Below are 576,716 nucleotides of genomic sequence, written 5' to 3' on the forward strand. Positions count from 1 at the left end.
CAACCACATGAAGAGAGTGGGGAGTGGGGGGTTAACATTCAATTGCAAAATGCTGCATGGACAGTCTGGTGGGTCCACTGATACAGATGCACACTCTGCATTTTACAGGAGTTGAGCCCAAAGCACAATATAAAGGTGATAATCCAGAGCACTCCAAATCTGTGGTGATTATTCAAAAGATAATAACAACAAGAACAACAAAAGCAATGCAAGAAATCTCTTTTTCTCCCCCTCCTGCTAACCCTAAGGGTGTTGTTAAACTCATTAAAAAGAGAAATGAATTTAGAGAAACTGGTCTCTCTCTGTGTCTGTCTCTTTTTCTGTGTTCTCAGTAGAGTTCATTTCTACTTCAACAACTGAGTCAAGGTCACATTTAACTCCATTCAATTTCCCCCAGTGCACCAGCTAATGTCAATAGTATAGCTGCCACGCAGAGCTAAAGACTGATGGTTAGACAAAGCCATTTACACAAGGCCGAGTCTTTCATCTTCTCTCTGCTACTGACATAAGAAAGCACCGAGGTTATTCTCAACCAGAGACTAAAACTGGCATATTAGAAAAAATGTTATTCTCCTTAGCTGTCACACAAAGGATCTGAAGAAATGTAGAAATGTTTTCCCTCCCTTGGTCATCAAGGGAGATCACAAAGTGACTTTAATAGCCTTCACTCAGAAATTTTCACATGGTTTAAGTGATTGCCAAGTCTGATATTTTCCATTTACACTTCATTGCCATCAGAAAGGAAAAAAAAAATCAATATACCTACCTACTCAACTGTGTCACAGGATGAGCTTATAAAAGAAGACATCAGTCTTTTCTGGGCATGAAAATATACTTATTCAAATATATCTTATTTAAAATGACATAAATTGTAGAGGTTAGTCAGGATTCGATTTCCTCTAAAATATAAGGGTTTTAAAGTATTCCCTGACTTGCCAAGGAATAAAAATCCTTCATGTTATTGATATATACAAATGTTCTTGTTTTATGTTATTAAGTTAGCCCCTCGGTGGTGTATTTTGACTAAGTGACGTGTAAATTCCACAAGAGAAATGCGTACTGGAATATTACTGCATGTTCAGAATTTAGCATTTGGCCCAAACACTGACACAGGGTTTTTTCATTCCTGGTTCTTATTTTTATATTAAGGCAAGTTTTTTGACCTCATTGGTTTGATTCAAATGTCAAAGGACTTGGCAAAAGCCTTAGATATTTTAAATGCATCTTCCCTCACATAACTTGCTCAGCAACTACATTTAATGAAATAAAGTTTCCTAAGTTGAGCTACACTCCTGGGGACTTACTTGTTTATTATTATTTATTATATAAATTTATATAGCTGCCCACTTCACAGCTGCAACTCTAGGTAGCACATATAGGACTAAAACCAAGCAAAACCAAAACCAACCCAAATTCATAAGGAAATAATAACGGCCAAGGACCAACCCAACCCAACTCAAATCAGGACAACAGCACAAAATCACAACCACGGGCTCACCTAACCTCCAGTTCCTATCCATGACTTTGGTTTTCTTGACAACAATATGGAAGTGGGTGTGGGGGGTTTTCCTCAGTTTCCCAATTTCTTGACCCAACCTTGGGATTTTCTAGGGTCTCTCATACAAGGACTAACTGAACCCAACACTACTGAATTTCAAGGCTGCCCAGAGACTGCTGTACTTGTTGAGAGACTACATCTTCTACCACTACTATAGTTACTAAGGTAAAGGTAAAGGTTTCCCTTGACATTAAGTCCAGCCGTGTCCGACTCTAGGGGGCAGTGCTCATCTCCATTTCAAAGCCGAAGAGCCGGCGTTTGTCCGTAGACACTTCCGTGGTCATGTGGTCGGCATGACTAAATGGAACGCTGTTACCTGCCCACCGAAGTGGTACCTATTCATCTACTCACTTTTGCATGTTTTCGAACTGCTAGGTTGGCAGGAGCTGGGTTTAGCAACGGGAGCTCACCCCGTCACGCGGATTCGAACCGCCGACCTTCTGATCGGCAAGCTCAGCAGCTCAGCAGTCTAACCCGCAGCGCCACTGCGTCTCTTTTCTTATAGTTACTATCTCCATGTAAATGATTGTTTGCCAGGGTTAGAGGAAATAGAGGAAGGGGAAGACAATGAATAAGGCGGATGGAGAGGATCAAAGAGATGCCTGGAGTCTCCATGGATGGCTGTCCTTTAGTGCTAGAGACACATTATGGGGGCAAGCATTTACTTCCACAGTCTGGAGATGAACCAGAACCCAGGCCACATAATGAGCAAATGCTTAACATTGAGTTCAGGTACAGAGAATTGTTTGTCTTTTGGTTGTTCCAAGTAAGAAGGTGGGACCCCTTTCACACATTCATAGAGTGTTAATGAGCTTGGATGGCATCATCCTCAATCTGTAAACACCTTTGTTTGAGTGTATGTGTGTGTGTGTGAGAGAGAGAGAGAGACTTTGAGTCAATCTTGACTGCTGGCAACCTGGACTAATCCCCGCAATTTCCTTGGCAAGATTTTAGGAACTGCCTTTGCTTCCTTCCTAGGGCTGAGAGAAAGCGACTGGCCCAAGGTCACCCAGAGGCTTCATGCCTAAGACAGGACTAGAACTCAGGGTCTCCTGGTTTCAAGCCTGGTACCTTAATCCCTACACCAAAAAACATTGAGGAAAAGGTGGGGAAACCACACAGTTCCTTTCATCTGGAAACCTGAGGGGCATCTACATTTAACTGGACTTATTTCTCCCATTCTTCCAATTTCTAGTACCTGCCTTGCTTGCCCACTTATTTTTTTGCTGCAGGATATAGGCTAATTACAATGAATTTGACTTATACAATAAGCCTTTGATTTTGATATTGCCATAAATATTGGAGCTAACATGACAATTTACTGTCTACAGTGAAAGATAAAATGGAGACTTTTCCCTATTCCCCATGTAGACATTGACTGGATGACCAATTAAACTTTATTCCAACGCTGAGGGGAGGATTCCACCCACCATGCCTGAAGACAGCCCTGGGAGAAACTCCGGTGTCCATCACTAGTGCATCAAATCAGCATAGGCTGCTTGAGGCTCTAATATCACTCTGCTTAAAGGAGGGTTGGCCCTACGGACAGCCACTTGTCAACAACAGCCATCTGCTTTATATTGCCTGCATATTGTAAAGAGTATTCATATTTGGCTTCTATGATTATTTTGAAGTTACCAGGCTATCAGCACTTGTTTGACTGTTTTTTTATTTTAAATTGGACAGGCTTTTTTCAGTCTATCCTACAAGTCTTTCCTACAAGTTGGCAAAAGTTGGGCTGAAAGATCACTGAAATATGTGGGGCTTAAATTAGTCATAATGGCATCTTATTCCATTTCTTCCCCAGTGGAACTAACTCATGGCTAATATTTCATAGATTATGACCCCATATAAACTACTCTTCTTTCATTACCTTCCATTTTACCTGACCACTAAGCCAGTGTTTCTCAACCTTGGCCACTTTAACATGGGTGGACTTCAACTCCCAGAATTCCCCAGCCAGCCAGCCATCAGCAGTTGCTGCTGCTGCTATCACAGGCGTCAAAGCATGTTTGCTTGCTTGTTTGTTTGTTTGTTTATTTATAAATGCATTGGCCACCCAGCTCCAATGGACTCCAGTCTTAAAGTAAGCTTGGTAATTACAGTGGAAGGAATGGAAGGAAGGAAGAAGGGAAGATAGAAATCAGAAATATCTAGACAAGCGACATTTGAGAGGGATCAGTGAAGTCTACTCAAGACTTGCTCCAGGCTTGGACATACAGTATATCTTTATAAAAAAAATAGAAACTAGAAACTGAGTTATTTTCAAAATAAAGGATATAATTTTTAGAAAGTTTTTTTTTCTGAATTGCAACATATTTATTGGTTTCTTCATTTATTTTTATTTACAGTATTTATTTTCATTTTTATTGTGTCTCTGGAAGCTCAGGAAGGCATGTACAGCATTCTTGCCTCTAATTCTATTCCCCAAAGATGGGGCTAAGACAAAGTGATTGGCCTAAAGTCATCCAGTGAGCTTTGCAATCAAGCAGGGACTTGATCCTGGGACTCACTGCTCTGGGCTTGACAACTTGACTGCCATATAGCATTGCATCTTGTGCTGAATTAAAGTAGACAGACAATATCTGGGCTGCAAAAATGCTGGATGGCAGAAATCAGTTTTCTATCTCTCTTTCTTCTTGTCTATTTGTTGTGCGGATTTGGGCAGCTGAGATATGATATGACTCAGTAATCCACTTGATTATGGCTATAAGGTGCACCTGCCTCCTGTCTGGATAGGTTGCCCCCCACAATCATGGCAGTGAATGCCATGGATTTATGGTATGGTGGGTCTCCTCCCTGTGGCAGAAAACAACAATTAGGGCTGTTTTCCTTGGTGCATCAGCAGTGGTGAAAGGAATAATGGCCAGCCCTACCGTTAGGCAGGATAAAGTGGCTGTGTCCAGCAACAGAGGTTGAGAAGGAGCTGCATTTGCACAAAAAGTTTTAACTACAAGACAAACTAATCACATTTTAGTTTAGCTCAATGTGCAAATGTAGTGTTTGGATCTGTCTATCTATCTATCTATTGCTTTTAACAGCAAATAGTTATAGGTATTGAACTGAAAGTTAGCTCAAATTTCCTTCAATCAGTGAAGAAAATGTTTGAAAACTGAAAATCATTTTGGACATAATAAAAACACTGGTGCCAGCCTGGATGGATTAATTTACTGCTGTTTTAAACTTTTTGCTATGGAATAGTTAGCTCTTAATTGTGATATGCTGCTGCTGTCCTTGCATGGCTGGTGTGTGTTGTGCTTCTTTCTCAGCGAGGTCACCAAAGGCACAAGTCTTTCAGAGCAAATACAGCTCCTGTGAGATTGAACTTGGTTTATTTGTTGTTGAACTTTGCAGGAATGCTACCAAGTGCAAAAGATGGACATTAATCAAAGATGTGCTGAATGATTAGACTTCCCCACCCCAAATGCCAAAAGGTACTTCTCCAATTATTGAGATAAAGCATCAGACTTCTGTGAGTAGATCTTTAGGTGATGTCACGGCCAGACCAAGCCTGCAAAGAAATTTGGTTACTAATGGTCCTAGTAATGAAGAAGGAGTTCCTGGCTTTACAAGGGCACACACACTTGGAACACGGAATGTGAGAAGCATGAACCGAGGAAAACTAGAAACTGTTATAGCAGAAATGAAGCATAGCAAATTGGATGTCTTAGGAATAAATGAAGTTAAGTGGATCAGCATTGGCTGGATTAACTTGGATGATTATGAATGTCCACACAAAGGAATAGAGTGGCAATGATACACAAAAAGGACATTGCTAAATGTGTGCTCAGCTGCAACCCCCCAAAATGACAAAATTATATCAATTAGAATTAGTAGCTATCTAGTAAACATATCCGTGTTATAGACGTATATGCACTAACTGCAAAAACAATGAAGGAACACATTGAGAAAGTCCATGACAGAAAGCAAGATATGTTAGATGCAACACCAAGAAAGGACTTAAAACTACTAATGGGTGATAGGACATTGGCTTTATTAATCTAGGTCTTACATTATACAGTAGTACAATGTTCATTGTGATTAAAGTGCTGGACTAGGATTGGGGAGACCCTGGTTCAAATCCACTCTCACCCATGAAAGATGGAGTCCTTATAAAGGCAACTTTGAACTCCTAAAGAAAAACTAATGATAAATGAAGTTTTTGAAGATAATTCTTTCCTTTCCTCTCACTATCTGCTTAAAAGCATCTAAACACAGACCCTACGATGGACATCACCACTTGGCCGATGTAAGAATCCAACAGGGCTCATAATAGGAAACAGAAGATGGAGAAGTAAAGCATAGTCAGCCAAGACACATCAAGATGCAGATTGCAGGACACACCGTGGATAACTAGTGTCAAATAGACATGTTATAAGTAGAAAATGAAAGAGAGCGTGCCAGCAAGGTGTGACTCAGAGAACATACACTCAAAATATAGTATCAGTGTAAGGAACTTATCTAGTATTCTTAACATGTGAAGAGAGCCTGCGGAACTATGAGAAGAGCTAAGAAGCACTGTGGACACTGAAGCAAAATAAACATTCTCAATATTTCAAACAGAAAAATCTCCAAATGCTTCTAAGGGCAAGATCTCATGATAGCTAGGGGAAGAAGGAGCCAGAAAGCTTTGGGCAAGAAGCAGGATGCCAGAGCACTGAACTAAGACTCCAAGATAGAGATCACAATGAAAAATGTCAGTGACAAATCTAACAAGAAGAACATGAGAAAGCTTTTGAAAGAAGATCAGAGAAATGATAAAAAAATTACAATAAGGCAGGACGACTCAGGATGAATTACAGAATGGATCCAGTATAGGCAAATGAGGTTGAAAGAAGATGGAAATTGAGCACTGAACCATTTTCAAGGGGTATTGTAGAAAGGCAAGAAAAAAAGAGTAGACAAGAATATACGCAGGAACTAATTCCACTAGAAAGCCAGGGTGACAGGCAATAGACCAGCTGTCAAATAGGAAAGCAACTGGCGTAGTATCCATCGAACTGTTCAAAGCTGCAGGAGAAGAGAATGTTAAAATGCTAACAGCTTTATGTCAACAAATATGGAGGAAGACTAGGTGGCCTTCTACTGAAGAAGGGACATGCAAAAGAATGCGCCGGTGATGAACCACCACACTAACTCCTCACACAAGTTTTGCTTAAGAACAACCACCACCACCACCACAACAAAAGGATGGAGAAGGAGATTTCTGATGAACAAGCAGTTTCAGAAAATGCAGGGAGATTTGAGAACAAATAGCTAACATAAAATGGATAATGGAGTCAACAATCAAATATAAGACTTTATCCTTGCTTTATTATCTATAGCAGTGGCTCTGACTGGGTAGAACATACCAGATGGTGGAACATATGGAAGCTAATGGGCATGCCAGAAGACTTGATTATACTTCTGTGGAATCTTTTAAACAAAAAGCTACTCTAAATCCTGAATCTGGAGGAACAGAGGGTCTCAGAAAAGAAAAGGGAGGAGCTAAGGTTGCATATTGTTTCTATACCTTTTCAACTCATACAGAGATAATAAATAGTAAGATTGGAATACGGGTGACAACTGGAATCCAAATTGGAAGCTAAAACAATAATTTGAGACATGCAGGCCACACCAGTTTATTAGCAATAAAGACATAGAAGAATTCACCATGAAACCACAAAATGGAAATGGAAAAATCTCTAGGTTGATGTTCTATATTAAGAAGAGAACTGTAATGTCAGCTTGCAGGCTTATAGAACTTAGAGTAATGGTGAAAAAGTGAAGGTGGCCAAATTGCTTTCTTGCACTCAAGAATAAATAAGATGGCCAGTGTGCTGGGGAAATAAAGAGATGAATCCTAGGAAGAAAGCAATGAAAAAAAAATAGACCAGATCATGAAGGATAAAGACATTTCAATGACAACAACGACGATCAGAATAGTTATAGCAGTATATTTCTAGGGGTAATAGACAACTGTGAAAGCTGGTCACCGAGAAAGAACAGAGGAGCCTTTGAATTATGGATGGGAAGACTGTGACTAAGAGTTCCATGAACTGCAAGAAAAACCAATCAATTAGTCCCAGACCAAACAAAAGCTGACTGTTCCCTTGAGGTGGTGATCTGCAAGCAGAAACTCACACATTTTGGGCATGTGATGACAGCAGATGATGGACTGGGAAAAAAAATTATTATGTCTGGCAAGTCTAAGAGAAGCAGAAGAAAGGAAAGGCAACAGATACGGTAGATGGGTGGGATCAAGGTGATGATTGGAATGTCCTTGAAGGGATTGCTAAAGGCAAGTCAAGATGGTGAACCCTCCTGACTCAGTGGCCCCCAATGATAGACTGAAGCTTAATTCTTGTTAAGAAGGGAAACCTGCAATTGAGCTATTGCCCATCAAGCTACAGGCACTCACATACAGTATACAGTGTAACTGAGTTTCTACAAGAAATATCAGTCTACGTGGAAAAGTTGATGTGAAGCAGAAACACATTTTCATTTCCTAGGCGAACCAGCTTTTTAAATGCAGGTTGCTTTTGTGGGTGGGAAGGAACATTCAAGTATGTGATCCTCCCATCTGTGCTTTGAAGTGGCACCGGCTCACACATGCTTGCGTCGGCGACCAAGTCATGATGGCAAATGTTTTTTATTCAAAAGTTTTGCAGCTCCGGTGCTGCTACTTGCTTGAGAGAACCGAATCCTGGCTTCCAATCTGGATCATGCACTTATTTTTACAAGACATGGCCAATCCTACTTTTGTATTTGAAAAACACAATTGGTGCAACCTTTTCCTTTTCCTCCCCCTGATTCATCCCCTGGATAGAAACCTTTCTTCCCCTGGTAGAATCTGGATTGGAAGATATTTTGCTCCACCTGAAAATCTTGTGTTGGTCTTGCAGGCTTCTCCTTAATGATTTGAGCAGATTGCCTCAACAAGTCAGAAGGAAATAAGAGGTCAGCCTTCTCAGGGTTGCCGTATCTGCATGTTCATTGTGACACAGGACGCATCAGCCACTAAGTCGTCCTCCCCACTTACAAGTATTTCAAGGTCAATTTATCAATTTAACAGCTTCATCTTCTTAATCACTAAACTTCTGTCTCTTTAAGCCAGCACAGAAAGTCTCTGGCTGCTAATTAAAATGGAGTTTTACTAGCAAGTACACAAATTAGATGCTGTCAGTAAGTTTATTCTAACTATTGGTCATTTCTAAATGCCTTTTTAATCCCCTAATTTTTACATTAAAATTCAAAAGCCTAACTATCTTAATCACCCTTACATCAAATTCATCATTAAGAACAGGAAGCCAGATGGTATAATTTTGATTTACCGGACTTCGGCGTGAATTAATGTACTGAGTGCCGATAATGAATACATCAAACCTGATATTGCAGAAACCTATGAATCTGGCATGTTAAATTAATAACACACTTTGCACAGTGAAAGCATGTAAGCTCATATAAAACCGAGGACTAATGGTCCCTTTTATTTAAATAGTCTTTATCAGCCTTCAATGTTTGAAATTTTCAGTTGGGGGAAGGCCAAAAACATTGGAAGGAATTTCATTCTCAGGCTAGGAGAAGATGTAAAGGCTGTTGCATGTGAAAAATTCTCACGAGTTACACCCACTGATTTGCATTCTGGGTTCTGTGAAGTCTTGAAATATTCCTGGAAAGTTGGGCGTGAGAACTTTATCAAAGGTTTTCCCTAGAAGGTAGCACAATTGCCACACTTTACTCTTTACAGTGACCCCCAGCTCCTCTTTCTAGGTATGTAGCTAGAGCTGTTAAAGAGTCTGAAATGAAATTAGTACGTTCTGTTTTCTATCGCTAGAAAGGGAGGGGAGATTTCATGAGTGAAAACTTAATGATGGATAGAATTTTTCCTCTCTCAATGGCCCAGTCCTAATTCCACTGTTTTCACAGTGATTGTTTTCCCCTTCAGATGTGCTGTTTGATCAGAGATCATCGAGCATCACATTCGCTCCATCCTGTATTATGCTGGAGATGAAGGAATGGAATCTGCCTCTCTTTTTGCATTTCCCTCACTGGAAATGCTAGTCTGCCCCCAACTGTTTAGCTGCATTTCAAATCACTCCATTTAGAGCAGTGTTTCTCAGCCTTAGCAACTTTAAGACATGTGGATTTCAACTCCCAGAATTCCCCAGCCAGCCATGCTGGCTGGGGAATTCTGGGAGTTGAAGTCTACATGTCTTAAAGTTGCGAAGGTTGAGAAATACTGATTTAGAGCTTCTGAAGACCTCAAACAAAGTAGTGAAAGTAGAAGCATGACTGGTGCACATCTTGGTGAGCTTACACCACAGCTGAACTCAGACAGAGTTCCTGTAGCAATCATAGAAGCAAAAGCATGGGAGAAATCATGGACAGCAGTTAGCCAAATACACCTTGGTTGCTTTGAACTGACAGGAGATCCTGTGGACTTCCAAAGTCCCTATCTGTTATGAGCTGTGAATGCTGTTGCTACAAATGATGATATTCTTGGATATAGTTAGATGCTCTGAAGTGACAACAGAATTGATGGAAGATCTCTGATTAACCAGGGATACATTTTCTTTTTTAAGTGTATCCACTTGACAGTGAAAAATATGGTGGTGTTATCTCAGGACCATATAAGTTCTAAGCAAAAGCCCTTTTCCAATGCCACTGTAGGAACTTGACAAGAATAAGTTGGTCCCAGCTGCAAATATTTTTACTTTGGAAACTCCATACAGCTCGTTAGACAAACATAAAATGAATAAATGTTACTCTGTGTGATTTGTCCATTGTCAATGTGTTAACATGCTTTATTTGAACGTACATTAACGAAGGGTGGTTGAAGGAGTTTACACTCCTGACTTAGAGAACAGAAAAACATTTTTTCCGGTGCCATTTTTTCTCTTTCTCTTTTTCTTTCTGTCTTTTTTTGTTCCTTAGAAGTTCACAAGAGTAGATATACAATTATATCCAACTTGCTGATGCAAAGGAACTGAGCATTTAGTTTCTTGTCACTGTCTCTGAAATTCCTAAAGGTACAATTAGCATTTCATTTGACATAATGTTGAAAGGTTCATAGATTGATCTTCCCTAAAATGCAGCAAGAATTTTTTGAAATGCAAATTTTGACATTTATTAACTTTTATTCCAGATCTGTTTATAGACTGTAAAACTGTGCATACATTTAACTCGAAGAAGCTAAAAGGACAATGTTTAGGAGGATACTCTGTGTTACAATAAAAGTCTGTTTTATTGTTTCAACAATGAAATTTTTATTATCTCAGATTTATGATATCAGCACAGCAGTTTTTACTGCATGATTCACAGTGTTTTTATAGATATATATTCAACAAACAAGGAAAGAAATTGGACTGCGGTCCCCCTCTCAGGAGTACATCTCCCTACTGAAATAACGTCGACAGTTTTCTACCTTCAAAGCTCTGTGTTTTCAAATCAATTAACAATTCTAATTGTGCAGGAACCATGGCTCACTTTGCTCAGAGACTTGGACAGGAAACTCTTCTTTCATTCTTTGCCTGAAATGAAGGCTCAGATGTTCTGAACATTTACAAGTCCATATTTCTGAAAAATTAACCATGCCAATTGTTTACTGTATTTGGGCTGCAGCACCAGAAGACTGCTAGATTGGCAGCAAGGCATTTGCATTTTTGGAACATCTTTGCCACCATCTACAGGCTACTCAGATGTCTGCAGGCCAGGCTTGGCGGCTTTGTTATTCCATTTGTACTGTCAGTGGTTTTTATTCAAGTGGCCATTCAGAAAGTAAATCTGGCCAATAGCCAAGAAGCTATGCAGAACTAAAAGCAGTTACAAAAGGGTGTTGGATACACCCATGTTCCCTACCGTGGGGCCCTCAGATGAGTTAGGACTGGAACTAGCAAGTGTATTTGCCAGCCAGCTCATCCAGCAGCATCTGAAGGAACATCTGGAGGAAGTCAGATTGGACGAATTGCTTTCCACATCCTCACATACACACACACACACAAACAGTTCCATCTGTGCTTGAGATACCTTACAATAATCAAACTCATCAAAAACTGCCTCTCAGTAAAGACTGGCTCTTGAAAGGCACTGTTGAGACTAAAGGCAATACTGCACTGTGCAGAGTGCTTATTCTACCTACTGGCCCAAATGGTGTGATGTCACAGAATGTTTACAGATCTCTTGAAGGGCTGCCACAGGGAAGAGGACATTGGTTTATTCTCCATGGCACCTGAAGGTAGGACAAGAAGCAATGGGTGGAAGCTCGTCAGAGGGAGATAGCCTGGAAACAAGGAGGAATTCCTGACAGTGAGAACTCTTAAGCAGTGGAACAGTTGGCCTCCCGGAGTTGTGGGTGCTCCATTGCTGGAGGTTTGCAGGAAAAGATTGGACAACCAAGACTGGACATCTTGATTGTTCAAGATGGTATGAGGATTCCTGCCTTGGGCAGGGGGGTGGACTACAAGACCTCCAAGGTCCCTTCCAACCTTATGATTCTATGAGTTTCTTTGTTGTCTCCTTAGCATCACTGCATTTGACTTCTTAGAACCTCTGTCAGTCACAGCCAGTGTGGCCAACAGTTGGGCATTATTGGAGTTGCAGTGCACAAAATCTGGAGAGATGTCTGACGGGTCTGGCTTATGGATCATGGGCTGCCTAGTCTAGCACAGTCAGGAGCTAGGCTATGAAGTGGTGCTGCGGACTTCAAGGTATTGGTTATTCTGCAACACTAGGAGCTAGGAATTCTCTGATCTCAGTCACTTTTTAAAAAAACTGTGCATTTTCAATATTGTAAGCCACCTGGAGCCTTTTTGGAGTCAGGGAGCCTCAAAATCCAATACATTTAATTATTAATTAATTAATTAATTAATTAATTAATGGCCTGAACAAAAGGTTTCCCATGTCTTTTGAACTTTTAGCCCCAAAATCACATGCTCATCAGCAAAGGTCTTCTAAGTCTACATCAAATGAGCCTTTCCCTTTGCACATTGAAGAACAGGACTTTACCATCAGGAGCAGTGGCTGTCCTGGATAGGCTTGGGTACTTTAGTCTACCCATTTTAATTCATCTTAAAAAAACAAAACAAAAAACAGGCACCCACATTCTGGGGCTGCTTCCCTACCACCGACCTCACATTGTTGACCAGGGGTATCTACAGGAAAACAGTAACCAAATTCAGCTGAACACAGTCCTTTGCAGGACCAGGAATTCTGGCTGTATGAAGCACCATTATGGCCTGTAAAAGAGTGAAAACCTTCTCTGTTTTGCTAGAGTAAGTGTGCTGGGGTAGCGAAGTTGGGCAGGATCTGCATCCTCATCTCCAGCAGTTGAAAATTTTAATACCAGAAATGTAATGAAAACAGACAGGTGCAGTTCACTTTCCATTTAGAAATGTTAACTTTTCTGCAATCAGGAGTATCCATGGGAGAGGGTGGTGAGGTTTAATTTGGTTACTGGCTGAATTTATTTTCTCTATTCATGCAATACACAGAATTATAGATTAACTGCACCACCACAAAAACCAACAAATTGTTGTGTGCACCATACAACCAACAAAAACAAAAGCAGGCATGAGAAAGAAAGAAAAAATGCTACAGATTTATGTCGTTAAACCTGGTCAGTGTTGGTCAGAGTCATGTCATGGTTTAAAAAAAAACCCACAAAATTGAGGGTGAAAGAGCAAGAATTGACCAGAGACACAAAGCTTTACTCTTTTCCCAGTAAACAAACTCAGTGTTAGGGTGATTTTCTGTCCCAAATCTTTCCTTCTCCAGTATTTTTCCCACCACCATAACAAGAAAAAGCATGAATATGTGGAACTAGGAAACTTCAGAGCAGATAGGGATCCAGAGTTAAGCATCTCCTTTTCTAAATATTCTCTTCTAAGCAAGTGTTGGTACAAAATGAAGTAGGCACTCAAAGCTTTCATCAAGAAAAATGCAACCAACTTCTAGCAGCTGGGTCTTTGGAAGTTGAGTATTTCTGTTCCAGTATTTTTAAGTGTGTTATGATAAACATGGCCAGTAAAGTTCTGCATTAATTTGTCTTTTATAACATTTATTACCTTGGGACCAACTTCTTGATGACAAATTTTAAATATTCAGACTAATAAATCTAGTTTGTTTTCTTTTCATTAAGCCATTCTTTACTTTCCCACCAAAATAATACCCAGTGAACTTGGATTTCTGTATAACATTTTGTTTACCAGTTGCATTACTTATTATGGTTTCCCGTAACTCAAATGTGGTTTATAGTGACAGGAGGTACATTTCTTTATTTATTTAAATCAGCAGATCAAAGAATGAGATTGCCCACTACATGGTGAAGATTATTTTCTTTGAATTAACCAAATCCAAAGAAGAGTATAAAACAAATCTGGGGAAGCTCTAACATTCTCTAAGAAGAAAGTTGCACAGTCATACAGAAGATTATTTTACCTCCTGTGTGTAGTCAGTATGCTTTCATAACCTTTGGAAATACGCAATGGCTTGGCCTTGTTGTTTGAAGGAAAAAAATATATATACAAGAAGCAGAAGGTTACAGAGGTGAGTTACTGATAATACTCTATCTGCTTTCCCTAAAAAAATAGAACAAAATGTACAGATAAAAATAGCTGATAGCTAGATCTGTAGCTTTAGTTTATAGGAATCAGCTTTATTTTTAGCTTCTATGTAATTTATATATATGAATTCTTAACTGCCTTATATGTTTTAATGTTTGTTGATTTGGTCTTGGGCTGTAAATTAAATAATAATATGCTTTTTATTATATAATGCTAGGTATTTTTGGTTAAAATATTGGGTTTTGGTTATATAATGCAAGCCATTTTACAAAGCTTTTCTCCTGATGAGTGATACAAGCATTTTTGAAATGACATAAATAACAAACATTTTATAGTTCTGCAAAATCTGTTCTTTAGTGAATAATTAGCTGTCACTTTCCATGTTTCTAGACCTGAAATTTACAGTATATACCCTTTGAAATCAATGGTGAACATGTGGCAAAAGTGAAAAGAAGGGTCAGAAAAATTGCTGATGATCTGAGATTAAAGTGTTCTTCCTCAAGATTAGCATATATGAGTAAATTATTCAAACTAAAAAAGTATTGAGAATTTACTTGGTATATCCATTTTTATATAAGCTGTACTCTTATTTCTCCTAACTATAAAGTGTGTGCTGTCTCCCTTACTGGCAACTGTTCTGAATGAAAAACTAGAAAGGGTCTGGTAGCACCTTTTATGGCCAACAAATTTTATTCAAAGGCATCAGCTTTTGGGAGCCACAGCTGACTTCATCAGATGCTGACGAAAGCTGATGCCTTTGAATAAAGCTTACAAAAACTCGCTACACCTTTGAATAACCTTTCTTGGTCGGAAAAGATGCCTCAAGATTTTTTCTGATTTTTGCCACAATTAAATTAGCACGGTTCTCCTCCTACACTGAATGAAAAACCGTGTTATTTGAAGTCAGCAGGGGCCACTAAAGTCATGGGGATTCTATTCCTATTGCTGAATCACTATTCCATGCTTCCAGAATATCTCAGAATAGGGATGTGCATCATAATGTATTCTGACTAGAATTATCTTCTGTGGAAGAAGTACCAAAACTTTGCATCTGTCAGTTCTGGCTGATTTTCAAACTCAGTGCCTCAGAGTCAGAAAAGGACCAGCCAGTCGGTGCTTCTCATCTTCCAGTCCTCCACCAGCATTTTAGAAGAACATTTATTCTTGAAGGGTTCCTGTCCATAAGGATTTGTCCATCTCTTATTTTATAATATTTATTTAAAATATTTTTATACTGCCCTCCATATTCTAACATGAGGGAGATGTGAAAAATAATAAAGGCAAACCCCACAAGGCATGTCTTCTTCTGGTTGAGCATAACTCTGAGTGATTTCATGAATACGTCCCTGAGGTTTTCTTAGTAACAATACAGAAGTGATTTGATTTGCCATTGCCTTCTCCAGAATGACCTCTAATTTCTAAGCTTCAAGCCCAGGATTCCTTAGTGTCTCCTCCTGAAGTATGCACAAAGCCTGACCCTACTTAGCTACCCAGCCACACGAAAGACAGACTGGTGTTGTCCCCTGCTAATACTAATTCAGTAAAACCTAACAACAACACGACAACAACAACAACAACAACAACAACAGGAGCAAATGCACTTAGCTGTATTACATTAATTTTAGGGACAAAAGATCAATACCGAGGCAACCTGCCACAGGAAGGTTGCTCCAGAAGACAGGAGGTCCTTTTCTTTGATATCACATAACATACCAAAAGAGCTTGGAAAAGAAAGCATCAACAATTGAAAAACAGAGACACACTTCTTCAGATGTTGGATTAAGGACACAGCATTTGCTTGGCTCAGTGCTGAATAGGCAGCCAACAGAACTCGTTTTGAGTCACTTTAATGTAACTCCACCTTTCCACAGCGCTTAAATCCTGGTAGGTGCATCTTCTGCTGCTTGAACGTTTTCTTCCAGTACTTTGTAGCAATCCAATCAGTAGCATGGACCACTGTCCCCAGGCATCCCCAATGGTGGTAGGCTAAAATGTTGAAAGGCAATCCTAGCCACTAATCCAGACATTGATTAATCTGAGAAATGGGTATCATCAGTCTGAAGCTGACATTTACTGCAAAATGTCTGGTGAGCTCATTCAGTGGCTTCACACTGAAGCTGAGAGTGGAGAGATAAGGAGGGCCTTTGCAAGATCCCAGGACAAGATTGCAAGGGTTTCAATCAAGGGTTTCCCATTGCTACTTTTTGAAAGAGCAGGAGTGAAATCATCCTGACAACATCGAAGCCAACATGAGACATGAGGCAGACTTTCTAAGAGATCAAGGATGATCAATGAGGTTGCATTACAATGATCTCTCTCCTGATAGAATTTATCTTTCATCAGGACCATTTCAGTTCATTCCTAGATATATATCTGGACTCCAGTCTTGAACTCCTAATGGAATATTTGACTAGACCAAGAAAAGAGTCTCAATGGTATAGTAGCATGTAGGGTCAATGTCTTTGATACTGCTATCATTGCTATAAAAGGATCATTTAAAGATCAACCTCTATATTGCAAATACTGTAGATATAATTTTTGCAATCTTCAGCAAAGAATCGTTACCTTGTCGTGGTGCTGAAGCTTGAGCACCTCAATTATGCCATGAGCTAAACCGTGAAGGGCCATCCAAGATGGGAAGGTCATGACAGAGAGGTCAGACTAAATGCAATCCCCGGGGAAGGTAATGGCAACCCATCCCAGTATTCTTGCCATGAAAACTAAATGGATCAGTACAACCAGAGATATGTCGGTATACCATCGGAAGATGAGACCCCCAGGTCGGAAGATGGTCAAAATGCTACTGGGGAGGAACAAAGGATGAGTTCAACTAGCCCCAGATGTGATGGCGCAGCTAGCTCAAAGCCGAAAGGAAGGCTAGCAGCTGAGGGTGCTGGTGGTGAACGGCGAATCCGATGTTCTAAGGATCAACACACCATTGGAACCTGGAATGTAAGATCTATGAGCCAGGGCAAATTGGATGTGGTTATTGGTGAGATGTCAAGATTAAAGATAGGCATTTTGGGCGTCTGCAAAAGGCAACAGTGATAGGGGGAGATATGCCCAATTAAATGAAAAATTCCAGAAGTTAGCCAGAAGAGATAAGGAATTATTTTTAAACAAGCAATGTGTGGAAGTGGAAGAAGACAATAGAATAGGAAGGACAAGAGACCTCTTCCAAAAAATTAGAAACATTGGAGGTAAATTCCAGGCAAAAATGGGTATGATCAAAAACAAAGATGGCAAGGACCTAACAGAAGAAGAGATCAAGAAAAGGTGGCAAGAATATATGGAAGACCTGTATAGGAAGGATAACAATATCAGGGATAGCTTTGACGGAGTGGTCAGTGAGCTAGAGCCAGACATCCTGAAGAGTGAGGTTGAATGGGCCTTAAGAAGCATTGCTAATAACAAGGCAGCAGGAGACGACGGCATCCCAGCTGAACTGTTCAAAATCTTGCAAGATGATGCTGTCAAGGTAATGCATGCTATATGCCGCAAATTTGGAAAACACAAGAATGGCCATCAGACTGGAAAAAATCAACTTATATCCCCATACCAAAAAAGGGGAACACTAAAGAATGTTCAAACTATCAAACAGTGGCACTCATTTCACATGCCAGTAAGGTAATGCTCAAGATCCTGCAAGGTAGACTTCAGCAATTCATGGAGCGAGAACTGCCAGATGTACCAGCTGGGTTTAGAAAAGGCAGAGGAACTAGGGACCAAATTGCCAATATCCGCTGGATAATGGAAAAAGTCAGGGAGTTTCAGAAAAACATCTATTTCTGTTTTATTGACTATTCTAAAGCCTTTGACTGTGTGGACCATAAGAAGTTGTGGCAAGTTCTTAGTGGTATGGGGATACCAAGTCATCTTGTCTGCCTCCTGAAGGATCTGTATAATGACCAAGTAGCAACCGTAAGAACAGACCACGGAACAATGGACTGGTTTAAGATTGGGAAAGGAGTACGGCAGGGCTGTATACTCTCACCCTACCTATTCAACTTGTATGCAGAACACATCATGCGACAAGCTGGGCTTGAGGAATCCAAGGCTGGAGTTAAAATTGCTGGAAGAAACATTAACAATCTCAGATATGCAGATGATACCACTTTGATGGCTGAAAGCGAAGAGGAACTGAGGAGCCTTATGATGAAGGTGAAAGAAGGAAGTGCAAAAGCTGGCTTGCAGCTAAACCTCAAAAAACCAAGATTATGGCAACCAGCTTGATTGATAACTGGCAAATAGAAGGAGAAAATGTAGAAGCAGTGAAAGACTTTGTATTTCTAGGTGCGAAGATTACTGCAGATGCTGACTGCAGTCAGGAAATCAGAAGACGGGTGGACTTTAAGATGGGTGGACTTCAACTCCCAGAATTCCCCAGCCAGGTGAGGAATTCTGGGAGTTGAAGTCCACACGTCTTAAAGTTGCCAAAGTTGAGAAACACCGTTCTATCCAATCGTCTTTAACACTTTTCAAGTTAGTGGCCATATTTGCCTCTCGTGACAATGAATTTCACAGGTTACTTACATGCTATATAAAGAATGGCTTCCTTTTGTCTAAATCTCCTTCAGACAACTGCATCAAATGACCCTGATGAATATCACAAAAGATGCAGAACTCAGGTTGTCTGATAGATGGAAAAAAGCTATGAAGCTATGTGGAAACCCTGATTAGGGGGATTTTAGTTTGACCTTTTGGATCTCATAAAATGGGGTACCTAAAAAGAAAACCTTGATTATTTCTTCTTCTGTAATTGGGACAACTGATTTTGATTGTATAGTCTAGCATACAGTACGTTCCATTGAACTGAAATTTGCAAGCAAGGTCTACATGTGTTTGCAACGGTTGGTTAGGAAACCCTAACCCACAACTTTGCTCCCTTGTGAGCACTGAATTACAGACTAGCTGAAACTTTGGCATCTATAGTAGTGAGTAGTTGAATTTTTTAATATATATTTAAACTTGGGGCACAAGTTGCATAGTTCTCACACAAAGTCTTTATAAAAGCCATTTCTCTAGAAGATACTTCGTAATTAGACCCTATTTGTTTTTCTGTGTCACTGGAAAGACAAAGCAAATGCTGATTAAAGCAATTAAAAGTTTCCTTTGTTTGCCAAAAGAGACGTACTCAGACAATTCCAGTTTTGTTTGTACATATCTTAATAAGCTCTAGCAGACTATAATGGAATCTGTCATCAGTTATATTTGTATATTTCTCTACTGCCAGGTCATTTTCATATCTAACTGTCTGCTTTATATACAAATTAAGGGCAACTTGTTATCCAGAGTTCCTTCCATGTTTAATTAAGAAATAGCACTGCCAGGAAAAGATGTCTGGGGAGAATTCATGGTGAGCTAGATGTCCCTGAAGGAGTAGGGACAGCATTGCGGTGGAGATCAACAGCCACACAGTGGATTCTGGCCAGTGAAATCTCTGCGGAAAAAGGAGAGATTGTGAGATCACCCACATGTACTCCAGACAGCTACTCCTCATGAGTAGACTGCAGGAATTGAGGTTTTTGCAGTCACCTTATGTGTTGGGCAACTGGGAGTCAAGGGATTCCAACCAAGCCCACAGCCATAATGCAGCCTAAATGGACACAAAGTTCACACAAGCCTCATTTCTTAAACACGTTTAGATGTAATTAATTTACAGCTAAAGAAAGGTTTTCTGAGCAGCAGGAAAAGAAAATTCCACTTGTTGCGTTATTACTTTATTTGGATTACAAAGGAATGAAGGGGAAAAAGTGGTTTTAAAGACTTAAAAAACTTTTGGCAAAAAGCTTAACAAGGAGTCAGTGAAAGAAAGTTTAAAACAGATAAAGGGGACAGTTATTTTGAAAGATTATTTTTTGGTGAAAATGCTTTCGAACAAATTGGAATTAAATTAGACAAATGAACTGGACCTTCATAGAAATGTTTTTTTTGTTTACTTTAATGGAATGCATTCAATTGGTGGATTTTACAGAACAAAAGATAAAGGTAATATGAATCAGACTGTTATGCTAACTAACTATGGAGATGCTGACTGTGATGCTGACTGTAACTACAGAACGCTGTTTGGGATGAAAGCGTTAAGGGCTTGGACCAGATGGATTATCAACTTCTTATTATAAATGTTTTGAGGATGAATTTTTACAACCGTTACAAAACTCGATGAACTCTGTCCTACAAGGTGGAAAGATGCCAGAGAGTTGGAAAGAGGCCAATATACTGTAGCACTAATTCCCAAAGAGGAACAAGGTTTGACTTAAGGAGAAACTATAGGCCAATATCATTATTCAATAATGATTACAAGTTGTTTACAACAATTCTAGCTGATAGACTGAAAATAATTTTGCAAGAATTTATTCATGAGGATCAATGTGTATTTTTACCTAAAAGACAGTTAACAGATAATGTTAGAAATGTGTTGGACATTTTGGAATACTTGGAGCAACATAATGAAAAAAAAGCTGCATTGATCTTCTTAGATGCAGAGAAAGCCTTTGATAATGTGAACTGGGCTTTCTTGTTCAAGTTTTGGAAGATATGAATTTTGGAGAGAACTTTATAAAATGGGTAAGATCAATTTACACCTCACAGAAAGCACAAATAATTGTTAATGGAGAGGATTGTGGGATTAAAGGTTAAAAAAGAAACTTAGAAGTTAAAGGCTTTTGCAGATAACTTGGTGTTGGATCTGGAAGATCCTTTAAAGGGAATTGAAACATTAATGGGCAAATTAAAAGAATTTGGTGCAGGTTTCAAGATGAATAAACAGGAGACGAAGATGTCAACAAAAAAAATGAAAATAGAAGATCAAACAGAATTGATGAATAAAACAGGTTGTAAGATTGAGAAGAAGGTAAAATATCTGGGTATCACTATGACAAATATGAAATGTATATTATTTCAAAATAACTATGTTAAGACATGGAATGAAGTTAAAAAATGCATGTTAAGATGGGAGAAACTAAAACTGTCGTTGCTGGGGAGAATTTCTGTGATAAAAACGAACGTCTTGCCTAGAATGATGTTTTTGTTTCAAACAATACCTGTTTTGACAACCGATACACCATTTAAAGAGTGGCAGAAGGATGTATCTAAATGTGTGTGGCAGGGGAAAAACACGAGTTAAATGTAAGGTGTTAGAAGATGCAAAGGAAAAAGGAGGATTGGGTCTGCCTGATTTGAAATTGTATTTTTCAGCTTGCTGTTTGGTTTGGATGGAAGGGTGGGCGCTGCCGGAAATGGAAGGCTCTTGGAGATAGAAGGACACGACCTGAGATTTGGGTGGCACAACAAAGTCAAGGTTAATGTGGATTTTAAAAATCAGCAAGTTAGACGTGCCAAACTGAGCATATGAATTAGATACAAACCCAGGTTATGCCAGAAAGCACCTTTGTGTATCTTAGCACAAGAAGTATTTTATAGATGAGAAATAACAGGCAAACACAAATGGCTAATTTATCATGCGGTACTAGAATATTGTCAAGGGGAATGTAAAATAAAATCAAGAGAAGAACTGGGGGCAGAGGGGTATAGTTGTCAATGGCTTTCTTATTTACAAGTATTAGAAGAAATTAAAGTAGGCCAAAGAATGTATGGTTTTGAACATTGTAAGACTGAGCTGGAAATAGAATTGCGTACAAATGGTGAGCGTGCATTTGCTAAAACGTATAAACTTTTATTGAAATTTGGAACAGAAGAAGAAGTGAAAGAATGTATGATAAAGTGGGCTAAAACTTTGGTTATAATATGCAGATGGAACAATGGGAAAATATGTGGCTGAAAGGACTGAAATTTACGCTGTGTTATAATCCTAAAGAGAGTTTTTATAAAATGATGTACTGTTGGTACTGTATATCTCACCAAAGAAATGGTCTAAAATGTATAAAGGCACTTCAAATTTAAGTTGGAAATGTGAACAACAAGAAAGGACATTTTATCATGTTTGGTTGACATGTAAAAAACTAGAAAATTTTGTATTCAAATACATACCCCAATTCAGAGGATTTTAAAGATTAATATACAAGTGAGACCAAAGGTTTTTGTTTTGGGATGGATGGGCAAACAGTTGGAAAAAAAGCCATGGAACTTTTTTATACATGGTAACCCCAGTGAGATTATTGTATGCACAAAGGTGGAAAGATTCAGCACTACCCACCGTGGGGGAATGGTGGGTGAAGATCATGGAACTTGCTGAGATGGCCAAATTGACTGTTTTGATCAGAGAAAGGACAATATCTACATTCATTGCTGACCTGAAACCTTTTACAGACTTTTTATGCGGACCAGAAAAAAATGAACTTATGATTTATGGTTTTGATGATAAGGCAGGATAGATTATAGAAAGAAGAGAGTTATGTTGTAACCACAGAGTAAGAGGTAAATTTATAATCATACCAGTAACTGCTGTAAATAAGATTGGAAGTCACTTCTTTCTATCTTTTTTCTTTTACTTTTTTTCCCTTTCTTGCACTTTTAGCTTTGATTTCTTTCTTTCTTTTTCTTTCTTTATATTAGTTTGCATTAGTTTCTATCTTCCTCTTACAAATTTTTAAAATAAAATTATTAAAACCCCCCAAAAGGAATACCACTGCCACGATCAGCATGGTGAGGCTATATCCTATGTACCGAGCCATTTCCTCTGTTTCTGTCACTCTGGGGCAACCTTCCCCAAATGGGCAATTTGTGATTAAACTGGACTACAAGTGACATTATTTTAGCCAGGTTTGAGATAGCCATATGTGGAAAAGCTCTTCTACAGTACAACCAAGAAGTGAGACCAAACTGGAATCAAGCGCTGCTTCATACTCAGTGGACAATTGTAGACAACTACAATTCCCAGCATCCCTTACTGTTGCCCATACTGTCTGAGACTTCTGAGAGTTGCCCTGCAGTACAGGTAGTCTTTGCTTAACAACCATTTGTTTAGTGATGGTTCGGACTTATGACGGTGCTGAAAAAAACTGACTTATGACTGGTCCTCACACTTATGACCGTCGCAGCATCCCCCGCAGTCACGAGATCACAATTTGGGGGCTTGGCAACTGATTTGCATTTATGAGCATCCCATGGTCACATGGACACATGATCGCCATTTTTAACCATCCTGGCCGGTTTCTGGCAAGCAAAATCAATGGGGAACTGTGTGGTTCACTTAGCAACTGCTGCAAAAAAGGGTGTAAAATCAGGTTTGCTTAATAACCACTTTGCTTAGCAACCAAAATTCTGGTCCTAATTGTGGTCGTTAAGCGAGACTATCTGTACTCTCTGGAGATTCATTGGTTTTATAGGTGTCCTAAAGTTGTTATTATATGATTTTTCACCTATATGTTTGCATCTTAGGTTCCATTTCTTGGTTGCACTGAGATATTTATTTTCTTCCAGATTCTGGCATTCTGGCATCTGGCATATTTCAGGGACAATATTGCTGTCTCCCAATGTACAGACATGGATGCCAGGGAAGATGCTGTAGGATACTGTGCAGTTGGTAGCAATGACCTCATCATCCAGGGTTCTCCCTGTGTGGTCCTGTGATCACAACATGCAGCCTTTCCTTTCTAAGCTTGCATGTCTTTGCAATCATACCCTTCTACTTGGACATGCTATGTTTATGTTATAAATCAGACACCTTGTGCCAATTGCTTGGAGGACAACAAGCCTCATACTTGGTATTTCCTGGGAGAACAGTACAAAGGAGCTCATCTTATTCATTTCATTGATAAAAAGGAGTCAGATACACACTGTTTATACTGTTGCTGGTACTGATATGCTAATAAGGGCAGGCAGAGCCATTTATGATGGCTTCAAGGCTCCGTGGTCTCCAGGTTAAGGGCCACCTGCCCACCTCATCTAAAGGATGCCATTCCTTCTAGCAGTCATAATTAATTAGTCATGACATCTATGTGACATCAGTGTATCCTCCCACCCATATATAATTCTGTATGGAAAATACTCAGGACTCTTGGCATCTTTGCTTGGCGAGGGACCTGAGATCTCTGTATTCTTTGCATGCCAATAAAAAAAGTCTTTGTCGCAGATCTCCAATCGCTTGGTTCCTTAAAGGTGGGTAGAAAATTTCTGCACCAAAGCTCAAGAAACAGGAAGTTGGGGAAGTACTGTCTTTAATGCCTCTTTCGATTCATCAGCCTAAAGCTTTCTTTTTAAAATTATTTATAGTGTTTACAATGTTTATAGTATATGGTGTTTATTGTGTTCAACAATAAAGCCACGCTCTGCTGATTTTTATCTAGAATGAATGTGATCAAACTGGAAAATGGAAAAGAAACATATTTTAAAGCTCATCGATAGACATTCGTTCTTGTAATTAATATCCAAACAAACTATAGAGCATTGAAAAAGCAGTTATGACCATTTTCTCCAGCCTAGCACACTAGAAATATTACACTCAACCAAAACCATGTCCATGGCCCAGAAGCTTTATTCCTGCAAGAGGCAGGTCAGAGGTATTCATAAAATGGTATTGCATAAACAAGTATTTCAGTAACAAATCACGTTATTAGGTACTACTAGGAATACAGGAAGCTGACTGGTAATGACTCAATATTAGCTGGTCCCTTTCCTTCCATCAACAGGTTTGGCAAAAGTTTTCCAAGTTTCTTGCCTGTGTTTTACTGCTCCCCAGCATGTCCTTTGCCACTGAACTATAAAATCGTTCACCCCAACAATGGCAATTCATATTGCTCTCTTCCAAGGAATGAAGTGAATGATGTTATGGTACAGGAGGTCAACCTCACTAGCATATCGTTTCAATACTGAATACATTTACAGTCGTTCACTCCCCTTGCACATGAGGCACTCCCCAACCAGTTTTCCTGCTTTTGAGGTTTTATAGCTGGCTTGTGGAATATGCTTGTGCTATCAGCACAACAAAACACACAGGATGTTTCCAACTCCGCCAGCTTATCCTACATTTAGAACCCTCTGGTGTTTGGCATTTGGCCTCATGAGAAGCACAGATGCTGAAAATGTTGTGTCCTCCTTGCCATTTGACATCTTGTGGTGAAGGTTTTGTACTTCAATTTATAGTCATTGGTTTATATAATCTCTTGATTCTTGATTGATTGATTGATTGATTGATTGATTATGTGCCACTATGTTGGTGTTCTCTGAGCAACCATATAGATAGATCTTTTCTAGGGTGATCAGTCTCCAACAAGGCCCTCAGGTCTCCCAATGGTGCACCTACCACTGCTGCGACTGACTTCACCCACTTTGCATCCTCTGCTTCCTTCCATCTTTCCCAACATAATTAAAAGCATTACTTTATCTACCTGCTTCTTTAAAGTCAAACTTGTGCTTCCGTACAGTGTCACAGGGAAACCATTGCCTGCATGATTCCAGTCTTTGTAGGTATACAGACATCCTGGCAACTGAGCATCTTTGCCAAGGCCTTCTTTGCTACCCTGCAAATTGCTCGTCTGCAGCATATCTTGACTGTTGCTCAAGATAGGATGACTGATCATCCTGAATGCTGGGAATTGTATTTGTCAGTATTTAGATGGCCACAGCTTTCTGATTTTACTTACAGTGTGGTTTGAAGGATAGAAGTTTCCTGATCATCCAAAATACACATGAGGAACTGGGATTTAAGGATGTTTGCATCCTCAAAGCTCGATTTTACTTCCTCAGGAACCATTCAGAGCCTAAAGGTACCTGAGTCCCCAAACTGTGTTGCTTTTCTTCAGTTACCAAACTTAACTTTCCATCAGTATTTTCAGGGCTGTCTTTCCTGTTATCTTCTCTTGTGGGGGATACTCATGGGAAGAGGGAAAACTCCCACTGATCCCACTTTTAGGATAGCTTCTCTACACGCACGCATACACCAAGTATTTTCTGGAGGGATGGGCACTTCCCAACAACTCGGTGACACCCCCTCATTTTCAAAGACTGGTGGCAGCCCTCCCTGTCTACACCTTGCTATAAAACCTATGGTGTGCAGCTCTGAAAGAGAAGCACAGTCTGGTTCACTCACCCACACTATGCCTCCTTCACAGAAGACAGAATTCATCTTCTGCCTAGAGCATCTGCACAACAACCTGCTTAATTTACAAGGGCTATTTTTACTTTTTATTATTCCGTAGAATCTTCACCTTTCATGTTACTTTAGAAACTTGAGACCAGCCACCAGGCAGGTGGGCTCTTCCCACCCCGCCCTCCCCAGCTGTGAGATGCATCGCTGCCGTTGACCTCGCCACTTCTCCTAAACAGCCCGAGAAGGGCAACAAAATTGTCAATTAGATTTGCAGTATGCTGGACTCAGCCTCACTTCCACTTGACTGCATAATCATGCATATCTTTCTCCTATCTCAGGAGTTGTTCAAGCCTATAATAACCAGGGTTCAACAAGTCTGAAATGCTTTCTCTTGCCGATGATATGGAAATTGTTGATTTGCTACAGATTACTCAGGGTCTTGGCAGAATGTCATCCCTCTGAGAGCAAAAGATGAGTGGCCAGAAAACATGGAATAGCAGGAGAAATATCAGCATTAAGTAGAGTGTCATACTGTAATATTGCTGAATGTGAGAGTGGGATCAGATCATTGATTATCATGCACATCGCTCACTAATAGCCTTTCCTGACCAGAGGGTTCAGCCTGTAACAGGAAATAATCCAAAAGCCAGATCCGGATTAGAGGGCAACCCTGCTATAGAAGCAGCAAAGCAGAGCAAGGCATTTGAGTCAGTTTGCTGAGGATGAGTAACTGCACTTGCTGATCCAGCTGCACGCACAACCTGAGGAATCTAGCCTGTCTGCACAGCAGATTCAGAATGGCAGATTAGAGATTGTTGAAGACGTGGCACCCTGCACAGAACTGTGGCCGTCCCCAGTTGACTGTGCCTTACATTCCTGAGGAAACAAGGCTTTGACACAAATATAAGCCCTGGCCATTTTCAGGAAAATGAAAGGCCAATCTGGAATCAGTGCCACAACCCTGCTCTGCCATCATCCAGCTTCTGCACCCATTTGTCCTCGAGCCGATGACTTTCTTGCCCAGAAGCCCTGAAGTACCAGTGGGGAGACCCTACTATTGTCAAGAAGGATGGATGGACAGATAGACGGAGAGATGGACAGACAGGTGGTTGCACAGATGGACAGATGGAGGGACAGGCGGATGGACAGATGGGCAGACAGATGGATGGATGACATACAAATGGGCAGATGGATGGACAGGGAGACTGACAGATAGACAGACAGATGGCTGGATAGAATGACATATGGACAGACAGGCAGATGGACAGAAGGATTGATGGGTGGGTGGGTGGACAGACAGATGGGCAGGCAGACAGACGGACAGGTGGGTGGATGGGTGGATGGGCAGACATACAGAGGGATGGACAGACACATGGACAAATGGGTGGACAGACTTGCAGATGGACAGACCGGCAGACAGATGGATGGACGGACAGAAGGACAGATGGACTGAAGATGGACAGACAGAGAGACAATATTTTTTGAGCAATGGAGCTTGACAGTAGAGACAATACAGACTTCTCCGTCTTCACTCTCTGTTGAATGAACAAGAAAGTGAAATTTTGCACTCCCCAACAGGCTGCAGATTTTGGAGGTGCCTGGGTGGAAATGCTCTAGGCAAACCCGCAAAAGCCAAAATACAGGTCAAATACAGCTTTTTCGGATAGCACCTTTGTACAGTTTAGTCGCTCCTGGAACTGGTTTTAGTTGCATCTGGCTGAAACCAGGGTCTTCCTGTTGCAATTCTTTCACTCCGTATCTTACCACGTTATTATTTATCTTTCTTCTTCATTTGATCCTGTCTTTTTATGCAATGTTTTCATGTCTCTTGCTTTAAGATGAAGTTTTAACTGTTTGACTTCTGTTGTAAACCACTTTGAGGTTTGGAATGGGAAACAGCATCTAGATGTTTAGATAAATAACTGAAGTCCTGTTTCAAAGGAATAGCTGTGCTGCCTGTCTCTGAGGGCAGGGCTTGCTCTCTGGGAATTATTTCCTGATGGAAAAGGGGTTGCTGGTGGCTGCTGTTTGGTTTTAAAATTCCCTGCTAAGGGATACCAGACGGCTTGTTTCCTGCAGTTCCTGGAATTCTATTGGCAACGCCTGAATTTGTGCATTTGATCTAAGCTATTCTGGTAGGTTTTATTCTATACTGAGCTTTGCTATTCTGGTAGGTTTTAACTGAGTTATTGCTTTTTAATAATCTGGTTCAGCACTGATGACTGAAGGCTACTCCTTTCTTTGGAGTAGTCTTCCTCAACCTTTTGACCCTGGAGGAACCCTTGAAATATTTTTCAGGCCTCGGGGAACCCCTGCCCATTCAGGCTCAAAGATAGGTCAGAAGTTACAACATTATTATATTCATTTCATGGGTAGGCCTGTATGTATGCATGAACAGTGTCCTTAAACTAAAAGTGAAGAATGAAACTCACCTCTTTAATGTGAAGTTGCCTGAATTTGGAATAATTTTTTAAATAAACGGTGATCTCCTAGGGAACCCCTGGTGTCCTCTTGCAGAACCCTAGGGTTCCATGGAACCCGGGGTTGCGAAACCCTGCTTTGAGGGGTGGGGAAGAGTAATGAACTTTAAAATATCCTAGCCAAAACTTGAATCTGGGACACATAATTGTACCTCTGAAGCCTTCAAAAAATCTGGAGCAATCACCAAATGAGTTCTTCCAATAATCCTTTGCCCACTCCCATGACAAGGGCCATTGTTCCCAAGGAACTCCACATCCCAAATGCTCAGGCTTAATGATGGAGAAACATCTACAAGAGCCAATGTCACTTAAGAAGCATCAGCCATAATGTTGCTGCAGAAAGTAGACCAGACGATGACTATGGATGGGCATGGAGGGAGTGGAAGAGCCTTTCCCTTCCTCCCAAATATAATCCATGCTTGCCTTTTTAATTCTCCTAAAGTAGTCGTCAAAACCTACAGGATTATCACGTTTAAAAAAACAAAGTTTCATTCTTCAGAGTCTTCCAAGAACCTCATCTAACTTCAGCATATAAAACTCTGGCCTTTGTATCTATCCCCCAAAAAAAGAAAAAAGAAAGAAAGAATTTATTGCCAGTGCACATTATTTTATTGTTTAAATGGTTCTCGTTCATGTTTCATTTCAATAATATTTCCCCAGCTTGTAAAGCTTATGTTACATTGAGCTCCTCTTTAAATTCACAATGCATAAAACTGCCAGGGGGAGTGCATTAACAGATTGAACTATAAATCCTTGTGGTTGGGTTCACATACTGTAAAATATCGCAATTTTCTTCAGATCAAAGTTTGTACACTTATTTTCTCAGGTAGTAGCACTGAACTCAGACATCATTTTTCCTCCAAATGCGCAGAGCCCAAACATCATGATTTACACAGCGCTTCTTGCATTTCAAGAATCCCGGAAAGAGTCAAAGATAATGATAGTTTGCATTTATTGTAGCAAATGGGTTTTTCAAAATTAAGCCCTTCGTCTGCCAATTTATTCAGAAGCTAGCTTACTGACCCAAACAAAAGACACAATTTTGGGGGGATGGGGCGGTAGGGGGACTCCCAAATCTTGGATGCAAACATCTGGAGGATCGCAAGGTGGCAGCATAAAGGTACAGACAATTCTAACTCTTGGCTTTGATCTCAGATCTGGTAGCCCCAATAATTCTCCGTCGACTGTCAAGAAAGGATTTCTCTGCAGAAAGATGAGCAGCTGCCTGCAGAGGCAAAAAAGAAAGGCATATCTGAATTATGTTATAGGAGAGATTCCCCCACCCAACTGTAGATTAGTTCCAAAAAGGGGAGAAAACCCATCCAGAAAGGGAAGAGGAAAGGGACACAGCTGACAGGGTTTTGGCTAGGCCAGATTGCCTGCATCACCCAGAAAAACTGGGCCCTGCGTCTGAGTTCCTCTATATTTATGTGCAAATAATTCCCTGCCTTTATGCTCAAAATCCAAGTCTCCCTGTACCATTATAACTTGCAAAAGTCTTGTCCATTCATTGTGATCCTGTTTCTGATCTTGCAGCATGCGTACTAATTGTCCAGAATAACAATGGACCCCAGAAGCACAAAAGTCTTGTTGAAATGCTTTTGTTCCTTTCGGCTTATTGTTTCAGGCTAATGTCTATTCTGCGCGGGTGTTTATTCAGCTTCATTTAATTTCTTATTATGTCCTGCGTGCTTTCAGTTGTTGTTGTTGGTCAATAGTGCATTTGGAAAGCATATTTTCGGAGCCTCGCACAATAAGCTGCTTGTCGCTGATGCCTTGACAGAAATTGAGATATGGACGTAGAGCTACGCTATTGATCCAGCCTGGTTTCTGGCCTATAGTCCATTGCAAAGCATGGCTCTTTATTGGACTCTGCTCTTGCCATTGTGCAAACAGAGCGGGGGAGTAGAGGCTGTGCTCAGTCTTAAAATAGAAATCCTCTAAATGTCAGGAGTTGAATCAGATTGTGTGTGTGTGACTACATCCAAAGTCAGAGCAGGAGTATTTTGATTTGGAATGTGCTTATATCTCAGTTCAGTATGAGACTGGGTTTATTCCCCCACCCCAGGAGCCTTGTGAAATAGGATGGCTATAGAGAGAATGGGACCAGCCCGGTAGAGGATAGGCTAGAACTGGGTCTCCCCGGTACCAGCCCAGGGCCTTAACCACTACCCCAACCTGGCTGTCTTGGTGTAAGGGGAATAATGAACCTCATGCAGTGGCTATGTCAGTCCTGGCACGACCACAGGGGAACCTCAGGGCTTTGGACAACCCCAGGAAGTTGAAATGGTTTCCCAGAAAACACCAGCAGCAAAGCAGATGGTTAGTGAGAAGTAGGCCTCCTTGTACAGGTAGCCCTTGCTTAACAGCCATTCGTTTAGTGGTGGTTCGGACTTACAATGGTGCTGGGAAAATCTACTTATGACCAGCCCTCACACGTATGACCATTGCAGCATCACCACAGTCACATGATCACAATTTGGGTGTTGGCAACCAGTTCGCATTTATGACCATTGCAGTGTCATGTAGTCATGTGATCGCCATTTTTGACCTTCCTGGCCAGATTCTGGGAAGCAAAATCAATGGGGAACTGCGTGATTCGCTTAACAACCATGTGGGTTGCTTAACACCCACAGTGATTCACTTAACAACTGCCACAAAAAAGGTTGTACAATTGGATCAGATTTGCTTAATGACTGCTCCACTTAGCAACTGAAATTCCAGTCCCAATTGTGGTCGTTAAGTGAGGACTGCCTGTACCTTTTTCTAGTTTACTAAAACTTTTTACTCCAGAAAATGTCTTAGTTCTCTTTCAAAAGATCAATGCCTCCTGGCCCTTTTGATCCCGTATTTTCTCCTTTTACAAAATTTATCATTTGTGTATAGGATTGTTTTAATAACTAGGGACTGCCTTGATTCACAAGGAACATGAAATACAATTGGTCTAAAGTAAGCAACATCGAAGTTGTATTTCTTCACAAAAGTGTTCTTTCTCCAGTGCAAGTGTTATTTCTTTGAAAAGCACAGTAAGAATTATTGATGTAAAGTATATGAAGTGTTTTCAGTACCTACAGTAATTCCTACTTCAAAATATATGACTCTATATTGTGTGAAAATATGTATGTGTCTCAGAAAAAAAAAAACCCTCTGTATTTCATGCAAAGAACTTCAGACAGTGATATCATTTCTGGTCCCTAAAAGAGATCTATTGCTTTTCTGCAATTCTTAAATGCTTTGCCTGGTGCCCCTTCTGCTTAAAACTCATCTCACAAACATCTCAAGAATTGTTCAGCAATTCCTGGGCATTTGTTTTCCTCCCATACTTTGCCTAGTAGGCCTCAAATGTTTCACCGACATCTGATCTTTCCATGTTCTTCTTAACTGTGACCAGATCTCATACTATTCTCTGATTCCTGCAAGCTGTACATTAATCTATGAGTGTCATAGTAATGTGCCTCTCTGTGTCCCACAGACCTCATATGCTTGTGAGAAGTAATTAGCAGTTAATGAAAACAACTGGCTCATTAAAGAAGGAAAAACTCCCCGGAAAGAAATTGGAGAGGAAAGCAGGGTCCAAAGACATTTATGCCAATGGCTTGGTGTTCTCCCCCCCACCCCTTCAACCATGCAATGCGTGCACGGTAGTTTCAGATCAATGTTTGAATAAGGGTAGGAGTGTATGGAACTATTTTCAGCACGTTCATCTTCATAATATCTGCATCAATCACCATGTCTTCACTGGCTTGAATATAAAAATGTACATGAATCTGATAGCCTATCTTTGATCTTGGCCTGTTTTAATCTTAACATCGATCCATTAAATGTTTGCTGGAATGCATCCAAGACCATTTTTGTCAAGCAGTTCTTAAAATATTTGTTTTCTTTATCTGTTCCAGGATTTGCAGGAACAACGTGTTCTCAGTCATATCCTACGCCATCAAGTCACCTAACAGTATTCTCAATGAGTTGTAAAATGCTCCCAGGGTTGATGCCTAGATTGGATTTCAATCTAGTTTATGGCTCAGTTAATGGCTGGAAAAGGGCCAGTTTGGTGTAGTGGCTAAGGCATCAGACTAGAAACTGGGAGACTGGGAATTCTAGTCCCACCTTACTACAAAGCCAGCTGGGTGACTTTGGGCCAGCCACTCTCCCTCAGCCCTAGGAAGGAGGCAATGGCAAACCACTTCTGAAAAGCCTTGCCAAGAAAACTGTAGGGACTTGTCCAGGCAGTTTCCGAGAATCGGACACAATTGAATGGGTTAAAAAAAAAAGTGTCTGGAATAGTCCAGCTTAACTTGGTATACCTATCTGAAAGATAGAACAACGCAGGTATGGAAAGAAATAAGCATTATTGATAGACACAATGACTCTTCAGCAAAGGATCATTACCTTGTTGTGGTGCTGGAGCTTGAGCACCTCAATGATGCCATGAGCTAAACCATGAAGGGCCACCCAAGACGGGAAGGTCATGACAGAGAGGTCAGACTAAATGCGAACCCTGGGGAAGGTAATGGCAACCCACCCCAGTATACTTGCCATGAAAACTAAATGGATCAGTACAACCAGAGATATGTCAGTATACCATCGGAAGATGAGACCCCCAGGCCGGAAGATGGTCAAAATGCTACTGGGCAGGAACAGAGGATGAGCTCAACTAGCCCCAGACGTGATGACTCAGCTAGCTCAAAGCCGAAAGGAAGGCTAGTGGCCGACGGTGCTGGTGGTGAACGGTGAATCCGATGTTCTAAGGATCAACACACCATTGGAACCTGGAATGTAAGATCTATGAGCCAGGGCAAATTGGATGTGGTTATTGGTGAGATGTCAAGATTAAAGATAGGCATTTTGGGTGTCAGTGGACCGAAATGGACTGGAATGGGCCACTTCACATCAAATGACCACCAGATCTACTACTGTGGACAAGAGGACCACAGAAGAAATGGAGTAGCCTCCATAATTAATAGTAAAGTGGCTAAAGCAGTGCTTGGATACAACCCAAAAAACGACAGAATGATCTCAATTCGAATTCAGGGCAAGCCATCTAACATCACAGTGATCCAAATATACGCCCCAACCACAGATGCTGAAGAAGCTGAAGTAGAGCAGTTCTATGAGGATCTGCAGCACCTACTGGACAACACGCCTAAAAGAGATGTTATTTTCATCAAGGGAGACTGGAATGCTAAGGTGGGCAGTCAAATGACACCTGGAATTACAGGTAAGCATGGCCTGGGAGAACAAAACGAAGCAGGACATAGGCTGATAGAACTTTGCCAAGACAACTCACTCTGCATCACAAACACTCTCTTCCAACAACCTAAGAGACGGCTTTATACATGGACTTCACCAGATGGACAACACCGAAATCAGATAGACTACATCCTTTGCAGCCAAAGGTGGTGGACATCTATACAGTTGGTAAAAACAAGACCTGGAGCTGACTGTAGTTCAGATCACAAACTTCTTCTTGCACAATTTAGGATCAGACTCAAGAGATTAGGGAAGACCCACAGATCAGCTAGATATGAGCTCACTAATATTCCTAAGGAATATGCAGTGGAGGTGAAGAATAGACTTAAGGGACTGGACTTAGTAGATAGGGTCCTGGAAGAACTATGGACAGAAGTTTGCAACATTGTTCAGGAGGTAGCAACAAAATACATCCCAAAGAAAGAGAAAACCAAGAAGGCAAAATGGCTGTCTGCTGAGACACTAGAGTAGAAGTAGCCCAAGAAAGAAGGAAAGCAAAAGGCAACAGTGATAGGGGGAGATATGCCCAATTAAATGCAAAATTCCAGAAGTTAGCCAGAAGAGATAAGGAATTATTTCTAAACAAGCAATGCGCAGAAGTGGAAGAAGACAATAGAATAGGAAGGACAAGAGACCTCTTCCAGAAAATTAGAAACATTGGAGGTAAATTCCAGGCCAAAATGGGTATGATCAAAAACAAAGATGGCAAGGACCTAACAGAAGAAGAAGAGATCAAGAAAAGGTGGCAAGAATGTGCAGAAGACCTGTATAGGAAGGATAACAATATCGGGGATAGCTTTGACGGTGTGGTCAGGGAGCTAGAGCCAGACATCCTGAAGAGTGAGGTTGAATGAGCCTTAAGAAGCATTGCTAACAACAAGGCAGCAGGAGACCACGGCATCCCAGCTAAACTGTTCAAAATCTTGCAAGATGATGCTGTCAAGGTAATGCATGCTATATGCCAGCAAATTTGGAAAACACAGGAATGGCCATCAGATTGGAAAAAAATCAACTTATATCCCCATACCAAAAAAGGAAAACACTAAAGAATGTTCAAACTATCGAACAGTGGCACTCATTTCACATGCCAGTAAGGTAATGCTCAAGGTCCTGCAAGGTAGACTTCAGCAATTCATGGAGCGAAAATTGCCAGATGTACAAGCTGGGTTTAGAAAAGGCAGAGGAACTAGGGATCAAATTGCCAATATCCGCTGGATAATGGAAAAAGCCAGGGAGTTTCAGAAAAACATCTATTTCTGTTTTATTGACTATTCTAAAGCCTTTGACTATGTGGACCATAACAAATTGTGGCAAGTTCTTAGCGGTATGGGGATACCAAGTCATCTTGTCTGTCTCCTGAAGAATCTGTATAACGACCAAGTAGCAACAGTAAGAACAGACCACAGAACGGACTGGTTTAAGATTGGGAAAGGAGTACGGCAGGGCTGTATACTCTCACCCTACCTATTCAACTTGTATGCAGAACATATCATGCAACATGCTGGGCTTGAGGAATCCAAGGCTGGAGTTAAAATCGCTGGAAGAAACATTAACACTCTCAGATATGCAGATGATACCACTTTGATGGCTGAAAGCGAAGAGGAACTGAGGAGCCTTATGATGAAGGTGAAAGAAGGAAGTGCAAAAGCTGGCTTGCAGCTAAACCTCAAAAAAACCAAGATTATGGCAACCAGCTTGATTGATAACTGGCAAATAGAGGGAGAAAATGTAGAAGCAGTGAAAGACTTTGTATTTCTAGGTGCGAAGATTATTGCAGATGCTGACTGCAGTCAGGAAATCAGAAGACGCTTAATCCTTGGGAGAAGAGCAATGACCAATCTCGATAAAATATTTAAGAGCAGAGACATCACACTGACAACAACCTAGGTGATAGTAATTCATACTTTCTGATACGCATTTTAGCTCTTTAATTCACAATTAGAGCTACACCTTCATTTCTTTGCAACTATTCATCAGCACCACAAGATCAGACTACCTTTCCGACCTTTCCTCGCATCTGTTATCTCATTTTCCTTTCTCTTGGTTTTAGTCTTTGCCATGTATTTCTCTGACATTCCAAGTTGAAATCTTACACGTGCTGTGGCTGTGACCAGATGAGCCCATAGATACTGATCTTTCTTGCCCATCAGGGCTTTGGTCAATTAAGGCTTTCACACAACATTTTTTAGTAAGGTAGAGAAGGTGTAGAGTAGGCCATGAACCTAATTAATCTCCATGTCACACGCAGAATTCTCTGCTAACAGTAAGGCTAGTACCAATCAATTTGGGCACATTTTGGCTGCAAATACAACCAAAATCCTGTTTTACCCCAAGTACGCTCATGCTGTTCCATGAAAGTTTGGATCTCTAATCAAGATGCTCAAATCTCTAATATCTCCAATCAAGTATCCCAAATATGTTCAGTTCACTGAATGGACCTCCTTGATGGGATGTGAGTAAAAGTCCAATTGATTTTCCCCTTTTAAATACTTTGAATTTCATAACTTACGTTCCTCAAATAATTCAAATGCCATAAACTTTGGAACTTGTCATGCATAAGTCTGACCACATTTGTTGGCATACAGATTCAAGAAATGAAATGAAATGAAATGAAATGAAATGAAGCATTTGACAACAGCTAGGGGCTACCTCAGATATTTCCAGTTGAGATTAGACTTCCTTTTTCTTCGTGTATACCAATATGATGTGGGACCCCTATATATCCAAAGGACTCATTCCATATATTGAAAATTCTCACTTCTGGGGAGAAGCACTTATTTGCATGTACCTCCACCCCCACAAGGGATCTTCACATTGAAGCGTGGGAGATGCACATGCATTGGGATCACTGATGGCTTCAGTGTCTGGAAAAACTGCAGGTTCTCCACCTTATGGGAAGAACTTCCATAACATTTCAGAAGCCAATGGGTGTTTGTTCATATATTCAGCTGGGAATCATCAAGAGCTGAAAAAAGTCAAATGATGGGAAATCAGTGAATTGGCTCAGTTGGCTCTATAGAAGCTGAATCACCTATGTGATGAAAAGATGACCCTATGGGTTAAAGCTTCCTTAGTAATCACATGAGCTGTGAATACACATACCTCCCGTAGGTGTGTGAACATATATCATTTGAATGGGAAAGCTGAAACTATTCTTTTAATAAAATCTTACTGCACTAGTTAACAGTTTTACATTTTCTAAACTCCCCCCTCTCTTTTTAATTAAACTCACTAGCTTGCAGCCTTACTCACTGTCAAAGAGTTGCATTGATGTGTGAATCACTAGCTGTTTGCTGTCAGACACTTCTGACTCTGTTGAAAAATTAATGCATGCTAGATGTTAATAAAGTAAAACTGGACAAATCAAACTAACAAACGTTTTGCAAGTCTGCATGGAGCAAGACTGTCTTTCACCACAATTCATTGATTGTGTTGATAGACCTGGTGCCTCTTAAACAAGGTTTTCTTTTAAGTGTTCTGAATGATGTTCATCCCAAATGATACCAAATATGGATAAAATCATGTTTCCTGATTTCCTCTGTAAACACTTTTAATCTATAATGAATCTGGCCAAATGAGTTCTTCCCAAAATTCTGAGCCAAAAGGTCTCATTGCAGACATTTTGGGATTTCCTGGGAAATGGTCCCTTTTCTTTCTTTTTCCGCTCATAAGTGTTCCTCCAACAGGGTCCAGATTGAGTGGGAAATAGGCACTCACAGCAACTGGGATGACATCAACATGAAGACTTTCACGTGGGGATCTCACAGTGCAAACGCCACCAACTCTACTGTTGCCTCCCTGAATTCCAGCATCTGACATAAGCATGTAAATCATGGATTTGGCATCACGATATCCTGAAGAACATTTGGTGACTTATTTCCCCATTTCTTCTCCCTGCAGCCACTTATAACCAGGCCTCCTACCTCTCAGTGCTGGTTTTTCAGCAGAGATGGGCAAGTTTTTGCACCCACAGGAGGATGACTCCTTTTTCTGAAGTTTAATAAATGATTGATTGATTGTGTGATTGTTGGAACATATTATGTCACTGTCTACTGAGGTCTATCAAAGTTTACATTAAGGCATAAATTAAAAATTAATAATTGAAAACAAACTCATCAATTAAAATCAGTCAGAGGCTGGAACAATGACATAAAGAGGTCATGTAACAAGGAGGGACCTATTGGGCCAGGTGAGTTTGGAGATCTGGATGTTATTCTCTCTCCCATCTCCACCCCTCAATTTTAGACACATCAAGCTTATCCCAAAGCTTAGCATTCCTTCTTTAGTTAGTCTGCAGGAAAATGCATTTCAAGTTTTCAGTGGTGGCCGCTAAATTTGGCAGTACTCCCTGGGTGAGGGGGCTGGTTCCAGAGTTACATAAAAGGCATTGGTGAGCCACAGATTCTCCAGCCTGGCTTACAGCTTTGGAATAAATTGCATCAAGGCCTTGCTTTGAATGTTGCCAGCAACCTTCTGTGCAAGGTCCACCTTCCATAAAGTAGGAGTTTGCAGGAGAAATGCCTATGTGTGAGGCTGTTCACGAGGTCTAAGGAGCAGACAATTCATTTCTCCTCGTTAAACCATTTTAGTCTGGCGGAATCAGTAGTTGGTCAATAAACATTAATGTAATAAAGTGTTCCTGTATGATAGCATCTTCTATGCATCCATCCATCCATCCATCCATCCATCCATCCATCCATCCATCTATCTATCTATCTATCTATCTATCTATCTATCTATCTATCTATCTATCTATCTAATACACCTATCATCTATTACATCTAAAAAAACTCATTGCCTGTCTGGGGAGAAACCAGAGGAGGCCAAAGCTATCTGCCTGGCCAGCTTTGCAATGTATCCTTCTTTGCAGGTATGGTAAGTTGACTTTCTCCGTGATAGAAGTCATCTCATTGATTATCTCAAGCTAAAGGAAATGGCTTATGCATCTTTTGTACAATATAACAAATGTCCTTTTGCATTATAATTGAATGGTGATTGTTGTGTTCAATCAATGGGAAAGGTTAAAGGAACTCCTCTGCCAGCATTTTTAATGGAGCAGTCGATTAAGATTCACTTTAATCATTCTGGCTGCTTGGAATTAAAGCAACAAAGACCATCCGTGTACCATAATTACCAGTCCTTCTGTAGGTTTACACTGCTTTTTATGCAATAATAAATTTTCCTATAATGCACAATGTGACCAGGTTAACTTGCTTTGTTTGCAAAGCTAAATATTTCCCTTAATTGTACTGTGGATGAGGAACTGTTGTGATTAAGCCTCTGTAATTCGGCTGAATTATAAAAGAGAATTCTCTGCGCAGAATGAATGAGCCAAATCATCGGGGCACTCGTGCTAAATCGTTTTAGCATGGTGGCCTTAACCCTCAGACGCTAGCGGCATATTTCACTTTATTGAACATGGGCATCCACATCTCTCTCAGGTAGTTCTAAAGGGTCAAATATATTACTCTAGTCCCTGTTCAAAACAGAGAAAAGGTTATTGTAGAGAATGGTTTGGCACACTGCAGTGAATGAAAAATTCACATCAGGGAGATGGGTACAAATCTCCTTCAGACATGGCCTTTAATAGACTCCCCAAATGGAATTCTTAAGTGGCCCCCGGTAATTTTTTAAATTTCCAAAACTGATCTCATTTATTAATTAGTCCAGACCTTTAAAGGTCTTACTATAAATAGTAGATGCATTGTTTCAAACTTATGCCACATTGAAGCCAGGACTCCATCACATAAGTATGGGGGTGTAAATGGGCACTTTGATTACAGCCAAGGTAATACTCTGAAGCTAATTTGCTATTCTTAGCACAGTTTTGTCACTGGGTTTTAAACGCAGGGTGACAAGGTGTTCAAGATGCGCTCCGTCTCTTTCTTATCACTCTAGCTATTTATAGATTCTGGCTCAGAAGTGGTGGGAAGATCTTCTTTTAAAAATGCTATTGGTATGTTTGGGTCAGGAAGGATTTTGGCATGGAATAAAACCCTTTCCCAAATAAGCACTTAAGAAGGCAAGCATAAACTTTGTGCGGAAGTCTCAGCGAGTGTTCTAAAAACATGCATTAACTCTGGCTTGAGATAACTCTGATCCCTCCCAGATATTAAAAGATAGCGCAGATGTTCTCCCCAGTCCTCAAAATTCAAAGTGCGATGCTATCACGGAGTCTTTCCATGTCATGAGCCATTCAGGAAATGTCTTCCAAGGGTAAGTAGATATGGAGAGAATAAACAGAGAAGGGACATGTTTATGTAAATTTCCCTTAATTTGAATTTAAAAAGCAATATTTATGTGCCTAAAACATCAACAGCGATTAGCTCACTGAAGGGGCTGTATTTAGTTAACCCGCCCTGGATGGAATGCCTTCCCTCAACACGGTGGAGAGCGGTGAGTCTCATATTCTGGAGGTTTTTTGCACAAACTATATTGTTCCAAGGGAAGATAATTCTAGGGCATTATACCAGGTAGACCTTGTTTAATGACCACAATTGGGACCAGGATTTTGGTTGCTAAGCAAAGCAGTCATTAAGTGAATCTGACCTGATTTTACAATCTTTTTTGTGACAGCCGTTAAGTGAATCATCACAGGCATTAAGCAAACCACATGGTCGTTAAGTGAATCACATGGTTCCCCATTGATTCTGCTTGCCAGAAGCCAGCTGGGAAGGTAAAAAATGGCGATCTCATAACCACAGGACTCTGCAATTGTCATAAATGCGAGCTGGTTGTCAAATTGTGATCGTGTGACTATGGGGATGCTGCAACAGTTGTAAATGTGAGGACAGGTCATAAGTCTTTTTTTGCAGCACTGTTGTAAGTCTGAACCATCACTAAACAAATGGTTAAGTGAGGACTACTTGATTGGGCCTTTGGCAAATGAATGGTCATCATCATTTTCATTTCTTTTTAATGAAATTAAACATTGACTGTGTTTACAGGTATAAACTGCTGGAAGTGTCTTCTGACCCCAGAGGTGTATAAACACAACAAACAAGCAAGCACAAATATCTGGAGGTACAGGAACTGTGGGTGGAACAGGTTGTGCAGTGTTGGCTTTTAAGCTCCCCTCTCTTAGTCTTTCAGTGCTCGGTTAAACCCAGAGCGTCCAGTTCAAGGTATGAAGTGCTCCACTGAGAAGCATCATGTTCCTGTTATATAACACCAAAATATATAGTCAAGATAAACGCTAAAACACAAGACTACCATCTGGTTGTTGTTTTTTAAAAAAGCCCTTCGTTCCACTTTATCTTTCTTCCAATACTAGCACCTAAGTAGCAATCACTTTAACACTGTCAGCAAATATGTAGTGTATTTTCAGATGGCTAGAATACCCTCCATTTTACTCCCCTGAACGTGGAGTCATCCTAGCATATTGTTAAGGCCTTTAAAAAAATCAATCACTGGTTATAAGCACCAGGCATCTGGGATTCAGTTCAATTTCAATTCCCCCCCCCCTTTCTTTCTAATATATACATCTTACTGTCAGTTGACTTATGATGCCACTTGGAAGAAAGCCTTGCTGAGATGAATTAAACTTCCTCCCAGATAAGTTTGTACAGCCTCAATTTGTCAGTCACATCCCAGGTTTCCTTGTAGAAAAGGCTACACGGCAGATTAGCGCAATAGAACAACTGCATTATTCTTAGCCAATTTCACTTTATGCAGATTAGTAACAACCTTCATAGAAGAAAAAATTATAACTTTATGTTGAAACTCTAATAGGAAGAGGTACGTAAATTCAGGATCAAAAATGCACAGAGACGACCCTTTAGCTGGATGGGTTTGTGTTTCAACATCCTCTTTCCCACAAGGATAACAAAGTTTGAAATCAGAGAGGTTTCTAACATTGCATGACACTGTTGTCCAAAAAGCATCAAGCCCTGAGGCAGACCTTACACACTCACATACGCACGCACACACACAATACATATACATACTGTATACATTACACACACACACACACACACACTGGGTTGTTGTAGGAAAATAGGAGGCAGGAGTATTAGGTATCATCACCACCTTGAGTTGATTAAAATATATTAAAAAGGCAGGATAAAAATATAATAATAATAATAATTCCATATATATATAAGATTTTATTGTAAACTGCCCAGAGTCCCCCTCTCTTGGGGGAGATGGGTGGTAATACAAATTTAAAAAATAAATAAATTACACACACACACACACACACTGTTCTTTCTCTGTATAGTATGAATAATACGATCATAACAGCGTAGATTATAGTAACAATGGTCCCCTGAATCGTATTGCTATTACTGATTAATCAGGAAGCCCCCCAGCCCTGAAGTGAGACTGAACATCCTTGGCCTGCTAATCGGTATCTCCCTGCCAAATGCTACCTCCCTTGCAATGATTATTGCTGCTGTCTTAAACAACGATGGGAAGACGCTACCAGGGCTGGCCGGTCCTGCCTTCCAACCCTCCTTCACCATGGAGCAACTTGGGGGACAGCCAGTCACTGTTTCTTGGGCTCATCCAACTCACAGGTTTCTGCCATGATCAACAGAAGAGAGAAGAGACTCTTGTTCCCATCCTGCAATGGCTGCTGCTACAGGCACCTTCCCGGCTGCTCCCTCAGAGCAGAAACGTGGCTCCAGTGTGCTTCTGCCTACATTGCTCTGCATAAGGAGTGATGGTATCATTAACAGTACACAACCTGCCCGATGCCACAGGGCACCAGATAGGGTGCTGGCTGCCCAGCAGCTTTTCCCCACCATCTACCATCCTTTCAACTTTAACCGACTGTGACTGTCCTGAAATTCTTGGACAAATATCAGCTATCAGTCCAAATCTATATAACTTATCCAGAGCAAAATTGCTCAATTTGGCCAATGTGGAAAGACTAAGTTACATCTCAGATTAAAAATATTTCGGCTGGAATCCTGCGTTGCTGCTATTAGTAGAAGAATGGAAATACCTTTCAGAGATTCTGTTTACATTCTATGCCTGATGGCCAATGGAGCTGGGAGAACATTTAGAAGGATGATAGTCTCCTAGTAGGGAAGGAGGCAGTCTTGAAAATGACTTCCCTCTTGATTGTCAGCATCATCCTCCGTCAGATGGCAGACCAGCTAGGAACAGAAGGACTGTGGCAAGAGGGAAGTGTATTGTGGTGATTGAGGCTGTGATCTTGTATGCTTTTATCCTACCAAACTGAACATAAATCTGTGCTAAAGGCTGCAATTCTTGCATGCTTACTTCCAGTTAAGCCCCATTTAATCATGACACTTGCTGCTAATTGAGCGTCCTCAGGATTGCATTGCAACAGACCCATTGCAGTATGCTGTCTCAGGGACATCAATCATCATACAGGTATTGGACTTCTCAGGGCAATCAGATTTCGGGGGGGGGGGCAGGGAGGGACATGGAGCCCAGCGATTTTCAGGCTGAGTTTCCACCCATGAGTAGAGAGCTAGGAGTTGCACTCCACAAAAGAGCTGAGGCCAGGAGGGAACTACGTTTGATCCAATTTTCATTCATTCAAATATAAATAAAATGAAAATGAAATAAAATTATTAGAACTTTTACAACTTTTACCCATGAGTTTAATAATTTTCCCTTTCTGTCAAGTTAACAATTGCAGCTTTTGATGGCAATTTTTGGAGGAGCTCTGATGTTCTATGTGGACTTAGCACCATAAGTGGTTGATTGATTGATTGATTGATTGATATGAGATATATCACATATATGTAGGCTAACTCTGAATTGCAGAGTCAAATAGTAGATCTTTCCAACAGATCTTATCAGTGGTTACAACTTTAAGCTTGCCCCGTACGTGGCATGCCCATGGTCTGAGACCTTATCCCTGTATGATTTATCCCTTGATTACCAAATAAGCACCACATTTTTAATAGCAAACTTCTTTGCATGCAACACAGGAAAAGTGCAAAAGGAAGGAAGGAAGGGAGGAAGGAAGGGAGAGACCCCAAACCACTTGTGTTTTGGGGAAAATAACAGGAAAACATTGTTTTTCCCTAGCAGAAGATAATTACCACAAGACAATTTTTAAAAAAATAAAAAAAACACTCATTTTCTGTCTCCAAAGAGTTAAAGACAAATGCCTAATTAACTATTTATTACAAATTATAATTGGATTTCCCAAGTATATCAATACGCAGTCAATATACTGATATTAGAATTGTGTGCTTAATTCTCCAAAGGAATTTTTAGACACACACATACACACACTCACACACGCTAACCCACATTGGATGAACCAAGCTTGGCATAAACTGGCCTGCTTTTCCATATGTGCGTTTGCAGACAGAGAGCTGTATGCAATCTGAAAATAAGACAGACAAATCTTTATAGAGTCTGTTGGCTTGGGCATGGAGAGGAGCTCAGGGTGCCAGAATGGAAATCATATGGCCCTGGAAATCCCCTTCTGTTGACCACAGAAGGCACTGGCTTCATCCATCAAGAAGAGAATGGGTGCCAAACTTTGTTCATTAGCATTTAAAGAGGCTCTTTTGCATGAGACAACAAATGCAATTTCCACAAGAGCTTGGCAGCAGAAGGTTTTTCACTTAATGACAATCCACAGCTTTTTCAATAACACACTAAATATTGCTGGGGTGAAGGAGGGAAATATTTGCAATTTCTTTCATATATGTGCAGCCTCGGGTTGATAACCAGATTTTATGTGGTGATGAGACTCATTATACAGAGAAACTAACCAGGACTGCACCAGAAGTAAATATAGAAGGAATAAAAATAGATATCTTGGCAACTTGACAACTAAATGAAACCAAAAGAGAAGTTTTGTGGTTATTATCTAAAAATCCTGCATGTTCACTCCAAAACACCAACAGAAGGATCATGTCTACAACCCACAGAATGGAGCACTGGGGGAGAAAAAGGGAAAGAGTAAGAGAGTGGCCAGGGGTGTCCTGAGGTGATAGTGAAAAAGGTCAAGATGTTGGCAATCAAACAGTGCAATGAAAGATCTACCTCTTTTTTATGTGCATCACACATCTTGACTTTTCTGACCACAAGCTGTGGACACCTCTGATTGTAACAAAGGGAGGCAACAGATACAAGGTATGAGTCAAAGACTGAAAACCCAAAACCTCTGATGCTGGAATTTGATGGTGAGGAACAGTCCAAGACAGTGAGGGTCAAACACTGATTATGAGTTTTGGCAAACTATGGATAAAGGTGGAATAGGGTAGGAACAGAACAATACAGTTTTTGTGGCAACATTTGTGGAAGTGGTTTGTCCTTGCCCCCTTCTTCTTCCTGGGGCTGAGAGAGAGGGATTGGCCCAAGATCACCCAACTGGCTAGAACTCAAGGTCTCCTGGGTCCTTAATCTTAATCACTAGACTAAATTGGCTCTCTTTATATTTAGTGTCCCATTTTTAATAAACTTATGCTGGAATGGATACTTTGGCCACATAATGAGAAGACAGGACACCCTGGAGAAGATGCTGATGCTAGGGAGAGTGGAGGGCAAAAGGAAGAGGGGCCGACCAAGGGCAAGATGGATGGATGATATTCTAGAGGTGACGGATTCGTCCCTGGGGGAGCTGGGGGTGTTGATGACTGACAGGAAGCTCTGGCGTGGGCTGGTCCATGAAGTCACGAAGAGTTGGAAGTGACTAACGAATAAACAACAAATGCTGGAATGGAAAAACTCTACAGTATATCAAACTTCCAAAACATCTTCCCCCTTGCCTTCCCTGACCATGCTATACATCCCACCTTAGTTTGGAATTCTGGAAGTTGAAATCCCAACACACCTGGACAGCATCAGATTGGAAAGACTGTTTTCTTTCACCTCAGCCATCTCTAAAACATCAGATGGAAGATAGGAGGAAACTGTTGTGCAGAAATTGCCTCAATAGATTTCTGCCAGCTGAGATAAAACCTGGGAAGAACAGACTTCCAATTCCCCTCCTGGACCATTTTGACATCAACGGGGAGGTGCAAAATCACTGTGCCAGCTACAAGACCTTCTTTCTAGGCTACTGAAAACAGACTTTGGTTTCCTGTAGTTAGTCACATATATCCATGTTATTTTACAATGAAAGGGGCATATTGCCTCCACTAATATGATATACAAATATTTCTTTTGTGTAATCTATTTCTTAAAGCTACAAAAATTGATCTGGATCTTTTGAATAGGTCCATCTCTGAGTAACACACACAGCCCCATCATTGCATTCCATGGCTTTATCCTTCGCACAAGTTTATAGCTGATGGATCTTGAGGTTCCAGTAATAGCAATGAATAACAAAGTTTTTGAATATAGACCATTTGACTGCTGGTTCCCTTGATAACCACTGAAAAGACTTCCCAGCATGAAAAGCTTATCTGTCAGGGAGGAAGCAGAATAAATCGGTTAAACCACAGAATTTTGAAAAGGCCAAAATGCTAAAGAATGTCTTTAATTAACAGTTTATTGCTCCCAAAATCTAACTCCACAAAACTTTTGCGGTATCTAAATAATTTGGGGGTGAGTAGAAGACTTTTCAAGAAAGAACTTATGGTTTCCGTATTGTGAAATTCTCACAGAAAAGTGAGGAATCTGCTTTGGTGGGTGAAGAACAAAACAGAGTTCCACAAATGCTCTGCTTAGGAGATGGGATCGATCAGGAGAACTGCTTGGCCGTTGCTTTTATACAAAAATAATAGTATGTCTGACAACTAAAAATGTTCCTTGTAACATCAGGCAAGATGGTTCTATTCCTTTCTTTTTTTCAAATAAAATATTTAATGAGAATTTATTTTACAAACTAAGGCAGTTCATCAGTTGGCTGAGAGTTATATCACTTATCATTCAATAATTATGTAAAATAAAATATACAGTACATTGAAGTCATTTACATAAAATAAGAAATAAGTAAGGCAATGAACAATTAATTCCTCCTTCAATAGATATGGGTAGCTTAAATAAAAAGGCTGTTCAAAAGACATAATCTCCAGGAGATACAGCAAAAGTCAAATCCTGTTGGCCAGATAAAAATTGGAGATGAGGTCTCCTTAGAAATACTTGAAGGTGGTCACTCTGGTCAAATCTTTTGAAAGAAATACTGGTAGTCCTTGCTTAACAACCACAATTGGGACTCAGATTTCAGTTGCTAAGCGAAGTGGTCATTAAGAGAATCTGACCCAATTTTACGTCCTTTTTTGCAGCGGCCATTAAGTGAATCACTGCAGGTGTTAAACTAACCACATGGTCATTAAGCAAACCATGCAGTTCCCCATTGATTATGCTTGCCAGAAGCTGGCTGGGAAGCTCGAAAATGGCGATCACATGACCACAGGACACTGCAATGGTCATAAATGCAAACTGGTTGCCAAGCTCCCAAATTGTGATCATGTGACCATGGCGATGCTGCAACGGTCATAAATGTGAGAACCGGTAATATGTCATTTTTTTCAACACTGTTGTAAGTCCAAACCATCACTAAACTCATGGTTGTTAAGTGAGGACTAACTGTATTCTGTTCCTTTCAGTGGGCTGAGAAATATACAGCCAGTTCATAGGAGTTTAAGAGTAAGTTCCTTGGATCTGATTCTTTCACGATAAGTTGGAAATTAGTAGGTACATGCAAACAATTTGTAATACGGTCTTCCACAATCATGCTATGACTTCTGGAAGCTATAGACCAACGCTTCTGAAGAACATCAAGTTGGGGAAGGCTGACGTGATATTTGGCTAGCCGACTTTTCAAAATCACTTTAGCTGAACATCTCCCATCGTTTAGGATAGTATCCATGTAGAACATTCTGTATTCGAGAACAGCCAAGTCCCCCAAATGTACGGTGAATCCAAGACTGTGGCTGCAAAAGCTTGTGTGTATGTGTGTGTTCTTCAAAAGTAGATAGTAGCTTTATATGGATTTTTATATATTTATTTAGGGTTTTGCCAGAAAAGGCAGCTTAGAAATACCTGGAAAAAATGAATAGGTTAGCCATCCTTAAATTTTACAGCTGAAGTCAAAGTTATAGTGTCATTCAAGCTTTGGCTCTATATTGTCAATTGTGGTCTCTGTGGATTGTTTGCTTTTCCAATTAAAATTTAATTCAAGTTCATTACCCTATTTATTGTATGCCGGTTAAAGGAAATCAGAGTGAGGGACCATGATGAAATAAAATTTAACTCACAGAAAACAAACAAATACAAGATATAACTGTGAAGTGTAAGCAGTAATACTGTATTGTGACTTTGTTTATAATGAACACTTGAAAAGACTGATATTTTCTTTCCTAAATACTCTAAGTGGGATGATCTATGAGATTTCTAATTTATTCTTGTTTAAAATTTAACCATGCTTTTTTTAAAGCATATCAATTTTGTTAATACCATGTAATTAAAACATGTCAGTGCACAGCAAGTTTTAGTCTAAATTAATGACTATGAGAATTATTTTAATTAAATAACCAATTATAGAAAAATCGCAGGCATGAGAGCTGACATTTAAATGAATTTCATTTAAATTGCTTCTTAACATTGTTCCATCTAGGACACTAATGCAAAATGAAGTATTGTATCAACATAGATTATCACTATTTTTTTCTCATGCACATAACATATTCATAGTCAATCACTGGAACAAAGCTGAATATTTTTGTATTGATCTGAATCTTCTATTAGCAGCAACAACAACAACAACAACAAGTAGAGCAACTTGCACACACCCCCCTCCCCAATCCATTGTCCTCTCCAAACTTCTGCAATTCTCTTGCTTTAATCAGTCTTTCTGGATTTGTTTCTCCAGCAGTGTTGAAATTAGTCTTTGAAAGGATTTGGGAGAAGAATGACATGCTTGCGGTCTTTAAGCAGTTTTGAGGGTGTCAAAAAAGCCATGTGGAAAAAGAAAACAGCCTTTAAAAATACTTCTTTCATTGGTATTGTGGGAAGTCTAGTTGAAATAGGTTGAGCAACAGAAGGTCAGACAGCTTGGAATAAATAAATACGTATATATGCCTATCTAGTATGTCACGCTTTGGAAGTTAACCCAAACTGTTCTAGTCTTACGTTTATGACATTCATTTCAACTTTTAAAAAAATCAAAAGGCCCAAGGAATGGGGACAACAGTCGATGCGGGCTGCAGAACACATAATCTGATGACCCAAGAACTAACTCTAATTCATAATAAAGTAATGCTTTGAGCTGTCAAAGGAACAGAGGTTTAGGGAAGCTGGACTCTTTGAAATGAACCTCAAAGCAATAGGTAGAATGTCTCTTTCCCTTGAATTACCTTTCCCGTAGCTTTAAAGCAGAAGAGAAAAAGAATGTTTTTCCTCGCCTGTTCTTTTCATTGATTAACCAGTAATGCTATGTATAAATAATGTGCCTGACAGTATGGCGGTCCACTTGGGATATTATGGCATTTAGTATAAAATAGGAGGCGAGATGCAGTTGAACAAATTAAGCATCTTTCCTAGGTAATTTTAGCATTTTTATTAGGTGATAAACATCACAGTGAGGGGATGAGCCAAGCAAATATACATATTTTCAACAATGTTAACCTTAATCTAGCGTTATCTGGAGGGACAACATAATATTTTATATTAGTTAAACCACACTGTAAAACCCTGTTCAGAGCAGACTAATGCTTGTCATTGCTTTCTTTTCTATTTAAGCCTCCCTAGAGCCTGGCTGCAGATTGGGGGTATAGCAACTATTTTAAAATGTTTGCCCGTATTATTAAAGGAAAGAGAGGATGAGGATGACCAGAAACAAGGTGGATAGACTCAGTCACAGTGGCAATGCGGGCACCATTGGAAGACCTGAAGGGCCACTTTAGGGATAGACCATCATGGAGAAAATCTCTCTGGTTACTACATAACCGACTTGATGGCACATAATCAAATCGTATTATTCCTAAAAACAATGTACTGTGAAGTGCTTATGTCTTCAGTTAAATTTCTGTTATATGTTGAGGTATTATGTGTTATAACTACATTCCACTCTTCATCAAGGAACTCTAGGTGATGCTCACAGACTATTTTGTCTTTATTTTCTCCTGGGAGAAGTTGGCCGAGCCAGGAGGGAGGGTTTAGCCCAAGATCACCCAGTGAACAGCCATAGCTGAAGATGGCTTTTGTCTGGGTCATTATTACTTAGATGATTAAATAAACAGATTATATCCTGCCTATCTATCCAGGGGAAGGCAATGGCAGACCACCCCACTATAGTCTGCCAAGAAAACGCCGTGAAAGCGGCATCCCCCCAAAGGGTCAGACATGACTCGGTGCTGGCACAGGGGACCTTTCACCTTTCACCTTTCATCTATCCAGAGTGTGCCAATCAATCCAGATCTACAGGATGGTCTAGCCAAGTTACACAGTGCAAATAGCAAGTGTGTGGCCTTCTATCAAGAGTTCCTAAGCAGAGAGCTAGTGGTGTTGTGTCACTTGAAGGCCCTTTCACAGTGAAGAATCAGAGAAGCCCTTCAGGGGGCAATAGGCCAGCAATCTGAAAAGGACATCTTCGCATTTCTCATATCAGTAAGGGTGTCTGCATGCAGGTTTAAAAAGTCAAGATGGTGGCCACAAACATGCAATACAAACCCCATCCTTCTTTAGAAGCATCGCTTTGATCACATGGTTGTGGCTACTATCTTGACTTTTTGACCCTCCTCCTGTGGACATCCCTGTAAGTAATTTTAATGTGCTGGTTAGAAAACAAATTGGATTCAGAGACATTTCAAGATAAGACAGCAGAGGCAAGGGTTCACGGTGCGAGACGGTACCCATGTAAAATACGTGAATTTCCTATGGGGCCTTGTCATCCATGATCTATAAAATTGGGCTGCAGAGCCCCATGGGGCCTCTCTGACTGGTCCATGTGCCTCTTCCCCACCTTTGCTCCCTTTCTTAGCAGAATCGTTTTTCCTGCATCCAAAGGTTTCGCACAGCAGATGTCAAGCTCTTTGAAGCCTGAATGTGCATCGCAGGAAAATCACAGAACACTTCCTAGTCTCAACATAAGAGGATACAATACCAAATGGAAGTTGCTTCCATGTCGGGCCAATGGCAGCCGACTCCAGTGGTAATAAAAAGCTATCAATTAATTTTGCTGTAACTGTATGCACCTGTGAACAACTGTTTAATTAAAGAAGCAAACAGAAATCTCTCACAATAATGCTTCAAATTGCTTGCATTTATGTGACTCAATTAGCTGGAGTGGATAAGTGCCATTGGAAGACTGCCATGTTGATGTGCAGAAAGAAAGAGAAGACCCAACTGGGGAGACATAAAAGCAATGAAGACGATACTGATTGACAGACTTGAATAGATTTTCAGCCTCTTGCTCCTCGGAGTGGCTCTGTGGCAAAAGAAGGATGAAGGGGAGATGGCTGTGGAGGTACCAGATGCAAAGTTACACCCTGTGACATTGCACTACCAGGATAAACGAAGTGGGAAAGGATGACATGACAACATGAATAAGACCTTTTAAGTTCCCGCAAAGAAGCAGTTAATCCTAAATAATCTCCATTTCTCTGCCTCCTGCCTTTTCTATCCCAGTCAGTGGCATCCACAGAGGGGGTGTAATGGTTGCCTAAACCCAAATACTCAGTCTGAGCAAGGCGGGTATACACGGAAAAACGGTTTGACATGTGAAACGTTACGATGTTAACAGAACATTGAAACGGGGAACATGACAGGGGGTCAAAATCTGCAAGAAGGTAAACACAGTAACGTGTGTGACATCAGCCAGATTTTGACCTCACTGCCTAGAGTGACAAATTCTGGTTTTGTTCTTTCACTGGCTCCCCTCCTCACAGCAAACTGCCTTTTCCACCGTCAACCTCTCTTCAGCCACCAAGACCATTAAGTTGTAACTGGAATCCATACGACTGTAGGGATAATAATCTCATCACCTGATGCAAGGTAGTATCATTCCCATAACATCATCCATGAAAGGCAAGATACACTGCCCATTGTGCCTCGTGCACTCACTTGGCTGATGCCAGAAAATGTTCCTTTTGCATAAAGGCAAGTCTCCTTCAAAACAGGTCAGCTCCTGGTAGCTTCATAGATACACATTCATATTGTCCTCTTGGCAGCACCATAGAGTGGTTTAGTCCTTGAATCTCCTGGTGGTCGGTGCTAATCCGTTTGGCTTTCCAGTATACCTAAATTCTAGGTACTGCCACATGCCAGTCTGTAATGTGAGAAGAACATGCTAATAAGTCTCTCTGATTCTTGGCTCCAATCAGTTCAGCCAGTAACAGATCCTTTGGAGAAGAGCTACTCAAGAGGAATCCAGAAGATTCCCTTCCATTCACCCTCTTCTTTGATAAACAAGCAATTCAAGTAGTTATTGCTAGAGATCGAATTATCACTCCCTGCATCCTTGACATTATCCTCTAGCTTTCTTCAAAGCATCTGCTTGGTAGGGTTAGCCATCATTCTGGGATACATCCAAATGTTTTGAAGTTTGTGCTGTTGCAAATGTAGCTCCTGCCAGCAGTTCTCTGAAGCAGCGCCATATTTTCTATGTTTGTTGTGGCATCATGGCTGCCTTAAAAATTTGCCAGCAGGTGTTGCATTCAGGCCCCTATGCGATGCAAAGCATCTTTTTGGAATCAGGTCTGAAACCTGGCACAGCCCAGCTAGTGAATGGGCTTTGTTTACTAGGCAATCTCTTCATTATCTGTCCACTCATGTGTGGCTGACACATGTGAAAGAGATGCTAGATTGCTGGCAATGTTAACAAGGATGCAGAGCTACTGCCTTGTTGAGTGAGGATTCAGCCGCTATTATGCCTGGCTTTTGCACACAGAAAGGCGCGCCTTAACCTTTGCTTAGCTGCAAAATGTTGTGAATCCAGCCAGTACCTAGGACCAGCTTAACCCACCTTTACAGCTTAAACCCTGTCATTTCTGTCAGGGAAAAAGGGTGAGCAGTTGCCACATGAAAGCAGGTGCACTGTTTCTTAAAATGGAACAAACAAACAAATGGCAGCTAAATGCTGAAATTATAATCTTTTCAATATACAGTTAAATGAAAATGAGTGGGCTTTTTATGGCCTTAATTTCTTATCTCAGCGTGTGAAGAAATATTTAAACGTTAATTCTTTTAAAGAGTAAGTCCATTCTAACTTTTATAATACCCAAGGAAGCTTTGCTGATCGGTGAAGTCCACTTGGGGTGTATGTCGTATGGGGTTCTATTTCCAGCAAACTTTCATTCCACAAAGGTACTGTTCTTCTGCTGCTGAGTGAAGGGAAATAACACATGCATTGCTGCAACGTCAGACTGTGATCAGATAAGTTTGGTGCTTTTTTACACCGTACATTTTCTATTGCCTTCTTAATCTTTATTGTTTAAACGTTTTATTAGAATTTCTATCAGGAGCTGAACTACAAGGGAAATACCCAGATTGCTTGTAATATGGCTTGCACTTTGGAGTTTGCCTCTCCCAGTATTACTTTCTGACTCATGAGGCGTATCTTCAGTTCTGAAGTTTTGTTGCAGGTGCTTGAAACCAGAGCTGAATGAGTGCTGTTATTTTCATTGTTTGGAAAGCGAAAATGTACCTCTGATAATTTTTGTCTTTGATTACCCTTTCTTCAAAGGCTTTTAAGTAGCAAGAAAGCCTTTGAAATTCTCAGAACGAAAGAGACACGGGAGTCATTCTGTATGCACAAGATAAACAGATGTCTCAGCTTTCAAACAGGATGTGGGGGAAAATATCACACCCTTCATCTGAAATCACTAACTAGTGCTCAGTGCTCTGGGTTCAGCTGATAGGTAGAATGAGAAACAATGATGCTATTAACTTGTCTAAGGATCTACAGAACAAGGCCAGAAGATCCTGTTAAGATCAAACAGATATGATAAACTGGAGATATAATGGGAGTGCCTTCTCCATATGGCCTCATTATAGAAATATATAGTTGTTTATGTTTAGAAATTTGTTGTAAACAGCCAGGCTAAACTTGGCTCTTGAGGTCTATCACAAGATGTGACTTCCTGTATTAAGAAATGCCAACTGTCATCTAGGCTCTCTCTGACTCTGATTCCATATTGGATTAGCCTTCAGAAACTTCTAAAAGAAATCTTTCATGAAAACTAATGAGCTGGTCGGGAGCTCATGAAAACAACAGGAAGGGCTAAAAATGGCAGTAAACTCACCATGAGCTTGGGGAAGGGGTGCCTTATATAAATCCGTTCTTTCAGTCTTGTTGGAACATAGGATGTAAAGCAGTGAAAAGAGGTACCAGCAAAGTCAGATGAGATAAGCAAAGTGACTTAAGAATAACTTTTCATTGCTTTAATCTCTCCTTTCTGCTGCTGCAAAAAACCAAGTAGTAGCAAGCATTTGTGGCAGGAGGGGAAGGTAGGAATCTGCAAGACTTCTGGACTTGCAAGACTCTAAGATAGTCCTAACGATGAATCTTACCATTGGGCCAAGATACAAGATCTTTTATGAGGCTTTCCATAGCTTGCCCTCACCTCATTATAAATCAAGAATGTCAACAAAAGTCAAGTGAGGGCAAGCTACAGAAAGTAGGCTGAGAATTTTGGTAATTACATACAGATGGATCAATGGGAAAATGTGTGACTAAAAGGGTTGAAATTTACATTATGTTATGATCTTAAAGAGAATTTTTATAAAATGATTTATCTTCGGTACATGACGCCAGATAAATGATCTAGATTGTATAAAGGCATTTCAAATGTATGTTGGAAATGTGAACAACATGAAGGGACATTTTATCATGCTTGGTGGACATGTAAAAAAGCTAAAAAATTTGGATTCAAACACACACATTGATGCAGAGAATTTTAAAGATTAATATTCAATTGCAGCCAGAAGGTTTCCTAGGAGTAATGGGTACACAGTTAGAAAAGAGTCATGGAAGATTATTTCAGTATATGATTATTGCAGCGAGATTATTATATGCACAAAGATGGAAAGATTTGGTATTACCCACCACGGAAGAACGGTTGGTGAAATTGACAGAACTTGCTGAGAGGGACAAACTGACTTCTTTGATTGGAGAAAGGTCAGTATTGACATTCATGAATGACTGGAAACCCCTTATAGACTTTTTGAATTAAAAAGAAAATGATTTTGTGACTTATTGGAAAGAATAGGTTATGGAAAGAAGGGAATTTCAATGTAATCTCAGAGAGAGAGGTTTGATTAGACTTGTACGTATAACTGCTGAGAGGATGATCGGAAGCCACTTCTTCATATTTCTTTTCATGTTTCTGTTCTTTGGTTTTTCTCCTTTTTTCTATCTCCTTTTTTGTCTCTTTTTTCCCTTTCCTTTCTTTTTTTCCTCTTTCACATTCACTATATATTTTTCTTTGAATGTACTTCTTATTATATATATAAAACCTTTTAATAAAAAACTATTTAAAAAGAAAAAAGAAAAACGGCCTTGTCCAATGAAACAAGACTCCAGAGCAGGGTTTCTCAACCTCAGCGACTTCCAGATTCCCCAGCTCCTGGGCGCTGAAGTCCATGCGCCTTGAGGGTGCTGAGGTTGAGAAACCCTGCTCTGGACTGAAAGAGGAAAACACAGGCATTTGGAGGAAGCTGCAGTGACGTTGTGACGCCATCACATTACTCGTGCAATGAGGTCGTGATGCACCCGATACCCCTTGCTCTCTCTTGACCCCCCGGTGGACACCCAGGGGAAGAGGTCCAGAACCAAAACTGGTCCAAAAGTTAACAGGATGAAATGGCTGAACATTAGATTAGATATGTCTTCCCCAACCTGGTATCTTCCAAAAAGTTAGACGAGGACTCCCACCCTGGTGTCATTGCTGGCTGAGAATTACAGGGTTCAACGTATCTGGAGGGCTCCCAGTTCAGGAACACCGGAGTAAATTGTCCTCTTACAAAAAAATTATGCAGAGTTATTTTTAACAAAGATGGAATACTTTCCTCAAACTAACTACAGGTAGTCCTCTCTTAATGACCACAATAGGCACTGCTAAGCGATGCAGCCATTAAGCAAATCCAACCTGATTTTATGACCACTTTTTGTGGCAGTTGCTAAGGAAATCACATGGTCATTAAGCGAACCGCATGGTTGTTAAGTGAATCACATGGTTCCCCATTGATTTTGCTTGCCAGAAGCTGGCTAGGAAGGCAAAAATGGCGGTCACGTGGCTGTGGGATGCTGAGAGGGTTGTAAATACGAACCGGTTGCCAAGTGCCCAAATCATGATCATGTGACTGCAGGGATGCTGTGATGGTCATAAGTAAGGTGAGATGGTCGTAAGTGTGAGGACTGGTCATAAGTTGAGTTTTAGTCCTGTCATAAGTCTGAACCATCACTAAAAATGGTCATTAAGCGAGGACTACCTGTAAACATATTCTATGGCTAAATAAGGAACAATTCTGGCATTCTTGCTTTTTGAATTCAGATCTTCATGGTTCGACTACAGTATTCTGATGATTATATTCCAGCTATTATTTCTCCTTTTATCTTACTCCAGGATGACAGCTCCTACTTCAAATGCTGTTTTAACAAAAAAAAAAAAAAGCAGCCAGTTTTTAATCTCTGTGCAAACAGAGCTGATAACAAAAAACTGGTGCATATAAATTCCTGTTTGTCAAAAATGAAACTATTATGTTGCCATAAAAATCAATGTTTGTTCAATTATTATCTTTGCTCAGTACAGTACATTGCAACACAGTTTCTCATTAGATTAAATCAAAGCTGCTTTTAAATACCATATTACCAGCTGTTGCCAGATAGAGGACAAATGAATAGTCTGTAGCAGTAAACATGGGGGGGGGGGCGGCTGGCACACCTTCGTGCCAACATTACAGCCGTTGTAAGCAATGTTTATAAATACATTCCATGCTTATTTGCCTATTTTACTGAAACGTTGGTCACTGTCCCACTTCTTTATCAGAATAAGTGGTCCCACTGCTGGCAAAAGCAATCAGGAATCCTGAATGAACTCGTAACATTTCCTCCTGCCAGATACTGGTATCAGCTGCTGGGGCTGAAAGTAAAATCAGCTGAGAATTCCACCATGTTTTCCTTCATTTTCCATCGGTGCCTGAACCCATACAAAAATGCCAAGGTGTGGCATGCCTTGATGCTTTTTCATACTATATCGGCATCTCACAAATACAGTAGGCATCCAGTTGCACCCTTTTCAGTGTTCAATCAGGCCCCATAAACCCTCAAGGTTTTCTCCCTGGTCTTTCCAGATTTGCTAAGGGAGCGGTCTTGTGCCTTTTCCCCCCTTGAGCCTGTCCTTGGAACCACGTTGTCAGTTCTGGACAATACTGCATTCAAACACCTCTTTCAGTTTCTGAATGACTGTCTTTCCTTCAAAAGTGGCTTTGGTCATCCTCCTTCTCGAAGTGCTGTCATGGATCCTGCCCCACTCCCCTCAACCCCCCTGATTTCTCCTGACTCCATCATTCTGCTGCCGCCCCAATTGCCAGCAGCAACCCCTTGGAGTGTGCCTTTTTCATCAGAATGATGGCAGCAGCATTGCAATTTGGGGCATGCTTACAACATTGCAGCACGTGTACAAAAGGGGCAGGACTTGCACTGCAATGCCACGGTGCTGCGTTTGTCAGTCTGCCTCCCCTTGTCCACCCCTTGGAAACCAGATTTCCTGATCTGAAAAGGCCTATGGGAGGCGTTCCATCTGTTGTCTTCACTCAGAATGTCACTAATCAATAAATGTATAATTCATTCCAGCTTCACAGAATCTGAGTTATTTTACTGTAGAACTTTTAGAATGTTGTCAGTTTCCTAACAGATTTGCAAAGCTGGAGAGGGGAGCTCATCTCACAAGACAACTCGTGTTGCTCCTGCATAATTTTAAGGTGCTCCTGCAGTGTAGGCGCATTTAGACCAGGCAGATCAGGATCCTGATTCCTTCCATCAGGGTACCAATAAAAGCCTTTCCATCCGTGCCTGGAAAAAGGGTTTGCTCTTTGGAACTGCCTGGAAGAGATTTCCAGCTGCAGTGGCTCAACCAATCACCTACTGACCAACTCATGCACAACTCCGATGATAAGAGAATAAGAGACAGCTGACTCTGAGGGTTGGTGCCTCTTGACCAGATTTTCTTCCAAACCGTGTTAGCTTCAAGACTGCTGCACAGTTTTCAGAGAAAATAAGGTTCAACTGATGGTTATCAGAGGTTGGATCTCTAATAATTCCTCTCGAGTAATTCCCAAGTCTTTTGACAAATGAAAACTAAAAGACGGAGGATGGAAGACCAAAGCACAGAGGAGTCTCCAGCAGTCCATAACTACCGGTTAGAGCCCACCCCACCCCATTTCCAGTACCTATCCTCAAACTGCTGTCCTTGCTGAACCTGGGTTCAAATGCTGGGCCTGCCTGTGGAAAGTGTGCTAGTGTGAATTGTGTTTCTTAGGATTGAGTCCTACCCTTGAGCTTTAAAAATCCTCGAACTTTGCTCCAGAACTTACTTGGTTCGGATGTTTAAGGTTCCATAATTTTAACTGCATGGTCTCCTGTAGGAGAGTCCTCTTCTAGGTATATTTTGGGTGGGGGGCAGAATTTTCTTACTGCTTTTTAAGGATAAAAATAGGATAAAGATATTTTCAATAAAATAATTTCCCTCTGTGTTCTGGAACCCTGATACACCATAATGCCTCGCCCACCATTTGATGCGATCCAGATGCTAAGGTTAATGTGAAATGTTGGTAATATATCATAAGACCATTATGTTTCAAATCAATGCAGGACAGAATCCAGCAAGAAAAAATTACTACGGTAATTTAAGAGGCAGAATAGAGCCTCCAGTCATGTGTAATAGTAAGTCTTCTAAATATGAGAAAAACGGCATGACAAGAAAAGGATTATCTGTATTTTATTGCAAAGCATTGTAGGGTGAGATGCTGTGTCTGCGTCTCTCAATACCTGCATTTCCAAGTTATCGTTCTATGTTGGAGAATTTGATCAAAGTAGAAAGAAAGAAAGAAAGAAAGAAAGAAAGAAAGAAAGAAAGAAAGAAAGAAAGAAAGAGAAGAAGGGCTAGCAGCAAGTTACAACCTTGTCCTTAGAGGAAATTTGCCATTTAGAGGTAATGAATTAATTTACATATGTACATACCCATGAAACTGTTCTCTTTTGTGGTATGCAGCATTCTGCGCACAAAAAGAGTCAAAGGTAGTAAAGCAAAATAAATTAAGGTCTGGGGACCGAAGAAAAGAAAATTTAACAAAGTTCAGTTTACGTTAGAACCAGACGTGATTGAATGATTAAAAAAAAAAGTTTATATTAACATCGTGTGTTGCTTGTATCCAAACATGTCTGTCTTTACAAGCCGTCCTTGCCTCCCACATGCCTAGACCCCATTTCATCCATGGCCTTTTGTTCTTTAAAATTCTCTCTTGTCTCTTCTTGAGATTCTCATCAACCTCAACCAACCACAACATTCTTGGTCTTCTACTCGGTCACAGCTCATCACTCTTCCTTTACATGTCTCAACATACTCCTTGTTCCTCATTCATTCTGGACCCTTTCTTTCAGTATCACCATTCTGTGGGACATGAAGGGCATACAGCTACCACCAACCTATGTGTTCCTATCTCTGATGCTCCAATAGCAATCTACTGTATATGAGAATAATTTATACTTTGGGGCATCCATTGTAGTCATTGCATTTATAATTAAAGCTATATCCTCCCTTCCCGTATCCATCAACACCACTCCAACCCGTCAGACCGCCTTTATTCTTTCTTTTTTCCCCCTTTCTCTTAATTTCACAGATACAACATTTAGATATTTTCCTTCCCTTTCCCTTTGGCAATTAATTAATTAGATAAGGATTTTTTTTTAGGGTGCCACAACTCCAACAGGTGTGGGATGGCATGCAATAAAGTCTTAAAATTAGTACAGTAATAATTAATACAGGCATTGGGGTTGGGATGTTAGTATGGGATTTTAGTGTGGAGGCTCTGGAATGGAATGTGATTGGTGGTTTTATGGTTTAACTAAGCCTCAGTGTAGTTTTATTTGGTTTCTTCTGATTTGATGGAATCCCTTGTTTTTATTTTGTTTGCTGACCAAATTCTCAGATAGATGGGTGGGCATATATATTGGATAAACACATAAATGCAAAAACAAATGTCCATGACACACTCAGGATACTAATTAATTAATTAAGATTGTAGAAAATGCTCACCTTTCCCATGATGTTAAGGTGGACTAACTAGGCTGACCATACGTTCTGTTTTGAATGGGACAGTCCCATTTTTTTAACATTTCCAGACCATCCCGTTGTTTTAATATAAATGTCTATTTTGTCCCATTTTCTTAAAAACTTTACTTAAAAATTTGAAAGTTCCCACAAACTTGTCAGAACACAGTCTGACTTTGAGTGGAAGGAGGGGGAGCTCAGCAGAAACTGCGGGAAAAAAGCTGCAGAGCTCAACCCAGTGGGAAACCTAAAAAGAAAAAAAACAGGATCAGGTGATAGGCAGTGATCAAAGGGCGAGCTGATTGGCTCCTGCCTTGAAAGGGTGGGAAGAAAAGAACGTAAAAGCACAGCCAGAGGAGGAACAGCTTGTCGGGGACAACCATTCTCTAGGGTCTCCAGCCCAGCCCGCCCTCTCGCAAATGAAGGAATCCAAAGATTCCCAGCCCGAGAAAACTGGAAAAGTTCCTGCCTGCCGATCCAGCCCGTCACCCAGCCCTGCCCCGTTTTGCCATCCCAATGTCCCATTTTTAACCCTGTCCCGTTTTGCCATCTCAATGTCCTGTTTTTGTCTCAAGGAAATATGGTCAGCCTAGGACTAACATAATTGTAATCTGTTTTCCCTGTTTTCTGAAACAGCCACTTTCAAACTTTCTGCCTTTCATGGTGATCTGCCTGCTGAAAACAAAGGTAGGAAAGACATCTGTTTGGTTCACATTTAAATGCAAACTTAATTGGCATTTCCTGAACTAAGACATAAACTGAAATGTTGTTATTCCCTGGTGTTCACACTTTTCCAAATTTTTTAATGTATTTCTTTTTTTAAAAAAGAAAAGGGAGAAAAATATTTAGGGGAAATAACATGCAAAAGGGCATTGTACTAGGGAAAAAAGTATTTTACATAAAAATGCACAATTAGGAGAAATGTGTATAAATGTTACTGTACATTTGCATACATTGTGAAATACTGAATAAGCAGAGATGACCATTTGGGAATGTAAAGTAAACATTTGCTGACAGCAAGCCATTGGGGTTATGTTCCCTGGCTTGATGAAGGGAAGGCAATGCCATGTGACTCTCTTAAGCTAAAATTTTAGAACAATGGTAAGCAAGATAACAGTTTGATCTCTATTATCTATCTCTCTATCATCTCTCTCTCTCTCTCTCTCTCTTCATGCTGACAGCTAAAACATCTTCAGAAGAGAAACAGGGTCACTTCCTACACCCCTGTTCCTAGACAAGTGACCTAATGGATGTTCCTTTCCTTCAGGTGTCTCTGCAAATATTAGTAGGAAGTAGTTGTCAGCATATATAGATGTACAAATGAAGAATTCCATGGGCAAGAAATGTGGGTGAACATAGTTCTTTTCCATGTATAAGAAAACCCCCTTTCCACAGACATTTGTGTGCATGTGTGAACTTCTAAGGGATGGTCCCACATGTGTAGCATGAGGAATGTCACCATTCTTTTGGTCGCAATTCAATAAGTCTTATGGAAATTATCCAGAGGAAGGAACAGAAAAAATGAGTCTGAGACAAGACTGAGTGTTAGAACTTTATAGAAAGCATCTTGTCTACTTCACAAATGCTCTCACATACCAGGGGACTATCCCTGTCTGAGATCTGGAATAACTATACAGCCAGAAAAGGAGGTATTAGTAGTGCTAATGCTCTCACTTATTTACTAGTTTTACCCTGTGGCTTTCCTTCAGGAGTTCATACGAAATCCTTCCTCCCCCAATTTTATTTGTACAAGTTGATCTTGCAGAGAAATGATTAAAGAAAACTTCCCTGAGTTTACTTGAAGATCATCTACCACAGAACCTCACCATGCAGGCAAACATCCTGTCCTGGTTATTCAATTGAGGGCAATTTTTAAAACTGACTTCAGATGACTTACCCTGCCTTTAGCCTCTGTCAGCACTGCTGAGGTAACCTTTTATAGAGGGGTAAGCAAAATGTGGTCTATAAATGGAATTTCAAATGGGCAGCCTTCGTGGTAGGCATTTCAGCATCGTGCGCAAACCTCGAGACCGTTGTATCATAGGTCATTGGGGAAACTGTCTTGAATGGTGGGATGAAAGTGGGGTCACAGCCCAAGGGCTTTGCAAACTCTGATAAGGTCAGGAGTTAGAATGCCCATCTCAGGATCTCTGCTTCCTGCTTCTAATTGGAACATCTTTAATTCTGTCACCAGTCCTGAAAGGACAGAGAGGAAAAATGAGAAATGATTCTGATCAAGTCATAATAGAACTTGACTTGCCTCTTAAAAGTGCTGACTGCCCCCTTCTCCGCCAGCATCTCCCATGAAAGCCTCCGTACCTGACACGTCCAGCCCAGAAGGTGAGTGCCAAAGACCTTTTGACTTCACAGCCAGCTTGAAACTGATCTAATAACTTTTTATTGTGATTTCTTGCTGGCCAGCTATTTTGTTTGTTGCTCCTTTTAGACCTTCCATTATCCATTCATTATGCTTCCCCAATACTCCTGAGCGCAATAATCTTGAAGAAGGGGATTTGGGGTTTTTTTTAGTTCTTATTCTTATTTACACATCACTTTTTAACACACATTTGTGGACCAGATATTGTTCATCCAGACCTAACAACTTTGGGAGAATGTTTGACATTCCAAAGCAAATTCTTTACTGTGTATTTTCTTGTCAAGGATGCTTTTAAGATGCCAAGGCTTATGACGTTGTCCAGTTATCATACGGCAAAGCAATTGTGATAAAAGAACAGAAGTTAAGTTAAACTAATAGTGCAGACCAGGGAACTGCACTTAAATTGAGGTCTGACAGTCATACAGAACAATCACCCTTTTTCAAGGCATTCAAGAACATACAAAGAAGGCAGTATAAGAGGAGCTGCTCCCCAAAATGTAGATGAGTCAAGGGAAAAAAGGTAGATGAGATGAGAATATAAACCTAGTTTGATTTAATTTAACTTTAATTAAAATTATAATAAATTAAAGTAATATAGAGAATAGGATTAGTATCTATGTATTTAATAATGTTCCTCTTGAATCACCACCAATTGGACATAGCCTTCCTTGGCTGATCTTGGAAAACTAAGCAGAGTTGGACCTCGTTCGTACTTGGATGGGGCTCTACCATGAAGCCCTAGGACTGTAGGTTGGATGGGAAACCAACTCTGTATTATTTCCAAGAAAAGTACTCAAAGGTGTCCATAAAGTTATCAAGAATCTAGTTCGAATAATGCAGCTTTTTGAGGGAAATACAGGTGTTTCGGGGACAGCATATGTTGCCCTCAAGTCTCAGACTGTGCAAATTTGTAATAAAGCTATTTGTGGTACTGTGTCCCATGGACTTTTTAAATAGTCCACCTTCAGCAACATTGTTTAGTTCAACCTAAGAGGAGATGCTCAGTGTCTAAACCAGCCCCCTCAGTTTCACAGGACACAAAGGAAAGACTGAGATGTAAGAATGCCAGAGGAGGCCTGGCAGAGTGAAGGCGGCCTTCCAGCCATAGGACAGCAGCACTGGTTGAGCTGCTCACAAGGAGCCAAATCACAGTTGCTATCAACCTGGTAGGATACAGCTTGCACACATCTTTTTATGCAAGCTCACACTGGTCTTTTCCCCAGGAAGCATCACAATGAGGTGCAAAGTCAGGGGAGAACATATCTCGGATCAACTTACCAGTCATTTTCCAATAGCAAGTAAATTCATAAAGGCATGTGAAGACCCTTCAAACTATTCCCTGTCTGAGTAAGCAGAACACACTGTACAAAAGAAGTACAAAATAGTGGTAAGTAAAAAAAAAATTAAAAGTCATGCGGTAAGAAGAAGAGATACTGTATATTCCACTGTCATCACAGAGGGGGCCCAAAGATACATAATGACTTCTGTTGCTCATTATGGCTTTGATCAATCAAAGCTTTCACATAAACCTGTTTAGTAAGATAGAAAAGAGGTAGACTAAGGTCCCAGTCTTACTTGCATTCGTTGTCCTGCACAGCATTCCCTACTAACAGTAGGAAAAATGCCATTCAGTTTGGGCATGTTTTGAACACCATGCCATTGCCAGAGGCCAATTTAATCCCAAGCTCCCTCACACTGTTTGACGGATGCTGGGATCTTCATCTGGAGACTATCTCACAAGTCAACATGCTGTTGTCCACATTCCACCAAGTAGGAGGAACATCCAGGGTAATGACACATACTCAGGATAAATGGAAACCAGAACTATGCAGCACTGTGGATGAAACCTCTGTTCTTATCTTAAAGAGCCCTCACCTTAGATGCATTTCTGTGCATCCTTGGCCAGGTAGTGAAGCTATGCACTTCCTCTATAAGCTTATTGTATGCAGCCCCTCGGAGGGCTGCTATGTCAGATCATTCATTTGGTTATTTCCTCTTGCAAAGCTGAAATCCAATTGAAAAGTTTCTTTAGACAGCCATTGTGTGGAAACATGATGTCAATATTAATAAAGGCTGAATTTCCCCTTGGCTCACTTCTTACAGATAAGCTTTTCAATAACACACTGCTTGCACCAAAAGTCTGGTGGGACTGGGAATAGTAAAAAACACTAATAGAAGAATGTTGAATGTTTTTATATTAAATTTCCCCACAGGCACACTGAAAAGCCTACTTAGAGGATGCCAATCAACATGGTACTTATTAAATGTAACAAGAGTCCTGTTACAACAGATCTTTTCAAGCCCCTAGAAACAAATTGGAAAATAAAGACAAAAGACAATTACAAATGCATTTTGGTTGCAGACCCTGGACAGCTCACCTGATACCAGGTAAGACAAAGCTGCGTTGTTTGATCTTCAAAGGTGTGTGTGTGTGTGTGTGTGTGTGTGTGTCTTTCAGCCTACAGCTATATCTGAATGCCACTTAGAAATGTCAGCAAAGAATTTTGTTCCTTGTTTTTCTACAAGTTTGTTATAAAAAAAAGTTGAGTCTGAGATAGACTTGTTTAGTTTTTAAGTTTTTGAACACTTTGCCCATCACCTTACATGCTTTACGAATGAATTAAAAAATCTGACTGGAATGATCTGAAGGGGAGCAGGAAAGAGACCACCACTGTGTCTCCTGATCCCCTCAACACTTTCCATCCAGTTGGTAAAATTCAACTTTTGAGAAAATGGAAGGGGTGCTGTACTCTTCCAAGGTTCTTGGAAATTATCTATGGCACCATTGGCATAAAAATGACACTGTGTGTGTGGACATCATTGTGCAAATGATACAAATAACATTCCCAGGAGTGTTTGCAGGGCATAGCTTAAAAAGTCAAGATGATGGCCGCAACAGTGCAATTGAAGCTCTGCCTGTGTTTTATCCGTGTTGTGCATGTGACATACAAAAAAACAGCTGGAGCTTCAACCGCACCATTGTGGCCACCATCTTGACTTTTTTGACCATTCTCTGCAGATACCCCTGATACTTTGATGGCATGTGGGCACATGTTATTGTGCCTTCAGTTGGATGCCTATATATGACATTATTATTGCAGGTAGTCCTTGACTTATAACCATCCATTTAGTGACCTTTTGAAGTTACGACGGCACTGAAAAAAGTGACTTATGACCAATCCTTGCACTTACGACTGTTGCAGTGTCCCTATGGTCATGTGATCACCATTTGTGACCTACCCAGATGGCTTCTGACAAGCAAAATCAATGGGGAAAGCTGGATCAACAGTGATTCACTTAACAACCACAGCAAAAAGGTTGTAAAATCAGGCATGACTTACTTAACAACTTCATTGCTTAGCAATGGGAGTTCTGGTCCCAGTTGTGGTCATAAGTCGAGGACAACCTGTATTAATCTTTATTGTTCAATTGGTTTTGAGGGAGTTTTTCTCCTCAATTTGGTGTTACATTTCTACACCAATCCAGATTCCGTTACAAGAACTCTTCAGCGGAGAGAAGCATATGTATCTGTACATGTACTAAGATTCCACTGGCTGGAAGATTATAAGATTTGTTTGGACATATCTGAATGGTACATGATTGGGGGACAGCAGATCTAACTCACGGAACGATCCTTAACCAAATGCGGTTTACTGCAGAGTTGTCTCACCCTCCAGCTCTGGATGCCACTTCTGATAAAAACAAGCACCCCCTCCTCATAAAAATACAAACGGAGGCCGATTCTAGGTTGTATTTTTTTTAAAATGAAGAGAAAAATAACCAAGCTTCCTGACTTTCTTGCTCTCATTAGAGCCAGCCCTTTGCAAACTTCTTCGCACAGGCAAATTCAAAGGACCTCATCAAAGTTTCCAATGCTTGAAGGAACGTCACATGTTTCTTAAGAGAAGATTAGCTTCTTTTCTTGTTGTCTTAGCGGAAAAGGGGGTTAAATGTTAAGACCCATCTCCTGGGGGGAAGATGATGAACTCAGCAGTCTTCATGGCAGAGCGCTGAGGTCCCTGCTTAGTCTAACAGCCCAACTGCAGGAACCCACAGGGACACATCAGAAGATACTCAATGAGGCCAAATTAAACACCAAAGGTACGTTTCAGACCCCGGATGGGCAATGCAGTTGCCTAGCCTTTGTTTCGGCTGAGTTAGTTTAGAACTTTTCGCTTACCCAGTGCAAGGAAGGAAAGTTCAAACAAACAAACACACAAAAAAGTGGAATAGAGATCAGGTATACCCTTGCGAACCAACAGAAGGGTTTTTTTTGTTTTGTTTTAAATTAATTAATTTGTTTTGGAGAAAACTGGCAGTCTGAGATACCTGGATGAAAGACCAGACTTGCTCTAATCATGCCAGTCTCTTCATTTAAAAATAAAGGAAACAGAGATTAAAGGAAGCCAAATACAGACTGGGAATGTAGTTTGTGACACTGTCCACCCTCCATTTCCTTCCCCGCAAGCTGATGTTGCCTCCCTTTGACATCAAAGAGGCCGTGGCTTGTAGCAGCACCTTAGAAGCCACAGCTGACTGGAGGGAAATGTTGAATGATGGTTAGACACCCCCCTCCTGCCACCCATAAGGAGGGGGTCCTCTTAATGCTGGGCTGCTGCTGAAAAGTGGAGAAGTGGAAAAGGGAAAAGGCAAGAAAGATGAAGAAGTGAAAAAGTAAGAAGAGGTGCTTCATACTTGGGCTTGAGCATTGAATTCCAACGTTGGCCTTGAGTGTGAGGATGTCACCCTAGCAATCGTTGCCTTGTTTTGTTCTGGACTGTTTTCAGCTTGTGGAGCTCATGGTGGGGTGAGACCTTCTGGAGAGGCAGGACAATCATTGGCTTGCTTGCTCGCTCCCGGTTCTTCCTCAGGCCTTCTTCCTTCCTCCACTTACTTTAACCCAGTTGCTCTGGTCAGCGGCAACAAGTTTACTTCCTTGGGTTGCACTGTAGATGTGAGTTGTTTTTAAACCTTCTGCTTCTGTTCCTTGAAGAGCATGTTCGAGTCCCAAGAATCACTGTCATGTTCACCGATTCAATGTAGTTTATACATCGCAACGTTTCCCATGCCATGGCGCTGACGCGCGTTTCTGTTTGGGAGGGAGCTGCTGTGAGACCTTGTGCCAAGCTCTGTATGTGAAATCAGTACAATGGAATGTGTTTGGGTTATGTTATCTGTTCAAGGACTTTTCCCGCAGACCATCAGAAACCATTAGGAGCACCTGGGATTGTGGACTTGAGAAGACTCTACGGGGGGAGGGATCTCATTTGCACCAAGGGTTTTTAGTTTGAATTTGGCGTGCTTTCATCATTCTCAGCTTTCTTTGTGATCCTGCATGCTGTTCTTTAATAAATCAGATACCTTTGAATTCCTGCTCATGAGTCTGACGGTGTTTTAGAATAGGCAACCATTACAATCACCTCACTAGGGCTCACTTTTAAATCATATTAGCCTTTGTGTACTAACACCCCATCTCCTCTTCTGAGTCTCCATTATTCTGATTTGTAGACCCCAAAGGCTGTGAATGTTGTGAGTCAATGTTTGCACTAATTTTTCACTAAGTTTTTCAACAAATTCCTGGATAGTTACTATCCCACTTCCTCTTGCATACCTAACTCCCTATCCAAAGTTCTTCATTCTGTGTTTCCCTTTTTGACCCCCAAAGGATTACATTTAAAACCTGCCCAAGTGAGCTGGTCAGGCCTGGGCCAACCATATTCTTCCCAATTCTTATGAGATGCAACCCATTTCATGCCAGTAGTCCATTACTGAGGTAATACAGGCTATGCCCCCCCACCACCAAATTTCTCCCAGCAACACAGTTTATGTAGCCATTCCTCTGTGGTATTTGTCTTTCCCTTTCCAGTTGTTCTCCATGGACCAGAAGAATGAATGCAGCTCAGTTCCTGAGCCCTCAGATATTTGAGTTTCCTTGCTAAAGCGAGTCCAAGTTAATGTGATTTTATTTGTTCTTGGCGGTATGATAGAGTATGTTGCCACGTGGATGAGTCACAGCGGTGCAGAATATCTTCTAAATGTCTTATTTTTGGCTGCAACCCTTATTCTCTTGCTCTTATATTTCTAAAGCAGAATCCCAACCCAGCTTTGCCAAATGAATACTGTTCAATGCTTCTCAGTAAATTATACTAGATTTCTCAGTGACAATTTTAGACAGATTTCAGTTAATGACATACTGTAATAATATGCAGCATACTGGGGATGTTTTGAGTGGACTGTTGAACTGGGCAGAGGGTGGGACTCAGTGGCCAATGATCCCTTCCAGGTATAAAATTCTGTGTACACCAGACACTATGCAGTGGTATCGAGACCTTTCCCACCACCATCACCAAGCATCTTTCTAGCTTAGCAGTGTCTCCAGAAATCAGGTAACCAGCTTGATTTGGAAAACGTTAATTGTAAGTTGCTGTTCAGATGCCTTGAACTGTATAAATCTATATACCGCACAACATGGTCAATTATAGGATATTATGGGAGGCGTAATCCAAAATATATGGAGGCTCGTAAATGTCTACCTCTCATATTGATCATCATTCGGTCATCACAGAGTACAGCTCATTCTCCTGAATGTTATTAGTATCCCTGGACTCTACACATGGATCATAAGCTCAATGTTAGCTTTGCTGTGCTTTTCTTCCCCCTTCCCTTCTTCCTTTTGGGTTGTGTGTGTGTGTGTGTGTGCGTGTATGCCTTTGAGTCAGTGTTGACCCCTGGTGGCTGCCTGGACAAATCCCTGCCGTTTTCTTGGCAAGGTTTTTTCGGAAATGGTTTGTCATTGCCTTCTCCTTCCCAGGGCTGAGGGAGAGGGACTGGCCCAAGGTTGCCCAGCTGGCTTCGTGCCCAAGGCAGGACTGGAACTCACGGTCTCCTGGTTTCTAGCCTGGTGCCTTAACCACTGCACCAGACTGGCTCTCTCCTTTTGGTATTAGCTACCTTAAAAATGTTATATTATTTGCTTCATGAAACAAAATCTAATTCTCCCTCACCACACTTTGCTTCCACCCAAGTGAATGGCCACACTTCCTTCTTAACACAAAGCAAGACAGTTGATCTAGTGTTCCTAGCTGTGGCAAAACTAGTCTGGCCCTACCTGACAACAAATTGAAAAGGTGTCATTGCATTACACGTTTCCTATCATCTCTGTAGTCACTTTTTTTGCACTGCAATTGTTTAACAGGGAACGAATATAACGGCGCATATTACTTTTGCTGATAAATGCCCATTCTTTTGTTCACCCACTTATTAATTGTTTTAAGATTAATCATGATGAACTAACGCAATCTTAACTTCCATATAATTTGTGCATCCACATCATTTTACTGCAATATAATGATTAACTAATTCAACAATATTTAATTTTTGTAAAAAAAAAAATGAAACAGAGGTGCTGGGCCCACTGCAGAATTAGGTTAGATGGGTGTAGTAAGGTAATTCCATGCTTTATTTAGTTATGCGTTGCGTCTTCCCTGTACCGTTACGAACAATCAGCGCTCTTGCAGGAAAATGCATGGAGGCTTTGCAGCATGATATGCAAACACCACGTTAAACCCTAGAGGGATTTCTGTCAGCATAACTTACCTTAAGCAAATTCACTTAGCCTTTCCCGAGAAGCATCCAGCCCTCTGTGGGTTCCCAACTGTGTACAAAGAGTTCTGCTAGGCTTCCTAGGGTAATGCCATCTTACTCCCTTGCCCACATATGAATACAGAGCAGGCAGTGCCAACAGGCAGTTGGCTTAGATGACTGGAATGCTTCCATCTCTCCTTGTCCAGAATTAATCACAGTCAGCTGCTAAGTGGAGGCTTAGGTCTCTATATTGACCCACGGGGCTCTATCTGGGGCGTCAAAAGGCCTTGATCCCCTAACCAGTCCCAATGCATGTTTTTAGAAGTCCTTCTTCATTCAGCAGACTTACGCGTTGATTTGCCTGGGCTACTGCTCCGCCTCTGATCTTCATCAAGCGATAAACATGCCTGGATAGATAGGTACGCCTTAATAAACTAAGCAGCCATTCAGGTAGATACAGTTCTCTAGCTTGATTTTGGTGCTTTTAAGGCTGGGAATATTCTTACCCAAAGATGAAGGCTGCTACAATCCCAAAGTAAAAGCAACACAACTTCTCAACAAGTCACAGTTGGCCCTAAGCATCCAAGAAAAGCTACAGTGATGTCATATTCTTTATGATGTCATTGTGCAAATGATGTAAGTTACATCATTTGCATGATAAATCATGGTATAGTGTGTGATGTCACTCCCTCCCTGCTGTAGATGCCCACTCAGTTGTCCTACTTGACAACTACGTGATCCCTGAACCCCATGACCCTTAGGAGAGACTCCTTATTTACCATATTGGCCTGAAAGGAAGACAACTGTGAGTTTACAATAATGCAGAAGGAAGAGTAGATAGAAATGGAAATGGAAACACCAACAAATATCCAGTGTAATGACAGAACCCAGGCTTATCAATCTAGGGTTGTTCAGCTGAAACCAACCAAGCATAAAAACTCCACTTTCCATTAGAATCCAAAGTCCTGCACAGTCCTAGCAGACTGTGCTTCTATCAGAAAACTTTGAACCTTTCCTGAATCTTTGAACTTCCACTCTTTCCCAAATGTACGTTAATTTTTCTTGATGAAGCTGTTTCCCTTCTTCCAAAATGGAATTAAATACCACTGTTCTCCAGTCCTTGTAAAATTGCAGAAATAATGGGCATTTGCAGAAATGTTCTACTGCCTTTGAAAAACATTTCCCTCTGAAAATTCCCAGTTCTGACATCACATGGAAAGATGCAGCTGAAAACTCACCCTGTAAACCCTCTAATTGGAAAAGCCAAGCTATCGAAATTTCAAAAGAGGCTTTTTGTTTCCCCGCTGACAACTGCAAGGATTCTGATCAGTAACTAGAACTTCATGCTGTTGGCTGATGCTAAAGTTAAACATGTGTGACAGCCCTAACAGCAGTGATGGATGGCTGTGGATCTGCTAAACTGACGAGATGCCAAAAGGCTTAAGGTGGCTGGTTGTCACTAAAAATGGGCCACAGACGACGTGGCATTTGAAGACTTTCCAAGACTTCAGCTGAAGTGAAGTCCACAGTGAAAACAGGATAGGCAATATTATTGGGGTTCAGCTTTCCATCTGCCTCCTTCTTCTCCTGGGTTACTACTAGCAACACAGATGGTGAACTTAATATGGCTGCAGGGGGTCAGATAGAGAGCCAACCAGTCAGATGATCTGTACTTCTAGCCTGGGCCAGATGCCACGGTGGATGTGAAAAAGACTAAAACAATGTTTCACTTTTCCACCATCCATTAAAAGTCTTTGGGTCGACTGACAAGGATCCACCTCCTATCATTCAGTCGTGTTATCTGACTTTAGAAACAAAAGCTGAAATGTTGATCCACTGACAAGAAATGAAGACCCCAACTAGGCAGTAACATCTGTGGACTTAGGCAGATCTCAGAGAGCTAAGCAGGGTCAGATCTGGTTGGCACCTGGAGAGAAGGCCTCCAACAGATACCAGGGCTGTAAGCCAGAATCAGATAAGCATCCAGGAAAAAGGCAGTGGCAACCCTTTTTCATAGTGTTGTCAAGAACACTGCAAGGATGTGTCCATGGAAGTCACCTCAAACCTTGCTCAACCTGTAGAAGTTTTTAATTTATTTTTATGAAGAGAATACCTTTTGATCATGAATTCCTAGCTTTATATATATATATATATATATATATATGTATATAATGAAGAGAATACCTTTTGATCATGAATTCCTAGCTCTCTCTCTCTCTATATATATATAAAATTGCACATGTTGACTTCAGGTAACATATACTTTAAAATTCATCTGCTCCTGGCTAATCTCACCTGATATTCATAATATTTTATTTATTTATTTATTTATCAAATTTAATTACCGCCCATCTCCCCCAAGAGAGGGACTCTGGGCAGCTAATATCTATATTATCACTGGTGCCCCATGGAACTTGCTAAATGCTAAATGCTTTCTTTATTGTGTTTAATTTAACAAATAAAAATGATGTATTCTGAATAGTGGGGGAAACATAATGGCCCAGCAACAGAAGCAATTTCTTGAGGGGGGGGGGGGAGTTTCAAAGGTTAGACAGACAGCCCCATAGTGGGGACCCAGCTGAAGTGACAAATTAACTTATAGGAGAAAGTGCTGCACAAAATGGAACTATAACCTACCAATGAGATCAAGGAAAATGAAAATAATAAGTAATATGAAAATAGATGCTGAAGACTGATAGAACTAATGTATCTACATTGATTTTTATGTTCAGTAGTTATTAAAATACTCTGGGAGATACAAATTATCTCCTTCCAAAATACGTGATATTTATACGGGTTTCATTTACCTTCAGATGATAACTGCAGAAGTTTCTGGGAATAGATCCACACACTGTCTCCATTCGTGGGAATCTCTTCATCTGAAATCAGTGCCTTTGTAATAGTTTTGTGGAACTTCTTGCAAAAAGTTTGTTGTGGGTGGATGTGTCAGCTTCATCAACACAGTCTGCTTCAGAAGGCAGTAAATTCCTATTCCTGGATAACATTCAGATAAACCTTCATGGGCCTATGCCACCCACTGCCACTGGATGCATTTAATCCATTCCCTCACCTTTTCCCTCCCCCCTTTTTCACAGTCCTGGGCAGTCCTACAATTAAAGGAGAACACATACATTTGACTTACAATTACAGAATGAAGCAATATATTCTAACATTGGACAAACTGAAGGATATTTTTGAACAATGGACTCAGAAGTTAATTTTAATAGTGTCAACAGAGACATCTGCCTCTATGGAGGGACCGTATCTAAAGATGCTATGGAGTTTCACCTGACACAATTGAGACTGAGTTGAACTTGGGTTTACAAATGACAGGCTAGAAGAATGACATGGAAAAAGATGTTACACTGGACATACAAAAGAAACTGGCTGATATATTAATAATTAAAAAGCATATATGGACAATAAACCAAAATAGGCTTGTTAAAGTTTTGAAGGTTTTACAACTTTACTTGAATGGAATAAAGATCAAGATTGTTAAAAGTAAAAGGAAGGAATATAAAGTTGGTTTATTTGATCAAGGTTAAAATAGGTATGTTGTTATCTCTGGTAACCCTTAATGGACTTTTGCTGATCAGGACTGAAATGACAAGGCTTTATGGATTTGTTTATAGATAAGAGATGGGATATGGGAAGAAGAGATCATTTGCTGTATTTTAAGAGAAGGTTATTAGTTACTGAAATTGTTTATATTTGTTGTGATGAAGGTGGGAAGTCACTTCTTATACAGTATATTTCTTTTCTTTTTCTTTATTATATCCGTACTTTCTTTTCTCTTCTTTCTCTTTTTCCCTTTATTTCTTTCTTTTTTGCACTTTCTATTCTTTCTTCTTATTCCTCTATTTTTTTAGTTTGTATTAGTTTTTCACTGTTGTAATTACAATCTTTAATAAAATTACTACAAAGAGAAAGAGAGAGAAGTTGGACTTTGCTCAAGTGGTTGTGAATTAAAAAAAAAAAGAATTTGATATGAAGCTATGCGGGCCTAAAATGTGTTGCTTGGAAAAAAAAACAGAGCCTGGGTAATTGCAAACAGAGCAGGACACTTCACCCCTGACCTTCCCCTGTCCCTCACGCCACGTGTCTGTTTGAATAAAACCAACTGTTAAATGTCAATAATCTGGGTCCATAATACCCCACAATAAAGTGTACAAACAATTATGAAGGTAGATGAAGTCGGATTTCGCACTTCTTCAGTCCATCTATCATCTATCTATACAGTATCTCTATCTATCTATCATCTGTCTGTCTGTCTGTCTGTCTGTCTGTCTGTCTGTCTATCTATCTATCTATCTATCTATCTATCTATCTATCTATCTATCTAACCTTGTCTGTGTTCGTGTGCAGGAAACACTGGAAGGAATTTCAAGAAGGCTTCTCCTAAGACACACTCAGCCTCAAAGTCTATATTAGATGGCATTTCCTCACTCCCCAGATATTTTTTCACTTTTGTCTAAAATAATTGCCCAACCTAGAATTTCCAAACAGAAGGCATCTGCTGATTTTCACCTACAAATCAGAGGGAAATGCCTGTTGGTTTTTGCCTTAGAGCAACTAAGGATGAGATTCAGAACACTCCCGGCACTCCCTTGCAATTACGAATCACATGGGAAGGATCTGCAGAATTATCAGTCAGGGAAGCATGTCCGCCATTGCGGATGGTACCACGGAGAGACCTTTGCTAGGTTTACCTAACACCACCAGCAGCCTCATAGGTGCAACCTGAAATCCCTGCCACCAAACAAGATGTACAGCAAAACTCCAAAACAAAACAGAAGGAAAGGCTGCTGCATCTGTGTAGCCTCTTTAGAAACCTGCAAGAGTATTTTTATACCTTTACAGCCAAGCCAGAGTTAGATATCCTCAGAGAAGAACCTGTTATGCTCGGGTAGCAGTTTCTGTTTTACAGTTGGGAGACCGGGAGACCAAAATGCATGCATAAAATTTAACTGTATGTGTAATTGCTGTAAATAATGTTTTATCCAATATATAGTTATTAAAGCTTCCCTTAAGATTTAAAGGTGCAGTTAGAATGTACTGTTTCACGCGGTTCTCTTCGGTGGCCTTGAATACTGATAACTTCATTCTACATTTCTCTTTCTGCCCTTAGCGTGCCTATAAATGCCACTTCGCCAAAGCTACATAGCAGAAGTTGGTTCTCATTATAGAACCAAGTGCTATGATTGTAGGTATATATGTGTAGGATGCCACTTAAGAGAAATTCCAAAGAGCAGGAAGTAGTTTCAAATGTCTGCTCAGCCATGAAGGGAGCAGATGGGCTGCAGATCTCACAGACCATCACCTTCGGACAGCAGTGGCCTTGTCTGCTCCCTAAAGGGTGGCTTGGCAATGGGCCTTATGCAAAATGTTCTCTCTCTAAATAGGGTTAAACCTGGTTAAAACCTGGGTAGGAGACTGCCAGTTAGGATGAAGGCTGTGGGCTAGAAACTGGAGTCAGAGGAATATTGTTATTTTTGGCAAAGAAATCCCAAGAGTGTGTCCAGCAAGTCACTAGGAATTAAAGTGTTTTGACCCCAGAATTTTCATTCAGATTCCCAAAGACTGAAGCAGACTACTAGGTTTGGGCTGCACAAATTCAGGAGTTCACTAGAGGGCAGCAAAAAGCCAAGTTGGTCTATATTCCTTTGCTGCCCTCTAGTGGTCATTGAATTTGTGCAGCCCAGACTTGGCAATCCCAGGCATGACTCAATGTTCTTGATGCAGTTAATAAATAAGGCAGGTATTCTCTGTAGAGGGTCCTAATACAGTAGCTTGCCTCCCTGAGACAAGGTGTCATGCGCTGCCTACCTCTGAATAACGTTCAGACACTGGGTTGCAAAGCAGGCTCTGGTTTATTTCAGGATAGGTACAACGTTGTTAGAAAAAGCTGAGAGTGACAGGAGCGCGCCGGTGCGGGGTTTAAATACCCCGCGCCGGTCAGCGCCCCCTCGCTCTCGGTCACGTCACCCCCCTTTGTCCCATGCGTTGCCCTGCCATTGGTTGAGGGTTTCTAGGATCGCCCATCCTCAGGTTTTCATTCTTCTGCTGATTGCTTTCAGCTGGGCGATCCCCGTGGTATTGCTGCTGATGGCTTGGGTGGCTCCGTGATCCGTTTATCTATTGTTTGTTAGCCGTTAGTCGTTGTGGGTTGATGGCTACTTAACTTGTACCCCTTCACCTATTTCCTTGTCATTGTCATGAGTGCCATTGCGCTGATTACTTTAGCTCAACGGCACTCATGACATACTGCCCCCTTTCCGAATAGTGTTCTCCCCCGGGTTTCTGGGTTTCCCCCATGGAGCTGTCAAAACGCCATTTTTTTTTTTTTTTTTTTTTTTTTTTTTTCAAAGTTCCCGCCGGAGTAGTTGTCGCCCCTCCCTTTGCTTCTCCCTCTACCACGTGCCTTCCCAGGGTGTGTCCATGGTGCGCATGCTCGGGTTCTGACCTGGCGTGCGCATGCTCCAACCACACCCTGTTTGTTTGGCTCAGTTCGGCGAGGCGAGAGGCGTGGCTGGTCGGGTGCTGCTCAGCTCCAGGTAGGGCCCTTTTTTGCTTATTTGGAGTGCGTCGCCTTTGTTGTGTCTCCTGGGCGTTGCCCCCAGGTTGCCCTGTTGACTTGCTTGCCACTCCCCCGCGGCCAGGGGGCGGGGGGAGGGTGCTGGCGATCGTTTGTCACCACCCCGTGGGCCCGGGGCGGGGGGAGTGAGTCCCGGGGGGGGGAAGGTCCACCCAAGTCGCGGGCTTGGGGGGGGCCCCTTCCCTTGGGGCACGGGAGGCGGGGGGAGGCCTGCGGGGGGGGGGTTGGTTTTGCTGACCTTGATTGCGGTTTGTCGGGGTATGCCCGGTGGAATGCTCTGGTCAGGTCAGGCGCTTTAACGTTGTGCGCCGCCACCCATTCCGGGTGGGGGAAGTGTTTCCACCTGACCAGATAGTGTAGGGTTCCTCGTTGCTTGCGTGAGTCGAGGATGTCCCTTATCTCGAAGTGGTGTTGCCCGTCGATCATAAGCGGTGCGGGCTGAGGCGTGCTTGGGTGCCATCGGGAGGTGGTTGCCGGTTTTAGGAGGCTGGTGTGGAACACCGGGTGGAGCCTCCGGAGGTTGTGTGGCAGGTCCAGGCGTATTGCTACCGGGTTCACTATTTGCGTGACTCGGAACGGCCCGATGTACTTAGGCCCCAGTTTTTTCGAGGGTTGGGTTGACTTTAGGAACTTGGTGGAGAGATAGGCCATGTCCCCCGCCTGGAACGTCGGTTGTTGGCGCCGGTGCTTGTCGGCCTGCTCTTTGTAAGCAGCCTGTGCCTCCTTCAGCGCCGCCGTGATTACTGGCCATGCTTCCGCGATCTTCCGTCCCCAGTCGCTGGCGTCCACCTGGGGTTCCGGGGGTTGAGGTAGCTCCGGTATGGGGACGAAGTCGCGCCCCGAGACTACTTCGAACGGGGTTTTTCCCGTGCTCGTGTGGACGGCGTTGTTGTATGCGACTTCGGCGAACGGGAGCAGTTCAGCCCAGTCGTCCTGGTGGTAGTTCGTATAGGATCGTATAAATTGCTCTAAGGTGGCATTAAGAACCTCAGTGGCTCCGTCCGTCTGCGGATGCCAAGCCGTAGACAGGGCCTGTTGGGTCCCCGTCAGCTTCAAGAAGGCCCGCCAGAATTTGGAGGTGAACTGTGTGCCCCTGTCGGTCACCACACGTGCGGGACATCCGTGTAGCCTGTACACGTGGATGAGGAAGAGTTTGGCTAGTTGTTGTGAGGATGGGACTGACGTGCAGGGGATGAAGTGGGCCTGCTTTGAGAAGTAGTCCTTCACCACCCAAATGGCCGTTTTCTTCTGGCTGGGTGGGAGGTCCACTATAAAATCCATAGAGATTTCCTCCCATGGGCGGGAGGGTTCTGCCACCCGTTGCAATAGCCCCGCGGGTTTGCCTGGTGCCCGTTTGGCCCGAGCGCACGTTGGGCAGGACGCCACGTAGGTTTTTACGTCTCGCCTGAGCGCGGGCCACCAGAATTGCCGCCGTGTTAGGTGTAGGGTCTTGAGGAACCCAAAGTGTCCCGCTTGCTTGGCGTCGTGTGACCTATGCAAGATCGCCTGGCGTTGCGAGTCCGGGACGTAGATTCTGCCTTCCCCCCATGCTAGGTCTTGCGCCATCGTTACCTTGTCGGGGTTTGCCAGGAACCAGGGGTCGGTTTTGAGGGCGGCGGCGAGGTCCGTGCGCATTCCCCCTAGTAGTTGCGGTTGCCTTCTTTCCGTCGCCGGTTGTCCCGCCGTCGGCTGCGCCGTAGCGTCGAGCTGCCTCCGTGCGCCGCTTCGGGTGGTCACGGCCATCCCCAGTTGCGAGGCGGATAGGACCGTCCCAATGGTGTCTGGGGCGGGCTCTTCGTCTTGGGGCAGCCGGGAGAGGGCGTCGGCCAGGAAGTTCTTCTTGCCCGGCATGAACTTCAACTGGAAATCAAAGCGGCTGAAGAATTGTGCCCATCGGACCTGTTTTGGGCTAAGGCGTCTAGGCGTTCGTAGGGCCTCGAGGTTCCGGTGGTCCGTCCAGACCTCGAATGGTTGGGTGGCTCCCTCGAGTAGGTGACGCCATGCTTCTAGTGCCGATTTCACCGCAAAGGCTTCTTTCTCCCAGACGTGCCATCGCCTCTCTGTCTCGGAGAACTTCCTTGACAGGTAGGCGCATGGTTTCAGGAGCCCCGTGGAGTCTTTTTGTAGGAGGATGGCTCCCAGGGAGAAGTCTGAGGCGTCGGCTTGGACCACGAACGGCCGTTCTGGGTCCGGGTGCGCGAGGATTGGCTCCGTCGTGAACAGCGCTTTCAGCTTGTCGAATGCGGTCTGGCACGCGGGAGTCCAATTCAGCACTGTGCCTGGGTTCTTGGCGCGTCTGGTGTCCCCCACCCCTTTGGTTTTGAGGAGGTCCGTTAAGGGTAGGGCTATCTCAGCGAACCCCCGGGCGAAGGACCTGTAGAAATTCGCGAATCCCAGGAAGCTCTGTAGTTGCCGTCTGTTGCGGGGCCGCTCCCAGTTTAGTACCGCTTCGACTTTTGCGGGGTCCATCTCGATGCCGTCCCCGGAGATTCGATACCCCAAATAGTCTAGGCGGTCTTTGTGAAACTCGCACTTTGTGGGCTTTGCATAGAGCTGCGCCCTTCTGAGCTTGTCGAGGACTTGCCTGACTAAGGTTACGTGTTCCTCGTATGTTTTTGTGTAAATAAGGACGTCGTCGATGTAGACCAGGACCCCTTTAAACAGATGTTCATGCAGTACCTCATTGATGAGCTGCATGAACACCCCAGGGGCCCCCGCGAGTCCGAAGGGCAGTACCTTGTACTGGAAAGCGCCTAGGGGGCAGTTGAACGCCGTCTTCCATTCGTCCCCCTCCCTGATTCGGATGCGATAGTACGCCTCGCGCAGGTCCAATTTGGAAAAGACTTTGCCCGTGGACAGGTGGGCGAGCATGTCCTTCACCAGGGGTAAGGGGTATTTGTTGGACAGGGAAGCCGCGTTTAGGCCCCGGTAGTCGGTACAGAGCCGTAGGGTCCCGTCTTTCTTCTCCCGGAATAGGACGGGGGCTCCGACCGGTGAGCATGCTGGCTCTATAAATCCCCTGTCTAGGTTTTTATCGATGAACTCCCGGAGGGTTGCCATCTCCTTCGGGGTCATCGAATAGATCTTTGGTCTAGGTAGGGGGACGTCGGGCAGTAGGTCGATTCGGCAATCCGTCTTGCGGTGGGGGGGTAGTTGGTCTGCCTCTGCTTCTCCGAAGACCTCGGAGAAGTCGGCGTATTGTTCCGGTAGGTCTGCAGTGGTAGCGGCGTTGTCTTGTGTGGTCGCCTCCGCTCGTCCTACCGTGGGGTTGCTTTTGCCAGCTGGTACTGGTGCTCGATACTCGCCGTCGCCGAATGTGAAGGTGCGGGTCGCCCAGTTGATCCGCGGGTTGTTTTTCGCGAGCCATGGCATCCCCAGGACTGCAATGGGCCGTCCGATGGGCGTGACTACGAACGATGTGCGCTCGGTGTGAGTGCCCATTTGCAGGGTGACCGGCTCGGTTTGTAGCGTGGCTGGTTTCCCCCCCGCTGTGGAGCCGTCCAGCTGGTGGAATGCCAGCGGCGTGGGGAGGGGGAAGCAGCGGAGTTCGAGTTTGGCGACTAGGTCGGGGTGGATAAGGTTTTTTGAGCACCCCGAGTCCACTAGTGCCGCGGCCGTGGTGGCTCCGTTGCCGGCAGAGAGTTGAATTGCTGCCAATATTACGGAGCTTTTGTCGTTTCGTTGAGGTGGTTCGCGTTGCTGTCCCGCCGCCTGCCTCGCCACGCGTTTCAGGGCAAGCGGGGAGCATTTCCCGCCGGCTGGTCGGGGTCGGTATTGTCCTCTTCTCCCCAGTAAGCGTCCCAGCCCTCTTCCGGTGTCGCTGTGGCCACGGTCATTCGGCGGTGAGGGGGCGGCCCCGGGTTGGGTGGTTTGGGGCTAATTTTCGGGGCGGGCTTGGGCGCGCTGGTCGGCGGTCGGTTGGCGAAGCAGTCCGCCGTCTTGTGCCCTAATTTGCCACACCTCCCGCAGGGCTCCCGGTTGAACTTCTTTTTAGGGTATATGGGGCCGGCCATCCCCCCGTGTGGTGCGGGTACCTTTTTCCCGACGTAGTTTGTGTCTTCCGTGGTTGTCATAAGGAAGGTGCGGTGCGCGTGTTCGGCTTTCCCCGCGAGGTGGATCCACCCGTGTAACGTTTCTGGGTCGTCGCGGTAGAGGGCCCATTGGAGAACGTCGCGGTTGAGCCCCTTTTTGAAGATTTCCAGCAGGGTGGTCTCAGACCAGTCGCAGACCTTTCCCGCGAGGGCTTTGAACTCCAGGGCGTAGTCAGGGACCGTGCGTGCGCCCTGTTTAAGTCTCTGGAGTGCGCTTTTCGCCCGTACTTTGGCTAGGGGGTCTTCGAAATAGTTTTTCATCTCGTTGATGAAAGCAGGGAAGGTGGCGAGGGCGGGGGAGCTGGACTCGTACAGTTGGACGTACCAGTCCGCCGCCCTGTCTTGGAGTTTGATTGCCACGGCGCCGATCTTGTCGGCCTCGGAGTCATAGGAGTGTCCGTGCCTCCCCATGAACTCCCTAGCGTTGGTGACGAAAAACGAGAGTTTTGAGGGGGTCCCATCGAAGAAGATGGGGAAGTCCTTTGGGGCCCGGGCGTTTTGCGCGGCCCCGCCTCTCGCTTCCCGGGATGTGGTGTCGGCCGCCTGTGCCGTCTGCTGGCTTTCCGCTGGCTCGTGTGGGTTCGGTGCTTCGCTCGGGGTGTGGGCTTGTGCGGGGACGTCATTGGGTGGCGCGGGGGGCATAAGCGCCTGGAGCATGGTCCGGAGTTCCGTCAGCTGAGCCCGCATGGCCGCGAGTTCAGCTCGTGCCTCCTCGTCCACAGCCCGCACCGCCGCTGGGGCCGGTTCCGTTGGCGCGTCCTCGGGGGGGGGGGGTTCATCGTCCCTCCGCCGCGGGTCCGCTTCCTCCTCCGTCTGATGGGTGTCTCCGTCGTCCTCCTCCGTGTCGAGCACCGTGGGGCTGTCGCTCCACGCCCGTTGCTGGGGTGCGATGTGGGGCGCGGGGTCCTCCGCTGGTTTCGGAAGTCGTGCTGCTCCCTCCCGCGGTCGGGTTGCCTCCGTCGCCATCTCCCCTTGGGGTTGGAGCTGAGGCTCGGGTCGGGTGGGGCGGGCGTCCATGGCTCCGGGAGTCCGCGGTGCCTCTGGCCTCGGTCGGTCCTCCTCTGTCTCTTGCCGCGCGGCTCGCCCTCCTTGCCCGCGCCGTTCCGGCCTCATCTTGCTGGTCTTCTCGCCGTCTACTCCTCCCGCGGCTCGTTGTCGTCCGGTGGGGCTCGGCGAGGCTGAGTTTATGACTCTCAGCTTTATGTCATGCGCTGCCTACCTCTGAATAACGTTCAGACACTGGGTTGCAAAGCAGGCTCTGGTTTATTTCAGGATAGGTACAACGTTGTTAGAAAAAGCTGAGAGTGACAGGAGCGCGCCGGTGCGGGGTTTAAATACCCCGCGCCGGTCAGCGCCCCCTCGCTCTCGGTCACGTCACCCCCCTTTGTCCCATGCGTTGCCCTGCCATTGGTTGAGGGTTTCTAGGATCGCCCATCCTCAGGTTTTCATTCTTCTGCTGATTGCTTTCAGCTGGGCGATCCCCGTGGTATTGCTGCTGATGGCTTGGGTGGCTCCGTGATCCGTTTATCTATTGTTTGTTAGCCGTTAGTCGTTGTGGGTTGATGGCTACTTAACTTGTACCCCTTCACCTATTTCCTTGTCATTGTCATGAGTGCCATTGCGCTGATTACTTTAGCTCAACGGCACTCATGACACAAGGGTGATGTCCAGTCTTAGGGTTGTCATTGCCGAGTGTGTGTGCATGCGCATATGTGTGTGTGTGTGTGTGTACCCATATATACACCCCTCCCATGTGATAGGGTTTGGATTGCTATCTATTTATCTATCTTCCTCCTTCCTTCCTTCCTTCCTTCCTTCCTTCCTTCCTTCCTTCCTTCCTTCCTTCCTTTTTCCTTCCTTTTTCCTTCCTTTCTCTCTCTCTCTCTTTCTCTTTCTCTTTCCTTTCTTCTTCTATCATCTATTTTTCTATCTATCATCTCTCTATCAACTATCTATCCTATTATCAATCTATCTCTATCCATCTATCAGACTTCTTCAGAAGCTCAAGGTGGCCTATACAATGCTCCTGCCTCCTACTCCCCCCAGCAACAACCACCTTGTGAGATAAGTCTGAGCAGCCCCGTTGTTCATCCCCTTTTCATATTACCCCTTAGTTTGCCTCTACTGTTGGTTTGTTCACCAGTTGACAAATTACTTGAGAGGTTTCTGGTCCATTCTTGTTTTGCAGGTTGGCTTTCTACTTACAGGAAAGCAATGCTCTGGGAAAGGATAATTTCCTTGTGTAGCAGCCAAGAGGGTCTTGGCAGATAATATCACCTGCCCAGCTTGGAAGCTAAGCAAGGTTGTACTTGTTAAGAGATTGCCAGGGAATCCCGTGGCTGGAGACTGGAAAGTTGGAAAGATCAACTTGGTAGGAGGCAATGGGAAACTGCTTACATTCTCTGGCCAAAAAACTACACATCCATGTGATTCCAGAAGTCAAACTCAACTAAAAGAAACTTTGTAACTTTATAGCAAAAGGGAATAAATTTCTTCCCAGAAATCCATTGATAGATTATAGAGGAAAAAAAACAGCGTGTACTTTTTCTGATGTATCTACAGTCAAAACTCCCTTTCCCAGCTTCACCTTCCTGGAAAGCCGTCCAAGGAGCAGGCAGACTTAAAAGAGAGAGAACCTTCTCCCCCCCGACCCCACCCGCCACGACCCCAGCTGATTTCTTCCTCAATGTCTGCTCATGGACACTGAAAAAAAGTTAGTTGATCTGAGCCAGATGGAGAAGAAGAACATGAAGATAGAGGAGCCATTTCCTTGAAGAGTTCCCCACTGGCCCCTCAAATGGCCAACATTGTAAGAGGTGAATTTCTGGTACAAGAATGCAAAAAGGAACTTGAATATCATTCTCAGCCATTTTTGTTTGGGTCACAATCTAGCACCTAGTCTTGTTTTGATGGATGAAAAGGCTCCACATTTGTTCCAAACTCAAAGCAGAATAAACAGCTTGTCTGGGCTTACTACAGTGGGCGGGGTGGGGGGAGTCTGGATTATTACTGCAATTCTTTTCATCGCCTGTGGTGCTGCAACTTTATCTAGCTACCAAATATTATAAAAACAATTAATGTTTCAGGAGTTCTAAGAGGATGAGAATACTTCAGACAGTAGGACAGTATTTTTTCGGTGATTATTATTCATCTTTTTATATTTGAGAATAAAAAATGTGTAACTGCTGTGGGACAACAGAAGTGGAGAGAAACATAGACACACACCAGAAAACCTTCCAAATATTTGAAATCTCCTATGTTGTGTTCACTCTGAATACAGCTGCTTTTCTCCAGGAGGTAATCCTGATTGCTCAGAGAAACTCTTTTTAAGAGTCTGAATAATTTTTAAACAAGAAATAATGATGTGGCTTGCTGAATTGCTTTTTTTTTTTTTTTAAGAAATCAAGAAAACAACTTCATGGCATGTCTTCTCTACATGTCTTGAGAGGCTTGGGACTAGTGCAACTTTTGCAGATTTGGTTCATCAGCACTTCTGTGAACTGATGAAATGGAGAAAATGGGGCTCTGGGAAAGATGTTTAACCTTTTCTCCAACAAAGAGAAGGAAGGACCTCGGTGATTGATTGATTTAGATCTTAATTCCTGCCTTTGTCATGTACTTTTTGATTAGATTCAGCTGTTCCACCCTCCAAGACAGTGTTTCTCAACCTTGGCCACTTCAAGCTGTGTGGACTTCAACTCCCAGAATTCCCCAGCCAGCTGGCTGGATAATTCTGGGAGTTGAAGTCCACACAGCTTAAGTGGTCAAGGTTGAGAAACCCTGCTCCAATCGTTCAATTAAAGGTATTCAGCATGCCCACCACCAGTCTTCTCCACAGGTCCCCAGTGGGGTAAGCTGAGCTGAGAGAGAAGACTGGACCCAGGTCCCCTGGTGAGCTTCTCTAGTGGAGGATGGACTTGACCCTGGGTGTCCCTAGCCTTAGTTCAACCCTTCTGGACTCCTTACTAGAATGAGATGGGGTCCACCTCTCTACATTGTCACACTGCTATTCCTGCATCAGATCTCGCTTTCACAGCAAGTTGGTCTGGGCAAGTTGCAGTTCCCTCTTTGTCCCAAACTGCATGACTAAAGTCGTGGGGATGATTTATGTGGGATAGGAAATCTTCCTCCATTGACAGATATGTTCTCCCCTTAGTGTCTCCAGAAGCATTTCATCGGCTTGGGTAAAACATTTGAAGGGTGTTTGGCTTTCAAAACATGAACTAAGCATCAAATCTTCAAAAAATAGAGAGAATTGCATCCCCTGGAAGGGTTGGCTTTTGAAGACCTCTCCAGGCTGCTGTCAGTGTGGTTCTCACAGAAAAGCAAAAGGGCTGTGCAAACACACCCATGCAGTGATGATCTGGGAATGCCTCCGAAGTAGCCACATTTGAGCTTTCTGGCAGATGTGGCTGCCTCCATGCTTTGAGGAAACAAGGCAGTTAAGTTTGTGAAGCCCCCTTTCAGTTGTTCTCTTTCATCAAGCCCAATTTTTATGCCTGAGATACTGAATGAATGAACAGTCTTCCTCCCCATCCTCCTCTTCCTCCTCCATAACCAAATCTTGGCTTTAATTGAACAACAAAGCCAGTAAGAAGTGATTTGGCAAAAATCTCTGGGAGGAATTTATATTAAAGGCTTCCTTGCTCTCCCTCAGCCACCCACAATTTAAGCCCTGGTTTTATTTATTTCTCTTTAAAATATCTTAATTAAATCTTCCAGAGCACATTGTCCACACAAACAAGACTCCAAAATCCATGAAAACACAACATTTAAAGTCTTCACATCTAAATCAGGAATTCTTCATGTCTTTCCTGATCCAAGCACAATTTGCAAACTGCGTGAGAAAAAAAATAAGAGGAAGAAAACATTCTGATTCTAGTCCCTAATTAATTTCTAAAATGCAGAGGAACCGCCAGCTTTTCTCTTCCTTTCTCTTATTTTTTACCATTAGAATGGCTTATATTTTTCTTGGAGGGAATCTGGAATGCTGTGAGTCAGTCCTGATTTCACCCAGATGAAGCTCAGTCCTCCTGACAACACTATTCTTTGTTTTTGAGCAGTAATGAAGCCTACATTGCATTACTCATTTGTGGTATTAGGAAACATTGATAATTGCCTTTTATAGTTTTTCAAGCTTCACAGTTTGGCAGACGTATAATTGAAAAGCTGGATTTTGCAATCAAAAAGCTTAATGCGGGCAGGTTGCTATGCAAAAGGAGAAGAATGTCCTCCTTCTTTAGCTTATTAATTTTCAAATAATGCTTCAGGCCATGTTGTGATAGCCCTTTACAAGGTAGTAAATATAGAGATATTCAGACTTTGTGGGTTGAAAACTAATTACCATTATAAATTGGAGCCGTTTTTCTGGTTAGTTTTGAAAATCAAACAGCTCCAAATACAATTTTCATATTAAATAAAATGTGCATTGAGCCATGGGATGTCTTACAAATCTCAACAATTTTTTAAAAGGCCTGTGTGTGTTGTGTTTGCTTGTATAAAACGCAAATGGAATAATCAAATATTGTCAGAGTAGTGAGGAAAAACAGGAGGAATAATGTTTTTTGATAGGCTGTACTAAAAGGCAATTGGGTGCAGTACTGTGATTTAACAGTGTCTACTGCTGTGTTTCTCAACCTTGGCAACTTTAAGATGTGTGGACTTCGACTCCCAAAATTCCCCAGCCAGCATGCTGCTGGGGTATTCTGGGAGTTGAGGTCCACATATCTTAAAGTTACTAAGGTTGAGAAACACTGGTCTACTGTTTAATAAGAATGTCCTTTTAGCCCGGTGACACACATTGTCCAAGATTCTCACAGCAGAGATAATCTTGGGTACAACCAACAGCATTTGCCAGATGTTTCTGCCTATGCACATACACACCTTCTCTACAACTATTGTTCTCATTATTAAATGAGCATTACTTTCTCACTCCACTTCCACTACATTTATTTAACCAACTTACTCCTTACTAGAGTCTGAAGAAACTAGAAGTCAGGTGGTGCTTTGTGCTATTCTCCTGTTAAAGCAAGAGTTGGGCTGATGGGTGCCCCTAGAGTGGAAAGTTGAGTGCATGAACTCAAAAGGAGAAGAGAAGAGCTATACTGGACATGGGCAGCCACAGGACACCCAGAAGGTGGATGGGGATGATCTGAAGTCCTCACCTTTGTTCCTTTTTTCTAGATGGGGGGGCACATTTCCAAACAAGGCACTTGGCTAAAAGCAACGCATCTCTGTGAAACATATGCGAGCCTAGAGAAGGAAGGGAGGGAGGGGATGTTTTTCCATTTATTACCACATTTTAATTAAAAGAGTATTCCAGAAATTAAAGCAAGTTAGGGCAAGGAAGCTGACAGGTGCCTACCCTGCAAGATTTAGGTTCAGAAACTGAATCCAAAGCATCTTCTGTGTAGGGGTTCAGGTGCCTGCTGACTTCGGGAAAGTGGATCTGCGCCTAGTCTTATAACCACTGCTTACAGAGCTAAAGATCATTCAGAGATTCAGCCTCCAGAATGTTGGTGTGGCTTGCCCACACACTTGGTCTGAGAGTATAATGTGCTGCACGTTCAGGAATAATGCACCCATAGAGCCCTGGTCCAAGCAGGATGCTAAACCACAATGCAAAATCAATTTATTTGATTTTGACTTAGTGTGTTGTGTAAACTCAGCCACTGTGCTTACAAATGAGGGCTTCAACTTCATGAGATTTAAACCTTTAGACAACTCAGGTTTGTTAATGAATCAAGGTTAAACATAAAGTGAGAACTCAGCCAGGAAGAGTTTGTTGTCCTACACAACTGCTAACGTTTGTAAGCTACCCCAAAAATGTCAATACAGGAAATGCATATAATAAACATAATTTAGTGAGTATAACTGATCTAGAACACTGGGGCATTTTTCTTTGACTAATTTGCAAACGTATGCTCATGATGGTTTTTTTTAGAAATACATATACTGGTGTATAGAATTACTAGTCCGGTCAGCGTAAGGGGGATATACTGAACATGATATTGGGGGCCCTGCTTATGGTTTGGATGCTGATTCCAAAAAGACCTGTTTGTCTGTGGTGCATGTCATCTGAAAAGAGAGCACATAGATCATCTGGGATTAAGTGACAGACTTCAGTGAAGGAAGACGGAACGTCCTGGTCTATGTGCTGAAGAATAAATCCCACCAAACTCAGATTTGAATTCCTCTGTTCAGAAATGTGCTGCAACATCATGTATCACTTAATGGGGAAGAGGTCCAGTGGAACTCTGTGGGACTGACTTCTGAATAAAACTGGACAGACAGCATGATTAAGCACACGCTAACTTTCTCTCTTGAAATCACAAGGTTGACCCCGTGACTTTGCATCCTTCATTGTTAGGTTTTGTCCTTGGATTACCAACTGAAGAGCAGATGACAGCTGTGCATTGAACAAGGCTGTTGTACTACACGTGGAATCACGTGATCGTGAGTCAGCTAAGAGCAGGTTACCACCAAGGTTTGTCATAAACAATAGCTGCCGTTACGTGACACCTCCAATACTTAAGCATGCAAAGCACTTCAGATTTATCATCCCTTCAAAGCAATTGGCCTAGGATGAGGATGAGGGTTTCCCTGGCAGCTTCCCCACCTCTTCATGAGAGGGAGGCTTGGTGGAGAGGCACCTGATGTTAGCTGTGTCCGTATGCGAAGCTGGTGAGGGTTTTCTGGTTGGGAAGAGGAACAAAAAGATGAGATTTTAGTGGAGATTCATCTTCCTTTGAATTTAAAGGCTGGACAGTGCCCAGCATTTCCCTCAGCCCTGGAGAGCTGTATTCCCCATTCATTATGAGAACAAGCCATTCCTTCTGCTTCTAAAATATGGCTTGCCAGAAGGCTGAACTTCGCATACATGGCGTGATCCTCAGCATTTCACTTACCAGTAATCATCATTCAGAGGAATGTCCTACAATATATTCCCTGCTTAACAATCACACAACTTCATAGACAGTATCTCAAGTACCTTTTTCAGATGCTGCAGAAATATCACTCAGACCTTATTTGTATTGCTTGGAATAATAAACACACCTAGCCGTCTCAAATTCTGGTATGTTTTTATTCAAGTTACTCTTAATGTATATTGGAGGCTTACAGGACAGCTTTCTGATGGTAAGGAAAAGATTTATGGATTTCAGCTCCTTTTCATAGAAGGCTGGAGATTTCTTGGGACTTATGGGGTGTATGTATCTTAATAATAACAAAAAAAAAATCACTTTATAAGAATCTAGGAACAGCTCTCCCAGATCAGATCATTCTATCAACCTCAGCAGCTTTCTCTCAGTTGCCAACCAGATGTCTGTAGAAGCAGGACCTTGTCACTTCCAAAATGAAGATGGCCCTGCATTAAGGTGCCAGAACCAACTTCCCCACCTTGGCAACAAGAGGAGGTGAGAGGGAGACGTAATTGGTCTGGGAGGGGAAGAAAAGAGAAAATCATGTTTAGATGTCACCATAAGGTTAAATTCACCAACAGCAATTCTTCAAAGGCACCCAGGATTTGCAGCAGGGATGTCTACAGCCCTTTACAGCTTTCATTTATTTCTTTGTTCCCAACAGATTTTTCTGTGACCAGATCTGATTGGCAAAGGAATGGTAGCAGAATTCTGCAAATGATCTCCTTCCCAATGCCATGGGCACCAAAAAATCCAGAGACAACCAAGAAAGGCATATTTTTTATGGCATGAACCACCAATATGTTCTTGCTATATCTGCATTAATTCCAGCTTACTTCACGCACATCCAGCCATTATGAAATTGAAACATCATCCAAGGTGTCTTCAGTTTCCTTGGAATTAGATGGCAGCAGTCATCTCCTTCCCTGCAGTTGGGATAATGTTCTTATCAATCCTCTGAGTGACACCTGCTGTGCTCTGAGGGCATTTGTGGATGGTCTGTGATTATGGGATAGGTGAAGAAAGCCATGTCTGTTATAGGTGACAAAGTGGGACCCAACAGCCACTGAGTTCCCTACCAAGAACGTATTAATAGGAATCGTACTCGGAAATACTTTGTGATCTAGAATGGTGTTTCCCAATCCTGGCGTGTGGACTTCACCTCCCAGAATTCCCCAGATGTAAAAGACAATGTGTCTGACACATTGCTTGGGAATAATACCTGGAGAAATTTATTTCATTCAGAGTATGGATCTTTTAGGAACTTAATGGTGGGACAGGTGCAACTCTGTGGCCTTCCAGTTGAGGCCCTGATTACATTAATTACTGTGTCTTATTCAGAGGATTTTTCAAACAGTCCAGGTAATAACACTGACCAGAGAGAATTGTTCTCTGTCATTCAGTTCTAAAGAAAATCTATTAAGGGAGAGAGAAAACAGTTGGGAAATGCCTTCATCCAGAAGCAGCCCCATTTGGGAGATAAAAAGACCTTCCTGCCTGAAACAGACTAAAGATGAACAACACACAGCACAAGGGAATGGCTAGTGGTATTAGTGTAGTGCTGTAACACTAAATAGTCTATATATACTTTTTGAAGGCTTCCACTGTTTTGGTGTTGAGCACTGACCATAAAATAGAAAAAGAGTGGAATAGGATCACAGTATTGTACTAGAGCCATCTCACAATATTATCTATTTATTGATTTCACTTCATTTCACAATTTTCTCACCTTTTTGCCCAGCTCAAGGTAGCTAATGATAACAGGATAAACAATGATACAGAGAATTAAATGCAGTTCACATTGCCATAAACCAGCTCCAGTGGAAAAGGTTTGGCTAAAAAGGAAGGTCTTTGCTCCTTTCCTAAAGATGGAGAGAGTGGGTACCCTGTCAGACTCTCAGAAGAACATGAAGATAGATTTCATTCCCTGGTTTGGGAGCAACACAGAAAAAGGACCTTTCCTATGTGGCTGCCAAAGAGATCTTGGGAAGTGAAGGCATCTCAAGAAGCTTTTTCTGCTCCAGAGAGGTTTATACTGAGATGCACAAATTTGATGCGAAGCCAATCATAGAGAAAAGGCCAGGAGTATAACAGGGAACCAAAGGTGTGTAGACACTTGTAGTGTTAGGCTACCATGCAGAACACGGCATAATCTATTTAAATTGGATGTTAGGAGGAGAAGGCTTCTTAACTCTTAGAGCAGCTCAATAGTGGCACCAGTTCCCTTCACTAGAATGTAATGGGCAGAAAGAACAACCCTGATGAACAGGAAGGAGAGGATGCAATCAAGACGAGGGTCAGATAGAAGAGCCCTGAGTCCAGGCCAGAACTGTAACCTAAAAAAGCATCTCAGACGTGACCTTTCCTAGTTCTCACAAAGATAAAGGGAGGGAGGGGGAAGCGCCCTTAGGCTTGCAAGATACTCGTATTATAAAACTAGTATTAGCATGCACAATAGTTTTCCTAGTCTAGTCTACCTTGAAGGGCTAGCATAGAAGCGTTTGGAGAGTGCTAGACATTACTGGGGATGTTTTAATTTGGATTCCACTACTCAGAAGGGTTTGGACTTGATGGCCTAAATGCCCCCTTCCAGTAATACAGTATTCTGTGACAAATGAAAATGCAGGAGCCTGACTTGCATTGCCAAGGTTCTCGGCCTTGATATGATAAAAAAATCCAAATTCAATTGCCAGACAATGGTAGGTACTAACCTCCTCTAGAAGGTCACCATCCAATTATCAGCCCATATTCATCTCCCCTTGTTCTTCATCCAGCAGATAAAACCTAGAGTGGGGGGCTCCAGTCATTTGTTACTCTAATCAAACCCATCCAACATAGCTAACCATCAGTGATGATTGTCCAATGAACCTAGGCAGCCACAAACTCTCCACCTTATTTAAACCATTTTCACAAAAGCCGGCACTGCAGCATCGCAATTTACATGTGAATTGACTATAAGATACAATGACCCCACAGCTGCAATTTCCATGTCATTGCAAATGTGACGGTTTCTAATCAGCCAGTGATACAATGAGCAGAGAGTGCCAACATGGCTTGGAAAACCAGGTGATGCAGAGGTGGCCCAGGAGAAGGGCTTCTTCAGACTATTCGATGCCAGACTACAGGGTGCATATTCCTCAGCTGCTTCTCTGCAGTTATAGAGGAGAAGCTTTATAGCTGTTTAGGCAATTCCACAATTTGTGGCCTTCCTGTTCACCATCCCAGGGGGAGATACAAGTTCCCACCTAGCCAGCTTCTTCATGAGCTCTGCTTTGCCACAATCTTGGTGAAAGTCGTAGCACAATCCCAGGGCAAATTTCTGATACGGGAGTGGCTACATATCCTTGGAAGGAAACCAAACTCTGCGTCTCTAGGAGAGATAGTAATCTGGGAGTATTAATTTGTCTCTTTAAATCTGTATCTGGTCCCAGACCCATTAAAATGTGCATCTAACAAATCAATCAAGAACAATAATCATATTTCTAGGGGCAAAGGTTTTAATTAAATCTTGCCTTTCCCCTGTTCAGCTTCCATGTTTACTCCCAGTCATCAAAGATACCTACTTGCATGTAAATTGTGTGATTACTCTAACAGGCCTTGGATGTGGTATGGTCGGGGAGCCTCATACGTACATTTCTAAAAAAAGTAGACAAACAAATGTTAGTCAGGCTATATCATCTGCAAAGGTTTCTCCCATTTTTCCCACTGACAATTATTTGACAGAAAAGCAGATCTATGGTAGAGTTCAGATGGGACTGCGATTCAACATCTTCAGCGTGAGGGGCTATCAAGGGATACCTGAACCAACTTGCCTTTCAGGGAGAATATTTTAAAGCTAAACGATTCTGGGATAAAGACGGTACTTTGCAGATGATGCAGCCTATTTTTCCTGATTTATTTAGGCAGAAGCAAAAATGTCACTGACTTTTGTAGTCAGAAAACTTTATTCCACCCAGCCATGGGTTTCAATAAAGAATTGCTGGAATTAAAATGTGCTGATGATCCCCAATTGCACCCCAGCAGCCCTTTCTACTTTATTTATAAACACTTTTTAAAAATGTTTAATTTGAAAGATGCTGGCAAGCTTCAAAGCAAGCCACCTATTTCCCAAATCACCTTTGTTTCCAAGAAGGCCTCTGGATTCTACAAAAGCTCTTCAGGTATTAGAAGATAAAATAAGATATACATACAATACTTCACAGTGAGTGTCCTGGAGCATGAGCTAGGAAGGAGATTCATCCGTTTGTCTTTTGGTCCATTGGTATTCTGTGATTGGTTACATGCACTGGCAGGGCAGCCATTTTGTGAAGCCATTAGCCCACCATCACTACTCTCCGGCAGCTATTTTGTTTGCACACCCAGGACGTGCTGTCAACGTATCAGATGGTTCTACCAGCTTCCCCCTAACCCTTCCAAAAATTAGGATCCATCCAAGGGATCTCTTGATGTCTTACTGGAACTATAATTCTATCCTTCCAAGAAGAAAGTGTAAGTATTATTTTATCTTCAGTAGAGATCTGTCTAAAGGGCTCATCAGTATATCTGCTCTTTATACCACAGCAAATAAAGCAGGGTAAGACTGCCCATACAAAGAAAATTGTTCTCAACTCAAGAAAACATAACCTGCAAGTCATCAATGCAGCTGGACAGTTAAAGACTTGCCAAAGGCCATTCAGCAAATCCATGGCCAAGCGAGAAGCTGCATTTATCTTGCAAGCCCAATATTTTGCTCCCTGGTTCACCTGGCATGAACAGACCAGCATTTGGCAAACCTAATTAAACTCGATCACAGATATGGCTGATGGTATCCTGGGAATTGCTTATTTTGCCTAAAGCTCTTAGTAATAGGAAAGCAGCAAGGAGGAATCAATGCATGGCCACTCCCTTCCGGAGTGACAGATGGTGTGGTGGTGGCCAAGATGTCTTTGTGAACTTCACGAATTTGTAGCCCACAAAGCCAGAAAATCATCTGTTGTACTTCACAGGGATACCATCCACTTATACTCTTTAAAAGGAAGGCAGTTAATTCCATTGTAGGAAAGGAGTTTTGTGTCTGCAGCCACGTTACCAGCCCTGGGATTGTGTTGATAGAATGAAACTATGTTCACCGTCAGCTGACCTGAGAACATCCTTGATGGGTCACCTGGTTGTTACTGCATTAATTTATTAAGCAATAGATCACCTTCAGATATATATAGGTATTGCCAAAACTTTTTGAGACTCTGCAGAAAATGAAAGGCAGCTTACAGTATATTATCAACTATTGGTTATTTGACCCAGTGGTCTTTATTTTTGGCATTGCTTCTTTTAGCAACTGAGATGAATCCCATCCCTGGAAAATAAATTGATGTGTGCTTAATTTTCAGGTCCGCCAGTTAAAAATAGTCTCTGCCAAGTTAGCGACAAAAGTCCTAGTTGATTAACCTAGCAGTTAAGCAGGTTGTGGGTCGCAGCCCTCACTTAAATAATTGCTAGGCAAGACCATCAAGAGGTGGACTTTGAAAAGCCACCTATTCTTGTCTGGGCTTCTTAGCAGCTGGCATTACAAATTAAGGTGAAGAATTCCCCAAATAATTACCAGCATCCCCAGAGATGCTGCAAATTAAGCTAGTTTCCTTCTGTGGGCATACTAACAAAAGCAACTGCTTAGTGAGCAAATATGTCTCCCCGGCGGGACCAATCATAAATCTGTGTTGTGGTAAACCTGACAAGTGCACAGCCTGGAATGTAGTTGTTGTTTTCTTTAATGCTGCTTTTATGAATTCTCTGTATAGAAATTCTCTGACTGATGTTCCTAATTCACTCAGGGCTTCTCAATCCGTTTGCCACTTCTGCAATCAACAGTGAGTAGCTTTCAGTCAAAGGACTTGCAGAGCACAGAAATCTGGTCTGCGATTTGGTGCAAACGGTGTTGCATTGCATCACATCTGGTTCTCAGGATGTTCTGCTGCTTTGCTTGTGCTCAGGAAGACTCTTTTTGAGGGGGGGGGGGATTGAAAGTCACTGGACTCTGAGCAGCGGAGAGGACCGACCTCAAGTGTGAAATAATTACAGGATTTCTTCCCCTTGATTTTTATGTAGACCCAGTAAGAACTTCACCCCCAAATATTCTCCGGCCTTCTGAAGGAGGAACGTGCTACCTGGGAACTCTTGCACACATTGCCCTACAGAGGGCGCCCTCGGCTCATCAGAACCGCAAGGGAAGGGAAACGGCCGCCTTTCCAGCGGGGCGGTCCTCAAAGTATCGTGACCGCGTCGTTCTGCTCCTTTGGAAACGTGATCGTAGGAAGCGCCGACCTTGAAGTGCGATACGTCTGCTTTACCAGATCGTTAATACTATACAAATAATATATAGCAGCAAAATGAGGTCTTACCAGGCGCTACGAACAGGTTTTCAGCCGAGGGGACCAATAAAAGCAAATGTTGAACGATTTCCTCATATTATTCCTACTTAAGGCAGCAACAATCTTAAAAGCGACAAGTTTTACGCCGAGAGTACTAAAAGGAGACATTTTAGGTAATGGGCACCTCACATGCTTGAATCAATGTCTCAGTCTGTTAACGATTTTGCCAAGTTCAGAATCTGTCTGGACACTCCCTTCCCCACACCCCTCCCCAGCTCTGAAGTGAACTTGATCTTTCAGCGCCTGATGGGGAAAATGGAGGAAAATAGTGTGTGTATGTATGTATGTATGTACATACACACACACACACACACACACATATACACACACACACACACACACACATATGCATACACACACACTCACACACACACACACACACTTACATTGTTCTAACTATGTAGTGAATATAGGCATAGCAATTGGGGGGGGGCATAATCTTACTACATTTCTGCACTTTACCGTGCGGTGATTTCAGTCAACGTGGAAATGAATGCTGCTTGAAAAGCTCTCTGAAATATACATCAATGCATCTACTTGGAAACAGAATGGAAATTATATCTAAACGAAGAGAGTTTCAGCCATGCTGTTAATAATTCTACCAATCTCCATCACTGGCTACAGCAGTCTTCTAGGCTGAACATTCAGTGAGCACTCCAGCCTTTTCTCTGCTGGCTTCCTGAAATTAACCAGATGAAAAAACTCAGAAGAACGACATGGACAGTTCCCAATGTTTCTGAAACCCAGCAGGTAACATCTCCATCACAAACTGCCCCCTACATGATCCAGTCCCGTTCCCAAACAAATGGCTGATTTTTACTAACGTGATTGTTTTTCCTTGAAATCAGTTGGGATTATTTTTAGCAGGAAAATACTACTAAACTTTATACATACCTTTTGTGGATTTTCAGTTTCAAACTATCCGTCAAGAACAGAAGCCGATAATTGTGTTAGTTGATAGACTCAGCTTGGCCAAGATGCTACAGACAGTTGCACTGCCAGTTCTCACAACTGAGGCAAGTCACTTCCTTCATTCCAGTTATAATGAACCATTTCAGAGCTTGATCACAAACCTGTATTGTTGAACTATTTTGTTAGGAAACTATATAGTTTTATTAGAAAAATGATACGGTAGAGAAATCTGAAAAAGATCAAAATTAATCTAATTTCAGAATGACACAGGGTCCTGTCTGCTCTTTGAGCCTTAGAACTGAACATTCCTGACCACTTAACGGGATCCAGTTTTAATTAAATCTGTGCAACAAATTTTGGGGTGGATGTTGCTGACCCCCAGATGTCCTGTTCTGCAGTCAGAACGGCCACGGCCATCATTCTGGTATCAGAAAGTTTCCATCTCAAAATGCTTTGCACACCCGTAGTTTAATAAAGATGATTTAATCCATGCTAAGGCTACCATCCTGAGCAAATTTGCTAAAAAGAAATCCCACCAAACAAAATGTAGTTTAATCGGTGAATAAACATATTAGGATTATGCTGTGTGTCTCTGAAATTAACCAAATGAGTTAGTCATGAATACACTCCAATCGATTCAATATTATTTGCATCTGGATCGTCAGCAAGTTTACTCCAAAGCCCCATGTTGTTATTGACATAGGCTTCACTCCTATCTGCATGTGCTGTAAGCAGGCCCAGTTTAACACTCAGTGGCATTTTCTTCTGAGCAAGCATGTTAAGGAGTGAACAGTTTGTCCTGTATGTTCCAGGTGCCTTTTCTTCGAATCTTTCCTTCTGAATGCCAGTTTACATGTACTTAACTGGGGTGGCCTTTCTTTTTCAGCTGCACGCAAAACATCTCAAAACAGAGCATGGTAACTAAACATTCACGACAGTGACATTGTTCTAACAATTGGCATTTCCACTTTTATCATGACTGTGGTCAGCTGAATGTGAACAGACCAAAGTGGATTTGAAACCAGAACACTTAACTTGTGGTTGTGCTCAGGGCTGGAATATATACTGCAGGACTTTTATTGCAAATGAGCTAACTTCCAAGCAATAAGCAGTGTGTTTACTTAGAAGCAAGTTATACTAAGCAACTCTGGAAGTGCGGGTATCAACTGAGGCCTTTGAATCAAGACAAACATCTTAGGCTGTAGTTTTATGCCTATTTACCTCAGATTAAACTGCCTTTAACGGAGTGGGCTCTGCTTCCGGGTTAGTCTGCTGACAACTGCAATGTTGAATTCTGGGTAAACTGGTTAGAATAGCCATGGATCGTTATTGGAAGACAATTGACGCCTGTTCACTTTGATAACAAGTAGGCACAAACCAGCCAGTGGGAAACATTTGTGAATCCTACTGATGTGAACAAGGTCCCTAGCCTGGCTGTCTCATCTGTCCTCGGCTCCCTTCACCCTTTCCAACCCAATGCTCTCCAGAATTCCCACCTCTGGGGGAATTTGCTGCCACATCTGGAGGTCAGTGGGTAGGCAAGGCTGTTTGCATCATTACAGCCCTTGATTAACAAGACCCCACATGGCATTTCCTTCTTCTACTGCTATCTGGTGCCACGGAAGAAGAACTGTTTATTTTAGTAGCTCATATTTATCAGCAAATGTCCTTTGGATCACAACTCAGCTGCCCTGGTTTCACCCCACTTTTGGAAGAAGTTCCCTTTTTCATGGGTCACCGGAGAAGTGAGCAATCAAGCACTTTTAATATAAACTCCTGGTTCCTTTCCAAGTGCAACTGTTTAAAAGAATTTTCCAAGTTTATGCTCAAGGTAGCAAAGTCATGCACCCATTGCTTTCTTTTAAAGGAAATCAGCAGAAGAAAGGGGAGGCAAAACATGGGAGAGGGAGAGGGGCAGGATAAACTTGTTGAGGTTTATCACAGAATGGTTCCAACCATCCGGTGTGGAAAAATCTGTTTTTGACCTACAGAAAGAACCTTTCAATCAAGAAGCCATGTTTACATAGAGAAGGCTGACTGATTTAAGAAGGGTGGTAACTACCATCTTATAAACCTTTATAGACCTTTAATAATATTCATATTTATGTACAAACCTCAGTCGCTTTTAAGGAGTGCTTCAGGTTGCAACCCTAGTTTGATTTAGGCCACCACATCAATGCTCTTTGACTGGCTGCTACAATCTCATTTCTGAAAGCATGTGCCTGCAGGATACTTATGGCAGTGATGTTGGGCTGCCCTTCCCAGTGGCAAACAGTGCCTCAGACTACACAGAAGGTCTTCAAGTTCTTAAATTCCATCCATTCTAGGGGCAACCCATAGATACTCGGGGCCTTTCCCTCTTTGGAACCAACATGCTCTGCATCCCGTCCTAGATGGGCATGAAATGGCTGCCTGAGTGCCAGTCCCTCCCCTGCCTCTGCTCCCAGCACCCCCCAGTCCCCGACTCCCCTTTGTAACAGGTAACAAAGCCTAGCAACTTGACACACCTTGGGCTGCTCTTGAAGGGTGTCAGAGAAAGGGGCAGCATAAAGAGGACTCCAGAGGCACCTTAAGCCTGTCTCTCTCCTGGGCTGAGACCAAACAAAGGCCATGTCTCTGAGGGTGTGGCAGAAAAGATGTGGGCAGAACACACTTGTGCCTGGTTAGGGGCAGGTGGGAAAAGGAAGAGTAACAAAAGAGTGGCCTTTCCTTCTGAGTAGAACAAAAATATATTGGACTTTGAAGAAGCAAGATAGGAAAAGAATTGTTGCTTTTAAACTCTGGCGTTGGAGAAGACTCCAGAGAATATTGTGGACAGCCAAGAGAACAAACCAATGGATCATTGAACAAATCAACCCAGAGTTCTCACTCAAGGCACAAATGACCAGCTCAAATTGTCCAACTTGGGAGACATGATGAGGCAGCTCTCTGGAGAAGGCTCTGATTCTGGGAAAGGTGGAAGGAAAGAGAAGAAAAGGATGACAAGCAGGGACTTGGGTGGACTTGGGTTACAGGGGCAATGGGGATGCTGTTGGAAGATCTGAAAGACCAGGTTGGGGACAGATCATCATGGAGACAATCTATCTAGTGGTCACTAAGAGTCAACACTGACTTGATGGCACAAATAAATCAAAGTAGCCCCAGATGGAGGGCTCAGAAGTTTTCCTAGCCAACCTTGAACCACTTTTTCTAGGACTAACTAACCTTGCTGGGGTGGGGTGGGGTGGGGTGGGTGAGGAACTAAGGCTGTCAGTGGGGGCACCAGCTGCCCATCCAGCAGAGAAGAGCCTTTCCCCGGGCCTTGACCAGGACCCTCAGCGCCCACTTTTTCTGGGGGAGCCGGCTGGAGCTGCCCTGAGCTGAGCCAGGGCATCCCCCCCCCCCGCCCCCGCCGTGCCTCCTCCCCTGCCGACGCCTCCCAAGCCGGGCCTTCTGCCTTTCTCCCGCCTGCCAGGGCACAGAGCATTGTTGCAGCCCGCGATCCTTATCGCCCCGCGTGGACGTCGCCTCGCTTTGAAGCGAAGCGGGGTCACTCCGGCCTTGCGCGCCCGGAGCTGCGCGGCCTCAGGCGTCTCTCCGCGACCGGGCGTCTTTTCGGACGGCCCAGCCTGCTAGTCCCGTGCGAGGCTCCCCCGCTCCGAGGGACGTCTTCCCCGGCGGCGGGGGTGGGGGGCAGCTGCCGGCTCCCAGGCTGAAGCCCGCGCGAAGGCGGCTGTCCGGGCTTCGTGGCCGCGGGCGCGCGGCGTGGCTGGCTGGGGTTTCCTCTGCAGGCCTGGAGAGCGGCGGTTGCTCTGCAAACATTAGAGTTATTATGTCTGCAGTTGGTACTCTCGGTATAAATTATTGATCAACCATCTTATTTTTCTTTCTGCTTAATGGATATTATAGCATGGCCGTTTACAACGCCGCAGTTAAGATGGTGTCAGCACTTCCATTACCAAGCCTCTCGACCTCCCTCCCATGTATTTTAATTTGCAGAAGGTTTACATAACTGGCTTGCAATGTAAAAAGAGAACGAACGAACGAACGAACGAACGATCACGCCGAAACACTCCGTCCCCCAAACTTCGACAAGCTGTAAAAGGGGAGGGGAAAAAGGAACGGCAGAAGAGCGGGCGGGTGTCGAGGAAGTACGCGCGACACACACCCGCGTCTCTTAACGCAGCCTCCTCGGGGCGGGGGGCTAAAGAAAACAAACCGAGCGCTGCCTCCCGGCTGAACAGGCTGTAGAGGGTTTTCTCTGAGGGGAGGGTTGAAGGGGGAGCGAGGATGTCTCAGAATCGGACAGACGAGACTCGAGAGCCAATGGGACAGGGCGGGGCGATCCCGGGACGACCCGAAACGTCACGCCGTCAAAGTAAAGGCACTTAACTTCGAGGAAAAGCAGGGGCGGGGAGGCGGGGGACACAAAGCTCGACGAACCCGAAAGGCCAAAGAAATATCCTGCTCCGGCGCCCCAGGCAGATCGGCCTCGGATTCAGCTTCGCCCCCAACGACCGGCGAGTGACCCGCGAGGGCGTCCCGATCCTCTCAGGTCTCCGGGAAGGACGAGCAGGAGAGGACACCCCCCTCCCCGGATTTTGTGCACAGAAAGCACTGAGTGCAACGGTAGCCACTTCGGAATTAGCAATCCGGTGTAAAGGGAGAGGGAGGCAGGGGAGAGTAAAAAGCAAGGTCGGCGCCACCCCCCCGCTCCGGAAAGTCTCCAAGCAGGGAAGAAGAGGTTCCCCCGGCCCCGTTTGAAACACGCGCGCCGGCTTGGAGGGAATTCGCTCCCTCCGGGCCTCGGCGTCAGCGGGGTAACCGAGGCCTGTCGGACTTTGGCGAGGCGCGGAAGGACCAGGGCACCCTTCAGGGCGTAGCAGCGCCACCCAGCCGGGAAGCGTCGCCGGGGCGCAACTCCGCAGCCCCTCGGAAAGCGGTTGCACTCCTAACAGGGCTCGCCACCCGGCGCTCAGCGGGGCTCATCCGAGGGGCGAGAGGGGGCTCCGGCTCAGGGCCGGGAGGAGAGAAAGCGCAAGCCGCGGGGGCAGGGCGGGGGAGGGTAGCCTCTCCGCTCGGGACGGCTCCTGGCTGGGAGGAGATTCAAAGGAGAGCTCCGAGGAAGCGGACCGGCTCCGAAGGAAAAAAATAGGAGGAGGGAGCCTTCCCTGAGAATGACCGACCCGCCCTCCCCACCATAACTGGCCTTTGAGGAGCGCCCTGGAAGCCAAAGGCAGCGAGGGAGTCCTTTGCTCCGCGCACGAGCAGAAATCCAGCCGCGCAATCGGCCAAGTTCCCAGCCGAGAGGAGCGCCGGAGGGCGCACGGAGCTGCCCACCCGAGGTGGCGCGACTTGCGCGGGGCCGGACTTGGCGCTGTCCACCGGGAGCTTCTTGTGGCCCGTCCGAGTTTGATGGGGGGCCGGGAGGGCGCTTCGCCTCCTCAAGGGGCCGTCTAAGAAGGTGCGGTCTGTCGGGCCAGAGGGGAGGGTGGTGGCGGCCCGGGCCCGGCCTTCGTTTCGGAGCCGGACGCTATGCTGTCCAGCCGGCCGGGCGGGAGGGGGATGCTCGGGACTGGGAAGGCAGCAGTCAGCACAGGGACGGGGCGAGTCCCCGGGGTCCGGGGTGGGCCCTCTCCCTTTGCCTCCCCCTTTGCCTCCCACTCCTCTCTTGGAGGTTCCTGGGTGAGCAAGCGGTGGGGCGCGTGGACACCCCCTTCCTGCAAGCCCGCCTGGGCAGCCTTTGGCTTTCAACGGGAAGAAACCGTCGCGGACAGCCGCCGCCGCCGCCGCCGCCGCCGCCGCCGCCGCCTGGCTCTCTTGCCTCGGAGTGGTTGGGGTTTGGGGGCCTCGCCAGAGAAAGGCGGCCGCTCGCGGGGCGTTTGAAAGCACCCCAGGGAGTTTGCTGGCTACGCGCAGCCCGATCCCAAGAGCGCGGCGGAGCGGGCAGACAGGCGGGACCTAGAGTGTCCCAGCCCGATGCCGGGAGCGGGTCTCTGCGCTAGATCTTCTGCCTCGGTCGGGATCCAGACCGGCGGCGGGGGCGAGGAGGTGAGGTCCCCGCTTCCTTTGCCGGCTGCGCTCCCTGCCGGGGCCAACGGCAGAAATACCCGATCCTATGCGGCTCTGCAAGGACTGCGACTCCCCGGGGAAGCTTTACAAAGCGGAGCCCCGCACCACCCTCCAGAACCGCGCAGAAGGCGCGCGATTTATCCACCAGGCAGCGAAGGTTCGGCCACGTTCATTGATATAAAATTGATAAGGCCGCCCGACTCCAGGATGACTCCAGGCACCTTGCATCAGCGGAAAGCCTACGGAACCCACGGAAGAAAGGCAGAAGAACGACGCACGTCGGGTGGCGAAAAATGTCCCGTCTAACAAAGCCAATCCTCTCAGAGGCCCGCTGCCCACCGTCTCCCAAAGTTGGGGTGGAGGGGGAAACATGTTTTTAATCACGTTTTTTAACGAGGTCAGGGTAGGAACCATATGCATCTGGCGGGGGGGGGGGCTGTTCCAGAGGGCAGGGTCCCATCAGATGACGTTGCCTAATCGACGGGGCCTGGAGCACCCCAACTCTTAGCGTCGAATCGGACGGGCAGGGCTTACAGGGGGTCCCTCAGGGAGCCGGGCCCTGCGCCGGGAAGGGCTTTGCAGTCCAGGGGATAACCCTCACCCCGAATTGCCCCCGGGATCCAGGGCAGCTCCGCAGCAGAGGCGCTCCCTGCGCACTGCACGGCCCGCCCCCCACCGTTTGAGCCGCGCCGCCTGGACCAGCGCAGCTTCCGAGGGGTCTCCAAGGGCAGCCCCGCGGAGCGCGTGCAAGGGTCCTTGGAACCTCTGGTGTGACACTGCGCCAGAGACAGGAGGAACCCAGGAGAAGCAAGTTGGGGAGGTGGGCTTTTTAAACGGGGGCGAGAAAGAGGAAGCCTTAGGGATGAGCAGGAGGCAGTCCAGCTCGGTCGTTTCTCCTCCCGGTTTCCTAACACAGGTATTTGCTTGAGGCGGGAAAGCCCTTCTCGCCGGTGAGGGCCAAACGCGAGAAGGGCAGGGGCGCTGCGCCTTTCCCACGTTACTCGGGAGGGGCTTGCCACAGCCCTGCGCGCCCTCCAGTCTGGCGAGCCACAAATCCCGGCAATTCCCGGCTCGCCCGGCTGTTTCCAAAAGCGCCTCTTCCGTTCACCGCCGGGGTCAGAGGGAGGAGAGGCCGAGGCGGGGGTGGGAGGAGGGGCCGCTTGTACCCTGAACAAGCTGTGCCGAGCAGGAGAGAAACCTCGCTTCAAACAATATTCCAGGAAAAGAAATTAAAGACTTCTTAATTAGTGCAGCAATTAAGCTTTCTTGGTCGCGTTTTAATCAGCAGAGGCCCCATCAAAGGACAAACAGAACGATTTGCAGGTCTTTGAATTTTAAACAGGCGGCCGGATTTGAGCGGCGTCACTCCTGCGTGACAAACAGGGCGAAGCCGCAAATCCCCGGCTACCCGGGAACCGGGGGGAGGGATGGGGGGAGCGGGGCGCGCGGGGCGTCTTCGGGATAGGAAAATAATAGGACCGGTTCGTGGTTTTCCTCCGTGTCCTTCTAGGCTGGGTTTCGTGCGGAACCAGCGCGGGATCCCAAGCCGGCCTGGCGGTTCGAAACGCGGGGTAAACTCGTCTCCTGCGCCGGCGGGATGGGCGCAAGCAGGAAGGCCAGCTGGCGTCCTTTTCCTTCGCAGCTTCAGGATGCGGCTCATTTTCTCCTGAAGGTGCCCTGAAAGGACCCGAGCACGCGGACCCCTGGACTCGTTATTAATTTGAACCAAGATTAAAACAGAACCCAAAATAAACAACGACTGTCCCTTGGTGTCTCTTTTGCTCGCACACCGCATTTTCAGTGTGTTTTTCCGAGATAGGCTTCCAAACCCAGGCGGAAGGGTCCCCGCAGATGCGCATTTTTGGAAATCTGCCCCGTAGATGTGGACGGCGAGCCTTTTAAAGGGAGGCAGCGGGGCAGGACCGTCCGATCTTGTGTGGTGAACAGGAAAGCGCAAACAGCGTACAGAATCCCAATCCTATAATCTCCTTTGCGCGGATTCGCGGGGCCCCCTCAAGTTCTTGATATCCATGGATTCAGCCTTGAAATGTTATTGGATCAAAGATGCTTTCTGAAAAATGGGCCTAATTGTGGCGCAGACCAGAGGTCGTGCAGCTGAAAGACTTATTTACTTGCTAACTCATTTATTTATTTGTTTATTTTTAAGGGAATGGTTGTTTTTATTAGCTTGCTAAAACAGGGTGGTTCCTAACCATTAAACACCACCATGGAATTAAAAGTAGGTAATTCCTCTGGTTTTAATGTTAAAAAAGGAAGAATCTGCTCAAAATGAATTACCTGAATCTTGCAATACTTTTTACAAGAATCACAGCCCTTCCTTTCCTGCGATGCAACCTGGCGCCCTTTCCTGCAGGGAAGGTGCACTGAACAGGGGCGAACCTACTTCAGAGTCAATGTGCCCCCAGTTAGGGTGCACCGTCCAACTTTTCGAATCCCGAAAGTCTCCCTCGTGTCCTGCTGGGCACAGAGTGGGAGTCTTCCTGGAAGAGGTTTGCCACAGCCTTCTTGTGAGGTACTTTTTCCCTGTCTAGTCCACAATCCTGGTGGTCTCCCATCCCTCAGGCCTGATGTGGCTCAGCCTTTTGGAGATAACCTGGAATTATGAGGTCGGCGCAGCTCCCAGCTGAGGATGACAACTCCCCAAGGCAGTTCAAAAGGAAGGTCTCCGTGCAGCAGATCTTAGTTGCTAACAACTGCGGGGAAAGCTCCTGGCCATACAGTAATCACTGATCTGCCCCCAACTTACAAAGGCACCCACAAGGTTTAGAGGCGGCTTCACTATGCTGGTGCTGACACACATCTCTCTCCCTCTCCCTTGTTCTTTTAGTTATCTGCTTTTCAGGGAATAGAAACACATGGTTTGGACGGAAAACAGTTGAGTCGCTTCTTAATATCTTTCCTCCTGAACCAATTTATCTCCAAGGGTGCGCCACACTGATTCCGACATTAATTATTTCAGAGAAAGAGTTACTTCCTACGGTGGCTTTTTTCCCCCGCAAATCCCTCTGATGGCATTCTGGTGGCACGCTGGCCGCGGCATTCCAGCGCATGTGCAGCTCACAGTGGGCGCAAGAAGAGACCTCCTGATTTCCACGCGGGGAGGCTCACCCGCCTGGCCGTGGGCGAGTGCGAAGGAAAAACGTCTGGCGCGAAAGAGCCGGCACAGACCCGGCAGCAGAAGCGGATCGTTTCCTCTGCCTTCGGTTGTCACCCCTTGGAGGGAGGGATAACCAGAATCAAGAGCACGAGGACGCAGAATTTCGGTTTTTCTGCTCACCAAGTTTCCAGGGAGACCTAAAAAGCATTCCCGGGCTGAGACCTGCCAAAGTCCAGCTCATTCACTATAACCTTTTTCCAAAGCGGTCCAGACCCTCTTTCCACCCCGCCTCGGATCTGAACCCCGGCCTGCTCGTCCGTCCAGGCGGGGAAGGCGTACGGTCTGCGCTCCGCGAGAAATCGAGCCAGCCGCCCCTTCCCGTTACACACTTCTCCCTACACGACGGTTAGGAAAGCGTTGCAAGCCTTCCCTTCAGAGTTTATAACTTAAATCTGGGGAAAGCGCTCGCAGCGGCAGGACCTTCGCGAAGCCAAAACTGGAAAGAAAACTTTACAGAGAAATCGTCAGCCAGCATCCCGTTCGCTGAATTAACTCGTCCCGGGGCGCAAAGCAAGGACGGCGCTCGCCCGCGCCTCTCCTCGGCTCTGACTGGCATCGCTGCCCCCCAGCCCCCCCGCGCGGCAAAGTTTTTGCGGCCGGGGGGAGTCAAAACCTGGAGTCCATCGGTCGCCCGTGGCGACCCGTTGACGGCAGGAGTCGGGGAGAGGGGAGCGCGCGGGGCCGCCGGCAGCGAAAGGGACGCGCCTTCCCGGGAAAGTGAGAGGCGCCTCCTTAAGCGGCCCGCGCGGCGCATCAGGATTGGCGGGGGGGGGGGGGGGGCTTTGCGAGAGGGTCGCCGGGCTGCCCAGCCAGGGCAGGGTCGCCGGGGCGATCGGTGGCCGCTGGCAGAGTCCCCGCGCGCCGGCCGGGAGAGGCGGCGCTGGGTGGCACCCCGTCGCCGGGGGAGGCGGGGCTCCCGCTTAGGGGGGGGCGAGGGGAGGGAAGGGGGAGGGGCCCAGGAAAGGATCCTTCCACCAGACCGCCAGACCCTCTTCCTCCCGGGGGACCCGGGAAAGGTACTCGGGCGCCAGGTCGCCCTGCCCGGCCCGCCGGGAACTTCCAGCCCGGGGACAGGCGCCACCGAGCGCCCCCCCCGCGCCTCGGAGGGAGGGCGGAGCGGGCGGAGCGAGCGCCCCTCCCAGCCCCGCCCGTCGGCCCTCCCGCCGCCCGGGAGGGAGGGAGCGGCGAGCGGCGGGCCAGTGCGCGCTCGGCTGGCTGGCTGGCTGGCTGGGCGGGCGGGCGGCGAGGCGGCCCTGGCAGCGCCCCCCGCCGGCCTCCGCAGGCGCCCCGAGCCGGGCGGGGACTCCGGCGCGGCTTCAAGGGGCTCGCAAGTTGCGGAGCTCCGCCCCCCGCTCTGCACCGAGTGACAACAACAGCAACGCGCCGCGGCCGGAGGGAGAGCCGGGCGGGCGGGCGGGCAGAGCGCGCGGGGCGCGGCGAGAGGGTGGACCGCGCCGCCAGCAGCCGCCGCAGCCGCAGCCGCAGCCGCGCCGGCAGCCCGCGGAGGAGCCCGTCCCGGAGGCAGCCGCAGCCGCAGCCGCCCCGGCGCAACTTGGCGCGGGCCGCGCGGGGCAGCCCGGAGCGCCCCTCGCCCTGCCCGCCGCCTCCGATGTGACCATGGCGATGCCGGCGCCGCTCATCCCCGCCGCGCAGCCGGCGCCCCCCCCGCCGCCGCCGCCTCCGCCGCCCGCGGCCCCTGCGCCCCCCGCCGCCGCCGCCTCCCCGCCGCCCGCGCCGGCCGCCCCCGCCGCCGCCGCCGCCCCCCCAGGCCTCTTCCGCCCGGAGCCCGGCGCGGCGGCGGCGGCGGCGGGGGGCGCGGGGGGCGCGGAGGGCAGCTCCGTCCCGGTCCCGGTCTCGGGTCCGGGCGGCGGCGCCCCCCCGCCGCCCGCGGGCAAGCCGGTGTACTCGACGCCGTCGCCGGTGGAGAACACGCCGCAGAACAACGAGTGCAAGATGGTGGAGCTGCGGGGCGCGCAGGTGGCCTCCTTCTCGGTGGAGGGCTGCGAGCTGATCTGCCTGCCGCAGGCCTTCGACCTCTTCCTCAAGCACCTGGTGGGCGGCCTGCACACGGTCTACACCAAGCTCAAGCGCCTGGAGATCACGCCGGTCGTCTGCAACGTGGAGCAGGTGCGCATCCTGCGCGGCTTGGGCGCCATCCAGCCCGGCGTCAACCGCTGCAAGCTCATCTCCCGCAGGGACTTCGAGACGCTCTACAACGACTGCACCAACGCCAGGTGAGCGCCGCTGGCTGCGGGGGGGGGGGGCGGGGGAGGGTCTCTCGGCCTGGGGGTGCAGCGCCCCGGCGCGCGCTTAGCCCGGCGGCCCTTCGCGGAGCGCACGCATCTCCTGCGCCAAGAAGTTGGGTAGACCGGCCGGGCGCGGGGCTGGGGGCTGCTCGGGGGGAGAGGCAGGATCCGGAGTCGTTCGCTGCAACGGAGAGAGAGGGGTGGAAAGTTGCGGCCGGCTTCCGAGTTGAGCTTCCGAAGTGTTCCGCCCCGGCGCCGCGGATCCCTGTAAAGTCTTTCCAAAACAACCCCCCGGTTGCGCCTCCCTTTCGCGCTGAGAAAGGGAAGAGCGCGCGCTCTCGCCACGCCGAGAAGAAGGGCAGGGTGGTGGGTCCCTTCTCCGGCCAGGACGTGGGATGCCTGTCGGCACCCGCTGCTGCCGGCCCCCCCCCCCTCCTTGGTGTCATCCCCGGAGGATGCTCCGCCGCGGCCGAGCAGGGTCTGCGTCCTTGTTCAGCGCGAGGGTTCGGACGCGGCGGGTGGTTCGGGAGAAAGTTGGACAGAATCGGTGCCTTTTCGGACAGGCTGGAAAGCCCCCGCTGGCTGCTTCTCCCCGGGTGTGTGTCGAAGGACCGTCCTGGTTTTGAGCAGTTTTGGAGAACCGGCGCCTAATTCGTGGGTCGGACTGAGAAATCTGTTGGCTCCCTCCTCTCCACGCGCGTCGGTCGGGAGTGATGCCTCTGAGGAGCGTCCAAGACGTTGGAGACCCCCCTCAGAATCCTCCCGGGTTTTTTCTCACCCTAATCGAGCTGGGGGTCCTCGGACGGTGGGTTAGAAAGCTCAGGGCAGGGAACGGGAGGGTTTTGGAACAGCCAAGGGGCGAACTTGGGGACAGATGCTGGGGCTGATTTAAGGAAGGACGCGGTCAAAATGACTTGTTTTACCCTCTGGAAACCCAGATCTGTAATATTTTACACAGACTCTGCCTAAAATGCATGCCAATTGGGTGTTTTAACAAGCCAAAGGTTATTCTGTTGTGAGAATTGTCATCTGTGTAATGTTGAGGTATAATTCATATACTCCTTACGCACCTATAGAGACAGGCTGTAAAATGTGAATTTAAGGGTTTCTATAGGTCTCTCTTTTCACATATGTCGGCAAGACTGAGAGCTCCCTGCTTTAAAAAGACAGATCATTCCTAGATAGAAGCTTTTTCCTTGAGATTAAAATTAAAGGTCTAATTTATGTAACGATACTCACAATTATATCATATTAATGCTACTTTGGTCCAAAAAGTTACACGTATTTTACCCTCCTTCTCTGTTAAGAAGATGAATGAAAAAGTTGAGTATTTCTTATTGTGTGGGATTCCGGTTTCATTTTAAACCAAGTTTTTTTAAGGGATGCTTAATAGAGCTGGATTAAAAGCAGCAAAATATTCAGGGGTGCACCTACAGCCACGCAGAGACATCTCTTCCTGGTTTAGCATTTCATAAACGTGTTTGAAATTAACCAGCAATATGTGCCTTGCTTGGCTTGTGTGACTAAGAAGTAAAATTATAAGAAAAAACAGGTGGTGAAAGGACAGGGTAGGCCTTTCAGATTTGCATGCCTGGTCATTAATTAAGCGAATTATTTAAGGGCGAACAAAGGGAAAGGCTCATTTTCAAAGGGTAGAGGCAGATTTGTTTTTATGAGATTCTTTTATAAGTAAACTACACAGTTCTTGTTGCCCCTATCGCTTGATGGCTAAAACTCTGTGTTCCTCTCAGACTCTGGTGTCCCTTGAAAACTTTTTGGAACATACCTATTTCAGCACCTGTTTCTGTGGATCCAGACCAGGTAAACGAGGAAGGAAGCCTCAGTTCCGCAGGGCTTTCCCTTCCCAATCCTCCTTCACTGGATTCCTTCAAGCAGAGAAGGTGGGCATCCATCCACCTCTTTTTGGGAAGTGGCACCTCTGCAGTGGGGGTGACTGGGCTGAATGGCCTCGGGGCCCCCTGCCAATCCTGTGGTTTTCTGCTCTTTTGCTACCTTAGGGTGCTGGGAGGGAAATTTTGCAGTAAGGGTGCTTTTCAATAGAGTTCCCAGGCTATTCGGATGCCCTTTCTAGATGTCATGCGGCATTGTGGGGTCTGGAAGTGTTGGTTTCCCCATTTGCGAGTCAGTAACTGTGCAAACAAGATGGGTGTGTGTGGCGGACTGCAACCCAACTTTGGGCCTGTCGTCAAGGGTCAGGAAGCTGAGAGAGGGGGCACCCCTGGAAACCCACCTTAGAGGAAATGGAGCGCCTGACCAAGGAGGACGTTCCTCTTCTGGATGCCACAAAACGTTTTAGAACTGAAAGTGAAGTGTGAGGGCATTGACCCTGGTGGTGTTGGTTTTAGCGTGGGAGTGGGTTTAATTAGTTCAAAACAAGAGAAGGCACACTAGTGGGACTTACAGGAGGGGTGAACTGGGGGACTGACACTCCCTTGCTAAGGATCTTTTTCCCCCCAGGCAGCTGGGTGAGAAACTTTGGGTAAGATTTACCAAGCTGTTGCTAATGCTTCCCCCTGTTTGGGGGCGCATAATCCCTACCCATTAATAAATTTGGCTTGCTTTACTGATTACTTTAAAAAGCTGGGTTAGACTTGAGGAACTTCAACGCCGTCCTTCTGTTTACCGTCTCTTTTTGGAAAGATTGGAGAGGGCGGCGGTAAATTGGGACAGGAGATATGGTTTGGGAGGAGGGAGAGAGAGATATTCATGCAGTCCAAGAACATACTAAATAAGGCAAAACAGGATCTGCAGAAACATGGTAAAGGTTGGAATCAGATCATCTCTCCCATGCAGCCTGGCCTGACATTGTTAGACTGGGTGGAGCATTCAGTTTATGTTTACGATTAATCTGTTTATGGTTTAAAATGGAGCCTCTGAAAAATTTGACAGACAGATCCTTGAACTTTGCTAGAACTACGGCCTGTGCATGAAGCTGTGTGTGTGTTTTGCTGGAAGTAAGTCTCACCGTGGGTCTTCTTCACCCGCGTGTTCAGAAGTGCAGGAAGCCCCCCCTTTCAGCCCACACATAATGCATTTTGGCTCTTGAATCTGACACGGCTGATAAGGCAAATCAGCTCATTGGAAGCATCCCTCGGGAAACAGGTGTAAGCAGAAAACTTTTTCCAGCAAAAGGAACACTGTCTTTCCAATAGGCAGCAATATTTTTGTGAAGCATTTCCCCCTTTTCTATGACTGCCTGCAGTTTGCAGAGACACTCGTACATTCAAACGCCCCAGCAAATTTCTCTCTGACCCCCAACATTGATTTCAGAAACCCGCTTCCATTTGGGTTGTTTTACTTAAAGAGATAGTTGTGACAAAAATGTGGCTGAATTAAAATGCAGTTTCACAGTAACAAATGCATTCTCCTTATCTATATGTTTCAGCAAGTTGACAACCCAAACAACAATATTTTGTGGGGAGGGGGTGTTGTGGCCATGACACAGTAAATGAGACCAACCGTTTAGTTCAATCTGGTGGCATTTCAAGAAAGATAATAATTTGTTGTGAATGATATTCTGCTTTGGAACCACCTCAATGTTTTGATTCTTTAGGCCTCCATTGCTATCAAATGCTTACAAAAAATGCAGCCATGCGATTTATAATAAAGAGACTTGCTTGCTTTACTTACTGAAATGGTGTGTTTGTTTTCATGTGGCATTGTTGAGTAGTTTGCTTCTGTTTGAACAAGGATGTAAGACTGTTTTTAATGTTAAAGCCTTAACATGCATTTGGAAGCGGGACTTTGCCTTAAATGCAGATTCTTCTGTGAAACGGTGCAGAATTGCCCATTCTGGCTTGCTTTACTGATTTTATTTTACACAGCTGGGAGCTTTGAAATGTGGGCTCCACATATATGAATATATGAAGTAGTTTGGTACTCAAACATGTAGAAAGTAAGACTTATGTAGACCGCTGGTGGACCAGGGAGGCAAGTAGACAGATAGATTATACATCCCCTGCCTCCCCCCCTGCCCCGCCCCAATGATGTGCTGGGAATAAAATTTAGGAATGGAAATAATGTTGGCGTAGAGGAGGCCAGTGGGAAGGAACTATTAGAGAATGAGCAGAAGAACAAAAATGAAAGATCTGCCTAGAAATTAGCAGAAATAAAGTGGATAGATTAGTCTTCCACCTTTGGTGCTAAAACCTTTAGATTTAAGACGTGCATGGACACATTCCATGCTGGCCATCCGGGAATACGAAGTGCCAGATTTGGGGAGGGTTCTTCCTTGGGAAGCCAGTTTAGGGGGTAGGACCATAAAGGACTCTGGAGTTAACTAGATTATGGGTAGAGATGATCAGCTTCCTGGAATGATACTTGAAGGCCCAGTGAAGTAAAGAGTTCGATCCAGAACTCCTGGGCTTTGTGGATTCTGCTATGACCCAGCCTCCTTCATCTTGAAGCCTCCTTGGGTCAAGCTCTTGAATCAGGCCCCCCCATGTGAACCCAGGTTGGTTCCTCCAAGCTTTTGTTCCTCTTCCAGGATGGTGTTCAAGGACAGGCCAAATACAAGTGAAGAGTTGGGAGAGATGCTCAGAAATGGTTTCGTTGTCAGGGTGGGAGCTGATGGTTTTTGGAGTACGACATGTTAAGAGATTGTACACGAAGGTCCTTGTTCTGAAGCCTTAGCTGGAAGAAATACTAGACAGATAATATTTATTGATGTATCTCATACCTCAGTACAGTCCTATTTTTTTATTTAAACATAAAAATGCTCTTCAAACAACAGACTTACATTATATGATTTATGAAGTAGATATTTTATTCTGGAGCAACCCAAGTGAGATTTTACTCAACAGCTGAGTATTTTCCTAGATTTATTGGCGGCAGACAGGTAGAAGGACAAGAATGCCTACAAAAATATGCTTTCTAAAATAGAGCTATGGGTCCATTTGCCATGATAATATTTATACAACATTTATTACACTCAGACTAATAAATACACTGATATTTATACTAGGGGCTACTTACTTTTTTTCCGTTTTTTAACCCACCTCATTTGAACATAGAATACAAATTATGCTGTGAATGTAGTTGCAAATTTAATTAAATAATTGCAGTCTAACCTTCTACTCCAAAACAAGGCAACTGAGTTAAAGGGTTGAGAAAGACAGCCTTAATTTTCACTTAAGGTTTAGCCTTGTCATAGACTTTTTTCTTCCATTGTGCTTTCAGTGTTACAAATATAGACTCCTATTTTTGTTTAGGAAATAAATTCTTGGTCCTATTTCATCTTTTGGATATACAGAAGAGCTTGAGAAATTGTTTGCAATGATATTGACCACCAATAAATCTTGCAGTCCACAGGCCCTATATATAATTTATGTAATTTTAAAAATGCAGATACTTCGTGAAAAAACAGCTAAAGCAAATATATTTAGCCCAGCTAAGAAGCAAAAAGTTTCTTGCCTGCATGCGATTTGTAGTCAGTTATTAGTTTCACTTTTTATACAAATCAGAGGTTGTTCGTATTTATTCTTGATGAATCACATTGTATTTTGCCAGGAAAAAGACGAAACAAATCCAAGTGCGAAACTAGATGTTTTCAAACAATGCAGTCCATATGTACCTCTTCAGAATTAAGCCTACTGAATTTAGGAAGTTTATTTTAATATACAGTTCCAGTCTAGTAGCACTGAATCTTGCTAAATATTTATTTTACAAATTGAGTAAGTAAATATATCTACATCTATTTATACGTTTATCTGTGTAACTGTCTAATATGTTTGCTTATTAAATGGTGACAACCAGTTGGTATAATGCTGAAAAATTAAATATACTAATTGCTAATATGTGGAGTGTACTTTGGTTAATTTTTAATGAACTGTTGCACAAATTGAATATATCTTTGTATTTAAGGATATGTTGGATGATGCACGTTCTGAAACAATTGTCCAAACGTTTCAGTTTCGTCTGTGATTGTGAGCCCTTCCCTGTATGAACTTTATTAAATAGTTGTGCAAAATCTAAACATTTATTGTGTAAAATGTGGTGCACGAGTGTCATGTATAATTTGTAATCACTGTTGGAAACGGAGAAACTGCGTCACAGATGCTTGCTCTTTTATTTGAAATCATTCTGTTGATTTATAAAGTTAATCTAGCGGTGGTGTTAATTAGCTACAGGTAAACATATACAAGATCTTTAAATGCCTATGCAAAATGCTTTTCACCTCTTCTTGTATGAGGATAAGGATATTTGGAAATGCGACAGGAACAAAGGGCCTGCTATCTCCAATTATTCCCGTCTAAAATATCTCACGTTCAGCAGCTGGTTGGAAGCACAGAGTGGGCACCACTGGCATCCAATTACCTTTGCCACTCAGTTATTTACAATCAGTACTTTCCCCATCCGCTTCACATTCCATTCATGGTTTAAAAAGTATTTCCATGCAAATGTGCAAATGGACACCTTTTCCCCCTTCCTACTGTATCGCCCCAGTGCATATTGAAGCAGCGAAGTTCGATGGCTTGACATCAGCCAAAACGGTGACAGGTTTTAAGTTGCTTAAGTGGATGTTTCTGTGACAGGAGCTGACTTCGAAAGCCAGTAGGTGGCCAAGGAAAAAAGGGCAGATGTTTCTTCAGAGACGATTGGAAAGAAGTGATTTTCTTCTATTAGATACATTTAAGAGAATGTTTCATGCTTTTATTTAAAAGGATGAAAGTCAAAAGACCAACATACATCGGAACTTTTGGTCATGTAGCCAACTGGGCACAATTCTGTTGGGCCTCCATAATTAGTCATTTTAAGTATGTGTGTTTGAAAAGGTTGGTTTTATTTTTATTGGTATAGTTGATAGTGTTTTATTAAGACCCCTTGAGGGAATTTGCCTATTGTCTGTGATTCTTTAGGTCTTAAACAAGGAGGTTGATCTCTTAATATTCTTCTCCTTGTCAGCCTGATTCAATCCAGTTATACTGAGCCTTTGATCCAAGTACTGTTATTGACGTCAGTTATGGAGTTATTGATAGTACTCTTTACTCATGAGCCTATTTAGTGATGAATAGGATCTTTTTTTAAAAAAATCAGCCTTGATGAATTGCTAACAATTCCTAGGTTCAGTCAGGATTTCATCCTTCTAAAAAGTCAGTTTTGTCTGGAAAATTAGGCATACAATATGCAATGCTTCACCGTGACGTAGCTTTCATTTCAGGAGGCGTTTTTTAACATTTGAAAAGTACGTTAACTGTTTATGATGAGGCTTGTGAAGGCTCAAATACAGATTCACTTATTTGTATTCTGCTTCTTACTTCCTTGTTATGCCTCGTTGGCCTTTTGCATCGGTCCTTTGAACTTCTTACTCCTACACAATTCCAGTTGTTGTCAGTTGGAGATGTTGGGCTATGAAATCATAGATTCCATGTGGAATCTATTGGACTGATTCCCAAAGGAGTCTCCTCTAAGAATGCACACTGGCAAGATTTTCTTTAAACCTTTTGTTTAGAAATAAGTTGCACTAACTTAATTAGAAGTTTGCACACTTACTTGGGAAACTTGTTTTTTTTAATCCATTCAGTCATGCCCAATTCTTGGAGTTTAGACCACCTTAAAAGGGTACTGCTTTAATTCATATTTTCAATCTTTTTTCTCATGGTTGATTTTGCTTTTGGGTTGTGGTGTTGTGAATTGTTCTTCATTTAGCCAACACCCAATGTCTTTAGAGTTCTTTTTTTCTGCTGAAAGAGAATAATAATTTCGATCAACAGTTTGTGATTGATATACTGTAAGTTCATGTGGATTTACCACCATTTTTCTTACTGTATTGATGTTGGAAAAATCAGTCATGTTCAGAAAACTACCTTTTTCTGTCACAGAACTCATTTTTTTTCTGTCTTAAAATGATAACCCAGTTTAGCCGAACTGGCGTTTTAGGAGCCTGAAACTTACATGCCATTTCTCAAGAGACTGCCTTGATAAGTGTCAGTGTTACTTTTTGCCTTTAAGGTAGACATTCAAGTTGCTCAAAACGTTCTAATAACTGGAAGAATTCTTAAGCCTTTTTTGCTATATCATCTCTGTGGTCATCATAGCTTGCTAGAGTTGAAGTTTAGGCTTATTTAACATTTTGCTAAAGAAGAAGGTAGAAGAAGGAGGAAACAGCAACTGGGGCAAATAATTTGTCTGGAGCATCTGTGATATCCTGAAGTTGGGACTTTGTTCGAATACTTCAAAGTCCCAACTTCAGGAGATCAGAGATGACCAGATGGACAAGGCAGGGAACACTTGCAGAGCACAGCTTCTGAAATTCTTTCCAACCCCATCACCAGCAGGATTATGAAGTAGTGTATTGTGTTGTGTATATTTCTTTGTGTGTATGTAGGCACCGGGAAGCACAAGATGGGCTGTGTATACTCTACTCTAGGCCATGTGACCAGGAGGGATGGGTGCCTAGAACAGACAAGCTGGCATCATGGTGAGCCACTTCTCATAGACAAGACAGACGGGCCAAATCCTGACACTCCCTCTACCCCCTTAACATTATTTCCTTCCACCATTCCATTGGGTTGGAAAGAGTAAAAAGTTTGCATTTGTTCAATCAAATCATTCAGTTCGAAAAACTATTTTGTTGAAATTTCAAATCATGCCATTCATCTATCACTGCATCATTTTTTGCTCTGCTTAATATATTCTATTATCATGAAGTTAAGAAGATTTTTTTTAAAGGATGAGGCAATACTTATCCTTTCTTAGTGATTTTCAAGCTTAACAAATATTTATTTTATTTTATTTTTTAAAAAGAAGTATGTGTCACAGTTTTATTGTGATTTTTAAAAAGTTTTCCAGAAAAGTATTTTATGTAATTGCAGTTGCCTTTCATAACATCAGTATCCCAACTCTGGGAGTTGAAGGCCACCCATCTTAAAGTTGCCAAGTTTGAAAAACACTGCTGTAGAGCAGTGTTGGGTTCCACTCAAGGTTGGATTTTCAAAGCTGGAGCTGTTGAAAAGTTGGTATTGTTATAGTTCTTGTTTTCATGGAGCTTTGCATTATATTAGAAAATAGCGCAGTGGAATGCCAGAATGATTTGATAGAGAAGAATATATGTTTGGACATTAGTCAATATACTCAGCAACGGCTGAGTATCTTTTAGAAATGAATTTGTAGCCGCTGCATCTTGGTGGTGACTAGACCCAAACATTGTGTTAGGCTATAATGTGGTTTGTTTGGGATTGCCTTGGCATGTTATACGAGATTATCCCAGATTTGCTGAATATTGGGTAAATCGGGCAGAGAGGATGCATTTTTCTTCTGGAGGAGTCCTCTTAAATTCAGGGTTGACTACATTTGGGGTAAATGCGACAGTTGACAATTACTTCTTCTTTGTCATCCCCCCCACACCCATATTCATAGTGTATGTTTGTAAAATCACCATAATTAAATAGGTCACCATCAGTTTAGGTTCAGATGCTGTCCTTCCTTAGCCCCAGGGCCCCAAAAGCAGGAGTGCCTGTCTTGATACACGGTAGTACAGCCTAAATATTGTGGGCTGTGTAAGAAGACAGCAATAAACATGAATGTTCAACGTTTTCCCAGCCTTAGCATTCCTTCATTCATGCATATCTAAACACATTATTTAGCGTTATCATTGGCCATAAGGGAAAGCTTGAATTCTTGCCTATCTCTTGTTAACTTCCTGTGAAGTTCTTAAGAGTAATGTTTGAATAAATACTTATGGGATACAGTTTAATAAGGGAATGTATTTTTTGGTAATTATAGCATGCATGGAAGGATATCTAGCATAGGGCCTAAGATAATGTGGATTCCACTGCAAGGGCTTTGAAAAGATGCCTGTCAGTACGATCTGGATGCATTTCAAGATGGAGTCCCTTCAAAGGGAGCTTAGATGTCACATGTGGTTTCCTTCAACTTAGCTCTCTCTCGTTCCTTTTCCCTTCTCGCCCAGCACCCTTGCTCCAGCGCGAGCACAGGCCACTAACCACTTCCAGAGGACGTGTCCACCAGCTGTAGCTCCTTGTCCACCCACAACTGAGGAAGACTGAGGACAGCTTTAGGTGCTCTGCTATAGAAGTGGGGCTTTCCCACTTTTATCTTGCTTCTTGGCACTGGGTGGGGTCATCATGGGCCCCATTAATGCAGCTGTGTTGCGTGGGGGCAAATTTGTGGCTCCAGTTGGTTCTGCTGGTTTCTTGTGGGACTGCCCCTTTCCACCTGTTCCTTGACCTTTTCTCCTGCCCCCAGTCTTCTTTTGTCTGTGAGGGAGATCAGATTCCCAGCTTCAGCAGCTTCATTTAAATAAGTAAGTAGGTAGGTAAGTAAGTTAGGTGACTGGTCAACTTCTCTAGCCCTGAAATTGATTAGCCTGTTCCTGACTTAAGAGATGTAAATGTAATTGGCAGGGTTCAGTTTTGGTATTTCTGCATCCTGCCAGGCTGGTGTTGCCAGGAGACTTCACTCTTTACTTTGTCACTCTATTGCTGCAACTGGATCCCAACATTTAAACCCTTTCTCAAAGTCCAGTTCTTCAACAGCGCTTATCCAGTGGCTGCACAAACCCAGATGGTCACTCGATGTCATTCTAGTTGACTTGTTGACCCATAGTTTCAAGACATAGAAGAAAAAAAAGTTCAGTCAGTAGGATTGGAGAATAAAGAGAAGATTACAGCGCATGGTATAAACAGAACAAGGGACATGCCAGTTGGAGCAGACTGTCCATGTGGTGGATGATGATGGGTGGGGCTGGAATTTTAATGGAGGGATGCACCAGTCATGGCCCTTAGATGTTGTGTGTCAAAGCATCACAGAACAGATCTGTCCCAGCTGCACGGCTGGGGCACTCTGGTGTCAGGATGATTTCCTGCCTTCTCCAAGGTAGTTGGAGAACACAGAGAAGCATCTGTGGCCTCTGGAAGTTTAATCCTCCACTTCCTGTTGTTTTGCACACTGTAGTTGATTGCAGTGTCAGACCCGGGCAGTGTTGGCTACCAAATATTGTTTGAAATCATGATACAAAGGAGACTTGAAATTACAGTGCTGAAACAGGGTTCAGCTAATTATTTTTCAGCCATCATAAAAATTGATCATCAAGAAGGCAAGAAGGAATAGAAGATATCTGGTGAGTCTGGATGGATAGTATTCTGGGTCGCCGAAATATATTCAGTGTTCAACGGAATGCAGACTTATTTATTTATTTAATTTGTACGCTGCCTGGTTCCCAGCAACCCTGTATTGTATTTATTGTGTATGGGTGATCACATTCCTAAAAACCTGTGTTAAAAAACCCTTTGAAAACTCTGTTGCATCCAAGCTGAATGAATGGGAAGTGAAAGGAAGGGAAAAAAAACCAAGAACGTTTTTAAGAATGCCGCTAATTAGGACCCTTTGTACTGTTGAAATATTGGGGAATGATGGAGACATAAAGTTAAGCAAGGGAAGCAGTTGCTATATGGATTTGCAAATCCGTGCTTTTGCTGGATTGGGCTGATGACTTTTTCTTTTCAGTTCGCCCAGGCTTTATGTTTCCATTCAGTATCCTGCTTAAAAGGAAAAAAGAAAGGTGCGGGGCAGGTCATCCCCTTCCCATTGCAGTGGTGCTTCCTGAGATGGGAGATGGTCCTAGGGAGAAGTTCACAGATGTCTTTCTTCTCTTCTGCCTCTGATGCTTAGATGGTGGGAGAGATTCTGCCCTCTGAAGCTTATTGCAGTCTAGACTCCTCACCCTGTCTGGCCTCATCAGGAACTCTTCGCCCCTCCTCTCCCCCATCAGCAGGCCTTTCAAAGGATCTGTATTTATCTGCCCTTCCATTATAGTGGCATTAACTTTGTTGTGAACATGGGCTGCAGCGTGGTAATTCTACTCGTTCTGAATGAGCAGATAGAATTAAACTCAACACTCTACTGTATGATTCAAGTTGTCCCCAAACCCTAAGGGACAGAAACTTAAACTGGGTTTATAAAACCATAGAATTATATAAATGTTGGTTGTTTTAATTTTGGTTTTTTAGGAAATGATAACTTAATCCTTAGTGTTTGCATTCTTTGGAGCTGGATTTAACCAGTTCCTCATGCCCACGTCTGTTGCATTCCGTGTTTAACGAAAGAGTATTTTTTTGGAAGCATGAACTCTTGTTTCTGAGCATTTAGTCCTTCCATCTTCACTGGTTTATGCTTTGTAGTGTAGATAAAGGACTTCATTCTCTTTAATCCCACTTTTCAATGCAGCCCAGTGGATAGGAAAGTATATTTGTTGAAAATTTGATCCGCCTCATAATCACAAGTTGCACAGCTTTATCATGAAGATTTAGAAACAATCACCTATTTAGAAGTAAATGCTTCAGAGGTGAGGTTTAGTTGTAGTAAAGCAGGCAAAAAAATACAGTGTTCGTATCTTTGGGCAAACATGTTTCAGGTTGATTAAAATTTGATTTGGGCACCAAACAGAAAAGTAATTCCGCCAGGGTTGTCTCCACCAATATCACTGGGCAGTATCAGTTGTCTGTGGTTGACTGTTGTTCTTTTAATTAATGGGGCAGTTCTGTCTCAAAGAAAGGTGCTGGGTGGACAGAGGAGGATGAACTACAGTTTATTTTTATTTGCTAAATATCTAGCAAGCATTCCCAAAGGTGGGTAGAATATGTTGGAAACCCTGAAGAACAAGTGAAAAGTAACTTAACAGTAATACGATAGCATTGAAAAGATGTTTACAATTTCAGTTAGACCAAGCTGGAAAAGCACAACAGCATCAGTTTAATTAAAAGCCTGAAAAAATGAGTATGTTTTTTGCTAGTGCTGAAAGTTGAAGATGTTAGTGCCATCTGGACCTGAAGAGGGTGGTGGGGGGCTTCACCACTGGGATGCTTGTCATATCTACCATAGCAGATCCTTGGTAGATGCAGTTTCCTTCAGAAGGCATCTCCTAGAACTTAGGAGCAGCTGTCCTCTTATATTATCCCATTCTCAAGCCATATGGGGCTTTAGATGTGATTACTTGAGTTTCCCCCTGTAGCAAACTGAGAGCCTTCTGAATCGGGAGGAATGTGTTTGCAGTAGACCGGTGCATCTGGACTCAAGGCCAATAAGGGAGCATGAATGTAGCGCCCATTTGCAACAATTTACAATTTAAAGTTTGGGGCTGGATTGTTAATTTTTCTGGGTTCTTGTATCTGCCGTAGAAGCAACTTTCGTAGCTGAGCGTTGTCCTTGACTCTTCTGCTACTTGGTCTTCAGTGCTGGTTGAGTTTCCAGAGAGAGATGTATTGATTTACCTTGGGTGATAGACAGGATAAAGAGGGCATGACCTTGTTCAGAACCTCTGGTTTGACAATCTGGAATTGATCCCATAAATCCAGGTCAGTTGGGACAATGGTTACTTCGTTTGGGCTCGCATCTTATCAGCATGGAACCAGACATCTTTAGACCTAAAGTGCCCTGCCAATGAGTCACCACAGCTTTCTGTGGGGTACATGTTAGAAAGCCCTGCTGCCTGAACCACCTGTTGATGACATTTCTGGACAGCTACTTGAGGATGAAATAGCTGATTGCGACGTGATAGAGTCAGCCGTGCTCTAAAATGTGCTTGCTCATCTTCTCACTGAAATCTCACCATCTGCAGTCCAGCCATCACCTGTCCGGCTTAATCGTCCACAGGTCATATGAGAACCTAGTCAGAGAAAGGATTTGAGGATAACTGTATTAGCTATTTCAGAGAACTTTCAGTTGAGGTATACTTTGCAAAGTATTCCTGTTTAGACATCAACCAGGAACTCTTGAGGGATTTGGGGACTGTGTATTCAACATGTCAACAGGGTTAGGTTAACTGATTCTCCAGCTCATGGCACTTAGGGTAAAACTTGTTGGTTGACACATTTTGTCTGAGAGGTCATCAGTTTCTCAACCACTGTCTGTCCTAGATTTTGAGCTGCTCAAGCACTTATTACTTGCATTGTAAGCAAAATATAATGTTACCACAGGTAGATTTCCCTTCTTTTTCTAATCTGGAGAGTACCAGATCTTTGGAATAAGCAGGTGTTGAGAGCATATAAAGGGCTACAGGTGAATGGAGATAGTTACCCAAGATTTGAGAAGGATTTTAATATGTTCAGAATTTCATGGACATATTTCCCAGATATGTTAGGCGCAAGCAAATATTATGGCTTCCAGTGGTGGGTTGGTTGACACAACCTGCTAATTCAAGGGGTAGATTCCTACCACACTGAGCCACAAACTTCTCAATATCATTTGAACGTGGCCTAGTGTGTCTTGGGAACTCAGTTATGAAATCTAACCTTCTAGGATTATAAACACAGAAAAAGTGTTGCTTTTTTGCTTTCTGTACTCCTGGATAGAACGTGTGGACATGTCAAGAAATAACAACAAACAGTATTTATTTGCTTAGTCTTGTTGGTAATAGGGAAAGAGCTGAGTCCAAAGTGCATGTGTCAAAATACAGTTTTTCAAATAAATTAAGCATTGTGGGCTCCTTGATGCGTAATACGAACATTCATTTCATCTGAGGTTGACGTCCATTTTGAGATTTTTTTAAAAAAATGGGATGCAGTATAAAAACGATATACAGTAAATAAATACTTCCAGGGAATCCTAGAAGACTCAATGAAAGTTTTATAACTTTTTTTCAGTGCCGTTGCATCGTGATTGCCCCGTTGATTGAAGATTACTCCTTGAAATCTCACTTGCTTTTTATTTGTCATGGATCTACGGCCATTTAGCTTTGTTCAGTGACCCTGGAGTTAATGGTTAATGAGGAATCTCGAAGAAATCTACTTTTATGCTGTCTGCATAACATGAATAAATTAATTCAGCCCTGGCATATCCTTCTCTTTTGAATTCCTCTGAGCTAAATCATGCTAAATATTGTTGCCTTTCTTCAGAGGTGAGTTGTTCCATCTGGTTGACTGTGTAGGTTGGCCTCTTTTGCATCTTTTGCAGCACAGAAATGTCTTTTCTGAGGCTTGGTGATCAGATCTATACAGTATTCAAAGTGTGGTCACTGATGTAGATTTCTGAAAACGCATTTTGGTTTTGGGTGAGGAGATTTTCACTTTCTTTCTCCAACATGGATTTTTTTTTAACTTCCAATGAACACTCATATGCACAGAGTGAAGTGGAGCATAAGTATTGGAATAGGTTAGGTCTAAAAAGCTTTTCTGACTTGTTAAGCAGTGGTCTGGGTAGGGTCATTAAGGCTCAATTAAGGCAGGCCACAGATCAGCCTTTCTTTCTGACATGAGCAATACATAGAAGACTCCAACTATCTTCAGTTAATCAGCTTCAGAACAAGGTAGGATATTAACTACATATTATTGTCTGGTTGGTATTGTTGGTATGATATTGATGGTGAAGATATTATCAGGTGTATGTTTGTATTTGGGAAAAGATGATCTGAACCCGTGTGTTTAGGATACTCTTTTCCCTTAAAATAAGCATGCTTTTTCCAATTTTGCATTCCAAAATAGCTATCTGTCTTCAGAAAGAGCCCCAACTCATGTGTGTTTCTATTGTTGATCTGCATGGGCCACCTAACCTGGCAAAGGGTTGAAGCCACCTTGAAAGCCACCTTGCATTGTGGTGAATTCTGCAGTAATTCAGCCAGCCCTCTTTGCTGTGAATCATTCCCATATTGTGGCACTCGGGAAGAATTCCCAGGGATCTGCAGAGAGCAAGCTAGACAGCAAGAGGGAGACCATAAACAGCTTTTTAACCCTTTCTTTTAGCACAATGCTGTGCGTGGTTGAAAGTTCCACTTTCAGGTGCAAGATGCAGAATGATTGTCAACCGGCAAGAGCCTTTCTTCTTGCAAATGAAGTACAAAACAAAGAACAAGACAACAACAACAAAAATAATAATAGTGGCTTACTCGTGGAAGAGTTGCAGAAGCATTAATCCGCTCCACATTAAAAATAAACTTTGTGACACTTTAGAAGGGTTGATGTGGGGAAGGCTGGTTTTGAAAAAGGGGTTGTGACAGCGAGGCTGTTGGTTGGGTTTTGTTTTTTACAAAAGTTGTTTGTGATTGCAGGTACTCCTGGGAAATCTCTTGATCAGATTCACATCTGTTCCTGTCAAAGTGGGTGCTAAGATACTGGTCACCCAGCAACCATGTCCAAGAGGGAATTGGGCCGATAATAACTTCAAAAAGGAATGACAGATGCTAGATTAGGATGAAAGACAAAACGCATGAAAAATGAGCTTGTTAGAATAAAAAATTGTTCAGCCACCTTCATGCAAATTACTGAACGCTTGCACGCTGTAATTCCGACTTGCCTGTGGATCGAGGAAAAATAAAGAGGGTGCATATGTAAAACTCAAAACATGTAATTTTTAGTGCCAATTAACATACAAGCTGCACCTTTCTGGTAACCCTCTCTCCCCGCTAAGATTAGGCAGCTGGGTATTTAATTGTAGGTTGCATAAAAATCACATTACTTGGTAATGTTTGTGAATCTTCCGAAGAGATATATTGATTTTAATAGCAAAACAAACAAGTTGTCCTCTGTTAATTAAAATATTTAAGGCTGAACACTTCTGCTTGCGGACTCTCTTCTGGTAGCATTCATTAATAAAAGATCATGGAAGCGGAGCTGAGCTCCCATGTTGCGGGCAAACACTGTTTTTTTTCTTTTCCTGGTGCAAAATAAAAATACAGCCATTTATTCATACATGTGAATATTAAAGTTGGGGGTTTTAGCTTGCAGTATTATTCTTGAAATCTTCACGTGTCAGTCAGCATTTAGAAAAGAGCTGATGAAATATCCTGATTGAGAGAGCATTCTGTGCCTTGGTTACCAGTGTCTAATGTGGTCACGTTCAGAAATTGATTTTCTTCAGAAATTAATTAATTTTTCATATCGCCCCAAGCTGCAGTTAAAAAGAGTGCATCCTTGTCTGTTTTTTCCAGAAATACTGCCTAATCATATTAATACCATTGCCCCAAGGATAAAAAGATAATTGTACAAATGCATTTGGAAATATGTATCGCTGAGTATTTATGATTGAATTATGCAAATGACCTAGCTCTCATCCTTTCCAGACCCAGATTGTCTAATTAGGATTGATATGCTGAATAGATGTTCCAGAATTTGAATGCAAGCATGTCCAAAGAGCAGAAAATTGGAAATGACAAGGCTGAAATGTTGAGGAAAGAAAAAGTGTCTTTTCCCTTTCTATTTCACTAATACGGTGCTAGGACATGGAGTTTTTCCTTCGGCTGTTTTCATGACTCATCTGTCCTAGAGTAAAGCAAGGGGGAAAAAAATCTACTTTCTGAAATAACATTGTTTTATAAATAACATAATGTTCTGTTTGTGTTCTTCTTTTTTTCCCTGTGATGTTATTGTTAGGAATTTTTTAGGGATATGTTCCTCCTTACAACACAGATTATTCTCTTCCTGTTTCCATTGTCTAAGTGTTTATATTATTATTTCGTGAGATCTTCTAACGTTGACATGATGGTCATCCGTTCAGTGCTGGTTTCTGAGAGATCGTCTGCTGATACTTTCTGAATTAGCGATTCCGTTTTTCTGTTTGTGCTGAATCACAAGAGGGAATATGCATTAGTCGGGCTGGTCTTAAAGTAGCCCCGTTAGTACTGTTGGTTTGAAAGATAAATGGCTGGCAGTACATACAGAACCAAAATCCTAAGTTGAAGTTACGTTTGCAAATGCTTGCCCTCCCTTCTCTCCCCCCCGCCCAACCCCCGGTAACAGACCTCAAAGTCGGCCAAAGCCATGAGTGAATGGATAGTATTTCAGCCATCATTAGTGGCAGGAGTCATCCCATCTGAACTCTATAGGTTTTGTTCCACCATCTGCAGAGTGATTGATTGCTGCGCTTAATATATTTCAGCTTTTGTCTGTCTTTCATGGGATAGACAACATTATCAATGATTTCAGTGACGATTAGAAATCCTTCACTGCCTCTTACAACTGGGCAGAATCCCTGGGTGGGTGGGGGTGTAATCACTTCCCCTGTCCTCGGGCAGTTTAGCTGAAGCATTGAAGACACATTCCACTTTCTCTTTTTTAAAAAAAGCAAGCAATGTTTGGAATCGCTCAAGAGCAATTAATACCGCAGCTGGCACCTGCAAACAAGGGATGTGAGAATTTGGGGATCTTCCTGAATCTTTAGAATAAATATATCACTGCAAAAGTCAAGCGGAAATGTTTCATCCTTCTGTTTTCCCTTCTAATTGCAGAAGCCACGATGCACTCCGTGGATGCATTCTGTAGGGAACCTGTCATCATTTGTGCCCCTGTCTGTGCTGAAATGTCGTAGCTACTGGGGATGTAGTTGGGCAATGCAAGGGTTGAATTAAAGCAATAAAATAGAACATGACATGTCTCATGGGACAATTTGAACACAGCGAAGTCCAAACAGCTAAGAAGTCAGCCCAACAGCCATTCTTCCTTCCTGTCTCTTCCGAATGATTTGTTGAATTGTACAGTGGGCCTATGGTATAGTTTTATATTTAAGCACAAGCAATAATATAGGGGTCAGGATTGCAGAAACAAATAAGCAAGAAATCAAAGAGTACTTTGCAAGGGATTGACTTTCAAGAATGGGCTCCAGGAAGGACACAGTTGTCTCAGCTGTGGACTGCATTCTGGGGTGACAGCTTTTACTACATTTGAATAGCATCCATAGATGTTTGGTATGCCATGTTTTGTATGAAGCTGATGGTGTAATTTGGGTGTGTTACTGGAAGGGAACATGCTCAAAGCCTATTATCCACTGGTATTTTGTACTGTCTAGCTGAATACTCATGAAAGATTCCAATTTGTTCTGGGTGGAGTTTTATATGTAAGTAAATCTTCTTAATTGTAGCATCTTTCATTTTTCCTAGTAATGTCTGACTTCAGATACCTCACTTTGCTCTTTCCGAGAGCAATTACGGTCTTCAGAAGTAGGAAAAGTCGTGCTAATTGAAAGATACCTTCCTGCAAGCAGAACCGCCATATGCCTCAGAAGTGGATTTTTTATTCGCCCTTTTCAAGCTGCTTCGCTGGTTCAAACTGCCTTCATTTTACACTGTTTTGCCATTTAAGAAAATGGCTAAGTGGTTTTAGAGATATTTCCTTGCCACGTGCAATTATCATAAGAAGTTGAAAGTTTGCGTCTAAGCAGAGCTCCGTTTTGTTGTATCAACAAGGATTCTTTCATGTACTGTAGCTTTCTCCCAATGATGAGCTCTAAGGGTCACTGATCTTGGGTTATGTCAGAAAAGGTCTCTATTAAAATACCTCAAGTTTGATATAAACCATAAGGCTATAAAGAGAAGTAGTTATGCTAATCCTGAGAGACAGTAAGACATTTGTAATTGATATTGATAATCTTGAACTGTATTCTGGGTGAAATTTAGGCTTTGTATGAAGTAATAATCTTATTTTGATGTCACAGCGCTCACAGTGGAAATAATGTCACTGACGTGTTAAGGTATGTGCTTTTAGCAAGATCAAATGAAGTTTTTTTAAAGACTTTTTTTCCTTTCTAAAACTAGTCATGTTTCTCCTCTGTTGTTATTATATTTTTTAGATTTTTTTATCCTGCCTTTATTATTTTTATAAATAACTCAAGGCGGGGAACATAGCTTATTTTTTCTCTCAGGCCCTTGGCAACTATTTTTCCTTCAAGCTTCCATTCCTAAACTTCCTAAGTTTGAGGGTTTATTCAAAATCTTGTCTCTGTTTTAGGCAGATGGAAGAAAGAGGTCACCTTTCGTTAATCCTCTCTTCTGGAATTGGAGAATGTGGGAAGAGGGGTTTTATCGGGAGGAGATTAGTTTTATCTCAAATGAAACTGAACTTGGTTTTTATTATCAGCAACTGGTTCGAACACCAGTGATGAGTGGTCTTCAAGTTGCTGATTCTGCCCTTGGTTTAAGTCACTGTGTCATACAGACAGAGATACACACGGCACTAGGGGTATCTGCAGGTTATGGCTGGTGAAATCAAGATGGCGATCAATGCTCCACCTGGCTGTGATGCTCATAAACATCCAACAACTTGCCAGATCATTGGCTCTAGCCACCGGAAGCTTTGTGAAGATTTACCGCCCAGAGTCGTCACAACACGAGATGGGCGGTAAAGAAATATGACTGATAGATAAATAGATAAATAAATACATAAATAAATATTCCACTGTAGGTCTTGTCTATTGTAGTAATCACCTTGGAATATAATAATTACTATCTCCCATGCAGATGTTAAACTCTTAACTTAACAGGAAAGAACACTTTGGAATCTTTTCAATGGCTATATGTACAGTTTTATATAGGCAGTACTGAAGAAATAGTTTCTACTGTCTAGCTTAAGAACAGTCAAAGTGGATTGATAAAAGCTTGCACACATTGTATGCTGGCAGAGACTGTTGGCATTGCAGGCAATCTGGAAGTCACCCGTTTAAAGACTAATATACACACTCTTTTCTGATGGCCAGTTTCAAACAGATAACCTGAAGAAAGTACTTGTGTACCGGAGGAACAGTGGCAGAACTTTTATTTTGAGCCTGTTTTCAAATTTCTTTAAAACCCCTTGCTATCTTTGAATTAGCATGGCTTTAATTTAAGGAGTTTATAGCAATAAAATATATGGAAGGGAAGCTTAATGAAACTTTATGTCAAATAGTCTTTATGGTGTCCCAATAGTCTTCATGCTTGTAGAAGACTGAAGGTTATTAATAACCTCTTGCTTGAGATGCAACAACTAAAACTTCTGTAAGGCAAAAACGTGAACTTCTAAGATACATATTTCAACTTCTTTAAAAAGTAATTTAATTTAAATTGAACTAAACTAGTGTGTCTGCCTTCAGAATTTCTCACTGGTTCCCAAATCCCCAAATGTTTTGGGAGAGGTTCGTGTGAGCAGATACAAAAGAAGATGAAGATCGTGTGTCTTTACTAGAAGGAGGAATGTTGGCTGGTACATGAAATAAGATGCAACTCTTTAAATCTCTTCTTCTAATTAAAAAAGCAGAAAACAAAATTTATGTGGAAGATATAGATGCCAAGTGTTGAGATAACATTTCAGCTGATCAATCCCCCAAAAGTAGTCACCATCAAAGAGCTGGTTATATAACATTGCTTGGATTTAAATCTAGTTTGTTAACCTAGTTCTTACTTGACTTAAATATGAATAGTAAGATTAAATTATTTAAGTTGACCTTACCATTGTACAAAAAAATACAATAGTTTTGTTCTCAGGGTTGTTTCTTATCAAGCCTGGAATCTGCTGAAAAATTTAAAGCTACTAAGAGGTTAAATATTCAGAAAATTCAGGTCTGTGTTAAAATGTGTATTCTCAATATTTAATGAATTACTGAAATATTAATTCATTTAGTGCATCTTTGGTGTTAATGGTTTGTAGATTTTATGGGGCATTTCCAGCTGCACTGGTTAATGTCTTAATTTTCTATATAAAGATGAGATTATCATATACCATTAAATGTCCACTGTGGGAAAGAAAGCACTTTCTATTGGTAAGATGACATCCATCTAGTATTTATAGAGCATGCATAGAATCCACTATTTATGTAGATAGAAATTCAACTGTGGGCTTGAAGCCAACTGCCATGGAAAGATTTAGAGACTTAGATGAGAGGGACAGATTATGCTTTGGTTCTTTGATGAGTGAGATGGTTTCGCTTGCGTAGTTTAACGTTTTGGGTTTTATTGTATTTAGTTGCGATTTGATTTCATCCTTCTGCTAGATATGAAGGGTATGTTTATATAGACGCTTCTTATTGGCTGAGAATTGGGGACAATTTTATTTGAGATGCCAAGTTTCCTTTATGATTGAATTGTTTGTGGTCCCTGCGTCGTAACAGACCCTGATTCTGAAGAATAGCTGCTTCTGTTTTGCCAGCAGGATTTATGATGGTGTCTTGCTGTTTCGTAAATTATGTAACCCTCACTGTTCCTTCTTTGTTACACCCTGAAAACTAGTAGATAGTTTAATTATTTGATGGATTCTCGTTCATTCTTTGGCACTTCTTTCCCAATAATTTAATTTCTGACTTTCGGTAGGAGAGAATAGTATTTCTTTTTTAGTCAAAGTCAAATTTTATCTTGGTCACTGGCCATATATAAAAGCCCAGAATAAATATACATACCAAATAGACATAATTAACAATGCAATAGAGGAGCTAACTTGAGATAATACTGTTAGGGACTCTAGTGACCCATATCTGTCAAGGACAACACACACTCAAAAGAAACATGGCAACTTGCACGGTGATTTCATCATATTGGTTAGATAAAAGGTAAGGGACTTACAGTGTCTTGTGCTGGCCTGGATGTTTTGTTAGAGAAGGGGATATATTATCTACACTAATACCCTTCTTGTAGTATAATATGGGCAGTTGATCCAGTTGACCCGATCCACATTTAGGCCGACTTTAATCAATTTTTCAGATGCTTTGATAAAGGTGAAAATGTCTTTTTAAGCATTCAGAACTATTTTAAAAAATGTGTTTGAATGTGTCATGTTTTTAACTTGACGTTCATTGTTGACTTACCAATGGGATATTTATCTAAGCTTATTTATACATTTAGTAGCAACGTCCTTTTAGTTGCATGCTTAAGGTTGTGTAGAAAGATCTTCGCTCTACTTTTAAAGATGACACACATCTTCTGAGATCACACTGGTGCATAGCTTGTATATATATATGAAACTCAGATGCAAAGACCCATACCTTCTAATTTCAGGGTTTCCAAAGCGCTCCATTCCACATTTGCATTTTCAAATAATGGAGCTGTCCAGTAAAACAACGAATGTTTTCAATAACCATTGGATTGCATTCATAATAGAACAGTTCCATTGAAATCAGTGGGGTTTCAGTTACTCTGTGTCCAGCCAATTGGTCATAACACCTCTAGGGTCCTATTTTTCCTTCCAAAATCTAGCAGCAAGTATTGAGACTGAATATATTGACAGGGAAGTTCTAGTTTTGAATGAACACTTATTTTGGGATGTGTAGGTGTGGAACTTAATCATGCCAAGGACAATTTAAGGCAGTTGGGGGAACATATAGGAAATACTTCCATCAAATAAGTTTAATTGCAAATGCTGGTTGGTGTTGTCACACAGATCATTTGTGAAGGTGCTTTGCTTGCAAACAAAGTGCTTGCCCGGATTTGTGCTGTGAAGGTGCTTCAAAGCTGAACCAGGCTTTTCTGGACATGCACTAGAATCTCACAGAATCACCAGGAGAGGCAATGAAGCAAAGTCGCTTTTTCTCTTGGAGTTGCAATGGAAAGCTCATGGTGTGTTTTCTTGAGATACACTCTTGACAAAAGTGTACTTTTAAATGTAATTATCATCAAAATGAAACTAAAATTGGAGGGGAAATCCTGATTCTTTGTAAAATGTTCTGTAGTTAGAAAATGGGAATTAAGAAGTGTAGTCTTTGTGGGATTCTTATACGGACAACAAATTATTTAGATACATGTGTTTTATGCATTTTGTCTTATGAAATTCTCTCTAGGTGGGCAGGAATATATTGGTTGTTTACTTCTGGATGGATTTGAGTGCACTGTGTCTAGAAAAGCAGTATATGAAAAGGGTAAATAGAAACGTCACACATTCTGTAAATGGGAAATAGGATTTATTTCTATGCTGTATATACTTTCTAGCATACAGAGTTAAAAGAAAATGAGCACAGGTTTTAGAGGAATAAATCTATGACATCTGCCAAAAAGGACTATTGTGGCACAAATGGGATTTGCAAGAAATTGTCAAATGGATCTTTCATAGATAAATGGGGTTTTGTGTATGGATTTTTAACAAAGAACATATGTTCTTTAGAGCTTCATATAAAAAGAAGGTAATTCTGTAAAAGTAAAAGCCTAGAGCAAAGAAATTTAATTTAAAATCCCTGCTTTGGATAAGTTTATGTAGCACAAGGAAAACTTTTTTATTTATATATTTAATGTTAGCTTAATGTATTAGGGAGACCATGTAAAAAACAATGTATACCAGAGACAGGTATTTCATTTTAACCTTAAAATAAATCTGGAAAGAGCAACTAATAGATAGTTATTATATCTATTATACATCTACCCTAATAATTATATACTACTAATGCAGACATTAAAATGGATTGTTTTCATTCTGCTCCACACAACTCCAGCCAGGGAATTGCAGGGAATCTTGGTTTTCAAAAGAGTATATCTGTAGGTCATCAGATTTGCTGCATTCCCTGTAATGAAGATATGTTTACCAAGCATAAAAACACCAACACTGAATGATACAATAACAATTAAAATAAGTTCATCTGAAAAAGTCACCCTTGATCTATAAGAGTTGTTCTATAGAAACTTGAATGAGTGGTGGTACTTGGGTGGTGGTGGTGGAGAAGGAGAAGGAGAAGGAGTCTGGTCTGCATGGAATCAAAGATACTTCCTTCAGGGGTCCATAATTGGATTGGCGCCACCAGAGCTTGTGAATGGGGCTTCCTCCTTGTTAGAATTAGGTGGTACTTGGGGAGATCTTTAAGTACTTGGGTTGTAAGTAGTGCAGTGCTTTAAAGACTAGTGTCAACATTCAAATTACATAAGGTAGCTTACAGGCAGACTGTGAAACCTCCAGCCGGAATTATGTGATCCGACTGATAGACCAATTGTCTATCCAAAGCATCTTCAAAGGTAGCCCTTAGGTAGTTTGTATGGAAGTTCTCCAGTCATAAAGTTCTTAGGACATGGATCTTGGAAGCTGGCCTATCCAGGTAGGAGCTGAGACACATGCTGAACTTGAGCACAGGCTTCTCTTGCAGGTTGGAATTATGTCTGAAAGTACATAGTATATAAAAAAAGCATATTACCATGATGTCTAAGGTAAGTTAGGTAGAGCTTGCAAATTTCCATCAGGAGTTTCTTGTTTAAAAAACTGTATTTATTTATTTTATTTATCCATTTTGTATAGCCGTCCATCTCACAACAAGTGACTCTGGGCGGTGTACAACAAAAATAAAACAATTAATAATATGTGTCTAAGCTACCATTTGATCAGCTCAGGTTAAGCAATTTTTTGTTTTTGTTTTTTTCCATTAAGGAGCACTTAATTAGAGAGTTAACACCTTGTGAAGTATTGCTTTGAGTAAGCTCAGGTATTAATGCAGCTTGTTAAGTTAAGTGGTACAAGGACCAACGTTGTTAAATGAAATCAGAGCCCTTTGCAAAGGGGCACAGATTCTCTGCAAACTAATTCAGTTAAGAGTGAATTTAGGTGTATTGAAGTGTAAAGGTTAATCATTGTATGGAAAACTCAGTGATACTATAAACTTTTAGAGGGTTGCCTTGTTAATGTTGGTAGTGTTTTGCATACACACACACACACACACACACACACACACATACTGAACATCCCATCAATGACATTGGACCTGGATATATGGGTGTGGAGAGGGAAGGAAGCAACATAAATGTCCTCTTGTTAAAAAGATCTTTGTCTGATTCACAGAATCTAAATTAGGATCAAGTCGTCTTCTGGTAACGCCAAGGAAGGGGTAATTGACTATGAGAAAAAGGGCCATATTTCAAACTAAGAGAAAACTTTCAGTGAAAAAATGGCATTTTTATAGAGGAATGCTTGGCTGATGTCTCCTGGCTAGAGTTAAAACTATAATATAGTCTCTTATCTCTTGGGCAAGAGATTAACACGGTTCTTTGTGGAAAATTGCATCTGTAATACCTAATGCTGTAAGTGGGGAAGAGGAGATACTATAACATGCTTCCTTAAAGCTGTTGTAGAGGCTTATGTTCTGAGAAGAGCAAGCGGACTTCCCCTTGAGTGAGAAGCTACTCTTTCACTTCACTGCATCCCCATACTACCTCTAGAAAGTATATTTCTAACATGGACCATTCTAAAAAGAAAGGTGCACAGTGAAATTCTGACCTTCTTCCCTTGATTATCAGTGCCATGACAGATGTCGCTCACAGGCACAGGAATCCACTCTTGAGTGAGGCCTACACACAAACTCCAGTTTGTGTGTATAGTTTATCTGTGTGTATAGTTTATCATGATATCTATCTTTTAAATAAAGACAGTTGAACTAGTAGTGATTTTTAAAGATGTGATAGATTGTAGTAGCAATATAATTAAAAAACATAATTCAAAACAATAAAGCAAAATCCCAATTCATGCTGGCTGTTCCATGATTACACTATTTGAAATGCACCACAATAAGGTCTTACGTGAATGTCAACCTTTGCAAAAATAGATTTAATCCAATTTAGGGAGTAAAAGTTGCCAATAATCAGTGATCATGCTCTGTCTGGTTGCTGCCTCCCCGTATCGCTTGTCCTTGTTTTTTATGAGCTCTTGGCATAGCAAACCTATTAGTGAAATACATTTGTGGCCAAGGAATCTGGAGCAAGACATTACGGGGGGTGATCAGCTGAGGAATAGTCCGTGGAAGGATGTTGGTTTGACTTCACCTTGAAAATAGACTGAGAATGTGATCGTAAGTATATCTATCACTACGTAGCACTTGACACCTGATTGAAGCCGGTGAAAAATTTGAATAATTATTAATATTCGAAATCTATGTACTAGAAAGGGACTAGAAAAAAGAGAAATAACAGACTTTTGCAGACTCAAGAAACGTATTTTCATTGGTCTTTGACAGTGTCATTTTCCCTTGCAGTCTTTTGAACAGAAAGGTCTAATTGCTATAGCTTTTTTCAAAAAGTAGATAAATAGAACTTATTTAAATGTAGCAGATGTTCATGTTGTCATGCACAAACAACAGAATCAATACATTGAATCCCAGTCCAAAAATCCATATTTAAGAAGCAAATTTATTCCCATAATAACTGTCGGAATTGCAGAAAATTGTAGTCAGTGTAGATGTGGGATCGTTTTAATAACTTGATGATTATTAAAATAACTTGATCTAAATTCAGTCAAAGATACACAGAAACAATAAAGTCAAATGTATTTGTGGCTAAGAAAAAAAAAAGGAACAAGGATTCTTCCAAGTTTGCTCAGTTTAAAAATGAGTAGATGCACAGATTCACTCGTGTTTTCTATTGAAAGGAATTAAAACAACCTATAATTCTGCTCTCCTGTCCAACTAACATACACGTTTGAATCACTTCTGATTGGAGCAAACAGCTGCTTTATTTTTAACGTGAAATTTATTTATTTGGCTCTTTTCACACATCCTAGCCCCAGACATAGCCATATTTGGGAGGGGATGTTGAAATCGGTAAGGTTAAATTATCCACGGTGAATAAATGTACGTGAAAAATACCAACATTGGCTTTAAAAATGTCTTCCTTAAATCATAAATGGTTGGCAGCAAATGTCACTTTGGAGATGATTTGGGGATAGGTTGTGCAAAAATGAATCAAGAACCAATTCATTCTGGATCCTTTGAAAATAATATAAAGTATGTCATAGAAATGTCAGTATCTTTCACTATATCTAATTCTGCACCAATTGGTAGTTGGAGAAAGGCTGAAGTCTTTGAGGAAATTCATAAAAGACTGAGACAACAAGATTAGGCAATTTTATGCTGCATCGATAGAAGTATAACTTCCAAAAAAGCAATTATTCCACTTCATTCAGCTTTGGTAGGACCCCACCCCAAGGAGTGTGCCCAGGTCCAGGCACTGCACTTCCAGAAGAATTCATAGAAATTGAAACCGGTTCCAAGAAGGGCAATCGTGGGATAGAAAAATAAGTTCTGTGAAGCCACAAAAGAAGTTGTGGGGATGTTTCTCTTTGTAGAGAGATGACTGAGGTGGAATATGCAGATCACAAAATAATGGTGTTAGGTTAAGGAGAATAGATGCTGATTGGCTGTTGGAAATAAAAGTCCTAATAAGAAGCGCTCTTTCACAGTGACCATGAGTGAGCTGTGTGTGATGCTTTCATTTGGATTCCCGCCTGGAGCAGGCAGTTGGGCTCCAGGACCTGAGTGGCTTTGTGGACTTTGGGCTCTGTGATTCCTTCTGGGAAGTTTCACTGCTTTAACTGTTGGTTTTCCTAGAATTGCTGTGCTACTTAAGTCCTTGGAGTAAGGAAAGAGTAGGTTACCCCCTTGAGAGAAATGGACGATCTGAAACGTTCCCTGCGTGAAATGAAATAGTGGTAGAGCTTTATTTCAGTCACTGACCAGCAAAGTTTACGTTCACTGCTATAATTAAAGCCATCTCTTTATGCCAATAGTTTAACCTGCATACTACAAGAATAAGTAGGGTTTAAAGTGCTAGTGCAACTATAGAACTATAGGGCCACACATGAAATGAAATTTCATTTTCACCCAAGGAACAGCTTGAGTGTTCAGCTTTGCAAAAACATTGTGTGGAATTCTGTGAAAGAGGAATGCGATTGTGCTGGAAGTGCAAAGTGAGAAATAGTCTTGTTGAAGTACTTGTTACTCATTCATTTTAGCTGTGCCTCAGCATCGTCATATACAAACAATATTTCATGGGGTCACTGCTTAAAGGAGCATCTTTGTTACTGATTGCCCATAAACATTTCATTGTTTTTGAAGTGATGACGAAGCTTATAAAACTTGACTACACAATCACAGGACAGCCCATGTAAAGGAAAAGTTAAGACAGAATGCTACGAGTTAGATAGTTCAGTAGTAGATCATCCAACGTATTGTTTTTGGGTATGCAAGCCCTTATGAGACTGCTTTTGATCCATGAGATTTGTGGCAGTCTCCTTGTATGATGATGTGTCACTCTTGAATAGTTTTGATTTCTTACCCGGACTCAAGGGATGGGAATATACTTTCTTCCCCTTCACTGTTCACAAGCAAATTTACCCATACATCTTTGGAGCTAATAGTAGCAAAGTTTTATGCTTCCTCTGCATTTAGTTCTGTTCCAGTATTTCAGGCATGTTGACACACAATATGTGAAGATGGTATGTTTACAGTGAGGTTGCCTTCAGAAAAAGGAAGGAAAAAAAGAGAGATTTTTATGGAAGAGGAGAAAAGGAAAAGAAATTTGATAGCCTGTAGTCTGCATTTTCAAACTCTTCTGGAAGATGGACATTTATTTCTGTACCATTGTGTGCACCACTAGCGTGATGTCAGCATGTTAATCTGCTACAATTTATTGTTACCAAATTATAAAATGGGATCTTTCAATCTAAATTTATTTATTTGTTTCATTTATTTATCCAATTTGTCCCTGCCCATCTCCTCCCATCGGGAGACTCTGGGTGGTTTACAATAATCAATTTAAACAACAATAATACAATGAATAAAATATACAATATAAAATTACAGCAATAAATAATATATATAAGAGTAAAAAATAAAAAGTCCAAGTGGTGAAAGAATCTAAAACAGTCCAAGTGTGGGAGGAGTGGTCTATAACAACCATCCCCATGTAGATCTATTCCCCTCTCCGCCCCAGGCGAGGTGGCAGAGCCAGGTCTTCAGACTCCGCCGAAAGGCCAGGAGCGATGGGGCCAGTCTCACCTCCGGGGGCAGCATGTTCCACAGGGCGGGTGCTACTGCAGAGAAGGCCCGCCTCCTGGACCCCGCCAGATGGAATTCTCTTACAGACGGGGTCCGCAGCATGGTCTCTCTGCACAATCGGGTGGGATGGGCTGATGTAATGGGGAAGAGGCGAACCCTCAGGTAACCTGGCCCCATGCCATGTAGGGCTTTAAAGGTGATAACCAACACCTTGAATTGGACCCGGAAGCAAACTGGTACCCAATGCAGCTCACGCAGCAGCGGTGTTACATGTGCCCTTCTGGGGGCACCAAAAACAGCTCGCGCAGCTGCATTCTGGACCAGCTGAAGCTTCTGGATACTTTTCAAGGGTAGCCCCATGTAGAGCGCATTGCAATAGTCTATATGAGAGATAACAAGGGCATGAGTGACTGTTCGAAGGGCCTAAATTGTGCAAGGAAAGGAGTCTGCTTATGAAAAATATATATGTTCTCCCTACTTACAGCTTACTTGCCCTCATACAATATAGCTCACCAAGTCTTTTCACCCAGATGATATCCCTGGGAGTAAAGAACCTGCACAGAGGACTATGTGTGGTTCTTGTTAAATTTGGAAGAATGGTAGAAATATCAGAAGAGAACCCCTACTGCTAAAAATCGGATCCCCGGCCTCTGCTACGTGCAACAGGAGAAGGCCCACCGTTTGTGATTTGGTCTGTGATGATGTTTCTGATGCCTTTAGCAGCACTCTGCAGATGTTTGGTAATCATGCCAGCGGAAGAGTATATTTTCCCTACCTAATCTGGAGTTCTCATTGCAGGGGTATTGCTGAGTGGACTTTTCATTTCTGTTGTCTCTCAATTTCCAACTTAGTTCAAGAAAGCTGCCTAGTATTTGAACACAGCCAGTGTTGAAGAAGGCAGAACCTTCTGACTATAGAACCCCATTGGATTCTTCTCTTGAAAAACAAAATTTAGCAGCAGCACGCAACTCTAAAGATGTACGTAAAAATACAGACTTGTCAGCTGTGATTTGAACAGACCAGGACAATGCAGCCAATTCTTTTGTCACAAGGTGACCCACTTCATTCTTCTCCTGCTTAGTTGTCTGTCTTTTGTTGGGCCTCAGACTAATGAGAGAGTTTTAGAATGGCCCTTTGCTGTCTAAACACCGAGCACATAAATGCTTTTCAATAGGGCGAGGAAAAAAAAACTCGCAGGAGAAATCTGCACAGAGATAATGTGTAGCCACAGAAATACTTGTGTGCTGACAGCTATCCAACAGTGTTGTCACAGCAGGAAGACATCAGTTGAAGAAACAGATAGCGACCTCAGAAAAAGGGAAAAAGGATGGTCCGCAGTATGGACAGGGTTTCACAAGATTATAAATCACCCCGGGGTCACTGTGTTCCCACCATAAAGAGAGCATGCCCATTTTATGGTAATGCACGAAGGGATGGGAGTGAAGAGAACTTCAATGTGTGAGCCGAGAAGGGGGAAAAAAATCCTTGATTACAGTCAAACAGCTCTACCATTTCCCCTGCCATTGAAGTGTAGATTATAAGGGTTAAGGCCATTTTAGGATTGGATTACCGCTTCATAGCTGGCTGTTATTCCCCTTGTTCATGAATCAGAAAGTACTTAAATTAAACTGAACATTGGGGAGTAATCCTAACATGTATGAGTTTGGTGGCAGAAAATTAATCACTATTTAGTGACAGAATGTTAGTTGTCCACGTCTTCCAGGCCATGATGGAGCCTTAATCTTAATGCACAGTGCTTGTGTGGAGAAAACAGTAACCCAGTGTTCATGTTCATGTTCATGCGCATGAACATGACTGAGAGGATTTGATTTAGCTAATACGATATAAAACTTACTTGCTCATGAAACTGAGTTAAAAGAAAAAAACAGCACTTAGAAATAATTCCTGAGAAAATGATTGCTGTTCATTTTCATTTTTCCCCTTGTGTCATAATTGTGTGGATGCTTTTAATTTTTTTTCCCCTTCAGTGTTTTATGAATGTAAACCACCATGAATTGCAAGATTTCAACAGTATACAAATGAAGTAAGTAAATTAATAATGAGCTGGAAAACAAGCATACATATGTTAAAGCTTTTTCATTCTTTTCCATGCAATTAAGCCGCTTTGCTCCTCTTAGATCTCAGGGAAAAAAACAAACAACTCCAAGCAAAGTACATTGACTGCAACAGACAAATATGTCCTCCTCTCCAGATCTGGTCCATTGGTTTTGAGCCACGTTGAAGCCCCACATGCTATGGTATTACATGTTTTGTATTCTCATTTTAAAATGAGACCTAGAAGAAAGTTTAGATATATGAGTATCCTGAATAAACTGTAGTGTTCATTCATGACATGGCTGAGACTGACAGCATCAGAACAAAGAAGAAAAAAAATGAGATTCACATATGCAACCTTTTGGATTCAGAGAGAAAGAGCTGCTTTGAAGCATGTGGGGATCCAAATGTATATCCTGTGTTTTGTTATTTGCCTTGGTTTATGTGTGGCATGGTGTTATTTGTAACTCACTGTTTCCATGGGCTTCACCTGTCTACAGGCTTTAACAATACAGTCCTATGCATTCCTACTCAAAAGTGAGGCATATTGATTTCAGCTATATTTACTTGAAGAAAATTGAATATAGGGGTGTTAATAGTTGTTTTGAACCACTTTGAGCTCAGTGCCATAGAAATAAACAAAAGTTAAAGCTAGGTAAACCTGGGATGAGGTAGGAGAGAAGCATCTTTCTTATGGTCAAGAGCAGCTCCACCAGAAAAGAGATTTTGTCCACCCTGATGGCTCATTTCTACCTGTGAATCAGACAGATTTTGATTTGTCTCTGTGGATCGGACCACACCATAATGAACACCCATCTATTGCTTTGATCAAATGAAGATACCTGTGGTAGAAAGTCAACCAGAGTTGCCACCATCACATAACTCTCGGTTGGCCTGAGCTTTGAACACCCTGTCCTCTGTTAGTTATATAGATTAATGCAAGGTTGTTGGTGGCCCTAAGGTCAGAGAAAAGGCTGAGAAGGAAAGAAGTGCTGTGTTTGGCAGACTCAACTCTTAATCCTTTGTCTATCTCCTTGCAGATATCAGAGCAGGAAAATCCATTGTGAAAGTTACTGACATGGGGATATTGTAAATTGCAGAAATAAAATTTCATCCCTGTGATATTCTGATATAACTTCCTTATTAACACCTGTGAAGCAGAACATGAGTAAACTTTAGATTGGATGAAGAATGAATTAATCTATTGTTGCAAGTGGATAGTTAAGGGCCATAGGAATAAATTAATGTTGGCTTGGATCCTAACTTGATTTCTGTGGACAGAACAGAGTTCAAGACCACAGAAGATGGATTTTCCCTTTATCTCTTCCATTGCAGCCTCTGAAAGTTAAGTGCTGGGGGTTGGGGAAGGCCCTTGGGGATGATGGCAGCTACTCTTCTGGAGGTGAGGAGAGCTACAGTACAGACTGAGGAGTGAATTGGCTGGAAGCATCTGCAAATGTTCTTAAGGGGAGGAACAGCTTAGAATCTGAGATGATCTTCTAAAATGGTTGAGGTTATCTGTGGTTTCAGTAAACCGAGTCTACAACTTAAGCTGCTAAAAAGGGCATTTAATATTTGTTCATTAAAAAAAGAAGGCTTCACGAGGTAAAGTCTAAAAATTGTTGGTAGAAGTTTCTTATTTCTGCCTTAAAATATTTTCCTTTCTGTTCTTGGTTCAGATCTGCAGAGCATTAAATTTGTAGGAAGAAGGTCAATAAAGCATAATTATTTTTCTGCTCATTTACAAGCCATATTTAATTCCACAACTTTATCTGTCTTGCTTCTTCAGATACCGGATGCTGGTAGAATCAACCCTGCCTGCTTGAGATAAATCCTGTCAGACTTGGTTGATTCACCAAATTTTGGTTCTTAAGGAGCAGATGGGGCATTGTGAACAGGAATACAGGGAAAATGCCTGCTTGCTTTGGGCATAAATTATACTGCATTTCAGACTCGAAAAGGTAAATGGGTAAAATAGAAATCTTTGTTATACCAGCTGTTTTTAATGAGTTGATACACTTGGAAGCTTATGTGCATAGTCCTGTGTTTATAGTCGTTACATCCTACAATACTACAGATCCATCAGCTAGGATTTTGCTTTGAACAAGGAAGGCCTACCAAGGATTGCATCGACTTTTTGCCACTGGCCACTGATGGTGTTATACTTAACAGTCCACTTGTCGGATTACAGAAAACTTTGGTCCTCTGTGGAATTTCTTCCCCCTAAGGTGTCAGTAGGCAACTCTTAATAGGACTGACAAGCATCCATGTACCCACGGATAAACTAACAAGCTAACGTAAGGGGAAAGAGAAAATAGAAAAAAAGAACAAGTTGAAAAAAGGTTCTACTTTCTACAAACAGGTATAATAGCTATATCTTTATGAAAATGGCTACAGCACCGTTTTCAAACAACAAATTGAACTTTGACCTTACAGAATCACATTGATCTTTCCTTTCCTTCAAGTAAGAACCAGTTTAAAGGCTGAGAGTTGACCAATGTCACTGAGTCAACTTTTAGAATCTGGTATGCAGGCATCCTCCCAGGATTGCATCACCACTTTTTTTGTGGCAAAGATATGCCCAAGGGCATAGTTTAAAATCATGAAAATTAAAACCCTTTTTGCATCAAAGCTGGGCCTCTGAGGGACAGATCTCCTTAGTAGCTGACCATCATTAAGTTGTAAATTTGTTTAAAATATGTCAGGGGCATCAGCATAAACATTGCTCTGTGTGTCAGTCTTGAAGATGTAACTCTAACCCTAACCCAAAATACTGGGCAAACTGATTAAACTCTGGTCACTTACACCTTATTGTTAGGTAGAAGGCAATGGGCCGTGGAGAGGATTGCACTATGGGAATTTATGGCCACTTTTTTATATTTTCAGAATTGGACTCTGAGAAATTGAAACAGATGATGTTGAAAGAAACTTGAAGACTTCATTGATAGCTAGAACTTAAACAGAATAATTTCAGATAATGACCACTCAGAGTATTAATCTACCTTTGAGTACTTAAAATGCAAAACTGCTGATCTGAGAAAAAGAAATCTTAACTTGTCCTTAAAGTTAGCCTCTGTATCAGGACTGGACAGCAGCCAATACAATTCCAGTTTTGAAAGACGATCAGGACAGAGCTGGGAAACTTTACTTTGTTCCAGGTAAGTTACAGAAGAATGTTATGATAAGTGTTCTTTAGAGATGAAATTATCAAGCACATACAAGGACAAGATGAATCAACATGATTTTGGGAAGGTAAGTGTGGTTTTACTAACCTCTTAGATTTCTTAAGCTTGATATGATAGGCATCGTTGAATTAGACTCTCCAGAGACTTTTACCTGTCTCTGTCACCAAAGACTTGTGAGAAAATTTGGCAGTGATTTGAACAGCTTACCACCAGATATAGAGACTACAAACTCCTTACTAGCTTATCAGAGAGCTGTAAAAACATGGCTGTTCTGTAAGTAATTTGCAGATGAGTAAGATCATGCTCCCTTGAATGACGATGTATCTGGATGATTGGTTACTGTTGTGTTAATTGATTTAGTTTTTAATCTTTTGATATTAGTACTTTGAGCTGCTCAATCTCAGGAAACGGGGAAGCAGGGAAGTTGTAGTAATAAATAATATGGAAAGATAGCAACAAATGAATCGTTCTTGCAGTGAAGTGCTATAAAGAATTATCCAAGAACAGTGCTAGCCACAGGCCCTTCTAACATGTTTAAAGCTTTTCCCATGGGATTATTCTCAAGATAGAGATTGAATCTGGTGGGAATTTGAAGTCAAGGAAGGCTACATAGAAGGTGGACTTTTAACTCATTCATAAATGGTCTGGAAGCATTTAGACAGTCAAGGTATTCACTATAGTTGGCATAAAAAGCAATGGATATTAATATGGCAAATGAAGTTTGCTGTAAATAATGTGGCATAGAACAACAACCACATATTTATTGACTTACAGTATATAGATATTTATATAATGCCCTCTTCTGAGACACAAAGTACTTTACAATAAATATAACAGCATATATATATATATATATATATCCCCACACAACAGTCAAACTCCAACCAATCAGACCAATCAAATTACATCATATCAAAATTAGTAAAAATGGCAGCCCAGGGTCATCCATTGTCCACTAGATGCTGGCTGGAATAGCAGGGTCTTTGCCATTGGGACATACAGTACATCCTAATTATGGTGACTTGATTACAAAACAGGCTTGTGTTTGATAGTGCGATGAATATATTTACCCCACACATGACTACTCTGAAAAAATAAAATCCATTCCAGCAGGTGTCAGAGATGCTGGTATAATACATTAATATAAAGTTATAGTTTGGGCATACCTGGAATTCTCTATCTAGTCCCCCTTCATTGTAATTCCAGAAGAAGGTAACCAAGATGAGTGATTGATTGATTCATTCATTTGGCTGATATGCCATTCTGTTTCCAAAAATTCCAAGTGATTGTGGAAACTTTTTAGCTTAGCGGAAAGGTTATTAATGGGTGACATGATAGAAATATATAGAATTATACCTGTAGAGGAGATACAGTAGATAAGGAGAAGCCTTCTTCTGTAATTCTAGAATTTGGGACATCTAATAAAGTTGAAGGTGTGGAGATTCAGATCAGATGGAAGTAATTCTTCACAGAATCCCCCAGTTTAGCATCAAAAGGTTTTCTGATTCCCATCAGTTTGGATAGAATTAAAGAAGATGTTAGATGGATTTCAGGAGAATAATCAGTGGCTGCTGGTTTTGATGGATACATATAGCTTTCAGTATGTTCTTGAATATCTGTTTTTGATCTAGCTGGGCATTACTTATAGTCTGGTGGGATTGCGACCAGAGAATATGCACCATACGGATATAACTCTGTATGTAGACAAACATCTATATGTGCGCTGAACAAAGACATTTCTTAACATTTTCAATCTAAGTGCCACTCCACTGTTCTTAGTGTTGGGACCATCACATCCCTACACATTAGTATAATATGGATGTAAATTCCCTATAAATTCCCTGCTTAATTATTTGCAAGGTTTTTTAAACACCATTCTGAACAGGGCAGAAAATATAAGGTTGCTTTTCTTGAGGAAGGAATTGCCATGAGTTCAATTCTGTTGCGGACGAGTCATTTCATTAATGATATAAACAACCAGCTTGTTGTCAAATCTTACAGACCTCATAGATTATTAGGCAGCTTTCCAATAGCAAGTCTTTTAAAGAGTGATCTGGTTTTTTATTCACCTCTAAAAAGTGGTGTCTGAAAATGACAGGTTAATTTCAGATTCAGATTTGATTGAGCTTATGTCATTTTCATACTTTAGAGAACTAAAATAGAGCTGTCTTTAAAAACTGGGTGTTAGGCAAATGAATTCTAATGGAGGGAAAATCCACATTATTCTGAACACGTATTTCTGGAATTAGTAGTTTGTCTCTAATGCATCCAGTTCTTCTCTTGCCAAACCTACAGAGTTAATAGTACATAATTTTAAATTTCTAAACCAAATTAAATTCAGTGTGGAATAAATAGTAATATTTATTCTAAGAGTAAATTGGGAGGCATTCATCTAGTTATATAGCACTGAAATTAACAGTTCTAAAACAATGATAAAAAGGCAATACAGTGATTGAATTTGCATTGTAATTGGTGCCAAAATATTCTGATCTTTAAAGAAGTTCAAATAAACATTCTCTAGCTTATTTATTAGATTTCAGAACCATTACAATCAAGATACTTTAGGCAGGGTAGAAAGTTAATTAGAAGCTATATAAGCATAAAAGTGTCCATAATAAAATAAGAGAACATTTATAAAAACTAAAACACTTCAAACATATATTTGGCCTCAATGAATTAGGGTTAGGAAGCTTAAAAAGCCACCCAGAAGACCTCTGTTTTAATTTTCTACTGGACGGACAATACCATTGAGGATGGTCAACCTCTGCCTATGTTAAATGAAAGCCCCTGCAGTTGTAAAACTTTGGGATGTCCACCCGAATGCTGGCAATGCTTCTGCTGGTGGTAGCTGTCATAAAATAGGGACTTTCTGATGAGGGAAGTAGGGACTTAATGGGAAGGATAGACAGAGAACTGTTCAGCTCTTCCCTCCATACTTGGGCTGGCTTGATGCAAAGAAATTAGCTGCCTTTTTGTGGGAAAATACTGCTCGCTAGAACATGATCTAGAGATCTTTAAAACCACTTAAGAATCTTACTTTCTAACTGTGGAACTTTAGGTCTCTTGTAAATGCACCTTTTGAGCAAAAGTCTTTCTTTGTGTTGTCAAGAATGTGGACTTCCAGGAACCTCCAAAGACTGAAGCTAAAGTTCTGAAATTTTGGGAGAAGGTTAGTCTTTCAGAAGATGGAAAGCAGGGATTACGACCTGGGCTCTGGTTCAGTTGACTCTCTTTATTTATTTATTTATTTATTTATTGGATTGGTAAGGCTCCGAAATTCAAAAACGACTTTGGGTGTGTACAAAAACAATTGACAGTACTTGATTGCAACATCTTTTAACATTCCCTGGAGCATACTATGGTTCTCTCTTTGAAGGCTCTTTTCATGGCTGGAGGACAAGGATCTATTTTGCTTTCCAAAATGGGTTTACTTCTTATGGCTAGAGACATCACTAGCCATAATGCATCATTGTCACAACTTACAGGAAAGAGAGAAACAAAGACAATTTAACAAGAAGGATAGCGGGGAACTATCTACCAAGTGTTGGGAAATTGTTGGGTTAGTAGGCGAATGGAACCCATCCTTTCAAAGACGGAAAGGATCAAGTCTCAAATTCCAGCCAAATGCTGCACAAACAGGTAGCTTATCTCCTTGGAGACGTTTACAGGTAAAAAAGGATGCTTTCAGTACCCCTTCCAAATATTGACACAGCTGTGCTTGTGATAGAACAAAGTTGAGGCCAAGTTCTAATCCAAAACTGGTCTCTGCCTCGTTATTTATTTATTCATTTATTTTATCGGATTTAGGTGTCACGCAACTCCAAAATGACTTTGGGCAGCTCACAATATCAAACAAACCACAACAAGATAAAGAACACAATGCAGTATCAATAAACAAGATATTGCCTGTTTGGTGCACCGTTTCCAATACCTTTTGGTGATAGCTCAAATACTATTCATGCAGGGCATTAACTTAAAAGGAAAATTTGTTTCAGTCTCAAGGATTGAACAGAGTCATCACCCTTAGATTTAGCAAGAAACGTTACCTCTGAAAATGTTTCTCGGTTTGAAAAGCTAGCTTTGCCCCTTGTACAGCCTCACTTTAAGGAATGTTTGGACATTAGCATAAAGGTTGTGCATGTTATACAAAGTGTAATTAATGAAGCTTTGATCCCCCAAATGTCAACTAGCTTGCTAAGTGTCATAACAAAGTGTCAAGCATCTGGTATACAGTTAATTTGTAGTCATTAACTGCATATTGTTGATGTGACAGTTTGTTAGCAAAGCAACCTTGACAGTTTGCATTTTGTTATTGATTGACACCTTCAGGCCTCCCTCCCCACATAGTTTACATTCCTTGTAAGTCTTTTCTCAGGTTGCATTTTCACTTTTAGATAATTAGTCTTATTTGGATCCTAGCCTCCTCACCTTTCTCTGAAAATCCCCCTGGGGTCAGATAAAGGGTGAATGACATTTTTGCAAATGGTCAGGAAAAGGACATTGTTCTCCCTGTGTTATCCTGTATTCTGAGCAAAAAAAGTTTGCGGGCGTTCTGGTGCTTCCTTGAGGTCCAGTTTCCTTGGAACACTTGGACAGATGTCGTTTTTTGTGGCACAAAGTTTACATGCTGATGTAAGTGTAAGATCTCTAGGTGAAGCCAAATACTGTAGGATTGCTTGCAGAGAGCTGGGTCAGCTTTTCCCCTTCAATTTAGCCTAGGTCCAGTCGTGATAGATCTTCCTGTAATGCATCCAGATTTCACTTGTTCCTTTTCCTTGTCTGATGGGGGGTAGAGAGATGAAACACATTCTCCCATCATTAAAGCCTTTTGAGTCCATCCCAGATCCTACTGAAGGATGTCCCCAAACAGTCACTAGCTGTTAACCACATTTGTTAGAACCTGTTAGGTGTATTTAGCTGTGCTTCTTCATGGCTAACATATCAGGACTTGGCCCCCAGACTGTGGGATGAGTTCCTGAAAACTCTTCAGTTTTAACATGGTTAACAAACTTTGGAAAACATGTTTAGTTTGGTGTGGGGGTAGTTGTAAAAGCTGACCAAAGCTGTAAGATTTGATCCTTAGCCATGCAGGTAACATGTAGACTCTTAAGTTTAATTATTTTATGGATTTCCATTTGATCAAAGCACTTTATTGACAATTTTGTGATTATATGGGATTGCAAGTTCAACTGGCTTTGTTGTTTTGATGATTGTAAACTGGATATCCTTTATTAGATAGTAATGCTTTTGTAATTTTTTTTGTGCAAGGACTTGTAATTCGGGGTTGAATTTCTGGTATCATTTTTCATTATATTTTGTACTGATTGATTATTGCATGCCTTGCTGAAGGTTGCACTACTGCTGTTACTGAAAACGAGGCATTTCTTTGGGGCACTAAATAATAACTTACTAATATTAGAAATACTAGACTAACAAATAAAAAGGTTGAATGGGGTTCATTAGGATACAACTTATTCCTATTAATAACTAACCCCCACGTATTATTTGCTGATTTCTGAAGTGTCTCTTGATCTGTTTCTGTGAGAATTTCACTAAGAAAAACTGTCCTCAACTCAACACAGAAAAATTATCCTTCCCAAATGTTTTTACATTCAGATAATGAATGCACACAGTCCCCTTAGGATCCTCACTGTTCCCCTCTGCCTTTTAAAAAACAAAACAAAAACCCTGAATAGGGCTTTTAAAACAATTCAACAAAATATTATTGGGAAGTTAAAAATCAGTTTTGTATCATGCCTTGCTACCTGTTGTGTATACCAGAAATGTGTATCTCTGTTGTAGAGATTCCAGAAACTAGGGAGAATTTTCATTTATGTTCAACAGGGAGATTAGTGTTAGATAAGTAATCCCTTTCATGTGTCATTCAGATGCTCTTCTCCTGTAAACAGTTCCTGGAAATAGAAGGACTGTTTGGATATAAAATACAGATTTATTTTTTGTATTGCAAATTTTGCCAATTCAGCTGTTAATGGAGAAGTTTATGTGTGTGTATCCATATATTTCTCTCTCTCTCACTCTCTCTCAGTATATATATTTAGAATGTTGGCCCTCACTATTACTTGCAAAATAAAATTCAGCTTTCATAGAACAGCATGTAAAATTTCTGAAATGGCAAGTACCAATGCAATTGCTAATGAATAGAATTCTCAGCACCACAGTCTTAAAACGGTAGGAAGAAAATCAGTTCAGAATTCAGTTGCTCAAGTTCCAGATGCAGAAGACCTCATGCAAAGGGATGCATTTGTCGATTCATTTAAAACCAGGGATCACCAGTGGCTGTGGGGAAATAGGACAAGAACAGGAGACCTTAGGAACAGATGGCTGAAGGCAGACATGACCTTCTTCTTGAGGAATGTCCTCCTGCTAATTCTATCCAGCCTAAGATACATCAACGTGAAGGTTTTTACTTTCATGTTCATTTCCCCTTCTCCTTCCCATTTCCATGCAAATACCACACTTCTTGTAGAGCTAACTAGTTTGCAACCATCCTTAGAACCACCTTTGCAAGCCATGTTTGAAGAGATTGATGCCAGCCATTGTTTGTTTTGGAAAATGAAGAGTGAGAGATTGGGAATGCTGGTTGCTGGGGTTCCATTTCAGGTTACAGTTCCCCCTTAGCCATGGAAACACTTCCTGCCAGGCACTTTCTCTCAGCCCAACCTACTCACAGGGTTGTGTTGTGAGGAAAAAGCGAGAGAACTTTGAACTTGATACCCCCAGAGAGTTTGCCGGCCAGCTCTTTTTGAAACAAGACTTTGCCTTGGAAGCCTAGTTGATTAAATAAAAATATGTTTTCTTGAGCTTCTGGGGAAAGCATGAGACAGAAAGTAATTAAGAAGTATGCTGGATCATAGTTTACATATCTTCCATCCTTCTCTTCTTGATGTTTTCATAAGTATTTAGAATAAGATATATGACCCCATCTTTATACGGTTGAAATCTGGTAATTTTTCCCTAACAAATGAAAATAATCCTCTCTCCAAGACAAATTAAAACATGTACAATTTATTTTTAATCCCTTTGTTCTATCATCATACTTACTTTTCTATAATAAAATCATAGTAGCTTTACTTTTTAATCAAATGTGGATTATCACAATGCCATTTACAAAGCCGAGAGGCTGTTGGCATTAATATATTGTATAACTGTTGGTTCGTTTTCTATCTCTTCTTCGCACTAAATAATTCTGGGAGGCATAAACTTGTTAAATGCAAACATTAAGAAATGCATATGTTTGCTTTTGTCTCCAGTAGCCCCATTTTTTTTTTTAGTTCCATGATTTTAAGATCCACCAAAGGAAATGTACGCCTTCTACTCATACAACCATGTAATAGTTTTCCATTTACTCTAGACAGTGCAGACAAATTATTACCCAAAGAATACAATGATGCATTTTCTGAAGCTAGTAAAAATGTAAAAAAAAAAAAAAAAACTAGTAAAAAAGTAAAAATGTAGAATTTCTGGCAATTTTGGAGTGGGGGGAATTGAGGATAATTGGAATGTATGCAATATTAAATTTTATGCCATCTTTTACTGGTCTAAGTTAACTTGTTTCACTTAGTCAACAGCAGATCCACCAAGCCATTAAAAGCCATAAGCAAAAGTCATTAGCTAAGCCCCCCAGATTCAGGAGAACTGAAGTTCATGGCCCATCAGTGCTCTGAGACAGTACGTAGAATGGAACACAACTTGGGGGAATCAAGGACAACCATCTATCTAAATACCTTGTATTATTGCATTCACTCTTCTAAAGAAAACACTTCGTTGAAGCGGTTTTTTACTCTTTCCAAAGTTTTCATTTTTTCCAACTTTTTTGGAAAACAGGATCAAAGAAAGGGTCTGGGAGAGAGAAAACATTGATCAGTGAAAAAAAATGGTATTTTAATTTGCATAAACATTTTCTACTAATGCTTAGCTGTCAGTGTAGTCACTAGAAAGCAAATTTGATTTTGCATGTCTTGAAAGACAGATGAAGCCATCCAAAAATTCAAAATGGAATACTATCAGATTCTGAAGCACCAAAGAAGGCAACTAGCTTGTCCTTCAATTTTGTCTCGTAGTGTCTCTAGGTAACCAAGTAAAACTGGGGACCAGGTTGAGAGAAAAAGCTTAATTTGAATGTAAGGATGTTCAGTCACTTTGAAGATGGAGAAACAGGAGTTATGACACTCCCTTGGAAGCCATTAAGACTAAAATAGGGCTTCTCTAGAGTAAGTATTCTCTAGAGTCAGTGTTTTCAACATTGCTTAACCTGCCTTACAAAGGTATAAAGGGTAGTGTTTTTCAGTTTGGAACTCCATACATGCCATCTCCAATTTTGGTGTGTGTTTGACTTGCTGCATTTTATTTCAGGTATCTTGCGGCCAAACATGGTGGGTGATGGAGTTTGTTCAGGATAGTAGTTAATCATGGTCTTTTCCCTTCATGATGATGCCTTTGTAGCTTGGTGCAGATCCACAGATTATGATATTATGGGTTAAAATGCAGAAGAATCACCTTTCAAATTATAATTATCTTTTTGTTTATAATACAAACTTAGGCTCCCTTCCAATTCTTACTTAATTCTTACTTAATTCTCATCTTCATCAACAATATTTCTACCCCTCTTTTTCCTTCAGGTGGGAGATCTAAGTGTCTAACAGTATGAAACAGGAGAAAATTCCATCTCTTTCATAAACTTTTTCAACAGCCTGTGAAGGAGGTCAAAATCCCCCTGTATTAAAACAGCAGACCAAACAGGATTCTTCCAGAGTAATAGATTTGATTTGGCCTTGACAACTTCCAGATAAACTTATCATATACAATTTGTTATAAAAGTTACAGTTAAATTTATTGTACCATCCTTGGCCTTCCTTTGCATTCCCTTATGACAACGGTGTATAGTAAATCACTGTTTTCTTTCATATTACAATGGTGCAATAAAGTCTATACAGATTTACTGACGCCAGCTGTTGAGTTCCAACCCGAGGTAAGTTTTAAACCAGAATTACAGCTTCTACTCTGAGCTTATACTATCCCAACCCTTAGTGTTTCTGTTTGACCTTCATAACCTTTGGGGTTTTCACCTGCTGGTCCTAAATCAATGGTTACTTAAATCAGGGTCTAATCTATTCTAGTGTCAATGAGCTGATTTCTCAGCTCTAATTCCTTTTCAGAAAGGTATTGTAGTTTGCATTGACTGAATTCACATAAATGTAACCGACCAATGTACAAAATTTTATCTAGGCATGTTTACCCTATTATGTTATAATCCATTTACAGTTACACTTCTGAGCGATCTCAGGTAGGAATAAGTTCCATTAAACAAGGACTGTAGGTTTATAATGTAAATACTGTTAGTTTTTAACTGACTGGACTAAGCCTCGCAGCAACAGTTCTAAGCCTGAATCACATTCTTTCCCATTCTGCAATACCCAGTATTTCCAAACGATTCCTTATTTTCCAAATGCTGAATACTGGGAAGACTGATATTGTGGTATATACCCTAGAAATCATTTCAATGGATACCTATCAACTTATCTTTTCTGCTCTTTTGTGCAATATATGATGTAGCTGTTCTTTCCTTCAAGACTAACTGCTTAATCCTACACATGTTAAGTCCTGCTGAATTTACTGGCAATTACTTTCGGATAAGTGGATCTACAACTGCAGCGGAAAACAGTTTTTGAAGACACTTGTACTTACTTCTATTACGATAAAAAAAGATTCAGTAGTGTTTCCGTTGGGTCTATAAGCTAAAGCCAAATGCATTTCAGATTGAAATACAGCCCCACCGGGGGGTGGGGGGGAAGTAAGATAATTCATCAGAGCGGATATTCTTGTTGCATTTTGGTTGGAATAAGAAGGAAAAGACAAGCAATTATTTCTCTGTGTAGAAAAACAGTTTTATTTCCACTTATTACAAATGAACATTAAAGCCATGCTGAATATTTGTTTTAAAACAGGCAATGGGGAAAGATTAAAATACCTTAATCAGGCGGGAGGAAAAAAGCTTTAGCCACTTGATTAGGGCAGATTTCCACCATCTGCTTCTACGTTCCTCAGGATCGAGCTCTGGCTGAACACTAATTTGTGCACTTCCTAGAAACTGAAATCTCTCAGCGAGCAAATTAACAAGAGCAGGGACTCAGTAATAATGGAGCTTCTCAGCTTTTGTTTCGCTCTGACAGATGGACAGGGGTGTGCTGAAATTGAATTCAGCTTTAATTGCATTGTGCCATTTAAAATTTTATCTGCTCCACAGATTCTGTTTACCAGTTTTAGGATTCCAAGCCTTCAGAGAGGCTTCCCTCCCCAGATGCGCCCAGAGCCCCTATAGATCGGTGTGGTGATGACCGAGTGATTATCCATTTCCTTCACCTATGGGTGGCTTCTTTCTAAAAAACAAGAACATCAAGTCCGCCTGCCTCTTTTTCGGGTTCGGCAGGGAGAGATTTGAAACTAAGGATGGGCCAGAATCTGAATTTTTGTCCTATCGGTGTCACTCTCCAGAAAGAGATACTGTACGTCAGAACATTAAGCGCCGTAGAAACACACCTTTGATTGTTTTGTTTTCCATGCAAGAACTGTACATTGTCAATCATTAAATCTGACACCTTCAGCTGCTGATATCTGAATTTAAAAGGTAATGCTTTGACTGAGTGAATAATTGCATGATAAAGGTTTTTCTGAGATTCTGTTTGTCTTCAGGTTGCACAGAGTGTCCCAGCTATTCTTTACTTAACCGATGCATTAAATATTACTAGAATTACTCATTAACTTTGTTATGGAATTTACCTCATTGAATTTATGTTTTTTTGAAAGGTTCCTCATAAATCTGGGGCTTAGTTTCTCTAAAGTAGAAGCATATTAATGTGTTAATTTTGCTGGACGATGGTTAGGCACATAATATCCCGTCTCCACAATTGCAAGGAAACTAATTTTTCTCTTTGAATGAATGTTTGTTTCCTACCCTGCATAATCTGAAAGCTGTTTGAAATGTTACTTTTCCATGGCTTGGTTCATATATCAAGTTGTTAACCATGGCTTTGATTTACTTGTGGATTTTAATCTGCTTCGTATTCCTGTGCTTAAGTGGAGGGGTCCGTAGAGACAAAGCTTTGCTCATAACTATAGTTTGCAAGTTCAAACGACATCAATCAGCACAAATCCTGGTCTGTGAGTACTTTATTTATTTATTATATAAGCGGTTTAGTTAGTTACTTAAAACATTTCCAAACTGCTCTTCTACAAAATCCAGCGAAGCGATGTACGTCAAGTAATACCAGATCATGAGCAATTTATCATTGGAACAATAAAAAAGTTGTTTGCTGAGAAGTTGCAAATCATTGGCACCTCAGTTTAGACAGCTTCTTTGAACATGGCTTGAAATGATGTCTGAAGATAAATATTCTATATTCCACAAAGAATATAATTATAATAATTTATTAAACTTTATGCCACTCAACTCTCAACGACTCTGGGTGGCTCACGGCAATCAAACAAAGAAATGACAATAAAATATAAAGGAGAACAATAAAATATGCAAGCGTGATGAAGCGAGTAGCCTCCTCTCCCTCGCCAAAGGCCTGGGTGAAGAGCCAGGTCTTCATGGCTCTTCAACAGCAGAGTGGGGGCCGTCTGGATCTCGGGGGGGAACCTCATTCCAAAGGGCAGGCGCTGCTAGAGAAAGGGAGCTTGTCCCAGAAAGTATGAAGTATGTTCGGTTACTCAAGTAATTGTCAAGTGAGGACCCATTCTATCTGAAAGCAGAGAGAGCCTCAGTCCTAGTATCTCTAACAGCAGCTTGGCATGAAGGAATTAAGTTCACTGGATATTTCAAAAAAAGTAAGCACGTAAGCCACTTGGTAATTTCATCTCCATCTGAGGTCTAGATCTGACACCCCCTTTTTGGTTCCGTTGCCACTGTTCTCTAACAAGGCAAGCAGCAGTGGATGGAAAGACCACTAAACTGATCTCTAGCAGGGAAGTTTCAGAGCTGTATCAGGTTGGTCTGAGGCAAGAAATGATTGCAGGTTGCCCAACTCCAAAGGGATTTCGGAGTCCAGAATGTTTGGTTCATGATCCCCTCTGTGATTCAGAGCTTCTCCCCCAGCACTGAACTCTGTTTGGATCTTCCAGAGCTTAGATTTTAGGCAGACATTCTGCTTTCTATGCTGATCACCCCTGACCTTGCATGGCTCTCGCTGACCACCTCTGTTTGCTATCATCTCAGTAGTTTCTCTCTTCTATCATTGTCATATTTGCCTTGTTTCTGCCTCCTTTGTCTGTTGCAAAGGGCAAAAAAAACAACAAAGAGAAGAAGGGTAGAAGTTGTCCCTTGGTGGATATCATCACTGGCTAAACGGCATGGGCCTCAAAGCCCTTTTCGTAAATGCTCCCAGTGGTAGCATACTTCCCACCACAGGATGCCTTCAGCCTTGCCTTCTTTGCCTTGGAGAGGGCTGTGTTGGAGAGTCCTGCTGACAGTCAGAGCTGCAAAACCCTGGCTCAAGAAGATTAATCTTCATTCTGAAGGTTACATTTTGAGCAGGCCTTAAAGGCAGCCTGTTCTTCCACTATTGATGCTCCAGGGCCTAAGTCCTACATAAATTTATTTTCAAGTATCCAAGGTGTTCTTGCCTTGACAACAGCCTTGGAGTCCTGCAAAGCATTTATTAGTGAATGCCTTTTTATACAGTAGCTGATCTGGACATCCGTGGGACTAAGTCATACTAAGTCATACTTCTAAGGCATCTAGGATGATCACCACCACAAAGCTTCTGTTGTTCCATGACTGGTGGTGTTTGGATGCTGTTGTTCACCAACTATCCTTCCCCTTCAACTGCATTGTGACTCCTTACTCCAGTGACCACTGTAGCTCATCCTTCCCATCCAAGTAGAAACTCTTTGATCCTTTCCTGCCAATCAAGTGCAGGATAGAGGCTGTTCTGAATACTGGACAACAGCAACCTGTCTAATATATAGGACTAGAAGTTGATTTTATCATCTGTAACTTTCCCATTTGAAATTGATGACTAGTGACTTTCCTGGCCTTCTGAAGGCTCCTGTTTGCTGAGCAGATTGGCACAATCCTTGGGTCTTTCTGGTTCAACTAGAACAAGGCCCTACTTTTGAAGCAGTTCAGTGTATGACTGTATTGATTCTCATCTTGTCTTCCTTCCTGAAAGTGGCCTGAAATACCTGGGTTAAACCCACTTCTGTATCTTCTATATAAGATTTATATAGAGTTTAGGATGAACAACATCAGTTTTTTTCCCCCCAGCATCAGCTCCTGAACTATATAGTGGTTTCAGAATTTACTAATGGCCATTTGAATAATCACACTTACACATAAATTTTCTTGCTTGGAAATTGCAGGTGTGTCTGCTTACAAGTAATATACCAACAGTATGTTAGGAGCCATCACTAATCATTGTCTGCACATTCTGCATTTCAGTGTTCAACTGGAAAATTAAAGTGAATTTAATGAAATGGATAATTAATTTTGAGTTTTCAGGTAGTATTAGAGATCCAGAAATAACGCCCAGCTAAGCAGGATAAAACCCCAAATATAAAACATAGATAAATTTCTGGAATTGCACATACATTTTGAAACAGATTCCTTGAAGGAGATTTCCCTCACTGTATAGTTGGTTCTCCTTTGTCTCTCTTTAAATCTCATAGTATGCCTGGCCTTCATTTTGAAGTCACAGAGTATGGCTCTAAGTAGTTGATTCTGAGAGTGGATTGTCAAGTTTACTGTTGACATCAAAATTAGGCATTTTAGTAAAATTCAGCCACAGAAGCCTCCTCTTTGTTGGCCAGTTTTGGCCAGTTGTAGTTAATGGAGCTTTGGCCAGTTTCGGCCAGTTGTTTTGGCCAGTTTTAGTTAGTGGAGCTTTCAGACACGACGCTACTGATCAAGAGGGTCTGGGGCTGGCTTCCTCCACTTTCACAGCCAGGCTGCAAAGGCACAGTGCGTTGCCTGCTAGCCACTACGTGATCTCCCGTGTTTTGAGCCTGGTGCAATCAGGACATTGCCCCATGTGGCAAATGGTGTAAGCTGTTGTAAAACTGTTTGTCTATGTGATTAAGACATTGCAGCACCATCCAATTACTTTTTTAATTTAATTATGCTAGGAAAAAGGAGAATAGTGTAATAGAAAGTCTTGTTGCAAGGAATATGTGAAATGTAAATTGAAGAGCCATGAAAATTTCATGCATTGACAGTCTGATTTGTTCTTATTTTCAACTTGTTATGAAGAGTGAGTTTCTTAAATGCAGTAAAACAAGACGTAGCCGAGTTTAGTAATTACTGTGTTCTACATCAGAATAATTATATACAGTGTGTATGCGTAGCCACCGTGTGAAACCAGAATTCTTCGGGGCCCATATCAATTTTGTCTTTTAGACAGTGTAAATAAAGCTGAATCTTCAACTTTCAAATTAAAACTGATAACCTTGGGCAATCAGGGCTTTTATAAAAAAAAGGGGGGGGTGTTAGCTTGCCTTGGAACAGGTTGTGTCTCTGGAATGCTTTTGGGACTAAAGAGATCAATTAAGTGTGTATAAACAAACAGTTGGAAAAAAAGCTACTAAAACAACAGAGGAGAAAGCTTTCTATTGGGCTCAAGGGGCCTGGGGGAGAAAAGTTTCATTAACTAGATCTGAAGTCCAATGGCCCTCTATAAACAGGCATTAATTAAAGAATGTAAAAAATAAAGTTTCAGACCTTGCAATATGTTAATGATCATATGATTCAGGGCTTGGGAAGAGAGGAGCAGCAGAGGTCATAAAATAAGCATGAAGCATTTAATATGAGTGCTTGGCAGGGATTTCTGCAAATTAGTTGGTTATTTGCTGGTCCAAAGCAAATTAAGGTGATTTTGCTTCACTTGCTAATTTTTTATGTGCATGCTTGGCAAAATGTTTTTCACAAATGAATGAAGGTTATTGTTAATTGCATAATGAGAAATATTAACATATTTAAATAAGCCAGGATAGTCTGTCATAGGCTGCTAACTTAAGTTTTACTTGATGTGCCTCTACAAACCTCCTTGTTGATACATGACAAAACATGAAATACTTTTTCTAAATTCTGAATGTATTTGCTTCAGATTGATAGCTTAAGCAATTTGGCTTATCTTCCAATAAATGAGCTTCCAGTTAGGGTTTAAATACATTTTCTATACAGAAATCCTTAAAGTTACTTTTACAGATATTAAACAAATGAAGAACTTCATTCTCTTCCCCTTCCTGTGTGAAATAACAAAGCCACATTTAACACAACCTGTTGCTTCAATTCAGGTTCTTTTGAATATATTCATGAACACACCCACATGCATGTGGGTAGAGCGACATTTTAGCAGAAGGAGGTAATCGAATGTAATGAGCAGAAAAGAAGACGATAATTCTAATTTGGCTGTTCCATAAGAAGATGAACGGAAGAAAAAATAGTTTTCATCTCCTGAGGTGGGGATATTTCTGTTACTCGGGAGGACTGAGATAGTTTTCAAGGATGGTTCTCTTGGTCCAAGTCCTGTGGTTTTTACTTCCTTTCCAGGTCTTTGTCAAGCAGAGTTGGGGTCCTGTGGATTGACAGGGCAGGGAGGAGAAAGGCAGAGATGACCTGTCCCTTGAGTAGGTAAGCAAAGAGCCATATTTCCAAGGCCTGAAATACCTATTGAGGCAGGGCTTATCTTTGATTCAGAAGAAAATAAGACCATCTGGTACGAAAATTTATATGCTCCTGCATTTGTTACCATCTGTGGTGCCCAAGTTCTTAGCCTAGTTAAAATTCAGCTAAAATACATTTACTCATACAAATTGACTGCAACACTTGCTTTTCTACCCTTCTGGTTTGTCCCCGTGTCTTCCTTGATGTTGAAGGGTCTGTCACAAATCGAGCAGAGATCTCTAGTCTTATTTTTTTACTATACTGTATGAAGAGCTGTAGTAAAACCCAGCACTGCAGGAATGGAAGGCTGCTGAAACTCTGGTTTCTTTTCCTCTTTTCTGTTACTCCCTGGAGCCTTTCACACTTGACCCAAAATCTGTTCAGGGGTGTCTCCAATTCTTTGAAGCAGATTTTCCAAATGCCCAGGGAGTCTGTCATCTTGAGTTCTCAAGAGAGCTCAACTCCATGGCTAGAAAGAGTTAACCAGGTGCCACCCTGGGCAAATTGCAGATGCCAGAGAAATAAATGTTTTGGATGAGCCATTATTTAAAGGACAGAAAAAACCAAGATTGGGCAGGTTGCCAGCTAGACTTTCTTAGGGGAACACCAATTGCCCAGTTAGAAAGCTTTTCAGGATTTTCTTCTTGGTTTTTAAGCAATTTTCTTCCTTCTATTTTGGGACAGAACTTTGCTCACTTCCACAATTGCAGATATTATCTGGGAAAGCCATCTGCTCAGAAGCATGCTAATTTTTTTTCCCCATACAAGTATACTAATTAATGCGTAACACCACGTTAGACTTGTTCCTAGGTCTGCACCAAGGTTCTCTGCCTGTGGTTGTAAAAGCATACATTCAAAACAGGAGGAACTGGGATGGGAAGATGCTGTTGACTTTGTCCTGTTACAGCAATTTTAGATGGACAAATTTCAGTTGAGAAATTTCATGACTCGATAAAATGAGCAACGATGACATCTGTGGATGCAGGTCTGTTCATATCTTTGCAGAGCCTTTAGGGAAATAAATATCTCGGAACATTCGGTGAAGTGAAGCTCACTCAATAAATCAACCTGACACAGTAACACTTCTGGCACATGAGCTTTCTTCTCTGCTGTGCACCACCTACCTCTCTGTGTTCCTGCGCTACCAAATGGTGTCTCCCCACAGGGCTCTAAATCAAATCGGTGCACATAAATACAGTGAGAATTTATTGGGAATTGGTTTTGTTTGGCAAAAACATTACTTATTAGATGAACTGAGATGATAATCCATTTTGACCCTTTAAGTACTGAGCTGTTTCAGACCTTGCTCATGGAAGCTGCCTGCTTAACTTCAAGAACACTTCCCACACGCAGGATTCACACTGGCCCACAGCAGTTACAGGTCTGCCTTTCTGCAATTCCTTGTTTGATGGCTGTTTGCAGTAGACCACGTGAAAGTGGATGGAAGGAGGATCATGGCATGTCTGCTTTCCACATGCAGGACAGGGACACAAAATCCTGGCCTCTTCTATTGCTTGGCTGTGATTTCAGACTTAAGAAAACCCACCCATTAAACCCTAAGATGAGTATAGATAATCATTTCATAACAACAGTACGGTAACACCTTTTGTTGCATTGGAAATAAATGTGGAATTTGTTGGGCCTCCTGGAGAAGAATGTAAGGTCGTCTACAACCACTTGTACAACAGTGTCATTGTTACCAAGCAGGAAGTGTTTTCAGATGGATGGGTCCAGAACACCATTTGCTTCTACTGAGCTTTAACTAACCTGAGATAAGATGAAGGCTAACAGGAGTCCCCTTAATAAGCTCAAGGGGAGAAAGAGTGCTTCTTGGGAACCAGAAGTCATACCACCCTGTGACAACTTAATGCAACCCATGGAATTTGGGGCTAATGAACCTTTGCTAGTGACCTTTATGTAGTGATGAATCACATGTGCCAAAGCAAAACTATCTACAAAATTACTGCAATGTTAAAGCTTCAACCAGGAAGTTTATTTGTTTTTCTTCTAGTTGAAAAAAGTCTGTTTCAAATCCTATTTGCCCCTTATCTCTGTTTATTCAGTTGTTTTTAATATCACGTACTGAAAGAATTTCAATAGCTGCTTCATCATGAAGTCATGCCTGCTGGATTGTAAAGCTGCCTTGACTATTTGCATCTTCCAGATGGAGCGGCATATAAACACTCCCAGATATTTCTGGTAAGTAGGAAAAAAAATACCTTATTTGTCCTCTTTGTGCATAAATAATCGAGGGTGTCAGATTTGATAGGCTAATAAATTGGTATGCTGGGAGTGCCTTTGACTCTCTCATGGCCTGCAATGTCACGGACCCCGAGAGAGAGAATTTTTTGCTGTTTCGTTTTCCGATTCTACAAAGTCAAGCTGGGGCTTGAGAAACAGCCAGAGAATTTGATTGCATTGTTTGTCTGCTCAGAAGCCTAATTTGGTTGCAGTTTGCCAGGAAGGAATATAATTTACATCTTTGCAGGCGTGCGTAGACAGTCACAAATGCCGTACAGGACTGAAGGAAGAGTTAAAAATAATCAATGCCATATTGATTGTTCAAAAACCAAACAACAAAATGGCAATTCATTTGATATGCTAAGCGGATTTTGCATTTGGGGGCCCTTTCTATAATTTCTCTTGAACTGTAAGCAGGATTCTCACCTGCATATAGAAAACACTTCTTGCCTGCTTTCCTTCATGTTAGTGTCACATGTGCAAGATAGGTGCTTATAGTTTCTATCCACCTGTTCTTTGGAGAACCAAAAATTTAGGATGACAGTAGTAGATATTTTAAATGTTAATTGTTTTAATACCTAGGAAAACACATGCAGATTATATGCAGTATTTCCATTCATACAGAATTACATTTTTAACACTGTTCACCATCTTACTTTCTACATCTCTGTGATATTTTTATCAAATCCAATCAATCATTATTAAGATCCTAGACCAATGAATAATAATTGTACTGTTTCCTACCTAACAGATAGATAGCTGGGAAATATTTCGAGTGTACTAAACCAAAAATATAAAATGAGAATGCTGAAACTTGAATAAGAAGCGTTGATAGCAACACTTTTCAAAAGTCCAAGATTCATAAGGAATGACACCCCCTGAGGAGTTAACTGACGTTGTGCTGTCACTTCCTGCAACCGTGCCATGGAAGATGTCTAACAGGGAAAAATCAGGACAGCATTAATCCAGGAATCACATTCATGGTGACTGCATCATCTGTTAAGGATCTCTGAGCCTGGTTTAATTAATTAAACATAGGAGATGGGCTTTGAACCTGTATCACATTCTAGACATTTGGCTAAAACATTCTGGTCTGGCAGGACCAAAACGTGGAACATTTCTGTTGTTCTCGGTTTCATCTGAAACAAAACGCAGAGGGCCGCTTCCCAGGGCTTTCCCTTTTTCCCTCTGTCGCTGTTCCATCCTTGTTCCCCGCCCACCCCACTTTGGTTGGTTTCCAGAACGAAAGAACCCCATTTCTTTCCATACCTAGATTAGGTCTCTCCCAGTTTGGGCCCAAACCATCTGGATCCACCTGTTCTGCATGTCAGTATAAGCAGTTAAGCCTGCTGTGGAATTATTTGTGGAAGTTGTGGGTCACCTGGCTGCCAGAGTACCCAACTCATCAGGAGACTGGGAAAACCGCAAGCTAATTAGAATATCCGTTGTGCTGGTATTCAGTCTCTTCTTTTAATCTTTACAGAGTAAGAGACCTAATTTAAGGGTTTGTTTATATGCTGTGAGGTGAAGATGCTGTGTTTGAAGACCTGCCCTTGCTATATTTAGGTTGCATAAAAAGATACAGGGCCATTCACTAAAGTCTTTGCAGCTCTTAATAACTGGAGTCTCTGATTCTCCAGCCAAATAATCCTAAATTCCCTATGTCTTTTGCTGTGACTGAATTCCAGGAAACATGTCCCTTTCTGCCATTGTTCACAGACCACAAAGCATTTTACAAGGGGCATCAATAAGTCATGTGTATTATTTATTTTCTTTGAGTCATAATGTGAAAGGAATGAAACCTACTCCAAATATCGAGCTCTGAATTGATTCCTGAAAGTATATTTTGCTGAGTGAAGTTTTAAGCTTACCAAAATGAAGTATTTAAGACCAAAATATTTGAAATCAATATTATGAAACCCTCTGAAATGGTGGTTTCTTGCTACCTTGCAACAAAGGGACTCAATAATACAAATTAAAAAAAGGCTATGGACATCAACTTTGTATCACTATTAGCAATGGCTGATTTGTCATCCAAAACAGATAGTTGACATTTCACTGATAATAGCTTGTAGTGCGATGACTTTTGCTTTTGAGTGTGTACATTTTCTCTTGGACCTACAAACCCTGTGCTCATTGTCATTCATTTGTTACCACTTAGGTACATAATTTGCACTTCATAGCAGAATCTATCCTAATTCTTCACAGGGTGCAAAAGGAAAGGCGACTTTAGTTGAGTCCCATGTTAAAAATGAAGCAATGGCTGATTTGGAAAACTATAATTAAAACAAATCATGGTTTAATATGATGTATGAACCCAGCATTGTTTCTGAATTTTCTCATGACTTACGCTTCCTCGGAGTGATGGCTAGAAACCTCACCCCTCTTGATCAGTTTCCTCATCATTATCTTCCTCATCATTTTCCTCCTCCTGTTTCCAGTACTATTCTCAGCTTCAGTTCCATTTCTGGAATTTGAAATACCGTACTGTGAAAAAGTTTTCATAAAGTTTTGCATATTTTGCAACTGAATGTTATCAGAGCTTCATGTTGGTCCTACCTGTGTAGAAAGGGAGTCTGGGTGAACAAATAACTTGGAGGTTTTGTGCTTATCCCATTTATTTCATAAACACCCTGCAGGGTGCTGGTGTGAAAAAGTTTTCACTCAGATTCAGTAATAAGTTGCATTAATTTTAGCTGCAGTAACTATCATCAGTGTAAGGGGTGGGAACCAGTGATTCTCAGGTTAGTCAGAACTGCTATGTAAACACTGAGAAGATGTCTCCAGCTTTCAAGGCTGGAAAAAGAACAGCCAAAGTCCATTGACTCAAAAAGGAGGGCAGAAAAGAGATAGGAATTTATGAATTTCTGGAGCAGAAATACATATAGGGCTTGATTTTTATGTTCTCTAGGCAGATGTTCTAGGCATCTGTGATTTATTTTTCACCTGCACTAAAGCATCTTCTCTGTGAATTTCTGAATATGGAGCTGAGTTTCTGGAATGTCAGCATTTATTACTGTGCCTTGTGTGAAGTCTAACATCAGTCTTTCACATCACTGTGAAGCAGGAGTGCTTGCAGCAATGGTCACTGGCTTCACAATAGTGGGCACAACCAGGTGATCAAACCCCCACCTCTTTTTAACATGTGACCCACACACTGTGTGTGTGCAAAAAGGGGCAGGGTATCAGTATCCCGGGGCACCTGACATTTCGCAACCGGTTGCAGACACCCCAGCTGTGTAGAAATTTTGGCCCATTCTTCCATGGTAGGATGCTTCAACTCCGTAGGTTTTGAATGGATTATGGCTGTCCTCATACTTGATGGTTGGTATGAAGTTCTTAATCTGGAATACAGGGTTTGGCTTCCACCAGACAGCATTAGTCCCAAAAGGTTCACTTTGACTCATCTTCCAGTATTCTTCCAGGAGTTTGGGAGGTGACCCAGCAGCTTCTGGCGAACCTGAGAGAAGCATCAATGTTCTTAGTGAGCAATGGCTTCCACCTTGCTCTTCTCCCATGAATCCCATCCCATCACTTTTCTGATGATAGAGTCATGGACACTAACTTCAACCAAGGCAAGAGAGGGCTGCAGATACATGGATGTTATTTGGAGGCTCTTTGAACCTTCCTGGATGATGATTTTAACAGGATGGCAATCTGTTGTCCCCAAAGGTTTGCATTTCTGACTGTGGACCAGTAAACTTCGAGAGCTTCAGAAATGGTTCCATAATCTTTTCCAGGCTGGTAGGCATGAATGCTTTTTTTTTACAGAGACTTCAGAAATTTCTTTCTAGTGGAGCATGGCATGCCTTTAGAATCTGTAGAGTGAGAACTTCACTGCAGTGAAGGGAATCCAAGTCTGTGAGACCTCTGGAGGGTGAAGGTAGCCCAATTCAACTCTGATAGTTTCAAATGAAGTACGCACACCACCGAAGTGCTCACTTTAATGTAGTGCATCAAACTGGGGAGGGTAAGTTCTGTCTCATGCTGGCACATCACATGTTGTACAACTTTGATTCTGAAATAAATGGAACAAGACTAAACAATAGTGTCAGTTTTTTTTAAAATTTTGATTTCTTTACCACATTTTGGTTTATATGGCTGTTTCACTTAAAACCTATCCAGATTATTATTATTTTTTTCTTTTCTTTGTGTGCATGTGTTTGTACGTGCATGTATGAGACCTGGTTATGTGCCTGGGGTCCTGAGTGCGTAAAGGATCCCGTTTCCTGGTTGTGCTGACACTGATGAATTTTAATATCTCTTGGCTGCTATTTGTATTTAATTTCTTTTGTACTGTTTTAATTGTTTGACTGTTTTTATGACTGTTAGCCGCCCAGAGTCACTGGATTGAGATGGGCAGCTACATAAATCGAATAAATAAATAAATAAATATTTATGCATGTGCGTGTACACTGACTAGAGGCTGCAAGTTGATAAACTGTATGGATTAATTAAATTAATAGGTACCAATCGAATAAACTGCTGTAAAATAAAACAAATTAATTGATTAAAACTAATTGACCCACCATCTGCATAGATGCACAGCAGTCTCTTTGAAAGACACAAATGGCTCTTTTTTCCCTTCATCATACACATATGAACATCCACCTTCACAAGATGGGAAGAGAGAGACACATTTGGGTGGTGTGAGAAGGAAGAGGAAGAGGGGAGAGGAAAACCAAACGGGGAGAAGATGGAAGAGGGGAAGATCTACGAGACTGGGAAGGCAGAGAGAAGTTCAGGAAAGGTTTCCTCAGTGCAGGCTATCTGAGAGAGGTGAGTGAATATCAGATTTGGGACAACACTGCGTGATTGGGAACCTTGTGCCCACTTTCTTCCATTCCAGTGGTTGGTTGGTTGGTTTTTTGGGGAGATAGAAGGAATGGCATTTGTCTTCCCTGAATTTTAAGCTTCCCTCCTATCTCTTATCATTACATGCAACCAAGTTCCTCAGCTCCCACCCATCTTGTTGCTTTTAATCCTACCTGCCTTAGCTGCCATATTCTCCAAGAATCTAAAAGGACTCCTCTTTTGGGGGAGATGGGTGGTGGCTAAAATAGATAGGTAGATAGGTAGATAGGTAGATAGGTAGATAGGTAGATAGATAGATAGATAGATAGGACCATCTTTCCACCCCATCTCCATTTCAGTGATAATTATTTTGTTGAAAAAAAATCATTTTTTTACAGTAAGAGGGTATCATTTGGCCAAAGTAACACAGCCCTAAGTACAGAACATGTGGAGATAAGGCAGAGATTAAACTAAAAACTGTTCAACAAATGTGTAAATTGTCTTCTGTTTTCCAAAATATGCTATTACATTTGTTTAGCCTCAGCAGTTGTGAGATTTGCACTAGACTAATAGTTATTACTGTAAAATATGGAAGGTTTACCAAAATATCTGTAGGCAGATTGGACCTTTTTAACTTTCTTTCCAGAATCGGTTTTTCTCAGAAGTAGAACAACTGACCTATATTTTTCCTTGGCCATCTTCACATTTGCCTTGGGCTCCTTCATCCTGGGCTCTGCATGTCTTTTCTTCAAAACCATTTTTAATGTCTAACGATCTAATGAAGCTTTTGAGTCAACTGAAACTGATAAAACCCATAATGATGATTCCACTTTCTCACATCCATCTGTTGTTTACTGTACTTCTTTCTTTCCTTATTTTCTTTCCTCCATTTATCAAAGTTTACACTGTAAACTCTTTAGTGCTGGGACTTAAATCTTTGTTTATATTACAACGTAAAATGTGAGCCCTGTTCCTGCAGGCTCTTGTTGACTACTGTGGTTATTATTAATAGTAACTATAAAATAATCCTGTAGGAACGCATCATGACTTTAAATTGTTTGACTGGAATAATACAGTCTGCCGAAACACTTTCCTCCCCAGTTCTAATTGAACTGATTCCATTCGCTTCTTGTTTGAACACACTTTTTAAATTAAGAAGCAATATTCCCCACCAAGGATTGTGTTCTAGTTTTTGCTTTCTACTGCTAGGGCAGAGCCAAAGAAAGAAAGATGAAGTTTATGAAAACGAGGACAAAATAGTTTCTTTAATTAGTAACTTAGAAGTAGTTTTCCACCCTATTTGTTCATAAATCTCTTATAGAAATAGCAACTTCTTTCTATTGGGCTGCAGTTTTATATCAGTAGAAGTAGAAATCTGCACTATTAAAAGATGTTGACGGAGTGACTGGCTTCATTTAAAAACCAGGAACGTTGCTTTTGTAACGGGATATAAATTATTGCTATTTTTGGAAAGAACTGAAGGGTTGGGGGGGGGGACTGTAATTTGAGGAAAACAAAATGGGATTTCATGGTGATGTAAGGAAGGGAACATTTTCCTTTGTGGTGTATACCCAGCTATATCACGACACCCATTTGCATATGTAGAAAATCTGTGGCCTTAGGTCTCATTCCAGTGTTGCTGGGTTGAGAAGGACAATCGTTGGCTTCTTGAAATAGCCCACACTTTATGTTTTTTGAAAATGCCACCCTTTCTTCACTCCCCCCTCAGCCCCTCTCATCTTTTGCATGGCAGCATGGGCGGATTTTTCCCCCCTTCCTCGCCTTCCTTTCTGTTATTTACTTTGTTCCTCCTCTGTGAGAAAATCTGAACAGTCCTCCTAAATGCTAGCATTTGACCAAAAGCGGGAGGGGGTGGGGTGGGGAGGGGAGGGGAGGGGGAAGGTGGGAGGCCTTGTTCTTTGCTTAGAAGGCCAAAAAGGGAAAAAGAAGAAAGGCCCTTGTGTGGAGATGTAGGTTTTGTCCGGTTGTTCAGTGCTAGCCAGAGTCTTAATTGCGTTTCGCTCTTTCACACAGTGACTTGCGGCAGGTTTCTGGGCTTCCCTGCTGGTGATCCTAGAGGGGAAAATCCTTGCTCCAAGTGAGGGACAGACTTTTTCTTCTTTTTCTAATATGTTATAAAGGGGGGTTGAAAGCACTGTCACCACACCATTAGTGGTAATGACAAATTAAACTCATTTAGCATCTTTGTTTCTCTGTAATTTTTAAAGCGTGTTTCAGAATTGTATCCTATAAAGTTTGGAAACCAAAATTTCATGGCTCTTCCTTTGGGCTAAGAAATTGTAAGCAGTCTTCCTAACAGTTTGGAATGGATTAGTCTCCAGTGGTGCTCATGTTACTGTGTAGTTTGCTAACTCCTTTAAAAGAAAATCTCCTTAGTCTTAACTCTACAGGATTGTTTCTGATGATCATACTTCACTTATTTATTTATTGATTGATTGATTGTTCACACTGCTATTACCACCCATCTCCCCCCAAAAGGTGGAGTGCAGTGGATTCATTGAAATCCCTCAAAGATCAACTACTAATATATAAGAAATTAGAGATAAGGAAAACCTAAATATTTTTTCTTGTAAATATTTCTTCACACAGGGCCACAGCTCTTCAAATCCTTCCAGAATTCACTATCTCAGTGTTAATATAGCCCTGATGCCTCCAGATGATCTTGTAGGAATATTAGTCAATTAATGACATGGTTTCTGGGTTCCCTTGTCCAATCCTTGACTAATGTGTTACATGGTAAAATTACCAAAGATGATGATGATGATGATGATGAATTAAACCTGTACTGTATGATGGCTACTTTGAGGTCTGTATTGGACCTCAGAGTGACTTTAAGAGCACCATTGAGTGAGAAATTGTTGAAGTTACATACATCAAAAGGGTTTAAGGCAATCTGAGAAGGTCTCAGCAAACACAATGTGCTTTTAACACATTATATTTGTTAATTGATGAGGTAATGTGTTTCACATGTAACCTGCATCTGCATAATCAACCTATCTTCCCCACCCTTCCCCCCAGCTTCCCCCCACCTCATCCCAATTAAATCCTACATCAGTCTCTATGCTTCTGATGAAGTTTGCTGCAGCTCCCCAAAACTTATGCCTTTTAATAAAATTCGTTAGTCTGGAAAGGTGCTACCAGACCCTTTCTGACTTTGAGTCTACTTTAGTAACTGAAAGCAACCACTGAGCTCTCTGCACAGCCTACATTGAAGAATCATTTATTGTTGAATGTGTACAAACTGGTTTCCTAGACATTATTTTACTGCTTTTAATATAGAATTACTTTGTACGGTATTTTAGAAGACATTGGCTTATGCTTTCTTTTGGGTTAGGGAGAGTGGGGGCAGTCAGAATAAAACTTACCAACCCCATCTAGTCATTTGCTGTTGTGAATTCTCCTTTCCTCACCTGCAGATAGTCTGGCGAGGAAGCCTTTAACTTCAACCAACTTGGCAATGTAGAACAAGGTGGCTGTTTCCATACTGTCCAGCTATTGACTGATAAGCTGGGTTATAGACAAAAAATAGGGTAGAGTTAGGAAACCAGTCAGAGCTGCAGAGGATTATGTTAAAGCCATTTGAGACCTTCACCTTGCTGTCCCCATGAGAGATGGCTTGACCACGTGGTATAATCAGTCCTCATAGTAATGGTTTCCTCTGTGGTAGAAATCTGTTTTGGAACAAATCTGTCATCTCTTCCAAGTATCTGTAGAAATAATACATTTTGTCACTTACAAGAACCACATTTTGCCTCTAAAACAGTATTCCTTTTCTTTTTGTTGGGTGGGATTCAGATATTTATGCTATATTACATATTTAATACAAATTCAGATTCCTTGTTATCTATTGCACTGGCTGATATCCTAGTGGACTTCAGCCAGAATAAATCAAGAGTCTGTTCAAAAGTTAGTAACTGGAAAGAGACACAACACTTACGTTAATTTATCTACAAATATAGCATTCAGCAAATCGCTGGAAGTTGATAATTTGCAACGGATTTGTCAGACCTGGATAACTTTATTCTTGAAAGATTGATATGGCAATTATATAAGAGTGGAAGGAATATGGATTGATTCCACTTCTATTATTGTATTTGGGTATCCACAGGTAATAGAAGCAACAATGAGTGTTTAGGAAAACATTCTGCTCTCTTGTTTGGAAACGTTAAGTTCTCATATGTAGGATGAAAAAAGGCTGTGTTTACCAATCTATGATAATCTGTACTTGGGTGTAATTAACATTTTTCATGTTTTCTTGTTTTGTGGGACTGTAATTTATTACCCCAGGACTGGAACACAAATACCCAATCCTTACTGACTTTCTCTTTTCCCCCATACCTCACACTTGTAGCATGTCACGCAAGCAGCTGCAGTTTCCTACCAGAACACAAAGTATCTTCTTACCAGAGAGATGGAGATAGTGAGATGCTTATTTTAATCAACCAGGTGTTGCCTAGCTAGTTTGGTTCTGGTTGCAAAGGGACGCTTGATGGAAGTTATACTTCAAACATTTGATGTTGCCAGATTGCTTCTCCCCAACTTAAATGTTTTGTCCAACTTTTACTTAAAACAGCTGAAGAACAATTGCTTATGCTGATTTAGAATACAAATATATAAATATATGTAAATATATTTCAGATCTATATATGTTAAATATTTTTGACTCTGAAGGACACATTTCAAATTTTAAACGCATGTTATTGGAGCTTGGGAAGATGACCACGATGGTGCACATAATCTATCATAACACATTTGTTTTAAAGGTGAGATGGCTTTCGCTGCCCCCTCCTTTCCCAGGATGCTTGTTATCATTTCAGTTTATGTTTTGATTTTTTTTTTGAGAAGTAGGCACCCCTTCAAGCAAAGCCTTGGGCATCAACCACCCAGTATTTTATTTTTGAAGGACCAAACAGGGACAGTCTCATTTCTGGAAATAGTAATCATGTTTGTCAGAAGTGTTTTGCTTTGCAGCTTGGTGGCTCCCCATTTGTTTGTGTTTGACTATTAAACTAACTTTTAAAAAGTTGAATGGGTTGGGGGCTCGGAAGGTACCATGGATGCTTCCTTGCAGACCCAGGACTAATAAGTGAAAAATAGTAAAGAAGAGCAGGACATTGACAAAAGTTAACTCCTTTTTTTCATCTCCATGTTTAAAAGTCTTCATGTTTGTGTCTCTACTACTGAGCTAATGAGGCCATGCCTAGAGATTTTGGATTATTTGTTACCCTACTTAAAAAAATGATAATAAAAAATGGATTTGTACTGTTTATCATACATGAACAGTATTAAATAATAGATTTTTGTCATAGTACAGGAAAGTGTAAAATTGAGAAGTGGCTGAGATATTAAATTCAAGATAAGAGAGCTGCATGGGCCCTTAGGCTAGAAAAGTACATTATTTTCTCCTTTGTTGTTTCCTTTCTAGGGGTGTTAGCATTTGAAAAATCTTGGCTGATTGCACTGATGTTGCTTTTGCTGATTCAGTTCCTTCAGTCTTGAAACTTGGACAGCCATGTATTAAGACCAGTGCTTATTAGAATTTTAATTTAATACCAAGCTCTAAGGTTTTAAATTAGGTTGCATCTAATGAAGTGCTTTATTTACTTTAAATTGTAAAAGTTCTAAAATGTTAACACCTTTGTCTAAAATAGTTACATCAAATGCAGGAAGAACCTTAATATATCAAATCAAAATTTTTATTACAGGTCTGCGACCCAGATTAAATAAAACTTTCTAAACAAAACCTACAGAGCAGAGTTACAAAATAGAACATACCCAGTAAAATAGGAACACAAGATTAAAAAATACACAATCAGTCTTGCCCTATTTTGCTTCCAGCAAAATATGGTTCATTTTAATGGGATAGAAATCTAAAATGAAGGTAGCTTACGAAGTTTCATAAAACTGGGATGGGAATGCACTGTGACTTTCAGTGTTTTATTGTGTCCTCATAGGAGCTCAGTCTGTGCAAACATTTTTGAAGCATGTCTGCACTCTCCCTTTAAACATTTCAAAATGGGTTTTTAAAGATAAATTTGACTAGAGAAGGAATGCTTGGATGGAAAGAGAAAAACTGACAGCTTTCGACTCTGGCTTAGCCTAGCCTGTTCTAAAGTCCACTTTTGTTTCATTTTTCTCAAGGGTCATCTGCTGTTCTTGAAAAAACTCCCCATTCCTGATCAAAGAAATAAAAGCAAAAAAGGAAATAAGACTCTCTGTCTCCCTTGCACCAAAGTTAGTTAAGATTCTGGAAGGGTCAAAACACATCTATGACAGGGAAATGCATTTAGCTTGAGGGTTGAATCCAGACCCCCACCTCATCTTGAGGATTGGTGGATGATGGGCTTGAAGGAGCTAGATCAGGTACTTGGCAAAGTTTGAGACTTCAGCCTCATGTGCTCAGATGTTGGCAAGTTTGTGATGGTTTCGTTTGGTTGGATTTGAGTGGTCCACCTGAGATGAATGACTCTTAAGGCTGTGAGTTTTTCTTTTATCTTAGTACATGCATTGAGTGATAGAAGTGGCGTGCAAATGATTTAATAATAGTTGTAGAAAGATTGGGGGAAACGCTAGCACCCAGCTACAAAATTTTCTGGGAATAGAGGAGGCAGAACAGGACTTGTGGCGTTTACTGTTCCTATGGCCCAGAAACATTTTTCTCTCCTTGTAGGAAGGAAGCCCCCTAACTCTATGGTGGTAAAAATCAGAAAAAGTCTGGTAGCATCTTTCCCAACTCACAAATTATATTAAAAGGCATAAGCTTTCATGAGTTCCAATTTTAATAAATTTGTTAGTCAGAATAGGTGCTACCAGACTTCTGATTCTGTATCATGTTTTCCATTGTAGTTACAAACAACTGTTCTTTATTTCTCCAACTTGCTCCTTGCATCCCTTCTTACTACAGGTGGCCTAAAACTGATAGCTGAACTAATATTTTCAGTGGACTAGGGAATTCCCGATATCTCCTGACAAAGGTTAATTGAATTGAAAGATTTTCAGGCAATTTCCTCTTTGCATCCTGGGTAGATAAGAATACTGATTATACAAAATGGGCACTCAACTGTAATTCACAAAATAATAGCGTTCTGGGGGAAAAAAGAGTAGGTTGGCCTAAAACTGCTCGAGATTAAAAACAAAATTTAATTTAGCATTATGCAGCTATGTATGCTTTGCTTTTAAAGTAAAGCATTGGTTTGATTGAAAGTAATCTCTGCCAGAGACTGTGAGAAATAGATTGAAGAAATGTAAGTGATTGTTAAAACCTGGAGTGGCGAGCATTTGTTTCTTTTTCTGCTCAGAACTTCTGTCATGGTGCAATGAAGAATGATTAAGGAATTAACTTAAGCTTGCTGAAATACAGAGATCTGAATTCTGTTCAGCTTATTTGGTGCTTATTTGTATAACATAAACTGGGAACTGGTTGGGAACAGCAACAGAGTTCACCACTACCAAATGCTAGAGTAAAAACATATGAAAATCTTTGATAGATGGCTGGTAACCTTCACTTGAGGCTAGTGAAGGAGAACTTGTCCCCTCTTCAGATAATAGGCTCCATTGTTTTTCTGTGAACTATTATTTTTATTGAAGACATTTTTAACAAGATAAAAACAATATACATATTAGAAAAGAAACAAAGAAAATAAGGAAGAATAGTGAGTAAATAAGAAAGAAAAAAGAAAAAAAAAGATTATAAAGAAATGGCTTCCAATCTTTTCGACAGTGGTTATAAATGCATTTATATTTTACCCTCTCGCTCTAAAGTTACATCATAATTGCCTTCTTTCTAAAAGCTACCCATTCTAGTCTTCAAACCCATAAATCACAAGTTAATTTTTCTCTTTTTTTCAGTAAAAAGTCCATAAGGGATTTCCGGTCGCTGATAAATGTAATTGTTGATCTTTGTCTAATCAAACAAGTTAATTTTGCCATCTTGGCTAGTTCCGTCATCTTCCCCAACCATTGTGGGTATTTCAGAATCTTTCTATTTTTGCGCATATAATAGTCTCACAGCAGTCATATATAAAAATAATCTTCCATGGCTCTTTTCTAATTGACTGTCCATCAATCCCAGCGAGAAAAGTTCTGATTTCAGTTGACTGTTGATCTTTAAAATTCTATTTATTATATGTATTTGAACCCAGAAATTTCTGGCTTTTTTACAAGGCCACCAAGCATGATAAAATGACCCTTCATGTTGTCTGCATTCCCAACATATATTTGACATACCTTTATACATTCTAGACAATTTTCCTGGAGTCGTATACCAGTGGTACATCATTTTATAAAAATTCTTTTTTAAGTTATAACATAATGTAAATTTCAGTCCCTTTAACCACATATTTTCCCACTGTTCCATCAATACATTGTGTCCATAATTCTTAGCCTGTTTTATCATACAGTCTTTCACTTGTTCTTTTTCCATTTCAAATTTCAATAAAAATTTATACATTTAACAATTACATGTTCATCATGTGTACATACTTCAAATTCTGTCTTCTGCTGCTCAATTCCAAATGTCCTAATATCTACCTTAAACCTTTCTCTTAACTGCATATGAAAATCATTGAAAACTACATCCTTCTGCAGTCAAGTGCTCTCTTGATTTCATCTTATATTCTCCATGTTCCTGTTCTAACAAGTCTAGATAAGTTAACCATTTTTCTTTATCTACTGTTGGTTCTGTTGTTTTTCTAACTTTTTTTTTCAGAACAGTATGTTATTCTCTGCCCATTTCTATAACTTACCAAGACAATTTTCAGTTTTATCTATGTACTCTAGGGTATTAGTTTTCCCATCCAGTTTTGGGACATCTGCAGGCATTCTTTCTACTTTTTCCTACAGGTAATTAATAAAAATGTTGAAGGATAGAGGCCCCAGGACTGAACTTTGTGGTGCATTACTTAATACTTTGGTTTAATGAATACTTGTTGATGAGAAGTCCTTGAATAGTTTTTTTGAGCCAACCATGTATCCACTTAATTATTAATGCCATCCATTCCACACTTAATGAGTTTGCTAATCAAAACACCATAGGGTGTTTTCTCAAATGCTTTGTGGAAATCAAGATGCGTTACATATACAACATTACGTGAGGAAGTTCCACTGTCAAAAAATATGTTAGGGATGGAATGGCAAAGCTTGTTCTTGACAGACCCATGCTGGCTTTGACTAATTCCTGCATGTTTCTAAGGTTCTTGGGTCAATCTCTGTACAATCTATTCTAGAATTTACCAGATACCAACTTCAGGCTGACTGGTAGGTGGTCCCTGGTTGTCTTGTTTTGTCTTTTTGAAGACAAGGACAACATTTGTCCTTCTCTAGTCATCCTCCGTTTCACCAGTTCTCCAGGATTTGTAAAAGGTTCAGTCAAACAAGTCCAGCAACAAGTTATTTCATGAACCTTGGCTATTTGAATTTATTCAGGCTAAATATATATTCCTTGACTATGTTGCTGCCAGCTTGCATCCTGCCATTCTCAGTAGCCCCTGGTGGAACATATGTTCTCTTCTCAGGGAAGACTGAGCCAAAATACAAGTTCCTTAGTTCTGCCTTTCCTTTGTTACCTGTTAGCACCAGGTTGGCTTCATTAAGCAGCTACTATACGGACTCTTTTCCTTTGATTTTGAATGTCTCTGAAGAAGCACTGTTTGTTCTTAGCACCTTTAGCCAACTTAGTCTCATTCTGAGCTTTAGTTTTCGTCAGCTGTATTTGTTAAATCATGTTGATTTTTCTGCTCTAAGAGTTCAAGCTATAATAATAATAATAATAATAATAAATTTCCCATACTCTGAGCATTAGGACATAGACAGTAAGGCCATAGCTTTCACTAGATAGTTCCGTTCCTGATTTTTCTTTTTTAGAAGTGCCCATTACAATATCACTCCCATTTCCCTCTTCAGTGTACCCATCTTTATCTGAAGTGTTTTGTTTTCCACTCCCATAGAATTCATATTAAAGCCTCCAAACTTAAGCTTGTTGTACTTTCGCCAAGTACATTTTAAGTAGTCCTTGTCGGGCGCAACTCTGCTTGTGCCAGCAATCCATCATCCACATATCTCAGACGAAATTCTCTATAACCTAATCTGCCCTATTTGCTCAACCAGTTATTCATTTGCAGCATTTTTTTCTCTTTCTCACTCATCTTTTTCCATAGTCTATATGAGAGAACACCACCTGACCCCCCATCTTCTTTCTAGATCTCCAAAGTCCATGGTAATATGCTTTAAACCTGGACTACTGCAATCTGCTCAACATGGGCTGCATCTGAAGGCCACTTGATCCAGAATTCAGCACCCCAGTTGTTGGCAGAGACTTGTTGACATGAGCATATTACACCTGCACTGAAGGCCCTGTCTTGATTCCTGTTAGTGTCTGATTGCAATTCAAAGTACCATTTTTGACCTTTAAAGCCTTAGATGGCTTGGCACTGGAGTGCTAGCACTTGAGTATTAGCTTCTCCACCCTATGTTGACCCACTTGACTTGGACATCCCAGAGGGCACATGTGTCTTCCTTTTCGGTTGGTGCACTTACACCTTGGAATAGCTTCCAGCCAGGAAAACTGACATATCCTTGCGCAATTGGCTTTCTGCAAGATGTTAAAAACCTTGGAGAGCGTTTGGACGGGGAATACCATTGGACTGAATGATTGATTATTTTGCAATGATTTGTCTTTAATTGTTTTTATATTCTTGTAGAATGGATGTTTTATTATATATTTATTGATCCATGTGAACCGTTGAGAGTGTCTGATTGTGGTGAAGTACCAGATAAATTTATAATTAAGCAAGTAAATAAATAAATGTTTCATCTGTTATTGGCAACGAAAGCTAACCCTACAAGTACTAGTAGGAAGTGATGACTGAAGTTCTTGGTAAGTCTGGCAAATCATTGTGTTGCATCCTTGATCCTGGCTGACAGCATACTTCATGCATTCTTTGGTTCAGTCTTCACACATTTACTTCCATTCTTCATGGTAATGGGTTTCCAGCTACCACAAATCTTCTCTTTGTCTTTATGCAAGCACATCCCTGTCCTTTCTGCCCTTTAGGGATCCTATCCCCTGTCCTATCCCCACAGTAACACTGCGTCTTCCCCTGGAGGCTCTGAGCCTGTTTCTTCCAGAAAAAGCTAAGAACCTTTTCTATGCACCCTCTTCTGGTTGTCATATCCTCTGGTCTTGCTCTTTTGTTTGAAGATCATCATCATGGATTTCTGTTCCTCCTTCCATTGAGCTATTACATTGTCATTCTCTCACTCTGTTGAAGGGTTTTCATTTCTGCACACTTCAAGGAGTGTTACAAGCCTGCACTTGACACATGCACGTGCTGGAGCCAGGTTCTCAGGCAGGACCACAATCTGGTCACAAGTGTTGCAAGTTACATTTGTTCTCTTTCACTTTTTTTCTTGGTATATGCTTGAAAAGTAGGACTTTTCTTTAGATGGTCCTCACCATTAATAGAAATATTTTATGTCTAGGCTGAAAATGAAAAGTGATGGGATGTGGCATAGCTTAGCAGCATCTTTTGGTCCTAGATGCTCTTTCCCTAAAATGACTGAAATTCACAGGAAATATTGAGAGGTTTGGGCAATTTTTAGGGAACAGGTAAACTTTCGGAATCCAATGAATGGAATTTTGCTAATCTCTTTAGTACAGGCCTGTGATCTGCAAGCGCAGAAAATAAAAGTAAAAATCACATATTAAAACAAATGCCCAAATTATCACAAGTTAAAAAATTGAAGCCTTGGCAATAGACCTATAACTTGGCTGCTCCTCAAAAGATTGAGAGTGTTGAAGACAAATACAGTTCCTGAAGGAATGCTTTCAGAATAAGGTCCTCTCCTGCATGCTCAGTAAAGAGACTTTGTGGGGGCATCTTCAGAAACATCTTACTTGCAGATCTCAGTGATTTAAGATGTGAAAAATGATTTCCCAGAAAGTCTGGCCCTTAGCCATTTATGTCTTCTATTGTTAAACCCTTACAGTGTATTCAGAAGACAATTGGCAACCATTTCAAAATGATGTCCACATGATTCCAATAATGTTCACCGGTCTGTAGTCCAACTCTCACTTTTTGTAATAGTTGAATCTCCCAGATCCTTTTTAAATGTAGCTCCAAAGAAAGCACATTACAATAATCACCTGGAGGTATATCCAAGATGTAGATAACTGCTACCAGATCAGACTGGCCGAGGAACAGTCTGAACTGGCACTCTAGGTGTAATTGTGAACATGTAACAACTTGCGAAATGCTACTTAGGAACCCATTGATAGCTGAGGATCAGAGAGCGTTCTCCAATTGCCAACCTGGTATTTCAGAAGAAGTGCAAGTCTATCTAGCACGCCTGAACCCAAATGTTTTATCTGCTTCCTGTTGTCCAAAGTATCTTTATTGTACCGGAATTAATTACAGCTTACTACTCCCCCTCATCCATCCCAATATGGAACTGAAGCAACATTCAAGGACGACGTTTATTTCCTCGGAAGTGGAGGGCAACTAGCGGTAGCCTACTGATCCAGATGAGATAACTTGGCAGTTTCATGGAGATGTTGGACAGCATAGGGAAGAAGATGCCACCTGGATGCCTAGAACTGTTGCAAAACCATGAATCCAAGAACCAATGTCATGTTGTATAAAACTATCACAAGGTCCAGGAGAACTAATAAAGTTGCACTGGTTACAGAAATGAATCAACAAGTTACTTAAAAAAAAATACACAATTTATTTGTTATTTCCAAAATCCTTGGAAATATAGGATTCCTATAACTTATATAGGAATCCTATAACTTTTTGTAGTATGGTCAAGTAGCCATGTTCTTTTCAAACAGAGGTAATATTAGTGTTCCTAATTCTTCAGCTTCTCTTACCCACTGATGGCAACATCTTCAGTGTACCTTTTAAATAGATGTAGACCAGATCAACAGGGTGAGGGGCAGACCTGTCTTTGTCTATTTAGGAACTACCTAGCTGTGATGTTCTTGCTTCTGCCTTGATGAAAGTTCACCTAGACGAGAGGTAGAACATTATCTCCAACATTTTGAAATCTAGCCCCAACGGCAAAGTCATTTGGTAGGGTAAAACTTCTGGGATAGTTTTCCTGTTCACCTCTTTTAACCATGATAGATTGGCGAATGTTACATCTGCAGTAAATTATTGAATTCTGAAAAGTAGAGGTAGAAAAAAATAAACATTCTATTGGATTATATTTTTTTAAAGAAAATGGTTATTTTTATGTTGTTTTGCTGCTGAATATTCGCTTGGGGCAGGGAGGAGAATCGCCATACTTGGGGTTGGCTGGTGCCTTGAAGTGCCCCTCCTACATGATGGTTGAAGAGATCATAGCCATCTGGATTTTATGAGCTGGGGTAGTTAAGAAATTGTTTTGGTTTTAATGGGATTTTATTGGAATTTTACCGTGTATTTATTTGAGTTTTTATTGTATATTTATTCTGTGTTGTAAACCGCCCTCCGGTTGGAGGAGATGGGCAGTGACAAATTTGATAGATAAATAAATAAATAAAAAGGCAGAAGGGTATTTCAGTAATTGTGCTGATTTGAAAGACTACATTTTCGGTGACTTTTTATTATGGATCATATTCTTCCTCATTTGAGGATACATTACTTACATGCTGCAGTACCTGGGAACCAGAATGAATGCATTTGAATTAACTTGTTTGTGAAAATAGACTGGGCATTTGCATAAAGCAATATGTATTAACATTCAGGTGCCATGATTCTGGAGATCTGTCAGGAAGAGGCAGAACTGAAATGTTTCGGAGTGCCAGGCTGAGGGGGCACCAGCTTTGCTTAAGACTTGAGAGAAAGGTTGCTGAATCTATTTATAGCCAGTAACTATTTAGAGGGAAAAGTACATTATTTGTGTAGCATTTTCATTGGTTTACCCCAAAGATATATACTAGATGATAATAAAGTAATAAAAGATTGTTTTCACAGCTGTTTGTCTCTGATTACAGACTTTCTTTGAAGTATTGCAGTAAGACAGACTTTGAACCTGGAGAGAGATCAAATAATGAATTGTTCGGCTTTGTGAAGCTTAAGAAGGGGTTTTATTGTTGAAACGTATAGTGAAACATTTTTTTAAGAGTTAAATAATGGTTGAAAGTACTATGAGATCATTACAGATGGACTAGATTAAAGGGCTTGAGGCCAAACATTACAAACGATTGAAAAAGAAAAAAAAAAGAAAGAAAATAATGTTTTTGGTTGCTAAATATTTTTGTTTACTTTTCAGCCAAGGATCTGATAGTTTAACATTCTTTGCAAGAAATTTTAACTAAAAACCAGGCTGAGCTCTGAATATTAAAGCAGAAGTGGGCAAGCCTGTAGTCTCCCAGATGTTTTGAAGACAACTCTCAACAGCCCAAGCTGCAGGTTAAAAGTGGGGAGGAATGCCCTGCGCTACGAAAATTCATGTTTTCATTGAAGCAGGAAGAGAAGTACAGTATGTCTTACGTTGCAGTTGGCTAATGAAATTTCATTTTCATTTGCATTTCCTCTGAGGCTCCCACTGTTTCAGCATGGCAGAGATCCTGCAAAGCAAAGGATTTAATCTCAAAATGGATTGAGATTAAATCAACGGCACGCAACAGCAATAATAAGAACAACTTTTCTTGAGGTGCTTGTTTCATTAATCCATCTACAGTACAGTGTTAATATAAAAGACATAGAGAACCTTCTATGCACAGTTTGATTTTTAGTGGCAGTTGGACTTGGTGACGTTTTGTAACCTTAATAATACAGAGTGAAGCCTTACTTTTGCTAGGCCAAAATAGTAGGCAGTTTATGGGCTATTTCTCTAATGCCTAGTCTTACATACTTTTTCAAATTCACATTTCATTATGGTTTGTTTAGTTTTTTCATGCTGCAATGGAAGGTGTTTTTTTTAAATGAATACTTCCAAGTTTGTGACTCAACAGCTTAAGGAGACACAAAAACGTTACACCGCTTGTGTGTGTTGGAATCCATTCATCGCCGATCTACTATTCTAGACGTAATATTTACCCTATAACTCTTGTATTATTTAAAACAAACTTTTTGCCTAGATAAACGTTTCAAGCAATGGTCTCAACAGCGGCACAGGAGAGACAAAGGAATATTGTAACTTTTGAGTTTTTTTATGATGAAGGTGTGTTTCAAGAGATGTCACTTTGATATTTTTACATTATGTCCTACATTTGTCAGCTAAAACCAGGATATTGCCTCAATGAGAAAAAAGCATGTTCTGCAGTTGTCAAAAGGCAGTAAGTAATGATTAAAATAGCAGTGTGAAACGCTAGGAGATTAAAGTGATGCTAATGATAAGTGAGAGAAGAAAAGGGCAAGCTATATTTTAATCCTCGAGAGAATGGTTAATGACTTCTATTGCCTGAGATTAAACTAAACCTGTCTCATCAGCTTTTTCTGCGTGGTGAAAAAAAGCTCTCTGCACTTTAATTTATTAAAGTCTTTTAAGGAAGCACATTGATCCACAGAGGTTAAACTTTAAAAAACTGTGCAAAACAGACACACAAAAATGCTTCAACAAAAATGTTTCTTTGTGGCTTTCACCATAAGCATGGTTTTTGGAAGTCGTTCTCGATGGCTTGGAGCATTTAATTAAGGGACATTAATTACTTAAAGAGGCTGGCTCTTTTTAAAGAGTACTTGAGTATTACATCTTTTTTTTTTTTTGCAGAGCAACTAGCACGTGTATGGATGTAAAGATCAGGAGACAACCATGTGTCAGATTTCATTGCTAATGGCCACGTGTTCTTCTCCACGTTACTGTAGGTGGAGATAGTTAGGTAATATTTTTTTCAAATACATTGTTTTTTAAAACACAATGAATTAAATGTGCTTTAATAAATTAAATTACAAATTTAGCAGATGCAAGTCTTCTGTATTAAGTCTTTTTATAAAGTGTGTTTGTAATCACTCACTTTCCATTAAAAGTAATCCAAAAACTGGAAATACTGCTTTGAAGACGTTGCACAGGATATAAACTACTAATATAATGTCATAAGATAATGTAGTATATATCACCCACTTCCTAAGTAGCACCAGACATGTATCTGTTGGTGGATGCCCCATTGCCAAGATAGAGTAAGTTTCTACCAGGTAGTTTGTGATCAGGACGTTGGTCCACAGATACTTCATAGAAATAGTGATAGAAGAATGGGTGGTATTTATGTTGCTCCTCCTAACATTTTTTATTCTTCTCTGAAGTGAAGAAACATTTGGAAGAGAGGACAGAAATCATCCATAAATCTGGGAAGCAGCAGCATAAATTAATACATACTCTGGCACGTCTTAAATAGTTCAAAAGTTTTGCACCTTGGTGTTGCAACTGACTATAAACCAGTCTCCTCCTCCTCCTCCTCCTTTTTTCTAATTTCATGTGCCCTTATGAAAAGGTAGATTCTTTTTGAAGCTTCTCTACTGTTTGTTTGCAAGTTTAAAGCCGATGCCATATCTGGTTCTTGCAGTTGTTGTAATCCAGGTTATTCTGTTTAAAGCTTTTTTTTTTAAAGAATAATTTGTGTGAGTTTAAACTTGATTCATTCTTTGATGTTAATGAAACACCAATTTATTGGAAGGCCCTGAAGCCCTAATGAGCAGTTTCTTTAAAAAGCACATTTAATCAAGGTTTATTTTTAACTTGTTTAAACAGATCTAATAGTTTGTGCTGATTTCATTTCACTATAATAATTACTAGCAATCCTATTAGTAAGTTGTGGAACATAGAAGTTAACACAAATTCTGTTCTAATGAGCAAAGTGGAGGAACAAAGTCTCTCAGCCAAAAAGGGGTACACACTAAACTGGAGTTCTAAAAGTCCTTGAACTTTGGTTGATAAGGGATTATTATTATTATTATTATTATTATTTACACAACAACATGAAATCACAGCTGCCAGTTCTTTAGCTGGTGTTGGCCTTCATTCATATCAAGGTCTTCCCAAGAACCTAGGATGTTGTAATGTATTGGTGTAGTATATGTGTGGATCCAATCAGTGTGGCCCTTTGTAATTGACAGATGGAAATTGTGACAATGCACAGATTTTCTAAGTGTTGTCCAAGGCTTTTTGGTATGGCACCCAGTGTGTCGATAACCACTGAGACCACCATGGCTGGTTTATGCCATAATCTTTCAACTTTGATTTTCAGATCTTGATTCTTTGTGATCTTCTCCAATTCTTTGTCTGCTATTCTATTATCCTCTAGTATTGCCACATCAGTTATCCACACTTTCTTCCTTTCAACCACAGTTAAATCTGGTGTGTTATGTACCAAGACTTTATCAATTTGGATGATGATGATAGGCACAAATGCATGGTATTTATGGCATTTTGTTGCTTGTCAGAGGTGAAGAAATCATATTACATTCCATAAAACAAAACTAAGCAAGGTTAAAATGTGTTGTTAAGAAAGTATTGCTTATCTTTTAAGTCCAAGTCAGATCTTTTCTATGATTTTTGCTGCATTTCTACAAAATGGTTGTGGTACAATACCTATTTGCATGCAGACTGTATATATTACTATATATAATTATTTCTCTATACTCTATTCTCTATATTCAGGATTAGAAATGCAAAGAGTTGGCATGTCCTATTTTTGCAGGCAAACTGGAAAAGCCAACCAAGTTGGGAAAAAGGAATACAGGATGAAAAGAAGAGGGAAGAAAAAAAATAGGATCAGGGTTAAATGTGAGAGTGGTCCCATTGGAAGATTTGCAGTGAAACCAGGTAGAAGAGTTTTTGGGGGCAGGTTCAGCTGACATAGGCTGATAAAGGGTTCTGGCCATGGGGGAGCCCTCCTGCGATCCCCACTTTGTGAATACGTGCTACAACTTGTTTTTGCTGGTAGTCTTGTCAGTTTGAGAAGGCACTAAAAATGATTAGCAAAAAGATGAAAGCCAAGCAGGCAAGATACAGTAAATTAATATTTACTGATAAAGCCAGAGAAAAATTGTACACCCTTCCAGATAAAATGAATACTGAAAGCATGAGGGAAGTGTGATGCTAAAGTCCATGGCACGTCTTCCCCAACTCACCAAGGGAAGCTGGTTTGCGCTGCAAAAGCCTTCTTCCGAAATTGAAATAATTTTGCCTTCTCTAATTAGTTAGTCTTCTCTCTAGAGCTTGGGAGAAGTTGCTGGAAAACCGTCCATTTTCCTGCTAGGCATCCCTCTAAGGGGGGGTGTCTGAGAGCTTTGTCTCCCACAAGTTCTGGGCCGGGCTGTAACTGGAGGACGTGGCATTTAAGATGGACCTGATTCGTAACCTGCACTTCAGATTGTGCTTGAAAACTCAGCACAACCCAACCCTCCTCAGGGTGACTGCTGAACCAGGTTAAGCTTTCCAAGGTGGTCCCGTACATTACAGCAGTACATCTGAGATATAAGTGAGGCATGTCCATTATGATCAGATCTGCTGAAAAGTCCTTGCTTTGCATAATTACTTAGAGAAACACAGAGGAATATAAGGTCAGTTTATTGTTCTAGCCGATCCAGTTCTTTTGCTTTGGTTACGACTTTATACAGCCTCAAGCAGCCTTCCTGAAATCTTGGATTTGTCACATCAAACTTGTATGTAAATCGCCATGGACTGAATTTTGTGCAGGTAAAGAATTCTGCATCTCATGGCAACCCTATTTCCGCACCCAGAGTGGGACTTTGAGGCTTTCTATGATGCTTCCTTCCCAGCTCTCTTGAAAATTGGTTTGTCCCTTGCCTGTATTGGTTGAGTATGAGATTCATGAAGGAGCTGAGACAGAGGAAGAAGAGGGAGGAGGAGGAGGAGGAGCAGCTGCCACTCAGTTCCAATGTAGTATGGGCATTGGATACAGCAAAGTCCCAAACTGAAGGGAAATAGCGAATGGAGAGAATTTGCAAGGCAACCAGACCCCGTGCATCACAGTTACACACTTAGTTTTGGTTTCAAAGAAAGGTTGGAAATATGCTGTACCATGGCCAAGTACACACTGTCCCCATTCCATGTAGCTCCCCACTCTGCCCCCATTGATTTGACACCATAGAAGCCATTTCCAGTATAGACCACTGAGTTAGGATTTTGATGTGCATGTGTGTCTGTGTGTGTCTGTGCACATCCCTCTTTTATCACTGCAGTACATATGCGTGGATGCTCTAACCTGTGTCTATGGTGTTGTATGGCTTCAGCCTTTTAAAATGTATATCTTTATGCAATACACATGGCTCTGTAAATTGAACTGAAGTTTAAAAATACTGCTTGTTAGTATCTGAACACGGTTACCTAGCAGTGTTGGGAAAATTTCCTCTTGCCAAGAGAAACATCAAAGTAAGTTGGAATTCATCTGTTCTCTGACAAATGCTTGCTCTAATGAATAATGTCATCTGGCTAAAGTCTCTTTCTGTCATAGAGAAACAAATTTGTATTATTTGTATTTAATGCTGATATACTCTGCTCTCTGAATACCAAGCTGCTATGTATTTACTTACGTGAAAGAACCTGTGGTCCTTTTATGCAGCAGGTCGTCATAGAAACTAATTAACTTTCATTTCTGTGTCAGGGTAAAGTACTGTAATACAGATGTAAATTGTAGTTCAGGAATTATTTGGAAGAAACAATGGAAGGAAGGGAGCATCAAAGTCTTAAAATCCAGTGGAAATGAAAAATGCAGAATGATATACAGTATGCCGTGCATCTCAATGTAATATAATGCTAATAAGGTAACCACCACAACAAAAAGATTCTGTACATAAATAAGATACTTGATTGTTAAGATTGTTTGTACTGTAGGAGAAAATATGTTTATACTTCCAATTGACAACAGAGTTGAAACTGTTTGAAGTATTAAGCTGATGCATTGGTTTAAATTAAAGGAGCTCTAATCTAGATATGTTATGGATTACGAAATAGATTTGTAATATGGTGAATTGCATCTTGGCTATGATCCAGAGGAGGGAGACTTGATTTCTTTTTTTCCTTCTAGAACCACTCTCTCATTTGCATGGGGAAAAAAAAAAGTTCTGGCAACATTTCAGAAGTAAATTTTTAAAAAGAATGCCAAATTGTTGCTGTAACCTAGGTCTAGAAGGGTGAGTATCCAGAGTTTTTGGAGGACGGGGAATGCCTTTTTGCCATGTTCTCCAAACATATCAGTGATCAGTGAAGTATGGAAATCAAGGGAGAGGGGAAAAGTCAAAAGGAGAAGTTTGCAGAGTACATAATAAATTCTTTATGCTATCCTTTCCCCCATTTCTGGTTCCCACTTTCCCTTGTGCCTCCACCCCCTTGCAACTAGGTTGTATGTAATGTAAGGATGGTAGAATAACTGTAGGAGGAGACGGGGAAGTGAGAAGGTCTTGACTCAAAGGTCAGAAGAGATTTTCATAAAGGAAGCAGGTGAGGAAGTGTCTAATCAACATAAATTAGGAAGCTCCAAGAAGTAAACAGAGGATGTTGTGTGTGTTTCTATACCTGTGTAGGTGTGTGTGAGAAAGAGAGAGAGAGAGATGGCCCTCTATTTCAATGAGAAGATGCAGAATTAAATCAAATCATGGACCTGATTTTAGGTGCAGTAGATAAGAGATGGAAAGGGAAAGTCAACATCATCACTATGGCTGTCAACATGATCAATAAGAAAAGTAATAGTGACCACATTAAATAGGGAGAATCTAGTTTCTTGAGGGCATGGGATGGTGTCAAGAAAGAAAAATGGTTTTATGGAGGTTCACTGCCTCTCTTTCTAAACAAATAGCATTTGTAGGCAAGTGGGAGAGAGTAAGGAAGAAGCAATGATTTGATAGTGTAATTGTTGCTGTGCTTGTCTTTCCTGGTTGTTATTTATAATTTTGTTGTATTGTTTTTATTCTGTTTTTAAGTAGTGCTGGCTGCCCAAGGTCTTGTACTTGAGATGGATGGGCATATAAATTCAATGAATGAATGAATGAATGACACAGGCTTAAAGAACAACTTTAGCTATAGGTGATGTTTCTGTATCTGTTTCTTGAAAACTATTTGTACTCTTGACCAGGATGGCTAGTGTCCAAAGCTCACTTGAAATACCATGGAGCTTTCCCAGATTTCTGAAACAGGAGGAGTCTTGATGGATCAAGTCTGCCAGAAATAGCTAAACATCTTCCTTTTTTTAATTAAGAGACTTTAAGCTAATTTTTTTTTTAACCAAAAGCGGATTTTCTCCTGAAGCCAAAAAAGTGAGGATTGTCCTGCTGATGAGCAATTCTTCTAACGGATGAAAGATACTCTAAGGTCCCTCTTGCCTATCCTATGTAAAGATAATAAACATAGATCATGATTTTTTAAATTGAAATGCTGAATCTTGCTCCATGATTTCAGGTGACTTCATAGGGATAACCATATAGATTTCTTGGTGTCAGTCTAGGATTGGTTTGCCACTGTCTTCTTCTGGGATGTCTTTCAAACAAGCAGAAAGAAGAGATCAGAGAACCAGATAGAGGGAGAAAGACTGTTCAGAACTGTGATGCATTGTTGTGGGTCTGTTGGAGCATGTCTATTTCTCTGCAACTGTTTGATCAGTAATGTACAGTTTCAGACAGTAAGCAGAATCACCTATCCAGACTAAGCAGTAAAAGCAATAAAATAGCAAGAGTCTCGCTTTTGTCTTGATGCTCTCCCAGGACAGAATCTCAGATCTGAGATGTTCAAGTGGAGATCTCTTTTATCATTGTCCCCTGCGTAAAGTTGTCCCAGTTAAGCTAAATTGATATATTTCTTACTCCAGAGATGGGTAACTAGTTTTAAGGGTAAAATGGTTGCACTAGCAATCTAATAGACTTTTAAGGCCAGCATAAATACTAAAATCATGTTTCATCTGAATGAAAACTCCAGGAAGAAAAAAGAGGAAAAAAAAGCTCACCACATCCATTTACCTATGTGATCAAGAAGCACATCTTTTGTGAGGAATAAAACCTTTGGAGCTTACCATGTCTATTACACGTGGTTGTTGTTTTTTTTTTCACTTTCCTGGAAAACAACAACTTTTTGGACCAAAAACTCTGTGATGAGAAAGATTTCAGAGAATCAGAAGAATGGTGAGAGTTGGATTGACCCACTCAGTTCAACCCTATGTTCAGCATACAGATCCATATTGAAGTATTTCCATACTGTCGTTATTTTGTCCATCTCTGCAAACACCCCACTTCAGAAATGGGTTATACCAGCCTTTCTTAACCTTCTGACCCAGGAGGAACCCTTGACATATTTTTCAGGCCTCGGGGAACCCCTGCACATTCAGGCTCAAATATAGGCCAGGAGTTACAAAATTAGTATATTCGTTTCATGGGTAGGCCCGTAGATATGGATTAACTGTGTTCTTAAACTGAAAATAAAGAATGAAACTTGCCTCTTTGATGTGAAGTTGCCTGAATTTGAAATCATTTTTTAAATAAATCGTGATCTCCCAGGGAACCTCTAGTGGCCTCTTACAGAGCCCAGGGGCGCCACGGAACCCTGGAAACCCTGACCTAGGGCTTGTCTTTGGAACAAAATACTCGTCTTGAGTGAATTCAGACCTGGGGGTGGGGGCAAGTAGAGTTAATTTTTGATTGTTCTTGGTGCAAACAGCAGTTTTGCATCCATTAGAAATGGTATGCTGTCAAAGGACCATTCTTTTTTCTTTGTAAAAGACATACCACAAAGGTTAGAAATAAATTAATTTAATAGAGCAGTTTTTATCATATGAAAGGTTGGGAGAGGGATAAAGAAAATCAAGATGGTGCCCTTGACTGCCCCAACTCTTTTATAAGTGCATCACATCTGTGACTGTTTATCAGAATCAAGTGGATCAAAAATGAAATAAAATTAGCCTAGCTGCTTAGTGACAGCCTGGTAAGTTTTTCAAAATAAAAATGCTTAAATCCAAATGGATTGTTTTGAAAATGTTGCATAACATTTTTTAAAACAGATTCTACCTTCCCTTTCATTGCAAAGTGAAGTATTTTTTTTCTGATATATAATATTTGTGACTCTGAGATTCCACATTCTCCCCGAACAAATTTTATAGTACATGTAGTAGACAAAGTGTTAAAGAGCTAGGAAAATATTATTTCATCAATCCTGTTCCATTAGAATTCACTTGGGTGGCTGAGAAAATGGTTTATGGATTAGAGAAAGAAGAACAAGCTAAAACATTTCATACCTTCATCTCTGATAAATTCCCCAACCTTATTCTTTGCATTTGAGCCATAAATAACAACCATGCTTTTTGCTAAAAAAGAGCTTTTTTTCCCCCCCCATATACCAGGTCTTTTGTCTTGGAGATGAATGCTACAATAAATTTGGAGTCTTGGGGGCATTGTTTGAACTATAACACCGTGGTTACAACTGTTGCTTTTATTATGATGAGGATAAAAAACAACCTTGAAGCTTGAACTTAGTCATAGAAATGGCTTTATGTTTCAGCCTCCTGCATGGGTCAAGTTCTTCAAAACATGTCGCCATTTAACCACTATACATATAATTTCCTTATCTGAGTTTGCTTCTCTAACTTTTGGCAAGTTGAAAATTGGACTGGTTTCCTGTTTAAAAAGAGAAATAAAAATCTTGTGTAAAATTAAGACATTTCATATTGGATCTATATGTTCATTACCAACGTGATGATAGACAAGCCAAGTCAAGTGACTGTTGATGTTAAGGCTACTTACTTAGACCATCTGGAAATACAAAGAGAAATTCATTCTAGATTATTCATTAGGCTAGCCTGCTTAAGTGTTCCCATTTTCTCCCAGATCTGTCCAGTACTTGGTTCTGACGAACTCTCTACTGAGATGAAGTAAAGCTACCTCTTTAAAGTGTAAGAATACCTTAGAAAACAGCATTTTACTTCTTTAATGACATTAATTTATTCTATTACAGTTGTACAATATTTGCTTTACAGATTAGGCAACATGACTTCAATTGTACCATCTAACAAAAAAAGGCAACCATTTTGATTGGGCATTAATAAACATATTAGCTTTTCATTACCAGTATAAGGTAATGAAAATTTGAGGTCAAATTATAATTTAATTTGTTGCACTGAAGAAAATCAGCATAAACGTTAGCTATCACAAGTTTAGATGCCCACTGATATTTGGCCTATATAAGAGAAAAATACTTCGCAATTTTATCATAAAAATCTAGAGGGATGTGTGTGTTTTACCCATACACAAGGGAAAATGTAGCCTTTTTTACTATAGATTAATAGTTTTTTAAAAAATCTTTTAATTAACTTTCATATTGACTTGACTCGTAAAAAACTTTTTGTATGGTTTAAGGTATTACAGAAGCTTTGCAGTCCTTTTCCGTTTGAAAACGGTCTTGCCAGTGTACTTGGGAACTAAGGTTTCCCTGAAAATGCCCTTCCTTCCTTCCTTCCTTCCTTCCTTCCTTCCTTCCTTCCTTCCTTCCTTCCTTCCTTCCTTCCTTCCAACATGCTTTTGGGTCATCACAAATGCCTGTTTTAGTATTCATTTATGTTTGCTGAACAGCAAAATTTTCTTAGTGATGCCAACAGCCAAGTAAAGTGTTTTAGAGATATTTATAAAAACAATCCTTGTACCAGCACTTTATAGGTCAGATCATAAAACAGGAAAGGTTGCTGCAAACTTTGTTGCAGAGAATGTCAGTCTGGGTTCAGCATCTCAGTTCAGACCTGGAGACCAAGAATGGAAGCTGGAGGAAAACATAAAGGGGATCAAAGCCACCAGAAGGCCAGAAAAATCAAAGAGGAGACAAATCTGGGGTGTTTTATGTATTGCTTTTGTTATGTGGCAGCTAGCCATGTATCTTAACACATTATTTCTCTCTGTAGTTTTATGGTAAGCAAATCTTGTCAGAGAAATAGGGTATTAATATGAATAATGAATGAATGAATGAGTTTTCAGTTGTATCCTATCCTGCAAATGCAGTGCATAAACTGACCCTTAAAAAATTACTTGGGAAATATGAAGACAAATCTAGGAACTAAAGAATTCATTGGCCAAGAGAAGATGGTCTTCTGAAACAGCTCTTTGGCTCTCTTTCTATCATAGACCTCTGAGTGTCCTCAACCTAGGAAGTGTTTAGGGCATTGGTATCTAAAATTGTCATCACCCCAATCTGACATGCCAATTAATCGTTTTTATGCTGTTGGTCAGTATGTCAGATGTTCTGGACTGGCATTGAAACTGCACATTCTCCATGAGATGCTAATACAACTTGGGTATTAGGAATGATCTTTCTTTGAAAAGTGAAGATGCAAGATAGGTAAATGATGACAGGATACTGCTATATTATGCCTTTTGAAGTACATGCAATCAAGGGTTTCAAATATTCTAATAATATTTGAAAACTTTATTAAGTCCTGTACAGCAAGGAGAATTCTTCCATGAACATAATATATGTAGAATTATAAAACACATATAAACATGCTTTAAGCATAAGTCTATCTGTATGTGGCAACAGAATGGATATAATCTAAAAGCATGATTAATTTGATAGTTTCTGGTGAAAGACCAAGTGAATTAGTGAAGGATACAAGGATGATGGGAAGCTTTCGATGTGGGATGTACCGTTTATTTGGTGGAATCAAGAGTGATCTTGGACAAAATGGGTATGGAAGCAAAAGGAAGAAAGAAACAGGTGAAAGAAACAAGAATAAAAGTCAGACAGTTGTGGGAAGAGACAGTACAAGTCCTGTATGAAAAAGGATTTGAAGACAGATTAATCTCCCAAGCAAATGGATGGACAGTGGGAACCAGTGTGAAAAGAATACGTGGCAGAGTCTCATAGACATGTGTGGAGTTATGCTAATGGAAAATACGAAAAGGGGATGAAGACGTGAAAGAGGAGAAGGGTAAGAAAGAAAGAAATGCAAATAAGACAATAATTGCTCAAGAAGTAAGGATGAAAGAAAGCCGTATGTTTATAGAAAGAAAAGGATAATTGCAAAGAATGTTGATAAGGAGAGCAAGATTAAATGGTTGATATCTTAACAATGGGAATATAAACTGTCTGGGATATCTTAATATTTTTACACATAGAGCATACAGTAGAGATGCCCAGAAGTTTCATATTCTGTTTATGGGTTTCTGGAGATATCCAGGCAGTGTTAAAGCCGAAGCATCAGTTGAGCTGATCTGTTAAATGGTAGCCTGATCTTCCAACTGGGAGTTAAAATTTTCCATATCTGGGAAGACACCAGGCTGGAAAAGGCTGGTCTCACCAATACTGTAGATGTTGAGCCTACTGTATGTGAACCTTCTGGTTAAATGTTACTAGTGTGCCGCACCTGGCACATGGTCGGAGAAGCCAACTGCCAAGTGCAAACGGGTGTGTTCGGTGTGGTGCAATACAAACAGATTAGCTTTGTGGGATTCTGTGTGTGTTCTTGTCCTTGCAAGTTACTTCAATTCTTTTTTTTTCTTATGGTATTTTTTTTCCCTCTGTGCACTGGCCCAGTGTTTTCTTGGCTCCTTCTATGGAGAAATTGGTATGTAATAAATAATTAAAATATTTATTTTATTTATTTTACACAGCTTATAAGCTGCTCCAGTCAGAATGGACTCGGAACAGCAAACAGTTCCTTTTCCATTAGCTGGGAGAAAGTATACAAACATTCAACAACCATCAGTAAAACCACCCCTATAATACTGGGGAATAAAGGATGACCCACAAGGCACAATTAACAACTTCCAGTTGCTTGAGGGAAGAACAAACCTCAGGCCTGTTTCAATAGCCAGTTCTTCAACCCACCCACCCCAAAAGAGAGGGGGACATTTGAATGTCTGAAGTTTATTTGTACTGACAATGGGACCAGAAGTCCAGATAATATATTCTCTTTCCTTTAGAGTTCTTTTATTTTATGGGGGAAAATGGCTTTTCAAAAAGCTAATGCTGCTTCCAAGATGTTGAATTCCATTTATTTTCTGGATGCAAGCTTTTAAACCCTGAAAAACGATCAAAATTAATCTTACATGCTTTCAAAACACTCAGTCATAACTGCAAGGATGTTAAGTTGTGCTTTAACACTTCTTCCTCCACGAAAGCAAAACAAACAAACAAAAATCACCTCTGTATTTTAGCAACAAACTGAATGAACAATGTGTTATATTCCACTCTCTTTATATGGGCTGAAATAAATCTCCATCTTCTATCACTAAATGTTTCGGTTCGACAATATCTTCTTAGAAGCGGCCTGCAAAACCTATTTGGGCAACTCTTCTTATTCTGTGACATTGTAGAAACCACAGTGTTTATCAATGGCCTGCTCTACTTTTTCTACACCAGTATAAAATATGGAAGCAGTCAGACACTTCCCCAGGGATCACCCATCCATGTCCTTACCTAGTCCAATCCTGCTTAGCTTTTTTGAGATCACCCAAGGTTGTTTAGTTGCTGCTACTAGCTGTGATTCTGGCTGTTAGAGTACATGTGATTTCTGATCTGACATAAAACTGAAAAATGTGGAGAAAACAAGGAAGTGAAGCTACCTGTTAAAACATCTTCAGACACGTTATTTTATCACTGGAAAGAATAGCTCTTGGTTGGTTTCTCCTCCAGGGTTTCTTATTGCAAATTAAATGACTTTCACTGGCGATTGTGGGGGAACCATACAATTTAATAAAGTTTCCCAATGCTGTCATGCAGTAGAGTAAAATTTTAAAAAGTGTCAAGTTTTCCCTGATGAGCAAGTAAATTTGTATTACTTGCATCTCTACCATGTTCTGCTTCTTCCTCTTTCACCTCTCCTTTTCCCTTTGAACCAAGAGCTGGCCATGTTCAGTGCAGTCTGTTTTCCGCCAAGGAGAGTTGGGTGCACTCATTTTTGCAAGTGGTCTCAGAGCTAAGTTCTCCCTTGCCTTAATTGTCTCCTTCTCCCCCACTCTCTCTGTGGTTCTGAATGATGAGAGGGGTCTGGACCAATGTAATTTTCTCTTGGAATATTGCTTTTATGTGATGAGGGAAAAGATTCTGAGTTGGTGACGGCAATGCTTTGTAGGACATAGCCACTTTTTAGATCTTGCTTCATTAGATTGGGTGACTGTTTATTTGAAATTGTAATGAAATATTTACTTTATAGAGCTATAAGGATTAGCTGAGATAATTGAGTGAGGTTGATCTGGAGCCTTCAGTGTAATGGATTTCCCTTCTGGCCCCCCTTCCCTTGTTTGAATACAGAGCTCAGCTAGAATGAATGAGGGAGTGTGTTTCTAGCTGCCACCTCTTTTTTTTCCTATATGTTGCTTTTTCTCCTGGAGATAAGTAAGGCCTAATGCTGAACAAATACTGGAAATCAGAAGCTACTGAGAATCATTTGCTTCCCCTTTTCCCATGGCAGGATGATAGACACTTGGTCAAAGGCCCCCCCCCTTCGGCAGAGCAACAATTTTGTCACCACAAGCAAATCCAATTGAAAGGTCCCTTCGCTCGAGAGGAGAAAACTTCAGTTGTCAGAATCAGCAAACAGAATGAAAAGAACCAAGAGGAGTAAATTGGCACCTGGTGCCACTGTGGCTTCTCGTGATAGGCTGATGCATTGTGTTGGGTAGACATTCAACCATTTTGAGATATAATGGGAGAAATTAATGCAAATGAGTGAATGGAAGGAAATGCATTTTAATGCAGATTTCGGGGACTCTCACAAACTGCTTGATAACAAGTCTCTATTACAACGAGCTGTGTTGTAAGGATTCATTTTTTCCCCATTTCTTCTCACTAGCAGCTCATAAGGGGCCTTTTGTTCTCTAAGTAAACTCTTTTTAAACTATTGACATTGCTCATTTATGTGAATTTCAGATTCCTTTCCCCCTCCCCTTCCTAACGAAGTAGCCTTGGGTGATCTGGGAACTGTTAATTGCAACAGGACAAGGAAGCTGGTTGAAACAAGAAATCCAATCAGTAAGTGTAATGTTGCAGTTGTCCACAACTCATTATAACATGCAGACAAGGTAATAAAATGTGTGTTTCACAAACAAATCTTGTAACAAGTATAGTTCAAGTGCCTCTAGCTTTGTTATCTCTGTTGTTTGGTCTTTGGTCACAATCACAAATAAACTTTACCCGTCTGCGTAGTCCTTCAGAATTACTTGAATGTCTGGTAGATTTGAGCAGAAACAACCGTTTTATATTCTGGAATCATTATTTGGCCCACTCACTTCTTCCATTAAGAAGAGAAAGCTTGTGCTATTTTTCTTTCTGTGCTTCATGGACATTTGTTGTTGCCAAACAAATAGCACAAAGTGACATGTTCTGCGGAACTCTGGGTAGCTAATGTTTATGTGCGTGTGGGTGGAGTGGAGAGCTGAAACATCTAAGATGAGTCTTCACCATCCATAAGTTTTATCCTTTGCTCCTTCATGTATGCTTTGTTTCTTCTTTTTTTTCTGAAAATAAAAATGCTCCTGTTGATTTCAGATGATGTAGAGGAAAGAGGAACAACAGGGAATATAGCAAGATTGTCCACCCCAAATACCTCCAGCTTTTGGACTGCTTAATTCTCAAACCCAAGAGTAAAGTGGGTAGAGGGAAGAGAGGCAACAGATCCAGCTTTTTCAAGAAGTTCCAGGCCAGTGATTAATGTGTAAGATAATGGACTTGGGAAATGAGTAAACACTCCCTTACTCCCTGCTTTGCACTTGAATCACTTGATGACAAGGGCAGAGCAAGGTGAAAACTGAACGAAAGAAGAGAAAGAGACAAAGACTTTTCGAGGCAGTGGGGAGCGAGACTACAGTAACTGGTCTGGGTTGCAGAGGAGCATGTAATAATAAAGTCAACTTTTGAAATAGAGTAATTTCAAAGTTTTTTTTTAAAAAAATCGGCATGTTTCCTTTTTATAAAAAAAATGGATTAAGGACTTGGCTTGGATTTAAAAATGAGTTTTTATTGGTCTGTTTGCTTATTTACATTTATGCAGTGTTTCTGCCCTTTTACTCAGTGGGAAATACTATAAAACAAGTAATTTACGGTGAAAATGATGAATAATTTCTTAGTTAATCAGAATGTAACCCATTTTGAATACTGTTGATAGAAAAGTAGACTATAAATATTATTAGCAAATAACTTGTTTTCTATTAAATATTTTTTTGAATTAAAATACCTTGCAATGGGGCATTTGGAACATAAAGAAGGAAAAGGAAGTAATGTAGGCTTTAATAAACAAGTGTTATCAGTTTTTTTAAGAAAGGGAATTCTTTTTTTTTTCCTCATTTCCTATTGCAATTAAAAAGTCTAAAAAATACTTGAGCATCTACACTGCATCACTGTTGATGAGTGTGGGACCTCAACAGTCTGCTGAAACAATCATTAAATAATCTGCAAATGATGATCCAGCAAAAACAAAACTTTAAAATCCTAACCTTTTGTTTTCAGAATTACCATTCTATTAATCACGCCATAAAATACGCTTCTTTACAAGAATATTTCCAGAATAAAATACTTCTTGTGTTCTCTTAAACTGGCTTTGAACAGGAAAAATATTCAATTAAGAAAACATTTAAAGCAAAACTTTATTTCTAATTGTAAAGGGAAAAAAAATAGTTAAAACACTTATTTGTCACACAAAATATTGCTCTTATACACAATATTTGTGTACATTGTGGCCATAATTTGTATATGACTGATACACTGTAGATCTATACGTCATGCTACTTCCCTCCTCAAACCAGAATGTAAAGCATGGGGAATTTGGGAAGAGATCAAAAACTGTGTTCTTTATCTTGGAAATTCAGATGATCTGTTAGTTTCTCTAATGGACAAAATAAATACATCTAGGCCTTTCTTCATTCTTCATTTTTCTTAACATAGGAAATCCTTCTTGAGAGAATGGAGAAGCAAGCTTCTAATTTGTATAATAAAGATCTCAACAAAACAGGTTAGAAAGAATGTTTTGTATCTGAGCCTTCCAGAGAGATTAATTAATACATCTCCATCCCAGGTGAAGTAAGTGGTGCTGTGACCACCCTCTCCGAGTGCCTGGGGGCTGTGGGGGCCTGGATGGGGATAACAGGTTGCAGCTGAACCCTGGTAAGACGGAGTGGCTGTGGATCATTGGCTCCTCGGTTTCTGGGAAATTGCTATCTTTAATTCTGGATGGGGTTGCACTGCCCCAGACAGACCCGGTGTGTAACTTTGGGGCCCTCCTGGACTCCCGACTCCTGCTCGAAGAGCAGGTGGCAGTCGTGGCTAGGAGGGCCTTTGCGCAACTTCATGTTGTGCGCCAGTTACACCCATTCCTGAAATGAGAGGCCCTTCGAACAGTTACTCATGCCCTGGTTATCTCCCACATAGACTACTGTAATGCGCTCTACATGGGGCTACCCTTGAAGAGTATCCGGAAGCTACAGCTGGTCCAGAATTCAGCAGCGCAGGTAATTCTTGGTGCCCCAAGGGTGGCACGCGTAACACCTTTACTGTGTGAGCTGCACTGGGTTCCAGTTTGCTTCCGGGTCCAATTCAAGGTGTTATCACCTTTAAAGCTCTACATGGCATGGGGCCAGGTTACCTGAGGGACCATCTCATCCCCATCACATCGACCCATCCCACCTGGGCATGCAGAGAGGGCATGCTACGGATCCCATCTGCTAGAGAGTTCCATCTGGTGGTGTCACGGAAACTTGGCTTCTCTGCAGCAGCGCCTGCCCTTTGGAACATTCTCCTCCTGGAGTTGAGACAGGCCCCCTCGCACCTGGACTTCCGCAAAAACTTAAAAACCTGGTTTTGTCATCATGCCTGGGGCGGGAAGGAGAACAGCTCCTCCTGGGGAGGGCTAGCTCCCTAGAATTGCCCTGTTTTTCTTATAGATTGAGAGAGAACTCTGCCCTCTGGATTTTATTACATCATAGTATATTTATATTTTATATTTTATCATCTATTTATTTTATATTATATTATATTATATTAATATTATATTATATTATATTATATTATATTATATTATATTATATTATATTATATTATATTATATTATATTATATTATATTATATTATATTATATTATATTATATTATATTATATTATATTATATTATTATTGTATAATATTGTATAGTATTTATTACATTGTGATTAATTGTTTTTTACTGTAAACCGCCCAGAGTCCCTCCTTGAGGTGGAGATGGGTGGTGATAAATTTGACAAACAAACAAACAAACAAACAAATAAATAAAATAATAGTAGGGAACTTATTCAGAAAGGATCAGGAAAACTATATAGTGTTTTCCATCTCAACCCACAGAGAGGCTGTCAATTCTTTGCCGTGTTCAAATATTCAGAGGAGCTGTATCCCTGCTCCTTAAATCATGACCCCTCAGCATGATTGGAAACCAATTGATGATTTATGCATCACTGGTCTGAATAATTATTTGTCTACATTCATTATGCTTATGCTCTGCAAAAGGACCAGAAGAACTTTTCCCAACTTGGTGACCTCCGTACGTATGGGAGTACAGTTCCCACAGTTCTCAGCTGCCCGGCCTACGTGGACAATACCAGTTTGGGCAAAGCATTACTAGAGAGACAGATTAAATGGAGAAGGCCAGAAAGGAAATACAGTCTTCTCAAAGAAGATCACTGACAAACATCTAGTTGGATTCAATGGGGTGGCAATTTGTGGGGAGTGCTACCCTTTCAGAGGGGTTCTGTGTCCAGGTAGTAGCCCTTCAATTCCAAGTCAGAAGTTCCTTCTCTCACTTTACTATCCAAAGTGTAGGACAGCATGAATATAGTAGGGAATTTAAGAGAGAACAAATCTGAATCCACATGGAATATTGAAACATACTTCCACATTTAAGTGTCTGCAGTTAATATACCAACAGTACACATTTTCCGGGTGTGATCTCAAATGCTTTCTCTTCAGAGAAAACTCGCAAGGAGAGTCCATGTTGCAAGTAATCTTCTAAATAATGTTAGAAGCAAACAGTCAATTTAGTCCTTTAGAATAGACCTGTTCAAGTTGAGGGAATTTACACTAGCCATGGCCAGATTATATGACTTTTTCCCCCAGTTCTCTTGAAGTGTCTGTTCCTTTGTATGCTGATTTGTGCTATAATATTAATTCTGCTTAAATGTTTATCCAGGAACCCAAATCCATATTTTACTCTTCTTTAAACCAGCACATTTTCAAATGTAGGATTGCATCAGAATCGTCACACTTGTGACATTCTTCGGCAGAGAAATAGAAGTGTAAAAAGGGTATGTACACAAAAGCTTACACCAAAGGGGGCTGGTGGGGGGCTTTAAATTATGACATGTGCAAGCAGACATTGGAGCAAAGATTAGGTTTCTCTTAGCTTCGCATGTGACCGTGTATAAGCCTTTTAGACGCACCTATGAATTATTGCTTCGGTTCGGCATGAGTGCAGAAAGAAGAAATGTACCTCATCTGTAAAACACTGTGTAGACTAATATCAGCTCCTTTTTTCTTATATTGTACTGAGATATTGATCGGGTAAAATGGTGCCATATTGGAGCTGTCTGATCTGGAATTCATCATACTGTCACATCCCTTGTGCTTCGGAGTTATTGAAAAGTGCAATTGAGGGAGTTGTGTCATTTTGTTTTGCAATCTATTCATAAGAAAGTTTGCTAAAACATTATATATTATACTCTGGTTTCGGTGTTTCCCTGGTTCAGGCCGATTCGCCTTTTCCTGCGCCAACAGAACACGTTGTTGGCTTTAATAAGCCCGGCTTAACTGGTTGCAGTATTGCACCTTCTGTATAACGTTGTTCTCTTGTCAGTGCTCACACCTGCTGCCTTCACTGATGATGATGCATTTGGGGTCTCTCCTCGGGGAATCATAAATCTGAAAGCTGTGGCTTCCTGCCCTTCTGCTTTTATCTCCTGGCTGGGGGAAGGTAAACGATGAACTTTTCCATGTAGAAAGCTTTTAGCCTCTTCTCACACCAAAGGATCACTTAATGTTAAAATAGCTTTCAAACATGAAGAGAGATACTGTCAATCTGTCCTCAGCAGATTAAATAGTTTGAATGAATTATTTTTGTTTTGCAGCAGGCCCGGCAACCTGGCAGTGAATTAAAAGGGCATAATATTTTGTATCATGAAAGGAGGATTAGAGATGCCATGGAGAACAAGAATCTGAGGAATCAAACACTCACTGTTCATTCTGAGTCAAATATAATACAGTATCTCAATTATGGGGAATATAAGCATTTAATTATTTCTACTTGTTAAGTTGAGGAGAACAATAGCTGTGCAAACAAACAGATGTCACCACCCAACCAATGGACTGGGTTGACTATCAAAGTGTAGAGAACCTCTGGAGATGTTAAGTAATCATAAGACTGTAGTAATGTTTGGATGGGCACTTGGTAGACTGGAAGCTGAGCCAGAGGTTAGAGGCAGAAGAACTTTGAGAAGAAGTAGGGCCACACAGTTCTTGGAAAATATTTGGAAATGCTCCTTCAGAGGCCTGTCTGCAGCTGCTACAGAATCCTGGAAAAAGAGGTAGCTGCTTTCAAGCACTGCAGACAGGTGAGACATTTGCACCTCTGCGTGCCCTGAAGCCCCTTTATGGAACTGAAACCAAAGCATAGGAGACAGAAGCTTACAATCTGATCACTTCTTTTTACATCCATGCATATTTATTCAGAAATGGGTTTCATTGTTTTCAGTGGAATTTCAATGGCCCAAGTAGGACAAACTTAGTATAATCCCTCACATCCAAAAGATTTCAGGTTCACTTTATGTCCTCCAATTTAGAGAGGAGAAAAAATAAATCCCTGCAAAGCTTGTGACTTGTTGTAGACCAACATTTTTATTGTGGCATAAGCTTCTGCGCATTATAGCTTACCAGGCCAGACTTTTAGGCATAACCATTTTCTGATTATGGTGATGGATTTTCTTCAAAGGGTGTCCAGGGTTCATCTAATGCTATTAAAATTAAGGTAATACAAATTTTAAAAGCCTCAACTCTTACAAGACTTTGGCATCAAAACCTTGCAGTAAAATTTGCAAATATTGAAGTTATCACAAGAGAGGTTGTAAAATCCTGGCGGTCTCTTGAGACCTTGTGAGGTTTTGGAATTCTCATATGTAACCTTCCAGGTTATCAGATGATTGTTTGGCTGGGGTATGACTGGAGGGTGAAAGATTGGCAGGCTTTGAGCCCATCCTCAGCTAACTTGTTGGGATCCAGTTTTAAAACTGGTAATAATTTTCTGAAAAATAATACCCTATGTTGTACAAATGTGGAGTTATTTGTTCAGGTTTTGGAAGCCAACTTAAGGGAAAAAAAATAGAATATTTAAGATGATGAAAGAAGGCCAGAGTCATCGTACGCAAGATGGGTGGTAGAGAAATTTGACAAATAAATAAATAAAAGCACATGGCCAAAAGAATTGTGTTGAGTTTACAGTGCTAGAACTATCTTCCTGTCTGCCTATCTTGGTTCTGTAGGATCCGTTGCAGCAGCTCCCTATGCAAATAGGGCCAAATTTTATTCTGCCTTAAGACCAATCCCTGATTTAGCTGTACTAGAATCACTACCGTATGTGCATCCTCTTCCTTTCTCTATATTTCCAGAAGGCTGCCATGCATTAATTCCTAAGATGAAAAGTGATGCAGCAAAGCTTCTCAGCTGTGGACCATATTCAGTCTTGTGTGACACGCTAAGAGACTGTGCTTAAAGAGCAGACGGAGTCACTGACCAGCGGCAAAATTTGGTGCCACAGCAAAAGTTTGTGCAGGACCAAAATAAGGAAGGCTCCCAGTGTTAATTTAATTCAGCAGTTGGGGAAGCAAAGGCTACAAATTGGTTTGAATATTAGGACAACAAACAAAATTTCAAGTAGCAGAAGAGGAAAGAAAATGCACTTAATGTTGTAGTCTGAAATGATGCAGATGCAGTGTTGAAATATGTTGCACATAATTTGATTTTATCCTAATTAACCCAGGGCTGAAATCGGCACAGGGTCATTTACCACAGATTTTTGGAATGAAATTGTATGGCTAATTTGGTTATCAAGCTGGATTTTCATTAGCAAGTGAAAAGTAAGCGTATTTAAGCTGTAAAGCTTATTCAAACTGTAAAGCATGCAGTCTTGTAACTAATTCTTCCTTCACTTCTGTTGCTCATCAGTGACCTGGTTAATATATTGTTATCCTTAAAAATTTCGGTAAATTTTACATACATACAGTCCATTCTGAAACAAGCAATCTGTTCACTCTCTAACGATAAGAAGTGGGAAGTCCACCATGTGATGTCCCTAGTTTGCATATGTATTTATAGATTTATTTATCAAACTTGTGTATCACCAACTCCAATTTAGGTAAGGTACTCATGGCATGTTACAGAAAACATCTGCAGTAAACAATAAAATGCCCATGCTATGACGTAAAAAATAAATGCTGAAAAATACACAATAATTATAAACAGTAAAGGCCAAAAACAAAACAACAAACAGAACAAAAACCCTGTGCCAGTCTACATCCATAAAATCAAAATCAATAACTTCCCATAAATAATCTCATGCAATTGCTAAATTAATCAACTAATAGATCCACACAAATCAATTACTTAATCACATACAATATGACATTCCATCAAAGGCCTTCTAGAAAACCTCTGTCTGTTAAATGTTATGGCTGAGGGTTGGCATCACCAGCTGTGGAGAAGGCAGATCTTGGTGGCTGTGATACATCATCATCGTTTCAAGCTGGTGAGGCAGAAACCAGCCATTCCCAGGCTAGAGAGAACGGTTATGTCAACATAAATCAGGCGCTTTCCAAGAACATGAAAAAATGGCAAAATCTACAATAAGTGGGAGGTAGGATAGACCTGTATAATAAAAGCTTTGACTTCTATGGATTTCAGCTTTCTCTATGTATATGACTTCATTCTTATCTTCCCTAATGAGACTTCATTGATTCACTCATTCATTTTGTGTAGCTTGCCATCTCTCAATAGCAAATCTGGGTGGCTTACAACATTTAAAATAAGTGCAACTTTAAAACGTAAACAAGGAACCGGAGCAATCTAAACAAATAATAACCACACCATGGACTCTACCACTGCAACACCCTAATCTTGCTGAATGGTGTCCGAGAACTTTCTGCTGAATCAATCAGTTCCTCCATGAGGAGCTGAATGTATGGTCAGCTGAGGCTGGTGTGAAGCCTGACAGTCAAGTATGGGCAGGAAGGGGAGGCACCAGTATTCTCTTTTTATCAATTTGTCCTGGCCTCCACCTGTGTATCAGAGATTTTGGAAGTTAAAATCTTAAGCAGTGCAACTGGGTTGGAGGGAGGCAGTAGCAGAGCAGATCTGGTTGCATTTTCAAGACTAAACAACTTCAACAGGGCCTAAACTTTCTTGAGCCTCTGCTCACAAAGGTCTTGAAGTTACTGTCAGTCTCTGTGTCTGTCTTGAGGCCTATGTAAAAGCCATGTCTTCTGTGTCCTGCAGTGGAGAAATCTGTATGCAAATAGTTTCCTTCTTGTATGTGGTACACCTTGGCATGTTGTGGCTTCAAGCCTTCTCTCACGTAGGCCTCTTCCTAAAAAAATTGTGTTTGGAGAACTGAGATTTATGGTTGAGCTTGGAATGCAACTTGAGATGCGCTGCCAACCCGCCTCTTTTCCCAGGAATATTCTTCACAGCTGCAGCCCCATCCCAGGAAAAGCCACTTTGAGCTTAAGGAGTTGCAGACAAGAGTGGTCTACACACCCTCATCTAAAACGCTGCCCAGACCTGCTCGTGAACATTGCTAAAATGACCTTAGCAGTGTTAATGTATCATACATGAAGATGTTCTTCAGAGACTGCTGTTAGGGAATCATAGGATTGCCTACCCCTTGAAGCCCTGAGAGGCATTTGATCATTCTTCCAAATGGAGGAGAAAGAGTTTTAGGAATAATTCATAATCCTGATTTTGAGCTGAAAATGTGTATGGTAGGTAATGGGTTACAGTGCTTATCCAACAAAGAGTTTCTTATCTAGGTGTCTTAATCATTCATCAAACCAAACCAGGAAGTGCTGCTGTGGTCCCTGTTTGGTTAACAGTTGCTCAGAGGATGCCATTCCGAAGGTATGGAACTCTGGGTTTCCAGAGATTCTGCCACATATAAGAATAAGCAACTTCCAACGCAGGGGGGAAAAAAAAAACAGATTCAGACTTGATTCTGAAAGCGACTGAGTCTGATAGCTATAAAGGTGATTTATACCTCTTTTTGTTTTTCTCCTTTCTGTCTGAATTCGGTAATGTAACTATACTAAATGCATAGCTTTATTATTCCTTTGATTACGTGCGACGTGGCTTTGTGTTAACTCAGGCTGATGTAATTCTTGGGTTATAATCAGCATGCTTCTTAAACCTGAATTATGTGTTCACCGACTTCTGTCTTTGTGTACTTCCTATGAATGCATTTTCATTGTTAAATTTGGAACCAAGTAAGGTTAGCTTTAATACTGCATTTGTCTTTAGCCGCATTTGAGAAGGAAGGCTGTAGTAGAAAGAGAACATGCATTTGCAAGCCCCGTTTTGAGGTCTTCAGGCTCAGCTTCCCATATCTAATCTACCCACCTAAGTTTCCTATCTTGCCCAGAGAAGTTACAGCTGGGTGCGGAAATGAAAACAGTTGCAGTAGAGTATTTAAACCAACAAAACCATCATTTATTAGAAAGGGTAGAAGAGACATGCTTTCAGCAAAGCTGCTATTGTGCTGTTGCTGTTCACTCAAAAGGACAAGGATAAAAACTTACTAGCCTCCATAAACAATTGCAAGTTGGTCTGAGTGCTGGATATATGTGTATTTATAAAAAAAAAAAAGATAGCACCAGAAAACTCAGCTTCCCCCTGCATTGAGGTGTTGTCATAGCTGCTGTGGCCAAGTAACAGTGCAGCGTGATGTTATTATAGTAAACAGCACTTAAGCACAGCTGGCAAGATTGATCAGGCGACATTAGGTGAACTTCAGCAAATGACCGAGGCAGGAGAAACAAGGTCTGAATATGGGAATGGTTCTTGCAGGGAGTCTTCAGGGAGCAACGCCATTAGTTTTGACTTTGCACAGGCAAAAGGAACTGATACACAACCTTCCTCACATCTCTTCCTGCAACAGCAACTCCTGTTTATTCTGTAAATAACTGCATTCTCTTCTTAATCGCCCTTGCTAAGTTAGGCACATTCCAGACTTCACTGAAAATTTGGTTCTCATGATCATCAGGCAGGAGAGAAAAAACTCTTAACTGGCAAAGGAGAATCACAGTGTATTTCATGCTTTTTTTTTTTTTAATCGTATGGCATAGCAGTTTGGTGTTCATGCTGCTTTTCTTGCTGGGAAATCCTTGTGAGGTCCAGCAGCCAGAGGTGTAGGCTATTTAGCCATGACAAGTCATGTTGCCCAGGGTGCACCACGAGGAGGCTAGTCTACGTTGCACCAAGTTGGGCTGAGAGGGAGTGACTGGCCCAAGGCCACCCAGTGGCTTTCATGCCTAAGGCAGGACTAGAACTCCCAGTCTCCTGGTTTCTAGCCCAGCACCTTTACCACTAGACCAAACTGGCTCTCATTATTTCATGCTGGAACATCACTGAAGGTTGTTGTTGTTTTTTTTTAATGACTATTTTAGTATCTTGTTGCTGTGGTATAGCCTAGAAGATGTTGACTTGGCCTAGTCTCTCTTCACTAGACAGTCAAATGCTGCTTCAAATCAACGTAGATCATCTTGAAGAGGGTTGGAATATTGCTCTGCCAGACATTGTCATGCTAGGCATGGGTCGTGTGTGGACCATCCGTTTCTAAGTCTGGCCTATTCCACAATAAGCAGACTGTCCTGTGCTATCCCCTCCACAGTGTTGTCTTTTAGGTGCTTGGCTTGAAGCTCACTGATGAAACTTAGAGGACTAATTGGGTGATCAATGGCCAAGTGAGTTTGGGTGCCTTTCTTGAAAAGTGAATGGATGTGGCTTGGTGCACTGTAAGTAAATAAGGTTGCCAGAACAGAAGGCGAGTTTGGTTGTATAACTTCGGATGGGATCCGATCCACCCAGCTGCTGTACTATTGTGCTGCGAGCTTAAATGTTTCAGAAAGTCATACAGGAAGCCTCTTCTGGGGGCAGATGGGCGGTGGCAAAATTTGATAAATGAATGAATGAATGATTGAATAAATATCCTGCTCCTGAGACAAAATTGCTCAGATTTCAGTTGCATTAATAGAAACTCAAAGATCTCCCTGCCCTAGAAAGCTCTCTAGGGCTGGGATCTGCCACTACTCTCCAGAAGAAGTCCTATTTTTGTTGCCAGAATTCACACCAACTTCCCAGGTCCATCTCTTCTTTGTTTGTTTTTCTGTCAGGAGAGATGCTAGGTTTTGGTTCCAACGCATCATTCCACGAGCGATGTCCAGGGTTTTGCTGGTAGACCCTGTGAAGGTAATTTAGCCTTTGCATCTCTGCATTCCTGATCAAACCAATACTGAAGATGAGATTGGGTGCTGCAGTGCTGATCTGGTACTTAGCCTCCCTTAATTTTTGGGTCGAGTGGATAGTTCGATGGTGGGCATGCTGTCCTTGCATCTCACCCTTCCCAATTCAAATGGGTTTTCAAGTTGTGCAGCTTTGGGAAAACTGAAGCATCTCACCAGATCAACTCCCTGAGAGACCTTTTCACAGCGGCATCATCTGTGCATTTAGCCAGAATATTATAAGCTAGTTCTGCAATAAATGGGGGACGGTCACTGGACAGCAGTTGACTGATATACCCAATCTGAAGAAAGAAAACTCCCAACATCTGAAATAAACCATTATTTTTGAATAATACAGTCATAGCATGGATAATCATGGACAGACAGAGACTGGACCAATGTAAGATTAAAAACAACAACAACAACAACCCTACAAATACCTTCTCTCTCTTTCTGTCCTGCTGGCTGCTCTGATCATACAAGTTTTAGTTGAAGCATAACAAAATTTGGCCAACTTGTTTAAATAAAATCAAAAAGCATACATATCGTTGGATGAAACAATATCCTTCAAAAATAGTGATTTCTAAAATTATATAAGCTGGTCTCTAAGGTCCTCCAAACTATTTTTTTAAAACTTCTGTCAAGTATAAATTAAGAACTTTTTCTACTTCCACGTACTGTATATGAATTCCCATAAGTTTCATTGTTTTGCTGAAATGCACCGGAGTTTATTTTTCAGTTCAGATTCATTGAATAGGTGTGATGTCTCTGCTTGCTTTTAAAATAAATCAGCAGTTTATGTACCCTGAAAACTGAGCTGCTCTCTCTGGTCAAAGGGAACTTATATTTGCTGTAACTGGACCAGAGCACTGATTTATTCAAAATGTAAATCGTGGAGGGAATGCTTCAATGTATGAGTTGATTTTTCATTAAAGAACTCTGACACTCATATACTTCAACATATCCAATGCCCCTGTTGCCTATTTTGGCAAGACCAAGGATTGGCAACTGACATTGGAAGTGTTAGCAGTCTAGGTTCCCATCTGTGCTGAGATAACTTTATTTTATTTCTTATTGCAATACTGGTGCACTAAGTCATTGTCACTGGGCTAACCCAGGGATGGATTCACATTAAGATCAATTAATTACTGGTTCATTTTCATTGTCAGCCATGCTTGCATTTGAAACAAAATCACATCTTATCCTAGCCCGTATCCAGGTTTTACCGTCTTCAACGAGGTTCAAAGGCTTCTGCCAGGGGCATGTGTGTGTCAACAACATCAACATGAGGGTGAGTGAATCCTTCCCAGGTTACATTCATGTGATCTGTGTGCCATACATTAAAAGGGGGTTGGGGCTTCCATCCACCTGCCATTTTCATGTTGTAGACCCCCTTGGGGATGCTCCTGATAAGGGATTTTAAGGTATGTATGTAGATGCTTATAGGGTTCCTTTCAACACATTGACTCTCTATATTTTTCCAAGCTGAACGCAGCTCACTAGCTATTTCTAATAAATGCGCTTTGGGATTCAGTAAATATTTTGCTTTTGACTGCTGTGTGGAATTGTGGGTTGCCCAATCCTTGCAAGTCACAGGGCACAACTGGATTGAGTTTCAGGAATCACAGTTTGCAGATGTTGGATGCCAGACACCAACAGTCCAGCTGAAGCAAAGAACAGATATGGTGTCATGGCATCCCACAAGTCATGATGGTGACTTGAACCTCTCCGTCCAGGCCAAGGGAAGCTAGTGTCTCTGTGTAGAGACTGGCTGTGTTTGAACTATGATCCTGTCTAGTGGATTTGACTTAGTTGCTAGCTAACTGTCACCAGGATAGATACTGGCTTTCAGAAGTATGCAGGGAGAGGAGAGGAGAGGAGAGGAGAGTTTAAGGAGAACAACTTTACCTTCTGTGGTTGGTAAGCAGGCCTTTTGTTCTTTGCATTCATGTCCTTTTATATTGCTACACTCCAGTGTAAAACTGAGCTTCTGAGCTTATTCCAGGTTTGTCCCAAACCAAACCAAATTCACCACTCCTCTACTCTTCACAAAGTGAAGACAATACTAAACAGGGGACCGTAATTGATGGGGAGGCTACGTAGCACATTTAAAACGGACTATGCAAACGGTTGATTGATTGCCTGTTTTTCTGTATGTAAGACTGTCACACGTGCAGTCTTACAGGTATCTTCTTAGGAGTATCTTTTCCCATTGAAATAATCCATTATTGGTTGGCAATGTGGGGTGTTGTGTGAACTTTCCGGCTTAGTGTCTTCATGGCTGCATATGAGCTCCTGGCTGCAGGTGTTTAAATCATGAATTCAAAATGCAAAGGGGTTAATGTTTTTCATATTTGCAGCTTGTATAACGTATTTGCCGCTCCAGGGATATCTTGTAAGCTCCTCTGAAATACTTCTATGCTGAATGTTTCTCACTTTCTATGCATATTCTCTGTACAGGAAGATGGTCCCAGCTTGGACTGAATTTAGCAGAATAATATCCTGCACACACTGATAAAATCACAGCTTTGGCGATTCATTTATTGTGTATATTCATATTTCATATTGTATATTTTAATGCTAAACAGAAAAGACATTTTGCGTCTCTGGTAGATATGTCAGGAAGAAGACCATGGATGCTTGCTTACTACCATTGGCATATACGAGTATGGAATTTAAATTAAATATTGAGTTTAGTACCTGATCAGATGTTTAACCAATTGTTAGGCAAGTTGTATGATGGTTAATGTCAGGAGATCAAGAAACGGCTTGTCCTGTATCATTGGAGGCCTCCCAACCCAACCAATGTGCTTTGGAGAGTAGATGTCTTCAAGGTAAGTCTCTTTATAGCAGAGGGCACCAATTAAAACCTTTTGCAGATGATGCTGTACAGATGAGGGTGTGGGGTTTCAGGACAAGGAAGAAAGGAGAAATTCACATGGAAATCCAGATGCCGAGTACTGAAGGCTGCATCTAACTTGTCACCAGTTTGAGGAATCACAATCAGCAGACACAATGTTTGCTTTTATCCACATCATATACTCCTAACTGGGTGGAATAAAAATAACACATTTGATGTACTGTTCTACATCTTAGAGATTGAGAAGAAGTTATGTTTTCAATGATTTAGAACCCAAATTGTCCCAAGACAGATGTGTGTGAACAGTTCTTTTCCTCCCCAGAAATTGAGAATTCAGTCTTTTTTCGGAGTAAATTGACTTGCCAGCCATTTGACTGTGTTGGAATACTTTTTAAAAAAATGATCTCTACTCCTTGAGGTTCTCATTTGCATTTCCTGTCAAACCAAAAGCCAGTAATTCAAACACTGGACTTCATTGTGGAGGTCCTGTTTCTGCAATCATTTGGTTTCATTTTACCATACCCTACCAACTTGCCCTGAATTTTACACAAACCAACTACCTAATTCAGAAACTGGTTTTGGAAGAGTGTATGAATTTAATCCTTGTAGGTTTGTGGAAATCAGCTTAACTGGGGTAGATGTCTGGCAGTTCAGTTATATCAGCTGTAACATGATGTATGTTTTTCTGATGTTTAGCTTGCTTGTGCTCCTAGGAACAGTGTGCTAAAGGTCTTGATGTAAGGAAAGTGGGGTGAGGCAGGGAGACCCACAGTTGCATTGCTCCGGTGTTGCAAGGAAGACCTTCTCTCTACTTTTGAGGACCTGAAAGAGGGAAATAAACCATTTTTCAACCTGGGAAGCCGGAAATGATCTACGTAAGAGCATTATTAATTCTACTACAGTGCTTCAGCAACTATCTGTTTTAACCAGATTGCCTAATAATATCCGTGAAAGGAAATTTCTATTCTAGTAAATTATACCAGAAGAAACTTCCTTCTGTTGTTTGTACCAGACCAGAATGCACATGAGCACCTAACAAAGTAAATGGGAATAAAGGAAGTTACACAAATTGGGGTCTTTATCATGGCTTTCCCTTTATAATAAACTTTGTATTGTCCTTTTATATGCTTCTAGAAATGTCCCCTGGGGTACAATGCATTAGATAAAAACAGCAATTAATCAAAGCATGAAACAACGTTAAAACCAATGTAAAATTACTGTTTGCAACTTAAACAACTAAATTAAAGTGCTGAAGTTGTAGAGTCCACTCTTCACTCTAAAGGAAGAACATTCTTCTGTCTGGATATGCTGGTCCATGACTGTAATAAAGATTTGATTGGATTTGATCTGTCTGAGATTCACTGCAGGAAAGAGCCTGATGTTTTAGATATTGGTTAAGAGGACCTCGTTGCTGGGGAAGGCTACTCTGAGACAGTGGATGGCCATCCTTGGCCTGGGTGGACAACTGCGTCTGAAAAAAGGCAAATGGAGCAGTCCAAACTGGGGGAGGGCAGTGGCCCCATTTGATATTTTGAGAACCTATTCTGGGTGCAAACAAACAAACAAAGCTGTTATGGGGCTTAGTCAACCATAAAACGATAGCCACTGTGGGCATAGTCATATCACAAAATGCCCGTGGGTTATGTTATTTCTCATCAGTGTTTATGGTCCCTCAGGATTTTCACTGTTAACCCACAGCTTGCTCGCCTGCCTAGGGTGTGTGTGTGTGTGTGTGCGCGTGCACGCAAGGGAACAGCAATGGCAAGGATTTGCCAGATGGAAAAGAGGAGAAATAGGCTCTGTCTTGATCTTGTTGAAGTAATCTAGCTGGGTTTAGTGTGATTTTGGGTGAGGGTGGAGCTGCCTTACTGGGTTACTCCAGAACACACTTTGTTTGTGTCTAACATGTTGGAGAGGGTGGGTCTAATTTTTAAATGAATTAGAATTTGTCTTGTGTTTGTCCACCCACTGGACGTTTCCCCTTGCAGTGGAAGTTTTTCTTCATATGATTTGTCAGACTGAGCAGGGAGGTTCTGTGGGCCACAAGGTGTGTGTGGCCATGGCCCCAGAGTGTATGATTTGTGAAGCCCTGGGATGCCTCCCTGCATTGCCTAACGCTGGCCAGTTTATCAAAGCAACCAGGTGACTTTTTTTTAGTACTAATGAAAGTACCAAACCATTCGCTTGCAAAGACGTGCTCGGTGGAAGGCGGAAACCTCGTTGCTTCCATATCCATCCTGCATGGTTAAAATCCTTGGTCTTTTACTAACATTAGCTATGGAAAACCTGTGATTTTAGAACTGTTGATTCAAAGAAGACAAGACTTTTGGGTCTGCACATTCCCAGTATACCTGTCCTGATTACCAGGAAATACACTGAGACAATGACTTGGTCTCTAATATTTATTAGTAGTACTTAACAAGAATCCTAACAAACTGAGGAAGCGTGGGAAAACCCCGCCATATAAACCCCAAAGGTTAAGGCGGTCCCGATCTGTGTCTCTTTGAATGGCTGAAAGTTCCTCAGTGCTACGCATGCGCTTGACAGTCTGGGTGGGAGCCCCCTGCTCTCCATCCTTACTCATGACAATACCCCTGCTTAAAATTCCTGATGCAGGAAACCAGTGATCTACAAGAAGGTCTACGGAGATGTTCCTCCCCTCCCCTCCCCTCCCCTCCCCTCCCTCATTCATATCAAGGAAGCTTTAGATAGAACCAGGTTAGTTCTCCCACTTATTTCTACAATTCTTCTCCTTCCTGTTTTAGAATCTGCATTCCCCTGCCCCTTTTATTTATGGAAAAACTTGTCTTCCCTACTTCTGAAAATGGTTTAAATAAAGGTAAAAAACAAAACAAAACTGAAAACCATAACACACCATCAATTTGTCCAAGTTATATTTTAAAGATCAGTCAAGGAGACCAACGATTATAGGACCAAAAGCTAGAAGAAACCATCTAATTAAAGTTTTGGGGAAGAAACGCTCGATCAAAATCCATCTTAAGTTTTAGCAAGTTGAGTTAGAACACAGCAGGTCTTTTCCCACAAAATTGTCACACATTTGCTGAAATCATTTATACACACAAGCCAGTTTTAATCCCTTAATAAATTAAATTAAATTCATGGCAAGAAGGCGTGTGTGGAGGCCACAGCCTTTCTCTTTAGGCAACACCATATTAATTCCATGTATGTGCACATGACTCACAAAAACAAACACAACAATGGCGCAATTGCAGCCCCATCTTAATCTTTTGGACCCCTTTGGGTGCCCCTGGTGCAGACTCTATGTGGTGTCTCTTCACTTCACAAAGCTTAGAGTTGATCCTCACCCAGAAGAGGTGAATAAACAGGTTTTTATTCAAGAGTCGAGCACAGGACGTGAAAGTTTGGACACCATTTTGGATGGCATTTGCATTAACTGGAGGCCTGAAGACACACGCAGGATGATTTTTCTGATTAGGGTTTAGGCAAAGGAGGGTAGCAACTCTTGACCACCTTCAGTCTCTGTTGGTCTAGTCAGTCATCTTGTGGTCATTTAGATATAACAAGATTGAACACGTGGTTTGGGGTGAAGAAATAAAATAAGTGCTATTATTATAGGCAGGAAACAAAAGAAAAGTCTTGTTATAAGCTAGTTCAAGAGATTTAGACAATTCTGCTGGGAAACCTGAAACCAGCAACAAAAGACTGAGCGCAACATCCTATTCACGTCTAGTGAGAAATAAATCTCTCTGAGCAACTAAGAATGTGTAGGGTTACAGCCATGAATGCATATCCCTGCAAGTCAACCCCACTGAAGTCTCTTCTCTTGATGTCAGTTGACATCTGGACTGTAAATGGACTTGTAACTCATGGCTTGGTTGTGTTTGCTTTAATTTGAAGCCTGCTTTCTAAACGAGGCATCGTGATGACTTCATTTTTCTGATTAAAGTTAGTCATCTCTTTATTGTTCCAGGGTTAGTTAAATATACTCATTTGGGATTATGTTAGCAATTATGTTTCGATTGAAAGCGCTCTTCTGTATTACAGAGAAAAACCAGGAGAGGCGGGGGGGGGGGCAGAACACATTGTTTGTTGTGTAATGGTCCAGTCACATTTTCCAAAAGTATCTGGATGCCAGCGGAACCCGATGCTTGCAGGTCTCTGGAGCAGAAATGAATAATCATCTATTAGAAAGCTAATGCCATAATGCACATTTTAATCATATGGTTTGTTTTATAGCATGAAGGTCAAAGGAAAGGGTTTCTAACATTATTTGGGGAAAAAAATCATTAATAAGTATCTTGAAGGATATTTGTGTAATAGTTACAGTACTGCCCATTCTCACCCTGTTCACAGTTAGATTGCTCAAATAGATTTGACTGTAATGGCCTTAAAATCCTTTAGCTGCATAATTTTCCCCAACAGGATTCTCTCCCTTCCTTCTTTTGGGTGATATTTTCGTGGCAACAGAGGCCATATTTTTTTCCCTACTTTGCAACCATTTCATGAGTGATTTGCAATGAACCAGAACTTTTTGAATCTCACCAACAATTTGAAGAATAGCTGATACTGTAAATTACTATATTAAATTATCTAAAGTGCCTAAGACTGATCTAGGAAGGACTCTGTAAATCCATGGGAATAAAAGCCATCAGCTTTCAGACCGCAGTGGTTTTTTATGCAACCAAACTGTATTAAACTCTGCTTCTGGTTTACTTATAACTTTTATGAGGCTTATCTACAGAAGGCTTTCATGAAAGAAGGAAGCATCTTTCCCCTTTTAAAAGCGTTTCAATCCGTTATGTCTGCCTTTATATCTAAAATTATAGTTCAGAATTTTCCAACCTTTTGCTGGAATGTCTTCTTTCCTTTCATCTTCTAAATTAAAATTAGCAATAATTTAATGATCAGCAGCTTTTGAGTAATATATAGCATAAGTGAATAATAAACAAATAACACACACACACACACACACACTTCTTCCAGCTTCTCTTTTTCAGTATAAAATAAACAATCAGGTCCTATCATTAGCAAACAAATACTAATCCGCAAGACACTGAATGATATTAAAAAGCAAGGAGATTTTATGATGAAGACAGGAGAAATAATAGAAAAATGCAAAAAGTCTGTTGTTGCATCTTGTAAGGAATAGCTAGAAAATGAGATTAATCAAGGAGCAGACATTTGGAAGAAAGTTAGTGCAAATGCTTGACAGTCTTGCTCTTTCGCCTCATTTCAAATGTTGGCAGGATAGCAGGCAGCTCCGAGGGAAATGTGCTCCTTTCATACTTGAGTAATTGATGAATTGTATGCAATATGCAAATGAGAATCCATAAATCTTATGAATGACAGCTTAATTTATGTGAGCCTTAATGAATGCAGGATTAGATTTTAATTAAATATCCTCAAAGGCACCCTGAGTCGGCAGGGTTTTTAGGCCTTTTTTTATTATTATTTGAAGACTTTCTACCCACCTCCCACTGCTTTGCAGTTGCTTATTATGAAAATGGAAAATCAGGCAAAGAACTTAGAGAAAGAGTTTCTCTTTCAACAAGAAGGATTGCACAATTTTTTTCGGGGGGTGAGCAAACTGTTCTTTGGAAAATATTAAGCATTTGACCAGAATATCTACAGATCTTTTTAAACTTCCTACCCATTTTGATTACCTTTAATTGCTGTTGGCATCTAGGATCTGTGAGCTATTTTTAATTAAATGAAAAGTTAATAAAATGCTCAAGAAACGTCCCCATGCCACAGAGTTCCTCAACATCTGATTGGGCTATTTATTTCAGCGGTTTGAGTGTTGAATTGAATTCCACTATATAAAGGCTTTGTGTATTTTATTCCTCATTTCCAAACTGTTATCTAAATTTAGATGTAGGTGCTGAAAAACACTTCTAAGCACAACATTTAATAATGTTTTTGTTTTGTTCTAAAAGTTTAAGAACCTCAAACAAGTTGTAGGGGAGAAACAATAAACTGTAATCAAAGAGGTTAAAAACAAACAAACAGCCTATTGCTAAGGTCTCACTCTTGTAAAGGGACACCGAAGCCACAAGCACATTTCTATTATTTTGGTGACCTGTGGGAAGCCTCTCTCTGGTCATTGAGTCAAATCTTGATTGCCTGGGGGATGTGGGGAACTCGATAGCACATCCATAGGCAGCCATCTCGGGTTCAGGCCTGGCTGTTTAAATGTAAATATACATTTACAAGATGTTGGGAAATCACTGCCTGTTTGGGTAAGGGATACTGTCCTGGACAAAAACATTTTAGTGGAAACGGTTTCTTCTTATGTCAACAAGTCTGGACTGTAATTTCTGTAACTGATCTGCTTAACCAATACTGATATTGATTAATGGGTTAATCTGACTAGTTAAAATTTCTTTCCAAAACATGAAAACGAACGTTAGCATCCCCATTCATCCAGAGTTCTTCAATTGCATGGATTTTAGAGGGAGAAATTAAGCATGTGGCTAACTTTGTCACTGAATTCAGTGAGACTTAAAAGTTCTGACTGGACCGTGCACAGGAAGATTGCTGTGACTTGCAGCTGTATTATCTTGTGGTTTCCAACCTAAGGAAACTGAGACTTAAATCAGACTATGGGGACATAAATGAGTTGATCAACAAATTTATTTTATCTTAAACTTTGATGCATTTTAATTATGGGTGATACCCAATGTTGTAGAAGGGCTTCTGCTCATATAGTTGAAATATCTACTAAATTTCCAGGACACATTCTGGAGTAGAAGTGGATGAACTGAGAAAGGAAATAAAGTACTCTCTTAGTCCACTAATGAAAGGCATTCAATCAGCAGGTAGCACTTTGGTATCATCCAGTAATTAGCACCCTTCTATGAATTAGAAAATGGACAGACCGTGAGTGGTCTTTGAGATGTTAAACTTACATCAGCCCTACCAGGAACTGGAGTGTTGTCCAGTTCTGTTCTACAGACCCACAGGAATGAGCTAAGATGGTGGTAGCCATGGAAGGAGAAAAGTGAGATAGGAAGAAAGGAAGAAATGAGGAAAACAACAGAATGTATAGCAATGAGTGGAAAGGATGACTGACAGAAAGATTTTAAAGAAGAAAGAAGATTCCTGCATTTGCAACTTTAGGACTGTAGCCTACAAAAGTAGTCAGATTAAGTGACTCTAGATTTTTACAGAACTGCTTGATGGGGAAAAGCAGATCTTTTCTTCTCCAGATAAGATATCACAGGAAGTTATTTCCATTCACCATCTTTTCCTGAGTCTTCAAATTGCATGAATCTAGACAATTGCATGGTTTCTTCTGCTGGATTAAGGGGAGGATTGAAAAGTGTAAGGGTTTTTGTAAATGACAAAAGAGAAGAGGCAATTCATCAGGTCCTTGGAATGGTGGTTACCTCCATGAGGCAGAGATTGAGTGAGGCTCAATCAAATTATGAACAAATTATCATCTAACATAGTCTAATATACTTGCTGGGTTTTGCGTGTTACCTGAACTTGGTTTCTATCTTGCAGATCTTGCCTTACAGTCTAGGTAACAATATCAGTACTTCGATATGAAGTGGGATTTGCCAGCTGTTTATATACAAATCAACAATTCATCTTTGAGCAACGTATATGCTCCACTATTGAAGTAAGGTAAAGGTAGAGGTTTCCCTTGACATTAAGTCCAGTCGTGTCCGACTCTAGGGGGCGGTGCTCATCTCCGTTTCAAAGCCGAAGAGCCGGCATTTGTCCGTAGACACTTCCGTGGTCATGTGGCCGGTATGACTACACGGAACGCCGTTACCTGCCCGCTGAAGCGGTACCTATTAATCTACTCACATTTGCATGTTTTCGAACTATTGAAGTAGTTGGATGTAAATACTTTGCATTTGGGCACGCCACGTGCCCTTACACAGCGTGTATTCTAGGAGAAGCATGGTTTGTTGGATTTTTTCAGTGAGGACTGATTGAAATGTATAGAATATTCTTTTTCTGTGTTCTGATTATACCTATTTTTACTGGGAATTTTCAGAAGAGCTACTTGATCTATTGTGCTTTTGGTTGCAAATGTAGGTAGACATTTGGGATGGTTTCTGCTCCTGTTATGTTTAACTGGGCATTGTTGATCTGGACAGGCATTTCTTTTCTGATCTTTAGACTTACTTTGTGATTATTTGTGACCATCAACTTCAGCACAGCATAGTTATTCTAGAAAAAGAGTCCTCCAAGGGAATATATAAAAATGCATTAAAGTTGATGAGGTGCAAAGGTGTTTTTTTTTTAAATGGGAATTCATTTTTGGTTCATGATGTTTTAGAAATTGATTCTTGAAAATATATTCAATGTTATAACACACTCTTGTTTATACAGAATTAATATTATATATATATATATATATAATGTGTGTGTGTGTGTGTGTGTATGTATGTATGTTTGTGTATGTATATATGTGTATTTTAATCCATTCAATCGTGTCCAGTTCTTGGAGACTGCCTGGACAAGTCCATGCAGTTTTCTTGGCAGGTTTTTTCAGAAGTGGTTTGCCATTGCCTCCTTCCTAGGACTGAGAGAAAGTGACTGGCCCAAGGTCCCCCAGCTGGCTTTGTGCCCAAGGTGGGACTAGAACTGCCTCTCTCCCGGTTTCTAGCCTGGTGCCTTCACCACTATCCCAAACTGGCTCTCAATATAATAATATTTTATTAATAATTATATTAGGTGGAGGTATCATACGATTAAATGTTAAGGGGGCAATTTGTATATGCAGTTTTGCACCTAAACAACCCTTATCTTAACTACTGTAGACTGCCACAAATTCATGCCAGTTAAGGAAGAATAGAATAATGCAAATTTAATGAAAGATGGTAACATATTCCAGAGTTCTTAATTATATTTAGCATATTTTGTACTGATCCCATTTGTATCCAAAGACTTTTTATTTGTCTCTAGGAATGTTAGATATGGTATATAATACTGAATGAATGAATGAATGAATGAGTGAATGAATATATAAACATGATGAATGTGTTAAAATAAATATAATAAAAAATTGATCTTGTCACTGAGCAGTGATTTTTCATTCAGTGCATCAAAGGGCTTGTACTTGGATGCTCTCTATATAACAGAAAAGTTACATTTTGTAATGTTTTGAGATTTAGTGAGCATGTCTATCCTTTATAGTAATTACACAACAATATCAGAAATATCTGTAACAAAAACTAAGTTTGTGGTACTAACTCAAGCTCTCCATCAAGAAACCCCAAATGTCATGCTGTTATACATTATACATGAAAGCAACACTTTTTACTGATTTATTCCAGTTTGGCTAGACCTTGTGCTGATCACTGAAGCCTAAAATTTTCAAGATTGTCTTTCTCTACATCCTTCTCTTTTGGTCATAAAGTCTAGGGTTATGGTCCTAAAGGATCAAGGGATGCCCAGAAGGACATACATCTGATGTATTTGAATGGGAACCATGTTTAGAAGTCTTGCATTTTATTTTAGCATTAAAAAGGCTGGTGAAATTCATTCACATCTACAGTAGATACCTTATACAAGGTGTTTGAAAACAAAAATCTGAGCCCACTATATTTGCCCTAAATCTACCTGGCCCTTCCTCTAATGTTACTTTTTAAGGCAGGGATTTCTAAGTAGAAGCAGCTGGAAACATACAGAATAGTTTTCAAAAGAGGGTTTTTTTTTTTTTTTGCATTATCTCATTCCAGTATATGATAGGTCACAATTATCTAGGTGTAGGAACATTCTGACAGGTGTAAAAGTAACTGATTGATATAAACTCTGTATGAAAATGAACCTTTTGATAAAATCATCGTAGTTAAACTGATAAGTAAAGTACAGAGAACATTAAGTGTCTGCTATTATATATCATTTCATTCTCTTTATGTTGATCTTGATCTTTTAAATGGATAGCAAAATGTAGACAAAAGATGTGTGAAAGTAGGTATTTGACTGCTAACAGAGCATCATTTTTGTATCATGACAATTTAGTAAGGGAAAAAAGTGCACATTCTATTAAGCTAGACTCACTATCCAGTTGAAAATACAGTTTAATCAAGTTGTAGGCACTGGGACACAAAATTATTATTTCTTAAAGGAGACTTACCAATGAATTTTGTGCATTTAATAGGGAGCATTTCTTTTCTTCTCTTTGATTTAGCAGAGTTAGTTAATTTTATCAAACAGGACAAGGAATTCCATAGCAACACACACACACACAATCGTACACACATCTCAGAAATATTTCTGTAGCGAAGAAAGTGTTCCCTGTGTATGTGCGTACTCATCACACTAGTCCCTTTCAGGGTAAAGTGTTATGGGAAACTCAGAAAAAGAACGAAAATGAGAAAGTCAAAGAAATTAAAGTGATGAAATAATGAAAGGAAAGGAAGTGTAGCCTAATCTATTTTACTGAAGTCCTATCCACTCCACCTCTCCACGCATTTCTCTCCTTGCAGAACATCGTTGCCACCACCACATCCATCCACAGATTCATGCATTGCCTCTTGGCCTTTAAGCTTCTCAAAATGGTCCTTGCTGCTTTCCCCTTTATGCAGGGGATCAGCCATAGCATCCTTCCAAGTGTCAGCAGGGTGCCCGTTACACAGCCACTCCAAGCGAACCACATTTTAACACTCCTCCATCTACACCGTCTACATCTGGAGCCTTATGTCTCTCCACATTCCCACAGCATTGATGACTTTTTCTTTAATCAACTTTTTCTGTGACACAAACCTTTATAGCACCTGTTTCCATTCCACTCTCCAACATACCACTCTTATTCCCATACGGATCTCCAAAGCCTGCCTTCCAGCATTCCCTTCATTCGGTTTCACCCGGAAGGATTTCAACCTTTTTATTTTTAGTTCCAGTCAGTCTGCTGGATGCTTCCTGATTTGGGTGAAAGCCACTAGCGTTCACCCAATTCCAAAACACCATTTATTTCTTTATTTCCCCATCAATATTACTCTTTATTTTATCTGCCTCTTTTAACCGCTGAAGTGCTCCATTGTCCCTTTAACTGCATTCTTTCTATGTATGCCCATTACCCAATATTGTTTTCTCATCCTCATTTTTTTCAGCCGTTACTCTCTTACATGGATTTTTTTCCCATCGCCTGTTGCATTTCATCATACCACCAAGCATCATAGTTTAGAATAATTCTGTGCCACCTGGAAGGTAATCCTTTCACTCTCTCCCAAGTGTTGTCTACATCCTCTGTCCTTAAGCCCCTTTTCCATTTGTTCTCAGTTAATCTGTCTTCCAATACTTCTTCATACATAATTAAATGTGCACATCCATAATAAACTTTGCTTGTAATTGTGGTGTTAATCCTTGTATGCTGCCCAGAGTCACCGCTGTGAGATGGGTGGCCATATAAACTATTTCTGCAGAAATAAATAAATAAATAAATACAATCATTGTTAGAAACAAATCAGAGGGTTAAAGAGATGTGCCTTGAATCCTGTCATAGGTTAGGAAACAACGGGAACCATAAAAGAGGTTTTTCCACCTACCTGACAAATGAACTTTACCAGCAAGGGACACTTTCAGAAAACCTCTTCTGCAGGTGTTACTGTCTGAACAGATATCTGAATGACTAAAGGTGATGAAAGCTCTGCTCCTTTTACATTTGTACCGTGAAGCTCCCTGCAACAAGGGGTGAAGTTTGTACGGTACCATGATGTCACAAAGCATGTTTCACCCCTTTGAGAAAAGCTCAGCTTGCTCTGGGTGGTCCTTTAATCTGGCGATAAGTCTCACTTGGGGCTTCAACTGATAAAGGCAACTCCATATATTCCGCCTGGAAAAGATAGTTGGGCACATGATGGATCCAAGTGGTTTCCTGAATAAGGAATAGCTGCAGAAGTCATTAGAGCAGGGTCTTGTCCTAGCTTAAGCAAAAAAACATGCTGAGAGAAGGAATTTGTCTCTAGTGTTTATTAGCTGCTCTAGTAGACAAAAATCCTACCAAACTGAAGGATCATGGGAAACCCAGACAGATAAACCCCAAAACTCAAGGTGGGTCTGCTCTGAGTTTCTTTGAAGGACAGTTCAAAGCCTCTAAACTATGCATGTGTTTTCCCCCCAGGATAGGGGCCCCCTCCAGCTCACCATCTGTACTCAGGACAGGTCTCCCAACCAGGGTTCCGTGGCACCCTAGGGTTCTGCAACAGGTCACTAGGGGTTCCCTGGGAGATCACCATTTATTTAAAAAATTATTTCAAATTTGGGCAACTTCACATTAAAGAGGTAAGTTTCATTCTTTATTTTTAGCTTAAGAACACTGTTAATGCATACAGTATGTACAGGCCTACCCATGAAACGAATGCAATAATTTTGTAAATTCTGGCCTGTCTTTGAGCCTGAATGTGCAGGGGTTCCCTGAGGCCTGAAAAATATTTCAAGGGATCCTGCAGGGTCAAAAAGTTGAGAAAGGTTGCATTAGAGTTTGCAGTGACAAATGTTCCTTCTTCTTTTGTCATGCACTCTTAACACCATTATTTCAAAGCCTCACGGTCACCACCCAGTAACTAATGCAATGCCCTGGTGGACAGGGGGAGGGTGATTGCTCACAGTAACTGACTCCAGGACCAAACTCCAGCTTGTTCTTTGGCACATTCTTTTGTTCTTGGAGATGGAGCAAGACACATCAGATTTGCTTTGCCTTCCAGATTACAGTAGGAAAATAATTGCTGAAGTATGAATTGGAAGGACTGAACATTTCCCTTCTCTGCCTTCCTTGACATCTCAGCATTGCCAAATTAGAACGTGGAAAAGTGAGGCTGTCTTGCTACTGTTTCCGCAATGCTGTCAGTGGAGCAGACAAATGCAAAGTGGCTTTAGAGTTATGTTGGTAATAGGTGAAGAGCATCTTACATTAATTCTCCATACATCTCAATGAGCTTTGTTTGTTTGTTTTTAACTCCTTTGCCGGCCAACCAATGCCACTGACATCTGATTTAAAATAGAACATGCACATTTGCATACAACATATGAAAAATAACGTTGATTTGATTCATAAAATACTCCGAGCAACAAATCAAGCGCTTGGTATTTTGAAATAGATAATGGGGTATGTACCCTAGGATCATCTAAATATTGTAAATACTGATTATTGTCATTGTTATTGTTTGCAGGATCTTATAGAATTAATTTTGAAATGGGTACCATAATTTTATATATGTATGTATGTATGTATGTATGTATGTATGTATGTATGTGGCTTGGCAATAGCTAAGAGTCCTTGTTTTCATTTCTGGTCACCACCTCGGCAAACTAATCAATGAGGCATGAACTGCTGTCTGCAGTGAATGAAATGAAAAATAAACCAGAGATAATCCTTCAGTTAAAAGGTTATTCTCTGCGATAAAAGCTGTTTTGTTAATTTATTTACTTACTGGTACAGTGAGATAAAGTGAGGGAACAATTAGGGAATTCAAGTTGAAAGGATTTAAAAGGGCAATGACAACTTAATTTTTTAAGGTTGCCTTATATCAACCAGGAATATATTTCTAAAATTAAAAATATCTGCAATGGGGTTAATAGGGGGATTTGGTTTTTTCTCTCTCCAAATGCAAATGCTTGTCCTGAAAATCTTAGCTTTTCTTCTGAATAAAGTGTAGTTCAAAGGTGTCTTTTGTTTAATGTGTGGTTTTGCTATTCAATCTATTCTGCTATAAAGCTCGGTTACCCATTTCAGTTTTTATTACTCAAGAAATGGCTTTGGAACTTTTTAACAGTTTAAAAGCGGAAGGCAGATATCATCCGTGTTTAGATTGGTTCCTGAAAGGGAATTTTCTTTTTAAAGTCAGATGAATTGTAAATTAAATGAAAACAGATTTACAGCAGACCACATATTTAATTCCTCTGTTTTCCTCCATTACGTATGCTTAGACATATATTTCTTGTTTTTTTTTTTTTACAGCAAATATGCCATTCTATCTTTTCTCTAGATAGCGTGAAGAGAAAAAGCTGTTCTGTGTAACTTTCCCAATGAGAATTGTGTCTCCCCCTTCCAGAGAGATGTGTGAGGTATATCCACATCTGGAGCACATTCATCTCACTCTTTGGACACTGAATTGTGATTCCCCTCCTCATACGTCTGTCACGGACCACCCTCAGTCACTTGGGCTTACTTTCCATAGGCTTCTGTGCAGTATCTTAAAATATCTGTAAATCATTAAAGCATAACTCTTGAAAGGAGAAACATGACCAAACGTTAGTTGTGTTGTGTTATATTTTAACAATACAATACATGCTCATATACACCAATGAAAGTGTGTGTGTAGAAATTGGGAATGGCACTTATCTAGAAACACAAGTTCCTGGTGTATCTCCCTGAAGTATCTCTGAGATAAAGAGAAGTTTCTGCCTTAGCTGCAAAGTAAGATAAATCTCGGAGTTCACCAATAAAAGCAGCTTAGTGACACAGAAAAATCTCTTAATTGGTTAATCTTCTACTCCAAAGAAGAAACAACAATGGTGAAGTTGTTCAGAATCAGCTTACCTTTTTGGTCGCTGTTCTTTCCTTTCACTTGGCTTTTTCAATATTTGCATAGAGCATGTACCTTTCCCTTGTCCACCACCACCTTCCTTCAGCTACTGCCATCTATTGCTCAGCTGAGTGGTGAAGTAAGGGACCGAGAGAGCTGAGGTGCTTTTAATGATGGATTCCCAGTTTCTGTTAGCAGCCTTGGCCTATCAAAGATGCCTATCAATGTGGAAGTTGCTCTGAACTATTTTTAGTCCAGACATGGGCTCAAAGGGACATGTGCTCTTTTCAAGTTCACCAAGGGACAATTGTTCCAGATGCTACCTGTTGATGCTCAGTCCTGCCACATTCTGTACTGAAAAGAGGTTGCTGATGCAACTTTTCTGGAGCCACATCCAACATGGCATCATCCTCTAGACTGTGTCTCAGTGGCCCTGGGCTACCACAACACATTCCGTGGCATTGTCCGGATTCAGGGACAGATTGTCCAGCCGCTCTTCTCCCAACAAATGGGAGTCACTCTTCTTTGCCTTTGGCAGGCTGTTAATGAAGTTCTTGTTACCAACCAGGACAATCTGGGCTCATGTAGCACGTACTACTTCCAGCGGGCTGGATGGCATAACATTTAAATGGATGCATCGGTAGCTCAAAAAGTTGTGTTCCAAAAGGTCTTGACCAAAATTTCTTTGTCAACTGAAGGGAGGTAATTGAAAGGGGTACTGCTGGGCACTCTGTCTCCAATGTCTTATTAAATCATATATTCATTAATTCTGCACCCCTTCAAGCAACTGTAGGTGGTGTACATTAATGATAAGGATAATGGCATGAAGAGAACTCTTAGGAAATTTGGTAGAAAGCTAATTCTCTAGGAGAGAGAAGCGACATTCCTAATAACAGATTAGAGTAATGGATTGAGAATTACTGAATCAAATTTAACGAAGACAAGTATATCATTTCACGCTGGAAACATAAAGCAAGCAGGTTAATGTTATTTATAGAAAACATCTTGGAATTGGATTGACTACGAATTGGTCATGAAATCAGTGGTGTGATACTGCTGCAGAAGAGGCAAATGCCATTTTAGACTTCATCCACAGAAGTCTAGTTTCTAAATCACAGGAATGCATCTAGTGTTCATGGCACAGAATTCAGTTCAAATATTGGGCTCCAGTTCTGGGCACCATGCATTTAAGAAAGTTCAGATAACCGGATAAACTGATAAACAGGCTCAGAGAAGGAAAACAAAGATGATGAGGGAATTGGAAGCTTGAGTTGTATGAACAGAGACCAAGGGAGCTTGCATTTGGGGGCTTAAAAACACAGCACTACAGGGGGATAAAATAACACTTTATTTAAATACCTCCTCTGCTGTTCCAGAGTGCAGAGATAATGACCTAAATTACATCAGCCATATTCCAGTTGAACACAAGGAAAAAAAATCCCTATCTAGAGAGTGCTTGGCTTCACCATCTCTGGAGAGGTCCATGTGGACATAGTCCTCTGCTGTGAAGGCTTCTAGTAGCCTTGTTACACTGACAGGAGATTGGTCTCAAGGACCTCAGTGGCCCTTCAGCTCAATGATTCTTATAATGCTGAAGACAGTTAACCATCCCTGGTCTACCACTCAGATCTGCAAAGAACAGATGATCTTAAACCATGTAGTTGTTGGGGTGAACAGGGAGTAATATGCAAACATCAACAACATGGACTCTCAAAGCCTGTGTGTGATAGAGGTAGGTAGGTAGGTAGGTAGGTAGGTAAGTAGATAAAAAGATGATAGATAGATAGATAGATAGATAGATAGATAGATAGATATTTTCATGTAGTCTTTAAGGTGACTGTTGAGGAATAAGTTACCATTACTGTATTGGAAGATCAATGTGGGGGTCAATATTGACTTTTTAAACATGACCACTCTACCCTGTTTCTTTCAAGTATTCAGAAGAAAGGCTGGATAATTTAATTATATGCCTCCCTCCGTGGAAGCTTCGGGAGGCTAGACAGCCTGGAGCCACTTGGTTGTTCATGATTCATCCAATAATCTTTGGGGTTTTAGAGGTGGGGAGGAAACCTGCCTTGCAATTCTATGTTGTTGCAGTGTTACAATTAGCCAAACACATTAGTATTGTCAAATAAGGCTTTTCCGTAATGTCCTCCTTTTGAACAATAGAAGCTAGTCGGCCAATAGGGCTTTTGCTTTGCACCAGTTTTATGAGATCCTGAAATTAGTGCCACAATGGAGTATGTATAATTGTATTGCATTTGATTGCTTTAGCAGCAGAAAGTGTGATAGTATCAAGTTCCCCTTGTAGCAGAGGGTCAACGTGGACCACAGTCATTAAAGGAGAGAAGTTCAGGGAAAGTTCATTTCTATTATTTAAACATGGTTACCAAAAAACTGTGGGGTGGGGGGGGGGGAGACATTCCCTGCATTTGAAAGATGTTGCTATTTTGGACCCCAAGGTAATCTGGCCTTTTTTTTCCCCTAGCCATACTCCTAAACTGAACACCGAAATATAAACTTTATAATTATCTTTAGTGTAAACAAAAGGATATTTTCTGAACACTGTTAAAAGCACAGATGTTCCCTGTTGACTGCTGATGTCATTACACAAACTGTTTATATTTGTTTAATTTGATCTGTTAAACTGTTAGCATTTAAATTATTGCTAGGTGAACAGGGGGGAAAAGCTTTCATAGGCACCATAGTAATGGAAACCTTGTTTAGAAAGTCTTACTTTACCAAAGGAGTAGGAATCCGTTCCATGAAATGTATTTCTTTTTCTTTTAATTTATCACATTCTGTAGGAGCTACAACTCCACAATAGTTTTAGCAAAGTAAAGCTTTATTAAAACTATATATCTTAAATGTATGGTTTCAAATTGCAGTCAGTTAATAACTCTTGCCTGTCGCCTAAAGATTAAAGTGAAATCCATATGGTTGGTTGCAAATTCTGTAACTGCACACTGTCACTCACAACGTGGTACAAAGGGCAGTGACTGTAATCTGGGCAGACTTCACCCCTTTAAAGAGTTTCTGGTAGGAAGCGCAGAAAAAACAGCAGCAGCAGCAACAACGAAACTTTGTCCTCCTTTGCTAGTTGGGCTACACAATTAGAACATTATTTTATTTGGTTCCTTTGACCAACTCACCTTGAGATCCTTCTTGCCAGAGCAGCAGGTCCAGGGTAACATACGAAGGATATGACTTCAGAGTCCCATCATTTAACAATTAGGCTGTCGTATTTTTGGATTTAGAGAATAACAAAGGAAAGATTTTAGAACCTTTCTGTTCCCAAATGATGAATGGTTTCATGATTAAGAGCTTGCGTGGAAAAGGCAGTGAACATTTGCTGTTAAAAGTAGTACTCAAACAGCTCACATTTTTTGTATCAGTAGAGCAAGAGGTAGAAGACAGTTGTTTATGCTGAAGTGGCACTATCCGGTCATTCTGGCCAGTTTATTCTACAGTAGGCAAACTGCTGTTTCCATTTTATCAAGAGGTGCACTGGGAATATGACCGAAAGATGTCTCAGCCAGTGAATTTTTCACACAATAGGACTGAAGTGTCCAAACCGCCCTGTTAGTTAAAGCCTTACATTCTGAAGATGCGATTGGTAAATAGGGCAACCACAGCTTTGTCTTTCTTATTTAGGATTCAGGTGGTCCTGTAGAAACTTGTCCAGAAGGTGGCATTTCTTTATGGCCACCAAACCTGGACTTCAGAAATCCACGCAACCACTAGATGTCAGCAAAAGCGGCTACTGTATAATCCTTTACTGCCCCCAGTGGTTGTCGAGATTTTTGCTGCCAAATTTATGGCCATGTTGAAGCTGCTAGAAAGGGATAGAAACCTATTTGCTGTTGTTTGTTCTTAATAAAGTCTAATTACTGTTTTAAATGGGCATTTGGCAAAATGCCTTAGAAGGCCTAGCTCTTTTGTCAGATTCAGTATTGCAGGAAAGCACAGCCATTCAAAACCCTTTGTTGGCAGAAGCAGCAGAAACAAGTTATTTTTCAGAAGCAGCAGGAAATGTTTAATGTGCTCATTTGGGAGACAACCAACAATATATCTCTTTTCCAGTTTAGACTGGCTGACAGACAGATCTGCCGGTTTTTCTTAAAGATCCCCGGACACATGTTGAGTAAAGGGTTTAGTGGTCTTCTACAAGACTAGTACACTGGTTTAATCCCTGAGTGGGTCTTTGCAAAGTGTAGGTTGGGCACTACACAAGCAGATGAGTCTGTGGCCCAAGCCAACATGGCTTCTATTGTCACCAAGGCTGAGTGAATCAGTCATGGTAGATGTTTGTGTATCACAACTTGTGTTGGGAGAAGACGGAAAGCACTGTTTTAAAAGTTGGACCGCGGAGGGTGAATTTAGAAGGCCTCCATAGTAGGCCAAAAATGAGACGAAGACTGTCATGAGGACATGTAGCTGGGCATCTTCAAGCAATGGTTAGAGGATTGTACGGAAGAGACCTTAGTGTGTGTGTTTTTGTTTTTGTTTTAGTAAAGCAACAAGAAAGAGGACATGTGAACAGTACAGACTTTTCTAACATGATGTTAACAGCCTGAGAAGAAGGTTTTGGGATATGGAAACTAATTTAATTTAAATCATATACAGGGAGAACATGCAAGATTTCATTGGTAGAGTTACTTGGGCTTCATGCCATGGCTGTCAACCAATCACAGTATTATTATCACATGAAATAATTGAAGGTGTAAATCAGTATGATGTGAGTGTATGTTTTATTCATTTGTGAAATATTTTCACACTGCTTATCATGAGAAAAAAAAATGTGTTGGCCATGCATGTATGTGAGACATTTCAGGAACACTACTTAGATGTTTAGATCTTGATCAACATGGCTAATGTATATGTATATAAATATGTGTATATAAACATGCATATATAAATAATACATAAACTATAAAAAATAAAAACAATAAAACAACAATATAACAATAGTTAAAACAATAAAATATCTATAAAACAATAAAACAAGATAACAATAATTAAAAACAAAAATTAACAATTAAATGCAATAATATTTAAAAACCAATCAGATAACTAAAGCAGGTTAATTCTTAGTAAATAAGCACTGTTCAGTGTTGGTCTTACGGGCATAATAAAAAAAAATGAATATACTAGTCCCCATTTTATACAAGATAAAATGTGTTTTATAAACTTTTTGAAAAGTGAGAAGAACCAGGTCTTGAAATTTCAGTAGCCAAAGTGTTACCAAGATTAGGAGCTGAAGCAGATTCTTCCCATCATTTCTCTTATCAATGATAAAGAATTGATACAGAAGAGGACTTGATGTACCAGTGGCTAAAGAGGAGGCAGAATTAAGTTTGCATCAGGCTCCAAGGCCCTGAAGCCTGAGAGGTCTCCTGTCCCTGAATGATGTGGTCTGCATTGCAAGCCCACCCGCAGCTTCAGAGGTGAAAGCTGCTCGGCATTTATTACAGAAATTTATGGAGAAACAAAGCAATATCCACAGAGTTTCATGAAATAAAAACACAGAAGCATTTGTTTATTCAGGGTGTGATGGTAACGTTTAAGGATTTTAAACTCTTTTTTTTTATTTGCTCAACTAATATAAAAATAGGTTTTCAACTCTGCAAGATGCAAGCAAAATAACTGTTAAGCGTTCTAAGTTACTTATTAAACAAACACAACTGACTTTTATTTAGCAATATAATATGGAAACTATTTGAAGGGCTTAGGTATGTACATGACATGTTTTGTTTAAAATAGAATATCCTATTTATAAACTGAATTATCAAAAACTATGATACTTGTGTGTCTCTTGACATAAATAACTAGTTATCTTCAGAGTTGCAGCCTGAGAAAGTATTCTGGCTACAGATTTTTTGTTGTTGTTCTTCTTCTTCTGTTAGGAACAGAAAGACAAACAAAATGAAGATGAGCATAACAAATTTGTTTTTTAGCAAGTAAGTACTGGATCGGCCTGAGTATAACTCCGCTTGGCAGGACTTCCATAAGGCTCCAGAACGATGCTGCCATCTTTTCGTCCTTTCTAGCTGCTGTAAAGATCAGAGGGGTTTATAAATATATTGGAAGAGAAATGAGGGTTGGAGACTAGGGAGGGAACAGAGAACATAAAGAGAGTTGCAAAAATAAGAAGGAAAGAGAATGAATCATCTGGAGATGGTAATGAAGACGAAAGGAATAGCCACTTCCTGTTACCCAGAACAGGTCTCATTCTGCAATACTCCATTGCCAGAGGTGTGTGCATGAGTGGGTCAATGAAACACTGACAACTGCATCCCGGGTTGGTGAACTTTGGCAGGTCTCGTATCTAATTTAGCTATTGGGCTTCATCCCTTCTCACTCTGTTCCTCAAAACCATGTATTTATTGGAAGTTTTCTACTTGCTTCCTTCTAGCTTCCACAACAGAAAAACTTAATGTTACCACCAAGGGCAATACATTGCTCACCAATTTTTCTGCCTATCCCTTTCCATAAATCAGGGCTGGAAGGATCACATGATTACCTCTCTGTCTCCTGGAATTCTTCTCCCACATTTAATCCAGTGGACCAGTTCTCTGTATGACAGAAGGGTGATAGGTAGGGAAAGTAAAGACTGTCAGTTCACATATTTGTGTTTCGGAAAACAAAATAATAATTAAAAAATAGTCCTTGTTCTTCAAAATCTAATCTTAAACCTAACAAGTAGATTTTTTTCTTTATTATGGACAAATATGTAGCAAGTATTATGCACAGGCCATTAAGAATCTTTAATAAGGGAGCAGCTGATTTAGGATAGTCAGAATCAGTCTGTAGATTATAGATATGTATTTGATGAACCAAGATCAAAAGTAGATTGCAGCAGATCTGTTGCATCTAATGGAAAAGCAACAATCCTTGTGATACAAATTTTGTTGCCTGTTTAGTACTGAAGGAAAGAGATGCACAAACTCTTTATTCCACATAATGAGAAAATGTTATCTCCTGGATACTGTGTAAAACAGGAAATGTTTTTGAACATATGAACAGTAGTAATCTTGTTGGAATTGGGATGTGATCACAAGCCCACAAAATACCATAGAAATTTTTATTGGTTTATAATTGATGATACCATAAGCAGTCAAAATTAGGGTGATACTCTTATTTGTCTTCAGTTTTATCTTATTACATGAACATATTATTCTTGATCTTTAAATCTACCAGAGAACAGTTATTCAAAATAATTTTACTGTATAGTTTTGGTTAAAATGCACACAGACACAGACACACACACATGACTTACATAGATTTTTGTTGTATAATTGATTTTTGTTAGCCAATATTATAGATTCAGTTTTCTCACCCAGCACTCTAGTACTAGGTATAAAAAAAATTCTTCTTTTAGATATAGCCTGGTGTGTGTGTGTGTGTGTGTGTGTGTGTAATTGTGAATAATACAGAACATTATCAAGGATTTATTGACTATCAGGTTAAAAATATATTAGAATTACTTCATTCTCATGTGCTTACCCCCTTAAACTTTAGAAAATGAATTATTTTGCTTTGTGAGAAGCAGAAGAAAAAAAATCCAGATTCATCCAAACAAAAATCTTCTGGCTTTATATTAATAATGACCTCAATTCAGGTCATTAACTTGGGAATTAATGACCAGTTAAGGTTAATGGCCCAAGGTCTTGAGTCATTAAACTGCAAGGAAATGCCCTGTACTTTGATCATTATTCGTTTATTAAAGATGGGTGGCAGCTTAAAAAAATGTGGGTGTCTCAAAACACAGAGATGATCTAATGCTAACAGTGAATGCAAGCGTTGTGCTACATATATTTTACATCTAGAATGGACTCCCAAATAAAATAACTCAAATGCTTCTAATACTAATATGCTTGTGTCACACACAGCTAAACTATTTGAAATTCACCTCTAGAGGAATGCAACAAAAAGAATGGATACACTTCCACCCACAAATACCCAGTGAGAATTCCTAAATTGTTATGTGCCTCTCTCGTTAGTATAAAGTTAATCATATCTGGGCTGCAAAAATCAGAACTGCCACTAGATTGTTGATCTTCCCAAATTAATAATCCCATTCTCAAGATTGCCTTGAACTGTCTGTCTGTCCATCCGTCCATCCATCCATCCATGAAGGAATGAATGAATGGTGATTCAGCCATTAAACACAATCCAGAAATATATACTGTATAAATATTCCACTTAGTCCTATTATTCTTGAACATGGAGATGCTGTATGATTCCAACATCCATTCTGGATGTTAGCTGCCTTCATGAATTTATTGTATGAACCCCTCCTTGGCAGTAAACAATGCCCAGCAATGTCCCTGGATGACCACATGTTTCAAGAGGCCATCTCTTGTAGCCTGCGCGGATGTAAGTTTCCATGAATGAAGGAGGAGGTGTAGAAGAATCTCCTTCGGAAGACTTCTTCTCCCCTTCTTCTGCCTGAGCCTTGGGTCCGAAGGGAGGCACCACAGACCTCCAAGCCCTTTAAGGTCTCCTTGGGGAACAGGTGCAAAGCCCCAGCACTGTGCTCTCTCAAGAACGGCTTATAGACAATCAGCCTTCTTCTGACTGATGTACCCTATTTAAAGCAAGATTTTTCACCACACGGAATAAGGGTTAAATGATAACTTGACTTATCTTTTACATGACAAAAAATAAAGAAATTGCGAGACCTTTTCACATATTAGATATGCATTGTCATTTATCATCTAGATATCAGAGTAGTAGTACGAGGTAATAAAACATATCATCGAAAAATGTGCTATGGGTCTGAATCACTCTCTCATTCCACCTCCCAGCTAACTGTAGTATTAAATCAGACACGCAGAACATTTCCTTGGGCAGGCATTGCCTTTTAATTTCCTGAAGAACCTTAAAATATCATTCATTACAAGTACTACACATATTTGGTTTTTAAAAGTCTCATAAATCAATAGCAGGCTGACTGCAATAATTATTACAAGTTAGTGCATAATTTTCGTGCTGAAGGCTCCGTGCAGAACTTTAGCATATGCAAACGAGGCAATTCAAACTGTGTATAGATATTAATATGAAGAAGCAGGTAACGAGGTGCCGGCTATGAATTATGCATCAAGCGCGGCTGATCTTCAATGAAGAAAATGAATTCAGCATGTAATCTAATTAGTGATGGAAGTCTATTACATCTAACTGCAAAAGCAACCGTCCTTGAAACAAATTTATTTACAGTCCATGTTACCAATTGAAACAACTTTGAAATGATGTGTAAGACAACAGCTTAATTGTAAACTTTTTTCCCCCTTTCTGTTGCAGCTCCAGACCTGGGCGGCCTCCAAAACGGACTCAGAGTGTCACCTCTCCAGAGAATTCTCACATCATGCCACATTCCGTCCCTGGTCTCCTCTCGCCTGGAATCATCCCGCCGACAGGTAGGAGTTCCGAAACGTGGGCCGGGAAGCCTCCGTCCCATGCGGCCTGGGCTGCATCAGAATGGGACCTACTGAAAACCATAGGCCTCCAGTTTCAGAGTTTAAATTCATCCGCCATTTTGTATTCCAATGCAGGGGCTTCTTCAAAATGAAGATGTCTCTTGGCTTGTTTGTATGACATGTTAGGTTGCATTCTTGACCAGAAAAGCTGGCTTTATAACTTTCTTGAAAGCTGTTGAGGGCTTCTTGTCTTCAGCTACCAATGAGGACTTGTCTACCCCACTTGGTAGACCAGACCAGGAAATCAGCTTCACAGAAAGGCTAAAACTCTTTTTACTGAGATTGGCCACAATAACAGATCTTTGCAAGTCTGATTGTGCTGGACCTCCTCCTCCTCCTGATACTCCAGTGAATTAGGGAGGTGTTTGCTTATCTCTTTGTTCTGGATTTTAAAAAATGCTTCAGCCCCTTTCACCTAGGTGATGGTTCCTGCATGTCTCCCATCCAGGTCATCTTCCTTAATCTCCACAGGACTTCATCAGGTGCCTTTGTCGGTACCTTGTACCCAAAACATACAGTTGCTGCTCACCATGATATATATTACATAATTTTTTAAAATTTATTAAACGAATTTATAAGGCCACCCAACTCACACACAGTGACTCCAGGCAGCTTACAGAATTAAAAACCATAAAAAAAAAATACATACTCCACGGCGGCAGCAAACACATGCATATCAGCCACTTGATTGGCTCCAAAGCCTAATAATAATAATAATAATAATAATAATAATAATAATAATAATAATAAAAATAAATAAATAAAATAATTCCAGAAATGAAGTCTGCCTTCAGTAAATTAGATTAGTTACTAAATATTAAATATAAATATATCAATAATATGTATTTGTTAATTGGTTTAAAATCAGCCAGGCCATTTTGGACATAACTGCTCTAATCCATCCGTCAGCTTCTAGATGCCATCCTCTTGCAAGCATTTTAAACAGCAGTACATCTGGTTTATTAGGAGCCATACAATCCATCCATGTAAATGAATGAGTAAATACACCAAAAATGAGTTTCTTTGGACCCTTAATTTGTGCCCTTTGAAGCATCTAGACCCTAGCCAACTCCCCTGAGATGTCTTTGGTGAAAATCCGGCGGAGGAAAGAGTGCTTGTCCACAGGAAAGAGAAGAAAAGGCTAGTTCACAGGGAAAAAACAAACAAACACCAAATCAAACTGCAAAACTAAAATCCATAATAATAGGATATTATTAAAAAATAAACATGGACTTTCATTTTGAGCATATTAAGGATATTAAGAAAGTTAATGGCGTTTGGAGTAGGAAAACACAGACCCAAGTTCTTATTCAGTTAATAAACGTGTAGAAATCTTCTGTAATGGCTGTGAAGATAAAATAAGCAAACTGCCACTATTGCCAGCAGTGAAATAAAGTAAATGAAAACTGAAAAAGAAAGAAAAAGAAATAAACAAGACAATTCAAAAGGAGCAAATCCGTTATGTGCAGAATGGGAATACAGGGTATTGACCTAAAGCTATAGAATTATGGGATTTAAGGATACAGTTGAAGACGTGATAGAAATATGGCAACTGAAAATTTTGTGATGCAGTTCCGTGCCTAATGATCATTAAGATTCAGGGGATATTTGAAAATATATATATATATATATATTATCTCTCTGCTTGCCCACCTTATTTTTTCTCTTTCCTTTACTTGACCTACTGTTCATTTAATCTCTCTCCCTCTTTCTGTGTGTGTTTGTGTGCATGCATGTTTAAATCTCTTGACCTGCAGTTTGAGGATTGCTGGAAAATTCTCCAGTTCGTATAAAAGTACAAGTAACTTATCGGTTTACATGCTGTTGGCTTTGTACATGTAGCATGTCTTTTTTTAAAAAAAAATGAAAATGAGTAAAATGATGGAAATTGCATGTGATTTACTGTAAATAGAAATGAATGCATGAGGAAAGAGAAGATACAGACAGACGAAGAAGCATTTCCGAAAGTACATATACTGTATATCCTGCCTTATGCCAGATACCTAGATGCCTTCTCCGTTCCACATCTCTCTTAGGCAAATAAGTAATAATTGCAAGCAATAATGATAATTCTTGTCCACTTAACTGTCCCACATATAGTTTTTCCTTGTTTTTCTGGGAAATGAAGTAAAACATTATTTGCATTACTGCCCTATATAGGAGAGCAGGATAATGGATTTGGAAAAGGAATCTGGAATCTGGTCTTAGCCATCACCCTCCTTAATGATGTGAAACAAGGTGGCCGTCCAGAGATCACCTCCCAACCTTGGAAGAATCAAACGATGTTGGGCTGGTTTCTCTGATCTTGTATGAACAACATGATATGCCTTCCTTTGGACTTACACATATTTCCCACTTGTGGGAAATGATCTTAGTGCTAACTCAGCCTTTAAGAATCTGTGTAATTCTCAGTGTAAATGGTAATTTTCCACCTTGCTTCTACTGTAACATTTTGCAGTTCTGGTGGAAGAGAGACATCCCAGTGTCCCTTCCTTTGATGGGAATGTAAGAATTACACAGCTCTGTTTCCCCAGTGGTGGGAAGCTTCAGGGCTGTTTTTATTATGGCTGTTCTTTGACAAGGAGCGATTACTAGAGGCTTATGATTCTTTGTAAAAATAGGCTTTCTTTAGAAATAGACAAACTGAAGGCAGAGAGTACATAACACTAATGACTCTATTGCCATGCATTAAATTTCCAGGGAGAACCCTCATCTCAAGGAACACTTCTGGCCATAGCTCTTTAGCCTGTTTTCTCTCATCTGCTTTCCACACATGTTTCTGGCTTTTGTTGATACACAGCTGAAGAGAGACCGTGCAATATGGCTGTGCGACATCTTGAAAGTTGAAGGGAGAAATGGGACTGGAGTGCATGAGTGCCGTGATCTTAGGAAAGATGCCCTGGGTTTAATGGGTTCTCGATGGGTGCCACACTGATGCCTGTGTGTGCTCCAAAGCAATGTGCAGCCCGGGTACACAACAGTGCCCTAATCATCCTGAACGGTTGATTTGTAATGACCTTGCTGATGATGAGTGAGCATCATTCCCCTTCAGAATGTTCTGCCTCCCCCTAATTCTCTTAGTTTTCTTGCTTGAAAACAATACCCTAATCATTGAATAACTTTATTGATTAGTCAAATGACCATATCAGAAAGTTGAGCATCAGCCACTATAAGATATAAAATATAAAATATGATACCATAAAACAGCTAAAATACAGTAAAATTAGATAAAATATACTATGGTGAGATAAAATATGATAAAATACAGTAGGGTAAAATGCAAGATATAATAAAACGAGTAATAAAATACAGAGACAATGTGAGTTTAAATAAATTCGTCACCTTTACATGCCACCCCAATGCGTTCTATCAATTGCATTCTCAGTTGGACAGCCCTAACTATAAACTTAACAGTTCTATTGACCACATATGTATTTGTGCCCTGGAGGAAATAACATAGTCTGTTATTGCGGTCCCAGTATGTGGTTCTGTCAATTACTGTCTGAAGGTACTGAGCCCTTGCTGGGGCATATAGTTGGCCGTTAAATAGGACATGTGCAATGTCTTCTACTTCGGGTACTCAACAAACACATGTCCTCTCAAGGTAAGGCACTTGGCGAAATCGTCCGTATTTGACCATAGAATCTAGTTGCTCAAATCTTGCTCTAGTAAGGGCTGTTCTATGGTATTGAGTCAGACCCATTGTCAGGTATTTTTCTATTTGAAAGGACAGTTTATTCTCGGCCAGCCATTTTGACGACCTATTGTGTGCAAGTGACTCAATGTCTGTTTGGGCCCTAATCATTGTTTTCAAGCAGAAAAGGGACTACCAAGCAGAAAACCACACCACATGAACACTGCCAGGGCAAGCTACTGTATATAAACAGGGAGCCAACACCACACTTCCTCACACTGATGATGTTCCCTAGTTGGGTAACAAAACGTTTGCAAGCAGACAATCAAGCTCAGAAGGCACCAAGGACTCCACAACTGTCTCTCCTTCTCTCTCTCTCTCTCTGTCTCACACACACACACACACACACACACACACACAACCTATGTCAAGTATTTGTAGTGGACTGCAGTGGATAGTGGCTGGGGGATGGTTTATTAATTAATTTATTGGTTTGTTTATTTTTTACTAGTATTACTATGCTGCTGTACACCCAAATAGGCTAAGTGGCACAGAAATGGACAGAAACTTAATCTAGACAAAATGTAGTTGTAGGGAGGTGGTAGGCCATCCTTTTCTGGAGTGGGTTACAGTCTCCCAGAAAGATCAGTTCTGGGATGAATTTTCCCAGCTTCAGTTTATTGTGTCCCTTCCTGGAAGAAATTGTCTTTAAATCTGGAGTTGGCTTGGGATAAAGCTCCATGAGAGACTGGAATATCCCTTCCTATAGAATCCCTCCCAGTCATTGATTAGTTCATCTGTACTTAATCTGGATCACCTGCCAGTCCCTGGAAGTTGAATGGAAGGTCTAACCTCCTTGCTTGTTTAAAAAAGCAAAAATCCTTAGGCATTATGGCCAATCCCTTCTAGTATCTCTGGCATTACTTGGGCTTCGTATTTTGTTGCCCACAGCCTGGAGAACTCAAGTGTTAGTTGGCGGGCGAGGGAAGTAAAAGGAGTAGAAAGAGAGGAGAGTTGTGGCTTCTTTTCCCCAGCAAGTGGAAGGCAGGGAAGAAGACAGTATCTGGGGAGGGTTAGCAAAAGCTCTCTTTGGGTGCAAAGTCCTTTCTGCACAGCTGCCCATCCCACAGAAACAAATGGAGGATTATACAACTGTTTCCAGCAGCCGTGATTGTGCAGAAAAACCTAGTTGAGTGCTAATGTTGTGAACTGTGCCCTGTGTCACAGGACAACAGACCAGTAATTCTCATTGTGTGTGTGGTGCCCTCAAGAAATAAATTAATTCAATAATTAAAGGCTGCAGCGACTGCATATTATCCATTCATAGGGGAGGCGTCCTGCTGTGTCTCTGAAGGATTCCTGGTGTGAGCTGCCTTCAGGAGGGAGACCTAAATCAGTAGTTTGGGCGGCATCCTAAGGGCTCAGCTCCTCTGAGACCATTTCTTCCTCATATACGCTCTGCAAGCCAATCTTTTTGAAGATAAGTAGATGTGTTGCCATAACATTTAAGGGAGGATGTGTCTGAACTGGCAGATGCCTGGCAAATAGCTAAAAGAACAGCTGTGCCTCTCTTCTCCCCATGGAGAAGAGATTGCAAAGCCCCATGTAACTTCTCCATCTATAATGGACAGTAATCTAATTGGTAGCAAGAAGTGCCCCACTTTCTCTGCACTGGGCAGCCTCCCTCCATCCTGTACTCCATCCTTCCAAGCTTGTCTCTGTTTCCAACCCCTCCCCACTGATGGAGGGGGGTGGTCACCTTGATTCTTAGCATTGCAGTCGAGTCTTGTTGGGTCTCAAATTTTTCTTGTATTACAAATATTTCCTTATTTCTACAGCTTGTTCTCTGCAATCTGGTCTCTCATCCTTTTCCTCTGAAACAAAACCCAATTGATAGGTTGGGTTTGGCCCTGAATAAATTACATGGCTGAGTAATTTCACAATTACAATCACAATTTGTGATTCACAAATGAATTTCCTTTTTTGATAGGTTGACAGCATGTGCTGATCTTATGGATTACATTTATGTCATGCCTTCCTGCTTGATGGAAGGCTTTAAAGTAGCTAGCCAGATTTTAAAAATCACAGAAAAACAAGGCAAAGCAGTAAATACTTAAAAGAAATGTCACCCACTGCTTTGTAAAGGCAAGGAGAGTGAAAGATCACCACTCTTGAGGGATGACAGATCAGCCACAGCTATCAATAGAAAGGGACTGTGGAATTGTTAGTTGAAATCAAAGGGAGGTTGGTCACCTTGATTCTTACTGTAGCGTTCAAGTCCTGCTGGGCCTCAAAATTTTCTAGTACTACAAATATTTCCTTATTTCTAGAGCTTGTCCTCTGCAATCTGGTCTCTCATCATTTTCCTGTAAAATAAAGCTTCCCCATTCATTCCCTGAAAAGAATACAATCGTTCGGAAGAGTAATGCATCCTTTTTTGACATCCACATCCCTGACGTTTTGACCATTACAAAGTTCACCAGTCCAGATTTATACTTAGTTAGCATTAGCATAAGTTTGAAACAGGTTTTGTTATGTAAAACTCATAAATTTGAAAGAACTCACTTGTAATGTTTTACCCTTCTAATCTTGAGGATTTGTTAACAAATCTCAGCATAAATCCAAGTCATTGGAGACATAAAGGAAAATTAACTGAGTGCTGTTGTGTTTCTGACTATCCTTCCTATTTACATCTCCTAATTTTGGTCAGTAAGAACTTTGTTCCCCTTTAATTTGGTCTATATAAGATTATGAATATACCGTAGTTTGAAATAATTTTTTAAAGTACTTTTCATTTTCTGGTTTATTTGCTTCTTTACACAGCTAGAAAGTAACAGCTAGAAAGCAACTGGAAGCATCTTTCTCTTCTGAAATATTTACAGTTTTAGTACAGTAATACTACATTCAGGTGAAGTTTGGACTGATGGTCATCCTCCCTGTTCACAAGAGTGGAAGAAACATCAGGATAAATTATGCAATCTGGCGGACTTTCCAAGTGACAGTCCACTCAACCCTTAATTTTAACATAGAAAGGAAAGAGGAAACAAAATTTGTGCTTGACAATTAGAAGCGTTGAGGTTCAGTAGTTACAGAAATGAGTAAAGTCACATCAGGAAATAAAAATGAACTGCCAGTTAGCTTTGTTGGGAATATCCACTGAAGACAATAAGAAAATAAAAGCCAAAGGGTTTGTTCTAACAAAAAACAGAAGCTGGGAGTTTTATCTTTACAGGAATGCTTTAATTAACTTGGTATATTGTGATGGCATGAAAACCAACCCATTGATGGCATCTTCAAACAGGACAATCTAAACTGTAGTTTTTTTGGAGATATGGCTGGGCTTGATACTTTACATGAACAACCCTACACACACACACCCCAAAAGCACCGCCCACCTTTGTGGCAAAGAACTGCCTCCTGTTTTGCCATCTGATATGAAAAGGTATTTGTAATATATTCTAAAGTTAATAGGTAATGATTTAGATTAGAAATATTTATAATAATAAATAACGTCTTAAGACTGATGGAGTTCCTAATGTATCAACATTTCTGGGTTATGCTATGAAATCCTTTTATGTTCTCCTATTTTTAATTAATAAATATAAATACAGTTATTCTTAAGAAACTGAGACACTTTATTGACACAACTGCCCTTAGGTGCTCTCTCTACCACTGTTGACCCCAGAAGGCCCCGTCATTCTCAGAGGCAATGAAGCAGATCAGAAGATGGCTGGCACACTGCTGGTGGAACTCTCAGCCAGAAGACAAATGTGTTTGGATTAGAATTCATTATTGTGATACCACCCAACAGTACTGCATCTTCAACTTAGTCATCCACAAAGTTATCTTCTGTGGCTTGGTGGCTTTGAAAATCTACCCTGGTCAGAGGAGTTTTGGAACCCACAAATACTGTAGATGTTACAATGCATTTGCAATGCACTTGAGAAGTAAAATTATTCTTCTCCACCCTGGCCTGAGGTGAAACTTTTGATGTCCCCATTGTCCTATCTGGTCTGGTTTTGTGAGATCATTTTCAGTTTATAATGCCTGAGGATGTGTAAAAGATGCTAGTGATAGTGCGCCTGATCTTGTGGTCTCCTGACTATATCCTTCTTGGCAGAGAACATTCACTGGCCAAATCTCAATATGGTCAATCTATCTTTTCAGAAGAAGACTATATTAAAGACTTCATACTGTATACAGTATTTATTGATATTGTATCTGTCCATTCCTGAGTAGGATTTGTGTGTGTGCGCGCGCATGCGCGCCTTCAAGCCATTGTTGACTCTTGGCAACTGCCTGGACTAGTCCATGCAGTTTTCTTGGCAAGTTTTCAGAAGTGGTATGCCATTGCCTCCTTCCTAGGGCTGAGAGAGAGGGGCTGGCCCAAGGTCACCCAGCTGGCTTGGTGCCCAAGGCATGACTAGAACTCACGCTCTCCTGGTTTCTAGCCCAGGGCCTTAACCACTACACCAAACTGGCTCGCAAGTAGGAATTACTTGGTCAAAAATGATGCCTTTTCTGAAAATCTGAAGGTGGGATGAATGCTGTGTGTCGGAGGGCCTTTGAGGTGGGTCCATAGCTCATAATACGTTAGAAGAAATACTTCCGTCCATTCTCAGCTTTACCATGTTTTCTCTTGCATTTGTTTGCTTGCATGTTTGATTTCTGCTATACTACCCCTTGTCAAAGTTACGATTTAATTGTATTTATTCACTTACTGACATAGATTCATCTCATCTGGGTTCTGTTCCCAGAAGTACCTTCTCATGTCTCTTTTTGCTAAACGTTAACATTTTGTACATTTCTTAGCAGTTTCTTCCTTTTGCTTGTTGTTCCTGTGGTAACTTTTAATACAGCTTACATTACAAACATTACGGTCTTTATTTGTGATGGCGTTTTTTGATTGTGTGTTTTGCTGCCTGGTACCTGTGATTGTAAATTGCTTTATAATTCTGTTCCAAGGACATCCACGCAGATCTGGGGTTTGTTTCTGTTACAGGTTAGGTTTGGGAGTATTTCACTTGATTCTTCTTAGTGTATATTGACAGTGTGGAAGCTAAAACGTCTGCTGGGTCAGAATCAAGCAAATGTTTTGATTGGAAACATAAATTTACCCACCTGAAATGTTTCTAGTGTCTGGAATCACTAGATGGATCAGTCCATCTTTCCCCAAAGGGGAAAGATGTGTTTTACTGCTTCTGTTTTCTCTTTTTCATTTTCTAGTTGATCCTCAGGAATCAAAATCTCTCCTCCGTGCCACTGAGCATATTTCAGTAGACTTGTAAATTTTGCCCCTTCGGAGTTAAAACATGTTCCAAGCGCATTGATGCCTCTCTCCTATTTCACAATGTCTCAGTTTTGATGCTCATTCACTCCCTGTTGGTGACAGTGATGGGTTTGTCCGTGTTTTCCCCTGTTTTAGAGTTCGCTTTTGCTTTTACTGAGAAAGCAAAAAGCAGGCAGATAAATGGCACAAATATAAGACTGAACATCCATGTTGGATAGTTAGGAAGCAAAAACTGACATTTTGATTTTGGATGTTGCGATTCCTATCCAAAAGGGAAATCCTGAAAACCAAGTTTTGACTTTAGAATTTCTGTTTATATGTCAATTTCAGCTGCTAGTGTCACTCCCACACAGATCCAGGCAGATGCTCAGATATTAACAACCACTTTCTAAATAATTTGTTCTGCCCCATCTATGATTTTTTTCCCCTGTGTGTAAACATGTACAGTAGGTCCCCAAAGATTTAACTGTCTCTATAAAAATGCAAGACAGCAAATCATGCATTATCAGGAATGCTGCCAAATGGCTTTAATTCCATCTTATGGATCTTTGCAGCGATGTCATTGCTTTCTTACTCTTGTTTATTTATTTATTTATTTGGCAATATAAGGTTTTGAACTCCAAAATTTGCCTTAATTGTCAAGCCTTTCATGGGTTCAGTAGTGTTTTATCCTTAAAATAACTTTGAAAAAAAGGAAGGAACTCCATTTTAAAGTTCTACCAGGATACATGGAATGAGATTCTGTTGAAACATGCCTCTTTCCAGGTTAGTTCTGACCTACCTCCTTAGGACTCACTGTGTGAAGAGATCAAAATTGTACTGCTATGATGTGAGTAACTAAAATCTCACTTACATTTATTCTAAGTGTAAATGAGTCTGGATCCAACAGATAAACACTGAAAACTCCCTGAGACTAGGGACTTTTGTATTAGCAAATGCTAAGCAAGCTCAACATTTTATAGGAAGGCATCTATTTTTTTCCCTTGTATTTATAACACCTGATTCTGTCCATATATAGTTAATAAAATAAAAAAAAATGTTGGGGTTGTTGCTGTTGTTGCAAAACTAGTCAGTCTCTGATACATTCTCCATTAATCAATATCAATTATGAGTATTTTATTTATGGATTTGATTTATACGGCCACCCAACTTGAAAAAGCAACTTTGGCTGGCCTACAGTTGGACATGAAGGACATGTGATATGATGGCTGGTCCTGAACAAAAACACCAAAGTTATCCATAGAAGCCCTTGGAGTGACTTGGCTGGATGACTCTCTTTCAGCTCCATTCACTTTGCTGAATTTTCTACGTGCACTGCCTTGAACTCCTGTAGGAAAAATACAGAAAGCAATAGCTTAATAATAAATGTAGCATTTCTTGTTAAAACTCCTAAATCTCCTACCATGTTATAGCTTTCCCATTCTTTAAAGACTGAATGTACAGTATACCAGCATTGAAGGTAGTTGGCTGAGTAGAGGCAGATTTACTCCTGAGTAACCATGCATTGTAAATTATTTAATTTAACAATGTCAAATAGACTTCAAATGGGGATACTGAAATGTAGTTGCCACTCGCAGTTGGAAAATCAGAAATCTTAATAATTAATAAACTCTATAAGCTAAAATATTGGTTGATCAGCACTTTATTTAGCCATTATAGCAGATGCTGTACATTTATATAACTGTCTTACACAAATACACACCTGATAAAAATGTGAATAAATTTTGTATATGTATGGGTTGTGTGGAATATGAGATATATAACGTGTTCTACGACTTCTACGTAACTCAGAGAAAATCTGCTTTTTCAAATTATATTATAAGAGACTGTAACAAATTATTATTAAATTTATGCAGTGTTTTGGTGTCATAAACATGAACATTTTTCAGTTCCATTAGATTTGGAAGCCGGCCGTAAACAATTACGCCTTTGGACAGATAGTTCCATACTTTATCCGTTCTGCATTTTGAGACCTTAATGCATGTTGGCCTACCGTGTTTCATCGAGAAATCAAATTGGTTCCATGGTACATAAATGTTTTACGCAATATTCTGTGGAGAACGTTAAATAAAAATAAAGAAGGGTTGACCGGGCATTTGCACCCATATCTTATGTCAAATGGGGGTCTGCAGAAGCTCTCCCACCCCTTCTCCGTTGCTGTGACCCTGCTTAACACTAAGCAGGTGACTCAATGAAACGTAAATCAGCATCAAATGCCCGGCACGAGGCAGCCAAGTGATTCAAGCAAATTATCAAATGGCAAAACGCACTTTCTGCTCAAGGCAAATGTAAGCTGACAGTATTTATACATCAAAACTTCACTCAGTGTAAGATTGATTTCATTTCATTTTGTTTATTTTAATTCCCCATAGCAAACTCCGTCCTGTAAAATGTTCCCTGCGTCATTGGGTTCCCAAGGAATGCATTTTAGTGAAGGGATTTTGCAACCAAGGTAATCCATCTGAAAGCTAGTCTTTTCCCCCCTTTTCTTCATATATAAGAAGACTCTGTCTGTAGAGAGTATTTTTTTTTTGTCCCTGGGCTCCATCAGAAGTAAGGCCACCAAAGGAATAACGCAATACAATCAAGATAGGGGTAGCCTGCAAGGTACTTTTCAAGCACCTGTTGAGCATTTGGATTAAAATATACCAGCTCAGTCGGAGGTTGGAAATGAATTTTTAGGTAAAACGTGGCATGTCTTCCTTTCACAATTGCCTTTTATGCTGCTTTAAAACATGTCAAAATAAGCTTCAGCAGAGGAATTTGAAAGAAGTGCTAGTTTTGTCCTTATGTAAATTGAATTGAGTGCTTTACAGCAGGTTTAAGGTTTTTATAACTCTGAAGTTGTTAACAGCCAGCTGGTTTGTATCTGTTTTTTATGGTTATTCTTGTCATAGGCAGCCTCCACAATTTTTAATTATATTTTACAGTATGTCTTTTCCCTGCTCTTGAATCCCACAGCCATCCTTTTCTGTAGAAGTTTTGCCCCCCACCCCATGGGGAAGAAAACCAGTCTTGGGAGGGTATTCAGTCTATAGCAATGTGGTTGCACAGTTACTTCTGATCCTTAGAACTTGGGTTCCGATGTGGAAAAATTGGGGGCAGTAGAGAAACGTATCTGATCTGGGATTTTCAGTGGATAAATTTGGAACGCTGCGTAGTTTAGCACCGATAAATGATTGTAACCCTGTTGCTTTCTTGGAAAAAAAAATAATAGCCAATTTTCAAATTTTATTGATTTCGTCATGGAAATTAAATTTTGCTTCACAGTTCAGGCTGTTAGTTCTATTGAAGGGAGTTGTATCTGGGAAATTTGATTACACAGCAACTTTGAGACCATTCTTTCCCTTATATTCATCACATTATTTATAATGCATTGAATATCATAAAAGTTTTAGAATAATTAGGAAGTTGTTGCTTTGTGGCAAAGTTGCAAGATTTACAACATCATCCTATCCTGGTTTGGCTCACCTATAAGTAAATTTGTGGAAGTTGCAGCTGTTGCTTTATTGCTAACTAAACTCTATGAATTAGTTTAACTTGTATAAAAAGGATGTGTTTCATTAATTTATAAAATATTTTATTACCCAGAAACTGACCCTTTGAAATGGCACTGGTGAATGGTTGACCCTTTGAAATTGTTCATTGGTGAGTGAACTTGTACATATACAGTATGAACTACTTAATGAAAGATCTGAGGGCAATATGAGGCAACTTCATTTCAATTTTTGTTAATATTTAGAACAATACATAGGTATGGAAGTTCACCGATGAGACCATGATTTGTAGAAACACAGAAGTATCATGTTTTTCTCGGAGCTGTGTGAAAATGGAAGTATATTTGTTTGGGATCTTAGTAAATGATTTCTACTGTTTAGTTCCAACAGATTTTTTAAAGAAAAGCTACTTGGCAGCCATAGCCACAATTCTACGTGATGAGATATCTATGAAGTTCAAGAGCACGCAGCCAATGTTCTCCTCTGGTGTCCTTTGAAGATGATGTTTCCACAGAGCACAAAACAGACAATATTTGTTTCAGCCACACAGTCAAAGCATTGATTTGTGTAATCCAATTTCATTACTTTAACAGTCTAAAATCAATACAGGTATTATTATCAAACTTAATATCTACAGGCATTATGGCCCCAAAGACTACTTGTAATGCACTGTATTATAATATATAAGTAGTTTGCTGTTAAAGGTTAAGAAGTATTTGTTTCTACTTACCTACGTTTAACTGTTTAAAAGAATTGGGCTGAAGATTTAAACAGTTCCATGTTTGTTCTGCGTAAGCCAGGATAACAATATTCAATCTATTGACTTGGGGGGAATTGCACAGAAATGGGCTTAGATCACTTCTGCGTGACTTTTGAGATTTCAGAACTTGAAGTCGATTGATTTGTTTTGGTTTAAGTGAATAGTATGTTAAAGGTTCATTTGTTATCAGAGATGGGAAAAGGTCGATAAACACATTGCTTTCATACATATCCATATTAAGTTTTCATGCTCCACGAATTCTCATATTTCCTTCTGAAAGACCTCCCTATCCAAATGTTCCCCAAAATGTGCTTTGTATTTTATGCTCTGAATCGTGAGGCCACACAGTGCAACCTACTACATGTAGGTTTATCTCATTCATGCGTATAAATAAACTCTGGTTCTGTGATGGTTTGAGGTTGAATAACCCACATTTCATGCACAAAATTCCTGGGTTTTACAAAGCCCTGACTTTTACTTAGAAAAAATACTAATTTAGAAACCTATATGAAAACTGTTAAGTAAACCTCTTTAATTCTAGCATCTAAAGCTATCACCATACTTTGCTATGTGCAGATCTGCACCTTTTAATGGTTTTGATTTGTGTTTGTGTTTGTGTTTTGTTTTGTTTTGTTTGCCATTTAAAGTAAGTGACAGCTTCAGAACCTCTTTTTGAAAACTTAAAAATATGACATAACTTGCTTATATTTCTTAATCTGGGCTGACAGACCACAGCTGAAGTCTGAAGACTTAATTATGCCTGTTCTTCCTTTATTTTATCTCTATACAGGTATAGAATACACAAGGCAATTTCAATGTTAAAAGTAATGCTAGGGTGGAATAGAATACAATAAAACAGATTCAAATAAAACAATATTTAAGAAATGAAACTGTTAAAAGTTTTATGAAGTCTAAAGATTGCCATGGAGGGGCTGAGAAAAATTCTCAAGACAGGTGACTGTATTAAGAGTCAATGTAGAATTGTACCTTGTATCTGATAAGCCATCACTTTGTTCGAAGTTATAGAGGCCACAGAGCTAAGCTTCTGAGGTTGCTTGTAGAACCTCAGCTGGTGGATCTACCCTCCTTCTTTCCAGTTGGGCTTTACGTACTACCTGGCTGACAAATTGTCTCTCATGCCTTGGTGATTGAAGTAACTTGAAGTAACTTTGTCATAGTAAGTGTTAGGACCTGTTACATCCTTGCCTTAAAATATTATCAGAAAAGACACAGTTTTCTTGACCCTTTCAGTTCAGAGATCATTTGTTCTGTGAAACTTAATGAGATTTGGAATATGAGTTATTAATTTTCAGTGACAAATTTCAAATCTCTTTGGGTGAAGGAGCTTTTAATATGTTAGTTGTCAGAAAGTCCACTGATTTCAATTTAAGTATGAATGCTGCATGTGCAGTTGACAATGTGGTGAAAGTGTGACAGTTGTAGCTGCAATTACTTGGATCATAATGTGTATTTGCGCAACAAGTTCAGAGTGAACTAAACAATGGTGATAAATGTTACAGAAAGCAGGAAACTATAGAGAGTTGTCCCCAAGAAGAGGTGTGCAATGTAATTTTTCTTCTTCGGTTAGCTCCCCTTGATGAAAGAAGATATAGTACATTGGTCAGACCTTGAAGAGAACTTTGAGATCTTTACCTAGAACAGTTCAAAACAGAACATTGAGAAGTAGCTATATTATGTATGAACGAATAGGAGGAACAGTAGGATCCTATATTTACCTGTTTGAGGTAAAAAAGTAGAAAAGTAGAGATTTATCAAAAGTTGAGGAACCTTAGAAATGATTCTATACCTACAAGTCCAGAATAATGCAGGGCAATGCTTTTCCCTGTGACAGTCTATGGAAGCAAAAATTGGACTTTGAAAAAGCAGGATAGAAAGAGTATTGATTCTTTTGAACTTTGAAGTTGCAGAAGGCTCTTGAGGAACATGGATAGCCAAGAAAAACAGATGGATCATAGTACAAAGACATTCTTGAGGCTCAAATGACCTGGCTCAAACTATCCTGTATTTTGCAAAGATCTAGCCTTCATGAGAAGTTTATAATGCTTGGAAAGATGGAGGGAAAGAGAAGAAGAGAACAACCTGCAGGTGGATGGACTCCTTTTACAGCAACAGTTGGTCCATCATTGGGACATCTAAAAGTCCAGGTTGGGGACAGATGCTGGGGAAAGTCTAGCTTTCTAGTAGCTAAGAGTTGACTCTGACTTCATGGCATATATCAGAAATCAGAAATGACAGAACTAGGTCAAAGATAGGAATTAATCAATATTCCAGCTTTATCTAAACATTTTTTTATGGCTTTCTATTCTGACATTTGTTCCAACACTGTCTCTCCAATGGACACTTTAATTCAGTGTGTTTATCGTGTTTCAGCTTCTTGCTCCCAATTATGAGTTGTTAATAGCGCAGGGAACAAATTGCATAATTAATGCACAGCAGGGAAAAAAGGCAGCGAAAAACAAAACATATTGTTTAATCATACACAGATAAGTTTGGGTTGTTCTTTAATTACTTGTTCTTTAGTTACATAGTAGTTTTATAAGAAAATAGGGAAGCTTCGTGACAGGTGAAATTCTTAAATCATCCAGGATTCTGTCAAAATTCCAGAAACCATAGAGCAAACTGGAAGTGGCATATCCAAATGTCGGGTCTAGAGGCATCTTTGAAGCTGCCAAAATAATTGCTTGTTTTATAAGTCAAGAAGTAAAATGTTCTTGGAAATGGTGAAGGTACTGGATTAAAACCAGGGAGATCCAGGTTGAAGTCCACCTCTTCTTGGAAGCTTACAAGGTGTCAGGTTTACCCCCAGGCAGGAATGGGAATCTCATGTCTCTGAGCCCTAATTCAGGAGCTGGTTTCATTGACTGAAGGGTCAGGGACACCACAAAGTTGGGTCAATTATTTTGTTGCAGTTTAAAATGAAGCCACGTACAACCAAAGATCTCCCTACTAGACTTTGCAAGCCTCCAAGCTTATACATCTCTGTCCCATTACTAGGTCTGTTATTCTCCATCATTTTAATCTACCTGGTGGAGAGTGTACTTCTGGAGGAAAGGTGAGTTAAATCTCTAACAAAGTAGTTAATTAAGTGTCCTAAGATTTTGATTCTGGGTCTGAAGATTTACAATCAAATGTGACTACATTATCCTTTTGATTTGTGGGGGAATTCTTTCAGACTGACATCCTTACTGTTCACATTTAGCAAGTTATTAAAAACTTGGCTATTCAAGCACACATTAGGGAATAAGGGATTGGGGTAATTAGATACCCCTAAGCAGGTTTATGGTGCTATTATTTATTATGACTTTATGCATTAATGGGAAAGAATGTGCATGCCTTTTTTAGATTGTATTGTTATTTCCGTTCTGTGCTCTGTGTTTTATTATAAAACATTCGTAAGGTGCTGCTTAGATCTGCCCAATTACTGCAGCATCCAAGTCCTGCAGGAAATAAATAAATAAATAACCTGGAACTAGACTGCATCTCAGGGACATTTCTTTGTAGGAGATCAGCAATTTTACATTTTAGTTTGGTTCTTGAAGACCCAGAGCCCACTGATTTATTACCGTATCCTAGAATATCTTGTCTTAGGGCTTTCTGGGTGGGTTCTGAGCCAAAACTGTTGCTGAATGATGAGCTGCAGAAGAGTTCCATCAAAGGATTGGGTTTCATTACCTTCCATTCTGTGCTAAATACCGGATTAGTAGCACTGAAGGAGTTAAGAAGAACTATAAAAAGCTCTGAGTGATAGAAAGGTGATGATTATATAGCTTTGTTAACGTGCAGTCACAGGCATGGACGTGCCCTTTCGGTAATTCTGCATTTTAGCATTGTTAGAAGTGGTTAATTATTTGTGTCTCCGTTGCTAAAAATACATTAACTCTAATGGATAACTATTCTGGTTTTGGCTATAGTAAGTATGGCTGAAATTTAAATTCTATAAATAATAACTTCTTTAAGCATTAAAAACAGACATGATGGAAGAACCTGCAGAGAGATCTTGTACGTCTGTTGTGCAGATAACAATTGATTGGCCCCTATATTCTTATATTGTCCTAACAGTGAGACACACACTGAGACGAGGAGTAGTTCTCTAGTGTTTATTACTGCTACGTAAACAGAATCCTAACAAACTGAAGAAGCGTGGGAAAAACCCAGACAGATAAACCCCGAAAGTTAAGGCGGGTCTGATCTGTGTTTCTTTAAATGGCTGCTTAACTCCTCAGTATTACGCATGCGTTTTCCCCCCTGGATAGAGGCCCCCTCCTGCTCACCGTCATTACTCATGACATATTTTATTATGATACACTTGCCAGTTCTCCATGCATTCAGATTCCTGAGAAATGCTACCTGTGATACACCAGACCCATGGATCAGCAGAAGAGGCTCTGCACACTGGGACTACATACTGCTTTGGATCAGTTTTTGTAAGACTGTGCAGCTGCAACGATTCAGCCCTACCTCCTGGGGGGCTCTTGGGGCAGCAAGGGGGTGCTTGGGGAGGACATGTGACCTGGGAACATGAGTTGCTTTTTAGATCATGACGAATTTCACATTGGTGGCAACCTGTATTTGTGCTGCACATTAGAAGTGATGATTAAGTTCAGCTTAACATCCTTTGGAACTTTTTGGGGGGGTGGGTTTACATTCTCTTTTCTGCATTGTTTTAAGATGAGTGACATCAAGGGTTGGAACTACTGGGCTGGGTGAGAAAGAGCTGCATTCTCTCCTCATTCTACTGGCAGAGGAAGGACAATGCTCTGGGAATGGGGAAGCTTTGCTTTGCAATAACAAGGGCACCATGATTTCATGGATGCTGTAAATGCAAATAGCAATGCTGCATGGTTGAACGGGCTTCAGTTTCCTCTGGAATAGCTGCTGCCTTCTGCTGAGGAGAAGGAAGAGGGGATTTGGGGAAGCAGCCTTCTCCAATTTGGGCTCCTTCCAGATGTGAGGATTTCAGTTCTAGAATCCTCAGCAATAGATCAGGCTGGAGAATTCTGGAAGTCCACACAGGTGTAGGTGGCAGGTTAGGAAGGCTGAGGTAGAGTCTCTTCTGGACTACCTGAAAAGAGGACCTTGTCTTCCCAGTGTGGGAGCTATCACAGAAAGGGCCTGCTTCATAGTCTGTGTTGTCCTCACTTCTTGCCAAGGTGGGACCATGAGCAGACCCCCTCTAGATGTCCTCAGAGGATGGGCAGACTCATATTAGTTGAGACAGTCCTTTATGTCTTTGTGCTGTGCCACAAAGGGGTTGAAAGGAAATAACGAACACTTTGAACTGGGGCCAGGAGAAAACCAATAATCCATGGAACAAGCACAAATTGGGTTTTCACTGCTGACAATCTGGCCTCTCTGTGGTGGTCCACCTTCTGAGGAAATGCAACAGAAAGGGCATTGCAGTAAGTGTGTGGCAAAAAGGGCAAGGATCACCACTGTCAAATAAACAGAAAAGAAAAAAAAAAGCTTTGTTTACTGGTGAAATGTTGGCAATTTTATTTAGAGATGCATCCAATTGAATTAAATGAGGATGACTTTCAAAAGACATACAAGCTTAACTGTTGGAGAGATATCCAACGCTTGCTTTCTTCTTCTAAGGCAGAAAAACATATTTGTGTCTGTGAACTACTTCCTTTTAAGTCTTCTTTCCATACAAATTGTTCAGTGCTGATGTACAAATTTCAGAAGAGCAGGACACAAAATTCCACATTTACAAAGGATGTTTTTACCCCTTCTCCAAAGGCGATTTCACTGTTCCTCTTTATCTGTTATAAAGTATGCATTTTTGCTTCATATACTGAAGACTTTGTCTTTTGGAGTTTGTGGGGGGTGGGATTTGAAATTAAAAAAAGGAATTCCTGCTTTAAAAGTCACACATGGCTGTAATTTAAGATTTTTTTTTAACCTCCTTGTCCGTAACAGTTGAAAGAAACCTTCAGTGAAAGTTTATTAACTAAACTAGACCGATGCCTGAGGCTATAAAGATTCATTTATTACCAATTTCTTGACTGTTTTTCTTCTTCTGTTTTTTGGTTAAACTCCTAGTGTAAGATAATACTTCACAAAATTAAACCTTTGACCTTCTCTAGAGTTAAGTCGCCTTTGATTAGATAAAATAACAATTTGTAGCCCACCTTGTGGTTGTTCTAAAATGAATAATGCAGTAGAGTGAAAGACGAATAAGAGCCTATTGCTTTAGAAGACATGGCTGCTTAGAAAGACAACAGTGTTAATTAAATTGTTTTGATTCGGGATGTGCATCTCAAAGACCTCAGAAAATGCATTCCTTGTTTGGTGGCAAGTCTATATCGTATCACTGAATGTTGAGAAAACTTCACATTCATTTCATTTTGGGTAGCATCTCATGATTGCACATGGCAACGTTACCCAAAAGTAATTCTAATTGATTTTAGTGAAATTTACTTCCACTGTGTATATAACTTATGAGTGAAGCCTATTACCCTTATTCTGTTCATTTATTGAGAATTGAATCCTCTACATTCAGTGATTTATGATGAAGAATAGGTGGATAGAAAGATATCCCACAAGACAAAAGAATTAACTATATGTTGGCTATTCTCAGAACAAGGCACATGAAACATACATGTGAAACCTGGGGTTACCTGGGGTTAAGTGGGAAATTATTCCCCTTCCATATTCTCCATAATTGTATTTATTTTCTATCCCACCTTTATTATTTTTATAAATAACTCAGGGCAGCAAACATGCCTAATACTCCTTCCTCCTATTTGCCCCACAACAACAACCCTGTGAGGTGAGTTGGGCTGGGCTGGGAGAGAGACTGGCCCAAGGTCACCCAGTCGGCTTTCATGCCTAAGGCAGGACTAGAACTCACAGACTCCTGGTTTCTAGCCCAGCGCCTTAACCACTAGACCAAACTGGCTGTCTTTACTTGCTCTATCTGCAAATGTAAAAAATCAGGATATTATAAGTATTAACCGAGTGATCAAGACTTTACTTTAAAAGCTGATATAATCTGAGAGAAGTGCAGCTACTGGTGTCACTGGGTTGGATCCAGGTTTAATCATGTTTCAAATAGACATAGTGAAAAGAAAATGGGACAAGTCAGCTATAAGGAATTTAAATCTCATTGATTTTCATGGGATGCCCTTAGGTTGACCAAGCTGGCACTGAATTTGCTGTTTTGCCTTTTTTTCCTTTCCTTTTTTTTTTGGAAAAAAATGGAAAAAGGAAAGGAAAGAGAAAAAAAGAAATGGGCAGAGTATTATCATTATAAGGATCGTTTTTCTTGAATAGTATATTGAGCACAGAGCGAACAGATTTAGGGGCTGCTTAAATTCTAGTTCATATCTCATTCTCTTGGTAGGAGCAAATGAAACATACATTTACCTAAAATTAAATGGGCCAGTCACTGTTTCTCAGCCCTCAGTTGACTGAGTTGACTCAATGGACAATAACAATAATAATGTGGTCATGAATTTAAGGCGGTCCCTTGAAACACAGACCGAAACCAGTGCAATTGTTAGCTTTTCTAGCTGGTCAACCTAGAATTGGGTATCCCAGCTGACATACTGTAAGTTCTGCTGATGCTCTGCCAAATAAGTGTGTGAGAATGTGTATCCTTATCTTTGTGTCCATACTTATACGTGCCAGAAGATCAGATAAATTTATGGTAATTGATTAATAATTAATTAATTAATGATTAATAAATTAATAATTGCAGTAAGTACCCCATTTATAAAATGTAAAGTAGAAATCTACCTATTTTTTAAAATAATTTTGTAAATTCCTTTAAGAGCAGACAAATTCTTACTTGACATCAAAGGTGATCTCCATCGAAGACATTGGCAGTGTAAGCTAAAGGATAGGTAAATTTGGGGGAATGTACAATAATAGAAACATTTTTCAAATGAGTTTTATTTTGTATTACCCAACAAAATATTCAAAATTCACATTATCTCTTCTGCTGGCATATACTGTATCTTTTTAAATTTTGTTGGCATATCTCTTCTTAAATTTTGTAAATTTGAGTGTCGGTAAAACATATGATGAAGAAAATCACTTTGTTGTGTTATGGGAAGGAGAAGATTGGTTGAGGCCTCATTCAGTGTGTGTTCAGTTGGTTGTCAGGATCTGGCTGAAGTCCTGACCTGACCTAGGTTGAAGTCTTGAAGGTTGTTGAATTGAGTTATAATTCAAGTTCACTTCAGCTCTTACAAGACCCCTTAAAAAGACTTTTCTGCATGAGTCCATAGGAACTGTCAGTGGAAGGGAAAATTCCTTCAGAACCACAATTACTGAGCAGGATTTTACTTTTTGATGTTTTGCTTTGTGAATAGAATTGTGGGACAAGATTAATTGCACACACTGAGAGCTTTCCATGAAGAGCTGTGTGTGATAACATTAAACTTCTAAGTCTGTCACATGGGGGAAAGCTGTTAGGTTTAATGCATAAATGTAATGTGTAAAATGCCTAAGCTAATTTTTTTTTAATTCCTTTACTAACGATCTTTATTGAAGAAAAACACATGCACTCCCAATATTTTATTCGTCCTTCAGTTGTGGTGGTAGCAATTTTGTATTCCTTCTCCTTGCTAATCTTCTGGTTCCACAGAAGTAAACAATAGATTTCATAAATTAAAAATATGTGCTTCAGAACATGCATCTAAAGATAAAAAACAAGGCTGTAAACATTTATGACTGAAACAAACTAGATTGTTCAAATATTGCCATGATGCATCCTGTATAGCAATATGGCAGCGATATCAGTTAGAATGCAAACAAGGTTTTAAATGATGCGCCCCTTCATTTCAGCTGGAGAATCTACTTTGCACCATCTGCCTATCAGATGGTTAGGAACCAGGGCTGCGTATTAATGCCACATGTTCGATTTTTTCCTCCCTCTTGTAATGGTTAGATTCATATTGCTAATGGCTGTGCAGAAGCACTGTCGATGAAATTTGTGTGACGCTGGAGTGATGAGATATTTATAAAGTGGCTTGTCTCACTGAATAATCAGCAGGAAAAATGCTAGACATAAACAGATTATCAATTTCGGAATATTAATGGTAACTGCAATAGGGCGGCTTTTTTCGCTGTTATTTACATCCTTCTCTCTTTCTCTCCTCCCACACCAATACCACTCGAACTAATTAAAAAAAAAAAGATACTCCAAATTCCTTTTGCAAATGACTTTTTCCAGTCAAATTCTTAATGCAATTTGCTGGTTGCTGTGATCAAATTGTAACTATACGGTGATATCTAGACGTTGCCTTCCCCTTTCTCTCTTGAAAGGCGTTCCATGTAGTCATGCCGGCCACATGACCAGGGAAGTGTCTACGGACAAACGCCGGCTCTTCGGCTTTGAAACGGAGATGAGCACCACCCCCTAGAGTCGGACATGACTGGACTTAATGTCAAGGGAAACCTTTACCTTTTACCTCTTGTTATGATATTGCACACTACTGCTATACAGTATCTCCACTTTCTGGATTTTGCAAATTATTGTTTTCAGCTATGTTACTACCGTAGCCTGCACCAACCTGATCCTTTTCTTGGCTAGGCTGACTGGGAGCTGGGCATTCTGGACATTGTAATGCTCATACACCAGAAGGGAACCTTATTTTTTTTTTAAAAAAAAGTTCAGTCTTCATGCTGACAAATCAGGTCTCAGAGAAAGGTAGAATTCTGTGTTGGGACAGAATATCCATCATCGTTTCTGTTCTGGGATTCTGACCAAGCAGTACTTATTATCGGCATTCGTAAGATGTCCCTTAGAACAAACTCTCTGGATTCCATTTCTGAAATAGGAATTTCCGTCTGTGCCCCAAGCTGTATAAGTAGATCTGCCCCAATCTATAAGTAGATTTCAGGACCTCCCAGGCAAGGGTCACATTGTTCTGGACATCAGTAAGCTTGGACATTACTCTCGATCTAGACCACTATATCCAAGAGTAATGTGGAATTCAACCCTTCATATCTCAGGATTTTTGGGTTTTCTGGGTTTGTGAGTTGTAAGGGTTTTGTTCATGTTTTAAAATTATGTGAAGGGTTACACTACAGTTCTTACGTATTTCAGTTTTCCTGATTTCCAGCAGTTGGGAAAGAAGGATGATCTGGTTTCAGGTGGCCCATCACAGTCTTTAAGGTTGGAATGAAGCATAAGAGAGAAGGCAAAACAACAGGCACAGCCTGAGTAAATGGACTACCTCATGCAGGACATGGGTTAAAACAAATCCTTTCCCCACATTCCTTGGTTTAGCCTAGGAGGTATGTCTTCTTTTGAATATGGAACTCAGAACCGTGTCTACCGCTTGACAGATTAAAAACACAAGGGCCCAAATCCAGATTTAATCCTAGAGAATATCAGAGATAACTAATGTAGTTTAACATAACTGAAGATGACCAACTTTCGTCCCCACGATTTCAACTGGTTGACTCAGAGTAGGGCTAAATAGGATTTAAGCTAATGAAACTAAAAACACAAGGGGGCAATTTTACAAACCTTACTTGGCTACATGAGCCTTGAGAAGTTGGCTGTCATTTTCAGCTGATGGTTTTTCCTCCCTCCTTTTTTGCAAACTCATTTGTTCCTTGTGAACTTGAATCCTGGGAGAGGGTAACTTCAAAGGGACAGTGGACAGACGTCGTGATTTCATGGCTGTTATTCCTTTTTCGTTGTAGGTCTGACAGCTGCGGCAGCAGCCGCAGCCGCAGCTACAAACGCTGCCATCGCGGAGGCAATGAAGGTTAAAAAAATTAAATTAGAAGCAATGTCAAACTATCATGCCAATAATAACCAGCACGCAGCAGAGTCTGAAAACGGGGACCTAAATTCTACCGTGGGTAAGTTTCTGATCTAAAGGAGAATTTTAACAAAGATTCTGGCCTCTAGGAAGGCAGGAGAAAATACAGCTTTATTTTTTCATTTTTGTTTTGCTTCAAGCCTGTTTTTTTTAAAAGCACTGTCATTTTCCAGGGTTTTTTTTGCAGAAGTACAAGCTCTAAATATAAAATCTGAAAATGCACTGTTCAGTAAAGCTGTCAAATCAGAAAATCCGTCTGTCCTGTGGAAATAGTCAACAGCCCACCATTCCCAGGGTAGCGCTTCAAAAAACTCTTTGGATTCACTGTTCTTGTTAACTTGCTGAATTAAACTGGAGCAATAAAAAATAGGATTCAGGTTTGTTTGTAGAAAGCAAAGCACTTCAGCCCTGCCTTTCTAAATCCAAAAGGAAGAAGGTTTATCATTGTAAGCCGCCCAGAGTCACTTGCTGAGATGGGTGGCTATAGAAATTGAAGAAAGAAAGAAAGAAAGAAAGAAAGAAAGAAAGAAAGAAAAAGAAAGAAAGAAAGAAAGGAGTTTCAAAATAGTGCTATTTTGGTTTTATGGATGCCTAGAAGTATCTTCTTTTTCCCTCTCCCGTGTTAAATGTTTGGAACTTCTGACAACACTTTCTGTCTCATAAGATGAGGGGTTCACAAAACGTGGTTTATCTGTGTAGCCAATTTCTTTTTCTTAAATATTCTTGGAATGACCAAAGCCTTTAAGGGCATTTCATTATAAAGGCTGCTTTCTGTTCTCTGAGATAAATTAATGAGTGAGCTGAAAGCTGAATTTGAGTTTTGTTAATGGCTGTTCGTGGCAGAGGTAGCATAGACGTAAACCAGACATGACAATCTAATATATACTTTTTCTATTCTGCAAATTTTTGAGGTTATTCTTAAGGATGACAGCTTGACAACTTTTTTGTTCTGGTTCTCCCTGTACATATTTATTATTTAACTCCTACCCAAGAACAAAGGGAACAAATATGCCCATGTCAGCAGATTTCAAGCAATTTTTCCCTCTTTGTGGTTAATGTTTCAGCCATAGAAAATGCTACAGGTTTACTGAGCAAAAACTGCCATGACCATACCTGGCCTCAAAGATGGGTAAAGAAACAAGGACAAGCAACAACAGTCCCAAATATGATTTAAACATGAGGGAAAAGGAAAGGAGGAAAACCCAAGATCTTTAGTTCAACTGTCTTTAATCAACTGAGAAGTGAAAAGTGGTGAAGCACATCTCCTGTTCGTCTAACTTAGGGAACAAAAACAGTTCCTTAAAACATACATTTTGCAGGGCTGTTAGAGAGTATTTGGATGCTATTCAGAGATAAGAAAGATAATATTAAGAACAGTAGTTTTGGTTATCAATAAAGTGTTTTATCCTTTGTGGGACAAGGAAGGAACCTTGGAAATAGGTATGTGATGCATGTGGGTGTTGCTGGGTATGTGTAGGAGTCAAAAGAGGTGCTCTGCCCCATGGGGAAGCGGAAGTGAAATAGCTTTGCGAAGGCTTGGCATTGGCTTCATAGGCAGCTGCTGGCTGTCTTGTGGGTGGGAAAAGGTGTGGCCGCTTCGCTTCGCCAGGAGAAAAAAATATAGACAGCAGCCACAGCGGCTTAGTAGGCTAAAGAAGAGGGGCTTTTTTAGGCACTGGTGAGCTTGGCTAAGTATGTCTTTGGCAAAATTTGTGCAGCCTCGTGGTAAACCCCATGTTGAGTTTCATGGAACTGGCACTGTTCTAAGGGTTCTAGCCCAGGTGCCACCTTGCAGTCTTGGTACAAAATTGCAGCAAAAGTAGAAATGTCTGAAATCTCACAAGGTTTCTTCTTGAGCAAGATCACCAACATGAAATGGCTAAAATTGTACAATAGAAAGGTCTTGTCAGTTTTCAGCCTTGTTAAATGAGATCTCATGGGATGTCACTGCTCTTATCCAAGGTTTCACCATCCTGCAAAGTTTCAGTGACTTTTGGAAGGAAGGCAAAACTCTGGTGTCTCTGCTCCTCGTTTATCAGATTCCATTCTTAATTAAGAAATGGGTTTGACAGAGATCCTACTTGACTTAAAAGGATAAAACTGAATGAGCATAGAATGATATCTTTTTTGGTGGTGGATGGAGGGAATCAGACAGTCTCCTATACTTACCTACCAAAAACTAAATTGAATTCAGTGGAATTTACTTCCGGGACAGGTATAAACCTATTGTTCCTTCATCCCTACCTGGAGGGTAGTTTTTAGTGGCTATTTATGTAAACATTATTTTTCAAGAAAGGAAACTTCCATTCTAGCTTCTCAATTCATCAGGGGGTATCACTTAGTTGACCTTGGCTGGCCTTCAGGAAGTGAAGCAGGGTTCGTTCTGGTTAGTATTTGGATGGGAGACTATCAAGACATTCCAGTGTGGTAGACTGGAGTGGGAAGTTGCAAAGAGCACCTCAGAAAAAATCAATGGCAAACCTCTTTCATAATTTGGCCAAGAAAACAACATAGTAATCACCAGGAATAGAGCACAACTTGAAGGAGACTTTATGTTTCCTGTCTTCATGTTTTAAACTTCTCAAAGCCCATTCACTCTACATACTTAAACAACATAATTGTTTCTATTAGACTGTCTTGTATTATTTTATATTTCTTTGCAACTTATGTAGTGAGGACATTCCTATAAGCATGATATGGCTGTCCTCATTCCTCCAGAAGTCCTGAGAATAATTTCTAATAATGGACCTCACTCTGTCAGTATTTGACTATGGAACTCTGAGTTACTCTTATCATTGTGAGCATCTGTCTGTAACTCCATAAACAAATGTGTATTTTCCCAAGACGGTGGGGCAGCTGCAGAAGGCAGCTGGGCAATCCCAGGAAAGGATTTGACTGCTTTAAGGAGCTCCCACAGATGCTGTGTGAATGCCCCTCTGTGTCCCCAAACTCCTTTTTTTTTTTTTTTGCCTTAGCATCTGAAGTCTTGCCAACCCCACTATGCAACCAGTAATGGGGACCTAAACGAATATCATGCATGTAAACCAATTCTGGTTCAATGCCAGGAAAAAATCTCCTTATAGTAAGTTCAGTTCAACAGTGGAACGCGTTCATATGGAAACTGGAAGCCAGTTGTTGTTGAAGTCCATCTTTCCTTAAGGAAGACTACATGAAGGGTGGAACTGGAGTGGTGAAATAATTGTGGGTCTAGAAACATACCAAAACCCTTTATACTTCTGACATCTCTCTTCTTTGTCAGTAACACAACAGGCTGAAGGGAAGGGGTTTTTCTAGAGGTCCGAACTGAAGGCTTGCATAGAAGTTCTGAAATTAAAGAGATTAAAACACTCTATCATTCAGCCATAAGTTGGAACGGTAATGGAAATAAAATTCTGTTAGGAGAGTACAGGAGTGCCCTTCAACATTCCTTCTCTCTCTGTTTCTGAAGACACTTTAGGAACATGAAACCTGTTATAGATGAAATTCTTCTAGACATTTACAGTGTTTGATGAAGGTTGGATGAAATTTGGACCAAGTAAAGCAGTTTAAAAAATGATACTTCTGAGACCAGGAAGTCTGGATAGTGACATATTTAGGAAGAGGAGATAGAGACTTAATTATATTTTGGGCTGTTTCAAATTAATCATTCAGGGTTCATAATTGTCAGCTTCTACTGTTTTGGGCTTCTTTGCATGTTCACCTGCTCCATGCTGTGTGATTTTTCAACACTTTTGATGAACTTCTGATATTAACATCTTTGCATTGCAGGGAGAACATTGAGAAGGTCACCAGTGAACATCTATGGCTGAGGGTGGATTTAAACCTGCTTCCCCCCATCCTTTGTGAAACATTTTAACCACTGCACTATCCTGGCTCTGTGTTGTGTTGAATAGCAATGCATTATATTTGTTATCTCTTAATATAGGTACTCTAAAAATAATAGAAACGTTGATCTAAATGGGGTAATTGACAATAATAACTGATCATTTATTACTCCCTTAATGCATGGAGAGTTCTGCACTCAGGAAAAGTAGAATATATGACTGTAATACTTGCTCTCTCCTTTCCACAATTCATCGGATTCTTCTTAGTTTAATATTTATTTGCTAAGATGAGATGCTCGTCTACATGGTGATAAACAGTCTGGTCCTGGCATCTGAAGGTGACCTGTCATTTCATATGGACAAATCTCCTGCTTACTGAAATGTACAAAATAAATCATTAAAGCAGGCAGGTGCTCATTCCCAGTTTTAAATCACCATAGATTTATGATTTGAATTAATGCTTCATTTGGTCATAGAAATAGTTGCAGAGACAGATGATATGCAGTGGTAGCTTCCATACTGTAGCCTTCTTTATATTGATTACTGAGATGTCTCTGCAATCTCTTGTTTATATCAGGCACGGTCTTGTGACAGCTTGGCTGATACCAGCAGCACTGCAGATAAGAAGGAAAAATGTCCGGGATTCTTTTTAGTGGCAACTTCTCACAGAGCATGGAGTAGAGATAAATTATTTTAGCTCAGTTGTTTAAAGTACAGCCTACCCAAGGCAGCAGTGGAAACTCTTGTATGCATAAGAGCTTAGTCCTGAGATACCTTGTTTAAAACAAAAGTTGGCCCCATTGAATAAAGATCCCCTTTAAATTTGCAATAAAGGGTTTGATATCTGCAATGAACCGTTCAGTGTAGAGGCACGATTTCTTTAGTTCTGTGTCTTAATTTAAAATGAGTTGAGGGCCAAGTAAGTGCATCACCATTCTACTTTGCAGGACACATTATCCCCACAGGCATGTGCATACAACCGCTTTGTTTCAATAGTTTTGGACCAGCAAAGTTTAGTTCACGCATGGACCTGCGTAGGCAGGCCTAGGAAAACCTTCAGAACCTCCATCTTGAGCCTTCTAGAGGATATGGCTTTCTCAGAGCTTCTTTGCCCTAAGAACTTGGCCTTTTTGATTAGCAAGCACAGCCCTTACAGAGATTCATTCCTTTAAATTGCTGTGAAAATGGATAATTTTCTGCCCCTGAAGACAGTGGCCTGTGCATCTGGGTCATTATAAAGTGAAGGCAATGGGATTCCTTGAAAGAAAGTGAATATGCATCATTTTCTCTTCTAGGATACTTCAGAGAGGCCTGTCAGTTTATTCTCCTTTGTAGGAATTGATATTCCACCCTCAGGGAGGAGATATTATGCTAATCACAGCCAATATCTAAGAGTGCAATTGCCTTTAAGAGCACTAAAGAAACAAGAAAGAGAGCTGTTAGACAAAGAACGGGTCAGGAAACTTTAGTAGGAATTTTTCCAGCTCTCTATCACTGCAGTATTCTCAGTAAAGAATCTATTTCCATAATATACTTTCTGAAAATAGTAGTGTTGAACTTGATATTGCTTTCCTCTGAGTACTTCTGAATGGATGAATATTATTTTCAGTATGACCCTCTTCACTAAGGGGAAGGCTTGCCCACCATTGTTATTGAAGTTTATGACTCATTATGATTTGATAGTCAGAATTTTGGGTACATCACAAAGTTGTCTGGAATAAAACATGGTATTAAGGTGACTAAGGCATTAAAAAAGAAGTATTAACCCCCCCCCCCAAAAAAAAACATTCTATAACATATGTTAAACCAGCTTAAGAACCTATGGTAACACAGCCATGGTTGGGGTCGTCTGTATTGAACAGAAAATTTGTAAGACCAGTTTAAGTTTCATAATTTAGAACCACCACTGAGAAAATCCTGACCTAACTGATCTTACCAGTAAATATATGAAGCTGATATTAATGAGGAACAAGATCCTACAGGTCAGTGTGACAAGGGTGCTTTCCATTTGGCATGGAGATACTTGAGGATGCACTCCACTGAGTACTTATTGAGTTCTGATTTCCTATTAACTAATTAGATTCTATCTTTTAAACCATCTTCAAGGCAGCCCTAGATTTTACACATTACAGTAGTCAAGTTTAAATACTACACAGGAACCATTCGGGTTTAAAGGGAAGTGCACATTTAAGGCACCCAACCTGAAATGTGGACTTGAATGGCTTGAGTACATTCCAACAAAGTCATCTGAAGGGAACCCCCAAGAAAGGTATTTGGGCCACGTCTTAAGTCTCATCTTGCCAGAAAAATACAATTGTCAGTTTGATATATGTGGCCACTGGAAGATTCTGTAAAACATGTGGGGTTGGGGATTGTCTTCTTGCCCTTTAAATCCTGTTGTAACTCATGTATCAGGCCAACTAAGACTATTTCTGTCACAGTTTCAGACCAGAATCTAGACTGGATTAGATCCAAAAAATCAGTTTTCTCCCAGATTACCTTAACTAGAGACACCACCATCTTTTTCAACAGCCATGTCACAAAGGGAAGGATGAAGCCTGGATTACTGTCCAAGTTCTTTGAGTTCAGGAACACCACACTTCTGGGAGGGGACATTCCCTCCCTCCATGGTCCAAATCCCGAACAGCCCTGGCAGCTTGTAATCCCCTCATGAACTCCACACAACTTGTTCACGTCCTCAGGGTGAAAACTTTCCAGTGTCACATGATCAGATAGTGAATCCCAGCTAAATGTGTTCTGTTTCCCTTAAAACAATGACATTAGTGCAACTAAAGACGATTTTATCCAAAGAGTGCAAAGTTGATGGATGAAACTGCAGCATTGGGCAATATTTGTGTACAGACATAGTGAGCGATGCCATGACGTAGGGGACAGTGGTTTGGGTTTTTAAAAATATGTTTTAGGGAAAGGTTCTGTCTCTCTGTGAGCCTGTCTAAAGACCTCACAGATCTTTTTTTTTTTCCTTTTCTGCTGGAACCAGCATAAAAATCACACCGCTGATGGTCAGTGATTTGTTACTAAATTTCCATGGCATGCCCTGGGGGACTGTCTGAGACACAAAAAGGGTTTTGTGAACTAGATGCAGACTGATTGTTGATCGCTTCCCTGTGGAGAATGCCCTATTTCAAATGCCTCTGCTGGCTGTCTTTGTACTAGTGACAGAGATATAGGATTTCTCTTTTGTTGTCAACACTACAGAGTAAGTGTGCAGATGGATTCTTACCTCTCCTCAAACTGCTCACAGCAAGGCTTCTGCCATCTGTGCTTCGGGCATTGACCCCTCCTTCATTGCCCTCAGTTGCCCAGAAGACCACGGGGCCCTCTAAGCCCTACAATTTTGTTAAGGCCATTTGGGAGTGATGGCATAGATGACATGCTTCCTTCCACCACTCTGTGCAGGTACTATGGTCCTGTTAGGATTGTTGGCTAGGACTGCAGGAAAATCATTGCAAAAAATTGAGAAAACTCTCTGGATGCATCTCCTTTCTGGTATGGAAGAGTGTGATGCAATCTCATTATTTCAGGTCCAATGTGTGCAGATATTGATCTGTCTTGTGACACTGAAGTTATTGTTGGTTCTTCTCCTCTAGGCACAGACCATCTTCAACAGAGCACCAATCCAAATGCAAGGTGCTTCTTGGATTGGACTATGTAGAGAGTAAGGAAGATGACCTTGGTGAAGATAGGCAAGATCTGTGGCCAAAGTGACTAGGGGAAAAACGTATCTTAATTCCTGGTCTGGTCTACCTGGTGGGGTTGACAGACTATTACTGTTTGAGATAGACTCATATTTATCATGACAGCCATAAATCTTGAGCTAATTGAGGCAAGGAAGCCCCCCGTGGATGCTAAACCTCACCAGGCTTCATGCCTGTGATTCTTAAGTTCCTGTGCAAAGACTTCACTTTTGGGGATCTCTCTATGAATGCTGTTCAGCACCATCCCTGATATTTAATCTTCAAGAGTATATCTTTGAACTCTTTGCCCCTAGCAAACATTATAGTTTCTCCTTCCAAAGGCCTGCAGAACACTTAAGTCTACTTAAACAAGGCATTTTGTGAATACTGTAATATCAAAAGCAGTTTACTTTGGGGAAAAAAAATGGTTGAAAATGAAACAAGGACATTTGAAAGAGGTATCGCCAATTGCTGTGGCATGGGGCTTATCTATGTTCCTGCTCTAGCCATTAATGTCAGAAAAATACTGTGAAAACATTCTAAACCATTCTCTAAGGATCTGAGAAGAACTTTTGCCATTACCTAATGGGTGAACTACATATCTTGTAAACAATGATCAACAATAGTAAATTACTTGAAGGTCGGAAATGAGTTCATTTATAATATGATCTCAAAACAGATGTTCCAGAAACAAATGTAATTGTTTGAACAGCAATTATACTTTTTAAAAACTCTTGCTATTATTTCTTGAAGGAAATGAAGCAATCACAAAGACTTTAGTGTTCTCTTTTTCTAAACACAGTTAGGAAATGTAATATTGACTTAGAATAGTGCATAACAACCACAAGATGTGTTGAAAACAGAAGGCGCTTTTGACACACTAGACTTCCTTTTATCTGCACAAATTTACAGCATTCCCAAAAGTTAGAGCTGTGTTTATGATAAGTCCAGATCTGTTGCCTGAGATACACACACACACACAAACACGCAGACACACAGAATTAAAAAAAAATACATTTGCTGTTTCTTGCTTTTTAGAAGAGCAACAGGACCATTCAATAGAAAAGGGTTTCCTCAAATGAGCCCCCTCCAGAAAGAGAACTGTATGAAATGCAATCATTTCATTTCTCCCATTTTGTGGGCCTGTTTTAGAAGGAAGAATTAATTTTATGGCTCCAGGAAAGGAAAAGGGAAAAAAACAAAAAAGAAGTCTTGAGTCCTTGAGAAAGCAGAGGGAACACATGCTGGCCAGGAACTCAGCTCCGCAATTGCACATCTGAATCTCTTCCCTGGCAATGTTAATGAACCTCAAATCCTCTCTATAATTAGATGAGGGAATTGCTTATATTTTCAAACAGATGATGCTGCCGTAATGAAACGATTGACAGGGAATTTAAGATTGTCTACAGTAGTCATTTGGTTCGGGCGTCCCCTCTCCCGCCTTCTCCTGAAGTTTAGAAAGAAGATGAGCTGTAGACTCAGGTCCTGGGAGAGGCAGCAATTTACGCCGAATGCTATGACAGGTGTCGTCTCACCGAGAGGAGAGAAGACGGGAGAGGGGAGAAGGATGGGCAAATGCACCCCTGGTTTTTTTTGGGGGGGGAGAAGGTGTCCTGTGCTTCTCCTGCCTCGGTTCTTTAAAAGGGGCCGAGACTCCAGAGATGGATCCGGATTGAGTGCACAGCTGTAACTGCTGATGAGCTAATTGCTCCTTATCGCTCAGACCCATTCATCTTCATTTTTTACCAATTACTGAGAATTATCTGTGTTCTCAGTTGGATATGAGAGTTAATCCTTTTTGGTTAAGCTGCAGTACTGTGAGCAGATTCCAAATTGGAGGGTGAAAAAGCCGGAGCACGCTCTTTCTGAAAGTCTCTATTCAGTGGTGGCGTTGCTACTTCATGAGATTTCTGTTGTGTTTTACAAATTATAATTCTCCACCTTTCTCCTGTATGGGGCTCTTTCCTTTCTCAAATGAAACCATGTTTTCTGTCCCTGTTTTGTACAGATTTCATAATTAAAAATAACAGCCTGTGCCCAATTCAAACGTCAGGAAATCAATACGTTCCAAGACAAATTAATTAGATGTAATATACTTGTGTCTCTCCTTGGGCTAAAGAACTTTGAACAGAAGAATAATACAAAACTCATAACAAGTTGCTTCAGACATTTAACCTGAATTTGGCAAGTATTCAGGGTCTTTTTATTAGCCATGTTAAGATCGGTGACTAAAACTGCTATGACTGAGTCATTATAAAAGCACTATACTAAGAACTACAGAGAATATATTTTGTGTTAAGCATACAGTTGTCCTGTTGAACACACAGATTCATACATTTTCCCTGGGAAAGCCTGTTCTGTTCAGCCATTAACCTGAAAAATCAGACTTTAGGAAAAAAAAATGTACTGTAAATTCAAGCTTATTAAGTAGTTAGGAGAGAGTGTTTACATCCTCTTGGTTCTTTCAGATTTCAGGAATTGGTTCCTTTGTTTTGTTTTTCACTGTTGAGAACTTGAAGACAGCCAGTTTGATGTAATAGTCTTAGCAGCAATTAGCAAATTTATAAAATGGGGAAAAAATTACATTAAAGAACAGTGTTTAAAAATAAGGGGAGATACTTCCCCACTTTTACATTGAACTTATAGGGTTAGTAGTATTCATTACAAATAAAATTGTAACTGTTGAAAACCTGAGTTCATTATAGACAAAATTAGAAAGGACTATTAGTGCTTCCTAAGAAATAAACTAGTATTAGGAAGGTTAGATCTATGTAATAAATATGATTCAAGATATATTTATGAAGTACAGCAGCTATTTATTATGCTTATTTGTTGTAGACCCCAGCCTGTTGGTGTAATATGTAATTTCTTTTTTTAATCAATGTATGTTTAATTCTACTGTTTTGAAGAGCTTTGCTTTGGTTCTGGGTATAAGCACAATTACCCTAACAGTTTTAGTAACGTGTTTATTTTTAGCATGCTGTGACATTGTGTGTTGGCTGACTGTATTCCATTGCTAAAACAGACTAAAGAATTGTGTGGTTTTTCTCCACCAATGTAGGGAAGGAAGTATTTTGAAATAACTAAATACCAAAACATAGTAAACTTCTGTTTCATGAAAATGACAAGTGGAATTCTCTTGCAGGCAGGCCACATAAAAGCAATTTCACTTCTGAAAAGTTCATGTTGAAAGACAGCTGTTAAAAATGCCATTCCTTTTGATACCATTCAGTTTGCTGGGCTGTATGTGGCTGTATGTGCCTTCCTTACTGCTTGAATGTGGTGTGTTGCAGAAGCACAGTGTTTCAACCAAATCCTGTTTTATGAAATGCTATTTTAATTTTATTAGCCATGCAAGCTGGGCATGCTATCCTGAAATAAAAAGAGCAAATCTTTGATGCCAATGCTTCTGCTCCTCTCAGCCCTCACCAACTGATAACAGGGGCTACCCAAATCAGTAGGGGTGCATAGGCCTGCTCTTCTTCAAGGGAGCTTGCTGGCATGTGTCAGTCTTCCTCCACCTATGAGATTACAGTATATTCCAGGCACAAGAGACTAAGTAGAAGCCAATCAGACTTCAGAAATGTCAGTATCCAGAGGGGCAGTGTTTCAGTTCCTCAGAGGTCCAGTCTCCAACCTCAAGATGGTTGTCCTTGAGCATGGGTTTTGTAAAACGGATTCCATCCCAGAACAGGAGATCTAGAGGGCTTTAGATACGTGGGCACTATTTCTCAAGGGTTCAACGGCGGGCAAGGTTTTTCCTCATGCTGTATGGGTCAGTCAGCTCATCAGTGAAAGAATGCCTGTATCACATATAGCGACTATGTGATAAAACAGCCTTATCTTCATTGACTGAAATTTATACCCTCCTATCCCTCTAACCTTTCCACTGTCCCTACCCTGAACAATGGATTCATATGCTGTAGTCATTCTCTCTCAGAGAAAGACGTTTTATAAACAAGGGACAAACAGCTGATCTTCAAAGGCAGGGAATGGGTAGCCACATGGTTGGTGACTGCAGGATTCAAACCTCAGGACTAATACAATTCCCGAGTATCTTCAGATGGAAAACTTCTTGAATGTATGACTGTCTAATTCTCTGCAATAATTCTGCCTACCTAACTTTCTTGGGAATGTGGAACAGTGTCATGCGCTGCCTCCCCCTGAATAACAATCAGACACTGGTTTGCGAATCAGGCTCTGGTTTATTGCAGGGCAGGTACAGCGTTGGTAGAAAAAAGCTGAGAGTGACAGGAGCGCGCCGGTGCGGGGTTTAAATACCCCGCGCCGGTCAGCGCCCCCTCGCTCACGGTCACGTCACCCCCCTTTGTCCCATGCGTTGCCCTGCCGGTGGGTGAGGGTTTCCGGGATCGCCCATCGGCAGGTTTCCATTCTTCTGCTGATTGCTTTCAGCTGGGCGATCCCCGTTGTATTGCCGCTGATGGTTTGGGTGGCTCCGTGATTCCTTTGGCTATTGTTTGTTGGCCGTTAGTCGTTGTAGGTTGATGGCTACTTAACTTGTACCCCTTCACCTATTTCCTTGTCATTGTCATGAGTGCCATTGCGCTGATGACTTTAGCTCAACGGCACTCATGACATACTGCCCCCTTTCCGAATAGTGTTCTCCCTCGGGTTTCTGGGTTTTCCTCGTGGAGCTGTCAAAACGCCACATTTTTTTTTTTTTTTTTTTTTCAAAGTTCCCGCCGGAGTAGTTGTCGCCCCTCCCTTTGCTCCTCCCTCTACCACGTGCCTTCCCAGGGTGTGTCCATGGTGCGCATGCTCGGGTTCTAACCTGGCGTGCGCATGCTCCAACCACACCCTGTTTGTTTGGCTCAGTTCGGCGAGGCGAGAGGCGTGGCTGGTCGGGTGCTGCTCAGCTCCAGGTAGGGCCCTTCTTTTCTTATTTAGAGTGCGTCGCCTTTGTTGTGTCTCCTGGGCGTTGCCCCCAGGTTGCCCTGTTGACTTGCTTGCCACTCCCCCGCGGCCAGGGGGCGGGGGGAGGGTGCTGGCGATCGTTTGTCACCACCCCGTGGGCCCGGGGCGGGGGGAGTGAGTCCCGGGGGGGGGAAGGTCCACCCAAGTCGCGGGCTTGGGGGGGGCCCTTTCCCTTGGGGCACGGGAGGTGGGGGGAGGCCTGCGGGGGGGGGGTTTGGTTTTGCTGACCTTGGTTGCGGTTTGTCGGGGTATGCCCGGTGAAATGCTCTGGTCAGGTCAGGCGCGTTAACGTTGAGCGCCGCCACCCATTCCGGGTGGGGGAAGTGTTTCCACCTGACCAGATAGTGTAGAGTTCCTCGTTGCTTGCGGGAGTCGAGGATGTCCCTTATCTCGAAGTGGTGTTGCCCGTCGATCATAAGTGGTGCGGGCTGTGGCGTGCTTGGGTGCCATCGGGAGGTGGTTGCCGGTTTTAGGAGGCTGGTGTGGAACACCGGGTGGAGCCTCCGGAGGTTGTGTGGCAGGTCCAGGCGTATTGCTACCGGGTTCACTATTTGCGTGACTCGGAACGGCCCGATGTACTTAGGCCCCAGTTTTTTCGAGGGTTGGGTTGACTTTAGGAACTTGGTGGAGAGATAGGCCATATCCCCCGCCTGGAACGTCGGTTGTTGGCGCCGGTGCTTGTCGGCCTGCTCTTTGTAAGCAGCCTGTGCCTCCTTCAGCGCCGCCGTGATTACTGGCCATGCTTCCGCGATCTTCCGTCCCCAGTCGCTGGCGTCCACCTGTGGTTCCGGGGGTTGAGGTAGCTCCGGTATGGGGACGAAGTCGCGCCCCGAGACTACTTCGAACGGAGTTTTCCCCGTGCTCGTGTGGACGGCGTTGTTGTATGCGACTTCGGCGAACGGGAGCAGTTCGGCCCAGTCGTCTTGGTGGTAGTTCGTATATGATCGTATAAATTGCTCTAAGGTGGCATTAAGAACCTCAGTGGCTCCGTCCGTCTGCGGATGCCAAGCCGTAGATAGGGCCTGTTGGGTCCCCGTCAGCTTCAGGAAGGCCCGCCAGAATTTGGAGGTGAACTGTGTGCCCCTGTCGGTCACCACACGTGCGGGACATCCGTGTAGCCTGTACACGTGGATGAGGAAGAGTTTGGCTAGTTGTTGTGAGGATGGGACCGACGTGCAGGGGATGAAGTGGGCCTGCTTTGAGAAGTAGTCCTTCACCACCCAAATGGCCGTTTTCTTCTGGCTGGGTGGGAGGTCCACTATAAAATCCATAGAGATTTCCTCCCATGGGCGGGAGGGTTCTGCCACCCGTTGCAATAGCCCCGCGGGTTTGCCTGGTGCCCGTTTGGCCCTAGCGCACGTTGGGCAGGACGCCACGTAGGTTTTTACGTCTCGCCTGAGCGCGGGCCACCAGAATTGGCGCCGTGTTAGGTGTAGGGTCTTGAGGAACCCAAAGTGTCCCGCTTGCTTGGCGTCGTGTGACCTATGCAAGATCGCCTGGCGCTGCGAGTCCGGGACGTAGATTCTGCCTTCCCCCCATGCCAGGTCTTGCGCCATCGTTACCCTGTCGGGGTTCGCCAGGAACCAGGGGTCGGTTTTGAGGGCGGCGGCGAGGTCCGTGCGCATTCCCCCTGGTAGTTGCGGTTGGCTTCTTTCCGTCGCCGGTTGTCCCGCCGTCGGCTGCGCCGTAGCGTCGAGCTGCCTCCGTGCGCCGCTTCGGGTGGTCACGGCCATCCCCAGTTGCGAGGCGGATAGGACCGTCCCAATGGTGTCTGGGGCGGGCTCTTCGTCTTGGGGCAGTTGGGAGAGGGCGTCGGCCAGGAAGTTCTTCTTGCCCGGCATGAACTTCAGCTGGAAATCAAAGCGGCTGAAGAATTGGGCCCATCGGACCTGTTTTGGGCTAAGGCGTCTAGGCGTTCGTAGGGCCTCGAGGTTCCGGTGGTCCGTCCAGACCTCGAATGGTTGGGTGGCTCCCTCGAGTAGGTGTCGCCATGTCTCTAGTGCCGATTTCACCGCGAAGGCTTCTTTCTCCCAGACGTGCCATCGCCTCTCTGTCTCGGAGAACTTCCTTGACAGGTAGGCGCATGGTTTCAGGAGCCCCGTGGAGTCTTTCTGTAGTAGGATGGCTCCCAGGGAGAAGTCTGAGGCGTCGGCTTGGACCACGAACGGCCGTTCTGGGTCCGGGTGCGCGAGGATTGGCTCCGTAGTGAACAGCGCTTTCAGCTTGTCGAATGCGGTCTGGCACGCGGGAGTCCAATTCAGCACTGTGCCTGGGTTCTTGGCGCGTCGGGTGTCCCCCACCCCTTTGGTTTTGAGGAGGTCCGTTAAGGGGAGGGCTATCTCAGCGAACCCCCGGGCGAAAGACCTGTAGAAATTCGCGAATCCCAGGAAGCTCTGTAGTTGCCGTCTGTTGCGGGGCCGCTCCCAGTTTAGCACCGCTTCGACTTTTGCAGGGTCCATTTCGATGCCGTCCCCGGAGATTCGATACCCCAAATAGTCTAGGCGCTCTTTGTGAAACTCGCACTTTGTAGGCTTCGCATAGAGCTGCGCCCTTCTGAGCTTGTCGAGGACTTGCCTGACTAAGGTTACGTGTTCCTCGTGTGTTTTTGTGTAAATAAGGACGTCGTCGATGTAGACCAGGACCCCTTTAAACAGATGTTCATGCAGTACCTCATTGATGAGCTGCATGAACACCCCAGGGGCCCCCGCGAGTCCGAAGGGCAGTACCTTGTACTGGAAAGCGCCTAGGGGGCAGTTAAACGCCGTCTTCCATTCGTCCCCCTCCCTGATTCGGATGCGATAGTACGCCTCGCGAAGGTCCAATTTGGAAAAGACTTTGCCCGTGGACAGGTGGGCGAGCATGTCCTTCACCAGGGGTAAGGGGTATTTGTTGGACAGGGAAGCCGCGTTTAGGCCCCGGTAGTCGGTACAGAGCCGTAGGGTCCCGTCTTTCTTCTCCCGGAATAAGACGGGGGCTCCGACCGGTGAGCATGCTGGCTCTATGAATCCCCTGTCTAGGTTTTTATCGATGAACTCCCGGAGGGTTGCCATCTCCTTCGGGGTCATCGAATAGATTTTTGGTCGAGGTAAGGGGACGTCGGGCAGTAGGTCGATCCGGCAATCCGTCTTGCGGTGGGGGGGTAGTTGGTCAGCCTCTGCCTCTCCGAAGACCTCGGAGAAGTCGGCGTATTGTTCTGGTAGGTCTGCTGGGTTAGCGGCGTTGTCTTGTGTGGTCGCCTCCGCTCGTCCTACCGTGGGGTTGCTTTTGCCGGCTGGAACTGGTGCTCGATACTCGCCGTCGCCGAATGTGAAGGTACGGGTCGCCCAGTTGATCCGCGGGTTGTTTTTCGCGAGCCATGGCATCCCCAGGACTGCAATGGGCCGTCCGATGTGCGTGACTACGAACGATGTGCGCTCAGTGTGAGCGCCCATTTGCAGGGTGACCGGCTCGGTTTGTAGCGTGGCTGGTTTCCCTCCCGCTGTAGAGCCGTCCAGCTGGTGGAATGCCAGCGGCGTGGGGAGGGGGAAGCAGCGGAGGTCGAGTTTGGCGACTAGGTCGGGGTGGATGAGGTTTTTTGAGCACCCCGAGTCCACTAGTGCCGCGGCCGTGGTGGCTCCGTTTCCGGTGGAGAGTTGAATTGCTGCCAATATTACGGAGCTTTTGTCGTTTCGTTGAGGTGGTCCGCGTTGCTGTCCCACCGCCTGCCTCGCCACGCGTCTCAGAGCAGGCGGGGAGCATTTCCCGCCGGCTGGTCGGGGTCGGGATTGTCCTCTTCCCCCCAGTAAGCGTCCCAGCTCTCTTTCGGTGTCGCTGTGGCCACGGTCATTCGGCGGTGAGGCGGCGGCCCCGGGTTGGGTGGTTTGGGGCTAACTTTCGGGGTGGGCTTGGGCGCGCTGGTCGGCGGTCGGTTGGCGAAGCAATCCGCCGTCTTGTGCCCTAATTTGCCACACCTCCCGCAGGGCTCCCGGTTGAACTTCTTTTTAGGGTATATGGGGCCGGCCATCCCCCCGTGTGGTGCGGGTACCTTTTTCCCGGCATCGTTTGTGTCTTCCGTGGTTGTCATGAGGAAGGTGCGGTGCGCGTGTTCGGCTTTCCCCGCGAGGTGGATCCACCCGTGTAACGTTTCTGGGTCGTCGCGGTAGAGGGCCCATTGGAGAACGTCGCGGTTGAGCCCCCTTTTGAAGATTTCCAGCAGGGTGGTCTCGGACCAGTCGCTGACCTTCCCCGCGAGGGCTTTGAACTCCAGGGCGTAGTCAGGGACCGTGCGGGTGCCCTGTTTAAGTCTTTGGAGTGCGCTTTTCGCCCGCACTTTGGCTAGGGGGTCTTCGAAGTAGTCTTTCATCTCTTTGATGAAAGCAGGGAAGGTGGCGAGGGCGGGGGAGCTGGACTCGTACAGTTGGACGTACCAGTCCGCCGCCCTGTCTTGGAGTTTGATCGCCACGGCGGCGATCTTGTCGGCCTCGGAGTCATAGGAGTGTCCGTGCCTCCCCATGAACTCCCTAGCGTTGGTCACAAAAAACGAGAGTTTTGTGGGGGTCCCATCGAAGAAGATGGGAAAGTCCTTTGGGGCCCGGGCGTTTTGTGCGGCCCCGCCTCTCGCTTCTCGGGGTGTGGTGTCGGCCGCCTGTGCCGTCTGCTGGCCCTCCGCTGGCCCGTGTGGGTTCGATGCTTCGCTCGGGGTGTGGGCTTGTGCGGGGACGTCGTTGGGTGGCGCGGGGGGCATAAGCGCCTGGAGCATGGTCCGGAGTTCCGTCAGCTGAGCCCGCATGGCCGCGAGTTCAGCTCGTGCCTCCTCGTCCACAGCCCGCGCCGCCGCTGGGGCCGGTTCCGTTGGCGCGTCCTCGGGGGTGGGTTGCCGGCGGGGTTCATCGTCCCTCTGCCGCGGGTCCGCTTCCTCCGCCGTCTGATGGGTGTCTCCGTCGTCCTCCTCCGTGTCGAGCGCCGTGGGGCTGTCGCTCCACGCCCGTTGCTGGGGTGCGATGTGGGGCGCGGGGTCCTCCGCTGGTTTCGGAAGTCGTGCTGCTCCCTCCCGCGGTCGGGTTGCCTCCGTCGCCATCTCCCCTTGGGGTTGGAGCTGAGGCTCGGGTCGGGTTGGGTGGGCGTCCATGGCTCCGGGAGTCCGCGGTGCCTCTGGCCTTGGTTGGTCCTCCTCTGTCTCTTGCCGCGCGGCTCGCCCTCCTTGCCCGCGCCGTTCCGGCCTCATCTTGCTGGTCTTCTCGCCGTCTACTCCTCCCGCGGCTCGTTGTCGTCCGGTGGGGCTCGGCGAGGCTGAGTTTATCACTCTCAGCTTTATGTCATGCGCTGCCTCCCCCTGAATAACAATCAGACACTGGTTTGCGAATCAGGCTCTGGTTTATTGCAGGGCAGGTACAGCGTTGGTAGAAAAAAGCTGAGAGTGACAGGAGCGCGCCGGTGCGGGGTTTAAATACCCCGCGCCGGTCAGCGCCCCCTCGCTCACGGTCACGTCACCCCCCTTTGTCCCATGCGTTGCCCTGCCGGTGGGTGAGGGTTTCCGGGATCGCCCATCGGCAGGTTTCCATTCTTCTGCTGATTGCTTTCAGCTGGGCGATCCCCGTTGTATTGCCGCTGATGGTTTGGGTGGCTCCGTGATTCCTTTGGCTATTGTTTGTTGGCCGTTAGTCGTTGTAGGTTGATGGCTACTTAACTTGTACCCCTTCACCTATTTCCTTGTCATTGTCATGAGTGCCATTGCGCTGATGACTTTAGCTCAACGGCACTCATGACAAACAGGGGGAGAATCTAATTGACGTACCTGATATGAAACTTTGACAGAAACTCCCTGGGTGACTTTGTGTCAGTCACTTACTGTCTTAGCCTAGCCTACATCACAGGGACTTAGAGTTCCTAGAATAGATCAAATCAATAATAACTTCCTTTGAGACTGGCATGTGAAGGAAGACAGGCAATGTCTATTTGTCCCCAGTTGTTCTGTTTTTCTAGCTTCTTTACTGCTTTTTCATAGATTTGTGTTCTTCTCCCCATGAAGTTCTCCCTAGTTGGCCTCCTCAGGGCAGGATGATATCTTAGAAGCCAGTCTGGTGACAGCTGAAGGAAGGAGGAATTACCCCAGTTTGAATATCTGGGAAATGATGTTTGAACAGTCACACTTTCTGTGTCCCTCAAGGAAATATGGCTGCTCAGTAAACCTTGGTGGTAGCTGAGATGAAGAAGGTTCACCTCAACTGGAACAACTGGGAACTGGATAAGAGGCTGATCAGTACAGAGGTTATTGATAGCTGCACAGCTGGATCAGTTAGGCAGGTTTGGTTTGATAGGTGGCAAATTTGATTTAAAATAATGAGTGAAACCAGGATAAAAATAAAATGAGTACAATTAAGATTATTCTTTTTGCTAAATATGTATTCATACGTTTAAATGATCTCCATCCCCCTCACATTATTTAAACAACTGAAGAAGCCTGGAGCAAAAATGATCCTGCTGACATCACCAGTTTGTGTCTGACCATGATCTGCAAGAGCTGAAGATGCTTGGCCCAACCTTGGTTGATCCATGGAACAGAAGTCATAAAGGTTGATATTTATGCTGTCAGGACTTAATTTATTCCTACATTCTGTTGGAAAAAAGGAGAGTACTGTTGTTCTTATTATTCCTGCAGCCCAAATACTCAGCATTTTAAAGTACTTAACTTGCCAATGAACCATCGGGGAAGGTGGGGGTGGGGATGCCAATGTAAGGGCAAAAGGGCCTGATGCTGAGAACTTCAGGAAATGAGGGAGTACCAAAGGCTGAATTTGGTCAACGTATGCTGATGGCTTGATGGGTGACTGTTGATGCCACAAGCTATTGTACTCCTGTAGCAATGGGTTTGATCATCCCTTCTTCACAGCTCCTTCTCAGTGTGGAAAGATGGCAACAGCTGAGCTCTTCTCCTTGTATTTCTCAGTTTGAGGGCAAAAAGTCACCCCCTCCCTAGTTGGTTTTGATATATGGGGGTAAAGTACATATAAAGGGCTGGACTCTTTTCTCTCTGGCTGGAGAGAGGCTTGGAAGGGAGAAATTTTCCTAAGTGACTGGTAGAGAAAGAGATTCCAGGAGTTGACAGGAAGAGATTGTGCTGTTAGTTTTGCTGGAAAGAATCACCAAGATACAAGTTGGACCTTGGAATCTGGTAATGAAGAAAGCCCATGATGATGATGATGATGATGATAATAAAATACAGACTGTACATATCTTATTATGGTTTCTGTTTTTTGCAGAAGCCAGCCTTTAGCGCAACGTACTGTACATAGTAAAGAATCACTGTTTTAGTTGCAGGGCTTGTAACATCTTTGTATAAAAATTAGATTTCGTTAGGAGCTTATTTTTTAAAAAGAGCAACTCATTATAATTGAATATTTTTCATTTAAAAGCCCCAAATTTAAATAAAGAACGATTTTTAAAAAGCTACTTTTTGTTGTTTGAATCCAGTGGGTCTGCTTTGCACCCAGAGGGCAATGAATAGATAAATAATTTCTATTCAGGGCTGCGTTCTTGCAAGCACTTGCTAAAGAGTACGAGAATGCCCGTTGTCCTTCTTTAAGGATCTCGAGATCAGACTTGAGTCCTATTTCATGGGTCTTCACAACGTGCATGGACGAGAAGATTGGCAGGGGACACTTGTTGGCAGTGGATCTCCCTGAGGAATCACTGTTGGTGACCTGTGCCAGGTTGTTTTGCACTCAGTGGGGATGGGGTAAGGGGTGCAAGCAAGTGTTTTCAAACTCTCTAAGACTCGGATCCAAAAAGAGTAATGGAGCGCCTCATTTTGCAGACACCAGGCCCACAGGCAGTCCCTTAACCTGCCATTTTTAAAAGGCCTTGATGAGTAAAGGCACCTTGTGTGCTGGGAACTGGGCACCACGTTGGCAGCAGTGATGGAGAAATCAGTGATGGCTGGAAGAGCAAACGGGGGAAGCCAAGGCTTCGAGTGAGGCTTTCCTGAGCAGCAGGCTTTAATGGAAAGACAGACCTTCCATTTATTCAGTGCTGAGAGAACTGCTTGTTTGATAATGGCTAGGCATGTTGTTATTAAAACAGTGCGTGCAGTTCATTTTCAACAGTTTTGAATTAGAGTCTGCGCTAATGAAACGGATACGGTTTCTTTCACAAAGGGCAGATCCGCTAGTTAATGTAGCTGCTGCAGAGCCTCGTGGGCAGTGCCCTGAGCCTCTGTTTGTGCATTGCAGCGTGCGAGGCAGAGAGTGCTGATTTTCAGGGGTCCTGCTGGTGAAAGGTAATGGTATGATTACATCTTTATCTCAAAACCAGGACTGTGCCGTAAACGATCCCTGTTTCCTCCAAGCCTCTTCCCCTTTCGCCTTTTGTCCCTTGGTGGCACAAAAGACTTGTCACTTAGAAAATCTTTTCCCCCCCAATATTATTATTCCTCCAAGTCACTTTAGCCTCGCAAACGAAACGTTATTATTTAAAGTCTGTCCGATCAGCATGGAGCGCTCCTAATAGCAAGTGCATTAGAAGTGAAGTGCCTCTCAGCTCGCGATATGGATCGGCTCAGTCACACGCTGTACCAGCTGTCATCCCGGGCACACTGCTGTGATTTAATTAGTCTGTTTATGTCCTTTCTAATAATATTTCTGTCTCTATGAAAGGGCAAAGGCGGCCAGCTTCTCCTCTCACTCTGGGTTCCGCGCACAGAGGAATGCGGCCCTTGTCCGCTCTGCTGAGATGTAAGATCAAATCATCGTTCCTCTCCTTTCAGACTGCTGATAAATTGTTCAGCCAAGAACTGGACTTACTGCCTTGTGGCCCCTGGCAGGGAAAGTTAATCTGCCCTGCCCACAGGAGTGAGCTTTGGGCACAGGGCACACTTTGGTTCTACTCAGAAGATCAGTCCTGGTGGGGAGAAATAGTTGAGTGATGCCTTCATTGGCCACTCTAATTCTTATTTTATCCCACTATTAGAAGACAAAACTCATTCTTTCTGCCTCCTCCTTCCCTCCTCCTCCTCCTCCCTCTTCCCCCAAAGAAGTGCAGTAGAATTTAAAGTGTGAAAAAAACAGGAGCCAACCTCATACCATATACATATACATACATAGCCTTGACACAACTCCCTTTAGCAATGTTACGATTCCACAAGATTTAAGATAGCTACAGATTGTGACTCCAGATCTTTGAATTTGTATTGGAAAACTTCAAATCTAGTATTCTTAAAATGGGAGAAAAATAAAGAAGCCCTATGGTTCAAAAATAGTGCATACAGTATAAGAGAGGGGGAGAGCGTTAAAGCAAACAAGCTATAGAAAAAGTATAAAGATAAGGGAATTTGACTGAGGGTGAAAAGGAAGCTTACATACACTGATTTTTTAAAAAAAAATAAAAATCAGTTTGGAGTCAGGGTTGACTTGTGGTGACTTACATGGATGCATACACACAGTTTTTCAGGCATGATAGGGTTTTCCATTGTATTCTTCTAAGAAGTTGTGGGATTTTTTTCATGCTTGTAGCCTGCAGCCTGAGATTTCTTAGTGGTCTCCCATCCAACTACTAGCCAGGTTGGTCCCTGCTTCGTTTTTCATATCAACCAAAATCAGCTAGGTGCTGCAACTTTCTGAGGTTAAATTGCATTGGTCGTATGAATTAAATTATACCAATTTCACATGTTTAAAATTATAGAGAGTAATGTCAAGCCCATAATCCTTGCTCATACATCAGTTTCAGATTCTTTTATTTCCCCACTGTAATGTGCTTATGCTATTAGCATTTCTGTGGCACCACAGTCTCCACAATGGCTGGTCCCATGCCCAACCAGCTACAGAGTAAAACATTACCTCTGTAGTACCCTAAAACTTGATTGGAATCAACTTTGGGGATTAGTTCAATTCTCAGTCGTAACTTCTAAAGCTATATGTTCTTGCACTTCCCAGTTTTGTTCTATTTCTTGGTTTGTATAAATGTGTAATAAAAGGTGGTATTTAAAAACTCCACAAAAACAAAACAGCTTCTTTCTTATAAATAAATGTTTTGTTAGCTGGATAAATCAGCAGTGCCAGAAGCCAACTTTTGATCATGTCGCTGTTTACCCAATAAGGTAAAGGTAAAGGTTTCCCTTGACATAAAGTCCAGTTGTGTCCGACTCTAGGGGGCGGTGCTCATCTCCGTTTCTAAGCCTTTAGAGCCGGCATTGTCCATAGGACACTTCCGGGTCATGTGGCCAGCATGACTCACGGAACGCCGTTACCTTCCCGCCGAAGCGGTACCTATTGATCTACTCACATTTGCATGTTTTCGAACTGCTAGGTGAGCAGGAGCTGGGACGAGCAACGGGAGCTCACTCTGCTGCGCGGTTTCGAACCGCCGACCTTCCGATCGACAGCTCAGCGGTTTAACCCGCAGTGCCACTGCGTCCCAATACGTAGCTTTTATCTCAGAGCTACTGGAGCCTCTGTTCTCATCGTTGTCTTGGATTTTGAGGCCAAGAGGTTCTTTGGAGCTCACAGAGGCATTTCTGTGTGTATGTGTGTTTGTGTATTTGTATGTGTTGTTAAAAAAAAAAAGGTTAAGATGGTAGCTGCCATCATGAAGTTGAAGTTCCACACCTTTTTTACATGCATCGTAAAGAGGGAAAGGCTTCAATCATGTGCCATCTTGCCTTTTTGACACACACAGACACACACACACAGACACACACACACTGTAGACACTTCTGATTTGTCTACAACTCCTGAAGGAAGCATTCTTCAATTTCTCATCAGAGTGAATAATTCTGCAAAGCCACCATACCTTTTGCTGCGACCCGGAAGGGCTCCATCAACAGTTGTAGCCCAATGCTGGGAAGACACAATTTGATTTGAGGGATTGCTGACAGATGCTACCTGAGCACCTCAGAATGCAATAAACCAAATTTTGGCCTTGAATACGAAGTACCAAACACCCCTAATCATCACACCATGCTTGCAGGACTGATAGACAGTAATAAGATTTAGGCACCTGTATTTGTGTATGTTGTGTATGTTTAGGCACCAATTGTGTACGTTGATTTACCTGTGACTTTTCAAATCATAGCTTTGTGGCCCTCTTAATCAATTATTTGCTGGAGAATGAAGAATGGAGAGGTTGCCATCGGCTTTTGAAGCAATTTTTGTTGTAGTTCAAAAGCAAACTAGGCTAAATCTGGTTGTAAATCCTCTCCTGGATGCTGTTCCAATAACAATATTTAATCCTATTCAGTGATAGCATGTAAGCTGGACCCACACCAAGCCCAACAGAGTTGAGATACTGTCTTTGACATTATTTGAAATCCATGCATTTACACTACAGTAAGGCAAAAGGCATATCAGCACCTTAAAACTTAGGGAATAGTACCTTTTATTTTCCTAGGTACCATTATTCCAGACATGTTTTTCATTGTGTGCTAAGTTGTTCCTAAGATGTCACTAGTCAGTCAGATGTTGGCTTTAGATGTCTCATGATCTCACATCATGATCTACCCTCTGGCATTTTCTGCTGTTTCCCTTATCACTGTCACAAAAAAAAAAAAGTCCATCTCATAAATGATATATTTAAAATATGTTTTCCCAGCTTCTGTTTGGTTTTCAGATATCCTTGGCAGGCTCCTGAGATCTTTGAAACTAACACTGCTAGCCCAGTGAAACAAGATTGACATTTAAAACTGAGACTATGATATGCTTAGAATAAAAAAACAACAACAGTTCTTTGTGATTTGTACTAATTAATGTGGGCCCTTTTCTGGAGTTTATCTTATAATGCATAATTTTCTTCACTTTTTCAAATGCCAAGTACTTAATAACTGAAATGCCAATTATGTAAAAGAAATTAAGCAAAATTGCATATTCTTGCAACTTGTGTTTTTAAACAACTTGTGTTTTTAAACAATATTTTGCCTGTTAATACCATTTGTTTTAGTGGGGTCTCTGGGTTGATATTAGAGATTTTTTTTCTCCCCTACTCATTATATCCTGGCTAGATATACATATACATATACATATACATATACATATACATATACATATATTCACGTACATAAATCTATCAATGCCTACAGGTTGAGTTTGAAAAAAATAAATGGCAAACTCAAGAGAAAACCACTGGAAAATTGATTGTAGCCCAATGTTAAAAAATCAGAACGGTAGACCAAGGAAGCAGTGAGATGCAGACTTCTGAATACAAAACAAGTTACCAGTTTAAGAATTTACCTGCCAATCATTTATTTGATGGCCCTTTTTTATTCTAAAGGAAGGCTATACTAGCTAACATTATCCTGCAAAAATACTATATGATGATACCCAATAAAATATCAAAATATAATATGAAAATCATTGCATGACAATAAAAAATATAATACACCTGAAACAAAGAAACACTAGTCCAGATTGCTGAAGGAGATGGGGGAAGTGAGTAAGTACAGGCACTTATGATGATGGTGATGATTTAATTTCCCCACAAAGTATGAAATTTCTTTATGTGAAATACTGTATCATCTAATCCTATTAATTTCTGCTGAAATGTTCATGCCAAGAATCAATCAAGATTTAAGGAGTAATAAGTACTTAAGAAATCTGAGAAATATGGGTGAGTTTGGTCAGCACCTTCTGTATGAAACAATGTTGTTTCCACCATGATTTAGACGTATACAACTTTGACATACAGTAGAATATGTAAAAGTAAGACATCCACACTCAGTATGTCTGCCAGCTGCTTGGCAATCCATCTGCTTTTGCCTATCTAAGTAATTTATTCAGCCCTATATATGTTTGTAGTATCTTTTGATACTTTTAGTAACTGAACGGTCTGCCCACGGAAGTTTGGTTACGGGGCAGATTAAAAGTATAACAAGCAAAGAAATAATATACATGCACCTTTAAAAAATGCACCGTAGGGATGTCCTCAGGGTCAAAAAAAGTCAAGATAGCAGCCATGGCCTTGCAGTTGCAGTCACTCTCATTATTTCCTCTCCCGACGCACACACACATACCCAGTGCAACTTGTATTGATCTGTTCAGTTTACTATCGAAGACAGTATATTGAACCATTGATTTTATTAGCTTGAAAGTGTAGATCTGAACATACCGCAACATATATTGATTAAAAAGATTAATACAGACCAAGGACTTGAAAGCATAGAGTTTTCTGAGCAGGCTAGCTTCCAGATATGTGGACTTCAAGTTCTAGAAATCTTAGTAGTCATGACTCACTGGGGAATTTTGTGAGTTTGAAGTTCACACATCTGAAAATGCCAGGCTGGGAAGCCCTTTGGAAAAACAACAATAACAACACTCAACCACACACACACACACACAAACACACATTCACACATGTCCCTTAATTGGAATTAATGCACACTTATATCTCCTTTGCTTTGTGGCTTCTTAGCCACTGGCAGCTTTCTGCTGAGTCTGAATTGTGTCTACGGAAACATGTGTGGATTGATACTGGTTGTTACAGGTTCTGCATTTTCTTTTTTTTTTTTGCATAAGCTCATGTACGTAGGATGTTGTAGAATTCACTAAAGCTCTTAAAAACATGCTTAGCCTGAAGAATTTCAGGCATTTTGTGTTCATGAAGTACCATTTCAACTTCATTTTGTTTTGCATTTGAGCTGTCCTCTTGGTAATAATACTTTTGAAGATAGCAAACAATTTCCAAGTAAATATTTGAGGAGAGGGCTCATTTAGAAAGGAAATGGGTTGTGCGACCTGTAGTTATTGAGAGTTACTAGTTGTTCCTTTTCTTCCTTTTTGTTAATCTCTGTCCTGTTGGATTTACAAATGGAACAGAATGACCTTTGAAGTGATGATGGAAACAGATAAACACCACTTGAAAGGACAAACCAATTAATTTAAATGTTTTGCACATAACACTTTGAGCCTATTGCTATCTATGTAAACCTTTTCAGTGCCTCTAAGAACAAAGAAATCAAAAAGAAAAAAATGATGGAGGGAAGACACTGTATGTTTTAAATACAGTTTTCTGTAAATCTCTGATCACTGAAGACAGTGTAAGTCTGCATATATCATTCCTTTTGCTTAGTGTCAGATGCAAAAAGTTATCTGGGAAATTAATTTTTGAAAAATAGGATTTCCAGTTGCAGGCATCTGGAGAGGAGAGAAAGGCATTGTTTACTTGCTGGTAAAGTCACAATCCAGGGTCACAACGTACAGTTCGTTGTTTTGGCATCATTGTGATTAGAAATAGAGATCTAAGTTTCAAGGTGTGTTTCAATAAAGAATTTGACCAAAAGCAATTAATAATTCCAACAAAGACAGGGAAATTTAGGATCCTTCCTTCCTTCCTTCCTTCCTTCCTTCCTTCCTTCCTTCCTTCCTTCCAGACACACACACACACACACACACAATGTGTACAGAATGTGTTCAGAAAGATGAGCTAAGCAGCCTTTTAACCCTCTGTGCAAAACTCCGAAGCACAGACGTGATATTAATTGTTGTGGGTCTTTGCAAACTGTTGATCACCTGTTGATCACCTGTTCGTTCATACTCATCCAGTCTTTCAATCACAATGGAAGACCGTTTATGCAGTCTTGCCACCCTTGGAGGTTTCATTGTGGAGTTCCGAGTTTCTTAAGTCACCTTGAGAAGTTTTTTTCATTTTGTTTGTGGGTAATGCAACACCTGGAAGAAATCTTAAATGCTTGTTATTTTCATATAAATAGGATTTCAAATCTCCTAGCACGTAGAAAGAAATTGAGGAAAATATGCAAGCGTTCTGGTACTCGGCACAAAGGAGTCCATTTTTTATCTTACTGGGGTGGCTATTGATGTAAAGAACCTTATAAATAAGTAAAGAAAACCTGTGACTGACCGCAGAGATATTGGCTGGACTTAATGCTACCTCCTGTTTTCTAGAGATTGGCAATCACTCTCATCGTTTTTGAAGATGAACAAACTTCCCTGGATCAGACCAAGTTCCCAAACATCTAAAGATTGTTTTTCCTGCCAATGCAAGGGTTTAAAAACATCAGGGGCCCTTTAAACACACTTTCCTCCTTTATTGTGTGAGTGCCAGAAGCACTATATATGGAGGGATGGAAAAGGAGGGCTTCTCCCATATGTGCTTCATACTGATAAACCGCTCACCAAGCAGAAACCTTGGCTCTCCATCTATCACCACTGCCGTTCCACTGATTGCTCCAGTGACCATAGCATGGTCCCTTGTAGACACCTTCCTTGATGATGCACAGTATGGAAAGACTCTCTGTGTGCAAGAATATTTCTAGGGCCAAAGACTGAGTTTTCTCAATTTATGCAATGTTGTATTATTGTAGAAATTTTCAAATGTTCTTCCTTGAAGGAATACCGTGCAGATTGACAGTTGTTTTAAGTGAACGCTAAAAGTGAACAATACAAATAAACATTACACTGTTGCCACATAATCTTGCACATTCTGTGTTAAATTTAGATTTCGCATGAGAATACGACTCAATTACGGAAGTCTGTATAAAATTGTAAGAAATTCAGGAGTTCCTTGAAGTGTAGTATGAAAAGACTGACGAATTCTGATTTGAATTTTCTGGTCATGTAGGGAGATCTTAGGTAAGGTTATTAACATTGTTTCACTTCATTAGATTTATTAAATTTATAAGCGCCCATGACTGACTGCATTGTGGCTCTGGATGTTGTACAGTATTAAAACAATTTAAAAATGCATACAAAAAAACAACAAGTGGGGAAAGACCCATCTCTAAACAGAACCATACAACACACAAGGGCCCGCCACCTACTCTAGCCCAAGTCCTGGGGGAAGAGCCAGGTTTTGAGGACTCTTTTAAACAAGTCAGAGTGGTGGCCAAATTAATCTTGGTAGAGGTAGTGCTGTTCCAGAGGGCAGGTAGTGCAACAGGAAAGACCCACTTCCTGGGTTCCATCATATGACATTGTTTAATGGATGGGACCCGGAGCATGCTAGCTCTGCCTAGTTGTACTGGATGGACAAAAACTCCAGAAGATAGGTGAAGAAGAAGCTCCTCAGATACGCAGCCCCTATGTCTTGAATGGCTTTATAAGTCGTAACCAGAACCTTGAATTGTGCCCAGATGCACATGGGTAACCGTGCAGCTCACAAAGCAGAGGCGCAACATGTGCCTGAGGAGGTACGCCCATGTAGAGAGCCAAGGAGATGGTCTTGAAGGAAATATTCAGAGGCTGTTAGAAAACAACAAGGGCAGAAACCTTCCTTAAGCCCTGGGAAAGGAGATTGTCTTAGGAAGAGACTCAGCCTGGCTCCTTCTTGACTCAGTGGGATATAAGAAGGGAAGGTAAAATACCAGCAAACTTGCAAGTCTCTGTTACTGTAGCCTGTAAAGTAAAGGTCTAGTCTTCCTGTGGAGTCGGTTTTTTGATCTGGTCTATCCTGTAGGGCTGACATCTGACAGAATGCCCATGGTGTTGCATCTGTAGCTTCATGGGTAGCCCCATGTACTGTACAGCACATTGCAATAATCTAAATGCAAGGTGATCAAAGCATGAGTGACTGTCCAAAGAGCCTCCTGGTCCATGTAAGGGCATAACTGGTGCACAAGATGGACATGGGCAAAGACCTTCTTAGCCATGGCTGGTCCTGTTCCTCAAGCAGGAGCTGGTCCCAAATGCCACCAGCCCAAAAGAAGGAAGCACAACCTCATTCAGGAATAAAGATGGAACATCTCTAGTCTCAGGTGTTCCAGACATGTAGAATGTTCCTCACGGTGGCTTTGCAGGTGACACTGTGCCCTATCCATTCCCAGTAAGGAACAAGTCACTCTAAAATTCTTGTTCATACTAGCAATGTTATGGCCTCTTTATTTTTCCACCTTTACTTCTTTTTCATCAGATACCTTTCAATTTTTTTAAGTAGCATCATTTTAAAAGAAAAAAAAATTCAATTCTTTTTAATTAAGTCTTTATTTTGTTTTCTGCTGCCTTGCGATGATAGAAGAGCTTATCATCCTAAGATCTGCGCAGCTGTTTTGGATATTCCCATTTAGGAATTTGAATTCCTTCTTCATCTCTCTGCTTTTGTCTTATCCCTTTATTTTCTCCTAAAGAATAAGTTTTCCATTCAGGGCACCTCATAAACCCTGTGCATATATTCTCTTTACAGGCTTAATTACAAAATATGATCAATTTAATTAAAAAGATTTCAAAATATCATTATTGTACTATATGTAGGGAAGGAGGGTGGGAGACAAGCTTGACATTTTAAAACCCTGGACTTAGGCTGAGCTTCTGTACTAATTGATTTCTAAAAGAGCTCCCTGAAAAACTGAACTCTAAAATGTTTGGAAGTGCCTTGGCTGCATTCCAAGACATTTATGACGACGCATAACTAGACCGTTTTGGTGCTCCTGAGCAGATGCGTTTTTTTCCAATGGCTCTTCTAATTCAGCATCTCAGTTGCATGTTGGCATGTGATGCTTCAGACTTCTTCGGTTAGACATGTGGGTGTCTCCCAGGTATCCAAAAAACTTTGTCCAGAGTCCATTCCAAAGGAGAACACACTTCAGTTAACCAATTCTGCATTAACATTGATTTAACTATTGTAAAAACCGGTGGGTATATATTTACGCCCTGCATGGTTGGATTACATTTACACTGTTTTGGAACCAATTCTGGTTTTAGCTGTTCTGCTGTTCAATTACACAAATTTACATCCAGAGAAAATCAGTAAGACTTTACTACACTGATGCACACAAGTCTGAAGAGTTTTTGCATGGATTGTAGTATATTTTAGGCTGCAAACATTTGCTTCCATATGAAGGAATAAACCATACAGAATTTCAGGAATCTCCAGGTACCTGAGGGACGTGGAAAGAAACACAGGGTACTTTGGTATACCCCATGTATTTTGTATTTTTTTTCTCTCTCTCTCTCCTCTTATCCCTTACAGTCCTCTCTTAACAACCATTCATTTAGTGATGGTTCAGACTTACGACAGTGCTGAAAAATCTGACTCATGACCGGTTCTTACACTTATAACTGTTGCAGTGTCTCTGCGGTCACCTGATCACAATTTGGGCATCTGGCAACCAGTTTGCATTTGCAACCAATGCAGTGTCCCATGGTCATAGGATCATCGTTTTTTACCTTCCTGGCCAGCTTCTGGGAAGCTAAATCAATGGAGAACCACATGATTCGCTTAACGACCATGTGGTTCACTTAACACTGGTGGCAATTCGCTTAACATCCACTGCAAAAAAGGTTGTAAAATCAGGTCAGATTCACTTAATGACCCCTTCACCGAGCAACCAAAATTCCAGTCACAATTCTGTTTGTTAAGCGCGGACTACCTGTACCACACCACAGAGAAAGAAACGGAATATATTTCGGAGGAGAAAATAAGGGTGCCTTCACAATGCCATGCCAATAAAAGAAAAAAGAAAAAGAAAAATGGTGCATGTATGTCCACATGGGCATCTTTTCTTAGAAGTAGGAATCCCAACATTTTAAGAAGCATCAAGTACCAGGCACACAGACACAGATACACAAACACAAGTCCATGCCATTCAGTTGCCTCATTGCTCCTGGAGAGCAGCATACAAAAGACCCTGGGCACATCATGTGTTTCTCTTTTGAGATGCTGCCATGTTACTTCCACAAACCGGTCCGTGCTGAAGCAAGGAACCTTCTGCTCTCTGCTGTGGTAGCCCTTTGCTGAGCTATTGAACGCTGCAGAGATCCACCATATTAAAAATATGTCCGACCTTAGCTCTAAGATGGCTTAACCGTTAATCCTTCTGTCTGAGCAATTAGCAATTAGCTTTTGGCGTTGCCTGTCAACCTTCCTCATCTCATAGCTTCATAGGTTCCTTCATAGCTGTCTCCCACTCATATGTTGGCCACCATGTTCTTTTTTTCAGTCATGCTGCCCCTTTCCTGTTTGTTGTTTCTTATTTCTCAGGGTCTTCATCCATGAACAGCACACCCTTGACTTCCTCAATATGCCCTAGCCCTTCCCCTGAGACCTGCCCCCAGATTTCACTTCAAGCCCTCTGTCCCTCGTACAGGTAGTCCCTGCTTAACAACCATTCATTTAGTGTTGTTTCGGACTTAAGACAGTGCTGGGAAAATTGACTTGTGACAAGTCCTCCCACTTATGACCATTGCAGCATTTTCCCTGTGGTCATGTGATCACCAATTTCAACCTTCCCAGCTGGCTTCTGGCAAGCAAAATCAATGGGGAATGCATAATTTGCTTAATGACCACATGGTTTTCTTAACGACTGCCACAAAAATGGTCATAAAATCAGGTTGGATTTGCTTAATGACTGCTTCACTTAGCAACCAAAATTCTAGTCCCAATTATGGTCACTAAATGAGGACTACCTGTACTCTTAAAGGGTACCTTTGCACCAGTGACCATCCTTTTACTTGCTATTCTTGACCTGGGTATTTCTGGGGGTCATGGCAATGAACTGGGACAGCATTATCTCCAGATAAATCCATGTGGACACTGTGCCCTAACACAGCTAAGTATGTAACTCAGCCCAGTAACCTCCCTGTTTCGCTTTCATTTCACTTTCAACCATGTGCGAGAAGTTTCATGTATTTTATCATCATGCAGTCCAAGTCATTCCCTTGCTGTGAAATAGAAAAAGGAACAAGTCACTTGTAGCTTTCTTTTTTGGGGGGATTACCAGTTCAGAAATATTTTCCCCTGAAATGCTTCATATCCACAGGCTTGCTTGCCACAGCATGTAGAAACACAAACATCAATTAAAGAGTTATGCAAATCTACAAACTCCTATCTTTTGCTGGCAACAATGGGAAGCTTTGCCTGCAAACTCTGCTTTAGGGACGTTGTGCAGGGATCTACCTTATTTTGGTGCTCTGGCATTTTTCTCTGAAATACTTGATTTTATTGATTGTATTGATTTAAAGGGTTGATGTAGCTCCCTGATTTGCCAAACTGTAACTCTAGGCAGCGTGCAACAATTAAACGAAACCACAATATACAAAACGATGGGCAAAAATCACTTCAGCGATTCGCACAGTTATGAATTCACAAGAGCTTTTCCAAGCCTTTTATTCCAAGATTAAATGTGAAAAACTTAAACCGTTGTTTACTTGTTTGTCAGCTAAAATAAAGGTTTGTATCCAGATTGCACTGGTTATGCTCCTATTCTGATCACATAAAGCTCTTTTTAATTGGTCTTTAATAAGCTTGGTTTAACTGGGTTTTAAGGAAAATTCACACCAGACAGATTAAGACATTGTTAATTATTGCTGAAAGATAAGTCACAAGCAGTGATCGGATCTGAAATATTTTACTCTTAGCAGCAAAATAAGTTAATAAGTTTGGGTGAATGAAATGAATAAATTAAATTGGCAATGTTTGCTGTTCTTAGCTGGGAGATGTAAAGGTTTTGAGAGTAAAGATCATTTGGCAGGACTTATAACTGTTGCTAAACTCAAATGTGCCCAAGAACCCCTGAGATGTAAAAACTGAACAATTCACCCCTATTGCAAGTTAAATGCAAGTAGGGATGGTCTACAAAGGTTGGAGAAAAAAGAGGAAAACAGTAGATTTACTGACAGCTCTTAATGTACAAATCGTTGTGCAGTTGTTCTGGAGGTTGAGCAACCCATGACCACACTGGCCCCAGAACTTGATTTGTGCCCCCCCCCCAAGTCCTCCGGGTACCCCAAGGGAGCAGGGCTAACATTTTAAGACACTTTCCCCTCATTTTGATGGTATTTGCGAGAGCAGGAGCTTTAATGTTTAATTTTAAAGAGGAGCTTTAATTTTTGCATTGCAGCCCATAGCTTGCCACCAAAACTAGGCTAGTGTTTTCAGTTACACCTTACATGCCCCTCCTTACATTTTGACTCCATCCAGAGTGAAAAAGTTCCCAAATCCTGTTCTAGGGATTAGGAGGAATTAGCTGAAGAAAGCAAGGACAGGTTAGTAGTACCAGCTCCAATGTTGGGATGACCCTTCCTTTAGCACATGACATCCAGAAGTAGCATTTGACAAGAGTGTGGCCATTCAGAAGAAAGTAGTATTATGACATTCTTCGTTCTGTTTGAGACTTAAGCTTCCTTGTTACACTTAGCCTTTCTCCCAAGTAAATAAATGCTCATGACTATGGTAAGCAGAAGCCCAATGCAAACATTTCTTCTTGCTGACCAATCACTAAAGTTTAGAGTCCATTTTCTTTTGTTGAATTCCTCCTCAAATCTCCAGACTCCCCCCTTCCCTTCCTGTACAGTAGGTGACTGTGAGCCACATGCAGTAGTGATATTCCTTGCATTAAAACGTTTAGCAAATACCTTTAAGTTGCAAGTTCTTAAAGTCTGAAAAGCTTCAAGAATAGCATTCAAAGCTGGCCCAGAGCTAGTCAATATGTGATCAACCATGAGACTGCCATGGTTCCAGTAACTAGAGTCCTTGCTTTGTTGTCTGATGCCTGTTGCTGGTTCAGCTGCCTAACCTGTGTTAAGCTCCTTGGGACAGGATAGAAAGAGATCTAAAAGCTAGAATTATAAGGAGCCCCCAGCACCACCAAAACACACATACAGTGCACACACACTTATTGGGATCATTCCATGATTGTATAAGTAGCTAGAAATGATGTAGAAGACCAATCTGTGATTTGGTGAAGGATGGCAACTGTAATATAAACAAAAACAAGACTGATACACTCAAAATGTAGAATCTTGGTTACAAATTTCTTGCAATAATTAAAATTGTTTCTCAGAATACTCTGTGGCAATTCAAGCTGATTGACATTATTCAAATGTTAATAGCTACCAATCATTAAAGTTCATTAGAGATACACCATCATCTAGCAAATTATATCAATGTCTTAAATATTTTTAGGCTAATTTAACAGAACTATGTATCTGCACTTTTAGAACCATTTTTTACGGGAACAGTCTGGAATGATCAGTACTCAACCACCATATGCAGTAGGCGTATGGCTAGATTTTTTGCTTTGTTCCTTGGAAATATTTAGCTCTCCCTTCCAGTAGTTATTGGAAGTATTTTATTCCCTTGCCACGGTGTCTTTGAGCAAAGAATGAGGTTGAAGTGTGTCCAAATCATGTCTAATTGTTAGTGAAGTTGGATGGTGTAACTGAAAGTACCAGGGGAGCCTTTTCCATGCTCACAATGGGATCATTCCTCTGTACTATCTTCCTTTTGGACACTGGACATTCCTTATTCAAGGAGGAAAAAGAGGTAAGACCAGAGACTCCCAACTTATTCCTTAAACATACACCTTTTACCAACATGGTTGAATAAATCAGCACCACAACCTTGTTGATTTTCTCAATGTCTCAAAAGCAGCACATCTTCGCCTTTATTCTGGTGGCACTCTGGAAGCATCATCACCCTTCTGAAATTCGGCCTAAGGCCACACTTAGGTATACTAACTTTGAGGATACTCTCACTCATTTTCGCTCTCTTCCTTTTTGCGTCGCTGATTGCTTTAAAGTAATTTCTTCTGGTGTCCCGCTTGAAATAAGCAAGGGCTGTCCTGGGTTTTTGTATACCAGTTGGCACCCTCTTAAACAGTGTCTTACGTAGGGGGCGCTGAGTGGTTGAACTATCCCAGCACGGCCTGGAGAAATACCTCCTCCCGGGCATGGCTGCATGGCTTTATCTAGAGTTGGGGGTGTAGAACTGGTGTTGATTGCATGGGTCCTCTCTCATGGAGTCCTGTGTGCCTCGGAAGGGATAGCAAGTGTCAGATGAATTGCCTCAAAAGGAAACCATGGATCTTTTTCTGCACTACAAGTGCAGGGATGGAAATCCTACATTGTAAGCTGCCTTTGCGAGGGTGGGAAAGACCATGCACCAAAAGCAGGCAGGACCAAGACCCTGGTCCATTTTACAGTTGTTGTTTTTAAAACAGGGTCTTAAGCTGATGGTGCAGGTAGTCCTCAACCTATGACCACGATTGGGACTGGAATGTCTGTCGTAGGTCACTGTGGTAATAAGTCAACTCATCACAGGACCAACCAATTTTACGACCGTTTTTATGATGGCAAAAACTGGCAAAAAGGGTTGCAAATCATGATCATGTGACCAGAGGATGCAGCAACCAGTGGTAAATGCGGGCTGGTCGCCAAGCACCCAAATTGCAATCATGTGACTGTGGGGCTGGTACGATGGGCGTAAGTGCTAGTACAGGTTGTAGAGCGCTTTTTCTGAGCTGTTGTAACTTTGGACCATCATTAAATGAATGGTCGTAACTCAAGGGCTACCTGTCGAGGGCTACTCATTTTGCCTCTTAATCTCCCCAAACTCAAAGAAGAAAGGTGGGTAGGAAGGAAGGATAAGATCTGGTCCTATCCACTTGGGGTGCTCCTAAGATAGCAAGAAAAGATGATGGTTGACCTCAAGTATCCCTCTGGATGCCCTTCATGCCCAGTCGCCCTAAATGAAGGGGTAGCCTCGGTTTCTGTGGTACATAATACTCATCTTTGTCCTCTCTGTGCAAGCAGATTTTGTAGCTCTTGAAGGTTTCTCATATATGTGACAATTGTAGGATAATAGGAGTGCTTAGTGTCAGGCGCTCTGACAGCACTCCTTTTTTAGAAGTCTGCAAATAACTGTTTTACATGGCTAGTAAGTCATGCAGGACTTTAAGACTTTTACAGAAACTCTTAAATAATCATACATTATCTAGCCAATCTAGGCTGATCTCAAAGTTAAGCAGAGTCAGACCTGGGTGGGAGAAATGCTAGTGTTGTACCCCACTATGGATTGCAAAGTTTAAAAATATATATATACTGTATATCCAAGAAGACTAGAAAAGTCTCAACTTGAAGACTATCTTACTTTTTTCTTAATTGGGTCATTGTGTATTCGGGTGCTACGTATATTTCGTTCTTTAAGGATATTTACCCATGTAGATAAAAGCAATGTGTATCTGGTATTTAATGACCCTTTGGCCATTTATATCGATTAGATTACTCTATGCAATGAATTAACATTTTAAAAATGAGGTGTTTTTAGAATATTTCATCATTAATCAGCTAACTAGTAACAGCAATAGTTCAGGGTGAACAGATGTAGTCACATATATGTAATAATGGCAGCATTGCATCTCTGTGATTTGTAGTTCTGGTGTCACCTCTTCCCTGTAATTGTCTGCTAAAGTTTAGGCCAGTGTTTCTCAACCTTGGCAACTTTAAGCTGTGTGGACTTCAACTCCTAGAATTCCCCAGCCAGCCATTGAGCACAGCTTAAAGTTGCCGAGGTTGAGAAACACTGGTTTAGGCAGTTCTGCATCTCAGAAAAGACAAGGCATTTGAAGTCAAGGGAGTTTTAGAAGTATACATTATTAACGTTGGGACGGAGGTGATCCTTGAGCATTAATTGAGGAAAAAATGCATCAATGAGCATATACTGGGGAAACCTTGTAGTATAAATACATCCATTCATCTGTTGGCTTATTTAAGCTGTGTATTGCTGTGTGTGATTCCTCTATTATTTCTGCTTAATTAAAGGTCACCGCTTCCATCCACCTTCACTCTTTTCTTCCAATGTAATATTTACATTGGCTTCTTCATGGCTTGTTATATTACTGCTATGTTTTTAAGTTTCGTTTTCTGCCACAGTGAAAAGGTTTGTCCAAAAATTGCTTTTAAATCTTTGGTAGTGCATGTAGAAAGAGAAGAATAAATATAAACTGCGATACAATAAGCACAATGTTTTTATTAACTCTGAGATCAAGTATTTAATGTCTACCAAAGCAAATTAATACATTTATGCATTGGAGAGAAGATGGAATGTGCCACATTTTCTTCTAAAAACACCCATGAAGAAGTTGTCTTTGCATTATCTTTAATTACTGTCAAGCACAGATAAGAGTAGGTGGTAGTATTTGCATCAACCAAATGAAAGCGGGACTAACTTTCTCTCTTCACTTGTTTCATTAATTTAATCTACTCATTCCAACAAGCCCCTTGATATAAATTTCCTTGATTCTTCATCATTTCTAACTATACAAGGAAAATCATCTGCCTTAAAGCTCCTTCTCCCATTTTGCAAACGTCAGAAAAAAATCTTTTGTTTGAGAAATATGTACAGAATTGTGGGCATAACACAAGTTATGGGCCATGAAAATAAAGGGGCCTAATTTAATTTCCAACCTGCATAGAATTCTGGACTTCTGGTTAACAGCTAGATTTTGCCAAGGGACCCATTTCTGGATGAACCAAGGACTTGGTCAGATACTGTTAATCTCTGTAGGGCTATGTCACTCTGAGCCTCTAGGCGGGGAACAGAATTTCAAGAAATGAAATGAAAGACCTTAGTGTCTGTGTCCAGCATTAGACAAAACTTTCTGAAGAATTTATATGATGATCCGGCATGTTGGATAAGCTCTTAGTTGCATGCCCTGGTGGAAACGAACAGCAGTAATTTCTCTGTGCCTGCAGTGGAAAAAAAAATCATCTGAGAAGGTAAAATTGGGTAAAGATTCCTAGTACTGAGTCCATTTTTAGGACAGAAAAGTGTCATTTAATGCAGGGTTAGTTTTACCATGCTAGGCCTAAAAAATGGCAAATTGTGTATGCTTCATTAACTCTTTGCACACAAGATAAAAGTGCTTTCTGATGAAGTGAAAAACCAACTTGGGATCAATTTTCCACAACATAAATTCAACATTCATTCCATCCTTGATAGTCTTATATTTAAACAGCCAGATTGGGATTATACCTACCTTTTATCTATTATGTAGTTTTAGAACAAACTGTTTATCTCTTATCTGGAATATTGACCAATATCTAGACTCCTCAGTTCCTTTTGCCCGACACTCCCACTCTTCGGTTGTTGGATTAAAGGCTGGTGCTTGCAGGAAAGTGTGTGTGTGTTTGTGTGTGTTTCATTTTGCACAGATTTGATCTGCGTGACAGTTTGGTTGACGTGAGCAGTAGAGTTTACTCTGCCAACTCTGTACAGAATTATTGTTAGAATTGTACCCAGTTTGGAATTCAGTTTTTTCCATCCCTTTGCAGCAAACACAGGCTAGAAAAGGACTTTGTTCAGAGTTGGGGAAGGGATCTAGTATTTCCCTGTATTCTCTTGAAATCCCTTTTGGGATTTCACCAAATACACCAAAATATTTTTAAGTTAAGGAATCACTCCTCTAGTGTTTCCAGACAAAAGAGTATTTGCTATTTTTTTTTAAAAAAAATATTATTACCTGCTGGCTTATAAATAACCACATAAACCACTTTATTTTATTTTTTAATTATTTTTATATACCAATACCCAAATGCACTCCATCAATCCTTACGCAGAAGCTGAGCCTATTGCATATGAATGCAAGAGGCAATCAATTTAATTTATTGCTCAGTGGTACTTTCAACAGTTTGATCTTCAAAGCGTTTGGGTTAGACTGAATGTTTGACGGAAGAAGTTAAATAAGTATCTGTCCTATAGGCAGTGAGTCTCTTTGTTCTTCTATTTGTAAACACATTTGAAAAATACCCCACTCCTTAAGTAGAGTGTGTTCCTCATTATAAAGAAAAAAGGGTAAGTTAAGCATTTGGTTTTGAAGCAATTTTCGAGTCATTAGCTGATGTAAATTTCTCCTCGCATCACAAGAGTATAAACCCTCCATATTTGTATAACAGAGCAACACAAAATTCATGTTCAACGTAGTAGCTCTGGGGACCGGCTGAGCAAGTGCTTTGGAGCAATGTGAAGTGTCGTTCTTTCCTTTATATTCTTCTGTTTAAAATATTTTGCCTGCTTAAACTGCCTTTATGGTATATTGTTTTCAGATGCTTGTTCAGGCCTTCTGTTGTGTGGACACCATGCACAGGCTCTAGTAGCACGTCTGAAGTAACATCTGTTCTGTCTTCTTCTTGCTGGGATTCTTGGTATAATTAGCTCTATATTTCACCAAACACAATTTTGCTCCCATGGCGGACCGAACAGCATGAAGAAAACATAAATAATTGAAGATTAGAGAAACAGAAGGCAAAGTTGAGGTAGGTGGTTTGGCTAAGAAAAGGGTTAAGGAGAAAAGAAGGTCATCTCATTATGGAAAAAAAGCATTGTTACAATAACTGTAAATGTAGAGGGTGTTATTTCCTAACGATTAATGAAAAAGAAGGAACTTTGCCACAGCATTCAAATATTTATAAAATAAAATGTGTTTACCTACTCTAGTCATTGCAATGATTTTGAGAACAAATAGCAGAAAGCCCTCGGCAGGATTTGGTCCAGGAGGTGATCACGGAAGACATTTGTTCAACTCCTGGCCAAGGTCCCATTGTACAAAGGGCACAGCCATTCTGACATGGCATAGAGCGTCCAAGAGAACAAGAAAACCAGTGGGGAAGATAGAAGAAGATTCTCCTCATGGAAGACTCCCAGATGGCTGCATCCCAATCTTAGATCAGCCCTGGTGTTTCTAGGGCTCAGGGATGGAGAAATAATGGTTCAGGAGAGCCCAGTACTTTCTGTGATTTTATGTCCATATCAGTAAAATTGGAATTTGTTCCCATTTCAGAGAAGAGGCAGGACAAATGTTTTGGGTTGAGAACAGAGGCTTTTTTCTGTGCATGTGTTGGGATATACACTCATGCAAACAGAATCAAAGGAATTAAGTTCTAGGCTTCTTTCCTAAGGTCAGGTGCTGATCACAGCTGCCAGGAGAAGGGAACTGCCAGCTCAGGGGCCTTCTGGGGATGGTTGTCCCTGCCTTTGTTCCTCTGTTCAGGGACCCTCCCACATAAGGATTGTGGCCAAGGATGCGTGGAGAGAGAGGAAGTCTGGAGCTGAGAGTCTAAGAGAATTCTGGGATGGTCTTCTCCTACATTCCTCTCCCTTCCTGGCTCCTTTCAATGAGCAGTTGGTGGAAGAGAGATGTCAAGGCCCATGTAGCTAGAGAACCTGAGAAGCAAGGACCACACACATTTCAGAAAGGCATCTTTAATGCTAGTCAGGTAAAAACGATCTTGAAAACTGTGAAAGTTCCCAGAGCAAAGTAATTAAGGCAGAGGGTCTTTGACATGTTTCCCTCCCACAGACCCACATTTGGGCTAGGTGGCCTCTTCCTACACCATCTGCTTCCCTAAGTCTTTCCCAAGAGGATAGAGTCCAGATGAACTTCAGTGGTGGATCCTTCCCACCTGACATTTAATAGTAACAGAGGATGGAAGAAGTCTACTTAATAGGCTTCATAGTGATTGTCACCTCCCTGCTTTCTTCTCTGCCTTTCAGAGTTTTTTCCCTACAGGCTGTTGGTGGTAATGGCCCTAGGAGAGTGAAGAGAAGAGCACAGCTGGGCAGGCATCAGGGATGGTCTGTGTCCTCTTCCGTTCTCTTCAGCAATGTCTTACAAGCTATTGTGTATTTATGAGCCACGTTCCCATTGTATATAAGAGCAGAGGTTCAAATCTCACTCATTAGCCCCCCCACCCCATGTTGTCACCAGAAGAAACCTCAGCTTGGTCCAGTGAAGGTCACTGAAATCAATTGGATTCAATTATAGCTAACTTACTAGTATAAAGGTCATGTTTTCATTCACTTGAGAGACTTCCCAGGAATGCAGAAGTACATAGATTTGTTGCTTAAAAGCAAATTCAAAGGGAGACATCCAGAATACTAAATGAGGCTGCAGTGTGCTCAGCACCCTTGAGGAGCCATGAAACACAAAACATCCTTCCTCCGGAGGAGACCCAGGGGACAGGAGTAGGCTTAGGTGACCCCCTAATGGTTTAGCCACTGAGGTTCTATTCTGCTCTTCGCCCAGCATGGAGGTGTAGTTACATTTCACATGTAGATGCACACACAATCCACATGCACCAAGATCTGAAAGGGATCACTCCGGAGTAGTCCAAAAGGAACGGCTCTTCTGTTAAAGAAAGTTTTTACTTGAATAGCTGTGCAGGTAGTCCTCGCTTAACAACCATTCATTTAACAATGGTTCAGATTTATGATGTCGCTAAACCCCGACTTGTGACAAGTCCTCGCACCTAAAAGTGTTGCTGTGCCCGTGCAGTCATCTGATTGCAATTTGTGTGCTTGGCATCCAGTTCACATTTACGACTGTCCCAGAATCCTGCGGTCACGTGATCGTCATTTTCGACTTTCCCAGACAGCTTCCAGCAAGCAAAATCAAGGGGGAACCACATGATTTGTTTAACAACCACGTGATTTGCTTAATGACCATGTGAGTCACTTAACAACAGCAGTGATTAGCTTAATGTCCGCTAAAGAATGGTCATAAAATTGGGTCATTTCGCTTAACAGCCACATCGCTTAGCGACCAAAATTCTGGTCCCCATTATGGTTGTTAAGCGAGGACTACCTGTATGTACCATCAGCTGCAAGTGTACAGATATGAACTGTATCATTTGTTTCAGTATCCAAAAACCTGGTTATTATTACATTGCTAATAATTACATATTAATTGTTACCATTATTTATTACATTCATTTCTGTCATGAGTACTGATGGTGAGCAGGAGGGGGCCTCTATCCAGGGGGGGAAACACATGCGTAGTACTGAGGAGTTAATCAGCCATTCAAAGAGACACAGATCAGATCTGCCTTGACTTTTGGGGTTTATCTGTCTGAGTTTTTCTCACGCTTCTTCAGTTTGTTAGGATTTTCTGTCTAATGTAGCAGTAATAAAGCACTAGAGACCTATTCCTTGTCTCAGCGTGGTTCCTGGCTGTTAGGACAATTTCCCACCTCAAGATGTAAGGGCTTGAAGTTGGCAAGGTGGGAACGAGGGGATCCAGGCTAGAGGCAACTGGTACAGGTCCCTATCTCAGCTCCTCAGCTCCTCATCCCCACATACAGTATCTGTGGATTCGGAAGGGCAGGATGAACCAGCTTTGGACCCCAAGCCCTGGGGCAAAGGAAGAGGCATCTCTGGCAAGCATTCATTCTGCAAGTATTGATCAGGGGGTTGAGGAGCTGTGTTTCCTGCTGAGCCTGGTGTGAAGCCTGAGCCAAGGCAATCTTCTCTCTCAGCCCAACCCACCTCAAGACCTTTACTCAGCCCAACCAAACCACCTTTACTGGTGGTTGTGGGGAGAGTAAGCAGGAGTGTTATGGATGCTCTCTTCAATTGTACAAAGTAACCATAGGTTATAACCACAAGAAGAGCAATAATATTCAGATGGGTCGTCTCTCCTTTTTAAGCTCGAAAGAATAGCTACATAGCTTGGGTGTGAGGCACCGTGAATGGTCGGAAGAAAATTATTCTGATTTGATATGCATGCACACAGAGGAAATTTATGCAAAATGTGGCACCTTACCAATCTCAGGTTCTGTTCTCCTTGGCCCCATGTTTAAAAATTCAAGGTAGGAAGTTCCCTTAATACCCATATGTGTGGGGTATGCAAACCGTTTAAAGAAAAAAAAAGGTTCTTTTTCAAGGAATGTATCCATGTAATCACCAAGTGTCATTGACGGAATCTTTCCATGTTCATGGAGGGAGCTAGATTTTTCATGGTTTGGGTACATAAATGATTTGAAATATTTTTTTGAGTATTATAGAATATTGGATAAAATGTGCCCAGAAGCCAATGATTTGCTTGGATGATGATGACTGTTAATTCTCTGTGGTTCACACACAAGTCTAATAGTAGGTGAGCTTCAAGCTTTGAATGTTCAATCCTCACTGAAGCTTTACCATGGGATCACAAATTGGAGGCACCTGGCACTGAGGATCCACTTGCAAACAGATTCAGTTAGTCTCCACACACACACACACACACACACACACAAGCAGAATTCATGGTGGGCTTCACTGTATTTCTTCTCCCCCCGCAACTTAGTCCTCATAGGAGGCATTGCCTCTGTTGGCTGTCCTACTTCAGGAAGATGCACCACCGGTTGTGCAAGACAACCCAGTCGTTTCTCAATATTAATGGGCACCTCAAGGGCAGGTATGAAACCAGGAGTCTGGTAGTGCCTTTTCTGACTGACAAACTTTATTAAAAGGCATAAGGTTTCATAAGCCACAGCTTAGGAACCACCAAAGACAGATTTTGCATGAGTGCGGCATTGAAATCTTGCCCCACGCATGATGTGTGCTGAAGTAGAATCCTAGAATTTTCCTTATTGTACAATGATACAGGTTAAAAGAAAATGATGATGAAACCATCAGTTTTTAGTCACTGTCACTTAAATCTCTTAACAGTGCCCCAGGTTTGCACAGAAAACAAGGGTTGCAGATTTTTTTTTCTCTCTGAGTTCCCACTCCAAAATTTAAGATGCACACCTATCGTTTAATGTAACCAAAAGCTGAAAATCCATAGTATTTCCCTCTACTTCAGGATTCAAAAGTGAATTCCTATCGCTTAAATATGCTGGAGAAAATACTGTATAACATTGTGTAATTATCTTGCTTAATCCACGTGGAGGTTTGCAACCTCTCTGCAGTGTCTTTTGCCGTCTCCCTTTTAAGTCTTTTAATGTTGTAATGATGGGTTACATGCAACAGAAAAATGAAACCTGCCCACATTATTTCAGAGTCTTTTTACTGTGCAGACTTGTATATAAAAATTAGCTGAAAAAAATTGTTTCTAATTTACCGTACAAAAGGCCTGTGGAATTGTGTGAATTAGTAGTGTCTGGAATATATTTTTAAAATCCCCACAGTCATATCAGAATCTAGTATTATATATATACGTTGTTTTTGCAATAGCACAAATAATAGAAAATGAAAATATTGTAAAGCTCACATTGGCTTAAAATGTTCATGTACATTGATTAGGACATATAAAATCAGATCGCTGATCCATATTGGCTTGGGATCCTGTTGTTGTTGTTATTGTTGTTTTAAACAGTAGCTGGTCTCCTAAAAACTGTTCTGCCCGTTAGTTTCTCTCCAGCCTTTAGTTCCCACAAATGTGTGGCTTCTAACAGGAAGATCAGTTTTAGACAAACACGGAGGAAGAAGCTTTCAAAATCCATTATAACTTATTTAATGGGTTAAATATATATTTATTCATTTGTTGGCTTGTTCAATAAGTATTTATTTATTTAATAAATATAACTGATACTCTGCTTCTAGGCTGAATGTCCTTTTACAATCCAATATTGGAATCCAGGATTGGAAAAAAAAAAAAAAAACAGACACTGGATGTCTCCCTATTTTCAGTGAGGAAGACTTGGCTACATTCATGCTTTCAAGGAGGGCAAAAATGAATATTTTTTGCTTCTGTATTGCCTACTAAAAACAGCAATTTTGAATAGGCTGAAAAACACTTTTGGAAGCAGGTGTTCTAAGGCTGTGTGCAAAGTTCCAAAAGGGGACTTTGTTTCATTAAGGCAGCCCTGTCCTTTGGAAGCCTGGGTGCAACTGCTGCAAAGACTTTCACATGCATTGACAAGAGTTGGTGAAAACTTTTGAAGCAGCCATGCCAAGCGTTCCAGAGGCTGCCCCGTGTTAACCCTTCAAGGAGGCACGGTGCAAAGCTCCCTTTCCAAATGCAGAGCTCTAAAATGTCAGCCTTAATGGGCTTGTGGCTTTTATATTGGACCGGATCATCCAGTAGCACTAGAGAGCCAGTCTGGTTTGTCTAAGATCCTTAGGGTTCATCTCTGATGGATGAGCCAGTTGACCATTTGAATCTAGTACTGTGGCCCGACAAAACAGGGAGCACAAGTTACTGTGGTGCCGGCTCACAACCATGAGCACTTTCATTGTAGAGCCCACAGACTCTTTCACACCATCAGGATGTGAAATCCAAGCACCATCAGTCTATGGCACTGTTTCTCAACCTTAGCAACTTCTGGGAGTTGAAGTCCACACATCTTTAAGTTGCTACGGTTGAGAAACACTGGTCATTGAAATCAAAACATCTGTATTGGGAATTCTTAAATTAGTAAATGTAAACATCATTCCTTACATCACTTATTGCTGATAATGCATGCATGAAATAAAATTTATTCACCAATTCCATTTTCGGTTTTGGTTTTTAAACTGCATTAGGTCTGTAAATTAATTAGAACATGGTAATTATTTTTAGCATACCGACACTAGACGGCAGCCGAAAGATACAGGAACTAACTGTTGCGTCTTGTCTTACATTTGTCCAGATTTTCGCAGCTCAGATACGGTATGGTAGTTATTGTTTTGACTTTTAAATGTCTCAGCTATATTTACAGCATTCCCTTTCCTTCCCCCCCCTTTAAAATATGTGTATTGTTTGCTGAGCCCCAAACTTATAAAAGCATTACCAATATTTTCTAATTAATATTTACTCTTTTCTAAAGCTATTATAAGTGCACTTAATGCACAGCCTAAAACGAGAGTTGACAATTGCAAACACAAACCAACCAACATAGTAATAAAATCAATACTTACATTTCCCCTGGGGGCAGTATTTACTGTTTGCAGTGCCATTTCCTTAATGGAATAGCAGTTATGCTTGCAGAAATGTTGTAACTACCATCTTTATGTTTTAAATAAAAGCAGCTTTCTTGGAGCAGTTAAGAGAGAGAGAGAGAGAGAGAGACCCTTAACTTAATATTTTAAAAAAAACGTTATGAGCATTTTGTACTTTATTCATTCTCTAGCAAGAAGATGTACATAATTTTAATCATGTTCAGATCTATAAGTAAGTGCCCAGTTTCCCTTGGTCAGTATAATCTTATTTTACTGTAATCTTTCTGGGATTAGTATAATTCATTATTTAAAGTTCTACAGATCGTTACATATTTTTACAAGGGTAATAGTTTGTGATAATTAAGATAAGAGGTGTGATGAGTAAGAAATTCTTGACTACTAAAAAAAAAGGCTTTCTAGGCAAAACTGCATTATTCGAGCCAAATCGAGCCAAATCATCACTGCTGATGTTTTCCATTCCATACAAAACTGGATGCAAAAATACGTACCCCACACAAAACAAATGGAATAAAAATCCTGACATCAATAGGAAGCTTGTGCAAAGGTATCTGACAGGGGTGTTTTGCAAAGGGTGTTATCTGGAAGCATTAAAGCAGCTGCATCCTCAATAAGCGACAGTGGAGCTGTTTGGAAGGTTGTGGCCAGATTGTGTCTGCACACACAGTTGCTTCGCTTATTGGCAGGCCCAGTGGAACTGATTTTTCCGCATGCACACTCACACCCACTGCCCTTTTGCATAGACCTCATTGGTTTCATCAAGGGGGAGTTTCTCCTGGGTATGAATTTTGATCTGGTCCTCATGAATGACAGACCACTTCCACGTGCTGGCAGGCTTGCCAAGGATAGTCATAGAGCAGAAGAGGTAACGCCAGAAGTGCAACACTTAACTTTAATGTTGTCTGCCCTCTGTTTAAACTTGTTAAGGCATTGTGGTTCTACACAATGTGCTATTGCAGTTCTACAGCTGTCCTGTTTTCCTTTAATGCTCCATTTCAGAACTGCTGTTGTTGCATGCCATGGAGTTCAAGAGACATGCCACTGAAATTCAGGAAACAATCACTACGATCAGTTTAAGCTCAGTGGGACTAGTCTGAATGTGATGCGTGAAGTCTAGAAAGCAGAAGCAGCAGATGGCAGTATATCGTTGCTGGCTTGTTTTCAGCTGCCATTGGGGTCGCTGGTCATTGCTTGAAAAGTCCTACGTGGCTTGGGGCCTGGCTGTCTCCAAGACCTGTTTGGGGGCAAAGAGGGCTTAGGAGGTGCCATGAGGCAGCAGCTCTCTCCTTGTGGACTCCCCACCCACCAGATACGGCATCCTTGCTTTTAACATTCAGGAATCTTTGAGAAGCATGGCATTTCCATGGTGAATTTGGGGACTAGGATGTGAGTGGGAGGATGTGAAGTTGGGTATGGGAGGAATCTTTGGTGTTGACCCATGGAGCTGTGCATTTACAGTATTTTTAAAAATGTAAATGATTTTTAAAAATAATTTTGTTGATGGCTTTGTTGTTAAGTCGCTGTTGGTTGTATGCCCCTTAGAGTTAAGTGTTGTACTGGCATAAAAGCATTTGTAATAAAAAAATTAAACACTAACTATTTTTTTGGCTATGCTGCAGGATAGTTCAAAAATGCTGTTCAGGTTCTTACAAGGTTTTCTTTATTCTGGGGCATCTCTGGGGGCCCAAGCGTCTGTGAAGCTGACATGGAACAACCATTTATCCAACCCCTATTTCACAAGGGACTATGGGTTGGTGAATTAGTGAAGTTTTTGCCAAGATGAATTCAGAGTCGGGTCTTCAAAGAGTAAGGAGGTCCATTTGCCAACCACCTCACTGTATCTTCAGTGTCACATCTAGTTTGTAAGTTCACCTCCTAGTTTGTATTCTTTGAAGGACTTGGGACTTTCCCTTCCCAATCTGCCTACTTCTGCCAGTCATCCTTCTCTTATTCCCAAACTTGCATACAGGGGATGTAATGTATGGAATGTCCCCTCCAGTAGAAAGTAGGGGTGTTGTCAAGAAGTAGAACAGGAATAACCTGGAATATGCACGGCTGGCCTCAACCCTGCAGGCCTTCAGGAGATGGTCAAGGCCTGGCTGTTCCCCTGGGCCTTCGGTCCAGAATGAGTAGAGTCCCCATTCTTAGGAGTTATAGGAGATTCAGCCACGTTTACCATTTACTGTTTATTTGGTTTTAATGATACGTTTCTTTTGTATGGTTGGTTTGATTTTCCTTTTTGATTTTTATGCTACCCCGAGATGAATGGTTTGTGTTGGGTGGCCATATAAATGCTGTATGCAAACAAAGTAGGACAGATACCGGAATCTAAAAGTTCTGTACACAATTCACCTTGTCTACCCAGGGACTTCCAGTGTTCCCCACTGCTTCGTCCCCAGGCCCTCTTCAAAGTCAGAAAGTGGGGTGAATCCCTGGATATCCATTCCACGTGACATCAGGTCCTACTGGTAGAAGGAAAAATCAGTGATTGCTCCCTCTGTGAATACTGACATGTTTTTCAAAATACACACATGGTCCTCTATATATTATCATTATACTATCCAGATAATTTAGTAGTACAGGTAGTCCTCGACTTACAATCAATTTTTTAATGACCCTTCAAAGTTATGATGGTGCTGAAAAAAGTGACTTACAACCAATCCTTGCAATTACAACCATCACAGCGTCTCTGCCGTCACATTATCAAAATTTGGGCATTTGGCACCTGGCATGTATTTACAGTGGTTGCAGCGATCTGAGGTCACAAGATTGCCATTTATGACCTTCCCAGGGGGCTTCTGACAAGCAAAGTCAGTGGAAGCTGAATTCACTGAACGGCCACATGATTTGCTTAATGACTGCAATGATTCGCTTAACAACTGTGGCAAAAAGGTCATAAAATCAGGCACAATTCATTTAACGACCACATTGCTTAGTGATAGAAGTTCTGGTCCCAATTGTGGTCATAAGTCGAGGACTACCTGTACATGAATGCTATCACTTTTTATTTCTTCATCTTTAAATCTTACACCCTTTTTCTAGTTATATCGAAAAAAGAAGCTCCTGTAAAATAATGTGTTCAGATTTACACGTGTCAAATGTCATGAGTACTGATGGCGAGCAGGAGGGGGCCTCTATCCAGGGGGGGAAACACATGCGTAGTACTGAGGAATTAAGCAGCCATTCAAAGAGACACAGATCAGACCCGCCTTAACTTTCGGGGTTTATCTGTCTGGGTTTTTCCCACGCTTCTTCAGTTTGTTAGGATTCCGTTTTATGTAGCAGTAATAAACACTAGAGCCCTACTCCTCGTCTCAGCGTGATTTCTGACTGTTAGGACATCAAATGATGCATGGGACAGATTTGTTTTATCCCTTAGAAACCACTGCAGACCTCAGAAACGGGGCTAGTAAAATCTGAATCTGGTTTGGTTTTCTGGAGGACGCTGGGAGTTTGTTTAGCAATTTAGTCAAAAATAACTGGTTCAGCCCCACCAGAGACCCATTCAAAGGAATTTATTTTGAAACAGGATATTGAAATATAGTCCAAAGGGCAGCCAAAGTAGCTTTGCATTGCAACAGTGGTATTTTTAGACTATGATAAAGCAAAGCTCTTGTCAAATATAAATCTTTAATAAATATACAAAACTCGCTTAGCTTTCCACGTTACAGTAAGACTCCAAGCTTCTTTGTGTTTCCTCTTGAATATCTGAATGATAAGCTTGATTTTATATATATTTACACACACACACCATCCTTGGTCAGATTATTACATCTTACACACAATGACTTCCAGGTTGTAGTTGATATTGAAAGCTCTGAACAATTCTCCCGTAGCAAATGTAATTGATAGAGAATCTTTGCCATATAAGAGTAACGAGGTATTTCTGCCTTTCTTTAATCTACCTTTCCCTCTTGGCAGTTTATTATGTTTTGAATTTACGCCTTTTATAGATCTGTAAGCTATCTTTCTTATGGAAATTAATCCTTTTAGAAGATTTGTGCTCTCATTTTCAAACACTAATACGGGCATTCAAGTGTCCCATTATTCAGGGCCAGATGGCTTTTTATCTAGTGATATTTACTTCAAAAAGCCAAGCTAAATGCTATCATAGATTAATTTTGGGGCAGAGGACAGCCTATTATTAAAGGAAAAGATTTAGAATTTTGCAATAAAACTGCAGCACATGGCATAATATGTAGATGGTTATAATGGAAAACTTTAAAAGGTTTTGGGTGGGGGAATTCAAAAAAGAAAGTATCTTCTGGTGAATGCAAGAGTAGAATCCAGATTTCCTCCTGTGGGGTCAAACCCAAAATATGAAGAATAATTTACTCTTTGTAACAAGTTCACTGGGGTCAAAAATGCCAAAATAACAGCCACAGCTACGTACGTGATCAAAACCCCAATCTTTTCTGAAGATTTTAGACCTGTGGTCACTGATGCCATCTTAGCCTTTTTCACCCCCACCCCCCATAGATACCCCTACCTTGAAAGCCAAAATTGGATGTTCTAGAAAGCAGATAAGTCAACAATTGTAGATGCACTAAATGTTCAATGCTGAGTATCTGTATCCCTGGTCAAGAATAAACCATTGTTATAGGATACACAAAATTTGGTTGCTATGTATTTCTGTGTCAGGATTGCACAAAAGTGGCTTTTCTGTCAAAACGTGGAAAAGTTTTTATACTGGCTCTTATATGGGAACCTTTTTTTTCAGTAGCAATGGCAGTCCTACTGTGATGTGTCCAACTGACATATTTAGCTAAATCATGAAGAAACAAATGCTTTAAAACTTTTAATAAGCTCATTTCTCAGTCTTCTAGCTAAGATCAAGTGTAGCCCAGAACTTAATAAGAATGTTCCTACTGTGTGTGCTGTGACAAGTGTTGGGGTGGCATTGCATTGCGTGGAAATGGACGATATTCTGGGTGTACCGAAAGCCAGGCCCCATGTACAATTTAGTAAATTAATCTCATTAAAAGTTAAAATCTGCTGCCTTTCCCTTCTAAACACTTCCTTACTTGTCTGACAGATAACTGTTGAACATTCTTAAGTACAATAACATTTCCTTGGGGGGGGGGGACCTAATTAATAACACTAATAAAATAGATTGTGATTGGCCTATGGATGCTGACTTTTGGTTCATCCTGTATATCAACAACAGCAACTACATTTAGAATCTAAATTTAAATATGGTCATCATGTAATCATAAGTGAAGGTAAGAAATACAGAATTTTGAATGTTCAGAAAAAAGATTAATTCTCATCATTCAGCATGTGAATGTTCATATTCCTCAAATTTTGAAAATCCTCTGTAAAATAGAGATTTGTCTGCATGAGCATAAATGTTTATCAGTGCCGTCCGATTCAGGAAGCACAGAAATTCAAAAAAGGATGTTCTCCGCTGCAATTTCTTAGATAAATCAAACTAGAAATAAGACACATTTTACAATTCAATTTAAGTTCCCACTGAGACAATAATGTTGCAAGCTGTGCATTTTGCAAAGTAATATAGTAATGTCTAGTTTGCATTTTTTAAAAACCAAATTAATCACACTTTATTGAATATGTTGCAGCCAACCTAAAATTCATCTATTATTAAAAAATCTTCTGCAACAAACACAAACTATATTTTATACATAAAGGACAAACTCATTTATTCATTAGGATAAAACACTGGGAGTTTGCATTCTGTAACTATGAAAGAAATGACATTTGCTACCTCTAGTATTTTGAATATTTAAACACATTCTATACAAAAACGGCTGCTTGAAAAATTGTTCTAATAATATATTGTGTTAATAGTCCAACAGATGACTAGTGAAATCTAGTAAAATAAATGCAAGACTCTTCCCATAAAGCAGGAAAAAAAGCCAGATGCTATTTACTGATCAGGAACAATAAAAGCAAATCACATGCATACCCAAATTATTGTAATGTTTATTGATTCTGGTTGCCATCTGTCTATTTTGCATGATTTTTTCAATGAAATACACATTCAAAAGTACATTTTCCTCCAAATCATGGCACGACCAATTGAGCAAGTGTTGAGCAGCTTTGTTTTGTCCAAATAAATGATAATATACATTTACTAAAATACCTTGAGTTTAGGGCGATTGCAGTTTCATGTTTCTGGAAAAAGAAGTTATTTAGTATTAATTAAAGAATTAAGAATGGAAGATTATATATGAATCCATGGGTTAGCTTTAGAACCTGTTCTTGGAAGCTTATAAAACTTTTATATGTCTGGACAATTAGTGATCAATTATTCCTCATTGACATGAGCATTTAAAGTAATAGAGTAATACTCAAAGCTGTATTTGGAAGTAGCATGCTATAAATTTTAAGTGTATTTTGTGATGATTCTTGTATATCTTAATTCCCTCCTTCAATACTTTTTACAGGCATTCTGGTTTCTATACATTTGACCCTTTTGGGTGTGATATATTAGGCTATGAGCCTCTGAAGGTTAGGCAGAATTGTAAGTCATGAATCAAGAAGTTTAAGGACAGGTCAGTCAACAGCAAGGTTTGTCCATGTTTTAATTCTCACTTGATTAAAATTATTAAAATAATAAAGGACATCTTCCTGTGCTGCTGTCCTATTGTATCAAGAAAAAGTTACAGCATGCTGGTGAATAAATCACTATTATTACCTAGACCCAGTAATCTCTTTCATACATAAGTTAAGAAGGGGTTTAGGGTTACATGAATTAGCCTTGGACATATTCTCCATCTTCAGTATGCCCTAAAACTCTGCTTATAACCTGAAGTCTAATAATTTTAACATGTATATTGTCAGTGTGTGTTTTAAGGTGAAAAGCCAAGATATACAGTACATCAATATAAAATGTGGATATTTTGGTTTTACGTTAAATTTTGCCCAGTTTATCCTAGTTGGTAAGTTTAGTTTTTGGAAGAAAAACATATCCTTGGACCTGTCTTCCTCCACCACAGTGTTTCTCAACCTTGGTTGCTTGACGAAGTGTGGACTTGAGCTCCCAGAATTCCCCAGCCAGCATGACCACTTTTACATAGACTGCCTGAACTAATGCTATGTACCTGCATAACTTAAACTTGTTCTTGAAAGTCTGTTGAAAAGTTTAGATGGTCAAGTTGTTTTCATACCCAGTTTAACTATGTAACTCCTTTGAAAATATTTGTTAACTTCTAAAGAATTCTAGTTGGAGAAGACTCCTGAGAATACCATGGACAGACAAGGAAACAAACAGATGGATCATCAAAACAAATCAACCCAGAGTTTTCACTTGAAGCACAAATGACCAGGCTCAAATTATCTTACTTAGGATGTATGTAAAGACCCAGCTCTCTAGAGAAGGTTCTACTGCTGGGAAAGGTGGAAGGAAAGAGAAGAAGAGGGTGACCAGCAGCAAGGGGGAGGGACTCGGTTATGGTGGCAATGAGTGCACCAGCGGGAGACTTGAAAGAACAAGTTGGGGATAGATTGTTATGGAGAAAATTTATCTGTGGAGTCGAAAATGACTTGATGGCACATACAGTAATCAAAGAATTCTAGAGAAATAAGAAATAGGGTAAAATTGGGTATTAAAAGTTATGCACTATAAATAATTACAAGATGTATAACCTGCAGCCCACAAAGTTACATGCAGCTCATCAGCTATGATTAGAGATACGCTGGGATTTGAGAACTACCACCACTACCGTCTAGTTGTCTGAACATCCATCTGGCCACAAAATGCAGTTGATGGATGACATTTCCTTTCACTTATGGCAAGCTGTGGAGACTTCCAAAGCAAATATAAATGTGGTTGGTTTCTAATGCGTCAGTCATTCTTGATATCTGCCCTTCGTATCACGACATGCTGCTGAAGTGGTGGTGTTTCTGTAATACCTATTTTCGGTACAGTCATGCCTTCTATTAAATAGAAACCTTCCTCTGAAGTTCTCGAAGCATTAAAAAGGGTTAGTCTCTCTTTCCATATGGTAACAGAATGTCTAATGCTTAAGCTTCATCCCAAAGAAGTAAAGTGGAATATATATTGACATTTTGAGGAAAGAGAACCAAATGTTTGATTTGGATTATTATACTGAAGAGGATCCATCATTTTATTGAAGCACCAAAGTGATTATCTTTCAGCAGATGGATTGCAGGCAATTTTGACGTAGATGATAATCACATGAAAAATGGAATATGATCTCAAAGTCCAAGACTGGGATTATGGTTGAGCTAAATGGCCCAGAAGTGCTGAAACTATCTGTCACATTTCACACAGGAATTTTTTCATGACAAATAGAGCTCATATAATGATGCAAAATATGTGAGTAAAATAATATTTGTAGAAAGGTAAGAATTCCAGCCCATTTAACTCTCCTGACGTGAACATGACTTATGACTCCAGTAAGGGCTACACTTGGAAAGTATTTGGAAATTTCAGGTGGTATAAAATGCAGTCCCTGTGTTGCTAATTGCTTCAAGGTGTTGGAATCATACCTGTACCGAACATTTTCTCCAGTTGCTAAAATGTCAGGTTGGACATTATTCAAGTGTTGGTCTTCCCCTTGGAAGTCCTAAATGGCTTTGAACTTGGCTAGCTAAGGACTGCCTGTTCAGATGTCAAAGCTGGCAGAAGGTTCTTCTGAAAGTGCCCTCACTTTCTGTAGCTCATCTAGAAGGACCTTCTCCTGTGTCTCTTCCTGCTTATGGGGTGCACTTTATCTAGGGTTGCATGGACCCTGTTCCTTTTGCTTTCAGGAAATGTGTACAAATATATTTTGCCAGACCTTCGGTGGTCAATGATTTTAGTATTTGCTATTTGTATTTTAACTTTTTTTCCTTAATTCGTCTTTCTTGGTTTAAACAGTAAGCTACTGTGATTGTTCTTTTCCAACAGAAAAGTGGGCCATGAATCAAGTAATCAAATAAACAAGTATAGTAAGCAAATGAAATGACATGAATTCTGGTCCTAGAAACAGGGCAGGAGAGGAAAAGTGCTAAAAAGAGATTATAAGGAATGGGCAGGGAGCCCAGGAGACTCTCGCCCAGATCTGAAGTGCATGGCAGAAAGTCCAGGCATATTTCCACAGTCAAAAAGTCTGTGGGGGTGGTTAGAAGTTCAGCCAAAACACACTAGTGCAACCTTAGAACAAACAAAGATTAACTTGGCTAAAGCAACCAGATGGGAAGGCTTCTGACCTGATGCCTGAGTTTTGGTCTAATTAGCTTGAGATTATGGACAACCTTTTCTGAAGACAAGAAGGAAGTTTTAAGAGTAACTCTAAGAAAAATATGTAGTCCCAAGTGGAGCTTTGTCATTTGATTGTGATAGCTCATTATTTTTCTCCCAAAGTTTTGGCTAAACAGTGCACAGTTGTTTACTTTATTTGCCTCACCAAATGGTGGTCTGGTTCTTTTTTACATATGTCATGAGTTGACGAGCTTTTCATTTTGTGGCTTCTCTGATTACATGGTAGTAAAAGACATAGAACTTTGAGGAGAATAAAGGCATTGTTATCCAATTCTCTGTGTCCCTTAACTGCTGTGAATCCATTGATCTTGTAACATTCCCTGGATCTTTCACATTACATTTATTTGGTCAAATACTATAATATCAACAAAAATGTAAATCTCATGCGCACTGAGATTTCCAGTCACATGACTACTCAGTTTTAAATCATAGTTAATAAATCTGTGTTAACTACGGATGTACTGATTGGGAAGTCAATATGCAGCTGAATCTCAATTTAACAATTTGTGGGGGAGAGGGTGTCCCTTATTCTCAATTTCTGTTATTTTCAGTTTCAGAGAATATCATTCCAGCAACATCATTTCACCAATGAAATAGATTATGTCATTTGTATCATTTTACTCCATGGTTCATTATGAAAATGCTGTGGATACAACCGTAATTTCATCCATTGCATCCAAACGCCATTGCATTGAAGTTCCATGCTATCCAATGGGTTTTAGTGGATTTGACATGATGGCTATTGAAATAGGTTGGTGTAGAAGTTTCCTTTCTTACGGATGTTCTTGGCCTTTCTAGATGACTGGATTGGAGATACTTTAGTCTGTCCACAGGTAAATGAATTTATTTCAGAGTGAATAAAGGATAGCTGTTTTTCAGGAGATGTTTCCTTAAAGTGGAGCGGAATAATGTTGTGTCTAGGTAATTCCACAGCATGATTACCTATGCAAGCAATATTGTACTGACAACTAGTCGCAAATTATAGACATTAACAAGTATCATAATGCAAAAAGAAAGGCAGGAAGGGGGTGTAAGTATAGATGTAAATAGAAGAAGCTGTTGCCCTAAATTAGGTAAGCCATGGGAAAACAAGAATATATGTTTATTATGTATGAGGTTTGCAAGTCTGTCTTAAAGATATGCAATAGTTAATTGTTCACTCCATTAGTAGAGAAAATGATCTTGTATATAAACTGAATTAGGATATTTATTTACTGATATTATTTGAATATTAAATACTCTTCCACAGTGAATATTGAGTTTAAAATACTAACATAAATTGAAGTTAACCAAGTGATTGTGTTAATGAGTTTTCATTCTGTTTTTCTATTTACAGCTTCAATTTTGTGTACGTTTCTTTGAGATTAACTATCATTTAACTCATTATAGTGTTCTAGTAAATGATGCATATGAGTTGCCTGCAAGTTAAAGAAAATAAGAGAAACACCAAATTAATAATTAGTAAGAATCTGTTCTAGTTTATAGGCCAAAACAATGTGTTTCGTGTACTCATATTCGTGATTTTTTTTTCCAGTTTTCTGAATATCAGATGAGAAATCTTTTTTTTTTCTTCTTAGATTCAGAATGGTACGTTTCAGTCCATTCCAATGTTAAGCCCTCCCTGCATGTAGAAATGTTGCATTTTCAGCAGGCTAATTTTTAGGGTTTGTGTTTGAATTCAAGGGATGGGTAGGAGCACATTCCCACTTTATATACAAATTGCTGCACAATTACCACCACCACCACCACCACTACTACTCTACTAATTTTATAGAAGCAGGATTTTTTTAATTTATTTTTTTTGCTGGGGGGAAATTTTCTCACAGTGATTCAAAGGAGCTTGAAATGAACATGGGATCATCATCAGTGCAAGCACTCCTATGCTGTAGATTTTGCCGTAAATTGCTGCTATAAATTAAAGTGTTCACTGTTAATGATGGTGATAATCATAATCATCCTATTTATATTCCGCCTAATTTTGCACAACTCAACGCAATTGCAAAAAAACCTAAGTGTACACAACTCATGACTCAGAGGGTGAGAAGGGTAATTCACGATATCAGGCTGCTCTTCGGATTCATTCTGACAGAGGAGCTTTGGAACAAGCGGTTGTTCAAATGCAGCATTTATCAGCAACTTATTAAAGTAGCCGTGTTCTGTCCAGGATCACAGCACAATTAAAATAGTGCAGGTAGTCCTCGCTTAATGACCACAATTGGGACCAGAATGTAGGTTGCTAGGCAATGCAGTTGTTAAGTGAATCTAGACCCAATTTTATGACCATTGTTGTGGCGGTAGCAAATCACTGTGGCCATTAAGCAAATCGCATGGTCATTAAGCAAACTACATGGTCATTAAGTGAATCATGCAATTCCCTATTAACTTTGCTTATCAGAAGCCAGCTGGGAAAATCAAAAATGGCAATCACCTGAACACGGGATGTTGCACCCGTTGTAAATGTGCAATGGTTGCCAAGTACCTTAATCGCTGTCATGTGACTGAAGGGATACTGCAACAGTCATAAGTACAAGGAACAGTCATAAGTCAGTTTTTTCAGTGCCATCATAACTGGACGGTTGCTAAACAAATGGTCATTAAGCAATGACTACCTGTACCTGAAGAGAATCTTGAATGAGGTGTTGAAGAACCCTTCCACTGTTGCTAATTATTTTTAGGGAGAGATGTCACCTTCCATCCTCATGATCAAAGGGGCAGATTAAGTCACATGACATGCATTATTCCAGAGGAATCAATTTTGTCAGCTAAGTATGTATGTATTAGTATGTATTATACTATGATATTGATGGGTAGGATGTTTCCTTGCTAAGGAACAATTGAGTCAAGCTGTATCTTGTAGGTCCTTCATTTACCTTGGTTTCATGTCAAAAGCGTTTGCAAACTTCAGCGTTTGAAACATCATCGACCTTATTTTTGCTTCCCTCCCCCACCCCCAGGCCTTGAGCTACCTTTTATGATGATGCCCCATCCACTTATTCCGGTCAGCCTGCCCCCAGCATCCGTCACAATGGCCATGAATCAGATGAACCACCTGACCACAATCGCCAACATGGCTGCCGCAGCACAAGTACAGGGGCCTCCCTCCAGAGTGGAGACGTCTGTGATCAAGGTGGGTATGGCGTGGGTTTGCTCCCCGATGTGCCAGTAGCCTTCTCGGCCTTCTCCGTCCCAAGACGTGTCTTTCCTCGCTCATAAAAGATCTTTTGTAATGTGAAACAAATTGCATTAATTTAAAAATTCCCTTAGTTCAGACTCAGACATAGACATATGGAAGTGTGAATAGTTGTTGAAGCTGCTCAAATTGTGGGACTAGTTAGTGTGAGAAGAAGCTTCAGAGAAGCAGTTAGAGGTCGGTGATAAGTCCCCTACCCTTTGCAGAGGGCACCAGGATCTCATCATGGCAGCTAACTGTTTGGCTGTAAGCAGAAGCATTACAGCTAGCCAGAATGATGGCTAAATGAGATACATGGATTGTGACCCTGGTGCTGGTGTCATAACATCCAGGAAGGAACCAAGACAGGACTTCATCATATTTTAAATTTAGGGTTTCCTTCCTGCCTTCCTGCCTTCCTGCCTTCCTGCCTTCCTTCCTGCCTTCCTGCCTTCCTGCCTTCCTGCCTTCCTGCCTTCCTTCCTTCCTTCCTCTGAAGCATTAGATAGTTGGTACCATGTTTCTGTCATGGAAATGCTACCAAGAACATATGCAGGGAAAGTGGGTATACAGTATGTATAGTAGCAATACATCACAAGCATTTTCTGTTCCCTCCCAAATGAATTTTATTCTTTAGATACCTATAAGAATGGGAATTTTTATAGGAAATATATTTTTCCTATGTCAGTGTAAAATATATATATGATATATGTGAATATATCATATATATGACATGTGTGAAATATATGCGAAATGTCATAGGATTTAAATTATAGGGGCATAGAGAGCTATCCCCAGGGGTACTAGCAAGATGTTAATTTCAGATTACCCAGGTACAGTAAATAATAATTAGCTTTTTTTCATGCCATACTGAGTCTCTGAAGACTATTTTGATTTAAAAGTCCAGGGCCTTCCAAAATTTGGCCTTTCAGGGTCTGTCTGGAAAGGGAATTCTAGAAGACATGTAATATGCACACAGCTTTCAAAACTGATTTCTGTTGCTTGAAGAATATCAAACTGCTCTGGCCAATGAAGAGGATCCTGTGGGAAATCAGTGATACAAGTCTGGTATCTGACTACTTTTCAGCAGAACGGGAATGAGACCAGTAGAAAATAGAACATTTCAAAGCTTCTCCATTTCCTATCACGCTAGGTAATAAGAGTTTCAGAATGGAAACCTCTTAATCTGCCTCAGTAGGAAAGTTACTCTGAAGGCCCTTCTCAGCTCAGATCTCTGGCTGACCATTCTCTGCAATCCACCAAGTGGTTCTGTGGCAGGGCATTATCTGGAAGTTGCAAAGCTTCACATGACAACTTGCGATTTAGCAGGGCTTCATTTTCAGCCAATAAGGAGCTGGAATTCCCTGGAACTGGATTTCTATTTTTAACCCTTTTGAAAGAATGAAGGAAATGAAATAATAAAATTGAATCACAAAGAGTGAAATAAGAAAGCCAGGTTTTTTGTTTTTTTTATTCTACAATTCTACATTCTGCAATTAATCAATACCCTTTTGGCAATTAGACAAATATTAGATAGTTTTTTTGCAATCTGGATTTGGGGAATAATCTTTTCGGAATGAGAGGTCCAAGAGTTTATTTACATATGTCTGTTATTGTTTATTATTGCAAAGAAGGATATCAGAAATACAAGGAGTAAAAAAACAATAAAAGATACCTAACAATAAACAAATTCTGTCCATTCAAGAACAGATCCTTCTTCTTGTAAAAAACACACACACACACTCCAAAATGAACATTCCTGAAACAGATCAAGTGTAAAACAATAACTCTGCCTTGGAAATGAAGCTGCAGTGTCCCCTTCTTCACAAATGTGAAAAATGGAAATGGTATCTTAAGAAATGGGCCCCTGTTGGATGTTCCTAGCTGGATGACCAAGGGGATTTCCATCCTTCTAACCATCATCCAAAACTTTTCACATTTGGAACAGAGCAGGCATTTCTATGTATTCAAGTTTCAGGATGCCATGGATTGCGAGTTTTCTGCCTCCAGAGGACCAACAACCCAACAGAACATGGTCATCTCAACCTGTTAGGTGAGCAAAGATGTTTGGTCCAAGCTGCATTGAGCCATTGGCTAGTAAGCAAGTGCCTTGCTCTCCTTTAACTCCCTGACATGTTGCTTCTGGATTTGGCCTCTATTTCTACAGAGTTATGTAATACTGCTTGCAGATAGAAGTTGTCCATTTATGCCAAAGCTCACAACTGCAGCAGGAGACAACCAGGTCCAAGGGATAATGATGAGCGGTCCCTGTTTGTTTGTTTGTTTGTTTGTTAGTTTGTTAGATTTATATTGTGCCTTTCATAAAAGAGCTCAAGGCAGTTAGAGTTCATAAACCAATTCATTTTTGAGCAGATTTGTAGCAGCTTCTGGAAGTAATCTGTATCACTCTAATGGGACAGTACACTAAATTTAAGCAAATCAGTGATTCTTTCTGCTACTTTCCAGAGAAGACTCTGCTAATTTGTTGCAAGAAAACCAATCATGTGTTCCATAGCAGTTTAAAGATTTAGCATAACTACCATAGTATAAGTTTTTTACACTAATGTTTATCAGATGCAACATCTCTCTCCCTCTTAATGATACACATGTACACATTGATAAAACTTTACAAAAATGTAATTTTGATTTGATTTTGTTGCATTTATTTATTTATTTTGCTGAAGGGTGCATATATATAATTTTCCAAGGAGATGATTGATTGATTGATTGATAGATAGATAGATAGATAGATAGATAGATAGATAGATAGATATCTCCTTGGAAAATTACTGTATTAAAAGATCACTTGATCAACTATTAATTCAAAATTCTGGTTTGATTTATTTAATGAGAGAAATCCCCAAAATAAGCACATCAATCTAACCCTGTAGTTTAATTTTATCACTTTTTTCTCCTACTGCTCCTCTTGTGTAACAAACATTTTGCCTGAGCTTCTTTGACGCTATCAACTGTTGGTTGTTGAAATAACTGGCATATCTGAACTGAGAAACTCTGGCTGTCAGTTTAACTCCTGTGATAAGAAACAATGCCATATGCTCCTTAACATTCAGCCCATGATGTCAAGAAAAAAAGAGGATGTCCCCACTGTCTTGTTACCTGCCATTCAGTTTTCAGAAAAAAATGTCCAAGGGGATGATTTTTTTTTTTAAGAAAAACCCTCCCTGAAAACATTTTTAAAATCCTCATAGATTTTTTTTTATAAGCCTTTTACTTTCAAACATATGAAAAACTTCTTCAGACAATTATTTGGATTCTTTGTACTGGATCGAAAGAATGCATCTGCACCTGCTCCCTTCTGACCCCTTTCACACACACTTTGCTTTTCATTCAGTGGAAAGAAATACTTAGTGACTCAGGAAATTTTGCACACCCAGGGTGGGTGTTCAACTGTGCCAAAGGTTTGTTGGGGTCAAATACAATCTGATAGCTTACCGAGGATGACCTCTCACTGAGGTGGTAAATCTCTTTCTGGTTTGAACACCTTCAGAGGACTCACATGGCTAAATACTCTCCTCTATAGATATCTGTAATAAGGGGAGGGTTCTATCCATGTGGAAACTGAGATGTAGAGTTCTAGCTTCAGAATTAGGCTAACATGGATTTATTTTATCAAGTTATTCAACTATGTGAATTTCCATCTGCATTCTGAAAGCATGCTGCCTTACCAGGCTTAGATAATGAGAAAATGAACACAAAAAGAGTGTATCACTACAAGCTTTGCTTTACTCTTTTCCTACCCAACCTTGGCTGACTTCAGAAGACCCAAAAGCATCCCAAAAGAAGTCACTGGCAAACCACTCTCATAACATGGCCCAAAAAACTGTATGGATGCTGTCAGCAGAACTGAGTTCAACTCAAGGACACCCTAACCTTTACCTTATTAAATAACATGAGAAGCAACTTCTGTAACTCATTTGCAAGATTTTTTTCTTCTTCTTAAGAAAATAATATTCAGTGCTATGGGACATGGAGATGTGAAGAATAGCCATCTGGGCAACCTTAGAGTTATCACAGGACAAACGATGAGTATCCGAGTTTCCAAATGTAGAGTTATTTAGCAGTAAATACTCCACATCAGGGCAGGAGTTAACTTTTTTCTACTGTGTATCAGCTATAGTGTGCAGTGTATACACATGCTTCTTTGCTTCTCTGTGTTAAAAGGATGGTGTATGGGCGGTTCCTCACGATTAATTCCTCTGTTTCCATGTATGTTTAACACAATTCTTCAGATGATGTATAATGGAGCTCTTTTAACACCATGAAACCACCTAAGTTCAGTCTAGAATCCAACACAAGATTTAGTAGTTAAAAGAGGAGCTGCTTTTGATGGATTTCAGATTGATACCGGTGACTATGATCGTGTAACATAAAAGTATACAGTATGTTGAAGAGATACTCGGCAATAGCATCCACTCACTATTTCTTTCTTGCAACTTATCCTTCTACAAGGACTGCAAAAATACTGAATGGAACAGGGTATAAGCAAAGGGAAGAAGCCCAAGTCATTTACCTTTAGTGGAAATCTAAGTTGCAGTCAACTACCATCAAGATGGACAGATTTCAGGTTCCATGTTTGGCCCATGGAACATCAAGAATATTGGATAGCAGGAAGAAATTTGTGGGCAGTTGGTTTTGCCCAGATAGCTTCTCATGTTTTCACCAATTACATTTGATCAGTGGGCATTAGAAAAGGAAGAAAGAAAAAAGGAAACATTTTGAAGAAATCAACAGAATTATCCCCCCCCCAAAAAAAGATTTGATAGGTCCGACAATTTATTTGTATAGTGTAAGTCCTTAAGCCTAGATATATAAGGTTACCTGTTTTACAAGTAGTCAAAAAGCTAAGTCTGAATAATTTCATGAATAATTAATATTTAATATTTTTCCTGTTAACATTTTGTAAAAGTAAAAATCAGTATTTTATTAAATCAATCTGTTTTCTCACAGGGGTAAGGAAAAAAGAATAACTTTCTCAGATTCTATGGCATTATTAGTATACACATTTTAGGAACATAGTGTTTCTATTTAATATTGTATGTAAGATTGCATAATGCGGAAAATTGCAAAAGGCTGCATAATATTGATTAGAGGGATTATGAAGCAGGGGGTGAAACTAAAACTCAGGGAGTTAAATTAATTGCACATTTGACTCTTTTTTTTTTTAGTTCAGCTGCTTTTCTACTAAGGTTAAAGGGTATTTCAGAAATCAACTGATAAAGTGGGTATATAAAACATTGTCCCACAGATACCCACCTGGTTCACCTTATTATATGACAAAAATGAAACACATTCTCCTCTTTGGTTTTGATTTCTAATTGTCCTGTGTGAACTTTCTTATTTCTTCTGCTGCCTGCCTGATATAATTTGTTCTGTAAAGACACACATAAATACAATACACAAATTAAACTCTGATAATAAATTGATTTAGCATACAAGGCTGTTGAAATCATATATGCTTGTTGGATTTCATTTTAATGAAGGCCTTTATAAGATGATAGGCCAAATGGTTAAAGTATGTTAAATGAAATGATTGCGCACACCCTGTTTGAATTTATATAGAAATTACAAATGGGATTTAAATCAATAGGAATAGGGAGAAGGGCCTGCATTTTACAATATTTGCGATCCAAAACATATATTTGATATATCTGAGATCGTGGACTCATGCTGTATAATAAAAGTAGAAATAAGTATAATAAACCAAATGTTCAGCATCTTAAAAGCTTTCATTAGCCTGTTTGCATCTGGTGAGGTGTGAGAAAGATACCCAATTAAACTGTCCCTGCTAACTTATTTATTTATTTATCAAATTTTGTCACCGCCCACCTCCTCCAAAAGAGGGACTGTGGGTGGTTTACAATAAAGCTAAAACAAAATTTGAATAATAATAATAATAATAAGTAAAATAAAAAGATTAAAATACAATAAAAACAAGATATATTGCATAACATATAAATACAAGTATAAAATATAAAATAGCATCCAAGATTCAGATTCATAACTACATGGGGACCGCGTTAAGGCGCTAGCCACCCCCAGGATCGACTACCCCTCTTCCCGCCCCGCTTAGCTTTGAGTTCCTGCCCTGGGTTCCCTGTTTGCTCACTCTATCCTGTCCATTTGAGGTTGGAGCAACAGACATTGTATGAAACCGAAAGCGGAAAAATGAAAAACCTGGTTAAGCTTGGCGATCCCGACATTCAATAACTAAGAGGTTCTAAGAGGTTCTTTCCTTTTACGTGTTCTTTCTTTTGTGTTGGTGATATGTAGGAGCGCGTTCCGGACAGTCCTTCTCCGGCACCATCTCTCGAAGACGGTCGACGGCCTGGCAGCCATCCATCCTCACATCGCAGCAGCAGCGTATCCAGCTCCCCAGCCCGAACCGAAAGTTCTTCAGACAGAATCCGTAGGTTGCCGGGTATTTCCTTTTGCCACCTGCTCTTGCAAATCTCCTCAGTAAAAATGTGCCCATCGCCATCACCAGAATCTCCCTCCTCCTCCTCATAAAACACGTGAAACCAACGCAAAGTGGTGTTGGCTTTCAGGGACCTACCTCCTGAGCTGCTGAAGGCCACCCCACTCCACACACAAAGGATGGTGGTAGATTTGTCCAGTGGCCTGCGAAATAAAAATAAAAATTGAGAGGCTCTGGGGTAGGAAACTACAGGTAGTCCTCACTTAATGACCATTTGTTTAGTGATGGTTCAGACTTACAGTGGTGCTGAAAAAAATGACTTACAACTGGTGCTCACACTTACGACTGTCACAGCATCCCTGCAGTCCCACAATCATGATTTGGGCACTCAGCAACTGGTTCGCATTTATGACTGTGGTCACGTGATTGCCATTTTCGACCTTTTTCTGCCAAGCAAAATCAGTGGGGAACGATGTGATTCGTTTAACAGCCATGTGGTCCGCTTAACAACCACAGCAATTCGCTTAATGGCTGCTGCAAAAAGGTCATAAGATCGGGTCAGATTTATTCACTTAATGACTGCTTTCCTTAGCAAGTGAAATTCCGGTCTCAATTGTGGTCATTAAGTGAGAACTACCTGTATATGCGATAAAGTTAATTGCAAAAAAGGAGAACAAACTTCTGTGTTTTCCAAGCTTCCTTGTTACAGTTTCCCTACTGCATTTAAAGGCCCATGTGAGCTGTGAAGGTTACCTGATAATGTGGTGGAAATTATGGCATCAGGCCTCTTTCCCAATAACCACGCTAAAAAGTGCATGTTGCTGTGGTGCCTGCGTTGAGGAAGTCGAGGTGCAAATTCTAAACAATCCAAATGGAAGGGACGTAGTCTGGGAGGAGCGTGCTGCAGTTTCTGGGGTGGGCAAGGGGCTGCCAGAGAGAAAGGCCCTCTCTACTTTGAGTCAAGGAAGCAGGTTACCACGGGAATAGGAACAATTCAAAAGAAAACACCAGTTTTGCTTGAAGTTTTAATTAAACCAGAATGGAGTCAGAAATAGTTCACTCGTCTGCTCAAAACAGAGACCATCATGAGATCAACCAGGTCAAGAGTCACTTGTGAAGCAGAACAAAGCAGTGATGGGGAGAAGGGCTTTTGCCTCTCCCAGCAAAAACTATTTCCCTGTATTTGCAGTCTCAGATATCTGGTGCACTGTTCACAGGCTTCTGAGATGGAGATGGTAACAGAGAATATTTTTATTTTATCTATCTATCTATCTATCTATCTATCTATCTATCTATCTATCTATCTATCTATCTATCTATCTATCTAATTTGTCCCTGCCCATCTCCTCCCATTGGGGGACTCTGGGTGGTTCACAATAATCAATTAAAACAACAATCTTAAAATATACAGTATGAAATTACAATAATAAATAATATAAATAAGAGTAAAGATAAAAAGTCCAAGTGGTGAAAGAATCTAAAACAGTCCCAGTGTGGGAGGAGTGGTCTATAGCAACCATCCCCATGTAGATCTATTCCCCTCTCTGCCCCAAGCGAGGTGGCAGAACCAGGTCTTCAGACTCCGCCGAAAGGCCAGGAGCGATGGGGCCAGTCTCACCTCCAGGGGCAGCATGTTCCACAGGGCGGGCGCCAGTGCAGAGAAAGCCCGCTTCCTGGACCCCACCAGATGGAATTCTCTTATCGACGGGGTCCGCAGCATGCCCTCTCTGCACAATTGGGTGGGACGGGCCAATGTAATGGGGAAGAGGCGGTCCCTCAGGTAACCTGGCCCCATGTCATGTAGGGCTTTAAAGGTGATAACCAACACCTTGAATTGGACCCAGAAGCAAGCTGGCACCCAGTGCAGCTCACGCAGCAGCGGTGTTACACGTGCCCTTCTGGGGGCACCAAAAACAGCTCACGCAGCTGCATTCTGGACCAGCTGAAGCTTCCGGATACTTTTCAAGGGTAGCCCCATGTAGAGCGCATTGCAGTAGTCTATACGAGAGATAACAAGGGCATGAGTGACTGTTCGAAGGGCCTCCTGATCCAGGAAGGGGCGTAACTGGTGCACAGCACGTAGCTGCACAAAGGCCCTCCTGGCCACAGCTGCCACTTGCTCTTTGAGCAGGAGCCGTGAGTCCAGGAGGACCCCCAAGTTATGCACTGGGTCTGTCTGGGGCAGTGCAATCCCATCTAAAACCAGAGATGATAATGTCCCAGATACGGAAGAACCATTAACCCACAGCCACTCAGTCTTACTAGGGTTCAGTTGAAGCCTGTTGTTCCGCATCCAGGCCCCCACAGCCCCCAGACACTCAGAGAGGGTGGTCACGGCATCACTTACTTCACCCAGGATGGAGATATACAATTGAGTGATGGATGATCTTGCCCAGCAGTTTCATGTAGATGTTAAAAAGGAGAGGGGAGAGAACCGAACCCTGCAGCATCCAGGAAGGGGCTGTGAGGCTGATCTCTCCTCCCCTATCAACACCGATTGGGACTGACCCTGGAGGAAGGAGGTGAACCAGTGCAAAGCCATGCCACCCACCCCCAACTCCCTGAGCCGCCCCAAAAGGATACCATGGTCTATGGTATCGAAAGCCGCTGAGAGGTCAAGAAGACCCAGGATGGATGTACTGCCTCCATCCCGCTCCCACCAGAGATCATCCATAAGTGCGACCGATACAGTTTCTGTCCCCTATCCTAGCTTGAAACCTGACTGGAAGGGGTCTAGATAATCCGTTTCCTCCAGGGCCCTCTGGAGCTGCAAAGCCACCACTTTCTCAACCACCTTCCTCAAAACGGGAAGGTGGGAGACTGGACAAAAATTGTCCAGAACAGTAGGGTCCAGTGATGGCTTCTTGAGGAGGGGGTGCACCAACGCCTCTTTAAAGGTAGCCAGGAACACCCCCTCTCCCAAGGATGTATTAACTATCACATGGAGCCAACCACATGTCACCTCCCGGGCTGCTTTTACCAGCCAGTAGGGGCATGGGTCTAGATGGCATGTGGTGGCATTTACTGTCCGTAGGATCCTGTCCACTTCCTCAGGTCCAACAGGATCAAACTGCTCCCAGATAACTGGGTAAGCCCATTCCCCTGGTATCTCTTCAGACCAAGCCTCATGCCTGGAGTCTAACTTGGGGCGGATCCGAGCGATTTTGTCCTGCAGAGGACAGAGAATATATATTTTTAAAAGGAGATTTGTTTCAAAAAGAATAAATGTTCATAGGCTGAGACTACCAGCTTGTCCTAGCCTCACCCAGTTACGGCTTATCAGCCATGTTTGATCCAGGTTCTCAAGTCCTTTTCATTTTTTATAATTCTAGAAAAATGAAGGGATGGGGGGGAAAAACACTTGCTTTTAACAGAAATTTATATAAATTTAATTTGATATAAATTTGGAGTACTTCTCAGGCAAATCTGAGTTTCTTGGTTTGTTTTTAAAATAACCCTAACATTTGGCTAGCAGATGTAAATAAAGCTCCTTTTTATTTTTATTTGTGTTGTATGCAGTTGTACATCTCAATCGGACTTTAGAAATCATTGCTGAAATGGTCATACATGGAAATCTTTTATTTTTCTTCCGTTAAAGGATATTAACACTGAATGAGTTTATGGTTGCCTATTTATATTAGTTTCTCCCCCCCACTTTTTTTTTTTTTTAAAGACCATAACATTCTCAAGTTTGTTTCTAAAATTTGGAGAATATGTGCTTGACTCTATTTTTCAGTTCTCTGAAATTGAAACGAATACCATACAATGTGCGCTTTAGTACATTCCTTGAGTTTGGAGGTTACTGTTCTTCTGTAAAGAAAGCCATGTGTTGTAGACTTTGAAAACTGAGGAAGTGGTGCTTATGGTAAGTAGAGCATTAAAATGAAGATTCAGGTCATGCATAAATGCATCACTTGCTTTCTTACCACTTTCTTACCGTTTAAGACAATATGTTTGATCTGCAGTGACAAGCTTACATACGCAAGGCACTAGGCAATATATTTTTGTCATCAAGTGATAATAGTTATGTAAACAAGGGAACAAGGGAGCAATTGTAAACTGTGTGTCTGTTCCATTTTTTTTTTTTTGCAATATGTTTTAATTCATTTCCCGTTTTCTTATATATAGATATAGAGATATATATTTTTAGAGACTTTCAGTTTTCTAAAATGTCTTTAGTGCTTCTGAAAATCTCCAAGGGTTAGGCAAGAAAGGAGTCCCTGCTACACAGAAGAAGAATGAGTGTCTGTGTCTTTCTCATCAAAGAGCAATCCTACATTTCTGATGGATGACGAACTTGGGTTGTTTGGGCAATTTTTATTTGTACTAACATTGATTTTTTTGTAGACTGACCTCAGTTGTGTGAAGATAGTGCTGTATCAAAATATTACAAACAAACAAACAATAATAATACTAATTTATTAAACTTGTATGCTGCTCGACTTTCAGTGACTCTGGATGGCTCACGACAAACAAAGAAATTACAATCAGATTGATAAAACATTAATGATAAAATATGACAAGTGCCATAAGTGAAGTTTAGTGTTTTTTTGTAGCCCAAAGACGTGAGCTGTTCAAATAAAGCTTCTTCATCATGGTCTCTGATTCACAAATGGGAGTTGTATGTCTGGCTAATAAGCTTCTGGGGTACAGATCGTTTCCAGGAGAAATCTACTGTCCATGATCCCTACCTAGAGGGCAACTTTAAAATAACTTAAATCTTTGGCTTACATGTGCTGTTCTTGCAATTCCTGCTTCCTTAGCTATGTACTGTATGTAAACCAAGTTGTAGCCTTCACAGTGAGGTGAGAAGATAATGGAGAGGAGAGGATAGATAGAAACACCATGCACAAGCTGGAAGGTGGGAATTTCCAAGCTATTTCTGTATTTTACAGTGCCAGTTAACTACTCAGTCTTCATATGTTGGAAAACAAAAAAGCAATTTGCAAATCCTGTTGGGTTTTTTTTGAAAAAGGAAAAGGCGAAATGCTTGGTCAGTTTTGCTGTGAGTGAATAAACTCATTTTGAACAAAATTATATGTTTGTACAGTAACAGTTGAATCTAATTCATATTACATTTTCAACAAGGAGAAAGTGTTCACGTTTGCCTAGCATTACAGTGTAAACCATAACATCCAATTTACAGAATGCCAAGCAATTTTATATGTCCCTAAACAAAAAGTAACCAAGATCAATAACATTTATTCAATTACTTTACAGAGCGAATGGATGGATGTCTACTGAGGAGGCAGTCCTGTTGTCTTTAAAAGGGATGCTTAGCCTGCAGTTTTGTGGAGCTCAGCATGGCTTGCTTCTGAATTGGGCAGTAGCTATGTGGCAGGCAGATACCTTGAATTTTAAGAGCCAACTGTCATAGAAACATTGAACAGGTTGTTCTCTTTGCCCAGGGCAAAATGAAGAACTTGTTTGTGCCTGCTACGCTATTATTTAAGGCACAAGTAGGGTGGGTGGAGAATGGAAAAGAGAAGAATGGGTAGATAGGAAGCAAAAAAAGAAGCCAGGAAATCCAGAGAAGAGAAAAAATAGAAATATCCCTCTTTCACTGCCTTTTTGTACGGGACTGGGGCCCATCCTCCCTCCCTCCCTCCCTCCCTCCCTCCCTCTCTTTCTTTCTTTCTTTCTTTCTTTCTTTCTTTCTTTCTTTCTTTCTTTCTTTCTTTCTTTCTTTCTTCTTTCTTTTTCTATAGCCACCCATCTCAGCAAGTGACCACAGCTGAAGACAGAGGATACCCAAATCAATCAACACAATGAACAGTCTTCTTGGTTTCCCAACTAGGTGCCCTGTTGATCTGACCTACTTTTTTCCCCTCCGACACTGTAGGAGAAAAAATGCTGAGAATTTGAACCTCTATAATTTAAAGATTGTGGACAAAGGATGCTTATCCTGATACTCAGTCACTCATCAAAATCAGCAGTAGGCCTGGGAGAAATGGGTAGCTCTCGCCTTCTTAAGGCATCAAAATGAAGAAGGAAAGTCCTTACCTGTTGGGAAGGTCCAGGGCTTGGCAGTTGAGTTGTTTGGCAAGAATGATCATACCCTTCCATAAATTGACCTAAGGCATAATTAAACTTAGTTTTTCCCAACTGAAGTTGAATGTGTTGACCATAATATTTTTGTTCTTTGTTTTTTGCCTGCATGTGCCAGCAGCTGTCCATCAGAACGGTCTCTCCATGAACCAAATGTTGATGGGCTTATCACCGAATGTCTTACCCGGTCCAAAGGAAGGTGATCTGGCTGGCCACGAGAGTGGACATGATTCCAAAAGAATGCACATGGAGAAAGGTAGAGTGCGGGTTTAAATCATTGTTTTATTATGCTGTTCTTCATTCTAATTCTGTTATCATTTTGGTGGTTCACAAGAGAAAGACATTAGTGTAAAAGGAGGAGAGAGAACTAACTTCCTGTCTCTTTCAAAAGATAACATGACTTCTCTTACAGGCTCATGTAGTACATTAATTATGGTAATAATGGAGAAAATAAGTGGCAAGAATTATTCAATAATGCTGTTATGAATAGACGAAAATGATTAAAATCTCACAATGAAACACATACGAGAATAGCAGCCCTTATCTCTTCTTTTCCACTTCTCAGATGCCTGTTCTTTAGGAAGATAGTACTGAGAAATTATTTTAGGTAATTGGGGAGGATCTGAGGTGGATCAAAGAAACAGTCACTTATATTCAGCCGATATGAGATAACCATTGATGGCCATGTGTTGGGAAGGAAGAGAAACTAATTTGCTTAGCTCCTGCAACTGTTAATAGTGTAAAATGAGACTGGCGGATATCATCTAATTTATTTTAAATTTAATCAGCCATATGACTGAAAATATATGAGCTAGATTAATGTCTATTAGTATTTCTGTTGATTATTATGCCGTCTTATTTGGATTATACAGGCCTTAGGTGCCTTTTTCTCTTATGGAAATATTAACCGATGTCTTTATATTTAGAAAAAATTACAGTAATACAGTTTGGGAGGCTAATTTTGTGGGAATGATACATAGATCTGTTTAAGCAACGTTTGTGTAAAAAGGCAAAACCGGAGAATAGGGTCCAGCTCAAAGGCAACAGCTTGCTAGCAACGGAAGGCAGAGCCCCCATAAGTAAGTATTTCAGGATAGAATTGCTGCAGCAATAAAAAACTGAAAGAGGGTGTATTTTGTGGTATAACTTCATGGATACAAAATAAATAAATAAAATTTCCAGATCTGTCCTGTGTGCAGCTACTGAGAGATATGGAAAGAGAATTAAAATCTGGACACTTTCATTCTGGACAGGTGGCATTTTTAATAAGATTACACTAAAAATTAATGAGAACAACATTTCTTTTATACAAATCATTAATTTTGGTTCATTGCACACACAGCCCGCAATGGCTCCTTGCATGCTTCCCCCACGCATGCACTTAAATCCTGCAAATGTTATCCAGGCTGAGAGAGTGATATAAAACTGACTTGTTTTCGTTTTTAGGAAATGGTTTGGTTTCAGCCCATTTGCATTTATAATACAAATGTGCCCACCCTCAAGTTAAAATGTAGGCTCCCATTGAAATAGGATTTCCAGTAAAAGTAACAATTTTTTAAAACGTTCCAATTAAATAATGTTTTAACGTAACAAGCTTGGCTGGAGAGTGAAATCTTTTCCCATTCAATCTGTTGCGTTTTTTTTCTTTCTTAAATGGCTGTTGTTCAGGTCACAGATTTCTTTTGCCCCTTACAGTATTACCCATCTCCCCACCAGCACCTGCACCACCACCTTCTTGCATCTCTTCCTCCTGAAGTGGTTGTTAATATTCATGGGTTATCTAGATTTATAGGATATACTAAATTAAAAATTGTTTTTTTGTCGTGACTGCATTTATCATAGCTCCTGAGCTGGCCCTGTAACTTTGAGGCCGAGCTTACCTGTTTCACTTACAGATATTTGCAGAGATAGTTATTATCTGCTTGCATTGTTACAGGCCTATAGCTCAGATAGGCAATTTGGTTTCTGACCACCTTTAATCATTCAAAGTCATTAATCATTATTACAGGTAGATAAATTAATGCAAACTAAATAGATGTGGGCATTTGTATCGTTAGATAGAAAATGCCTTGTCTGCATCACTGTCTATTTAAAAAACACAGACAAAAAACCACATTTTTGAACATTAGTCATTAACCATTTATATAATACTCTGTTTCCAAGCCCCTCTCCCCCCCACCCCCCAACACACTGGTGCTAATCCATCAATAGGAACTGAAATGACTTTTAATAATTACAACTTGGAGGTGATAGGAAGCTCCGTCTCCAGAAGAAGCGCCTCTTCTTCTTGTTCCCTTTTAAAAATCATTATCCAAAGTTGCATATGAAGATGCCATGAAAATGCTGAAAGAAAAGATCGCAGAAATGGAAGAACAGAAGGAGCTGGCCAAAGTTGGAGGAAGATCTTAAAGGTGTTCCAGCCAATTATTTACAAAATCTTATTTTTTATAAACACAGATGGGCCCTTTCCAGGGCATGCATTAATGTTTTTTTCCCCTCCATGCTATTGGAGGGCAGATATAAGAAGATTCTATACTTAGAAAGATTCCGTTTATGTGGCCAGATTGCAATAGAATCAACGGGTCACATTCTTCTACGCTGCCCCTTCTGTGAGCAAGCCAGACTCTGAAGGATAACTCTACTTCAAACATTCAATAGCAAATAAAGTAGATAACTAAACATATAAAACTTATTATTGATAAAAGTTACCTTGATCAGCTCAACAGTTTGATAGATTTTATGTCTATAATTTTTTTATTCCATCTTAAACTTACCTACTTATGGATACTCTGCTGTATTTTCCTTTTTTTGTACTGGTCACTGACCATAATAAGGTTTATTCTGTTCTGTTCTATCCAGAGTTGTGGAAGATTATTAATTTACAACCTGTGGTACACTTAAGGAGTTAAAGGAAAGTAAAGCAATATGCATATGAATGATTTAAGGACTAGGATAGGAAGAGAATAGCTTTTTGCATTCACCAATAAAACTGTTGACCAGCAAGGCTTTTGCTGAACTCCATCAAATGGTTTCACTGATTGAAACAACCTTCAGTTGTTAGTATCCAGCTGCACAGTCTGAAATACTTGAAAGTACATGTAATGGAATTGTAGCCCAAGGTTAGATTGTGGCTAATGGAAGAAAACTTCTAGAAGACATTTTGCCATATATTGCTTGCAGAAATAGAAAGGGGAGAGATAAATTAAATGACAGAGTGGATAAATGAATGGGTAGATAAATGAAATAGCTCCCCAGTCTTTAAAAATATGAGGTAATTAGCTAAGGGGGAGAGTTGGGATGCTCAGAGGAATTAGCCAGTGGTTCATCACAGTTATATCCATGTTATATTCACTGCAATCAGAGGATAGCTGAGACGCACCTTTTAAAAGTTTCTGATCCTACAAGGTTTTATGACCATAGCAGGCCATGAAACACTTTGGCTTTTTCAGTGGGAAGACTCTGCAGGGAAGAGACAGAATTTTGAAAGATGCTGTTCCTTCCAACTCTGGAAACTGAAAACTAAATAAATACAGGGAGTGTATAAAATCAGGCCCCATAGACAATGTCAGGTTCTGTGGACAATTCATTATATAAATTACATTAAATGTTTGAATTGGTTGCCATTCTAAACACTTCCTCACTCGTTTTATGCATAGCCTTTGAACATTCCTAAATACAGTAATGTTTTCTTTGAAATCCTCCTCCTCTTCCTCCCCTCCTCCTCCTCCTCATCTTGTTTTGGTGCAATTAGATAGAATAAAAAGCAAGACTGAATTTTAGCAGTTTTGACTGTTCTTGGTTTGTTCTGTTTCTGAACAGATTGCTCATTTTTGTTCTTCAGGTGGTCAGTTTGTAATGACAACATGGCTCATGAGGGCAACTGAAAACAAACCATAAAATAGGTTTCATAATCAGGTCTCTGCCAGAAGCTCCACTGGGGGGACGTTGTCTGGACTCAAAAGCAAAGCCGACTCAAGCCTGGTTGGTCTTGGACAGCCAGGAAATAAAAGGGCTGCAGAACAGATGGGAGAGTAAAACAATATTCTGGAAGGAGACAGCAGCAAAGCACTTCCATAACACCACCCCAAAATTAGGTTCTTGAAGAAGACCTTGCTATGAGCATGATCATTTTTTGATTTGGCTGATACTGTGACATGAATACATTTTTCGGACCATTAAGTAAATAGTTCTTTGTTGCTGGCTAAATGTCATGCCAAATAAATTAAATCTAAAAAGGACTTTTATTTTTGAATGGAAGAACATTTCCCCAAAAGGCCATATACACACATATCTACAAATGCACACCCAAGTGAATCTCTGAGACAACTGAAAAAAGTTCATTGTTCAACCCCATGCTTGTCACTGTGGGCTAATCTCCCTACCTATGAAGGGAAGGCTTCCATACTTGTAACTGAGATGCTGCCAATGTCATAATACTTCATGAAAAATTTCTCCAGGCATGTTTAGAGATGGGTAGGAATCAAAATATCTTTGCATCCCTAAGCTGTTGTCCTCCATTTCTGATTCCCTTCAGAGTTTCAAGAAAGAAATATATGGAAATGTCCAAGTTTAATACAGTCCATGATTATGTTACCTCTTCATTTTGCACTGCTAAATGTAAATGCATAATTAAGAGCATCTGTGATTGTGGGGGAGGGTGTGTGTGGGAAGGATGAGTCATTTATGTTTGGAGTTTCTGCAAAAGGCAGAACAGGTTGGATATTATGTGCATAATGACATATTCTCTTAAGAGTCCCCCAACACTAAAACAGCTCCTTTAAAACTCTTGAAGTTGCCTAACATCTGAACTGAAATTTCAAGCGAAAAACCAGAAGTTTAAGTTACTTTCTTCACTGAGACTTTTAAGTGATTTATAAAACAATATAAAGATTTAAAGCAACAAATCTAACAAACAACTGCAAATTCATAGCAAGTATGATCCTAATCAGTATATTCTGATTAGGAAACCTGTTTTCTTGGCTTCTCAAGAAGAAAGCAGAGAAGAACTAAAACCAAAGTGGATGGAATCAGAGACTCAGGAATTTAATCTTTCATTTGTGCAATGTAATGATTTGAACCACAGCACACTTTTATTTTTGGTGACTGGTCTACATAGACCCAACAAGAAAAGCAATAATTTATAGACAATGCAAAAAAAAATCTCAACCAGGTCATGTATATTAATTTAGTTTCCCTTATTGTATTTTGTACAAAATGTGTTTCTATAGTTCCTTTCCACTGTAAAATGGCATCTACATTTATGTTCCAACTGCACTTTTCATGCACTAGTTGTGACTGCTCTGCAGCCTAAATGTGTGACTACCCTGAGACTGGGCAGAAGCTCAGTCAGGAGAAAGATGCAAGAGAGCTTTTGTCCTTCCTGATTGGATGGAAGAGTCCAGTGGTGGCATCTTGTGAACGGGACAGCAGGAATGCAGAGAATGTAAACAAGCATCTCTCATTGGTGGCACTACCCAAGTCTCTTCTTTCGAGAGCCCAGCACTGCAGGACAGTGCAAAGAGTTTGAGCATCCTGGTCATTACCACGTAGAAGAACCTGTTCTTCACAAAAGAGCAAGGGAAGTCCATTGGGATAAGCATGGGATGGAATGGTGAATGCTTTTTCAGTTGCCTTAGAGATTAGCATTGGCTAATTTATGCGTGCATTATTCTTTTTTTTCCCCCTAAATAGCAATCTGTAGCTTAAATTTTGTTCCAAATCCCGAATTAACTGCTCATCCACACAGTGAAAGTGAGGAACAAGATAGATGCTCATTTGAGAAGCCCTAGTCCAAAGCTATGATCCAAAAAATTAATTAGAAGGTCTTATGATTTAACGCTGTGTGGTACCAAGTAAGAATTCACAGTAGCCACATAGTACGGAAGTAGATTTTGATGTAGTAAATCTCTCTATAGTTGATGTGTGCTAAAGACTTTTAATTACAATCAGCCTAACAGGATCATCATATATAGCAGTGCTGAAGATTTTCTGGAGGCATTCCTTTTTAGGCCATATCGAACAGGACTTTATTATCAAGAGTGATTTTGGAAACAAGAAAATAATCTATTCCATTAATAGGACATACTAAATAGAGATCTAATTATTAATTAATTAATTAGTAAATTATTAATTCCTTTTGTACTGCCCTTCCTCGCTCACATTTACATAAGTGTATCCAGATGTGCACTTGCACACATAAAGAATTATATTTTCACTCGGCTGCACGCTGGCGGTTGCCTTACGGTGAGGGACATACAACATCCTACCTGCTTCCCATCCTTCCATCAGACATAACAGAATGAGTCACTGCATTGTTGTCGGCTCTGTTAATCCATGGAAAAGTCAAAGCAATCTTAACCAGTGGTGAGCAAGTTTTTTTATGTCAGCTTGCAGTTCAGAACATCTTAGTATAATTAAATGCACTATCGGAAGATCAATTATTGCTCTGTAGATGATTGTTATTGTGGTTGGTCCAACTTCTCAGAGAAGCTGAATGAACTTTTCAAAGCTATTTTTCCCCCCTTTTTAAGTGCCCTTTTTCCCCTCTCTTTAAATTTTACTTTTCTGATTATAGTGTTCCTACAGATGCAGCTTGTATCTGATCATCAGACCATTCTGGACAATATCAGTGAAACTTTTTGAACATGTTTAGATTGCCATTGTTATCAGTCTCTTCCAGGCCCAGCAGAGAACAGGGAAAAGTACAATTGTTTTAACTACTGTGAAATTGACATATGAAGCTGAAAACCAAAAGAAGCTTTCATGGGATTTTAAACACTATTTTCTTCCATATGCCATCCCAATTATTATTTAGATATTACATTCCTAATTTACTGTTAAGGTTGATTAGAATTCAGGCCTCTCCAAAGCATTGCACCAAAGGTCTTGGGCTGTGGAAAACATTTTTATAAAATAATCCATTAATGCAGAGGAGTGCAACTAAATTAGTTAGCAATTTGCTGAGCATGAATTAATGAACAGAGCTTCTCGAAGCTCCCAGAGTTGTAATTTTCATAATAACCTCAGACCTTTATTTGGCAGGTTGTTCAGTTTTTTTTCGTTTGAAGGTTTTCATTAGTCTAATGAGGACTATACAAGGGCAAGCAGTCAGCACAATTTACATGGGGAAGCTATCATAATAAATGAAGCAATTTGAATAACATGCAAGGGTTTATGCAACAAGATAAGAAGAGATTGTAGAGCGAGATTTAGAGGTAACCAATACATTAGACCAACTAATAACTGAAGTAATCCCAATAAAAGGCTTAAGCGAAAGGAATGAAATTAATGTTATATACAAAACTGTAATGATATGATCCATGATTCATTAGATTAATAAAAGTGTTCAATTGTTTTTAGTGCTTTCAGCTTTTAGACACTTTAATTAGGATTGTTCACTGGGTCCACTTGGCTTAGTTAAGTTTTAGGCTGTGACTGGCTTTGTTTTGTTTTGTTTTTTGTTTTTCAATGGCATTTTTGCTTTTCGTCTTTTTCATTTTTTTTATAACCTTGGTGGCCATTGAATTAACTCCGGTCTGTATGGAAATGCATTTGGAAGAAAGTAATTGCTTGTTTCTTTCTTACTTATTTATGTATTTGCAGAACTTTGGACTCGATGGGCTCTAAATGGTGTACAAAATATATAAAATTGTACGTATTTGTGTCTACAAATACAATATAGTGCCACGTGGGAGTACAGTAGACGGTGCCCCACTCACTCAAGACAGCAGGCCATTCTAATCTCTCTTACTCCCTAAAGGCCTTTCAGATGAGCCAGTGTCTAATGCCCTTCTGGGAAACCATGAGGAATGGTGCTGCCCTTGCTGGCATTATGCCAGAGTAATGTTTAACCTTTTGAGATGAGTGCAAAACATTTTAAAGTTAATTCCTCCAAAACAAACAAGCAAACAAATATTTGCATTTAAAATGGTATTGGAAGTGTCTTTTTTTAATTATTATATTTTGTATATTTCCGCCATTGTACTCTGTGTTCTTTGGAATAATGGACTGCTTTATTTTTTTAAAAAAGGTTTTGGTATTTAAATCTTTACCACATCTTTGTTTCTATCAACATCTCTTACTATGCATACCACATCTCTAACCACCACATCTCCAATTAAACCCTGCTCTGTTTCTTCAGATAATGTTAGACCTTCTCTCCTTAGAAAATGTGCATTTTTCTCCTTTGCTCTAATAAACCCAGGAACCATTCTTGCAAATCCATCAGCTCCATTCCTTGAAAAATCTGCCTTGGTTATAGCAGTGAATCAAGCCAACCACAAGGGTCCTGGTGCCAGATTAAATAGTTGGATGAATGGCCACTATAGGAGGTAGGACACAGCCTCTGAGCATTATTAGATGGATTGTCTTCCATCTTCTTTTTCATTCCTCCCCCTCTTCTTGATTTCCATCACTGAACCATATAAGATATTTTGTTGGATCTGGCCAGATGTGTTGTCAAAGATGTTTACACGTCACCATGTTTGAGAATCTTCCTGGTCTTGCCCAACGGCTGCATTTAGTGGTGGTGGTGGTGGGGGGTTCCCCTCCCAGTTTCAAAACAATCAGGACAGCTTATCTTGCGATAAGGGCTAGTGATATGTCTTACTCATATGCTCTTTTGTCATGCCTCATATACTAAGAAGATCACCAGAACCAATGAGAGTCTTGCCAGTAGCAAGTCTGGCTCCTGTAAACAAAGATGCTTCTGAAGAGCATCTTAGAAACATTTTGCAGGCAAATACCAAGAGATTGATGTTTGTCAGACACAGAAGACGAGATACAGAAGACGCTAAGTGAGTGTCAAACTATAGAAACCTAGTGACAGTAACAAATGTGGAAGAAGTGAAGGAGACTTTTTGAAATTCTCCTAATGAACTTTGGGGGGGACAATCATAGGAAGCTTAAATCTCCAAATCATTTTGCCTATTATTTTCTCATCAGTCCTAATTACTCTTTTTTAATTGGCCAGTCCTTGATGGATTGGCCAAACAGACTTGCCCTCAGAAAAAGACCCAGAGAAACTTCAAATAAAATTACAAGAGTGTGTAGCTGTCTTGCCCTTTGCATGACAACAGGGCCACAATATGACCTCCGTATGTTGTTACACTTCAGGAACAATGATGTCCTATTTGCTCAAGGAAAGGTTTAGAGAGAGCTATGCACATATCTGGATCTTTAGATAGTGCTGATGGATAACATGATCAATACCTGATTTTAATTATAGTGAAGCAGGCTGGGGGTATCTCCAGCCATCATCATCCGCATGCAATATCTTTCCTAAGCACTGTGTGACAAAAGGCATTTGTAATTATATTTACTTCTGAAGGATTATGGTTCATAGTTAAACCAAGAGAGGCATCTTGTCATTTTCAGAATCTGTTAAAGGTGACAGAATCTATTTTTCTGCCAACTTGTGAAGACCAGGCAGAGAGCAAATTTGCTGTGGTCAGCTAAGTGTAACCACTGAGCAGGAAAGTGAATTTAATAATGCATTATTGTTCTTCACTGAAGGTGAACTGTTACAGTGCCTTTGTTACAACAGACTTTGCCTGTGCTTAGGTTTCCAGATGCCGTGCAGATTACCTGATTAAAATCTCTAATGCATGATAAAATATACCAAGTAGGCTTTTGTATTAACTTAAACACATCAGGTTTTGGAGGACTACTGGCACTAAAGCTAATTGGAAGTATTTACTACTTCATTATACAATGCATATTACAAATAAGTTTTTATTACAGGGAAGGCTAAATGATAAGGAACTGTAAATTTACAAGGCTTACAACTACACTGTGATTTTTCAGATAAAGAGGGAAAAGTTCAGCTGGTTTTGGTGGCATATCAAGCCTCTGAGCTTGATAAGTTGGTAGCAGGCAGATGAAAAAGCATAAATGGTTTAGCAACATACTTTGGTTTCCTGCCAGCTTCTTTCCATCTTTTGTGAAACACGTCCTTTCAAATCCTCTTCTGGAGACTGAGTCTGATAATACTTTTTCTGACACTGATAGTTTTTCTAGCTTATTTCTGGATACGCCATTGATTGAGAACCTAGTTACATCCACATGTAGAAAGACTGAGCAGTGAAAATTCTTCTGTAGTTTATCCATTTCAAGGCATCCCTAGATCCAGGGAGCGTTCAGACAGGCAGCTCCGCATCTACTGTTTCAGGGTCCTCCAAGGCTGGGCATGAACTAAATTGCAGGTTCCCAGAGACTTGGATGGAACTGACTCTCCTGTAATTCAGAACGGATGGCTGTCACGGACAATTTATGGCCTCTGAGCAAGTGAGAAAGACGTTGCAGGATTTAGACCCAGTCACACTTCCCTCTTACACTGCCACCTGCTGTGTAGAGAAATCCTCAGCTTCTCTTCCTTCCTCATCCCATCAACTGGAGATGGATGCTTGTCTACATCCTCTGCGTTCCAGCTCTCCTGTTAGGATGACTCCCATGGAATTAGGCTGGGGTCTTTCTGCCATGGCCAAGCTTTGACCTATCAGGAGATTTCTTTCTGCAGTATTAAACAAATGTATCCCTTCTCACTTTTGGTCCACGATTAAGGACACTTCTGTGGCGGGTATCTTCACTCCTCAAAAGCCAGCAGCTTTTTTCTCCTGCCGAAGAGGAAGTTTCCCTAAGTGCCCTGCTCAGCTTGCTACTTTAGCTTTTTGCAGCGAGGAAGATCTCTTTGAAAAGTCAGCCTTCCCAGGGGTAATAAAGGACAAAGACACTATGTGGTGCAGAACAAACAGGAGAACGAAACCAAGGGGCTGCAGCTTTCAAGTGGGGAATCCCAAGAGGGGAGAAACCCTGCCAGTAGGAAGCTGGACGTTGCTACGTTTCCTCTGACTTGAGAGCTGAGTCCATGACCTTGTGCTGTGCTGGGAGGGATGGCAGGAGGGCCATGCTGATCCGGGACTGGCACAATTCCCCTGTGTGGATGGGCAAAGCAGTTCTTTTTAAATTTAATTTTTTAAAAAAATAATTTTAATTCCCTCTTTCTCTTCAGGGCTTCTAAGCACATCTCTTTGCAAAGCTCTCCTCTTTACGTTGGCCATACCTATCATTTTTTTCTCAGTCCGCATGTCTTTGCTTTCCTTTCTCTCCAATGCAACCTGCTTTATTTTTCATGTAATCCGGCTGTAATAATTGAGTTGTTCCGTAGACTGCGGAGCGGGTGGCAATTTCAGGCTCAATGCAGCAATTCTTTAATTTTTTTCCTGCTGAGATTCAGAATGCGGCTTTCCCAATAATAGGGGCTCTGTCTTCCTTTCTGGGAGAGAGGCATTTATTAAACAATTTCAAATTAGGGTATTATACGAACACAAGCCCAGCATACCAACACATGTGCTTGAATTAAAGTTAGCAGAAGAGGCACCTGTCTTAAATACAACCACAGACGATAGGAAGTCAACGTACAAGCAGAAAGAAGGGATTGTAGAAGGAACTTTTAATTTAGAACTGTTAGTATACTAAGGGGTGAAGTTTTTTTTTTTTAATTTTGCAATATAAAGAAAGGATAGAGTGACATTAGTCTCAGAAGAGACCTACCAAATCTCTCCATAAATGCTCTGGTTTTGCAGATTATAAGCAACACATATTATCATTTTTCTTTGTGTATTTATTTCCACCTGAACTTTATAAAAGTCAGTGCAGAAAATAATTGCCCCATTGTTTGTTCAAACAGAGCATCTCATTTGCAGACAATTATAATTCTTCTAACTAACCTTGTTTTGAAATCACATGGAAAAAAAAAGGCCTTTCTAGAACGAAAGGTTAAGCAAAGCAACAGCCTCGCAAATAACGTTGTCAGATTCCTAATCTGATGTGAAATCTGCGTTGCGTCGCGTTGTGTGAAGAATAAAACGGACGCCCGGCTGTTTCTTGTGGTGTTCCTTCTGTTTGTGCTGCTTGCGAGCAGCATATTTTACAGGGGTTGTGACAGATAAGCCTCCTAATTTGTGGAATATTTATTCTCCCCGTATTTGCAAACCTTTTAATGGGCTTTTTTCTTGAGCAGCCCCTCCCCAGTCACCTTTCAAAATGAACGCAAAAAGGTTAAGCAAAGCAGGAACCCAGCAAACAGACTAGTCCAATTTGTAATCTAACGCCGGGATCTACTGTTTGCTTTACGGAATTACAGCAGTGCGGCCTAAAACAGATGCAGAACACTTGATACTGTTGCCCCACTCTAACACAAATGACTTGGTTTTTACTAGGTGGATAGTATTTCCTGTGTTCCCTAAGAAACTCCAGAAAGCACAGATTAACAAAGTGGAAAAGCCTGGTCAGCTTCTCGGCCATGACCTTGGCAGTCATACAGAAGGAAATTAGTAGAGTGAAGTGTTTCTCAGCTGCAACTGCAACCCCAAAGAGCAATCAGAATTTTCCGAAGCAAGAGATGGGCTGGGCGACACTTCTGCTGCTCTCCTTCCTTCGTTGCAAATGCACGGATGTCTCAGCTAAGAATGTATGGTTTGTTTATTTAACCTGTTTATAGGGCCACCCGTCTACCCAAGCACAAATAAAAGCACCGATAGCAATCCGTAACTTCGAAAAAATGGCATTAAAATAGAAATAGTAATAGCAGTCAAGGCCCCTAAAAATATCTTGCAACCATAACAGGTAGCCTGCGCCTACAGCAGATGTCCATTAGCACCCTGGCATTAGTGCCTGGAGGAATAGTCAACACTTTATGGACTTGTGGTGGGTCAACAGGGTTGGGACCGTCCGTATCTCAGGAGGAGGCTGTTCCAAAAGACAGGATAGCATTTCCTGTGTTCCCTAAGGAACTCCAGAAACCATAGATTAACCACTGTCCATGGCAGTGAAGGGTCCACCACCAATATTGCTTCACCAATAAGACTTGGAGAATACCCACTCTGTCCGAACTGGTAGAACAGAAACCACTGGGGAGACGCAGTCCCGCAAGTAACTTGAGGACTTTGAAAGCGACAGCCAGCACCTTGGCTTGCACCCTGTAGGCTACTGGGGGCCAAGGGCAGCTCCATATAGAGCACACTGCAATAGTACAGCCGAGAGGTGACTAAGGCATGAGGAACTGTGGGTGATGCCTCCTGATCTAGTGTCAGCCTTCCCAGGTAGACCAGACAGGAGACACGATCAGATGAACTAATTCCACTTTATTGTAAGGCTACGTTAACAGAATCTTGCAAGTCTGAAAGTACAATTTTCTCCTTTACAGCCGGAGAAACTAGGGAGGGTCCCTCCTGAGCCTCTTTCTCTTACCATTATGCAGCTGCGGGCTGTGCCCTCTCTTATCTGATCATTCCTTAGGCAGCATCTCTTCCCCCTGACTCCCAAGGTCATTCCCACAAACCATTACATCTAGGAATGGGCACAACTGGTGCAATTGTGCAAAGCCTTCCTAGCCATGACTGCTACCTGTTCTTCAAGCAAAAGCTGAGTATTCAGGAGAACCCCCAGGTTGCACACCAACTCTGCCTGTGATAGTGTATTCCATTCAGAGTCTGTCTGTTTGTTTACTTACTTATCACATTTATATAGCCGCCTATCTCACAGCAAAGTGACTCTAGGTGGCTTACAATAAAAACAATCACATAATCATGTTAAAACAGCTACAATTAAAAGACATCAACAATATTAATATTGTTTAGAGACCAATTAATATTATTAATAACAAGATAGTGGAGAAAATCGTTAAAAACAATTTTAAAATCAATGCAGCCATCTCATTAACTCATTGCCTTGAGATCCCCAGGCCTGCTGATGCAGCCATGTTTTAAGGGACTTCTGGAAGGATGTCAAAGATGGGGCTAACCTCACCTCGGGAGGGATGATGCTTCACAGGGTGGGCACCCCGTCAGGAAAGGCCCATCGTCTCCTGGGTCCCGCTGGATGAAACTCTCCCACAGATGGCTTCTGCAGCATACCTCTTCTGCTGGGCCTAATGGGATGGGCAGATGTAATTGGGTGCAGGTGGTCCCTCAGATAACCCAGCAAATAATGGAAAATCACTAGGTATGGGGGACCCTAAAACTCACAGCCATTCAGTCCTGTCTTCTTCTCCTGGAAGAAGAAGCAAAAATGCTATGAAACAGAAACAGACATTGTGCAAAGTGCACAGTATATAAAGTAAAGGTTTCCCCTGCACAGTCGTGTCCGACTCTAGGGGGCAGTGCTCATCTCTGTTTCTTAGCCGAAGAGCCAGCACTGTCCAAAGATACTTCCGCGGTCATGTGGCCAGCATGACAGTCACGGAACACTGTTACCTTCCTGCCAAAGCGGTGCCTATTTATCTACTCGCCTTTGCATGCTTTCAAATTGCTAGGTTGGCAAGAGCTGGGGCGAGTGCGGGAGCTCACCCTGTCACGTGGTGCTCGGATCTCGAACTGCCAAACTTGCAACCTTCCAGTCGACAGGCCTGGCGTCTTAACTGCTGAGCCACCACACCTGTATGTATGTATACACACACACACACACTGTATATATATTATACACACATACAAACATATACACACACACACACAGAGTATATAGTACGTTAATAATCTCATGGTGATTATTATGGTGATGAAGTATTAAGTAAATGTTACAGGAGTGGTGAAGCAACAACCTCTTCCATAAGGCACTGCCTGCTTCCTACTTTGGTGTCCCATTATCGGCGTTTTCCAGACTGAGACCAAGGAATGAAACTTACTGCTGATAATGTTCAAAGGATAGATCTGCCTGCCCAGGAATGTTATCAAGCTCCCATATTTTCTCCCTTGGCTGAGCTATTAAAGGTGGCAAAAATACAAATTTCTTCCATTTCTGCTTGTTGTAAATATATTCTAATTGTTTTCTTTGATACTTTAAGCAGTGGAGCACTGTGGTCTAAAGATATTTTTGTTAGCAGTCTTGAACATTTTGAAAGATGTAGAGGAACTCCAGCATAATCATTTTCTTTATTTCTGAATTAAGCTCCTTTGGGGATCCTTCTAGATGGAAAGATGAGGTAGAAATCAAACTGGGATTTTGATAATACAGGAAATTTTGCCCAGGTAGCTCCCAGGAAACACTGGACTTTTGTGGAGTAGATTGTGCTCAAAAGCCCCAAAGGCATAATAGATTCCTACAGTTCCTACCTTTATCAACCTTCAGTTCACAACTTGTCAAAGATTTTCCATCTCTATTTAGCCTCTTCTGTATGTTAGTCCTGGAGCTGAAAATCTGCAGTTCATAATATATGCCATGTTTTTCCAGTGATTTTTGGAACAGCAAAATATTTCCTGTTTCAAATTCACTAATTCTGTCTGCCTGGCTGTTGGTGTCTCTCTCTCATTCTCATCTGTCTTCAATATTTCTAGTACAAGTTATGTTTTCAGTCTTACACGCTAGAAACTGATTTTACCTATTTCTTAAAATGCAGCTTGTCATTGAAAGGTCCATAGCTGAGTAGCAGGTGTCACTTCACATATATAAAATCCCAGATTTGATTTATGGCAGTTAAAGTAAAAACATATATTGGGTAGGAAGACTCAGGGATAATTGCTTTGGGCCAAGGGGCAAATCCTGATCTACTATAAATACTTCAGTCTGGAAACAAAGCAAAGTTTTGAAGCAATCACAGGATTCAACTTCAGAGGTCTTATGTTACCCAGTGTTTGTATGCTTAACAGACCTTCCAGAAACACACACAGAAGTATCTTCATAAAGAGAGATACAACAACCAGTGTCTGCAGGTATAATATTCAGGACATCTTTCTGAAGACATACGCTCCCTGCACCTTTCATCCTACTTCCAGAATGAGAAGTGAGGTCAATCTAGTGAGCTTCAAACATAGACCTTACCTGAACATTGAATGAAGGCCTCATTCAAAGGCAAGGGAGTCATTCTTTTTCAAGTTCTACCTCTGGAGTCAAAACTGTTCTTTCCCCCACAGCCTTTTTTCTTGTCTCGCAATTTCTAGCAGTCTTTACGTTGCTCATTTTCAAGAAATTGATTTTCAAACACATTCTGGAGAAAAAACTTAAACAATACAAGTGGGTTTAATTGTGCCAGAAACACCCCAGCTTAGCCAGCCCAGGAGAATGAGAAAAATGTGCATGTGACAGTTGATCCTGAAGTTGCCTTTTTTGCATAACAATGAGACAACACATGTTCTGTATTATATGAAGTGCTTAAAAATGACCTTAAGATTTGCTTTCAGAGGGCATTGGCTGTGTAGGATAATTCCATCCACCATTCATGATTGACTTTGCAGAGTCATCCTTTCTTTATTTAAAAAAAAAACAATCTAAGCAGAGTCCCATTGCAAGACTGCCCAAGATGAGGCAGAGAATGCAATAGAAGAGGCTGGATTTAGTTTTCAGGAAGAGCATTCTCAGCCTTGGCAGCTTGAAGATGTGTGGACTTCAAATCCCACAATTCCCCATCCAGCATGGCTGGGGAACTCTGGGAGTTGAAGTCCACACATCTTCAAGCTGCCAAGGTTGAGAAACACTGCTCTAGACTAACAAGCAGGAAATAATTCTATTTTTATACCGTATGCTGCATTTTAATAATTAATGCAGTGCTCTAGATTGTAAGCATTCTGTGTTATGATGCTGGAAGTCAGTAAAACAACTTACAGACTGTATAATTTCTTGCCTAATAAGGCAGATTTTTTTTTAAGCAGAAGCAGAAGCATATGCTACAGCTCTGTTCTGGATTACTGCCACAAAAAAAAAAAAAGTAGCATGAAACAAAACAGGTAACATAGATTGCTTCCTGGACAGAACCACTGTTTCTGAGGGTCCGGCTCCTACGTTAAACGATGTTTTCTTTTTACATGCTTTGAATATATTCATTTTCTACATATTGATACCTGCAAGCACTCACTGTTTGTGGCATGTTTTATGATTTCCAGAAACAATTGTGACAGACTGTCTGTCAGAAAAGTGCACAGCTTTAGGTCACCTGTGACCCAAACAGCTGGAATAGTTTCATATAGCTTTTGCACGGGATGAACCAATCAGTCTTGTTTATTTTCTATAATTTTTAAGCATGTATTCCATTTTCACACCATTTCACAAGAATTCCATCTACATGAAAAATTGCTTTGCATATTCATGTTCAAGGAAATTCAGATGCATTTTTGGTGTCCAGTTTTCCTTGCAAATATTATTCCCTAATTTTCTAGATAAATTAAAATTTTGTTCTGGTCTGCCTTTTGGGAAGTATAAATACCATTTCTTATTTTTTGAATTAGATGCATTTTATACCCTGACCTATTTTACAACCATATCGATGTGCAGAAGTTCGAATTCTGGGAACCAAATGTTCCAAATATTCTGGTTTCTCCTCCAGACCACATCCATCATCCTTTTGGGCTGGTCCAGTGGTACATCTGGAACACCACAAACTACTTCTGGTTCATAAGATTAATTTCTGAAAAGCCACTGGGACCCTCCCAAAACAGCCAGGTGAATGTTGTTCACAGCAGAAATGGAACATTCCAGAATTCTCCAGAGTATTCTGTTCCTGGAATGGTAGGTTATGCACATAAAGGTAAAGGTAAAGATTTCCCTTGACATTAAGTCCAGCCGTGTCCGACTCTAGGGGGCGGTGCTCATCTCCATTTCAAAGCCGAAGAGCCGGCGTTTGTCCGAAGACACTTCCGTGGTCATGTGGCCGGCATGACTAAATGGAACGCCATTACCTGCCCGCCGAAGCAGTACCTATTCATCTACTCACATTTGCATGATTTCGACTGCTAGGTTGGCAGGAGCTGGGACTAGCAACGGGAGCTCACCCTGCCACGCGGATTCGAACCGCCGACCTCCCGATCGGCAAGCTCAGCAGCTCAGCGGTTTAACCCGCAGCGCCACCCTAACCATTCTTACCCTGCATAAGAGATATGAATAATTGAAACTTTACAAATAAATTGATATTCTAATCAACAAGCATATCAGCAAACTGAAGAGTAGACTAAAGAGGTTGAAGATTCACAGTAAGGCTTCAAGAATGCCAAGTTGGTTGCTTGTGAACAGTAGTAAACCAGATATAAGTGGCGTGTGGCCCCCCTCCCTCAGAAGCATATTCTCTGAGAATACAGAGAACATTATCCACGAAGAGATGGCCTTTAAAGGCTGTCAACGGAAATCTTCTGCAGGTGGCAAAAATCTTAACAAAAGGCAGGATAGGATAGAACACTGTAGCTGCTCTCTTTGCTGCATCTATTGCACCTCCAAGCAACCATCCAACAGATTTATATCCCCGTAAATTGAGCGTTGAAGTCCACAAATATTTGATATGAGTCATTTGTCAAGCACTTCTGGGATGAAATTGCTCATCTCTGTAGTGATCTAGGTGGCAGATTGTCAGGTTCAGTGAGATCCATCTCCTCTCATGTATCCTTAGAATGTGGACAAGAAGCTAGTAGCTGTGTTTGGATAGATGCCCTCTTGTTCTTCAGAACTGATTTTTGTCTGATCAGAAGGGATTGACTTGATGGATCCAAAGTGAGGAAATCCAACTTTGCAGTAAGGTAGGTAAGGCACTTGTCAGTCACCTAGCAGAGTCTGAGGAACCCACTCTGGATTTCTTGAATCTTGACACTTACCATCCAGTTGCTGTAGAATATATTTAAAAAGTACGTAGCTATAGAAACAGATTGTCTGACCCATTTCAGTCTGGGTTGAATTTCAACCTGGTTATGAGACTGCCTCGGCATTGATAGCAATGTGAAAGGCTGTACAGGAAAAAGATGGAGAATATGATCTTAGAGATTCTCCTTAAGATTTCACTGGCTTTTTATACTATTGATTATAACATCCTCCCATGGGTTGGACATTGGACACATTTACAGTGGTTCTGTGCCTGTTTGCAGGGAGCATGTTCATAGAATAGAATTGGGTGACCATACCTTGGTCCTGGTATGGTCAAACTGAGCTTCCACAGGATTTCATTTTTTTCCCAGTGCTGGTCAACATCTATGTTAGGGATGTGTAACTTTTTTAACTGTTCATTTGCACCAGTTTTTTCAAGATACATAGAGGGCAGCACACCAAAAGTGGACCCACTTTCCCTCTTAACTCTGCCTTCCCTCCCTCCCTCCCTCCCTCCATCCCAGGTCAGACATTTTGGCCCCACTCAGCTGGTGGGTATGAGGACCATAAAAGTGTTGTAGGAAGGCCACAGTTCTTCCATCTGTGTGAAACTATTAGGGATGGTCAATAGCAGTTTTGGAGTGAACTCATGGCAGCATGCTGAATTATTCTGTTTCAATGTCTCGTGAATCAGCAGAGGCTATTTAAGTCAAAATCCTAAACAGATAGAGGCCACTGTCGAGTGGGCAGTTCCCTTGACACAAAATGGGCTACCTCTTTGAGTTAATCTTCTGGTTGGCTCAGAAGTTGCAGCTGTTGCAAAATGCCATAGCCAGGTTGCTAAAGAGGGCTGCCCACCTAGACATGTGACCTCTGTCCTGAAAGTGTTGCGTTCTCTGCTGGTTTGCCGTGTTCATGCGATGATCCCAAAGCCCTACACACCTAAAGGAGGGCACAAGAGTTGAGATTGTGTGAGGATGCCCTCTGGAAGGTGCTCAGTCTACTATTAGGAAACCCAAGAGTGAGAATGATAACTACAACAACCCAGTTGTAGACATTCCTCCACCTTCAGAGATAATTTACTAAGCCTTTTAAGCTTTTGATGCCAGCTGAAGACTGAACTGTTCATCCATGCACTTGGTTAAATTGGCACAGTTGTGCCTTCTGTTCAGGATTGGTGCTGTTCTGTGTTATCGCTGCTAAAATGCTTTTGAGTGTGTTCTTTTAGAGGGATTTTTAATTTTGAATTAATTGTGCTTTAATTATTGAATTGCTTTGGGATCTGTTGTTGTTTCATGTTGAAAAATGGGTTGGAAAATTATAGATACAGTAAATAAGTAGAAAAATGAAGCCTGGAAAAGAACAGAAACAGCTAACAAGCTTATTCTGGAATGAAAAGTTGAAGTGAGTTCACAAGAGTCAGCCCTTTCACATGGAAAATTTTGGACAGTGATGGAGATTTCTACCAAACAAACAGGGAATTTTACTTTCCCTTTTAAGTCACTTCCTTTAGTAGTAGCAGTATTTTTGTGGGGTGGTTCAAAACTGTTGATTAATTTACTGTAAGACCGGTAGCTCAGTGGATGTATTCTAAGTATAACTCTCTCTGAATTCAACTTAATATTGTTAGAAAAAATTTCACTTCCCATTCTAGTGTATCAAAATATAAAATAGCTTATTTTTTTCCAATCAGTTTTTTATGCAATTCATAAGACTGTCATTTAACCAGATCCCAAATGAAAGCCCAAGATAGAAATGTGGGATGGAACTACTGTTTGACATAAAAATAACTTGGGGAAAAGACTACTTTTTTCTCAGAATATTCAGTTTGAGGAAAGTTGGTTAGAAGGGCAATACAAAGACCTTACAAAGCAGGTATGCCCAGTTTCCACAAACTAACAAGAAAGAAGAGAGAATCCTTAATTCTGTCCTATGGTGCAGAAATCAAAGCATGCATCCTAGTTTCACTCTTACACCATAATTCCATGTTAACCAGGGACAATATTTCTAGGCAATGAAATGCGCCCAATTTTTAATTTTTTGGAGTCAGAACTGTAGATGTAGATATGGATATACATTACTTTTCAAAGCTTTCTCCCCTTCCCTCCACAGATTTAGGTTATTTTTCTCGTCTCCAGACCAGAGAATGGTGAACTTATAATTGGCTTTATTTCAGCTTATTGTATGTTTAGCTGACCACCAGTCCCATCACAAAAGTCAACAATAATAAAAATGCAAATCCCTGACCGAGGGACGTGTTGTCCCGAGAGAGCATTTCAAAGATGGTTTATCAGCTGTTCATTTTCTCCTGTCAGGTGTTGAAATCTTTTGCTTCTCATCATATTGCAGGGAAATGCAGTTCTACTGATAGTGTCTACTTGTAGCTAAGCTGTGAAAAAGTCAAAAATTCATTTTGTAAAAGCAGTTATCACACTGAGTGTCGGAGGCTTAGGTTATTGGTCCTTTTTAACAGACCTCAAGATAAGATGTCTAATTTCCTGACCCAGCCATCTGTGTGTGGTCTCTGTAAAATATTTAATAAAAAAAGGATAGCCTGCTCCTTTCTTGAGTCATATAAAGATACAATATTAGTGTAGTGCCTCCTACAGAATAGAATTTTAATTACAGTAACTTTCCTCCTATATAAAGATGTTTTTAACCAAGTGTTAAATTAGCATCTTAAGCAGTAAGGAACAGAAAAGACCAATATATTTGCAGTGGAGATTATATGAAAAATATTTAAATGAAGACATTGGGAGATGATGAAACAGTATTTTCATAATTTAAAAGATTTCTAACAATGCAGTAGCAGAAGGCTTAGGAGTGATTCTGATAAAGAAGAGGAGTTTTAATGCCCCATTCCAGCTCCTACGATCCAGTCCCAACACAGCATTTTGCTGTGGCCAGGTGGCCTTTCACGATGTTTCCACTGGAAGATGCTATACAACCTAATGAGAATTGAATAGGTTGAAATTAGATAGAGAGTTTACGAGTCACTCATTTTACAGCACCTGATTTTGTTGAGAATGCAAATGAGGAGCAACTTAAACACAGACCATAATTTAATCTTTTCTGTTGGCTGGGCCAGATCCAGCCCATTATGTTCTCCACTCCCCAGACTCCTCTTAGCCTGGCTGTGGTTAGCCCTCCGTGGATCCTGAACTCTACTTAATAATTTCCCTACTTATTTTGAGTCTTCCCATTGATATAATGTAGCACATCATGAGTAAAACATAGCCAAACCTTCTTATAAAAGCTCAACACAAATGAGCTTCTCAAAGCTTTGGCTGGCTTCAGGTAGTCTTCTCTCCTGACTGTCCAGCACTCCATCCATTCCAGGTTGTATGGTCCTCAGCTGATGAAGCTCTGAGGGAGACCCATACAGGGAAGATTTCAACTTTTAGTTGCCAAAATCCTGTAGATTTCTTAATTTATCTCCTGTTCTTTGTACTGGAAAAATAACACCCCTTTATGTTAAAGTGTATAAAGAGATTAGTGGGCAAAATTTGATGGCCAAGGGGACACCATGCATGATGGAATTCCATTTGTTTATTTGTTTAGTGCCTTTACCAAAGTGCAGTGCAAGTCAAGGAGACACCATAATTACAAAAATTCCATCTCATGCATACAAAATCAAACCAAACCAATTAAACATAGATTTACAACTGAATCAAACTCAGAAACAACAGCCACACATATTTCAGATAGTGCTCAATGATATGGCCTTTCAGTGGTTCTTTGCAAAGCAAAGGAGCTGTGCAGGTCATACTTGATAAATCAAGTGATGGCAGTACATTCAAATGGTGGATGGGCTGTCTTAGAAAATTTCAGACTACTGGCAATTTTTTACGTTTATATTTCTATATATTTATATTTTTACTGTATTTTTTTAGCAATATGTTATTCTTATTATCTGTAAACTGCCCAGAGTTGTTGTATACAAGATGGGCAGTAAAGAAATATAGCAAATAAATAAATAAACAAACCCAGCTATTGCCGGTATTATGACAAACTGGGCCTCTCCTTCCTGAGAAAGGTTTTAACCTTGCCCTTCTGAGTGATTAGTGAAATCTATTAAATCGGCTTCAAGTGGCGCTGGTGGTTGTTTTAAACCTACCTTTCTTTGGTGAAAGGTAGGAATAAGTTTGCTTGTTTTGTTTGTTTTCTTATGCAAATTATCTACCACCTCAGTCCAAACAGATTCAAGTGGGTTCATGGAGAACTAAAGTAAGAAGCGATTCCTTCTACCATGTCTCCTGTTGGACCCGATGGACACACAGAGATGGGTATCATCAGCCAAAATGTTTGTTTTCAAAGGAAGAAGTTTTACCTAATAAATATTTAACTTCCATATTTTAATTTAATTTAATTCAATTTTCAGGATTGATTTGTTTATTGACGGTTCAGGATTCAAGCTCTGGAAATTAAATCATGGTGCAAATTAAGTATGCATTGGCAGGTCTATTAAATAGATTATTCCATCCATCCCACGAATAAAGCCATGCCACTCGCTACTTTTTCAAACAGTTTACTATCGAAAATAGCAAGTGAAATTTCCTATATTTCTGATTGCACTCACCATTGCAAATGTAGCTTTTGTCTAACGAAGCATATGATAAAAACCAGTAATGATAATGCCTTCAATGAGTGTTTGTTATTACTTTATAAAGAGACAGACATTCCTGGCGATTCTTATTCTGTGCCAGACTGAGGCTGGCTTTGTATGCGATGTTCCCCAGTACAGAAACAGGAAGCTCAAATAAGGCTGCATTTCCTCTTCCTCCAGAAGCCTGTTATTCAGGAATAAAATTTGGCGCACACCTTTCCATTCAGCACAGATAACCCGTTTAGAGATTTCTACAGGATGTGCCAGATATACTCCAGTGCTACTTGAAGTAGTATTTCCATTTAAGTAGTCCATTGTAGCAGAGATAACAAAGGTTCTTGCCCCACCTCAAAAACCAATCTATCGGGTACAATATACCTTATCAAGTGCATGAACAATTATTCTTTGTGTTCACTCCTAGAGCTTTAGGAACTGGAGCTATGAGGCACCTTGCTTCCCCGTTGCATGTACTGGTAGAATGCTAAGCTAATTCATTTATCTGAGACCACATAATTATTTTGCTTTAACACTTTTTGTATCCTGACACCTTTGGCATTTTGCATTTCTTTCCATATTCAAGGCATTCTTCATATTTTACAAATAAAACTCTTAAGTGCTGTTAATTCATTTTAAGTACTGCTTGTTGCCTTGACAGCTTTTTAAACCAAACCCTTAAGCATTTTGTAAAATGATTTTGATTAAGTGAGAATGACCCTAATTTCATTCTGTATAAGTACATTGTTCCAAACTTTTGATAAATAAGATATAAGATATCCCAATACTTGTTCTCCTTCAATGCTCACTGTTCCCCTTTCAAGGAGGTTGAAATAACATTTTTTTTTTCAAAATCCTAGGAATATTTTATTTTATTTTATTTTATTTAAAACTTACATAGCTACCTATATTATCACTACAACCTGGGCAGCTCACAAGACAATAAAAACAACCAAGCTCAGGGAGCACCAAGAACTCTACAGTTCAACCCTGAGCTACATATGTTCTCTTCTATTAAGACAATAAAAACTGTAAAACCCCCAAATGATCATGATAGAAACTCACAGTGTCCCAGGACCATGTTCTCCCATGCATCAGCTCGCCATCTTGCTGGGCTGTAGGCTCATCCTACCCAACATTTGTGCCTATCTTATATTTATGCACTAGATTGGTTCTCAGCAGGTTTCAGTAAATCTACAACTATCCGCCCCTACCAGGAGTTCAAGAAATATTCTTATGGGTCTACTTAGCTCCTCTTCTGGATGTGACGTCCATCTGTGGAAATGACTGCTATTCCCATATTACTCTCACGAGAAATGACAGAAGAAGAAAGGCTCAGTGTATACGTTCAGTATATTTTGAAACCTCTGACTGTCCATCTATATTTCTGACATTAACGGGATGACACAAAGAGGCAAAGTGATTGGACACACTTTAGTTGGTGAAGCTGCCAACTGGAAACACTCTTTTAAAGCTGGATGGACTAGGGTTGAAGATGAAGGAGGCTGTTTTAGTTCTTTTACTTTCATAATCCTGAACACAGGCATCTGGTGGAAGCCACCATGACATCACCTGCATGACATCATGGAACCAATGAAATGAATTATGCAGTGTGCCTCAGCCATATCCGTGAATTTCATTAATTCATGCCTGTTGTGAGGTGGTCTCTCAGTGCATGTGCCATCACCCTGTCATGGATTCCCAAGAACTCCACACATTATGAAAGGTACAGTAGGTATCACTTCTATCTTCAGCTGAATCCAAACATCCACAGCAAACTGATTTATCATTAATTAATTGTAAGTGTTTACATAAAGTTCCTGAAATACCACTAAGCTTTTTAAATACATATTTCATTCTTTTGTACATTATTTCCAAAAGCTTGAAAATAGATAATGGATTGTACGTATCTGATCCTATACATGTATGTTTTTAGAGTGCAATCATGGAGAAGCAGACTATAAATATATTAAAATATGTAAAGATTTAAAAGTTTCAAAGTACATTGATAATTACAGCTGCTAAAGCAACATTTAAAGGCTAACATAAAAATATGAGGGGACGTCATCACAGATCAGATTTGAACGTTCTTGGTTCAAGACATGTATGAACCACAACATTAGGATGTTAATTCTCACCTATTTAAACACAGACACAGATGCCCCTTTCTCTTTGCCTATCAGCTACAATATTTGCACTTTGCAATCTTTGATTTATTTACTAATCAATGAGCTACAGCTCAGAGTTTACAAGAAAGTTTCTTTCTGTGGTTGTCCCCTTTTCTGAAAAGCTTCTGTTCCATCAGGGGGAGGGAATTCATCTTGAGGAGCAGAAATTTCTGCAGAGATCTCTTTCAAGAACTGCCTGGAAAATCTCTGGTGACTTGGGGACCACGTTTAACTTTTTGATGGGGATAAAATGCAGAATAGGATGCAAAGTGGGTGGAGGTACTGTATTTCATGCACATGACTGAAAATGAGTGTGGGAACATCTTTAGGTAGGCCTGTTTTACAGCTTATGTGGCAGTTTTTGTATGTTTCTTGTGCCATCAATTTTCAACCGTTGGAACTCCAAAACCCAGGAATGCTGCCTGAAGGGGCTCTTGAAGTTCCAAAGAGTGCTTCAGGAGCATACGAATGTCTGTTTTAAAGGAAATTTACTCCCATGCTCATGAATTCTTTAGAAATATTACAGTGCCTTATTTTTCAAGTAGGCTATATCTCAATCTTTGCACTCCACATGTATTTATTCTGCTTGTGTATAGATTCACATAATCTGCTTCTGAACTTATTATGGACTGAACTGAATTATTATTTGATCTTGAATGTAACTTTCTTCCCCTTAAAGATATTCTAATTAGGAGAAGCTAAAAGTAGCTGAATGCCTTTTTGTTGTGTTTTTTTTCCAATGTAACCCCTTCTCCTTCCCTTCGCATTTGTTCCTTTCCATCTCCTTCAGCTGGGGGAGGCCTGGAATAAGTAACAACCAGTGCTGCTTTTGAAATGGAAAAATGGTTTCAAATCATTGGCAAAGCTTAATGACTTTTGACTGCTGAGATATGTTAATTTAAGGCAGACCAAATGTTCCTCAGCTGCAAAAATTTGGTGTTGTTCACTGGGAACTGGCAAGATTTATGAGGGCCCAGTGGCAAAGATTGCGTACATGCTCTACATTACAATTCTTTCACATATTAGCTGATAAAAGGCAGCATGGAAATTGGAAAGGAGACACTAAAAGAAAACAGGGGAAACGAACAGAAGGGTTTCAAGGACCTACAGTGTTCCTTGAAGAAATCCAAAACTTAGTTCTGTTTCCTTCATCTTTATCAGTACCCTTAAAACTCAGAGTAAATGTTATTTTCCTTATAATTTACAGTGAAGTGCAAATTGAAAAAGATGGTTAAATAAACCAGTCATCCAGTAAATAATAATCCACCTTTACAAACCAACAGTAATCAGTGGCTTCTGTCTTCAGTGATCTGGCTGAACCTCTCAAGTTTGTCTCCAATCACATAGCACCCATGCTTTGTCACATTATGGGGCACATCCAAAGAAATAGCATTATACAAATGCTGGCCTGTCTTCTTGAACTCTCAGTGGTTCCTCTGCATTCCTTGGTGATTAAAAATGGGATCTAATCACTCTCTTGGGCGAAAATGCTCTTTGGCCCAGAGATAATCAGGTTTATAAGTAGAGAGTTCAGTGCAAGTCATTAATGAAACCAGGTTTGAGGAATCCAGACCCCACAAAGTTATTTTCAGCCTATGAGTCTGCACTATATAGATGACCATGTGATATTCCTTACAAATAATACATTATATCCTAAGGTGTAATTTTCCAGTCTTTGCACATTGTATACTTTTATAAAAGTATAGCGACAATTATTTGCACATGTCATCAGGGAAACCCTATCTGCATGATAGATTGACCATAATTAGGTTAAAACTATAGAGAAATCATTGTTCCTGTTCGAAAGACGAACAGGAATCATAGGTGGGAACACAGAAAATTCAAAATAATGGTGAAGGAAGGAAGGAAGGAAGGAAGGAAGGAAGGAAGGAAGGAAGGAAGGAAGGAAGGAAGGAAGGAAAGAAAAGAAATTGGGCAATGAGAGAACCAAATGTCAAGAGTAAGACAGATAGTTCAGCTTGTTGGGTTGGTTTTGCTTAATTTCTCAGTTTCAGAAAATACCATTTTTTCATGCACTTTTATACAACATGTATTGATTTATTTATAATTTCAGTTTAGAAGGACACCCTCTTGTCAATAATTCCTAATATTAATATTTGTGCACACTTTGCCAGATAGATAGATAGATAGATAGATAGATAGATAGATAGAGATTGAGATATATGGAGATGGATATATAGATATATAGTGTGCACTTTTTAAAGAGACAGAGTGCAGTGAAAAATTCCAAGAACTGCAGATTTGACGTGTTTGTGCAATTCTGTACATTTGTAGAAAAGTTCCTATTAAGTGTACTTCTCATCTATACCTGAGAGAAAAAAGATCCCATTGCCAAAAAAAAGAAAGACAGAAATGTTTACTAAGCATAGAGGCACATAGAGGTACTATCTGTCTACCTATCTAGGGAAGACAGTGTGGTGTGGTGGTTAAGATGCTGAACTAAGAGTGGAGATCCTGGTTCTTCAGCATGGAAGTTGAGTATGTAAACAATCCCTCTTTCTTAGCTGAAGTATAGTCTAGTGGTGAAAATGTTGGACACTGAGTAATTGACCCTCTGTCACGTAAGCTCCCTGGGTGACTCTGGGCCAGTCCCTCCACCTTAGTCCAAGACTCACTGTAATGTGTTGGTGAAGATGCTGGGCTAAGAGGTGGGGGAAGCCAGCTTTGAATCACCCCCTTCCCCATCAGCCATGAAGGATCTTCAGAGGGCTTTGGGCCAGTCCCTCCTGGTCAGCCCAAGAGCAAATGTAGTATAGTGGTGAAGGTGCAGAGCTAGGAGCAGGAGACCCAAGTTCTAGACCCAACCTGGGTCCCAGGGTTGTTATTCTGGGGAGAGTGGACAATGCTAGAAGAGGCTCACATGTAAGCTATCTCGAGTTGTCAGGGAAAAGGTAAGATAATAAATACAATGTATATTCCTTTGTTAGAAAAGTGTGTATCTTCTGGATACACTTTTCTGCTGTAAGCTTTTTAAATCTCATTTGGAGAGGTTTGGGGAGGTGGGTGGGCAACTGTGACCTGTTCTGAATACCACCAGCATGCATTTCGACCTGCCTTTGCCCCTGGAACTCACTGACCCATGTTTCTGACCAGATGTGAATGCTAACTTCTGCGCTGTTCCTCCCAATATTGTCTCCCTGAAAATACTATATCCTCTCAGTTAGGCGCTAGGGAAGTACAGAACTGATTAGGTCAATTCTGCCTCCAATCAACATACCCCGTCGTTATTTAGATGCCAAGGCTGGCTTCCTGCAGGACCAAGCCACCGACTCTTCTTTTGCCCACAACTTTGCGAAAGGAGTCTAGGGGTCCTGCCATCAGTTCATTAGGGAATCAAAATGAGGATGACCGTGTTTTTCTAAAGATTACTTTTTTCCTTTCACCCACAGGCTCTGTGGAAGGCCGTAAATAGTCCATTTTTGTTAATGAAGCTTCACTTATACAGCTGGGTTTGTTTAATATTTTACGAGTGTTACTTTGTTTTGCTCTCAACGATCTCAGGCAGTTAAGGATTTATGAATCGTGTTTTTCTCAGCCCATCTGCGGTTTCCTATCTTCTCTGGCCTTGAGAATATGTTTAAATTTATTAAAGCGAAGCGAAGGCTCATTATTTCAAAGAACAGCCAAAGTGACACAGGGAATTGGTTATTAATGGAAAGGAGCTGCCATGGGGCGATTGAAATTTAATGATATCCTACAAGAAAAAAATGAGGGTGTCACTTTCCAAAAAGTCATGCTAAATGCCAGCCTTTTTAAGGTCCTGCCGCTAATTTTATGCCTGCGCACAGTAATGTTTTCAAAAGCGTTTAGGAAACACGGACCAGTGACTGTACTGATTATCCTTTTCACCTTCTCGCCTGCTCCAAATGGGTTTGTGCAGTGAGCGATTTAATCTCTAAATATAGGGAACGTTAAAAAAAAAAAACATTGCTGTTTTTCACAAGCTAAGGGCCTTTTGCAATCCTCCAGAGATGGACTTGCAAATATGTGATCTCCATATGCTCACAGCGAGCGCTGAAGCTGGCTCATCACCAAAAGAGCAAACAGAAAAACTTCACTCCTCTTTTTCTTCACCATTGTAGACATCTAAGGGACATTCAGACGAGGAGACAAAGTACGTTATCTACAGCGAAGGGATTTATAGCTGGCTGTGGAACAAGACCATTTTCGAAGGTTTTGGAAGTTTTCCGATTCTTGTACCCTTGTTTCTTACCAGTGGGTGCTCTGTCTAAATCTTACTTTTAGCACAAATCAGCATCTTTCTTTTCCCAGTGTAGAACACGGAACTGTGAAGATGCCAAAACAGAGATGACGTGTCTTCCTACATTTTTGGACCACGGATAATCATTTTCCAAGGATTAACCCTCAAATGGGAAAGTCATACCCAAAATTTCAATAATGAATTTCAGAAATAAATATTCCTTGGGCAGATTTTATGGACCCCAGCAAATTCACCAGGTGTTGAGATAAATAAGTCTGAAAGCCCCTTAATATTATGGATACCAAACACGTTTAAGTCACGAGTTCTCTACTTTACTTGTGAAATAGTATCATGAAAATTACATAGTTTTTTTCATATAAAGACTTGAAAAAAAATAGTACTTACTGTGTCAAATCATGAAGAAAGTGACAACATTGCCAATGGAAAATTAAATAGTTTTATGTATGTCTAAAGACAGCTATAAAAACAGTACAAAAATATATTTAAACTTTAACTAATCATATAAAATGCATCTTTTATTAAAAGTGAGGGGCTTGGATTTCTTTCTTATGTAATTACTTAGAATAGTTATAACTTTGGACTAAAAATCCATCCTTATTGATTGGGTGTGCAAGTGTGTTTCCATATGGATAACATACTAACTGCTGCGTCACATAGTATTCATCTACAATTTTTCGAGTTTTAAACTGGCCAAGGTTCACATAATTAATTCTGTGATTTGCTTACATTTTTATCTAATTTGTATGTAATCTTGAGCCTTTTTAGCTAGAGATGTGGGATAGACGCAGTGAGCTGGAAGATTAGTAGACACCATGTAAGAGAAGGGTGAACAGTCATTTGTGGGTCAAAGTCTGTACTATTTCACCACCTCCTCCTCTTCCTCCTTGGATTAATTTCAGCCCCTGGGGCCAAAGCGGGGCAGGGTAGTCACCAAAAGAGAGTAAACTTTTCACCTGGAAAAGAGAGATACTATCTTTGTGTTTTTCAAGTTAAGCAGATCTTTGAAATATGGAGTTTGGTCTTTCACGCAACGTATTAGCCAGCCAGACAGATTGTGTTCCATAACCCCCCTTGGACACTGAGGTAGAGATGAAGCATACTGGAAATACAGAAAGTGAATAGCCATATTAGCATAAATTTTATTTCAGGGTGTTTGAATCAAGGGCTCTCAACTGGGTTGAGGGCTGAATTCGGCCTTTGAATGGCATGGCTGGCAATATACTCCAGAAATTAATTTTTAAAAAAGAAAAAAAACCACAACTATTTTAATTTGATTTGATTTACATTTAAATTTGATTATATGAGGTTCATATAATTACAGTCAAGCCATAAACTGAATAGTTTCTTTTGATGTTCAGTGTCGCATCAGTTTTGGAAGTTCACCAAAGGCTACACTCTAGATGTTGGGAGGTCGTTTCAGGCTTTGGCTCTCAAGCTGTGCTGGTTGTGTGTATTTATCAATGCATACCTACTAATAGGCCATTTAAATATGGATAATGTCTGCGAGAATCAAACATGATTGAACAGATTTAAAAAAATGGTGTTCAGGAGCTTGTTGAAAATAGTGCGGCAAAGGTATCAATACTCATGTCTGAAAATGGAGGACAGAAAGAATGGCTCCCTAGTTGTCAATGGACACTTTTGACAAATGTGAGCCAAGTCCTGTTCCTTGTGGTCAAAATCTCAGTTTTGGATACCAAATTGCTCAGGACCCCCTGAAAGGAATGAGCATATGGAAATGTATGCTGTCATCACTTCATTGTAACAAAACATTATTGATTCTTCACTTTCCCCTAAATATTGTTAATATTAATCATGAGCCCAGGAAAAGCAGTGGTTTGATTTTTCCAACATGAATATTAATATATTATTAACTTTAATAACATTTGCATAGATTAGAAAGGAAGGGGGGGGAGCAGTATCTTCTAAAAGTTATCAACTTCAGAGATTATCAGCTCTGCTTTCTTTAAAAAAATTGTAAATGTATCATCCGATAACCTTTCTAAAAAAGACATAAACATTTCAGTTACATATATTTTGATTTTTCCATGACAGTTTATTGGAGGCAGAGCAATGACAGATTTCTTCATTGTCTTTTTTGCCAAAATTTGTCCTTTAAGTCATTTCTGTTGACTCCCCCTTTTAGCAGCTCACCTCACAATGAGAGAGGAGACAATTAATGGGTCGGTGATTTATCACTGCCAAAAACTGTCAAGGACTTCTTATGTAGCTGGAGAAAAAGCAATTTCACATTATGGCATTTCATTCCGAATGCATTGTATTTACAGCTCGCAGTTTTATTTTCAGAGCCTATTATCAGGTGAAACAGTTGCATCTGAAATGTTGTTTGTGACATAGGTGACCTGTTAGGATTTGATAAGTATTTACGCCAGAGCACAAGAGGCTTGCACATCTGCTGTTGGCAGAAGCAATGGAAAAAAATAACCTGGAAATGAGGCGTTTGATTTTTCTGGTTCCTACACTCGAGCATCTGTTGCTGTAATTAAGTGGCATTCAGTAATTGCAAGGCAGTGGTGAAATAAACATATGCATTCTTGCCAGGTTTTAGGATCTGGTGTCCTTACTGTAGGGGAGACAGACAAAGTGACTTCAGCGGGAACAAAGGGGGCTGTGGCAAAAGTTTCACAATTAACTTTCTGGTGGCAGGAAAGAGGATTCAAGAAGAAAGGCAGATGTGTGGAAAAAGGAAGTGGAAGGTCTACCTTGCTGCAACAGATAGAACCATTCCGGGGAAAGGCATCATGAGTATTTAAGCACGTAGGACAAAGCTAAAATCCGATGTGGAACTGGGAATATCTTAACATTCAGCCTAATTGCTCTTCTCCTGCATACTTGGATAATATTTTTGAAGGTTTTCATTGCACGACTTCCTCTGAAATGAGATCTTTTAAGAGGGAGTGTGAGAAGGAGCAAGCTGCACATCAGGAACCCCCCTTTATCTTGGTCACAAAAGGCAAGGATATTGAAAACATCTAAGGATTTGTTGACCTCTGATCTCACACATCACATGGAATATAGAATGTAGTCAATCATTAAAACTATTGTTATCTTTCAACTAAATAATTTGGGTCCTCTTATACAGTATCTAGTGAGGTTTAAGATCACATCCAGTTCTTTGCTTGTGGTTAGGCTGTGGAGGGCTCTCTTAAGACAACAAGATTGCTGTAGTGAAATTGCAGTGCTTTTTAGCTCTTTCAGCAGTGGGCTCATCCTGTAGAATATGTGTGCCTACACATGTTCTAAAGAACCTTTTTGCAGGTGGGGTGATATGTAGGCAGCCAAATATCAACCAAGATATCAGTGTAAACTGGGTTCCATTATTTTCTAGTAAGATGACTTATTTTTCTTTGAAAGAGCTAAAGATCACAACTTTGCTGTCCATTTGTCTAAGTCTGTCCATTAGTAGCCAATTTCCATTTTCCTTGCCAACTTTTTAAATCTGTAAATGTTTTACATTTACTGTACATCCTCAATTCATTCTAAATGACCTTCTTTGAACAAGGTAGCTGTCCTGCATGCTCACTGCTCTAGAACATTTATAATACCTGCAATTTGAAATAAAGGAAATAAAGAAAATGGTGAAAATCTGAGTCAAAGAGAAGTTGATAAGGGTTAGAGTACATATACCCCAAAATTTGTTATATTTATTTATTGGAAGGCAAAAGGAAGAGGGGCCGACCAAGGGCAAGATGGATAGATGATATCCTAGAGGTGACGGACTCATCCCTGGGGGAGCTGGGGGTGTTGACGACCAACAGGAAGCTCTGGCGTGGGCTGGTCCATGAAGTCACGAAGAGTCGGAAGCGACTAAACGAATAAACAACAATTTATTCACAGCTTTTAAGCAATGAAGTTATTAAAGAGACAATGATTTGCCTTTGCTTGGGATTCATCAATTATTCAGACTTCATTCTTATTTTCCATGAAAGAGAGTTACGATAGCATTGTGATTTCAGATGATACTTGGTAGACCTATTTATCAGTCTGTGCCCATTCTGCTGGCTCTGGAACACTAAAGTTCAGATATGTTCAATATGGTCCTCCATCAAGAAATTGTATAGAAGAAAAAATAAAAATAAGAAATTCATTAAAGAAAATAGTTATTAATTCATCTTAGGATATGCATTGGATATGGATGAGAAGCTGAGTAAGGTGGCACTCAGTGCCTTTCAAAAGTGAAGCAGCATCCCTTAGAAAGGGGAACAAAATGAGTCTGGACCTTCTTGAAGATTCAAGAGTGATTAGCCTCTTCAGCAGACTGCTGAACAAGCAGACAAACTCCCTGCCAAATGGCACAGCTTTCCTTTCCTTTTCTATTTATAGAAAACACCAGGGTACAGAAGGAAAGAAAGGCCCATGAGTTGACTGACTGAATGGTTTATTGTATACAACTTATTCTTACAACTTCTGTAATAGGACTGGAGAGTGACTACTTCTTCAGGAATCTACTAAATATCTTGGTAATAAATCATCATGCGGCCTGCTCTTATGACACCAGACAGTTGATAGGAGATTTAGCTGCCATTTTAAGTATTTGTATTGCAGCTGATTGTACAACACTAGTCATGTCTTGGTGAAGTGGTCCCTGAGAATGTGCCTTGCCTACGACATTCATTTTTTATTGCACTGACGGTTCACGTTTGTTCGAAGCTACCATAAAACTGGTAAGTGTCTTTTTTTTGAAGTCAGGGTATCAGATACCACAATTATTGCATTTCCACAAAAATAGCGATGCTGCTAACCCAAAATTCAATGTGTACCTTAGAATATAACATCTTTTCTGGTTCTGCATTCTTCAGCAATGCAAGTATCATTAACATTGTTCTAGGTAAAACAATGTTCTGTTTTTAACCTTGGCTTCAAACCTGCCAGATGTTCCAGGCTGAAATTAGGTCAGAAATGGGTAGAAAAGCTGATAACTAACCCTAATTATATGGATCTGCTGGCTTTCTTCTGCATATACGAAATTATTACTTTTTAAATTGCAATTGTACGTGAGGGGTATATCTGTGTGTGTGTGTGTCTGTGTGTGTGTGTGTATATAACAGAAGTGTACATTGGCTTATGATACCTCTGCATCTACCTAGCAAAAGATTCATCCTGGTAGCTTCAAAGAGGTAGTTGAGTAAAAAGTAATTTTAACTGAGAGTTTTGTACAGACGTTTCCTAAAATAACGTTGATCGATATTGGTTAGGCTGAATTCCAAGAGAAATAAGGGGGGTGATAAATTTAGAGACTCATGGACAAAGAATAGAGTATAGCTATGGGTTATAGTGCCAGGAAGTATTAAAATAATTTATGAAAGAATATTCTTGGTGACAAAGTAATGGTGTATGAATGAAAGACTAATACACATATAGAGCTTTAGGGAAAAGACTTTTAGTTAGACAAAACTTTTTTATTTATTCCTTTACGAATGCCATTGCCTGCAGAGAGTCTGTAATCACATATATTTTAAACAAACTACTAATATGCTAACTTTGGTTGGTTAATGCTTGCAGGGCACTTACAGATGCTAGAATAATCTACAATGTTTTTGCTCAATCTGCTCTGGAGATGGATGAAATAAATAGTTTAAACTAATTAATGTAACACCAGCTGTTACAAGTGCTTGGCAGACGTCTGTGAGTTTTGATGGGCAGAGACCGGCTGTTGAAGTTGACTTTATTTTAGTACAATATTGATCACAGTGTAAGCTGGAATAAACGGCAAGCCAAAGGAAGCACAGAAGATAAATTTCTCTATAATGCAAAACAAATATTGCTCTTCCCCCAGAAAACCATGTTTGAGGTACTGAGGGAGCGTTAGAATGATTTTTACAGCTGATGCTCTCAGTTTTAGGGTGCAATCAAACTAAGCTATCATCCCATTCAACTCCATTCATTTCAGTTGGGTTTGTATCTAACTGAATGAGTTCAACATGTAATAGAGAGCAACTTGTGTGCGTGCGTGCACTGTATGGAAGTGTATATACAGTATGGTATGTCAGTTCCATTAATATCCAATGTAGATATTACATTGAAGATTCTTTGTATTATTTATTATTTAATGGCCATGGTGCATGCATATGGATTATTATTACGAAATAGGTTTTGCCTTGAAATCCTTAGGATCTTCTGTCTCTGTGTGTATTTCCCTGTTGCTGTTGTTTTCATATTTTATCTCCATTAATATGGGGAATATGGCTGTAGACAAGTCCTTGGTTAGGACAAAGAAAGAGATTTCAATTTATGGGATTCATAAAACATCATGGATGTCTCGTTGCTTCATTAAATTGCGAGGGAGTAGCATAAGGAAATCTTCCTTGATCCCCCATAACCTACAGTAAACATTATCAGGTCCAACCTATTTATAACAAATAGTGAAATTCAACAACAAAAAATAAAAATAATGCTTTGCTCAAGATGAGAGGACAGGCAGCTTTATAGCCCCAGACAGCACAGGGACTGTTATCTCAGGAGGTGTGCCAGCAATGAGATAACAATATCAGGTACAAGTTCTTTCCTGTGAATCCGTCTAATAAGTGACTATAGTTTGTGGAGCAGATGGCAACGGCCCCTTAGACAAATTGATGGATGTGATATGATGTCATCAGTGAGCTGACATGGTTCACGTAGTACTTGACCTCCAAGAAGAAGTTCTAACTGGTTATAATTCTAAATGGTGAACTTTCGTGACATTGGCTAAATGGGAAATAAGTGCAATTTGTATTTCTCTCTGGTAGTGCTTACCCCTTTCTCTGAACTACACATAATGGGATTTGGTCCCAGAAGGCTTCGGGATACTGTTGGAAGGTTTTACCCAGTAAACTTCCAAGGATTTTCAAATACTAGCCTAAATTTTAACAGAAGAATCAAGGGAATAGATCAAGTCAGGTTTTTAATTTGGATTTTCATAAAGAGATGAGCTTATACAGTTTTATTGATTTTGTTGCATCCTGCCCCAAAGAGCAGAATTATGAACAGAGTCAGCATTAATAGTTTTAACTGTATTTTAATTAAAATATGTCGCTGTGTGCATATGCACCCAAGCCTTTCTAGATTGACAGATTAATCCTATACCAAGCTTCACCATTTCACATGGATTACTTCCAAGTAAAATTATTTTTTCTAACTCATTTGTTTTGTATTTCTGAGAATAGACATAAACAAACATTGATTGCCTGACTTTTCCGATTCCTGCTGTTAAGATCAATCCATCTTTTTCTTTTTCTTGCACATGGAGAGTTTTAAGTAAATTGAAATTCTACAGAAATACTTTGAACATTTATCTTTTGCTCTGCCCTGCCATGAAGCTCTCAATATTCTCCCAACAAAAAGGCCTGAACACACTTTGTTTCATAAAATGCTGCAACTGTATTAAGCGTTTTCACACTCTTTATCGGGAACTGTGTCAGTAACCATTAACTGACCACACGTAGGACAAAGCATGCAAAGAATGTAGGAAGCATGTTCTGGCTGATACCATTTTGCATTTTGTGCTCATGGTGAAGAAAACCATTTTATTTCTTTTCTTTCTGTTTCTAAAAGGCGCTCTCTATATGTGTTTCTGCACATGGAAATTACTTGTTCTTATGAAATACTGCACACCTTGTGAACTCCTTGGGGAATGTGGAGGGCGGAGAAGAATGTGATCTTGCGTACATGATCAGATATTTGAACTAATTATGGAAAGAAATAATTAGCACATTGGTTTATATGCTCACTTTGAACTATTTATGTTATTTGTCGGTAGCACCCACTGTTCTCTCAGCTGTGTGAATATTCTTTTTTTTCCAAACCGGTAGCCCAAGTGAAGGAATTAGTATTAGTGAAAAACTATTACCAAGAAAAGAAAAACACCAGCACTGAAGGCTTGGTTGATCGTTTTCAGATGAATTGAAAATACTTAATTAAAGTGTTAACATCTTTTTAGCTATAGACATTTCCTCAATTAAAAACATAGTTCCACTTGTAAATGATTTTGCATTTTCAATGATACTTTCATAAACATAATTGCAGCCATCAATGGCAGTATGACTACTATCACTAAGGAAAATGTTCCAGAGATCCTAAATTACTTTGAAATGACAGCAAAGCTTAGGCTGACTTTCAAACAGTTTAGCAATGCATTAATTTTACAGCGATTACTATGGTAATATGGATTGTAATTTAAATTCACAGTCATATTTTTGTGAGAATGAGGGAAAGCTTGTTTTCAGTTCATCTAAGGCTGCGTGCTAGGTTATTCTTCATCCCGATTCTTTGCATTGAAGGGCCTTGTTTTTCTTCATTTGCAACAAATAAAGAGGTCATGAATCTGCTGACTGAACTGGTGTTGTTTTTGTAAAGTTGTTCAGTAAACCTTTGCCGGTGTAAGTTGATCTGGCTGAAATGTACATATCACAGCAACCAATTGCATTCCTTAGGGCACAGTTTGGCTTTAAAAAATAAAAGTATTTTTTCTGCAGACAGAGTTTAAGATTATATCTTTGAAACCTGTTGAAATGAAGTCTTTAGACTCCTCAGCAAAACTGAAATCCAGGGTTTTGCATAATACCCATATTGCACTGGTTCCCAACAGATTTCAGCACATAGCTAGGTGCAAGCTTCTGACAGATAAGACCATGGTTTTCCAAGGATTTCCCAATGCTTGAATGAACATCTTTGCAGCTTGTTTTTCCTCCTTTCACCAATTTCAAATAATCCAGTAGTTTGCTTCTGCATATACAAACCTTTGCTCACAGCCAGCAGAACTCACACCTGCTAGGAAAACAAGCATAAGTTTGATGTGAATGCATGCGATCCTGAGTAGCTTGTAAGATGCATAGTGCATAACATAGCCCACTCAATCCAAGCCCATGAGTTCAGTGCTCAGATGATGGCTGGGAAGAATTTGCGTCCTCTGAATAAGCCTTGGTTCAACATGTCCCGTTCTTACTCCCCAGTAGTACCATCTGCAGTCCAGCACAGGTGAATTGGGCTTCAAACGGTTGGAATCAATGGGCTGAAATATATCTCAGGATGCTAGTGTATGACAGATAAGTGGAGAGGAGCTATGATGGAATGAGGATAGTTTTAGTAACTGTAGAGGAAGTTTAGTGTTTTTCTTACTCAACCATTCTGACTGCTTCTTTGGTACCATTTGAGTGGGGTCAAAGGCTTTGACACTGTTTCCCCCCCACTCCATTCCCTGATTAGATGTTGCTTCTCTAAATGTCACAACTCAGTCTGACAAAAAATAATAATAATGATTCTTTATTGTGGCATCAGTTCTGCATTGATCAGGTCTTTGGATGAAGAATATATATATATTTTATATGTTGTTTTCAATCTGATGACAGATGACAGACAGAATGATATATAGTATGATAGGATATGATGTATAATATTCATTCAGTGTAAATGATCTCTCTGCCATATGGTCTCTATTTCATTTATGTTTACAGTATGGACTTTATGGGGCAAATTAATGTTTGACTATGCAATGCAATTTTGCATACATGTGGAAAGGACACCCCCCCTCCCACAATGTGTGTGGGCATTTATATTTGAATGGAAAGAGACTAGTTTCATGCTCAAAGGAACAGACATCGTTTAAAGGACTTCCTATTACCCGATTCCTGAAAATGATTATACGTGTAGTATAAGGTGCCATAATTACCAATTGAAGCGAATATTTAATCTCACAACACATGGACAGACTCAACCATAGTTTCAAATGGGAAACTGGGAGCATCCCAAACCAAGCCAGATCCAAAAACGCCAGAGAATTCCTGGAAGCCTGGCACTCAGTCCAAGCAGCCATCAACAGACACATAGAGGTAAACAACATTTACATACCATTCAAAAGGGACAATAGAAAAGCCAAAAGACCAGTACACTCCCTTGCCAGCAATCAACACCCAGATATGCAAAAATCAATATCAGGATTAACACCAGATGAACCATCAAACAGCACAATACACCCTAATCAAGGAACTATTAGTTTAGTCAGTCAACCAAGCAGCAAACAACAGCCCAATCAAAGAACTCCCAAGGAGAGAACAACACCCCCACCAACACAAGCAGGGCAAACCACAGTATATAAACAGAGAGCAAGGCCCACTCCGTCCTCGCACTGAAGATGTTGCCTAGTCTGGCAATGAAATGTCTGCAAGAAAACAACAAGGCTCAGAGAGCACTGTGGACTCCACGTTGCCATAATTCTTCTACAACATTCAAACAGGATAGAAAACCTGATGTGTGCCATTTTGGTCAAGTTGGACAGGGAAGTGAATGTAGGAGTAGGAGGTCCCCAGATAAGCAGATCTAGAACTATACAGGACCTTCAAGGTAACAGCCAGTATTGAGAATTGCACCCAGTAGAATAGTTCCCAATTGTGATAAAGATAATAATGTCATTTCCCCCCCACTAAATTCAGTTGTTCTCCATACGACAATTAGAACTAATGATTTCTGAGGACTTCCAGAAAGATTGGGGGTGGGGGAAGGGAAAAAGGCCAACACCAACTCTTCATTACTATTTTTCAGTTCTGTGGAGTATCTTTATTGACAGATGATGAAACATAGTTGATTTAGAAATTTGTTCTTGATTTTCATTTGAAATCTGATTTCCCAGGCAAGTACAAAATTTCACATCCAATATATTTTTCATTTGTCCTCTATCAAAAGGAATGAAGGTAATTTAATTTTACATAATTTAAAAAAGGTACAATTCAGAATGATGGATGAGGGTACCAGTACTTTGTACATTGTAGGTTGTTCTCTTCTTTATATTTTGGATCATTATATCTTCTGTTAAAATTGTCTATCATCTTTTGAGTGAAGTTTCAACTTACATGTGAGGATGAAGGGAAAAAAAGGAGCAGAAATTTGTATGTACCATCATAATTAGGGGTTCTTCTCAATGGCCAACCCTACTAAGAAAGTGACAGAATTCAATTCCTGCTCCTGTTACAGCCAATTTGAGTGTTTCAATAAATATTGTAATAGCTAAGAAAGTAGTAGAAGAATTAAAACCCATGGCTATGAGGGATATGGTCAATTTCCCACACACTGTTTCACTTAAGGTTGCAGAGCAGAGCAGGAGAGGAGTGAAGGTCAAAGCTCAAGCAAAAAATGGTCCTTGAATTTGGAGATGAATATTAGCTTGACAGCTGTTCACCCACAATTCATTCTGCAAAGAGCTTTGTCCTGCAATTATCTTTTTTTCTTAATTCCTCTACTTTGCTAATTCTTTTTACCTGACCGCTATTAAAATGACAAATAATTTCATTTTACTGAGTTTCTTATTTTTAAAGCCTTACTTTCATCCCATCCTATTTTACTGGAATTTGCAATTAAAACAAAAACAGTACCTGTGTGTGTGAGATAGCTAGCTAGAGATAGATCCTTTTCTCTAATATAAATAATTTTTGTCACAGTTCTTCAAAATATATTTATTTTTGGTAAGCAGTTTTATGTAACATAAAGCATTTTTGGGTACAAGACCCAATACCTAATGTACTGTATGTCTTTTAGGTATATATTTAATGACTCACACATTGCATTTCAAACTTGGAGAAATACGGATATTTATGTAACTGATCCAACTTGTGCATTGATTCAGTAGTTTGGTTATTTGGATTAAAATTAAATTTCTCCCCCATCTCTAATGATCGGCATTGCCACTGCAGAATTCGCCAACTTCATCAGAATTAATTGACTTGAGACAGAGATGTACAATCAGCTCAAAGCAATTAACAAAGTATTAAGGATTGTTATGCATCTTGGAGAATATCGATTTTATTGTAGCATAAACTTTTGTGAGATCTATTATCCTTGGTTAGGTAATTTCTACATTGCTAAGAAATTATTTTATAGTTTAATCTTTCCTCCATTTTAGAAGAATTATAAAGCTATGCTCAAACCTTAAAGTGTGTAACAGTCCTGTTCCCCGCAAGTCTTGAAATGAGCACTATCCTATTGAAATAAAAGATAGATGCCTGTGTAGCCTGATGTGGAAATATTGAAGAATTGTCCAGTTGTCATAGATCCCTGGCATTGTTGATCTGGGTTTCCCTTTCAGTTGTAGCAAACATCAAAATGCCAGTTCAAGCAGTAGAAGGAAAGATCCAGGTATGCAGCTTAAGAGGAACCAGAACTAGCTGTACCCTCTTGATGTCCCTTTTTCAAAGGCACGTTGGTTACCCTCTGTTTCATTCACATTTTATACCTGAAGCACATCAGGTTTGCTTTTTGAAGTGCCTGAGTATGTCCTTAAAAGCAGTTCATTATGTAACAGAAGATTATTCACAGTTCAAAATACAGATTATCAAAGATGGAGAACTAAAGTCTCCATTTCAAGTACCTCTTGGATGGGATTAATAAGTAGGTAATCTGTACATGGCATGGTGGGATTTATAGGATATTTCTAGGAACAGATATCGACAAAAGAAAAGTTGTCTCTTCCCATTTTCACCAATCTGCTCCCTCCTTTGGAACTGCAAAGAGAAATAATGGAGGTTTTAAGAAGTGGTGGTGGTGGTGGTGGTGGGGTGGTTTACTCTGCACTCAGAAAGTAAGAAAGCATTTGGAAGCTGGAATATCTCTAGCTAGTGTTACGGAGTCCGTGGACTCAGGAAACCCCAATTCCCATCTTCCCTTGAAACCCTTCCTGTGCAGCAGTTAACTGGGACCATTCAGGTGGACCCAAACTGCTTTTGCACCTCAAAAGGTGTGAATTGCAGCAGCAAGCCACTCTGATGTCTCCCTTCCCTCCTACTTGGTGAATTCTACACACTATCTGTCTTTAGGGACTTTATTTGTTTGTCTGTTTGTTTGTTTTTCAAGTTTATTGTAAACTGCCCACCGCCCGTCTCCTCCCAGAAGAGGGACTCTGGGCAGTTGACAATAAAGCTAACAAGTTAAAAACAATAAAACCATAAACAGTATATAAAATGTAAATACAAATACAAAATATAAAATAAAATAAAGTAAAATCCAGATGGCAGTAAAAGATCTAATTCAGTTCATAAGTATGTGAGGAACACTCTAAGGCGCCAGCCATCCCCAAGAACACCTACTCCCCTTCCCGGCCCAAGCGAGGTGGCAGAGCCAGGTCTTCAGGTTCTTCTGGACTGGCTCTGGGAGTGCCTGAGGTGCCAATCTGGTTTGGAAAGGATTGTGGGGAAGGAGAGTGAGATCTGTGAAATATTCCAAAGTAAATAAATTGATCCCCTCATTGAGTTGTGAAGAATGTAATCTATTGATCACGTGGCATCTGCATTTCATCTGGGGAGAAGCTTGTGTCCTGGGTGGCTGGAGCACCACCTAGCAAAACTGGTCTTCGTGATGAAATTTCAGAACCGATGTTCTCATTGAGGATTTCACGTACAAAGCTTTATTCCACCTAGGTCCAAATTGCCTGCAGTCTCTGAAGTCTTCCACAAGGCACCTTTTGCACAACACAAGCAGCAAATCCTGGTTCTTCTAGGGTAGAATTAACCTGGAGTTGCAGAAGAGCCTTCTTTTTATATTGAGATGAAATCTTAAAACTACTTATTTACCCAGATTTTTTAAAATGTTTCTACTTTTGCTTATGTTTTCATTTGTTTTGCTTTCACTGTTTCTTATAGGGATACTTTCATTGTATCTTTGTAAGCCACCCAAAGACCTTAATGAAATGGGGAATATCTACATTTTTTAAAAAATAAAATAAATAGTTGTAATTTTAACCATTGCTTCTCAAGAGTAAATGTACTGAATACCGAGTGACTTACTTCTGAGAAAACAAGTTTAAGATTGACACTAAATTATTTTGTTACAAAACACAGTCTTCTAATTTTCAGAGTTCTTGTGTGTTCCAGGTAGCTAATGGGATTTATTACCTTTGTATTTATACTCAACTTCTTCACAATTATTTTCAGATACTGCTCCTCACAGTTGTGAGAACTGTGGAGTTGATAAAGTTCAATGTTTCTAAGAGGTCAACAGCTAGACCCACGGTTCCTTTTAGAATGAAAAAAAAAAATACCGTACTGTCGGATTTATTTCCCTAGAAACACATAACTGTCCATTTATGCCTTAAAGTGAAAAATATCAATGCAGTATAGAAACTCATTTGGGCTGTGGTTATCTTAGATTTGCACAAATCGAGTTGCTGGATGAAATTTAGGTCCTGGAGTCACATGTCTTGCAAGCTTCACTGATATTAATAACTGTTTTATTTCTCCTGTTGGGACAAATAGCTTCAACATAAAACTTTTCATGCAGAATGAAAGAAATGGGGACGCACTGGAAAAAAATATTCACATCGATCTCCTACTTATGATGAGCTGTCAAGGAGTATATCGGAATATGGAGAGCCTTTTTGGAAGGATCCCTGGGGGTGCAGGGATGGGGTTCAGTGATATCAGAGGAATCTCAGGATGCACCATATTTCAGGGCTCTCAGCAAGGGTCCACTTCAATCTTGCAAGGACCAGAACAAATACTTGACAATCATTGACTGCAGTCTGTTTTATTATTTTGCTTTCTTTCCCATGCATTCTCTCTCTCTCTCTCTTACATTCAGAAATATTTAATATTTTAAGTAACTTTGTAATCAGCTCAGAGAACGTTGGCTGTTGTGAATATTTGGACTCTAATAAATAAATATATTTCCACAGTTCTCTTCTGCTCAAAATGCAAAACGAATTGCTTGTAATTTCTTGTACAGCTAGCATTTTCTGTGGCAATAGAACTATCTGCAGGAGCCGGTGTCCACACATGGCAGTAATATATTAGAATGTCAGATCATTTAAAATCTTTAGAAGGCAGAGTTGTCAAACAGTTATATAAGGAACATACACTGGCGAAGAAGGAATGTATGTTTCAAATATAGTTTTCAAAGCACTAACAGTGGAACACCAAGTCTTTGAATGAACGAAGGAGGGAGAGAGTGAAATGCTTGGAAAACTCAATTTAGTTAGTTACAGCGTAAAATAACGTCATCATTAAATAAAGCATCTCAAATGTTTTAACATTTCGTTCTGTGAAATCATTGTGGTCAATATACACAAGTGCTTTTATTTCATTTATTTATTCAATTAAATGTAGATGCTTTCTGACCCCAGTTAACTCTGTGCAGCTTAAATGGAAAAGGAAGATATAAACCATGAAAAAAGAACTAGGAAACACACAGATATTGTCATGATGATATATGATCAAATGCAGCTAACAGAGATTCAACATTTACCCTACCCCAAGGCCTGAGGGAATTACCAGGTATTCATTTTACTTATAATTGACCAAAACATCTTTTGACCCTACAACTAATAAACTATAAATCCATTCTCCATACCCAAAATATTTCCAAATTTCTATTTCTCATTTCTACTGCCCATGAATTCCCTGGTCTGTCACCTCATCACCAGTAAAACACGTGGACATGTGGTCCTCACTTGTGATTAACGCTGCAGTGTTATAAACCATGCAGTTTCCAGTAAACTTCACATACTGAATGTTGACTTATCCTAATGGTCTCAATAAAGTTGGTTCCTCTGAGCGAAGAATGAGTAGTAAGACCCTTGTAGTATACAGACTCACCAGATTTGATTCAGGGACTCTGTTCTTGCAACTTCGTATTTCCAGAAACTACAAATGTGAATTAGATACATGACTGAATGCAAGGATTGTGTGTCCTTGCAAAGTTTCGTGGCAAAGTTATCTGCCATCGTCTGTCGCTGTTGTGTAGAAGATGGTGTTGAGTGCTTGTTTCATAGACATGAATGTGGTGTAGACAGACAGTTTCTTACTGGGATCTTATGTTTGGATACATGTCCAATTTGGACTTATTGGTCCTAATTCAGATACAGAAACTTGCTTCGCATGGAAGCTTCTCCGGCATTGAGTTTGTTAATTTCTAAACAGATGCCTACGGTGTAGCAGAACAAAGGGTTAAATCAGAGTTTGTGGGAATCAGCTGCCCCAAATTCATAAATGGAGGGAGTCCCTATGGACTTCAGAATCTTACTTCCTGAAGTATTCATACTGCTGTGTCTTGTTTTCCTTCACTTTCCTGCCTGTTGGAACTTCAGCTATTAAGGTTACCTCTAACAACCAGTATAGACATTTATGTTAATAATAAAGATACAATATATTTATTAATGTTAAATATTTATTAGATAGAATCTCATATGTAATGGTTTATTTGGTATTTCTCCTGTCATTTGAAATGAGGTTAGTGAAATAAAACCCAGCACCCTGATACATAATAGGGGTTTTTGCAAATTAGTAATACCTCCTCATCACTGGAGGCTTGCAGAAAACCAGCTGTTCTTCTCAAAATTTTTATTCTCCCCAAGGCTTTGTTTCGGAGTGAGTAATTCTTTTCTAAGACTGACAACGCAGCATGTGTCAAAAAAAATTATATTTATAGACCTCAGTTCAAAGAAAGAAAAATCCACATTCTTTGCCCTTTGTATGACTTTGTGGGTACATAATTAAAATTAAACAGAAATCAAGAGGCACTCACATTCATGCTTTATACTTCATAATATCTTTGTATTCAGGATGAAGACCACATAGAGACACATATCTCTATGTACATGCTATTGGCAAGGTTACAAACCTTGGGAAGCTTAGTGATGTGGTGGTCTGGAGAACGAGGATGATGATGAAAGATAAAGCTTCTCGTCCAGGGGCCAATTTCACGACTGCCTTAGTGAGAATTGGGCTTTTGTATCTCTTACCTTAACCATACTTTAGAGATTAGAAATTTCCCATCTTTGTTGCTTTGGAAGTTCTCCGAAGAAAATATTAAAAGCTTGAAAAAGGATCTTCTTCCCATACATGGCTTTATAACACTTCAAAACAAAAGTGTGAACTTCTGAAAATGTGTATGACCTTCACATGGAATAAGAAGTCATCTTCTTGTTCCAAGGACTTATTCTAGATACAGACAAGATACAGGTAGTCCTCATTTAATGACCAAAATTGGGACCGGAATTTCAGTTGCTAAGCGAAGTGGCCATTAAGCAAATCCAACCCGATTTTACATCCTTTTTTGTGGCAGTCGTTAAGCGAATCACCATGGGCATTAAGCGAACCAAATGGTTGTTAAGTGAATCATGCAGTCCCCCACTGATTTTGCTTGCTGGATGCCAGCTGGGAAGGTTGAAAATGGTGATCACATGATTGTGGGACACTGCGACAGTCATAAATGCAAACCACTTGCCAAGCGCCCTAATTGTGATCAAATGACCATAGAGATGCTGCAATGGTTGTAAGTGTGAGGACTGGCTGGAAGTCAGTTTTTCAGCACTGTTGTAAGTCTAAACCATCACTAAATGTTGTTAAGTGAGGACTACCTGTGCAGTTAACAATGCATAGTGAAATGGAAAGTAAAGTAAAAACACTGTGTTGCACTTCATTTCAGGTACACCTATTAGAGTTGGTCTGTTCATGAACTGTTTGTACGAAAGCCTATCCATGTCTCTCCACCTTTGCCTCAAATTTAATGGTGGTCTTAGCCATATCACTGAATATCTCTGCAAACAGCTTTGCAATCTTTGTGTTATGGAGTGTATTCAAACAGCTTAGAAAATAATCAAAGTTTAACTTCGGTGACAAAATAAAAGCTTTTTCACTTGCTTCTCAGTCATCTTTATGCTGAGCCGAGGAATGTTAAGACTCAGGTAGACGGCTGAGAAGAAGTTGCTTGGTCTAGCTGGGCTGAGGATAGATAGAAGGAGAGGGAGGACTAGGAAGAGATGGCAGTTCTGTAAGAGGAACGAAAATTAGAAGCAACCAAATTCTGTGGTGACATTTGGGGAAAGAAGTGACAGAAGGTCAGGGAAAATACTGGCTCTTTTGCTGCAATGCAAAGCAATGCTACATGAAAAAAATAGTGATAAATGCTCTGTTTCTCACACACTTGAGTGTGGTTTTGAGCTCGGAAAGTTGAAATGGCCATCTCAACTCAAAACGGTTTGCCATCTGCAGGAAAGCTTGCCTCGCAACACAGTACCCCATTTCTACGGTTATTCCGAAGGCTCGGAATAAGGAGGTGGATCCTGTCATACTGCTCCACCTACAGCCGCTATTACATCATCCAGTAGAAGGGATGGTTCATATTTTCACCTACCCTTTCCTCTGTAGTCGTTCTGGGCATCTAGTATGGTCCTGGTGGGGTGATCAGTGAGATGCCGTATTTTATAAACAAGCATGGCTTCAGAATATACACCAAAGGCTTTCAGAACATGTATCCTTTGGATGTTTTTATGCAAAAAGAATCAAGCATCTTCCTCTTTCACACCCTGTTAATGATTTGCTAGAAGCAAGGTTATGGCACTGCTATGTTTAAAGACAGTTGTGTTGTTTTTAATTAGTTAATATTTACAGTATGTGTGCTTTTCCTTTTAAAAACAGAACTTTTCCCCAAGATCCTCTCAGTAATAGCTTATCTCACATCTACAAATATCCACACTTCCTGTATATGAGATATACATTTGCTTTCCTTCCAATATGTTCACCCAGAGTTTATTTCATGCAGGATATATTAAAAAAAAAAAACAGTCACATTATGAATGATTATTTGTCTTTAAGTTAAACATTCATCAAAATAGTTCAACTTAAGTTCAGTCCCTTATTTGTACATTATGGGTCAGTATAGCTACTGTTTTTTTCAGTCAAAACGGCGAGCGATTGTATAAAGTAGAATGTTTAGTTCTGCAGACAGAACTGATTATGTGTATATGGGTAATGATATTTCCTAGTTTTAGAACTTGGAGGTGCTCAGAAAGTGAAGAGAGAACAAAGGATCTGTGTGTGCATTACACAGGACATTCCTAATGATAGATATAGTTCCATCCGTTAAAGATCTCTCAAGCAAAAACAAGGCTTACAGTTTTGAAATAAAAGGATGAGAAATGTTCAGATGAACCCTGAGATATAAAATAACCCCCCCCCCCCAAATGGCAATGGAGGAATAAAGAATGTGATAGAGGCTGGGGATAGAGTACCCTTTGTGTTCCCATTTTTATTTTCTCAAGCAAAATGAGAATCAGAAGGTCCCTCTATCACCAATCTTCTTTCTCTTGATGTAATTTGGATCTTTCTTTTTGGTTTTGCTGAGATTGGAATGAGACTTGCAGAAACTCCTCCCTCCCTCCCTCCCTCCCTCCCTCCCTCCCTCCCTCCCTCCCTCCCTCCCTCCCTCCCTCCCTCCCTTCCTTCCTTCCTTCCTTCCTTCCTTCCTTCCTTCCTTCCTTCCTTCCTTCCTTCCTTCCTTCCTTCCGCAATTCTAGGCAGCTTACAGTGCAGTAGTATATTAAAAACATCCATAAAATCCTAAAACATTTTTTTAAAAATCACTTCAATTTGTAAAATTAAACACTTGCTCATTTTGCAGAAGGCCAAAAGTGAGACAAAAGTTTAAATAACTACACCGAATTGGTTTATAGCAGTAACTCAGAAGTGGTTAATTTTTTATTAAAATTCAGAACAACTACTTCCTTGTCTTTTTGGGGGGGAATTTCTGCACAAACAAGAGTGTTAAGCTTTTTTCTTCTGTCTTCTCTAAACTATATCTACTGTAGAGACAACAAGTGTGTATGGCAATGCATTGTATTGAAAACTGTGGCATCTCAGCCACAGTTATAACTTAATTATTCCTTTTCTTGCTTAAAGGTTTTCCATAGTTCTCTAGCTTTCATACTTTCCCTGCAAATTACAAAGCAGAAGGATAGTCCCCCAAATTATTCTTTAAAAAATAAATTACAGCCAACAATGCTTCTGTCAAGACTGCCGTTGCTATTTATTGTCTTTATAATGGAATTTTCTGACAGAGATTAAAAAAAAATCAGTTCTCCTATCTGAACTTGCTGCCAAGAAAAATAGGGAAGAAACATTGAGGTTATTTTCAGATGAACCATAAAGTAGGTTTTTTTTTTTAATGCATAAACACTGTTTAATTGTAGACATTCTTATTAGTTGATGAAAGTTATATGTAAAAAAAAAAATGAAAACAAGAGTCCCTATGCTGGAAGACAAAGGCTTGGTATGTATTCCAAGTGCAATCCCTGATCTCCAGATTCTGAAGACATCTAGGGGTGTGTTGAGGAAGGAGAGACTGCAAATTCTCCCTCTCTAAGATGGAGAATTTGCAGTGGTCGCAATGGAGTGGTGGCAATGGAGTTCCTCTGTTCATAAATGGATAGATAATTTAGGAAGATGTTTCACTTTCCCTTCTTGTTGAAGGAGATAGTTGACTATGGGTGAACAAACAGAATAATTTTAACATAAATTGTAAGTGGTCCATATAAAATATGGACCCTGGCAGGAAACGTTCTGTTGTCTACGTAGACAGTGCACAGACTAAAATGAGATAATTGGGAAGTTACCCATAAAGTCAGCCTAAATATATTATCACAACTATGTGTGAGATAATATTAGTTTTAAAAAGATTCTATGGCACTGTAAACTCAGTCTCATTAGAGGCTGCATTTAAAAGGCTTATAAAGTTACTCATTAATGTTATCTTGTTGTATCTCCACAGCTTTTTCATTAAAGAAAATTCAGCAGAAAGCATTTTCTCCTGATAGCAGGAACCAATTTGCAATAAATGTTCTGGAAATCACTAGGGAAGCCATTACTGAGGTCTAATAAAAACAGACAAGCGTAACTTGTTCTATATTTTTGTTTCAATCACATACAGATGAGACTCCGCTCTCCACACCAACCACAAGAGACAGCCTTGACAAACTTTCACTAGCTGGGCACGGACAACCTCTTCCTCCAGGTTTCCCATCTCCTTTTCTATTTCCTGATGGATTGTCCTCCATAGAAACCCTCCTGACTAACATCCAGGTAGGTCACTGCAAAACAGGGCAGAAAAGCTGCTGTTGGAATGGATGGATGGATGGATGGATGGATGGATGGATGGATGGATGGATAGATGGATGGATAGATAGATAGATAGATAGATAGATAGATAGATAGATAGATAGATAGATAGATAGATAGATAAACTTTTATTGTCATTTCACTATACACCAAAGTGTACATTAAAATGAAATTTCGTTGCATTGGCTCAAGCAATAAAATAAGAATACCATAATTACTACAATATATAACTTACATTCTCTACCCATTCCACTCCTGTAATCTTGATCCCTAATAAATATCAGTCCTACACCCAGCATGTGTACCCATGGAGTGAGAAGGGGTTATTAAGAGTTCAGGAGTCTAATAGCCCAGGGGACAAAACTGTTGCCTAATCTAGCTGTTCTCCATTGGATGCAGTGGAACCTTTTCCCAGAGGCAACAAGGAGAACAAGCCATGATGGGGGTGGAAAGGGTCACTAACAATATTTTGGGCTTTGGACAGACAGCATGTATGCACTATGTCCTGAATGAGAGGAAATGAGATCCCAATTGTCTTCTCTGCTGCCCTCACCACCCCCTGCATGGACTTCTTATCCATAAGTAAGTAAAAGATGCCTTTTACTTCAACTACTTAGCACTTCATTCGTTTGAAGTGTTAAAGGCAGCAGAGTAATCAAGTGAGTTATAAAAATCCATCTGAATGCCATACATAAAATATGCTTCTCGGGCCAAACCGCTACTGATGTTGCCAGTGGTGGGTTTCGGATGCTGTAGAACAATAAAGACTCCCAGTGATCTGTCTGACTTCACTTATGGCACTCAGCTGAATGAGCTTTCTGTAATGAAAGGTTTTAGACTGCATTGATTGACCTGCAGAAAATATGCCTTTAATACCAAAGGCGTGTTACGAAAGTGCTTTTTAAACAAATGCATTTGAGGATAATCATTGCAGCACAGATTCTACAGGGTGGTACCAACTTTCTGAAGATTTCCTAGGAAGGATTTGAAGTTTTAAGTAGCACAGTGGATATTAGATAGGAAAAGAAAGCTGGGGGCTGGGGAGGGTTACCCATTTACTGATCTTGCCCATGTCAGGTGGACTTTTTGCAATCATATCATTCCAGGCTTTATGGTGCCCCTGGGCCACACTGACTGATAGTACCATGCCATCCAGTACAAAGATTTGAATTTTAAAAATGATTTGGAAGAAGGGGCAGCATTGGCACCTCCCAAGCTTTGACGCCCTAGGCTGGTGCCTGCTCACTTAGCCAAAACCAGCCCTGCCTGGTCCCATATCCATGAAGCAACAGCCAGGCATGAACTAGGAACTTACTTCCCAGTATGAATATAATTTGGAGTCACTAGTGTTAGAAAGTTCCTGAGATAAAAAATGATAGATAGATGATAGCTAGATAGCTAGAGATGGATGGATGGATGGATGGATGGATGGATGGAGAGAGAGAGATGGAACTTAGCACAGTTTGCAAACTTAGTTCACACTGTTGAAGTGTTGGAAGACTACTGAGCACAACATTAGGACTTCATAGATTCAGGTAGACTGTGTTGCCAAGGATTAATATAATAATAAACCACAAGAAATAGCATTACAGCTCTTCATGAAAAATGGGAGGATAATTATGCTCATAAACTTGTGAGATTCCAGATATGAGAGGTATACAAAATTAATAGTTAGTTTCCGAAAGGGTAAAAGGTATTTATTGTTTCTGTGTGATTATTCAGCCCTGCACAAGGACATATCCAATTTTATTTTAATATCCAAATGAAGCTAGAAACTGAACTGCAAAGTAAAAGCCGAGCCAGGAGTCCCCCAACCCTTCCATGGGAGGAGGAGAAGGATGATGATGAGGCAAAGGTTCTCTCTTGCTTATTATCTGAGAACACTTCTGTTAGCGCAGGCATGCATCTGGCAGTCCATTTGCCCCCACAAAACAGCTGCTCAAAGAGTTCTGCTGACGGGAGTGCCCTTGACAGCACTGGTAACAAACTTGGGGTCTTCAAGGGAAGCATGCCAAGGCAGGGTGGAAGTATTTTGGGATTCACTGGCAGCTGCTTCATTCTTCCCTGCAGGGCCAAGACTGGTGGTGCTTCTGTGCCAGTAACATTTTCCAGAGCTTTGTGCAAGACAAGATAAAATTATGTGGCTTCCTTGAGAGCCTTTCAGAACTTATGGCTAGCCTGAACGTGATTTCACTTATAGCAAAGATTTTCTAAAAGAAATTTAAGTCCAGTTAAGAAAGAAATTTGCAGTGGGTGCTAATGTTGCCCTTACTGAAGTTAATGGAGCTTGCTTGTATGCAGACATGTATAGGCTTCCTTGTCTGGATTACACAATGATCCAAATCATGGTATGGTGATTCTGGAGCAAGCCATGGATATAAACCTTCTCCCACCTTGGCCACGTTAGTTTACAAGACTTCCAAGATATCACCTGCTTATAAAATGGCATAGAGAGTGAAGCTGTCCAAAGGCTTGGATTCCTTCCAGAAAGATGCTTCAGACAGCAGGGGTCCAAAGGTAGTCTTGGTCTGCAACTCATGAAGGCACTTACACCTTTTTAGGGGGATTCCTGGGAGAAGATGTGGTTGCCTTACAGAGGTTGTCTCTTAAAGAGGAAAGGTGGACAACCAACCCTTAAAGAGTTGGTGGTCCACCTTTCCAAATTATTTCTGAAGAATTACATAGTTCCAATAAACAGCTGAAAGGCTTTTCCCATTCTGCCTACTACCACATGCACATTTGCAGGTTGAAATTGGGAGCATTTCAGCTATTTTCTAGGTGGGGTTTGGGAGCAAATAAAACTTACTGCCTGTATTAAGAGAGGAGTCCAGGGCGCCGCTGGCTTGTTGGCTGCCATTTCTTTTCCAAAGCAAAAATTTATGATGAAGAAATTCTAGGAACAAAGACCTAGTCCCAATTTTAGATACAAGCGCATCAAAAGATGTACCAACGTGGTGAGAAATAGACTTTAATTCTGGTGTGTTAACAGGAAATGAAAAAGAAGATAGTGGGGATAAGACCTTTTTTCTAGCAATAAAGAACAGCTACTCTTTATTAAACTGTTCTGTGTTCATACTCTCTGTTGGCTTTAAAATGCAGTTATGTTTAGCATTTGATAATGATTTGCAAATCAATTTAAGTGTAATCAATAAATGCATCGACTCATTCTTAGAGTGATATAATTGATCAACTAAAAATAGTTGACAATGCTATATTAACTCATGTTTTATACATAATGATATGTATGCATACAGAGCTAAGAATGCTGAATGAATTTCAGTTCTTGATAATCTGAAGATATACTGTAAAATAGAAGCATATTTGTTTCACAAACAAAATGAGTGCTAGTGATGTGACAATTTAAAAGTAGTCTGAAGGATGAAGTCACGTAGATAAAACAAAAGAATGATTGTGTTTGTATGTGGGAGCTTCTGTACTGCAAAATAATTTGCAAACATTAAATCAAACGAAAGCTGCAATTTTATACCAACAATTTTTATCTGCTTTCTGCCAGTATTTATAAGAAGATAATTCTTTCATTGGGATGCTAATAAAAGGGAAAAGTTACAAGTTCTCTACTATTGTTACTTGTGTATGTATGAATCATAAGTCTACAGAATAATGAATTCGGCAATCCAATAGCGTTATCAAGTGATTTCAAATGATTTACCAGCAATTTAAAAATAGTCACTTGAAACAGAAGTTGAAAGCTATTTCAAATTATGGCTTTAACCTTTGTTTTATTTCAAGGTTTGATACAGAGAAAAATACAAAGCTTATCCAGATGAAATCATCTACTTACACTGTGTACATACACTACGCTTTTCAATGAAATGGAAAACTGGTTTAAAAGACATCATTCACCTTTTTTAATAAATACATACTATATATGCAAATGCATATGCATATGCATATGTATATGTGTGTGTGTGTGTTTGTGTGTGTGTATGTATGTGTGTGTATGTATGCATGTATGTATGTGTGTGTATGTATGTGTGTGTGTGTGTGTATGTATGTATGTGTGTGTGTGTGTGTATGTATGTATATATATATATATATATATATATATATATATTAATATTCAGTGAATTCCCTGGGTGGATTCTATAGAATCCAAGTTGTAATATTGATTAATCAATTGATTTCTGTGCCACCTTCAACTGAATGTTTTTCCAGCACAATTTATGCACAAAAATTCCCTAAATATAATGGAAGAGTTAAAACACAACTATGGGAAGGGGAAACAGATATGAAGTCAGGAAGATGACAGTTTTAAACCATTGCCTAAAACTTATTAGCTTTCCCATCTCATTTCCCTGGGAAGCAAGCAAAGAAGACTCAACTGTAAAGGTGGTAAAATAAAATACAAATATAAAGAAGTACAACTGAAACACATTAAAAGTTGCAAAGTTTGACATAAAAATGAGTACTGTAAGTAGAGTTATATAAAAAAGATAAAAAATGTGTAAAAATGATTAGCACAGCTAAAAGAGATTGGATTAAAAAATAAATCCTTTTTTCCAGTGGTGTCGGACAAGATGGTGTCCACAGCTGACATCTTGACTGTTTTTGACACCTTCAGCACATGTTGCTGATTTTTGCTCACTTAGTGCTGAAAGCAGAGCAGGCTTCCTTGGGAAATCATTCTAACTGGAGCTCAGCTGAGAAAGCAGTTCACCTCTTTGGAGGCATTTCAATGCTTTCCTTCCACAAGCTGCTTAAAAAACAAAGATCTGAGAGACCAGGATCCAAGTGGGATATACCTGAACCTGGGCCTGGAGATCCATGTGGAATAAAAGCTTCAGGCATTCAGAGCAACACAAGGACTGATTGGTATCCTTTAGATTGCACTGGAAGATATTTTCCCCATTAATGATTAAGTTTTGTGCCACCTTTCTGTTTAAAAAGCGGGCTTACCATATCAAACCTATAAATATGCAAAGGTGAAACAGTGAAAAATAAAAACAAATCTGCCTAAATACAAATAAACCCTGATAACTGGATCTTCTGAAACTTACTGGAGTCAACTCGAGGCAGGGTTGGGGTGTAACAAACAGCCATCTGAACAGCGAATTGTTTTCCAGAAGAAGAAGCTGCTGCTTAGGTGGGGAAATTGCAGTTTGTCATCTGAGATGGAATCGTGTTTCCTTCTATTTATTTATCCTCCCAATGGCAACCCATGAAGGTAGGTTGGGCTCCAAGACAGTGATTACTCAAGAGAGTTTCAGGGTCAGCTGGGCATGCATTTGAACTTGGTCTCCCTTTAGCCATCTCTGGTGGGAGAGACAAACAAGTAATTGATCCAAGGATCCAGTGTTACTCTACATTTGACAGGCTCCAGTCCAAGGGAGTAAATGACTACTTACTTTTCTTTCTCACACACAAACCCAGCATGGCGCCACGTCTGGCTAAAAATACAAATCAGAAACATAAGGACGATCCGAGGGTGTTCGAGGAAGCTAACGGATACCTGTCAATCCTCCTGTGTTTCTAAACAGATGAAGCTTTTCTTCTGTTTGGCTCAGAAACTCACCAACTAGGAAAGGGGATGAATAAGAGCTCCAATGATTTCAGTACAAAGACTGTTGGGTTTAAAATAAAGTCATTTCTTTAAAGTGTTTCTGGTTCTGTGCTTAAGCTGAAAGCAGGTTCTTGAGACACCTAAAGCAGAAATGACTAAGGATGAGCCCTGATCTCAGATCGTTCTCCTCCTTTTCTTGAGGTCATTCTCTAGGAGTTTGGGAGGAGAGCTTTGTCCTCCTGGAGATGAAGCTTTGCCTGAAAATGTTCCTGTTCCCTTCTTTCCTTTCTTCTCACTTGCTGTGTTCAACCATTATTACTGATGCGTTAGTAGCAGAGAAAAGACTTCTGCTTTTTACACCACCAATTTCAGGAAATTTACAGAGATTTCAATTGATATTTTTTAAATTTAAAATTTACAGAAGGTTCAGGTGATATTTTTCAAAGGCCCCAAAGGTTGCAGCCTCAAAAGAAGAAGGTTCTTCACTGTTGTTGTTGTTCAGTCATTAAGTCATGTCTGACTCTTCGTGACCCCATGGACCACAGCAAGCCAGGCCTTCCTGTCCTCCGCTGTCTCCCGGAGCTTGCTCAGATTCATGTTCATTGCATCGGTGATGCTACCTAACCATCTCATCCTCTGCGGTCCCCTTCTCCTTTTGCCTTCGGTCTTTCCCAGCATCCGGGTCTTCTCCAGTGAGTCCTCTCTTCGTGTTAGGTGGCCAAAGTATTTGAGCTTCAGCTTCAATGTCTGTCCTTCTGATGAGCAGTCAGGGTTGATTTTCTGTAGGATTGACTGATTTGACCTCCTTGCAGCCCAAGTGACCCTCAAGAGTCTTCCCCAGCACCAACATCTTCATTACATAATGAAAAGACCCCCAAATTAAAGTAAAGGTTTCCCTTGATGTAAAGTCCAGTCGTGTCTGACTCTAGGGGGCGGTGCTCATCTCCGTTTCTAAGCCTTGAAGCCGGCGTTGTCCGTAAGGACCCGTCCGTGGTCATGTGGCCAGCATGACGACACGGAACGCTGTTACCGTCCCGCCGAAGCAGTACCTATTGATCTACTCACATTTGCATGTTTTCGAACTGCTAGGTGAGCAGGAGCTGGGACTAGCAACGGGAGCTCACCCCGCCGCGCGGTTTCGAACCGCCGACCTTCCGATCGACAGCTCAGCGGTTTAACCCGCAGCGCCACCGCGTCCCCCAAATTAAAACTTTATCATAAATTGGCCTTTGAAGGAGGAGGAGAAAGAGGAGGAGGAATTTTACTGGGTTGAATAAAAGGTTATGTAACAGTCAGCCAGTGGCTGTTTTGTTTTGGGGGTTTTGTTTTAGACTAGCTATCAAGTAAACAATAGCAAGAAAAGAAAAGGCTGTGCTGTGTGTTGGAACTGTAGCTGGAAAGTTCCATGGGTTCTGCTGAGATTTTCAAAAAGTAGAAAATACATTTCATGGGGGAAAAAACATTCCTCATTTTTCCCCATTTCTCCCACTGATGCTTTGAACTGAAGGAACAGATGGTGGGGAAACGGTCTTTGGATGGGTGCTTTTCATCTGGAGGTGGTTAGAAAGAAAGAGTTAATCACTTTTCATCTCCAGTGCAAGGTGTCCATGTCTGGTTTGGGATGGAAAGTATTTAGAAAAGAAAAAGTCCTTCTGTGCTGTGCTGAGTTGGGGTTGAAATATGGAAATGCATTTTGCAAAGCCATAACAATTACATTTATTGGGGTGTGATCGATTTGGGATGGGTGGTTTAGAGAAGTGTGGCAGGAAGTGGAGAAGTGTCCTTGCCACTTTCTCCCTCCCTCCTTCTCTGCTGCAATTCTTCTTCTTTTCTTCCCTTGGTTTTCTTCCTATGGTGTCCATACAGATCGCTGGCAATCAGCAAATCGGGTTTAAGGAAGAGTTACAGCCACTCTTCCCGTGACGTTCCTTATCCCCAAGAGGCATACAGAAGTGAGATGTGTTTGTGTATAACCTTTTTCATCTGACATAAGAGTCTTTTTCTCCTAGCTTAATCTTTGCCACTGCAGGCAAAGTTGGCTTTGATGGGTAGGAGCGTATTCTGTCCCTTGGGCTGAGATACCAGTTGTGGTCCTCTGTGATCAGAGAAAGACAAGCATCAGCCCTGGGTGCTATGAGCTCCTTTGACTTGGATTGCTGCAACATGTTGTACCTTTGAAGATGTTCAGAGACTTCGGTTAGTGAAAAACAAAAGTGCAAGGTCACTGACTTGGCTACTACAAGTTGTCAGGTGTGCTGGCTGTAACTCTGCTTTTTGCCCCAGTTCTGAGTAGTGATGATCCTCAAAGCCTTAATCTGCTTGGGTCAGAAACTTCCAAAGACCAGCTCCTGCAAGACCTAGCCTACAGACATCGTCTTAGGATGTATTTTGGATGTTCCCACACCAACTAATGATACGACATCTCAGGTGTGGGGAATATGCTCCTCAGGAAAGCAACCTTAATGCCTGGGATCTTCAGAACCACATTACAACCTCACTTCCTTTTTTTCCCAGGCACTGTTGAAGATAGCTTTGATTTGACATGTTCTAATTATGTGAGGTTTGAGCCTGCTTCTGACTCTGAAAACGAAACTTATCTGGAGTCAGAAGGGGAAAACAAAACCTATCGGCAAGGTCTTGAAGAATCTAAACCAGGAAGTGACTCAGCAGAGTGGGAGAAATCGCAGGAGAGGATTGGACAAACTCCGGAGGGAGATTTTAAGCCTCCACTCAGTGCTCGAGAGAGGAGAGCAGAGAAGCGTGTGAAAGAAAAACAAGCTGATTGGCTGGTAAGGGAAAATGGCACAAAAAGGAACAAATAAAAAGGCAGGTGTGCCGAGAGCAAGCTGCCAGAGACAACCGATCCATTGAGCTCACAGCACCTGTGGAAGAGTCCTTAACAGCATCGGAAGCCTTGCCTGTGGCCAGCGTGGAACCAGCGCCAGTGCCTTCTTCCTTTGAGGAACACCCTTCTGCTCCAGTCGCTCCAGTAGAGCCTCTCTCTGCCCTCCCTGCTGAGCACAGCCTCGCATCCAGCTCTAAGCCTCGTCACTTCGCTTCAACGTGATCCAGGTGTGCCTCCAGATCCCAGCCTTACCTGAACACTCCAGTCCAGTCCAGCCTTGCTTCCAGATCCCAGTCTTGTCTAAGTGTTCCAACCCAGTCTAGCCTTGTCTCCAGGTTCAAGCCTTGTCTCAACGCTCCAGTCCAGTCCAACCTTGTCTCCAGCTTCGAGCCTTGCCCAGATGCTCCAATCCAGTCCAGTCTCATTTCCAGGTCTGAGTCTTGTCTAGGCATCCCAGCCAAGTCCAGTCCTGTCTTGAGAACCAAGCCTTGCCTAGATACTCCAGCCCAGCCTTGCCCAGCCTCTGTGTGCCAACCTGATCCAGCCTGCGTGCCAGGACACCAATCCAAGTGTTCAGCTTCTCCTTTGCCATGCACCCTAGCTCCTTCCAGTCTTGCAGCTTCAGTCAGAGAATTGGCCAAGTTCTACCTTGCTGCCTTGCCACAGTCTGACTCTGCAATGCTGCCTGGGTGTCCTTTGCCACCTGGGTGGACTTGATTGAATTCCATGCTCTAATCTGTTGCAAGAACTTGCCATTGCAAATAGTTTATTCAATAAAGAATTTTATTAGTAACTCTGCCTGGCTGTCTCATAGTCTGAACAGGATACATTATATGGAGTTGTACTACATTATACTAAGTATATGCCATCTTGTGCTATGTATTCTTCTAGTCTGTTATTTTTTTGCTTTATTGTCTGGAACTGTTTATTGTTTTAAATCCCCTTGAAATCCATGTAAGGAATGTTGGTATTATGGTGGACCTCCAGATATTGTTGAGCTTTGATTGCCACCACTCCTATTCAGAGCGAGGGATGATGATTAGAGTTGAAGGACAATAGCATTTGAGAAGCCTCACATTTCCTGTGGGTTGAAGCAGAAAGTATTTGTCTGGAAAAAAGAAAGAAAGTAAACGTAAGTTTGCCATTAAGGTCTCTTGATAATAAGCATTCATGTCTACTAAGTAGCAGTGTATCTCGGTTTAAGTAAGAATTTATTTTAAAATGTTGAGTGAATCTTCATGGTTATTCTTTGACATACCTGCCTTTCTTTAGGAAGCAGGGCTGCTAAATAAATACTGTAAATATTCCAGAGTTTTTGCTTTCCAGCCTCTCCATGAAGTAGATGAGCCTTGCAGACAAGCCCTGTTCAGATGTTCATTGCCATAGTATTTGGCAATTTGCTCATCCAGATACAATGTCAAAGAATTCCCTTCTTTCCAGTACATCACATTAGATTTTCATTGGCAGGACAGATGCTTTCACATTGGCATCAGCCTGGCTTCGAGTGCCTCTCTTGGCTGCCCTGCTGAAGGTGCTTGATGCAACTTCTAAAAATGAAAGTTCATTTTCTGTAGGTTCTGAGTGGTCCCTAATGGGTTGCAGAGCCAAAAACATCTTTTTCCCAGTCATAATGAGCAGCATTTCAATAAACCACATTAGAGCAAAGCATTTCAGAAATATGTTGGGGGAATAACAGAGATAGAAGACAAGATGGTCCTGAGCCCAGTAAAAGTGTTCAGGGCCCTTCTCAGTTTCACACTTTGCAAAGGTGCTTAAGATAAAATTACCCCACCATGCTTTCAGCTTAGCATTATTCTCCATGTTTATCCAAGATTGTTTCATATTTAAAGAACAGGAAAATATTGTGTTTTGTCAGCCAAGGACAATAATAGTTTAATAGTAATTTATTTTCCATTGCTACTGATAATACAACCAATCAACACGTTAAGTGGTGCCAACATTGGCATGTTGCTAAATAAATCTCTAGGCTTTGCACTGCGAATACATCTTTCAAAGATAAGTCAACAAGAGCAATCAGAGCAGAAAATTAGAATTTGGTATGTTAGAATTAAAATACAGCTAAACTAAAGTTTTAATTGGGGTGATCTAAAAGGGCACTTGATGTAATGATCTCTTTCATTTGTTACTAATTGTTGGTTCCTGATGAAGAAGAAACATGTACATGAACGTTGCAGTCTGAGGAAAGATGGCAGTTGCCATAGTAGCTAGTTTCTATGGTTGAACAAGAAGGGATCATCCAAATGAAAGGGAGGTCTGCTTGTGAATTCTAACTTCTTTCTTGACACCTTACCACAAGAGATGGGTTTTGTTGGTGTTGTAATACTACATTGTTTAAAAATCTGACCTCAGAGTTTAATGAAGGAATACTATACCGCATTCAATTTTTCCTCCGTTTGAGGCAGGAGAAATCCTATTTCTGCATGCTGCTGAAGGCAGAACCTCGCTTAGCTACACTTTGCTAAAGAACGTGAAATGCAGATTGCTCAGTTGCCCACTGATAAAGTAGACCAAAACCAGAGTGTGTCTGCACCCAAGTAAAAGGATTAAATTTCTGTTTCCATCATTTATCTCAATTTGATTAAAACGTGCCAGCAGTTCTGATGGCTGTCTCACGTACATTCCTTGCATTATCTCAGAAAATACAATTGTTTGGAGAGTTACTTTGTGCACTGATGTTCTCTGTGTTTAATACAGCAAAGGGAACTTTTTACTTCATACCAGGTTGCTGAATCAAAGGCTGTACTTTGTCATGTTCTAGAAGCACATTCTTAATTTCTGAAGACTTTCAGAAAATTTACTTCCTGAAGGCCTGAAGTTTGGGAAAAGGAAGAGTCCGGTTCGGAAGCCACAGTTGAATCATTAATAAGCAAACAGTCCAACCTATATGTAATATTGGAACTGGTTTAGATTTAAATTATATCAACAAAGAAGTTTGGGAAATCAGGCGCCCAAACTGTATTTTATGGAGAAGATGTGGCCAGTTGATGGACCTGCAAAATGGAGTCTCTTTGCTTGCTGTTAGATCTTTCCAAAATAAAAATGCTACATGTCGATATCAGACCTTCTAGGCATAGCATAAGTATGTGATTCTTCTCCAGTTTGTACCTGTACTGATGTCATGGCTTCTACATAATTAAGTGTCCTTTTAAAGTAGAGCATAATTCATCACCTGCTTCATCTTTCGATAATCTTTATTTCATAGACTCAGGGCAGTAAACCTGAGCTGAACTCATCCATAATTCAATCAAACAGGTTCATCTACACAGGAGATTTCCAGTCCACCTAAAGAGTTCTTGACTGTCACTTATCCCTCTCCTTCCAAGACACAATCAGGTCCATCAAACTTAGGTCCCATCGAAACCAGCGTCAAGTCATGATTAACATGGCCATTAATTTAAGCAAGGAGAGTTAGTTTTGACCGGCTCTAACCCTTTATCTTTCGATTATTATAGTTGACAAAAGTGGAGGCTTATGTGCATCTTCAGGACTGTGGCCTACTGACAAGTTACTGTGAAAATTGTTCATAAATAATATAAATCAATTCCGTTGTTTCATATTTCAAAGGCTGATTGTGTTCACCGTTATCTTCAATCAGGGGCTGTTAAAGGTTGCCATAGATAATGCACGGGCTCAAGAGAAGCAGGTGCAGCTTGAAAAGACCGAGATCAAAATGGAGCTGTTCAGGGAACGAGAACTGAGAGAAACACTTGAAAAACAGTTAGCGGTGGAACAGAAGAACAGAGGTAACCAAAATAAAATAATTACCTGGTATATTATCCTAGTTTTACCAAGCTCTCTCAAAACATCAGGATACAGTCTTGCATGGTCTCTATACCCAAGAGTGTTGATTATAATAGTACGTGTGAGGTAAAATTATGTTTCTTACCTGGATTGAAATAATACCACTAAGAAGAGACAGGATGTCCTGCTATTCCTGTGGATGCCCATTAGAACTGGATAGCAAAGTTCCAAGGAGCTCCTGGCTCTACTTCTCAACAATTATGAGTCTCAAGACAAAGGAGTTTCCTTACTCTTTAGTGCATGGCCATAATTCTGTGTTTCATAGTCTCCTTTCCACCACAGCCCACCATACATATAATAATCAGCTGAAGAAACATAATAATCCTTAAAGGAGTGAATGTCTTGTTCTCACACCATTTAAATGTATACTCTGATAAATGGGCTTAAGCTTTATGTATTCAAATTATAAATCAACACATTACGATAAGTAGTAAAACTCTGTATGTTTTGGATGGCCATAAAGCTTATATGTTGGAAGATATACAGTACATGTGTATGAATGTGTTTGTGTGTGTACGCATGCCTACACCCATACACACTGTGGCTTACTTGTTTACCTGTCCCATTTGATTTCATTTGACTTCCATTTCTATTCTCTAGTTAGTCACAGCTTTGATTATAATGATCATCTGAAATCACATTTTTAAGTGGACAGGTATGCAGGCAAGAATCCCTTAACACAGTGGTGAAGCCCACCATGCCAGGTAGAGAAGACAGAGAATGGTAAAGCGATCATTCTGAAAGTTGCTGAGTGTCTTTGAATTCATGAAGGCTGTTGGCAGTGTGGTTGTCGTAAAAGATCACAAAGCTGTTCAAGGGGTGACTCTTGAGGGGTTCTAACAGGTAATCAGTTCTGGCTGGTAACAGCTCTCTTGCTTCATAGACATGTTCTATTGGATCAGGACAGGTGTGAGAAAGACAGGTATTTATTTTATATTATAAATTCCCCCTGAAATGTTTGATATGATCATGGACACTGTGCTGTAGATATCTTTATGATGAATGTTCTTTTACCTGCTGGAGGAGGGCAGGGTAAGAAAACCAGCAAATGATGATAATCCTAAGGAGAAAAGCAGTAAGGCTTGAGTGGGAAATAACAGGGTTGACTTCCTTGTGAGAGACCCAGATCTATCACAATGTGGGAGAAATTTCTCAGCAAATGCATAGGCTTATTTACCCCCGTTGCTTCTGCAGAGCTGTGAAGGGCAATAATTGTGAATGCCACTGTTGGTGAAATGAAGCTACACCCCACACTCTACTTTAGGGGAGAGGAAAGAGCACGAAAGCAGCAAAGAACAGGATATTTAGGTGTGAGATATTTGGAGAACTGGCAGGCATTTGATTGTTCTGTGGATTTGCAGAGTTTGGAAGTTCATTGTGCTGTTATGCACAATACTCACGAAATAACCCACAAGGAAGCAATAGAAATGCACTATGCTAAGTCCATTTTTGTGCAGAGCACTGCAAAATGTGCCCTTAGAATTAATCCCGGTTTGCTGTATCAACCAAGGCGGCATAAATGGAATATTGTGTACTAAATGTTGCCATAGCAATGCTCATAAGACCCCAGTTAAATAAAGTGTGAGAGCCCAGGTCTTGTGGTTGAACTTGAATGGATGTTTGTTTGTTTTTCCACAACAGCAATAATTCAGAAAAGGTTAAAGAAGGAAAAGAAGGCCAAGAGGAAATTGCAGGAAGCACTTGAATTTGAAACCAAGCGGCGGGAACAAGCCGAACAGGCGCTAAAGCAAGCAGCTTCCACAGACAGCCTCAGGGTCCTAAACGGTAAGATGGTGTCCTTTCCCTCTGTCTGATCGCTTCAGGGAAACGATGCTTCCTTTCTCTTGCCAATTTGATTCTTGGGTTCCTCTAAGACAGGGTTCCTCAACCTTGGCAACTTGAAGATGTGTGGACTTCAATTCCCAGAATTTCCCATAGCTGGCTGGGGAATTCTGGGAGTTGAAGTCCATGCATCTTCAAGCTGCCAAGGTCGAGAAACCCTGCTCTAAGGGGAAGAAATCCAAAAGGACAGCCTCTTATTAAATTATTAGCTTGGCTATGTCAGCCCTCTCTCACCGCTCTATCATTGCCTCCTCATTAATCTTGCTCATGACAAAATTACGGTGCCGGGCCCCGTTTTTGTTCAACATTAAAACCCAAGGCAAAGGTTGATTGTACGGTGATTCAGAAGTGGTAACAGGTTGTAAAAAAAGCCCTGTAAGATCCAAGTGAAATATGTGTCAGCTGTTCCTTTCTGTGCTTTTAGATTCTCTGACCCCAGAGATGGAAGCTGACCGCAGTGGGAGCAGAACAGATGCTGAGAGGACAATACAAGGTAGGAATTTTCAAAAGGCCATAAATCTAGATCTCACCATATTAGTTTTTCCTCTACTTTAGCCTGCTATTCAAGCATGCAACCTGCCATCTGGGCCACATCAAAACAAGTTCATACAAGGTCAGGTTCATCTGACTTTTTTAGAAGAGAAAATTCATTTTGTGTGATAGATTTCCTTTAAATTAGCAGGTCATTCCAGTTTATATAATGCAATTAGAAGAACAATTAATCTGAGACAATGAAGAATTTCATTCAGCACGGTGAACATAAATGTATTTTTAGACTGTCTGAGGCCACACATTTTCAGCTGAGGTACAAATCTGGCTTAACTAGATAATTTTCAAGACTGGAATGCTTTATAATTTTCCAGTTTCTGAAACAAGCAAAGGAAGATAGAACATGCCCAATACAAACTTCTTGATTATTGTCTTGTACCTGGGTAGATTTCACTGTCATTACAATTATTTATATTTTAATATATAAATACAGAAAAAGCAAAATATGGGGAGATAGCTCATATATTCTGAAAATTCTATTTATTTTATACAGTAGCTTCTGGGCCAGGGATGTTAATATGAATAATGAATAACACGCAAACACACAGCTTTTTATTTTCAATTTTAAATGAGGGTAAATTCTTCAAAGACGACCCAATAATGATTAACCAGAAATGTCTTTCGTTTGCATTTTAAAGTCAATCACTGTAAATGTATCATTTACTGTCTGTTTGTACTAAATCTTGTTTTATAATTCCTGTGAGGTATTGTGACTGCTGTTATACCATAGGAAAATATGCAAAAAGATAAGAAGCAACACAATTATTAAACATGCATAATAATAATAACAATAACAACAGCAATAATAATAATAATAATAATAATAATAAAGAACAGAAAGTTTGTCTCTTCTTCACACATTAGGAGACTCATTGGAGAATTGGCCATGAATTATTTTGTGAGGCGTGATCTCAACGACAGCCACAGGAAAGTGGTAGCTGGTCTGATGACTCATCTTTGTTTGAAATATATTAGCTCTGTACAAATCACCAAGCTCTGAGCGAGTGAGATTAACTTAATTTAACATGTCTGCCTATCAGCACCTCAATTTCATTGGATTTGCCCATCAGATGGTCCAATTCATCTTTTTTTATGTTGTTGTTGTTAACTGAAAACCCAACAGGCATGCATATCTGGAAGATGTACGCAGAGGTTATTGAGTTTTGCCTGCCCTGACATTCTGGGAGAAAGTAGGAATGTTCAAGCTATCTTAACTCTGTTTGAAGATTAATTATGCAGTCCAATCCCAAACAAAGTAAGTGTGGCAGGATGGAAAGAGTGTTGAGCTAGAACAGGTCATTGGGTTGTAAAACTTCTCTGAGCTTGGCTTTTTATTACCCGCCTAGGTAACATCTGAAGGTAACATCTGCAAATGAAAAACCAAGTTCAGAGAACTACCAGAACTTCCTACATACTCTACAGACCCAGGTTCATATCTTCATCTGGCCCCCTGGAATTTTGAGCCAGTCACACCTCAGACTATCCTGCCTACCTAAATGGTGTATGAATGAGGTGTTTTTAATCTAGCCCATGCTTAACTGAGGCAAGATCTGATACCCAAAGCATCCTTCTAGTATAACAAAAGTGAGCAGTGAACATAATTGAGCTTCTTAGAGGAAAAGGGGGATATAAAAGTAATAAATAAGTAACTTATCGTGCATAACAGAAATTTGTGGTGTCCAGAGAGTTTGATGCTGGTTGTATAACAAGACCATCAGATATGCCCATCCTTCTCTTTTGATGTTAGCAAGATGATAATCATCGGAGAGGTTAGATAGAAGCAGCTTACATGTACTGTTTGTCATAAATATATTCCGCACTGAAGTAATGAAACATAAATGTTATTCCTCTTGGCTGTATATAAATCAGAAGGTGATAGGACAGCTGTCTATTTACAAAGAGTCATTAATCTTTTGATTCTGAAAAATTGAGTGTGTTAGGAAAGCTTGTCAAAGTGAAGGAAGTGCCTTTCCTGAGTAGGATGGGGAAGTTCCATAGAAGAAATGTTTCTGCGTTGTATATGCTGGAGCACTTCATATTTTGAATGTTTTAGTGACAAGTTGGGTTGCAATATTTTGCTGCTGGCTACTTTTTACTCATGATCAATTTTTGCTCATTGGCCAATTAATTTCTTATTGTGTCTTTGCATGAGAATAAATTTTTGGGAGCAGTCATGAGAAGGTGTTTCTAGGAGGAGGTTGCATAAAAATTAGTTTTCATTGGATGATTACGGGTCCCAGTGTAGTTTTCAGCTCTGTTTGTCCCTTGTTAATCTCCCATCAAAACATGACCTGCTTAACTTTATGGTCCAGACAAAGTCAGCTAGTGTGTCATCTACTGGGCTTTAGACCCTGAAAATGTTAGCATTCATATTTTAATCCAATTGAAGAGGCCAGGCCCGCAACTAGGGTCTGTGTCATCTGGAGCAAACTTGGACTCCACGCCCACTTTGGCACTTCCCCAGCACTCATTTTGGCACACACACCCCTAGTGCAGGGCCCAGGGCACATGCCCTGCTTGCCCCCCCCCCCCCAGTTGTGGCCCTGGAAGAAGCAAGTAATAACAAATCTTTCCAGTGAAATTTAGTAATAGTTATTCTTGGAATAATACACCATTGCTTTCATCATCAGCTATGATGTTTAAAGCAAATTCCTATGTTCTTTGTCATGGCAGGGAATCAGCTAATTGAAAGACCAACTATCCCACAATAATTTTTCAAACTGTATCAATGAATAAATACATTCCCCCAGTGTGGAAACATCAGCTCAGTTCCATTCCAAACTAGTCAGCCACAAAGTGGAAGCAAATTAAACCTGTAATGAGAACAGAGAGGATCAAAGACTTCTGCAATGGGCTGAGGAAGTTACAGCAATCAAGGTGCTGCTCTAGAAACCGAAAGACTGAGTTCTAGTGCTCCCTTGAAGTACTTCAAGCAGGGAAAACAGATGAATAAAGGTCTCTGTTACCTCTGGTGTGCTCCACCTCAACAGCTACCATCTGTTCAGCACCTCTGTATGGACAGGAGAGGGATTTCCATAGATCTACCCAGACACGTGATGTGTTTCCTACTGTCTTATGCTTGTTCACCCAGTAATTGCTGTATTTGGCTCTGGTAAACACTTCTGTTTTGTTTGGTCTTTAAACAGTTCTAGGAGAGAAAACCTCAAATTATATTTTGTGACCTTGAAACACCTCTCACTCACCTGTGGGGCTGTGTGTGTGTGGACGTGTGTTTTCTTTTGTAATTGATTTGCAAAGATTCAGTATGAAAACATTCATTCATTATGTGCTTTACCTCTACTGCATCTCCCCCCCTTAACTAAGGATAAGCGGTGGAATTATAGTGCAGGGCACAGAAATGAAACAATAATAAGTTTATTTCCTGTCTTCTGGCACAGCACTCTGGTATTTTGGCAGCTTTTCAGCTCTAGCTAATCAATTAAAGGCAACTTTGATTAAGTTAAACAAAAGGTGGTATTGATTGCTGACAGTAGCCTATAAATAGGCTATTGTTTCATGGTGTTCATAGGTCACTATTAGCTACACCTTTAAACTAGACATTCACCCTATTTATCACCTCAGAAAGCAAAGCCTGGAGCTCGGTTAAGGCATACAAACTAAGACATTTCAGGGGGGGGGGGTTCTTCTTCTTTTCTTTTAAAAGACTTAGAACTGCAGACATGAGCCATTTGCATCTTGTTCTATAAACTGCACTCTTGAAGAGGCGTGAAATCTCATGGCCTTCTTGTGAAATAAATGATTAATCTTCTCAAACAGAGTATTCCAAGACTGTATTAAGACAACTGATGTACAAAGGGAATGCCGAGGCTGGGGTAAAAGTCAAGGATGATATTGAGGGGCAGGGAGAATGTTGAGTGGCTCAGGCGTGTCAGAAGGAAAACAAAATGAAAATGTAATCTGGTGGTTTACTATTATTTCCAGGCAAAACTGTGCATTATTTACCTGCAAAAGATTTGCAGAGTGTTCTCCTTCCCAAACATATTATGCAAAGGAATCATGGGTGTTTCTGGAATGGTGGGATGTTGTAGCAATGTCTTGCCCTTGCCTTGTCACTTCTCATTCGGGTATTAAAGCACATCAACCTTCCTATTCAAACAGCCTCGTAGCACATCTCCCTCACTGGTTCAGTCTTCGAGCCAACGGGGGTGTCCATAGCGTATGGCCAACAACGTGAAGACAGCAGCCGCAGCGGTGCGATCCAGGCTCTGCCTGTTTTTCATGTGTGTCACACAACAGGCAGAGCTTCAATCAGACCATCACACCCAGCTATCCAGTTATGAGGATGCAAGGCCTCTCCTTCCCCCCCACTCCTTTAGCCAAGGTTCATGTGAATATTTGGGGAAGGGGGGCTGACTTCTAATTTTTAAAAGTAGGCCTCAGGCTGGTGCAGAGCATTCAAAACAGGCACTTGGCAAAGTGTTAGTGCAAGCAAATCACCTGCCTTGAAGAACGACCATGGGAAGCTTTGCCGGTTGCACATGCTTGTGTGTGAGAACTACCAACGAGATGAAATGGCTGAGCATGAATACAGATGCACAGTAGCTGGGGATGGTCCTCAGAGCCCCTGCAGAAGCTGTCAAAAGATACAGTTGCTGTGACACTTTCAAGGGTGCTGTTCTCGCTGTAACAGACCATATTTGCCTGATTTGCACATACAGCAGCACACAGCATTCTTATCCTGTCTTGTGTCTCTTTGACCTCAGTCTGGCCAAGAATCTTGGTAACAAAGAACAGCTCTAACCAATATTCTTCCGTCTGTTCTTCTGTCCATCCTGTGACAAAATTTGGGGCGTTTGTTTAGGTCTAGAGGATATTTAAACAAAAAACATTTCACTATTCATTTCCACAGAACTGAACTTTGGAAATGATGAGATATCCAGCCATAATTTCAACGGGACTCATATCACACAAGTAATTAATAACAAGGAGACTCTGATGTCTCATTTCTTCTCAGCCTGGGAATATGTCTGTGTGATTCTTTGTAGATGCAGGTAGTCCTCGCTTAACGACCACAATTGGGGCCTTAATTTCAGTCGCTAAGCAATGCAGTTAAGTGAACCACAATTTTATGACCATTTTTGTGGCAGTCGTTAAATGAATCACATGATCCCTTAATAACATGGTTGTTAAGCGAATCACACAGTCCCCCATCGATTTTGCTTATTGGAAGCCAGCTGGGAAGGTCAAAAATGGCACTCATGTGACTGTGAGGCTGCTGCAACTATTATATGTGCGAGGACTGGCCATAAGTCGGTTTTTTCAGAGTCATTTTAAGTGCAAACCATCACTAAATGAATGGTCATTAAGCAAGGACTACCTGTATCTTAGAAGAAAACAATATGAGCTATTAATGGACCTACTGAATCATCACTCATGCATATTTCTGAACACTGTCCAGGGCAAGGTTGAATAAAGAAGATTATTAACATTAAATAAGAGTGATCTTTAGCTGGAAGGATTTAGACCTTCAGGCCAATCAGAATGGCATCCACTAGAGTAACTGATTTTCCATTCTAGACTAAAAAGCTATGTTAAGCAAGGAAGTTATCAAACTTTTTCCAAAGGCTTGGAAAAGAGTTAACTGAAATGGGATTTGTCAGCCTCTTTAAGTGGTTGCTGAAGGCAGCAGTTGAAAAATGTATCAAAATACTTACTCATAGAGCTGTCAGACTCAATGCATCCCTTCTCCCTTTGCTGTTACTGAGGTTCTCCTTAAAAATTTCCCTGATCATTAGAAATTGTAATACTACTGCAATAGCTCTTTGGTCTGCAGCCATCAGTATCTGTTGGTGGACCGATACTGTATCTGACGGTCTGCCCATTCTTCTCGGAACAGATTCCTAGGATGCTTTAGATTGGAGTTCTTAAATATGGAGACTTATAACAACAGTATCAACTTCAGCAGGCAATGCTGATCAGATAAACCAGTGTTTCTCAACCTTGGCAACTTTAAGATGTGTGGACTTCAACTCCCAGAATTCCCCAGCCAGCGAGGGATCTTGGACAAATGTCTTTGGTTCCACTTCAATATGAACCTGATTTAGACTTCTTGAATTCATATATGAATTTAAACACAATTATCCTTCCTTTTTCCATTTTTCCCAATTTTGTGATGTAGGTCTTTAATCCATAAGGGGCAATTACATGCAAAAATGAAGGCAGACTGTATATCTTTTTAAAACTCTGTGCAAAAATATCTGTGTCTGGGAAAAAAAAACACATAGGGAACTATGTGCGAATTTTCATGCATATGAAAACATGTGTAAATAATATAGAAATGAGACATAAAGATCTTTTGCAGAAAAAAATGTTATTGCGGTTGTTGTTGTAACAGCTTCTTTTCATGGTTTATTGAGATGACAAGGAATGGGTCTGTCAACTCATCTGCGTGCTTGTCAGCTTGCACCATGATAAGCCGGAGATAGGATTTTTCTCTGCCTTTTCTGAGGCAGACAAGGGTTTTCAAAAATGCTCCCTTAAGGGGTGTATTGGATAGCCCTCTTCTCCTGCAATGCAGGACATCAACAACCAGAATTTAGGATTGGTGGTTTCTTTTCCTAATCTGTGCAAGTTCTCTCCCCGCACACCCACCTCGCCACAGTTCTGCTTAAAGAAAAATGCCTTGCATGCTATGATTGGCAATGATCATTAATGTATAAAGCAGCAGAAAATTTACTTCCTGGAGTACCCATCTGTTTGCTTAAAGCTTCAGTAAGTAGAAAAACTTTGATGCTGTCAAGTATAAAAGAGAACATTAAGGAAACTTTTGATAAGATAATGCTATTTCTATTGCAGCTTAAACAACCGCATAAGCACATTACATATTATTCCCTACCACATGCCATAAAATTTGATTTCAATAAACAAAGCTGAAATCTAAATATATCTGGTGTACATGCGTGCATGTGTAATGTGTGTGAGAAAGACAATCTACTCCCTTCTAAAGCCAAAGGGTTCAGTCCTGTACATACTTATTTAACAGATTTACCATGAGGCTCAGTACAATGGATTTCTAAGTGGTCATTTCATCATTATGTATTATGTCTTTTGAGTCATAAAGCCTTCAATGGAAATCCAAGAGAATTAGAATGGAAGGTTGGATCGATTGCGGACTTCTTTAAAAAAAAACTCCCCAAATTAAAAACAAAACAAAGTATTCGTAGAGGGTTTTTTCCCTTTGTTTTTATTTTTTAAAAGTGAAAAGAAAAGCTGCTTTTTGCATTATCCTGACTCCTGTAGCTAGGGACAGAACACAGACCTGCCACAATTGTGTGTGTGTGTGTGTGTGTGTGTGTTTTCCTACTGTTCAAACCATATTAATGAGAACATCATTTTGGAGAACTAATTATTTCTATTTGTCTTGTGTCACACTTTCTAATTCCCCTATATTAGCACAGCCAAAGCAAATTAATTGCTTTTTCAGCAACTGAACCTTGTCCAAGCATGAGCTCCGATTCTCTTCCTGTTTCCCAGTTTCTCCAAGTGCAGGGTGACCAAATTTTCTCTTGATCCCGACTGAAGCTCAGAGACTCTCTCTTCAGACCATATTGCTGCTCACTTGATGAAATGTATAAGTTAAACTGAGCTCCCAGGAAAGATAAAAGTTCTGAGCTGCAAGATTATACATCAGAACAGTTAAAGTGAAATTAAAATTAAATGAATGAATCTCACTGAAGCAAAAAAAGCTGTAATTAATGGTTCCCTTAATTGTCTTCATAAAATATTTGCATGGGTCTAATTTGCATAATTTGCATGTATTAATTAATCTTTCAAAGGAATTTTGTGCTGAGAGAAGCCAAAAATATCTCTTTGTTTTATTTAACATCTAATGAAATATTTATCTTCTTTAATGAACTTCTCATTTTCATTAAAATAAAAGTTGCACAAGTTTGTATGTTTTAAATGTTGTTCTAATTTTTTGTTTTTAAAGAAAAAAAGCCCTTTTGGCTCACAACCTGAATACATTTTTATGTTTTGAGTTACTGGGATGATAGCTACATTAGAAAATGAAGTATTACAATGCATTAGTGACAATCTTGCAGTCTACTAAATGTCTTGTCCAGTGTTTTCCTGAAGTCCTGTTGATCTGTCAAAAATTGCAGGTTAATTTTTCTAAGCTACCATGTTTCATTTAACATCTTTAAAATAAACCCAATTATTTTTGTGAATGTCATTACACAGATACAAAACCTAGCTTGTATCCTTTGTAAAAGAGGCGCAGAAGAGGGTGGAAAATGAATTATGAACAGTGAAGCAAAACCTGCTGAATGTATATTATTAGAGTAAAATTGAATAAACAAGATTAAACTTCATCATTGCAAGGATAGGTCATAATCAAATGAAGTAAAAGCCTTCATTTCAGATAATAACAACAAGATCTTTAATGGAAGTGAATTCAAAAGCAGAAACCATCCTCAGGATAGAAATTAATATTGAAACTGTCAGGTTGAGCTCAGAATAGGGAAGCATTAGGAGAGGAAATGTGATGAAGTGCTTTGCAGAAAGCAATTTCTATAAAAGTTATGGATCAGAAGGACAGTGGTTAGCCTTTCAGAAGCAAAGGCTGGCTCTTACTTAAGGAGGGGACCGCCTGTATCCTAAGGAAATGTATCAAGTTGTTAATGTTGGAGCAGATCGTAATGGGGGAATGCAAAGAGATGGTTACAATGCTGGGTTGCTGCTACACAAAATTTAACATGGTACATAATAAGATTTATGAACGAGAGCTTCATTTTTCAAGGATAAGTACAACACTGTTTGAACAATAAACCTGTACTTGAACTATGCAAACGGTTGTGGTTTCATAGGACAATGAAGACAAATTTATTCAGTCGAGTGACACAATGGAAATGCACCCTCTCTGTTATTGGTGTAAATTCTTTGAAAATTTGAAAACTCCCTAATAAGGAGAAGGGCATTGGAGAATGGGTTTCAGAAGAGGATGCTCCTCTGTGGGGTTTAGAAATTGGAGCTGAGTAAAAACGCTTTGGGGAAGTGCCACTTAGAAAGTAATTTGAAATTGGCCCTTGGATCATGGAATTATATTCACAAGGAGATTTTTTTTTTTTTTGTCATCCTAAAGCTGTTGTGCACAGACCTCTCTGGATGAGGCAACATGCTTGGAGAATTTTGCAGACAGATGAAGTTCTAACAGGAAAAAGGCCACAACCCACACAATTGCCAGTTACCTGGGAAAACCAGTATAATTTGAGAAGCAACTTATTCTAATTTATTCATCAGATTCTTACGTTTCACCTTAACTAATTTTCAAGGGCCACTCATGCACGAGACAGTTAGGTCTGCATATAAACACGTATCATAAAGTATAGTTACTAAGGAGTAACAGTGTTGTATCTGGGGTAACTTAGGAAGAATGAGTGAAATTCCTGATGGCAGTTCTGTAGTCAGACCCCAAAACTAATTCATGGTCCAAGTCAAGATGTCCTAGAACAGAGATACAAATACTGTATTGACAGATGATGCAGAAAAGAATATAGCAAACTATTAAAATTGGTCCCAAGGCTACCAATTAAACTTATAGAGTATGGCGAGCAAACTGCCACTTTTCCAGCATTTTTCATGATTCTGACAAGAATTAAAATCTAGGCTGTAGTTTTACAGGTACTTTAATGGAAGAAAATGAAATCAAACTCAATGGAATTTACTTCTGAGTAGATACAAAATTAGACCACAATTTCGGGCAGCTCAAGGACTTTTAATGCTAAACCTTCTGAATATAATTTTTGTACCCACTGCATTTCTCAGTGTGTCCTGCTACCTAATGCTTCCATTTCCTTCCATTCATTCCTAGAAAATGAATTGGTGCCATGCCGTGCAATGGGCCTTCATTGCTAGCCCATGTCTGCCCCTGGTGTCTGCAGAGGGAAAAAAAGGCTCATATAATGGCAGTGTGGCATTGGGCCTTTTTTGCCTACTGAAAAAACGTAACAGTTAAGTGAATATTGATAAAAGAGACATTTTTCTATTATGTTCTTACTTCCAAAAAGCTTTGAAACAACAGTCTTGAATATTAGCTAGCATATGTTCCAGTGGAAACTTGCCTTTAAAACAAAATATGCCTGAATACTGAAAATGTATATAATTACATACTTAAAATTAGGACAGATATTTTACTTCTCTGTCTGCTGTTTTGACAGATTTCCTTTGGTTAAACAGCAAACAGAACAAGATAACAAAACCAGTGAAAAAAATGACTTAAGAGAGATGTATTTGTCGTTATATTGCTTTGCAATACCTAAAATGCAACAAAGGCTTTGAGGTATTCAGGCTTAGTTGAATACCACAAAACATAGATTATCACTAATTTATTCTTTCCCCTTTTCCGATGTGTCCTTTCATCTGCAGATCAGGCAGTGCCGTCATTACAGATGTTATATTACAAGTGATAAAACAGAGATGCTGATTGAAGCTACAATAAGATCGCTAAACTTTTTCATGGAATACTGCAAGGATAGATCTGTATTTATTTATGATTTCCAAAAATAACATACTATATTAGGAAAATTAATTCCTCTTTTTTCACAAAGTGGTTAAGGCCATTCCTAATTATTGTCCTTGTACGATTTTCTTCTCTGTGGGAAGAGTGTGTCCGTTCTCTTTATTGACTCCCCCAACTTTCAGGAGGAAAAACATGAATACTTCGTGAAAAGGGAGGTAATATTTTTAATCAATTAAAAAAGTGATTAATTTTTAGAACTCTCTTCTAACCACAAACATGCTATCGAAACATGAGAGTCCTCTTAGATGCGGCACTAAGTCACATCTGCCTTATGGAGAAGAAGAGATGGGTCCCCTTTCATCCAGAATGGTCTTTTGCTCCCTCTGCTGGCATTATTGTTATTGTTATTGTTATCATCCATCATCCTCATCATCAAACAATTTGCTTAGGTACAAATATCCGCAAGTGCATTAATACAAATGGTTTGGAACATGGATGCTTTGGAAAGCTGTCTTGCATTTCAAAGGAAGAAGGGAGAAAGATTTGCTGATCAAGATTTCTCCCTTTCATCACAGTGTTCTTTGAATTGTGGGAAGCACAAATTTGCACAGTTTATTAGGAGAACTTGGTGTGTCTTGAATTAAAAGCAACAACCTAACCCTAATCTGTTTCTACGCTTGCAGCTGAATCGTTTGTTTGCCTTCCCTCATTACAGACTGGACGTATTTTTCTAGACTTGCAGATGTAATAAATAAATGGCAAGCCATGTAATGACATAAGTTAATTCCAGTCATGTTATAAATTCTGATGACGGACAGGAAAAGCACTTCACATAGTCACCATAGTCACAGTCCTTCATTTACTATGTTCCATTGTACAGAAGTAATAGGCAGAGATACACTTGATCTTAATTGGGTGATATTTATGTATGGTGCTCTGTTCCACATACATGATTATAGTTGTTTTTGAAGCTACAAGAGACACCTTAAAGCATCTTTGCTCACATTGATTAATATTCTTTTATAATGCCCAATCACCTGGGCTGGTTGGAGATTCTTGGGCTGAAGGGCTGGAAAAAACACCCTTCCTGAGTCATCATCACTGGGAAAAGCTAGCATTAGATGGTCTCAGTGATCTCAAAAGAAAGCACCCTTAGATACATATTAGCTAGGATTTAGGGCTTTCCCATAAGCCTTGGATAGGTACTGCAGACTTCTGGAGTAAAAATGCTGGGGGAAAGAAACAGCAGCTGATAAGATTACTTCCACTTAGAAATTACTTTTCTGTTATGATCTCTTCCATTTTAACATTTTTAAATATGCTTCGGCTTTATCTTAAACACTTTCCTGTGGATAAGATCTTAGATTTCTCAGCACATCAGCCTAGTCTTGGATCTGTGGTAAATAAGAGTTCCTTTGTTTGCATCTTAAATGAGATCTATGGAGGCAAGGCAAAAATTGATTTTATCCTTAGTTAGTTACTCCACTGTACTATTTTGGTAAGGGCTAGAGTTTGTCTTCCATCTTGCAAGATGTTGCTTTTATTTGGATTTCCTGATGCTGTTTTGTCAAAAATTGCATGAATCATTTTCCATTTGTTTGCCTTTGTCTCCTTTTTATTGTTCTTGTTCCTTTTCCTTCAATTATTAAAACGCTGCATTGAATGGAAGGTTAGGATTACACGGCGATACACATTTACCCTGCCTTATTAAAACAAATAAACCCAGCAGTTCTATAATCTAAACGCTCTTGAGCTATGGATCACAGATGCTTTTATCAACATTGGGATGAAGAGGTTGTGTGCTTATGGCTTTCGTGTACAGCTGTTAAATGAAAAATGGCAAACAGCATTCGGTGCCTGCAAAAAATCCCGGGGAAACAAAATAGTTGCTATTTTCAGTAACATTTCCTCGTGACAGGAAATGCCTCCCTTTAACTTAATGAATTACTGTAATTAGGAATGAAAGAGTGCAGTCCAAGGATCCTGTGCTGCCCACCAACATGGCTTCTAGAACGGTTGGGGGCAAAAATGGGCAGAGGCCCACAGTTGGGCCCTTTCTTTGCACTGGTGGAGATTTTAAGTAGGAGAAAGGTGGCCTAATAGCTCATGCTTCCTCAAGATGCTACATTAGCCCTTAAGACTCCTCAGTCCACCCCCTGAAATGGGACCTGGCTCTACCCACTGTCAGAGTGTGCCCCTTGAGATGCCATATAAAGTCCGATGGGACCCTTGAGTCCAAGAATTTGTTTATACCTCAGTACACAGAGAACGGTGCAATATAACAAGCTAAGGAGTCTGTTATGAGATTAGGGAAGAATATAAACATCATCAATAAATAAACAGAACTGAACGTCCCTGCATGGTTCTTTAGCTGGATATGGAATCATCCATGAAGCTGCTTGTTGGACGACTTGCCCTCCTGTTTCTGGCCCTGCTGCCTGCGGGGTCACAGACTTGATTCCAAACTTCCACCCACATTTTTTGATGGTTCTCCTTGGGAATGGGAATTCTGAATGTGTGTGCTTCTTTTTAGCCTGCTTTTCGTTCAAATTAATCCTATAGAAGAATACTATGAAACAAACCAATAAAACACACCCAATTATAAAAGTTTGAACTGTGGAAAACTACTACACAGAACTGAAATTTTAAACACAGCTATGGTAACAGTGACCCAAATGTACAGATAATACTCCATTCCGTGCAGATTCAACATTGGTCTGGGTCAGCAAAGAGACTCAGCCTTTAGTTGAAGTTGGAAGCTAAGGAGAGCGGCACCTAACAATGTTCACAGTGGAGTCAAAAAATTGCAGCCCCATCCCTTTGACACATGGAGTTTCAGTCATGATACTCTGACCACCATCTTCAGTTTTTTGACCCCATGATCCCACTGGCACCAAATGGCAGTTCCCTTCTGCTCTCTTTAGGGCGAACAGCTGACTGAGGTCAACCTTATGGCTGTGTTGGAGGTGAAATAGTGCGGAAATGCAATATTTACACTGGAAAATCAGCTCGAAAGTTTATTTTAGGAACATTAGTTCAGTTGGCATATAGACTTTAGTAGTTTAGCATTTGAAGAGGCAATATAAGAGCTACTCTTTAAACAACCCCCCCCCCCCACACACAAAAAAAATCTGTGAACAAAACTCAGAACTCAGTTGTGAGGATATGCAGTAGGTCGGTTATGGAGCACAGTTGATGCGCTGGAGAAATCTGAGACCTTTCAGTTGGATGACATGCTTCTGTGAGTAAGCGTCCAGGGGAGGATGTTAAGGGGAACATTTATATTCAGAAATAAGGACAAAGATGTTATAGCTTTCTCTTTAAGTGACTTCTCACCAGAAGGAAACCCATTCTCTATGCTAGGTGAAGGAGCAAGGATGGCTCCAGCTGCAAGTAGCCTCCATGTTTTTTTGTAGAAAACAGCCTCTCTCCTTGGTGATGTTCTGGAAGTATACTTTGGAAGACATGGAGTCATCACAGGGCTCCGTATTATTCCATTCACACAATGGCGTCAGAGCTGTGGGTTTATAAAATTAGACCGCCAGAGGAAAGAATGCTAACCTTTCCCCATGAGTTATGGGTGGATAGCTGCAGTATTTTATGTGGGAAACACCTGGTTCCCGGAAGGCCCTTTTACTTACTCCAATGTTGTAGGCCAGATGCAATGAAAAAGTTTTTGGCATGTTAAGCAGTTACCTTTCCAGTAGCACATCAACTGCCCTTGTCTTAAGTCTCCAAAAATAGTTACATTTAAGTCCCTTTACCAGTCTGGTGTGCGAATTAGTGGCTTTTATTAATCTAATTTAACTTAATTTAATTCATTTGATTGAGACACCACCTGATTCTTTTTATTACTAATAGAAACTGTACCGAAATTGAAGCCTCTGACTGAAATGGTTATATGTGATTTATATGTGAGTTTTGACACAGGATTTGCAGTGTATTGGGTAAACATATTTCACAGCTGATCCTAGTCATAAAAGCATCACAGTCAGAATCAAGAAATGGCTAGAACTCTAAAACTACTATTGTATATATCTGTGAAATATTTCTTATATGAGAATAGCTTTTGTGGGTACCTATCAGTCTCCAGGACTAATTCCACATCCTGGTGACATTTCAAATTTGACAGGACCAGGTATCCACTGGGCTTATCCCACTTGACAGTGGGGACATCTGATTTATGCTTGTTTGTTAGTTTGGCAACACAGTTCAAAAACAAGGCTTAAAAGATACGTAAATGTAAACGTGAATCATTAATGACATTAGCACTGCACAGGTTTCTGGGTTCTCTTGAATCACCTGCACAGGTTTACTCTGTGTTCCAAATGTCCCATTCTAGCTTCTTCTTCTTCTTAACGTTTTTCCCGCGCTATGGCAGGGTCCACTAAATGTCCCATTCTAGCTGTGCCAGAAGAAATCCAACCTTTTCCTGAGCTTATCAGTTTGCAGTCAGAACAATGTCCAACAGATTCCCAGCAGATATTTTGGGATGCTTAGAGGTCAGGATCGGCCTCAAAATATTTGCGCTCTTTTGATGTCCCTGAGTTTGTTGAGTAGTCTAGTTTGGTTGTCAAAAGAAGGACATATATTATACCCTCAATGTTTCTTTAAGGGCATATTTTTTAGATCAGGCTTTTAAAGTAACAGTGGATTTCATAATTTAATCATCTCTTCTCTATATGATCTGAGCAACTTTTTAAAAAGGGTACCACTGGTATAAACAAGGGAGTCAGTCCACAGCTGAGTTGGATGCAAATCCATCTAGAGAACTACTCAAAATGGTTGGTTAAAAAGACAAATAGATGCTGGTAATTGCCCCAAGCCAAGGTGTCATCAAAATGACAAAACATGCATTGTGTTTGTATCCAGTAAATAAGTCAGACAAATAACTTAGCAACCAAGATGGCTTAGACTGTGGTGGGATAGAAATGGAATAAATAATGAACAAATGACATGTCAAAATTTCCTCACTGGTCAAGCCTTACTTTCCCTGGATAAGCCAGGGGTGTCCAATTTTTTTGTTTTGATTGAAGCGCTGCCTGGTTCTTATGTGTGGAATGACATAACACAACATTGTGGCGCACATAAAAATGGGTGAGCTTTGATCGTTATGTCACGGTCACCATATTGACCTTTTTGACCACACCCTGTGAACACCTCCAGGATAGGCCCTCCTGAAACTGAAGAGATGTTTCAGTCAAGAGATTAAAATACAAATGGCTTCTCTTTTTCATTTTAGAATGCAAATCATAATAAAAACAACCTTCTTTTGTGCTTCTGAATCAGGATTAATTTCTGCTGGAGTAGGGGCTGCTAAAGAACAGGTTTGCAGATAAAGGTGTAAAAATATAACCTGGTTGACAAATGTTCAGTTATCAGAAAGAAAGAATCACCGGCGTTCAGCAGTATCTGGTAAATATTCTGTCCCAAGCTTCTCACCCACGTTTAGAAATGCACGTAATAGCTGTATTATACGGAGAACTGGACGAATTCTTCTTTGTTTATCATCATACTAGCTGCAATGTTAAGTTCTATTGCTCTACTTTGAATTGTCTTTATTTTCAAACTCGTTTTACTGCCGTAGCCTTTTTAATCAGTTTTTTTTTCATAGATCCCACTTCAGCACAATTAACAGAGGGTTTTTTTTTACAGGTTTAAGAAAACATAGAAATTGTAAAAGCATCAGCAAAGTCAAGTACAGGAGAAAATTTTATTAAAAATAAAGATAGCTAGTATGTTTAAAATAATCTGACATCCAAGTAGCATGAGGAAGAAGAATACTACCAGAGATGAGGTTTTCCTGGGCAGTGTGGTTCCAGAGTGAAAAAATCTGCTTTTACTACCAAGTCCCAAAACTGTTGCAGATATTTTCCAGGAGCAAGGGTTTCCTTTCAGGGTCAAGTAGTGATGATGCAGTAGCAGAAGCTGTTGGATGAAATGAGTTTTAGTTCAAATAGACGGTGGAATTGGGCCATGAAACAGCCTCATTGGATGACCCCTGTTGGGAGAGAGCGGGATCCCGTCATCTTGGTTCTCCGTGTCACTCCAGAGCAGAACGTGGCGTCAAGGGCTGAACTGGCAAGTGACCCCTTGAAGGATTTCGGGTCGTGGAGGCAGACAGGTGGACAAACACTTTCCATCCCTGGTCTTCTTGATTCCACCATATCTGCAGGATCAGGGTTAGAATGCACCTGGGGAAGGTGGAGGGCAATCTTCTGACATGACCTCACATCTCTAAGAAAGAACCCAGTCAGGTCACCCCAACTGTAGGAGTGATTTCTCCTTTTCACTCCCTTGATGTTATTGCTGATTATTGGAGTTAATATTACAGTGGTTTCACATTTTCACATGCCTAAGTTACTGCATGTTGATTTTTTAAAAACAATGTGCAATCATTTACAGAGTAGTCCTCGACTTAAGACCACAGTTGGGACTGGAAATTCCATTGTTAAGCAAGGCAGTTGTTAAATGAGTTATGCCCGATTTTATGACCTTTTTGCCATGGTTGTTAAGCAAATCACTGCAGTTGTTAAGCGAAGCCAGCTTCCCCCATTGACTTTCTTGTCAGAAGCCGTCAGGGAAGGTTGCAAGTGGCGATCACGTGACCCTGGAATGCTGCACCATTGTAAGTGTGAGCTGGTTGCCAAGTGCCTGAATTTTGGTCACATGACCATGGGGATGCTGAGATAGCCGTAAGTGCGAGGACTGGTCGTAAGTCACTTTTTTCAGCACCATCATAACTTCTAACGGTTGCTAAACGAATGGTCGTAAGTCAAGGACTACCTGCATACAGTAGCTTTCAAGCCAGGGAGGTTGAATTAACATAACTTGCTAATAGATAGGAAATGTACCTTCCCTGAAAGATAAAATATGCTCCTCAGCTTTCCTAGGGAAGCTGTTATTGTACTGTTATTCTAAGAAAGAATTTTCCAACATCTTTCTTACGTATATTTCAGATGGAAGGCTTTATCTGAAGAGTACTGTCATGTACTGAATTTGCCCAGTTGGAGCAACGTGCGTTACAGTTCAGAGAACTCTGCAGTAAGACAGCCCGTGTTTCGGCGGTTCTGCAGAAACAAAGGTGCTTTGCAGAAAACATTTTCCCTTCACGTAGCCTTGTGCAGAGATTTTCAGCTTTTGACGGGAGCATCCTCATTGCATTGCCCAGGCTCCACCCAGCGTCACAGAAGGCAACTTACATAGCTCTCTTGTAACAACCAGCTGCCAGGAAATCTGTACTGAGACCCCACAGCAAAACTGTATATTCCCACTTAAGTGGGATAAGAACCACATTCTCTTCTGAATCCTTAGGCACACCAAGGAGATCTTCCACTTCTCATCCTAAGCACTGTTATGTCAAACCAGCAAGATGGCAGAAAAAAAAAAAGAGTATTTCTAAAATGGGCATCAGAAGATTCCTAAAAACTGAAGCTAAATCAAAATATTATATACCTTTTTTTTTCAGATCCTGGGAAATGGATTTTTCACAAATCCTCTCCAAGAGACCAAGGCAATGGTACCTTATAGAACTTAAACCAGTTTTATCTCAACAAAGGAAGTACAGAGTTTCAACAGCATTATTTACTATTTGCAGTAATCACTCTTTTCTTAAAAAAAAGAAGAAGAAGAAAAGAAGGAGAAGAAGAAGGAGAAGAAGGAGAAGAATGCTTATAATTTCTCATGTTAAACTGGCAGTATATTGGGAGAGGAACGACAACAAGTCATACCTTGCTTCTGAAACTGTTCAGGTGTACAGTATATAACCACAAGCCACTCACGGAAAATATTATGTATGCAGTAGTATACTAGATTTTAGAAAAACAACAATTTTAGAGAATATGTTTTGTCACCCTGTTGGTCCAAACACCATCTTTCTAATTTTAACGCATGCAGGCATGTAAATATTTGTCTTGAAGTCACAGTGTTAATGAAGGGAAACTTAAGCATCTGGGAGTGGTGGCCACATTTATATGTATATGGTGTGAGAGGGCACTTTTCGGAGTGGGTTGTGGCCCCCAATCGAGTCAACTCCCCAGAAATATTTTTCTATATTAATGTCATATTACTTCAACATTGCTGGGGAAGGGGAAAAAAAATCCCCAAGGCTGTAAAGACACTTGATGTATCAGCCCAATGCCACGTAGAGCTAAGTGATGGATTTAAAGTCTTTTGTCCTTCCTACCCACCAGTGTAGGCAAGTCTGGTTCTGTGTTATTTTTATCGTCTTTATAAAAATGGTATCTGTTTTTCACCTTTGTGCTCATAACTGGAAGCAAGCTGAAAAAGAGTGTTTTCTACATCTTCAATTTTCTTCTTGGCTCTGCCTACTTCTCTAAGTTACCCCTTTAAAGCCTACTTGGAAGATTGTTCATGCTTTCTGGATCTCTAATGTTTCATGCAGAAAAAGCCTTTGATATGAATTCGTAATTGGGAACACACAGTAAGTGCTCGCTCATCTGAATGACCTGCAATGTGTCCAAATTTAAATCTGTTGGGAAGGCAAACTTTGGGGCATCAGAGAGTTGCTGAATCTGGGCTTTGTTAATTTTGGCATGCGTATAGACCACCTTAATTTTATGTCTTAAAAAGTATCTTTAAAACACAAAACGAAACCTTTATTACAGGAGGGTTTTTTTTTAAGTCCTTAATACTTAAGAAAATCTTAGATAATTCCTTTAAAAAAAATAGTGCAGTCTTTAAAGGGTTAACGGCTATCATTTGACGAACTTTGTGGCAAACGGCTAGTTTTATGAGAAGAGAGAGGGGTTTGAGTTGTTTGCTTCCTGGCAAAAATGGTGGTCGTGGTATCTGCCATTCCTTTGTCCTGGCAAAAAGACCCACCCATGAGTCCGTGTGATCATTTTTACAGTGTATTCTTTCGAGACACTGTAGGTATTAATCATTGTTTGGTTTGGAACATAAGTAAATGGAGATGCTAATTGAGGAGAAGTATATCTTGTTAAAACACGTGTAAATATTACAGTTCATGAAATGCTACCGTATGATGAATCTGGGTTTCTTCTCCCTTTAGTTACCCAAGATTTTTTTTTCCTTTCGCCTAGAATATGAAGAAATGTTGTGTTCATGTTATTGTTTAAATGCTTTTTGTATTCTTAAAGATATTAATGTCTAGTTGTTCTATATTATAATCACCTTTTGCGCTCTATGCAACCCTTTGGAACAGAACATTCTCATCTTCATGTAGGACCTATGAAAATTGTCTATTTTTATCTATATATTTAAAGTTTTCTAAAAATGAGAAAAAAAGTTATTATGAATTTTGTTGTACAAAATCTGTACAAAATCTGTTTTTACATCATAATGCAAGAATTGGATAATTTTTCTATGGTAGCCTAGTTATCTGAGCCTGGTTTCATGTGAGAACCACGTTTCCTGGTATTGTATTTAATTTTCCTCTTTTTTTTTTCCTCCTCCTCCTTTTCAACAATCTGCTAATAAAACTGTCTGAAATTTGCCTGTGACTTTATTTACAGTTCATATTTATTAAATTTTGTGAAATGTGTAACATAGGAGGAATATTTACTTTCTAATGGGAGGCATCTTAAAACAACATCAGTCAGCTGTTTGGAATACGAGAACAATGCTGAATGATTTCATTTAACATGCAACCGCTTCTAGCTCTAATATGAATTACTGTGGTGAAGAAAGGGAAAAAAAAAAACATCATAAAAGCACATTCTGTGGTTATTGTTTAACAAGCAGATTTTCCTTATTTTGTTTCTTGCCAGCTAAGCAAACCGGCCCCATCTGCATGATTTATTTATGTACATTTCTCAGTTTATGAAGCTGTTATTTGTACCTTTTCCCCGTTATATTGTGATATTCCCAGGATTCTTATTTTACAAAGCTTTGTGCTGAATAATGTAAAGTGGACACACTGATGGAAGAAAACATGTTATTTCCATAACTACAGGAGTATAGAGATTTCTTGCTCTGGTGTCTGCAGACTCTCCTCTTCTCTTCTCAAATTCCACCTCCAGGTTCAGCAAGATACTTAGAAACTTTTAACATCTTAGTGCACAGTCTCACTGTTAACTGCAGGCTCAACATACAGACTCAGTGAATTAGATGAATCTTGTTCGGAAGATTTTTTGTTCTGCTTTCAAAAAATAGTTTGAAAAAGAATCAATAAAATGTGGTTGCATCATTCTCTGGAACAATTTTATAAAAGTGTTCCCCTTCATTCACCTAACTGGTAGCTTATCTGCTCATGGTATTGCATATAAACAAATTATTAAAATAGCATGTGAATCTTCTTGTACCATAAGAGAGACAATTGGTGGCAATACATTAATTTTTGTTTTGCCAAACTGTTCCACATACTCCATGTACTGAGCTGGACATCTTACCCAGGTAGGAAAATAAGTTGTTACCATGTGTATCCCAAATATTTCTTGCTCTATTTTTTGAAATGAGGAAGATGATAGATTGTACAATTAACATACTTGCTCTTTGCTCTTAGGTGTAACAACAAACCAGGTTAAATGGGTTCCTTTCATTAGTCACAGTACTGTACCGTTCTGCTAGCAAAATTCCACATAGAGAATTTCATGTTACCATGGAATATATGACCCGATTTCAAATTTTCTTTTATGTTCATCAACAACTCAGTTCTGTTGTCACAGACAAGTAAATACAAGCTGTGCATACAACAACCCTATTTTGCCCTACTTTATTGATTTATTCCTTGTTATCCGTTAAACAGAAATTGTAACCATTCCCTATCTTCATCTCAGACCTATTTCTAAGTCAAAAAATCTACAAGGTCAAAGAATCTCTTTCCCAACTCACTTCCAACCATAATCCTAGCCATGTTGCATTGTTATATCTGAGTTATGTTAAGGATTACTGTTGACTTCAGTAACTAAAACTGATTTACCACTGTAGATTCTATTGAAGAGGAGATAAACTTACAAGAAAAAAATAAAATGAAGTGGCCAAGCTTGTCCCCCATGAACAAGCCACTCTGATTAAAAACTGCTCCCACTCACACCTCAGCTTACACAGCCATATTTAGGTAATGCACGGACCTGTCGCGCACAACAGTTTCTTCTTGCTAATAAGAGAAGGCACAGAATTTTAAATAAGTTTGAACTTCTCAAAGCAAATCAGAGATTTCTGTTGGACTGAAAGTCAAGAACTAATTCTCCAGTAGTGAGTTAAGGTACGGTAGGTTCAGAGATGCCCCTGCTGGAACTGAAGTGATGTAAAATCTGTCCTTGTTCCTCTTATTTTGGCACAATATTGGTTAGATGTTTCTGAAAGACACTTCGTCATTAGTGGGGAGGTGGCCAAATTGTATGATACAGCCAATAAATCACAACAGACTTGGCTCAGTAATGCTTGAGTAGAAATAGAATAAAAAAACCCTGTTCTGCTGAATGAGTTGCTGTGGTTCCATGTTCCAGTGAGGACTCGTCCCTTGTCCCAACCTGGCTCAAGTTAAACTTAGCCAAGAGGCCAGGAAGTGACATACAGTGATGCAGTTATGATGGGTCAAGGCTTTTTGTGACTGCCTTGGGACAAAAGAGACTTGGAAGGGTGTGAACAGTGCTGTCACTTCCCATTCCCGAGCCATCCTTCACAAGTTTTCCTACCACCCTGCCATGGAGGATGAAGTGGTGTCTGGAACATAGTCTGCTCTCCAGCCACAAAACTTAGCCTCTTGCTCGAGTGTGATGGAGATCCGTATTTCATTGTTCTTACCACCTGTCAGTCTTAATGCTTTTAGACATGAAATGGGAGCAATTTTTCTTTGTCCAGAATGCAATGGAAAGATAGCTGGCCCGATCGTGCCACTTTAAAATGAAGGTGGCTGATCACACTTTTAAATAAAACTGAAACAGAACAACCTGCCAGAACTGCAGAGAAGGAGTTTAACTAGGCTGTTTCCGATGCAAAGCTGTTGCATGTAGACTAGTTTGCAGACATCCCTCCTTAAATGTGCCAAACATTCCTATAGATAAGCTACAGTACCAGTTTCTGCTCAACGTATAGACAAGGATTAGGAATCTTAATGTGGACAGGAACATTTTTAGCATGTGCAAACACTTCCAGTGCTTTACTTTGCCTCCCCTTTTGGGTAGCAGAAGCAGATAAAGGTTAGAATTCACATTTGTACAATCTGTTCTTGTAAATATATGGTATATAAAGAGCTTTCTTCTCTAATCCAAAGTGACAGAACTTCATTTAAAATTTCATTTGAAATTAATTGTGTAAATCATTGGTGAGGTTATTTTATTAGTATCAGCAAGCATTTGGCCCATGCATCTGATTACTGAATTAATCAGATTGTTCTTATTTATTAATTCATGATGTCAGCTCTGCATTCTAGGCATGAAGAAAATTACGTGTAGGACTTCTGTCTCTCATTGCATATAAAACTCCTTCCTCTCCTTCCTTTCTCAGGCCAGCTTTCAACCAAATGTATATTTTTTAATGCATTGTTCAGTACATATTGAATTTGAACGGCTTTAAGTGTTGCTTATCTGTCTTCATAAGTAGAAAACATTTACTGGACAATTGGCTTGCTTCCAAGGCTGGAACTTGGGCCTAACGTTGGTTTCTCTGAGTTTAAGCTTCTGGCCACCAAGAAGATCCTTGGATGACCTTTTCGCTGATGTTCTGAAGGTAAGACAAGCTAAGTCACACTATACCCTATTTCTCCTTACAGTGGATTGCTGCTATAGTAATGTGATGCTCAGAGAGGAAAGGGTATAGATTCTCTACATTAAGGCTACGTGCAATGTAAACGAAGGCACTGGCTGAGACCTCACCTGATGCTGCTTCCCAAAGCAGTGTGGCTTCCAGTGTAAGAGTGAAACAGCCCCTTTACTTTGGCAGGCTTTGCACTGCTTCTAATCTTCTCCATGGCATTAGCCAGGTTTTTCCAGTCAAAGCACTGAAAGAAGCAGCTGTTTGAGGTAGATGGCAAAGCCTCTGTGTCTGGAAGAAGCACATCAGATCATCTTGGCGACATGAAGCATCTGCATGAAGCCTATAAGCTACCTCACATTTGCCCGCTACATAATCCATCTGTCCAAGAACCAGTGGCAGGTTGGAGAACTTCAATCCGTGGAATCCAGGGGACGCTGTGATGAACTATTTGTATGAAAGTTCAATAAACGATTCCAAACTCGTTCACTGCTGGAGTGATGCATACATACAGTACATACATGCTGTTGGTACAGGAGACTGTTCTGCACCACAAGAAAGAACTGTGATCAATCACATGAATACCTAAAACATCTTTCTAAGAAGATAGTCATGAAACAGCAACCATTCTCATTCATTCTTAGGCCTCCAAATGGCCCAATCATTTTCTGTGCCTTTGTCTGGTTTCTTCTATTCATTCATCCATGCCATCCAGCAGAATATTTTTCCCCTGGATTGCATTCCTTAAAAATACTGCAAGATTTTCCTTCAAACTTATCTCTGTTTTTCCATTATCATCACTCACTGGACGGTAGCATGCAGAGGTTACACACACACACACACACACACACACACACACATTATTAAATGTAATGAAACTTGAACAATACAATTCCAGTTCCCATGTGTACATGGGCCCATGCTAGATAGTAGATTATTGAAGAAATCACAGCTTGCCCCTCTCCAAACCATCACACACCAACATTTCTGCAGCTCTAGAATCTGCCTGTGGCCACATGAGGTCTCCCACCATGTCCAGCAGACATCTCAAACCATTAGGTGACACGTGCTAATCATTCCTTTGGACAAAGGGACAAGAAGACCCAGGCCTTTTTCCTTCCTGTTTTTCTTCTTTTACAGCTGGAGGAATACAAGGCTGTTCCAAAAACAGCATCTGAATCATTGCTGCTCTTCTCCTTAACATAATACCCATGTGTGGATTTATCAGCAGACTTTCAGTTTGATAAACTGTTGGCATGTAAATATTTCCTTGAAGAAATTCCAGTCCAGCTGCTTCTGTTTACAACTCTATCAATGGTTAACCCCACTGAATGTATTCTGCCAGGATCTCTGTTATAATTACAGCAGATCTAACTGTAGATTAATTATTTTTAAAAGAGGAAAGCTAAATAATAAATATTTTCTGGGCTTTGGAACAATGACAGGGTATGCATTCACTGTGGAATCCAACAACGTAGGTTCATCTGTGTTCCTGCCCAAGAAATTCATGCTTAGTTTTTATTTTCCTTTTGGAAATTTTTGGCCGGATGCAGTGTTCAGTGGAAACCAAGGGCTTATCTGTAGCTCTTATTTACTGTACATAGGTCCAAATCTTCTTTGTTCTCTGAGGTCTCAATCCTAGGCAAACAAAGCTGAAATACAAATTCACACTCATCCTTTGGTACCGTCCTCTCTCCCAACAAACTTTCTGTAGGGTCATCTCACATGATCTAAACCTCAAGTATAAGTGCCTGGGTAAGGGATATGCGTTTTCCCATCCTCCTTCAGAGAATTCTTGGGAGGAATAAGGCAAGGATGAACATCAGATAAATTTTCCCTTGAATGTGCTGTGATTCCAGACATCTATTCAGCCTCCTGGTGGCTATTCTGCTCATAAAAATAATCCTGGGGCTTTAGATGGCCCACTGTGAAGGCTGCCACCCAATGTACCCTCCATTGGCCTGCCTGCATGCTCGAAGGCTGAAAGAGAGCGTTCCCCTTCTTCAGTGTATTATTGATTACATCTAACATTCATAAAGTCACTTGAAAATATTTAACCGTGTGATTCATTCACTTTACACATAATCAGCCTATGAGTTTTATGACTTAAGTATGACACCATGAATAATACATTCAGTCACCAGAGTCTGATACGTTTATATTTCTCAAGTGCATTAACAGAAATGAAACATTGTCTGAGAACATGTTGCAGGAGTTGAAACTCGTCTTGAGGTAGCACAGGCTGCTTGTCAGAAATCTTCTTTAGAAGATGGTATGTGAATCTTCTCACCAATGGGCTTTGCTTAGGGATCCCCTTCATCTTAGCAGGTGGTAGCATCTGGCTGACCTTGTCTGGACTTGGAAGCTAAGCCGGGTTCGACTTGGTTAGAAGCTATCCCAGAAGAAGGCAATGACAAATCACTTCTGCACTGTTGCCAAGGATGCTGCGTAAATAGACACCTGTAGTCACCGAGGGTAGAGCCCAGTTGGAAGGAGCTTTTACTATTAGCTTACTCCAAAGGTTACACACCGATACTCACTAATACCAATAGCACTGTATGGATTGATAGCACAGGCCATCTTAGAAGACCTCCCTGAGCTCTTTTATTAGGAAAGAGAAAGTCTGCTTGCCTGCCACCTTCTCCATGCCTGGCTTCAAGAAAATCCCTGTATTGTTTTTGTTGTTGACTTTTTTGTTTTTGTAACATGAGCATTTTTTCTCATTAGACAAGACACTCCAGTCCTCTGGTCAACTGGACTTCCCTTCCATATTCCTTTGCCCATTTTTTTTTTAAATCCCCATTTTTATTTCATTGCTTTATTGCAGATGCTTTGCTGCCACTCCCATCATATGACTCCTCTTTGTGAGAATTGGCCATATACTGTACGTAGTTCTCTTTTCTCCTTATCCTCTAACCAGTTCTGTCCCTATATTATAATACGTGGTTCATGGGTGCCTCCAAGTAGGGTTCTTGGTACCAGTTTGGAAGTGTTTTCCCATTGCTTTCTTCCATAATGTTCAACTTCCCTCTCCGATATAGAAAGATTCTAAAACAAGATGTGCGATCATCTCTCTGAATTATCTCTATCCGTGAATGTGTTGAAATTTTCAGGGACTCGTGAAAGGAATTCTTTTTGCAAAAGCTGTGCTGAACGTTCTTCAGTAAGGACATATAGACAAGCCTAGGAAAACATCCCATGACTTCCTTTCAGGGTAAGCTTCACTACGCAAAATCCTGGAAGTGATCAAAAAATAGTAAGCCAAAGAAATTAAAGGCCAGAGATAAGAAAAGAAAAGGAGCCATCTCAAAATCAACTTTACACCAGGTCCATTGACTATACCTCTCCATACCATTTTATCTTTGCAAACCATCCCTACTTCCATCACTTCCTCTACTGTCTTTTATTATTTAAATTCCCACCTCTGTCCTTTGAAGGCTCTCATGAACCATCTAATTATAACTTCCCTGCTCTTCCTTTATATATTTGTTTTGAGATACGCTAACTCATTCTCTCTTCTCCCACCTCAACTTCTTTTTTTAATAAGTTAAAAATACTTATTAAACTTAGTAAGTTTACATACACTCACTTGTGTATTTAATCCTCATTCATTCACCCTAACCCTAACCCTAATTGTTTCACCACATACGATTCGTAGGTATTCTATTCCCCCATATTTACCTTAATGTTACATTTCACCTGATTTAGCCAACTCTCACTTCTGTGTGACCAAACTGCCTCTTCTATATAGCCATTTTCAGTTATTCTGGCAAACACTCATTCCTTGTAGTAGACCACAACTTTTCTACTAGCATTTTTAAAATGCATTCATTGATTCCCCCCTTTTTAGTAAACATTCCACCAAAATGCACAAGTTTATCATTTGCTTTGTTTTTGCCATTTGTGTATAATGTGCAATCATTCACTCCAGTCTGTTGAAGACGTACCTACTGGTTGCATCATACAAACTATAAAACATTCACTGCAAATCATTTTGATTCTCAGCCAACAACACAGCATCATTTGCATATAGAAGTCCATGCTTGTGCGCAACCCCAACAAACACACTTTATATTACCACAACCATGCCTTTGGTATTTGTCTATAAAAGCATTAAACAAGCAAGGAAACGTTACATATCTTTGTCTTATTCCCTGCTCATGCTGAAATAGTCTCTAAGCATTTCATTTATTCCGACACATGCGTTACTTTCATTCCCTGCTGTTATTACTACCTTCAGCAACCATTCAAAACATTACATAATTCCAGTCTATTTGCTTTATCATATGTTTTCCTTAAGTCCACAAATGCACAGTACATTTTCTTTCTCACATTCATACATTTCCGGAGTGTGTATCAAAACATTGCACTTCCCTTCTAGTTGGTGAGGTATGTCCAACAGTATGTTGACCAAAATGTGCCCAGATTGACCAAGACAGTCCTTATTATTAGGGGATTGCATGGGTATGATTAAGATTTGTAATCTAGTATATCTCTTCTCTGTCTTACTGAAAAACATTTTACTAAAAGACTAATATATATATATATATATATTGGAGTGGAATCAATAACATTTACACAACTTGAAGTGAAATTTCTGGATCCTCACCAACCTAAACATACTTTTAAAAAAATTTTTTTTAAGTAATCAGTGTTCCAATCTACTCTTTGGCCTATGTACAGTAGGCTGACTATAGGAAAATTAACATAGATTTGCTTCAAGGTTTGAAATGTCACCTTTGAGTTTTTAAGTATCCTTGAGTCAATGCCCAAGAATATAAAGAATAATTTTTAGTTGATAACTTAATGCCCAATCCTGAAAAAAAAAAAAAGGGGGGGGTGTCAGCAAAGCTATTCCTTTTATTCCCTCCCCCCCCACCATGGTAAAAATAATTATTTTTGTGGGGTTGGGGGAGTACCTGTTAATGCCATTTCATGTTTGTTGTGCCAGTGTTTGTGTTTATTTTATTTTAGATTTTTTCACAGCATTTCATGAATACAATAATTTCCGCATGTTCCTATTATAACCCTCTATCATACCACTGTATCTGTGTTTCTTAGCTTTTTATATAAATAGATTGCCAAATCTGTTGTAAAAGTACAATGCCCTTATGACAAAGAGCAAAGCTCTTTCTGTGCCGATTCACATCCAAGTTCCACTATGCAAAGTTACCCACTATATTTTGTTGAATTTGAGATTGGATTGAGTGCTTTCACAGCAAGCAAGTTCTAGATGCCAAGTGAGAAGAAAAACAGATTCCTAATTAATTCATTCATTCTTATTTGTTAGCCAACTGTAATGGTATGATACTTTTAGACTTGCAAGTTTCTGTTAATGTAGCTTTACAATAAAGTAGAATTAGCTTATCTAGCTGTGTTTCCTGTCTGGTCTACCTGGTAAGGCAATCAATCTTGCAAGTCTGAAAGTACTGTTCTCCCGCCATCTCCTTTACAGCCCAGGAAACTATGGAGGGTCCCTTCTGAGCCTCTTGCCTCGCCCACTATCCAGCTGTGGGCTATGCTGTCTCTTATCTGACCATTCCCTAGGCAGCATTTCTCGGCTCAGCCTCCCAAGGTCTTTCCCACATACCATTACACCAGCACATTAATCTTCCTTTAATTCTTCTTTCCTTCTCCTTCTTTTTCTCCTTTTCTGCTTCTCTCCCTCTGTTGCCCAAAGTACTTTGGAAGTTCTGCCTTTTTGGTGACCTCAAATCTTCAATGTATGTATCCTCATACAGGCACATCTTTGGGTATAAAAGGTCCTGCTCCTTCAGACAGGTTTTCCATGCATCAGATCTTTGACACATAATTCATAGGGAGTCCTCACATTAGCTTAAGTGTGACTTGTTCAGTAAGCTACAACCGGTTGGGTTCATACATTGTTCTGTATTATAAATTATATTTTATTAACCTCAAAGTTTGAGTTCAAATATCACACTGAGTTAAAACCCCACATGTCTTCTTAGCACAGTCTGCGAACTCAGTGACCAGGGATGCCTGTGGGAGGGCAAGGGGTAATTGACAACCATGTGTCAGGACATCATTTGCTCAATGATGTGGTGATACCCAGGAGGTCCCTGTGGTGTTTATCAGATTATTATGCAAGCTGCTATCAGAACCCTCCAAATTTTTTAAGATAAAAGAAGAGAGTTCCTATATCTTTTTTGTAAGCCTTAACTAAATCCTTATCTCTTAGTTTATGGCTTTGGGTCTGAGCACTCATCCCAATGTGCAACTTCTGCTTCAGCGTCTCCTCCATGCATCAACCATCCATGGCACTTTTTCAATTTCCATCAAAGGACTGTACTTACCGACCCTTGGAATGTGGAGTGTTCTTTTTAGAAATCTATGGATCAAGCAGGGGGACACTTTTTCCAACAGGTAGCGTCTACCATCAGGAACTGAAGCGTGCCAACAGAAATTGATTTGTAGCACCTACCTTATTAGAAGCAAACATCAAAAAAGCTGGAATCAATGTTGAAACAAAATTTGTCTTGTAAGCAATCCTGACTGAAATGTGTTGACACAGCATCACGTTTGGTTGCCCCGTTTTTGCATGCTTTTCAAAGCACAGCCATCTCGATCTGGGAGCGATGAATAATTGACTGATCACTGCATAATTCAACATACTGTTGTAAAAATTCAAGGTCTGGCAAATTTGAAGCTTTTCTTCTTTATTGAGAGTGAGGTTAAAGTTTCAATCAACCTTGAAGAAACATTTAAATAGCACAAGGATGCATGATTTATTAAAGTACGCATTATTCTTCCTCATCTTCCCTCCTTCTTCATTAAGCTAGCTTTTATAATGTTTTCAGAGATTTTTATAAAGCACATCTGAAAAATAATTTAGCTATTCAATGGTCAACAAAAAGAAGAAAGCATCTCTGAATGGACATTGCATTGGAAACAAAAAGCATGCCAAGTGACAGCAATTGCAAAGCTCATCACCATAATTTCATCAGGGGCACCATCTGCCTAGAAATTACCCAGCACAGACCCCCTTGAAACAAGTGTAAGCTATGCAGTGCAGACTTCTCCTATTCATTTCCATGAATCCACATTCTTTTGGTTGGGTTTGCTTAGGAAATTATCTATTAAAGACCATTGCGATTTACTTCCGAGTGGTACAAGTCAGCTTCTGTACATTTACAATGGTTAGAATATCTTGATTCTCAACATGATGACTATTGTGGTCAATAAAATGTTCCAGAAAAGACAGCCAAGACTGCTGCATGTTCAGGCAGAGAGAATTCAAGGGATGTGTGTCCCTGGCAGAAAGTCTTGATTTAACCCGTTTGAATCCCATCATCCAAATATATGACTAGTTGATTCTGCGCAACAATTCTAGAAATATAGAAGTCAGGTCCTCCTTTCTTTACTGCTTGTGTTTTGCAAATATTTCAAATTCTTGGACTCTGTTTCTCTATAACCAAGAGCTGATTGATTCAAACTCTTTCAAGAAAACTAGACCACCTAAGGCACTTCTGAGTCACAGATGCTGTTCGGTTTCTGCAGGTGCTTCAGTCAAGGAATCAATCTACAGCTCTTCAGGAAATGTCCTAAACATGAACCTGGCTTTAATTCTCCTTCCCAAAATTTTCATACCCTTAAACTTTTTCCCAGGGGAAAGTTGAAAAAAATATCCAGCTTGGGTTAAAAAGGAATAAAGGGAAAGGGGAAGAGGACACACCCAAAATTGTGCTGCTTTCTGTTTGTGTTTTTGAATTAATGGCAGTATATGAAGCTGTTTGTCATAATGCATTGCAAGTGATAAGTTGTTTGGTTTTGTGGTTCATACCACTTCCAAGTGCAAGCAGGGTTGCAGTTCAAATTTCCAACTTTTTTTTTTTTAGCTTTGTTTTAAAAATCTTCCCAAGATTTTTAAATACACAAGAGGGGGAGAAAAGCTAGATCAAAATCTTCTGAATAGCATGCCAGTTTTCCAGCATCAAGAGCTTCTTAAGTTCATACGAAACAGCTTGCAAACAGAAGTGTCGCCACTCAGGAAAACATGTTATCTGCAGTTTCTGCAAATTTGCATTGGCTTCTAAGCCTTACACACATACAAACACAGAGAGGAGCTACTAAGAATAAGGTGTTTCTAACATGGGTGGAAAAAAAAAATCCTGGCTGCTTAAAACCTAGCCAGCATACAAGCAGGACTAAGATTCTTTGGAAAGCTTCAGTGCTGACCAGCCAATCATCTCTAAGCTTTCCAAACCCACAAATGAAAAAAAAAAATCCTTTTTCAAGAAAGAAAAATAAGAGATTAGATGTCTGTGCCTCGTGGTATGTGTGTGTCGCCTAAGCAATCCCAACATTCTGAATCAATGGTGTAATATATGTTAACTATCTGGATGTCTCATTATTTTATGAGCAACAGCAAACAAAAATCAATGCATTTCAGCAGTGCAATGTTAAAAAGTTTTTTTTTTTTAAATGGATTCTTCCCTCCTCCCACCCTCTTCTGCTTACCCACCCGATTTTCTAAGCACCTTTAATTTATGACTGTTTACAACCTTTCAGACAAAACCTTCTTTATTATGTTAATTTAGGAGGGTTTCTCTTCCAAATCAAGAATACTTTGTAATTGCTTTTGCATGCTTTTTCTATAAAACAAAATCAATAAATTTACCACCACTTGTATTTGCAAAATAAATAGCGCACAGCCCTAAAGGAATAGTGGACCCCCCCTCTCGGCCCCGTCCCCCGTCCCCCTTCCTGGCTTGTCCTTCCTTGATTTATATAGCTGCTGAGAACAAACTGATCTAGTAACAAGTGAGAATTCCCCAGTGGGATGTTTGAAAAAGCAGAATCCCGCCTGGGAAACAGAGAACGGAGGGAATATCTGAGCAGGAACAATCATTCCCAGGTGGATAGGTTTTGAATAATCACTGCCTGGTTTCCACATTTCTTTTGTTTATGACATATCAATCCGGTTAATGCGGAGACATATATCAAAAAGAGCACCTACATATAGACATAAGAAAGAGGGGATGGCAGCTACAGGCTTTAATGAAACCTAATTATTTCACCGGCTAAGAAATAAACTAAATAGCAGAACACCTCCACTGTAAAGAAGAAAGAAAAAATAATGGGAGGGGGGGGGGTGTTGGTTTGACAGGCCTCACATTATCCTGAGGCAGAATTGAGGCGGTGGTCACAGCTGGCTCATATGTCAAAATGTGTCAGGATTTAAATGGTAAAACAGGAGCGCAACAGCAATTGGCTTTCCAATCAATAAAGCAATCAATATATTTCACAGATATTTTCCCATATCTAAATTACTCTGCAGAGATGAGGTAGCCTGAGTGTTTATAAATCAATAAAACACACAACTAAAGGACATCTGCTCCTGTTCTTTCCACTTCAAGGTGCTGTTTGCCTTTTATTTCCAACTCCCTCTTTAGTTGAGAAGAGATGGCACCTCTTTGCGCACAAATCAATTCCAAGTTGGATTATAAACACTTTCAATTCCTTCTCCTCTCCCTTGCTTGGGCTTTCGAGGGTACCCGTTCACACTTATGAAGAATTCAGGTCTCATTTCATTTCTTTCTGGTCCCAGTTATGAACACTGAGTAGTATATTTGAGAAAAGAGAATATGGGAAGCTATTTGAAACTTAAAGGTTGGCCTGTTAGCCCCATTCAACCCCTCTCCCCGGACCTCCATCTAGCTGCTTCTGGGCGCTCAGAGCCATTTTCTACCATCTTCCTAAATGGTCTAGATTTCTCCTGGTCAGAATGAACCTTCACTTACTTGGCAATTCACAATACCTCCAAGAGTATTCTCACAGATGAGCTATTTTTAAAAACATGTTAATGTGAGAAATTAGACCAGCACAAAGAACTGAAGCATAAAACATAAAACAACAAACAGACAATATTTATGCTTCGCACAATACATGTTTTCTACACAAGGATTTTGTCTGCCTACTGGTACTCATAAGGCTCTGCTATAATTGACTTACCTCAAAATTTATTTATTTATGTATGTATGTATTTAATTTATTATTTATTTATTTATCTTTTTTTTTTTATCGCCGCCCATCTCCCCTGAAAAAGGGGGGACTCTGGGCAGTTTACAATAAAAAAATAAAGGCAAAGTAGATAAATTTCAACTGCCCTTCCCAGCATGTTAATTAAAAAGGGGACGAAATAGACTAGCACAAATAGAGTTCATTGTTCAGTGACTAAACAGACACATCCATGCAATTTTATGGCACCAATGTGGTGTGCCACTGCATTCTTCTGGGAGTGTATTCCTGCTAAGGGACTCATAGTTCTTATGCAACAGGATCATGTGTGAACTCAAAATATTGAGTTTGGAAACACTTTAGGCAGCAAAGTATCTCAAGGCCGCTGTGGGCACCTGCAGTAGCTTAGCAAGGCCTTCAGGCTCTGTGATTTTTCCCAGGCTAGTCCTAGAGAAACTGGGATCTGCTGCTGACTGTACCTCCATGGAATTACGGTGTACTGTTGATCTATTGATTTATCTTTCTTTACAAAAAATGGTGCAGTTTTCCTTTTTTTAAAAGACTATGTATTGAACACAGAGAATGCTGCATGGCAGGAGTGACCTCCAGAGATTCAGCCATACAGTAAAGAGATCTTAACTGGAAATCTGGATGCAGGGGAGAATTCAGACAACGTCAACCATCTAAATTAGCAACAACACCATTGGCTTATGGTGCCACAGTCACTGGGAAATGAAAAATACAATTACCTCTACTGGAAATTTGGAATCCGTTTCCAAAAATGAAAAGACATCTGACTAATGATATCGTAGGACCAGGATGAAGTACAATATACACTTTCTATTGATCACACAAACAGGGCAAATAATCATTCGTTTTATGTGTATAACAGAATTTCCATTTCTATTAATGCAGTCTAAAAAGAAAGTTTCCTTCCTGGTTTTGGCATAATCTAGATTTGCATCCTTATATATAATGCTAGATGCTTTCCAAGCTGCAAGATACTGGATATAACACACTTGCTGAGTGTTTTTATTTTGTTTTATTTATATAGTTTAGTGATCACATAATTGCACAAAACTCTGGGTAGCTTAGAATGTTAAAAACAAGAAACCACAGTAGAAGAATTGAGTTGAGAATGGCCAGCACTTCAGTAGGAAATGGTGGCTTCTGTTCTGGTCACTGAAGGAGAAAATTTGACATCAAGACTAGGTTCTCTTCCCCCGTGCCTTGTACAAACCACCACCATGGTTTACTTTGGGTGACGTTGTTTATAGCCCCAACCACTGCTACCATATAGAAACCCCCATGGTCTTTCTTTAAAGTTTTACCTCTGGGACAGAAGAGGACGAATGTGTCTCTAGTCCAGGAACGAACTTATGAACCTATTCTTCATTTAGAAAGTTTTGCCCATGGGGCATGAAGAGCAGTTGGAAACTTTGGAAATCCAGTCTCACAAACTCCTTAACACAATGTTCCCTAGCTTGAGAGGCTTAGCCCTCAAATGGACTTTGCATAAGGTCTCTGCTAATTTGGAACTTGTTTTACTGATGTCCCTGATTCTGGCGAAGCTGACCCTACAGGAACGCTTAACCCTACATTATTATCATGTGGAAGCTTGTGCTTTTTTTTTAAGCAAGAAAAGTTGTTTTTTATGAGGACAAAATGGACAGATGCTAAAGGTACTATTAAATGTTCATAACGCTGCAAACATCAATAATAGTTTTGGAACTGATCCTGACTTACTTCACACTTTCCTGATTTAGGTTCATGGGGAAGAAGAATCTTGCAGGGAGCAATATCAACCATCCACACGTTACTGAGTATCTTTTGCTATTCAGTGTAGGCAGTCTATGGGAAGCACACTAGCAAGCTACAACTCACCCACACCAAAAAATAGATTCCACAGCAAGAATTTTGGGCTTTACACAATCAAGTAAGGCAACAAGAAATACAGTTACAATAAAAAAAAAAAAAACTAAATCTACCATGAGAAAGCTAGCAAAGATGCTAAAACACTTTGTAGCTCCGGGGAGGTGGGGAATAAAGGATTAGGCAAGTAAATTACTCACTTTCCTAAAACACTTTTCCAGGCAAAATAAACTATCAGCTCAGCCGTAAAACATTCAGAAGGACAAGAATGATGAGGGGTTGGGAGAAGATACCAGGAGATGAATATAGTCTCTGGGAACCAAGGACAGTTTTAAGATAAACCCCATAACAGTAACTGTCTAGAAAGAAACTATGTTCATGAAACACTGCCCTTTGTTCTCTCTCAACCACCATTGACTTTACAGTCCTGCCCCATTACCCCAAAGTCCCAGTGCTGCTCTCCAGTTTAAGAAAACCCTTAAAAGTTCTCCTCCTACAGCATTGACTATTGACAATGGAAGAGCTACAGATCTGCGGATCTTGTTTGCATTAGCATTGTATCAAGAACCAACCTTCTGCTTCCACGTTTTCCATATGCAGTGTCTTTTTTCCCTCCTCCTTAGGGCTCAGGAAAATCCTTCCATCCTTCCTTTTTTACCATTTGCTGTTTGCATAGCACTGTCTCTCCCAATGTCTGTTTGCATTCTCTGTTTGCTAATTTTGTACATAATTAAACAGATGTTATAAAAATGCTATATGTTTCCAAGTCTCCTCTCATATGGAAACTGATGGTGTTTAAAAAGAAAAAAAAGCTGGTCCTGAACCTTCCTACTAGTGAAATGGAGGACACCAAATAATGGACTGAGGATAGTGCAACAAATTAGAGCTATATGGACATGCAAAGTAATTATAGAATATAATTTGTAGAACATTTAAATAAAGCCAAAGCTGTTAAGGAAGCCATTTGAGTTAGCTGAGAGCAGAAAGTGGAAACAATAAGAATGCAAACAGTGTCAAGAGCACTATACATCCAATTCCTAGAATGACTAAATCAGAACGGAAATCTGCAGCATTTAAGAATCTTTGGAAAGTTGGAGGACCCGGGGCTGTGAACTCTGCATGGTTCATCTCTTATTTAGTTCTGTCAACAGATGGAAGGGAATACAGGTCATTGCTGTATTAGTTAGTAAACACTGCAGCTAACAAGGAATGATGGAGGATAATGAAGATGGCCGATGTTTTCATTGCCCACGACAGACTGAGTGAGAATGGGAGAGACATTTTATATTTCTATAAAATTAGAAATATGCATATAAGATATAGCTCGACAGCTTCAAGCCAATGACTGTGAGAAACACAAGCCTTCTGAACTCAAAGCTGTGAAGCTGGACAGAATCGACTTGACTCTGAAGAGTTGGAAACTTTTTTTTTCAAAGAAGCATGTCCGCCTGCCGTCTCTACACCATAATTCCATTTCTGCAGCTGGCAAATCAATGTTGATATTACTTTCTCAAACTCACATATCCTGTTGCTGAAGTGTGTGAAGTGTGTGGTGTGTGTGAAGTGTGTGGTGTGCGCATATGAGAGATGGAGAAACACCTACAGGGTGGCAACTAGGTGGGGGCAAGCGGGGCATGTGCCCCAGGCGCCACGCTGGGGGGGCATCAAAATGAGCACTGGGGGGCACCAAAATGGGCGCAGAATCCATGTTTGCCCTAGGTGACACAGATCCTAGTTGTGGGCCTGGACACACATGGTGATAGAAATAAATCATTGAGTAGAATGAGATGTTAGTTACCTTCTAGATGCTACTGGTTTTATTCCCACACATTTTAATGCTTCTTCCCACCAGCTGATCAGAACAAGCTCAAAAATTAGCATAAGGTTGCAGAGGCAATATGTTTCTGTTATTTAAGGGTGAAACTTAGACACCACATTGATGCTATTCTGTGATAAATTCAGTCAAAGCAGCCTAGTCTCCAGTAAGCTCCATCAGAAGAAACTAAACCACTCCATTCACTTGTGATCAAGTCCTTCCTGGCATTTCAATTCCATGGTACAGAAATGTAGTTTGTTGATAACATTTATATTCGTTCATTTGCTTCCTGGTCTTTGAACACCCCTCCCCCCATGCACAGACACCCCCAAAATATAAAAAGAAAACTGAGGGAAATATACAGTATATACATAAAGAGAGAGAGAGAGAGAGAGAAGAAGAAGAAGAAAGGAGAAGAAGAGAGAAGGTGGCCCCAAACAAATGGAACTCAATTTCACGGCACATTATCTCTCTCAATTCTTTTCCTCTCAGTTTTCATTTTCATTAAAATCACAGGCAACCATAAATTAATAATTACTTCAGGTTGACTAAATGCAGGCCACAGTGTGGCTCTCCGTTTCCTGAGCTGCTCCTTCTTGTTCGTGCTGGAAAAATGTTAATCCACATAATGGGGCTTGGTCCTTGTCATATAATTCTGCTGTGCAGTTTCACTGATCTATAATGGTCTGTTCTTATTAGGTAGCATTAACTTTATCTTTTGTGCAATCGAGCTTCACCGTTTCCCCAGACAGATGATAACTGTGCTAAAATATCCATCTGAAATGTGTTACTGTTGATATGCAATGTTTTCTCATTGCCGAGTGAGATCCTCTAACTGTATGGTATTGCAGACATATTGTTCCTTTACTTTTATCTAACAGGCTATCAAGCAGATGTTGACAATTGTCTCTGTGCTTCCATGTGTCTTCTTCACCTCACAACATCATTTCATGGAGAGGGAAAAATGGATACATGTGGATTCTTTGCTGGCTGTGTTGCTGCACACATTCCCTTTCCTCTTCAAATCCATAGCAAGAAAAATAGAGGAAAATCAAAGACATAAAAAGCAAGGAAATATGCTCTACAGCAGCCTTTCTCAACCTTTTGACCCTGGAGGAACCCTTGAAATATTCTTCACACCTGGGGAACCCCTGCACATTCAGGCTCAAAGATAGGCCAGACGTTACAAAATTATTATATTTGTTTCATGGGTGGGCCTGTATATATGCATTAACAGAATGAAACTTACTTCTTTAATGTGAAGTTGCCCAAATTTGAAATACTTTTTTAAATAAATTGTGATCCCCCAGGGAACCCCTAGTGACCTCTTGTGGAACCTGAGTGTGCCACGGAACCCTGGTTGAGATGAGAAGCCTTGTTCTCCATGGTATTTGGCGTTAAGGTTTGGAAGGAAATTTTTTTCCCTGTAACTCAAAGACATCTTTCTTGGTTGCATTTCTGAATATGCTGTAGAGTTGTTTTCAGGTGGACATTGTGCCCCACAAAGACCAGATTCTCAGTAGGGTGGGATGAGACATCAGTTAGCGAAGCCTGAAGAGGATGGCTTCTTGAATTCTTTGCCTGCGGTGGCCATAAATTAGTATGTATTTTGACATAATGTGATATGTGGATGGGTGTGTTTCTGCTCTCCCTGGCTGCTGAATCTCTCTGGGTTTGCACGTATGTGTGAATGGGGAAGCTGAGGGTGGTCCTGGATATGTTTGGCTCTGATCATGTGATCAGGAGGGAGGAAGGAGGCCCATGAGGCTTAGAGAGTGCTTCCCAACTGCTTCTGTCATAAGGGTGCATTGGGGGGATCCAGCTAATTTTTGAGCTCAATTTTTCATCAGCTGACTTCTTTCACTGTACCAAATATGGCCCCAGTCAGGTTCTGGAGAGCTCTCCTGCTGACAGACAGAGTCCTGAGCCCCTTTCCATAATTTCTTTCCAATATTCCATTCAGCTGGAAAGAATAAAAAGGGTGATGTCAAACGTCCAATGCTTACATCTTGATAACCTTTCATGCAGCCTTCTAAAATGAGCTTCTCCAATCTGGGAAAGATGCAAGATCCAATGACCAATGTCTATACATCAGTTGGGAAAGATGTACTGTATATAAGGTGCAAAAGAAAACAAATAAAAAATAGCTCTCCAGGGGTGGATCAAGTACATGTTTATTTCTCAAAGGCCTTAAAATGAATTAAGTTCCTGGATCCTGGAACTCTCCTCAAATTGCTTGGATAAATAATTGTGATTCATTGGTTGTATTCAGATGCTCCAAGCAACTCTGGATAGTACGTAAGGAATTATTCACTGTCTCTTCAAGACAAACATATGACATATAATAGGTTGAACCAACATGCTCAAGATTAAGCAGGAGGCTAAACCAGAATGTCTATCTTTTTTGCTTGCATCAAGCACCGTGTGCACTGCCACATTATGGGCTCTAAGTACCACGTGATTTTAAACTAGCTATAGTTCATTGGCTCAGCTTTAATTTGAATTAATATAGTTCAGCCATTGTAGCGAGCTCTGGTGAAAACCTAGCATGTTTTTTTTTAAAAGAATTGCATTTCTAGCCTATGAGGGCCTGGGGGGAAAAGTTGGTATCTGTATATTTTACTACATCAGATGAAAACTTGGTGGTAGCTATCATTCATGACATGGGGGCCATATTCATCTTCTCCCCTTGCAACTTCTGTCTTGCCAAGGACCATCACTCCTCCTGCTTAGATTTCCTAACATAATTTGAACCCTCACTTTGGAAGAGCTGCAAAGTCCCCCGCCTCTTCTGAAACTTAATCTTCCCTGATTGCACACTGTAAACTAAAGAGGTTTGGCCTTATAACTTTGCTTTATGTTTATACATCAGCTGCTCGGGAAGCCATTTATTGCTCCAAATCTATCAGTTTGAAGGTCAGACTTTTATAGACCTCTGATGGCATGACTTTCCTCCAATGCTGCAGGATGTAGGAAGCGACAGGGGAGGCCGTGTTTCCTTGGGGAGGCCCGTAACAAATGACAGGGAGAGCTGTGTGACATTTTTGTCTCTTGCAATGTAACAATCTAATCTCCACCGTGGCCGAGATGCGCCTGATTACTTTCTCATCCAGCACAATGCTTGGTTTCTCGTTTAATATCCAACACAAGGGGGTGCACACCTGAAATAGTTTTAAATCCCATCTCACCTGGGAAGACACCCATAGACCATTTCTGGAATGGCTTTATTTTTTACTCTCAATGTTCCTTTAATTATACTGTACCTCATTTACAAAAATAACATCTCTGGCAGTTTTATTTTATTTTATTTTGTTATTTCTTCCATTCTTTAAAACGGATTGTAAGGAAAAGGCTTTTCAGTGCTTTACAGACAAATAAAAACACAGCAACATGGCTACTAACTACCACCAAGTTAACATAAACCACTCAACCTGCACAGCTGCTGTAGTTTAGGGAGAGAAAATAGATCCCTTTAAAAACAAATATTTTCTATTCATCCTAAAAGTCAGCCCACTCTAATAGGGGTCTTTCAAAGAGAAAGAGGAGATATGAGGATATGAAGCAGCTGCTACTTTAATGGAGAGAAGACCTATAATAGGGGAGTCTTGACATGGGTTAAGTCAGATTTCCAAAAAAAACATGATGGGCAATCTTTGGGGTGCAAGAAATAATCAGCCCACCAGTTTAAGGGGCAAAGTAATAACTGCATTAGTGTGTTGTGCAGCACCCATGCTCCTGCAGCGAATTAAATTTCTAAAGTACCAGGAAAAGACTGTAGTGGCATCTTCTTTAGAATGCAGCGGTAATTTTGGCTTTTAAGATAATGTACTTTAAGGATTATATTGGGGCTCTGTGAGGCTTTCATAGTAATTGCATTGAAAATACCTGCTCTTTAAAAGGTTTTGAAAGAAAGAACTTGTTTTTATTTTGCATCTTGTAGAAGTCCATTAAATCATCTGTGGTTTTGTGAAAAAATTGGTTAAAAAAGAAAGTAATGTCAGAAGTAACTCAACTTTCAAATCCAAGGATACTAGATATTAACTTAGCTACCAATAGCAGTTGAATCAGAGAGATGAGCCACATTTTACCTATATCTGGATGGTGCCAATCAGTGCTGGAGTAGAATAAATCTTCCTAAATTCATGCAAATGACCGAGCTGAAGTCTTTCCTAGCAGGAAAATAAAACCATGCAGACCTTTTCTCCATTGACGATGGGCCCACTGAATCACAATTTTTGCCATTTTTTTTGAGGTTTGAATCAAAGTTGAAGGTTATACTAATCTCCTTTATAGGGTTTTAAAAAAGGTAAAATTTCCCTTCAAGTTGATCTCAGCTACTGGTGACTTTATGAATGTGTAGTTTTCTTGGCAAAATTATAGAAGTGATTGCCTACATACTGTACATGTAAAACTTCAAGCAGGGATATAGAAGAAATATTTACGCAAAATGGGACGATTCAGCAATATGGATTATGCTGTGACATGGGACTTGCACTACACAGAACATCTATTTGTAAAAATGCACTAAGAAGTTATATCCAAAAAAAGAAGGCATATAAGTTAGAGAAAGGGGAAGTAGTTAGAGATAGGAAAAAATAGACTAGAGAACTGTGCTTATTAGGGAAAGCTGCATACACAATACGTACAAAAATGGGCTATATATATAAATTTTGGAAAGCTGCATACATAAGAAAATGGATTTCTCTTTCTATGTCTAAAAAGTTATTGAATGTTGACAGAACTGAAAAGGTTTGTCATGAATTTAATTTTGAGCAATCTACTCATTCTTAATATAGAATTGTTCTTGAGTTATGCACATCAGAAGCATCAACGGCAGGTGGGAACACAAGAATCTGCTATATACCAGATAGCTTTTTAAAAAATAATAATAATAATGTATTCTGGCACTATTTGCTCTGACGAGAAGAAGCTGTTAGACACTTAGGCAGAGGAAAATGTTCTATATCATCTTCTGCTTGATTTTTTAAGATGGAGATGCAGCCAAAGTTTCACTCAAGGTTTTTGAAAAGTAACACATGAGTTTCATCACTAAGTGTTGAATTTATTTCGACTTAGTTCTACATATCAATAAATATATACATGATTCATCAGATTTCTGTAATGTTTTCAGTTCCAAAAGGTATGGAAAGAAAAGAGAAATTATGCAGATGCTCTATAGCTGTGGGACTGGCAAAATTATTTCATCAGCACAGTAGTAAATGCCATAATAAACAGTGTAATTGAATTGTAAGTATTCTTGAGTACTGCGGTTACACAGATAACAAGGATGTCTGAAGAGTATGGTAGAAAAAGTCAAGAGGGCAATGACTGCTGAGTTTGCCATAACTCCAGCCACATTTGTTGGTCTGTAAAGAGAAATTGCAAAAAAACCAACAACCTTATTAAAAGAAGATGCTACTACAGTGCCTAAAGGAGATCATGTCCTGTGCTATCTTGTCTAAAAGATGGACTAATGTGATTATGTTACAGGAAGACAGAATCCAGTTGAATGTTAGGGAAGTTTGACAGTGGAACCCATGACCCAGATTGCTGGTGGGTTCCCTTCCTTGAATGGGTTCAAGCAATGGCTAATAGTCATCTTTCTGGGATACTTTGATTAGGATTCCTGAACTAAGCAAGATGTTAGTCTCTAGGGCCACAGTGGCTCTTTCCAACTCCGTAGCTTTCTTCACATAAGTCACATAAACTGGCTACTGAATCACCTCATTGGATCATACATTAACCAAGCAGTCTGGGTTCTCACAAACAGCTAAGCTATTAAAAAAAAACAGAAGAAGCAACCATGATTAACACCAGCTAAGCTGAATGTGTTGTGTAAATGGGGCCAGTAGGTCTTTAACTGACCTAATTAAGAGCATAATGTGAACCCAACCTATACTGCATCTCTGTGATTCTATGAAGTGTTGTTAGTACACACTTGAGTGTTGCTGACTTACATCTCAGAAACAGGCACAACTGTTAGTGCTGATCATGGAACCAGTGACTTCACAGAGATTATGGATTTTTGTTTTTGTTTTTAATTGCAGTTCAGTGCATTAATTCAAAATGACTGATTCATTTCAGGATATCATTAAGTTGTCACAGACCCTGATTTTATTTTTTTTTTTGTAGTTAAAAATATCTCTTCTCTTGAAGAATATGAAGAGAACAAAGTCAGAACCTGTCAAATTAACAGCTTCTCACCATTTATCCTTGTTCGGGGGGAGAACTATTTGTGCTTGGAGCATTTAAAAAAAATGAAAATGATTAATAATACCAACAAACTCCATTTTTCGTGACTAAGACAATGATGATATGGCCCTTTATGAATAAATGGGGGAATTTTTTGATCAAATTCCATACAATTCAAAGATCCTTTGCTAGGGATAAGAAGTTTTAAAATAACTTTTTATTTAAAAAAGGTCTCTTTTACTTGTGGGAGAAACTACAGCAGCTGAGGCTGATGGATTGGGACCTAGCACGTCCCTAGATGATTTGCATCATCTCTATGCAACTTATCACAATTGCCCAAGGCCCCAGGTAGCACCCCTGAATTAATTATCTGTTAATTCAGAAGAGGTCGGGGAGGATAAGAAGTCTAAAATTCACATCCTTGAGAAAATATAAAAGTCCCTGGCATCTTTGCACAAGTGTGTGCAATAATCAACCACTCTGTGTAGGATTTCACTCTTGCTCGCAATAAAGATTCAGGTCTAGCTGAGCCCTGTTCTGCTAAGTTTAACCAAGAACTGGATTTACGGCAAGCTCTCTCGAGAACTGTGGTTTACTGCTTTGTAATTTATTTCATTTTCAGGGCCTACCATCAACACCAGTGACCACAGTGTAATCAGTTACTTTAAAACGCAAAGCCCTACCAACAGTCCACTAGCATCTTGCAGGATTCTAAGTACATTTCAGTATTCCTATTACTGGCCTAACCAGAAGGAAGTTTCACAATGTTCCAAGCCAGGAAATACCTTGGCTCCCTAATATCTGCACAGCACATGTGTCTATATTCACATATTCTTAGAATGAATGTGTCCCATGTTGTGTTCATGAGGCGTATCTCCCCATGAATGTAATGGGCTTTTAAACATGGCTGTCTAACCTGGGCTGCAGTACTCCAAGCAAACAGAAGATGGCAGCAGGGTGCAGAAAAGGCTGGCTCTTTGTTGCCATCTAGTGGCTGCCGGGATATTTATTTATTTATTTATTCAATTTCTATAGCCGCCCATCTCAACAAGTGAGATGGGCGGCTTACAACAATAAAGACCATAAAATGATAAAACACTTATAATTAAAACAATTACAGTAAAAAAATAAATATACATGGCTGCCAAGTAAACAATGTAAATTTATGGTTCATATGTTGTTGTTGTTGTTGTTTATTCGTTTAGTCGCTTCCGACTCTTCGTGACTTCATGGACCAGCCCACGCCAGAGCTTCCTGTCGGTCGTCAACACCCCCAGCTCCCTCAGGGACGAGTCCGTCACCTCTAGAATATCATCCATCCACCTTGCCCTTGGTTGGCCCCTCTTCCTTTTGCCCTCCACTCTCCCGAGCATCAGCATCTTCTCCAGGGTGTCCTGTCTTCTCATTATGTGGCCAAAGTATTTCAGTTTGGCCTTTAATATCATTCCCTCAAGTGAGCAGTCTGGCTTTATTTCCTGGAGGATGGACTGGTTTGATCTTCGTGCAGTCCAAGGCACTCTCAGAATTTTCCTCCAACACCACAGTTCAAAAGCATCGATCTTCCTTCGCTCAGCCTTCCTTATGGTCCAGCTCTCGCAGCCATATGTTACTACGGGGAACACCATTGCTTTAACTATGCGGGCCTTTGTTGTCAGTGTGATGTCTCTGCTCTTAACTATTTTATCGAGATTTGTCATTGCTCTTCTTCCAAGGATTAAGCGTCTTCTGATTTCCTGACTGCAGTCAGCATCTGCAGTAATCTTCGCACCTAGGAATACAAAGTCTTTCACTGCTTCTACATTTTCTCCCTCTATTTGCCAGTTATCAATCAAGTTGGTTGCCATAATCTTGGTTTTTTTGAGGTTCAGCTGCAAACCAGCTTTTGCACTTTCTTCTTTCACCTTCATCATAAGGCTCCTCAGTTCCTCTTCGCTTTCAGCCATCAAAGTGGTATCATCTGCATATCTGAGATTGTTAATGTTTCTTCCAGAGATTTTAACTCCAGCCTTGGATTCCTCAAGGCCAGCTTGTCGCATGATGTGTTCTGCATACAAGTTGAATAGGTAGGGTGAGAGGATACAGCCCTGCCGTACTCCTTTCCCAATCGTAAACCAGTCTGTTGTTCCGTGGTCTGTTCTTACTGTTGCTACTTGGTCGTTATACAGATTCTTCAGGAGGCAGACAAGATGACTTGGTATCCCCATACCACTAAGAACTTGCCACAATTTGTTATGGTCCACACAGTCAAAGGCTTTAGAATAGTCAATAAAACAGAAATAGATGTTTTTCTGAAACTCCCTGGCTTTTTCCATTATCCAGCGGATATTGGCAGTTTGGTCTCTAGTTCCTCTGCCTTTTCTAAATCCAGCTTGTACATCTGGCAATTCTCGCTCCATGAACTGCTGAAGTCTACCTTGCAGGATCTTGAGCATTACCTTACTGGCATGTGAAATGAGTGCCACTGTTCGATAGTTTGAACATTCTTTAGTGTTTCCCTTTTTTGGTATGGGGATATAAGTTGATTTTTTCCAGTCTGATGGCCATTCTTGTGTTTTCCAAATTTGCTGGCATATAGCATGCATTACCTTGACAGCATCATCTTGCAAGATTTTGAACAGTTCAGCTGGGATGCCGTCGTCTCCTGTTGCCTTGTTATTAGCAATGCTTCTTAAGGCCCACTCAACCTCACTCTTCAGGATATCTGGCTCTAGCTCACTGACCACACCGTCAAAGCTATCCCCGATATTGTTATCCTTCCTATACAGGTCTTCTGTATATTCTTGCCACCTTTTCTTGATCTCTTCTTCTTCTGTTAGGTCCTTGCCATCTTTGTTTTTGATCATACCCATTTTTGCTTGGAATTTACCTCCAATGTTTCTAATTTTCTGGAAGAGGTCTCTTGTCCTTCCTATTCTATTGTCTTCTTCCACTTCCGTGCATTGCTTGTTTAAAAATAATTCCTTATCTCTTCTGGCTAACCTCTGGAATTTTGCATTTAATTGGGCATATCTCCCCCTATCACTGTTGCCTTTTGCTTTCCTTCTTTCTTGGGCTACTTCTAGTGTCTCAGCAGACAGCCATTTTGCCTTCTTGGTTTTCTCTTTCTTTGGGATGTATTTTGTTGCTGCCTCCTGAACAATGCTGCCAACTTCTGTCCAGAGTTCTTCCGGGCCCTATCTACTAAGTCCAGTCCCTTAAATCTATTCTTCACCTCCACTGCATATTCCTTAGGAATATTAGTGAGCTCATATCTAGCTGATCTGTGGGTCTTCCCTAATCTCTTTAGTCTGATCCTAAATTGTGCAAGAAGAAGTTCATGATCTGAACTACAGTCAGCTCCAGGCCTTGTTTTTACCGACTGTACAGATGTCCGCCACCTTTGGCTGCAAAGGATGTAATCAATCTGATTTCGGTGTTGTCCATCTGGTGAAGTCCATGTATAAAGCCGTCTCTTAGGTTGTTGGAAGAGAGTGTTTGTTATGCAGAGTGAATTGTCTTGGCAAAATTCTATCAGCCTATGTCCTGCTTCATTTTGTTCTCCCAGGCCATACTTACCTGTAATTCGAGGTGTCATTTGACTGCCCACCTTAGCATTCCAGTCTCCTGTGATGAAAATAACATCTCTTTTAGGCGTATTGTCCAGTAGGTGCTGCAGATCCTCATAGAACTGCTCTACTTCAGCTTCTTCAGCATTTGTGGTTGGGGCGTATATTTGGATCACTGTGATGTTAGATGGCTTGCCCTGAATTCGAATTGAGATCATTCTGTCATTTTTTGGATTGTATCCAAGCACTGCTTTAGCCACTTTACTATTAATTATGAAGGCTACTCCATTTCTTCTGTGGTCCTCTTGTCCACAGTAGTAGATCTGGTGGTCATTTGATGTGAAGTGGCCCATTCCAGTCCATTTCAGTTCACTGACGCCCAGAATGTCTATCTTTAATCTTGACATCTCACCAATAACCACATCCAATTTGCCCTGGCTCATAGATCTTACATTCCAGGTTCCAATGGTGTGTTGATCCTTAGAACATCGGATTCGCCATTCACCACCAGCACCGTCGGCCGCTAGCCGTCCTTTCGGCTTTGAGCTAGCTGCGTCATCACGTCTGGGGCTAGTTGAGCTCATCCTCTGTTCCTCCCCAGTAGCATTTTGACCATCTTCCGACCTGGGGGTCTCACCTTCCGATGGTATACCGACATATCTCTGGTTGTACTGATCCATTTAGTTTTCACGGCAAGAATACTGGGGTGGGTTGCCATTACCTTCCCCAGGGATCGCATTTAGTCTGACCTCTCTGTCATGACCTTCCCGTCTTGGGTGGCCCTTCACGGTTTAGCTCATGGCATCATTGAGGTGCTCAAGCTCCAGCACCACGACAAGGTAACGGTCCTTTGCTGAAGATGGTTCATATGGTATCCATAATTAACTTACTCTTTGATTTCAACTGGGCTTGAAGGTTACTCTATTTTTTCCCCCTTGGACTGAGCCCTATGCATTTCTTGCAGTAAAACCCAAGCAAATATTCTCTTAACTGGGGCCAATACAGCTGCTTTCTGAAGATCTGAGTCAGGACTGCCCCTCAAGTGACTTATCAATCCTTGCATGATCTTTTATCCTCAGACAGCCAGGCTTGGAGCAATTTTCTGCATTAACTTTAAACACTATTCTCCCCCAGAAGCAAAAACTCCCACAGCTGAATCCTTAGATTCAGCTAGGACACTATTCTTTATCCAAATATTTACAAGCAGATATAGATAGATGATTTTATATATATGTATGTATATATATATATATATATATATATATATATATATATATATACACACACACACACACACACACACACACACACACACATACACACAAATACATACATACATACATACATACATACACACACACACTTATTCTTAAAAATAAGACATTAAATGGACAATTTGTTTTGAAACCTGTTTAGGAAGAATGGGTTTTGCCATCTGTCAAAGTCCCAGCTTTAGTTATTGCTTCAAGTTAAAAAATAAATTTAAGATTCCTTTAACCCTTGGTCAGGGAAAGCTCCATTTTCCATTTCCCATGCTTTGTTCGTGAGTCTAATTTTTTGCCATTACTGTGTACCTAAATGCTGAACTTAAACGAGGCTCTTGGTTAAAACTGAATTTCACTTTTACGGTCATAAATTGCCCTCTTACTGGCCTGCACATGCTTCTTTGGAGTTTTAATCTGATTGTAGGCTTGAGAGAAAACAGTACAGGAATTTTGCAAAATACTGAGATAAATGCATTAATAAGGCTTCCAATAAAGCACCTGCCTCTTCAGCTAAGATCACATGATTGCCTATCTCCATTATCTTAATAATTTTCCAAAAGCAGGAAATACATTTAATCAATAGCCAGAATGCCATGCATTAAGCAAATTGCATTAAACAACATGAAAAACCTTACCCTGCATACTCCGTTCCATGCTGGTCTCTTGGTATACTCCTCCAGCAGTTTGACCTTGCCTAGTTTAGCTGGCTTTTGGAAGACTTATCAGAATGCACACCATTACATTTAATTTCTAGTGCAACACTATTGTCATAGTGTTGGTAAGCACAATTGCCCATTTGGCTTTTGTTCCTTTTTTTGGCTGCCAAAAGGTTTTTTTTCATACATCAACTGACTACACCCACGCATTCTGCTGTCCCATGCTTCTTCTCCTGCCAGGTGGGCTGGGGCTGGGGGTAGGGGTAGAATTATCAACTGATTGTTGACAGTTACCACTGCAAATTTATGTACTCATCCCATAATCATTACAAAGATATTGCATCCATTGCTGATGTCCGTGGCTGGCAAAAACCTTTGGGATATGATGTTTTAACACATCCACTAGCAGGAAAGAATGGAACAAGGGCTACCCATTAAAGAAAAAACATGACATGGATCATCTTTCTACAGTAAAACTGTGGCTGGCTGAAATTCTGATAGACAGGCTGCTCCTTTAAAGTTGCTGGTGAAAGGGATGGTGGGGCTGCTGAGACCTGCTCCTTCTCTGGCTCCATCTTCCTCACTGGTCTGTTGCAAGATATCCACAGTCCAGTTTGCTACAACAATTCCCAGAAGAGATTAGAAAAGACTTCCTCAACATGCTGTCTTCCAGATATGATAGGATCACAACACTTCTCACAGCTGCACCATTTAGTGGAGACCTTTGGATGGGAATGGGAATGTCTGGCACATTTTTAGGGAAGGAAACAATACTAATAATCCACAAAGAATATTCGTAAGTAATCCAGCTGCTCAGGAAATGCAACTGGCAAAGTGTGTCTATTTGGTGAGGTAAGAGAAGGTTGCCCAGTTAGCTGTAACTAGAACATGAAATAGACATTAAAAACGAGAGGGGTTTTGTGGAACAAGGAGGTGAATCGAAGAAGGGGTAAAAGCAAATCTAAGTTTAGAAAAAGGGGATTCCCCAGAAAGAAAATATGAAAAGGAGGGCAGAAGACCATTAGGACTGACTTGGAAGATAAGAGCAATTTCACAGAAAGATCTGGACTAATTCATCACTTGCAGGCTTGTTGCCATAGAACATCATAGAGATGAGTTATATATTATGTACACATTACATAAGTTACTTCCTCTATCAGCAACTTTTGCATAAAGCAGCCATGTGATTTAGATTCATACATGAGCTAGCCTAGGAGTGCAAGAAAGCGGTTCAGAAACCTACGCATTCCTGCCTGGTCTAAAGAATTTCACTGAACATGAATGAATAATTGTTAGATTTTTCCATTTACTTGAAAGTTAAAATGATCAAGATTATTCTTCCCATGTTGCACACTGATACCGAGAGTTGCTGGTTTGGGCAACCTAACTGCAAACATGAAGTCTGGGGTCTTACGGACCCTGGAATCAAAATCTTTATTAAGTCATTGACCAGCGTAACCCATGGAAGCTGTAATTCTATGAAGTTAAGCCTATGAAGAAATGCAAATGGCCATTAAATGGGAGCAAAAGGTGAGAGGTTTTTGTACCTTGGGGCTGCCATCTAGTGGTTGTGTGCATTTTTGCACCCTAGTTAGTGCGCTCATCTGTATTGATGTTATTCAAATTAGCAGGAGTTGATTGTCCTTCAACATGGAAGATGCTACACAAAATTTGCAAGCCGAAAGTATTGCAAAACTAGAAGGAGACTTTACCTCAAATCAAACCCACTTGGGATGCACTTCTATCTCCAAGTGGCAAGGAGAGAAATAAAGGGGTCTCAAATGTTTAAATCCTCTACAGACATGGAGAATTGTACTTTCACTTGACGAGAGCTCCAGCAGTTTATATCAGCTTGACAGCGAAGGGACACTCCAATTCCATTTGTAATAACCAAGGGAATGACACTCAGAACATGGCAGGTTCTGGAAACACGTTAATTACGATGCTGGCTGTGGTATGTTCAATTTGATCAGCACCACTAGCCTTTCATCTCGCTTTTCTCTGTGGCTGTAAGTATCGTAAGGCTCGAAATACACACGATGTTAATCATGCGTTGTTTCTCTCCTGATATTTTCTTTCTGGTGTATAGATCCACAGCAGCCAGCCAGGTTTCAATCTCCAGCAGGGGATCGATGCAGAAAAAAAACTAGTGTTACACTGAAAGGATTGAAAGCATTAGGGTGTCAGTGAAATCTGATGCAGAAGGAGAAGTAATATCTGTGTCTTTGTCCTGCATCTTGAATCCGCTGAGAGTCAGCTTTGATTGCAGTGGATATAAATGCAATACATAGCGAAGCATTCAGACAGACAAACCAAAAGCCAGATGGATTTGCCAAGGGGGAAAGCTTTACAGGATGAAGTCATGATAAAGGCAATAGAAGTTAACTAAATGTGGAATTTTGTCTTCGCAGAATTCTAAGACACACTGTTAGTTTTCAGATGTGCCATTTTGTGCACAGAGTGGCAGATCTACATAAGGGAGATCTTAATGGTTCTGCCAGAGAACCATGGAATCAGCTATACCATTTGACAGGTCTTACAGATTAGTGGCAAAACCTGGCTGACCCACATCTCCAACTCTTCTTTTCTCATGGAGATTACAGCAGGGTGCCAGAGGTGTGGGGCACAAAGTTCCCCCGGTCAGCCTTGTAAGGAAGTTCAACAGCTTCTCCAGTCAGCTCCTACAGATAGGATTGGAGAGGACCACCATCTTGCCTTTGTTTCAGGAAACACACTTCTTGGGCCAGCCTCCTGACACCCTAGAATGTGACCCCACAAATATCATGAACTAAATCTTACTACCCCCATTGCTCTTTGAGATAACATACATCAGTTTCCTGACCTATTCATTCCAATATAAAGCAGGGATGGAAAAAACGTTTGCCCCCAAACGGCGATATGGGGTTGGGCTGGGGTTCTGGTGTGTCCAGGACCATCACCCTGTCCTCTCATTCTCTCTCTCTGGGTTTCATGGGCATTTTCCTGCACACCAGCTCTTTCTTATTCAGCCTTCCTCTGTACTCATTCCTTCTGTGTTGTACACCCTTCTGACACATAATTATTGCGTTCTCTTCTTTTTCCCCTCCATAGGGGTAATGTAGTGATCTTCTTTATACTTTGTTCTCTGCATTTAAATTGCAACCAGATTTGGGGGGAGTGGAAGGATGCTATTTTTCCCACATGGCATGCTTTTCACCAAAATCATGTTGCCACCCCATCCAAAAATGAGTTGTCACACAGGGGACCTCTGAGCTTGCCACATGAACATTCATACGTCACTTGCAAAAATATCTGTGTGGCTATTGGCCCCTCCATTATTTGACTGTTTTCAACCTTTTTCTGAAAAAGAACTTTTTCTTTTTCTCTAGAGCAAGGTGGGCATTTCTTGCCATTGGAATCAGGGACCTGATCTGAATGAAATGGCTGGGTCACGTGAGTGGGAGCTTGTGGGATCCTTCTACATGTCTGATGCTAAAATCATGTTGTATGTGAGTCTTGTTCTGCATGAAATCAGTAAGGAAACAGGAAAGAAAACATTCCTGACACATGGAAGAAATCCGTTAAATTGAGATAAAGTGTTTGGGTCTGTTCATGTCTGATGAATAACCTGCTAAAGATGTGAAGTGAACTTCATCTGTCCCTAACTCCTGCAAGAACAAAACGGATGTCCCTCCGAAACTTAGAATAAATTTATTTTCATTGGGTGGAGCCCATTTAAAATAGCACTTTTAAATTTAGCTTTAATAACTCCATAAAAAAATAAATCCAGTTGCCATGTAATAAACAGCAATTAATTAGTTAATATCAATTAAATACTGAAAATATTAATTTACATTTAACATCTAAGTACAGTCATTTGCTATAGCTAGCTTATTAAATGCTAATTAAATTCCTAAACATTCTTACAAGTTTAATGCATTAATAATAGGAACCTAAGTACACACTAACTATATCTGCATGTCTGAGTTCATTACAAGGCAACAAGATTTATCTCTTTTGAGCTAATTAAATACACTAAGCAAAGCTTAGTAACTTTTCTCAACACATACCATAACTGTTTTATTAATTTCAAATTAAATGCCCATTTAAATCATCTAATCTACAGCTGCCCCTGATAGATTTCTAAGGGATTCCTGTCCCTCACCAGAACAAGGATGACTGTAAAATTCCTGAATGATTGTATTTCCTACATTCAGGATATCATGCATGCTCCGTCCTTCCTGGACCTGTCCTCATATTTTTTCTGTCTTTAAATCTCAGGAGCATATTCCATCAAAACATAAGCACAGCAAGAATTGTCCATCCCATCCAGTGGATTATGAAATGAGATTCAGCACACTCTAACAGGTAGCTGGTAGGGCTAAAACCTACATTTCATTTGATTTACTTACGTTTAAATAAAATTAACATTGTTCATATAATTACTCTCCTATCATACTTTCTCCTTCTATAGCATTAAAAATTGCAGATTGGTAAGAGGCATCCGAGGTCCCCTTCTGCTAAAATTCAGTTATGCAGTTTCAGCGGATAAATGCCATATTATGGCTGTAACACTTTCTCTGCAGTTTTATAAAGGATAACCCCTTTTCAGAGGGCACAAAGGGAATACTTTTAATTGTTTTTCTGTCCACCACACACTTTTACATCACATTTTTGTTATCGGAACCCCACCCACAGTTACAATCTGTTTTAAGGCAGGAAAAGGAAGTCCACCAGAGTCTTGCTTAGATGATTGGCTATTTCCCTTGCTGGTGAGCAAGCTCTCAGGATTGGCATTAGTGATAGATGCACTCAGGGAATGATAATATGTGGTTTGAAGAGGAGAAAGGAGAACTGAGATTGCTTCCAAAATGGTGTCTGTGCTGTCATTTCCTTCCCTCTTCTCCTCTTCTTCCCTAACTGAATTGAGGTTACAAAGTGGACATTTAGACAGGATATGAGTACCTAAAGGTCAACTCCATCTTCAACCTTTAGACCCTGGATTTAGATTTGAACAGCTATCGTAAGGACTGGATGAATGCAGATGTAGATCTGGGAACAATTGAGATCTGAGCCCCACTTTTTATGACTCCATTTTATGTCCTCTTTAGGACTTCTTTGGAACCAGCTTCAGAATTACGTTCCTGCTACACTCTCTTCATTACCGCATTTTCATTTGCAATTGAAGGAACTATTCTGTGAATTGTAATACACACCAGGCTGCTGCCCTGTCCTTTTTACAAATTACCAGATCAAAATGTCCACGTTGATTCAAAAAATGTTCTTATGAACGCCAAGCCTTCAGGATTTTAAGCAGATGACCTCAACGAAATCATACGCTCTATAGGGCTGTTTCTTTGTAGTGCCTGACAAGGTACTTGGAATGTTCCAAGTTTATGTCTTTCTGTGATTTCTTGGAAGGGAGAAGAAAATGTACAGTAGGTTGTATATATCAAGATGATTTAGTATTGTGCAACTTTGCATGTCCTGATGTGGGCTGTCATAAAGATTGGAGCCTACTGAGTAGCTAGGAATGTACATTAGCTATTAACTTTCCCCAGCTGATCAACTTTATTTTGCAGCCTTCCCTCAGAACCATTAGAATACCCTGAAGAAATAACTTTCCAATTAAAAAGGATCTCAGAGAACAAAGCCATTTTATCTCTGACTCCTGGTGTTCTTTATTCCAATAATTTAAATTGGAATTGATTTTTCAATTTAGCCGTTGACTTGCTATGGACACACAGCTGAAAAGGCTGAATGGAACTGCAGAGCTGAAATATTTGTCTTTGTGATGCACTTCTCATAAATTCCCAGGCAGTGCAGGCTTTCTCTCTCCTACTGCCCCCTCCCCTTAGTGCATTCTCTTTCTGCTGCCATGCTGGCTTCAGAAACAGCATTTTAGCACAGCCTGGCAAAACTGGAGAAACACGTCCACCCTGACCTCAGGGATCCTGCACACCGTTCTCCATAGATCCACTTAATTGTTACATCAAAAGAAAATGAAGTGAATAGATCCAGAATAGCCCAAGTGAGAACTCATTCTCAGACACTGAAAATGCGTTCTATAATTTATTATTCTATTTCAGTGGAGGTGGAGAAGGAGAGGGGAAAAAGGCATTGTGTTGGGTCTGCCACACATTTTTTTCCTATGCTTTATCATCAAGAGGCTTCTTTAAACATTGCAATTATTTTTCTGCCCTACAGAATAATCCTTGTGCTAAGTACTCCAAGAATTACAGAAACTCCTTCACTTTCTGAGTTTACGCTAGTGAGCCTCTGATACTTAAGTTGTGTTAAGTTGGTGATATGATGAACTTAATACTTACTTGGAATAAAAGGTACATTTGTTTAACTTGTAATTCCTCAAGAGCTTAAAATGGAAACACCATTTGTCCCAAAGTCCTTCTGTCTGTCATATTTCACAGTCTGGCTCAAAGAAAGGGCATCTGGAATCCCAAGGGTGAAAAGATGATAAAGGTGATAAAGAACAGCATATCAAAGCTTTAAAGAACAATGAACAGAAAAATAAGATATAATTGAATTAGATTATGTATCAGAAAATTCATAATTATGGGCAATAAATTAGAATGTATTCCCATTAAGATATGCTTCCTTAGTTTTTGCTGTAAATATTCTATAAAAATGTACAACAAATACCTTCATAAAAAGTAAAATGAAAAGGCAGAAAATTTGCTCCCTCCAGCTTTTAATATGCATATCCCTGGTTCCTCTAGAAATACTTCTAATCTTTCAGATTCTATTCTCCCTCTGATATCTTCTTATGATTTGGAAATAAATAAATACATTTAGAAAAAAAATCCAAATCTTATGATTTGGAAATGAAACATATTTCATTTGGCATCTCTTGCTTTTTAGCAGCTTTGACTGATCCAGCCGGATTTTAAAAGGTTGGGCTGGGGAGGGAAAACATGTCCCAAATTCTGTTCTATGGCAATTGGAATATGTGAATGTCTGAAAGAATCCTTTATAATTATTTCCTTTCTTTCCCCAATGCTATAATTTATTTGCACTAAGATTGGAAGGAGTCATAATAGCACAAATAGCAAAGTCTAATTGCTAGCAGGCCAATCTATAGGTACAACTGAATCCTATCAGAGATCAGAAGTGGATAAAGTTGCCAAGCAGCCATACCGTTCTTCTGACTATTCTAGAAAACTAAGTGATCAGAGCAGAAAAGCTGCATTATCAATGGTCATTCTTCTGAGACCTGCCCAGAAGGAGATGCCAGGCTTTGCCCATATGCCTTGCCTAAGCTGGCAACTTCACTGAAGCTGTGAAATCAGGTCCTTCCCAGGAGGAGCCAAAGTTGCCAATGAGTTATGCCAATGTGCCCGGCTGCCTGAAAAACCAAAGGATAAGAGGTAGCAAAGCTCCCAACCCTACAAGAAAAAATCAGTAGTCAGTGGAAGTCAGTGGAAAGTCAGAGCTGTTCAAATATTTCATTTATGTGATTGCTTAGCACAATGTTTCTTCTTGCTGGACAAATTTGGAGACTATTGTGCTGTCCTTCGTCATTCCTGCACCCCAGCTTTAAAAGAAATTAAGGATTACTATTTTTTTTTTTAAAAATGTGTTGAAAATCCTGAAGGTATTATCTGAATTTAGCACGTTTCTGTCCTCTAGAAAGTCTACTATGCCAGCTATTTTCATACATTTTGCCAAAAAGGGAAAAAAGTATCAGGCAGCTGTAGGCATCTTGGTGCTTCACGGTCATCGCTACAGACAGTTCCTTGTTCTGAATCAAAATCCAAAGAGGATCAGATCAAATTGGTTTGTCCTAAATTCTCAAACTATAAACTCAAATAAATGTGTGTCCTCTTGGCATCTCAAATTTCCAGTTCAGAACAAATCAGGGAGGATTTGAACTGGCCTGTTGACTAGATTACATGGGATATAATTTGCTGAAACTTATCAACTGGAAAAAATTTAACAGGTGATGCTTTCGTGTGTACGTGTGTGAAAAGTATTAGTTTGCTTGAGGAAAAAATAATTGCCAAAACATTCCGTAGGTAATTCTTTAGGAAAAAAGGGAAACTATTTTAAACATTTTAAAATAGAGACATGGAATCAAACATCTGCATGGGTTCTCCCCTCCCCCATTTTCAAAGGACTGAGTAAGTTTGCACTGCTTACATCTGCAGAGTAGCAATATTTTTTAAACATTCATAAAATTTGCTGTTTGCTTTGTTTATTTATTAATTTAAAGGACCACCCAACTCCATAAAAACAATAGAAACCAAAGTAATAAGGGCAAATGCAGATATCAGAAGAAAACAATCAACTAACGTATAATTCTCTAATAAAGCACAGTCTGAGCACCCACTGAAAGTTCTCCAGAACATGTCAGGGCAAGTTATTAGAAAGGCAAGGGCTAAATTGAAGCCGAGAAGTCCAAGTTTAGCTCAGCTGTTTCAGACGACCTCTGAAGTCTATAGTCCATCTCAGGATAGAGATAATCCATTGTCCACAAATTTATTTATTTATTTTCTATCCCGCCTTTATTATTTTTATAAATAACTCAAGGCGTCAAACATGCCTAAGGCTCCTTCCTCCTCCAATTTACCCACAACAACAACCCTGTGAGGTGAGTTGGGCTGAGAGGGTGTGACTGGCCCAAGGGCACCCAGCCGGCTTTCATGCCTAAGGCGGGACTAGAACTCTCATGCCACGCCTGATTGGCTCTTGGGCTGAGAGAGAGGGACTGGCCCAAGGGCACCCAGCCGGCTTTCATGCCTAAGGCGGGACTAGAACTCTCATGCCATGCCTGATGGCTCTTGGGCTGAGAGAGAGGGACTGGCCCAGGGTCACCCAGCCGGCTTTCATTCCCAAGGTGGGACTAGAACTCACAGACTTCTGGTTTCTAGCCCGTTGCCTTAACCGCTAGACCAAACTGGCTCAAATGCACAATGTAACATATTCAGAGAAATATCTATTTCTATCTGTTTCAAAAGATACTTCAGAATCAGTTGAAATGAAATAAATGTTTGGATTCTTGAAAGGAACAGAGTGTCAAGAAATATTTAAGGATGTTGGGACATTAAGACTTTTAGAAAATCTAAAAAGTAAAGATACTAGAAAGTATATCGCTGAAAGACTTCATGGCACATAGCTCAGTTAACAGCTGGACCACCTGTCTTCTGTTAGTTCTGCCCATCATACCAGATCTGACAGAGTGAGCATGTTTCAGGTCCCTTCTATCAAGCAATGTCATCTGATGGAGCCCATCAGTGTGACTTCTCTGTCATGGCGCCTGCCATTTGGAACAGCTTCCCCACCATGGTCCCCCCTGCCCCCTTGATATTTGGATGGTCTTGACCCTATTGATCTTTTGCAAGGCTCTGAAGACCTGCTGAAGACCTTGGGCACTGGGCCAGAGCATGAAGTGTATCTGTCTCTAGGAGGGACCATGGTATCTTGCTTAATATCCTTTGCTGCTAATCTATTTTGTTTTGTTTTGATATGCATAGCTTTTAGGATTGTTTTTAATTTTTTTGTATGCTGCACAGAATTATTGTGAGTTGTGTGACCATTCAAAAGGAAGGAAGCTTAGAGAGCATAGGAGATGGCCTTGAAGGACAGGAGGAAGAGCCACTACCAAACAATGGTCAGATAGGCAGAGCTTGAGCCCAGGCCAAGAAAATAACTTGAGAAAACATCTGAGACAAGCCCCTCCCTTGTTCACACGAAGATAAATTGAGGGATGGGAGAAGTGCATTCAGACTTGCAAGATCCTGTACTTTATACTATAGGATATGCCATTGGTTCCTTAGTCTGATCTACCTTGTTGAGCTGACAGGAAGAAAGGATTTTGTCTTAGCCACTTTAATCCCAGATGGCACATTTTGTTTTTTAAATAGCCAGGAGGAATCCAGTTTTGCTAACCCACTTTATTTAATTAATTAATTACATTTATCATACTGTTGCTGCTCACTCCAGCAGACCCTAGTGGCTTCTGGACTAAGGTTGGAAGATAAAGCTCAACCGCAGCAGCATAGGATCAGTTTCTCCGATTTATAGACAATATATATTGCATAAACTTCAGGAGATGAAACTTTGCTCAGGTTGGGAACACACCCCTGCAATACTGTTCAGTGACAATGGCTAAAGCAAGCTGTTTTGTTTTGTTTCGTTTTGTTTAAAAAGTGGCTTTTGGAAATTGCTGAAGACTGGTCCATATGACAGTAAGAGGAAAAATATATCCCAAAGTGAGTTTCAAAGATAAACACAGAGCTGAAATTCAGTGAAGTCACTGAGTCTGGCTCCCTTTGACTCTTAACATCTATTTGCTTTGCTTTGTCAAAACATATGAAAAATCATTAAAGTGTTTTAATAAATGTCTGGTTTTCTTACTCATTCATCTTATAAATATTAATTAGCCATGGATCAGGCAATTAAAGTTTAATCAATTTGCACTAATTAGCACCACATACTTGCATAAAAAGATAAAGCCAGCTCCTGCATCTGGCTGTTATTTGCAGTTTTTGTCAAGTGCTGATGAGTTTAATCTTGAAGAGAAGATTAAGAAGAAAAGAGGAGAATAAGTCAAGAAAGTAGTGTTAGTTTTATTAAAGCTTCAATCAAGCTGCCTCTTATGAGCTGCAGAGGAACAATGCAAGGCAACCTTTTCATATCATGCTGATTTTGAAAGCCAAATGCAAATTATTATTGCACAGAGATCCAGGGCTTGCAGATACAATCAGAAATGTCACTGGCCCATTCATTACATCCAATAGCCTTTATAGGTGAGATGGTTTCACGACATGTTCTTGCTGGTGCTTTCTTTTCACACCCATTGATTTCTCCTCCTGAATGCATCAAACAGGAAGAGGAATGTTTTTGGAGGAGAGAACAACAACTCCACAGGGTTTCAATGAACACTAAAAAAAATGTGGTTTGTGGCTGATCCCATTCCCTGAAATTCTGACCCCAGGAAGGCAAAGATTTGGCTAGATATAGTCCATAAGTTCACTTGCAATTAATCCATCAAAAATAGATGTCTTCCAACTTCAGCTGTGGTCCTGAAATGCAAATATCTACAGCATCTATATCCATCTATATAATTTTATTTTATTTTTTGGTCATGAGCCTTATCTAATGCCTGATTTAAATAATAGGCCAGTGAATCTCCAATGATTTGAATCTAGATCATCCGACTGGAAAGATAAAGACTCTCTTGAGTCTACATTGGTCTTTGGACACCTTTTTGTAGTTTTTTTTAGTGGGTAACAGTATGGAATAAATTTGCCATTGCTTTCTTTCAAGATGCTTCTTTTTAACTACCCAGTCCAGCCTGATATTTACTGGTGGGCCCATACTGAAATAGTAAACAGGTCTGACCCTGTAAAGCTTTTTGGACATTGTTATTTAAAATGTCCTGTCTGAAAGGGCAAGGCAGCTTACAAAAAAAGTAATATATTATTAGTAAAATCTCTATTAAACCTTAACACTATACAGTACACCTTAAAATAACTTTCCAAAATGCAACCATATTTCTGGTAGAACACTTAGCATTGGGTTAAAAAGTACAGTAATTAGAAGCAGGAGAAATATTGATGGGTTTCCTCTTAAAATAGTGGGAACCTTACACAAAAGCAACCCTTTATCTGATTGCCTATATAATAGGATTGTACTGTATATGAAAACTGACTGATGTTTGGTAACTCAATACTGCAAAATTCATGTCTCATAGGAGGACAAAGAGCCTTCAGATTCTGTTGCTTGTACGTGGGCCTCCATTGGGTTTATCTTAAAGGAGGTTGAAAGGTGCTTCTAATCCTCAAGAAAGTAGGCTACATGTTATGGGGAGAGTTAGTTGTTTGGGGCATAAAGTCATCCCGTCAGACTCAACTGGCTGAGTCAGGAGCAGAGATGCACAGCTGGTGATACTCAGCATAGAAACCTTGTTGAGGGATGACTTCACCCAGTGGCTTCATGTGGATGTTGAACAGGAGCAGAGAGAATATAGAACATAGAGGTTCCCTGCATAGCAGGGGCCTAGGGCTGGACATCTTTCCCTCCACCAATAGCAACTGGAACTGGCCCTGGAAAAAAGAAGGGAACCACCATAACACCATGCCTCCCACTCCTAATCTTTCAGCTGGCATAGAAGGATGTCATGGCCAATGGTATCATAGGCCCTCGAGAGATCAAGGACAGTCAGAAGGGCTTCATTTCCCTCATCGTGAGCCAGCCACAGATCATCAAAGAGTGAGACCAATGCCATCTCAGTGTGATATCCCAGTCTGAAACCAGGCTGAAAGGGTGCCAGATAATCCATTCTTTCCAGGATCCTTTAACGCTGCAGCCTGACCTTTCAGCAAACTTTTGGAGACTGGATAAAAATTGTCCAGTTCAGCTGGAACTAGGGATGGCCCCTTGAAGAAGAGTCAGATCATCTCCTCTTTCAAAGCCAGCCACCCTGTTGCTCAAAGAAGCACTCATCACTGCATGGACCCAACACATGCCACTCTCCAGGAGGTTTTGACCTGGTCTAAAACACAGGTAGCCATGTTTATAGCCCCAAGGACTGACAGGCTGAAACATATCCCAGATAACACAGCTAGACCATGGCCAGTCAATTTAATAGGGCCTGCATACCTAGTGTCCAGTTCAGAGTGGATCCAAGTGCCTTTATTCTTCTCAGTGGCCTTGAGGGTGGTCTCCTGCTCTCTCCCTATTCAGGATTGACTGGACACCTTAAATAACAAGAACAAGGGAAGAGAAAATCTGGGGTTTGGTTCTATGTCCAGAGTCAAAAGTCTTCTTCCAACTTAAGAAAGGGTTTCCAATGCCATCAGCGTAGCCTGTTATGATGCCACAGCTACCTGTGCAGAGTTTGATCTTCAGTGGCTACTTTGCATATACAAATTACTGTGTAGTCTCCACAGAATAACCATGTCAGTTTCTTGGTTGATAGCATGCTATTAGCTAAAGCTTTATGTGAAATCACTGTTTCATTTCTTCTTTATTTAGTATCTTCTGGAAAATATTAAAGGCGTATTTTATGAAGAGATGGATTATTCTCCTACCATCAGTATTGTATTTACCTTTGACTGCATTAGTTATTGTGTTGACAGACCATGTATGCAGAGCTGTTATCGAGCCTTTGCCAAAATGTTGAAAACAGACAAAAGAAACAGAGTGTTCCTACTAAATCCTGATCCTGCTCGGAGAACCTAAACCAGGAGCTTGGAAAAATTAGTCTTTGACCACAGTGTGGAAGATGCTATGATAAGACTTGTGGCCTGCCATTTCTGACTTTACACACATTGGGCTGTAAATCTTTCACCTGTCAATGAAGTCAGGTAGTGAAAAAGGGAAAACACAGGACTGTGAGCCTCTAATGTTACATTCAGCAGACGGCTCTCTCAGGATCAATACTGTATTTTCAGATGATGTATTGTCAGGTGAAAAAATTCAGACTGGAGAAATAAATAAGAGAAATGCAAGATTTGTTTGGAGGGTTGCAGTTTCATAGAAGGCTTTTTGATCTGGCAGAGGGAGCTTCTTAATAAGGAAGCTGGTTCTTAATTCTGTAATGAACAAACTCAAGCAGAAACTGGAGCTGATGGAGTGTGGACTTAACCCAAAAGGGATCAGATTAAAGGAAAGTTCTAGAAAAGGATCCTATCATTTTCTGTGGGTGATGATTAGTCCGGGCAGAGACATGGTGCAAAATGATACACTTTTCTGTCCCTGAAACATATCTTTAAATAAGAGACTAACAAGCTGAAAACATTAAAAGTATTCAAGGGCTCACATCCCCAGTAATTTCCACCAAGGGTATAAATGAGTTGAGGAATGTAATAGCAAAGCAGGGTCCAAAAATCCAAGCAAGAGAAGACTTACATCCCATTCAATAATACCTGTGACTTCTGACAGCATTTGCAACAATAGTAGCTGTTATGGTGGGTCATACTGTGAGAAAGTCCCTGGCCCCAAAACAACAAGCTGGACTATAACAGTAATAATAATTATTACCACAAGGTAAAATATGGAGCTTCTGTTGCAAGCTGCAGCCAGCTTGAAAGGAAAGGTTACCCAAGGCAGATAACCTGGAGGAGAAGCAGCCACAAAAGGAAGATGGTGGAGTGAAAAACCACCAGCTCAGTCATACACGTATGTTTGAAAAGACAAGAGGCCAACAAGATGCAAAATAGACTCAGAAAAGGAAAAGGGCCTTCAATCCCAGGAGTGCTGCCTAAAAAAGGGAGACAGAACCAGGAAGGACCCAAGAACTTATTGGGAACTTTAATGCTTGGGTTGTGGTTGCACAGAAATTTATGAGCTCTCTGAATGAGAGTATGTATAGCTTCCAACAAATTAATCCACCATACACCAGGACTGATGACAAAGATCCATTGAAAGGACCAACTGCTCATTCAGACTGAGGTCCAAGATGACTGTGAGGCACACTTAGATGACAAAGTGATCTGACTATGCCAAAGGCCTGATGTAAATATCTTCCCTTTCCAGATCAACTCTCATTTGCTCTGAAGTATGGACCAGATTTATTATGCGCCTGCTCATACTGTATGTGTTGGAGCCAAGATTACTTGGGACAGGCCCCTGGTAAATCATGGAAGTTCTGTACTCATGTCTCATCCTAGGACATGGAGATTGAAGCCATCAATACCATCAGCCTTAGGAGCTTCAATATCAGCATTAGGAGAACAACAGTTTGCTCATGAACAGCCACTGCCAGGCAGCTAGGCAGCCAGTTCACTAGTACTTATAGCCCAATTATAGCCCCATGCTCACTGCAAATATCTTCCAGTGCTTCACCAGTGCAAAGATCTCATCTCGGGTACTACCTCAGCAACCCCTTCTTCCTGGCCAAGGCATCATGACTGATACAGGTGGGCACATTTCCAACAGGGCTATATTCTTGTTGTCCAGCCAGGTCTCAGTAATACACACCAGGTCAGCACATTTGTCTACCAGCATGTCATATCTGGTCTTTTTCCTCACTTACCACCAGCAGCTAGTGATCAAGAGAGCTGATACTCCAGCAATTTGGGGCCAGGTCTGTAGCAACCAGCATAAAAGAAGGGACCTGCACTAATAGCTGTAAAAGCCTGCCCATTCCTCCCTGCAGACTTACCTTTGCCCATTTGGGTTTCCATTTGGGTCCCCAATAAAGGAAGAGGCTGTTCTTCATGTCCATCCTACCATAATCTCAACCTACATTCTATATTGTTGATATTTTCTCTTCCCTTCTCTTTACTAACTCTCAGTGCCTTAGATTTAGTAAAAAACAAACCAAAACAAAACCCTACCAGAATTTCAAAGAAGACAGAATTTAATGTTATTTCATCTCCTGTTTGAACTTTAATAATTAAAGCGATTGTTGTGGGATTATTTTCATTTAAAATGAACAAAACTGACACAAACATCAATGGGAAAGTAAATACTAGTAATAAGGAGGATGTTGTTTCTTTTGCTGTAACTGATCTAAGTGATTTATTTTGGTTTTTGCTTTCCAAACAAGTGTTCATATTCCAGGTACTTCAACTGCTATTGAGAAATGTGGAAAATGTAATCTCATTTTACTGAATTAAAATTTGTAAGTGCTATAAAGCTTGCACCTACTTCATGCTTTTGATGGTGGTGGTGGTGATGATGATGATGATAAAAGTATGTTTTAGCAAAATAAAAATAAAATAGTAATGGTGGCAGTTATCTACCCATTCCTGAAGAGGATAGATCTAGAGATGTTCTTGGAGGACACTATTTATCTCAATTGTTTTCAGGCTGGGTTCAGATCTGACTTTGGCATAGGATCAGCCATGGTCACCTTGATAGATGATCTCTTGGAAGGAAGGGATGGGACAAATGTGACTTTGTGGATTCTGCTTGATATCTTTATGCTTTTTAATTTTGATGACAACTCCAATCTTCTGGTCCATCTGAATGGATTGGTGACACTGTGCTACACTGATTCTACTTCTTGTAGAAACAATCTCAGATAACCATGTTGGCAACTGTCCATTGCTGTTTAGCATTTCTACAAAATGCTGGAGATTGTCATGATGGGTTTGGGAACTAGCTGTCATGAATATGCTCATGATATTCAGCTCTATTTCTCCATAATTTCTGAATCAAGGAAAGCTGTGCCTGTTCTGAACTGGTGTCCGGACACTGATGGGTTGGATGAGGACCAATTAATTAAGATGGGACAAGATGAAAATCTTGTGGGTAGGTGGTTTCTGAGAACAGGGGTTGGGGAGTTTGCCTGTTTTAAATAGGGTTTCCAGTTCAGAGAAAGTTTGAAATTGCTTCTAGAGTCATCATTGCCATTTGAGGACCAAGTGTCATCCATAGCTAGGAATATCTTTCACCAGCTTCATTGCTATATCAACTCTTTCCTGGACAGGATATGCCTAGTGACTATTGTTCTGCAGGGATAACCTTGTGCTTGCAATGCACTCTGTCTGGAAGCTGCAGCTGGTGCAGAATGCTGTGGTCTGGTTGCTGGCCTCCATATATTTCACGGCTGTTGAAGCAGCTGTATTGGCTGCAAATTAGTGAAGACAGTACATATGCACAAAGAAGAGCCTTGATTATACAGAGACCTACACTCTGTGTAGAAGCTTTCTGCAAAGATAACAAAATATGAAGACCTTAGTTGACAAAGATCAAAATATTGGTAATTAGGGTGTGGTCAACCACTTCTATATTGTTGCCAAGAGGCCCATCTGGACAAAGAGTCCAGATAGAATTTCTGAAAATTCTCAATATTTGGATTTCCTTTAGGACCACTACCCACATCCACTTTCAAGAATTCCCAGTATAAATGGCCAGGATCTGGAATATTGGCAAAGTGGACCAACCTGTCTTTAGATGGTCATGGACTTGAGGCTTCAGCATGACAGGTAACTCTCCCAAAGGTTTGGATGTGGCTTCCAGATCTCTTCCCAAGGTAGCTGTCATATTGCAACTTTGCAATGTTATAGAAGAGGGAAATTACCATTTGGAGTAATTTTATTGCCTATGCTGAAGTTTAAACAGAGTTTAACTTATCTGGCAGAATAATTTTTCTAGCTGGATCGATAAAAATGTTGATGATTGGTGGTCTGAAATGCCTAGCTTTTCAGCATACGAAAATGTCTCATATCAATTTTGTGTATGTTTTTCCTTAAAGATTTTGGTGGTCTGCTGGAGCTTTGCATAATGTTTATGCATGTTTGATCTGCTGCACACAATTTTTTGCATACATTTTAAACAATGCTGGTTGCTTGTTTTTAATTGCTTTCATGTTGCCCCAAATCGAAGAGGAGGGGAGCTAATGAATGAGCCAATTTTCCAGCAGTAATTCCATACTGAATTGTTAGATGTATTCTTATATGAAAGCATTCCAGGAAAGCTTCTTCGTGAATCTTGTTATTTAAATAAGCTACATATTGTTTAACATTGTACATTGAAGCCATACATTCCTGAAGTGGATTGACTTTCTGTACAGTGGTCCCAAATCCTGTGGTTTTGGAAACAACATGTTCCGAATCAGCAACACCTTTTTCTTTGCTGCTGCCACATACAAAATGCTACAATATGACGTTTATGCAGCATAAGGGGATTTAACCTTTAAGAGGTATAACTGTTTTCAATTGCTCTCGATGTGTGTGCATTAACATCCATTAAATTTGCTGGGGGAATTGTAAAGTCCAATAGGCAGGGAGTCCAGGTCCCCAAGCAAGTCAAACGGGGAGGAAGGACTTTGCTAGTTCTGTCAGATGCACTGACAGAATCTTCACAGCAGCGTCTCATATTACCTGAAGTTTGCCAGGCAGCAGGGAAACTAATAAAAAGTGTGATAATATAAATTGGCTGAACTGGGAGTGAACAAAGATCCCTCACATTAGTGAGAGCCTATTTTACAGATGTTGCTCAGCTGGTAGAAAACAGATTTACACTCAGCAGCTCCTAACAGTACACATGTTAGCACAGAATCTTGCTATATTAGCATCCTTCACTTCTGTTCTAATATTAATGATTGCTTTCAATAACCGTTCTTTTTTTCCCCCCACAGGAAAGTGACGTCTGGGCTGGAAGAGATATTTGTGTACATACATGGGACCACAAATCAGCAAAGAGTCACCATGGAGTGGAGGATCACTGGACAAGTATTTGCCCTGCTTTTCAACCCTCACTCCCAACAATAATCTTCTAAGAAAAGTCAGGCTGAGAAAGAATGGCCCAAAGGGATTGAGGAGAGACCTGAACTGGGATTATCCAAATCCAAATCAGACCAACCCACCATATGAACTCTAGATGGTAGCCAAGAGACACAGACCATTCTGACTCTTGGCTGTCATCTAGTGGCCATCTAAATTTTTGCAGCTCTGAACTTTCTGCTTTTGCTGACCAGATTCTTACGATCTATCTATCAAGCACCTTGCAGCCAATGTCTTAGTGCCAATGGAAGGTTCTGATAGGTGGGAGCCACTTTATAGCAATTGTGCATCCATCTAAATGCCCAATAGCAAAGCTAGTCTCACCAAGTATAGCAGCAGCTGTTATAGATACAACTCATGTTCTCCTCTCCATACTGTTAAAAGATATGAATGTCAAACTGCCTGAGTGACACATGGAAGCAGACCAGCACTTCCGCTTCCTGCCCTTCACCCTTCGATGCCCTGCATATCCAGCTCCTCATTAGATACATTATTAACTTGGGTACCGTATTCGGAGAGTGCTACCTAATCCAATCAGCTGAGAAGTATGGGCTTTCTATGCATATATTACAGAAAACACTTCATATTTTAAGCATTACATGCCTACAAAATCTTTGGGAGGGATGAGGAGGAAAATGGCATTTTTGATGCAGTCAGGCAGACGATAAACATAATTGCCAGTCCAGTGGGAGTATGTTGATTATATTCTTCTTTACTGTACGCTCTTCCCTTCCTCTGGGACCTTTTGCTGACCCCTTGGTCCCTCATTCCAATTAAAATGAAGCTTAGCTGTGCAAAAGGTTTTTCTAGCAGTCTGGGGGCAATGTGTGACTGGGTTCACACATTGCACTGTGCCATGTTAACCATGGCTCACTGGCTTAATCACAATTGGCTGGGTTTGTGCCATGATATGCCTTATACCTGGGTTTAAAAGCTTCAGTGCTTGAATGCACATGTACACAATCAATGCAAAGGCAACACAATCGAACTCTGACTTGGCACAACATGTAAAGCAGGCAACAGAGGTCCACTGACTGAAGATGAGGCAGAAACCCTCACTGGAACCAGTGTGCAGAAAAGTGGAAGACAAAGTCCCACTGGGGCACCATACTCTGAACGTTTAATCCAGGATTGCATCCCTTGTCAGTTTCAAAAGGGAATAGAATAAAACTTACCAGGTGGCAACACTTAATAAAGTGTTCAGTATTGGGATGGGAGGCCACCCTCACTGACATGGAAGGACTTGTGGCTTAGGCTGAGAAGATGAAAAAGGCAGTGAGAAACCAGGAAAACTACATGGATGTCTCTAAAAAGTTCCCAAGAAATGAGTTTAACTTAAGTGATCCTTTGCATTATAAATAACAAGGAACTGGACTGCTTTTCAGTGCTTGTTTTAAGGTAGGAAAAGTCACAGCTGTAACTGATACCTATGTGATCTTTTATTCATTGGATCGGTCCATTTGTCTGCTTTCTTCAGCGCTCCACCGAAGCTCCACGCATCTGGTTACAGGAATGCAAATACTGAAGTACCTGCACGTGGTCTTCATCTAAGGGTGAAACTAAGCACGTGGTGTTAAACCAGCCGGCCACTTTTTGTAGGGTAATCTTCTGTGCAATAGAAGAGGTTGAGCAGAAGTAGCAAGAATTAAAGTGTGGAAGATCTTAGGCCATATGTGCAAAATCTGCTTGGACGTCTCAGCCACTGTGAATCCTTTCCTAGGTTGTTCTATCTTTGTTGTAGAATCTCACCCTTTGTAAAGGATTAATTGGAGTGAAAGAATGGGCTTTCCCAAGGATTATTTCTAGAGAGTCCCTGAAAACATTATATTTCTCTCTCTCTCTCCCCCACGCACAGAGTCCTATCAAGGAACACTATAAATATGGTTGAACTCTCTCAGTACAAAAGAAGTTATGTAAAACTGCCCTTGCTGGCCATGTCCTGTAGTCCAGAGGAGAAATCTTGCTGTAATGCTATCATCCATGTTTATCAAACATTCCCAATAATGCTTTATCTTTAAACAACTCGAGGCATCAATTGATTATTACCAGGACAAACAATTAGAAATTCATTGCCTCTAGTTAGATAGCAGAAGCCAAGAAAACACCAATTCCCTGCAAATGCAGCCTTAGACAATAGTAGATAAACGTCCTATCATGCCATGATCTTTTTTCAGAGTGTCTTTGATTAACTTTAATTGTTTAAATTTCGGGAAACATTTGAAACTCTGTAAGAAGCCATTGCAGCAAAGACTGTAAGATAAGCTTATCCTATTTGCGATTCAGGAAGTCAGTTGCAGACTATGAATAGCAGTAGATTATTGGCAACCTCCTCATTTTTGTTACTGTTGTTACAGCATTTATTTTTTTAAAATGAAAATTGAATTTTTAATCCATTGTATTTTTACGTATTTTATGTGTGCAACATACTGTACATATTTGAACTACAGTGTCTATTTGAACACACAAAACTCTTTTCTTACCTAGTTTTATTTCTAAATGACTGTGGTGAACTTGGTTTAGTATTTCAGTTTTTAATTTCGTTAGCATGACTATATGATCATTCTTTAAAATGAAGTCCTTATAAAGACAGAACTGTTGTCTAAGTTCCAGTAAGGTCTTACATCATCTGGCACAGTCTCTTTTTCCTTACTTTCGAAAGCTGTAAAGAAATACATTTCAATGTCGCATTCTCAAAGTCTCTCCATTTTGAATCAGAAATAGACAAACATTCAACATAATTCATCGAACATCTTCAATGTCAAATCCTTCTCATGTGTTAGAAATGCTATAGACAGAGTATATGCCATTACTAATCCTTCCATAGTCTGTGAGTAACTTGCAACTGTTATTTATGTAAGATTAACAACTATTTTTGAATCTTAGTAAAGGTAAAGGTTTCCCTTGACGTAAAGTCCAGTCAAATCCGACTCTAGGGGGCGGTGCTCATCTCCGTTTCTAAGCCTTGGAACCGGCGTTGTCATAGACACTTCCGGGTCATGTGGCCAGCATGATGACTCGGAACGCCGTTACCTTCCCGCCGAAGCGGTACCTATTGATCTACTCACATTTGCATGTTTTCGAACTGCTAGGTGAGCAGGAGCTGGGACTAGCAACGGGAGCTCACCCCGCCACGCGGTTTCGAACCGCCGACCTTCCGATCGACAGCTCAGCGGTTTAACCCGCAGCGCCACCACGTCCCTTCATTTTTGAATCTTAATAAGTACAATATTTATTGGCTTTCTAAAAATACCATCTTCTGGACAATGTGTTACTACTTTTTCTATCTTTCCATAAATAAACTGATTAAATCTTGTACAGCTGAAATGAATATTGTAGCTAACATTTCCATATTATACCATACGAGAATAATTCTGTTATATAGTTCTTATTTTTAGAAGGATATGCCACTGATACATTAACTTGAAGCCTGTAACACCAGCATCAACCAAATGAGTAACTGGTCAACTTCACAATATCTTGATTCAGCATTTGTTTTGTTTTCTTTTTCTTGTAAGTTTGTGTTTATTTCTCTCCTTAATCAATGCATCATCAAGATAACACCAATTCCTTCAATATGTTCACAGGTCTGTTGTATCATTCTCTAATAAACTCTGAGAGCAGATAAATTATTGTTTTGTTGTTTATTCATTCAGTCGCTTCCGACTCTTTGTGACTTCATGGACCAGCCTATGCCAGAGCTTCCTGTCAGTCATCGCCACCCCCAGCTCCCCCAGGGACGAGTCTGTCACCTCTAGAACATCATCTATCCATCTTGCCCTTGGTCGGCCCCTCTTCCTTTTGCCCTCCACTCTCCCTAGCATCAGCATCTTCTCCAGGGTGTCCTGTCTTCTCATTATGTGGCCAAAGTATTTCAGTTTGGCCTTGAATATCATTCCCTCAAGTGAGCAGTCTGGCTTTATTTCCTGGAGAATGGACTGGTTTGATCTTCTTGCAGTCCAAGGCACTCTCAGAATTTTCCTCCAACACCACAGTTCAAAAGCATCGATCTTCCTTCTCTCAGCCTTCCTTATGGTCCAGCTCTCGCAGCCATATGTTACTACGGGGAACACCATTGCTTTAACTATGCGGACCTTTGTTGTCAGTGTGATGTCTCTGCTCTTAACTATTTTATCGAGATTGGTCATTGCTCTTCTCCCAAGGATTAAGCGTCTTCTGATTTCCTGACTGCAGTCAGCATCTGCAGTAATCTTCGCACCTAGGAATACAAAGTCTTTCACTGCTTCTACATTTTCTCCCTCTATTTGCCAGTTATCAATCAAGCTGGTTGCCATAATCTTGGTTTTTTTGAGGTTTAACTGCAACCCAGCTTTTGCACTTTCTTCTTTCACTTTCCTCATGAGGCTCCTCAGTTCCTCTTCGCTTTCAGCCATCAAAGTAGTGTCATCTGCATATCTGAGATTGTTAATGTTTCTTCCAGAGATAATAAATAATAATAATAAACTCTGAGAGCAGATGAACTATTACCAAATGGCAATGATTTAAAATAGTTTTCAATAATTCCATATATAGTTGGTACATGAAAATGTTCTTTCAATGGAGTCATCTTCACATTTCTTGGATGTTCATAAGCCCTGTTCTGTTTTTTTCTTTGGTGTTCCACTACTGGATTAATCTCTTCTGTTGGCTTTACAACTTTAACTGTTCCTTACATTTGAAGAAACTGTCTAAAAGCTTAAATTACTGGAAGGTAAACAATGCAGACTTTCAAATGCATCCTCAGAATTTCCAAAGCTATTAATACTCTCTTTTACTAAATTTACAAGTTTGTTCCAAGTTCATTTCAGTTACTGTCTTTAACATCTGGAACAGCTTTTGCATCAAAACCCAATATTTGAAATTCCTGTCCAAAGTAGGTCACCACTCTAAAATTTGATTTGATTTGATTTGTAAAGGATTAACTTGCAATATATTGTAAGCACTTCTAGATAACACAGCTTACTCCTTATAACCATCACCCATAAAGCAACATGGTCTAGCACTTTCTCTAGCAGTAGCAGGATCAAGCTTGTCTACCTGCACAGGTAATAACTATGCTAAAGTTGCTAGAGGCTTTAAAGAGGTCCTGATCTCCCAATTTCTTTCATGGTATGGTGTAGATCATGATCTCTCTACGAAGCTCTCCAGCAATCTTGGTGTCACTAGAATGCCTGGCAGACTAGGACCTCTCTAGATCCTAATCTACTGCTTCTTCTAACAGCGTTGCTGCTACTGTTTCTCCCCTACTCTCATGTCACTCCAGCAGGACAGACCAAAATGACCTTGGAGGGATGTTGGCAGCTATCGGAGAAAAGGGGGTGTGCCTACAGCATCCAAAACCAGCTAGATTTTAAGTTTAATCTTAAGCCTGACATAGCAAAGCAACGTATATCATGCAAATTGCAAGGCTTGTTTTGGGAGAAGATAGAAAAGACTTTCCAGATTGGATCAGGAAAAGCTGAAGTCAGCTGGTCTCAGCTATGTGCTGAGATGAGAGGAAGGCTGCTTGATGCAACACAATCCTTTAAGAATGATCCTCAACGAAGGTTAGGGGAGATGTGTAGATATGAGCTAAGCATCCCTGAATCAAATCACTTCAGAGCTCTACATAGTTCCATTTTTTATCAAGTTGAGATGGCCCTATAAGCAATATGTAATGGGTAATCACTAACTATCTAAATTCATTATTTCTTAAAATGCTGTTCCTGAATAGTACCTATTCTAACTTGATTTCTTGGGCCTCTTCTTTTTTGATGATGCTTACTTTGCATCAAATACCTGGAGCTGAAAATTACGTGTGAAAGTATAGGGAGAAATCCAGATACAAGTTTCATGCTCCCCATTGCAGAAATCTCCATAATTATACAGATTGTGGAGATTGCATAGTCATACTAATTCTCTACTAAAACTGATGCAATTAAAAGATAGCAGTGCTTCTAAATTAAAACTTCAAATTTGCATTTGAAAGATAATGATGAGATAAATCAAAAGAACTTTCTGAACTAAAAATGTGACTTTTTTCAGAGAAAAGGAAGGAAGGAAGGAAGGAAGGAAGGTCTACAGCACAGGATGCCATTTCTAGAGTCTGACAGTATCTGCTCTGAAATTTGTATTAACTATTGATTTAAATGTCAGCAGGCTCTAAATGGCCGAACTCTTATGTCTGCTGTAAAATTCACATGGTAAACTTTTTAAAGCCCTTGCTCACAGGTTACATGCAGTGCAGAAGCCTAATATCTAGAGGGCAAGTTGGCTGCATTATCTGTCCACCGCCATCCAACATCACTGCTGCTTGCAGACCTCTTCACTGAAGATCTGCAAGGGAAGCTGCTGAACATGTACAGCTTTTCTATTCAGAATTCTCTTGAATCTATGGAATTTGGGGGTCATGCAGAACTCTTTTTTTTTGGAAGACACGCATGTTGCATAAACTTATATGAGAAGAACTACAAGGTCAACATCAAAAGTACAGCCAGTGACCTCAAGGTGAAAAGGAGAGAGAATCCACTCTTATCAGTTCTGCTTTCAGGGACAGTCATTAACTCCAAGGCCTATCCTGGCATCAAATGCTCAGAGCTTGCTGAACTTTCCCCACCCCAAATCTCTCTCTAGTCCAAATCCAGGAATGACTTGCACACAGAAGCCTTGTGCTCTGTTGAGTGTAATAACATTGCTCTTCTATTTTTTTTTTTTTTAAGGTGGGCGTTGTGGGGTGGAGTGGACCAAAACTGAATATATAAGCAGTCCCTTTTACATGGAGTTGGAACCATTCATGAAGCCTGACTTAGCTGACAATTTTTAGCTGCTATTGTTTCAAGGGGCAAAGCATTCACAAAATGTTCTGTAAACTGTCACCTCCCTTGCATTATGGCCTATTAAAACCACCTGGAATTGTACAAAGACAGTGTGCACAAAGACATTTCCCCCCAGCTTTCTCTAATTTCCATTTTTCCTTCCTCAGCTACCCATGCTGGGTGATGGCTGAAATGCTGTGGCTGCTTCCTCTTTCATAGCAAGCACTCCTGGGTCAGGCGCCAAGCTAAATGTTTATTTTTCTAACTGTTTTATAGTGGAGTTTGGTGAAAAGACTTGGCATGGCGCACCGTGGTTTAATTTTAAGCCTGACAGCAGAGTTGGCCTCCATGTGAGAGTGTGTGTAATTTAGTTGCTGCGCTACTGAAGTCTATGGAAGATTAATGAATGATAAGTTTCTGTGGCACATTTGAAGAGATGCAGGATAACACAAAACCAGCTACCATCTGTTCATGCTGTCTCTTACAGCTCTTTTAAAGAATACCATTATCAGCAGGAGATAAAGATGCACAATGGCTTTAAATATTCATATTTTACAGTTGGCCAGGAGGACGTCTTCTCATACCGAACAGGTCCACAGATGCCATTTTGCATTTAGAGAACACTTTCCATGTCAGCACTTCATATCTTGAAGTGCACTTGGGGGTGCTACCCAAATGACAATAACAATGGCCTTAGACTACAGAACCCAAAGGGCAGGGATGATGTTGGAGAAGGGAAGACCCTACTAGGGTTTGGGCCACCTGATTCTTGTTGGTGATCTGCAGGGTCAGTTGGCCAGCAATTCCTGCTCCTGGCTACAGTGATGGGGAGAGATGGGTGTCATGGAGACTCAGCTCTTCTCAGGATTAATTGACACTCGAAGATTAGCTTCTCTGGACCAAGACAACTGCTTTTCCTTCTGACTGTTTGTCATCTCTGTTTACTGACTTCCCCCTGCCAGGTCACTGTGGGCCAAAGTTCATTCCCCACCTGTACGTAAAGTGTTTTGTGGAAATTACCCTGATGCTTCTCAAATCAAATGTTATCTCTTTGTTCTCACCCATTCCAAAGGACGCTTGAGGACTATACATCCTTATTATCCCCCTGGAAGTGATCAATTCCAGCTAATTAAGAACTTTATTGCAAAGCCTGGAGTCATAGAAAGCTATCTTCTATGGGTGATTTTCAACTTGCATATCAAGAAGCTTGGAGAAGTGAACCAGCTTTGTTTGCTAAGTGATGGGAGAATTTATTTCCCAGAACAATTTCACTGATAACCTAAGGCTGAGTGATATTTTGCTGAATTTTAGTGACACAGAGTCTTAGCTTTTATCACACATTCACACAACCTAAATGTAACCTTGAGAAGAAAAGCCTCCCTATTTGCATTTGCCTCGCCACAAGTCAATGGCAGGAATATCAGTCTTGGAGAATGGGATTCAATTCCCTGCTAAACCATAAAACCTGGTTGTAGTTGCTACCACTCATCTGCCTAGTCGGCTGTCACTATCCCATGTGAGTTGCCAGGATCAAAAACCTTGTGCTACTTACATGGGAAATCATCATTACCCTCCTATTCAGAGTGCAGATCAGTCATTTTTGAAAATCGTTATACGTGCTCCCAGGTTCGGCTTACAGTCATTCATTCACAGACTCACAGCCTGTTGAGGGACGTGGATCTTGTCAGACCCACTGGCTTTCTACCTGGTTTTCCAGATAGGTGCAGTAGAGCAGACAAGACCCACAGCCCTGGTCAACAGCCGGGAAGTAATGAGGGACACCCACAAATCACTTCCAACCGAACACTGAGGCACAACAGGTTCTTTGGAATACACGGAGACCCACTGAATTTAAAGTAACAGCAAAACTTTACTAGTTGCAAGGTACATTTGCTCTTTCTCACATGCGCACACACATACTTACCCACACCCTTCTCAATTAGGCTGCCAGGCACTAGCTAGAGGGATGGAAGCCACCAAGTCTGGCTCCAAAAATGACTGAAGGAGTGAGTGGGCTTCAGGACCCCTTTTTATGTTCTCTCTGCTTATGTGCCTGCTTGATCTTTAGTTATGGCATTTTCAGCACCGTCTCACAAGATCCTGTCCTCCAGTACTCTTAAATTAGGTGAGCATTCAGTATATGCTCAGATTCATACTTCTGATTCCCTAGTTGGACTCTAGAACATGAGGCAGCCCTGAGCCAAGAAGTCATTGTATAAACACAGAGTCATCAGAATTGTCCTCCCCTCCCCTCCCCTCCCCTCCCCTCCCCTCCTCCTCCTCCTCCTCCTCCTCTCAAAACCTCTGCACTCATGATCCAGAAAAGTGAGAAGAACGTCATACGTTCTAGGAAAGGCATTACAGCTGCATCTGGGGAGAGAAACTACAAAGCTATTCAAGTCATGCCACAGGTAGTCCAAACATTAAGAAAAGGGAGGGAATCTTTTTGCAGCTGAAAAAAAAAAGTAACTTCATTCCCTTGCTAAGTGCGCTTTGGACTGAACTGGACCTTCTTCAGGGACACCCAATCAAGAATTCACAGGCTTCCTGTCATGAGTGAGGATGGCGAGCGGGGGGCTCCCATCCAGGCTGTAAAGCGCATGCGTAGCACTGAGGAATTAGGTGGCCATTCAAAGAGACACAGATCAGACCCGCCTTAACTTTTGGGGTTTATCTGTCTGGGTTTTTCCCACGCTTCTTCAGTTTGTTAGGATTCTCTGTTATGTAGCAGTAATAAAACACTAGAGACCTATTCCTTGTCTCAGCGTGGTTCCTGGCTGTTAGGACACTTCCAAATCATATGTTTGAATTTGTACTGCTGAAGAAGTGTAACATCATCCTGAAATGTGTTAGGCCATAGAAATAGATATGGTTTCCAAGGGAAAATGGATTTGTTTGTTTTTCTCTAGAAGTTTCCTTCTGTTTGGCTTTATAGCAGAAAAATAAACCAATTACTTAGTAGATAAACTCACCCGCTGAACAGATTTAGCTGGGTTTTTAATTGCAAGGCAATTTTACAAGAAAAGTGCTTGTTATGAATTATGAAATACACACATACAGCAAAAATAGAATTTCTGAATTGCTACTATGTTAAACATGTTCTTAATAGGGTATTTACAGAAACATATGCATGTATCTTCAAAAAATTGGAAGTGTGAGCCAAGGGAGGAAAGAAGGAAGCTTCAGCGTTTCTGATGCAACTTTTCTTATCATAGACAAGGTCTCTGATGTATACTTAACACCTGCATAAGATTGGTTTTTGTATTCATGTCCACAAGGGCACTGAATTAACCTGAGATGTTACACTTAAGAAAATGGGCAGATTTAGGGAAATATCTGAGAGTATAGAGACACCCAGAGATGGATTATGTCTGAGACATAAGATAGGCTTCTCTATACTCTTTTTATACCTCCCAGTGTTTTCACCTAACTTCTTTATGGGCAGAAGAACTTTGAAAAAGAGTAATGGCACTCTCACACATGTGCAGTGTGAAGTCCCATTGGGTACATCAGAACTCAAGCAGTAAGAAACAAGGGCAAATTGGCCAACTTCAATCTCATCCAGTTCCATAGTTTTTCTGACTTCAAGATAATTCCATCCTGTTTCCATTCAGCTTGCATTCCTTCCACTGTTGGAAATGCACCTTCTATGGTGGAGGGTGATGGGAGCAAGGCTGAGTTACATCCTGTTCTCCTTTGATGGGATAGCACAGTTTCTCTTCTTCTGTTTCCACCTCCACCATTTACTTCCACCTGCCCTCCATTCTATTATCAGATGGTCAGCAGATGTACGACAACCTCCTCCTTCACAGGTAATTATTTCAGCCTGGGAGAAAATTATAATTCTTTGGGGTATATACTGCAAATGAAAAATCAATTCAAGGACTTCAGACTGCATGGAAAATCCCACACACTAAATTTATACATCAGAAATAAGTTACTTGAAATGCAACATCCTTAATTTTTCTAATTCTTTCATCAGAGCATATTATTATACTTAAGCAGAAAATTATATCAAAATTAGTACAGTGTGTACGAAAATCTCTAATCATATATTATTCTTGATAAATGGTAAAGTATTCGTATGCCATTAGCAATTCTATTTTTTTTTCTTTGGGAACGATTAGAAGCAATTAAGGAGATTCCTCTCAAATTGCAAAAAATAGACTTTTATTGTGTTTATCTTAAACTGTGTAATCGTCTTTGTAATTTAGAGGTTCGCATACAATGCGGATGGCTTCTTTTCAACAGCTTTCATATACTCATAAACTCAGATTAGTATGTTAAATCTCCACTTGGATATTTTCATCTATTATGCATTTGCAACCATTATTTCTCCCTGATTTTGGAACAAATGCAGAGTTAGCAACCTTGGGGAATTCCCCCAGTTTACAAAAAATGTGCCTCCAGAATTCTGGCATTGTCCTTCTAAGGTTTAAAAAGCAAGTTATGATTATCAAATCACAGCTCACTGTGAAAATATAATGGCCTCCGATAAGGCACACCCAAGTCAATCTCCAGACCTTTTCAAAGAGGACAAATGTTTTCCTCCTTCAGAAAGTAAGAATGATACACAATTATTGCCATACCATATTTCCAAATACAGTTTACTACCAAACCTCCTTGCTACCAGTTGCAAATGGTGATGTAAAAGGGGATTCACATGGACAAATTATGAGGGGAAAGGTATTTCTTAACAGTTTCCTTCCTCACTGCATGTTTTCTCTTGACAGTTGCTCTGATCTCCTGTTTAATCAACTGTTTTGTTTTGCAGCCATCATGCAGCAGTTTTGTCCTACATGCAGTTTAAAATGTAGATTTTCAAAACAACAAAATGTCAGTTCAGTGTTAAGTCACTTTTTAATACTTTCTCAGGGTTTGTTTATTGTCTTGGCAGCTTGGAAGAGACAACCAGGATTTAGGCATCATTAAAGACTAATAGGAATATTATCTTTAAATCCCAGCTCAGAATGTTAATTATGCCCATAACTGCAGTTCCTGTCCTCATTGCTGCCCAAAATGTGTATATCCCACTGACACTGCCCCTGCATCCAAGTGTGGGCCAGCCTGGGCCCTCCCAAATGCATGGGGACTTCAATTCCTTTGCTTTCAGCTATCCTAGCTCAAAATCATGGAACTGAAGTCCAAATAATTTAAAGGGCTCCATCCTGGAAGCCTCTGTTAAGGTGCTGCCACCACTTAAAATATTTCTGAATCATGCTTGAGTGCTGCTAGAGCCGAGATGGCCAAGGAAAGTAGGCTTCACAGTGGCTACAATGAGATCAGAGTTCCCATTAACTTGTAAAAAAGCAAGCCAGCAAGCCAGACAAATACCTTTCTATGAAGTTTTCCCTCCCCCTCCCCAGGTAAGCTGATGTCTGCCCATATGCAGATAGCAAGATTAATAATATTTGCAAATATTATTGCCTATATTTCACAATTTTCCCCTCAATTTATTTGATAAATATTATTTTTTGATATTTGATCAGCTCTACCTAGCATGGTTTAAATGAGACAAATTACTGTAATTAAGTTATTCAACTTCAATTTTCCCATTTCTGGAATAACAATAATCTGATTAGAATGGTTTCTAATATGGTATTTAATCACACCATATGACTCTTCAGGAAGGAGCCGGTTTTCAAAAGCTAAAGTACCTAATAAAGCAACATCTGCAATCTTCTAGAGAAAGAAATGCAAAGCAACTAAATAGGCACTTTACAGCACTTCTATGAATTACTGTTTTTGTTGTTATTATTATTACTATTCCTGAAAAATTAGGTCAAGATTTCTCCACCATTTTCTTCACAAGTAGCAAGGAGTGAATTCAGATGACTAACTTTGGACAGCATGCAAAGAACCCGATTATTTGTGGCCTGGTTTATAGTTACAATGCTGCAAGATCTACCAGCTGGTTCAGGCATATCTTCATCACCCAGTGAAAACATGCCTGTGTGTGTAAAGGCAGTGATGGAGCTAATAAAATGAACAGCTGTAATACTCTGCAGGCAATTTTATTTATTTATGTTTAATTTATTAGGACTACCAGGTGATTCTGTGGCTGTTAAATAGACTGAGAAGATCCCAAAAGAAAACAGTGGAAAACACTTGCATCCTGGTTTCAAGAAAACTGTATCAACATATCCATGAAGTCATCAGAGATGGAGTTCAACCTGAAGGAGACTTTATCTTTGTAACCTTGGATAGGAAGCAAATGATGCCTCTGTATCAGGGCATTATGGCTGCCAACAGAATAAATAAACTGGAGCAATGCTCCTCCTCCTCCTCCTCCTCCTCCTCCTTCTTCTTCTTTGTATGGCATAGCAGTTTGGTGTTCATGCTGCTTTTTCTTGCTGGGAATCCTTGTGAAGTCCAGCAGCCAGATGTGTAGGCTATTTAGCTGTAACACCACGAGGAGGCTAGTCTACGTTGCACCGAACTGGGCTGAGAGAAAGCTACTGGCTCAAGGTCTCCCAGACAGCTTTCCTGCCTAAGGCGGGACTAGAACGCACAGACTCCTGGTTTCTAGTCCAGTACCTTAACCACTAGACCAAACTGGCTCTCTTTGTAACCTTGGATAGGAAGCAAATAATGCCTCTGTATCAAGGCATTATGGCTGCCAACAGGATAAGTAAACTGGAGCAATGCTCATTGAGAAGAAGTGAAGCAATACAGAAGGTCTGCTTAGGGTGTTTGATCTACAATGGCTCAATGTGTCAGGTCTTCATTGAGTTCTCTACATGTAACTTCCAGAATCCTGCTGCTAAATCATGAGAAGCTTTTGCTTATCTCCTGTACCCCAAGTTTTTTAACCAGATATAAAAGTTGTGCAACATCTCAAGATGACCACAACTGTGAACTCAAGTGAAATGGAAGTGGGTGGTGTTAAGGGAAGCAAGTGATAAAGAAGACCAAAGGCTAATAAAGCTTAGCAAAGGTAAACTGAAAAGAGAAATTTTGTCAACCCTATTCATTTGAAGAAACCAGGGCTTGGATATCCAAAACACAAAGCAGGTCCACTGAGTTCTCTGGTTAGTGTTCTATGGAGAAAGATGCAGAGAAACTACAAACCAGCCTTTGTAATCTACTTTTGGGAGTAAGGAAAAGCTGTGGTGGGAGGGCAGTGTTTTAAAATGAACTGAAACAGTTGTTTTGTGTGTAGTTTTGTTTTAAGGGTTTTCTCTGAGTTTTGTTAGCTGCCTGAACCCTACGTTAGGATTTACGCTCTGCTCCTCACTGGCTTCCTGCCTCAAAATGGATGGAAGACGTGGTTCTGAAATGTGGTAGATTCTCAAGTTCCAAGAAAGGGCTTAGAGAGCCTCACGCAGCCTGTAGGCCAAAATCTATGGATCCTGACTTAGAAGCACAGCTAACAGATAGCTTTTGAAAGAAGGCCAGGCTCCCAAATGTTCATAATTGAGCTTCTGCTATGAAACAACACTGTGTAATGACAATAGTTAATTTGAATGAGTAAGTATGTTTTATTACATAGTTGATATTAGGAGGAAAAGCAGTGTGCTTAGAGAACTCCTCAGTGGCCGTTCTTAAAAATGGGAACTTCAGGGCCAGACTTTTGCCAAGTAATAATCCTTCTCTGCACAAGCAATTAGCATGGCTAGCACTGCACAGAAATATTGCTTCTGTGAATCTAATTTTACTTGTTCTATGGGCAATTAGATGTTGTGGCATGTTTAATTTATGTAGCTATCTCTTGAATGTAGGCTTTTCTATTGTTGCCCACCAGCATTTGAAATTGGACTCTGAGGTTATGGCAGTAGGTATGAAATAACGAGAAATCATGCATAACTTCGCTATGGAAAAGGAATACATTAGTCTGAGGTTCTTAATGAAGGGCAGAAAATATTGTTATGCACTTCTTCTAATGTGCTAGATGAATTGTTTCCATTAAGGCAAGTTTATGTCACCTTGATGGAAGATATTGTTCCTCTTCACCTCTGATATGCTGCCATAGAATGCTAAAACTCCTTAGCATTATTCCTGTACTCAACAGGCCTATCAGCATGTTTGGAACTGGCCATGTTTTCAAATGTGCAAGCCAGGATATGATGGACCTTGATCTCTTGGCTGCCGATTAAAACATTGGGCAATATTAAGAATCCTTGAACTTTCAATATGATATTTGTGGCTTTCCTCATTTGAAAAGCAGATGGCTGTGCCATATCAGCGTCTTTATATGAGCACCACCCAGCATGATTTAATGTCAGTGTTTCCTTCACAGAAATGAGTTGACTGTTCAGGTCATGCTCAACATGTCTTCTTCTTACCAAACAGGGCTTTAAGAACTGTGAGCTAATCCAATTTTTTTTGTAGCTTCCATTACGTGACAAAGAGCAATCCTTCTTGAAAGGGTGTATGAATCACCCAAAATTTGATTCGAATTATTGATTCATTGTAATGAATCAAGTTTATCCAAATTGTTTTTGTCAATCATCAAGTGGATTTTATTCAGAGTGTATACATGACTAAAAAAAGAGATTGTTTAGAATTGTAGAATCAATTCAATGCATCAGACTGATTCAGCAACTTCACCCAAGGATTTGACCTGAACAGGTGATTTGATCTAATTCGCATTCATTGATATCTTAATAAGCCCTGCTTATTTATTAATATTTGAATATGTACACATCTTAACATCAGAGGCTAATCCACTGAGAAGGCCAGGCCTGTCCTGAAAGGAGTGTAACAGGGTTATAAAATGCACTTTGCAACGTTTAAAGCATTTTTTTTTCAAAACAGGATTGTGTCTGTGTGTGGGTAGGTGACTGAAATTCCTCACACAGATAATGAAACATTGCTAGATAATAAATAACTTGTCTCCCCCTGAAGAAAGAGAAAGAGACGGAAATCATTAATTTATTACAATCTTTGACAAAGCTTTGCTCAGGAAAGAAAGATAATAAAAAAATCCCTCTGCTTCTGTACAGTTCTATTTTCCAATTTCCTGAAAAACTGCCCAAAATGTAGCATGTTGTCAATAATAATAATAATAATAATAATAATAATAATAATAATATAATGGTAAATATTGCAGCAGCTGTACTGAAAATTAGAGATTATGGCTTGGGATTGGCATATCTGAAAAATAATTCCTGGATTCAAAAGCTACTTTGACCCTCCCCTAACCCCAGCCCATTAAAACATCTTTTTTCCATGAGATTAGAGCAAATGTTATATTTAATATTTGTATATTTGTATATGTGTGTATATTTATATTTTATAATGAACCTTTTATTGTTTTATTCATCTGTAAACTGCCCAGAGTCATCACAACACGAGATGAGTGGTGAAGAAATACGATAAATAAATAAATGAATGCTTCAGTTCATTGCTTTCTGCCTTTTTCTTTTTTCAGAGATTTGTTTCTGCATTTGTGCTAGGCTTTTTTTTAATCACCCGAAGGGCTAGCCTTGCTCTGACACAATATCTTCCTGTAGATGCTTAATCTATTTTTGTGTACTGTGTTAATCTTTTTTCTCCTAATATACTTGTCACTGGGAGGAAAAAGAAAATGCATTTCAGGCCATTTCAGTGGTGTCTTCCATTGTTATGTCCAAAAGTTTTAGAAAATTAAGGAATTCCATAGGCGGTGTGTTGGTAATAGTAGTCTGGGGCGACATTATAATATTTTATGATTATAACTTGCTGGACAGTTATATGAACGAACCAGAAAAGTCCCAGCTCTCTTATGTTTGAGGCTTTCATGTTCTCCCTGCTGTGATTTTAATGCAAACTATCACAGTGGTTCGCCTTCTGTACTGTAAACAAGAATTCTTTCTGATGGTGACTCTGTTACCTCTGTAAGTGAAGAAAAAGATCCTCAAGAGGGATGGCTGGTGAGAGCCAGGAAGATGTCTGTGTATTTTTAACAGCTAAACAAACTGAAAAATTGGTCCATGCCAAAAAATCAAACAAATATGTCCCTATTTGTATTTTGCAGACATGTTTTTGCTCCCCAAATATTGGCTTGATACGTGTGGAAAAGGGGTTGCATTTTTTCTTTTTAAAAAGCTTCCCCTTTATCTCTCTTCCTGTCATGAGCACTGATGGTGAGCAGGAGGGGCCCCCTATCCAGGGGGGGAAATGCATGCGTAGTTTAGAGAGTTTGAGCTGTCATTCAAAGAGACACAGAACAGACCCACCTTGACTTTTGGGGTTTATCTGTCTGGGTTTTCCCACGCTTCTTCAGTTTGGTAGGATTTTCTGTCTACTGTAGCAGTAATAAAACACTAGAGCCTTATTCCTCATCTCAGCGTGGTTCCTGCTTGTCAGGACACTTCCCAATCATTTCAAAAGGACACTGAGTCATCCAATACAGCCAGGCCAGGCCAGGCCTTTATTACGGTCATAGACTAGCATAAGGAGGGTGAGGTTCTGTCAATTAAAAGGTTTCCATCTACCTTCATTTCAGACAGTATCAAGAGTTTGTGATAGAAGCTACAGTAAATTGGAACTGGAGGCGATGGTTGAAATGTCTCTGAAATGTAGGATACCATTCCCAAATATTGTGCCCAATTTTGTTACTGAAAGTCAGTAAGGTCCTAAGTTTAGAATAGCAGGAAAAAAATGTACAAAATCCACAGAAATACAGGAACTCCTGTTAAATCTTCAGTATCGGCATCGGATGCCCCAGGTCCACCTAAAACCCTTGATAGCCTGAGAGTTTCAGAAGAAATGCCCTACCATTTCTTTGTCATCAGAATTATTTGTGATCCCTGTTTATGAGAGTAAGGAATCATGAAAAAAAGCTTAGAAATAATAATTCAAAAAACCTGGAGGAAGGAAATACAAATGGGTTTCATATTGTTGCCAAGAAAATGTGTCCATAAAGTTACCAGGAGTTCCACATTGGTTCAACTGACCTACTGTAAAAATCTTGATCCAACCAAGATCATTCTGGACCTCCTTGCACTTTGTCATGTCATTGGTAAAGTCAACCAAGGACTTAAACTAAGCTAATAGAACATAAACTATACTATGTAGGAAATAACAGGTTTCAAGACCGAGCTTCTCTACTCATGGAGATGTTTGACAAAGTGGTCCTCTAATGCTGCTATGCAACTGAATGATTAATATACTTTGCATCTCTAACTCTGTCCAGCGTCCTACTTCAGCATGGCCAAAAGCTGAACTGGAATCTTGGTTAGCAGAGATTTCAATGAAATATTTAGCAGTAGTGCAGGCATGATGCATTTAGGGAGAACTTTAGGGTCAAAGTGAATGATGTAATATCTTTGACACTAAATCCATAGCCTAAACCTAAACCTATACCCCATTCAGCTGAGTTTGACTCTCTGTGACTTAATGGACACTTCCATGTATTTTCTTGGCAACAATATGAATCTGGCTTCCCAATTCCTTTCTCCAATTTCCCCCCCCCCCCCAGTTTCCAGTTTAGCCTTCAGCCTTGGTGTCCCTAGTTATCTCCTATCCAAATACTAACCTGCTTGGTTTAAGAACAGAGCAGGTCACCCTGGTATTATGCCCATCTTATGCCCATCTCTATCTAAGTGTTACCTGTCCACTTTATAGCCACCAGATCATCATTTCCACCTTTAAAATATTTTTTTCCTTACTGACAGCAACCAGGTCTTATGGCAAGACTAATTGGTCTGGTGGCGTCAAGCTGCTTTAAAATACAACTTCTGCCTGTCTCAGCCAGGATGGCCAATGGCAAGGGATTGGAAGTTGTAGTCCAAAGCATCAGAAAGACAATTAGCCCTTCACATAGAAAGGCCAGACTAAGAAATAAGCACCGCAGGTCTTCCAAGAATGCTATTTTATTGTGGAGGGGATATTAATAGAAGCTTGAAAGCTTGTGCAAAATCTTCTCTACCCATTTTTAAGGAAAACGAGGTCAAGGTGAGATGGCTCTGAGTCTCCTTTTCATGCTTTCTGCTTTCCCAAAGCTGAGCAACCAATGGTCCTCTCCCAATTCCTTCTCAAGGCCAGAGATGAAGTCTTCTACAATAATACTGACAATTTATACCGGCTATATAAATTGAATAAATGAATGAATGAATAAAAAAATAAATGCAATGCCATTATTCTCCAAACTTTTCCACATGATGTATGTTTTGTAACTTTGATGTAGTTTCCTTCCTTCCTCCCTCCTTTCTCTCTCTCTCTCTCTTTCTCCTTTTCCTTAATAAATAAATATTTTGAAAGAGAAGATAATACAACTTCTCTCCTGGCATTATATGTTCTTTGCTCCACTGAAGCATGTGGAAAGCATGCCTTTAGTGAAGTTGGTGCAGCAGCTTCTAACCAGTAGTAAATAGAGACTCTTGGCATCCTGGTGTTTTTCTCTGGCTTGAAACACTGGATGACCCAAGAAATATGGTTTTGCCCTGGGAATAATTGTGGAAAATAAGTAGCTGCTTAAGCAGCAAAATATATGCTGCATTTAGAGATGTTGCTTGAGTTATACCAGAGCAATGAGGAATCAAGATCACATTCAGATGGTTACATTCTATTTAGAAAAATAATGAGCAGATGTGCTTTATTTATAATGAGTTTGTTCCACCACAAAGTGGTTGTGAAAGGGAAAATGTTCTCTCATCCAGAAAGTGCAATACAAGCAAATACCAGTCAGACTCTACTTGCATTAATTACAACTAAGGAATAAAAATAAATGACTTATCCAATGTTTACTAGGGGAAAGCAAGAGATCAATAAGACCATTAATTGCTTGAATAGCAATAAATACCTTGGCTGCTTTCCAAGAGGTGTACCAACAGAAGGTCTTTCCTTATTGTTGGCTCCATCGCGTAGAGGTGATAGTCACAAGCAATAAAGGGGGCAGTGAAATTCAGGCTGTAATGCATACCGTTCTTCGATTGTGATTAGAGCATTTGCAAATAATATTAAGGGAAATGTCAACGATATGCCACAACCAGATCCTGCTGATTTACGTCAGACATACTGCAACCGTGCTCTTCGTTTGAGGCCTCTGCTAAACCTCCATTTTGTGGGCCAGTGGTAACCCTGGGGCTGGAAGATGCACATCTCTGGGGAGGAGGTTAGAACAGCTTCTGTGGGGCCAAAGAGATGCCTCTTGCAGAATCAGCTGAACCTTCTTGCTTCTAATAATTGGCACAAAGTCAGGGAATCCACATCAGGCCGAGCTGTGACCATAGACATGACAGTCTTAATGATGACTTTAAAAAAAACATTGTTGATAATAGATTTGTTTTGTTAGCCACCATAAATTGCTACCTGTGCCTCATTTCTGAAGTCATTATCTAGCTGCCGTGACATTGAGATCTGACCTACAATTATATCGCTGATGGATCTCCTCTTGGCTGGTTATACAGGAGGCTGGAGGCTGTAATTTTTTTAAAAAACAAATTTTAAATCCATCATTACAGATGTTTTCTGGACAGATTTTATGAAGATAATAAAACACAAAACAGATTACTAAATCATTGGAACTTTTTTCCTCTGCAACATTGCTCTGCTCTGAGGAACTCTGAATTTTTCATATGCAATGAAGAGGATGTTGGGAAGTTCTAGTCTATCAATCTATCTCATGTCAGCTCCTTTCCTGTCTTTTGAGCTTCAACCAGTTATTAATGAAAAAGGACATCAAAGTAGTAGGACTCTGCAGTTCCCCACTGCAGAGAAACATCCGTAATAAAGAGAAATGGCCTTTGCTGTTAGTCCAAAATCCATGGTTAACTCAACAACTACTCAAACAAGGAGAGCGTTCTGAGCTAATATGCCACCCAAGGAAATTTGTGTTTGCCCAAGTAATCGGAACTCTCTCTTATTCAGGCACCTGCCCAAAACTCGGCTAACTGTTTGCATTTGGAGATGAATTTCCCACAAACCTGGAAAGCCAGCTACCAATCAGCTACGTGTATCCTGGCCCTACAGAGGATGAAATGTAATCCCCTTATCCTGCAGTGGGCATGTGCATGGTAACATGTCTGTTACTGATAAAACTAGACCACTCGGAGGAATTAGTTGAAGAAACAGAGTCCCAGAAGAGACTGTCTAGCTGTAGGACCATCTTGTCGAAAGGAGAACACACCAAGTTTTCATTAGAACTTCATGAGAATGATGTTTTCAATCTGATTAGCTTCTTTTGGTTTGTTGGGAATGTAATAGATATGGGGCTTGGGACAATTCTTCATGGATTTCTAACAATCAAGGTGGGCTAGAAGGAAAATGGAAGGAAGGGACTCATCTAAGAAATGAGAAGAAACCTATTAGAAGGAGGAGGGCTACCTGAAAACACTTCTCATTTCATTTGCTAATAAAGGAGAATTTTCATCAAACTTCATCATTTACCACAAAAATGAGAGAGTATCTGGGAATGATCAGTGGAGGTTTGGGCTGCATCACTTCCATCATCATCACGAGAACATTACAGGTGTGAAGAAGAATATGTAGGGCAGTGTTTCTCAACCTTGGCAACTTTAAGGTGTGTGGACTTCAACTCCCAGAATTCCCCAGCCAGCAAGATGTGCAAGGCTGGCTGGGGAATTCTGGGAGTTGAAGTCCACACATCTTAAAGTTGCCAAGGTTGAGAAACACTGATGTAGGGCTATGCCATGCATCTCCATCGCTCTTCCAGATTTAATGATGGGGCAGAGAAATTGTGTGCATTAGATTTGAATTTAAATACATGGATATTAGTGTAAATAATTTGAAATAAGCATCCACTAAAATCTTGAGGTTTTGAGGTTTTCTTAAATAAATACATAATTTGGGAGAAAACAAATCTCCAGTTTTGTCCATTCAGTTCGTGGATTTAAGGGCTTACCTCTTAATTCTAGGTTTGAATTCTGATTTAACTTTGTGCTTTGTAAATTAAAATTGCCTTCTTTGTTTCAGCCAGACTCCTCGTCTTTAACAGTATAAAGGAGGCAGATATAATTTCCTTCTCTTCAGGCTTGTTTGTTGTTTATTCATTTAGTCGCTTCCGACTCTTCGTGACTTCATGAACCAGCCCACGCCAGAGCTTCCTGTTGGTCGTCAACACCCCCAGCTCCCCCAGGGACGAGTCCATCACCTCTGGAATATCATCCATCCATCTTGCCCTTGGTCGGCCCCTCTTCTTTTTGCCCTCCACTCTCCCTAGCATCAGCATCTTCTCCAGGGTGTCCTGTCTTCTCATTATGTGGCCAAAGTATTTCAGTTTTGCCTTTAATACCATTCCCTCAAGTGAGCAGTCTGGCTTTATTTCCTGGAGGATGGACTGGTTTGATCTTCTTGCAGTCCAAGGCACTCTCAGAATTTTCCTCCAACACCACAGTTCAAAAGCATCGATCTTCCTTCTCTCAGCCTTCCTTATGGTCCAGCTCTCACAGCCATATGTCACTACGGGGAACACCATTGCTTTAACTATGCGGACCTTTGTTGTCAGTGTGATGTCTCTGCTCTTAACTATTTTATCGAGATTTGTCATTGCTCTTCTCCCAAGGATTAAGCGTCTTCTGATTTCCTGACTGCAGTCAGCATCTGCAGTAATCTTCGCACCTAGGAATACAAAGTCTTTCACTGCTTCTACATTTTCTCCCTCTATTTGCGAGTTATCGATCAAGCTGGTTGCCATAATCTTGGTTTTTTTTGAGGTTTAGCTACAAGCCAGCTTTTGCACTTTCTTCTTTCACCTTCATCATAAGGCTCCTCAGTTCCCGTTTGCTTTCAGCCATCAAAGTGGTATCATCTGCATATCTGAGATTGTTAATGTTTCTTCCAGCGATTTTAACTCCAGCCTTGGATTCCTCAAGCCCAGCTTGTCGCATGATGTGTTCTGCATACAAGTTGAATCGGTAGGGTGAGAGTATACAGCCCTGCCGTACCCCTTTCCCAATCTTAAATCTCTTCAGGCTAGACACAGATAAACCACCCAATAAATAAAATTTGGCATTTTTTTAAACTAAGAATTTATCAATTTATCTTAGCATTAACTAAAGTAAAACTTAGAGGATGGTTATTTAGAGTAGGAATAATGCCAATTATTACCATTAATTCAAATGATCACTTTCTAAACACATTCCATTTGGTCTCCTTTCTCTCTCCTTCTGTTGGCTATGTCGGTCTTGGCCGATTCTATTTATCTGTTTCCAGACAATTTCCCCTCCTCCAATTGTCTATGAAACTGGGGAAATGAAAGGCTAAGTTAATTTGCCCACCAGGAATATAACAAACAGGACAGAACCAGCCCTTTGGAGTCAGCAGATGGTGCCGTTTTCAGCTGCTAATGACTTGGCTTGATATAAATACTGACCTGAAGATCCCGAGTCTGATCACCCTTTTCCTTTTCCCTCTAGCCATTTAATCCTGTCTTTATGCATTTTCCAAAATTAACACCAAAAGAGGAAGCATAAAAAGAGGTAAAGGAAGGATTTGATGGTGGGGAAAGATGGAATGGCCTGTTTGGCTTTATTGGACCCACAAGATTAAAACAGCTTCTCAGCCAACACACATGGTCAAACTACGGAAAGTACTGTCAGACCCAGAAAATCTGATTTTAGTCTTTGCTCTGTTGAGATGGAACTGATGGGGGATCTGGGCCCCAGTGGCCTGGAATTAGAAGGGAGTCTAATTGTTTTTGAAGCACACTATCGTGCAGATGATGTGAAGACAGGGTCTTCAACTGCAAAATATATTCCTTATCTGCATCCATTGTTCACCTACATGTACAGTAAGTAAAATAATATTAAAACAATTATTAGAACATTAAAAAAACTTTATTTCCCCATAATATTAGAGATATAGATGTCATCAAAGAACCATTTATTAGAAAGAAACATCTTCTCATCTTGTTCGCTAAATGAACTCTAGGAAGAACAAACAAAATAAAACAAGAGAGCATTTCACTGTTCATGTACTAACAATTTGTTGAATTTCATCTCCCAAATGAAAACTTTCTGCAAATGGCTTTTGATGAGCTCTCCCCATTTGTATTCATTGAAAGATAAGAGTTTGCCAACAAGCTTTATCAACTGGTCTTTAATTATGAACAAATGTAAGTTATGAAATCATGTATGTTCCCTACACATAATTATCCCACCTTAAAATACACAATGGAAGCTGGTTTCAGAAAAATAAACCAATGTGTTTGTTTGTTGGTGGTCAATATATACTTCTTATGTATTATTTAAGAAACATAATACAGATCCCCTTGAACATCAGATCTGGTTCTGAGATACAGGTCTCTTCAGTAAAGAAGCAGCATTGGGATTTGCAAGTGTAGCTGGGTTTGAAAAGAACTAAATCAATTTGTGGAAAGCTTGATTACTTGTAATTCATTCCTTCATTATCAGAACAATGATCTCCTTAACAAGATGTCCTAGATGAAGTAAAAACCTGAGTAGAAAAAAATAAAGTGGCCTTGAGATAGTTTTCAGATCAGAGTTAGGATAAAAATCAGTCTCTCTCACTTTTGGGCAGGTTTATGGTTAGACATTGGACATCACCATCATTTCTGTGATTGGATGGGAAATGTGCATGACAGTTGTCCAGCCCACATGCTTTTAATGTTCACACACTTGCACATACCACAGCAGTGCAGAATTTCCAACAGGATGTACAGTTTCCACACCGCTGGGTGTATTTATTCTTGATTCCACCTGTGTACTGAATCTTATATTTGTGTGGATACTATGAAAATGAGTATAAACTCAAAAATGCTTCAACTATTGCTCCATATCTTCTCAAGTCTCTTTAAGAAATAAAGAATAAAAAGAAGACAACATGAATCATGCTAAGACACTAATTAAATCTGTTTTCCAATTATGTTAATGAAACTACAAAGGAAATGCAAATCTAGAAGTCTCCAGAAATCCCAAGCATTTTATATAGATATTTTTTTATAGAACTGTATTTGATAGACTGGCAGTAATGCCTCCCCTTGAAAATATATTCTAAATGGTCACAAATGTACATTAAATTCTTCTCTTTGATCTTATAAGTGTTGAGGGAAAAGAACAGATTGCAGGGGAGGGAAAGTGCTTTTTGAAGAATACATTCAGGGATTCAGAGATTCCAGAAGAACGCCCCTGTTTAAGTTAAGAAATTACAGCTAATAATAAACAACAACAACAAAAAAATCTGTTAGTATTTGCTGCACTAATACCACATCTGAGGCAGTGGGCAAAGCTTGTCTTCCTTTTAATGTATAAGATACACATATTAAGTATCGCCGTTTCAACCCACTCGAAGCCTAAGAGGTCCCAGTACAGCAGCACAACAATCTTACAACAAATGACAGAGCGCTTTAAGAGTGCTTTGCCTGCCTAATCATATTATAAGCAGATTCATATTAGTCCCAGGAAAGTCTGGGCTGCTTCTGTATGATGCCACTTGCACACTGCAACTGAAACTGTGTTTGCCGCAAAGGGAAACCTGTTTAACCTTTCCTTGGACTGGTGGGGCCGTACTTCAAGTTCCCTGTTACTTGATGCTATACAAAGACTGTCTGTCTGACACACCTTGTTGTGCTGACCTTCTGTTTGAGTTGGCAAGCAGAGCATTGAAACCAGAGGGGAAAACGTGTGGACTTCGATAACCATGTTTGCTGATCTGAGGTGTACTTGGTCAAAATACCAAAAGCACCCTGGGGCATGTGCGCATTCTTTTCTTTCTTCACTGGGTCACAAGTTTGCCTCCAGAGCTTCTGTGATGCCACGAGGCACTCACTGTGACCAGCTGGAGAAAGACAAGTCACAATGAACCACAATGTACTACTCTATTTGCCCAAAATGAAGATGCTTTAAGGATTTAAGGAACTCCACCACCAAGGGGAGAACCGATATGTATGGGTGTGTGTATCTGTGTGTGTGCCCATGATATATACACAAAGACACACACATCTGTCTGTCTGTTGAGTTAGCTACAGACAAAACTCCTGTCCCATGTTTTTGTCAACCTCTAATAGAAGTCTGTACAAAAAGATACCCAATTTAGAAAATGAAGAGATAGACCCCTTACGCATATGACCAACCATTCTCTCTGCTAACAAAGCATTCTTACCCAGAGAAACAGACAACTACATTGACACACTGCCCTGCAACCTAAAAAAGAAGGAAAGCAGAAAAAATAGGATGGGGTGGGGGGGGAGGAGAACTGTTTTGGGGACAGAAGTGGGTGGAGCTTCAGAAACAGTTTAATCAAGGAAACGACTGAATTTAGCCAATAATTCAATATTTCTATGGAGAGAGAACTTTCCATTGTATATTCATTATAGTTCTATGGCTGGACTTCCTGGGGACCAAATGAACGTTAGTACTTAAGAACATGAGGATTTGGGGTCTTAGACAGATGGATTGATAGGTAGGTATAGATAGATAGTATTTTATTGTGAACACAGCCCAAAAGAGGGGAACAACTGAATGGCACCCACAATTTACAATAAAATTGACGGTGAAAGAGACCACGACAGCTTTATATCTGGCCTAAGCACAGCCATAATCTACTCAGTTGTACATTGGTGCCTAGATGGACAGGTAGAACAGCAAAACCTAGCCACATGGAGTAGGGTCTTGGTTATCCAGATAATTCTAACATAAAACATGGCTACTGATGGATTTCCAAGAATCAGAGTGTTGGTTTTGGCCTATAAAGCCCAGCATCACTTACCAAATACCTTCTCCAAATAGGACTTGCCACCTGTGCGCAACAAAATGTCTTGACAACAGAACAGATTATCCTTTGCTGTGGGAAAATAACCAGAGTCCAGATAAAAAGCAACCAACATGTAACTGGTAGAAACAAATAAACTCTAAGAATTATGAGAGTACGTTCAGAAGCTGGACCCTGTGGGGCAATTTATAACATTGAAAATAGGTAAGCATGACTTAGAGATAAATTATTATTGTGAAATGGGTTGGCATAATAGTAGGGGATGAACGGAAGTATATAATGGGTGTAATTAATGGTTCAAATGGATTTAATGAGTATTCAATTATTTTATGAGCTATCTAAATGTGTCTTTGATATAAGTGTGTATTCACAGCAGCAATATAAATATTTTAATATAAAGAAATACATAAATAAGTAATGCCTATGAAAGGTCACTAGGGACAGCCAGCATTTAGTAAACAACACCAGTGTTTTTTTGTAAATTAAAGGTTCATAGTTGATACTTACAAAGTCCTCAACTATTAAGGAAAAGTCTCTTATGCAATAAGTGGTTTTTGATTTGTAAAAACCACATAATTGAATCGAGCTGTGGCATCAATTTATTTTTGCTATTATTCATGGATCGTGAATATTGATGAAGACTCATTTCAGTTCTATATTGGGCATTCCATCCTCCATGAGGAGGTTTTCTTACTGGTGTTTGAGTCTGGACTTTAATGGGAGAGGCAAGGTTAATTTAGCTTCATAAATGGTTCTTCCCTGCTTGCCCAATTTTTTTGAATTCTCAGGCCATGTAGTAATATGCATCTTACTGCCACTGAAAGTATTTCACTGGCTAAGCTGCAATGTGCAACCAGTGGACCATTGTTCCCATCACCTTTCTTCAGTTGGGAAGATCAAGGATTCTAGGAGCTTTGAAAGACTCCAAGAAAGAAACATGGTCTTTATTGTCCTACTTCCTGCTACATGAACAATGGATTCTGTTAAACTTCAGGTACATAAGCCTTATACTGAGTCAGATCACTGCCTTAGCTAAGCTGCTATTGTCAACATGGTTAGTAATTACCTGACATATCTATCTTCCAGGAGCTGGAATCACCTTGGAGTGGCATGAAGTCTCTTGATAAAACAAACTGGGTCATCACTCTATCTCAACAAGGTGAACTGTTTGAAAGCATGGCTGTCTTGCGCAATCCTAATGTATTGCAGAGCATTCAATACTGTTCTATACTTACTGCTACGTGTACAAATGTATTCCATCTGGCATAATAAGAACCTTTCCTTCATCTTTTACAACATTATTTATAATACATTATATTTCTAGAAATGAGAAATGTTTGGATTACTTAAAGGGTCAGAAATGCATAAAATCCTAGTCTGGAAAAAAGCTTTTACCTTGTATATATAGTATATTCTAAAATATTTTACTATTGTTTGCAAAATGCCTACTCCAAACTGTGTGAATTAGAAGACTGGGTAAGTAAACCATGTGTGGTTGAAGAATGTAACATTTGGTAATATTCTTCTGAGTTGCCAATAATACCAATTTTTAAGCAATGACATCAGCTTGATTTTAAGTTGTTTTCAATGCTTTGTGAATGGGGATGAAAAGAAATGTAAATGACACTGAGGTAGTGCATATTTACTCAGAAGTATAGGACTTATAAATAAGGAATTTGGCTTCAATCTGCCCAAGTGTTTTACCACCACAATTTCAATTCTTTATGCCAGTTTTTCCAGCACCAACTCTACCATCAAACAGAAAGAGGCAACAGGTGCCAGAAGCAGATGCCAAAACAAAGAAACAGACAAACAGCCTTATCTTTTGGGCTTTTCAGTTGTTCACTGTGTGTGTGGAACCATACAACTGGCCATGCATTCCCTATCGTAACCTATGACTTCTTGGTCCAACAAATGGTGCTGTCCTGTTGCCGGTGCTGAAGAAATTTCAGCTAAAAGCTTAGTTACCATCTGGATATGGCTTGGAATGAGAAAATCTTGCCCTTTGCCTAAGGCTGAAGAAGACCTTCGGCCATTCCTAAGCTCTGCAAAATAGGCTGACATGCAATCCATTTTACAGAAAGAAGCAGTTGTGGTAGGAGCTGGGACTGAAGCTGGGAAATGCTGGTTTGTTTAGAGCTGCAGAATCCATGACTAATGAAATAATTGTAATTATAGGCCTTTCTGCTATGTGGACATACTGTAGATGAAGAAGCTCTAAGACCTTAGAATGGACATTCTATCATCCTACTATTTAGAGCTAAAACTGCTTAGCTCATGTTGTGGGTATAATGATTGTATGGAATGAACTGAAACAAGTCTGCTCAGGCTAAGAAAGATTATATTCATGGATTATACATGTTCTGGAGAACAGAGATTGGACTGAGGCCACTCTGAGTTTCTAAACATGTGTGGATGCATAACCCTAGAGCTACAGTTGCCTTCCCAAAATCTGGGTCACAGTTACTTATTGTCCTTTTGGGTTTATTAGTTTCAACTGTCCCCTTCTCTTTTCAACATTTACATTTGTAAACATAGTCCTTTCTCCCCCCATCTCTAAAGTTATGCCTTTCAAGTTTTTACAACTTTCTAGCAAGGGATGAATGGTGGTTTGACAGTGAAATATTTGACTGATATTTTATTTTGATATTTTAACTTCTGTTCATATCAGCATGGGTTGGCATGCTTGTGCCAAGATTCATACAGTAGGTTCCTTTTAAAAATCTTTGGAATTTTGCTTTTGTGAACAAATATTTTCAGGGCAAATGGCGTGTAGGTGGCTGAACTGGGGCTCTCAAGGTTACTGTACTTCGATATCTGATGTCACATTTTCTCCCAGGCTGGCATGGAAGCTGGAAGCCGGGTGCTGCTTTAATGAGTAGTGGAGAACTGCAGAGCTCAACCTCACAGCAGGCTCAAATCCCTTCTTCCAAATCATTTTCAAAGCATGTGCAACCCCAATGGGGACCCTGCTCTAATGGGTGTTAAATATACACTTCCATATTTATCTGTTAGATTTATACAAAAGACCCAAGGCAAGATTGAAAACCAATTATGCCATCACACTTTCCTAATTAAAAGATATAAAGGCTGTTTCAACATTCAAACAAGAATGGAGAAAAATAAACAATTAAAACAGCATTATGAAGGTTTGAGTTAGTTTCAAATAATCAATAGAATTAGTAGTAGGGACTGACTTTCTTCCTAACCGGATCTACAGGGTGGATGTAACTATGCTACAGCAACCTGCCCTGGGCTGCAAAACCTCAGACAACCAGTAGGTGGTGAATATTTTTCTACATTGCTTTGCTGCCATCTAATGGCCATGCAGAGTTTTGCAGTCTAGACCTAGTAGCTCTAGTCTGTGCTGGACCATCCTTTCTGAAAGCCCAAAGATCTTGTACTCTTGAATCCTTTTGTGTGCTTGACCCTACAGGATCACAGTTTTCAAAAGAAGCCTGTTTTACCCGTAGCAGCCAGTTTATTTTTTTACAAAAGCCATTGAGATTTCCTACTCCTCCTGGCACTGAGCATCTTCGAACAAATGTTAAGTTTAGCTCAAGAAGTGATTGCAACCTTAGTTCCAGCCAGATTGCCAAATAGGGTTTTGCAATGAAAAAAAAAAAAAGTTCTGATTCTTGAAAGGAGATATTTGAAACACTTTGGTAGAAATCCACGTGTGAACTCAAAGAACCCCATGAAAACACAGGCTATCAGTTTAGCTCAGTGCCTAATTATTAGTTTAATTTATGTATTCTCTTTCTCTTATATGGATTAAAGTATGTTCTATCATAGGGAAGATGTTGACATCATTTTCCATTATTTGATAGTATAACTTCATTAAAGCAGAAGCTGGATGGTCTCAACAGGAGTTCTCTGCAGGAATTGCTCTATTCTTATTTAGCATATCTGTGAATTCTATCAGCAATGTTTGTTTCTCTTGAATATTTATGAAAGACTGTCCAGTGACCTGCCTAGTGTCTCTGGATTTGCTCTGCATTAGCAATTTCTCATGTGGAAAGCAGCTGGAAAACTCTTCCTCCTTGAGCAGAAGGAAGGGAGGGAGGGAGGGAGGGGAATTGATCTTCAGGGGAAAAAGATTTTTGTCAGAAAGTGTGAGGATACAGGAAGGACAGCCTACCAAGAGACTTGGAGCACAACACCAAACAATTTACATAACGAAGAGACTGTGCTGTCCAGACAGCCAAAGCAGTTAAAAGTCACTACCTAATTTGCCAAAAAGTAGGCTGACCGTATGTCCTGTTTTGAAAGGGACAGTCCCATTTTTTTAACATTTCCAGACCATCCCGTCGTTTTAATATAAATGTCCATTTTGTCCCATTTTCTTAAAAACCTTACTTAAAAATTTGAAAGTTCCCGCAAACCTGTCAGAACGCAGTCTGACTTTGAGTGGAAGGAGGGGGAGCTCAGCAGAAACTGCGGGAAAAAAGCCGCAGAGCTCAACCCAGTGGGAAACCTAAAAAGAAAAAAAACAGGATCAGGTGATAGGTGGTGATCAAAGGGCGAGCCGATTGGCTCCTGCCTTGAAACAGCAGGAAGAAAAGAATGTAAAAGCACAGCCAGAGGAGGAACGGCTTGTTGGGGACAACAATTCACTAGACTCTCCAGCCCGGCTTTGCCTCTCGCAAACGGAGGAATCCAAAGATTCCCAGCCTGAGAAAACCGGAGAAGTTCCTGCCTGCTGATCCAGCCCGTCGCTCAGCCCTGCCTCGTTTTGCCATCCCAATGTCCCGTTTTTAACCCTGTCCTGTTTTGCCATCCCAATCTCCTGTTTTCGTCTCAAGGAAATATGGTCAGCCTACCAAAAAGACAAATGCCATTTAGGAATGCCATTTCCAGGGAGACTACTGGTGAAACCGGATTAGTTCTGGTGAAGATTGCCTTGGAGATCACCTGGCGCACACCTCTTTCTATGGAATGAAAGGTGGAAGCAAGTTACAACACTGGCATCTTCTGAACTGGTTAGGGCAAGTCATCCAGTTGAAGCGTGGTGTCATCACAGTCTTGACCACTTTACAGATGTAGAAAAAAACCTATAGCACAGTAGAAGTTGGATGACAGTTGAAACCAAGGATCTGGGAACCAATGCAGGAATTATTTTCATCTGAAATTCTGAAATGAGACTGGTACTTAGTCTTCTAGACCAGCAAGGAGAATGTTCTAGCTCTCAGTCCTTTGATGAGTACTTTCCTTTCCATCATCTGCAGTGAGGGCCACATTTTTTTGAGTACCTGCAAGAAGCCCTTGGTTTGGTGTGGGCCATTCTGTACTTTCCATAAGTAGGGAAGATGCGTACAGCCCAGCTCTGTCTTAGACACCCTGGCTTTGCCTTGCACTAGCATAAATAGGCTGCAGAAGTCTGGAAAGCATTAGAAATTAGCAAGGAGATGCAGAATACTCCAACTCTTTACTGCTATCTAATGGCCGTCTGGATTTGTGGTGCTCAGATACGGTAGCCTCTGCTTTGCCTGAAGCCACAGCTGCAGGCGCTTTGGCTGGAGGGTTTCCAAGAAGACCTCTGCTTTGACCACACTATGCATATTCCCATAGGGGAAGATCTCAGGAGCTATCTTTGCTCAACCATGTACTACAAGATCAGCTCTGCTTCAGCTCATCAGGGAAGGCAGGGAGCAGCTGAAGCCAAACCACACTTTCTGTGTTACATCTGGAGCAAAGCAGGTAGAGCAATGACCCCGGATTTCTCCCATTAGAGCCATCATTTCTGTTCTGCTAAAATCCAGATTACCACCAGATGGCAAACACATTATTTCCTGCATCTCTTTGCTGCCATCTAGTGTCTGTAAAGATTTTATCAGCCCAAATAAAATAGTCCTACCTCCACATAGGAGGGAATGGGACCAGATTCAGTTTCCCAGCCCTGCTCTGGACAGTACAGGACTACATGGATCAACAGCCTGATTCTGTGTTAGGCAGCTTTCTATGACAGTTCTACAAGAGTTTTCTCCCACAGCAGCCCTAATTTGACAAGTGAAAACTATTGCTTTAATGATCTCTTAATGTACCTATTGAGTCTAATTATTTCTAGCACACCTTTGCCACCCTGGAAAGAGAGTTTAGAAATGGTCCTCTCTTGACCACCTTCCATCTGCTTCCTTCTTCTTTGTGTTATATTTGTATTATCTCTGCCTTGTGGCCTCGGTGGTGAAATGACTACAGAATTGCCTGTCTAAGCACTTTCATGATGATCGTCTCCAAGTTGCTGTTTGGTAGCGTGCCAGCAACCTGGTGTGCTTTTAAAGGCCATTGTGAAGATCTTTGAGCTTGCTCTGTGCTCCAGGCACTGCTGTGGCACCATCAATAAGAGGTTTTTCTCTCTTGACCAGGTATGTGTCAGGTTACTTTGCAGCCATGAAAATACATGGAACACGGTCATGTCTGATTATTGCATTTTAAGTTTTCCCCATCAGGAATGTGAGGATGGTATCAACTGCACTTACTGGATCCTGATTGATATATCCTGTTGATGGATCAATAATTTGCTGATACTTCACTTTCAATCACACATATAGAACTTCCTCAGCATTTGTTCCCCCTTTGTTTTCTGTACCCAGCTTGTTCTACTTTTGGATCAGGATCACAATCTCTGTTATGTTTTTTTGTTTGCAGTACTGGACAAAATGAAAACTCTTTGGATTTCACATGTAGTGTTACTTGTTCTCTGATGGAATGTAGTGATTTGTTCTATAGTGGGCGTCATTTCAAGACTCTACATCTTAAATCTGCTTTTTAGATCTTTGGATTATGGGTGATTTGGGTTATGTAGATATCAGATGATAGATTCTAGGTAACTCAGGGAAGTCCAGCATCAGATATTGGCATAGTAAAGTATTTGCCAATGCCCACAACCCAGCCTGGATTCACCAATGACTGTGGTACCCTCCTTTCCAGTAGTGGGGTGTCCCATCAGCTACACAAGCTCACAACTCCTGATCTTGTGCATTCACCCAACTACTTCAGGAAGTGACTTTGCTGCAGGGCAGTACCATGTCTTACCAGTTGTCTTCTATACCTTGGTAGAATTGATCACTGGGCAAGAAAAGACAGAGCAAGAATTTTTATTTAGTGAAAGCCAGAACATACCATGGCTAATGTATCAAATTCCTGGAAGAAGAAAAAAGTCTGATCTCAAAAATGAGGGAGGGACAGTAAGAAAAATGACATAATTTGAAATGCTTATACAGAATCAAGAGCACCAATTAGGCCATATATATAAACTTCTACTTAGATATGACATGGGGACAGAACAAATTAAAATACGTGTGTTAAATTAGATGCCAAACTTCAAAGAAACAGTCCCAATACAACAATGGGAAGAACTATGGAACAAGTCTATAAAATTTACCCCAAGCTATGGTCTGAGAGAGAACTGGTATAAAATGTTTTACAGATGGTATACAGCTCCATCAATAATTGCCAAAATAGATAAATCACTTAGAATAAATCCTGGAAATGCCATGAGACAAAAGGAACATTCTGCCATATGTGGTGGACAGACAATTCCTGCCCAAAATATTGGAAAGACATACAAAGCACCATTCAGAGAATCTTAGGGATCAAATTTGAAATGAAATCCCATTTTAATTAGGTCTAATTCTGAAACATATAAATAAAAAATACCATACTGTATTAAGATACAGTACATGCATATGGCTGCAAGGACAAACTTCGCATAATGCTGGAAAATAGTCATAGTACTGATGATAATTGGGCAAGAAGGCTGAATGTATGAATGAACATTTTAAGAATTCCTAAGAGATGACAAATAATTCATCCAGATCTGAGACCTGTGGGGCACACTACTCCCGCTGCAAACAACAACTATCATAACAATATTATTCCAGCCTTTTTTCCAACAAAATGTAGTAATTCCCTTAATGCATACCATTGCAGAGATGGCATTAAAGACTTAGGTCAATTCAGGATCACATCTGTGAAAGGAGAAAGTCAACAGAGATCCTTTCCTGCCTCCTCCTCTTTCTTCTCTGTCCTTGAGAGGCTGCTGTGAGAAATGAAAGAAAAGGAAGAAAACACAAAAGAGTGTTGGGACTTCTAGGAAGCCCTTCATCTAACAGAACCTTGAAATATAATGGGTGGAAATGACATCTTCATTGCCCAATGAAACAACACAGAAACCTATTATTTTTCATTCAGTTAAATCGTTTATACTGACACTAATTTGGATTCCTTGAAATAAATAGGACTTATTATCTGCTATTCTAATGAAATCACTTAAAGCACATAACTTGGGGCTTGTTCCTGGAGTGCAGAGAAACATTCCCAGTTCCATCTTGATTCAGACAGAGCCCAGCCCTTGTGTGCCAAGTAGAAAATGCTTAGAATTTTTCCCCAGGAGATTTGCTCCCAACTTGCGGGCTCAGAGTTTCCTGCAAATGTCTCCATCTCTGGTAGCTGTTATTACTATATTTTATCTGCTTTCTCCTTTCCCACCATTGTTGCAACAGCAGCTGGAGAATAGCAGAAGGAGTAAGACTGGCTCTCCTGTCCTTCAGGAGAGCCACAGCATGGGCAAAGGGTGCCCAGGAAAACATAATTGGAAAAGAAGTCCTAGGAAAGTTACATTTACCAATGGTGAATGTTAAAAAGAGAAACTTTACACAGCACCCCTCTGTTCTTTGTTTTAAAGTAGTCCCATATCCAATCATCTATGAGCCAAGTTGGAAACCTCCCTGAGAGTCCCCATTCATTGCAGCAAGACTACAGTGACAAGGATGAAGACCAGTTAATGTTTTTGGAAAAGAACAGGGTCACCAGAGTTCATTCATGTGCAGAAAAGTGGCTTTGAAATTATGTATCTCAAAATACTACAACAAGCATCCTTTCTGCCTGGGGATACAGTCGGTTGGATCAGCTGGTCTGTCTGCAACTGAATGAAGCTTGCCTTTGGCCATGGGGTTCCTGCCCTTCAGAACAGGAAGACATATTTTCCCCCTTGCTCCTGCTTTGAAAGAGTTAAAAGAGAAGAATAGGTATATGAACGATAGCTTTAACTTCAGTCGAACATTATCCTTGACATTTTCAAAGTTCTGGAATCCTCAGATTTCAATCGTTTGGAACTGAATTTTCACAGCTTCTAATACTGCAATCTAGAAAGCACTGTGAGTTTCAACCACTGCAGTGCCAAATTTTGTGTTTTGTGTCCGTGGAACAAGGAGTTTCTTCCCTTATTTATATTACTTTTGTTGGTATATTTATTCTGAAATAGCTCATGGAAACTAAAAAGTTCAGGAAGAATGTATTATGCTGTTTATAATCTAAAAGCATATCTTTCTTGCACCTTAGAAATAAAAATCCCTCATTCTAAGGAAGACACATAAACTATCAAATGTAATGAAATGCTTTTGTTAAATAATAAGCAACAGCAGCCCACTGAAATAAATATTTTTCATTGAGGTAAAATATATACAACTATAAAATCATAAATATACCAGAGAATTATAATGTGAATTTGTAAATTGTATGCAAATAGCTTGAAACCAGATCTAGAAAGACATAAATAAAGGAACAAGACTGAAAGGTTTATATGTTGGCTTGTTTATAGAGTAGCACAAACATTTTTCTTTTTTAATTGGCAATTAATTTTCAGCAGCCATCGAGGTACTTTCATGTCAAATTACTTTCCCTATACTAAACAAGATTAGGCACCGAAGCAGCAAAGGCCTTACGTGAAAAGTGAGCAACTGACTGTCAGGGAGATATTTTCCACCTATAACCAATTAAAATGTTCCTTTTGTGATGAATGGATGCTGTAATTCTGCAGCTTGTTCGTTTTGCTGTTCAGCACAGACACCTGTACAACTTTTCTGCACACTTGGACTGGAAACAAGATAAGGATTCTGCTGGTGGCTGGGATGTTCATGGGCCTCTTAGTGGGATAGGACAGGCCATATCTTCTTAAAGGTGGGTTATAAATAATACATTCAGCCACTAATTTTTCATATACTAATTTTACTTAGTTCAAGAAGAGGGAGGCAGGGAGCAGTGCAATATGGGAAACCTAGTGCTTTTTAGCAATTCATTGAGTTCATCGTGTTCTTTTTTCTCCGCTTCCCTTGAATATAAATGTTAAGGTAACTTGGCATCTCCGAGGCCACTGATACCCACGCTGCAAAGTAATATATTATTGATACACTTCAAGTGAGTGACATAAACAGGAAAGTATTGATTTTTTAAGAAGATGTCTCGTTTTTCTTATTTCACAGAAGACCGATGCAAGCTCGCCTAGCTATCAATATTATTTGAATTAATGCAGATTCCTCGCTCATTGATTGCTTTGACAATGATTGTCATAACTGATTTATGGATACTCACTGCTCTTAAATTTTTAAAAAGGCAAATCTTGGTTTTGTGTATACAAATGTACTGTCTTGAGTAAACAAGGCTGCTAATGCTTGACGAGGGATATTTGGGAAGATCTGTGTCTGTAATATGCTTTATGGAAGGAACACTTTAAACATTTGGCTCCCTGCCTGGAAGATTAATATGGGAGTCCCATATCCAGCTTTTATGTGCTGTTAAATCAGACTCACAGTGCGCTCTGTGACAATCAAAAAATTAAGACCCCCCCGCCCAAATAAAATCAGCTTTTTTTATTACATTGTATCACAGAAGGCACCAGGACAATGAGAATATATTATTCCATCTTGCAAAATCAATGGTGCCTCTCTCAAGATTTGCAGAAGTTAGGAGAATAAGACTTTCCATCCCTTGAGCATAGCCACGGAGATTCCTTTCACACTTCCTAGCTGTCTGCCCTACCCAACTGCAATTTTTATAGATTATTTTAATTAAAAATAAATTAAGGAAAAGCCAGCAAATTGCAAAGAAAGGCATCACTCCTGAGTATCATCTTTATTTCCAAGCCTGATTGTCCTTCCTTCCTTGGACTTCAGGGTTAGTGTTGCCATTAGATTGTCATTCCCCCAACATTGTGAGACAGATTAAGTTAGGGGTAGTTAGCAAGGTGGCCATGGGCGATGGGAGCCTGGAGACACCTCCTTTGGAACTGACCAAGTGGCACATCTCACTTGAATATTTTAAAATATTTTTGTATGGTTCCTCCCTCTCCCCACAACAGGGTCTATATGTGTTAGCATTTTAGGCAAAGAAGGTTCAAGACTAGAAAAGGTTGTGTCGGGTCTTTGTTTACTTGTAGTAAAGGACAAGTAGTGGCTTGTGAACCCTGTGCAAGAGGTCTAGTAAGTCATTTCTACAGGCAATGGTTGGTGTAACCTGAAATCCCCTGCACTGATTTGTATTTAATTTGGAATGCTCTATCCTCTCATAGCTGCTCTGAGTGGCCTGTAGTCAGAAAGCCACCTATAAATCAAATCGTTTCTTTTTCTTTTTCTTTTTCTTCTCAAGACACAAGAAGGACAATTCTTGTGATGATTTTGGCCTGGCTCTCCTGTAGGGTTCATCCTGCCTTGGGCAAAAGGATGAAAGTCATAACAAGCAGAGGTGGCCTTTCCCCCAGGCCGGCTGTCTATGGGAAACCAGAAACTCACTGACTTCAATGGGCTACAACTGGGTGAGGAACCGATGGTCTTGCTGGTATTCCTGGTTCTATCACTTAGCAGTTCCAGACAACCAAGCTAGCAGTGACAGGTGATGGATGTTGTAGTCCATTATAATCTACAGGGTCCTTGACTGCGACAAGAGCACAGAAAGGTGGACAGTGGATATGTAAGCTCCAAATCTCCCTGTTTTCTGGAGACAATCCCTCTTTTTCTAGAACTCACCTCTAGCAAACCTCTGTTTTTGCTTTATTTATTTATTAAGGCTTTGCCAGTCTAAGAAGTTGGAGTTGTCTTTTATCAGGTTGCAATTTTGTTTACTTCATCAAGTCTTAGCATGGTAGGAGTGGCTGGAAGATTCAGGATGTCTCTGCCATGTGTATGTGGTCACTCATGAAGATTTAGTGAGTTATTCTGCTGTTCTGTTTACTGGACTATCAGGCCTGTCGCAATCTATGGGCAGTCTACTGAACGACAATTATGGTTAATCTGAAGGACAAATACCTTCTCTAATCAGCAGAGGACTTACTACTGGAAGTTTATGGCAATGCTTGTTCCAAAGACGGCCTAAACTGGACCCCTGGAGAATATTCTCTAATCACAATTCCTGAAAATCAATGGCACAGCATCCACTGTTCTGAGTGGGTCAGCCCACAGAAATCACACTGTAAATTCTTAAGCTCTAAATCAGAGTAACCCAATAATAAAGAACAATAAAGAAAATCGCCAAAACTATGTCTCCAAATCTATGTACTTGATGCAACCCTACCCACTTTACATTACTGCAACATGGTAGTCTCTCTCTATCTCCCCTGCTTACACCCACTCATGTTAAGTGACACCTTGGCCATCAAAATCTGCCCTACCTGTGGGCTACTGCAAAGTGGAATTGGCAATTCTTCTTCTTCTTGCCCACTCCATACTGATTCTAAAAAAAACAACTTCCTAAAAAGTTGCAAGTTCCTCTGGTTCTTTTCTGAACAACATCATCTTGGTTTAAGAACATTGAATCATTTCATACTGTACACAAAATAAATCTTAAATTAGGAAATAATCTCCTTTTTTTTTTTTGCTTGTTTTGTTTTAGGATGATGTTACTGAAAAAAGCTTTAGATAGCCACATTCCTGTTTCTTCCTTCTCATGTTTGTCTCAGATGATAGTGACAAAAAAAAAAAAATTAACAGTACAGTCTTACAGATGGCACCTTTTTATGGAGGCCTGAGGTAAGTGGGCATAGAATTGGGGAAAGAATCAGAATTTCAAACATTTCAGTGTTTCAGCATTGTGGTTTTCCTAGACATTAATTCTTTGGGAAGATGCTGATAGAAACTTTCCTGTCACTCTGAGAAGTAAGCTGGATTCTTGTCCTTGTGGGAACACAATGTGCAGCACTCCAGATGTTGCAGAAACCACATGGTGCATCATTTCTTCCTATTGCTCTGATGGGTAGGATTGCTGGGAGTCATCGTTCCGAACATCTGGATATCCAAACCTTGTGTGCACATGGTAGAAGCACACAATTTCATCAGCTTGCTAGATCCAAAGGGAAAGTTTGCTACAAGGTAGATGTATTGATTAATTCAAAAACTTAAAATTCAACATGTGACCTTGCTAAATCAGTACAGTTGGTAGGTATGACAGTTTGTGAGAAATTTGGATTTGACTTGATGTGCAGCCAGAAACCAGTTGAGCTTTTACTTCTGTCAAATTCTTTTTGCAGGGAGTTGATAATCTGTTTTTAGTTTCTCACAAAGTCCACAGTTTCAAATGTGTGAATTACAAATCAATTGCTCCTAAAAGAAAGATGAGACACAGGAACATGTGGCATATAGTGATGAAAATAAAGACAGTTTCAGACATGAGTCTTGGGAAGAAGCCAAGAGTCGCCTGATTCACACTGGGGAGAGAAAGTTGGAAGGACTACATAATCCAGACAATGGGATGGGTCCATCTTTAGGCAAATCCATCATCTCATGTGGTTAGTAGAAGTGGGCATCTTTTCCACCTTCTGCCTGGACAACCTTTTCCACCTCTACTTCCCGAATCAAACATATACCTTGGAAGGCTCATGAAATGTTCTCCCACCTTCTGTTTCCAGGTGCAACAGGGTTTCTTGACCCATCACGATGTAACATTTCAAAAAGGGCAATAACGCTAATGACATCCACTCATGTTAGGGCGTAAATAATGTGGGATGTGGGAACTCACCATTAAATAATAATGGAAAAAAGTTTTCCCTTCTATTAGCTCAACAGGATTTCATTATGAATAATGTCACAAGAATCTGCTTAACAAAAATAAAGGAAAGACAATGGTTTGAGCTTCTAGCTGAACAAAATTTAGTTAATTTTTATAATGTTTGTTTTGAAAGTGGCTGGAAGATTCAGGTTGTCTCTGCCATGTGTATGTGGTCATACACAATTACAATAATCTCCTCTGTGTCCGTCAGCTAGTCTTTGACTATAAGAAACAAAAAGAACTAATTTAGATTCTCTCCCTGTTCCAGCTGGACTTGTTAACCTTTGATAAACATTTGTTATGATGTTTTGAAAGCCAGTGTTTTTAATCAACCTATTTTTTTCCTCCTTATTCCAATTCTCATTCTTGATCACAAAAGATTTTGTGGTGCCCAGAAAGCTAGACCAGCCAATGTAGTTTCAAGCCAATTGGCTTAGTCAAATTTCAGCAGGGCAATACTATTAATTACAATATCTTATTGGCTTTTGTAGGAATTGTGCCTAGTAAACTGGAATGGTGGGGTAGCAAGAATTTACCTAAGCTCGTCTCAGAAATCATGCTGATTTGGGGAGAACACGGGGTTTACAGTGCTTCCACAAATGTACGTTGCTTTGGTTCTTACTAATGGGAAACATTTACATGTGGATACTATCCCAGAAGATATCGTAGAGTCATGATGTGGTAAGACCGAGGTGTTAAGCATGTCTGCTATGGAGGAATGAATGTTTCCTGCCTGAATTAAAAAAAACAAATCTGGGCTCACTATTTCCAGGTTATAACCTATTAATTTTTATTGGATTCCTTCATGCATGTGATGTGATGCTTCTGAGAAGCAGAAAGAAAAATAAATAAAACTAAAAATTGCAACATCACTCCTTCTACAGTGACTTTTTTAAGTCCCATGATTTGCAAACTTCTTTTCTGGCACATGTCCCATTCACAGAAGGAGGATCTGGCATCAGTTCAGAAGTTGAAGGAATTGGCTACAAAACATCTGTACCGGTAGCAATAATGATAAAAGAGGATGAAGAGGCACCAGGGGATGATTTACATACCTTTTGTGTGACTGCCAGAAAAGGCAGCAACTTCACTTTCAAGTCTGTTAGTTTTGCTTTGCTAGACAAATTCACAGGAGTGAATCCCATTAATGAAATATTTTACCAATAACAAAAGCCTAGAATAAGAATTTGTTTTCAGACTGAGAAATCAAGTTGCAGTATGCAACTGATTGACTGTTATTTTCATGGGCTGAAATAAGAACTCTCCATAACTATTTAGGGTGTCAGCAACTGGAGGGATATTACACAATGAGTAGTGGTAAGGATAAAATGGATTTTTTAAAACTTGGAGCAAAACAAACCACCTGGAATGTTCTATCATAGCATTACAAGTTGGAACAGATTTCAAAATGGCTGGAGTATTTTGTTCTGACATCAAAACAAAATGCCCTCAGCATATTACGTTTTGTTTAGAGCACTTAACATTAAAACTCACTTCTTCTGAGATTCAATTGGCTTATTATGAGGTGCTCCCTGTGACCAAAGCATTCAGAAGGTTCTGGGTTCAACACACTCTTTATTTGGACCTCATAAGACTTGAAAGGCTGACATGTTTACAGAATTTTTGGACCAAGATGGCAGCTTTGCAGAATAAGGTGTTAGTCTATAAACACTACTGCATGCCTGATGGTTAGAACTCCATGGCAACATGGACGTTGCCATGAAATCAAGAGAGTAGAACATTCTGAGAAAAATAAACCAGTTTGTGCAAAGAAGCCATGAAGATGGCAGGACGTCTTTCTGTATTTTATGTGCAAAAACTCATACTTAGAGTAATTGACCTACTCAGTCAAGGACTCCACAGTTCAGCCCTGAGCTACAAATATTCTCTTTGATTGACCTACTCAGTCCCTGCCCGCATGGGCTTGGTTACAAGCATCAATAGTGGACAAGTTGTATAATGATCCTCATACACCCAGGGTTACAAATGTTCTCCTTCCTGTTCTGATGACATTACGCCATCTTCAGTCACACATTAGGCATCCTCTGATGCCCCTGCTGGTACAAAGAGTGGTTCCCAACCTGAGAAAGAAACTAGACCTGTATTTACAGAGATGTCAGAGTCAGCCAACAAATTTCCAGGAGCTCTCCATGGTACTACCTACTTTTTTATGATCTATGGCAAGACCTCAAGTTGAATGGACTCATTTTATGTAACTTGGAAGTAGAGCATATTGATCATTCTCTCCCCTTAACATCTACAGAAGCTGCCCCATGGTGTTGGATCCCAAATTCCATCAACCCCAATCAGCAGGATCAGTGATTGGGGCTGATAGGAGATATACAGTAACTCAACATTTACAAGGAAGGGAAATGATATATGTACCCAATACCAACTTAGCATTATAAATAGAACATTGGAAAAGGTCATGGAAGCTTCAGTTCCAACCCTGAGTCAGCATTGTCCTATGAATTTCTTCTTTCACTTATTTTTATGTGCAACTGTAATTGTTTTACAGTTATATATCCTTGGATGTCACATCACTATCTCAAACTGTGGCTGACTTTTCCTTGTGTAGAACTTTTTGCAAGCATTTACAATTACACAAAATTGCTGGAGGATCTTAACAAAGCATATTACAAGTTGGCTGAAAGCAATGGCATCCAAGTGAATAAGATATCACATCAGCATCCTAATCATTTCACAGCCTAAAGACAGTTACAGCATGAGCCAAAATGAATGAAAGGAGAGGCTGCCAAGGAGACAGATGCCACTGCTGGAGAAAAAAATAATAATTCACAGATCAGCATCTGGACTTTATATAGTCCATGAAGGAAGAAAGGGGGAAAGAAAGATGTTGGTAAAGAACGTGAAGAGCATTTCCAGAGAGTCACTGCTCTTATTTTCCAAAGTCTCTGAATCCTTTTCCAAACATTTTCAGTCATTTTCTTAGCTGAAATACTTAGATCTGCAGCTCAGAGAATTAGCTGTGCCTCCGGTTGATCACAGGACCAGTGCAAAAACTAGCATCAGTTCAGGACCACACATCTGCCCTCCTGCTGAATTCATGTTACGTTTTTGGTTTGCTTGTTAGCAGTTTCAAAACAAAAACGGAAGCACCAACACCTGACCCACTGCTGTGAAGGGGAGTTACAAAGGATCCCATGGTGCTATGGGGGTGGGGAGGCCAGGAGATCAGGAGTTCTGAATAAGAAGTGGTCCAACTACAAGATTCAGTACTTCAACTGAAAAACTTGGTTTGCAGCAACACCCTTTTGTGGGTCACTGAACTGGAAGTTGAATAGGTTCTACCACCCAATTGAAATGATAGTTTGTGATTGTGTGAGGGCAGAAGCTACCTGGGCGAGGCTCAGCTGTCACATAGGGAGGCGCTCTAGCTAAGTGCAACCTTGAAGTTTTCTGTAGTAAAGGCCAGACCAGCAAGAACTATCTACAGAATCACTACCAAGGTTCAATTACATGAAGGTTAACATCTCATTTTCCCCAGATCCATTCCGTCTAATTAAACTATTCTACTCAATAACTCAAATCAAATGCATTAATTTAGTCCTTTGAACCTATTGCTTTGCATTCGCTCCTTGCATTAATCAGGGAAGTTAAAAGGAAGATGTAATGGAAAGGTATATGGTGGTATCTCATGTCACAAAAGAAAAAGACTTCTCATCCACCCAGAATTGCTTTTCATTCTGAAGACTTAACTGATAAGAAAAGAAAACAAAAGAAAAGAAAAGAAAGAGGAGGAGGAGGGGGGGTTGTTGTTGTTGTTTAGGCACTATCTCATTCTGTATTTGCTTCTAGATTGTGTGAAAGCAGATAGTCTAATATCCTTCAAATCTCAGCATTTGACTATCATACCCCCAACTCCAAACACCTGCAAAGCTTAACCTTGTTAAGATGAAAGGAAATGGCAACTACTGTAAATGCTTTCATCATCAGCATGTGTAAGACTTAAAAACCAAAATGGATGTTTATTCAGCAACAAAGGTGAACATTTTAAAGGTTCTTAATCACCCAGACAAGCAGGCACAGTGTTAGACCAGTGTTTCTCAACCTTGGGAACTCTAAGATGCCAAAGGTGCTAACATCTTAAAGTTGCTAAGGTTGAGAAACTGCATTAGACTATAGTCCCGTGCCCACCCAGAGAATCTCAACACAAGGTTCAAGACACTTCTTGACTGAGGAATGCAGAAAACTGAATCAAAATTAGTTGCTTAGTTAAACAGCAAAATCAAGTGGGCAAGTGAGAAATTGTATATTTCTGCTTTATTATACTAATGTATTTATTATAGCCTGCATGGTTGGAACTTGGCACTAAACAAAGAAACAAGCATATAATATGATATATTTTTTTCCCCCATTCAATCATGTCTGATTCTCAGAGACTGCCTGGACAAGTCCCTGCAGTTCTCTTGGCAAGGTTTTTCAGAAGTGGTTTGCCATTGCCTCCTTCCTAGGGCTGAGGAAGTGGCTGGCCCAAGGTCACCCAGCTGGCTTTGTGCCCAAGGCGGGACTAGAACTCACAGTCTCCAGGTTTCTAGCCTGGTGCCTTCACCACCACACCAGATTGGCTCTATGATACACAGTAAATAATACGTTGTAAATGTTTCCTGCCAACAAGCCTCAGAGAGCTCATGTGTTACTTTTGAGTAAGCATGTATAGGATTGCATTGAATCCAGTATGAATCCAGTATTTTTCCAAAGGAAGTAAAATAGGGGGATTGCAGCAATTAAAGCACAAAGGGATATGAAGAAAACATTCCCACTAGAGTCTCTTCAGGAAATAATGGCACATAATGTCTCATATCTTGTTCACCCAAGGCCAAGTTCAGTATATTACAATATCCTTGATCAAGAAGCTGTGAGTTTGCTACATACACTACAAACCTGGGATACTGATTCTATTTTCAGACCAAGCTACTGAGCATTTCCGACCTTCAGAAATTCACACAGCACAGAAACAACGGAATGAAATGAACTGCAATCAAGTGTTAAACTTAAAAATGCAGAATCCTTGTGTGTTCTATGATCTACTGCTACATTTTTGGACTTCCGGATGATTTTTGGTGTTCCTGCAGATGTGAGCAATTAGAATGGAGATGAGCAAATTTCAGTGGGGCCAGTGGAATGGGCAGAAGACCAACTTTATTGTTCTCCTTTAGACTGGCACTGTTAATAATGCAAAGCACCCAACACACACACACACACAACTTGTTATTCTCCCTCTCTCTGTGCATATGTAAAATGTGTTTGTGCATGCATCTGTGTGTGAGTATTTCGGTTCTTACTGCTTGTTTCTTCTAAATGCCATAACTTCTCACTTTCTCTACAGGTGGACCTTTCCATTGAAGGAACGTTCCTGGTGTTGGAAACCAAACTTAGAGACCTTCCAGATTCAGTTACCTTTATGGTCAAGGTCCTCAACAGGTGAAAAACTTAAAAGTAAGAAGAAATACTGAACAGGGACCAGGGATCTTCTAAGTCAAAGCTAGAATAAGAGTGAGAACCCTGCATATCTAGGATGACAGGTGGCAATTGTACTGATGTTTTGAATCCCAAACCTGTTCAACCCTAATCTGGATTTCAGCAGCACAGATACCTAAGAATGCTCATCTGGCTTCCTGAATGTTTCAGCATAAAACTTGTTGAAAAGCTTCTCTGAGTCACAGAATCAATGTGATCACCCCAATAAGTGTACCTCCAACCTTCCCCCAAGTATGCTCATTCCTGAACTACAAAATAGGCACCTTGTGAGATAGATTAGATTAGATTAATTCAGATTAGGTTTAAATTAGATTAAAACCACAATATACAGTATCTTTACCAAAGAGAGGGAAGTCCCAAAACATTTGGAAAAAACGGTTTGTTCTTGGAATTACTGTATGTGCCCATCTTGTAAACTGCATTTCTGGAGTTTCTGAATTACCAGCAAGGGATTTAACCTTATGTTGAGTTACTGGTGATTCTGGTGCACTTTCGTCCTAAATTGGAAATTAAATTTTGTCACTTTTATTTGTGGAAATATGCAGAGGTTCACAGCCTGATTAGAATTCATTGTTTGCTCTCCTGTTCAAGGAGTCCCATTGGACGCAAGATTCATCTATTCAAAGGTGTTGAATAAAGCAGTGATTATATGGACATTGCACATAATCTTGACTCATCTCTCTCCAAGGGCTGCATTTTGTTTGGAGATTTGTTTCGTGAGGAAATATGTACTGAGATTAAGAAACAGAAAATGGGAAGCTGGTCAGTACAATGCACTTGGGGACGTCTCATCCTCTTTTTGTTCAAAGAGTACAGGGATGGAACAGATTTGAACCAAATGAGCTGAATCAAAATAATATTTGTTGTACCTTATTTGTCTTCGGTGAGTCACATCCATCAGGTAGGAGCAGACTAAAATAAAATGGTGATGATGGGAGTCTTACCCAATAAGAAAGGAGGATGCTTTATGTATAACTATGAAACCCTTTTTTGTGGCAACTTCTAACACAATAAACATCACAAAAGACAGTGGCTTATAATAAATTTAGCAAAGATATTTTAAACCTGAAATGGTAGCTTGACAAAGATTTGGGGGATCAACCGTGGATGGTGGCATGTGCTAAGGCTTCCACTTAACTTTGACAAGTAATCCTGACTGCCAAATATAATCACCATCTTAGATTTTCCTCATTCTCACAGCGTCTTAATACTGTACATGAAAGGACTGTCTTCTCTTAATATCTGCCAGATACCTTGGATGAAGACTCCTCTAATTCCCTGATGCCAGTAGAGGAAGCAATATAGGTTAATTTTAAGTACAATTACATTGCAGAATTATCTCAAGTAGGATGAGATTAAATATGATTTAATCCAGTTCTGGGAAAAGGTGCCGCTGTAACAACTGTCTAAGTGAATAACCAAGACACAGCCAGTTGGATTTTGTTAGTCCAATTCACACGTTATACACAGTAGCACCAAATATTTGCCTATCACTTTCTATTCCACTCCTTGATATATTTTAGGGTTTAGGGAGTTGGGTTAACCCAACAATCATGGAGAACACTCTGTGCTGAACTCTTGTCTGTCTAAAGGTAAAGGTTCCCGTTTAGCCGTGTCCGAACTAGGGGATGGTGCTCATCTCCGTTTCATGGCCGAAGAGCCAGCGCTGTCCGAAGACAATTCTGTGGTCATCTGGTCAGCATGACAGTCACGAAACGCTGTTACCTTCACACTGAAGTGGTACCTATTTATCTACTCCCATTTTTATGCTTTTGAATTGCTAGGTTGGCAAAAGCTGGGGTAAGTGCAGGAGCTCACTCCGTCATGTGGCACTCCAGTCTTGAACCACCAAACGTGCAACCTTCCGGTCGACAAGCCTGGTGTCTTAGCCACTGAACCACCACACCCACTCTTGTCTCTCTAACTGAACATAAAAACTCTCATGCTGGATCATGCCAAGACCCAGCTTAGTCCAGCAGGTTGTTTTCTAAGTGGTCAACCTAATGCACCTATGAAGTTATCCAATTCCTTTTTTAACACTGTCCAAGTGAGTGACCACACAAACACCATGCCTTGTAAAGAATTCCACAGGTCAGTCCTATTCCAATGAGCAACTTCATTAGCTCCATGATATCACCTCTTCGTATAGGGAATTTTCTGAAGTTTTATTTATCGTATTGGTTTCCAACTCTTTTAAAATTAAGGGTACAGGATTCTGCCTTACAGTGAGATGAGCAATGAAGCTCTGTGGGCAGAAGGTATCCTAGAATTCAGGTACTGTATTTCCAGCTTGTTTGCATTAGATTAGCAAGTTTCATACTCTGAATGGCTGACCAGAAGAACAATATAAGGCTGTGATGGAGAGTTATAGGAGGGAATTACCTCATTACAAATTACCTCATTACAAATTACCTCATTACATGTTATAGGAGGGAATTACCTCATTACAAAAAGTATTTATTGGTCTAGGGGAAGAGGGAAAGTAACTCCATCTTAACTATGCTAGGTATAAGTTGATCTCAAGCATTTGGGCTGGGGTGCTTATTTTATTTTATTTTATTTATTTATTGTCAAATTTTATCATCACCCATCTCCCCCCTAAGGAGGGAGATCATGTTAGGTGAGCCTTGTTGATTGGTTGGTTTGTGGTTGTTGTTTGTTATCGACAGTAAGATGTAATGATCTGTGAGGACCTCTGAAACATGACATATTGATTGATTTCTGTTGTACTTTCTTTTTTTTAATTAATTCAATTATTTTGGTATTTTGGTGTTTTATTATAATTTTTTGTTAGCTACCCAGAGTTGCAGTAATGAGAAAGTCAGCCATGTGAATTGTGTAAACAAACAAACAAACAAATCTGGAGAATTGCTTTGAAAGGCTTTCAAGATTCTGTTACATTGCTCATTTATATCTTACTGGTCAAGCTTATGGAACTGAATCAAGAAAGTTATGGAGAGAGGGATTAAAGTAGGTGGTATATACTGTAAAAGGACTGCTATATTGTAACAAAACATCTCAAAGGTACCAGCTTATTTTGGAAGACCCTTTTTTTGGAACTTCTGAAAAATAAAATGTGTGGTTCTAGGAAAAAGTAAAGTAGAAAATGAGTCTGCTTAATCATTACTGAGAGCCAGTTTGGGGCAGTGGTTAAGGCGCTGAGCTAGAAACCAGGAGACCATGAGTTCTAGTTCTGCCTTAGGGACACAGCCAGCTGGGTGACCTTGGGCCAGTCACTTTCTCTCAGCCCTAGGAAGGAGGCAATGGCAAACCACTTCTGAAAAAACCTGCCAAGAAAACTGCAGGGACTTGTGCAGGCAGTCTCCAAGAATCAGACATGATCGAACAGATTTTTTTAAAAAAAGAAATCATTATTATACACCTCAACAATGGAACTCCAGAGATTTAGACAAGGGTTTTCCCCAGCCCATAAGGTTTAATGTTCCACCAGCAAATGGTGGCTTCTTCCTTGACCTCATGAGAGAACTAGCTTTCAATATCATGAAGTGTGGACTGGATTGTTGGTTGTGATAATATCTGAAATGCAATATGAGTAACATCATTTTAGTTACAGTATTATGGGAGAATGTGTGTGTGTTAGATCTATATTTCTCCTGACTTCCAAGAACCTACTGCTAGAATGACTGCCAAAGATAACCATGAAGCTTCCCCAGTGGAAAGCAGGTCTCAGCCTGAGTCTTCAAGTCCTTGTCCAACACCTTCACCATTCTGCAGGCAGATTCACATATTTCTGCTGCCCTGCGTTTATTTGTCTTTCAGGAACTCCATCCTGTGGGTTCTGACCGTGGCATCAGTGGAATGCAGATGCTTCTTCTTTGACTTTGAAAAACTTTTGTATTTGCAACTGCACTTTTGTTACTACTGTGAATGACTTTCCCAACAGGAGCATAGGCCGATTTAGAGTCCAGGCACCAAGTAATTTGAGACCCACCAGCTTTATGCAGTAGTATAATTATTCCCTCTGAGGCTCTTAATTGTATTCATCACACCATGATTTTTCCACAAATTAAGCATGCATTTACTGCTATATATAACTTGCTTTGTAGTTAACATTCTGGAAACAAATTTCAAGGAGATAGGATTCTGTACTTCGTCAGTTCCTGAAACCAATAATTTCAGGGCTAGAAAAGTCACTTTGACAATAAGGTCATCATGGTTTGATGTTACACCTTTCTGAACAGGGGAAAGAGGCATACCAAAAAGGCAGAAGAAACACAAAAGAGCAGTTTTGTAAGCGGGTCCAGCCAGCCACTTTGATTTTATGACTGATCTCAGGAGATCCTTCCTTGTCCACAATGAAGTCCCCCATTTCTTTCAGCAAAAGGTCAGTTAGCATTAATACCTCCTATTCCCAAAGACTGTTGGCTGCCACCAAGCTATTGTTTAAGAAGGAGTTTGAAACAATGAACTGCCAGCACAAAACAATACTTCTCCAGGTTTCAGATAGATTACCCAGAATGAATATTCATGCTAGTTCAACCTAGGTCCAAGTAACCCCCATTAGAATGACTTTTTCCTCCAGACCTTAGAACAATAAAATTAATAATCAAAGCTGTAGCCTGAGGAAAATGAGGGTTTTACAGAAGTAAACCAAAGGGGAATTAGAATGAGATAATAGTGGATTGTTTGCGGGTGATAGTTAGCTGTGAAACAACCAGACCAATAAATTATTCCCATGCCTGACTCTTTTATAACTGATGGAAAATGAGCCACACACAGACACACACACGCAAACCCACAAGTGATTTGTCTCCAAACAAGGAGGAGAGATCATGAAGTGTCTTTCTTTATAGAGCTGTTAAATCTGTCTCTTCCTCACCTTTCAGTTGGTTCCAGGCTAAGAAAAGACAAATTCTCTGGGTTCCGGCCAGGGCTAGGTAGAACTTAAAAATAAGTGAATAGATGAAATGCACCAGGTGTAACTGTATGCAAGACACATATGCAATATGCAACAGAAGATGGCTTTTATATGTACATATCTGTTTTGAATTTGGGCTTTTTGATTAGATTGGTACTAATTATAAGTTTATTGATCATTATTGATAGCTTTCATTTCAGCCTTTGAGGAAAAAAAGCAATAACAACAACAACAACAACAACAACAATGGGAGCTGGCAGGGCAACAGTCTTTCTGTGGTTTATTTTAAGGTGGTGTGCTTAACTGAGTATTTTTGTTTTAACTGCACAACTTGAGCAGAGTGGCTAATGCTTTTTATGTAACTTCCTCGGTTGCCATCTATGTAGCATGGGATAAATTCTTGGTGTCTTTGGGGAGAAGGGGTGAATGCATTTTATGCTATTCCTGCCTTCTCTGCCAGCAGGGAAAAGACGAAAGGCCCAACAGCAAGCTGTGATTGCCCACTGCCCTGTCAGTTTGAATTCAGATGAACAAAGGGCCAGAGGGAGCAAAGAGCTAGGAATCTAACACCATCTAGAAAAAAGTTGATTCCCATACTGCAGTTTTGAGGGGGCCCAACACCATCTATACATTATTTCTAAAGCCATTTCTTGAAAATGTTTTGAAGGATGTTTGAAGGAAATTCCTTGCCATGAAGAGTTCTACGCTGACTTTAAAGGTTTTCCCTTTGACTGTAAATGATGTGGAGCTACACCACTCTCCAAACTTGGTTAATATTTTGATTGGTGAGAGATCATCAGCTTGAGAAGAGAGAATTGCCTTGTCTTCAGCAGGATATACTGTATCCACAGAGACAGATGTGCCATTGATAATGTCTCTTAAAGCAGTGGTACCATTTTCCGAGAATCATGCAGTCGGCTGTAGAGAAGCATTGCACTCATAAAAGGCCTGAAGCGGTTCCTTCAAATCATGTTCAAAGTACACAGCACCCTCTTAAGCATTACTGTATTTCTGGTGTGGTGTGGTGTGTGTGTGTGTGTGTGTGTGTGAACTCCAGCAACTCACTCCAGGGCTTGGCTGAGAAAAGTGGTGCAGATCTAGTTTAAATTACTGGAGAGAGGGTGTCTGGGAACTGCATCCTTTAACCATCATGGGGAAGAGAGGAAGAAGCTGTAAGGAACAAGGGTTTCAAGATGGTGTGTGCTGGTGTGGTGCTGAGGATTCTTCTTTCCACAACCTGACCCCCACGTATGCTCAGTTTGAAATGGGGATTTGATCTGTGTCACAAAGTCTTTCTGTTTACTGTATTTATGGGCCATTCAGCACCACAACTGAAGCCTCAACTTCATGGGGCTTCATGACGCTCTATATTTGCCTCACTAAGCTCAGTGCTCAATGAAGATCAATGACTATGCACTGAATTGATAAAATGTGCATTTAATCTTCCATTTCTTTATCCCATTTCCTCCTCCTCCTCCTCCTCCTCCTCCCCCCTCCACTTTGTGCCCTGCCTGAAACACTAAGAAACACTTAGCTTCCTTATGTTTGAAGGCATTTCTACTTTCTGTTTTCCAAAACATTATCACCTTCAATTGCTTGAGCACACTGTGTTTCACTAGCAATGTGTTACTGATCTCCCACTTTCATCCCTTCACAGATGTATCCTGATGAAACCATTACAACACAACTGTTGGGTTTTTATCCTCCTTTACTCCTTCAGTACTATATGGTGACAGTGATCTCATTTTATTTATTGATATACTGACACTGCACCTATCTCATTTTCCCCCCTTTTTAAAAAAAAATAACCCCTTCAATGTGATGTTTATTTAAACAAATAAATTTAATTATTCAAATCACACTATCTGTATAATCCTATTCAATGTGAAAACATTTGATTATCAGACAGAGGATACTGACATGGGTGCTAACATTTGTTTTGTTGTGTAAATTACAACATGCTAAACCATGATGCTTTCTGTCTACTAATTTGATGATGGGATGAGAAAATACTGAAACTTTTATCACGGAATGCCTGTTCAGGATTAGCATTTCAACTCCTGTGTTCATGGCTATATCGCAGAATTAAGGAAGGAACAAAACAGTGGAATTTAATGGATATGACTCTTTTAGAAAAAAGATCAACTGTGCCTTCCAGCTTGGACTGTTCTTAAAAGAAAATAGTTTCTTTTTTTTTAACACTAATTTTGTTAAAGTTTACAACAGTAAAAACTAATACAAACTAAAAAAAGAAAAAAAGTAGAAGGTGCAGAAAAGAAAGAAAAAGGAAAAAAAAATAGAAAGATAAATAGAAAAGAAAGAAAAAAAATAAGAATATGGTAAAGAAAAAGAAATATATATATATATAAAGAATTGACTTCCCCCTTCGTCACAACAAGTATAAACAATTTTAGTAACTTACCACCTTCTCTTAAAACACAGCAAATGATGTCTTCTTTTCATATCCCATCTCTTCTCTATAAACAAATCCATAAAGCCTCATCATTTCATTCCTGATGTCAGCAAATGTCCATTAGGGGTTACCAGAGATAACAACATACAGTATCTATTTTAACCTTGATCAAATAAACCAACTTTGTATTCCTTCCTTTTACTTCTAACTATCTTGCTCTAGTCCCTTCAAATAATGTCGTAGAACTTGATTTCTTTTCCTTTTTTTCTTTGTCTCTTCTCACAGAATTCTTCAAAACTTTATCAAGCCTCTTTTGTAAATCCAATATAGGAAAATACTATGTGCTAATTTGCAGAAGTATTACATGATGTACATTCCTGGATCTGGTTGAGCGGAAAGGATAGGATTAATTTGATCCAATTATACTTACATACGTTGTTTAACTTAGCAGCAGGCAAGATTGTTAAATTCTGCAGATCCATAGGCCAGAAAGATGGCCTGGCCAGTTCCAATGACCTCTAAACTTCTTCAGCATATATCAGACGCATAAACCTTGTATAAGAGGTTTAATATACACACAGATTAAGCAAGCACATTTTTGAAAGGCCTTTTATTTCATAAATTCCATAGATGTTTCACCGTTCACTGAAACTATTATTTGTTTGTTTGTTTATTAAACAAATTTATATAACTGCCCATCTACCAAAAAGGAACTCTGGGCAGTGAACAAAATAAAAACACAATACAAGAATACAATAACCATTTAAAACACTAAACTACATTGAGGTTTAGAGTTAATACGGTTAACCCTATTAACCCTAACCCTCAATGCAGGTTTAATAGGGTTAACCGTAACTCTGTTAAAAATTCACATCAATTGTCCCACCCCCGGGGCCTGGGAGGACAGCCAGATATTCATTGTTTTCCTGAAGGCCCACAGGGTTGGAGACATCCCTATCAATAGGACTCAATAAAATGATAGTTTTTCATAGGTGGAATGTGCCTGTTTCCCTTTTTCATCTCACATGCACGTTCTCCATATGGAACTGAATAAAAACTGCAACTGGACCCAGGGCAGAGAATGGCCACAAAAGTAATAAAGAAGGGAATGAATGACTCAACCTTGCCGATATAGAACAGCATTTGCATTTATGGAGAGGGCATGACTGAAATTGTTTTGCAAAAAAGGTACCCTCTGGAATACAGAACTCCAAACTACTGCAGCCTTTTGAAGAAATTTCCTCTACCACTGCCAAAGCCTTGGAGATATTTCTGCTCTCCTCTGGGAAGAATTTGTTCTCCAGTTGTTTTTATCTGGCATTAATGCTTACATATAACAGCCTCAAAGATTTATGTCCATCTTCATAATTCCATTTTGATGAAATGTTTGTGTTTTTGAACTTCTTTATCCCTTGCTTGCCTTTTACACATTTTTTTTAAATTAATAACATGGCAATAATATGATCAACATAGGATTGATTCATTAATTTAGAGACATTTCTAGACACATTGTTAATCAACTTCAGTCTTGTGGAGTCATAAAGAAAGACAATGTGTAGCTCAGATTTTGCTCAAATAATTTCCTCTATAAATTTGGGGTGTTTTGCATTTGTGTAAGAATAGACATCTTTGCTGAAAAGTGTGGATGACTGTGGAGGTTAACAGTTGCTTAGGAAGACTGCTTCCCTAATGACCTTTTTTGATCTTTTCCCCCCTTCTCTCCAGTTTTGTCCATTGCCACTTTGATTCTTTTCCCTTCCTTCCTTACCCCTTCCCCTAAGTCCATCTCTATTATGGTTTTCCCCCCCTTTATTTTGTGTTATTTCTGCTGAATAAAGGGTGGGAATGCATGCGTACTTGTGTGTTTCTTTAAATGACAGTGTTTGTGTGGGTGACAGAATTGTCAGTACATGCAGCTGGAACATCAGATAATTTTGAAAATGGGAATGTCTTATTTCACAGACATTTACTTTTAAGCTATTAATACATAATTATTTAGTTATTAATTGTCCTGATCCTTTTTGAACCGAGGCAATAGAAATATATAAACAAACACATAGGGATATACACATATACCAGTGTGCTACATGCCTAAAGGACGCGGTGGCGCTGCGGGTTAAACCGCTGAGCTGTCGATCGGAAGGTCGGCGGTTCGAAACCGCGCGGCGGGGTGAGCTCCCGTTGCTCGTCCCAGCTTCTGCACACCAAGCAGTTCGAAAACATGCAAATGTGAGTAGATTAATTGGTACTGCTTCGGCGGGAAGGTAACGGCATTCCGTGTCGTCATGCTGGCCACATGACCCGGAAGTGTCTATGACAACGCCGGCTCCAAGGCTTAGAAACGGAGATGAGCACCGCCCCCTAGAGTCGGACACGACTGGACTTTACGTCAAGGGAAACCTTTACCTTTACCTTACATGCCTAAGGGAAAAATCTCCCGGTTTCAACTCAAGTTGTCTAATCTACATCTACATAGGTTGCATAAAGCATGCATTGCACAAGATTTTTGACTCTCTCTCTCTCTCTCTATATATATATATATATATTTATATATATTTCTATCTGCTGTTCCTTTGGCATATATGTCTTAAATTCAAGGACAGATTATATTCCTTTCAAATATATAATAATGTTTTTATTCATTGCTGAGATGTTCAAGAAATGTATGTCCAGTGTGCAAAGATTGAGTAGCTCAGGTTCCACTGAAGGGTTTTAAAAGTATTCTTCCACATGGATTTTGGAAGCGATTATTAAGAAGTTTCTCCTCTGATAGATGGTTACTCTTTCTCCAGGTATACTGCGATCTCTCGCTTGTTTACTTGGAAGCACATCTGGCATGTTTATCCCCAGCAACAACGTAAGGGATCTCATAGTTAGTGCCCAAATGCAACTAGCATCTACTCATCAGAGGAAAAGCTGCCAAGTGGCCACCCACACTAGCCATTTATAGTGTCATCCAACCATTGTTCTGCTGACACCTCATTAAAGCAGAGAGTTTACAGTATATTATCAAGGTGGTATCTATAAATCATTAACATGATGGTCCCCAGGTCAGGCCTGTGATATCTAGATATGCATCAATCCAGGAAGAAGAGAAAATGGAGGTCTAGAGCATAGCGATGATATCTTTTTAAATGGCTCACAACGTTTGGGACTACCTGCAGTTTTGATATTTGATTGCTTGGAAGAAACTATGCTTAGAAATCTCTCCAATGATGAGTTAGCTTTAGCATTTGGCTGATTTAAACCATTTGACATCCTACGCTAGATTAGGAGTGAATGACTTGGCCACATTATCATTCTTGAGCCATTTATTAATAATTATTGGAATTGAATTAGAAAGTCACTTCAAAATATTGTATGGGATCATATGCTTCTGAACTGACTGATCAATTGGAATGGTTCAGTGGATGCACAAAATCAGTTTTTTCCTAATCAATTCAGAAATCCAGATATAATCAGAGTAATTCAATATTCAGCATGAATGTCTCAGTAGAATCAGATGGATTGTTCTGAATTGACTCCAGTTAGAAATGATTTTTATCTGATTTACAGGCCTAGATTTATAAGCATAACAAGGTGAAATTCAGACATTGCTGGGGGAAAAAACATAAAGTAAAATGTGAGTAATAAGGAAGTGATATTTGGCAGATGAATACAACAAATATTGTTAAAAGTAGAGCCTGTTTCCTTGAAAATTATAACCATTCTTTTTTTCAATAGCAAACTTACTTAATTGCATCCCTGTTTCAACTACCATATTTGGACCGCAAAAACACGGATGTCCACTAGATGACAGCAAAGATATACAGAGAACTCTAACTCTTTTATGCCACCTAGTGGTCATCTGAACTATTGCAGACCAGACGCAGTGCAACCCCTCTCATGAGCAAAACATTGCAGGCTTTCTAAACTGGTAAACTCAATTTGCAGGAAGGAACATAAAAAGCAGAGAGATAGCCTTAATGACTGCTGAAGAGGAAGGCAGAGCTCCTGAACTGAAGGTCAGGCAGAAAAACGCCTTTGCAAACAAGGCATTCTTCTCCGAGAAGTAATGAACCTCAAGGGAGCAAAGATTCATTAACATGCTTTGCTTCTTCTAAAAGCTTAAATACTGATGTGGTGTTCAGTTTTCTTCTGGTGGAAAGAAGCTAGAGTTCCCCAGAGCAGAACACCAGAGTAACCTGAGGAACATGGCCCTAGCAGGAGAGGTCGGCTTTGAGATGGACGTGGCATCTGCTTTGCTCCCCTGCATTCTCAGAAGCTGGTAATGACAATATGTGCAAATCAGCCTTGATTTGGTTTGGATAGGGGAACTGGGATTCAAAGAGGGCATGATTTCAGCTGGATGTTTCCAATTCTACCACATTATATTTTTGAAGCATTTTCCCCCACAGCTCTTTTAAGGCAGAGGTAGCACATATGAGCATACAGGTAGTCCTCGCTTAACAACCATTCTTTTAGCAATGGTTCAGACTTACGACGGTGCTGAAAAAAAACAACCTGTGACCGGTCCTCACACTTGCGGCTGTCACAGCATCCCCACACTCACATGGTCATGATTTGGGCGCTTGGGAAATGCTTTGCATTTACAACCGTCGCAGTGTCCCATGGTCACGTGATCACCATTTTCGACCTTCCCAGCCGATTTCCGGCAAGCAAATCAATGGGGAACCTCATGATTTGCTAAAAGGTTGTAAAAGCAGGTCAGATTTGCTTAATGACCACTTCCCTTAGCAACCGAAATTCCAGTCCCAATTGTGGTCATTAAGCAAGGACTACCTGTAACATTTCCCAAGCCGTTCAGAAAAGAACCTAAGTTGTATTGTACCGACACAGCAAGTATCCTACCCTTCTGGTTAAACAAGGCACTGAAAGCTGTTTAAAAAGGGAACTCTCACTTTCCCTCTCCCTAATCTTGGCATGAGACTGACAAATGTCCACCGCTGACCTGCCTGAGGGGGGTTCTGTGCTTTCTTCCCTCTGACTATTTGGTTTTTGGTGGTGTCAAGTAGGAAGAATGACCACTGACTTGGCCTTGTGGTCCTGTACACTGGCAGCTTCTGTTCCCTGGGGTTGTGGAGGACCGAAAGGGTTGTCAGAACGAATGCCTCTGTATTGCTTGGGTAATCAGGGCCCTCTGGTGCTGGGCCCAGAGCCCTTAATGTTCAGTTATGCAATGTCTTGTGTGTGGATATCTTTGGTGGCGTTTGTTTTTTGTGGGCGACAAACGTCTTATTCTTGTTTCTTGTTATTTTAATAGTGTTAAGATAACTGAATCAGAATCACCTCTCACAGTACTACTGGCATCACCTCAAATAACTTTAGAGGCAAATTAAGAACATAGGAGGTCAAAACCTTGCCGATGTTGTGCATTTTGAAAAGCTAAGCGGAATCAGACCTGGTTAGTATTTGGATGGGAGACTTTTAGGAAATCTCTGGCCTGTGGACCACACCAGGAAGCTTTTCAAAACTCCCAGGGGCAAGTAAGGGGAAACAATTGCCAAATTTCAAAACAATTGCACTTAAAATGAAAGTGAACATCAGTATTTCTTTTTTCTTTTATACATTTTATTAAAAGTTTTACAAAGAACATAAAAACTAACACAAACTAATAAAGAGTAGAAAGAACAAAGACAGAAAGAAGAAACGAAAGAAGAAAGAAAAAGTGCAAAAAGAAGGAACAAAAAGAAATCCAGAGTCTCTCCTTAGGGGGGAGATGGGTGGTGATAGAAAATTGAGAAATAAAATAAAACTTAAACAAAAAGATTTCAATAAGTTTGGGGTGATTTGTACTTTTCTAAATGATAGAATGACTTCCTGCTGAAGATTACTAACATACAATGTTTTTAATAACCAAGTTTATTGACACTGTTTTCTATTAACAGATACAAGTGAGTCTTCCTATGAAAGTAGGTCCCACAGGACTGAATCTTCAGTAGCAGAAAGTGAAGACAATGCTTCCAAATGGACCTACTCTCAAAACAATAAAACAAAAACTTGCATTTAATTTTGCAGGTTGAAGCAAAAGAATTATAATTTATTTGGTACTGTAGCAAAAAAGTTACATGGGAATAAACATGCATCTTCTAAGGTCGGAAATAAGTCTGAAAATCACCCCCCCACCATCACCACCTTGTTTTTCATGTATGGAAGGAAGAGTCTCTTTTATTGTATCCTGTTCAGTGATCAGATCACCTGATTCTTGCAGTTAAGTCTACTGTTTTTTGATTTAGGAATATCATGCTGTCTGTTAATTGTTTTAAGATCTCTTTCTTTTAAGCCCTCTGTATTTTTAGTGGCTGCTTTTCCAACCCTGCGATCCATCAATCTTCAGGCATCTCTGTTCCTGAATCTGTCTCCCCTTAATTGTCTTAGAGGGGCTGTAGCATATCTCATTCCACAGTATATGTGTTAATAGCATATTATAGATTAAAAACAAAACAAAACTCTTTGAGCCTTCTTTCAATCGTACACAGAGGGATTCGAAGTCTGTTATAAGCTGGTTTTCTGGTTCATTTTTTACCGAATGTTTACATAATGTTGGGATCTGGAGTTATGGAGTCAAGACCTCTTAATCCCAGCAATTGTTCTGGGATGGTCTAAGAATTTCTGCCTTGGGGAAGGTTGGACTAGCAGACCTCACAAAGTCCCTTCCAACCCTAGGATTCTATGATTCCCTGCCATGATTCTAAGTCAAAGCTGTCCAACAGCCACATTAAAGAAACTGGAAACTAAGAGAGTGAATGAAGTTCAAAGCAGCCTTAGCTCTGTAGCCAATCCACCTGCAGCTTTGCTTAGCAATATACCATATCTGTTGGGAGGGAATAAAACCCAGTCAAACAATTAGCAAATTTTGTTTAAATGAACAGGGACAGGAGAGAGAGATTAAGTTCCTCCCTGCCTTGGGTTACCTTCCCAATCCAGATGACACCAGCATGAATTGATAATACAGTAAATTAAACCAGAGAAGTATATGGATGCAATCCTTATTTTTTTTTCCTACTGTGTCATCTAGATGCTAAAGTACTAATAAAAGATATTCAATACCTTTTCCCTATGGCTTGTGAGCTTTGCAAGGCATTTGGTCTTGCCCCACTAGAAAGAGTGCCAGAGAAGACCCCGATGGACTCCTTAAAAACACACATTTTATTCTAGCTTTTGCAGGCCACGAATTGCCCACAAATGCAGTGTGATAAGAGCCATTGGAAGCATCTGCATCTTGATATATCTTCTTGATATAAAGAATGCAAATAATGCTTGGAGGCTTATCTCCGCTGTCTTATGTTTTGAACATTTCATCTCCTTTCTCATTTCAATTACTCACAGTGATACTAGGATGGGCATTAATTTTTTCTATAGAACAAATGTGTGTCCTATATCTAAGGAACTAGGATCATGTAAACCATCCATCTGGGTGCTCAGAGACATAGTAATATCCTCCTCCTCCTTCTTTTTAAAATTTGGCTCAGTCTGTCACATTGTCTTGAAATAATAGTTGAGATAAAGAACAATGCTATCTAGACCTGACAACCTTGGAAGCTTAGCACAACATAATAGAATCACAGTATTCCCTGATAATAGAGCAATTACTGCATGTCTCCATTTTAAATTAAAAGAATGGACAATAACTAATTTGTTCATGTAGCATAAAACATCTTCAGCCTCATTAGTTGTTCTTGGAAAAGCTGCATATATAAATGTCAGTCTCAACTGGACTGGGAATACAGCTCTAGAAATCAGAAAGAAGATCAGATCACAGGGCAGGGTGGAAACAAGGGCTGCTCAGATCCTTTGGACTCAAAAGTATATAAAGCTGTGGTATCCTAAGAAAGACCATGAACTGCTTAGTTACTGTACTTTTTCTTGGTGCTGGGTCCACACTTCGCGTTAGGAATGTCCTTGGTGTTTTAACTTTGAGCTATAAGGATTATCTGTAAGTTGCATTAATTTTGTCATGTGGAGATACACCGTACATTCTTTACATTGGGTTGGTAATGGTAAATAATGAATCAATCCCACCAGGAAGAGTTTGTTTTGACTAGTGATGAAAAAAATATATTTTCATCAAAGTCTCGAATGTCCTCTTTGTTGATTCTTTATTAGCCTCCTTTAGTGCACTGGTGACATCTTCTAATCCAGTAGAGGACCACCAGTCCAGCCTTCAACAGAGGACAAATATGGAACCATGGCAATACCTAGTTGCTTCCCTCTTTTGGGATTTCAGAAGATTCTTGTGCCTTGTTACAAGGCAATTTGAGGGCAGAATGGTAAGAGACAAAAGGTTGCATGTATTGCACTAAATAGTTAAAGCTCAAGGAAGATACTTGGAGCCAGCAGAATTTCAAGATAAAATAAGGCCCTCCCCTATTCCTAGCGATGAAATTCTTGATTTTTCCATCTCCTTATAATGTTGATTTATGAGACCTAGGAATAAAATATTGTATGCAAATTGGTTTTAGCTGGCACCTCTGGTAAACTCTCTCAGTTGGTGGCACCTTTGCATTGAAGAATAACTCTAGAGAGAGGTGTACTACATTAGTAGCTGTGTCAAGTTGACATTTCAGGGTCAGTGAATAAATATCCTAACCCCCAAGTGTTTGTTTTTTAGCAATTTGGTATAGAACTGACCTTGGCTTCACATTGCTTTGTGGGTTTTGATATTATTTTATGTATGGGTGTGTGTGTGTACAAATTTGGGACTGCTTTAACCCAGTACTTGATAATGAGAAATAGTGTAAATAAATCTGAGTCATGTTCAAAGGTTTTCTGCACCCACCCTTCTGCTTCTTGTTTCAATTTCACCAATATCTTATGCCACTGAAGTCAATAAAGGATGCACTGTGAAGGAAGAAATGTAGTTTATTACTTCATGCTACAAACGAGGGTTTTCTATAAAGAAACTGGCTTTGTATCAGAAAAAGGAATATGGCCTGCTTGCAAATCCAGAGCCACAGATAAAAGCTATGCCAACCAGGTGCCAGGTCACTGCAGAGTAATAAAATCTGAATGCGGATGGACCATATTATTCTTAGTATTTGTATTTTTGAATCAGTTGCATACTGCACATGCATTTAAATAATAATACAGTTTGTGTTGCTATAAAAATAGATTTTTCTCTAAGTGCCAGTATGGTTCTCAACTTTTATCTTGTTGTGTAAAATTGGCAGAGTAATCCTAAAAAAAATATCTCATGAGGCTCTGATTGCAGAAACGGAGACCTGCAAAGCAGGGATTAAGGCAGAGAGCTGTTCTGCCATGTCCCCTGAGGCCGCATGGAAACCAGGCCCTCCAGGGTGAACGGTACGGGCCATAATCCCTGGCTGGCAGAACAAAATCTGGACATCACATAGAAGGAATGCCAGGAAGGAGAGGACAATCTTTGCTGGCTCTCTGAATTTCTTGTCAGAAAATCTGGCTTCTCTGAACCCCGATGATGCCTCTCCTTGCACCTTGGAAGAGTTTTTTCACTGAATGGTGACGACATATTTTTCAGCTTCACTAAATAGAGGAATGTATTTCTGTTCATTTTTGTGAGACGCTGACACTTTCTGTCACAACATAACATTAGCGAATGGAGAAGTGACAGCATTCTGGCAAAATTTTAAAGAGATAAACATCTATTTTTGTTTAAACAGGTACTAAATTCAGCTATGAGCTTCTCCTGCTGAAAGCATCAGGAAAACACAAGTGTTTTAAAAGGATAATTGCAGGCACAGTAGTATTTCTAGCTGGTTTAACTATATTTACTCATATTTTGATGTTTTTAAAAGTCAGGAAATAAAAATTGAACACAGAATTGAGGAGGGAATGACAATCCACTTGGCTCAGTGCTTCAGAGTCAGTGGGGGGTGGGGAAGGGTTCCTGAAATAGTTTTATATTTAAGAAAAACAACCCATTCTTAAAATCCATAGCCCATGGAAACAAAGCCTTTGACAAACCGAAGAAAGGACTGATGCCATATTAAAAAAAAACAAAAAAACAATGAACTCAAGAGATGTGTCCATCATATATTAATCCTTAGGAATTAATTCAAAGATAGGAACTAAGGAAACAGCAACAAAAAAGGCAGTTCAACAACCTGACCATATATAGTATTTTTATTCCTTTTTTTTTTTTTTCTTCCTTCAACATTTGTCGGGTAGGTCAGTGAAACCCTTGAATTTCTCCTGAAAAGTCTACAAAGAGGGGACGGGAGAAAAGAATCAAAGGATTCCTTTCAATTAGAATGGTGGTTTGTTAAAACAGTTATCTTTAACTGTTGTATCCTTGTAGTTTAAAGTGTATTTTCCCTTAGAGCCAATGCAATTTACTCTGGATGAACTAGAATCCCTAAGGGCATCAGATACATAAGCCAGAGGTAACAACTGCATTTCTTGTTCGGTATTAGAAGTTAAGCTGATATGAATAGTTCTACCATTTCAGTTAGAACCTCAGCTGGTCCAACCTGAGACCTGCTGAAAGCAAGACTGGGAAGCGGCTTACTCCACAAAACCACAACCACAACCACAACCAAACGAAAAAACCCAATTACCCCTCCCCCCCATTACACTGGAAGACGGTAATGACACACAATTTCCATATCACTACCAAGAAAGTTACATGGACGTGTCCTTCAACGGAGTTCAACCTGAAGGACACTGGCTCTCTTCTAATCTGTATGCAGCCATTGCATAAGGTTACTGCTGTGTCCTGAATCCTCTGGAATGGACAGGGCCTTGGAAACCTGGTTGCCCAGTCTTCTTGGAGACAGGAGATTGGAATGATTTTTAGAGGAGGAAGGAAAGATGAGGTCCTGCCCCCTGACAAGGAAAACAGGCAGGTGCAAATCTCTACAAGGAAGTGTTTTAAAGGGTGGGGGGGAATCTACTTGTTAAGAAGATTTTGCTCGTGCAGCAGACCAGTGATGCTGAGCAGCCCAGTGTGTGTGTGAAGAGGCCCATCTTTGTATTTCAGTCTTTGATCCAGTTTTGTTCTTTAAGCTCTGCTATCCAGCAGCTGGACTGTTACTGGACTTTTCTTCAGAATCTGTTCTGTTTAGTTTGTTTTGGCTGGTGTCTGTCCTGTCTGGTTTGAACCATGAGTTGCCTATTGACACTGTAATTTGGGAGGATGAGTCTTTGCCAGTTATTTAGCTGCAAAGGTTCAGACTGCAGAACGTTTTGTCCTGAGCTTGGCAAATCCAGCAAGTTGAAGCATGGGATCAAGGAAAATCTCTGAAATGTTGCCATTTCTTCTAAGCAATAATGGCAGAAAAAACCCCCAAACAAACAGATTTATTTATTTATCAGATTTCCCCATCTCCTCCCACCAGAGGGACTCTGGGTGGTTAGGGTTAGATAGGATGTTGGTGATGCTTGTGGGCTTGGTGTACCCATTATCAAGAATTAATGAGAGTTAAAGCCCTACCTATGAAGCCAGTTTAGTGGCCTGCTAGAACCACTGAAATGGAGCACAGCTGAGAAGCTGGCACAGAAAAAGAATGTTATCTTAAAATAGTTTCATTGAGCATGCCAGAGAAATACAGGTTATTGATCTTACACACTCAGCCCTCCCAAGCATAAAGAATCACACGTTTAGACAGATTAGGTTAAGATAAGTAAAAGAATTTCTTACTGACTTTATTGTTGTTTCTGTTACATCCATCTTGGTGGAAAAGATGAAGTTCCTTTGTTCTTCTTTCCTTTCTAAATACTTAGTTTGCCCTAAACCCTCAGCCCTCTTTGCTGCCAAGGGCTGTGTGAAAGAAAGGGGCAGAATCCTTCATCAAGGCCCGAGCACATGGTCCTGATGAATAGAGAGCAGAGCAGCATGCTTGCTTCTCCGTGGGTGGAAGAAGGAGGAAAGAGAGAGACAGGAAGTGGGAGTGCAACAACGTGGCATCACCATAGCACATAAACCGACTAAAACTCTTCAAAACATATTAAGCAACCCAAAAGTCCCAGTAGCCCAAGAAGAAAAAACAGGAGTTACTTACAACATATAATGTAAAGACTGTAACAGCTACTATGTAGGAAATGGGAAACTGGGAGCATCCTAAACCAAGCCAAATCCAAAAATGCCAGAGAATTCCTGGAAGCCTGGCACTCAGGCAAAGCAGCCCTCAACAGACACATAGAGGTAAACAACATTTACATGCCATTCAAAAGAGACAATAGAAAAGCCAAAAGACCAGGACACTCCCTTGCCAGCAATCAACACCCAGATATGCAAATATCAACACTAGGATTAACACCAGATGAACCATCAAACAGCACAATACACCCTAATCAAGGAACTATTAACTCAGGCAATCAACCAAGCAGCAAACAACAGCCCAATCAAAGAACTCCCAAGGAGAGAACAACACCCTACCAACATAAGCAGGGCAAGCCACGGTATATAAACTGAGAGCAAGGCCCACCCGCTCTTTGCCCTGAAGATGTTGCCTAGTCGGGCAATGCAACATCTGCAAGAAAATAACAAGGCTCAAAGAGCACCAAGGACTCCACAGTTCAACCCTGAGCTACAGATATTTGCTTCGATTGAAACCCCACACTCATGTGCATGGATGATGTTGCCTAGTCTGGCAACAAAATGTCTGCAAGGAAACAACCAAGCTCAGAGAGCACCAAGGACTCCACAGTTCAACCCTGAGCTACCTATTTTCTCTTCTATTGGAAATACTTATTGGTTAGTTAAGCACTGTGTTTTCAGTCCGTGCTGCTAAGAAGCTGTGCTTGAATTTAAATACTCTTTATCTTTGGTTCCCATCAATGCTTCCAAAGTAACAATAGACAGCTCTCCTGTAAGGATTGGTATTGTCAGTAATTCCATTAACAAAGAAGCCACTTTATTATCAACATAGTGTAGATTCATTTTAATGTGTCATTTCCACTTCAAAGTCACTTTTATTATGGTAAATCAATTAAAAGTATTTCTCATGATAATTTATCTTCAACCGAGTTTATCATCTTAGAGAATGTAATATTTCCCAATTTAACTTCTAAGACAAAAGTGATGCAATTTGAATGCCTTTTAGGGAGCTTATTAAGCCTAAAGATCACAGAAATTTCAAACTCAGAAAGAGAACTGTTTCATCTACATGATAAAGAAAAAGTCACTTCCTTTTGGGTGGGTAGCATTTTCTTTCAGTGGTAACACAGTGGAGGTAGTAGATTATTGTATGATAATTAGCAATATACGTGACCTCATTTTACTAATTTGGTGTGTCTCTTAAGTTCTGCCCTTGTACGTCCAAGAAGATACCCAGCTTGATAAACATACACAAAGGAAGCAGACACAGTACGTTGTTCCACATGGAATGGACCTGTGTGTAAATCCTCAGTTCTGCAGAAGTCCCATCAATTCAATGTTCCAGTTCCAGCAGTAGCCAGGGAGTTCCTTCTAGGAAGTTTACAAGTAGAAGGTCAAAACAGTGACAATATTTTTTGTGGCATCCCTCCAGCAGCTCCCATCTGGGTATGTCTCTTTGTGGTGTCCTTCTTCATGACTTGCCTCAGAAGCTCTGGGATCAGCCAGGAAATGATAGGAACCTAGCCTGTAGTAGCTATGTGCCTTTCTAAGCAGCCAGATCTTCCACTTCCACCACCCAGAGTCCACTGGAGTTGGGCGGCCAATAAATTTAAACAAATAATAATGATCAGCGGGCTAGAAGCCAAAGGCCTGATCCCATTCCATGAAACCCTGTAGGACATCTTTTCTTTGTTGAACAGACACCTGGTTCTTTACCTTGGCCAAGTATTATTCGCTCAGCAGAAGTTCTCCAGTAAGACCAGCACACAATTTCTCTGCCTGTTGTATGCATGCGAAGAAATATAAGACAATGCAAGGGTTTGGGGGTATGTGTCGATAGGTGATGTACCTTGGGAGTGCCAGATGATGTATTGCATGAGGATATAAAGAACACGACAGAACAGGTGGGGAAGCAAGAAAGCCCTTTTCATATGCAGCAAAGGGAATAAGGAACAATAGGTTCAAACCCACCATTCAGCTTTGTTCCATGAGACTGGTGCAATTCAGAGAAAGATACCCCAGGGATTTCTGCTCTCAGTAGCTTAAAAAACATGAAGTCTGTACACAGACTAAGTATCTGTGATATCGTTGCCTGCACTCATTATGGAAATGTATCCCTTTGACGGGTGTCAGCAGCTCGAGTTTGCTGGCTGAGTGACAGCGCAGAATCTGAGTTTGGTATTACTGTTATGATTATCTTCTCAGAGTATTGATTTCTCTCCCCAGCTCCCCAGTACTGCGCCTGAACTCTATGTTGTTGTCCCTAGCAATTCCTCGGTAATTTTCCTTGCCACACTGCCTGATGTCTACTCCTGGAGTGCTTTTGTTTTAGACGGCACACTGTGGACACCTATGTAAATAAGGGACTTTTTATTAGGTTTCAATATATGAGAGTCTTAAATCAGTGGAAGCTCATAATAAATATGAAACCTGAATGTTCCTTTCTGTAAACACATCTGCAAGCTTGACTGCCTCGCACTAAGCATTTTATAGGTTCATTACATGACTTGGCTCACATTGGAGTCACCTCAAATGCTATCTCCCCCCACCCCCTTTCTCCTTGTTCGCCACATCCATCAAAGGAATAAACTTGAGCTTCTGTTTGGGGGAAAAATACATACATACATACATACATACATATATATACCCTTTGTCTATATGCCACCTCCATAACCACGTGCTGTCTTATAAACTCTGATTGACATTATGATTTTGGTTCTTTGCAGAGAGTACTGGATCAGGACAGATGCCATGACTTTAGCTAAAACTACTCAGGCTGGGATAGGAGTTTGAAATATTTTTCTTGATTGATGGATTACATAGAAAAATCACTCTACATTGTAGTAAACTGGGGTATGGCTTAAATTGCTAAAGGTAGCTCACAGGACTTAAAAGCAAGTAACAGTAGGTTCTGTTACCCAAGTGCAGAAGAGAAGAAAGTTGTGCAGGGAGAAATTTCAGACACACTTGACTTGAGGCACACCTCTCTTGCCACTGCTGTTGCTTTGTTGACCAGCTAGACAAAGCTAAAGAGATCCTGGCACCTAAATGTTGGTAGAAGCAAGGTTGAATAGAAAGAAAAGAAGGTAGGAAAATATGTGTTTGTGGGTTGCCACCCCTCCTCTTCTAACAGGCTCCAAAGGGGACATCCACTCTCTGAATTCCAAGCCATCATGGTTTTTGGGTACCTTAGCTGAGAATTGGGCAATTGTAGTCTGAATTCAGCTGATACTAGCTGATCAAGTTCAGTGCAGATCAGGACAGAAAATTGTGTCAATTGTGTAATTCAATTTTAGTAGGCCTTATTTAGAAGCTGAGCCAGAAGGGTATGTCCCCTCCCATGTCCCCACCTTCCCAATGGATCTTGACAAAAAAATGAAGTGGGTTGATGGTTGTTAGTGCTTGGAGGGAAGACCAGGAATAAACCTCTGGGAGGTAAGTTGAGCAGGAAAGTGAAACAACAACAACAAACAAACAAACCTGAAGAAGGTGATAATGGCAAATCAATTCTGTTGTAAGAAATGGTCACAATATGTTTGTGAAGTCACTAGCACTAATAAGCATCAACCCAACAGGTTCTAAATGTGTTATAGGGAATACTGTTTCCTGCGAAGGAATGAGGTATAATTCTTGTAGTCCACATTTTAAGCAAACAAATTTACCTGGACTAAAACATTAAGGAATGTAAGAATATATGTGTACCCTGGAGAAAAGATGCTTATGGTTAGGAAACCTGTATATCAAAATTAATGCAATGTTCTATAATCTAGCTATCCATCCATCCATCCATCCATCCATCCATTTTATCATCCATCATCTATCTATTCATCCATCCATCCATCCATCCATCCATCCATCCTATCATCCATCATCTACCTATTCATCCATCCATCCATCCATCCATTCCTGCCTTGAAGAAGGCTAGAAGACCTCTAAGAATCCTTCCAACCCTACAATTCTACGCTTCTATCTATCATCTGCATCTACTCATAGGCTGATGTGAAAACTGGAAAAAAACAAACCTGTATATGTGAAACTGACATGTGCCAGAAATAGACTGATATTCTTCAGCTGTTAGTTTGTGCACAATTGGTAAGAGTTGCGCACCTCTGGATCTCTGCACCGGAGGAATTTGTCTGACTGGTTCTAGCATGGATTTTTTTTGGTGATTAAATAGCGAAGGGCTTCTTTAAAAGTTCAATTTAAAGAGCACTGTTTTGGTTTATTAAGCCAGTGTATTCTCTCTGGGAGACTTCTGAGAAGCTGATGTAGTCGGGAATGATGATTTGTTAATAGAATTAATAAAATAAGATGTTTTCCTGACAACTAGATGTATCTCTTCAGCCTTTTTATGCCTTAGGAGGGAATCACAACAGTATCCTGCCAGGAGGGGCATATTTTCCCTTATTTTTCTGCCCATGTCTGAGGATGGCATTCCAATAGTGAGAAGGACATGATGTCAAAACCATTGGCTCGTAAGAGAGAGGAAGAAGATGCAAAGGACAGATGAAGCATTATATGACCACAGTATGACTCCTTCCTTCCTTCTTTCCCTCCCTCCCTCCTTCTCCTTTTCCCTGTCCCCTCCCTCCCTTCTTCTATTGGACACTTTCCTACACATAATGGCAGGAAATTGTGCCTCCCTAAATCATTCTTAAATGGGAAGGGAGCTCTGAGGCCTACTTAAAATCTCTTGGAAGACTGAATGCAACTTGTGGCACACACATTAGCACCACTGAAGTAGAGAAATAGCTTGAAGACAAAGTTGATGCATCCCTCCATAGAGTTAGCTTGGGAATGACTTCCTTGCTTCTATTTATAGGCCCTCTTCTGGCACTAGGAAAAAAAATGTGGAAATCTAAAGTTGAAGGAGAAATGATGGGCTTTATGAAGAAGAATCTGATGAAATTCTGGGGGTTACATAAGAAGTGGAAGAAAATCCCAATGACTTCTGTCAGTAGCCACAGAAGGCAAATTAACAAGTCACCCTGGAAACTCCTTGTGTAGTTGTGAGTGAAGTGTAGTTGTGAGTGAAGAATGAGTAGCCTGTTACAATAGTTTCCCTCACAATATTATTCATCCATGTTGCTAAGATATCAAGCACAATTTATCAACACCTAATAATGTCCAAATCTCTACTTTAAAACCACAGTCTGAAAGATTCTGGATTTTAAAGCCACAATAAATAGTTCCTTGAACAGTTCCATGGAAAATTTTTAATTCATCAGCATGAATGGCATTGTAAAAAGTCAATAGCCTTAAGATCAATCACGTCATGTTTATCGTTAGGGCAGACACAGAACTGGCAGAGTCTCTGGCAAAAGAAAAAAAAAATGAAACAAAACAAAAATACAATTAATTTAGTTAACTCTGTAAACCCTGCAGTAATAATTATTTATAAAATGCTGGTTTGAGGTGAAAATTAGAGGTTAACAATAAGACCAAGACAGCTGAAGAAGTATCCACAGGGGCTTTGTCTTTAAATTTAAACTTTGCTTATCAGTCTATTGAAATGCATATCATTTCAGAAAGCCCTGGGGGATGGCAGGGAAATTCATACATATTTAATATTAGTCAAATCATCCTATGCAGTAACCTTGCTAAAACAATAGTGATGCAGACTATTTATGTAAGCATGAAAAAAGACCTTAAATGTTGTTATTTACAACATAAAGAAAACATGTAAATTACTGTGGCTCAGAAGATAAATTTTGTATGATTTGATTAAGTGCTGAAATTTAATAAAGGGGGATAATCTGTTGTTGGTCTTATCACTGCCTAAATTAACTGCAGATAGTAAGGCAGAAATGATGGTCCAACAGACCCACATGTAAAGCTATTCAGGTACTGCTGGTCCGATGCTGGTGCAGCAACTTTCTTTCCTCAGATCTTTTTATTATTGATAGTTAGGACCCAGTCCTCAGCCTCAAGGAAGTAACAAAGGAATTAGGCATCTGGGCTGGATGAATTTGATAAACTTCTTCTTCCTAGCGTTATTCCCATGCTATGGCAGGGTCCGCTTGTCAGCATATCCGTCTCCATTTGGCTTGGTCCAAGGCATCTTCAGGGGTGGCGTTCACGCATTCCATGTCCTCCTTAATGCAGTCCATCCACCATTTCTTGGGCCTACCATGGGGTCTTTGGCCACCAGGGTCCAGACTCATAGCTGTTCTCGCCACCGAGTCTTCTTTGCCCTGTATGACATGTACAATGTGTACGACATGAATTTGCTAAACAAGGGGGCTAAAATCTCTACCACTGTCACGCTGAAAGGCAGGGTAGGATTTCCAAGCTAAAAACAAAATAGAAAGATATTGCATTTTTGTGAGGAAACTTATTCAGACAGATTCCACTAACTTTCAGGAAGTTTTTCCTTTTCCCATTCAAAAAGAAATACCAGTACAAAAAGGTACCTACTACCTTATGTAACTTGCCCAAGGAGAGGGTGGTAGTTGTCTCAATGTTCACATGGAAGGTGCAACAAAAAATCTCTTAGAAAGAGGGGGGTACTCTATTGTTGTAACATTTCACGAAACCTGTGCCAAAGGGAAGCATATGCATCACTTTTTGATCAATGGGAAAACTACCTCTTCGGAAATGGATAAATGATACTTTTTTTTTCATATATTGTTTGAAAAGTTGTGGTGATATGACTAAATTGTTAAGATATTTTCCTTTTTTTCTTTTTTGCTTGTTATTGTTTGCTATTATGTTCTTCTGTTCCTTACTGTGGGGTGTTTTTATTTGTATTTAAAAAAAATGTAATAAAATTAATGAACAAATAATTAAATACCAAAGGCCCAAGGTATGTGTGTGTGTGTTACTACATGCAGTGTTGGGAAAGAAAGTGGGAGAAAATTAAGGCTGCCTTAACTATGGCTGTGAAACATACATTCCAAGGAAAACTTTTTCATAAAAATAACTTACAACTTGAATGCCGTTTTTCTCCCCATTTAAAACAGAAATCAGCAAACATATCTCCAATCAGTGCAGATATTTTTATTACAGGCAAACATTCTTGTTGCTATATAAGCTAAAAACTCAAGTTTTATGAGAAGATTTCAATTCCTTGAATAATTGAAGGAACTAACTTCAGAAGCAACATTTCAAATCTCAGTTGTCAAGCTTTTCAGAAAGGATTAAGAGAGCTAATCTTGTAGATATGAAACCAAGCACTTGAAAATATAACAGAGTATTTATTGTGGTTATTTCAAAAAAACCTCATGCAAATAACTAGGCAGCTGGCCTTCTAAAGCATGCAGGAAGCCAAATGTAAGACATCAGTCTCAATGTTTTATGCCCCACAGGTATTTACAATCATCCAGTATTTCATCTCCTTTTTCTGTTTTTGCAGTGACAGAAGAAAAAAAGGCGTTGGATGTCATACCTAGAACATTCACACACTCAGGTTCATGTGAACTGAAGCATAAAGGAACTGGTAAGTGAAGAAAAATGGGCATTTCTATTGCTCAGGATCCAATGATCAGGAGGTGGCCAAGAACTTCACTTCTAAGTCTGCAGTTGTAGGAATGTGGAGCCTTTAAGGAGAGCATGACAATCAGGACAGGTTGATGAGATTGAGGGTTGGGAAAAAACCCAAGATGCTGCATATTACTGGAGGCTGAGTCTTATTTACCAGAAAGCAAGTCCTGTTCACTTCATTGGGAGGTGATGTGCAGAGTTGGACTGAACCATCGTTTCTCCAACCCAGAGAGTTGTTTTCCAGGGTTTCACCATCAGCTTCTGTCAAATCAACAGCATATTGGAGTGGGGCAACCAATCTGGAGCTTAAGATTCAAGGGCCCAACTTCTCTGTAGCATTTCAGAAATTAGCATATTAAAACAAGAGAAGCGTAAGTGGTCTCTTTTATATTTTCTTCCCTATGGGGCCATATGGACCACTAAAGTTCTAACAACGGCATTCAGGAGCATAGGCTGAAACAAGGTTGTCCAGAGGGAGGCCAAAAAAGTCAAGAGGTGACCATGACCATGTAAGTGAAGTCCTGTCTTTCTTTCCCCACCTTTTTAAAAAAAATTAACAAGATTTATTAATAATTACAGAAAATTAACAGTCTATACAAAAATGGAAAACAAAACAAAACAAAACACCCAGCCCTACCACCATCTAAATGTCTTGATGAAAACCAGAGTAAAGATGCAAAAAACAATGTAAAGAAAAAAAAAACAAGTACTAATAAAACACACATAAAAGTGTTATGGAAACACTTTTTAGGGATGCATTCTCCTTTCCCTTCTATTTGTTTCCCCATCTGCTAATGGCAACTTAAATATATGTGCTTTTTGTTGAATGTGGAGCATTGGAAGTTATTGCTAGTATGTGTTCAAGTCATGTCATCTGGCCCTGGCCCTTTTAAAGTAACTTGCACACATTGCATGTAATGGATTGGTTCAGTTACACACTTGTGTCCACCATCTGGGGCACCTTTGAAGACACCTTTGTTCTGGAACTCAAAAGGGGACGGATGGTCAACAGGCACAGGCTGAGATTCTCTGGTGGGCCAGGAATGAAGCAAGTTGGCCATGGAGACAGTGCTCAGAGCAAAGGCTCTCAAGTGAAAGAAATGAGAGCAGCATTTCAGTCATTATTCATTCCCTCTCTTGAACAGATCAGATCAACAGATTTTTCAGTTGATCGTAGTTCCAAATCTATTGCATCAGCTTGTGTTTGTGTTTTGTTCAACAAAACACCTCAGCGTGAAAAAAGAAATATGTATCTTTCTGTGCCATTCTCTAATATATGCAGAGCAGGTTGACTTACAATGAAAGCACAAATGAAATCTCTGTGCAGACTTAGAAAGGACACAGTAAATTAAATCAGCACTTAGGAGCAGTGAAGACTAAAAAACAACCCCCCCCCCACAACCCTCAAAGAAGAAAGTATAATATAATAGGACTCAGCAGATGGCAGTACCAAGATGACCTTTTCTAGCTCAGAAGCTAATCAGGGGCAGCCTGGGACTGTACCTTAATGGGATCCTTCCAGGGATACTAATGATCTAGGTTGGTCCTGGAAGTCAAAAGACATCCCTGAATAAGTTGCTAGCAAAGTTTTTGCATATTGCAGTCAACAAAACGGAATGGACTAGGAGTCAAGGTCAGTTGAAAAATAATTCATTGGTATTCTTTTTTTTTTTAACGGCTTAGAATCCAAACTATAGGGAAATAATAAATCTTGAGATAAAAACAATGATTTGGTTGGTGATATGACTGCAGTAGGGTATATATAGGAATACAAGGAAGAGGTTTTTTTTTTTTCAGACATGCTATTTTTTGTGGGGGGGCGGTTGTTGCAATTTCCTCTGATATAATCTGGGAAGGTTGTACAGATTTTGCTAAAGATATAATCGTTTCTGCATTATTTTCTGAATATCTCCATTGTTTACATTTTTTTGATCAGTGAACAGAAACTCAAAATTTGAGTTTCCAGTTCCTGTTTAGGAATGGGAAGTGTGACTTAGATAGGTTTGCATGGAATACAAATCACATCAAATTCTGTCATTCTGATTTGTCTCTATACTGCATTCTATTTCGTTGCATTCTGGACTTTCACTTGCAATTGCAGTAGTGATGTTTGGAGCCAATTCTAGATTCTAGGATTTCAGAAGATGGTGCTATTCTGGGAAGAAAAATGACTCACCAGTTTAGAACTGGAGGTATTAACATTATCCATTTGTGTTCGGTCTTCAAAAGCTTCAAATCTGTGTTTGGATTTGACAGGATTTATAGGCAAATGCTTGATACATCCAGTGATATCCCACAGCTCTGCCAAAAACAGACCTGATCGCTCCATTTTCTCCTTTAATTGGACAAGTATTTCATAGTTCATTGGACAACTGGAAAGGTAATTGTTTTAAAGATTTGGAAGGCTGAAGACCAAAGAGGTGGACACAATGGCAAATACGTTGCTTTCTTTTTAGGAAACTCCAATGCATTTTTTTTCTGAGTCTTACATTTATGAATCTAAAATATTCAGAAACAGTTGGTTGCCTAAGATTTGTTTAATCATAATAGTGGAGCTGTGAGTGTGGATAGATGTTCTACTGACGTAACAGTTTCACATATGGCCTACAAATAGAAATTTGTCTTAGTGGATTGTCACCCTAACTATAACAGGATCTGGAGGAGGACACCCAAGTCTCCCTTGGTGTCCCTCCAAAATCTGTAAACCAAATAAAGTGTGACTAGGCAAAGTTGTTATATACATGGAGGGTAACCCAATTAGGTGTATTTATCTAGTTCAATTTAAAATAAACTACTACTATTTGGGGTGGCTGGGATATGCATATGAGCATTTGTGTGCATGCACATTACTCAACTTAGTTTCCCAGTAAAGTCTTTATGATGCTGTAATGGTTAGTATTTATTTATTGTCACAGGAATACCTCCAAAATGGTTAGGCTATGATCTGCAAAGTTTCTGCTATCTGTAATCCTAACAGTGAAGGTCCTACACGGTAACAGCACATCTGGGAGAGATGCACTGCTGATAAATAGCCCTCCTATAAACTAAACTGAAGCTGAAAGAACTCCAAGAAGATGTTTCTAAATACATTTTCAGTGTTTACGCTAAATAATCAAATCTGCCTGCTGATGCCCATTTCGAACAATGCCAACAAGAAGGGAAAAAGCACCACCTATTGGTTAAAATATGGAATGCTTTTATTATTCTGGTTCAAATGATCAACTTCCTTATGAAGGAACAGATGATGATGATTTCTACCCCCTTATTTGCCATAATAATAATAATAATAATAATAATATCAAGATTTAAAACAGGATTCTTAACCTTGTAGGATCCACTGTACCATGGAAGTTGGCTATCCTCTCAACAAGTCAGTGAAACTGGAGTGGTGGGATTTAAATAACTGTGTCAGTGACATAAACACTATTGCTACTACAACTAAATCATCCTAATGTAAGCATTAACTGGATTGTGGGTTAGCCTCTAAAAAAGTTGGATGCCATAAATCATAAGCATTTCATCATGTTTTAATAATATTCCCCAAATGGAACATTAATGTAGTAGGCTATGAAGTCTTTCAAATAGCCGTTGCAAAACTGGAATAGTAAATGTACTGCTCGTAAATTGTATGGGTGCCAACCGGCCAATTAAGTCCTAAGGAGCTTGGACTTACAGCTTTCTACAGAAGATAGTCTTGGCCTAACCCACTAATAAACATGCAGCTTATAGGCTTCAGCTACTGCTTCCTTCTCCCTTAAAAACAGCCATCTTGGGAGCTGTGTAGTGACAACATGGCAGCACCTGGATACATCCAGAGACCAGCCAGACTGTTCACCTTTTCCCCTATTTTGGGTGTGTGTGAATGCAAAAACAGAACCTCAATAATTTTTCTTGGGAAAATGAACATCAAATTGCATTTCTGCTAAGTAATCTTTCTTAACAGTTCTATGTTAAAGGACACGTAAAAGGTAAAGGTTTTCCCTTGACGTAAAGTCCAGTCGAATCTGACTCTAGGGGGCGGTGCTCATCTCCGTTTCTAAGCCATGGAGCCGGCGTTGTCATAGACACTTCCGGGTCATGTGGCCAGCATGACGACTCGGAACGCCGTTACCTTCCCGCCGAAGCGGTACCTATTGATCTACTCACATTTGCATGTTTTCGAACTGCTAGGTGAGCAGGAGCTGGGACGAGCAACGGGAGCTCACCCCGCCGCACGGTTTCGAACCGCCGACCTTCCGATCGGCAGCTCAGCGGTTTAACCCGCAGCGCCACCGCGTCCCCAAAGGACACGTAGCTTGTCCAAAAACAACTTTCAAAAGATCCTGCAGAGTATATTTAATCACCTTAATTTATTTGGGGAATAACATCAGTTATACTTATTGACCTCTTCCCTGGATCCATCATTAAGCTTTAAAACCAGTCTCCCTCCCTCCCTCCCTTGCTTCAGATTTTTAAAAAAAAGTATTTGTAATTTCTATCTATAAATTTGTAATTGTTATTGCTGTTCTAATTTATTGTAGAAATTCCCAGAGCAGTTGATATGGAAATAAATATAATAAATACATGCAAACAACCATAAAGTATAGAGCAAAACAGATCTTGAAAATAAGATAATGCAATCAGCAGGATGGAAATTATAACAGGCTTTGTTTGATAAAAAGTGACAGGCAGCACATAACAAAGATAATTCTTTTATTTTAGCAATGCAGGGAAAAGGCCATGTTCCCTGCAATCATATTACTCAAATGATGGGGAAACCAACAGAAATCTTTCTGTTGGAGATCCTAACATAGTGTTAGGTACAGCCATTTTAAGTTTCCTAAAACTCTTTCCCCCCTTCCTTTAGAATTTGTCACAATCATCTAAGTACTCCTCAAAACTTTAGCAAAATTGTGGTAATGACTTTTCCGTATGCTTTGTGGATTAAATCTCCCCAAATCTCAATGGAGGCTGGATCATTTAGCGTGCTATCATTCACTGTGAGGTCTCCTGATTAGCTCGGTCTTCACAACTTTCCAGAAAGGTAAAACCATGGGGCCCAAACTGATGTCCACTGGGCAGGTTTTCCATAGCACAGGCACTGCCTCTGAGGCCTGATCTCCCCGTCACAATTTTGCAGAAATCAGAAATCAGAGATTAGCGGTGATTTTTCCCTGTATGCGTGGATCAGGCAGGTTGAAGGAAGCAGCCTCAATATGGCTTTATAAGTAAAATCAGCACATTGAATTGCATCTGGAAGCTAACTGTTAACTAAGCAGGACCCAGAACAAAGGTGTAATGTGGTCATGGTGATGAACATCAACCAGTAACCAGGTTTCTGAATAACTGAAGTTTCTGAGTAGTCTTCAGATGTAACCCCAAGTAAAGGGCAGTGCAGTAATCCACATGAGCAGAGCCATCCAAATCCCATAAATTCCCAAATGATCTGGCTCACAGAACTTTGTGGCATAATTTAGTTTAGATCTAAGTATTGGTATTAGCACATTGACTTCATTTTGAGATCATCCTTCCAGATTTATAGCCTGCAAAAAATATGGTCAGAAGGAAAAGAAGCTTCTTGGGATGTATTATTCTTATCATTAACCAATTTCCCCGTAGGTCTAGATTTAGGAGAAAAAGTTTCGAATTGAGAGACCCAAGTTCCTTAGATGGCAGTGACCCCCAGCATTTCTCACTAGATACAATAGGGAGTCTCAGGCTAGATAACCTGATGGTGGAGAACTCCGGCTATTCAGATACGTTCATCAGTTCATAAGCATAATATCAAATGGTGATGACCTGGAAATAGCGCTTTTTTCTGTAGGAAATGGGAGGAGGCAGAATGGACTAACTGCCTAACGTAGAGAAGGCCTGAATGAAAGTATGATTCAATACTTCAAGTGATGGGGTGAATGGAACAACACTTTTTATTCACGGCACTGAAAGAAATTACAGTGTCATATTCACAGTGACTTTCAACTTAGGGATGTTTCCATGAAGACACCACGAATGAACTCAGCCTGAGGAAGACTTTCCTCTTGACTGCTTGCATAAGGTGGGTTGGGCTATGGGCAATGCAGGCATACCCAGTATGAGTATTTGATTTATTTTATTTGATATATTGATATTGATTTCAACAGATTCAATATATAAATCAAATCAATCAATAAATAACATCTCACTCTAAAGCACCTGTCCTTCATTTGCAAAGAGATTCCAGTGAAATTCATCCTGCCAATATTATCTGACATACTTTATCTTTGGGGTTTTATTGTTACCAGTTGGATTTTCTCAGATGCTGTTGCAGGATGGCTACATGCTGGAAACATGCAGTATATAAATAGGTGGGATAAATAAAGGATAAATAAGCAAATGTTTGTCAGAAACGCAAGTCAGCGCAACCTATGTGCTTTGGATTAATCCACGCGTGCCTAGCTGCCAACATCCACTCTTGTAAAAAAAGTGTCCTGTGTACACGTTGAAGCATCTTGCTGTGTCCATCTCTTTCCTCTCCCCTCCCCATCAGTGGGCATTAATGACACACATATTGTGACTTCTATATTGTAGGGTTCAGTAATGAATACTTCACTGCAGGCTGGTTCACTGACTTCTGTAGAAATTCATGGAGCATGCAGAGAAAGGGAAAAGGTAACTGTTATTATTTCAAATGAAGATTTTATGTCTTAGTGGCATTGTGAAAGATTGACCTTCACATGAGATATTGCTGCTCTCGTATTACCACCCCAGTGTCAATAGAAAACTGCTTTTAATCTACACAAAGGGGGCTGTTATCCTCTCAAGTGCATGGTGGATTATCATGCTTAACTCTCCTGCACTTCCAGAGGCCACAGAGAGACACACACTCGGAGAGAGAAGGCCCCGCTGGATCCCTGCTGTGGCAGAGCAATTTTTTGAACATATATCATATTTGACTAAGCCGCTTTTAAAAACAAACATAAAGTGAAGCTGTCTCATCTTCAGCGAAATTCTTCCACATTTTTATTTAAGAAATGAGGTGAAGCTCGTGAGAAATTATCTCATATTAGGATTTGTATTTGATTAAGAGATGATAGCAGGGCATGCTGTTTCGTCACACCAAATAGGTCCATAATTGGAGATTATGTCTGTGTGAGGCATGTGTGAAAGGGACTCCTCCTTGGTGTGGGATTGTGAGGGAGGTAAATTAAGGTGCTATTTAAGGGGCTTGTTCTAACAAATACCCAAAGTCTGTTTAGAAATCATGAGCTGAAGCTGGTGTAGAGTTATAGCGCTGACTGACCACGATGTAGCAGCTCTTGCTGAACTATGCCCTTAAGGACCGTGCACCACTCCCACTGCCCAGAGGAAGTCTCCCGCATTATTTTGGCCCCTTCCAGATTTGTTCCCTGTCCCTTCATGATGTGTTTGGTGTGCGAGCAATGCTTTTGAAGGAGGCCTAACAGGGGGTTGAAACCCTCAGGGCTCAGAAAATTCATTTTTGGGTATACACAAGCAAACAAAAATGAGAAATCAACCAAAATATTTATAATGGAAACAAGCACGTCATGAGGAAATCCCTTTCTAATATCTTGTTTTCTATGGGTAATGGTATTATTTTTGCCATTCTTCTTCTCCTCAGGTGAATGCTTCCTGCCTCCCCATTCATCCGAGCTGGTACAGTCAAATCAGATGTTCAGGTGGTATCACTCAGCCAATTTGGGCTATTTTTGAAAAGCTAAGCAGGGTGGCACCTGGGTAAGACTTGGATGGGAGACTACCAGACCAACCCCAGGCAGCTTTTTGGGATCAGCCCGAATTGTCTCAGTGGTGCCACCTGTTGAGATGGAACCTGTTATTTGTGGGTCTAAAAGAAATATGGAAGGAAAACCAAGGAGATGATGCAACTGAGGATTGATGGGAGAAGAATGAAAAATGAGAGATGAAAGTGGACATATTGCTAAGCCGGGTTTCGACTGAGCAAAGGCAGTGCTGGGATTTTGTAGAAAGAGTTTGGGTTTGAGTTGAGACTCCCCAAAAAAGAGATTTTATGTAGGGATATACAAGTTTGTAGCGGTACCAGGGGAAGGGAAGACAGTAATCCATGTCCTGGTGACCTAGAGGGCTTTGGATCCAAGTGGGGGTTTCTGTAGGCTGCCTACCATTCTAGCTTGACTGGCAATGCCAGGGCATGACCACGTTATACCAGTGCAATGTTTGGAAGTGATGTGTTAAATCCTGTGTCATTTGCACAGTGATGGAGATTTGCATGTTGTATTTACTGTAAGTGGGGTCTGCTGTAAGGGCACATTCAGAGAGAATAAATCATTATGGTTGCAATTTATTTATTTATTTATTTATTTCTCAAATTTCTAACACTGCCCATCTCCCCCCAAAAAGGGGGACTCTGGGCAGTTAATTTGCATCTCATTAGGATTTGAGAGATCATATATGTTACCGTTGTTTATCTTAGACACATACTCCCCTTTCCCTTCCCTTCCCTTCCCTTCCCCTCTTTCTTTCTTTCTTTCTTTCTTTCCTTCTCCCCCCCCTCTTTCCCCCTCTTTCTTTTTTTGCTTTGCATTTCCAAATCAATAAAGCAGCTGTAGATCTCTATTAATATCTATACATTTGCATCTGCCGAGTGAAAAGTTTTAAATATTAAAAAGCTGTATTGCAGGCCATATATCATCGGTTCTTACAAGACAGGCATGACAGTATTAAGATGCACATTCAGGATAGCACTCTTTCTACTTTGAACACTGTCAAGAACAAAGTGCTTTACAGACTTAAAATAAATCTAGGTACTAATCCATTGAATTTCTGACAACAGGAGCCCAAGGTTTCCATGCACTTAGCTGAGAACCACATAAGAGCTTGTGCATTATTTATGTCCGCTAATGGTGTTGCAATGCTCTTTGTGTGAAGCGGTGACAGTGCAATCTGCTAAGATAGTGGCTGCTACGGACAAAGCCATCCATTTTCCTGAACTTGAATTTTTGACAGAATACTCTATTAATGCCAATTCTGCTTAAGTAAATGCTGAGCAGGGGTCAGTTGTTCCTTTCCTTCCTCTCTCCCAGGTTCCTCCGAATTGCTTACTTTTCTGCTGAATGGGATCAGAAAACCCAAACACAATGCTTATCGGCTTGCCAGATGTTGCTGAACCAGGGAAGCTCCCTCACGGTTGTCCTGTTTTCTTTGCTAAAATCTTATTACAATATTTTTGTTTGATTGTCTGGCAAAGCAGGTGAGGAGGAAAGCAGAGGGGGAGGACCATCACTTCACTACAGGGAGTGATTGTGTGATTGGCTTTACTTGACACATGGCTGTCTTCAGGGATTTCCAGAAAGGCCCACAACGTGGTCCACACAAGTTAACCCAGTTCTGTTTCTCTAAACAGTTTCTCTATGGAACAGGTGTGACTTCACATGGATGTGCTATTAGGGGTGAACGATCATGTTGCGTCCCCATCATGCCGGCATCTGATTTGGTTCACCTGCTGCATCTCGTCCCACCTGTGGCTTGCTCACTTGGCTGGAAACTTGAGAGCTTGCCACCTTCCCTGCAAAGAGCACACCAGGCTTCTCCACGGTGAGATTTTGACTCTTATTCACTCTTCTCACACAGTTCCCCAAAATGTCCAGTAATTAAATTTCATTATAAATAGCGTATTGACAGGAAGCTAAGTCTGCCTCCAAAAGGAAAGTGAAGTAAAGGGGGAAGGTATGCCATGACCACACGGGATGCTAAAAAGAGGAAAATTATATGATTCTTTGCAACTGGCATGTTGGCCATCCATTTCTGAACCATTTCTCCTTCCCTTCTCCTTCTTGTCTCCACCCCATTAATTGTTCTTCAGTTGTTTAGGATGGATCAAATCCTCTATGGTATTGCTTTTCTGTGACGGCCAAACCAGATGTGATCTCCTCCTCCTCCTCCCTTCCATTCTGCCTTTTCAGGCAAGCAACCTGTCCATCCATCTCTACCTCATTCGATCCTAAGATTTGACTCTGACCAGGCATTCTTTGATTCTAGGTTTTCCTGGTCGAACATGCTGATCTTTGCACTGAATGAAGACCTAAGGAAGAATTTTTCATCAATCACCCAATTCCTTTCTATTTCCTTAAAAGCAGATGTAAGTGGGATTTGGCTCAGGGCTATGGAAGGAGTTTTCCATTTTTCCTGTGATGTACATACAATTGATGCAAATGTCTGCCATTATGAATAATACCAGTGACTGAAAATGGTTAAGGGGGTCCAAGCCTCTGCACTCTCACTCTTAAATTTTTTGTTTTCCAATGCTTGGTGAACCTAGTCAAGCATTCAAATAAAATAAATTTACCATGAGGTTGGTTTCAAGCCTAGCCCTTTAGCTGCCCACCTGCTCAGAGAGTCTACAGCCTCTTTGGCAACTGAGGGGAGACGATGTTTCCTCATTGCAGAAACATGGGTGACTGCCACGAACCATGCTGGAGACTTTGCACATCAAAGAAGGCGTTGCTTCTGCTGTTGAATGTACAGCCAATCCTGGAGTAAGGTGAACAAAGAAATGGAGATGTGCAAAAAGGGGTCATCTGCCTCCAGAATTTCCAATTCCATTTCTGGAGTGTGTCATCCTGAATAAGGAGCTTTTCATGGCATTTAGAACTGAGCTGGAAGACCCATTTGGTAAAATCCATGAGCTACCTCAGAATGCTTGAACCGATCCATTTTGGAGGAAAATTGAACATACTAGAAGTTACCATTTTTAGAGATGGTTTGCACATCTCTAAAAATAAACTTGGATAGGTTGTCAAAATGTACTTTGGCATCTGCTGCCTATGGGGGCATTTAGTCTATTTTCTGGAATAGGTTTAGTAAGAAATGCTCTGTTCATTGTACTACTCTGCAGATAGCTCTACCTACTCCACCTCAGTAGAGTTATTCTGGCAACCGCCTTGGCTGACCTGTGCCATTTCATTGCTTCCTGGGCTTGCCAAATCAGTGAGTTGCCAGCTTAATAGAATCACAACCACCTGCAGTTTCAGGAAATTCCAAAGAGAAATTCAAACACCAGAATCAGGATTTGATTATTTCCGGCTCCATCCAGAAGATAGGGGGTCCTATAGGGGGTCCTATAGCTTGGCACTTGGCTGAAGGTTCAATTATAAAGAAACTGATGAAATCCTTGTCAGTGTTCCCCCTGCCTGTCTGCTATATTTTCTTAGACATAGGTGCTGAAGTTCAAAAGCCAGGAGAAGGAATAAGCATTAGTAGGTAATGTCTACTTACTAATACAGTAAGTAAACATTCACTCCAGCAAGAAAATGGAGCCTCAACATCTTCAAAAAAGAAAAACACACATACAAGGGTATGTGACAGTTTCATCTCCCCTCCAGCTCACTTGGAAATACTGTGGGTCTCACCTTTTTCACTGAAGCAGGCATGCTCAAGCTGCTGTTGCAAAAGAATGATTTGGAGGGTGTGCACTCTTGCTGTCAGAGCCAAGAGTTTTAATTCCCCACAATGCCTCTGAAACCTTGGCACTGTGTCATTCCACAGAAGTATTTCCCAACTTGGACAATCTCCGCATGGGGGGACAAAGCTCCCAGAATTCCACAGACAGCATGGCCACTGCCGACAATTGTGGGAGTTGAAGGCCACCCATCTGAACACGTGGGTCTACAGCTTCACCGGAGCTTCAGAAGCATTGCAGGGTAAGCAGAATGTTGGGTTCATCCACAGTTCTTGATGGTTAAATTGGCCTTTGGGCTACTTTTTGCATTTCTCTGCTTCAAGATAGCTGGGAGAAAGAGGATGCTCTTCAAAACCTGGCTAGCCTCCTGAGCCCAGGCCTTACTCCAGGTTTTACTGAAATGAAGCCCAAGCTATATAACTGCAATTGTTCTTGTTCTCACCTTGTTGCTGTTGCACTTGTCTCATTTTTCCCCATCTTGTTCTCTCTTGGAATTGTATCCACTTCTGTACTTTTGGTTGTAAATTCCTTTGGGCAGGAATCTGTCTGTATTATTCTGCAAAGTATCATGTGTCTTGATGCAACTGTCATATACAACTACTGTTGTAATTTACTTCTGCTCGCAACAGATCTTACACCAAAATATCAGCTAAAGGTGAGCACATACTGTTACCTATGCTTAGAACATTCAAAGCCAAGAAAATCTTGCCACTGGGTGGGTGGGAAGAAATCTTCACCACGGTAAAAGAAATTCCCTGTTACTTGGTTCATCCCTGACTGATAACTGGTTCTTCAAATAATTTGTATCTATCACTCTGTCCAAATGCATTTTGCTATTTCCCCTGTATGTCATCTTTCCAGAACATCTCTTGAATATTGCCAATGATGAGCCAATTACAAGCAAGGGAAGCCTGCTAAAACAGCTCAGAAATTTATCTCTCCAATCGCTGATCAAGATTTGTGCTGCTGAGATAATAGATAGATAGATGCGATAAATACTGTAGGTAGACAGACAGACAGGCAGACAGACAGATAAATGATAGATAGATAGATAGATAGATAGATAGATAGATAGATAGATAGATAGATAGATAGATGATATATCTGGAAATAAGCACTTGTGGTTTGAGCATAATATTTTATTTCTAGCTTTTCCCTGCCTTGTGGGTCACAATCAGGTATTTGCAACACTATGGGACTTAAAATCTACCGAAGAAAAGAGAATCTTTCTCAGAGCTTCTGAACAGGGCCCAGGTTGATACCTCTAGCATCTGTCCTGATCTCCATGGCTTAAGCTTTTAGCTAGCTAATTAAAGAGAACCTTTGGTGGAGCAGGTTTTGCATGTTTGGGATATGAATAAAAGAAACAAACAGCCGAGACTGACATATGGTGAAAGACACGCGTGTCTCTTGGTTCTTTGCTTACCCGCTTATTTCAGCATAGCTTGATCAGTAAGAAAACTTGAAACAGGAATAGCTCTCATTGGACTTCAGTATTAGGCTGCTACGAGAGTGTGCTTTTCCCCGGTATTTCTTATCTAGCCGGCAAGAATGTTTTAATAATAACAACAGGGGGAAAAAAACAGTAAAAGAATGCGGACTATAGGCCTTAATTGTTGTATGCACAATCTGCTATGGTTTAAAGGGGCCCTGTGGATTTTGGTCCAAACCCAAACCAATCAGTTACAAGCTATTTTTCTCTTCTGTTAGATGTGCTACTGAGGTATTTGCATAAATGTAACCATGCTGTCCGTCTTTTAACTTTCACTCAATTAATTTATGCTCCCAGCCTCCTGCTGATTGGCAAAAATGAGACTTCATCCGCAAATAGCTTCTGCAGTTTACAGCTTATTAAATGCCAAAATCTAGTTAAGACCGTTGGAGAATTCTCATGTCAGGCATTTCAACGTGCTGGTTTGTATTCAAAACTGTTTATTTTTAAAAAGGGAAAGCACTCCACTGACTTAGGGCGAGAGCAAAGCAGATAAGAATTTCATCTGCAAATTGTACATTTGGAAGGTACTGAATGGAGGGAGGCTTAATTGGTTCGCTTCGTAGTGAAGAACAGGGAAAAGTCTACCGATTGATATGAGAGGGGTTTCTGCACCTTGAAAACAGCTTTAGTCCACCGTGTCCCCTTTTATACTTTACATAAGAGGCTGTGTGTCCTCTTGATGAAGCAGATTAAATGCAGCTAAGCAATAAAGGCTACTGTTTTAGACTATTTTTGTGGGCTTCACATTCTGCTTTAAGCTTCTGGGGCTTTCGTTTGTCTTTGAAAAGAGTACTCTAGTTTATCTTACATCATGCTGGGCTTTTCATGTTGTTGTTGTTGTTGTTGTTGTTGCTGTTGTTGTTTAGAACAGAGAAAAAGGCTTGCACAAAGGGCCAACTAATGTGAACAGAAAACCTCCCATTGTTAAGCCTGGCTAGGCTGCTTAACTTTCCATCTAAAACTTGGACCTAGCTGCAAGGCCATTGATAAACAGATGCTATACCTGAATTTTCAGCCATGTTCAAGGAATACTAAAAAAAGGGAGGGAGGAAGGGGCCTAGCTGCTTTATAATGAAGGCATCCCACTTTGCTAGCTAGCAGTGCTAAATACTCCACTTTAAGCTAATTTAGTTTCATTGACCTCAGCAGAACAAAGATTAGTTTAAATTCAGAGAGATGGCTTAATATAACTAGAGGCCTACCAAATGATTGTGTGTGTGTGTACTGTGTGTGTGTCTAGAAATAAACAGAACTCATCAGCAATGGCTCAGCAAGTACCTTCAGTGTCCTGCATTAGCTACAGATGGTATTAGTGCCTGAGCTGTTGACTGCTAGATGGCTTTTGTGAAACTATCTATCCTTCCTAGAGTGGAGTAACAAATGCATCCTGTAAGTACATGGAATGGCTTATCTGCCAGAGCTGTGGTTGTGCTGCAGGTGAAGGGTATCAACGAAAGGAAATCTGGCATGAAGTTCTAATTCACTGCTGCAGTGCACAGGACACTCTAGGCATCTGCTACTGGTCAAGGTAATGGTGCCAAAAAGACTTGTACACAGGATGCACTGCACAAATGACCCAATTATGTCATCTGGTCCATCATGTCACAACGCTGAATGCAAGTCCATATGTCATACCATGATGATGCCATGATGCTTGTGTTGTCATTTGCCCCCCTTGCATTTTCTGTGGATGCATGAACGTGCCACTGTTACCACATTTCTTCTGCCATGTCTTTATCCAGCCTGTAAGAGGTCTTTAGATGTTCCAGTTCTAAAGTTGTGTTTCCTCTTTTCTCCCAACACAATGAGGTGACACGGTTCTCCAACCATGTGGCTGCTGATGTGGTTGGCATTGAGATTTACTCAGCTCCAGTTGGCTTCTTGGGCAGCTACATGCAATACCACTCCTGGTCCCTGGGCACTGCCATCCGGGCCATCTTGTCTGAGCTTCAGGAGAGACAATGTACCTGGCTTCCATAGGGCTGTTTGCCCACATGATGTCTCTCTGGTACATTCCCAAAGATTTGCCAGGTCTTACGTGGACTCTGATGGATGGGGTTTTAGCACTCTTGCAGACAATTGTGCAAAGGTAGAATACTGAAACTCTAAATCAGGGATGAGCACATGGTTTCCAGGATTCAGTCTACAATCTCTGAGGCACCCTAAGACCATGCAGCCAAAATTCAGTGGCCAATGGGGAGGCTGCAAAGGTTCCCATTCCTTGGTTTCCAGTGTGGGAAGATCTGGCTGAGGCCAATCAAGAAAGGGTTTGATCTGCCAGTGCACTGTTTATCTGTTATGAGGAGAAGACTAGAAGCAAGGAATGAGATTTCTTAAGCAGGCTTTTGTTGAAAGGAGGAGATGCAAATTGTGACATCGTAATGCCAGCTCTGTCTCTCATGTGCTTGTTGATGACTTTGTGACCGTAGTACACAAGAGACAGGTTTCATGTCATGACGCTACATGCATGCGTCTTCATTTGTACCCCTCCTGTCACCCCCTTGCTATTCATAGTCACATGGGCAGTGATGTATAAGAAACCATCCAAATAATTACTCAGGCACATTTAAAGACAATGTATGAGTGCAGCTTGAGTTGCATTCCCTGCATTATGGCATGCACCCCTGACAAGATGAGCTTGCCTCTATTCCTGCAGCATTTAGGAAAACGGTCCAAGCCCATCTCTCTTCATTGTTAGCTGAATCAATTTAACTTTTAATGCTGTTGATTTTAATTTTGCCTTGATTCAGATTGGACTGTTTTATTTTTATGTTTTACAATTTGCCTTTTTGAGTGCTATAAGCTGCCTTGAGTGTCATGCAAACAAAAAGAAGAGACATATGTTTAATACATAACAAATGCATAAATGATGTTATGGAACAACAGAATGATGACCTGTGGATCTTTCCAATCTGCTTTGATTGTGTGAGAATTAGATGCTCAACTGAAGTGCACAAACTTTTCGTATAAATATGAATGTTAAACTCTGATTTAATGTTTCATCTGGACAAGGTCATAGTCTGAGATATTGTACCTAGTGAATCAGTAATTGCTTTCACTTTTCCACTAAGCATGTCCTTCTCTAAAAGCAGTGTGCACAGCTTGAAGCCCTCAGACTCAATGCAACCTCCCAAGGTCTTGGGTGCCACCCTGAAACTCTTCCAAAATGTTAGTTTTTTTTTTACAATTGTAAATTCCAATGAATTGTTATTCAAGACATAGAAATAATTGAGTGGCCACCAGAAGTCCATCAAGTCACCAGAAGTCAAGCCCAACTCAAATGGCTCTTACACTACCTACAGTATTTGCCCATTATGCTGAATATATTTTAATCATTTAATTTCATTTAAATCAAGTTTGGTTTACATTCTGACCCACCCACCTTGCCCTTCCCCTGCCCATGTTTTGAAATGTGGTCAAAGCGCAGACATGGCTTGTCACCTTCTGAAAGCTTTACTTCCTATCTAAATGGTGGATTAGTGTCTGAAAGTTGTCTGGAGGAAAGATATCCATACAGCCAAGCAGGTAAATAGCAGAACTTTGCCAGGTCCAAGGCAGTCTGTTCTTGGCTGCAAAAGAAAGGAAATGGTCTTTTTTTTTTAAAAAAAAACCAAGTAAGCAAAGGACTGATTTTGTATCATATTTCATATGCAGATTTTTGATTCAGTCAGCAAAACTGAGGTGTCTGTTGGTCTGTTCTGCTCTCTGGTAAGTAGGCTGAGGGTCAACCAAGAAAACTGGCAGAAACGGATGCCATGGTGTGAATGGACCATGAAGGTCAAGGTTATATATGTACCATATTATGCATCATTTCCCTTCCAACAATAAGTAACAGAGTTCTTCTTGAAAAAGACATTCTCAGGCAGAGGTGCCGATCCGAAGTGTCTGGTCTCCAGTCTAGAAAAAATGGCATTAGTTCTGGGGGAAATGAGAAACAATGAATGGGATTTTTTGCTTAGGTACAACTAAGGTACACATGAATACAAATTGGAAGGGATAAGGAACTTTATTACAGAATCTGCATCAGGGAGGGGGACGAGTGGGAAACAGCGTTCAACTGCCCCTTGGGCTCCTTCCAATACAAGGTACTGCCATTTGGTCTTGCGGGGGCCCTGGAGGTCTTCATGCAACTCATCAACAAGGTACTGCATGAACATCTATTCAAGGGCGTACTGGTTTACCTGGATGATGTCCTCATCTACACGAGGATGCAGAGGGAACACGAAAGGTTAGTGAGGCAAGTTCTCACCAAGCTCCGGAAAGCCAAACTCTACGCTAAGCTGTCCAAGTGCGAATTCCACAAGTCGCGCTTGGACTACTTAGGGTACAGAATCTCTGACAGAGGCGTAGGTTTAGGCAGTTTTGAGCTGGGAATGCCCACGTACCAGGTGCCAGCTTCAAAGCTTCTTTGGGTTCGCGAACTTCTATAGGTCCTTCGCGAGGGGGTTTGCAGAAATTGTCCTGCCCTTAACTGATTTGCTCAAGACCAAAGGCGTCGGGGAGACGTGCAAGGTCAAAAACCCAGGAGCTGTACTTAATTGGACTCCTGCCTGTCAAACCGTGTTTGACAGGCTAAAAGCGCTGTTCACAGCAGAGCCAATTCTAGCTCACCCGGACCCCGAACGGCCTTTTGTGGTGCAGGTAGATGCCTCTGACTTCTCAATAGGCGCCATCCTGCTGCAAAAGGATGCCGCTGGAATCCTGAAGCCATGCGCCTATCTCTCGAGGAAATTCTCAGAGACAGAGAGGCACTGGCACGTGTGGGAAAAGGAAGCATTTGCGGTTAAAGCAGCACTGGAGGCTTGGCGTCACCTTTTGGAAGGGACGACTTGCCCGTTTGAGGTCTGGACAGACCACCACAACCTCGAGGTGCTCCGTATGCCCTGGCGCCTCAGCCCCAAACAGATACGCTGGGCTCAGTTCTTCAGCCGGTTCAACTTCCAGCTGAAGTTCATACCAGGAAAAAAGAATTTCCTAGCAGACGCACTCTCCCAACTGCCCCAGGATGCAGAGCCTATCTCCTACATTGTAGGGACGGTGCTCTCCGATTCCCAACTGGGTATGGCAGCTGTCACCCGGGGACACGCTCGGGGACAACCTACCTCCCCCTCACAAACAACTACTGTGCAACCCGCCCCTAGACGCAGGCAACCTCAAATGCCAGGTGGGTTATGGGCAGATTTTACAATGGCATTAAAATCTGACCCCTGGCTCCTCGCCAACCCCAACAAGGTCACTATGGCACAGGACCTCGCATGGGCGGAGGGAAGGTTATATGTACCCGACTCACAACGGCAGGCGATCCTCAACAGATCGCATGACAGCAAACAGGCTGGTCACTTCGGGTTTTTGAAAACCCTACACCTAACTTGGAGACAGTTTTGGTGGCCCTCGCTGAGGAAGGATGTCAAGACGTATGTGGCGTCCTGCCCACTGTGCGCTATGGCCAAGCGACTGGCTGGCAAACCCCAGGGGTTGCTGCAACCCGTGGCTGAACTCTCCCGCCCTTGGGATGAAATCTCAATGGACTTCATAGTCAACTTACTGCCCAGCCAAAAGAAAACAGTCATTTGGGTGGTAAAAGACTACTTTTCAAAACAAGCCCATTTCATCCCCTGCGCCTCGATCCTGTCAGCCCAACAGCTGGTGAAACTGTTCCTAGTCCATGTGTACCGCCTACACGGCTGCCCCTCCCGCTTGGTGACCGATAGGGGCACACAATTTACCTCGAGGTTTTGGCGGGCTTTTTTGAAATTGATAGGTACCCAGCAAGACCTGTCAACCTCCTGGCATCTCCAGATGGATGGATCCACAGAGATCCTTAATGCCACACTGGAGCAATTCCTCCGCTCCTACATAAACTATCACCAAGACGACTGGTGGACCTCCTCCCGTTTGCAGAGGTCGCATACAACAACGCAATACACCAAAGCATGGGAAAAAAACCCTTTGGGGTAGTGTTGGGTTGGGAGTTCATCCCCATCCCTGAACTACCTCAGCCTCCGTCCCCAACAGTGGCCGCCTGAGATTGGGGTGAGAAACTCGCAGATTCCTGGCCGGTCATCAAGGATGTGCTTAAAGAGGCACAAACAGCATACAAATTACAAGCGGACAAACACCGGCGCCAGCAACCAACATTTCAGGTGGGGGACATGGTCTATCTATCCACCAGATTCATAAAATCGCCACAACCATCAAAGAAGCTGGTCCCCAAGTTTATTGGACCATTCCAGGTGACACAAATCGTGAATCCAGTCACGGTGCGCTTGGACCTGCTCCATAATTTAAAGAGACTGCACCCGGTATTTCACTGCAGCTTACTCAAGCCGGCAAGTGACCCCTCCCGGTGGCACCCACACACGCCCCCCCCCCAGTGATGATAGACGGGCAACAACATTTCAAAGTGAAGGAGGTACTGGACTCCCGCAAGCGGCGGGGCTCCCTCCAATACCTAGTAAAGTGGAAACACTTTCCACACCCTGAGTGGGTCGCTGCCCGCAACGTCCAGGCCCCTGACCTGATCCGCACCTTCCATACCGCCTATCCCTCCAAACCCGCAGCCTAACCTTCTCAAAGGGGGGCAGTATGTCATGATCACCATTGCGATGCTTGTGACATCGCAACGGCTCGCATGACAATGCAGGGAAATGGGTACTGGGCGGATTAAGGGAAAAGGCAACTAGCTAACAAAAGAGAGCAACAGGTGCTGGCAACAAAGTATCAACTCTAGCCAGAGGCACGGAAGAGAGAGATACAATGTTGCAAAGAAAGTAATTGACAAGACCAGACCACGAGGCACGCCCGAGCTGTCAAAGAGATTACGAACCTGATTGCCCGGCAATGAACCATCACTGGCCAGGGAAGCAATTAAGGAGACGCCCGGAGCACAGGAGGGGCTCCACGACCCCTCACCTACCGGCAATGGAACCGACGGGGCTTGGGGCGCACCCGAAGTAAGAAGGGGTGGAGCGCTGACCGGTGCGGGCTATTTAAATCCCGTTCCGGCGCGCTCCACTCACTCTCAGCTTTTCTTAAAGGGCACGCATACTGTTACTCAAATAAAACCAGAACCTAAGCCTACACTAGCATCTGTGTTTTTACTGGGTAGCAGGCAGAGCCTGACAGGAACTCAAAGGGACCCAAGGAAGGAAGATGCCAGTAGTCAAGTCTTCATTCCACCCTCCCCCAAATTCTCAAAGCCCGTTTTGTAGAGCAAAAGGGATCTTATCCTACATTTTTCTACCTGGCTGAAACACATGGTGTTTGTGAAATAAAGCTCTAACGAGATGCAGCAGCAGCCATGTTGCAGCTTGAAAGTACCAAAACAGAAGAGTGCATTGAACTACATTACGAGCTCCAGTCTATATTCTGTTTTGCAAACAGCCTAGATATAGATTACCTGAAGTGAACCTCCATGAGAAACAGCCTCATCCGTCACGGTTCAATGCATGGGTTAATCCATTAATGACAAAACATTACCTTGCATTTCCCTTGAACCATGCATAAAGTATCATTCGCGAGACCTTAACAGTTAACAGTTTATTTTCTCAGGGTATAGCCGGATAAATATAGTGTGCAAATGCATGGAGCATCTTCGGGAATGAGACCCTCTAGTTTCATTGATAACCATGAAAGATCAGTATAAGCCATTAGAACAGAAATCTGTCCTACTGCCACTTCATTAACAATGCTTGCCCCGAGGTAGGTTTGTACAGGTTCTTAAAGAGCTGATTCTGTTTTAAAGGAAAACAATAAACTAGATGACATGAAAACAAACAAAAAAACAACTGACCTAGCCAAATCTCTTGATTAGGAATGGTCAAAATAATATTAGACACATTTTATGTGTAATGCCCCAAGAACAATCTTCATCCGGCTTGTCTTTTTTCAGCTCTTAAAGATGTTGCATGTCATAATGGTTTTTAAATTAAAAACAAAAACAAAAAACAGTACAAGGAAAAAACCCACACAGAACATAAATATTCATTTTAAGTAATAATAAAAATACATTAAAAACCCAGGGCTTTGAAGGGATGAATGGATGTTTCATTGTGGTTGGCCTTTATTCAGGTTTGTTACATTCTGGCATGTCATAGCTAAGAATGCGAAATGCTGCAAGAAAGAGATGGCAAATTTAATTCAGGACTATAAGTATGGTAAAATAGATTAGGATTTGAATCCAGGAGCAAAGTGCTCTAAGCTCTCTGCCCAATGGTCAGTTTCAGTGTTTTAAATCTCAGCCTTTCCATCCTGTTTATTGTACAACTGATGTGTTGCTGGTTCTTGATAAATTCTACCCAAACAGTAATTGAGCAGATGCTAGAAGGTGGACCTTGATGCCCTAAGGCCCAAAACATTTAGGGAAAAAAACCCTTGCTTCATGGAATCTGAGCTGGTATGCTTCACATTGACTGAGAGGGGAGGTAAAGATTTTGCTAGTAACTTAGTTGCCATCCAGATTCAGAGCTGGTCAATGTGGCATCTGTCTAAGTTTTGTAACTTGATGATGCTCTCTGAGATGTTTGTCTGCAAGTTTAGAAGCATTTTACAGCACTGTCAATTATTTTAATTAGTTAAGAATAATAGCCTCTGTGCTGAAGTATGGATTGCCCTTGCTCATCAAAAATTGTAGTTATTCAAAAACACATAATTAGCTTTTTTAATCTTATCGTTTTCAGAAGCACATGGCAGTAATTGGCTCGCTTTCTATCCTTTTTAGCTAGAAGGTTGCTGCGGGATCAATGGAAGAAATATATATTTTTTCCTTCTCAGTGGCAGCAATTTACCATGACCCTGGGTGCAAATTTATTGATTTTTCTTATTAGAATATTATCACTAGTTATTCACAGCATGATGTTTGTTAATTAGTACAGAAAATAAAGATTCACTTCTAACATCTCTTCTTAAGTCAATCCCTCGCATGAGCACCCGTGTATGCAGTTGACGGCTATTCCAGTTCCTCAGTAATTTTCACACTCTTTCAGAGGGCTTACCAACTTGAAATAAATGTAGCCATGTTCCCTTTTGCAAAGTATACCCTCAAGTTCAGATTTCTGCTATTGAAAATCCAAACACTGTGTTAAAAGCCTGCCAATAGAAATGAAACATAATTTGCCAGATGAATCTAGTATTAAATGCAGATGTTAGAGAAAAGCTATTTGACCTTGCTGGTAGCCCCTTTTGGTGGAAGAAAAGGACAAAGTATGATTTATTTTCCTTTCTGAAAAGGGATTTCTGTCTGACGTGAAATATCCAAAGCTATTTTTCTGAGAGCTGGGTTGATATATCAACCCTTTTTTGCTCCTAACGTCATAGTCGTGAAATCAGATGGTCTTCTAGGATGTGCAGAGACTCCTTGAATAGTTCAACTAACATTATCTCTCATTTTCTCTCTCTCTCCCTCCCTCTCTCTCTCTCTACACACACACACACTGTATATACACAGTATATATCATCCACAGTATATCTCTCTATCTCATCTCTCTCTGTATCTGCATCTCTATCTGGTCTCTATCTCATTATTTTTGAATTTTGTTCTTAAGACACATATTGGTGGTGATTTTCGCTATGACCTTTGAAGTTGTAATATAAGTGTGCCCTCAGTTTCAGATTAATCTTATTGCCTAAAAATACCCAAATCCAAATCCACAAAGTATGGGTGTGTGTGTGTGTGTGCGCGCATGCGTGTGTGTGTAAGGGAAGCATATTTATTTATTTATTAGATATATATGCTTCTCTCCAGGGATATCGGTGGCTTACTTTTCTTTGAAAATGGTTGTTTGCCTCTTAGAAACAGACTTTAAAATGCTTTTAACAGACTTGAGATAATTTCTCCCCAGTTCCTGTAATATGTGTGCAAATGAAGAATAATATACCCTTCCACTGAATACATATTTAAGTTAGATGTGTAAAAGGGGGAAAATGAATAAGCATCAATTTTGTCTTTAGTATAACGAGAAGAGATAAGTTTGCTGTGAAATATTAGGGTGGCTAAAATGCACATTTTTTTTTAAACTGTGGGTGCAGAAGCAACATTGAAAAAGAAAGCTGATGGGCTGAACTGTTCTGGGCATCAAAGATGCTCTTCAGGCAGTGGCCTTGGGGGGGGCACGTCAGGTGATTGTCCCACTTCTCCTCCTTCAAAGCGGAAAAGTGGATGTTGTCTTCAGAAGACAGAATCCAGCTTTGGATAAAACTTTCTAGTCTCTGCCACTGAAGGTCTCCCAGACCCTGCAATTTCAGACTTGAAGAAAACAAAACAAAATAATGGCAACAACATCAGCACAAAACAAAACACGAAATGGAAGCCTAGAGCAGTGTTTCTCAACCTTGGCAGCTTGAAGATGTGCGGACTTCAACTCCCAGAATTCCCCAGCCAGCTAAATATTTTCTAAAAATCCAAACTGCAACAAGCAAATTAAATAATTATAATATAACAAAAATAGCAGTGCTCTGTAATTCCTGCTGATGAACAGTTTGCTTTGGACTTTTGGATTGGGCACAAAACATCTTTGGGGTTAAAAAAAATGCTTAGGAACAATTGAGTTATTGCTTTTACATTCCATTAAAAAGTTATTCCCACTCTTCATTCCACTGAATTCTCTTCCTTTTCTTCAAGGCCCAATCTGCTTGCCTTTCTGGTTGGTGCTTGTAACCCCCTCCGCTTACTTAAACATCTCCTTTGGCTTTGCAACAAGCAAATGCGTAGAGTTGGCTGCTTACACACCCTCAGAGCGAAATAGCCCAGGGAGAAATGACAATTGCCACAACAAAAGAGGCGGGGGGGAACCTTTTCTGAATACGTGCAAGAGGGTTCCCCTTGCTAAGTAAATTTTACAATATTTAAATGTGCCACTCAGCACCAGTAGTAGACTAATTCCATTATCATAATTTATTAACTACCTCTTTTGTTCTCTGTAGTAATACATTGTGTTTCCATGCTGTGTATTTTTTTTTCCCTGTGACCTAATTTGCTTAAAAGGAAACTCTTATAACTCCCTTGTTGTAATGAATGAAATGTTAATGAAGAGCTGTAGAGAAATTCCCTCTGCATTTGGTTCTTATTCCCAGGAACATCGCCATAAATGTGTTTCCTGGTTCTGACAATAGCAGCGATGTTCTAACCGTGGCAGAGTCTCATCACGCTAAGCAGTTCTGATGGGAAAGTTAGAAATGGTATGGTCACCAGGGATGGTCTGTGGGAAGCCCCTTCTTTTGCAAGTAGCACTCCATTTGTTCATCTACAGGATGGTCCAAATCCTTCCTTCCTTCCTTCCTTCCTTCCTTCCTTCCTTCCTTCCTTCCTTCCTTCCAACAGCACCACATAAGATGCTTTCTCAGAAAATGTAAATTTATGGAGAATCGTAGAAGAAAGCTTCCAGCCACGCACATAATTTACATCTGAATATTGGCACACACATTGTTGCAGCAAGTGAAGGACCATTGCTTGGTTCACTCACCCTGTGTGCAGAAGCCATCTGCTGTCTCTCCTTTGGAAGGGTGGCCCACAGAAAGTAGTTCCAAATTATGAAACAAAATGTTTGTGGACTGGAGCATCTGAATCCTTCGCAGTACGCATAACTGCTGACACCAGAAAACTGAGACCATTTGCTCTACAAAGCTGCTCATATTTGCTTATAAAATAGTAGTTAGTATAGGCAGCATAGTCCGTCTTTTGCTAAGGAAGAAACCACATTGTAACAAGAAGGTTATGGCAGCATTTGGTCAGTTTGGCTGATCTTGAAAAAGCAAAGCAGAGTCAGATCTGGTTAGTGCTTAGACGGGAGACCAATAGAAAATGCCAGGGGTGTAGGGTAGATCGTGTTTTTTTAAAAAAAAAAAAATCCTGTAAGGAAACAATGGCAATTTACTTCCATGTTATTGCCAAGAAAAGTACAAGGACAGGATCATATAATAACCATGACTGAGCTTGGTTGAAGGGACTTTTTGTAATTCAGTATGTTACAGTAGACTACAAGTTATCATATATTAAGATGTAACACAGATTAGTAAATACTTCAAGGTTCATGAACATGTTGCATGCAGGGAGAGGTTACCTAAAGACTGTAGGTAAGTCTGTAGACTTCATGCATCTTCCACAGTCTTGTTTTGAAGACTATGGAGCAACCACAGACTACTGAATCAAAATTCCATCAGTTGTTTTGAAAAATGATTTTTAAATTTTTAAAAAAGTGTGAAATAGGTATATTTAGCCACTGCTAGCTCAAGCACAAAAGTTTGAGCTTTCCCAAATCCTACAAAAGAAATCACTGGCTCCTCTCTCCCCCCTCCCTCCCTCCCTCCCTCCCTCTCTCCTCATAGCATACCTGCAGGGTGACTCAAATATAGCACAACTCAAGATGAGCCAAAGGTAAAACCGTAGTTTAAGTACTGTAGATAGTGGGGCAAAGCAGGTTTACTGGAAAATGTGGTGATGTTACTTCTTGGATAGGTAAAATGGAAGAATAAGTAATATTAATAAAATTTGTCTTTTATTTGTCTAGGTTTCTCTCCTCCAAAGTGCATTTTGACCAACCTAGGGTTATTTGCAGGACCACCTCTCCCCAGTTACATCTGCCCATCCAGTCAGGTCCAGCAGAGAGGGCATGCTGCAGGTCCTGCCTCTCAGAGAATTAGATTTGGCAGGTCCCAGGAGGCAGGACTTCTCTGCTGTGGCACCCACCTTGTGGAATCATCTCCCACCAGAAGTGAGGTTAGCTCCATCCCACTTAACATTCCACAAATCCCTCAAGACCTAGCTAAGTGATCAGGCCTGGGGGTTCCCAAGGGACTGGGGGATTTTGTGATGGCTCTCTTACTACAGTTAACATCATCCTCTCTTGTTTTTTTGTGTGCTTTTTAATAGTTTTTAATAGTATTTTTTTAAAAAAAGAAGATTGTTTTATATGTATTTATTGGTGTTCTTTTTAATTGAGTGTTGTATGCTGCCCAGAGTCACTCTCTGTGAGATGGATGGCTATATAAATATGATGAAACAAACAAACAAACAAACAAACAAATAATAGTTTAAGCAAAAATTAGAAAATATATATTCAGGAAAATTCTCAAAGCCTAGCTGTGTGTTCTGCAACAAAACCAAACTCTGTAAACCTAAAGAGATATGCTAAGTCCTTTGATTCCAGTGAGGTTGAACTTATCCATTTGTTCATGATGGGCCTGAAAGACTCAATCTTGTGGCCTCCTAAGGATTAGTAAATTTATCTGAATATAAGGCTTTGGATGAAGCGGACATAGGAAATTCATTCTCAAACAGTCCGGTTACTGAAGAACGTGTCTGAAAGTAATTGTTAGAAAGGTGTGAGAAACCAATTAATAACATTCTGTATCTTGAGAGGCTACCATTTCTACCTTCAGACTGTCATTGTAGCTATTGTCTATTTCTCCTTTGGAACAATTTCTCTTCCTGCTGCTTCTCTGAATGAATGGTTTCTCTATCTAGTTTTCACTTAGGACCGCTGGGGAATAGGACATTCTGCCCTGTACTGAATATGCTTGGATCTAGTCACTCCAGGCAGAAAGGCAGAATGAATCCAGATCGGCCACTGACACAGAAATATGGGGGCTGAAAACAGGAGTTGGAGAGAAGGTGCAAGTCCTCATTCAACATGAGCAGAAACATACAGAAATACAACAGACTGGTTTACCACCTCTTGAAATAAGCACACTAACGCACATTATCACCAAAAGATTGTACCCCTTTTAATAATAGAGTTTAACGTTTCATAAACAGACAGTTGAGAGCAGACAATCTCCTGTGAGGGCTACATGAGAAGTTTTTATTCTTTTGAAGGCTCTGTAAGTAACTGTTTTGAGCATAAGTGGGAAGTGTGTTTCCCATATTCTTTTTTTTTTTTAAGGTGAAATTGGAAGATGAACGGACACGTCCTGAAAGCAGAGGTAGCATACATGAGTCAATCAGTTGAAGTTAATGAGACTGAATAAGTAGAGGAGGGTCAAATTGAGGTGTTACTCTTCACTGAGTTGTTAAATTGAGGTGTTATTTTTCATTATGAATGAGAAAAACTCCCATTATGTGAACCTCATTTACCTGATTTCATAACCCTCCAGTGCATCCAAACTTTTGATTAGCCAAATGTTCTTTGTCAGAGAAGCTATTGGGGTAAAGACATTTGTAATCTGACATGGGCCATGATTCCCTTCACATTCCAAAAAGCTCTCCTAAAGCAGAAGGTCTGGGAAAGTTTGTATAACTTCTACAGATACAAACAGGGAGCCACAAAACTGCCACCACTCCCTTCTTTACACGACAAGAATGTTGATGAATTCTTTTAAACGGTAAGAAACATGACTGAAAAAGAAGACAGCATGAAATAAGACAAAGTTTCCTCTTAAGGAGGATAACAAAGGGTCTTGTACTGCCTTAAAAATAGGGAAGTCTTCAGAGGCAGGGGACTCTGGCTACAAAAAAATTGCACTGCAACAAATTCAATAGACTTGAAGTATTTGTAAAACTTTCTTGTTTCTTTTCTGTTAGAGACTAATACCCCTCTGGAATTGTGGTTACTTAGTGGCCTTAATTCTGTGTATCTGACACTTGCAATTCATCTGAACTGTTAGCTCAGGGGCAAGCATATTAATTGAAATCTAACAAAACCACAGGAAAGGCTGGGAGCAATGCAGAAGCAAGTCCTGTTGGATTGCATGGGGTTACCTCTTAGTTGACAGACATCAATGCTTGTTCAATTGCTTGATACTTAATTCAATTCTGAAAACAGCTAAGATGAAGCAAAGGCAGGGGGACCTATCATTATGTTACATCCCCTTCCATTAACATTCACATTACCTTAATGCAAATCCTGTCCTTAGATTAGCTTGTATATCTGCATATCCAAAGCTTACTGATAGTGATGTTATTTGTGATGAGCAATATCATGTGAATATCAACAATAACCAAATCTCATTCTGTCATACTGTATGTACCATAACCTTGAAGGAAAATTATGAAGTCCTTCAAAATAAGTTAATATCTATCTCCCTGTTAGTTCCTGTCTTGGGTGTCATTTGAAGATTCATTTCTTCATTCAGTCCTTTGGTAACATAAGCTGAATCCCATGCTTCAGTTTTTCCCTGGTTTAAAAGGTGCCATGAAATTGATATGAGACATCCTCCCTGAGGGCTCAATCCCCAATGGATGAATTGTGTACCAAATCTTCCTGTGCTTGGATGGTGAGGAGCAAAGCCACGCCATGACAAGGCAAGGCACAATTTGTTTCCTCAGCAAAGAAGGTCGTCCTCCATTAGCATTACGAAGGTCTTTTTGACCTTTTTCAAAATATGCAACTGTCTTCACAAAATGGTCTTCCAATGTGGCTAACTCAGCTGTAACTGAAGCAGAATTGCAGAAGCCAAACATGCCCACCACACCTGTATCTAGATGGAGAAGAAAGAGAGTTTGACGCCATAAATCTATGACTCATGGTTTGGGCTATCTCTGCAGTGGGGAGATGCAGTATATCAATTCTCCTCTGTTTCTTTGCTTTATGGGATATCATTACTGGATCTGGCCCAGATTCTTTTCTTGCCTCTGGATGGCATGTTTAGGTTGGAGGGCCCGGGCCAGAGGGAGTGAGGATGATCAAAAATTAAGAACGTCTGCCAGGAGCTGCTAGGTGATTGCCATCTTGGTTCCCCTAACTGCGTTTAGATGGGGATGAAAAATATGAGCTTAAAATCAGACAAGTCAGTTTGAGCAAACCTGCTATAGAGTTAAGTATCAACTTACTCTGCATTTCATTTTAGGAAGAGAACTTCATAACCAGTATGGTCAGTTGTTTTGTTTTTTTTTGTATTGCTTCAAGCTGCCCATCACCCAATGCAGCAGGAAGTTTCAAAATAATCTTGATATAATCAGCCTATGCCTTTTTGGAATAAACTATTTATGAATGTACAGGATGAGCAGATGGAAAGTAGGTATGTATCCTGGCAGATCTTTTACTAAACAGCGTCAGCTTCCAAAAGAAACAGCAGACCCCTTGGATCTGGCTTCTTTCTTGCCAGCTAACTTCTAAAAAATGGTTTATTTCTCCTTCACTAGCCCATTGTTTAGCTTTACTTATTTTGCACCTACAACTAAGAACATCACAAGATATATTACAAAGAAGTATTTCTCTTATATAAAATAAAATACAATATCCAATTGAAATCAAATTATTCCTCAAAATAGCAACAAAGCAACAAACCTAGTTCCGTATGCTAAAATTTAACTGGCACAATAAACTCAACTAAATGTTATTTAAGGCATATGTCAGTAAAAATCGACAACCAACATAATATACATAAATTCCTTTTCAAATGTGTAAATCTAGTTTCAACAAGAGTAATAAATCACAGCCCAGTGATATTGTTTGATTGCCATAAATTACTATTGGCCCATCCAAATTGAGTCATCAGATAATAAAGAAGCTAAAAATGGTATTCACTTAGGTTATAACAAAAGGGCTGAAGGCAGTTGATTTTACAAAACTGGCACCAGGTAAATAAAAATTCAAAGATAAGATGTTGCAGTCCTAGTGAATTAAATCAAGAATAGTCCCTGAACCATAGATTTGGTTCCTTGCTAAGGCTCACTGGGGACTTAATAAAACATGAAAATATACAAAAGTGCTTGTAGAAGGAAACTAACCCTACAATAAGAGCGAAAATTGATATATAGTATATGCAAAGACCCAACAGGACAACTTTGTCAATGGCTGCTGGCCATAATACTTCAATGGAATAATGGTCATCAGAAATAGAAGATCACTGAAAACCAATCAAAGTCGTATCTTCAGGTTCTTTTGGGTATTTTAAAACATTTGCCTGACTATTAGAGGAAGTAAGATGCTAGGACATTTCAATATCTTTAAGATGGTGTCCATATTGGTATAGTTCTGTGTCTTGGAGTCAGAGTGGCTTCAGAGTAAAGAACAGCTATCAAACTAAGCATCTTCATTCTGATCTTGCTGAGAGAACATAAACGGTTATACAGTAGTTCTCTGAAAATGATGGTGATGAAGTGTCTTTGAACATTTAGTCGGAGGGCTACCAAAAGCTTGGGGTGGTCCTTCTCAGATTCCTGACTGAAAAAGAGAGTCACCTTCCAAGAATCCATTCCTCATTCACTGTCAAACAGATTTAAAGAAAAATTCACATGAGCTTAAATGTGGCCTGGATATAAAAGGGAGAGACCAGAATGAAAGAAGTACACTGAGCTGGTTTAGTCATATAGAGAATAAATAGGAAGTGCTAAACAAATTCATGAAGGAAGAGTGTGTGGGTTGAGAGGAAGGATCTGATGAGATCCTCAAAAGGACAGAGATCATCAGTTTAAAGAACCAAAGTCAAAAGATGAAGCAGGGAATCGCTGTGGCAGAAACAAGATTGATTTGAAAAGCCAGCATGAGGGATAGTGGAGAGGGTAAGTGTAAACTAGATTTAATTAGATTTCCTTTCCTCTCCTCTCCTCTCCTCTCCTGTCCTCTCCTCTCCTCTCCTCTCCTGTCCTCTCCTCTCCTGCTTTCAGTTTCTTTTCTTACTTTTTTTTTTTGCACTTTGCATAATGTTGCTTCTCCCCAAAAGGAAAAAAATGTGATGGATCAGGGTGTACCATCTAGTGAAAGAAATGTTGAAAGCCCTATTCAGTCATTTGAGTGTATAATCTCTATATTCTCCAGAATAAAACTTATGAAGTCTTTGGTGCTCTTCCAGCTTGGTTGTTTACTTGCAGACGTTTCATTTCCCCACTATGCAACATCATCAGTGTGAGGGAGGGCCAGGTTTCCTCCACGTTTATATGCAGTAGCTTGCCCTGCCAGTGTGGGTGGGGGTGTGGTTTTATCCTTGGTAGTTCCTTGATTGGGGTATTATTTTCTGCTTGACTGTTTGTCTGGTGTTAATCCCTGCTTATCTGGGTGTTGGCTGCTGGAGAGGATGTGTTCTGGCCTTTTTCTTCACCTCTCAGCTTTTTTATTGTCTCTTTTGAATGGTGTGTAAATGAGGTTTATCTGTACGTGTCTATTGATGGCTGATTTGTCTGAGTCCCAAGCTTCCAGGAATTCTCTGACATTTTTGGATTTAGCTTGGTCTAGGATGCTGACAGTTTCGCAGCTGAAACTATGGTTGAGTTTGTCTCTTCAGCAGTTGAACCCTGAGCTACACACACAGTATTCTCTTCTATTCAAACTTATGAATCAAGCATACATACACTATACTGTATATACCTAGCAGACCAAAGGGAATTCCTGTAGCATTTTCGGATTGCGCTTCTAAGTTACAATTGAAAACCAAATGCGTTATTACTTCCAGCATCTCATTAAAACCGAATGGAAATATTCTGCGATATTCCCCTCCCCTACCTGAAGTCTGTGGTCATCCATCTTGAACCCAAAGCATGTAGAAAGACATAGGTAGAAGTATATTAAATCTGACAAATGACCTCCCATGTGCAAAGGAGGAAATAAAGATTCATCCTCTGTGTTTGTGGGATCATTTTGATGAAGGAAAGGCTAATTGAGGATGACATCTATTCTAAATCTAATTCAAATCAGCATTTTTACATGAAGACTTATCACATTTTCAATGGTATGCTCCACCATAAAACAGCTTAGTAAAGACATCCTAAATTTGATTCTGCAATTTTTTTTCAACGCTTTATCAGAAGTGACATTTTTTTCTGGTAATAATTTCCCTGATATTAACAGAAAGTGGATACCTGTAGAGTGAAGGGTTGTCTTCCTTCCTTCCTTCCTTCCTTCCTTCCTTCCTTCCTTCCTTCCTTCCTTCCTTCCTTCCTTCCTTCCTTCCTTCCTTCCTTCCTTCCTTCCTTCCTTCCTTCCTTCCTTCCTTCCTTCCTTCCTATCCTTATATGAACAAACACTGCTTTTTTGCATAATGAAGTCTATTGTTTGAAACAGAATTGCAACTAATATGTGATTATGTGGGTTAGGGTTAGGGTTAGAAAACATGCAGGATTAATGCAAACACAGATATTTCACAACAGAACGGCAATATTTGTGCTTTAGTTAATTGTGTCAATAATAAAATAGATTCATCCTTTGAGAAACAAATACCTTATTTCTTTAAAAACATTCTGATCACTCCATCTTAAATGCAACAATCACATTATCTTCTTCCCCAGACTTTTATTCTACGATTTTTAAGGGATTTAATTGGTCAATTGTATTTTATTACCTTTTTATACATCATAAACTACTGGGCCTGGACAGCCCATGAAACAAACAGTCTTATTAACCCAGAAGATGGCAACAAAAATAACCAGAGCACTTGAACAACTTTCCTGTGAGATAAATCCAGAATGTTTGGGACTCACTGAGTTAGAAAAAAGGCAATGGGGGCCAGGGACATGGCTGAGATGAGGCTTGGAGAAAGGGGATAGGGAGAAGGGCTTTTTTTCTCTCTTGCAAAAGATTAGGACCAGGAGTCATCCAATTAAGCTGACTGGAAGGAAATTTAGAATAGACAAAATGAAGTCCTTCTTCACATAGCACATAAAAAGCTCTGGAATTCATTACCACAAGATTGTGGTACTAACTTGCAGGCTTGGATAAGTTCATGGAGGGGAGATTTATCAAGGATGTAGTTACAAAGAAATCAAGCACATTCTCTCCTAGCATGTGTAAGGCCAGTTATTAGTTTGAAAACTCTGGCTTATAATTTAGCATGTAGTTATATCATGTCGAAGGGACGCGGTTGTGCTGTGGGTTAAACCGCTGAGCTGCTGAGCTTGCTGGTCGGCGGTTCGAATCCACATGACGGGGTGAGCTCCCGTTGCTAGTCCCAGCTCCTGCCCACCTAGCAGTTCGAAAACATGCAAATGTGAGTGGATGAATAGGTACCGCTTCAGTGGGCAGGTAACGGTGTTCCGTGTAGTCATGCCGGCCACATGACCACGGAAGTGTCTACAGACAAACGGCTCTTCGGCTTTGAAACGGAGATGAGCACCGCTCCCTAGAGTCGGACACGGCTGGACTTAATGTCAAGGGAAACCCCTATATCATGTCACTTGCCCATACATTTTAATTTTTTAACCAGCAAATAATAGTTTGATTAGCAAGCAATAGTAAAGCAAACCACAGCTTAGCAGGATCTGTGAACACAACAGAACTGTGATGTGCTTGGGAAGTCATACCCAAATGTAAGTCTTCTCTCACAGTAATGGGAACAATAGCAGTTATTCTAGGAAAACAAAAACAAAAAAAATGAATCTGGTGAAAGTAAGTCACCAGGAGTTGCTGGATTGTGGTGAGAAATAAATGTAACAAACACACACACACACACACACACAATGCTCAGAAAACAATAGACTAAGTTATTCAGAGGATGCAGCAGGAATATTAATAAAGGTGACAGCATTTACAGCTTTTTAGCTGAAAAAAAGGTAGATGCCGGAATGATAAAGATAGATAAAATCACACATGATGTGGAGAAAATGAACTTTTTCTCAGACAGTATGAGAGCTTTTCCAGGAAGGCTAAATGGTAGAAAGTTTGAAACTTTTTTTTTTCACATTGACCCGCAACACCTTAATTAGACTGGGCCAATAATCTGACACCTTTAACATTAACTCCAGCAGTTGGATTTTTCCCTTGAAATTTAGGCTGTATGAAAACACACTTAGCTTTATTATTATTATTATTTTTAAAAAGCTACTACAGGACCTTCTTGTCAATCTAATCACCTGATGCCTTGCTGATACCCCCATTTTTGGAAAAGACCTTTAAAATATATATTCGGTTTAATAATTCTAGGTTAACTGTCAATCCTGATGCTCAATTTCAACTTGTTTCCCACTTTTCTTTTTTCTTTCTATTCCTGTGTTCTTTCTTTTTCTTCTTTTGTTATATCTCTATCCCTATCCCTATCCCTATCTCTAATCTGTCATCTCCTTTTGGACAAGGTACATACTCTGAGCTCTGTGAAAGAGTCTTCCAGGATCTATCAACAAGGAAATTCCAGGGTCAGCCCATCTTAGCTCCTCTAAGAGATGAGTGTTTTGTGCTTCCACCCATCCCACCCCTTTCAACTTAAACTGCACATGTAAGGAAAGCAGCAGGTTACAGAAAACTACCTCTAGTGGATCTAACTGTTGAGCTTAATACTTGAACCATCCATTTACAGCTTCATGCACAGTTTCTGATAGCTACCATGAGTGGGATGGAAAGGGGAGTAAAAAGTAAGGATATAAATTCCAAAAATAAGCATCTGCTCTATTCTTCATTTGTACTGAAGGTTTCTCACCTGGTTTCTGGTTAAGTGTTACCATTACTAACAATTCAACTGGATTTGTTGTTGTTGTTATTTGTCTTTTCCTGTATGAGTCATGGATGATATCAGGTAGAAGGGCCTGGCATTATTCAAATGTCTTTCTCCCTCATCACCCTGAAAGTTGCCTTCATTTATCATTTAATACTCCAGCAATCTGTGATTTTTTTAAAAAAGAAAACAGGATAAATAGTCCAAGACCACAAATGGCCATTCAGCCTTCTCCCCTTCTTTGATCTTAAGTCTCTCTCAGCCACAGCTGACCCCACCTTCTTCCAGGTCACTTGGAAGTATATTGGCTTTATGTCTATGAGGACAGTTTGATCTTTTGTCCTTTTGTGGGCTTGGGGCATCTGCTTTTGGCTTCTCTGTCCTGCAGAAGATCTGGACCACAAGATGACATTCAACCCTCCCCACAAAAAAAGTCTAAACCAACACAACTTGCCCCAAAACATGTGTAAAAGTGAAGAGATGCTCACTGGCTAAGCTTGAAAAAACTGGTGAGCTGCTAATTGACAGTGCTCTCTATGAGACATCTTGGGGGATTGGATACTTAAATCTTAATTACCAAAAACAATCCTAATCAGGTATTAAAACTCTACAGGGAAATTGAAAAACTCAGAGAAGCGAGTCTCAACTGTGGACGTTTGCTCTGTGCAAATTTAATTGACTCATATTATACAAATAAAGCAGGTAAATTGGAAAACCTGTATATGTGCTTACTGGATTATTTATTTGCAGAGCAGATGCCAAAAGGAAGTTTGAGAAGTAATCCTGACCAAGGCAGTTACAATCAAATGATGAAAAACTATTCTGAAAGTAGGTATAAAAAATGAGAGAGAGAGAGAGAGAGAGACAGAGACAGAAATCAATTGTACCCCTTTTCTCGTAAAGGCTGTAGAAGAGGGAATCCAGGGAGCCTTCTAAATAGATCAGCACCTAACTCGTTTGGAAAGGAAGTGGTGGGAGAGAAAGAGGAGGAAAAACAGCAGGGATGAGCCAAGATGTGGTGTCATGCCCGGGTCAGAAAGTGAAGTGGAGCTGTCAGGAGCTAACGTTTGTGGCAGCTGTCCAGGCAAAGCCAGTTTGGAGGGAATAATTCCCTCATTAAACAGTGAGCAATTTTAGTCTTTCAGCAACAATAAAACCATCCTCTCACAGACCATCGGGAGTCTAAGCAACACTGACAGTTTTGCCTTTGATAACTGCTGCCCGTTGTGCTTTGCTATCTTTGAAGGAGCCAGCGCTGAAAATAGCAGATGGTGCTCCCCAGCCCTGGTTTCTCTGAGCCCTGCAGAACCCACTTGGGTTTTGTGAGAAAAGGGGGACCAGACATTTGGATCAAGGGGGAAAGAAATCTACCTAACTCTGTTAGGTACTCTTAGTTGTCTTGGTTTCCATGATTCTTGTCCATTCTGTTGGGTCATTTAAGAAGCAACCAAGCTTTTTCACAAGGCTTTGCATTCATAGACCTTTGCTTTAAGTGGACATTGCAGAGAGGGTTTTTTTGTTTTTTGTTTTTGGCTTTTATCCACTGTGGTTTTGGAAATGGTTTCATTGACTGAAGCACTTCTGCAAACTGCCAGGAGTCTTGCTAGAGTGTGGTGGCTTAGAAGGACGGTCAGACGAATAAAGAAGGAAGAAGTAAAACCCAAAGGCATGAAACAGGAGCCTGCAGCTTCTTCCATTCAAAGGTTTAATGGAGCTTGGTGTGGCCTTTGCAGGCTACCTCCCATGCCCCTCTTCGATAGGGTGGGGCTATGGCTCCTTCTGGGAGGGAGTCCCAGGTATGTGATGGTTTCATTGCACATTTTGGCTCTTAAAACCATCTGAACCTTCAGAACTTCACAGAAGGAGCCAAATGTTTGCCACCTCTGAGGATGCAAAAGGGTATGTGGGTACATGTGAATTCTTGCATGAAGTCCTTGTTCCCTTGGAATCAGCACTGGCTCACTCAAAGATAGCAAAGTACAGTTTGGTCTAGTGGTTAAAGCAGTGGGTTAGAAACCAGGAGACTGAGAGTTCTAGTTTTGCCTGAGGCCTGAAAGCTGGCTGGGTGACCTTGGGCCAGCCATTCTCTCTCAGCCCAACCCACCTCACAGGGTTGCTGTTGTGGGGAAAACAGGAGGAGGAAGATTAGGTATGTTCGCTGCCTTGAGTTATTTATAAAGTAATAAAAGGTGGGATAGAAAATCAATTAATTAAATAAATAAATAAATAAACAAACATCTCACCACCTACCAGATTCTAGGCTGGATTTACTAGCACATCCTAAAAAGGCCAGGCCTGACATGTACCGCGTTCTTCACTCAGTGTTTCTTGTGGGCTCTGTCACATTGACTCCATCAACCGTTATCCTCTCTAGTCTTAGGGAAGGATGGTCTTCAATGGGACTCCGAAAGCACTCTGTGCTTTGGCCACATGTTGGGCTTCCAAATCATGAACCACAGAAGGCAGCTGCATTTTCTCTTCCTGTCAGTTTCACCAGGGGTGGTTTGCAAACAGCTGTCAGGGGGGCAGCGATGTTAGAAGGAGCTCCTGTAATCAACAAACAAAGGTCAAGGCATCTGCACCTTATGCAAATGTGAGTCAGGCAAGAAGAAAGTAACCCCTAATTTGTTGTGGTTTGCAACACTGCACCAGTAGATTGTGCTGGGACCTTTGGAAGAAAACACAGTCCTTATTTTCTAAAAAAGGTGGAAAGGAACCCAGCTTTCTTCTTCTAAAGGAAGTCCTGAGTGTCTCTCTAGATGGGTTACTGCATCTTTTGGCTGGGGGGTGGGCACTGGTAATTTCAACTTCTGTGTGTGTAGCTTACAAAAAAATGGGAAGGCATCCTTTGTCATTAGGCAGACAGCTATTATGTCACCAGACCACAAGTGTTGCAGCATGTCATGAGCCATGTCTACTTAAATATCTTTTTTATTTGAAAGGAAATCAAATTGCATGGTCAGATTTGAAATTATGCTCAGTATCACAGTATCACAGAACATTAGCACACATGATTAAAAAATGGTAAACCCAATTTCCACCAGATAGCAACATGTTTTTTAAAAATAAACAAAACCAAAGCATTTCCTTTGAAGTATGAGTTTAGAAGAGGCTCGCATGGCACAGAGGAACTCTCCTCACGACTCGAGTTCGATCCCAGAGGAAGCTGGATTCTCTCTCAGGTAGCCAGCTCAGGTCGACTCAGCCCTCCATCCTTCCGAGATCGGTAAAATGAGCACCCAGCTTGCTGGGGAAGGTGATGACTGGGGGAGGGGGGACAATGGCAAACCACCCCGCTCTATAGTCTGCCAAGAAAATGTCGCGAAAGCAGCATCCGCCCAAAGGGTCAGATGTGACTCGGTGCTTGCACAGGGGACCTTTCACCTTCACGTGAGCTTAGAACATCACAAGAGTCATTAGAAGGCCACCTACTGAGGCAAATCTAAAATGAATAAAATCAAGAATTCTATTATTCTGAAAAAGTAAAAAGAAAAATCTTCAAACATCGATTGCTGAGCTTCTGCAGCTCAAAAATCATACTGCTTCAGAAGTTGTAGGCAAAGACAAACTTATCACTACTAAACTATGTTTTTGAAAGACCAAGGAAGATTCAAATATTCTGTTGAACTGAGGCTTTTATTTGTGTGTCCTTCAAGTGCCGAGCTCTTTCCTTAATTACCTTGCACCAGATTTATCATACATTGCTGTGCCATTATGGAAAGATATTGAAATAGTTAACTCAGTATAGGCAGTGGGAAATTCAGAAATAATTTATTCTTTAAAAAGTAGTTGCAGGATTCATACAGTCTACCAATTAAGCATTTTTTCCTTTGATCTTCTTTCTTAGTTACTTATTTTATAAACTTGTTTGCTAAGCTTTTGCAGTTTTAGTTCGTCCCCTATTTGCCAATGATGATTTTGGAAGATTCATAGGATTCAGTTCAAACTGGGTTATACTGGATCTTAATGGGGGGCCCATTAAAATCATTGGAGCTTCAGCTAATAGGACCAGCTAAATCCCTTTCATTATGGTAGATTGAAGCTCAGTATGACTAAGCCAGGATCCAACCTCAGCATAAGTAATGCTAAGTAACCTACTGTATTTTCTTCCACTGAAATGGTTAATTAGTACAGCCACTTAAGATATTTATGTAATCCTTGGTGCTCCCTGAGCTTGGTTGTTTGCTTGCAGACGTTTCATTACCCAACTAGGCAACATCATCAGTGCGAGGGAGGGCCAGGTTTCCTCCATGTTTATATGCAGTAGCTTGCCCTGCCAGTGTGGGTGGGGGTGTGGTTTTATCCTTGGTAGTTCCTTGGTTAGGGTATTGTCTTTTGCTTAATTGGATATTGGCTGCTGGAGAGGATGTGTTCTGGTCCTTTTGCTTCCTTCTTAGCTTTTTTATTGTCACTTTTGAATGTTGTGAAAATATGATTTATTTCTATGTGTCTATTGAGGCTGATTTGTCTGAATGCCAAATTTCCAAGAATTCCCTAGCATTTTTTGGATTTAGCTTGGTCCAGGATGCTCACAGCTGCACAGTTGAATAAGATATAAATAAACAAACAAACAAGATATTTATTTATAAGCAACATGTTAAACCAAGCTTTTTGATTTAATTAAGATTGATGGGAATGTTTTGTTGATGATCTCAAGCTCATTCTTCAATGCTGCCCTAGAATGATTCCTTTGTCAATTGAGCCTACATTTTTTTCTGAAAAAGCTGTTACACTGTCTCACCCTCCTTTTGTTGCTTATTTAGGATGGATTGGCAAACAACAGCTGGGATTAAGAATTGTTGGAATTTGTTCTCTTACTAATGTTTTAATTCAATATGATCCTCCTTGGTTCCTTAGAGAGTGGGAGGAAAGAAATTGAATTAAATCAAGAATTAAAACAAGCAGAAGCTCTTGACTACCCTTGGAATTAATGGCTTAAATTCACCAAAATTTTCCATGAAATATGGAGAGATCAGGATGTCCATATCTGGGCTCCAATATGGAGAAATTATGCACGTCAACAGCAGTGCCTAACAGATCTTCTCTGTGTTCAATATGATGTAATATGTGACAATGCAATGTGCCAGAATTCATGGTAATGAATAGAGGTAGACAAATCTATGTGCAAAAGGTTTCCTTGGTGGGGAAAGTTTAAGAGCATGAGGACTTCCATGCTGAATCCAGCCCAAGCCCACCTTAGTCCAGCATTGGTTTCTCATGATGGCTAACCAAATGATTCTTTGGTGGACTCCAAAAGAAAGCACTAGGAAGTAAGTGGTTGGGACAACAATCAGCAGTTCTCAGGCTATTAAGTTCTCTCTCAATATGCTTCAACTTGTGCTCCTGAAAAAAACAGTAAAATAGCCATCAAATCTGAATAGTGAGAGGAAAATAACCCTAGGATTTAAACCTTGTGTACTCCTATATAAGAACTTTGACTGCTGTATGCTAAAATAGGCAGATACTCCATTGCAGGTAGCTCTCATATAAAGTGACTACTTCAGCTGAGTTATGTGCAAGATTCTACCACCATCCGCATATTAAGGAGTTAAGAATCCAAATAGCCTAGATTTAGTCATGCTGAGCTGAAGGACAGGACATGGAGCCACATCCCTCTCCCCACATTGTTTCCCAGCAACATGTTACTCCCAACCCAGAGGTAACACTGAGTCTTCAAGTCTCATAGCCCTTATAGGCTATGAATTTGCCCATTCTCCTTTAAAGCTTGAAAACTGCTAGAGCAGATTGCAATTTAATATATCCATCTGCTTGCGTTAAAATACACAGGAGTATTTTAAACCTTTGGTGACACACAGGTCTAATCACTCACTTCTGTGCATGATTCCCCATGTGTTTGCATTAAGTGGTGTACAGACTTCAGTCCAAATGCCTTTCTCAATTGCAAATCCCTTTCACTGAGATTTTTTTTTCTCAAATAAATAGAAAAACAGTAAAGAAGGATGCTCACTTTTTCCTACTTTGTTTAACTTCATTGAAAAAGTCTGATTAGAATAAATAGGAATATTCAAGGACTTAATATAAGAACAGAATATCATAAGTCTGTTTCTGTTATATGCTTCTTTTCCAAAATCCTAATAGAGATGTAATTCACTTACAGTTTGAATAAATGTCATACAGTTGTAGAATTAGAAGATAATTTGGATGAATTATCTGCGGTGTCAATCAACACTGGTAAAGAATTATAAAATGACTTCAAGAATCTATGGACATCATATTAGTCCTAGAAGATTTAGATATTTAGGACTAATTATTACAAAGGATGTTAACGTGATTCTCTTTTGCAAAACAGAACTAGACATGAGTGCATCTTCCTTCATCATTGTTTGGGTGAAACAGTCACAATTAAAGTGATGATTTTTCCTAAAATTCAATTCTTGCTTTGGACCCTTCCGATTCTCTTGTCTATCAGTAAACAAAAATAAGGCAAAGATTTATGCATGCCTGATCGGAAATGTTACTTCAAATGTTTAATTACAATAATTAATTCATGGTATTCAGAATTCAAAAGATCAGTCTTTTCATATCTGGTAATACCAGCTTCCTTCATATTAAGAAATAATGCATACTCTCACAAAAGCATATCTGAAAGTTACTTAAAAGGTGAGGAAAAATAGAAATAATTTTATCACCCTTGTTCTTTATCTTTCTCATTCCTTGATCTTCTAACTTTTAAACCTACAGATATATAGGAGTAGGTGGGAAGTTAAAGTCATTTATCTGCTTACTGATGGGAAAGCTATCTTTGCTGAATATACTGTATCTTGCTAAATAATTGGCTACCAGTTTCAACCTAGTTTTGAATGAGACAAGTGCAATAATTTCTTCTGAAGCTGGGGTGTTATCTAAATTAGGGAAAAAGCAATTTGAATTGACTCCCATTAGCCTGCCCAACCCGTCTTTCCACTCTAATCCACTCATCTTGCTAGCCTGTCTCCCCATCTTTGGTTGTGTGTTTCATTTAGTTTAACACAGAACTACATAAGATGAGATGTAGCTTAGGAAAAAAGTATCATCTTACCCTGCAAAATGAACCAAGCTGTCTAGATAACAATGCTTGTTTGGAAGCACATGGGAGCTTAATCAATGAAGAAAATAACTGACTGGCTGGTGAACTGGAGATCTGATATTCAAAGAAAGGCTTGTTTGATTTGAGTTTGTCCTTGTTCAAACCGGGTTTGAGTTTGGATGATTTGATTTGAATTGGTTTCATCTGAACCGCTTCAAGTTCTGACTCGGAGAGGCTTGGCTGATGCATGCCATGCTGCCCTATTGCCTGTAGGAGGGAAAGACGTGTTGGCCATGAACTCATTTCCTAGAAAGAGTGAAACTGATTGAATATTCTGCAGGGAAGCAAATTATGGGCAGAGAGTCAAAAAAGCAAGTCAGCAGAAACAGAAAAACAACAGACCACTCACTCTTTGAAGAGCTTTCTTAGAGGTTAGGAATGATAATGTCAGAGAACCCATTACAGTGCAAGATCTTTCTACAGATCTGACAAGTGGAAGCAAGGTTGTCTGTTGTCAGCAACATGCCCCTGCCCTCCCCAAGCAGCAGAAAGCCATCTGTGAAACACCTCCAAGTCTGTGAAATATTTCAGACCCACCTGTCTTAATTCTCCAGACCTCCATCTGGGTTCTTGAATCTGCTTTGGTGAGAGTGATCTAGTCAGAGCAGCATGTAGATGAATTAATAACATTTGAAGAACAATCTCTATTCACGTCCCTTCAAACGAAAGAGGACACTTGAGGATTAGATTGGAAGGGATTTCAGTAGTATCAAATATTCCAAAATGATTCTTCAAATTCCCACCTTAGTCTCCTTCCTTGTTTCTTTTTGGAGGACTTCCAAGAGAGTCTGTATGTTTGTTATATAATACAATTTTCGTATTTGGTCTTAAAGCAAGTCTCAAGACTTTATTTAATAATAAACCATAGGTTGCACTGAAATTGCTCCATATTCATTGATGTCTTTCTAGATGGTGTTGGAGGGCTTGCAGTCAGCATAATAAATATTACTATCTGTGATGGAAAAAGCCATGATGTCAATAGGCCTTCTTTTCACTGCTGTGAGTTTAAGAAAATAAACACAACAAATGTTTTTAATATCTAATTGCAAGCTAGGAGAATCATGATTCTCTCTGCAAGCTAGTCTTGTAGAATCATGATGCTCTCTGAATCTGAGGCATCCCCCTTCTCCAGAACTGTAGCTGGGACAGTAATACGCAGAATTTTTCCATCCATTAAAATGTGCAGTAGTTGACCCAATGCAGGCTTTCCAGATTTACAGACTTGAATTTCTACTAAGGACAAAAATAGTGCAATGGCTTCTGCAAAGTAGTGGTGTATCTTTAACCCTATCATTTCAGAGAATTGCTTCAAACAATAGTGCCAACTAAAACTAGCACAAGTTGCATTTCCTGGATATTCTGTATCCCTCTGTATTTAAATTAATATTACTTTTTTTTGCCTTCGTGTGAATTCCAGACTTCATTTTTTTCTATTGCACTTTCTCATCCTTCGTTTTAATTTCCTTACTCCAATGAGAGTGAAATACAAATTATTCTCATTCTGAGTAGTACATTTAAAGTTCTACTGAAGCTCAACTGAAGAAATTTCCTTAGGTTTTCTTTTTGTTTTTTTTTGAGGGGGAGGGAATGAGTAACAGACTAAGACAAGGCATTTTGGAGGAGGGAAAATCCAGCACAGATAAATCATATAAAGGCCAAATGCTGCTGAAGTTGTGCCAGTAGAAGAGATGGAAGTAGGATGCTGCTGATCAGGAAATAAATACCATGATTCCTGGGCTGGTGGTTGAAGTGGAAGAGATCTTTATCTTTCCCGGCATATCTGTAGAATTTTGTGGGCTTTGCATTGGTAAGAAACAAAGTAATGAATTTAGAGAGGGGAATTGACATAAAGATCTATAGAGTTGGGGAGGTCTGTATATGTAGCTGTCACTGAGTGCTACTAAGTAGGATCCTTAGCGTGTATGTGCTTTGGATCCATGTATGTCTGTGCATGTGTAAGGATAGAGAGAGATATAACACACGCACACCCACAAACACACAGACTGAATTACAATGAACATTTTCAGACAAATGTCCAGATTTAAATCTCTTCTAGTTGTACAGCAAAAATACATATTTTTTTTTGAGCGGGGGGATAAGAAAAGCACTGGCCAGCATTTTAATTGGTTTAAATATTTCTGACATATGCCACAAGTTTATATACATAGCCTCAGGCTGGAGAAACTTAAAAGCTGGTATGAAAGCGAGTTTAAAAAATCCATAATGCCAAATATTCTTTGAATGCTTCCTGCATGAAGTGTAATAGTTCCAATGTTCTAATTAGTATTTGTCTATACAGCCATTACTTTGCCTCTTTAATCACATTAAGTCTGTTATGGAGATTCCTTATACAATCAAACTTTATAATAGTGGTTCTAATTTGAATATGTCCCTTTTTATGTTGTCTGATTCTGAAACAGCATACACTCTTTTTATGGGCCCTTTGATAGTAGGCATTTTCCTGCTTTATGCTTGATTAGAACGTACAGTACTAAGTAATAAAGAAATTTCCTGAAGCTCTGGTATTTTACTGCTAGAAAATCCCAGCTTCCTCAGGCACCAGCTTCTCCTTTGACACAATGACATTCAGGCAGAGAAAGACAACCCACAGAAACAGTTATCAGGAAACTTGCAACTGGGGGGGAAGGATGTGGCTTCTACCTCTTAGCTCAAAGTTTGAGTCCACTTCTTGGGATCATACATGCCTGCAGGTGGAGGATGGTGAAGCTCTAAGCAGACCATAATATGCAAAGAGCTGCCATTCATTCTGACACTGAATTGGAGGGTGGGATGGGTTGGAGTAGGCATTTCCCCACCTTTAAAAAAAAAAATGGCTACATGTTGAATTCAATCCAGAATTCTCACTTGAGGCACAAATGACCAGGCTCTGGACACATCATGTGAAGACCCATCTTTCTAGAGAAGGCTCTGACGCTGGGCAAGGTGGAAGAAAAGAGAAGAGGATGACCAGCAGGGATGTGGGTGGACTCAGTTCCAGCAGTGATGAGTGCAGCATTGGAAGGGCTGAAGGACCAGGTTGGGGAACAGATCATCCTGGAGAAAAATCTACCTATATGTGGTCACTAAGAGTTGACACCAACTTGATGCATCATCATCAGTCATGCATTGAGTTAGATGCCTTACAGACTTCCTTCACTCCTCTGAAAATAGGGTACAGGGCTGGCAGAAGAGGACTGATGACAAGGCCAAGAACACAGTGCTTCTGCAAAATTCCTTAACGCAGTTGTTCTTTTCTCAGGATCAGGCTGCAACTGTGGATCCTGGAAAAGACACAGTTATTTTCATGAGTTCCACACAGATGTTGCCTAAGCTTGTTTGGATCTAAAGTACTTCATAGTCGCAGTATACTTATTTCAAGAGCCAGCATGGTGTAATGGGTAAGGTATTAGACCAGCGGGCTATGGAATCTGGGGTGACTTTGAACCCCTCTTCTCCCCCTAACTTATTTCACAGGCTTCTTCTGGGGTTACCTGTTTTTAGAAAAGGTAACCTGCCTTGAGCTCCTAGGAAAGAGACATGTTGTAAATTGAGTCCATCAATTAGGACTCTGTTTCAATCAGCTGTTGGTAATGGTTTAGTTTTGGCCAGCTCAGCAATTACAAGGACATTAGGTCAAATTTCTACATTTCTCATTTGTATGGCATTTATCTGAGTACTGGACTCACCATGCAGTGGCCTTCACAATACTTTTAAAAGTTTGTAAGTATAGCCGTTATAGAACTCTTTTGAAAAGGAAAAGAAATGGATGGGGAAACACAGAAAATAAAGCTGGAATGGAAGATACCTTTTGAGATACATACAGTTTTCCTAATTCAAACTTGGTCCAAATTACAGTATACTTTTCCCTCATCATGTTTGTAAATCTCATTTCTACACTTTTTTTAATTAAACTATTCTGGAAACCAAGAATGTAAATGTGTTCTTTATATAATTTCACATCTTGTTTTAAAAACTGTTCAATAAACAGTTTTTATTGCAGAGGGAGTACTGTTCCAAGTCATTTCCTACCTATTTTTAGCTTATGTAATGATTTCTGGGGAATAGATATTTCCAAATTATAGTATTGTTTGGGATTTTCCTTCCTGGTTTGTTTCTTGGAAACAAAGCCTTTACAGAATTGGCCTCTATTGTTAAATTCAGTTCCAGTTTCTCCAACTGAGGACAGATTCAGCCTCCCTGATCCAACTTGGCAAATAATATTTATTTATTTATTTATTAATCAAATTTATCACCTCCCATCTCCCTCCGAGGAGGGACTCTTGGAGGTTTACAATAAAACACAATTAAAACAATACAAAATAAAACTATAGAATAAATATAATAAAATATAAATATGATGGAAACCAGATGGCTAAAAGTTCTCTATAAACCTGCAAATAAAACAGGGCCATTCTAGGGAGCTAGCCATCTCCAGGAGTGACTATTCTTCCCTCCTGCCTCAGGCGTGGTGACAAAACCAGGTCTTTAATTGTTTGTGGAAGTCCAGGAGTGAAAAGGTTTGTCTCACCTCTGGGGGGAGAGTGTTCCAAAGGGCAGGAGCTACTGTGGAGAAGGCACATTTCCATGACCCTGTCAGATGGAACTCTTTAACAGAAGGGGTCCACTCTCTGGATGCCCGGGTGGGATGG

At 40.4% G+C, this 576,716-nt stretch overlaps 1 protein-coding gene and 1 long non-coding RNA gene across 6 annotated transcripts; both read left to right on the forward strand.

Moving 5' to 3' along the window:
• Positions 1 to 106,901: 106,901 nt before the first annotated feature.
• On the forward strand, positions 106,902 to 411,569 carry DACH1 (dachshund family transcription factor 1). Of its 5 annotated transcripts, none has more exons than XM_063304540.1 (11): positions 106,902 to 107,317; positions 231,778 to 231,893; positions 255,818 to 255,979; positions 313,904 to 314,076; positions 320,410 to 320,545; positions 326,721 to 326,858; positions 376,845 to 376,996; positions 389,015 to 389,162; positions 390,862 to 391,005; positions 391,487 to 391,555; positions 409,051 to 411,569. In XM_063304540.1, exons 1-11 carry the CDS (start codon positions 107,037 to 107,039, stop codon positions 409,086 to 409,088), a joined length of 1,557 nt encoding a protein of 518 aa, XP_063160610.1. In that variant the 5' UTR covers positions 106,902 to 107,036; the 3' UTR covers positions 409,089 to 411,569. The 5 variants fall into 5 exon arrangements, with proteins under 5 accessions (XP_063160610.1, XP_063160611.1, XP_063160606.1 ...); XM_063304541.1 differs by having other exon boundaries at positions 106,903 to 107,317; positions 326,724 to 326,858; XM_063304536.1 differs by lacking the exon at positions 409,051 to 411,569 and adding an exon at positions 394,285 to 394,344 and having other exon boundaries at positions 106,918 to 107,317.
• Positions 140,053 to 150,047, forward strand: LOC134498445 (uncharacterized). The gene is made up of 4 exons (XR_010068038.1): positions 140,053 to 140,225; positions 140,613 to 140,784; positions 141,710 to 141,981; positions 149,822 to 150,047. It is a non-coding gene; the product is annotated as an uncharacterized LOC134498445 (long non-coding RNA).
• Positions 411,570 to 576,716: the final 165,147 nt, after the last annotated feature.

Source organism: Candoia aspera, chromosome 5, assembly GCF_035149785.1.
Source record: "Candoia aspera isolate rCanAsp1 chromosome 5, rCanAsp1.hap2, whole genome shotgun sequence".
Lineage (NCBI taxonomy): Eukaryota > Metazoa > Chordata > Lepidosauria > Squamata > Boidae > Candoia > Candoia aspera.

Bases quoted from the DNA above. Each gene is read 5' to 3' on its own strand.
- DACH1 (XM_063304540.1), top strand. From the start codon at position 107,037: ATGGTGGAGCTGCGGGGCGCGCAGGTGGCCTCCTTCTCGGTGGAGGGC. The intron at 107,318-231,777 runs GTGAGCGCCGCT...TTTCTGTTGCAG, and splicing joins AACGACTGCACCAACGCCAG to CTCCAGACCTGGGCGGCCTC. The intron at 320,546-326,720 runs GTAGGTTGCCGG...TGCATGTGCCAG, and splicing joins AAGTTCTTCAGACAGAATCC to CAGCTGTCCATCAGAACGGT.